A 446219-nucleotide genomic window follows, 5' to 3' on the forward strand; every position below is an offset into this window, starting at 1 on the left:
TCAACGGGTACCAGCCAATTACAGTGTTTTTTGTGTCACCAGCCGACAGTTTAGTTTTCAATTGGGCTCAAACAGAAAACTGACTAGAATTTTGTTTTGCCAAGCAGAAATTAGCATGGAACCGGTCAAAAGTTGTATCATTACTCTAGTCTTTTGCTGGTAACCTGTTTCTGCTCAGCAAGATTTGTCTGTGCTAAGCAATTGTTTGTGCTTAATAGAGCTTGTGAAATAAGCTTATGACAATTGCTTGGTGTCCTTTAAGTTTGTCAAAATCAGTTTGTCAGTTTAAATTAACTGAAGTAGTTTCGTGATTGAACAATGTTTCATTTAGCTTCAACATGGGTCAGCCATCTTGTTTTGTTTGTCTTACAAATGCATGTGGTCAAAGTGAGGCTGAGTGGAACTACACAAAACACCTCCTATAGACCTTTCTATTGTTGATGAGCAAACAACGCTGGTTGGCATGGATGGCTGAATGTTACCAAAATATCAAGCGCGTCGGTAGACGTTGTGACCGCATTAAAGCCATTGTACCCTTTCGGTAAACAGTATTGTCCAAGGCCCACACTTTGTGTATCACAACTTATATATAAAATAACAAACCTGTGAAAATTTAGGCTCAATCGGTCATCGGAGTCGGGAGAAAATAACGGGAAAACCCACCCTTTATCTGCACGTTTCGCCGTGTCATGACATGTGTTTAAAATAAATCCGTAACTCTCAATATCTAAAACTGATATTTTTTTACTGTATTCTCAAAAAGTAATGCATTTCATGGAATAATATTTCAAGAGAAGTATTTCACCACTACCTTCTGTAAACCCTGTAAGTTATTTGTAAATCTGTGAACTTTTTTTTTTTCTGTACCGTAAGGGTCCAATGGCTTTAAACATTTCTGCACACTTTTGATGAACAAAAATACATGTGCATAAAATGATTGCTTTGTTTGCAGCAACTTCTACACTATTTTTGAATATTTGTGTAACATCGTTACAGACCGTGGTTATCTGTTTTTGCTTTGTATTTATGGGTTTCCAAAATTGTCCAGCCTTTGTTGGCAAAAGAAAGGTCTATAGACTTCTTGCAACTGTTTTCTATTTTCTCCCTTGAACTTAGTTTTGTTTTGTTTTTGCAAATAATAACAAAAATAATAATAATAAGACTTGTAATGCGCACGTATCCACCCTGCTGGGTGTTCAAGTCGCAGAAAATGGGCTAAATGAAATAAGACTTTGATCATGTTTTGGGTGTGGCAAACCCCTGTGTTGGGAAATTTGACCTGGCAAACTTTGTCCGCTCTCTATATACCAGGGTTTATCCACTTGGATTTTATCATTTGAAGCTTAATTAAGAGTAAAGCTTTTGTGAAGCTTTTTCTTATCTCTAGTGGAGCGTGTGCAATCCTTACTAGTGGGATCATGTTCTGTACACAGTCAACCCTCCTACTGTCTGACCTTTTAATATCATCAGTGATTTTGAATGATGGATTTAAGCCTGCAGTATGATATTGTGTACTCAATGCATACACAGTGTGCACAATGTTGTACAAAGATATTTCTGTCTGTGTACAGTCGTTCCACTGTACACAATGTGGGCCCAATTTCTTGGCTGTGCTTAATGTAAGGAAAGAATTGGCGCTAACAGAAGCAGGGAATTCCCGCTTACGTCAAGCCTATTCACAGGTTAGCAGTGAATGTTTGCTTGAGCACGAGTGTACTCTACATGTTTCTAGACATTCTTCTCTTACTCAGCTAGCACATATATTTGGTGCTCGCACAGTAAGTGGAGAATGGTGATCGAATTCGGCTGTAAGCAGAACCGTGATATTGGGCCCTGTCAAGTTTTATGGTTTCAAATGGCTGGTCAACTTGCTGGAAAATGTAACCAAAAGTTCAGGGCTTTTGAAATCGTATATATATGTGCTATCAACTTAAACCAATCCAGGCAAACTTCCCAGATGTTTTAGAACAATTTTCCTGGACAGGTGAATGTCATGCCACGTTTCCTGGCCCCTGGAAACCTGACATGGTTATTCAGCATAAAATTGGGATTAATTGTCAAAAAAATTAACCCCCAAACTTGTGTGGGAATGCGATGTGACTTTTAACTTAAAGAAACATGTGGTTGCAAGACATTGTCTTTTTCAAGTGATGGGATCATATTGTTAGAAGTTTTTGAGGGTTTGTCAAGGTAAAGTTTTTCAGCCTGATGCTTTGTACTGATTCGTGGCCGAGTGAATAAGAGCACCGAACTCAAGCTCTGGTGTTTCTGTTCAGCAGAGTGTGGGTTCGTGTCCCTGCCCTGATACTTGTGTCCCTGAGCAAGACATGTAGTATGTAACTATAATTGCTTCTCTCCACCCAGGGGTAAATGGGTACCTGTGAGGGCAGAGATGGTTCTTTTGATTGATTTAGTTCAGTTAAGCATATTTGTTGCCGCCACCTTGGTCAGGTATCCCATGTTCAGTCCAACTGATTCACATTAAAGCACACAGGTACCTGACTATTTCAACCACCAGCCTCGGTTTGGCTACATTGGTGTGAATGAAAGAAAGACGAGGTGGATACACTTCGATGTGTCTATTGCATGTATATCGGCCTTGCTACTAGGGCGAACCCCTTCTCTTTCCGATGTCTTGCTTAAGGACACAAGTGTCATGACTGGGACTCGAACCCACACTCTGCTGAGTAGAAACACCAGAGCTTGGGTCCGCTCAAACCATGACACGTCACTCGGAAATCATAACAATCCCAGTCATAACTATGTATCATATTTCCTTTTGGTGAGGGAAGGAGGGGGGGGGGTTGAAGGATAAATTGTGACTAATGTAGAATCCCAACCTGTACCCAGGTACCCCTCTGAAGCCTAAAAATGGGTATGACAGGGCCCGAAACAAGATTGGGTTGGCTGCTCATCCCCCCTAGGCGTGATTTAAAACTGGAAATGACCTTACGATTGCTATTTTTATTTCAACTCTCGTCTTGGTAAAATCCGCAAAGGAAAATACCTGTATAGTCAGCGCGTAGGTGCAAAGTTTGGCTACATGTGTACCTGCAGGTGCCCCCGTAAGTCTACTGGCATTGTTTTAAAGGTATTGGGTTGGTTTTGTCATCCCATTGCTGATTCACAGATAAAATTATCAAGAAAGATACGATAAAAGTCACTTGGTGAAAGTTTCAGTTGAATACGGTGTCTATACTTTCCGAGAAAATAGCAAAAAAGTGTCACAGCATATTCACAAGAACGTGGAATCCATCCATCCGTAGCATTTTTTTTTTTGGTTACGAGTTTACATTGCTAAATACACATTGATGTAAGGGTAAACAATTAAAAATTCTTTATCCCCGATCAAATATTTACATTAAAAACAAATTTAAGAATTTTTTTATGAAGACAAAGATTGCACTTTGGGTCATGGTCCCTTTAGTGATTAGCGTCACTGCTGTCATTGCTTGGGTCCTGATCGCTTCGTTATCAGGGGATATAACCCAAGGGGATATAACCGAAGGGGGTTCACTCACTACCCTTAGATCTAGGTTATCCCGTACTACCCGACCCAACTCAGGATGGACATTTGGCCCTCACAGGAACAATAGACTGACGTGCCGGTAAATCTAAAACGGGTGTTTGGAGAGTCGGTGCTAGTCAGAAGCAATTATTGGTAGTTGTCAGTCCGCGATGGAGTTGTATCCTGTCGTAAATTGTATCTGACATCTTGGTAGATTAAAGAGAAACTCAGGGTCCTCCCTTCCCTGAATTCGGGATCTCACTTCGCATAAACTTAGAGGTAGCCGTGGTTGATAGATAAATCAAGGAAATAGCGGTTCCACTTTTAGACTAACTTATTGCATTTAAAAACTGCATTTCATGTACCTTTTGCGACAGTAACTACATGTATGTTCATCAGATGCTTTGAAAGGGTTAAGCCTAGTACATGTACATGCTATACTATTTGGTCGTAGTTTTAACCATAGCACTTGAAGCAGTCAATATTTGTATAACATCAATCCTCTTAAAACCATTTATCCATATTTCATGGAATTTACCAGCATTCCTTGAAAACCATTCCATGCAACCCTTCCTTTAAGGGACACGGTTGCCTAGTTCGGTTTCGTTGGCCCGAAACCAGAGAAGAAATAAAGATGAATCTTAACTTTGATTGTGATCAAACCTGACAAGATACAAATCCCCAAGGTACCCAAAATGACTGGCGTGGCTGACATAGAAGATGTCTTCCTGTCAAATCTAGTTTTATTAATAGCTTCTGGCCCTGCGGGGAGAAAGGGGGGAAAATCTCCTGGAGTCTAAGAAAATAGTTGTCTTCCCTTTGTTGTCATCAATTATTAGGGATATACAGGTACATGTACCCGCTGCCAAAACATAGGATTCGAACTGCCTCTAGCTACTGCGCAATCTCGATAGTCTAGTTGGTAAGACACTGCTCTAGAATTGCAAGGGTCGTGGGTTCGAATCCCACCCGAGTAATATGCCTGTGATATTTTATTCACAGGACTCCGGAAAGTACTGAGTATACAGTGCTAACACACATCGATGCATGGGTAAAAACCAAAATAAAAATTAATTAATAGAGAGTTGAGCTTAGCGGGGAGAGAATTCAATGCCTGCTTCGAAATAACCCACGGTGGCCCTGTGCTTTTGCTGTGATGCCCTTTGCAAAGTTCCAATACAAAATTAAGAGTGTCATTTACTAGAGGAACATTGCTGTGCCCCTTCATGAGCGAAAGCTCAAGGCCTGCAATGACTTTGTGGCTCGATGTAGAATGAGGAAGCTTTATAATCAGTGAATTCTAATGACATAGAATTTAAACCAGGATAATTTTTTTTGCTTCGCGTTTATTTATTTTTTACTTCTAAAAAGTTTGAGCCTATGTACCTTTTCAATGGTCTTAAATAATTGTTTTAAATATAAGTTAAATATATATTTTATTGTAAGATATGAATTCTTATTTTCATGAATGAAGTTCAATAATAAAAAAAAGATTGTAAAAAAGTACAACGGAAACGTGATGACTTGTGTCACGGTCAAATAACGTCTCCTTCGAGATTCTGGCCAGTCACCCTTAGAGCTGATTTCCAAGAAACCTAAAATGTACATGTTACTATTATAAAATTCTTTGGACAATTTTACGATGGATAGATTCGTGGTAGGAAAGTGGGGGTGACACCCATAACGTGTAGTTTCCAGATTTAACGAAAAGTGTCAGAAAAATTGTTAATGTTATCAGTTTAAATCTGTCTGGGTATCTGTAAGATGAGTACATGTAGGTTTTATTTGTGATGAAAATGTGGTCAATGTTCGGTTAGTAGGATTTGAAACTTTGCATGTCTGGAGTATGAATAGCTGAAGTGTGGTTTAGTTTCAGAAAACTAATTGATTAATTTAATGATGAAAGATGACCAGACAGGAAGTTGGGCTTTGATTGTGCAAGAGTCCTGTGAGATTGCTCCCATGTGAAATTTCAATCTCATGAAAATAATGTAGCATATTTTGTTGGGAAAAAAATGTCATTTTCGAAAAGAATTAGAACTAGGGTACAAATAAACAAAGTAGCAGGCCTTGCATTAACCCACAGCAGCCATAGCATATGCTGAGGTGCCCTGTGTTTTTTTGCCGTGGTGCCCTTTGCAAATTGATAAAAATGTACATTTTTTTCATAGAAGAACAAATTTTGAAATCTACCTGATTAAGGAAACCTTTTCCTTGTATGATGTTTCAATTTTAAAGACTCTGCACACTATTGGTAATTGACAAAGACCAGTCTTCTCACTTGGTGTATCTCAACATATGCATAAAATAACAAACCTGTGAAAATTTGAGCTTGATTGGTTGTTGGAGTTACAAGATAATAATGAAAACAAAATGTTATCATTGTCACACGAAGTTGTGTGCTTTCAGATGCTTGATTTCGAGACCTCAAATTCTAAACCTGAGGTCCCGAAATCAAATTCTTGGAAAATTACTTCTTTCTCAAAAACTACGTCACTTTAGAGGGAGCTGTTTCTCACATTGTTTTATACCATCAACCTCTCCCCATTACTCGTAATCAAGAAAGGTTTTATGCTTATAATTATTTTAAGTAACTACCAATAGTGTCCACTGCCTATAAATATCTTGTTGATTGTTGTACGAATTCTCCCTGATTGCAAGATGCAAATGTTGGCATCTCTGCTGTAGCTGTTGCTTAGCAAATATACAGTTCAGAAGCTTCCCTCCACTCCTCTGTCAACCTCTAATTTTACACCCACACCAGACAAATTACCCCTTTCTTAACACCCTCAAACCCCCCTCTCTCATTCCCCCTTCCCTAGGCAATGCGTTGATGCAATGTTTCTCAACATCCAAAACTTGATAATAAACCTAGACGTTGAGTGATTTGATTTGATTAGCGATTATTTATGAGTGGCTGTGATATTTTACATGGACTTTACCGCTCCAGGCGAATTGGCCAAGGACTTAATTCCTACCGGGGTTTTCTTAATAAAGTTCACAGTCGCTTTTCAGCCTACCAAGGTCAGTCGGTAAATGTTCCTCACACCCCCCCCCCTCCATACCCATTACAAAAAAGAGAAATGGTTTCTGTTATTTTTGTGCCTTACCAGAGCTGCCAACTTCCCCTGATACTGCAGAAAGAAGTGTGTTGATCAGTTTCGCAGATTGTATCACTGTACACAGTTTTTGTGTGCTAAGCTGTTTTTTTTGTTTTTTTTTTTTTGTTTTTTTTGCAATAGTGCTTACATGTGGAGCCAATATAATATAATTATCCCCATTGTAACTATTGCATATTGTTTTTTAGCCCTTAAATCACGCACCTCTATGCCTTTTTTTTTACCCCACATGTAACTCCCTAGGTCAACTTACCTAAAGTTGTCCTTAATCCTGCAATATCCCCATATCTTATGTCATTCCACATAAGATGCCTGACCCGGTGATAAGCAAGCGATCATTATTTGGTCCTACAGCCCTCAGTCTTTCTGAATCCTTCATTTTGACAAAGATAGAAGGATTTGAGATGACAAGGATTCATGCAAAAATAACAACAGCCAAGATTTTGCGGTTTTCTTTTCAGTTTGGGTAGAGATTTGGTATTTGGGGTTAACGGAGTGATTGCAAAAGGTTCTCCCCAGTTCCTGGGGTAGTGGTTGCTTTAAATCATGTTGCGTTTAATAAATAGTTAGGGTGAAAGTTGCCAGATATTTGTATTTCTACTTATTTGATGTAGAGCTCTAACAAAGTTGTGTTACACGTTATGATCCGACTTTGATTTTAAATTTTGTATAGTTTTATTTTTATGCTATATGACCGGATTATACTTTTTATATTAAAAATGATTTCTTTTATTTAGGGTGTGCACAACATTGGTAAGATTGACAAATTTACATAATGACAGATTCACACAAAACTTACATGGTATAAAGAACAGTGGAAAACTTCCCTTAAAATATTGTTGCTTGAAATGCTATATTTTTTAAGAAATGGGTGTAAAAGTTTGAGTTTTTGAGACCAAGTTTGATGTTTGGAAACAGTGAAAACATTTACCAAGGTTTTCCCCCTTTGTTCTTGTGACTCCAATGACAAATTGAGCTGAAACTTAAAAAAAAAAATCTGTATTTCTGGTTTATGTTGGATCTAGTAAAGTGTGGATACTGGGCCCAATTTCATGGCTCTGCTTACTGCTGAATTCTGTGCTTACGATCACGATTCCCCGCTTACGTGCAAGCGCCAAATTTCTGCACTAGCCTTGAAAGCGTAGAATGCCTAGTAACGTGGGGTATGCACGCACAGAAGCCCAAATTCCTCGCTAACCTGTTAAAGACGCTTGCCGTAAGCACAAAATTCCCTGCTTCCGTAAGCGCCAATTCCTTGCTTATGGTAAGCAAAGCCATGAAATTGGGCCCCGGTCTTTGATAGAGACCAATGTTGTGCACAAGCTTTTGGATTGTGATCAGAACAATCAGTTATCAGTAGTGTATCCAGGCCCTGAATTCCAGGGTTGTGTTTTACCCACTCGCCAAAGTATTCCAACACTTGCTTATTTGGTGCACGTTATCAGTGGCCAAACTGCCCCCCTCCCCTTTCACATGACTATGGCTCCACCAAAGGTCAAATGTCAAAGGTCAACTTATCTGTCTCCCATCTCATTGGTAGATCAGGGCCCAATTTCATAGAGCTGCTAAAGCAGAAAATATTAGTTGAAAATGGTATGTTAAGCAAAAATGAGCAGGATACCAGGCACAAATTGTACATGTGACATGGTGTTTTGGCTGGTAACCTTATCGTAGTAAGCATAATTTGTTTTATGCTCAGCTGTTTCTTGTGCTTAAGCAGCTCTATGGTATGAGGCTCTGGGCTTTTTGTGTTTGGAGTGCCAAGAAGGTAAATTTGATTTTGCAAAGGGGCACTTCGAAAATAAAAAGATATGAAGTTTATGGGACGTTTTCATGGGGCACTCGGGCCAAAACCTGAGCCTTTTTGCGGCAATGGTCTTTCAGGCCTTAGTGAATTTTGCGACCAGCATTAGAGAAAAAATTGAATGTAAATAAATGTACATAATTTGAGTACAAGTAGAACAAAGTTAGTTTAAAATCTTGAATTGAATAGAATGATAATGTTGGATGATTCGTCTCGTCTCTGGCTGTAGTGATTTGAAACTACTTTCAGCCTGTTGGGTACAAGTGTCAATAAATGTAAATAATTAGAGAGCATTTGTAGGAAAAGTAGTTGGGATTTAACAGCTAACATTTCATGTAGTTAGAATGCATGACTGCTACTACTACGAATCACACATCAATTGTATGATTAATATCTTTTAAAGTTAAGATTTTGGAATAATGGTTTCCATTGTCCAATGTAGGCCTGTTTATAGGATAGTGTGATCCAATGGAGGTTCTGGGCTCAATTTCACAATGCAGTAAGATGCAACTTAAGATGTGTTGTCAGTATGCACCACAGTGATTTGTATTGTGACATCTCACAATGGTTAGCTTTTGGGTGCGTTCGATTAGCTTCCCTCGGGCTACCCTGTGGTGCCCCTGACAAGAGCTAATTGAATGATCACACTCGCCCTTTCCTGGTGACATAATGCACCCCGGGTCACCCCCAAGTGACCCACTCCACAAGCAGGGCACTGGGGGCTGACCCGGGTGAGCCCCTGGAATGCCGTCAAAAGCTATTCGAACGCACCGGGGGCAGGACCGGGGTCGACCCAGGAAAGCTAATCGAACACACCCATTAAGATTGGTACACATCCTTAAAAACAACCTTAAGGTCTTTGTGAAATTGAGCCCCAGACATCTTTGAGATGCCTGCTGTTGAAGTGAGGTTTACCTGTAAATAGTATTGTAAATAGTTACTATTGGGCAACAGGTACGCTAATTTGTTTTGTCTCAATTTGCAGAAACTTTGTACACTAAGTAAGAGGTTGTTTATTGAATTGATGAAATTAATCAAGTGTCTCATGTTGTGTTTGAATTGTGTATTACATTTACAAAAATCTCCCAAGTAAATTATTTTTTACTGAATTATTGTACGAATGAAATCACCTGCATTGGAAGATCTTAAAATTGATTTTGATCTTAGAAATAAAAAATTCCTTTTTTTTGTGAAAAAATGTGACAATTACTCCTTTGTAAACAAGTTAATATGTTGTGAATTTTCTGTTCCCTTTCTTGTAATGAAAACTTGTTTTATGTTTGTACAGAGATGACATCCAATCTAAAATTGGATCTGCTAAAGTAAGAATTGAAGTTTGTTTAAACGATTTTTATAAAAATGCTTGTATGTTTTGATGTTTGTCATTTAGTTTTTGTTTGTTTGTTGATTTGGTTTGTTTGTCTCTTCATTTGTTTGTTTGTGTGTTCGATTTGTTGTATGTTTGTTTTGATTAAAATGTTGTACTTTTGGTGCTTTGTGCTCTAAGTTAAAGAAGTTCTGCGTCAAAATGGTTTTGAAATATTTTCATGTATAAAGAGAAGTCTTTGGTATTTGTGGAAAAGTTTTGTTAAAGTTGTGTTAAGCTTTCAGCATTGAATAGTTTGTTTGGAAGGATTAATGTATGTAGGAAATGCGTTTTTATACATATTTTCAGTTGTTATAATTGAAGAAGTTTTGCTACAATTTTTTGAGTGCCCTTTTTGTACATCATCTAAAAATGTTTTCAAAATTTACACATTTTTAAAGTTGCTTCTTGGTGGTGTGTAATGATCCAAAGATTGAATATTAATATTTTATAAAGATAGACTTGCCATTTGTAAATATAAATAAGCCTTACTTTTTTCAAACTTTTCTACACCCAAGATAAGAGAATTTAGTCTAAAAAACATTAACAGTAACCAGTATCTGGTGAAACTTAAAAATAAAATCTTGGGTTAAGCTTTCCCATTGTGAAAGTCGAGTATTGTACAATGTACAACCTGTATATCGATTTAAAATCGATTTATCAATATGTAATTGATATTGTAGCCAGAATCTGGCCATCTGATAATTCTGTGTTTGAGCAGGTATTTTTAGAATGATAATTTTCAAACTTTTTCTAATGTTTCTTGCAACTTGCTCCCCTGCAACTTGTATTATTCATTGTTACTTATTCAAGTTTTACAAGACTTCCACAAAGTGATACAAAATCCAGTTTTTTTTTCTGTGATTTTTTTTGACAAAATGGTTTCATGCTGTTCTATTTGAAATCTAATGTAGCACTAAAGGGACATTTTGCAAGTTGAATGAAAAAAATGAGCCCTGTTCTTTATATTGATGTTCTTGTTGTTATATAACGAACTTTGCTGATAACTCCTTTTTTTCAACCGTGTCTCCATAAGGCTTTCGTAGATATATCAACTGTTTTTTGTGAGGTTTTAAGTCAAGCATCGACAAGTTGTTTTGTGAATCTAGCCGTCGATTTCACAAGACTCTTCCTAACTTAAGACTAATCTTAGGACTTAGGACGAGTCCCAACCCTGCGCTGTAGCATGCAGACCTTAAGATTAATCCTAAGTTAGGACGAGTTACTCGTCCTAACTCGAGATAAGACAAGTCCTAACTCTTTGTGAAATCAAAAGCCCAGTTCATACTTCCTGGAATATTTCGCAATGTTTAATTCGCAACAGTCGAACGGTGTCGAACTCCTGCGAACCATTCGATGCGAAAGCAGCCATGGTGATATCAAAATACGCTTCACTTTCGCAGGAATTAGAACCGGGTGTAAAATTAACATTTCCACAAAGAAATCTGGTTTTATACAGGGTGACATTTTTAACCGTGTTTTAAAGTCTGCAAGTTAAAAGGTTAGCATTTTAACCAGGCTAATAATTTTGACATCTAGGTAAATCTGTGGAAACGAGTAACTTTTGAAACAAGTTTTTACAGTAAGTCTTGAAATTAATTTGTTTGTGTATTCATGTGTGTTAAATGGAATGTACACTATCGGTAATTGTCAAAGACCAGTGTTCTGATAATGTATCTCAACATATGCTTAAAATAACAAACCTGTGAAAATTTTAACTCAATTGGTCGTCGGAGTTGGGAGAAAATGATGAAAGAAAAAACTGCCTTGTTGGACAAATTTGTGTACTTTCAGATAGGAATAAAAGACTTCTAGCTAGAAGTATTTTATTATTTTAGTGAGAAATTACATCTTTTTCAAAAACTACGTTGCTTCAGAGGGAGTTGTTTCCCACAATGTTTTATGCTATCATCAGCTCTCTAATGCTAGTTACCAAGTCAGTTTTAAAGTAAATATTTGTTTTGAGTAATTACCAAATGTGTACCTTCCCTTTAAGTTAAGTGGTTAACATTTTAACCAGGGACCATTCATTTATTTTTTCTTGTTATATGTATACCAGGGTAAGTTTTAAACCAGGTTTTACAATTCTAAAAATGATTTGAAAGTTATTCAGTCAGATTCTCATGTTTACACGTTAACACAGGTAACCAGTCAAATTTACATTAAGTTTTCATTGTTGTGACTGGTGCTTTGTCAAGCAGAGCTTTATGAAATTGGGCCCTGGTTGCCAGTCAACTGCCTCGTGTGACATGTCCCTAAGAATGATCTTTGGTTGCTGTGGTTTACATGTAAGCTTTACTAAAGCCTGGTTCATACTTCCTGCAAATGCGAATGCGATCATAGTTTTGACGTCAGAAATATGCGAATAATTTGCTACAGTTGAACTGTGTTCAACTTCTGCCAAACATTCGCTTCGAGAACAGCCATGTGACATCAAAATTTGCTTCGCATTCACATTCGCAGGAAGTATAAGCCAGGCCTTAGGAAGGGATGATCTAGCCAGCTGGTATTGCTTGGAGTGAGGGTTCACTTGTCCTCAGATGTTTTAAAGCCATTGGACACTTTCGGTAAACAGTATTGTCCAAAGGCCCACATTTAGTATATCACACCTGATATAAAAAATAACAAACCCGTGAAAATTTAGGCTCAATTGGTCATCGGAGTCGGGAGAAAATAACGGGGAAAACCCACCCTTGTTTCAGCATGTTTCGCCGTGTCATGACATGTGTTAAAATAAATCCGTTATTCTCGACAACGAGAATTGATAATTGTTTTAATGTTTTCTCGAAAAGTAATGCATTCATGGGATAATATTTCAAGAGAAGTCTTTCACCATTACCTTCTGTAAACCCTGTAAGTTATTTGTAAATCTGTGAACTTTTTGCCTAACTTTCTGCGAACTTTTTCTGTGCTGAAAGTGTATACATGTAATGGCTTTAACTGGACACCAGACCACTGTTTAGGTATAACACTTATTCTATAGAGTTAATAGAGGTCTAACATTCAATGTTAAGAAACTTTTATTGTAGTTATTGTTCTTGCTGTAGTGCTGCAAAACAATTCACCATTAACCTATTGTTATTTGCATTGCTATCATGTAACACATTCTTTAAAGATGCTTTGTCAGATTTTTGGCCCCAAACATTAAAAAATAGATTTTTTTTAGTGAATGGTATTTCAAAGAGTATCACCCGCTCTAACGAAAATTTTTTTTTACTTTTACTTTTAATTTTGAGCACTTTATTTTACTGCTACTAATAATTGGCGGACTTTTTCGAGCAGTGGCTCAAATGAAAGCTTGTAACTTTCTTGACCCCCATCAAAATACCTATTGAATTTTAAATCAAAATTTTTGGGTCAAATCGGCCAAAAATCTGACATAGCATCTTTAATTTGCGGTCATCATCAGTTAAAGCTGTAGGCTTAAAGTTGTATTTAACAGAACTAGAGGGCGTACAAAACCATGTGATACTGGTTCAACAAGGAGCATTTTTGGCCATTGAGAAAACGGTGCCCTCCATTGTACAGAACAGTTCCCACACCAGTTTATACAACCACCATTTTGTAAGTGGACATGGGCATGGAGGCAATCGCCTTCAATATCTCAGTGAAGTATCAGGCCTGCAAATTCTCCCTCTTGCTCTGATAAACATAACTCTATGGTTGTCATTCATTTTTTTCCATTTATCATCTTTTGCTTTATACTTTTACTTTCAGAATTTGTATAGATGCTGCTTTTATGTTGTTATGCTGAAAAGTTTGTTCATTTATTTGTACACTGTCTGCTGCTTTTCCTGCTTCATTTCCTCCCAAAGTGCATGCCCCTTGCCAAGCCCACCTTATCAGTACCCTTCTCAGGACCCTCATTGCACCCCTCTGTTTATGTACCCTGAGCTTTAATTGTAATAACTCCCCCTTAATAAAAGTAAATTAAAAAAAAAATCTCCCCGTTGTGATTTTTTCCGCCGGCAATCCCTCAAGGATTCCGGTTAAGAATTGTCCTGCCGGGAATCGCTATTTTCCGAATTACCTAAACATGGGTCTCAGTAAGAAACCGGAATAACTTTAAATATCTCCATGATTTTTGTACAAAAAATCTCTGATTTCAAGATGCTCTGTGTATCTCTCTGCAGTATCGGGTCTTGTAATACACCGAGGCCACTGTATTCTTGGTGTCGGTGCCCCTTTCAAAATGTCCCATGGAAGTGCCCCGTTTGCAAAATGAAATTTAACCCTAAAGTACACCCATAGCGCAGCTGCACCCCATTTTACCTCTCCTGCATTGTAACTCCATTGTGTGCCTCTCTTAACTTCTTCACAACCAAACCCTCCCCCCCTTACTAACATCCCCTACTCATCCAAACATACGCCCATACTAACATCCCCCTACCCATCCAAACATACGCCCATACTAACACCCCCCTGCCTATCCCTTCTTCATCACACCATAAAGTGAACCCCAACACAAACCTTGGTCATTAAGCCCTTTAACCACACCCTTCGTTGTGCCCCTCAGTGCACCTCTTTGCACCCCATAACACCAATATTATTTTTTAGAGCCCTTTACAACCCCCTCACTACACCTTATGCCCCATTCCTTGCCTCTCTTACCCTCCTCATACCCATATGCATGGACGCCCGAACTTACCCCTCTCCCATCCTCTCTTCATTGCACCATAAAGTGAGCCCCAACAAACCCCTTTCAAGTGTCACAGTATCCACTGCTCTGTGTTTGCCTACCCCTGTCATCAAGCCCCTCCCCACACCCTTCATTGTGCCCCTCAGTGCACCTCTTTGCATGTAACCCCATTCGCCCCTCTTCAAGCCCTTTTCACCCCTTTGTTAACCACTTCAGCACACCCCTCAGACTGTCCCACTCACCTCTTCAACGCACCTACAACAAACATAGAAAACTTACCCTTTGTCGCCAAGTAGATAAGTCTATGCTTGAAGTGTGTCCTCTGAATAACTTTGTTTTAACAATGCATTGTCCATTGGTGCGTTCTCTCAGTCGTAACCAATACCTGTTTCGTTCGATAGCCAGTGATCATTCAATGGCAAGTTCAACCAAAACAGAATTTTGTTAGGACCGTGATAACGCACCCCTTGTGTATGCAGCTTTCTAGATCAAGTTATTCTAGTATAGTCTAGGTACTGTTGGCATCATTGAAGGCACCATGTTGTACCATCATTCAGTATGAGGCCATGTCCAAAACAGCAACAGCTAGTTCAGCGTGACTGCCAGTGTTCGAAAATATGCAATTGCGCGCGACCATAGTCGTAGCTGAAGCCGAAGTTGTAGTTTCGGACATGTCCTCAGTTGTTCGTACTTGCATGCAACAAATAGTTCAAAAACAACATGACTAATTGACCCTGCGTACATGTCAATTTATCTTTGCCTAGTGTTACAGAAACCCTATTTTGTCAAAATCCAAAGTAGTTAGTAGAATTTGTGATTGTTTTAGTTGTTTTTGTTGTTGCTGTTTTTGGAGTTTGCTTGTGGCTTGAATGTTTAACATTACTCGATTTCGATTGAGAAATATTTAATAAGTCGATATGAGGATTAGTTAATAACAAAATGATAATATTTATATTCATTATATTGTGTTAAAGTTTCCTGATGTAGATGGGTTTGGGATTTGATTTGCTGATTGTTTAAGTGCCGAGTTTCCACTTCCAAATTATCAAAACAAATTCAAAATGTTTTTGTTAACGCAATTAGAATGATAAAAATTGTAGCATTTTATATCAGCTGTGTACTTTCCTCAACATTTCTTTTTACAAATTTTATCATCGATGGTTATTATTTGAGTTGATTATTTCAAGAGGTTTTTTTTCCCTCTGGAGGAATTGTATGTTTATTCTCATGACCATGATTTATAGGATTTTCTCATCATTTCCAAAAAACAATTCTATAATCTAATTTCTTGAAAAACAGAAAACCACTAAAGGTACAAAAATCTTGAAAAGATAGCTCCGGATAGACGCCATCTTGACCAGCATTTTGGGTTTTGCTTTTTGAGTCTCGACAATGATTTTAATTTGTCTACGCAGTCAGGTGTTTAACTGACCAATCATCAAAGATACTTGAGATAAAGTCTTGCGAGTCGCACACGGTATTTACGGGCATTGTTGTGCATTCAAAAGATGATTTATCATTGCGGGTTAAGAAAGATGGCTGACATGATGTCAACTTGAACTATCTTTACAAGGTTCAAACATTGTCTCAAGTTATTAAGGTCCACCAAGCACTTATTGTTTGTTTTAGTATTGAAGCAATTTTCATGAAATCATGTGATTACTATTATTCTGTATTTGAAATTTATATATTAAAATCAATACTGTTTTAAGAAAAAGCTGAGTTTTGCAAGGCTTTACCCCCCTTGCAGTTTTACTAATTCATGTAACATCTTTGCCATTGGGGTTTAGCAAGGCTTATCCCTTTAATTTTTACTAATTCTGTTTAATACCTTGCAGTAAGGGTTAAATTTTGCAATAGGATTGCAGTTATATGTATGGTTTAAGAAAGGATTACCCCTTGCACTTAGTTACATTTTGTAAGTGTTAGGGTTTAGGAAGGCTTATCCCTTGCATTTTTATTCCACTTTGTAAACAAATTCAAGCGAGAATTTGGCAAGGCGTATTTTGTTTAAGCATTGAAAGTAGGGTCTGGCTAGGCTTAAATGTACCCCTTGTAATATTTTTTTTAAAGCGTTGCTTTAAATAGTTTTGGGTAAGGGTTAAGCAAGGCTAACCTAACCCCCTTGCATTTTTACTAAATTTTGTAATAGTTTTCAGGTTGAGGTTAAGCAAGGCTTACCCCTTGCATTTGTTTTACTAAATTTTGTAATAGTTTTCGGGTTGGGGTTAAGCAAGGCTTACCCTTGCAGTTTTACTTAATTTTGTAATAGTTTTTGGGTAAGGGTTAAGCAAGGCTTACCCCTTGCATGTTTCCTAAATTTTTGTTATAGTTTTGGGGTTGGGGTTAAGCCAGGGTTAAGCAAGGGTTACCCTTGCATTTTTACTTATTTTTGTAATAGTTTTGAGGTTGGGGTTAAGCAAGGATTTTTAACCAAATTTTGTAATAGTTTTTGGGTTAGGGTTAAGCAAGGGCTACCCCTTGCATTTTTACTGAATTTTAAAATAGTTTTGGGGTGTGGTTAAGAAAGGGAAGGCTTACCCCTTGCATTTGCGTTTGTACTAAATTTTGAAATAGTTTTGGGGTTAGGGTTAATTACTTAATTTTGTAATAATTTTAGGGTTGCATTTTTACTAAATTTTAAAATAGTTTTAGCTTTGGGGTTAAGCATTTTTACTAAATTTTGTAGGTCGGGGTTAAGCAAGGCTTACCTTTTGCATTTTTACTAAATTTTGTAATAGTTTTGGGGCTGGGGTTAAGCTAGGCTTACTTTGCATTTTTTTCTTCTTTTAATTTCATACAAGTATTGCGATTAGGTTTATAGCTAGGCTTACCCTTGCAAATTTTTCAAATTGTGTAATAGTGTTGCACATAGGGTTTATCAAGGCTTAGGATATATCAATTTTTCATAAGTATTTTTTTTTTATAATTTAAAGGGTTTATACATCATGGTCATGAGAATTTTTTTTTTATAATGCTAACTGTATTTCTTAATTCATAATAGTTGAAATAACAAATGTATTTTGCATTTTGAACTAGTACTGCTAAATTACAATGGATATTGTTTTACTGCAATAAAGTATTTATACAATGAGACATTTGTTACAAAGTTCGTAAATTATTGTGCTCTTGTTTTAAATTATAAAAAATTGCTAACCAAAATCAAAATTTTATGTAAAAACACTTTTAAGTTTATTTTCTTTTACACATTTGCAAGAAATATGCATAATTAAGGTTGATATCTTACATCTGTACACACTTATTTACGGCCAAATAAAAAGAATTCACAAGTAACAAATCTATTAATAAATATGTCACAACGAATGTCTTTTTTCCTGCTTAAATAATGCACTTTTAAACAATGTTTTAACAGTGATTCCAATAAAAAATAACACCACTTCTTATAGGAGTAAAAATTAACTTTTAAATTGCATAAGCTAAACGTAACAAAGGACAAAATTACCATTCCAATTCTTAAAGGACTAAATGTTTGATACCTATACATGATTTGTTTAAAGATTCCAATTTATATTTCAAATAGTGAAGGTAATAAAAAATACAGTCAATAAATCACATGATATGATTGACCAATCAGCAGTTAGTTTCATGTCACATGGTGAGCACTGTCCAAGTAAGGCAACTGTTGATCACCCAATAAGAGAACATCAGACATTTACTTAAATCTGATTGGTTAGTTAAATATATAAGGGGCAGCCATTTTGAATAATAAAAAATAATAATAATGCTAATAAATATTGCAGTAAGGTACAATAACCAGCACCATAGTTCAAAAGAGGAAGCAACATTTAAAATAAACCAAAATTTTTCAAATATATCAAAAATTGAAAATAAACAACAACAAATGTGAGCATGGCCACTGAAAATAAATTCTTTTAAGAATTGCATACTAAGATGTTTACTTCAGAATACTTAAAAACAAATCTGGAATCGTTTTGTAAAAAGTGAGCAAGACCTTTCAGAGGCAAGAATTTGAGAAACAAAACCTCACTTTAAAAAGCAACCATGACTCACTGGAAATGCAAAAGCGTAGTTTAAATGCGAAGTGTCATTTCAGTTCAAATTCTCCACAGAGTAAAACCACTATTTACAAATCAATGAGTTACGAAACATGATGATTCATCACACCCGAGGCCTACTGAAATGTGGCAGACCTTTTGGGACGCCATTAACAAATTAAAAACAGTTTCGGAATTCCAACACATCGGGGCCAAATTTCATAGCGGTGCTTCAGCAGAAACTATTGCTTGGCAATTTTCTGCTTAGCAGAAATTAGCAGGATACCAGTGAGAAACTGTATATGTGATTTGGTAGTTCGGCCAGCAACCTCATTCTGGTAAGCATAATTTTGTTGTGCTAAGCTAGTTTTTTTGTGCTTAAGCAGCTCTATGAAATTGGGCCAAGGGCTCAAATTAAAGGCTCTGCTTAAAACGGAATTCTGCGCCGATGTCAAATATTAGTATGTGCTTTACATGGCAAGAGCAGAATTCTGCAGTACATGGACCCAGTCTCTGAGACACATTTGGGCTCATAGTGATGTGAATTGCTTGTGGTAATGCACACATTCTCAGAACTATAGGAACACTGGAAACTTTCCATGTATGTTTTCTGTTTTGTTTTTGGGTTTTTTGCAACAATATGGGAAAACTTATTCGCTCAACCAAAATTTGCCTCCACAGGCACAGATAGAATGAAAAATTTGCTCCAAAATGGGTTTAAATTAAAATAACAATTTAAAAACATAATTAAAAAAATATTAGATACAAAAAATAATCTTGCAGAAGAAGCTGTTAAAAACAGACCATTCCTTAAACTTTTCTAATTATCTTGGCAGTACATGTATATGAAGAAGAACATAAGGAAACATTTTTACACCAATGACAGACCAATAACTTGAATTGTTTCTCAGACGGCCATATTGCATATATGTATGTGACAACTTTTTCACAAGATAAGTGTCACGTTAACAAAACACAGTGTTAAAAAAGTAGCCTTCGGCAATGTCCCATTTATACAGTTTAGGCTTGTCTGACAAAAAATTAATTCTAGATGATTTAATGATGAAATATGAGTCATCTCGTCTTGTAGCGCCCTCTATTGGTAAAGCAACATTTCTAGGTAGAACAAACTTATCGTTCTTCAAACATTTCAGTGTAAAACTATGTGCTATGTCTTTCCAATTTTGAATGAATAAAAACAGTTTCTCTAGGTGCTTAGGTTTGAAGCCAGCTTCGTCACTGGCCTTCCACAGGCCAATAGAGGGCGCTATGAATCAACGCATCATGATGTCATGTGAAGACTCAAACTGGGGCTATGGTTGGAGTGAATTGAACAATAAAACAATATAGCAATCTGTTTTCAAACCAACAAGAAAGTAACAATTTTGTTTCTTTTCAAAAAAAGTTTATAAATTCAAAATTAGCCCACCCAAGTAATTTGTTTGGAAGCTCAGAATTATGCCATTTAAACAATTATTTGATGGAAATTTACAAATTCAGCTGAATACATCCAAGTTTTATCAACGGATTCCTTTTGCAGGGAACCAATTGACACAGAAACCTTGTTAACCCCAAGCATTCTCACATCTAATTCTACCATAAAATCTTTACCATTGCTTTCATAAAATACAACTGCTACCATCCTTACACACCAACTATACAATATTGCATATTTATACACAACAAACTTTTTAAAAATTTGAATGTAAGTGAAAATTCCACGGTTTCTAACAATCCTTAAGCCATTTTAAAATTTTCTTGTAAAAAGAAAAAGGCACCAAATGGAAAAATAAATAAGTCAAAATTTTGTCCAAGCCTATAGTTTTGTCTTTCTTGTGATGCACAGAGTATGTAAACCTATCTAGGAGTCTCTGGGTCTAGAATGAAAGGGGGGGGGGGTTGATTTACAGGCCTACAAACAAGCTTTTTTAAAGAAATTTCCACAATCATCAAATCTTATCCCTATACATGTGAACCATTTCCCTGGGGGAAAAAAAACAAGAAATTGTAAAATGAGAAGTTGTGATTTTAATCAAATGTGAAAAATGCGTTTGGGAAAACGAATAGTTATAAATGTGAGTTTTACCCACAAATGATGTATGTAAAGCACTGTATACTCCGTACTTTCACGAGTCTGGTGCCAAACGAAATCCACACGCAACTTACCTGGATGAGATTTGAACCCACATCCTTAGTTTTGTCTTAAAAAGAACACATAATAATCTATCCAAACAAGTGTCCATGAACAGATTGTGGTCAAAAAGTTCTACATATCAATTAAACTGTTTTTTTTTTTTTTTTTTTTTTTTACAATCTTGTTAAAAGACACCTACACAAAGGTTTGTTTTTCACTATTCAATGTTTATAGATATATACACCATGCTTCTTTAAAACTGAATACTTAATAGACATTTTTTGCATTGCACTTTATACAGACAAATTTATCAAAACACACACTTTGTCGAATATTGGCTCCAATTTATACCGTTTCTAAGCTAACAGGTCTGCTAAGCACATAATTAGCTTGCTTAGAAGTAACAGGCTACCAGCCAAAGCACCAGGTAATTTGTGTATTGTTTGTGGCTGGTAACCGATGTTTTTATAAGTGATATGTTTTACTGAAAGGCACTGGATATATTTGGTAATTGTCGAAGACCAGTAAAATCATTTGGTGTATCCCAACATATGTATAAAATGAAAAATCTGTGCCTTAAAATAACAAGAAAAACAACACCCTTCTTACCCAAAGTTGTGTGCTTTCAGATGCCTGACAAACGCTTCAGGCTTGCAGTCTATCTCAGATTCAAATATTTTAGTGAGAAAAAAAAACTATGTTACTTTATAGTTCTCTAAATGCTCTCCAATGCTCATTACCAAGTAAGTTGTTAAATATATGTAAGATGCTAAATATATTTTGAGTAATTACCAAACATGTCCAGTGCCTTTAAAAGCAGACCTCAAAATCTCTGGCCAAAGTTGATGTCATTTCAACTCGAGGCATTTTCCAAATTCCGATTTAGGCTTTGTCTCCGGGCTGTGTTCGATGGACACGCCATACAAAATGTACACTGCTCCAAAACTTATGACAAAGTCCAAGCCATTACAGCGCCCAAGCCAAGGTTTGGGAAAATGCCCTGGTAGACCAAAATGAGGCTGGGGTAAAAATAGTATGGTTCCCCTTCCGGATAATGACAACCAGTATTCATTGCTACTAACAGATATTAGGAACTTGACAGTAGCACCGTGTTATAGGTCCAATCAAACAAATTATTCCTTTGATGATTGGTATTTTCAAGTAACCTTTTCGTTAAAAACTAACTTGAGTTTTCCTTTTGCTCATCAACTTTTATAAAGCACTCCGTTCTTTATGAATTTCGTCAAGAAATAAAGATAATATCTTTGAAATTGATGTTATGTTTCCTGTACATCTGTTTCACTGAAACTCTAGCGACATCCGAGAGTCGATTGGAACCGCTGATAACGTCCTTCATTTCCTACTTTTACCATCACACCAAGAATCTATCTCCGTTATCAGTCAAAGACTTTAATCTCGATCAGATCGCGATAGAAGAAGACTCTCTTCATCAGAAGCCCCTCTCTGATTTGATCGCGCCAAAATTCCCGACGCTAATTTTAAATGTTCAACATCCTTCTGAGGTGAAAAACATTTGTTTTGTTAAAAATTCCTTTTATTGTATTTTCCATTGTAAAAGGCGAAAAAGAAAATAAATCCCAAATGAAAATGCTGGATACAACAAGAAAGTTTGCTTAGTAGGTTTCATTGCTTACCAGTTAAATGACCATACAAAATGTACAAGTTTTTGGCAGGTATGATGTTTTTCATGCTTATCCCTAAGTCTTGGCTTAGGCATTAATGTGCCAAGTTTGCTTGGAATTTTTCCAGTTTTGTTTCTTCCCGTCAAGGAAACTCAAGTCATGACCCTCCAGAGTCGCCAAACTTGAGTTAGAGACAGTTTTGTGAACCGAACCTGATTTCATAAAACTGCTCAGTACCAAAAGTTCTTGTTTAGCACAAAAAGCTAACCAACAAAAAGGTTATGCTATTATGCATTGCCTTCAACTGGATCCCTGCTAAAAATTTTGCTAAGCAGAAGAATGCAGTAAGCATGTTTTACTGAACTTGTGCAAAAACCTGAAAGGCTCAAACATCAGCAATATCAGCATCATTGATATGAGTGACAGGACCTAGAGTTGTTATGGTTGTTGACGCGTTGCTAAGCAACGTGGTGGTCATCTCTGGAGGCGGAGGGATTGGTGGGATAGGGGGCGGTATAACGACCGGCTCTGGGGGTAGGTGTGTTGTGGACGCGATGCGTTGCATTTCTGGTGATAGATGATTCTGGATGCTCTGCAAGTAACTCTGTGAACAAGAACGAAACGAGGAAATGGTAAGCTTAATTTTAAGAACTCTATTTTAAACAAGCTCTCAGGCCAAGAGCCTGTCCAAATAATTCAAAACCTTCCACTCTACACCAACCAATCACCCAAATATTTACACCTTAAAGTTCCCAAGCCTCTCCCCCTCCCCCCGCCCCCCCCCCCGCCCTCAACCAATCAACAAAATAAACGAAAAAAGAACAAGATGCTTCCTTTTAGATATCCCCCCCCCCCCCCGCCCCCGACCTTTACTGTATCTTCCTCTCAAAAATTAAGAATGGAATTAATTCCAATTTCCTCAAGTTAGTTCAAAACATATCTCTTAATCCACAGAGGATATGGCGTCAATTAGAAACAATTTACTGAGAGTAAAGAACTCATTAGTCAAGCAAAAACTCATCATGACTTTGACAATCTGTAAAAGTCATCAATTTGTTTTTGGTAAAAAAATGGCCCCTAAACCAGCATACATTTGTGTACAACTAGATTGCGCTTTACGCTGTATCGCATGCTTATTCATCTTAGTTTCATTGGCACTTCGCGCACCACGCAGTGAAGACCGGGTCCTCGCACAATTATTCCCTAATTCAAAACCAGAGTGGATGATATTGGATGGTCAGACAGTAGTAGGGTTGACTGTGTACTGCGTAGATGCATTCACCACAATATCATACTGCAAGTCAGCGAACGATTTCCCTTGTAGAGCAGAGCAAAATGCAACACAAAATGTACTAGTTGCTACTCAAACGTCACAATTTGTTACTCGATACTCGCACGAGTGTGCACAATGGTTAACTAAAGGTTGACCATTTTGACTCGAACCCAGGCTGGTCGACCATTGGTTGACTACTGTGGTCGACCATTTGGAACCAGCCTCGAGCCCATGGTTTCTTCACTGGTCCCAACAGCATGTTCCATTCTAACATGTGTTAAGCGCAGAGGGGAACCAGTGACACTTTAGTGAAAAGGTGGAAGGTTGACTAGACTAGTCGTTTGGGTGAGTACGTCACAACGCATGTGCGTTGCTAGTCTGTGGTCGACCACTGGTGGACTAAATGTGCGCACTCGAACTTGCTCATAGTTTATCTACAATTCAAAACCATAGTGGATGATAATTCAAAACCAAAGTGGATGATATTGAATGCTTGATTTAAATAAAGTTGGCCAGCAGGAACAGGTTACCAGCTAGCCATGTGGTTTACTAAATCATGACAAGTCACCTGTTATAATATTTTGTTTACCCAATATCATGGCTCTGCTTAGCGCAAATTCTGTTCTTATACTGCAATTGAAATTGGTAAGCAATGCAATGAAATAGGTTGCTGATGTATGCTTAAAAAACAATAATAATATTTCACCATCTGTCTACATAATTTTTGCGTGGCGAAATAATTGATGGTTCGTTCCAGATTCTCTTCTTGACAAAGATATCCCATGATCTATTGTCCACAACCATTGATTTCCTGTTAAGGAAATGTTTGAGACAGGAATAATCCTAACAGACGACTTGCCTGGCTGCAACCTTTACAGTACCTCTAATTCTTGCATCTATATCTTCATTACTTACATGATTCCTTTTTATAATCAACTGCACATGCTTAAGAGGGAGGGGGAGGGGGGGGGGCAGGGCCTCCACGGATAAATTCAGTTTTTGTGGTGCACTTATTTTCATCCAGTGGGTCTGTTTCCCTTGTAATGTTATCTGAAATAAAGGTATTACTATAGTGGCTTCTTATACATTGGGCTCATATCTGGCACTCAGAATGCTCAAGCGCTTCAACATTCAGTACTTTCCTGCAAGGTACGTGGGACTACATGTACGTTTGCATTATGAGAACTACTCCTTTTAGTTGTACATAGCTTCATGCAATGGTTCAAAAGGTGCTGTGGCATGATATTCACTCGATCAAACAAGGAACACCGGGGCGAACCCCTTCTCTTTTCAATAAGTGCACTGGTTTCTTTTACGTGCATTACACAACACATGGGACCAACGGCTTTACGTCCCATCCGAAGGACGAAGCAATGGTTAAGTGTCTTGTTTAAAGTCACCTGAAAATAATAAAAAAATTCTTCAAACATTAGAGTATATGTTTCTATAAAGTCACCTGGAAATAATAAAAAAATTCTTCAAACATTCTTCTGAACAATAAAATAATTTTTTGAGTAATTGTTTTTAGCGATTTATATGTTTAAAAAAATTAATAAAGTTGTGTGGGGGTGACTCCGCCTACCCCTTTTGTGATGTCAATCGAGGCAGACTTTGCCTCGATCGAACATCGAACACACGTACGTGCAAGTACATTCAAGTCCTAGTCGTGAGTTTGTACGTTTCATTGCACTGCATGAGATTCATCGCGCCTCGATTGACGTCACGAACAGCGCCCTCTCGGGTCGGGCTTATTTTCAAATTTGTGTGTAACATGGAAACAAATTTGTTTAAACCTTAGTTAATTGTTTATTTATATTCCACTCATCGAAATACATATTTTAGTGACAAAAGCTTTATTTTGACAACATACCACTTCCAGGTGACTTAAAGGACACAGGTGTCATGACTGGGACTCGAGCCCACACTCTGCTGATTATAGAGGCACCAGAGCTTGAGTCCGGTGCTCTTAACCGCTCTGCCACGACACCCAAACAAAACAAAACAAACTTCAAATCCAGCCCTGTTTTTTGAAACCAGATTAATTATTCAAAATTCCGTTTTGATCAACAGAACTGATATCGGAATGAACAACAATCAGAAAAGTGTCCCCAAAACATAAATATTTCCTCGTCTCCGTAAATGTTTGCAGTGGATTTAATAAAAGTGTGTTTAGTTTTTGCCTCAAGTGTAAAAATACTAATAATGCTGACGATATTTACACATCGGGTGAAAGCCTGCAGGCTTTTTCAAAAATCACATGTGCTTGTGTGAACCATTGTGAGTCATCCCACCCAGAGATAAAGATCAAATATGTTCAAGTGTCACACCTTCCAGTACTGTTTTTTTTGTCTATCTCTCTATTTTTTAGGTGGATGACAAAAAATGAAATCAAAGACTTATTCCGGCTGGCTGGGTTTGGGGAAGGTAAAAGCGAAGTAATTATTGGGAGTTTATTTTCATGATTAGTTGTGGAGTGATGGGTTTATGGGAGCAATGTACTATTTTTCTATACACTGGAAACCAAATTAGCAGATGCATCAGACAATTTGCCACTGGACTGTGGTGAGTTTCTCTGTCATTTTAAAACAATTCTTTTTAAGACATTGCCTTCACAACTTCACAAGATCAGACGGCAACTTCAAGATGAGGGCTACACTTCACTGATTTGTGCTGTCAACCCAAATTAACTGTCACCTACTCCTTTTTTATATTTTATTTTTTTATTTGTTTATGCAAGTCGCCTGACACACAAGTCCTGAAGGCCACTTCAAGGTGTGGGCTACAATTATTTTTTCCAGAGGCCATTGCCACCTACTCCTAGTGCTGAAACATGGTTACCCCTTTCACAGTCCATACGAAAGTAGGCTTGGGTATCTTCAATTCAAAGCCTAGCTGGTAGAGCAGAAAGCACTACCTCTCCAATTTTACGTAGCAAGTGTCAAGACCAGGATTCAAACCCACACCATGCTGATCAAACACCAGTGCTTGAATCCGGTGCTCTTAACCGCTCGGCCGTGACACTGGGGCTGAATCAGGGTTACCCCTTGACGGTCTGCATGGGTATCATCCACTAGGAGCCTGGCTGGTACAGGATCATGTAATACATGCACCTTCAAAATTTGTTATGAAACAATTATGGAAAGGACCTTGCTCAAGGGCACAAGTGTCATGACTTGGAATGGAACCCGCACTCTGTTGCTGACAACACCATAGCTTGGGTCTGGTGAACTAGACTGCTCCTTATAATGTACACAAAATGGCTATGCCTAGAACACTTATTGTAAGGACACCTGACTATTTTCTTCCAAGCCTCATTTTGGGTACATTTAGGGGATTAAGAATGATAAAAAGTATCTCAGAATGTTGCAAAATTTCTGATTGAACTTTCACAATAAACTTGAAAACATTGTCTGTTGTTTTTTGCATAGCTAGTCAAGCGGAGTACCAGCTGTTTATCAAGATACAAGCTGGTACACCAGTAACCAGCTGCTTAACGGCCAAGCTAATTGGATGCAGTTGCCTGCTAACCGATACCCTGTGTTATAAAATAACCCGCCCTCTCTCTAAGGGAACTGGTTGATGGACAGACAGACCAACAATCCGACAGCCGGAAGTCCAGACCGAATCTGATGATTGTCGGGTCTTTTTCTTGTCTTTCTCAAAAAGGTGGCAGGAAAGTTTTTGTTCTTGAGATTACGGGGCGCTGGAAGGGCCTTTGGAAAGTTCATCTGTTGTAGCGTCTATGGATTTATGGGGACAATCAAACCTGGCTTATTAATAAAACGAGGGTGACTACAAAGCAGATTAGAAGTAAGATATGGAGGTACAGAAACGTGGGGAGGGGGGTTGGGGGAAACAGGTTGTCTGGCGTGGAACAAATTATGGCTTGTGTAGCCCCTACTACAAGTGTTTGCGTTAACATCACCTGCATGTAGCTGATGACACATTTTGACTGTTTGCATAAACTGCAAGTGTGATAAATAAAATGTGGATTGTGGATTATATAAGGCCCCCTAAAAAATCCTTTCAAGGTTTTCCAGCTTTGAAATGATTAAGGAGGGACATGCAGAGCCAAGTTTGGCAGTAATTAGCCCCAGGGACTATGAGGCACTGAATCCTAGCTTTGCTAAATGCATCATGGTGCACCAGGTCGTATTAGATACTGGTTTGAGTAGGGGCTGGAATCCTGGGCTGCCCAGATGGGAGGCTTGTGTCCTTGAGTGTCCTTTTCTGTCAATAGTGGTTCACTGGCCAAATGCTAAATGTTAAAGGCACTGGACACCTTTGGTAATTGTCAAAGACCAGGGGCCTTATTCATGAAGCCCTCGTAAATCGGTCACTTACATGGCTCTAAGTAAGACGTTAGTAAGACTTTAGTAAGCCCTTACGTGTTATTCACGAAGCATTCGTATCTCTTTACTACCGCGTTACTTACTAAACCTCTCGTAACGCCTTCTTAAACGGGAATGCGCTTGAGCTGAACAGTCATGGATTTGTTATGTAATTCACTGGAGTGTGATCTCATTGTCCAGAACTAGTATTTATACAGTGAATGGACTGGCTACGGTCATTTAGAAGATATTTGTCACCCTGCAAACATGGAGAGCCAGACTAAAGCAAGGAGGAAGACCGTTGTCCCGCAACGCGAGGAGGAGGCAAAGGGGAATCATTGGAAGGCGAAGTTTCTCGCCTGCTGAGATAGTGAAGTTAGTTGACCTTATTGCATTGAATTGGTAGGTGCTTAATAACAAATTTTCAGATGTTGTAACGCTGAAGAGAAAGGCCGACACCTGGGCAAATCGCGGAGAATCAACTGTGTTGGAAAAGTCCTCAGAACTACCGAAGTGGTTCATCACAAATGGGATGACATTCAGAGATTTCACAAGCTTTCACACGACGCAAACATGCAATGAGAGTACAAAATGTAGTTGGTTACCCCTAAACTAAAAATATAAAATAAATAAACGAAGTAAATAAACGAAGTAAATGAAGTAAATACTACAAAGCAACTCGTTCGCACCTTTGTAACCTCCCGACTTGGCATGGGAAACTCTCTCCTCTATGGACTGCATAATAATCAAATTTACCGCTTGTCTCGCCTTCAAAATATTGCCGTCAGAATTGTAACCCGGTCCAACACTAGAGTCACATCACACCTATCCTACAAGATCTACATTGGCTACCCATTAAGGATAGAATCATCTTCAAGATCCTTGTGTATGTCTATCGCTCATATCAAAAGGCACTTTATCACCATATCTCTCAGAAGGACTCCAACCCCATACTTCAAACCGCCAGTCTATATGCGATCTAATAACAAACATCTTTTAAGGAAACCCCTGGCCAAAACATCATAGGGTGAAAGATCAATTACTTCTGCTGCTCCTTCATTATGGAACGTCTTGCCGGATCATGTTAAACTTTCTCTATCAATAGCTTTGTTCAAAACTTCCCTCAAGCCTCATCTAATGATGAGGACTTCATAACTTTTTCCCGTTTCTTGTGTCACTGCGCCATGAGCATATTTAGATGGATACCCGCGCATTATAAATGCCCATTATTATTATTACTATTAACTAAATAAATAAACATAATTATTTTTTTTAATGATGAAATAAAATAACAAAATCACGAAAAGTTTACTAAAAAGTGAGAAAAAATAGGTAAGTAAATTCTCAAAAATGTTGAGAAAGTTTGAGAAAATGTCGCAAGGATTGTAGAACATATTAAAAGTTGTTATTGACCTAAAGCTCAATTCGCCCGAAAATGTTGGCCAGGAATGTTGAAAAAGGGCTTAAGAAAACGCTACGAAGCCGAAAACACCCCACGTAGCACTAGTAAGGACTTACGCACTCGATTGAAGTTACGAGTGCTTTGTGAATATGACGCAACTCGCTAAGAATGAACTAGTAACACGTAAGTGCTTACTAAGGCCTAAGAAGGCTTAATGAATAAGGCCCTAGTCTTCTCACTTGATGTATCTCAACATTGAACTCAACTTGTAGTCGAAGTTCCGAGAGAATAATGGAAGAAAAAACACCCTTGTCGCACAAGTTGTGTGCTTTCAAACGCTTGAACTCGAGACCTAGGCTGAGGTCTCGAATTCAATTCAAATATTTTAGTGGAAAACTACTTCTTTCTTGAAAACTACGTTACTTCAGAGGGAGCAGTTTCTCACAATGTTTTATACTACCAACAGCTCTCCATTACTTGTTACCAAGTAAGTTTTTATGCTAACAATTATTTTGAGTAATTACCAACAGTGTCCACTGCCTTTAGATAGCCTGAGAACCAGTCAAAACTCGAAGTGGTTCGGGTGGCTAGTTCAGTGTTGAACAGAATCCCTATTTAATATGAACTACACATGGACTAGTGACAAACCTGACGGACCAGTGAAATGACTGGACCTGCTGTTGTCACTCAAACAGTTAAGGGAAAACCCTGCAAGAAGTCAGTTATCGTTTTCCTGCTTCACATCGACACTTCCTTAGCGTCTAGGGACAAATGACTAGAGGGGGTAAGGAGGGGGGGGGGGGGGGGGACGACACCGACCAAATGAGATTGGTTATCTGCTAAGCAACAATAGAACCATGGGCCAGTTTCATAGAGTTCCTTAAGGTCCAAACATGGTTAAACACAGCTTATCAGCCAAAACTTCACAGGAAACACGGGCCGATTTCAAAAACGGGCTAAGCTCCGAAGTTAAAAGAGCTTATCGGCCAAAATTTCATGAATGTCCCATCCCATACACGTACATATACATGTAGAGCTGTTATCGGAGTTATAGGAAGGTCTACACACAGAGTCATTATAAACAGAATACCAGGCAAAACTTCAGGGCTTCATCACATCATGATCACATGCACAACTTACACGGTTGAACCTGTGTTACCAGCCAAAATGTTAAGAATGTATTGCATAGCTGGTTCCAATACATGTAGAGAGTTACATGCACATGTACAGTGATGTATTGTTAAAGCACTATAATACTGCTTAAAAAATCTCCGCTTAGCAACAATGAGTAGGACACCAGTCACAAATTTAACATATGACATGGTACTTTAGCTGGTAACCTTATTCTGGTTAGCATAACTTTGTTTTGCTTAGCTTATTATTGTGCTTAAGCAGCTCTGTATTAAATTGGGCTCTGATCGTTACTGTTGCTAGGCGATGCCATTGCTACATGTACGTACTCGAAACTCAGACAATTTGTTGTGTCGGGAAGTGAGATTGGCTCTGAACTAAAAAAGCTGTGAGGTAGGAACGAGGAGGAACGAAGGTGGGAAATGTAGGTCGCCTGGTGAGAGGGTTAACTCCTGATATAAACCAAGGGCCTACTCCTACAAGTCTCTACCTAGTCAGTCTCAATCGCACCTACAGCATCGCGCCTAGCATTAAAGGCACTGGACTCTATTAAAGGAACACGTTGCCTTGGATCGGACGAGTTGGTCTTTACAAAGCGTTTGTAACCCGTTTTTTTATAGAATGCACATGGTCTGACAGATGTTGTAAAACTAGAATATAATTATCCACACACATTTGCCTCGAAATTGCATGTTTTTCCTTTTACTTTGCGAACTAACACGGTCGGCCATTTATGGGAGTCAAAATTTTGACTCCCATAAATGGCCGACAGTGTTTGTCGACGAATAAAAGGAAAACCACGCAATTTCGAGTGACACTTGTGTGGATCATTATATTCTACTTTTAAAATATCTTTCTAATCATTTGCATTTTATAACGAACAGTTACAAACGCTTTTGAAAGACCAACTCGTCCGATCCAAGGCAACGTGTTCCTTTAATTACTCAAACAATAAATTGTTAGCATAAAAACTTACTTGGTAACGAGCAATGAAGAGCTGTTGATAATATACAAAAGTGAGAGAAACAGCTTCTCACAATGTTTTATACCATCAACCTCTCCCCATTACTCATTACCAAGTAAAGTTTTATGCTAATAATTATTTTGAGTCATTACCAATAGTGTCCACTGCCTTTAAATGTTTTTTTCCTTTTCAAAATGACTAACCATTCCAAGTGAAGTCCCTAATTGCAGATAAATGCTGACAGGATTTGCGGGAAATAGCAGTCATCTATTTCCTACAGAAGTGACTACACAGCCCAATTAAGTGCCATTTGCCCCATGTGGCAAGAGAGCTAAAATACTGGCTAGTTGACGTAGTCAAGTTCAAACTGTTAAGTGTGTTGTGCTACATTAATGTATTCCAAATTGCAAAATACTCCTTGTCGCAAATCACGTTCACTGAAAGAGGGGGCTATTCTGTTTCAAATAAACCAATGGGGGTGGAGATAGGTACTCAGGCCTGCAGGTATTATATTTCCATTACTTAAGATGCTATGTCAGATTTTTGCCCCCAAACATTGAAAAATAGATTTTTTTTGAGTGAATGGTATTTCAAAGAGTATCACCCGCTCTAACGAAAAAAAGTTTAACTTTTACTTTTAATGGTCAGGAACCATGACAATAATTTAAAACGCTTCTTATAAAACACATAAGAATTGGTCACGTGATATATTGTCGGGATCCCGACAAAAACTAATTTTGAGCACTTTATTTCACTGCTACTAATGATTGGCGGAGTTTTTTTAGCAATGGCTCAAATGAAAGCTTGTAACTTTCTCGACCCCCATCAAAACACCTATTGAATTTTAAATTTTTGGAATTTTTGGGTCAAATCGGCCAAAAATCTGACATAGCATCTTTACTGAACAGTCCCTTTTCTGTAAAATGACCTTTAATTCCTCATAGTCAACCCTCCTACTGTCTGACCAATCAATATCATCAATGGTTTTGCATGATAACTAAACTATGCCAGCCTGCAATACAATTTGGTGAATATACATGCATAGTACACAGCCAACCCTCTGACTGTTCGGTCAACTATATATCATTTAAACACTAGACATCATACCAGGACAAAACAAAATAGCAAACAATTTTCTTACCACTGCAACGACATCCCCATTGCACCTCCGTACCCGGTAAAGATTTTGATATTTTTGTAGTCGTACTTCGTCCCGATCTTTAGGGGGCTTCCTCTTTTTGAGCTTGTGTAGCTCTACATGCTGAGATTTGATCTTTTTATGACCTAGGAAACACAACATGGAACAAAGATGTTATTTTAAATCTTAACTTAGATATAAAATAGAAGCCACTGCTGCCCAATATTGTGGTCAAACTCGTTGGAGGTAACTAGGGTTTTCTAGATTTGAAACTAGTGTTGGTGGTTAACTCTTTGAAGGTAACTAGGGTTTACTAGAATTGAAACTAGTGTCAGTGGTTAAAAACCCTTTGGAGGTAACTAGGGTTTTACTAGATTTTAAACTACATGTAGTGTCTGTGGTTAAACTCTTTGGAGGTAACTAGGGTTTACTAGATTTTTAACTAGCGTCTGTGGTTAAACTCTTTGGAGGTAACTATGGTTTACTAGATTTTAAACTAGTGTCCGTGGTTAAACTCTTTGGATGTAACAAGGGTTTACTAGATTTGAAACTGGTGCCTGTGGTCGAACTCATTTGAGGTAACTAGGGTTTGACCAAGAGCAGGTCATTTACCCTAAACAGAAAAAGTATACATGTAAGTGGAAATAATACAATGTTTTTGATTGTGGTTGAACCTTCTAGAGGTAAAACTAGAATTTACCAGGTTTTCCAGCGTTAAAAGGTTCAAATTTAACAAAGTACAATGTACCAAATATACTGCCCTACATGTACCGCCTTGTGGTTGACCCTGGTACCGCATGTATGGTTGATCAACTTTCACATGAGAATTTGAACAGACTACAATGTTGGTAATTGAATCCTTTGGCGGTAACTAGGGATAACCGGCGCTGAGTCTGACTATATTAAACCGCTTACCATCTTTATGGTTGAACCCCCTGGATGTAACTTTATACTGAATGATAATCCCTAGTGTAGTAATGACCGGCCACGTTCCCAGAATCAGCCAGCTGTACCAGCACAGTTCCTGTGATTCCTTCACAAGGAACCGATCGTAGACATACTGCACCATCCGGAACAACTCCAGGAAATAGTCCGCGCACGTTGTGACGATAGCGCCCCCTATGACGCTCGTAGCCAGAATGAATAGATGCCGCTGCCACTTCATCGTGAGCAGTCCGCAGACGGTGCCAATCCCGAACGTTATCGATAGCGGGATCCAGATGATGTCCGGGTGGTAGAAGCGCTCGATGGCGATCAGGATGGCTGCCGAGATGAAGATGCCCATTTGGAAGCCCGACATGAAGAGACCAAAGAGGGTGAAGAGCATAGTGGCCAGGCCGCACGCCACACCCGCACCGATGGAGATGCCCACATTAGCCCCAATAGAGAGGGAGCTTTCTTCTATACAGACGAGGAAGATGATCATGGAAGCTAAGATGAAACCAACGAGGAACATGATGGCTTTGAAGCATCTATAACCTGTAACGAGAGAGAAGAAAAAGAAGAAGAAGAAGAAGAATTTTAACTATTAGGTGTCAGGATTTTTTTCTCATTTTGTTTCTGGTCTTGTAAAAGAAATTCCGCTCCAGCAAACATTTTGAGTTACTAGCCTTCTCAGAAACTTCTTGAGGAAAACTGTTGCAACGAAATTGCAAAATGTCTTCGTTCATATGGATAATAATACAAAAACATGCAGTACTTCTTTAAACAACTCTTTTAAGAAAAAACACAAATTTTTTTGGCAATTTCTTGTCTGTCTTTCATTTCAAACCGACTCTCATTTATCACCTCAAGATTTGATAAATTATGACATTTCTAAAATAATCAAAACAAAGATCCTATGCGAGGCTTAGGCCGCTAAAGGAAGGAATTTTGTAAACACAGGTTTCAACGGTCGGCGGATTGAAGATGCTTATTTTGATAAAGAAGATTTAAACACTCCTACCAGACTGAAACTATTACGCCCCGTGACAAATTCAGCAAGAATTCCAGCACAAACCACAAAGATCTTCCAGAATTTATAAAAGGTGTCCGGCTGGGAACCAAGGGTTATTCGCTAAGCGCGTAAAAGAAATTGTTTTGCAGTTTGCTCTCCTCAAATTTCGTAAGGATATTTTTTTCCAAGGATTCAACAAATGTTGATTTTGGACTGTCTGGGGACTTCCGGCAATGCAAATGTCAAGTTCGAGTCATTAATGGTGACGAACAAGTTACGTCAGTTCGCTGGTACCTACGTACCAAGCAACATAAATATTATTAAAGGGATTTCGGGTAAAGACTTTTATCTTGGTATGGACATCTTGTTTTTATCTACCATTGAAACTAATGAAATGGAAGTGAGGCTGTAAAAAACAAAATAGCATGGTACCTTTGCATGTATTTAAGCTGGGATGTGTTCAATTAAAGGCAGTGGACACTATTGGTAATTGTCAAAGACCAGTCTTCTTACTTGGTGTATCTCAACATATGCATAAAATAACAAACCTGTGAAAATTTGAGCTCAATCAGTCATCAAAGTTGGGAGATAATAATGAAAGAAAAAACACCCTTGTCACACAGAGTTGTGCGCTGTCAGATGCTTGATTTCGAGACCGCAAATTCTAAATCTGAGGTCTCGAAATCAAATTCGTGGAAAATTACTTCTTTCTCGAAAACTACGTCACTTCAGAGGGAGCCGTTTCTCACAATGTTTTATACCATCAACCTCTCCCCATTACTCGTTACCAAGAAAGGTTTTGTGCTAATAATTATTTTTAGTAGTTACCAATAGTGTCCACTGCCTTTAAACATTTGAAGTCCCTAAAAGGTCCCTGAAAGGTTGGGAAGAACAGTTGGTTGTTTGAGCTGGTTTATGAGTTGACATTTTGGAGGCAACACCTGTACCTGGTATAATCTGTCCAAGGTGATCTACTGATGATGGGCGAGGGGGAGGTGATGACAGAGTCATTCAAAAGTCCAGGTGGAGTGGGTAAGACTTGATGATGGACGAAAAAGTCTTAACAAGGTCTACAATAAATGTGAGGGGGCTTTATAACACCGGAACATGCCTTCTAAGTGCTGCCCCTGAGTCCCAGATACCTCAGAATATCCAGGTTACGCACATAAGTTTGAAATTCAGAAATGTAGTCCAAATAACAAATGAGGTGGTCCATTGGAAAACTTCCATTGAAATATTATTGCCTGAAATGCAATTAATTTTCATCTTGCAGAGAGCAAAACCCCATGATTGAAAACAGCGAGTGGACCTTTTTCGCCTACACTTTTTTTCTCTCGACTTGAAGTCCAATTGAGCTTAAACTTTCACAGATTTGTTATTTCATTTAACATCAAGTGCTGTCCGTGTCTATTTTGTTTCTATTATGAGAAGAATTTCAAATAAAAGGATCTACATGTGAGTTAAAAAACAGCACAAATATTGAATGTATTCCGTTCGAGCATTATTGCAGAATATAAGCCACTCGCTGAAGTTAGAATTGTCCATTTTTTGGCATTGTGAAATGGAACGGTCTAGATTTCACCTCGTTATTATATATTCTGCGACAATGCACCCATATGCATCCAATATTTGTATTTATTATCTCTGACCCCTAAATTGTACATTTTGGAATAATTTTACTTTGAAGTGTTCTTTAAAAGTGGTTTGAGACGATCATTCTTACACAAAATCTTGTACTGTCACTTTAACAAAGTGACTAATGGTGACTGGTGTAGAATCGTGCACAGTCTGAGAGTACACCTGATCTGTATTGTTCATGGCATAAATAACCAGATTGGCAACTCTGAGAAAAACCGCAAACCCCTTAGAGTGGGGGGGAGGGTACCGTACCCCAACCCCCCTAATAGTGGTTTGTGTAGGAGGGGTGAATCACTAGACAACATAAGGTACTATGACTGGAGTACCAGAGGGGGTTCAAATTGGGGGTATGACCCCAGTCCTCATATGGGTTTTGAGGTTTGTTTATGACTGGTGAATCGGTGGAGCTAATATGGGTACCATGGGGGAGGGGTAGTAGTATGACTCAAGGGTCAAATAAAGGTTCTTAAAAGCAAGATTTTGACTTTTTGGGGTCGGCTTTGGGGTAAAATCTTTCCAACCAAGAGTGTAAGAAGTTTAGTTCAGCACCATGCAACCTAGGCCCAATTTCATAGCACTGCTTAGCAGCCGATTTTGTGCTTACTTTGCAATTTCTATTTCATAGCGCTGCTAACCGTAAGCACACGAAAAGGCATGCTAACCATCCTGCGCTAACTGCACGAAAATACATGACGTCACAATGCAAATCCACGGTAAACTCGCACAATGGCCGCCCAATTTTTCTGCTAACCTGTGAATTACGCTAAGGCTTAAGCAAATTTTTCTGCTACAGTGAGCACGCAAATTTGCTTACCGTTAAGCAGTGCTATGAAATTGGGCCCTGGCTTGATCATGGGGGAAAAATCCACAAAACTGCAGGAATTGTAGCTCAAAATCTTTACTGGACCAGGACTTTGTTTCCAAGATTTGAATCAAAATGAGAGCACAGTTTTACTATCTCAAATGTTTTATTTAATAACAAACTCAAGATAAGATTTATCACCAGACTCCTGTTTAATGGGCGATACTCCTGCAGGCCGAATTGACAGATATTTTTGAGTCTCCAACTAAATATTTGAACATCATCCTTTTAAAAGACAAAGATGTTAAATTGGAAAAAGACAAGACCACTGGACTTGTCCTGTCTTGAGTTTACTGGCCCGACATTAAATCAGTTATCCAGTTTCAAATTCGAGCTCTGATGCAAGGTGGAGGCCAAGCAGGAGCCAGAGTCAAAGTTACAGGTTTGAAAAAATGCCCTTGAACAGTTTCATCAAAGATGGTAGTCTTGGTGCAAGACGTTCTTGTTAAGTGGATAAAACATCTATGGTAATACCAAAAGGCCCTACTTTAATGTCATGCACATAAACTCAACTCTATACACGACGCGACTATTCCACCGATAGAGGGTATTTCTGTAAGTCGCGATCCCGTTTGAGTGTGGTGTGTTGGGGTGATCTGGGAGTTTTTCAACAGCGCCTGCTATCGTTCGATAGTAATGTGCGGGCCAGGAGAACTGGAGCTGGGGATCGCGATAGTTGAGTGATAGTGAAATAACAACGTCTTGCAACACGACTACAAAGATGGAAGTGTGCCAGATAAAATACTTGAGAGAGTGTGATACCAATAAAATCTAAAGATGGCGATGATGGACGAAGACAAAAGTACAAACAAGAAGAGAAGAACATCTGTTCCTCAGATGCTGATGCCAGCAACAGAGGACAGTGTCCTGAAAGTTGGCCCCAAGATGTGGCACTCAGCGAAGAGGATTCGTGACAAACATCAGGATGCAGGAATGAGATGGAGGCCGGACTTGGCGCTGGGGCAAGGTTGGGATGCGGCGCTGAGGAAGTAGAGATGGGATGAACTTTCCATTACTTGGTCTTTGCTCGTTATGGTCAAAGGTCATACAGGGTGAATGGACTTTAGCGGACTAGCTTCAGCCCTCTGACTGGTGGGGCTCAAGACGCGGCACTGGGTTGATGAGTTTTCTCTATGGGGGAAATAATGATCAAATCAAAGTCAAAGGCCAAACAAGGATGGACTTAAACAGACTCACCACAGCTACCAGACTTCTGGGGCCAAGATGCAACGCTGGGATGATGAGTTTCTTTTGGGGAAACCATGGAGGTTGGGAAACAATGATCGAATCAAAGCTAGGCATTGCACAATAATGTCAAAGGCCATATGAGGATGGACTTTACCTGACTTGCCCAAGCCCTCCGACTGAGATAAGAACAAGATATGGTGCTGGGAAAATAGTAGGGTGTCTATGTGGACAAATTATCCGATCATAGTTTGACCTTAAGGACATGAGGATGGTAAAGGCCACTGTAGACTTGCCTTATGCTAAGAGGAAAACATTAGTGCCCTGGTCATTGGGCCAACAACATTCCTTTGACGTTTCTCAGCTCCCTGGGTAGTATACAGTCTGGGCTGCCTTGGCACTGCTCAACCTCTACCCTCAGAGGTATTTATTTATACCCCTGGGTGAAGAGAAGCAATTATACATTTGTAGTAAAACATCTTGCTCAAGGGCACAAGTGTCATAACCGGGATTTGAACCCAAACTCTGATGACGTAACTGCCAGAAACTGAATCTGATGCTCTAAACCGCTCGGCCATGACACCCAACAAATGTGCAAGAACGGCATGAGGATGTTTGTAGGGCAAAAGATCCTAGGAATGAAAAAGTTACAAAAAGCAAACTTGAAAGTTCTCTGAGTAACTCTTTGAAGAAATTAAATTTGAAACCTTTGCAATGTTTTAAAAACACCATGAGGATTGAGCGCACCTTGGCAAAACTTGGCCCAATTTAAAAAATGACATCTTGAGAAAAGCAAGTAGAGAGATAAGATTTTGTTGCCTTCAAAATAAGACAAAAGTGTAAACAGAGGTCGAGATTGGACATGTTTTATTCACATGAAATGGGAAAAAATCCACAAAATACCCAAAATTTACCTCAGAAAACAATTTTGAAAGAGTAAAGGCCGGTTCATACTTCATGCGAATGCGATGCGAATTTGACATGAATTTGACTTCACAACCCTGTTTTCGCTGCGATATTCGCAAGAGAGTTGAGCACAACTCAACTGCTGCGAACTATTCTTTGCAAATTTGTGACATCGACATTCGCTTTGCATTCGCATTCGCAGGAAGTATGAACAGGGCTTTAGGTTTTTTTGTCAAGAAAGGCCAAATTAAGTAAAAAGTCCTGTTCAGCCTAAACTCTTCCTGAATGTCCTGAAATCAAACATCAATACAAGGTGTCAAAATAGATCCTTATCTTGGATTCCTCCTGAAGCTGAATCAAAACCAACAACTCATCACTCTCATCAAGTTGTCTTCAACTTCCTTTCCTTCACACACTCCTTACTTATCGTCTTGCCTCAGACCTCGCGGGTTCGCAACCGAGCTCCTCGACCCTTAGTTGGTGGTCGTTCTCACCAGTGGCGTTCACTCAATTAAGCGGCCCGGGGTTGACAGGATGTTCACGAAGTGGCTGGATTAATAAGGGTTCCATCCTCAATCAACGCCTCAATTTCTGAGCCCATCAAGAAATGGAGAGAATGGGAAGGGAAAAGTGGCTGCAATCTAAGCTGAGCATGCTCCACATCCTTATGGCTTTAAAGACACTAATTTGTTAAGCTGCAGATTTTGTTTTTCACTGATTGCACTCATGAGGGGGTTATTTTTGTATATTTGTGAGTTTTCTAGCACTGTCATTTGCTGTCCAAGGCCTTTGGCCGAGAGCCAGAGTTCAAATTTGTGTTGAATCCTCCCCCCCCCCTACTTCTCGCCCAAATTTTTTGGACCGCTAAAATCAAATTCTGCTTCTTCTTTTTTAATTGGTTGGGGTTTATTTTCAATTATTTAGTTGATAAGCAAGAGGCCTGGCTATTGTTTCTCCTGTTCTTGGCTTAGATGCTCATGTGAAAAGATTCCCAGCAACTTTAAGACTTTCCGATGGGAGTGATGCAGATGACCTCCCCCCCCCCCCCCCACTTCAAAAGATGAAATTACAGGCCTATTTGGAGAAGAGTTTGACGCACCCAACTAATCAGGCAAAAAAGCATGACAAGACATTTCACTATAGAAGAACCGTCTTCCCCAATTAGTGATAACAACTTAAAGGTCTAGGGTCCACATCTTGGGTTGAACACGCATCTTCTGACCAGGATTTGATCCTACACTGTATACAGTGCATATCTCCTTTTGCGTTGTACTTTCGGTGACCCAAAAGCCATGAAGAAAACTGACAACCTGTCTACATCTAAAACTGTACAGCATTTCTCTGAAGAATTATAGACTATTACTACCCCCCTCCGTCCTATCTGAAGAAACGTGACACACTATTCTCAGTAAAAATGACACAGCATTACATCACGATTCCCCTCCCACCAGACCCCAACCAAGCTAACAAACCCCGACTTCAACCCCAACACCCTTACTCCACCAAACTGATCAGATTGAACTTCATGATGTACTTTTCTTAGTACCATGATGGGTGACCTTTCTTCTCCCATGGTACCCCCACCGCTCTGGGAATGCTCACTGCAGATTCCGTGCCGATTTCACGGCAAGTGAACAATGCCATCACATTTAATTGGAAAACAGATTGAACTTTCTTCTGTGACTACTACCTCTAGCCGAGAGAGTGTCACATCATGGAGGTATGGTCACATCTACTGATGACGTTCATCATGTGCTCTCATACTCAGTGATTATTCACGTTAAGACTCTACAAGAACAACCTGTGAAATGTTCTGCTCGGCTGGCCTCAATTATCAAACAAATTGTTTCAAAGAAGCATTGGGTGTACTTTAATGTACATGTACATCGCAATCAAGGTACGCTACATGTACTTCAACCTTGCGAGGGCAAGGTTGTTTTTTTTTTGGCAAAGGCTACCAACCCATCAGGAAAATTAGTAGTCTCTACTTGAACATTTCAAGAGAGTAGGTAATGACCAGGGGCAATTATCAGGGGCAATGACCAGGGGCATGCAGGTGAATTGTTTCAACTGCCTGCATGCTCTTTGAATCCTGTTTAGGGCAAAGAATTTTTTTTGTTTTCTTGGCAAAAGGCCTGCGAGGGAAATTAGTCAAATCTATAAAAACAGTTCAATAGGCACCAAGGAAATGACTAGGTAGGGGCATGTAGGCAAATTATTTCGATAGCAGCGGCAGGGCTTGAGTTTTACACTGGACAGCCTGAGGCCAGTCTATTTAGCATTGAGCTAGTTAACTTACAACTGTAACGTGGTCTTGTGATGTTGATTTTGATCACGCCTGTAATTATTGTCTGTTCCAGAACAAGCCAACATAATGGAAACCCAAAGAGGTACAAATACAGGTAGGAGCAGAATGGTTTTTTTTTCAGCACACAGAAGAGTGCCTATAATAAGCCCCTTTCACATCACAAGGGCAATTTAGCAATGGTCCCTTGCATAATTGTAACATGGTTGTACAATTTTACAATTTTCCGTGTGTGAAAAGAAGGACAACCATTTTGTCTACTGTTCAAGTTCTCTTGCTAAATCTTGTCACACATTGGTACATTTTACAACCATGCTAAAATTAAACAAGGGACCCCAGATAAAATCGCTGCCGTGTGGATAGCACTTAAGACACCATTACACCAAGGTAAATAGCATGCTAATTTGCAGACAATTTTGCTAGCAAATGAGTGATGCATCAACATTGGGGCAATCACTAATGCTACATGTAGTTATAACTTCTGAGAACCATTCAAAATTCTGTCCAGCTGGCAATTTTATTGCTTCCAGAAACTAGTACATAAACCACCGACTGCATGCATTGATTGTTCAAAATTACAGCGTTGAAAGAAAACTGTAAAAGGCGGAGGTGTCATACCAAAATGACAGATTTGTAAGAAAACAAGTAACACATTTAAGGTACAACACAACAATAATGACAGTGTTGAAAGAAAACCATAAAGACATGAGGTGCCAACACAAAAAGAGTGTTGAAAGAACCCTGTCAAACATATGGACCAGTGGGAAGGATGGCAGACTATTGAAATTGCAAACTAACTGATTCAGGGGTGAGAGTCATTACTAACGAAAAAGTCTGAAACTTGGATACAAATTCCAAAGTATGTTGAAATGATGGCATTTCTACCGTTTGGTAACCCCTGCGGTAATAGGTTTCGAGGAGCTTTTGGAAAAAGTATCCAAAGCACTAGAGAAGTAGACCAATGAGCAGGATTTCTTTATTTTTAGGGGAAAAATATTATCTGATTTTCTACACCAGGCCGACATACAAAGTCTGAATTCAGCCAAAAGTCTGAACAATCTCATCCCTGCTGATTCCGCTGGACAGTCAGTGAAAAAAGTTACAAACCCTACACATAACTTAAAAGGTGGTTTTGAGATATGCACCAGAGTTTAGCTAATTTATAGACTGTAGATGAGGCACCAGTCAAAACAAAATGCACTTATTGTGTATATTAAGTTAAAGGTGATACTACAGTGGGTAGCCAACAAGGTTACCTAATGCTAAGCCACTGTAAAATTAGCAGTAGCTGTGGCTAAGGTTGTCCAAGAGTTTTGATGCCTGTTAGTGTTAAACAGCATTAAAAGGGGGCGGGGGGGGGGGTTCCAGCTGTAGCCGCTACAGCCCCTACAGTAGGGGGTTTCCTGAATTGTTTATTAGCCGGCCGGACAAGTCAATTGGGGTGGTCCCTAAAAATTTGTTCACTGGCCCATGTAATAATGCAAATAGCAAAAATGAACATTCCCCCCCCCCCAAAAAAAAAAAAAAACAAACAAACGCCAAACAACAATTAACATTGAAGTGACAACAAAAAATTGTTTTGGGGCGATCTTATCTCCTTATTTCTATCCTTGATAATTTAGTACTCTTTTCATAAAATATCAGGACAACTGTCAAACCATTTTATAAACTTAAATATAATCTCACACGCCTCTGTTTTCACTCGCATTTGGCGACCGCTAAATTAGAATCCTGTTCAGCCGAAGCCGCCAAAGCCATAGCTGCTAAAGCCATAGCCACAATAGCTGTAGCCCCTAATTCGTAAACAGCCTACGCAGTATTCCCGGTCCATGTATCATTGCTTTAAAACATCAATACCGAATATGACTAAACACAGTCCAGCTATGTCTGGCACCCAGAGACCATGATCCCAATTTGAATAGTAAACACCTCCAGTGAAATGACCCTGAGCTGAAACAAATCCCTGTGGTTTGCAGCTTCCACACTGACCACGTCGCTAAGAATTTCAAAAATGTAACAAGAGTACAGGGGTAGGAATGGACGAGTAGAAGTTGTCCGCCAGATGGCTTGAAAAACTTGGGGGGGGGGGAGGAACTCTCATTGAATTATACTCTGTAGTCATAGTTATTTGGTTAACTTTTGTTATTCCAGGCATGTGCAATTGGCTTATTTTCCTTGCTGTTTTCTTTTGTTATTCCTGTATTTTGTACTGTTCTCTTTGTTATGCCAAATAAATAAATAATAATAAAAATATGCATACATTTTGTTAGAGCAACTTGAAAACCGTTAATCGATGGGATAACTATTATCTGGTAATGAATTCAAGGATACCTCATAGTGAACTTAATCACTGTAGCTCACAAGCCTGAGGAAACCTGTAAACAAGGGTGCTTGCCATCCCCTTCAGGGGACCCCTCTGCTGCAGCCTCCCAGTACAGGTTGAATCATAAAATAAGGTGCCATCCCTGGCTATACAGCAGAACATGTTGAAAGATTTCTAGTTGGCACACCAAATGAAGATATTGAGAAATTAAGAAGACTTCCAACAAAATAGCTCAGTTGCTAGAGCGCTTGGAACATTACTCTGGAGGTTGCACATTCAAATCCAACATTAGCAACTTTTTTTTTATTTTTCTAAAAAATAATAATAACTGTTTTAAGCCTTCTAGGGTTACGTGAGTAAAGCACTGTACACGTATAGGCCTACTCAGTTCTTGGGGGACAACAAAAACAAAGGCTAGTCGCAGGGAAGATTGGAACCCCCAATCCCCTCAATCTATAAGAGATGTGTTAACCACTAAACCACTGTGAATATGTACCCTGTGCCCTGAAGCCAGTTCAAATCCTGTAATTAGCAGCTGGTAACCCCAAAAAATTTAAATAGTGTCCAAATTAACGGGCAATCAGTGAAAATATCCGGAGTAATTACAGGTCTGCTTTTCCTAAACCGAAGAGACAAGAAATTGTTAATGGGTCCCTGCCAAGATTGTAATTAAAACATCATTAACGGTATTATCCACCTGCTGGTACATAGACGGATATTTACCCGATGTCACCCCCTACAACATCCATTATCTTGCTATTTTGAGAGACGGATTATTATGTGCTATTGCACAGTGCACATTTTAGGCAACGGGCTTGCAGTACATGTAGGCCATTTGCGGGTTATTTGTTTGTTTTTTGCTATCTGTTACAATGACTTGCTCTGCCACAAATGATCACTTACAGGGAAGGTACACGTTTGGTAATTACTCAAAACATATTTTAACTTAAAAACTTACATGGTAACGAGCATTGGAGAGCTGTTGATTATAAACATTGTGAGAAACAGCTCCCTCTGAAGTACATGTAGTAAAGATTTTGAAAAAAAGGTAATTTCTCACTAAAAAAAATAAAATAAAAGACTTCCAGATAGAAGTCTTTTATTCCTATCTGACACAAATTTGTCTAACAAGGGTGATTTTCTCTCATCATTTTCTCACAATTTTGATGACCAATGTAGCCCAAATTTTCACAGGATTGTTGATTGATGCTTATGTTAGGATGCACTAAGTGAGAAGACTGGTCTTTGACAATTAGAAAACGTGTACTTCCCTTTAACTTTAAATTCCTCAGACTGTAGAGACAGTTGTCATGAGAAATGTTTCGGGGCAAGCTTTTGTATAGACCTTATGCACATGACGTCATTTCAGTAGGGCGCCCTCACCTACAGGTCAAAAGGAGGTTGTTCATTGGCCAATACTTAGCGCCGCATGTACAAATCTGTGGGCTTCAATTGTTTCGTGACCGTTTTTCCTATAAGATGGCGGCTGGATGACGTCAAAGCATGAGGTCTAAAGCAACCTCCAGAAGACCAAACCCTGATACCATTGTGTATACAATGTGGTATTTCTTCTTGGAATGGAAGTTGTCTATGCAAAGCAAGTTAATAAATACAGCCTAGATATTTGTTTCAAAATAAACATTGCTAAAAAGAACCCTACCCCCAAGGATTTGGTTTAATTATTTGCCAAATATTTTGGTTTTCGGCTGAAGTATTGGGAATTTTTTCACAGAAACATGAAACCCCAAAACACCTGTGTTTAGGAATTAGTGAAAGGGATACACTGTGGCATACCTGTGGTCACCAATGTTTGTTGGAAGTTGTCAGTCTACTCCCGGAATGAGTTTTTAAATAAATCAGCATTATTCCATTAATCAATCACTGAAAATTAAGTGAGTGCTGGAATTTTACCATGGCCAGTGATTTTAGCACCTGGCCAGTACACTCATGTCCAGACAAGGCAAGTCCAGTGGTCTTGTGTTTTTCAAGTGTGATCATTAATCATCATAAGGCCCTAGTATGTAGTTCTTGTAATGAACCAAGGACACTTCATAAGTGAACTTAATCACTGTAGCTCATAAGCCTAAGAGGAAACCTGGGGTGGGTTATACAGAATACAAAAAGACCGCGTTCCCACTGGATCCACAATTGTGTGATCTGGATCCCGCAACAGGATAAGTTGCAGGCCTGAAATCGCGGTCGCGTTCCAACTTGAGTACGATCGCACATTGATCCCCGATTTTGGGAACTGAAGTGGGTTTAAAGTTCACCAACGTAGGTCGTCCAAGTGTGCAGTGCGCAATGTATCTATGGCGATTACATGATACATTTAAGATCTCTGAGTTCTTTTGCATGTACTACCAGTGCTAGTACATGGGACCGCAGAGCATAGAGCAAGGGCAATAGCTTGCTGTCCCATCCAATGAAATATGTCAAGAATATCATGCTCAAGTACACAAGCACCACTAGAACTAGTCCACACGCAACAAAACTGAATCTGATTGAAACAAAAAGAAGGATGGGGACAAAATGCAAAAACCCCTCTTCACTGTATTTTGGAGGCAGGTAATAAAACAACCATTTGTATACATTATGTACACAACAAATCCTCAGCCATTGAATTTGATGAAACATTTACAGTAGCACTGTATTGATGTGTAGCGATTTATAATCAAACGATGAGAATGAAAACACTCCTCCCAAATGTAATCTTGTACCATCCCATTAAAGACACTGGACACCTTTGGCAATTGTCAAAAAAAAGTCTTCTCACTTGGTGTATCTCAACATATGCATTAAATAACAAACCTGTGAAAATCTGAGCTCAATTGGTCGTCGAAGTTGCGGGAGAATAATGACAGAAAAATGCCCTTATTGCACAAGTTGTGTGCTTTGAGATGCTTGATATCAAGACCTCAAAATCTAATTCTGAGGTCTCGATATCAAAATTGAAATTACTTCCCTTTCAAAAACTTTGTTACTTCAGAGGGAGCCATTACAATGTTTTATACATGTACTACACAGCTCTCCATTGCTTGTTACCAAGTAAGTTTTTATGCCAACAATTATTTTGAGTAATTACCAATAATGACCAGCGCCTTAAAGTTTAGAATACTTTTAAGTATCTAGGCTCATGTAGCAGAGCAGGTGTAGACTTTCAAATCCACCAGCTCTCCAGAGAAAAAAATGCCCCCCCCCCCTGCCCCCATTTAGAAGAAACCCCAGGTCCACCTGCTCTGATTACCTGCTGAGCCTAGGTGATAACGAGCCGGGACCCCAGACCTGGAGGCGACAGTGCTAAATACCTGGGGGCAATGGCGAGAGACCCTTGGAGACAGAGCCAAGCTGTGGACAGGAAGGGTGACAATTCAGGGTCTTCCATGCAGGGAAGCTCGCCAATATAAATGACGAAGGAGATTTTACCTGGGATTCTAACATTGGGAGCACCTGCGCAAAGTGAGTGTAAAAACCTAAAAGAGGCACGGGAAGGCTGACCTACATTTAGTCATGAGGGGAGTTTCATCACATCTTTAACAATGTTGATTATTTTTTTTTAGAAACTTCTGTAGAAACTTACATTGCTACATGTATGTGATGCACCCCTAGAATTACTTGGAGGCCACGTCCTCTGCTGCTTCTGCAGCCGTTTTCACAAAACTTTACGCAACTGCGTAGGTCCACTTTCGCAATGTTTATGGCGCAAGTTGCTCCATATATGTTGTGCAAGTGGACTTATGCAGTTGTGTAACGTTTCGAGAAATCAGCTGCTGGTCTTTGCCTTTACTTTGGTGCCCCTTCAAAAGTTGTCCAAGAGACTAAGATTTTCCAACAGGAGTGTTCTCTGCAAGACGAAAATGGCCTTGCCCTCTTCCTCTCCAATATGAAATTCCAGGCCTGGCGATGTATACGTATACATGTACAGTGTAGATGTGCTGTATTATATGTACATGTACATATAATACAGCACAGTACAAGAGGCAGATGAAGACTAAAGCTTGTGGCCAAGTTTGCACACAAACTATTCGTTGACTTTAGTTCACGTAGCCTGAGCTCGGTCTAACCGACGATAGTTGGACTACGCTAGTCCTAACCAGTAACCTGACTACATGCAACGTGATGTGCAAAAAAAGGCACAACAAGATTGACATACCCCACATTGGACATTTTTATGTTGGGAGGAGTGTAAAAACTTTGTAAACATTGTTGAAAACACACCCAAAAGGTGGGGAAAGAAATATTTAACTCGACGAGAGGTAAAAGGGCATGAAATCTAGTTTCCTCTGCAGCCTTGGAACTTATCAGAACTATGGAAGCCCCACTGCTGGACAATATTAATAACAAACTTGTTGACAGTCCAACCTTGGTGTAGCAGTACATGTAGGGTGTGCTGTAAAAGATCTGGTCACCCTTGAACAGTTTTTTTTGTACATGGCTGATGAAAAAAGCTTGAACAGTGGAGAACTACGTGTGAATTGAGGGGTTTGGGTGGGGGAGGGAGGGGGTCCTGAGAAATGTTAACTTCTTTCTACAGAGTTTTCCCTCTGGGAATTTTTACCTGACCTCTGGAAACCGCCACGACAATGTATGGTAACAAGATGAAAACTTGTTAAAATGTTTTGTCTCCCTAAACTTGTGAAAAAGCTAGCGAGCTAGTATGAATTTTGGACTAAGTTCAATCGGCAAGGCCCAATTTCATAGAGCTGCTTAAGCAGACAATATTGGTTTTTTTTAAACAATTATCTGCTAAGCAGAAATGAGCAGAACACCAGTCACAAATTGCACATGTGACAAGGTAGTTTGGCTGGTAACCTTATTCTGGTAAGCGTAATTTGTGGTTAGCAACTTGTTGTGCATAAGCAGCTCTATGAGATTGAGCCCAGGGTGGCTTGGAAATGCTTATGATAGAGGTCAAAGTTCGTGGCTAAACTTACCGAAAAATGTGAAGACGATGCCGAATATGAAGCACATTCCACACACGACGGCCGTCGGGATTTCATAGTCGTATTTGATGCCATCACATGGTAACTCTGGCGCTGGGTTGGTCGGCGTCTGTGTGACCGGGGGCACCAGCGTTGTCGTGTTGAACTCGGTCTGCAACAGAAGGCTGAGAACCGAGGGTGTCTGTGCTGTCTGCGACATCTTTGACGAAGGGGGTTGGGGAGCAGCAGGTTTGCCTGATGGTTACGTGGACAACGAAACTTCACGTTATCTTCATTGCTTTCAATGTTTGTTGGGACTCGTCTGAGGAGGGTGAAGGAACAAATAGACAAAAGGGAAACTCATTAGTGACTACAAAAACAAATATTCTCTAAACATATTCGAAACCGTGAAAAGAGAGCAGACAAGCTGTGTGTTTAGATTTGTCGCGTGTTCAATATGAAAACAAACTTTCTGATGTTAAACACATTATGTTTGTACCACCTACACGTACTTCAGTAACAATGTTTCAAACACTGCAGTCTTTCACAGTACCAATTTTTAGAGTAGTCCTAACAAATGGTTTCCAACGAAGGTTTTTTGAGCTCTTGATCTCAACACTGGCACTATGTTTCCGTCAGAAATGACCTTCAGAATTTGTCAGAAGTTTCTCTGAGTTCTGACGACAGACTTTCGGTCCAACCTAAGCGACCGACGGGTTGTCAAGCCGATGTCTCAATCGCGAGCAGGGTTCCGAAAGACTGCCTGGATTAATGGATAATCACACGTAGTTCTAATCCCCCAGCCTTGACGCAGATTACCACAAAGTTATGTCATGTGTACTTTCATCCCTCAATCATCACTGTGATTGGTCTGGATCTTATTGGCCCCTTCCCTTCCCATGCGTACCCCCACTAGCCACATGGCATTTTGGGTATCTCTGGGGAGTAGGATGTTCCCCTTTGCCCCCCTGAGATGGGGGTAGCTAGGAATATGGTCTGTGATGGAGTTTGCTCGTACACTATGGAGTATGAGTAATGATGACGGTTGGATTTTTAAAGGGATCAGACGACATTGACATGTACGGCAAGCGTTCTCCCTTAAGGTAGGTATACATTTGGGAGTCGCTCTTAAAGTTAATGGCAGTAGGAACTTTATGTTAGAAGCCTACCGCAGCTTTCGATAATACCAGTGAGTATAAAGCATTTTGATACACATTTCACTTTAAAGTGATGTGGTTATGTAAAAAGATAACAGCTTCAATGCCCCAAATTTGAATCTGAGAAGCATTACCGCGATAATTTTTCTCAGGTTGTTTAAATATTCCTATAAGGTTTGTTCTTCCTGCGTGGAAATATTCGCTCCAGATTGTTGGCGATATCTCAAAAATGCGACCTTGTGAAATGAAATTTTCACAGGTTAATTTTGTTGTATACAACTATATTTAGTTTTAGGATTATATAGGATTAAAACCAAAGGTAATCTTTGCCTTTATCAGTGGTCCATGGCCAAATGCCAGTTCAAACATCGAAGGACCACTCAGAATTCTGTCCAACTAGTCCAGCTGGCTAGCTTATTGCGAGCTCCCACTGACATAGTTCTTATTGCTTCAAAGTCCCATACTGCAGTACTGAACATGAATCCAAAAACATGGACCACTGAAAAAAATGGTCGGCTAGTGAAATGACAAGCTAACTGATCCCCCTGGCTAATCTCTGAAAAAGTCAAGGGCAAACTCTGACAGCCATCTTGTCATAATCCCTTCCCGTAACAGTATTAAATGAATACCGAATCTCCTTATATCAAGATGGGATCAGACTATCGAGTCCTGCAAGTGAATCCATGAATATGTTTACGAACATTCTTAAAGGGTTGTACATACCTCAGCGAACCATGTGGGATCATTCAAATCCAACCTACAAACACGAACAACCATTTCAGAAATAAATGCATTCAGTATGCCCGCATAACCGTTCAGCAAACATCCAACGCCAGACTAAATTTAAACTTCACAAAGATACACATCTTCCTGTAAACAAGCCAAGTACAGTCTACAAACAACCTTGATTTCTAACCGTCGTTGCCAAAACAAACATTGATCAATATCAAGAGTTGGTCAAAACAAAACTAAAACTCAAGTACAACGTACACGTTCCTGTACACAGCGTGTCTGCAAATAAGCCCACAAGTTCAAGTTCAGATTCTAATTTGTAATTATCCAATCCCATCATCACAAACATCCATTTTGCAACCAATGAAATTTCCTGTTCTATCCTGGCAGGCTGAGCGTTATCACATCGTGACACAAAACCAAAGTTGAATGTTGAATAACCAACTGCAGCACTGCAGAACAAAACCTTCCCTAGAAAATAGTAGAAAATAGAAAATAGTACACCACTGACTTAAAACAAAACCGTTTAAAACAAAATTGTTTATTGGTTTTGAGTCATTACATGGTGACATCAACATTTCTTGTATATTGTAAACAAAATAACATAAGTAGAAAACAAAACAAAAGAAAATTACAAGAGGCTCTCAGTGGGGAAACAAAAACGTTTTGAGAGACCGCTTGAAGATCGAAGTAGACTCTGCTTCTCTGACGTCACAGGGCAGTTATTGATAGTCATCATGGCCCAACTGTTTCTGTTTAAAAGCAAAACTTTTCTGTGTTTAGAAATTAAGTTTCTGTGCTTACAGACTTTATGAAATTGGGCCCTGTTTCCAAAGAATTTCTTGCTCACACCTTATCCCTGCAAGTGCAAACACAGAACTGTACACAACTTTCATACGCAAACCAAACCAGATGCACGGCCCAAAGACAAAAACTTACAGTGTTGTATTCCCATAATCTTTACGTCCGACTCTCACATCCTACAGCCCCCCAGAAACATGAAAGTCCTGTTTTGCTTCTAACCGTCGTCCTGCCATCAAAACAAATCACGCAGAGCTCTCCGTTAGAAATGTGTTTACCCCTGTCACATTGCAACTGTGCCAAACCGAAAACTGCCACAAAAACACGGTCCCAATCCTTTGATCCTTTGAATGGATTCCTACTACATTGTAACACAGCATGGTGCCTGCGTACAAGTGTGTGCAAATTCCAGGTTTTTTTATAACACTAAACAGCCAGCGGTTCTTTTGAGAAAAACAAATCCAGGGTTGTATTGATGCATTCCATGTCCCAATTTCCTCAGAAAAATATGGTGCTTAACGAGTAGTTGTAAGCAGTAATCAGCCGGGAACCAGTCGCAAACAGTAGGCCCAATATATTTTTTTTTGTATTTTGGCTGGTCACCCATTTTTGCAGAGAAAGGATTTCTGGGCTATAAGCAATTTTCTGTGCTTTAAAAAAACAGCTTCATGAACCCAGCCAACCTTATGGCAGGCAATTCTTCCAACATTTCAAGGGGGACACAGGCAATGTCCAGAGAAATGGAGGCAATAGACCAATCCATTAGGCTCCGCCCACGACACGTGAGCCTCTCCAATGCCTTTCTGCACAACTCTGACGCGCGCGCGCCAAGCATTCGCGCATGAATGTCGGACCTTATTTGTTGGACCTGTTTTGCATTGTGGTTAGTCAATATGCAATGGGGCTTTAATGGATCGGTCTATTGCATAAGAACTAGAGGACGCAGTGGCCTATATATGCGCCCCGGCATGCGCCCAGGCGGCCATTTTCTAAGTTGACAAAACAGCCATCTCACAGCGTGTGTTTGTACGGCCATTTTGAAAGTTGAACAAACAGCATCGCATGAGCGTTCAATAAAAAAACCTCAAACGTGTTTTTCATAATCAACGCGCGTACAGAATGGCGCGCGTGTCTCCTTGCGGTCCCGTCGCGTTTGTGCAAGAAGCATCACCAGTGCGCCCTCTAGTTCTTATATATAACTCTATGGTCTATTGCCTCTAGGAAGTATCAGGGTTACCTCGGCTATAATGTCTTCAAGCCGCAGGCTTGTAAAGCATACCAGTCATATAATATCAACCCATAATGAACACTAACCTCAGCCAAAAATAATAACAACCAAAAACCACTTGACATCTTTCAATCACTCATTGTTGTTCAGATTCCTGCTTTTAAACTAATTCAATTGTGGCGATCAAAACAGCAAGCAACAGCGACGGAGTTTACATACACTCATTCAATGACTCTGACAAAACCTTGCAATAATTGAGCTCTCAGATTGAAACTAATCTCCCCCATCCATCCCATAATCACAGATCCTAATCAATGTTTCAGTGGCAGCTAGTCTATCATTTATCAATAAATAATCTTAAAGCCCCAGCGTGTACATTCCGGAGGGTTTTAAGTGCTAATATTTGTACACTCGATACAAGTACCTTATGTCATAATCAGGACTTCAAACCCTCCTACTGTCTGACCATTCAATCATCTACTGCTGATTTGAATGGTCGCACTAAATACTGACCCCCTCACGACAACTCAACACGACAATTTTTAAATGCACTTTAACAGAACACTAGAACATAAGTCAACCGTTAAATATGTGCAAGTACTTCTACACAGCATACTAGTCAACCCTCCTACTGTCTTACCATTCAAACTCAGCCTGCAATTTGATGCGGCGAATGCATCTATATACACAGTCAACCCTCCTACTGTTTGACCATTCAAAAATCATCCAATGGTTTTGAATGCTGGTTTTGAATGCTGGATAAACGATTCAATTTAATATCAAGTCTTAAATGCATTTACAGAGTACACAGTCATCCCTCCTACTGTCTGACCATTCAATATGATCCACTAAAAATAACTACTGTACAGTGCATGAAAATGTACGGCAACTTGTAAAATCATGTGGTCAATTAGTAGACACAAATGTACACAATTAGTTCAGTAAAGTTACACGACCACACACAACCACGCAGTTGAATGGTTTCAAACAGTTGTTCAACTCGCGGGAAAATGTCTTTCCAAGAGTAGGAGGGTTTCAAAGACCAGCATCAACAAACACACAATACCCCGAGTTGATTCTGGGACGAGACTTCATGGGCTCTTTAAGGCTCTAGTCCAGTGTAGTAGACATGTCAAGTGGATGGATATGATGGGAGTGTAGGCTTGTTGTATCCCTCCCGCTGGTTGGAGTGACAGTCCAGTTGTCTGTCACAGCCCATCAATTAGGATCCTAACAGATCCCCTTACAATTTAATGAACCCGTTTCATCCATGGAGCCATGAGGGAGCAAGGGTCTTTAACAAGTACAAGTGCACCTTACATATTAGCACAGCATTGTAGTGACCTTTTAAATTGTACAGTATGCAGCGCGTAAGAATCCAGATGACCTAAATCCAGGGGTAGTGAACGTCAGAACCCAATTCTATAAATCTTCTTAAAAAGGGAGGGTACACTTTTGGTTATTACTCCAAAAATTAGTGACCACTTAATACTTTTGAAAGAAGCACTGCAGCTGTTGATAACGGTAAAACATTTTGGGAATCAATTCCCATTCCCTTTGAATAGAAAGGAATGTGGTTTTAGACAGAGGGGAATCAAAGATTCAATCTTAGAAACACTGGTAAGTTTTTTATTGCTGCCAATTAAAAGTTATTCTTCCTGGATGGATGTTATCTCTCCAGATTTTCAACACAGCTTTTTCCTTTGAAATGAGTTGTCACAGGCTAGTTTCTTATACACTCCATGTTTAACATAGAAAACAGTGGCATGGTTCAAAACATCAAAGTTGTGTAAAATTTGCCTTTAAAGACAGTGGACACTATTGGTAATTGTCAAAGACTAGTCTTCACAGTTGGTGTATCCATGACATATGCATAAAACAACAAACCTGTGAAAATTTGAGCTCAATCGGTCATCGAAGTTGCAAGATAATAATGAAAGAAAATAACACCCTTGTCACACAAAGTTGTGTGCTTTCAGATGCTTACTTCGAGACCTCAAAATCTAAACTTGAGGTCTCGAAATCAAATTTGTGGAAAATTACTTCTTTCTCAAAAACTACGTCACTTCAGAGCGAGCCGTTTCTCTCAATGTTTTATACTATCAACCTCTCCCTATTACTCGTTACCAAGTAAGGTTTGATGCAAATAGTTATTTTGAGTAATTACCAATAGTGTCCACTGCCTTTAAGCAATACATGAAGAACAAGTTTTACTATCCCATACTCGTAGTTACAATGTACCAGGCAAAACACCAACTGAACAGCCCATTTCTATGAGTAAGGCATCATTACATTAATTATGAATAAAGACAACTTACATTTTAGCCTACATCCAGCATGCATTCATCATCCACTGAGCAATCCTTCACTATCCTTTGATCCTAGCCTAGGAACTCCCTGTGCATTACTTAAAGCATAGAGTATGCTTAAAGGGTAGTAAGGTCCTAAACTCAAATCCTGATGACAAGGTCACAGCAGAAAAACACCACCAAGCCACAAGCAAAAAGCAGTCCGCATTCCCAACTTATTACACTGCACCTTTCTACAACACTGACCCCAGCAGTGTACACAAGCCTCTTCCTCAACCCCAACCACAAAACAAACCCCTGGTGGGTGACAGCCCCCCCCCCCCCCCACCCAGACAGTCCGACTGTCAGTCACTTGCCTTATCAGTAGCAGGCCATCACACAGCCAGGGTGAATATCAGTCTATTGTGGTGTTTATCTTGTAAAGAAGACCCTACATCAGCCTTCGATCCCCCTGCCCTAAACACCAAACACACCCCTGGGGCTCCAAGGGGCTCCTGCAAAGCTAAGGTGAGTCAGAGCCTTGTTGTGTTTTTTCAACAATAAATTACTCTTCTGGCCAAGAGTCAAAAAAGTTGTTTTGATCAAAAGAAGGGGGGGGGGTCATGAAGACACGGGGACAGAAGGGATTTACACTTGACACCCTACTGAGGGTAGTGTAATCAGAAGTTGGCTTTGGGTCTTAATCACATGTGACCACAAGAAAAGACTGGTGGGTTGTGTTGACTGTCTTGTAACTATTGCATTGTGAAAGCCTTTAGGGACCTTCTTAGGTTATCAACATTTCCATAAAAGCCCCTTTAGTTTGCACTAGATGAGTTTCTCGGGAAATTGCCAATGAAAATTTGGTTGACCTGTCTACACTTGCAGTAAGCCTATTGCGTGTTTATAGATTACATGTTGTCTTCAGTGACGTGCTTGATCAAAAGTAACCACTTAAATTTGAATTCCTTGCATTTGAGTTTTGACAACTCCTCAGAGATTAACCATGGAGGAAGGTGCAATTTGCCAAACCTCTCTACCCCCCCCCCCACCCTTCCAAAGGACGCCAGCCAGGAATTTCAAATGGGTTACATTCACATTTGCTGTAAAATATCAATTTAAAAGGTGTCCACATTGCCCATACTTTTTTTTTTTTGCTCTGCTTACCACGGAATTCTAGAAACTCCATAAGCGTAGATCAGTTAGGAGGACCCAGGTACAACGTACATGTACTGCGACCAAATAGAGTCCAAAATACGGCACCCAAAATGACACCCGAGCACAATGCTCATTTGCCCCTCACCCCAGCCAACTTTACCCCACAAACTCCCCCTCCCCCGACCCCCCCCCCCCCCCCCCCCCCCCCCGACGACCCCCCCCCCAACCCTGTCACAGCATTTCGAAGAGGAAACACTTTCTGGCTCACACATTACCAAACTAAACAACATCAAAGTCACAAAGCTTCACCCACAAAGTTCTATGAATAAACACAACGTTACAACACAGCCTCTGGTTGAAAACATCGGATGTCCACTTTCAATTTGATCATGAGCCAACATGACTGTTCCAGCTTTGAACATCAACAAAGCTGTGAAAATAAGCAGCTGGCTTTCTTTCCTTTTTTTTTTACACACTACCTGCAACTTTCTTAATTTTTTAATAAAATTATATTGCTGGCCGTTTCTACAAGCAGTGTTCCCCAACATGTAAAACATGGCGCACAGCCACGGTTTTCTGTGGCACCTGCAATGTTTTTAAAGACACTGGACACTATTGGTAGTACAGTATGCAGCGCGTAAGAATCCAGATGACCCAAATCCAGGGTAGTGACATCAGAACCCAATTCTATTAATCTTCTTAAAGACACTGGACACTATTGGTAATTGTCAAAGACTAGTCTTCTCACTTGCTGTATCTCAACATATGCATAAAATAACAAAATTAAAGGCAGTGGACACTATTGGTAATTGTCAAAGACTAGCGTTCACAGTTGGTGTATCTCAACATATGCATAAAATTAATAACAAACCTGTGACAATTTGAGCTCAATCGGTTGTCGAAGTTGCGAGATAATAATGAAAGAAAAACACCCTTGTCACACGAAGTTGTGTGCGTTCAGATGCTTGATTTTGAGATCTCAAATTCTAAATCTGAGGTGTCGAAATCAAATTCGTGGAAAATTACTTCTTTCTCGAAAACTACTCCACTTCAAAGGGAGCCGTTTCTCACAATCCTCCATGATACTACCAACCTCTCCCAATAACTTGTTACCAAGTAAGGTTTTATGCTAATAAATACTTTGAGTAATTACCAATAGTGTCCACTGCCTTTAATAAGGGAAAGATGTTTGGTAATTACTCTTAAAACTTATTGCAGTAAAAACTTTTGTTTAGAAGCCTACAGCAGGCAGCTTTTGATTTATAAAGCATTAAGAGAAACATTCACTTTGAATTTATGTGGTTACAAATGTACGTAAAAGATATCAGTTGAATATGCACGAAAATTTGAATCTGAGAAAAGTTACTATCAGTAAGGCTGGATAACTTCTCAGATTGGGTAATGTGTATAGGCGATGTGACCTATGTTAACGTTCAAACCGACCTCTGTTGACAAAACACTGTATACATGTACGTCATGTTTCGCCAGGCAAAAAGACGCGTAGCCATGGTAAGATCGCATACACTTTCTAACTGGCTGCCAAAACACAAAGATTTTGCCTGGCGGTATAAGCACGAATCATGTTATGGTTTTCGAGTGACGTCAGAGGTCCAATGTCTATACAATTACGAATTATACTTAAAAGTGGACATAATCACTCATGCATTTAATTCAGAGTTCACTCTTGCATTGGTTTCCTCCCTCCCTTGAACTGTCCACCTTAATGTTTCAAAGGGAACACTGTGCTAAAGAGTAACTTTTATTTAGAATGCAGAAAGTTATAACGTGAACTATCATCCATGATCTACCACAGCAAATGGACTAACCAAGTGTTCACTTTCCCCCAGGAAAATTCAGCAAACGTAAAAACTGACGCAGAGGTGGCGGAGGGGTTCAAATTCTCCAGGAATTTCCCGGGGTTTCGTCCCCATGGATTTTGGCTCGATAGTGTGAACAGTATTCAGTATCACCAGACGACACTGCTCAACTCGAGTAGACAGTTCGTCATGTCGAGAGACGGGTACCAATGGGTACCTCACTCGTTTCCAGATGACATCAGTCAGGCTCAACCGGGTATCCACTTACCAGTAAAAAAAATATGAAATTCAATTAAACTGCCTCATTTATCACAGCGTAATTGAATAACCAAAGTGGGAAGAAACTGTCGGAATGTGATCAATGTTGTAACTTGCCCCTCCCAAGGTCACAGTCTCAAGAGAGAAAGTATGATGCATCGCAGACCTGCGACTTTCTCAGCAAATTATTTTGCTGAATCTTAAGAAACGTTTAAGGGAACAGTTTAGAGTTGTCTTGTACTTTTAAAATGTGTTTGAAATTGTTTGACAGGGAATTTATGCACAAATTGCTGTAATTTAAACAGGAAATGTACTTCGGCGATCTTCTAAATTAGAAGATCCTCCCAATTAGACTAATGCTATTTTGTCAATTTGGACAGTATTTCAGACTTTTGTTTATGGAGGGTTAGTACTGGTAAGAACTTTTTGAAATCTCTGAGTTTTAAGGTTGAAACCGCTTAAAATATGACAAGTATTTTTAAATAAATCATACAAATCATACACTTGGTTTTTAAAGCCATTATACACTTTCGGAACAGGAAAAAAAAAGTTCACATATTTACAAACAACTTACGGGGTTTACAGAAGGTAAGGGTGAAAGACTTCTCTTGAAATACTATTCCATGAAATCCTTCACTTTTTGAGAAAACATTAAAACAATTCTCAATTCTCGTTATCGAGAATTACGGATTTATTTAAAACACATGTCATGACACGGCGAAACGTGCGAAAACAAGGTGGGTTTTCCCGTTATTTTCTCCCGACTCCGATGATCGATTGAGCCTAAATTTTCACAGGTTTGTTATTTTATATACAAGTTGTGACACACAAAGTGTGGGCCTTTGGACAATACTGTTTACCGAAAGTGTCCAATGGCTTTAACCTGAACTCCAACTTGCCTACAGATGACCTCAGGTGACCTCAATCCTCCAATGCTCTCAGGTCAGTTTGACTTGGATAAGATTGGAATATCTTACACAGTGATAAGCAACTGTTGTTTGGGCCTAAGGCCCTATTAACTAGTCCTTCTGAATCCTTCATACTAAATTATAACTCTTTGCCGAAAAAGGACTTGGGGGGGTATTAGCTTAAAGAGTAAGAAAAAATCAGAATAGAAAAACTGGTGACTGAAATTATAAAACTTTCTACACTCTACAAACAAAAAGATGTCATAATTGAAGGGGTAAGGCTACACTTGAAGATAAAAAGGGCATGTCCATTGCTAAAATCAGATTTTTGCTAGGGACACCATGGTCAAGACTAGGGCAAAGGAAGCCGGGGCAACCAATTCAATCTCAGTTTTAAGGCTGAGGGCCCAAATTCATAAAGCTGTTTTAAAGCACATTGCTAAGTTAGTTACCAGCCAAAATACCATGTATGGGTATTGTTTCAGAGTGGTTCCCTGCTTATTGCCATCGTCCTTCATGTTGCCACTTAGCAGAAAATTTGCTAAACACAACCATCTGATAAAGACTTGAAATTGTGTGCCTGTTGTTTTGTTTATTCAAAGCAAAAGCAAAATACTAAAAACAACTTTATTAAATGGCTGAAGAACTGAAGACAAATTCCCCTCTCTTTTTTTAAAGAAATGAGTCAACATCGGCAAGGGACAGAAATCGTGTTGAATATCAACGCTTCCGATCAGAAGTAATTTTAAGACAGTTGGTTTACAGAAATGACACGATGATGCAATTACACTCCACAGAGATTTCACCTAACACTTCTGCCCAAAAAGAAGAAGGATGAACAAAAATCATTTATTTTTTCACATCCTGCGCCCTAATTGAAAATAAAAAGTGGGTCGCAAACTCAAGGACAGCTCCGTCACTGGATTATGATGACAGCTGGATAGAATGTCTGCAGACAGACCAGCAACAATTGCAATCGTTGATAGGAAATGGACAATGTCATCGTCTGCAGATCCAGGGTGCCTTGTAGAATCAGTCACATCTCCTGTGAAACCGACAATAGAGTGGTTGCGTCGATTTGTTTCCGTTAATCATTTAAACTTTTTTGAGCCGCTAATCATTTAAACTTTTGTGCTTAAATATTTTATTTGAGATGACATGGCCATGCTCCAGCCATTTTGTTCTTATATCCATTCAAATCAATGAAACACAAATCGAGGCTGGAAGGATTCGAATTGTCCAAGTCCTTTTTCAGAACCATAAGATTCAAAAACGACAGTTCGTTGTTGAGGGAAGTTTTGAGATGTTGCCTCAAAACTAAGCTTGGGCTACTAAGTGCGACTGGTATTAATTGCTTTGTCGAGTCGCTACTATCATTATTCAACTACTCGGTTAATCGTGCCGCCCTGACTACAAAAACAGTCGCAAATTCCTGCTTAGTGAACCAGTTGTGTCGCTCACGACTATAACTTTTACTTTTAACTGGAAAGTTCCGAATAATACCAGAAGAGTGAACTTAGAAGCTTTGAGTGAGAGTCCAGTGAGAGTTAACTGGGAAGCTCCAAATGATCCCAGGGGAGAGAACTGAGTAGCTCAAATTAAGCTCCTGAACCTCAGAAGAATGACTAAAAGTCCTACTTAGATTTCACCACATCAAACTGTGTTTACATTACACCTCATACCTTCCTCAGACACCCCCCAAACCATATCAAGTTGAAAAATCTATCAGAATGTTTTCACCGGCTCCCCATCCCACAACACTATCAGCTTCCCAATAAGTTTCTCAAGTTCTTCACAGCTACACATGTATTTACCAACGGCAAACACCATCATCAAGTTTGCCCTTCACTCGGACCCTCACCCAACTCCTTTGAGCACTGGGCCGGGGAAACTATCAAATCCCACTCTCGGTGACGTCTTGATAAGTTTTTTAAACCGCTATTTTTAGGTCATCTGAAATCCTTGCGGTAATTCCTGGATAAATCTTGTAATCCGGGAGATAAGTTGCGTGGCACCAACGCAATATTTCGGCCGCCAACACGTACCATGCATGTTGCGGCTTATCCTTAATCAGCAGTGAGGAAGAACCCGTTTCCAATGTAATGGACGGGAGCTTCCTGCTGGGTGCTGGGTACACTATTGAAGATTAGTCAAGCTGAGAGTTTATCATGTAATTATCCCAGCTCGTGAACTGTACAAGTTCATAGCCCGATTTCGCAGCAATGCAATTGGTTACAATGTCAGGACACAATTTTTTTTTTTTTTACTTGTTGAGAAAAAACAGGTTCCCATCCGAGCTGCCATGTGATGTTTGCTGTTTGTCCCAAGGGCTGGTTTGTATGTCGGATTAACCTGCTGCGAATCTCAAGAAGGACATTTTAAAACTGATGCGAGGTCAAAGGTGATTATGAACGTGGGCTCAACAGCCAATCTCCGGCGTATTTCACGAGCACTGAGGTGTGACGTCAGTTGTTCAGACTAAAGAGGCTATCATATTGCCCTTCGTGCCTTTCCAACAGTTTCCACATCAGACTTAAAAGATTTTCCAATACAAGTACCCTTTGAAAAATAAAAGCGGCCTTGCCCTTTCAAAGATGAAATTCCAGGTCTGTATAAATTGGCAGAGCGGCACGGTTTTCGGGCGTAACGGTCTGATATGCTAGCTTGTGCATTTTGGTAAGAACCCTGTTGTCAACTGGTTCCCTGCATTTTATTAAGTTATTTATTTATTTATTTATTTATTTATTTATTTATTTTATTTAAGGCCATTGGACCCTTTCGGTAAACAGTATTGTCCAAGGCCCATACTTCGTGTATCACGACTTCTATATCAAATAACAAACCTGTGAAAATTTGGGCTTAATCGGTCATCGGAGTCGGGAGAAAATAACGGGAAACCCACCCTTGTATCCGCGCGTTTCGCCGTGTCATGACATGTGTTTAAAATAAATCCGTAATTGTCGTTAATGAGAATTGATATTGTTTTACTGTTTTCTCAAAAAGTAAAGCATTTCATGGAATAATATTTCAAGAGAAGTATTTCACCACTACCTTCTGTAAACCCTGTAAGTTATTTGTAAATCTGTGAACTTTTTTTTGTTTTCTGTACCGAAAGGATCCAATGGCTTTAAAGCACAAAAAACAACTAGTCATTATGGCTATTATCACTTTGAGCTACAAATATAAAAAGAGAAAACCATTATTAAGTCCATTAAACTCGGTAATATTCAACAAAAATATTACGCACAACTCTCGCTTATAGAAAGAGCAGTTCATAAAATTTATAGCAAAATTCCCCTTCAGCAAACAGTCATTAATACTTAACAGTTTAATAAATACATCACTCACTGCTAGGTTGGAAGTTTCGGTTGGAAGTTTCCAGCATATTTTCCCCCCATTATGAAACCAAAAATATGGGTCTAGGCTAAATAAACTGGACTAACAAATTGCATCTATCAATAATCTTTGAGTGGTAAGCTGTTTACAATTTTTGTTCGAAGTGAACTCCACCACATCTCAAACCCAAACATTCCTTATCATGACATATCTTCCCTGTTCATCATCACAAAACACCCCAGCCATTCCAGCCAATCATGTCACAAAACACCCCAGCCATTCCATCCAATTAACCCACAACAATAATAACAAAACCTGACCCACTACCATCCATTGATCTCCGAGACTGAAAACTGAAATTTACCCTACGAAAATATGCCAGATCTTGCCCAAGAGACGAGTCGCGGCCCGGAATGTTTTTCCCTCTGGGTTCATTGTCTCTCAAGATTGGTTCAAGCCAAAACGTCAATTATGGCAGAGATATTTTTAGATGATAGACGTTTTTAGTTTTGGAGGGGGGTGTGTATTACCTTCACTGAGTGATAATCAAATTTTCCCTGAAAAGATTCTTGGCAGGGTTTATTTTATTTGTGTATAAATAAACGTTGTAATTACGCCTTGACTTATACATTTATTTACCTCTATTTAGTTCACACTAATTCCTTGGGGATACATTCCCAGGAAGTTGCTCGGAATTTTCATTACTTTCTCTGTCAAGTTCTCCTGAGCGAGTTATTCATTTCATTTACATGTAATTTCTTTTCATTTATTCTGATTGTAAAGCCCAAGGACTCTCCGAAAAGTGAACTTAATCACTGTACTAGCAAAGAACCCAATGGAGAGAAGGCAAAGAAAGAGTTTTTAGTTTTAGATGTTGGAGGAGAACCCCAGAGAGTGATTCCTCCGTTATTAAAGGCAGTGGACACTATTGGTAATTACTCAAAATAATTATTAGCAGAGAGGTTGATAGTATAAAACATTGTGAGAAACGGAATTGACATAGTTTTCGAGAAAGAAGTAATTTTCCACAAATTTGATTTCGAGACCTAAGATTTAGAATTTTAGGTCTCGAAATCAACCATCTAAACGCACACAACTTTGTGTGACAAGGGTGTTTTTTCTTTCATTAGTATCTCGCAACTTCGACGACCAATTGAGCTCAAATTTTGACAGGTTTGTTATTTATGCGTATGTTGAGATGCACCTTGTGAGAAGACTGGTCTTTGACAATTTACCAATAGTGTCCAGTGTCTTTAAATTGTAATCTTTTAGTGTAACATTTCAAGGGGGGAACTGAGGCACCTTGGTGAAGTATCAACAAGAAATATGGAACAGTGAAAGAAGCAGGCGGACTAGTGAAATGACAAAGACAAGCCAAATAGCTGTTTAACAAATTTCTTTGCTAAGCAAGAAATGAGTGGAGTACCAGTTGCACAGTGATAGCTCGATGTGAATTCTGGCTGGTTACATGTGCCTATTTTTGCTAAGCAAGATTTGTTTCCAGTTTAGCAAGTGATTACAGGCTTTATGAAATTGGTGAAAGGTCCCTACTGGCTATTCACTGAAAAAGAAATTGAGAGTACACCCCGATACAGAATGACATTCTGTTCAGTTTCAAATTACCACGAGCCAACTTCATTTAAGTAGTGATCATTTATTCTTACGATTAATATTGAAAGGAAGCACGATTCGTCTTCAGCCTGGCTGCTTTCAAATCAACATCAAGCAAAATATCAATGCATCATCTTAAGGTGTGACTTGCCTCAAGCGTAATGCAATTGGAATCCATCCGATATACTTTAAACCTTTTATTTATAAACCGATAGACTTGTTAAAGGGTTTGGGTATTTTTTGTAGGACACAAAACACAATGTCCACAGATTTACATTAAACTTACACAGTTTGGAGATAATGATGGCAGAAAGCTTCCCTTAAAAATATTACTTGCTGAGGTGCAGTAGTTTCTTAGACACGAGGAAAACAAGTCAAAAAAACTTTACCATGTAAAAATGTATAAATGGTAGATCTACGTTTTACATGCTAAAACTGAGAAGAAAATTATTTGTGTGACATTGTTTGACTTATTTCTCAAAAACTACAGCACCTTAGCAAGCAATATTTATTCATTTTCTTCAAAAGTTTAATGTAAATCTGTGGACTTGTTATAAAAAGTAATCAGACTCTTTAACGCATCAATGAAGCAGGACAGGAGAAGGGCCACAACGAGAACAATATTATGTTTCTAGGGAATGAGTTTAGACATCAAACAATGGCATCTCGTCCTATCTACATAGTTCTGTTCAGATTACATAAACATTTTCCCAAGAAACAAAAACATTCGAACACCACCACTAATTACATCTTTGAGAGGACAATGCCATTTTCTTTTTTTGAAAAAGAACACTTCCATTTGAAAATTTTAACACTTATTGGAAACCCTTGATCTGAAGGGCACCAAGGCCAATACACAGGTCAGCTCACCCCAGGCCTGAAAAAATGCCTTGCCATTGAACAAGCATCAGGGCCCAATTTTAAAGCTATTATAGCAGAAACTGAAGTGGTATGGGCACATTTCACTATCATCGGGACTTGCTAAGACAATCATGAAAGGCACTCTACCAGGAGGTAGCCTTGCTCAAGGCAGTCGCATTATTCGCTCCGAAAAGACGCCGCTGTAAACCCGACCGTATACCCTGTGCGTGGTGCGTGCTATCACACCGCATGACCCACCCATATACACACTGTCACATCGTACGACTACTGTGCACATAAGTCATCCGCACTCGTACTACTAACCGCATGCGGAGGCCGTCAGGCCGACAGCCTTGTCGGGTCTGTAACTTCCGGGTTTAATGTGTTGTATTGAAAAATTTCCACAAGTGGAAAAAAATGGGGGGGCTCTCGGATATGCTAGTATGCAGCCCATGAATATGTATATCTTTCGTCAGACCTATCAGACAACACAGGATGTGAGGCAAATGAATTATTCATTTTGACGTCCAATCACGCGCTTCCCTTATCCAACCTTTGGACCCTATCATGCGTCCGTGGTGGTGGTGTGTGATGTAAACATGTCTCGTCTTTCGCGGGAATTATGGTAATGAGCTGACTGTGGGAACTCTTCGCTTATTATAGTAATGAGGTCATTGGCTTCAACACAGACCCTACAAGGCTGTCGGCCTGACGGCCGACACATGCGGATAGTGTACGGGGGCATCGTGTCGTGCGATGTTACGCACAGTGAATACAGGTGGGTTTTATACAGAGGCGGTCTTTTTTCGGAGTGAATAATTCGACTGCTTTGAGCAAGGCTAACCAGGAGGAAGAAGGAGAGGCAGGCTGAGAAAAAGGTCGAGGACAACATCATGGAGTGGATAGGCCTGATGCTGCATGACCCCCTGAGAAAGTCCGAGTATCAAGAGGGATGGAGGAAACTGACTGACTAGTCTTCAAGGGGAAGACTACGAGATAGGTAACAGGTAACAGGTACACGTACACTGCTGAAAAAAATTGTGCAACAAATTAGTGGGGCACTAGTCGCAACAATGTAATTTTATGGATGGCTGACAACATGTTTCTGAAAAGCAAGATTATTCTGTGCTTAGCAGGTTGTTGTGCGTACATGCTTTATAAAATTGGGCCCAGGATTATTTCTTGGTCAGAAGAAGAGTAGTCTGACCAGACAAACTTGACAACTTTTGACGGATCCCTAAAATAACCCTTTAAAGACACTGGACACCTTTGGTAGTTGTCAAAGACCAGTCTTCTCACTTTGTGTATCTCAACATATGCAACAACAAACCTGTGAAAATTTTAACTCAATTGGTCGTCGAAGTTGCCAGATAATAGTGGAAGAAAAATCAAATTCAAATATTTTAAGGGAAAATTACTTCTTTCCCCAAAACTATGTTACTTCAGAGGTAGCCGTTCTCACAATGTTTCATACTATCAACAGCTCTCCATTGCTTGTTATCGAGTAAGCTTTTATGCTAGCAATTATTTTGAGTAATTACCAATAGTGTCCAGTGCCTTTAACTTGATATTGCAAATTGGCGAGTGTCGGAGCTCTACAGGCATCATATCCAGCCCCCGACGAAGTCATGAGGAAACTGGTCACGGTCGACAGAGAGCTTACCCACTATTCACCAAGGGCTCGGCGGCAGGAGGAGGGGGGGTGGGGGGTTAGCTCTCTCGATGTTTGAATAAACTCGAGGGCAGTAAATTGATTGGAGGAGATTGTGAGCGGGGGATGGTGGCAGTGACTCAACGAGTCGTTTGGCTATCCAAACACTAATCAGGAAGGGGAGGCTTGGATTCTTACGGGGGGATTTGAGAATTGAGAGGGAAATTAAGCACGGTGAAGTGATTTTTAAATTACGATGATTAAATCAGACAAAGAATTCCATAGTTGAAGAGGCAAGGCCATTGTTTGCTTAAAGGGAACATATACCTTTTGTTTTCTGAACCAGTCAATTGTTTTAATCTTTAGATAAAACTAGATAATAAAGGCTCAAGACAATAAAGCTTAACTGCGAAAACCAGGAACGGTTTAGTCCACGCGAGAAGAATAATTTGTTATTGGAATACACAATCAGAGAAAAAAATTCTGAGAGTAACGCTTCTCCAATTTCGGGGGATTAAAACTGACATCTTTTTCCAGAACATTACAGTACTTCGAAGTGAATTGATTCTCAAAATACTTTAGCGAAAGCTGCTATACTTCTAACCAAGTAAGTTTTGTTGCCAATAATTACAAATATGTAGGTCTATACTTTCCCTTTACGGTGTATAAAGAAGATCATTTTATAGGAGCAACACTAAGGAAAAGACTGGGCCCACTCCCAAAGAACAGAGTTAGCAAAGTACAATACAATCTGCTTAGAAGAAATGGTTAATCCAGCTTAAATACTACATCGTAATATGTACTCTTTGGGACTAGCCTTGGGTTCAGTGTAAATTTCGAATCCCTTGCGCAGTACCATGTTAAAAGGTATTTCTTTAGTTTTGTGTACAATGTACAGTTATGTGCCACCATAAACAACCCCTGGAGTTGAACAGTTGAACTCACTGGAAATTGTTACCAACCATGAGAAAGAAAGTTACCGGCCAAAACTATCAAAACACAAAGAAAACCCACTTGCATTTTCAACCGAATGGAACTTTCCCACACACGTCAAGAGGTGTATTTATGGGCTCCTGGTGATTGTGCAATTGGCCGCAGAGACTGTCAGTTAGTAGTGTTTCCATTTCTCCCAACTGTTATTATATACCTCCTACGTACTTTTGCATCTTTGTTCGAAAATTTTGTTGAACAAATATTGTTCATGGAATGGCAGTCAAATTGACACAAACCAAAACAAGTCCACACAATTCGTCAGCGGTTTCACCAAGTAGCACTCACTGCTATACCAGCAATCAAAGAAAACGGCCTCTGAAGTTGAACACTTTTTAGAAACCCGCCTCCCTTCAAAACTTCAAAGTATTTCCAATTAAATTTCTCAATGTAGTTACTTGATGGCTTGAACTTAACAATTAATCTAATTTTGACTCATTTGCATAATTAATTATGAAACCAGACACGACTGAAGATTAGCGCTACTTCGTTAAACCAAAAAAGTGCGAAATATGTCTTTTTGAAGTTCTTAAAAAGATCCAAAAAGTTGCTACTACGTCCACTTCGTTTGCATACACTTTAAAGGGAAGGTAATTGTCAAAGACCAGTCTTCTCACTTGGTGTATCCCATCATAACCATAAAATAACAAGCCTGTGAAAATTTGGGCTCAATTGGTCATCGAAGTTGCGAGAAAATAATGAAAGAAAAAACTCCCTCGTTGGACGAAATTGTGTGCTTTCAGATAAGAATAAAAGACTTCTAGCTAGAAGTCTTTTATTATTTTAGTGAGAAATTACCTCTTTCTCAAAAACTACGTTACTTCAGAGGGAGTTGTTTCCCACAATGTTTTAAACTATCAACAGCTCTCCAATGCTTGTTACCAAGTCAGTTTTTAAGTTAATATTTGTTTTGAGTAATTACCAAACGTGTACCTTCCCTTTAAGCCTGTTCGGCTACATTTTTCAGAATGTAGTGGGAACGAGTTCGGTGTGATGGGGTATAAATAAAGACCAAGAATGGACTACTTCTCTATGGTTAGACTTGATTTAAAACTGTCTTAAAACCGATTTCAGTACTGTGTCTGAACACATCAACGACAACTGAGGATTTTAAAACATCACCAACCATCTTTTCAATTTCCTGGCATTCAGATTGATTCAACTTCCTTAAAGGAACACGTTGCCTCGCATCGGTCGAGTTGGTCTTTGAAAAGCGTTTGTAACCGTTTTTTATAAAATGCATATGGGTAGAAAGATGTTGTAAAAGTAGAATACAATGATCCACACAAACATGCCTCGAAATTGCGTGGTTTTCCTTTTACCTCGTCGACTAACACGTCGGCCATTTATGGGGGTCAAAATTTTGACTCCCATAAATGGCCGACGGTGATAGTTCGCACAGTAGAAGGAAAACCACGCAATTTCGAAGCAAACTTGTGTGGATCATTGTATGCTACTTTTAAAACATCTTTCCAACCATATGCATTATATAAAAAACGGTTACAGGGCTTTTGTTTTGACCAACTCGTCCGATCCAAGGCAACGTGTTCCTTTAATCTCTTCTTTAATCAGCTTTAGCTAAAAGCCCAGCTGGAGGGATTAATGGGTCTGCTATAACATGGCACAGAGTGACTTAATCCCTAGTTAGGGGGATTATAGGATTCCTCTTGGAAAAAGAGAGAGCAGGCACTGTGAGAAGTGGTGGAAATTTGTTTCAGACAGATACTTTTTCTTGCAGAACATGGAGGACGATGGAAAACTTTACTACAAGTAACTTCTGCCAAAAATAGTTATAATAATCGCCTAATGTTTCAATCCTATCAGAGTCTGATTAAAAAATTAAACACTATTCTGATGGCCCCCCTTACCAAAAACTTATTTCACTCCGCAAGTCTCCAGATTTTGCAATGGCTTAAAGCTTTCTCTCTTTAGAACATGATTGTTCATGATGAAACTTGACAAAAAATCTCAAAATCGTCTGATAAAATACTGCATACTGCATGCTCGGGACTTAAAATTTACCCACGAATGTTGAACAAAACAGAAACTAAAGGTTGGTTGAAAGGTCACGTTAACATTCATGTTTTACGAGTCCCCGCTTGTACATTAATAACCACAGGCTGAGTGAACACAGGGTGCCTGCCTAAAGCTCAGACCCATGTCTCCATGGGTTAACCACATCAGGGAGGAAAGTGGTCTCAGATTCCTTGCTCAGGAGCCTCTTGTTTTTAAGTAACTGCAAACAATAGTCGGGAGGGTAAATTCAATAGAAGTTTGTTTGTAAAGTTTAATTGCTGTTTCTTGGACTTGAGCTGGCCTTCCATCTTGGTCTACCAGTTAAGCGGCAAACAGTGCCATGCATACTATTAATTGTTTTCTACTGCGTACACATCAACATTTTGTGTGATCATCATGCACAACCCACAAGTACCCTAAGTTTATCACGAAAGGCCTTTAGTTTCTTCTGACTCATTGAAGGCAAACAAGACGACCCCTACTTACTCCACGCTAAGCGTCCAAACAAATTTGTCTTGCTTCTTGAGGAAAGTATATATTTGGATTGTGGTAACACCACGTGTGTGTCTAAAACTGTCTCAGCTTTATACTCTACTATCACGGGGTAGTTTCTTGAGGAAAGCAAACAAACAAACAACGGGATCAGAAAACACTCAAGAAATGCTACAAATTGATCAACTGATAGACTCCACGGGTGAGTCATTGTTGACAAGCGCAACATCGACTGGCTCGGAGGGACTGGAAAAGTCTATGAATCTGGATTACAACACTAGTATGAATCTGGATTGCAACACTAGTAACTTGTGTATAAATATTCTCCAGTGCTTTTTAAATTATTTATATAAAAAATGTAAATCTGTACCATAATTCAGTCTTTGGGCTGCGACAAGCAGATGTTTTTAATAACAAACCAGTAATAATAATAAATACTATTATCTCTTTTAGTCATTTATGTTTCAATATCTGTGAATAGGTTAACCAGAACCATGGAATTGCTCCATGAAAAAAACTAACATCGCAAATCAAAACTTTGACTGAACTAGCCAGCAAGCCAGCCGTCGATTTCACCAATCTCTTCTTAACTTAAGATAAATCTTAGGACTTACATGTAGGGCAGGTTCAGTTCCGTATCCAAATGCGTAGGACGCATTGAACTCATCCTAAGTTAGGACTGGTAACTCGTCTTAACTTGAGATAGGATTGACCCTAGCATTTCGTGAAATCGGCTGCAGACCACTTATAATGGACCACTAATAAATGACTGGCTGGCCAAAATTTTATAGTGCACCTGGCAAGAGTGCACCTGGCCAGCGAACCACAGAACACCACATGGTTCTCAGTCTGTAAATATATTAACTTCATGTTTTTATATTTGCAACCACAATGTAGTTTCATTTGAGATGCACGCAATAGTCTTGCGCCCATATTATTGTTCATTGATGCAGATCAAAGTCAACCCTGGACACAATGAGAGTTCCCATAGGATGAAACCAGACCCCAGTTCCCTGCTGGGCCATGGGACAAATTAAGGACAAATTTAGGGTTTACTCTGAATCCACAACAATAGAGGAAAATCAACAATAACCTAACCAGTCAACTGTGACCATGGAATTCAGAAAGTAGTACTTTACAGCAGGCCTACACTGTAGGAGTGGTTTCAATTTGGCAAAAATTGTAGTACAAATTTTGCACCATTGAAGTTTATGATAATAGTGTACGTTTCCGGTCCCGTTTCAACTTGCTACTTTCTCAGTGAACACTTCGATCATTTTATGCCAATAGACGGTGCAAGTATTGTACATGCAAACTTAAACCAAGCTGGTCCCTATATTGAGATTTTTCATTCCTCGGTCTTGGGGTGTGTGATCCAGTGTTCATTTTGAGCCCTTGACGACTGCATTCTTGCCAGTTTGCAGACTGATTTAATATTGCTTACCAATCAATTCTTAGAAATTGTGGGTGGGTGGGTCACAAAAGAAGTAACTGAAAATCATAAGAATTAGTTATTAGTTTAAATGAAAAAGAAGAACAAGATTGCAGCTGACCAAGATTGTCAATTTCTTTCTCAATTTTACTACAAAGTTGTTTGTTTTTGTCAGGAAAAGCCATTTGATCTAATATTTGGTTCATTTGAGGCATTGCTTTATTCTTCAGTGAATATAATATTAATATGAAGCCATTTAATTTTTAAAAATTTATAGTTGGGTGGGTCAAAATATTTTTTGTTTCTAAAGGCCCCTTAAGCACTAATTTCATATTATATTTTTTTGTCAAAATTGCCTTTAAATGTATTTTATATTATAAATGGTTCTAATTAGGCTTGGGCGATATCGATTTATTTTTTCACGATATATAGCCGACAATATATCGCGATATTCGATATAATCTCGATTAATTAAATTTGACATCATTAGTCTTCAAACTCCAAGTGAAAGTTATTGAAGACACAGACAGAGCATAAGAGAGGTGTACTAATGACCTATTCTTCTGGTTTTACTCCAAACCTATGGGGGTGCAAGATGTCTCAGCTAGTAAATACATCGTGATTCTGTGATATTTAATCGAAATATCGATATATCACGATATATCGCGATATATCGCGTTAGATCGTTATTTCGATTAAACCAAATCCATCCGATACCGAAATCGTTTCCAAATTAATATCGCGATATTCAATAATATCATGATATCGCCCAAGCTTAAATGGTTCTGGTTGCTCATTTTAAATTGACGAAAAATTCTTTAATAAATGTGCACTTTAAGAACTAAGCTTATCAAAACATCCTGAGAGTACAGCTTGAGGATGTCCGTCATCTAGAAACGATCTCAGTACCGGTCCGCCACTTAAAGCCAGATTTACGTTCCTATCGAAGCACTTGGGACGAGATTACTCTGTCAAATCACTGGGAAGAGAAATCCTATTATCGTAAATTCCTAACTTTAAGGCTTCTGGCATTTTCGTAGCGAAGGGAAAGAGGATTGGAAAATGTGGGACTGGCAGTGGCAGTTAGCCGAAAATATGATGGGGTTCACTGGGGATGAATTCCCTTACAACATGGCAAAATGCTACACAAAATGTATCAGAAATACTAAACTCATGAAGTGTGCACAGACCAGGTCCAAATATTTTGGGAAAAATTGCTTGATGAAATCGTTCCTTAAAACTAAAATATTAGCAAAGCATGTTCCAGAGCTCGAGAAAGTCCCCAAAACTGTGCAGGGCTTGTATAGCTTAAAACTTCTACTGGACCAGAGAAGATGTTACGAGACTGCAAGCAAAATGAGAAGGACACTATCAACACAATTTCACATTTGAGGTTTTTTTTTTTGAACAAGAACTAAAAGATTTATCTAATATTCTTAAATGGGTAATTAATAATAACTTCAATACTCAATAGAATTGAAAGATATTTGTATAATTTATCAGTTAAAATTTAAAAGGCAGCGAGGTGTTATTAATGACTGCCGAACTTGTAAGTTTACTGGCCCGACACTATATTCGCTGGCTTTGGGTCTGTGGTCCAGTGATAATTTTAAACCCTGAATACATCAGCGTATTGAGGATATTTTATGTGTATTTTTTTTAATGGAAAATGTAATCATTTTACTATATACTATAGACTGAGGAAAAGTTTGTTCAACGTGAAGTTTGTCCTCAAATCCTACTAAAAAAACAGTCATCATGTGACTCAAGGGATACCCTTTCTCTCCCAAACCATACCGACGCATCTCGGAATCCCATCCAACCAACACCCGCCAAATATATTCCCCTTGACTTGTTCTTATTTGGAGACCGAACCACAACCACACATTTGACATTTCTATGACAGTTGGATTCAGAAATGGAGCGACCGGTGCCAATTCAAGAATTGCTCTTCAAACAAGCCGTCATCGTCCGTCTTGGCCAGGCCGACTCATCACCCCCAGGGTTATCTTCCACTTAATGAATTGACAATTAGGACATGTAGGAGGTGCGTCAGATTTCTGAAACCCTAAGGGAGCGGGTGGTCCCTTGCATTAGGCCTACGACTAGGGCCTGTAATAGAGCTGCTTCAAGCACAACAAAATGATGCTTACCCAAATAAGGTTACCAGCCAAAAATACCATGTAATATTACAATCTGTAACTGGTATGCTGTTTATAGTTGCTTAGCAGAAACTGTTTAAAGGCAGGGTATACTTTTAGTAATTTTCAAAGACCAGTATCCTTAAAAAACAAAAATAGAAAAACTGTGAAAATTTTGGCTCAATTAGTCTTCAAAGTTTAAAGAAAAACGTTAAAAGAAAAAGAAGAAAAGCCAGCCTTTTTGCATAGAATTGTGTGCTTTCAGATAGCTAAATTTGTGAGGGAAAACTTACCGTTTTCTATAAAACTTATATCACTTCAAAGAGGGGCAATTCTAGGGAGTGTCGTGGCCGAGCGGTTAAGAGCACCGAATTCAAACTCTGGTGTTTCTGATCAGCAGAGTGTGGGTTCGAATCCCCAGCCGTGACACTTGTGTCCTTAAGCAAGACACTTAACCATTGCTTTGTCCTTTGGATGGGACGTAAAGCCGTTGGTCCCATGTGTTGTGTAAACGCATGTAAAAGAACCCAGTGCACTTTGTGAAAAGAGAAGGGGTTCGCCCCGGTGTTCCTGGCTGGATTGGCAGCATATTGCGCCACAGCACCTTGTAAACCATTACATGGTGCTTAAGGATCAGGTCTTATATCTCAAAATTCTCCCCACTCCTTGCAGTACCTGGCGCTTTGTATCCTTTGGCAAAGGGATGTTTCATACTACATGTATCAACAGCTCTAAAGTGCTCATAACATAAGTTTTTATGGTCATTCACTTGGGGAGTAATTATCAAAAGTACGTCCTGCATTTTAAGCAATAATTCCTACTCTAGAGCAGCTGTATGAGATGATGGCCCTGATGTGATTGCTCTGAAAGGATCTTTGATCTGTTTTCAGAAGGGGATAAAACATGTTGGGCTGGATCTTTATCACCCTCCCGTTCCCACTTACATCTGATTGCTCTTTGATCCAGGGCGGGGTCTGATCTGGCAATAAAGGGCGCAATCCCGCCCGATCCCGTATTACCCGGACTGGCTTGTGACCACAGAGGAGATCAAAAAGGGAACAGGGGTTTGTTGTCAGAAAGGCGAAGTGATGAATTGAACAGCTGGCATGGTGAAAACATGGCTTGTGGTTTGGGATTTATTTTTAGGGTATTACTATTAATTTGTGAGAGGGTCAATCTACTGAGTACACACATTACTTGCCTTGAAATATTGCACGACAAATCACGCTACATGTAGAAGAGCTACATGTACATACATAAATAAGTAGGCACACAGAAATTTTCTCCAATTGACTGTACATTTTAATATCAGATTGTGTATTCAAATAACGGACTTAATGTTCCTGCATGGAAAAAACACTCCAGATTTTTAGCAATTTCTCAAAAACACCATATGATGCATTTTTCATGTTAGTTTTATTGGCGCAAGGTAAATATTGTACATATTTCTTATATAGGATTTGAACAGCCGAAACAAAAGATTCTAGACTACTTTCTCTTAAAAGTATTACTTCTCTGTGAGGGTATGTCTTACCTAACACCACTTAGGCTGAACTGTGACGATGCACAGTAGCTTGAACAACAAAGTTGAATGAAGCTATTGCAAGCAGTAACAGCAGTTTAGTCCCCATTTTGAACAATGAGCTAATATAACCCTCCCCTAGGTGTAGGTTGAAAAACAGTTCTTCCAAATTACACAACACAATTTCAATGTACATGTACAATACACGTGTATGAAAGATACACCTGAGACGGAATTCAACAAATTTTGAAAAACAGGGTGTGACAACTACACCTCCCACTGTGAACCTAATTTCAAAACCAACTCAAGCGAGTTTCCAACTTAATTTCTTTCATGTGCGCTGAGCTTGCATGCAGGCCTGAGACTTGACGGATGCAGCGAAGACGATTGCCTCCTTTCCTCCTCATCATTTTCTTGGTGCCCTTCAAATGCTCAGCATGTAAAAATTTACATTTTCCTCATAGGGTGCCGCAGTGGACACTAATTGGTAATTACTCAAAATAATTATTAGCACAAAACCTTACTTGATTACGAGTAATGGGGAGAGGTTGATAGTATAAAACCTTGTATGAAGTACATGTACAGTAGTTTTTCGAGAAAGGAGTAATTTTCCACGAATTTGATTTTGAGACCTCAGATTTAAATTTCGAGGTCTCGAAATCAAGCATCTGAAAGCACACAACTTCGTGTGATAAGGGTGTTTTTTTCTTTCATTATTATCTTGCAACTTTGAGGATTAATTGAGTTCAAATTTTCACAGGTTTGTTATTTTATTCAATATTGAGATACACCAAGTGAGAAGACTGGTCCTGACAATTACCAAAAGTGTCCACAGTGTCTTTAACCAAGGAGAACATACCCTTGCCCTTTCAAAAATGAAGCCGGTCTACACGTCCCTAAGACAACCCAGCATCCCTCTTATATATCACCCTATTATCTTATCATTACTATTTACTAAGTCATTTGATCCACATCCAAGAATTTGACCTCCCCTTGAGATTTTGAGATGACATCATTATCGGCCATGGAGATCGACCAACAAGACGACACAGAAGCCGGGAGCAAGGATGAGCTGAGCTGCTTGACAACGTTAAAGAAGGAATCGTGATGACCCTACCACCCTGACCGTGACCACCATCATGACCTGCCTTTATTGCAAATGAACACCCTTCCACAAGGCGTTTTAAAAAGGGGCTTTTTACTTTTAGACACCGCTAGACTGATTCTACATTTATAAATGTAACAACTCCATCAGACCAGGCCCAATTTCATAGAGCTGCTTAAGCACAAAATGTAGCTACAGTAAGCACTTTATTCTCTATATAATTATGGACGTCTGTCTCCTGAAAAGGTCAAAACATTACCGATGCCAGCAGAGATAGGCCTATGTAATAAGTAATTAATTAGTTCTCTGTTGGCGGGGCAGACGTATTAATCCCCATACTTTTGTTAAAGTCGGTACAGAAAAAAATAATAACTTACAGGGTTTACAGAAGGTAGTGGTGAAACACTTCTCTTGAAATATTATTCCATGAAATGCTTTACTTTTTGAGAAAACAGTAAAACAATATCAATTCTCGTTAACGAGAATTACGGATTTATTTTAAACACATGTCATGACACGGCGAAACGCGCGGATACAAGGGTGGGTTTTCCCGTTATTTTCTCCCGACTCCGATGACCGATTAAGCCCAAATTTTCACAGGTTTGTTATTTGATATAGAAGTTGTGATACACGAAGTGTGGGCCTTGGACATTACTGTTTTCCGAAAGGGTCCAATGGCTTTAAGCCACTGGCCTGGTGACCAGTCTTTTTCTTCCACTCTGTGCTTTTTAACCTCTGATCATTTTGTATGTAAGGGGCGCAATATAAATTTTAAATATTATTATTAATATCATTATGGACTCAACGCAATTTCAAGCATGAATTAAATGCATTGCACACTGTACTGTACTTATTGGTCTGTGTCAATTCTTCACACTTATACCATACAGCCTCCATGTAGTCCAGTAGTCCACTATTAATCCTTACCACCAACTAGTTGCAATGCAAACCGTGCTACTGTAAATGCATCAAACATTAAAATGAAAACCTGCTAAATGCAGTAAAATGTATTTATAACAGTTGAAATGAAAAAATGCAACATGTAACCTATTGATGTACATTATGCAGTGTTTCAATGAAACCTTGCTATATGCAGCAAAATGCCATTAAATTTGTTTGCATTGTACGGGAAGTGAACTGGTTAACGTCTGCATTAACTTTTGCATACACCTGCTAAATGCCTAACAATGTTTTGAAGTTTGCTGGCTGGGGACTGGGATTGCACATTATGCCAAGGTTACATAGAGAACCCTCCTGCTAAACACAGCATAGTGTATCAGGGTATTGGGGATTTGAGTTGATTGCCAGGGTTACTACAAAATACAACTCATCCTTCCTGTTTGGTGCATTTTGCTGTGTTGGGCAGCTAAGGAAAGTTGCCTTTCCCCAGCACAGTAGGCCAATCAGGGCTCCCATTAAAAAGAGCAGCTGTAGTACAAAAAGTAGCTATAGAAGCATAACAAAAATATGCTTTTATGACAGTAATTAAGGTCAACAGCCAAAGTATTGTCAAGTGTACAATCTGTGATCCACACAGTGGGCCTATCCTGCTTTTTAAATAAATATTTGTATTAAAACATAATTCTCTGAGCAGCTGTATGATCAGTATGATATTGGGGCCAGGTGCGTGTGTACTACACCTAGTACTAGGAACATTCACAAATGATTTGTTGGCATTGTCAAAATTAATGCTCTGCTCGCAACGATCCAACTCTTACTCAATGCTCTAGCCAAGCATAAAACCTTAGTCTCGATTATCCATATATTTTTTTGTGCACGGTCAAACAGTAGCCTCATACAAGGTTTCAAATTCCTATTTCACAATTAAACTTTTATAATCACCAACAAATTTTTCACAGTTGAGTGGTGTTGACACCCCTGCAACTGTGACTATAGGCAGGGAGTCAAATGGTGCATTATGAAGAACTTCTGTGGAATTGTAAGGGTTATAGTAACAGCTGGATGATATCCCGCATATATACATGTTGGAGGGTGTTGTACGCTTGGCTTTGTTAACGCCTCTCCCATCTCCACAATCACATGACAGAAAGGATGGAATGCCGCCATGACTTGCGTACTACGTTCAAAGTCAGTACTGCATCATAAAGTATGTTTTAATAATAATAACTTACAAGGTTGATTGACATTACACAATAAAACATGAAATGTATGCGATATTGAAATCGTTTACAGGGTCAGACAGTTTTTCGCTGTACTACTGGTCAACATTTTTTTGCCCATCAAAAAAGCTTGAAAAAATAAGTGTATAATGGCTGTAAAATTACAAGACCGGTGTTAAAAAAAGAGAGTCAAAACAAGTAAGTAGCCCAGCGAACAAGGTGCTGTGCCGCATGGGGCTAATAAGTAATACTAAAAGAATAATGACTGTGGGTCTGTTGATTTTCATTCTTCTTTTAAAAGTTAAATTACATCTACCATGCTTTATACAAAAAGGCAATGAGGCTTCCCTCCAATAATGTCAATATTTGTGATAACTGCAACCCTTGATCCGGAGGACTGATGATGGGATGATATGATTCCCATTCCTTATCGGCCATTAATTTGATAAAGTTAGTTTTAGATCAACTCGTATTATTAAATGGAGGTAAAAAAAACAGCGAGTGCCAAAACATCTCTATCTAGTTATTAATACTATTATTAAATATTAGTTATCGGTACAAAAACAATACATTTACACACAAAAATAGTTGAACATTTTAAAATTAAAATAAATAAAAAAGTTTTATCAATTAAAACAAGTTTTTAAATAAATTGTCTTTATTTCAACCATTTTTGTCCATTCTACACCTCCATCACATATGATTCTACCAAAGAATTCCTTGTTTGTTGTAGACTGACTGAGTATGGTTGGCTCAACCATGTCAGTTCAACATTTTATATCGATAATGGAAAAGTTTCCGTATGGCGCCACCACTTTTTCATTCGATATGAAATAATTTAGTATCTAATTTACCTCAATGAGATATCCTTTTTTGTAAAAATGAGTGAAAAAGTGGTGGCGCCATACGGAAAGTTATCCTCGATAATTCCACCTACCTTTCAAACTTTCATTCCAATCCACCCTACGCCTTGCTGTTCTTCCGAGTCTGTTGATCCTGCTGGCAGCTCAACTACACCGGCCACTCTGTAACTTTCCACGGCCTACGAGTACGACTGCCGGCGGTGACGGTTGCACCAGACGAGACCACTGCAACGGTCCCCCGTCACTTTGACTTGAGTTTGAAAGAGAGTAGAAACAGAAACAGGTTCCTTTGTACCCAAACCCAACCAATATCAAACTCTCATGATGGTAGCTGTTTCCAAGAAGCTTCACAAAATTCACAGAAGAAGGGAGGAGTCCTGTCACGTTTCTTAAAACTAAACTGCTGAAATACAACAACTAGGCTAGTGTATGTCAGTCGTGTACGGTGTGTGTGTGTGCGCGCATTGCAGCATTGCACTTTTTTGCATGGGATCATCAACATCGATGATGCAAGAAAGAAACTCACGGTTTAGTTATGCAGCGCCCTCTTTAGTTTCGGTTATTAAACGAGGGCCTCCTTCAATTTTCAGCAACAAAAAAACTAGATTTTGAATGCGATCATGAAATAGACGATGTGACCTGTGACATCACATGTTTACAAAAGAGCCACCAAGCCTGGACTTCCTGCAGGCATGATTTGTACACAGCCTAATAGAATAAAACATTAAATCTCATATTAAAATGGAGATTGCACTGTCCCACTCTACATCTATGCTACTTATCAAAGCCTATACAGCATCTGGACAAACTCTTATCTTATTCTTATTCTTATTCTTTATTTGGCCAATAAACAAATACAAATACAAGCAGACAGTATGTCAAATAGATAATTATAAGTACATGTTCAAAAGTAAATACAAAGCAAGAAAAACAATAAGGGCACAGGAAATTATAAAACAACCCTAATGTGATGGCCAGGATCAACAAAAGTATAATTAAACACTGTAGCTCGAAAGCCTGTTAATCCAACTTTTGATATGAAGAAAGGGGCACATCTCATCAGCTTTTACTTTTATAACTCTTGGATTTATGTGGAAATTATGACACAAAATGTCAACTTTCCCATATGACCAGTGCAGTATCTTGCCTGCCAGACTACCAAGTAAACAAAGTTCAAATTGAACAGATGCTTTTCATGTAGTGTTGACCCTTACCACACAATCACACGAGACAACTTCAATAAGGCAAACCATGACTTATCCCAGAAACAGATCGTCGATTTCACCATCACAAAGATAACCCTAAGAGTCCTTTAAGCGACGGTGAGTAACTCGTGTGAACTCCTGCGTCATGGTTACAGCATTAATTAATGTTTGAGCTACCTCGATGGCTCAATCTTCTTCATCCATGCATATTTCTACCTCCATGGTTTGAGAGTGAAAACAATTAAACTAGTGATGTCCATATATATATGGGGCTGTTTACTTTCTTGAGATTATTAGGCAGATTATTATTATTTTTTTTTTTAATCTTCCTTGCTCTATGATTTGACATACTCATGAATCTCTACCTTTTTGATTTGAATTTGGACATCTCCACCTTGTATTCCATTATAAACAGACGTACATGTCCATGGGCAATTGCACATTATTATGTTCATGCTTGGTGGTTGCGCATGGCCCTTGCAAAAGAAGGTAAAACACGCCCATTTTGCTAAGTAGCCTTATCTTTCATGGGGAAAAAAATACATGAACGGGGGCGGGGCGGTGATTAAATGAATGAGGGTGGCTCTGAATGCTGGTCATCTCTCCACCTAGCAAGCTCACCACCAACAAAGCGGCTCGCCCCCGGTCGTTACAAAGTCGCCCCCTGACAATGTTGCCCCTAAACAATGTCGTCCCCTGGCAAAGTCGCCCCCTGACAATGTCGCCCACAGACAATGTCGGCCCCTAGCAAAGTCGCCCCAAGAAAATAAGTAAGGATTCTTACGGTAGTATAATGGCTTTTGCGAATTCAATTATTGTATTGGACAGAATATAAAGTAGAACCTACTGACAATGTCGCCCCCGGCCAATGTCGCCCACCAGCGAAGTGGCCTCCAAGAATATAATTAAGGATTCTTTATGTAATGGCTTAATTATTGTATTGGAATAATAATATAAAGTCAAGTCTGCTTGAGGAAAAATGTCATCAATAATAATAAACTCATGCACAAAGTTCAAATTTTTGGTCAATGATTTTATTAACGTCGCTCAATTTATCAAACATACTTAATCTGTTTTTTTTAAACAAATAATATTAATAGGCTATTAGCAATTACTGAATTACAGATGTAACATTTTCAAAAAATCGTAAAACTGTTTGTACAGTGGATACTTGATGGAAAGCTTAATAATGAGTTTTTAAGTGCAAAATTAAAATAAACAATTGTTTTTTGGACATTATCTCAGAAATTAATAATAATCACCGTTTAAAAAAGACATCTTTCTAGCATAATTAAGTGAACTAAAGTGAAACAAAAAGTTAGAAAATGAACTTTCCTTTGCAGTTTGTGTAAGAAAATTTCTACTACTTTATAGGGGAATTTTACTTGTGTCTTATCATACCTCTTTTTTAAATATAATGATAGGCCAAACATATTTTTATACTTCTTAATTTTTATGAAATATTTCTAATTATAAGTATAAGTATTGCTTAACTCGGCTTCGCCTCAGGTTCCATTTCCCCCCTCGTGTGTACAAAGCGCCATGGATCCCGTCACAGAGTGCAATAATTGTATAATGTACCGAATTCAATTAGAAGGTCAGGCAGCTCAGTACACAAAATCAAAATCTGTCTTTGTAAAAATTCATCACATCTCAATTTTCAACAATAAAAATATTTATTAAAAACTTTAAGAAACACACTGCTTATATATTTGGCTCTTTAGACTGTGAAGTGTTTGTGGACACGAATCTGGTTGGGAAACATGTTTTAAAATTATCATTCATACTATTTGCCTCAAAACTGCAAAGTTTTCCATTTACTTTGTGAACAAAAATGTCTGCTAATTTGAGGAGTCCAGAATTTGCTTCAACAAAATGGCAGACTGTGTTAGTTCAAGAGGGTAAAACAAGAAAACCAAACAATTTTCAGGTATATTTATGTGGGGGTATGATTATTTATTTTTTCAAAAATTGGAAAATCTTTCCAACCATGTAAGGCCTATTCTTTTCATAGCAAGAGCTTCCTAAAGCACAAAACACCAAACCCAAATGCAACATGTCCCTTTAAGCATGTGAGGTTATTCAACATTAAAAGGTCACGCTCAGTAGAAGTACTTATTATCAAACCTTGTTGAAAATTCATCACATCTCAAATTTCAACAATTTCGATCACAATTTTCATCAAAACCTTCTCCAAGAGAAACATTGCTTTTAGATTTGACGCTTTGGACTCTGAAAAAAAGCATTTGTTACAGTACATGGGCAATATTCACACTATGGGCACAAATGAAAGAAAGTTTGGATAGTTAGAAACAAAATAAGTATGTTGTCTTGTATTTTTGTCTGTGTGCATTCAGAAGCACATGAGGATTGTGGTTAACAATAACAGATGCCTGTCTTACAAAGTTATCCCTTTAATTAGTCCATTAGTGTGGAATTGCCAACATGTATGATATGAATCTGGGCCCAATTTAGTAAAGCATAAAAGCAAAACAACTTGCTCAGCACAGAAAAGTATTGCTTAACAGAAACAGGTTTCCAACCAAAATAACATAGCAAATAACTTTGTCAAGAAGTGTTTTCTGCCTAACAGCTTTATGAAATAGGGCCCTAGTTGGAAACATGTTTTGGAAGTAGTGTATAATTATCAACACTAAAAGGTGCCTCAAAACGGTGTGGTTTACTTTGTGTTTTGTGGAGTCAAAATTTCCATTTACTTTATGAACTAAAATAATTTAGTCCGCCATTTTTAGGAGTCCATAATTTGCTTAAACAAAATGAGAGACTGTGTTACTTCAAGAGAGTAATAGAAAGAAAACCAAACAATTTCCAGGTACATCTTTACCTGTGTGGATCATTACTTTTTTATTTTAAAACATATTTTCAACCACATCCAATTATACAGCAAGCACTTTCTAAAGCCCAAAACAGTAACACTCAACTCAAAAGCGACGTGTCCCCTTTAGGCATGTGGGATGATTCAACAATAAAAAGTCAAACTTGGTACTTTTTATCAAACCTTGTTGAAAATTCATCACATCTCAAAACTTCAACAATTTCAATCACATGGTCATCAAAACCTTCTTCAAGAGACACATTGCAATTAGATTTGTGTGCAAATGACTGGAAGTGGCTGTTGTGAAAATCTTGATGTAAAATGAAGAACCAATGCTTTTCAGCATTTAGCATCATCTTGTTTGCAGTGGCTCTTTGGTGAATGTCCTTGATGCATGCATTCAGTGTTGCGGTCTGGCATAAACATGTGTCCGTGCATGGTCGCCTCATGCTCACATTGTAATGGAGTCACCCTCCTCATCACCTGTTCTCTTTCAATCTCTCCCGATGTGGAGAAGATGTTATCAAAGTACTACAAGATAAACAAAAATCAAAGAAAAACAAATAACTAGTAGACATAATAATTGGTTACCTCACCTCTGTAGGTAATCGAGACATTCCACCCCTCAGATTTATTATGGAAACATAATGAACTTACTTCTGTTTTGTGTTAAAAATAGGTATGAGTTCACTCTTTATCGTAAAACCTTGGCCAAGGCTAAGAATGATAATCTAATATTAATAATCTACCATTCGGACAACCTCTCTTTGTGCCAAATACAGTGATGGCAACCTACTCGATCATTTGTAAATTAAGGACAAAAAAAAAAGGTCTGGAATCCGGAATTACACAATATCCCCCAGAAAAAGGGAAATTTAAAGCATGAATTCCAGTACCCTCCATATATTTTTAAGAGGGATTCAAAGCATAGCACAGTATAGGTGCCTGCCTAGCCTGTGCAGGCGGCACAATAGATATCCCGGTTCACAAAATATGGTCAACTGACCATATGAAAAATGGATACTCTGAGTTGTTCTGGGCGTTTGTTAATTGGCCACCATAAGCTATAGTTTTAATAAAATTTGACTTTGTGTGCATCATCAGACATGGTTAAAGTAACGAGAATGTATGGACAAAATTGCACAGCTTTTGCATGGGGCACTTTCGTAATATTTGCAGGATCTACATGCAGATTTGACATTGTTGTTCTGATGCAACGAACTTTGATCAAAGGTTTTACATAAACACCATCAAAATACCTTCTCCATAGCATCTGCACTCAGGCCTGGAATAAAATGCAGGCTACGGAGACTATCGGTCTCCATTGCCCCATGTCTTGGCCTTGGTGCCCTTCAAAAGTTTCCCATTGAAGTGCCCTTTGCAAAATGCAAATGGCCTTGCCCTTCCAACATGAAATTCCAGGCCTGCTCATGAGTCTGTCTACACTGCTGCCCCTTTCAATGTTTGATTTACCTTTTACATAAGGATTTGTTGTTACAATAATTCTGAGCAGTATTACCTGAGCATCCCTTGTCGCTAGGCAACATCTGAGCAAAACACAAATAACTGAAGAGGTTTTCCATCACCTCATTTTCTTATGTCTCTTTTAGACCTGTAAAGAAAACAATTTCGGGTTGAAAAACAAAATTGACTAAAGTTGGACTCGAACCAACCACCTCCAGATTAACGTGTAGACATTTCTACCAACTGTGTCATATGATCCCTGGCTACACGACAATTTAAAACGATGTATGTACAAAATAGGGACACCGACATAGGTCTACAATGTAGATAGCTCAGTTTGAATTCTGGACGCAAATCTCAAATACAGGAGTTCAGTAAAACCTTTTCGTTAGCGGTACTGGGCCCTGCTTACTGCAGAATTCTGTGCTTACGATCACGATTCCCTGCTTACGAGCAAGCGGCATGTTTCTGCACTAGCCTTGCAAGTGTAGAATGCCTAGTATTACAGGGAGTACACACGCCAGAAGCCCAAATTCACCGCTAACCCGTGAAATACGTTTGTTGTAAGCACAGAATTCCCTGCTTCAGTAACCTCGATTCTGTGCTTACGGTAAGCAGAGCCATAAAATTGGGCCCTGTCGTTAGCTAATTTATTTAAAGATAGAATAACAACAAACTTGACGGCAACTTACCATATGTGTATGGCAGGATGATGGCAAGTATTTCACTACAGTAAAGCTTCTATGGCACTTTATGTACTCGAGTCTCTTCAGCAGCCATTTCAGGGGAGGCCTTGCTGGTGGGCTGCCTCCCCATACATCTTCCTGCACATCTCAGAGTGTCATCTTCTCAAGGGATCCTACAAGTAACAAAAAAGAATATTGGGATTGAGCAAAGAAAAAAAGCCCAGTCTTTTTACCTTGAGGTTTATTATTTGATAAGTAAAATAAATAAAGAGTACAACACATGATAAAACAACTTATTGACCCAAACCACATGATGTCATAATAATAATTATTTGTAGTAATAACTAGTTCTTATATGGAGCTCATTTCAAAATAACCGTCTCAATGCGCTTTACATTATTGCATTGGCGAGATTCAATGTGCCACTAACCAGCTAACGTGCAAACGTTGGATGCATAAACATGTTATCTTTGATTTACATAAACACTTTCCAGTTAAAATAGTTCAATTGCCAATTGTCAAACTGCCAAGACAAAAGACACAAAATTAGATACAATTAAGCAGTGTTGCAGTCGAGTCACCTATGTCAAATTGGAGTCCGAGTCATGAGTCACAAGTCACTTGGGTGAGTCCAAGTCCAGAGTCACTTGTTTGAGTCTGAGTCCGAGTCACGAATCATTTGGGTCGAGTCAGAGTCACGAGTCACGAGTCACTTGTTAAAATAGTTCAACTTCAACCAGTTAACCTATACTGGAGCACTTGATTGCAAACCAAATGTCGAAACAAGAAGAATACTTAATTACAAATCAAAACACATAAAATTTAAATAAAGTTCTGTACTGAAATTTAAATTTCATTTCAGGTTTTACAAATACACAACATGTAGGACCACTCCTTGTTCCACAATATCTTCTATTGATTTCAAACTATTACTTTTCTATAAAAAAAACTTTTAAAAGACAATTACATACGGGTATGTAATTGTTACTGATTTACTCATTTCAGAAAGATAGGTATCCAACAAACTGTTATGGTTTAGAGAAAGTAGACCTCTTGAAATAAAAATCAAAAACTGACATATAATGGCGTCATGCACAATGCTTTTACAGAACAATATCCCAGCGAGCCGTACGCGTCCATCTTACCCATAGACCCATAAAATACCCCTGGGTGTACACAAGTGCCATGACCAGATTCGAACCCACATTCCGATGATTAACCACCAGAACTTGAATTCAACACTCTTGACCATGACACCCTTCCTTTAATTTTAAATGAAATAAACAATAATTGATGAAAGTGTAGATTGTTTAAGTGAATCTCAAATCAATCTATATTTTGTATTATAACACCCCTTACAAGTATTCTGCCTGCTCATTGGTTTAGAGCGCGTCACATGACATGTCTTAGTTTTGCTAGACGACGGCCGTGTGATAGTGCGTCGGTTTGCCATGCGCTAGTCCGAAGACTAGCACACGGCGCCGTGCGCTAGTCCGACAGACAAGCACACGGCGTGCAGTACCCAGACGTCCGTTGCGTGTACGAGGATGATAAATTAATAGTCTGTAACCATTTCGGACAGCCATGGACAGCCCTGAGCTGCAGCATAGTGCTTGTGGCTTTTCAACCCCTACCCTCACAGGTACCAATTTTACCCCAAAGTGACCATGACCAGATTCGAACCCACATTGCGATATTTAAATGAAATAAACTATATTGATGAAAGTGTAGATTATTTTAGTGAATCTACACTCAACTGTCAATTCGTTACAGACTAAAGTGAATAGTTCAACTTGATAAATAGCCGTCCAACAAAACACAGATGAAAACATGTTATCTTTCGATATTCCAAAACATTTCCCATTTAAAATAGTTTAATTGTAAACTGAGCAAAATGGCATTGTTCTCAATATTGTTTGACAAAGTAAACAAAATTAGATACAAATAAGGAAACATTTACACTGTACACTGTAATCTTGGAATAATTTCCATAACCTGCCACCACTTTTTCACTTATTTTTACCACAAGGAATATCTTATTTAAGTAAATTCAATCTAAAATATTTTATAACAATTGAAAAAGTGGTGGTTGGCTATGGACATTATCCTCTATATTTTAAACCTCCCTTATTAAACAAAATTACAGATTGACAAATTTTAACGGAGTATTAACTGTAGCAATAAGCAGAAGCACAAACAAAAATCTTAAAGGCACTGGACATAATTGGTAAATAATCCAAATAATTGGTACCATAAAAACTGACCTTTCTCCATGTTGAAAGTAAAAAATAAAATAAAAACATTCAGAGAAATTGCTCCATTCTTTTCTTGCACTTTTGAGGACCAATTGAGCCCAAATTTTCACTGTTTGTAATGTTATATATGCATATTTTGGGATACACCAAGTGAGAATACTAGTCTTTCACAATTACCAAACGTATCCAGTGCCTTACAGATCATCAGGCCTAAAAAATGTTCTCAAATCAATCTATATTTTGTACCCGTTGAAGAAAACCGTTGAGTTCTTCAACAACAAAAATTGCCCCGTAAAGCGGCCCCACAATAAGTTAATAACACACAAGCTTGGGGATCAACAAGTTGTTATTATTATCGTTTAATTTCACTATACACAACAATGACGCATGGTGATGTGTGTACTTGGTTCACATTCAGGGAATGCCATCAGCAACTGCCCGGTTAGCTCAGTCGGTAGAGCATGGGACTCTTAATCCCAGGGTCGTGGGTTCGAGCCCCACATTGGGCGAATGTTCTTTTGTTTAATATGGCTTCTTATTATAGAACTTATTTTATTTCATTGTTTTGCTTCACGCGTTATCTCTTTCTAAAAAAAGCTGATGCTGGAAGGAACAAGTACTGGGTTTTTTATGGGGTTAAATTCCGAAAAGATAAACAATTCTAAACCTTTCAGACACTAATAGTCGACCCCCCCCCCTCCATCGATCAATACAAAATAATTGCATTTTGCAAAAAATAGGAGCAACTAATCATTTGGCCTGTTGTGAAGGAGTCAGTTTCTTTGAACTGTCGTTTTGTGTAAATCGACTCGTTATTCTTTGATACATATACAGTACACATAAGTTATGAACAATAAAATAAGTTTTTGAGTAATTATTTGTAACGATTTATATGTTTAAAAAGTATATAAAGTTGTTTGGGGATGACTCCACCTACCCCCTTTTGTGACGTCAACGAGGCAGACTTTGCCTCGATCGAACATCGAACCGCGATTGTAACCGTTTTTGTTATAAAATGCATATGATTAGAAAGATGTTGTAAAAGTAGAAAACATTGCTCAACACAAACATGCCTCGAAATTGCACAGTTTTCCTTTTACTACGTCGACTAACACGGTCGGCCATTATGGGAGTCCATTTTTTGGACCAACTCGTCCGATCCAAGGCACTGTGTTCCTTTAATACATAGGCCTAGTACACATAATTTGGAGAAAAAAAATAATTAAGTTTCTATTTTCGAATTTGCAAAAATATGTGCGCCCAATGTGGGGCTCGAACCCACGACCCTGGGATTAAGAGTCCCATGCTCCACCGACTGAGCTAACCGGGCTGCTTATCAACGTGGTGACTCTTAAAAAAAACATCTTTATTTATCTGAGGATTGCAGAGACGTAGCTGTCTGTACTTGGTTCACATCCTGGGTTTGCCATCAGCAACTGCCCGGTTAGCTCAGTCGGTAGAGCATGGGACTCTTAATCCCAGGGTCGTGGTTCGAGCCCCACATCGGGCGCATGCTTTGTGTTCACTCCATTAAAAACAACTTAGAGTCACCTGGAAATGTAATTTTTTTCCTCAAACATTAGAGTATGTGTTTCTGAACACTAAAATAATTGTTTGAATAATTGTTTTTAACGGTTTATATGTTCAAAAAAATAAATAAAGTTGTGTGGGGGTGACTCCGCCTACCCCTTTTTGGCGTCAATCGAGGCAGACTTTGCCTCGATCGAACATCGAACACACGTACGTGCAAGTACATTCAAGTCCTAGTCTTGAGTTGTACGTTTCGAAAAAGGTCTTTCTTGCATTTTTCCGGCAATGTCGACTAGGTGTATTGCTGCTGGATGCAGCAAAACAACTAACGATGGGGTCAGTTTGCAAAGTGGTCCGGTCCGACGTCTTTTCCAGCGCTGTGTAGCAAACACTTCGAGCCGTCGTGCTTCGAGAATCCGGAATACACAACACATTTTGACCTGAAGAGAAAAGTTCTTTTCTAAAACATGACGCCATCCCAACAATTTTTCCAGCTAGTGGGGAATTCGAAGAAGGTAACTACAAGACGTAACGAACCTAAATGAGCATTTGCCTAACGTAAACAAAATCAGGTATTGTTTCAACTTTGAGGCCATGTTTTTAGCTTGTGCCAAGCGTCAATATCTTGTGTTAGCACTGCATGCGATTCATCGCGCCTCGATTGACGTCACGAACAGCGCCCTCTCGGGTCGGGCTTATTTTCAAATTTGTTTTCACATGGAAACTAATTTCTTTAAACTTTAGTTAATTGTTTATTCATATTCCACTCATCGAAACATATATCTTAGTGACAAAAGTTTTATTTTGACAAAATACCAATTCCAGGTGACTTTAATAAGAAAATTCAGTTTCCTGTCGTCTTGTGTTTTGTGAGTCATCATACACATATTTGGAGAAACAAATTTCCATTCTCGAACTTGCAAAAAATGTGCGCCATAACCCTGGTATTAAGTGTCATGTCCCGTGCTCTACCGACTGGGCTAACCGGGCTACATACAATTATGTATTTTATCTTTAAAAAAAATGAGTGAGCAAGAATCTGTTTTGTCTCAGATGAGGCTTTGAGGAAATAAGAAAATTCAGTTTCCTGTCGTCTTGTGTTTTGTGGTTCATCATACACATACTTTGGAGAAAAGAATTCCCATTCTCGAATTTGCAAGAAATGTGCGCCGAATGTGGGGGCTTGAACCCATGTCCCTGGAATTAAGAGTCCCATGCTCTACCGACTGAGCTGACCTGGCTCCAAAATTTTATTGACCCTCTCTTCAAAAAAAAAAGTTAGTACCCAATCTGTTTTGTCTCAGTATGAGGCCTTGAGGAAACAAGATGTGTGTACCTGGTTCACATCCAGATATTTTTAATAAGTAAAGTTAATTCCGAATTGGCAAAAAAATTACATGTTCGCCCAATGTAGGGCTAGAACCCATGACCAGAGGATTAAGAGTCCCGGCCCGATGCTCTACCGAGCGAAGAATGAAAAATTTGAAGAAAACTCTGTTCCCTCAAACTTTCACTTGTAAATCGATCCTTGTTTCATTTAAGAATACTTACACATTATTAAACTAAGAAAAATTGAATCCCATGTCTTCGAAAAAAATATGAGCGCCCAATGTGGGGCTCGAACCCACGACCCTGGGATTAAGAGTCCCATGCTCTACCGACTGAGCTAACCGGGCTGCTTATCGACTTGCCGACTCTTAAAAATAAAAAAACATCTTTATTTATTAGTATGAGGATTGCAGAGACGTAGCTGTTTATACTTGGTTCACATCCAGGGATTATCATCAGCAACTACCCGGTTAGCTCAGTCGGTAGGGCATGGGACTCTTAATCCCAGGGTCGTGGGTTCGAGCCCCACATCGGGCGCATGCTTTTTGTTCACTCCATTAAAAAACAACTTAAAGTCCGCCTGGAAATATAATTTTTTTTTCTTCAAACATTAGAGTATATGTTTCTGAACACTAAAATAATTGTTTTTAACGATTTTTATGCTCAAAAAAAAAAGTTGTGTGGGGTGACTCCGCCTACCCCTTTTGTGACGTCAATCGAGGCAGATTTGCCTCGATCGAACATCAAACACACGTCCGTACGTGCAAGTACATTCAAGTCCTAGTCGTGAGTTTGTACGTTTCGAAAAAGGTTTTTCTTGCATTTTTCCAGCAATGTCGACCAGGTGTATTGCTGTTGGATGCAGCAAAACAACTAAAGATGGGGTCAGTTTGCGGTCCGTTAGTGCTCCGGTCCGTCTTTTCCAGCGCTGTGCAGCAAACACTTCGAGCCGTCGTGCTTCGAGAATCCGGAATACACTACACATTTTGACATGAAGAGAAAAGTTCTTTTCTAAAACGTGACGCCATCCCAACAATTTTTCCAGCTAGTGGGGATTTCGAAGAAGGTAACTGCAAGACGTAACGAACCTAAAGGAGCATTTGCCTAACGTGAACAAAATCAGGTATTGTTTCAACTTTGAGGGCATGTTTTTAGCTTTTTATACGCCAAGCGTCACTATCTTGTGTTTGGCACTGCATGCGATTCATCGCGCCTCGATTGACGTCACGAACAACGCCCTCTCGGGTCAGGCTTATTTTCAAATTTGTTTATAACATGGAAACTAATTTTTTTAAACCTTAGTTAATTGTTTATTCATATTCCACTCATCGAAACACATATTTTAGTGGCAAAAGCTTTATTTTGACAAAGGTGACTTTAATAAGAAAATTCAGTTTCCTGTCGTCTTGTGTTTTGTGGTTCACCACACACATATACTTTGGAGAAAAGAATTCCCATTCTCGAATGTGGGGCTTGAACCCATGACCCTGGAATTAAGAGTCCCATGCTCTACCGACTGAGTTGACCTGGCTCCAAATTTTTATTGACCCTCTCCTCAAAAAAAAAATTAGTGCCCCAATCTGTTTTGTCTCAGTATGAGGCCTTGAGGAAACAAGATGTGTATACCTGGTTCACATCCAGGTTATTTTTAATAAATAAAGTTAATTCCGAATTGGCAAAAAAAGTACATGTTCGCCCAATGTAGGGCTAGAACCCATGACCAGAGGATTAAGAGTCCCGGCCCTATGCTCTACCGAGCGAAGAATGAAACATTAGAAGAAAACCGTTTCCTCAAACTTTCACTTGTAAATCGATCCGTTTTTCTTTTAAGAATACTTACACATTATTAAACTAAGAAAAATTGAATCCAATGTCTCCGAAAAAAATATGTGCGCCCAATGTGGGGCTCGAACCCACGACCCTGGGATTAAGAGTCCCATGCTCTACCGACTGAGCTAACCGGGCTTACACTTATTGGTGTATTCAAGAGAATTTATAGTTATTTTGAACCACCAAAATTGAAATAATTTTTCTCTGTTTTGTGTATGTTTCATACATTATTGGTTTAGTAAGAGGTGACTGGGGTTCAGGTAAAATGTCTTTGCATCATTTCATGGGGAAATGGCATGTTATCTATTCTGAACGAGTGCCCTGTAGAGCGTGAATGCCTGTACTGTTAGTGTACTGTTGTTGTACATGAACAAAACCGCGCGAAACAAATGTTCCCGCGGTTTGTTTTCCCGCGAGTTCCTTTGTTATCATTCACACGGGTCGCGGGGTCATCGCTCCTATGCTCACAACACACTAGTCTTGGCCCAAGACTATGGTGCTTGATTCTGGATAGTGTACTACGCGCGTTTGAATCGCCAAAGCGCGCCCGCCACGGTATGATTTAGTTACGTGGACGGCTTGAAATCTAGACTACACTCCGCAAGCTAACCTCTATGAAGCTAACGTAGTTTGCAGAGTGTAGTCTAGATTTCAAGCCGTTTAAGTAACTAGATCATACCGTGGCGGGCGCACTTTGGCAATTCAACCGCGCGTAGTACACTATCCAGAATCAAGCACCATGGTCTTGGGCCAAGACTAAGGCCGTGTCCGAATTGGCGACTTTGGCTACAGCTGCGGCTAGATCAGCGCGTCTGTCAGTGTTGAAGAATAGCAGACGCGCGCACCCTAGCCGTAGCTGTAGCCGAAGTCGCCAATTCGGACACGGCCTAACAACACACACGTACTCTCTAGCCGGACCCTTTCGAAAGTAGGTAAAGGGCCTCATTCTTTCCTGGGAAAAAAATATGACCCAAACACTTGCACTCTGTGCATGCTGCCCTCACGTGATCGAATGGCATGTGACTCAATGTTTTCGTTTACGCAACATACTTCGTTCAAAAGCGTAGCTATAAACTCCATTCAGCTCATGAGCTAGATCGCGTTAACATTATTGTCTTGTCATCGTGGTCATGGTCGATCGTCTGCTTCCTAGGTCCGTGGTTTAAAACAATATCTGACACCAAACCTGCGAAAGGGAGAGTACGACTTGTCTTGTGCCTGTGAATCGTGGTTGTACGCGGCGGTGGTGGAACGAATGTAAGTTTTCCCGCCTGTCACACACACAGGCAGGACAGACATGACAGACCTGGATTTTGGTGGTTCACATGGGTTGTGTGTCACTGTCCTCGATGGTTCTATCTTCTTCCTGCTGTTATTATGTATCGTTCCGGGTGGCTACTCTTACTAGAACTACAGTTAAAACGTAACGTCAACTCCATACAAAATGTTCTGCCCTTCATTAGTCCTACCCTTCATGTTCTTTTTTTAAATCAGATCTCGCAAAAACTTGGGACATATTTAAAAATAGTTCTAGCTGAGCTAGACTTTAAACAGTATAAAAGAGTGTTCCTTATCATGCAACGCGTATTTCATTTCATCAGGCAGTCAGGTCTGGTTTGCTCAATGGTTTATTCCCTGTATTCCACGTCCCTGGACCTCTGTGGACCCTGTTCGACTCCCGGACTGGCTTCTTGCATGCCAAGTGGATTGGTGGTTCAGTCAGGGGTTCTAAAACTGAAATTTCTTGGTGTGGTTTTGGTGTTTTCCACTATAGATTCAGCTAAGTTATTTTGTTTTAAAAATATTGATTTCTTATTAATATTCCAGATAACCTTACTCAGCAGTTAGTAAAAGAAACAGACATACCATTTTGACGATGCCATACACGATGTCACTGGTTGTTCTCCTACTCCTGGTCGAGTTAGTGGGCCTGACCGTCGTTGGACTTGGCATAACTTGGTTTGCTAAGTACGGTGGGGGATTCGCTCTGGACAAGACAGGGAAAGAATTCAACCTTCATCCAGTGTTCATGGCTCTTGGTTTCCTGTTCTTCAATGGAAATTGTGAGTAAATAAAGATAGCTTTTCAGGGCCAAAATTCGTAGAGCTTGCTTTTAAAAGCACAAAAAGTAGCTAAGCAAAATAGATGTTGCTAAACAGAATAATATTAATTTTCTTTTTTACCCATACACAGATGTGCGTTAGTACTGTATACTCAGTACTTTCCCGAGTCCTGTGAAAAAATCTCACAGGTAAATCACTCGGCTGGGATTCGAACCCTCAACCCTTGCAATTCTAGAGCAGTGTCTTACCAACTAGACTACCGAGGTTGCCCGGTAGCTAGAGGCAGTTCGAATCCTATGTTTTGGCAGCGGGTACCGCAACGATATAATAGATGTTAAATTTGCATCGGGGATAAAGAATATTAAGTTTGGTTTTATAACCAAAATAAGGTTACCAGCCAATGGTTGGTATCCTGCCCATTTTGCTCTAAATAATACGTTGTTAAGCGATACTTTCTGCTTTAAGCAGCTCTCTGAAATTGGACCCAGGTTTTATAGGGGCTTCGACAGCGCAGCCTATGCACTGTTCTCATTTTCAATAGACCGATCCATTAGGCTCCGCCCACAATGCATGTGTGTGCAAGAACATGTGAGCCTCTCCAATGCCTTTCTGCACAACTCTATCGCGCGCGCCAAGCGTACGCGCACACATGTCGGACTTGATTTGTCATACCTTCCTTGCATTGTGATTTGTCAATACGCAATGGGGAGGAGCTTAATGGATCGGCTATTGTTTAGTGACATGGCAGCAGGGCCCGGCTTTCACAAAGCAAAATTAAAGTTTGATCATTCAATTATTTAATTTCAGAGTGATCCTAGAAAAAGTGCTTTACCGATTGAGCTTTCTTGCCCCTTATATTGGCAGTTTCCCTATTTTGTCAACATCTTTGTCAATAGACCAGTTCTATCAAGAAAATAACAAACCTGCACTATTGGGGATCTTAATTTGAATTAATGAATAAATAGTCAGTGGAGTTTTGTTTCAACCTTATTCTGCAGAGTCTTTCTCAAAGGCTCTGTTAGTGTCGAAACAGCATACCATCACCTATTTCATTGCATTTATACCATAGGACCTTTAGGTTGGGAAGCAGTTTGCAAACAGCTAATTCTACTTTCTCTTGTTTTTATTTTGGTTACCTTAATAGCTCTGATGACGTACCGTATTCTTGGAAACAACGTCCATCGCCTGTTCGCAAAGATCGTTCATTTTCTGTTGCAACTGGTGGCTCTGATCTGTGCATCCTTCGGCCTTGCCTGTGTGTTCCAGTTTCATAACGCTAATAGCATCCCAAACATGTACTCTCTACATAGCTGGCTCGGGATTGCCACGTATTCCTTTTTCTGTCTGCAGGTAAAATAGAAGAGAGACCTGTGTCAATGTTTTCACAAATGTTTGTAACCAAGTCATGTCAAGTCTATAACAATGGACCCTTCCCATGAAATATGCTAATTACATTCACGCATGCGTACAGACCCTGTTGGTTGGCAAACACCATAGAGTTGTGCACTATGCAGACGCGATTGCGCTGCGTCTGCGTCACGCACCCATTAGCCGAGTACAAAACAGCGCGATGTTCCCTCATTTTGCCAACCAAAATGTTAGTGCGCACGCGCTATGTGCAATTTACATATATCATGGGAAGGGTCAATTGAGGCTTTGCATGGTGAGGTATCAATGAATAATTTGGTCTGCAGTAACACTATGTGTATACCTACTTGCTGGGCAGATTATGTTCTTTTGCGAACTTGTCTTGCATTATATTCTACTATTCATGGATTAGATTGTTTGTTGAATTTGTGAAATTTCTCTTCTACCGTACTGCAGAGTAGATTTTCAAAATTCAGGAGACTTCTTAGTTCTGAAAAAAACGGTCCTGCTTTTTAACTGCTACCTGTGCGGAAGGTAGAAAATCAGCCGGGACGACTACTTTTGCTCTATGGTAGATAGAGGGTACTCATTTGATTTTGTGAATTCAAGTCATCTTTGTTCCAGCCAAAACGAGTCACAAGCCAAACTTTCACAAATCAAGTCGAGTTAATAGTATTTGATAGGTGGACATACCTTTAAAGGCTCGTTGCCTTGGATCAGACGAGTTGGTCTTTGAAAATCGTTTGTAACCATTTGATATAAAATGCATATGATTAGAAAGATGTTTTAAAAATAGAATATAATGATCCACACAAGTATCACTCAAAATTGTGTGGTTTTCCTTTTACCTCGTCGACTAACACGGTCGGCCATTTATGGGAGTCAAATTTTTGAATCCCATAGATGGCTGACTGTGTTCATTCGCTAAGTAAAAGGAAAACCACGCAATTTTGAGGTAAATTTGTGTGGATTATTGTATCCTACTTTTAAAACATCTTTCTAACCAAATGTATTTCATAATAAACGGTTACAAAAGCTTTTCAAAGACCAACTCGACCGATCCAAGGCAACGTGTCCTTTAACTAACATTGTGGTGCCCCGACCCCCTTTTGATGTTAGTTTGCACTATACTCTCCCATGTAATTAACTTTAGTGTCCTGTCATTTTCTCTTTCAGCTCCTCTTGGGTCTTACATTGTTCTTGATCATGGCCGTCTTCAGTCCGAATTCGATGACCAACCTCCGGAAGTTTTATCTTCACTTTCACGTCTATGGAGGTGTGTTGATCTTTGTGATGGCCGGAGCAGCGTCCCTGCTTGGCACGGCAGAGAAAATCTCCTTCTCTATGTGAGTATCTTCCCTCGAATAGATGTAGACAAATATTAACTGAGCTCCTTTAAGACGTGTTAACTCTTTCACTGCCTGTTTTTGGGGGGCATTTTGAACCTAAAATAATAATAATAATAGCATACGTATAAAGCTCCTTTTCCAGCGGTTGCTAAGCGCTACAACAAAACAAATGAAAATGAGAACTGCCAATCCAGTGCCTGATACAATAGGTGCATTCCAGTAGACCCCTTTAGGTTCGAATAGCTTTGGCGTCATTCCAGGGGCTCACCCCGGTCAGCCCCCAGTGCCCTGCTTGTGGAATGGGTCACTTGGGGGCTGGCCCCAGGTGCATGACGTCACTACGAGAGGGTGATTGATCGTGCGATTAGCTCTTGTCAGGGGCTCTGCCGAAGGAGCATTGCGGGGGTCAGCACAGGGAAGCTAATCAAACGCACTCAATGTTTGGTGTATTTACTTCATTAAATCAGCACTCCTGGAAAAGTCTGTGTTGGTTTTTGAAAAATAATATCAGAGCTGCTACCGGAAAAAATTCCTAGTACATTTTTCTTTGTTTAACTACCAAAAAAAAACTAATTTCAATCTGAAGGCTCACTCAAAGCCTGAATACCAGAGCTCAGCACTGAGGCTTCGGACCTTCTTTTCACTTGAAACTGTGAAACTTTCAAACTCACTCGGCATTAAGCTTGGGCGATATCTATTTATTTTATTCACGATATATCGCGATATTCGATATAATCGCGATTAATTAAATTTGACATCATCAGTCTTCAAACTCCAAGTGAAAGTTGTAGAAGAGACAGTCATAGCATAAGAGAGGTGTTCTAATGACCTATTCTATTGGTTTTACTCCAAACCTATGGGGTGCAAGATGTCTCATCTAGCAAATACATCGCGATACTTAATCGATATCGCGATATATCGAGATGTATTGATATTTCGATTAAAACCAAATCCATCCGATATCGAAATCGTTTCCAAATTAATATCGCAATATTCGATAATATCGTGATATCGCCCAAGCTTACTCGGCATATTTAAGAACAGTTTCAGAACTCGTCTCTATAATGATCCTTCTTGTTAACTCTACTTTCTAATTATGTGGTGCTACTTTCATTGCTTGTTGGTTGTTTTCATACATCAGTACCATGAGCGCCGCTTGCGGCAGATACCTGCGCTTTAAAGTCACCTGGAAATAGATTTTTTTTTTCTTTCAAACATAAGAGTATATGCTTATGAACAATAAAACAATTTTGTTAGTAATTGTTTGTCACGATTTATATGTTTAAAAAATATGTTGTAAGTTGTTTGGGGGGCTGACTCCGCCTACCCCTTTTGTGACGTCAATCGAGGCAGACTTTGCTTGCAATGCATATAGTAAACACACATGCAAAGTACATGTACGTCCAAGTTGTGAGTTGGTACATTTCAAAAAGTGTTTTTCTGCATTCAGCAGCAATATACATGGTCGGCATTGCCGGAAAAAAAAAACAGGCAAAGTCTGCCTCGATTGACGTCACGAACATCGCCCTCTCGGGTCGGGGTCTACTCTTAAATTTGTAGATAACATAAGAACTGATTTTTTAAAACCTTAGTTAACTGTTTATTCACATTCCACTCATCAAAACACATATAATAGTGACAAAAGCTTTATTTTGAAAAATTACCACTTCCAGGTGACTTTAAAAGTTCACATTATAACTGTTATTATATTATAATACATTTTACTGTTTCATTTCATGCAGCCAAAAGTACAGCCAGTTACCACCAGTTGCCATCGTGGCAAACTTTTTTGGCGTATTCACCATCCTCTTCGTTGGCCTGGTGTGCTACGTTCTGTATAGCGACAAATTCAAGACTGCCCCCAACACGGACAGGGAGTATAGAGAGCAGATTAATGTGGAGCAGTAAGCGGGGTAAAGGGTACCAGACTTTCTTTGTGTGAAGTAAAAGTAATGTCTTACGCTTTGGGGATATTGAAAAAAAAAAAGTGACCTGTGTGCCGTTAAAGTCTTTATGATGACGAATACAACAATTTAAAACCCAAACATCAATTACCAAAAATCTTCGTTAGCTGACCAACGATTTGTTATAATTTTCATAGATGCCACGCATAATAAAAAAAAAATATCTATTAGATTTTATAACCCTATGAGGGATTTAGTGGAATATTATTTTTATATGCACACTATATAAACGATATACTTTAACGCACAAAAAACCCACATACCTGTACACGTTACACTTTATGTAATTGTAAAGATAGATGTGGAATGACAAGTATTTAGTGTTTGGCAATGTAACCATTTAGCTGCGATTCCCTCGCCCAGTGTCATTTAGACATTTGACCATTTAGGTTTGCAGTGGGGACCAACCACAAACACCATACAGGTGTTTTGGTTGGTAATCCTTTTACGTGTAAGCAAAATTGCCTAAATTTCCTCTAACATGCACACACACACACCTGGATTTTAGTAGAAATGATAATATTGTCACTTAATAAATGCATTGATGAGATCACTGCACATTTTTCAAATACATTTTAGTGCGAAATTCCAACATGGCGGTCATTATCAAAGATGGCGGTCATGTGCTAAGATGGCCACAATCTTCCACCAAAATCAAATTATCAAATTATGACATGATAAGAACTGGGATTCGGATGATTGCTGTTTTGAGCTGTGGTCAAAATATGAAGGTTGCAATGTATAAAGTAAAACAAATCTTTTTGAATGCTATTTGAGATTTCCTTACACTGTTAAGTATAGGAGTTAGCCTGTGTCACTTCACAAATGTATGCTTAACTGTGTCCAACTCCTTTATTTGTAACTAAATGGTTACATCAAAGGTCGGGGGTTGGAATACTTTTTGGTGTTCAATTTATTCTAAGAAATCACAGGTACTGTGAATAAGGCACCAATCTAGAGTGGGAAATGACAAATAGCACCACTTGAGGGCGCTATCCAAAGATTTATTTGAATAATTAACATAAGTTTATCTTTATATCATACAGTTTATATATATAATAATCCTAGGGTCGATTTCACAAAGAGGCAGAAGAGGTAGGACTAGTCCTAGGAGATACTGAAAACGTATGGCCAGTCTTAAGTTTGGATGAGTAATTCGTTTTAAGTTGAAATAAGACTAGTCTTAACTCTTTGTGAAATCACCCCTGATATACAATTTCTGCACTAACAATAATACAAGTGTTCTAAGTAGCAAATATAAACTTGTCAACTTCATGACATTTTCTCGAGTCTTTTAAAAGCAACTTCTATGGTTGTATTTCTTATGACATTTCTCATGTCATGTTTATGTGGGGTTGAGGTCAAATTTAGAAGCTAAAGATGCAAAATGGAAACATCACATCATGTACATGTACAAATGTGATTTGTGTTTTACCCTCAAAGGCAGTGGACACTTGGTAATTGTCAAAGACTAGCCTTCACAGTTGGTGTATCTCAACATATACATATAAATGACAAACATGTGAAAATTTGAGCTCAATCGGTCATCGAAATTGCGAGATAATAATGAAAGAAAAATAACCCTTGTCACACGAAGTTGTGTGCGTTTAGATGGTTGATTTCGAGACCTTAAGTTCTAAATCTGAGGTCTCGAATTACTTCTTTCTCAAAAACTATGGCACTTCAGAGGGAGTCGTTTCTCACAATGTTTTATACTATCAACCTCTCCCCATTACTCATTACCAAATGAGGTTTTACGCCATTAATTATTTTGAGTAATTACCAATAGTGTCCACTGCCTTTAAACACTGTTGTGTATTGAGCAATGCATACTCCGTACTTTCTGTAGTGCTCACTCATGATGTGAGATTCAAACCAACATTATTTGCATTGCTGTATGGGTAAAAAACAAAAAAATGTTTATCCAATCCGATGCAAAAACCTTCTCGTTTTTTTAATGTAAATTACAGGATCATCCTTCCTACTGCCGATCATCATCCACTGCCGTTCGATAAGTTGCATCATTCTGCAATATGTAATCACAGGGTTATTAAGCATTTTAATGTACATGTCGATACATGTACTTAAAGGCAGTGGACACTATTGGTAATTACTCAAAATAGTTATTAGCATAAAACCTTTCTTGGTAACAAGTAATGGGGAGCTGCTGATAGTATAAAACATTGTGAGAAACGGCTCCGTCTGAAGTAATGTAGTTTTCGAGAAAGAAGTAACTTTCTACGAATTTGATTTCGAGACCTCAGATTTAGAATTTGAGGTCTCGAAATCAAGCATCTGAAAGCACACAACTTCGTCTGACAAGGGTGTTTTTTTCTTTCATTATTATCTCGCAACTTCGATGACCGATTGAGCTCAAATTTTCACAGGTTTGTTATTTTATGCATATGTTGAGATACACCAACTGTGAAGACTGGTGTTTGACAATTACTAATAGTGTCCAGTGTCTTTAATAGTATCCCGTGTACACCGGCATTGTTAAGTACACAGTACACAGACTTTATGTGTATAGTTGTGCCACCATACCCAACCAGTGCATTTGAATATTAGCTTCTACAAGAATGTATCAATGCTCTTTACAATATAGTGCCCTGGGTCGATTTGCCATGGAAGTCAGGAGGCATCAAACCCTTCTTATCTTTTGTGGAAGCGTTCCCAGGACCCATCTAAGTTAGGACAAGTAACTTGTCCTGAGTTACTCATCCTAAAATAACTGGAGATAAAATAAATCAAATCAATCGACTTCCATACAAACACAATATACAAATGCAAACAAAAGGATTTTACAAGACTGAGATAAGACGAGTCCTAACTCTTCAATAGGCCATGACCCCTTGCACGCGTATCACACGCAACGACCAATGCCACGCTCACCATGTTGGTGGGCAGTTAGGTTTACATGTATTAACGCCGCATCGCCTAAAATGCTCACTTTACTGCATAACGCGCAGCATAGAGTTATATATAAAAACGCACAGTGAAATTGCCCACCAGTATGGCGCATCCAAGATTTTTCTGCTGATTACGTCAAGTGAAATGGGTCAATTGTCATTTTTAACTCCCTGGGGAGTATATACCCTATTAGTCGATTTCACAAAACTTACGCCGTGACACAAGTTACGCAGTAATTTCGGTAAATCGCTGCAGGCATGCCGTCGCGCACCAGGGGCTTTTTTAAACACAATGTCAACATCAACAATGTGTATTTATACCCCTGGGTGAAGGGAAGCATTTATGGTGAAGTGTTGATTCATGTTGAAATGTTTCGATTCGTTCATACCCAAAATCCCGTTCACTTTTGTTTGTTCACTTGGAAATGCTGTGGATAGTAAGAAGGTTAAAGATTACAAGAAATAATTAAACAAAACATTACAAATTTGCAGCTGTTAATTTAAATTTTTAGTTTTAATTATTTCATCTTTTAGCTCGTAGATTACAGATTGACTTTAACACAACAGACTCCACAGTCACGCACAATACAATTTCAATAGAGTTATACATGTTGTAAAGTTTAATTAAATACTCTTTTTATTTTCAACATCTGTTGCTATGTTTAGTAAGATATGAAGTTCTGCATGGTGCAGCAAACTTAGTAGTCGGACGAATTAAGTCTGTTTTGGAAACACGATATAAGTTGTCAATAATCGCTGTAGTGATATCACAATTAGCAATCAAGATTATCGGGCCAAGGTCCAGATTTCACAAAGAGCTTGTGTTAATCTTAATCCCCAAGCAAAGTGTGATGTCACATACATATATATCACCATGGTGATATACTGACAACTCATCTAAGGATGAATCTTGGAACTTGAAAACTCAATTTAACAAAAGACCAATCTTTTGTGAAAGTGAGTTTTCAGGTTCTTCTCAAAAACAAACTGCTCTTCCCAAAAGAGATTTAATTCAAGTATAATCTACTCAGTTCCTGTTGCTGTTTCGCTTTGTTTAATTGTAAGGGAATGTACAATATGTACCATGAGAGCTGGTCAAAATGCTGAATCCAGTTCTTATGGCCCATCTTGAGTTTGCTACTCAAACTATGGATTGGCCCAATCTATGTGCAGTACTTTGTCCCAACTGTAGTTATTAAAGCAGTTGTAAAATAGAGAGACAAATACTACGTTGTACAAATAAAGAAAAAAAGGTCTTGAACCTTTTTCATACACCTTTATAGTGTTAAATCACAATGACTTACAATAACATATACACATTTATTACCAGCAAGGGCCCCGACTGTTTTTTTTTGCCCTTCCAGTCTCAATTTGGCTACACTGGTTTCAAGTTAGAGACAAACAAAATGGCTGCTGCTCTATACAGTCTGTATTTGTGAGAGTCACATACAACCATACATGTAAGATGAACATTTACTCTTTCACGATTTGTGACCCTTTCAAAACTGTTGCTTGTGCTTATAGGCTCTGTCAGTTATGTTTTTAATAGTAGTGGCTTCTCATTAAGCGCTCATATCTTTCACTCAGTGATGCTCAAGGCACTTCATTATTCAGTATTTTCCTGCAAGGTTTTGTGGAGCTTCGTTCATATATGAAGTATGAGACCAATCCTTAGCGTAGTACCATGTAATGGTTTACTGGGTGCTGTGATGCAATATGCAGCCAACCAAACGAAGAACACTTGGTGGGGGGCACCCTTCTCTTTTCGACAAGTGCTCTGGGTTCCTTTACGTGTATTATTACACAACACGGGACCAATGGCTTATACGTCCCATCCGAAGGATACAGCAATAGTGTCTTGCTTAATAAAGAGACACAAGCGTCACGACCAGGACGCTGAACACAAACACCAGACTCTGCTGAACAGAAACACCAGAGCTTGAGTCGGATGCTCTTATCCGCTCGGCCATTATATGCAATAAAACATTTCCAGTCCAAATGGGGCTGCCGGCAGACAGAGCCAAAGGTGGAGCCCAAGCAGTGGTTTAAAATAACAGGCCAGGGTAATGAAACATTAATTAGTTGATATTATATTTCCTTAGCAGCCTTTCAATATTAAGAATAAGAGATTGTAGCACCATAATTTGTTTTTCAGGATGGTGGGTCATGAATATACCATTTGCAAGTTATATTTAAATTTTGTCTGGTACAATGACATGCTTGATCACAAGTTTCACTTACAGCAGCTGTCTTTATAGCCGGAGGAATTTAAATTTTAATGGTAAATTTTGACTGAGCAAGTCATCGAACAAGACTTTATTAAAATCTAACTCAGCAAAAGGCTTATTGACAAAACGGCTTGGATATATCGTTACTCCCTGCAACTAACATCGCTAAAGATTGTTTTTTATATAATACATGTACATACACAGTTGAACATTGACTTCATGTTAAGACATTTCGTAAGGCTTTGTGGCTCCTTGGCTCCAACTGTTAAATATCAACCTTAGTAAACAAAAAGTTAATAGATATTTGTTACTATTATCATAGAGAAAGGTCCTTACTCTATTCTATTATTAATTTAATATTGAGTTAAGCAGTAATTATTACCTGCTAAATCATGAAATACTCTTAACGTAAGCTTTGGATTACATGCTTGTGTTAGCGCTGATTATTTGCTTACTGTAAGCAGAGCAATAAAATTGGGCCTTTATTTTTCTTGTTTTTTAACGTCTCAGCTGTGCCATTGAAAATGGAAAACTTGGACAAAGAATTGCTGTGCCTGCCCATGTCTTTATTTGTTTGTTTCAGAAAACTGAAGGTGAATGCCTTGGAAAGACTTGGAGTCTTTAAATACTGTAAAATGCAAAAAAGGTGATCAAGAGAATTCACATCTCAGATCAGAGGAAGACCAAAATCCACTTAAAATGAAACATGGGCTTAATAGATGTTAGTTTTGCATGAGAGATAAAGAATATAATTGGTTTTTACTCTTACACTGGAGAGATTTGCCTGTGGTGGTTTTTTGGTACAGAGAATGCGGGAAAGTACTGAGTTTACAGTGCTTAAAGACAGTGGACACTATTGGTAATTGTCAAAGACTAGCCTTCACAGTTGGTGTATCTCACCATATGCATAAAAAACAAACGTGTGAAAATTTGAGCTCAATCGGTCGTCGAAGTTGTGAGATAATAATGAAAGAAAAAAACACGCGTCACACAAAGTTGTGTGCTTTCTGATGCTTGATTTCGAGACCTACAATTCTAAACTTGAGGTCTCGAAATCAAATTCGTGGAAACCTACTTCTTTCTCAAAAACTACGTCACTTCAGAGGGAGCTGCTTCTCACAATGTTTTATACTATCAACCTCTCGTAATCAAGAAAGGTTTTATGATGATAATTATTTTGAGTAAATACCAATAGTGTCCACTGTCTTTAACACACATCAGTGTAAGGGTTTAAACAAATTATAATTCATGACTCCTTCCTCATCCAGAAATCCGTCTTCAAATTTTACAGGAGACATGTAATTACACCAGTGTATGATCGATTTTTGTAAGAACATAATATACAGAGAGAATTGAAAGTAAAATTCGTTGATTAAGAATTTATGCTCCCTGTGTTTTGTATAAAAATATATTTTAATACCCCAATAAGCTAAGAGAACAATCAATAACATAAATGATCTGTGTACTTTAAAGAAATGTATGCAATAAAGGAAAGTTGTAGTTTTCTTTTTGCAGGATTACCTAAAGTGTTTACTTATTGGTAACTTAAACAAACCCAATAGTTGCTAACCTTCAACGGGCATTTTTGTTTTCTTCAAATCCCTTATAAATAATTTCATTAAAATAAATTAATATTTGTTTTATTATAAGGCCTTAGGCCCTAAATACCATATTTTGAATAACTTTCTGTTTAAGGATTAAATTAATACATTAACACTTTCCCTTAAATAAAAAACCAAGTACTGGGTCAATTTTCACTAAAACTACATAATTATTTTGTAACATTAGAATGCAGACTTACATTTTAACATCAAAATAGAATACATTATGTTCCACAGACAATTCGTATTATTAATATTCTGTTGTCTTTACACACTGTTTATATACATATAGAAATATTTATTTGCTATTAATTCTAGTACATACATACGTCCACATGTTTAGCAAGGCATTTGTGAAACGAGGAACTTCTAAATCCAGACAGGAATGACAATGTTCAGATCTGTCAACACTTAAAGGGAAGGTACACGTTTGGTAATTACTCAAAACAAATATTAACTTAAAAACTGACTTGGTAACAAGCATTGGAGAGCTGTTGATAGTATAAAATATTGTGAGAAACGGCTCCCTCTGAAGTAGCATAGATTTTGATAAAAGAGGTATTTTCTCACTAAAATAATAAAAGACTTCTAGCTAGAAATCTTTTATTCCTATCTGAAAGCACACAAATGCGTCCAATAAGGGTGTTTCTCTCTCATCATTTTCTCGCAATTTCGATGACCAATTTAGCTCAAATTTTCACAGGCTTGTTATTTTATGCTTATGTTGTGATACACCAAGTGAGAAGACTGGTCTTTGACAATTACCAAACGTGTACCTTCCCTTTATTAACCCAGTGACAACTTCATACAACTACTAAGCAGATGTTTTCTGCTTGCAACGCTGCTCTTGTTACGCCATTAGCAAGTTAGGTTTGAATAATATCTGGTACAATGACTGCTTATAATCACAACTTGCTGCTGCAATCTTAATTTCTCAGATAATAGAACCAGTTTCTATTTCTCATGGTTTGGGGCATGCTTTTGTATAGTTACATGTACACAAAGAGATGTGCATGAAGAGATGTACATATATATGGCAAAATGGTACCAACCGGCGATTTCACAAGACTCTTCCTAGCTTAAGACTAATCTTAGGACTTGGGACGAGTCCTAACCCTGCACTTAGCATGCAGACATTAAGATCAATCCTAAGTTAGGACGGGTTACTCGTCCTAACTCGAGATAAGACGAGTCCTAACTCTTTGTAAAATCCACCCCAGGGTTTGCTCATCTGGAGGTTGCTATGCTTGCCTTTAACCATTTGACATAGCAACTGTCTCTATTGTCTGAAGAATTCAAATTTAAGCGGTAACTTGTGACTAAAGAAGTCAACTGTACTGAACAATATTCAAATCTAACTCTCAAGCGGCTTGTTTCGTAGAGCTGCTTAAGCAGAAAGTAGCTAAACACAACAACATTGTGCCACTTGCCAGAATAAGGTTACTGGCCAAAATGCACAATGTGCAATGTCACAATCTGTAACTGGTGGCCTGTGTTTTTTTTGCTCAGCAGACAAATTCAAGCAATATTCTATGCTTATATTATTTAAGCAGCTCTGTGAAATTGGGTCCACATATTAAGCGATGTTTTGGTTCTAATCTAATTTTGTTTAAGCATAGTAATTAAGCAGAACTTCCGCTAAGCAAGTCTGACAAATTTGTGTTTCAAACTTCAGTATGTTCACAATCTTAGAGTAGAAATAGTGGCAAGTGTAACATTTCGTGGTTTGGTTATATTAACTACCAATTCTAATAATCACAATACCTATTCAACTCCCTTGTGGCTAAAGAAAACTGGATCACACCATGCAATAAATATTTAAAAAAGGACTGTTTTAAAAGTCATACTGCTTCCATGCAAGAAACATAATGACATTTCTTTCGTAGTCCAAAGAAATATAATAGCACATTGTTGGAAAGACTATTTACTTAACATATAACAGGACGTTTTACTCATGACCTATAGACCCTACCTCATACATACCCACCTTGAAGAGTAATACTTTAGTGAAAGTGTTTCCTCCTAGTTCAACTTTCCTAGGTTTGCTGGTACTTCCTTTCAAAACAAACCCTAAAATAATGTTTAACTACAAACTTTCTGGAACCTTGCTCCTAAGATTTAGCAGTTATTACTCAACTTTAGTGAACTGTAATACAATTTATTGGGACGTTTTACTCATGACCTATAGACCCTACCTCATACATACCCACCTTGAAGAGTAATACTTTAGTGAAAGTGTTTCCTCCTAGTTCAACTTTCCTAGGTTTGCTGGTACTTCCTTTCAAAACAAACCCTAAAATAATGTTTAACTACAAACTTTCTGGAACCTTGCTCCTAAGATTTAGCAGTTATTACTCAACTTTAGTGAACTGTAATACAATTTATTGGGACGTTTTACTCATGACCTATAGACCCTACCTCATACATACCCACCTTGAAGAGTAATACTTTAGTGAAAGTGTTTCCTCCTAGTTCAACTTTCCTAGGTTTGCTGGTACTTCCTTTCAAAACAAACCCTAAAATAATGTTTAACTACAAACTTTCTGGAACCTTGCTCCTAAGATTTAGCAGTTATTACTCAACTTTAGTGAACTGTAATACAATTTATTGGGACTAAACTAGATAGTGATTTGAACTACACTACAAACTAGTCACAAGTACACTTCCTAGATTATTCACAGCCATATTCTGGAAATAAGTGTACATGGCAGACAATCGGAAACAGGACAATTGAGAAACCCATAACACTGCTGGAAATTCCTCACCAAGTACATGCATGTCACTTGAGGTACTTTATTTGGTTGAAGCTACCTTAAATCCCACTTCTGCCACCAGTAATCCCACCTCTGCCACCATAAATCCTAATTCTGCCTTATAGTGAAGATAAGCCCAACCGTCTATTTGACCTCCTCTTGATCACCTGTTGTGTCTGTAGGATCCATTGTCTTGAACTGTTTCATCTCTGCTTGGGCTAGGGGTAGCTTTTCTGGGTTAATGACCTCCTCTCTCTTGAACTCATCAAAGGTGACCAGGAAGCCAACAATGAGGCAGTATACTATGATGGCAATGCCAAGGAAGTTACCAACATGGGCTTGTGCAGGGAGGCTGTTGTATGGAGTATCACTTGTATTCCTATATACATTTTAGAGAAAAGTTATTGTTGTTATGTCAATCACATACCACCATCAAAGGGTTACATGCTTTGGCTTATCAATGTAAAGGTAATCGATTAACGTTTTTTTTGCAAGACTTTGTTTTCATGTAGACATGGAAATTATTATTCTATTGTACTCATCTGTTATTGAAAGTGCTATTACTCATGACTGTGGTTTGAAATGAAAAGGTAACATCGACCATCCATTAAACAAATTTTTCATCAGACTAAGGAGTGGTAGGAGATGGCTTCGATGCAAAACAAACAGATACCTCAACTCCTTCATACCCTACACTGTTCATCTCCTCAATGATCAGTCTAAGCATTAATTACTTTCTGCTAAGATGTTCTTAAATTGTTTGTGTTTAATTAGTTTGTGCATGGCATGTTTACAAGGAAATTTTCCTCCATGGTAGCACCGAGAAAATGAATTTAATTGAAACGAAATATTCCTTGTTTTATCAAGAGTCAGTTCAACATCCACATAATCTATTAAAATACCAATGTTGTTTGACTATGAGTAAAAGCACTGGATACTATTTGTAATTATTCAAAATAGTTGTCAGCATAAAAACTTTAACGAGTATTATGGAGAGCTGTTGACAGCTCCCTCAGAAGAAACATAGTTTTTGAGAAAGATGTAATTTCTCACTCAAATATTTAAATACTTCAGGCCTCATTAGACCTTTTTTAGACATAAAGCACAAAGTAATACAACAAGAGTGTTTTGCTCTTAAATTATTATATTGCATTTTCGATGACCTATTGAGTAAAAGTTTTCACAGATTTGTTGTTTCAGTGCATTTTTTTTTTGTACGCAGAGTGAGGATATCCTGGTCTTTGACAATTACCAAAGGTGTCCAGTGCCTTTAAACTGCCATCCCAGAATCTGACAAAGACTTACGGTAAAGCAAAGAAGAGCTTGTTGTTGATTCCACTTATTGCTGTGGCACAAACCATCCCTAGGAGGGCGACTCCAAAATACTTGTGGAAGGGCAACATGGTGGCTCTTCCTCTCTCACTCAGCTTGGGGAATAGAAATGAGACAAATCCACCTATATACTGGAAACAGAAAACCACAAGAAATACCATTGGTTAAAGTCTGGTTAAGTTTAAGGGCCTTGTCATACGAGACAACTTGTTTGCCAACTTGGAGGCAACCAGCTGCAGCTTGCATTCAAAAGGAACACTTTGGTACCACATGAGTAATTTTTCAAACAATGTCTTGATATCCAATAAATTATGAGAACATGCAAATGTGAACGGGTCCAGATTGCCTGGAACTGGTTGCCTGTAAATTGCCTTGTATGACATGATCGTTAAGGGATTGACTGTACAATTAGCCCAGCACACGGTCCCCGTCAAAACAGATTTTTATCCATCACATTCCATTTTTTCCCTTTCTAATTAGAGTATCAATTACTCAAGTCAAGAAACAATCTGACTTGACAAGGAACATTTCAGTACAACATACACTATTTTAGCTGCAACTTACTATCCCCAAGGAAGTAAAGAGAAAATTGAAATGAGAATGTTGTCTTCTCTTAAAGTTTCCATGGGAACGATTTCACAAACAGTTAGGTCTCGTCTTATTAACTCGCCCTAACTAGGATTAATCTTAAGTTTTACATGCTACAGTGCAAGGCTGGGACTCGTCCTAAGTCCTAAGATTAATCCTAAGTTAGGAAGAGTTTGGTGAAATCTACGGCTGGAACTGATTGCATGTGAATTGCCTCGTGTGTCACGGCCTTCTCAACAGGATTGAACCATGAATTAGGCTCTTTGAAATAAACAAATATGGTTTTCCGGGCAAACAATTTTTCGAGTGATACAATACTCGTGTGTGTCTAATTGCATCAGGACGGTGTTCACATGCACAGTACTCAAGCAAAAGTACCTTCCTGAATGTATTTGGGTAAATTAAATATACAATCATTGACTTCCTATACAAGGAGTCCTTGGGTGATCAGATCATGTGCCCAATGGGTTATCATGGTTAATGACACATAATGTATCCCAGTTTGGGTACAAGAGAAAATTACTGGAATTAGGGAATGGCACATTGTCACCAACGATGTCCCAGTTACATCCCAGTTTATCCCGGATAAAGAGAAACAAACTCGTTTTCCAATGGGTGACCATGCACCTCCTCTATGGCCAGTATAGGGCTCCCAGGGTTGCCACCCAATTTAGCCCATTAAGGGTAACCCTTATTCTCCCATGGTCTCCAATCTACTTAATTTTTGCTCACTGTGCTGTTGTCCTTTGGTGATGCCATGCACCTCCTGCATGATACATGGCTCCCAGGGTTGTTGTCACCAAATTTAACCTATTAAGGGTAACACTTCTTCTCCCAGAGAGGATTTTATACCAATGGTCTCCAATCTACTTAAATTTGAGCTCATCAGGCTGTTAAGAGAATATTGTATCCGATGTTAGTAGTAAATTCTTGGGCTCCTTAAACTTACCTGTAAGCCGAACATGATGTAAGTTGGTAGACCAATCCAACTGTGAAGCGTGTACATGTTAGGGATGCCTGCATTGTTGTGGAAGCGGAACACTGCCTTTAGGGCGATGCCTCCACAGATGAGTGCAAAGGACTGCATCAACACATGGATTATTTTCACCACTGTCTTGTTCTCCTTGCGGAAGATTCGGTACATCAAGATGGCTGGAGATTGAGACAAAAATGCATTTAGATTCTTGGAGTGACTGGACAGCTTCTGCAAATTCTCAACCAATATGGGAAAGCTCCATATAAAGAGAGGCTGGAATAAAACATCCTTTTTTGTCTGGCAAATCACACCTGTTATCTCCATGTTCTATTTTCCAAAACAGTGCACAAGAATAGGCCTGCTGACTCCCCCAGGCAGAATAATTGCTCATCCAACAGTTTTTATAAAACTCAGAAATCATTTAAAGGCAGTGGACATTATTGGTAATTACTCACAATAATTATTAGCACAAAACCTTGCTTGGTAACGAGTAATTGGGAGAGGTTGATAGTATAAAACATTGTGAGAAAGAAGTAATTTGATTTCGAAACCTCAGATTTAGAATTTGAGATCTCGAAATCAAGCATCTGAAAGCGCAAACTCCGTGTGACAAGGGTGTTTTTTCTTTCATTATTATCTCCCAACTTTGATGACCAACTAAGCCCAAATGTTCACAGGTTTGTTTATTTTATGCATATCTTGAGATACAACAACTGAGAAAACTGGTCTTTGACAATTACAAATAGTGTCCAGTGTATTTAATGGAGCTTTCCCGTATCTCCTAGTTCCAAGTTATAAAATGAAAACTTATGGTGCTACTGAAAAACTACCTGAACAAAATGTTGGGTACCATGGTGATATATCAAACTCTGGTATAGCTTTCTGGTAGATCAATCCAAGTTAATGAATTTTGTATTTCTTTCTCTTACCATCTCCGTAGAAGAAGACAAGCCCAAGAATCATCAGCAGTGGGTGGAGATTAAACTCCTGCGCTGATCCATCCCAGGCAAAGCCTCCAAGGAAATGACCTGTCCAGTAGCCGGCCAGAATCAGGACGGTGACTACGGCGACCTGAGAGGCCAGGACCAGGGGGTAGAAAGCTCCTGACATGACAGCTGTGGGCTGACCAGATATCTTGGATATAGAATCCGTGTATTCTGTATAAAAAAAAGTAAGAAAACCAACTAGAACGAGGTTTCTACAATTTAAAACAAGTTTTGTTTGCAGTTTGACACAATTAAGTTCTGTTAAAGGAGTAATATTTTGAGGGTGTACCATCCTATACAATAAAATAACCAAATTAATAAACTGACAAAGTATTATTTGGGGATTGTACAATGAAATATTCACTAAAAAAGTGGGACTTGAATCTGAGCCTGTATTTAACCAACTAAGCTATTTAATGTTTGTTAAATGATCTGCGAGCAAAAGTTATTCCTGATTTTGCAGGCAAAGCGAGAAAAAAAACACTTAAACGCTAAACCACATAGACCACCTCACATCTTGAACTCATCTTAAAACACAAATATCCTGTCCGTGAAACCGTGGAGAAAATAAACCTCAAAACAAATTAAGAAATGGTAAAGTTAAAAAAAAAAAAAACTAACAAAAGATACAAGGATTACTTCATTTTAAACAATTTGAGCTCATCCCTGTAGTCAAACCCCTGACCAAAATGTTCCTCAACACAAACAAAGGCGAGGCTGTGTTGAGAAGGACTTCAAATGCTCCCCATAACCACGAACTACAGAAATCATTCCTCCTTAACCTTTGAGTGAGTAAAACCCCAGAGAAAATATTCCTCAACACAAACAAAGACGAGGCAGCAATGTGGATAAAATCTTGAAATACTCCCAACGTAGACCACAAAAAAATCACTCCTCTCCAGCCGTTAAAAGTGAGCTCATCTTTAGAGACACTGGACACTATTGTTAATTGTCAAAGACCAGTCTTCTCACTTGGTGTATCTCAACATATGTATAAAATAATAAACCTGTGAAAATTTGAGCCCGATTGGTCATCGGAGTTGCGAGATAACTATGTTGCTTGATTTAAAGACCTCAAATTCTAAATCTGAGGTCTCGAAATCAAATTCATGTAAAATTACTTCTTTCTCGAAAACTGCTTCACTTCAGAGGGAGCCGTTTCTCACAATGTTTTATACTATCAACCTCTCCCCATTACTCGTTTTCAAGTAAGGTTTTATGCTATTAATTATTTTGAGTAACTATCAATAGTGTCCACTGCCTTTAAACATGATCCATCATTCTGTATGGAAAGAACACAAATCAAGCAGCAGAAAGTGGTCAAATTGATGACGTGGATGATCTGATGAAAACCGAGGAATAGGATTTGTTTCCTATCTCAACTCCTGCAATTGACAAATCTAATTATGCCAATTGGAAGTAAACAAGATTTGTTGAAGGCTCAGTGCAGACAAGAACCAAGTAACTGAGAAGGCATGATAGTTGGCCTTAGGAAAACAGTATAGGGACATATTTCATCATGATAGGCAACCGCAAGGGCTACCTACAGTGACTGCTCTATCTGACACCCTTAAAGGAACTGGACACCTCTGGTAAATTGTGAAATGTAGTCTCACTTGGTGTATCAATGCATAAAATAACAAGCCTGTGAAAATGTGGACTCACTTGGTCATCGAAGTTGCAAGAAAATAAGGAAAGAAAAAATACCCTTGTTGCACAAAATGTGCACTTTCAAATGCCTCAAAAAGCCTTGGCCTGAATTATTTGATCGAGATAATAACTCTTTCTCAACAACTACGTTACTTCAGAGGGAGCCGTTTCTCACAATGTTTTATACTTTATATCAACAGGTAGAAATGAGCCCTCTAGATAGTACTAATCTTGAAGGCAGTGGACACTATTGGTAATTACTCAAAATAATAATCATCACAAAACCTTTCTTTATTACCAGTAATGGGGAGAGGTTGATAGTGTAAAACATTGTGAGAAACAGCTCCCTCTGAAGTGCAGTAGTTTTCGAGAAAGAAGTAATTTTCCACGAATTTGATTTCGAGACCTCAAGTTTAGAACTTGAGGTCTCGAAATCAAGCATCAGAAAGCACACAACTTCGTGTGACAATGGTGTTTTTTTTCTTTCATTATTATCTCCCAACTTCTACAACCGATTGAGCTCAAATTTTCACAGGTTTGTTATTTTATGCATATGTTGAGATACACCAAGCGAGAAGACTGGTCTTTGACAATTACCAATAGTGTCCACTGTCTTTAAATCTGTGATCTCAGGCATAGGTCAATAAACCAGCAAAATATCAAATAGGCCATTTGATGACGAAAACACCATCATAACATTTCTCAAGTTTCACTTTGTATTGTCAAACAAATAGCGAAATTGACTTATGTTTACTATTACTTAATACAGACTCTCAAAATTCAAAAAGGTCTATGTTGTCCATACATAATAAGCATAACATAGGCCTAGGCCAGTTTTTACCCATTTATGTTGAATATTAGACTACAGTTACAGGATGCGCTGGAACGGCTGAAGAAGATTGGTGCTAGCACGTGTAATATTTTTTCCCGTAAAATGAAACCGACAAAAGTAATTACCTCGTCCGTGATCGCAACACCGCACCATTTTTCTGTAGTTTTTGTTTTTGTGTGTGTTTTTATTTGAAATCAAGTCGACACGGTCTAAAATTCCCGCGGGCTATACATACATTACTCCAACCCAAAACGGATACAAACATAGTTTAGCAGTGATATAGAGTATTCCCACTTTAATCAGCGATGAAGATTCGCAAATTCATTTAGGGAAGCTTTTTGCCCGAGGCTGTTCAAAAATATAAATCTCGGATTTTTTTGTTGAAAAAGGCTTTTCATGCACTGGTAAAACGGGCGGCATTTGAAAAAGCACGTACTGGTATATTTTGTTTCACGATTAAAATGACGCGGATACTAATACTAATAAAATGGCGTTTGAGACATGTTTTTGCCGAGTTAGTGTGTAGTGGAAAATGTTACGTCGAACCTCGAAAACCTAGTGCACTTTTCTTATGGCTTGGGTTATTTCTAGTACTTGCATCGGGGGATTTACAGCAGAGTTGGGGGCGAGGGCGTTTCCCCCTACATTGAAGTATTAGCGTGCATTAATCAGAAATATCCGACACAGAAATTTTCGTCTGATAGCGCCCTCTCTCGAATCAATGCCCTTTAACCCAACGAATCCGAAAGGGGACAACATCCCCCTATAGGACACGGCCATTGCTGACATTTTGTTGTTACAAAATCATTAGGTTGTGGGTGGGCTTGTGAGGCATGCTTTTGTTTGTTATGGACGGGTTGGGGTGGGTGGGGCAAGGGCATTGACTTTTTACATTGTCAAAGACGTTTTTTGTAAACGTGTGTTTAAATAATTATGTCATAAAAGTAAAACATAATTGCTTCTCTCCGTCTAGTTTTATTGGTGATTTTTATGATGTAAAGAGTAAGCCTATAACTGACTAATATAAAGGTGTTTAGCCAATGGTGGAAAGAATTCCACATTTCATTAATAACACGATGAACAGTTTCACCATTTTGCAATTAAAAGCAAAAATACACCTCAAAGGAAATAATTTGCTCAAAAAGCAAAGTGAAAGAAGTTCTGCCAATAGCAGGTCTCTGCTTCAATCGATTCAGACTTAGTGCCTATTCATTTCCCTGGGAGCCATTTATTGAATGTGTTTCCATTTTTGTAACATAAAACTATTTTTAAACCCGTGACAGGTGTTTGTAAATCTCGGTGCTTTGAGCAGGCAAAAGCTTCACATCCTCCGTGTTTTGGGTGGGCAAACAATAAGAGCCGTTTCAGACAAAGCGATGCATGGCGTCCCGTTACAATTTCGAAGCAACCCATGTTGGCATGTTGGGTAAGAAATTGCAGCAGATCAACGTTTTATGCCTAATGTTTTTGATGGTTAATTTGTGTTGTGAACGCTTTGGTTGCTAAGGCGTTTGCCTCATTATACAGAATAGTTTCAGTTTTTATTTGGTCATACTGCAGCCATCTTAGAGGTATAGCATGGCTCACCGGATGGACCAATGAGCAACCAGTGAGCACCAGTGACGTCAGGTGCAAAGCCTTCAATCCTCCAATAACGGCCACAGTCTCAATCCCACCTCTTACAATCTAAGGCAAATTAATTTGTATCATTTTTGAAGGCCTGCCTTAAGACGATTTTTCCCCCAGTTTTCTTCTTCTTATTTTATTAAAATTTTATTCTGGTTATGAAGCCAATAACTCTCAGAAAAGCGAACTTAATCGCTGTACTAGCCAAGAACCCAATAGAGAAGACAATGAATTAAATTTCGATGTGGAAGAAAAAACGCAACACTTATTCCAGGGAATGTCGACGCTGTCAGATAACTAAAAACACAATCCGCATAGTGCCCCAGGCCGCATTCGAACCGGGTTCCTCGAGGTGGAAGGCGAGGAAACAGTTATAGACCCTTTTTGAAATGACGGCTTCTGCTTTGGATTCGGCTCAGGCTAGCTTGGCCCCGCAGGTTGGTTTGACAAATTGTGCGTGCTTTGCGTATACGCACTCAAGGCTTCAGACGAGAGATCGGAGCCTCAAGCCGAATCCAAAACCGAAGCCGTGGTTTGGAAAAGGGCCATACGCCAACCCGACAACCCAAGCATCGAAAACAAAAGATCAGACATATTGATCGCTGTAGTGTTGCACCAACGTTTCTATCGAAGTGTATGCCTATCTCTTGTCTCCTATGTATCGTTTGTGCGGAAGGCCGGGCCCAGACAACATTATTTCCGTTTCTTGTGGCCTTTTAGTACTTGAAGTGTGGTTCAAGAAGAGGCAAAAACTGGATACATTACCAATAAGAGTTTTCCATTTCGCAATCGTACGCCTTCATGAATGCTTTTAGTTTCCAAACCCTGGCTCTATAGTTGCCCTTATTAGGTTGGTTGAAAAGCAAAAACTATCAATATCACATTTCAGAAGCGACTGTGTTTTGTACATCCAGGTTGGCACTTGCCTTGGGTGAAAATCTATCGGAGAAAAATGCAATAAGAGTTTAAAGTGAGATAGAAGAGATCTGAAGTTTCCGTTGGGAAAACAGAACCATTTGGGTGACAATGGTATCTTCAAAAACACGTTCGTTGAACACCGACACCTTTGTTTCGAGATGTACGGGAAAGTCATTCAAACTTGCTGTGTATTTTTGTGTTCACGATCAATAATGGGAAAACAAATTGGACGGTTCGCATGTTGGCAATAATTTACATGCGTTGTAATAAAACAGATGGATTAGAAGCCCACAAAAAACAATTAATATTTCAACCTATACCGTATTATCAACCCACCAACCAATTTCTCACCTAATTACTACAATCTAAAGGACTAAGTCTCTTGTCATAAAATAATGATTGATTTGTCTGAACTTAAGTTATAGTCTAATCCCAAAAACTACTCAAGCTTTACCCAGACGTTTTTCCTTTGTCCTAATTTGAATTTAAGTAGGCCTAGACATAACATCCTGTACAGCGAAATTAACATTACATTTAAATGCAATCTTGACATTTCCCCCAAATTGCAAGATTTGTCTACTTCTTCAGAAGAGTGAATTTAACGACTGGAGGACACTTAAAGACACAGGACATGTCACTATTGGTAACTGTCAAAGACTAGCCTTCACAGTTAATGTATCTCAACATATGCATACAATAACAAATCTGTGAAAATTTCAGCTCAATTGGTCCTCAAAGTTGCGAGATAGTAAAGAAAGAAAAAAACACCCTTCTCAAACGAAGTTGTGTGCTTTCAGATGCTTGATTTTGAGACCTCAAAATCTAAATCTGAGGTCACGAAATAAAATTCGTGGAAAACTACCTCTTTCTCGAAAACTACGTCACTTCAGCGGGAGCAGTTTCTCATAATGTTTTATACTATCAACCTCTCCACATTACTTGTTACCAAGTAAGGTTTTGTGCTAATAATTCTTTTAAGAAGTGTCCACTGCCTCCACGTTAAAGCCATTATACACTTTCGATAAACAGTATTGTCCAAGTCCCACACTTCGTGTATCAAAAACTTCTATATAAAATAACAAACCTTTGAAAATTTAGGCTCAATCGGTCATCGGAGTCGGGAGAAAATAACGGGGAAACCCACTCTTGTTTCCGCACGTTTCGCCGTGTCATGACATGTGTTTAGAATAAATCCGTAATTATCGCTATCGAGAATTGATATTGTTTTAATGTTTTCTCAAAAAGTAAAGCATTTCATGGAATAATATTTCAAGAGAAGTCTTTCACCATTACCTTCTGTAAACCCTGTAAATTATTTGTAAATCTGTGATTTTTTTGTCTTGTTTTCTGTACCGAAAGTGTATAGTGGCTTTAATATATGTTTCTGGTAATGAAACCAAGGATGCCTCAAAAGTGAACTTGCTCACTGCATGGAGTTCTACCTCCATGATCACTGTAGCTGCAAGCCGGAGGAAACCTCTTATTCAGCAAGGGTGCTTGCTGTGAACCAGACACACTGGCGTTAACCCCTACTCTTCCACGATAAGTTATTTTGAAAACGAGCTCTTTTAGTATACAGGGCTTCAAACTCAAAGGCATTGGGGATGAAGGTGCCCTCGTAGAATAAAAATGCTAATATTAAAAAAAAACATGTCCAAAATGCTAAATATTTAAAAAATACACACAACATACATAGAAGTCTCAACAGTAGTGGTCTAAAGGGGAAATTATTAATTGACTCTTGAACTGTTATCCTCTGCTCAATTTAATATGGGCAGTCCCAGGGCCCGTCGAGTTAGTCTCACTCCAAATAAAAACACCCACAGGTGTAATTTTCCAAAAGTCCGAGCGTTGAAAAATGTCCCTACACCTCTCGGCAAATTGGACCATTTATTTCAGGGCATATGTCATCCACAATACCTCCGGTTGGAAGTCAACAACCCCCCAGGTCACGGTGGGGCAAACTGTTTACACTGTATCCATTTTCTTGGGCTCTCAAACCTGTCTAGAATATAATATTTTGAGAGCTTATAGAATAGTAGTAAGACCGACGCTCTGTTTTCTCATAATTAGTGGGGTTCACCTCTAACCCTAAAGCCGCATATTTCGGAAAGGGTTTTCGATGAGACTAAAGAAGATTCTTTAAAGGGTATATGTACTGACTCTCGAACTTTTATCCTCTGTTATGAATACGGTTATTATTATTTACACTAAACTTACACAGTTTAAAGATTATGAGAAAGCTTCCCTCGAAATTTTACTTACTGAGGTGCTGTCGTTTTTGAGAAATGAGTAAAAGTAATAATTTTTGTCTCAGTTTTAGCATGTAAAAACTGATTAACCTGTTATGCTATGGTTTTGGTATAATATCTTAACTGGTTAAGGGGACTTTACATGCTAAAATAATTTTGGTCTCATGAGACCAAAACTCTTTTGTGACTTGTTTTACTCATTTCTCAAAAACTACACAACCTTAGTTAGTAATATTTGAAGGGAAGCTTTCCACTATCATTATCTTCAAACCCTGTAAGTTTAATGTAAATCTGTGGACATATTGAATAAGTACCCGAATCCTTAAGTGTCTGCACCGTATGAAAAGTACCATGATCTACTCCTGTAGTACACTGCAACACTTAACACACGACGGCTTTTGAGGAGGGACATATACAAAAAGGCAGACGCTCTGTTTTCTCTCATTAAAAAGGCGTGCATCCATAAGCCGCAACCAACCCGAAAGTCATGTTTTCGAAAAGGGTTTTCGAAGAGACTAGAAGAGTCCAAAAAATGTCTGCACTGTACGAAAAGTACCATGATCTACTCTCTCTCTAGTACACCGTGAGACTTATTACATGTGCCGTCGAAGGCTTATAGACTGCAATGATATCTGGAGCGTGAAATTCAGAATACATCCTCTTAAGGCTCAATTGCAAACATAAATTTGTGGAGATACCGACCCGATTGATGTGTAGATGATGTGGAATGTTAAGCGAGCTATCCACTTGACGGCTATCCCATTAGCCATGTAAAACAGACCATTATTTTGGAGACTGTTTGGATGCCACTCGCATCATGCATGGCGAGGGGGTTGCTGGACTTAAGTGGATTGGCTGGGACAAGTTTAAAGGGACTAGTTGCCTTGGGTCGTGCGAGTTTGTCTATGAAAAATGATTGAAACCGTTTGTTAAAATGCATGGATAGAAAGATGTTTTAAACGTAGAATATAATGATCCACACAACAATAAGCCTCGAAACTAACACGGCACGCCATTTTGAGGAGTCAAGTTTCTGACCGTGTAAAATGGCCGACCGTGTTCGTTTGGAAAGCCAATGGAAAACCATGCAATTTCGAAGCATGTTTATGTGGATCATTACATCCTACTTTTTAAACATTTTATTACAAACGGTTTCAAACGCTTTTCATGGACCAACTCGACCAATCCAAGGCAACGTGTTCCTTTAAAGATGCGCATCTCTGTCGCTGTGAGATACTTAAAGAGTAAAATATATTATAAACAACACGATGCCCTCAATCGTAACTAAGCACTCCTCTTAGTAAAATGATTTCTTGAAGACGAATGGGGAAAGCATGTAATCAAGAATTTTAGTGTACCATAGTGACATTAAAAAGTTGCCATGGGATTTGAGGCATTACATGGTGCAGGTGTATTATATCTGGTTTGCGGTAACACCATGTTTGTGTCTACTTGCCCGGTAGATTTTGTTCTTTAAAGACTGTCTTGCCTTATATTTTGCGTGACATTTTGCTAAAAGCAATGGTGACATGGAAAATGGGCCTGGTTATGTTCCGCGTGGTCTATGGCATACAGCGTTTTGCTCACGCATTCTCAGTTCTGTATGCATCATCGTCAACCATGAGTGGATGTCTGTACAGACTTCTCAAAGCTTGACACTTCCTTTAAGCAATGCCTGGAGGAGCTGGCGCTGAAGAGACTCGCAACAGCTTATCAGTCATCTCCCTAATGCAACTATAGCTCCTCTAGTGACATTAAGTGATGACCTTATAGGATTCAATGATGTGGGATGGAACTGGGATTTATTTTATAGGTCTCAATGGTTCTACTGCGATCGTTTTGAAGCAGTTACCAACATTAATGACTTATGTAAAAAGGTCTTTCGTGCTGTAGCCATCTTGTTTATTGCCGGATTAAAAGTATGGCTACAGCTACACCGCAAAAACCTCGGGTGTTAAAATTGACACCGAGGGTGTTGTCACATAATATATATATATCGAAAAGAGAATCAAAACTAACATCATAGTGTTTGTTTAAAATAAGTACTTGTGCAGAAATAAGTGTTATTTAACACCATGTGGTGTAAATTTTGACATTTTTTTGTGTGTTGTATATAATGCGACAACACCGATGGTGTCAATTTGAACACCCCAGTTTTTGCAGTAGCCATTTGCGTATATTTATTAGTGATTCTAACATGGTAACGGCTTTGGCTATACGCAGCTCCATCTGCATAAGCCGTTCAAGTCAAAGAGTCAAAGACACTCAAATATGATGTACACGCTTTTTAAAATCAGTGTTAGTGACAAATCATTAAAAAAAACCTGTTATGTGCAGAATTCGTTCAGTATTGAAAATCTTCGGGGAAACAGAACCCGTCAGCAGATAATGCAAATTTGTTGTACATTTTTTTAATGACTGGCTTACTTATTCTGTTCGCATTTATATGTTTTTGCCGATCAATGTGTCTGCTTATTCAGCTTTGTTCAATTTGATAACCAGCTTCCCCTGTGCATGATTAATGTACATGGTTTACATGTAGGATCTTGTACTCAGAAGAACATACTTTGTTTGCGTGGAATAAAACAAAAGTGTGTGCGGGGATATACATCAATAGTTCCAAATTTACTACATAATTATGGTGGTTCAACAGAAATGTAGTTCAATTAACTTCAAATCGTTTTCCCGAAATGGACTGCACCCGGCCATTAATAATAATTTAGGGGGCTAATCGTCCTTACTCCAGCTAAGAGCTGAATTGAGAAGGACGCGGCTACAACGTGTTCGAGAAGCAGGCATGCAATGGCGCATTCAGCTGCCAACCACATCAACCCATTATGACCACGGAGCACAGCCAAGATCGAAAGTGTTTGATTTTGTTTTTTCCCCTGAGGGAGGAAAACTGGATAGTCTGGGAAAACCCTCGTGGCACAACAGAGAACCAACGCACAACTCAACTCACATATGGCCCCGACCGGGAATCGAACCGGGGTCACCTTGGTGAGAGGCGAGCGCTTTACGCACAAGCCAACCGTGCCACACGAAATCGAAAAGAACAACATTTATGCGGGTCATACATCGGAATGGATACTTTATGGTATCAACAATGTCTTTGATGGCGGATACAGGCGGGAAAAACATGCAAACTTTTACATTAAGGCAGCACTCCATAGATCCTCTGTGTATTACAATTTTAGTTGTATCCCTGTGGAGACATTTCTTTTTTCGTAGTTAAGAATCTCCCTTATTAGACTTTGTCCGGAAAAAAAAATCATTGTGGAATGCACACAGCCTTTAGAATTCTGCTATTATTTATATAAAGAAACCCTTTCTTGTTTTTTATGTTCCCTTTTCTGTCTTGTTTTATCGGTCTCCATAGAAAAGGTAGTATGCAATTACAAGTGCATGTTTACAAAGTTACCGATGGAGCCAAAGTCTGAACCAAGTCCGAAGCCGAAGCCACAGAGACGAGGCTTCAAAAAGGCCCTTGAATGAGAACATGTTTCCTTGCACCGCCATTACAAAACCCACGCTCACAGTTTAATAAACCCATCGAAATAGATCCACAGTATAGAGCAGCGTTGTCTTTACACAGGTGCACCAAACTAAAATCAAATTGTCTTGTCGGATTATAACCCCATATCTAAAATACAATATGCACATGGCTTTACCTGACGGCAACCCATTACTTTCCCAAGATTGGTAATGCACCTAAAATTGATAGCATGTACCCACAATTTCGGGGGGGGGAAGTGTGTCAGACCATTGTATTGTACCAATGCTATCGTTTTCCCCATGCAGCAACCAAAAGAAACCTCTTGAAGAAACCTCTTGAAAACCAATATCTAATACCAATTTCTCTACTGCTGAAAATTTACCTTTTGAGCTAAGGCTAAAAAACGAGTAAACTGATCAGACTCCATCTTGAACACAAAACCGCATAGTATAACCTTAATAAATCTCGGTTTTTAATATGGGTGTTTTATTTTTATTCTTTATGCTGCGATAGTCTTTGAATGTTTTGATAAACTATTTCAAATCAAACCAACTCATATAATCATTACGGGGAGCCTGACCTTCAAATCTTGGATTCACCGAAGAAGTTGATTCATGTGGCTCCGCGCACGAGTTCCTGTCTAGATGCGCTGCATTTCAAACTTAAATCCGTTGAATCAGACCTAAATGTCACTATGAAATGAAACTGAATAATGCTGACTGGCGGCCCATGCAAACGCATAGAGTCGTGAGCACAGAAGTGGATATCCGGGACGTCACATTAATGACGTCATCCATCCTTGATGTAGTTTAACACACACCGCATGGCCAAGAGGGCGCAAGCCTTTGATGAGTAACGATCGAGCCATTAGAAAATGACATCACGTTGACGTCACTACACATAGTCACTGTAATTTACCGCAGCTTCTATATGCAATACCCTTAATATGAAGTGTATATTATTTTGTAGAGCAATGTGCCCTTCACTCTCAATCAAACTGTGTCTAATGTAAATCCCGCGTGTCTGAAATTCATGTAAATTCGTGCTTGCGTTCTAATTTACCCAACGCAAATGTTTTCGCGTCTGTGGAAAGAAGTCATTACAGCAAACCACTACATATTGGCGACTCGTTCTTTATCGACACTACAATTCTACACCAACCAAAGGTACTTAATTGTGAAATCTCTTATGCACGACTTTCCCCCAGAGGATCCGTGTTTACATTATCACTCGGGGTTAGAAACCGAACGGGAAACGCAATTTATTTGTTACACTGGCCCTAAATAGTAGAGATAACAAAGTCGGTATAAATAATAAAAGAATAAACACACCGTTGAATCTAAATGTCAAACTCGTTATGTCTTCGTATTTTCAGACTGTTGTTATTGACAACTAATTGCATTAACGTAAACAGTATAGGCTTATGGTGAGTGTGTAAACACTTGAAATGCGTACTGCACAGCCACACGGACACATTCTCCAAAAAATTTGCAATCAAAGATCATTGAGATGACCCTTGCATTGGGCCACCATTTTATCAACAATTGAAAGAAAACTATAGCAACAGATCAACACATTATATTAATTTTGATTTTTACCCGTACACCGATGTGTGTTAGCATTGTATACTCAGTACTTTCCCAAGTCCTGTGAAAAAAATATCACAGGCATGTTACTCGGGTGGGATTCAAACCCACGACCCTTGCAATTCTAGAGCAGTGTCTTACCAACTAGACTACCGAGGTTGCCTGGTAGCTAGAGGCAGTTCGAATCACATGTTTTGGCAGCGAGTACCGCAACGATATAAGAGATGATAAAATTTGCATCGGGGATAAAGAATATTAATTTTGGTTTTACCGGGCAACCTCGGTAGTCTAGAAATAAAGGGCACCGGGTAAGAATGGAGAGACGAGCTGCAATCAAGATGGACACGTATTAATATGCAGCAAGGCACAACTCCCAACCAATCACAAATCTTCCGTATGACCTCATGCTCAGTTTTTAGGGCGTTTTCTGAGATTGTGACGTCATTTGAACTAGGCCTATATCGGTTCATCGTTGCTTGAGGTTTTCGTCAAACCATTCAGTCTAAGACGATGTCATTTATTGTCGGCTTCGTCAAAAGATATTGAAATAAGAACATCGCGGCATAGCTAAGATAAGATGGCATTTTCAAGGGGATGGAGTTAAATAATTTCGATCCGAAGAAATTGTGGACTCGATCGTGTAGTCTATATAAGTTGAACAACAAAGAAATAATATGTCTGTTTTATGGGTTAGAATTTTAAGTGATAACAAACCATTGTACGTAGCAATATAAAATCACAACATGAGACTGGTTTACTGCAGGCATAGAGCTGCACAAAAAGTAGCTAAGCACAACAAGATTACGCTTACCAGAACATATGATAGCAACCAAACTACCATGTCACATGTACAATTTGTGACTGGTGTCCTGCTCATTTTTGCTTAGCAGAAAATTCTTAAGCAATATGTTCTGCTTAAGCAGCTCTATGAAATTGGGCCTAGATTAGGTTGCCACGTATCATCTTCAATAAACCAAAACAAAGATCATGTCTCTTTAAAACCCCGCTCCCTGCTCCGCTCCAACCAAATGAAATTACGTCGAGGACTCATCATCGTGTACGATTAACGCATGTTGCCCTGATGTGATACGATTTACTGTAAGTATAGCCTTGGGTATCAGTCGTAGTTTTACGGGAATATTGAATGGTGAGCGAGTCTTTCCCGACGGCAGATGCCTCCAAAGCACCAAAAGCGTCTGGTTTTAATTCTAAATTTGAATGGAACATGCAGACTTGATTGTAGCGAGATAAAAATGCTGTGTGTGATAAGGCCGCTTGTACAACGGCATCTGGTTTGCTCGAGTTCGATGTTAAATTCAATGACTAAAGAGCCAGATTTCAGTGCACCATGGTACAACCATGGTGGTTTCTCTCAAGAAGGAATTGCACCAAAGCGAGGTAGCAGGGCAAAATAGTCTGGTAACTTTTTGCAATATACGACAAATCATGATTGCATTAATTGTGTTGCGTACCCGGGTCTCGACAACTAGCGATGTAGCTAACATAGTAACGGCGAATTTCTCTGACGAATTAGAAATCCGTAAATGGGCACCGTCTGGTAACTTTTTGCAATATACGACAAATCATGATTGCATTAATTGTGTTGCGTACCCGGGTCTCGACAACTAGCGATGTAGCTAACATAGTAACGGCGAATTTCTCTGACGAATTAGAAATCCGTAAATGGGCACCGTCTAGTAACTTTTTGCAAAGAGACGACGAATTTAAAATACTTCAAAACCAGACTTGACGCCATAAACCTCGGAAATCTAACACAAAAAGCCCATTTCAAAATCTAGGTAGTCTGCACGAGCATGCATGACAAACTGTGTGTTTAAAAAGCCTTCCAAGGCGTTTTTATGCAGTTTAATTTCTGAAGATTCGTTCTGAAGATTCTGCAATACGACAAATCAGATTGCATTAATTTGGTGCATATTATGGTCTGGACAACTGGCGATGTATTTTACATAATGGCAAATTTCTCTGACGAATTAGAAATCCGTAAATGGGCACCGTCTGGATCTTTTTGCAATACGACAAATCAGATTGCATTAATTTGGTGCATATTATGGTCTCGACAACTGGCGATGTATTTTGAATAATGGCGAATTAGGAATCCGTAAATGGGCACACATGAAAAGTCTGACGTCATGCACTGAGAGATTGCCCTTTAGTCTCGGCCGCCCATGTACATCAATCTGCCCAAGAGGCCAAATATAGCGGAATATTATCACAACTTTGCGCGTGTTCCACGACAGGTAGTTTATCTCGTGAATAATTCAAACCCTTTTTTAGTCACCAACGAACATAGACTCGGAATGCATAGAGTGTGCAACATCTGTGTGGTTGACTAAAACAGCTTGGGTGAATTATTGATGTTTTAACACTTTATATGGTTAATAATTACTGCGAGGAGACTAAGATGGCAAGTCTAATTGCTGCGGCACGTGGGTGGATTTTTGAATCAATTGCAAACATGGGTGTTCCTTCTTAAAGAGACATGGTTTGCTCATGATTTTCATTATTTTTGTAACGGTACAAAAATGTTTAATGTAAATCTGTGGATAGTGTGTTTTGTGTTACAAAAAGTATACGGTCTATAAAGTAATAAGTATAGTCTTAACTTCATATGTCAAACCTGATCATAGGTTCAATGCGAACACATTGCCTTAACACGGGTAATTAAAGCTCTCATTTATGCAATACATTACCATATTTTACCACAAATGTTATTCATAGTAGTCCAGTAAGATCAATAAATAATTCATCATTCCACACTTTGGAAAGGGTTCAAGTCGAGAGTGCTTATAGATACAGCTCTTTAGGGGAAAGAGAACCCAGGTCATCTGCAATGAACATCACTTAAGAGAGTCGTTTATTGTGACTGGGAAGGGCAAGTAACATCCTCTGAGGGTCCTTAGAAATTGCTTGAAGAATTGAGAGGAGAGACAAAAGATGTTGCTTTCTGGGCATCTTGAAAGGTGGAGTTAAAGGAAATGCCTTTTATTTCTTACCAAATCTACTTTCAATTTTGAAAGATGAAGTTTAAGGAAATGCAGTTTGTTTCTAAATAAAAATGTTTACTCGTTTTATAAGCAAGGTCTGGGAGGCACATCCTTTTTGATGACATTTCTTTTTATTTCTGCCGTTCCCTGGACTGCCTCTGCTTGTTATAATAATTATTGTATTGTCCGAAGAATTAAATAATAAATTAAAAATAAACATAAATCAATCAAACATTTCAATCAAACAATTTTGAGCTGTAGTTATAATTATGAAGCAATAATTAATTTAAATTCAATCACTAGAGGGAATTTTACTTGATGTTAGGTATAAATGCTGAGATGTGTTTTTTTATACTAAAATTATTGTTGACATATTCAAATCAACGAAATCAAACCGACTATAAGACAAAATAGTCAGGTCCCTTTAGATGTCTGTATTTAAATTACTATTGCAATAGCACATGGAACAAGACGATGATGATGACAGCGGTAAAAGTCTATGCGAACTGACGCAGACGATAATATATCTGGGATATGTGACTTTCAACATTGACCTTTAACCTTTTAAGTCAGACTGAATCGATTTGGTGTGAATTAATATTGGATATCCCCGTTGGCTTCTTGGGAAAGAGGACTCTTTTTCTCCGAAATCCAGGAAGAATATTCCAATAGAATAGACAAATCATAATTAATTTAATAAATGTGAATTCATTAGTGATTGTTTCTGTAACGCGTGTATGAACGCTCTTCACATACGCAGTTTTAAGTCCTAAAAATATTTATCAGGACAGTCATTATTTAAATGGTCTGCTCTTAAGAATTCAGAAATCTGAAGATATTTAAAAATGAATACATTCAAACACATGTACAAAATCTGTAGACTCGATGTCATGAAAATATTCCAGCATTTTGCGACTGATATCGTCAGATGAAATTCATCTATATTTATGATTGAAAATAATGTGGGCGTGGCAAACAGCCTAAAAGTGGTTTCATGACTGCTTTCGGGTTTCTGTACATTTACAACCTGAATATTCATGAACACTTTATTAACACAATGAGAAATCTGTTTGGAGTTGACATATTTTTCCTGATTTTTTTTTCATTTCTAGATTTATTTACTGAGAGCCTTATTTGTGGAAACAGTTTTGAGGTCCACGAAGTGTTTTCCCATAGGAAGATGTTTTGATTGACAAAGGTAGGCACATCATATTATTTATGATTTGAAAGCAAATTTACATAAAGTGGGGCGCGCCGACGTGGTAGAAAGCTCACTACAATCAAAGTGGATACTATGGTTGCTTCCTGTTAAGGAAATTTACATAGACCTACATTCTCTTTACTTTCCTGAACATTCATGAAAATTTAATTAAACAAAATATTTGGTGTTGACATATTTTCCCTGACAGATTTTTCATTTTCGAGATTGTTTTTTTCTTTTCTGGACCGACAGCATGATTGTGGTCCACTGAGTATAGGCCCTACTTTCCCACAGGAAATAGTTCTGATTGGAAAAGGGGGTAGAAGCCGTTGCGGTTGTGAAATGAAATATCTCACCCATTAATTGAACTTGACGTAACTAGAGACGGTACAGCAAGGGGGACGAGGATGATTGACGTGCTGTGTAAATAGGAACCAAGGCATGTCTGCTTTTATACTGGGAATAGTTGTGATTAGATTAAGGCTTTTTTAATCAATAAGAACATTGTGTTGTTTTACCCCTTGAACTAGTACTCCCACGCCGCGATTTTTAATGTTTGAAGGCACTGGACGCTGTTAGTAACTACTCAATAAAAATTGTTGTTAGCAAAAAAAACTGACTTGGTAACGAGTAATGAGCCATTTTGAGATATGTTTGACACAGTACTATATAATAACAACGCAAGGTTTGTGTAAATCTGTCCGTATACACCCAAACCACACATCAGTGTCACTATACAGTAGCCACCATACCTCAAAAGGGCTATTAATAGAGAATCGTGTATAAAACATTATGAGAAACGGTTCATTCTGAATTAGTTGTTTCTGAGAAAGAGGTAATTTTTCACTCCTCAAGCAATAAAAGACTTCAGCTGAAGCCTTTTAGTATGGATCTGAAAACACACAAAGTAATGCAACAAGGGTGTTTTTCTTTCATTTTCTTTTCTTCCAAAATTCGATGACCAATAGTTGAGCCCAAAATTGCACAGGTTTGATATTTTAAAGCCATTATACACTTTCGGAACAGAAAAAAGAAAAAAAAAGTTCACAAATTTACAAATAACTTACCGGGTTTACAGAAGGTAAGGTGAAAGACTTCTGTTGAAATATTATTCCATGAAACGCTTTACTTTTTGAGAAAACATTGAAAACAATTATCAATTCTCGACACATAGTAAACACATGTCATGACACGGCGAAACGTGCTGAAACAAGGGTAGGTTTTCCCCGTTATTTTCTCCCGACTCCGATGACCGATTGAGCCTAAATTTTCACAGGTTTGTTATTTTATATATAAGTTGTGATACACGAAGTGTGGGCCTTTGGACAATACTGTTTACCGAAAGTGTCCTATGGCTTTAAGCATGTTGGGATAAAACAAGTGAGTATACTGGCCTTTGACATTTACCAAAGGTGTATGAGCCTTTAGGCGGATACACTTCCGAGCAGGCTTGCTTCTGTGTACAGTCTGCTATTAAAGGGTGTGGGCGTACCCTCTTTATGAAGCGAGATGTGGTATAACGGTTTATAAGAGCTTCACCAATTTGAAATTCTTCTGGGCCACGTGTGGCAATGTTCAATTATTGGCCCGGTGTTGTAAGGTCAATAATTGAAATTTAAAATTCGTGTAGTGATCAAAAGCTTATACAATGAAAAATGCGTATAAACAAATTACAAGTTCAACAATTAGATGTTTGGCTTTGAAAATTAATGTTTCTTTTTGCAAACAATATGCAAAAGCAGTGTTATGAAACCGATGCAAATTGAACTGATGATCTTAGTTCTACGCAGACGATCTTGCAACTGTGTGGGAATTACTGCAACGTAAGAGAAATTCTAACTTTAAATCTTTGAGCACAAATTATCTTATGTTTACAGTGTAGGCAAGGAGGTTGTTCATTAAGTTTCGCCCATAAGAGACATCGGAAATCATGCAACATACAAATGACAAGATGTAATAGTTGACTGCAAACATTTTACACCATATAGGAAATATTTTCCCTTGCTAAAATTCAACTCTCAAAACAAAAAGACACTGGGGAGCAAATTCAACTTAATCGCTATGCCAAAAGCGTTTGAAATTGTTAAATACAATTATTTCTTTGTGAATTTTTAATAGCATAAAGGTGCGTGATACAAATTATAATGATTCTGGGCGACTGCGTTCATTTACTACAAATGTATGTATAATTAATTTGTTCAAGTTTGATGCAGGCGGTAATCTCCATTTTGATGACACGAACCTTATACTTATATATTGTGTTTTTATATTTGTATATATAAATGTAAATTATTATATTATTATTATATTTATTTCATTGTAGTTTTTACAATTTAGCGTCTGTCTGAAGGGATTTTGCTATCCACTGAATAAATTTCAGCAGAAGTATTGCACCATATGGTACCATAATTGTAGATCCCACGCATAATGTGGACGCGTTTCCAGTAGCTTATGACTAAAAAGCTACCGAGGGTACAGGAATTACAACGCCATGCATATCTGATATCTTTTATATCAGACACGAGACACGTCTATATTATGATATTTTGGCGTCTAAGTTTTACTTAGATTTTTCCTCTCGGGTTTAATTTTCACAAACTCAGCTATTTTTGCAGGTTTTTTCAATGGCGACAAAAACATGCAGTACTGTGTTACAGTAAACTGATATTAAGCCGTGTTTGGAGCAACACTGCATGTTGTCTTCTCTTGCATGTATTTGTTCAGTTGTTGACAAAGTAGGACCTACCTATCACATGTTTCGAAGAAACGTGCGGCTTAATTTTACAATTTAGATTTTGTTTTCTTCCTTTTCCCCATCACAATACAGTGCCGAGCATGGGCGTTTTTTCCCCCGGAGTGAGACCTGAAAACGCATTGATTTCAAATAATGCAACAAATCAAATCCGGCTAAAAACTATTGTTTCCAAGTTCTACATTTATAGCCTTTTGTTTTCAATAGCCCAATGCTCAAATGTATTATAGTAAGTTCAAAAAGCTTCCTTAAAAAAAAAAAAAAAATTGCAGACAACATGAAGTAACTAAACTTGTGACACTTTATATGCCGACCGAACAGGAGCGGGAAAATATATTGATTGCATATACGTTTTATTAGCCATGTGAATTGCATACATTTTTTATTTAGCCATGTGAATAATTGCTCCACGTTGGATTGAATAAAATCAAAGTATTTCCTTTGATAGGAGATATCTATTGTTAACACATCTTCTATGGGCTGTGGAATGTCACAAGGGACTCTGTTCAAGCAGTTTGCCATGTATCGAGCCGAGCATAACTCAAGTGTGAAAAAAAGACAGAACTTTATTCAATTATTAAAAGGTTTCCATTTTGATTGTTCTGACCTATTTTTGGCTACAGAGGACAGTTTGTAAATCTATCATTTGTTTAACCCAAACCAAGGATGAAAGGAAAATCAGCCTGGTAACTGCTTTGGAACTGTATGGTCACGCCTGAGGGGTACACAGGGAACACGACGGCTGCAGATTAGATCGTCGTGGCAAATGTCTTCCTTTAAAAAAAAGTGTATATTTAATTTCGCTCATAGCAAATCTTGTTTGCAGCATAGCTTAATACGCACTCATTGAATGCATTCCTAAGAGATTTTCATGAACAATCATTTTGTAATAAAAACGAGAAAAATAAGATAAACAGAAATGCACAATGCAGTTGTAATTTAAAGCCATTATTTTGAGTGTAGTGCGAGTAAAAACAAGTCCATCTGAGTTGGCTTCAATGGCTCTCTTGAACTGCGCAACTGACGGCAGTTCTGTGACATTTAGGAAAGGCGCAAAATTCATCTTTGAATATAAAATTCATGCATAGCATTAGGAAAACACTTTAAAACTTCTTTCGTGCCAGATCATCGTCGCACATGTGTATCTTTGCTTTGTAAAGATGAATTAGCTGAAGTTAATTTGTTCATAAATTGTATAAAATTGTTCTGTTTTTGATCTTCATAGAGGCACTCCACTACAAGCATTGACTTTTAGGATTTTACCTCCGCGATATTGATGATTTTACATTTCGTTATGTACTATTCAAGATGGAAATAAATGTTTTATTTAATTAAAATGAATTTAATACGGATGATCTATCATTTTCTGGTTCTCGTCTACAACCGCCAGCAAACATCAACTCGGATGGCAGAGTCTTATAACCACATATAATAGTGGAAAATTATAAATGTATCTGTTCACTAACTGCACACGCATCACAGGTTCCTTATTTTGTCCTGAGCTTCATGTTATTGTGGTATTGCATCCAGGGAAATCATGAGTATTTAATGTATGCGTGGTATACACACTACACGCACGCAGGCCAGCGAGCCCAGCCCGTTGTGATATATCACATTCCAGACGCATCCTTGTCCAACTGCTCCGTTTCCACGGCAACCCTAATGGCATTCAAGATACTGGTTATTTCCTCGCTGCACACTCGCCGTGCGCTAGCTATATCCATTATCCCCATACGTTCTGTCAATACACAACATGGTTGTCTGGGTAAAGTGGCTCTAGAAAGGATGCGGTTACCGGAGTAACAGCTGTTCATTATGAGCTTGGGTAATATAATAGCAAAAAATAAACATGATACAATTTTTAAATTTCAATATATTACCGTTGATGTAAACATGAATTTGTGAATACTATATTTATAGGCACCTGAGAAAAATGGCTAGGGCGTTATGGGTCAAGCTATATTCCAGTCTGTTAACTGTAGGCATGCATAACACTAAACACTAGTGTTTAAAAGAAAGGTATACGTTATCACTCTTATAATTCATGGCAATAAACACTTTTGGTCAGAAGCCTACACAGCTGCTTTCGATAGCATAAAGCATTTTGAGAACTAGTCACTTCGAAGTATTGAGGTTTATGCACGAATACAAATATATAACTTGCTGTGCCCCCTTGAAAAAGAAACGCGTTACTGTCGCAGTATCCTCGGATTGTGCATTCCTGTTGTTAGCGATTATTCTTTTTGAGTGAACTTTGACCTGGATTTCCTGCGATATCTAAAAAACGAGACCTTTTTTATTAGTTTTATTGTATCATCTACATTATATTGGATTAAAACAAACAAAAGAACGGTTTCAAAAACGAAAGGTAGCCTTGCTTTTAAAGGCAGTGGACACTATTGGGAATTACTCAAAATAATTATGATCAAAAAACCTTTCTTGATTACGAGTAATGGGGAGAGGTTGATTGTATAAAACATTGTGAGAAACGGCTCCCTCTGAAGTGACGTAGTTTTCGAGAAAGAAGTAATTTTCCACGAATTTGATTTCGAGACCTCAGATTCAGAATTTGAGGTCCCAAAATCAACCGTCTAAAAGCATACAAGTTCGTGTGACAAGGGTGTTTTTCTCACTACTATCTCGCAATTTCGACGACCAATTGAGCTCAAATTTTCACAGGTTTGTTTTTTATGCATTATGTTGAGATACACCAAGTGAGAAGACTGGTCTTTGACAATTACCAATAGTGTCCACTACCTTTAAGCACTGTGCCTGATGATTTTCCAGTTTACACGTTACTTGTATTACAGGCACACCCACGTACACCCACTCTTATCGTGATACAGCCAGAATACGCCCCTTCCCCCATCGATACAATGTGCTTTATCCACGCCATTGCTTTATATACTCTCCGGATCTGAACTAGCCGATTATATTTATATTTAAAAAAAAATGCCAACTGCTCTAAAATTGATCAGCGCATAAGAAGCTGGAACAAATTCAAAAGGACCCTTACAAGCAATTCAGGAATGAAATAATAGTCTGTGCATTATTTTAGAGCATCAGTACCTCGCATTGAACGCAGGTTGGGAACACGACAAAGATGGCGGCGCAGTGTGTATGTGAGATGTCTATTGAAGGTTAATGATTTCTAACTGTGTTGGGCATCACTGGATTTTGCTTTTGCTCCAAGTGTCCTTCAGCGAACAATCGTACATGAACAAGTAGCTAGCCTTGGAGAGGAAAATGGCCAACGATCTGTGAGAGTGAATTAGAGCGGCATGCTATTTGAAGTGTACAAGGGTTCTACTAAAAGGTCACCAAACTCGCCAAGTGCTGCACTTATAATTGAATTTCTACAATTTGAAAACAATACAAGATTGCTATATCAAATAGGGCACTTAACTGCAGCTGTGTCAGAAAATAATAAGCACTGCTTCGCATTGCCTACAGTGGCATGTTGTGGGCCCAACTGGAATTCAATTACTATTGCCGCTGGTATGTGAACGCGTATATAGGGTATATTACCTGTATGCCTTCATTAAATTTAATTATAATTTGTTTGGAAATATAGCAGCCTCAGTTTTGGTAGCACTGATCTAAATGGAAGAGAAACGACAGTGTTCGAATGACAATGTTTTAAAGGCGGTATAACATAACAAACTTTTGAAAGTTTGAGCTCAATATTGGTCATCATTTAAATAAAAATGAGGAAAGAAAAAACATCAGGGTTGCACAGTGTGCTTTCAGATGCCCGAGAAAGGCTTCGTGTCTGAAGCTTTTCTCAGATTTAAATGTTGAGGGCCCAAAATTTTACATCTATCTCTTCAACTACGTTACTTAAAAGAGGTCGTTTCCAACATATATCAACAGAATTCCCGGTGTTCATTAGTTTATCACGTCAGTTTTGATGGTCACTAATTTGTGGAGTTATTTTAAATCGCTTAGGCCCCTATATGTTTTTGTCCCTATTTATTTGTTTTTCAAAACAACCAAATATGGTCTCCAAAACGCCCCAAACACCCATATTATGTAAAATCATAGAGTATCAATACCAACTATTTCTAAAAACCTGAAATTACGGATCTGTCTTAGTCAAATCATTATCAATCAAATTATAAACCGTTTTTAGTGGGCTGAGTCTACTGTGCAAATTGCCATTAAAGTCACAGTCTATCATCATTCCTCCCAACATCTAGCCTTGAGGACTTGAGGTCAATTTGTAAGGTGAGGTTTCCGACAGTGGTCAGTCTACTTTATCACCACCTGACCGTGACTGCCTCGCCGTGAACGCATCGCAACGATACTCTGACAAATCGAATCAGGGAGTAAATTACCCGGTATAATGGATTCTGTGGTCAGGTATCATGTCAGTGCAATTTAAAGGTGTGGTTTAGTTTGACAATCACCTTTGTATGCTATTGTTTTCAATGCTCAATGCTAAATGGATGGATTCACCACACGACAATGGGTGCACCACATGACAAAATAGGTGCACCACTTCATATTTTCAAGAAACTTATGAAATCACACCTGTTCCCAAAATGACTGTTTTGCTGTTTGATTTTAACTTGCATTTTGTCTCATCGTTTATTTGTTACTCTGTTTCATCACAAACCGCTGTGGTCTTGATGAAATGGCGGTATATAAAACATTCTTGTATGTATGTATGTATGCACCACATGGCAAAATGTATGGGTGCACCACATACAAAATAATGGGTGCTTCACACGGCCCAATGTGTGCGCCGAAAGGCATAATGTACGGAGCAGCACAAGGCAATGGGTGCACAGCATGGAAAAATGTACGGGCACCAAATGACAAACTAATATTGGTGCATCACATGACAAAAAATGGGCATCACATGGTAAAATGTATATAACCACTGGCAAAATGTATGGGACAACATGGCCAAAAAATGACACCACATGGCAATATGGGTGCATCATAATGACAAAATGTACGGGGCGCAACATAGCAAATGGTGCATCATGGCAACATGTACCGGTGAACTAATAGCAAATGTATATAGTTGCACATTGACAATGGCTGCCGCATGACAAAATGCATGGGCACCACGTTGAAGAATGCATGTGACACCACATGGCAAAATGTAAACTTATAAGGGACACCATGACAAATTATATCAGTGTATGACATGACAAAGTGTGAGGCTTCAACACCATGACACAGATGTATGGATGCCCCACATTTTTTTGTTGATCTTAGTTTGGACATCATCGTTTGTAAACTGTGTGCCCTAAGATAAAAAAAACGTGGGCAACCAAACTGTGGCTGTGGTTATTCTCTTCCCAAGACTTGAAATACATTAGCATGATAAACAGTAGAAACAAAGTACAGAGACCAAAACAAGGGCATCTGTAGAGCTATGGAAATAATTGCCCCTTTTCAAACAGTTGAACATTATGGCAATTGATGAAGGGCAAAACACATCAAACGATGGCTTTTGTTTGCCCTTAACACTGCACATACTAGGAGCAGCAGTTTTCCCTTGATTTGGGAAGATACCCTTTAAGTTCGTGCCAGAATGCTCCTCCTTTGCAATTCAATTGTGGGATAACGCTGTTAACATTCATGCTCGCCAGAATGGGAAAGGATTTGAAGTGAAGTTAATTTGTGTGGTTTAAACGACCTTACACATGATGTAATAATGTGGCATTATCAACAGCAAAGCCAATCAGAAAATTTACTTAAAGGGGCATGGTCGTCATTATTCGAAGCAGGCCTGAGGCTGTAGATGATTGTGTGAACTCTTCCTCCATGCTCTCACCAAGTTACAGCACACGTGCACTCTCTCCACACGGGGGAGGGAGCGAGCGTGCAGTAACTGGGTGCGAGGTCATAGTTCCATGTACAGCCACAGGCCTGCCGGACGACACAGATCATACTATAAAGGTAGATTAAAGGGAGTGCAGAAATACAAGTACAAAAAGGTACATCCAAGTTTCTTCAAATTAAGGCTCTAGAGTGAAAGTACATCCAATTAATTTCGTAGAAAACTGCAAAAACTGCAATTTGTACCTTTTTCAAGCGATTTTAGGCCGACAATCGCTTGAAAATGTGAGTTTTAGTACTATGTCTTAAAATCGTCACATTGCTCAAGTTTGTCTCAGCAGCCACAATACACAAATAAAGACAGTTCGGTGAACCGATAGCTCATTGGCACAAGAATACAAATACAACTGATTCCATATCCCAAGATTCAAACATTTAAAAATGTTAAGTTTTAAGGATTCAAAGATTCAGAGGTGGCCCTAAAAATGATGCTACATAATCTACGAACACTGAAGTAGAAATACACCAAGAATACAAGGCACATTTTAGGGTAACAACTGTAACCGACCACTGATAGATACAATTATGTTCATCTTTATAAAACATTTTAGTATGGATCTTCAGCCAATATAAACCTCCCGCCAGAGTGAGACAATGGGAGACTTTCAGGACGCTTGGTGGCAGCAGACTTCCCAGGTAAAATCCATTGTTCTCGGTAATGTGCGCCTGCTCAGAACTACGGTAACAATGGAAATTTACCTGGTAAGTCTACTGCCACCTATAGCGCCTCGCAAAGTCTCCCATTAGTCTGGTACAAAATGGGTAATTAAAAATGGCCGTCTTGTACAAGAAACCTGACAAAGATCACCCCACGTGCAGAACAGTTACTTTACTTGTAGCAGTCCAACATAGCAAACACAATCATTGATATGTTGTATGGTTGTGGACCAGTATGGTTGTGGACCAGTTTAAAAATAGACAGTTGCTTGTGATCATGGCAACAGTGACATTATCATTTTCAAATTAAACAAAGAACTGAAGGTGAATAACACGCGTACAGTCACGATGCGCGGATGCAGCGATATTGTTCCTTCGAATTAATGCACGTCCGGTCAAGCCTCACTGGGCTTCCCAATCATACAATTGGTTCTGAACAAAATTGGGTTTTCTAATCGAGCCACGGTCCTCATTAAGGCATCAAATAAGTACAATTACCAAACAATTGTCATTAATATTATGCAATTAACGAAGTGATGAATGGGTTTGTACTTTATTACCTATGGGCCCGAATTCATAGCGCTGCTTAAAGGCACTAGACACTATTGGTAATTACTAAAAAATAATAATTTGTTAGCATAAAAACTTACTTTGTATGTAACGAGCAATGGAGATCTGTTGATAAGAGAGATATAGTGAGAAACGGCTCCCTCTAATGTTTTGTTGTCACGCGATTAAGTAGGCCCTATACTCTGCACAAGATTCATGATTTGAATATAATGTACATGGTTCATGTATAAGAGTTTGCAATAACATTAATATGGCATTGATAAACACAATGCGGCCATGACCAATTCTACACAAATCACTTCAACGATTTGATTTGTTTTCTATTACCCCCACCCCAGGGGGTCCACCCTCCAACCTCCAGGGGGGCTCTCCCCACCCAAACGAAAACATCAGATGTAAATTGAAACATGTAAATAATTGTATCATCGCTCCTTCTTAATATATTTTATAAGCTGATTGCAATCTTCTATAGTGACTCACCATGTCTTTGTGAGACATCCAATAGTCACCATTGCTTTCCAATGCAATCACGTCACCCATCATTACGCACGTATGAGTTGACTGGTGACAAACCAACCATTTCTGTTTTTGTAATATTCATATTATTTATGGCAAAACTATTATGATTGAAGATTATAACTGATGGAATATTACACTATAAGAAGATTATATTATACGAATGAAAGATTGTAGACACATTACATTTTTATGAGCAGGGACAAACTCCTGACAAGACATTCTCCTGACGATGACTAGAGCAAGCTAGTCGAAACGTTGAGACCAATTAAAGAACTGACTCCGCGGTAGTACAGTTAATCACGATCCTACAAACTAAAGTATTAGTCCCAGCCTATTTTCTATACCATCCGCCCGGGTAATAGTTAAAAATCAGGACAGTTTTTTTCAGAACTGAGAAGTCTCCCGAGCCCCGAACATCTACTCCGCGGTAGTAGAATAAGGCCAGACAGTTCTCTAAGAATAAACTCTACATGGCAAGTAGATACACACCATGGTGTTACTGCAAACCAAATATACAGGGACACTCTTGCTGTGTAGAAACACCGTATCATGGCATACAACTTGCGACTGGCTCCCGCAATGTATGCAAACAGTCTTACAAAATAATGCATTTGTTGTTTAAAAGATGAACACAAGAAATGCGTTGGTTAGGCCATGGAGGAATCTCTTCATCCATACGGTTAGGCTTTGCAAGGTGGACGCCAGGTCTTTATTTGTGTATTGGTCCAATTGAGGAATTATTTAAATGTTGAGTGAAAAATTATTATGTGTTGTTGACACAGAAACTCTACCTTGATTTCTACCTCCATGATGTATCAAATAGAACTATAAATAGACCTTTACCATGCCGCAGACATCTTGAATTTCTTTCGTTCAAACCAATGTAACCAAAACGCGGCTGGAACGAGAAATAGTCTGGTTCCGTTTGTACAATGAGTATTAGCATTTAGCACGGATACACGGAACATGAACAGCATAATCAAGTTCTATTGACTGACCAAGAATCCCTTCTATTGACTGACCAAGAATCCCTTTGATATAGTGCGGTCATCTTGTTTTTTCTGACCTTCAACTTCAAGGCAAATTTCAAAATCATAGCTCGGGCTAAAAAAGGCTTCGGCTAGAGCACGTCTGCCTGCTTGCAAGTGCCAGACCTGCATGCTCTCTTTTCGAAAGGGCAAGGGCACCAAGGCATTTTCTCCTTGGTAAAGGGCATAAGGAAATTTGACATTTCTGCTGGAGCATTTCAAGGGCACTAAGGCATGGACCAGGGGGCATGCATGGAGGCAATCGCATCCGTTGCCCCCGTGAAGTATCAGGCCTACTGTGCCAAAAAGGATACATTTTCAAAATCAGGGAGCGGTGAGCGGGAAAATTAAAATGCAATTAAAACATACCTGGTAGGAAGTAAAGGCCTACAGCAGCGTTCGATAGTATTACTTAAATTTGGGTGGTTTGGAAAAAGATGTATTTTGTTGTCCCCTAAAAGTTACATCTGTGAAGCGTTACTGTGGTAACGTTTCCCAGATACAGATTCCTAAGTGCAGATTATTCTTCCCAGTGGACATAACCGCTCAAGATGTTCGGCAATATCTTGAAAACGCTTGCAATTGAAATTTGAAACTGGTTAGTTTTATGGTATTTATTAGCAACATTATATAGAATTGAAACAAACAATGTGTTCCAATTACCAAACGTATACAATCCCTTTCAGGTATAGTGAAACATTGGGGGACAGTGACACTCTCTAACCAAATATCGGACATGGTATAAACCTTTATCAAGGTGCAGCCATCTTGAATTTCTCGAATTGATATCAATGTTACCAAACCGAGGCTGGAAGAACAAAATAGTCTGGTTCCTATTTGCAAAATGATTATTAGCATTCATTATTGTTATTGTTATTCGATATGAGGTACTGTGTACATGACCAAGATGGAGGCAGCATGATAAAGGTCTATACTGCTGGCAGCACAAAATAGTCTGGCCCTATCTGGTTGAATGAGAATCAGTATTCATTGTTGTTAATGAATACACAGGGGATATGACAACGAATGATACTAAAGGTCTATACCATTAAGCCCTATGTCTATATTAGATTAAAGTAAATTACTGCCCGCAGGAACTCCCATGATAATTAATGCAGGTTTGCCTCAATTACTATAGGGCTTAATAGGCCCGATATCTGCATCAAATTACACCGCACGGAAATGAAGGGGAAATAATCACATAAATTAGTCCCAATATCATTTCTTATAAGAGGCATGTGACAATCAATTATAATATATTCATTCATGTCTTATTATCTGCATATATAGTTACTGTTACATCTACGGGTTAATTACACTGCTATGCAAATTAGTATTACTTAATATTCCCAAACAGCACATCGCCTGGCACCGTATTCATTGTTGATTGTAACCCGTATACAAAGGATATAGTCGGCTCGCGTCACGGTTGGTTCAACCATGGAGTATGTTCAACCAGGGATGAATGAAAACCAGTCTCCGCTGTTCAGTGACATGGATGTCACATGGATACCGTTCCTCGGTGTTGCAATGACAATTAGTGGTGTGTGGCTATTGGGCTATTCTCACCACTGGTTGCACACAAAACACACGCTGATCTCATATGTGTGATTCAATTTACTCAAGGCTTAATATTATCTATATTTCTGTACTACATGTAGGCCTACTACTACATTTAAAACATACTATGACACACAATTACGAAGTGATCCCCCTATTGCATTAACACAGTCAATGCTATAATGCTTATCTGTGCCCAATATGAATTACCAGCAAGAGGCAACTTCAAGCCATATTATATCTACACATCTTTATTAAACAGTAATATTAAGCACACATTAAATTTATAAATAAACAAGGTATGGTTGTATACAGAGATATGTGCATGCATTTAGTTACGTGACAGTAAACATTCATTGTGATAACACTCACGAACATCATTTACATATTGTTGAATGTAATGGAAGGGTCCTTACCTTAATATCCAAGGGTTAATCCCACTGGTTGCAGACACAAAGCTCGACCAGGCGTAGGGTTTAATTCACTGCACCAGATGTTCCCTGATGTACCGGCAGCACCCTGCACAAGCGATGTTTAATGTATGAATGGGGGGCTCTAGCTTTCATACACGGCGCGAGCGAGGTTGCTTTCTACCGTAGACAGCTCCGTAGGCACTGTGGCGTGCTGTCAGATTCGCTCCTTTGAAACCCGTATAAGAAAAACACTTACAGTATAGCTCGTGCATCGAGCAGCACACACGCCTCCCCGGAGTCACATGACATCGTCACATGACTCAAAATTGGCCAGTTGGATTAATGCGGCACTTTCCATGTTAATGAGTGTGGGATGCATGAGATGGTGATTTAATACACTACTGTGTATGTAATTGCCAATTCTATACACGGCACTGTGGCGATTACGGGCGCTAACCCAAACATGCTAGGATTCGCAACATTATAGTAACTTCATAATATAATAAGACTAGCGGTAGGTACTTAAAGATAGAGCTCGGTTAAAGGAGTGCGATGATCTTGCAAAAATGAACACAAAGTCCATACAACGTTATAAGTAAATACAATCACGGCAAAAATGGAACCGCATTACCCTATGTTCTAAATAACAGCTACACTGTTTGAAGCATAAGTATTGTTAATGGTGTTAAACATTTCTAGATAAAGGTAGTCCTAATGTATTTTTGACTTGTAGTAAATATCTCATTAGTCATGATTGAAATAACTCTTTAAAAAAAATGCCCGACGTTCAGTTATTAATTGGAACTGTCCAATAAAAACAAGGATGTACCGGGGTTCTCTCAAGAAGGTTTCTTTCCAAAAGAGTTCGAGTTGACGATGCAAAATTTGATGGAATAATTTCGTTTTATGTGTGGGTTAAAGTTTGTTTGCGGATTGAAGTAAATAACACTCCCCGAGATAACACCGAAAACACGGAGCAGTTGTGACCATGCAGGAGGAATAATCCGTTTGGAATAACACACTCTGGAAAAACGTTTATTTCTTGAATCGCTTTCTCTAAAACCAAATTCTTTCGAAAGGAATCGTTTCTCAAAAATGTTATACAATTATCAACAGCTATGCAGAGCTCCTTTCAAAGTAAGATTTTGTAGCGTAATTATTTCGTGGAGTAATATGGAAGGTGTAGACGTACCCTCCCTTTAAAGACACTATTGGTAATTGTCAAAGACCAGTCTTCTCACTTGCTGTATCTCAACATATGCACAAAATAACAAGCCTGTGAAATTTTGAGCTTAATCGGTCGTCGAAGTTGCGAGATAATAATGAAAGAAAAAACACCATTGTCACACGTAGTTGTGTGCTTTCAGATACTTGATTTCCAAACCTCAAATTCTAAACTTGAGGTCTCGAAATCAAATTCGTGGAAAATTACTTCTCACTCGAAACCTACTCCACTTCGGAGGGAGCCGTTTCTCACAATGTTTTATACTACCAACCTCTCCCCATTACTTGTTACCAAGTTAGGTTTTATGCTAATAAATATTTTGAGTAATTACCAATAGTGTCCACTGCCTTTAAAGACCCCCTTCAATTAACGCAAGCCGCGCAAGCTTCAATGCCTTGGGGGAATCACAATGGATTTCCGAAAGGAGGGAGGGATTTATTTTTGTTGCGCTAATAAAGAGAGAGTTTCTGGGTACATCAGGCTTGAGCGGGGGGGGGGGGGGGCGGACACACTTGACGATGGTGAAATATGCAACACAATGACCGGTTGCAATTAATTATTTCTCGCCATCTCGATGGTGTTTTTATAGCGAGATGACGACTAATTGATTTGTGGAGTGTGAACATGGCAATTGAATTGCGTTATTCGCATGAGTCTATAAAGGAGTTAAAATCATTAATTAAAATTATTATAATCATATTGGTAATCGAAAGCTTCGTAAATAAGAAGAATATGTTTTAGATTATCGTTTTTGGTAAAACGGTTCACACGCTATATCAATAGTCACGCGAACTTGCAGTGTGGCACATGTGAATTGCTTTTACCGACACTTTAAAACCCTGCCATGTCCCATCCCTGTCAGATTTACACGAATGCTGCATTGTGTGCTGCAGCCAGTAATGTTGATTTTATACTTTTTTTGTTTTGAAGCTCATAACATTTCCAGAGGTTGTTGTGATAGTTTGGCAAAAGAAAATTAACAACAATTTAGTTTTTAATTTTGTGTGGTCTCCTACGTTCTTATTTTTATTTCCCGCTCTGGGCGACATTCTAAAATTGACCAATCCTTCATCATCATCTTGTTCACCAGATGAATCTTGTATACTTTATAATTTTGTATACATGATTTCAAAACCTTTTAAGCCTTACCTTTATCGAGGACGAGCATTCTAGTGTTTCTTTATATTAACATTATATTTGTACTATTTAGTGTATGTTTAATCAATTTTCTTTCGGTAAACCTGAGATATGCGGTTCGCAGAGGTGGCGGTGTCCCAGTGAATTATGTCCTCCGGAGATTTCCCATGGGAAATGAACGTGGGATGGAGGAGGATTATTCAAGAGAGGGCGCTACAGAAGAAGTATAATCAGAGCCGTGAGTATAACTCTATGATATAAATGTACACAGTTGCCGTACTTGGCAGGAGATGGGGCAGAATCAGAATCTCATGCCACAGCGGCCGGGAGTTATTAGTTTGATTCATTTTCCAATTTGTTATTATTGCTTACCTTGAGGTTAATGTTGTTCTATTGTCCGAACCTTCGTCAACATCTCTGTCCACCAATTTTACAGATTCAAAAATGAACCAGGTTCAAGGAACTTGAAGTGGGGACGCTCCGAACGTTCCTAAAAAGCACATTCAGCGGGATTGTATGTTCACGAAGCTGTCAAAGAGACAAATGCAAAGTAAACACGGTAAAAGCACTCGCAAAATAATATTGGATTTGAATAACTTTGATACCATCGGAAAGCATCCAGGTATCTCCTTTCGTGCTCTCACACACAGTAAAGCCCGGTTCATACTTCCTGCGAATGCGAATGCGAATGCGAAGCGAATTTGACGTGAATTTGACGTCACACCCTCCTTTCGCAACGATTATTCGCAAGGGAGTAGAGCAGAGGGCAACTATCGCGAATTGTCGTTGCGAGTTTGTGACGTCAAGATTATCTTCGCATTCGCATTCGTAGGAAGTATGAACCGGGCTTAAGACATACAGCCGCCGGATAATGGTTTGAATTAAATTCTACGGTATGTTTGACGTTAACTCTGGAACTAGGCTCGCTATAGAGCGACCCATTTCTAACTGACTTGACGTTCAGTGGAAAATATCACATACAACCAACCTGTTAGAGACCTACTATGAGAAAAAGTCAATGTTACTTGTTTTCCTATAGTTCCCGGAGCGATTTTGTTTTCTGTCCACCAAAATTCCCACCGTGTTATGCTTTAAAATGTGGGATTTTTGCTTTTCATATCCATTAAAAAAAGGAACCCTTAAGAAAAAAAGTTTTTCAAGATGGCAATTTTATTCTACTGGAAAAATTGCTCTCCAGAGTTAGTTGACTGGTACAGCGCCCTCCCATGACATGAACCGTGGACAGCAACAAAAAAATAACACGTGGAAATTAAAATGCGTTCCTTTTATCGCTTTGGATTTAATATTACTCATAGGTTAAATGCTGATTTAAAACAGTGAGTAAAACCCTGATTTATTTTCTTTCCTTATTTCATATTTCAGTCCGAGGTGTGTAATAAAAGCACATGTAGGCCTACTGGCATTATTTGGTTACCATATGTTCATGTCCACCCCCCCCCCCCGGGCATCCCAACAGGTGACCCTCTTCTGGTCCGTCAAAGTCACTTGGGGGAAATACGTGCACTACTGACCTCATTGCTAGTCAATATCTGTATAACATTTTAAGGTGTTTTTTACAACTTTCGATGTTTAAGTAATTTCTTTTGACCCACCATCCCACCTGCAATTTCGTGTTTTTTGTTGTTTTTTTTTTAAACATTAACCATTCTAAATGGCCCCTTAACATTAAAACCACGACTTTTATTAACAGGTTGTCTATACAATACACTTACCAATTTTTTTGCAGGTCCGTTTCTATATAGACAATTCAATTGCTTGGAAATCTGGGTGTTAATAATGGGAGAAGGAAGGTTTACGTTTGTTAATTACCCTTAAATGTAATGGCAATAACAATATATATTGGATTCTAGAAGCCTGCAGCAATGTTGAAAAGTACAACGCATTTCACTTCAAAGTTAAAGGAACACGTTGCCTGGATCGGCCGATTTGGCCATTTGAATAGCGTTAGTAACCGTTTGTTATGAAATGCATATGATTAGAAAGATATTTTAAAAGTAGAATATTATGATCAACACAAATTTTCCTCGAAATTGCGTGGTTTTCCTTTAATTTTGCCAACTGTGTTAGTCGACGAGGTAAAGGGAAAACCACGCAATTTCGAGTCATACTTGTGTGGATCATTATATTCTACTTTTAAAATGGCTTTTTAATCATATGCGTTTTACAACAAACGGTTACAATTGCTTTTCAAAGACCAACTCGACCGATCCAAGGCAACGTGTTCCTTTAAGTGGTTATGTGAAAGATACCAGTTATAATGCCCCACTTAATCTTATTACTATGTAAGATTGTTCTCGCTTCGGATTGTCGGCGATACCTAAACGCGACCACCCTGGTCTTTTTGGCTTCGGCTTTGGATTCGGCTCAGGCTAACTTGGCCTGCATTTGTTTTGACAATTATTGCGCGTGCTTTATGTACGAGCTCAGGGCTTCAGACAAGAGAACGGAGCCTCAAGCCGAATCCAAAGCCGAAGCCGTGGTTTCGAAAAGGCCTATGAACAAACGGTAAACGCGCCCTCTTTGGACGGACGATCCGTGGGCGTGTATAACCATGAGGAAGGAAGAGGAGGAGCTCGAACGACCCGCAAAACCGCAGAGTAACAAAAGAATACCCTGACAATGCCCCTTTCTGACCAGTGGAAAAAAATAGGAGACCTCCAGCTGGACGGCCGATTAACGAGCGGGATTAGATTTGTACAGAACCCGTGGTACCACCGCTCTGCACCGTTGCCTTCGTGTAAAGTTGAATCATTGGAGACAAGAACTGTAAATACACACGTTTTCATTAACCGTTTGTGGTGTTTACAGGGAAATATCATAGCAAATTTTTACATTTTTTGCAACTTTCCGGTCACTAGCGGTGGATCAAAATGTCGATATAAGCACACGAGGGTGGTTGGTATTCAATTATGTTCCGCGTCTCAACAAAAGTAGTTTTCCCTTGATTATATCCATACGACATACGACGCCATAGTTTGGTGAAGAACCAAGTGCGCACGCGCAAACTCACACACGGCAGGTCGCCCATAGTTTGAGTAAGGTATGTCGGTGATTACGAGGTGTCGTTAAACGACCGCGGTACCACGGGTATCATTTCGAAGTCCCTACGTTCGAACTCCTTCTCTTCCTTCCTCCATGATTGAACTAACTGGATTAGTTGACATTCATAGCCATGTATGAGTTCCACACCGAATGGTTAACAAACTCTGTGACGGTTCTGTGCCATTAAAATTGTAAGGCAGACGGGCTGGGATGGGACAATCATTTATTTTGTTGTTAAAATAGTATCCATAATGCAACTCGATTTCTGTCTGAGAGTGAGACAACAATTTCTAAGGTTGGGTTAACAGTAAAAAGAAAAAAACAGTAAAAAGAAAAAACACCTGAACGAGTGAGGTATCACATTAAGGATGATAAATTAACAATCATTTGGTTACTATGTTTTTGCTATTGCGAATTATTACACCAATTCCGTACACTGCCGATACTGGGTGTTAAAATTTACATCATGGGTGTTGTCACGTTGGTACCGAAGAGAAAATCGAAATTAACATCTTAATGTGATGTAATATTAACACCAATGTAAAATTGTTGATTCTTTTTGTCCGCACTATGCGATAACACTCGGTGCAGTGTAGTGTATTGGTTATAACATTCGTACAATCAAAAGGTCCCCGGTTCGAGCCCGGATCATGGAATCAATTGACATTTACTTCACTTTTTAACCAAAGAAAATACAATTAACAACTTTGTATGTTTTGTGTAAAGAACGCTAAATAGACATCTAAAGGGGTTGGTATCAAGTTTTGACTTTAAGAATTGAAATTGGTATTTAGAAAGCTATTTTTCTTCTTCTTTTGCAAAATTCGATGCTATGTTTTCATTCATATCTCTTGTCCCCCAGTAACTTACACATGATTTTCACTCTAACCTTGGCGCACACAATGTACAGTTTAGTAAAATCTGTTTGAAGTTAAACCCTTCATATTTCCCTAATGGTAGACTTCTATCTAATTATATACGGCATGGTGACAGTTATTACCCATCGCGTCATCTCGCCTATTAATCAAGTCAAGTCATGCTTCCTTGGCGAATACTTAAAGGAAACAAACGCCTTTAGGTTTCATCATTCAGTCTTCTTACTTTTTACGAAGGTTTGTTATAAACACGCTGTGTTAATATCTTTTACAAGTAGCTTGAGTTTAAGTGTGCACGGACGTGTACATAATAACGCCTTGTATTCAGAGAATGTAACAAAGCTTCTGCTTTCTGTAATGTATTTACAATAACACAAAAGCAGAAGAATCATCAAGAGGCCATAGCACTGAAACATTGGCCCGAAGAGACGAAAAGAGACATCATAGAGAAGACGTGTTAAAACTCCTTGGTGAGCCTCAACATAATGCAACAAATCTGTACAAATTTGGACTCCATTGGTAAACAAAGTTGCAGAGAATGATGAAAGAAAAACAGCACTGTTGCACCAATTTTGTTTGCTTTCAGATGCCAATAAATATAACAGGTCTTTTAATATTTTAGTGAGATATAACCCTTCTCAAAAACTACGTTACTTCATAGCATATAGGTCCTAGCTCTATATGTTCAGAGGGAGCCGTTTCTCACATGTTCCACGACAGCTCACCATTGCTCGTTCAAGTAAGGTTTTACGCCAACACTTATTTTGAATAGTGTCCAATGCTTTTAAAATCCCGAGTAAGATATGTCTTACCAAGGGTCATGGGTAAACCTTAAACCCGAAACCAAATTTTATGCTCAGCAATTATTAGGTGTGTGTTTTCATCCATCAGCTTTATAAACTTTATATATAGTCCAGGGCCCATTTTCATAAAGCCTGTGAGCACAAAAACTTGCTAAGCACAGAAAAGTATTGCTTAAAGGATGTGGGTTATACCTTTGTCTAACACAAAACATAATGTCTACAGATTTACACCTTGACTTACTCAGTTTGAAGATAATGATGGTGTAGATTTTGAGAAATGAGAAACAAAAACAAGCCGCAAAAATAATGTTCTCAGAGGGACGAAAATTATTTTGCATTGTTTAAAAAAACTTATTAATCAGTTATGGTATGTTAATAGTTAAATACCGTAACTGGGTATATCGTTTTCACATATGCTAAAACTGAGTCGAAGATAATTTTCGTGACATTGTTTTCAGGCCTGACTGTTTTACTCATTTCTCAATTAAACTACAGCACCTCAGCAAGTACTATTTTAAGGGAAGCTTTCTACTATCATTATCTTCGAACAAATCAAAAATAATGTGGACATGGTGTAAAAAGTATTCAGACCCATTACCAGAAACAGGTTACCAGCCACAATTACATTAGATTTACATTGTTGTGATTGGTGCCCCACCCATTTTTTGCTGAGCAAAAAAACTTGCGAGACAGTATTTTCTGCTTAACAGCTTTATGAAGTTGGAGCCAGGTTACATGGAGGTTATCACAGCATGTTAGGAGGTAGAAAAAAAACAAGCATGGGTGACTATCTGAAGACTCGGTGGGGAGTTTTCTCACGATATCTCCTTGCTTGACTGGTGACACGTTATCATCCAGTCGGGAATTTGGTGTTTATATTTATAACAATGTTAACAAATCATTCATTATTTCTGATTACCGGTAGTTGGTTTTATCTTGGGAGTGAAACATGAAACTCATTTTTTTTTTTTTAGATAATTTTAATTTGGTTCTGACGTCATAATTCTGTTGATTCTAAGTCAACCTTATACTAAGCGCATTGACGTTCCCTACGTGCTCTAAAACTAAAAGACTTCGGTTTTGTTTGTACTATATCATTTCATAGAAGTAACCCATTTCTATGGGATCAATATCGGAAAATGCAAAATAAGTTACTCTCTCCGACTTGTCAGAAATACTTAGAAATAAACGTCAAAGTTTAAAATGTTTGCCATCAAAACTTTTAGACAGGAGTGTCGACCTCTGACGAAATGGCGGATTGATATTCACCATTCCTTGAACAAAAATGGCCGAGGTTCAAGTGAATCACATTAGATCATCATTCCATAGATAAATGGTTTCCGGATGAGACAATTTTGTGGTGATACTTATTGCAAGTCGTATCAGCGCAGCTGCTGTGCCCATGTTTTCATTTCCCACCCAGTTGTTGAGTGCTACGGTCGAATGGTTTGGCGCGTTCATCGTTTGACTGATGAGCCGTTATAGAATTGTGTGGGTTCAAATCCCGACCACAGGGGCATGGTTTTTGCTTTCTCCGAGTCAAGCTAAGTCAGTGCCCGGTCGTGGCACTTCGCCACCAGAGACATTCGCAGTCATTTGATGTCATGTTACACAATATGTATTGCCAACATTGTTTCTGAATGTACTAAGCTTTGAAATGACGTTAATGGGAAGGTACACGTTTGGTAATTACTCAAAACAAATATTTACTTAAAAACTGACTTGGTAACAAGCATTGGAGAGCTGTTGATAGAATAAAACATTGTGAGAAACGGCTCCGTCTGAAGTAGCATAGATGTTGAAATAGAGGTAATTTGCTACTGAAATAATAAAAGACTTCTAGCTAGAAGTCTTTTATTCCTATCTTGAGCACACAAATTCGTCCAACAAGGGTGTTTTTTCTTTCATCATTTTCTGCCAAATCCGATGATCAATTGAGCTCAAATTTTCACAGGTTTGTTATTTTATGCATATGTTGAGATACACCAAATGAGAACACTGGTCTTTGACAATTACCAATAGTGTACCTTCCCTTTAACATGCAGCAATGGTTGTATATACTGCTGGTTTTTGAAACCATTTTTTTTTATAGTGGAAATTTCATATCATTACGCACATCATAAATTATACTTTGTATACCAGAATAGGGTTACCATCCAAAAGTCCATGTCTCTATCTGTGACTTGTGTCCTGCACATGTTCGCTTATTAAAAACTTACAAGATACATACTTTGTTCCCCATCTTGGGATGAAATGTCAATTCACCAAACTTTGCTTAAAGCCAATAATGATTGATTAATGATGTAAGCTCTTTTTCAAAATCCGGCCCAGTTTCGGGGCATTTGTCAAACCTCGGCTTCAGCTCCGTCTCCGGCTTTGATGGGCTCCGTCATCAGTTTTGGAAGTACTATACGATGTAGTGTACATTTTGTACAGTGTCTCTCGAACGGAGCCGGACGGGGAGACGAAGCCTAAACCGAGGTTTGGGAAATGCCCAAAAATGTCGTTGGTACAGTGTACAAGACCATTCAAAAATAGTCAGGCTCTTATGCTTTAACCGTAATATGATCGCCATTTCATTCAGGGTTCCCAACCAGCGTGAAAAAAGGGTCGAATGCACCTCCCATGTAGAATTAATATGGTAAAAGACATCTTAGACCAAATTGTCATGCTTTATGAAGCATTTGCAGTTTGCAACGTGTTTCAACATGAGCCAACCCTAACCACAATTATGTACATAATAGGACACTGCAGAGTTTCTACACTCAACCTTGCGTGTGCAAACCGTGTCGGATGTGCATGTCTTCACGCTCCAGTACAAAATAGCACGCTTGCTAAAATCATCAAGTCTTAAAATTATCAAATAAAGAGTTTATACACACTGGCTTTTAAAGACCCTATGATTTTGATAAAAGGGTTGTAATATGTTAACAAACATTTTACATTATTGTGCGGACAATTATATTTACAAGTAGGGAAGGAGAACAACATTTCAATAAAAAAAAAAACATCGTTTGACTGGTGGTGCATCACTGCTCAATGTTTGCTTCGCATGGAAAGTTCTTGCTAAGCTTCTGGTCCACTGACTTGCGATACAATCCGGCCTGACCAAAGGGGGTATCAATTGGGGGTTCTAATTTCACGTTTAAAAGGAGTACAAAAGTAGGTCGGTCATCGAAAGGTTAAAGGTACTGGACGCTATTGGTAATTACTCAAAATAGTTGTTGGCATAAAAATGTATGTAACGAGCAATAAGAGACTTTTGGGACGCTTGGTGGCAGCAGACTTATATTACCAGGTAAAATCCATTGTTCTCGGTAATGTACGCAGGCTCAAATGGACATTTACCTGGTAAGTCTGCTGCCACCTAGCGTTCAAAAGTCTCCCATTGAAATTATTATAAAGGGCATATAAAGCATAATGAAAAACGGCCCCTCTGAAGTAACTTTTTTTTTTTAGAAAGAGGTAATTTCTCACTCAAATAAAGGCTTCAATGCACCTGAAAGCACACAGGGATGTGCAACAATAGAGTGTTTTTTTTTTCTTTCATTGTTCCCTTGCAACTTCGATGACCAATTGAGCCCAAACTTCCACAGATTTATGCATATGTTGGCATGCATGGTTTTGGCAATTACCAAACGTGTCCAGTGCCTTTAAGTCTATGTTTTTAACAGACAACTCCAATACCTTGAGCAAGGCCTACTTCGTGCCAGCTCTCCTTGCTTTGGAGGTATCACGCCAACATCTCGTTGACAGTGCGTGATATCATTATTTGCACGAGAATACGCATCTTTGTTTCCCATTCTATTAGAAGCATAATGAGCGAATAACAACAACAGTGTGGCTGATAGTAAAACAGTCTGGTCCTTTTTTGGTTCAATCCACATAAAGGTCGGGACGCACCGTCACCAACAGCGCATGTGCACATACGCCATCTTAGAAATACATACCGCAATGCATCTTGGGAATTAATTTATTTTTATAGCACCAGATGTTATAGTTGTGTTATGCGTTGCTTCAAAATCAGCGCTATGAATATAGTTGACGATGGTGAAATCAGATTTCACCCAAAGTACTTTGCGCGCTGGGTAATGCGCATTTGGGATATCTATGGTCTATATTCTCCGAATCGTATGACGTATATAAAGCAACTCCACGAACAGAAATCTATTTTAATTATCGCCCAAAGACAATCATAATTAATCAAAGGCTCGATTGGATAAGGAAATAACATATTTCTCATGACACATTCATGGAATTCCTTTTTAGTATAAAAGAACCATTGCATTGAATGAAACACCTGCGCCAAATCACACCATCTTCAATGTCAAGGCTATCCTGTATCAATCGTGTTTAAGGATACAAACGGGGCCAGACTACTTTCTATTTCAAGCCTCGTTTTTTGTTAAAGTTGTCTGAATTTGGGGGAAAACATATGTGTTTTAAGAGTTTTTATCTCTTGTTCGTAGAGGCTTTATTGGGTATGATATTATTTTGACAGATTTTAGAAAATTTTGTCTTGACCCAAAATATGTATTTTATTCTCCGAAGACTTACTACAAACGCAAAAATAGTCTACGACAACCAATTCTGATGATCACAAGACCCTATGACGTCATCTGTAAACCGTTCCAAGAACTGCATTCTTCCACACAATCTCTGGAATTATCGAAAGTGACCAGAGCATGACCAGAGCAGAAGGAGACCTTTAATAACGAGCGTGGTGAACGCACCACGGATCACTGCCCGGTCCCAGCATCAATCGTTCTGCACGCTCTCCGGCACATATGTTAGTAAGACAGAGGAAACTAGTGGATGTAGATTCGAGTTACTCCCCCATCAAGGAGATGAGATGTATTGAACGGGAGAGAGTTTCACAATGGATGGGGTAAGTGTTATAACTGGATCCTCATGGAGCTGTTGAGCATAAAGATGCGCTAAGCATTTACTTTAGCTGATGGGCAGACATGGGAATATAATCAGCTTAGAGATTGCTTGTGGCTGGATGCATCATAAGATGAGTTGTCAATGTTGCCATCATAAGAATTTGTTCTTTGATATCACATTTTATCATATTTTTGGGGTGCTTTTAATGTGGTGCTGTTTGTCAAATTTCTTTTCCTTTTCAATATTAAACCTTAATGCATATTTTTGTATTTTACTAATGTACGTCATCAGATGCGAAAAAACTTAAACTGAACACTTTGCTAAGCAGTAGGCTATAGATCGATACATAACACCAGTCTTAGGTCTTGAAAAATAATAATAACAACAATTATTACCTTACGATACAAAGCGCTTACGAAATACTAAAGCAACCCGACAAAAAGTGAGCCCCGTCCCTGCTTATTTGTTTCTCCTGTCAATAATTAACAGGGCCCTTACATAATTTTTCTTTTACTGATAGGTTATAAATTAGGTTATTTTGGGCATATTTTTAGTAACGATTGGTTAGTAAGAGCAGTGTTTTCCGTGGTGTGTGGTGACATTTGTTTTGTGTGTATTTCGCTTAAAGCCATAGACACTATCGGTGATTTACTCAAAATAATTATTAGCATAAAAACAACAATACAAACTTGTTAACGGCTCCTCCTGAAATAACGTATAATTATATTATTTGCGTAAGAAATTACCACTTTCTAAATAACTATATAGTTATTTAGAAATTTAGAAAGAGGTTACCACTTTCTAAATAACTATAGTTATTTAGAAAGAGGTAATTTCTTAGGCAAATAATATAATTATACGTTATTTCAGTACACAAGTTTACACAACAAGTGTGATTTTTCTTTCATCGTTCTTTTGCAACTTCGATGACCAAAGGAGTCCAAATGTTCACAGATTTGTAATTGTATGCATGTTGGGATACACCCAAGTGAGAATAAAGGGGTCGATTTCACAGAGATATTCCTAACGTAGGACTAGTCCTATGACTATTTATAGGAGTTATTAAAAAACTTCAGGCTATTCCTAATTTAGGACGAGAACTCGTTCTGACTTGAGATAAGACTAGTCTTACCTTAGCTCTTTATAAAAACCTTCCCTGGTCTTTGACAATTACAAAAGGTGTAATTTGCGTTGTGACATTAAAATTGTCTTTTTTAACCTTGATGTTCCGGGATTTGCACGTCAAGCTTGAAGGCAATGCTCGTGTATTTGCTTCATTAGTTCCGTATTATCAGGTTTTTCTTGACCCAAATCGGTAAGCATATACATGGGTGGGTTTTTTTCATGTTGGCACTGTGGAATGAACAATCCCTAAAAACTAAAACACAGGAACCACCTGTTAAATTGACATTCGGGTTGGACATTATATTGGTGCAAATTGTTATGTTTTAATGTTAAGTTGACTCGTTAATAGCATACGTTCAAAAACACAGTAAGGTACAGACAATGATCGAATCAATCAATAAACTGGTTCATTTTTAATCTGAAGAGAATGCGTTTCTTTGTTATTAGTCCTCACTTGTTAATAACCCATGCAAAGTACTTCACCAATACGATATGGGCAATACAAAAAAGTAAAACTGGAAGACTTGATCAGTTCAGTAAGTTCAAATTAAAGAAGTAAAACCGGAAGACTGTTTAAAACATTCCATTAAACCTTGAATGTTTGGAGTTGAAAAAAAATGCAACTTTAAACATACACAGTCGAGTGTGCTAGGAACTTTAATGAGCATTGACACATTCAACGTTTGTTTTTAATAAACTAATGATGTTTCTTGCAATCAAGCACGACATACCACAAAACATTGCTAAAAAGAGAAAGAGAAATGTCAGATTTGATGAATAAACTCAAAGATTGTTTGAAATATTTCAAACAATTCGTTTTTCGTTATAAGCTCATAAATAAAGCATACAATCTGCACATCGTTAATAAACCGCATGGGAAAGTCGCAGTGTTACCGTGTTTATTTGAATCACCCAACCTTGCACGTGTCCTTGCTCCCATCCATTGCACATGAGTTAATGCGACCGTCTGTATAAATATTATCATGTATACTACATGATACGCTCATTTGAATGTGTCCTTCAATGTTGTTGAAAAGAACTTCCCGGATCTTAAAGGAGGGTCTTAGATGTGGGTTTTTCTTCAACGTAATAACAATAGATTTGACGTAGACTGTTTGAATTAGTACAATCGAATAAAATTTTAAATAAAGAAGAAAAAAAAACAAAGATAATCGTTCCCTTTAAAGACAATACAAAATGAAGAGAGCATCTTTATCAACAACCCCTTACATTAACGCATTAACGATAAAACTATTTTGATGCGCCATTTCAAAACGGATTTTACACCACCCTGCGGTTAAAACTGCCAAAATTGGGAAAGTACTACTTCTCTTTCGCAATGGTGTCTATGTCTTTTACCGTGGTAAATGTATGTGGCATTGAATGTTTGCTTTGTGTGCTAAGTACATGAGTGCAAATAAGTTTTCTGCCCCTCATAAATGTTTTTGTTTACATCTCTGAGACCTGCCCCCACCTATTAGAGGAATTATCCAATTTGTGATATCAATGAATACTCACGAGGCCAAATTTCATAGAGCTTTTCACAAATTACTGCTTACCAAATGTATTTGCTAAGCAAAAAATTAGTGAGGCACCAGTCATACGAATGCATACTCAATGGAATGTTGGCTGGTAACCTGTTTTTTGCTAATCAAGGTTTTCCTTTGCTTATCAAGTTTCTGTGCTTACATGCTTTATGAAATTGGGCCTGGGTCATTACACTTCGATAAATGGCTTAGTTGGTACTTGGATGCCTAATTGGCTTGCACTCCATTCAGGAGGGTTTTATTGTGTGACAACGCAAAATACGAAACTCACAGCTTCACACCCCATTCGAAGGACGCAGTGGTTTTTCAAACTCACGCTATCCATCTGACCCGCCAGACACTTCCCACATTGGAAAATGTATAAGACAATATTATAATTTGATTATTTCAATGATCGAGTAAATTTAACAAACAAATATAACTTGATAACAAATTGGTGTCGATACCAACTATCATGTGAAATATAAGTTACATTTTGTGTATTCACCACTCATTTAAAATGCTTTTAATTCGACATACATAAATATATGTTTCAATACATTTATAAGAAACTTACTAACCGTGCATTTTAACGTTAACATTCAAAATACAAAATCAATTTCTCCATTTTACCCAAGCCCTTGATTAAATTAATAAAACAAGAGAAGCATGGAACGTGTTTATTAGACGCCTGATGATCTTTGCTAATTAGATGGTCTTGATATGTCATTGTCTTCAAATCAAACTAAAGGATTCAACTATATAGCAAAAGCCGAATGAAAATTCTACTGAAGAAGATGATCAGAGCATACTGATCGAAACGTCGAGTTGTCAACCACGAGTTCTTTTCAGAACCACCACTTTAGGGTGCATTCGATTAGCTTCCCTGGGTCGACCCCGATGTGGCGTATTTTATTTTTTTCCAGGACAAACGTGGGCACACAATTACCCCACGTTCGTCCTCGAACCAGGAAAAAAAAACCCAGACACGTCACTACGTGAGCCTTCCCGTGGTGACGTCAGTGCACCTCGGGCCAGCCCCAAGAGCACACTTGTTGATAGGGTCACTTGGGGCTGACCCGAGATGCACTGACGTCACGACGAGAAGGCTCACGTGATGATGCGTCTGTTTTTTTCCAGGTGGAGCGTTTGCACAAACATTTGCACACGTTCGTACTGGAAAACAAAATATGCGACTTTTCCAGGACGAACGTGGGGTAATTGTGTGCCCACGTTCGTCCTGGAAAAAAAATAAAACACGCAACATCGGGGTCGACCCAGGGAAGCTTAACGAACGCACCCATACTCATATGGAGATACCACGTGGTATCTCCACAAACCTCACTGGAATGACATTCCTTCACGTTAATCCTATGATCGGTGGCGTTTAAATAAAAAATCTTGCATTAATAATGAATGCTGTGTTATCGAATAAATTTGTCAATGTGTTAAATTTAGGGCATGTCTCTTTTCTAGGCTGCATATCATGATGGTCGTGCATAATTGATCAAGCAAACACTTCCATCCCAATTACGAAATTTTCACGGGTTGGTTTTTATTGTACAGGCATATATCAACATGTAGGCCTATATCAGTATTCGAATAATCGAATGGTTAAAAAACCAAAGGCACTGGACACTATTGATAAATGTCGAAGACCAGTCTTCTTACTTGGTGTGGTCACATAATGACAGTTTCAACTCAATTGGTCGTCGAAGTTGCGAGATAATAATGGGAGAAAAAATACAAAGTTGTGTGCTTCTGATGCTTGATGCTCAAAATCTAATTCTGTGGTATCGAAATCAAATTAATTGAAAAGTACTTCTTTCTCGAAATCTACGTTACTTCAGAGGGAGTCGTTTCTCACAATGTTTTATACTAACAACAACTCTCCATTGCTTGTTATACACCAAGTAAGTTTGTATATGCTAACAATTATTTTCAGTAATTACCAATAGTGTCCATGCCTTTAACGACAATTAAAGCTTAATGTGGCACTCCATCACACATCGCTCGTCTAAGATGTGTCCCACCCATAATGTTCACTTATTGGATAAGAGTAATTTAACATCATTTCTTTAGGTGTCGACATGTACATAATACGTGTCGATCATTGACAGTGTTAAATTTTGTAAGGTCTAGGTCAGCATAATCATTTGGTTCGAGTGTTATAACAGCAAGTAATTTTTTTTTAATATTACAATGTTTTCATAATTCTAAAATGCTCTCTAGCATATCTAAATTTACCATTGGAGAACATTACATAAATATACTGCTTAAATACATACATTTTGGAATAATTCACCACCGCAATACATTTTTCATGGTTGCTCACATCTTTGGCAATGCATTTGGTTCGTGTGACAAAAGTTACATTTTTTTAAATCCCAATATGTTGTATTTGTATGAGCCCTCAAGGCCTATGCAGCATATGTACATGCTAAAAAATATCAGGTTTTTTTTCTTCCAAAGTTAGAACATTTATTTTGTACCACCTAGCACATTTCGCAGTGATTTATTTTATTTTATTTTATTCCAATACGTGTTTAAAATGTGTTTTGTCGTTGGAAATTTTCGTTCACCAATGCAAAGCATCCATGAAATCTGTTTTATCCATTTAGAGGGTTACGTTCAGTCCATAATTTGGCTCTGGTATTAATTTCGAAATTCAATCTGGCTTTATGGCGGTCCAAATTGGCTGGAAATCCGAAAGACCTTTCTTCAAGGCATATTGAAGAATATTGGAAGCAGCATTGGTCGGTTGAAAATAATCATCCAAAATCTCAATTAATACTGAGATGGATTTGTTACCAATCCACCGAAAAAGAAAGGGTTTGTTTTGCTTAAATTATCACGACTTTAAAGGAGGGTTGTCGTTAGAATCCCAGGCCTGTGGCTGAGAATTCTTACGCAGTTACACGCTCTGGCTGTCACATGAATAAAACAAATATATCTAGGGAGTCCAAAACTTTCGTGTACATGTACATACACGATAACTTAGCATGTACGTACACGATCAATCAAAACTTATCGTGTCCCTACACGCTACATCCAATTATCGTGTACGCACCTGCTAACTAATCGTGTATGTACAGTTTCAGTCAAAAACGTATTATCGTGGACGTATACACGATAAATCAAAACTTATCGTGTCGTACACGATAAATTCAAATTTATTGTCATTTATAGCAATGTTTGTTGGAGCAATGCGCATGGCGATTGGTATCTTGATACTGATGTTACACTAATGAAACTTTCTGATTTTGTCCTTCTCAAACTATCCACAGGGCGAAAAGATATCAAAACCAGATCCAGTTCATAACATTGTCGAAAAGGGAGCTCTCTTAAAACAGTACGTTGAATACTTTGTAATTTTAATTTCATGACTGCATATATAATGCCTTTCTTTTTGGTAGGGTTTAGTGAAAAGATTACAATTTCACAAAGCATGCACAGCTGCAAGAACATTAGCCAAAGCACAATCTGTCTATTTTTGCTCAGAAATTGTCCACTGAAATATTCGCTTTCGTTTTTATGACAAAAATTTGTAAAATTTGTACAATTGATTGAGAATTTGACTATATTTCATGGGTAAAGCCTTATGAGGATGAAAGAATAATGTCACGCGTGCATGATATGCAATATTATTCAGTTCTTCATAACTAAAACGAGTCATCTCATTTCTACATACTCATAAAGAACTTTGTAAAACCTTGGCTATATGCAAATCAAACTACCGGTACTTTAAAATTGCACAATTACTGTTTCTTGTTTTCAGGCATATTTCCAATTTAGTAAGCAGTAGACTCCTCGCTATGCACGGGCGACCACCTGCCCAGTTCCATTCCAATTTCAAACGTCGTGATGACGACACGATAGACCTGGGAGAAAAGTCTTGCAAACGGATCCTCGTAGCGGGCGCTATGACACTTGTCATGGTTGGAATCATGGCAACACTGGTTGGAGGTATAATTATGGCAGTAACAGAAGCAGGTAAACAATCTAAAAAAAAAGAGTGGCCGTTTATATTCGTTTACGTTTACGTTTATACTTTTACGTTGATTTACTCAGCAGGATATACAAGTTTATTAGACGTAAACCTAAGGGTGGTTGGTTGGTGCTGGAGCAGTACAAATACAAGTGCCTACAGGCTAACAATAAAAGGCCTGAAGACAAAAGTGCTATTTATACGTGTATATAACGGTGGCAATACAACTGTGCAAGACTTTAGACAGAGTGGTACAATTAGGCACAGCAAATGGCGTTACGAGTTGAAACCAACAGTTCTTTTCGGAACCACCCCAACCCATTTAGAGATTATCATTAAGGCATGGTGTTACCGCAAACCTTTACTATATATGGCGTTACTAAGGTTGGAGAAATTGAATGAAGACGGTCAACCCGCACCAAAAAGTTTACTTTTTATTTCAAATTTCTGAGCAATTGAACAATGCCGAAATAAAAGTACGTTGTAAATATTTACAAATATCCCATTCAAGATGAAAATAAACAAACCAAACGCAATAAGCCTTTTTTGAGATATGGCGGACACCAACACTATAATATAAGGTTTGGGTAAATTTGTGTGTAAACGCCCAAACCAAACAGTAAACTCCTATCACGTCCGCAATACTCCAAAAAAGGCGTATTGAAGAGCGATTATTTATACTGTAGATCAACTCAAATCTATCCTTTCTAATGTTGTTAAATCATTATTTTTCCCTTGTTTGTGCTGTTGCAGATACCGTACCAGAGACAGTCACAGCTCCCGGTAAGTTTTAACAAAACAATCGTATTCCAGACAACTATAAGTGTCAGTTTTGAACGAAATTGCGAAAAAAGTAATTTCACTCATTTGTGGAAGTAACTCCAAATATTTACACAAAATGAAGAAAGGTTCTACTTGTGTGTGACTCCTATTGGAGAAAACTGCTAAATAAATCAAATGAGCAATGACTTTGTAGTAATACCAAACCATACCAAAAGGGTGTTGTTACAAGCGCTCACGTTTAAGGGTTATACAAATTGTGAGGAGAATTTAGAAGAAGTTTATAGAAAACAAAAAAGTATTGAGACGTTGGCCTCAAGATAAAAACCAAGTTGGAAGTTTTCATCAATACTTGTTACTTAAAGATCCAATCATTATTTCAGACTTTATTTAGTTCAAAGTTGGGATACGAACCTACGTCTACATATCCATAATTTGACATTATCTATTCCGCTATAGCTCTTGGTCTAACATGTCCGGGAGATATCGTGAGGAAAACGGCACGAGGCCGGCCGGATGCGCTAGTGTCATGGAGGAGCCCGACTCAGCACTTTATAGAAAACGACCCCAATAGCACGGTGGAGATTGTCAGTAACTACGAACCGAATACATGGTTCAGATATGGGGTGCATGAAGTTATTTATTCAGTTATTGGCAACGCCGATGAAGACGGAAAAGAGGAGACTTGCTCGTTCAAAGTCACCGTCAAAGGTGAGTTTTTTCAAGGTGGCTGTCATCACTGCAGCCGATTTCATGAAACGCTAGGATTAATCCTATCTCGAGTTATAGGACGAGTATTACTCGTCCTAACTGATGTGTTCAATGTGTCCTAACGTTTATGGTTACGGAACATAACTCGATCTAAGTCCTAAGATTAATCCTAAGTTTAGGAAGAGTTGGGTGAAATTGACGACAGGATACCTTTGGTAATTGTCAAAGACTTGTAATTGTATTCTCAATATGCATAAAACAACAAATCTTTGCAAATTTGGACCCAATTGTCATCAAGTTTGCAAGAGAATAATGAAAGAAAAAACACCCTTGTTGCACAAATTCGTGTGCTTTCATAATTGCCTATAATTGCCTCAGGTCTGAAGTCTTTTAACAATAATCGGGTGACAAATTACCTTGGTTTTTTTCCAAAACTACATTACTTCAGAGGGAGCCGTTTCTCACAAATTTGTATACTATCAATAGCTCTCCATTCCTCGTTTACCGGTAAGATCATAAGATATTATGCTAACAATTCGTTTGATCATGGAGGTAGATTGAGTAATAACCAACTGTGTCCAGCTTCTTTAAGCTACTTTGTAGATGTGATGGAGGAGGTCTAGGTAGAGACATGTAGGAGTAAGGCCTTTGTTTATATCAGGAGTTAAACTGGAAAATGTTTTGGGAAATTGAAAGATAATATGTTTTAGGTTTGTTCTGCACATCGTGATATCTTTCAGTTTTGAAGGACAGTCATTCAAGTTGAACTGCCACTTTAGTTTGCAGCAAATCTACAGTTAAATGTAAATTCGTAGAAACTACTTTATCAATCTACTTCATCAATAGAGTGACGTCACAGAAATAAATTAACGTTATCTACAAACAATTTGGCTAACACTACAGACTCAAAATCAAAAAAAAATGTTTTACTCAACAGACTTGGAGCGACCGAAATTTGACGATTGCCCAGGGAATATTGAGGTAGTGACCGACATCAATGGGGAATTCGTCGTCCCACCATGGAGCAAGCCCAAGGCGACTGACAACGCTGGGACCCCCAGACTCAGTTCGACCTACAGTGGTCAACCGTTTCATATCGGTACCACACCGGTGCGATACGCGGCGACGGATCAGTCGGGCAACACTGCAAGATGTTCATTTAAAGTCAATGTTATAGGTTTGTAGGATTTGAAACTTTGCATGGTGGAATTACGCAACAATCTAGTAAGTTTTGCGGTCACTGTAGTGGTAATTTCTAATTGAGTTGGGGTGGCTGAAAAGAAACTAGGTTTACAACTCGGCGTTTCGATCAGTATGCTCTTCTGGAGAAGCTTTGATGAAATACTTTAATTAGATTTTCAACAATTATCCCAAATATGGGCACCAAAATGGGATCATTGATCATGAAAGTAAATTTTAGCCCCCTTTTCCGACATGAAACAAAGGAGGTCTTACTAAACAATAACCAATCTATAAATATGCATTTGTTGCTGTACATCGACATGTAGTCTTGCAGAGAATACAAGTTCCACATGCATATTGACCCGGCTGGTGGGATTTGAACCCACGACTCTCTGTTGTACTATAATGAGCTGTTTACATTTTGTAAGTTTTTGCTAAACAGACTAAAAAGACACACAACAACATTCATTCTGATAATGTGTAACAACTTGCACAGTCATAGCTGTTTTGTGATTTAGGCTAATTTTGAATACCATGTTTTCATTTCATCAGATGGAACCCCACCGGTGATTGAGAACTGTCCAGATGACATGACCATCACCACCGGTCAACCAGAGTGGACAATGCCCACAGCTAAAGACAACGGTCAACTGGTCAGTTTCTATTCTGATAGGACATCGGGGGACATATTTCCAGTGGGTCGTACAATGGTGACTTATACCGCTGTAGATGATGTAGGGTTGACCAGCGAGTGCAGTTTTATTGTTACACTAATCGGTAAGGAATGTATCCCTTTTCCACTGAGTTGTGTGTCTCATTTGTTTGTTTCGTTTGAGGAAGTTTCCAAAGTATTTGACACTGAGTAAAATTTTCAGATTTTTTGTTTTTATAGCAGAGCCTAACTGTAACGACTTTATGTCAACAATAGCCATAAAGCTGCCCTGGTGTGACGTGGCCGAGTGGATAAGAGCACTGGACTGGTGTTTCTGATTAGCAGACTCACTTGACCATTATCGCTGCGTCCTTCGTATGGGACGTACAGCCGTAGGTCCCGTGTGTTGTGTAATGCATGTAAAAGAACACACAGTGCACTGATCGAAAAATGGGTTGCCCAGTGTTCCTAGTTTGATAAAGGGGGAAGGTCACATACTTTAAAATTTAGCTCCATATTACACCTCGAAGGATAAATTACAACAATGTTGAAGCGCCATGCGTGTCACTAAGTGACGGATATGAGCACTATATTAAAATGCTATTGTTATCACTATTATTAGATAAATATTATGCTTACTCAAGTCACTGAAAAATTACAGATGAAATGAATTAGGAGCCGACGATGAATCTAACACACTGGTTCGCTTTTTTCTGTAACAGATTTGGAAGCTCCAGTTTTTACCGACTGTCCGCAAAACATTACAGCCACAACGGACAAGAACGGTACATACCTCGCACCGACCTGGCAGGTACCACGGGCTATCGACAACACAGGGCCCGCCGACGTCTCAGCGATTCACGCTGACGAGGAGTTTGAACTCGGTCGGACTACCGAATTTACGTACATGGCCACAGACGCAGCTGGGAATACTGCCAATTGTACTTTTTATGTAACAGTGAAAGGTGGGTTCCAGAAATATTTACAGCTGTAGGCTGTTCCAGTAAATAATTACTGAAAACGAGGCAAAGTGTGCATTCCGTATGGCGCCACCACTTTTATTCACTCATTTTTACAAAAAGGGATATCTCATTGAGGTTAATTAGATGCTATATTTATTTCATATCGAATGAAAAAGTGGTGGCGCCATACGGAAACTTTTCCAATCTGATATATAAATGTTGAAGTAGACAACAAAATTAACATGTGTAACAGACTCATTTTAAAAGGTGGTAGCGTTTTCAAGATAATAACATGTCCGTGATTGGAATACACAATATTTTTGAACCTCTCTCTAAATCCACATTCCTTTATAAGGGTTGTTTCTCAAATGCTATAAATTATCAACAGCTGCAGTGCTTCTTATTTATATTATACCGAGTAAGTTTACATGGACATTTATGTTTGCAGTAATTACCAAAGGAAATCAACAAACATGACATTAATCGATGGTACACTGCAAGAATTTCTTTTGAAATTTCACAGTATTTCAGTATAGGTTGTAATGCACAAAGAATATGGCATTTCCCCGACTGTTCTCTGTAAAGCGTTTAATAACTGCAAACAGCAAACATTGTCGCAAATATATTGATATAAAAGGCGGAAAATTTGAAAGTATTTATCTCAGCTTACCTGCCATGTGTGCCAAGCTTGCATGTGTTGAAATACGTGGAGATCGCCATCTTCGGCACAAACAAACAAGTTGCCTGAACAAAAAGGTCGAGAAGTCCCCAAATTACTCTTAAAATATTCCAGTGAATACCGTAGACATCCCGTGAATATCCTTCGACAGTTTTCAGATCAAATGTTCAAAATGTTTTAATCATATTCTGCGCATTCTTTGTCAATTCATATATTGTTCACTTATTCCGGAGTTCGCACGTCTGCACAAACTGCTTTCAGAAGACAAAGTGACCGTTCTTTTACAAAATATCTACTGCAGTACTGGTACTCTCCTCATCCGTATACAAAAACACGTGTATGAACAGAGGAAACCAGGGGTGTGGTTTCGCGGCTGGCAACCAATAACTGTTTCGGTCATTGGCCGAAACCTCGAAAACGCAAGATGGGTTGCTGGTTATTTATTCCTCCGCGCGTTGTTCAGATTTCAACTCTAAAATGTTTTTAAAATGTCAACAGAAGTTCATAATTAAGATATTACATTAAATAAAGATGAACCCTTTTTAAAAAGTGAAGCTTGTACGATTACCAACTTTATAAGACAAGTGTATAGCTGAGCACTACGTTGTTGCATGTTGTCCTGCGTGCTTGTGTGTTCATCCGCCAAGCTGAAAACAACTGACCAATCAGCGGGCTTGTTTCTCCTGTTTCATCGAACATGTGCGATTAGGGGCAGAAATTTACAGAGCTAAAACTATAGGGTACAAGGGGGGTGCACCGTTTTCGTTTTTATTCTCTTTCTGAAACAAACCCCCTTTCATCAGACCCCTTAAAAAATTGACTAGTTTTATAAACGATAATCTTGCGTGAGTGTTAAAACAACTACTCTGCCGGCGTGCAAACGGAAAATAGTTTAAACTCATTCAAATTATCTTTTTGTTGTATAACACATTAATCTAAAAAAATCAAATCCCCCAAAATTCAGATTTCAAGTGGGTACCCCTTACACCACTAGCAGAGTGGCACCAAACAACAAACACACTCGGGTTTTTTCTTCGTATTTTTATTGTCCTTGTATATAAAAGGCAAATTGTGAGAGTAGTATTTGATTTGAAAATGTTATATATTAGTTAACAACATTTTTCTAATTGAATGCTTTCGATTTTGGAATATTTTAGATGGTACCCCGCCTGTTATCGCAGACTGCCCAAACAATATGACAAGACCCACTGATAGAGGGCTTCCAACGAGTCGCGTCTTCTGGCCGCATCCCAAAGCTAGTGACAATGCGAGGGTCATGTACTTTCATCCAAACTGGAGTCCAGGAGAAATCTTCCCTCTTGGTGTCACAAATGTTGTATATGTAGCTGAGGACTCCGAGGGGTTGAGAACAGAATGCAGTTTTACTGTCACCGTAACTGGTAAATTTGATTTCTTTTGAAGATAAATGACATAAATAGATGAATCGAATGGCTTCGTACGTTTTATTTTGAATGAGTAAACTCACTAAAGAAACATTACATTGTTCCACTATTGTCCAAAAAGAAATTAAGAGAAAAACAACAACATAAATGTGTATCATTGACAATGATTTCGCAGCTTTTTTTTCCCCATATGTTTCAGATAATGAAGCCCCAACATTTATATTTTGCCCGCCGAACATTGAAAAGAACACCGATTCAGCGGGGAAGTTTGACCGTCCTACATGGCCGACCCCACGGGCAACAGACAACTGTGGCCCGCCGGTGATTATGGCGAGCCGCACACCAAGGGAGTTTGTTCTCGGAGAGAAAACTCCGATACAATACGAAGCCACGGATAGCTCTGGAAATAATGCAACTTGTTTGTTTTATGTCACCGTTTTAGGTATGTTGTGCTGATTGTTCAGAGGCTTCCCGCAATGTGAGCCATCATTAAAGGAACACGTTGCCTTGGATCGGACGAGTTGGTCAAAACAAAAGCGTTTTTAACCGTTTTTTATATAATGCATATGGTTGAAAAGATGTTTTAAAAGTAGCATACAATGATCCACACAAGTTTGCCTCGAAATTGCGTGGTTTTCCTTCTACTGTGCGAACTATCACCGTCGGCCATTTATGGGGGTCAAAATTTTGACCCCCATAAATGGCCGACGTGTTAGTCGACGAGGTAAAAGGAAAACCACGCAATTTCGAGGCATGTTTGTGTGGATCATTGTATTCTACTTTTACAACATCTTTCTACCCATATGCATTTTATAAAAAACGGTTACAAACGTTTTTCAAAGACCAACTCGGCCGATCCAAGGCAACGTGTTCCTTTAACAATGAATTATAAACTTGTGATTGTTTTAATCCTATATAAATTTCATTTCAAGAGGGGGTAGCAATGTTGATAAAATTTCATGCAAAAACGTTTTTCAGATTTAAATACTGTTGAATCCCTATTCCTAAAACCATATTCCTTTGACCCAAGGAAGTTTTGAGGTCATTCATTTTTGGAGTAATTACTCATTAATTGTTGCCTGAAATGGGATTGTTTTTGAGAAAATTAGTAAAACAACCAGTTTTTATCTCACAAGTCAGTCACTCAATGTTTGAAACAGTGAAAACATTTATGGTTTTTTTCCACTTTTTTTAAATATAACTTTTTGTTTTGAAAGTTCATTATTTTACTATCATCATACAAATTTGTTTGGATGAAGATGAGTATTTCTGAAAAATACCAAGTGTATAAAACAAAAGTGGATCAGAAATTTATTTGAAAACTTTACAAATTGATACTTTGGGTCTTGTTAAGTCTGACAACTCTATGATGACACTTTGTTTTCTTTTGTTTTGAACTGGACAAATTAAATACAAACATTTTTTCTAATATCTGAACAATAAACAAATTAACTTCTATTTCTCTTACAAGATAACACCCCTCCAGTGATAAATAACTGCCCATCAGACATCAGAATCACGACTGATCCTGGATCCCCAACTGGGCGTGGCAACTGGACCACGCCCTCGGCAACAGACAATGGTGAACTTATCGGATTTTCATCCAATTTGAACCCGGGTGATGTTTTCCGAATCGGCCGCACTAGAATTATGTACATGGCTGTTGACAAAGGAGGGTTAACGTCAAAGTGTCGTTTCTCAGTCATCGTTGCAGGTACGCATTCTTGGGGAAAATATTGTCAAAATCTATAGAAATTTATGGATAGTTTAAAAATGGAATTTTAAAAATCCTCATCACCAATCAGCATAATAAAGTTACTCTCAAAACACTTGTTTTACAAAAATCAACTCTGCAGTGGAGGATCTAAGACTACATGCTTGATATAGCCAAATCAATACATAAATTCAGGAATTGAACCTAATTGGATTACCACTCGATCACTGTGGTGTTTTTACACTAAACTCACAAGAGTCTCTATGATTGATAACCAAAACATCTTTATCATACTGGCTGGATACAATTAGTGCAATGCTCTAAAGTTTACACTGAACTGAAGGCACTTGGCGACATGTTACCACTCCAAAAGAGCCAGACATTTTGCCACTCCAATCAATGAGCCAGGTATATGTGCAGCTGTGAATTTCTCTGATATGTTTGTATTTTTTGCCATTCACATTGCATTCCTTGAGTGTTCTCCATAAGTGAATTTATGAATTATTGTTCCTTTTAAAAGGAAAGTAGCAAAATGTAAAATGTAGGCCCTTTACCCTCAGCCCCTTAACTTTCTTGGAAGAGCTGGAAAAGTAACTTCACTTGAACAAATAATACCTGGGCCCGACTTCAAAAAGTAGCTAAGTATTACAACACTAAGATAACCAAAACAAGGTTACCAGCCAAACTACCATCTCACAAGAACAATTTGTGACTGGTGTCCTGCTTATTTATATATAGCAGAAAAAATTGCTTAACAATTGTCTGTTATGTTTAGCTACTTTTTTGTGCTCGAGCAGCTCTATAAAATTGGACCTTGATCTTAAACACTACCTTTTGTTTCTTTTGCAGACAGCGAACCACCAGTTTTTACAAACTGTCCTTCAGACTACAACTTGGTAACCGATGCTGAGGGCAAGTTTAACTACCCCACTTGGGAGAGGGTCCGAGCCACTGACAACTCGGGCAACGAACCTTCTGTTACCACAGACTTTAGGTTCAAGATGTTTCAACTGAACACGAGAACTCGTGTTGAATATGTGGCAAGTGACAACTATGGCAACAATCAGACTTGTGTATTTCATGTTTCAGTTACAGGTTAGTTTAAATCATGGAGGACCTACTTGTGGGTGGGGCTTGTGGATGGATGGGAGGGGGTTGTGAAGAGACATTATTATTTCCTTAGAGTGCTCTCTTTCTTGCAAAAAGGTGTTGGACCCCAGAGTACTAGCTCTGGTGTTTCTGATCAGCAGAGTTGTGAAACTTGTTTCCTTGAGCAAGACTTTAATTGCTTCGTTCTTGGATGGGGCGAAGCCATGTAGGCCCCTTTGGTAGTGCACGTAAAAGAACAAGGAACACTTTTCGTGGAAGGGTGAGGGGTTAACCCCTGTGTTTCTGGTTCACATGGCAAGCACCCTTGTTAACAGGTTTCCTCAGGCTTAATGAGAGCTATCCTTGGTTTCATTACCAAAAAATATAAATGTAATAATAACAATGTGTAATGGCATTGGGTGACTTGACGGTTTCTGCTAAGCCAGAAACTTCTGTGTTAATTTGTGATGCATACCAACTTAAGTGAGATTAAACCCTGTCATCCAGGCTTGTCAAAATGCAGTTTGCTTTGTTAATGTGGATTTTGTGACATTTTATTCTGAAAGCCGTTTTTGTATTTTGAACTCGTAGATGGCACCCCACCGGAAATTGGACAGTGCCCCAGTGACATCACAGTGTCTACAGACTTCCGCTCTTCTACCAGCCGCGTGAACTGGTCACTTCCCTCTGCAACAGACAACAGCAAACAGGTCACTCTCTTATCCAACATTGAAAGAGGACAAAGCTTCCGGCTTGGAATGACGATGGTCCAATACACGGCGGTCGACCCTGTGGGACTGACAGCCGAATGTAACTTCACTGTGACAGTACAGGGTAACAAATTTGTTAGGTTGCTGAAAAACTTTTGATGTCGACCCCCATCCCTATCCCCACCCACCTCCATCATTAATCACATCACACCCTTCCTGTCTAGTGCACCAACATATAACTAGAGAGGGGCCCTGAGAAAATAAATTTTCTCGATTGGGAGAATAAAAACTGATAAAGAAGAGAATTAGCTGTTCTACAGGGTGTGGAAGACTGACCAATTTCATAGGCTGCTTAACCACAGCAAAAATAAGCAGATACCATTCACAGATGATACATGTGGAATGGTATTTGGGCTGGTCACCTTATTCTGGTAAGCATAACTTTGTTGTGCTAAGCTCATTTTTGTGCTTATAACCAGCTCTGTGAAATTAGGCCCTGAAAATACCCCCAAAAGGTGTGTTTTAAGCTAAATTGATTTTACCTCGCTTCCATAGATACTGAGGAGCCAGTGTTTACAAACTGCCCAGCAAACTTTAAAAGGACCACAGACCCCAACGGCGAGTTTGATGCCCCTGTCTGGGAGACTCCAAGCGCTGTGGACAATGTTGATGGTCCAGTGGAAGTAACCACTACATACAAATTCAAGCCATTTGAACTGGATGTCACAACCCCAATCAAGTATACAGCAATAGATGAGGCAGGGAATAATGCCACTTGTGCATTCAGTGTGTTGATCAAAGGTGAGATGATACTCCCCCCCCCCTAAAAAAAAAAAAAAATCCCCAATAAGCCAACCAACAAACAAAAGCAAAATTTAAATTGTCTTTTTTTATGTCATAATTATTTGCATTAGGGACGAAGACTATTATTTCTGCTTCTATAGTGTAGTGTCGGAATAAAACCAAAATACTGTAAGCGTGCCTAACACTTGTCCAAAAACAGTAGCCGGAGTCCAACAACTATTGTCACATTTTAAAGTGCAGACATTTGAAGCATAAGTTTTAACTGTAATGGTGCAAAGTTTGCCCTATTTCAAATACCATTTCAATGAGAAAGCTTTTACCTCCTGCAGAGCAAAATTACAAATCTTGTTTTCATTTCAAGATGGAAGGAGAAAAAGTAAAGTTAATAAACTTACCCCTTTTTCCCAGATGAGACACCCCCAGTCATCAGCAGCTGCCCAACAGACATCAGTCTCACCACAGATCCAGGTTTGCCGACTGGGCGTGGCAACTGGACCACGCCCTTTGCAACAGACAATAGTAAACATGTCAGACTGATATCCAATTGGGATGCGGGTGATGATTTTCAGATTGGAATGACTGAGGTTACGTACACGGCAATCGACAATGCTGGGTTGACAGCAAGTTGTCAGTTTACTGTTACTGTCGTAGGTGAGTTACATTTCATAGTGTCCACTGGAGGGATTTTAAAAAAAATCCTTTTTGCATAAAATAGATGTTCAAATTGCATCAGGGATAAAGAATAGTACTTGGTTTTACCGGTACACAGATGTTTGTTTTAAGCACTGTATACTCGGTACTTTCCTGAATCCTGTGAAGAAAAAAACATACACATACTACTCTGATGGGATTTTGAACCTAGAACTTTTGCCATTCGAGAGAAGATGTCTTACCAATAGATCAGGAGTGGATTTCACAAAGAGTTAGGACGAGTTACTCGTCCTAACTTAGGACTAGCCATGCATTTTGTATATCTCCTGGGGTGGATTTCACAAAGGTAGTCCTAATTTAGGACTAGTCCTAGGCAATGCTAAGAGAGAGGACCAGTCCTAAGTTAGGATGAGTTACTGGTCCTAACTTAGGACCAGTCCTATCTCTTAGCATTGCTTAGGACTAGTCCTAACTTAAGACTACCTTTGTGAAATCGGCCCCAGGGACTAGTCCTAAGTTAGGACTAGTACTAACTCTTTGTGAAATCGACCCCATGATCTTTACATACTTCCCGATTTCAATAATGTTCCAGAAAGAAAAGTTTCTTCAGAGGATTGGTACTGCTGAAATCTGTTTAATCAGTAAACTTTCAGATTGAAACAATCACTGTTTTTAATATTTGATAATTTGTTTAGTAGCACAGGAAACATTGATTTCATACTGACTCAGCAATAAGAGTAGATATATACATTGTAAAAAGCAAATAATCAATCAATACATTCATTTCACACTATTTGATTTACTGAAAATTAATGTGCATGTACATGAGCATTTGTAGGAAAAAGTTTATGGAAGAATCTTTTATGCTCTTGGGTTTTTTTGCTCTTGTTTGCAGCTATTTTTAATGTGTACAGCGCCTTGGGGTCCAGTCATGGATGTAAGGCGCTTTATAAGCGTTGTTTATTATTATTTATTATTATTAAAAAGTGAAGCAAACAAAGTTACTTTCGTTCAACTCTCTCTTTGACAGGCAAAACAGACACACACTTATACAAGCTGACATCTGAGACCAAACAAACATTACCGATTAAAAAGAACAGCATTAGAATATGATGGCATTACAGATATCTAACAAGTAATATTTAAGTTTTCTTGAAAATAATGCCATAAGAGTGTATCAATGAAGCTAAAGCTAATATTTCATTTCCATTCATATAATTTGCTTTAAACAACATTCCTGATAAAGCTAAAGTCATTTTACTTCATTTCTTTCCCAGACAATGAGCCACCAGTCTTTGTGAACTGTCCATCCGACTTCGACCTGTTCACCGACGCTAACGGCAAATTTAACTACCCAATGTGGGATTTGGTACAAGCTACCGATAACTCTGGTATTGAACCGACCGTCTCCACAAACTTTGTATTTCAGATGTTCCAATTAAACACAAGGACCCTAATTAAGTATACAACAGCTGATGCCTATGGGAACAATGAATCTTGTGTGTTTTACATTTCAGTGACTGGTGAGTTTCAAAACAAAATTTTGTTTTCACTTTTCTACTACACCCATGCCCTTTTTGCTTCAATTCATGGAATGACAGATTGTTTCCTTCTGAGAGGATCAAAAACATCAGGGGCTTATTTCATGGGGCTGCTTTAATGTAAGCAAATTTTAATGCAACTATATAGTTGACAAATTTGCTTACATGAGAGCGCATTACACAAGTTAGCAAAAAACTTAGGCAGCCAGCTTGCGCAATCACCATTTGTATTGTTACTTCACTCATTTTCATACAGTTAGCAACACAAGGTTAGCGTGGAAACTTGCGCAGCAAGCTCGGCCGTTAAGCAGCTGTATGAAATTGATCCCTGAAGTGTGAGAGCGATAACAAAGTTGTTGCTGTTATTTCTGCTAATGAAACTATGATGGTGTTACCGCAAACCTTCCTATAAAAACATCGTATTTCCACCATGCAAAGTTTAAAATCCTACAAGACTATGACTGTCAAAAGTGACAAGCATTGCAACCTGAAGGTCTAAAGAAAAGATGATAAGAAAGAGATAATGGAGGAAATTATTAGTTTTAGAATGTGGGAGGAAAACCTCAAATGAATTACAACGACACCCTCAGGTAGGGACTGACAATCAGCTTTCTCTTGTAACAGTGGTTTGATGACCAAAGGGTGCAGTTACAACACCTCAAGACCAGACAAATTATCTCAAAGATGTCTGGCTTGCTAAAAGCCCTTTCATACATGAAACATGGACCAGTGAAAATGCTCGCAGACAAGTGAAATGACAAGCTAAGTGGTCCAACAGGCTAGGATCCCTGAAATCGTAACTCTTAGAACCTAACCAAGATATAAGGTGCTTTTGTTAAAGGCAGGATTCGAATGTTGGCCAACAGACATGAAAGCCAAGGGAAAACCACTGAGCCAACCTAATTCCCGTTTATGATCTGAAACTTTTTAATTTTTTTCATTTTGGCTTGACCCACAGACGGCACCCCGCCCGAATTTGAAGAGTGCCCAAGTGACATGACAGTGTCCACAGACTTCAACGCTCCAACCGGACAAGTCAATTGGTCGATCCCTGTTGCCGCAGACAACACCAAGCAGGTTACCCTCTTATCCAACATGGAGCCAGGGGACAACTTCCGAGTCGGGAAAACGATGGTCAAATACACAGCTGTGGACCCAGCCGGTTTAACATGTGAATGTAATTTTACTGTGACGGTAATTGGTAAGATTTTGTTCCAAACAACTTTTACTTCTTTGACCATGCTCTGATTTTGTGTATTTCGAATACCCCAGGACCTGTGGTAATATGGGGAGGGGGGGTCCCTAAGGATTCTGTCCCTCTCTTGTTATTCCTCTGATATAGGATCCCATAATATTGATAATTTGATAAAAGAATGTCATTTTGTCGATGGCAATGACTAGAGCAAGTTAGTCTATACCCCGCTGTAGTGAAGTTAAAAACAAGAAGTCCCCTTGATCCACTAAGGGAAAGAAGTCCAAGCCATTTTAGTAACTATTAAGCAGAATATGGAATATCTACTCTGCAGTAGTAGAGAAGTCTTATGAATTACAAAAATCTACTTTAATATGTAGCAAGACAAGTTCTCAAAAGAACCAAATCAACACAGCAAGTAGTTATACACATGGCGTTACTGCAAACCAAACAAAAAAATTCAGCTTTTCTCTACTTTTACAGATGACGAGAGTCCCGTGTTTATGGACTGCCCAGCAAACTTTGAGAGGACGACAGGCCCAAACGGCGAGTTTGATGCCCCTGTCTGGGAGACTCCAAGCGCTGTGGACAATGTTGATGGTCCAGTGGAAGTAACCACTACATACAAATTCAAGCCATTTGAATTTGGTGTCCGGACGCCCATTGTGTACACAGCAGTGGATGCAGCAGGGAATAATGCCACCTGTGCATTTTATGTCCTTATAAACGGTAAGAAAATAGTTAGAAAATTTGGTGTTTACATATTTTGCTTAAGGCGGCAGTGCCAGATAATTATGGCTCTCCATTTTTCTCTATCTACCATTACAGCCAGTAGTTCTTCTTTCAGAGAGCCTTTATTTTGACAAATGTTGTCTACCTTGTCAGACATCGAAGGGAATCCAAAGCACCAGGCTGCTGACAGAAAGCTCAGGATGTCTGTGACAGTTCCCCCTTCAAACTCTGTCTCCTAACCCTTATCTTGTCGTTGGACTTCGGTAGTGTACCATACAGATCCTGGTAGTGCATGTCCAGTGAACTCTCATCATTCTGGTATAACAACCATCTAGCCTCTTCTCAAGATGTTTGGACATTGTCCATCGACCTACAACCAGAATGCAAGACTAACTCCACTGTTGGAAAAATCTGACTTCATACTTCTGCTCCATTTGAATTTCCCATCTAGCCTCTTTTCAAGATGTTTGGACATTGTCCATCGTCCTACAACCAGAATGCAAGACTAACTCCACTGTTGGAAAAATCTGACTTCAGCTTCTGCTCTATTTGAACTTCCCATCTAGCCTGTTTTCAAGATGTCGGGCATTGTCCATCGACCTACAACCAGAATGCAAGACTAACTCCACTGTTGGAAAAACCTGACTTCAGCTTCTGCTCCATTTGAACTTCCCATCTAGCCTGTTTTCAAGATGTTTGGACATTGTCCATCGACCTACAACCAGAATGCAAGACTAACTCCACTGTTGGAAAAACCTGACTTCAGCTTCTGCTCCATTTGAACTTCCCATCTAGCCTGTTTTCAAGATGTTTGGACATTGTCCATCGACCTACAACCAGAATGCAAGACTAACTCCACTGTTGGAAAAATCTGACTTCAGCTTCTGCTCCATTTGAACTTCCCATCTAGCCTGTTTTCAAGATGTTGGGGCATTGTCCATCGACCTACAACCAGAATGCAAGACTTACTCCACTGTAGTAAAAAAGAATCTGAGTTTCAGTTACTAAGTAGTCCATTTGACTCTATCAGACTGACTTTATGGAGTTTTAGTGCTTACTTGTTTCTATGTTTCATCCGCTCATCACCCCAAGTACTTATAATGCAATTCAATGTTAAACAATAAAATACATAATACTTTTTCAAACTTGCAGATGAAACCCCACCAATCATCGAAAACTGCCCCTCCGATATCACCATCCCCACTGACCCGGGCCAGCCTACTGGTCAAGCCAACTGGACGCTACCCAAAGCATCAGACAATGGGCCAGGCGTTGGGCTTGTTTCAAGGTGGAAACCTGGTGATGAATTCCCACTGAGAAGGACAAAGGTCATCTATACAGCAATAGATGCGGCAGGGTTAACGGTCAAGTGCCAGTTTTTCATCACAGTAATAGGTCAGTCATCTTTTTCTTTGTCATGTTTTTCTAATAAAAACAATAACATTTGCTTTAATTTGTATAATTCTGAGGTCTTTATGAAAAATATATTAGCTAAATGGCATGAATATATTTTTTCACATTTAAAATTTGCAATATATTGTTTACATTGGCATTTTACTCAATATAAATTAAAGGAACACGTTGCCTTGGATCGGACAAGTTGGTCTATAAAGAGCGTTTGTAACCGTTTTTTCTTCTTCAATATAAACCACAAGGGAAACTGACTGGGTAAATTTGTAAATGATTTTTGGGGTTGACCAAAGAATTGACTAGAGTGGGATTCGAACCAACGACCTCCGGATTAATGTGCCGGCGCTCTACCAACTGAGCTATCTAGCCCTATATTGGCGGTGTCCCTATTTTGTCAATGTCTTTGTTCGGGGGTACCAGTCAGAAGCCATACAACCGTTAACTGCCGTGTAGTCACACCCAAATTACACACAACCTGGGAAGCGGCAGCTAGGAAATCACCTTAAGGGGATGCGACTTTTTGTTTCAGATATCAATATAAACCACAAGGGAACTGACTGGGTAAATTTGTAAATGATTTTTGGGGTCGAACAAAGAATTGACTAGAGTGGGATTCGAACCAACGACCTCCAATCATTTACAAATTAACCCAGTCAGTTTCCCGGAGGAAATTGGTTCGAATCCCACTCTAGTCAATTCTTTGTTCAACCCCAAAAATTTTTTTTTTTTTTTAAATGCATTTGGTAGGAAAGATGTTCACGGTCGGCCATTTATGGGAGTCAAATATTTGACTCCCATAAATGGCCGACCGTGTTAGTCAACGAGGTGAAAGGAAAACCATGCAATTTCGAGGCATGTTTGTGTGGATCATTGTATTCCACTTTTACAACATCTTTCTACCCATATGCATTTTATAACAAACAGTTACAAACGCTTTTCAAAGACCAACTCAACCGATCCAAGGCAACGTGTTCCTTTAAAGTTTTATAAACTATATTTCTGTCAAAAAAAATTGTTTCCTTAAACTTCTATGGTTTCAATCTTAAAGCACAGAAACTGGCTCATTATAGCATGCAAGATTGTTGTCTCTTCAAAAAATGAAAACATGTTGTTCATAAGTCTACATACTTAAATGTTTAGGTTTTTTAATTTCTTGTTATGGGTGCGTTCGTTTAGCTTCCCTGGGTCGACCCCGGTGTGTGGTGTTTTTTTTTTCCAGGACGGACGTGGGTAATTATCTGCACACGTTCGTCCTGGAAAAAAAAAACACGCCACACACCGGGGTAGACCCAGGGAAGCTAAACGAACGCACCCTATAAAAGTGAAGGTACAGACATCTTTCCACATGCAAATCGTAATCAGCAAATTAAACAAAGAAAGTTGCTGTTTTTCTTTTAAACAGATACCGAAGGCCCAGTTTTCACCTCATGCCCTCAAAACATTGAGCGAAGCACAGATGCAGACGGTGAGTTTGAATACCCGATGTGGCCACGCCCTATCGCCATTGACAACTCCGGCCTGACACCAGATATCACAACCTCTTATACGTTCATGATGTTCCCATTGGAGACAGACACCCCGATTGAGTATCTCGCAACAGACCAAGCTGGAAATACCGGCAAGTGTGACTTTTATGTTCGGATTAAAGGTAAGGATTTCGTTCCACAAGTCTTTCACTTTCTTTTATTTGTGTGTGTACCATGGTTCGAATCCGACCTCAGTTTAAAGCCAACAACCTGATGTATACAGTCTCTTTTATACTCGTTTGGAATTCAACTCTCAACACCACGCCTGATGGTCAACTGGTTTGGTCAAAAGGATACCAGGGGTCGATTTCACAAAGAACTCAGGACTAGTCCTTACTTATGACTATTCTTTGGAGATACTAAAAACTTAAGGCGAATCCTGGGGCTAGGACGAGAAACTCGTCCATACTCGAGATGAGACTAGTCTTAACCCTTTTGTGACATCCACCCCTGCTCTACAAAACGGGGTGCGACTGGTATTCTAACCAGAATAATATAACATGAATGTATTATAGATGCCTTACATTACTACCCCCGTTCAATTAAGCCCCGTGACAGAATCTTAAATCCTTTGAAAGATACAGCACTGGCAGCTCATGTTTCTAATCATTCATGCCAACAATCTCTCCTTCTCAAGTACCCATTTACTCCTGGGTGAAGAGAAGCATTTATAGTTAAATATCTTGCTCAAGGAAACAATTGGGCTTGACAGGGATTTGAACCTACAATCTGATGACTCATCCATCAGAATTTACAGGCTGCTTGACCACAACATACCGTAAAGTATATCAAAGTTTTATATAGCGCACGTATCTACCAAACAAGGTACTCAAGGCGCTGAGTATATTCAAACTTTCAGAAAGATAGATTATTGCAGTGATGAATTCTAAAACCCAGTTATGTAACACCTTATAGGGTTTTACAAGGTGCTACGGCGCATATAGCAGCCACAGCCAGGAACACCGGGGCGAACCCCTTCTCTTTGCGATAAGTGCACTGGGTTCTTTTACATGCGTTACACAACACATAGGACCAACGGCTTGACGTCCCATCCGAAGGACGAAGCAATGGTTACATGTCTTGCTTAAGAACACAAGTTTCACGGCTGGTGATTCGAACCCACACTCTGCTCATCAGAAACACCAGAGTTTGAATTTGGTGCTCTTAACCGCTCGGCCACTACACTTCCAAGAATCAATACCACTGCTAACTCACAGGATTCAAACTACCCCTAGCCACCAGGCTAACTCAGTGGTCTAGTGGTAAGACATCTGCTCTAGCAATGGGAAGGTTGTGGGTACGAATCCCATCCGAGTGATTTGCCTGTGGATTTTTTTTCACAGAACTTGGGAGACCGAGTACACAGTTCTTAATACCGGTGTAAAGGTCAAAACAAATTTAAAATAATGATTCTGTTTTAAAAAATTCTTTTGAAGATGGAACACCCCCTCAGATCACAGGCTGTCCCGGTGACATCACCATCTCCATTGACCCAAGGTCAACAAGCGGTGGCGCTACATGGACGACACCCAGTGCTAACGATAACGGGAGAATCGTCAGCTATGAGCCAAACGTCAACCAGAGTTATGAGTTTCCGCTGGGAGACACAAATGTGACCTACATCGCAACGGACTCTGTTGGGTTAACTTCAGAGTGTCGGTTTACAGTCACAGTTGAAGGTAACTGTTTTAGCTCTTCTTCCTTTTTTTTCTTCTTCTGTTTTTTTTTTCTTGCACCATTAATCTAAAACTCACGACCATTTAGTTTTTAATCTTGTCTTCATAAATACCTCAAACAGTTTCGCTATTCCTATTGGTGGAGAGCGCGTCACGTGTGTGTGTATAAACCCTTGTTTATGACCGGTAAAAAGTGTTAATTCATGGGCGTGACACGCGAGCTTGCACCTGTTCTTGTAAGACAGTTTCTTCATTCCTATTGGTCGAGAGCAACGGCTGAAACAGTTGTGCCACATCACGCGATACGCGCGCATGCACAGCATTCCCTTATAAGGAGTTGTTTACCATAGGCGGAGGGCTTTACCATTTCATAGCTGGAGGGGTGTTGTGTTGAAAGAAATCATTTAACAATTATAATTTTGGAATTTACTTTACTTTTTGACCTAAAAGTGATGATGTTTTTGACCGAAAAAGGTATTTATCAATGGGAATCAAAGTGTGTTGAATCGGTTTTCAACAAGTGGTTTAAACCCGCCGCGGCCTGGTTGTTAATTTACCTCGACTTTGTCTCTGTAAAATTATCAAGAACCAGGCCTCGTTGGGATTAAACCACTAGTTGAAAACTTCTTCACCACACATTGATTCCCTTATTTATACCACAAAATTCAAATCTCATCTCAAAACTTATCCAAGTCACAGCATGGAGGTACAACTACCTCCCTCCATGGTCACAGGTTTCCAAGGACTAATTTAGTTGTGTCTTTTTTCTTCCTTTTAGTTTGTTTTTGGTTTATATCTTCGCCTAGAACACCCAGCAGGGTGGATATGTGGGCATTACAAGTCTTTCTTTTTCCTCTTCTTCTTCTTCTTATTATTACACACCATGTTTCACAACTAAGTTATTTTGTATAATTATTAAATAATCTTTGAATGCATATATTTGTAATTTTTTTTTTTTTTGGGGGGGGGGATCCTAACATCATTGTTTTGAGGAGCTTAAGTATACTGTTCTGGTTGATTGAAATGTAAGACATTTGAAAAGTCTTCTTTTTTTTCCTTGAAAAAATGCTTAATAAGTTATTGGTGTTTAACACTTTATCTGTGTGCTGTGTTTGTGATTGAGCGATCAAATGACTGGACTCCATTGGCCATGACACTTGGGTCCTTATGCAAGACACTTAACAACTTTGTCCTACAGGTGGGACGTAAAGCTGTTGGACACATGTGTTCTGTAAAGCACCTAAAAGAACCTATCACACTTATCGTTGAGAAAAGGGGTTTGCCCCTGGTGTTTCTGGTATGGTTGGTAGCACACTCATCGCCACAGCAACTTGTAAAACTGTTGCTGAAATTGAACACCCAGCAGGGTGGATATGTGCGCATTACAAGTCTTATTATCATTATTATTATTATTGAAATTGTGCTTTGTAAATAAATGGTACCTTAAATAGTAATTATATGCATTAACTTTAATATTTATAACTAATTACCTCTACTAATACTAATTAATTCTACTCCTGAACAAATACTAATTAATTTTAGACATTCCTTTCTACAGTGAATGTGTACAATACAAGGTAAAAATGTGGTTTTTTGTGGTAACTTCACAGAAGGTACACCATTGGTTTATTAACCTTTTTTACTTTTTCGCAAAAAAAAATATATAAAATGTTTTAAAACAAAGATGAAACCATTTCAAATGGAACTATTTCTTTGAGACAAGTTATCAATTTTGTGATTCTTCCATCTAAAATTACTATGGCTCATTTTTCAGCAAAATGACAAATTACCGTCATAATTATTAGGTATATAGGGAACAACACTATATAGGCAGCGACTTGCTGCAAGCTTAAAGGAACACGTTGCCTTGGATCGGTCGAGTTGGTCTTTGAAAAGCGTTTGTAACCGTTTGTTGTGAAATGCATATGGTTAGAAAGATGTTCAAAAAGTACAATACAATGATCTACACAAATTTGCCTCGAAACTGCATGGTTTTCCTATTACTTTGCAAACTAACACGGTCGGCCATTTATGGAAATGGCCGACCGTGTTTGTCGACGAGGTAAAAGGAAAACCACGCAATTTCGAGTGATACTTGTGTGGATCATTATATTCTACTTTAAAAATACCTTTCTAATCATATGCGTTCTATAACAAACGGTTACATACGCTTTTCAAAGACCAACCCGACCGATCCAAGGCAACGTGTTCCTTTAATCACTTTTTGTTTCTGAAGAAAATTCCAGTAACCAATGATGTACCTTTTCTTCTAAGAAGGAGTTTTGTATACCTTGTGAAACAAATCAATGTTTTTTGTTGGTCATTCCTAGTGCAACTTCATGGCACTGCTAAATAACTGCTGCAAGCTTAATCACTTTTTGTTTCTGATGAAAATTCCAGTAACCAATGATGTACCTTTTCTTCTAAGAAGGAGTTTTGTATACCTTGTGAAACAATCAATGTTTTTTGTTGGTCATTTCCTAGTGCAACTTCATGGCACTGCTAAATAACTGCTTACCACAAAATAAGCCACATGTGCACAGCCACGATTGTTGTATGATCCCTAAGTGCAGAGTTTCGCTAAAACTTATGGCACCCTGTAAATTGCGCGTGATTCTTTGAGCTTTAGTTACAAAATGCAGCAATAAGCAGCGCTATGAAATCGTGCCCTGTTGGTAAGTCCCAACGTCACAAAGGCACTGGACACCTTTGATATAGTTGTCATAGACTAGTGTTCTCACGTCAAAGATTGGACTCAATTGGTCATCAAAGAGAATAATGGGGGAAAAAAAAGCACCATAGTTGCACAAATTTCTGTGCTTTCAGACGCATACTAATTTATTAATCAAGTGAGAAATTACCTCTTTAAAACAAAAAATGTTACTTCAGAGGGAGTCATTTCTCGTTTTCTACTATCAATAGCTCTCCATTGGTCATTATCAATAAGTTTTCATGCTAACAATTATGTAGAGTAACTACCAATAGTGTCCAGTGCCTTAAAGTGGTAGTCTTTGTGGTTTTAAAGTTGTTTTGTCAATTCCTGATGTGCAGGTTTGAGCCTGTTGTGTAGCGTTGTTCAGTGTTGTTCAATGTTAGCGTGGTTTATTTTGGATAGGATAAAGTGTTGGTTTCCCATTACCAGTTCATGTACTGTTTTGTAAATTGGTTGGCATAGTATATGTTTTGGTTTACTTACTTGCATTTATGTCCTTGCACATCACAGGCACTTCATACATGTACAGTTGGCTTAACATCATTGGTTTAAAAGAGGCCTGTATCTGCATACACATAAACTACTGATTAATGATCGATTAAAGGCAGTGGACACTATTGGTAATCACTAAAAATAATTATTGGCATAAAACCTTTCTTGGTGACGAGTAATGGGGAGAGGTTGATGGTATAAAACATTGTGAGAAATGGCTCCCTCTGAAGTGCCATAGTTTTCGAGAGAGAAGTGATTTTTCACGAATTTGATTCCGAGACCTCAAGTTTAGAACTTGAGGTCTCGAAATCAACTATCTACACAACTTTGTGTGACAAGGGTATTTTTTCTTTCATTATTATCTCGGAAGTTCAATGACCGATTGAGCTCAAATTTTCACAGGTTTGTTATTTAATGCATATGTTGAGACACAGCAAGTGAGAAGACTGGTCTTGGACAATTACCAATAGTGTCCACTGCCTTTTATACTGATTTTGGAAGTCAATGTCCCTGTGTGATATACAGTGTAGTGCATATTTTTTGTGGAGTTTAAAATGATTACCTGTTGACTCACAATAGGTGAGTCAGGGCAGCCACGTGACACAGATGCAAAGAGGTCAATATACCGTATTGAATAACCCCTTCGTTGCTATGAAAGTCGCCATCTAGTAGGGCAAATTGTATGCGCGTCCAAACGCGTACATCAATGAAGCACGCAGCGTTCCCGGTTTGATTTCTACAGCATATGCTTGCACACACACACGCACACACACACAAATGCCACGTTGAAGGGCAGATATTTGAACGGTGACATCATTTTCAATACGGTCAACAGATAGATTGCACATGAAGGCATTGACCACAATTTCTTTAATGTAAAACAATGGAAAAGTGCACGCTGGTCATGACTCTCAGCCAATGATAGCCTTTCATCACATGTGCAAGTTTCATCAAAGATATAAGAGATGTTAAATTTGCATCAGGGATGAAGAATACTAATTTTTGTTTTTACCAATACACCGATGTGTGTTAGCACTGTATACTCAGTACTTTCCCGATTCCGTTGAAAAAATATCACAGGCATGTTACTCGGGTAGCATTTGAACCCACGACCCTTGCAATTCTAGAGCAGTGTCTTTCCAACACTAGACTTCCGAGGTTGCCCGGTAGCTAGAGGCAGTTCAAATCCTGTTTTGGCAGCAGGTACTGCAACGATATAAGAGATGATCAAAGATGGCTGCCAATGCATGGGGTTTATAAGAACAACAGTCCTACCCAGTCATGGTGACCCATGATTTTCACTTGAATTTGTCAATATGTACTAGAACAGTTTGTCAGTGCTTTGTTTAGCCATAGTAAGTTGTTGTTGTGCATGTTTTCTGTTTCTGTAACTAATATTTGATATAAATTTTTTTGCAGCTGCCCCTAACCTAAAATCACAACTCCAACCTCCAACACTTAAGTGCCCAGATACCAACAGCCAGTGTTTGTGTGTGTCAGTGTTTTCATTGTGACATTATGTCGGTGCGCTCCATTAGGCCAATTAATAAAAACATAATTGATTAGCATCTTAAAAAAACTTCCACGGCAGATTTTGGTTTGTAACCATTTGTTATAAAATGCATATGGGTAGAAAGATGTTGTAAAGTAGAATACAATGATCCACACAAACATGCCTCTAAATTGCACGGTTTTCCTTTTACCTCATCGACTAACACGGTCGGCCATTTATGGGAGTCAATGACTCCCATAAATGGCCGACCGTGTTAGTCGATGAGGTAAAAGGAAAACCGTGCAATTTAGGAGGCAAATTTGTGTGGATCATTGTATTCTACTTCTAAAACATCTTTCCAATCATATGCATTTTATAACGGTTACAAACGCTTTTTATAGACCAACTCGACCGATCCAAGGCAACATGTTCCTTTAATCACTGGCCTCGGGTCTGCAGTCCAGTGTCAAATTCTAGCCATTATTTTAAACCATGCAAGGAGAGTACAAACTTCTTTTCCCTTATTTTCTTCTAAAGCACGGTGTAACTTATCCCTATCGACTCCCGGACAGAAGAACAACTACAACTACAAATTCATGTTCCCTTTGGCCACGTCAGAAGAGGAGGATAAAATGCGCTTTGATTTTGCCGTCCGGTCAGGCGGAACCGTGTTTGTTGCCCTGGCAGAAGATAGGGAAAGTCCACATGTTTACGAGATTGGTGAGTTAAAGCGTCAAGTTGTTTTTGGGTTTTTTTTTGGTTTTTTTACCCATACACCGATGTGTGTTAGCACTGTACACTCAGTACTTTCCCGAGTCCTGTGAAAAAATATCACAGGCATGTTAGTCGGGTCGGATTTGAACCCACGACCTTGCGACTCTAGAAAAGTCTTGCCAACTATACTACCGAGGTTGCCCGGTAGCTAGAGGCAGTTCGAATCCTATGTTTTGGCAGCGAGTACCGCAACGTTATAAGAGATGTCATACATACAAACAACAGAGCATTTGTAAAGCGCCTTAATACATCAAGATCAAAGCACTAAAAAAAAAAGGCAAAACTAATGGAACTATACAAATAAGTTTTAAGAGATTTGTGAACAATGGCAAAGAGTTACAATTTCTAATGCGCACTGGGAGATTATTCCATATTCGGGAGGGTAACAAAGGAGAACGTCCGGTTGTGAACGGATGAGAGTGTTCTGATGGTTGGGTGTTCAGTTTAAGCGTGTGGTGTGGGAAGCTGAGTGCAAGCTTGAGCGTGGCGGTTGGTAGAGAGCAAGGCAAGATGATAAGTAGCCCGGTGCTATTCCAAGAAGGCATTTAAACACATTAACTAAAACTTACTCTTCTTTTGAAGACACCAAACAAATGATCGCCGGTACGTTAATCCGCTATACTCCGGATAAACGTAAACCACAACATAGGGCTGGACAGCTCAGCCGCTAGAGCGCCGGTACGTTAATCCGTTTTACCCTGGATAAACGTAAACCACAACATAGGGCTGGATAGCTCAGTTGGTAGAGCGCCAGTACGTTTATCCATTTTACTCGGGATAAACGTAAACCACAACATAGGGCTGGATAGCTCAGTTTGTAGAGCGCCGGTACGTTAATCCGTTTTACTCCGTATATGCATAACCAGAACATATGGCTTGATAGCTCAGTTGGTAGAGCGCTGGTATGTTAATCCGTAGGTTGTTGGTTATCCAGTCAATTCTTCTTTGTTCAAACTCAAAAAGAAAATATAGAAAACATGACTTGTTTATTTTGTAGGTATTGGAAGCAAATCTTTCATGAGATGTGGAGTTTTATGCAAGCCCCGCTACGTCACCAAGCGTACGCCTGGTATCCTTAACCCCTCCAACCAGTTCCATCGATTCTGGATCACCTACACCAATAATGGATTGATCCAAGTGGGCAAAGGGAGTGAGAAACCATTCATGCAATGGCAGGATCCATCCACCCCCCTGGATATTCAAATCATCGGAATAGCCTCATTCCAGAAAGCTGATTGGATAGGCTACTTATGCAATTACCAAGCCAAACGGATGATTGGTCAGTTATAACAGAAGGCAAGGCTGGTCCTTACTACTCTGTGTAATAATTAAACCTTTGAGGACATTTCCATTACGCTTCATTGTAATTGGTGGATCAGTTTACTAAAAAAATACAAAAATGTTTTATTTACCAAAGAAAAAAGTCTTTATCTACCCCCTTCCATTTATTTCCCCGCCCATTCCCCAATCTTTCCCAGATCCACCACAATATAAGTTCAGATGGTTTATGGTATTTACTTGTCTTTTAAAATGTATTATATTGTATATTTTTTGTTCTTTAAATATTAATGGTTTATAAAATTAGGACATAAAGTATGAATTGAGAAGCCAGTGGACTGGCTTGTATTCCAAAACTCTTTTTATACAAAGCATGCTTGAAGCTGCATTTACTAGAAACCATCCTCATTCTAACACAATCCTGATATGGTTATTACTCCACATCTGAACTAATGGACTCTGATTATGGTGGTATGCCTGATCCCATGTAGAGCATGATCAGTCCAAACCAGTTGGTTAATATGGAAAATGGACGAGTTTGGTCACTATCCAGTTGAACCAGTTGACCCCAGTTAACTAGGTTCAACTGGAATTTTGACCTGGGTTACTAGTGCAGTCCTCAGTCCAACACCATTCAGTAACTCAACACTCAAACTGTTGGACTCTGATTATGGTGGTATACCTGATCCCATGTAGAGCATGATCAGTTTACTAGTGCAGTCCTCAGTCCAACACCATTCAGTAACTCAACACTCAAACCGTTGGACTCTGATTATGATGGTATGCTTGGTCCCATGTAGAGCATGATCAGTTTACTAGTGCAGTCCTCAGTCCAACACCATTCAGTAACTCAACACTCAAACCGTTGAACTCTGATTATGGTGGTATACCTGATCCCATGTAGAGCATGATCAGTTTACCAGTGCAGTCCTCAGTCCAACACCATTCAGTAACTCAACACTCAAACTGTTGGACTCTGATTATGGTGTTATGCCTGGTCCCATGTAGAGCATGATCAGTTTACTAGTTCAGTCCTCAGTCCAACACCATTCAGTAACTCAACACTCAAACTGTTGGACTCTGATTATGGTGGTATACCTGATCCCATGTAGAGCATGATCAGTTTACCAGTGCAGTCCTCAGTCCAACACCATTCAGTAACTCAACACTCAAACTGTTGGACACTGATTATGGTGTTATGCCTGATCCCATGTAGAGCATGATCAGTTTACTAGTGCAGTCCTCAGTCCACCACCATTCAGTAACTCAACACTCAAACTGTTGGACTCTGATTATGGTGGTAAGCCTGATCCCATGTAGAGCATGATCAGTTTACTAGTGCAGTCCTCGGTCCAACACCATTCAGTAACTCAACACGCAAACTGTTGGACTCTGATTATGGTGGTATGCCTGATCCCATGTAGAGCATGATCAGTTTACTAGTGCAGTCCTCAGTCCACCACCATTCAGTAACTCAACACTCAAACCGTTGAACTCTGATTATGGTGGTATACCTGATCCCATGTAGAGCATGATCAGTTTACCAGTGCAGTCCTCAGTCCAACACCATTCAGTAACTCAACACTCAAACTGTTGGACTCTGATTATGGTGGTATGCCTGATCCCATGTAGAGCATGATCATTTTAATGCTGCAGTCCTCAGTCCAACACCATTCAGTAACTCAACACGCAAACTGTTGGACTCTGATTATGGTGGTATGCCTGATCCCATGTAGAGCATGATCAGTTTACCAGTGCAGTCCTCGGTCCAACACCAAACAGTAACTCAACACTCAAACCGTTGGACTCTGATTATGGTGGTATGCCTGATCCCATGTAGAGCATGATCAGTTTACCAGTGCAGTCCTCGGTCCAACACCATTCAGTAACTCAACACTCAAACCGTTGGACTCTGATTATGGTGGTATACCTGATCCCATGTAGAGCATGATCAGTTTACCAGTGCAGTCCTCAGTCCAACAGAATCCAACAATATGCAGTTGGATTTTGATAGGGTGTGCGATGGTTATGGTGTTAAATATTTAACACCGTGTATGATACAAAATCTATTAATAAATATTCATAAACACCCTGGACAGATTCGTAATCCTATTGGTGGAGAGCGCGTCATGCGGGGGTGTTTAAACGGTTGATAAAGACACAGCTGAAGCTGTTTAAGACCGCATGTTGGGCGCGCAAGCTCATGTACGCCAATTTAAATTACGCAATTCATGCCGGTTTTACATGGCCTTTTAAGAAATTGTCGCCTACTCTTTTATTCCCTTATTTATTGTACAAAAACTTTTTTCTAAATGTTAATTGTAGTTGTTGTAAGATTAAATTTCTGCTTTACTTATTTTCAAATGTTTCTAATAAGATTTGAAATTTTGTAGTTTTCGGTAAAAATCTGAATCTACAGATTTGGAATCAACCCAAATCCTACACTGTACCCAAACTACAATAGTTTATTGGTGACCTGCCAAAACCCATGCATTGCTATGGTCTCAATTTCTTTAAACCTAAAATAAAACTTTCAAATGACTCTTAAACGCAGTGGACACTATTAGTAATTACTCAAAATAATTATTAGCAAAAAACCTCATTTTGTCACGAGTAATGGAGAGAGGTTGATAGTATAAAGTATTGTGAGAAATGGCTCCCTCTGAAGTGATGTAGTTTTCGAGAAAGAAGTAATTTTCCATGAATTTGATCAAGCATCTGAAAGCACACAACTTCGTGAGACCAGGGTGTTTTTTCTTTCATTATTATCTCGACCAATTGAGCTCAAAATTTCACAGGTTTGTTATTTTATGCATATGTTGAGATACACACAGTTAGAAGACTGGTCTTTGACAATTACCAATAGTGTCCACTGTCTTTAACTAGGGCCAAAAAGGAAAGTGTTTCTCAACATTTAGAATGTTTTGCATTGCTAGAGCAGATGTCTTACCACTAGACCACCGAGCTAGCTTGGTTGCTAGAGGCAGTTCGAATGGATTGGCAGCAGGTACCGCAACAATTTAATAGATGTTATTTTCACCTAGGGGATCAATAATGAAACTTGTTTTTACCCTTACACCGATACTCGGTACTTTTCCAAGTGCTGTGGAATAAATCCACAGGCAAATCACTCCGGAGGGATTCAAACCCAAGACCACTCCATTGCTCCATGTAGAGCATATGTCTAACTACTAGACCAATGAAGCCATTGACGTTTTTTTCATTACGGCTTCCTGTATTTTAAAATGAATCGACCCACACGATTTTGTTTTCTGCACATTTTTGTCAATTTTGCACTTTTTATTAAAATCATCACATTGAATATTTACATTACAATTGCTGTAATTAAACTAATTTATTAATAGTAAGGTAAAATTTAGAACAGTCACAAACACATTCACAACATGGTATGGTAGAGCGTTTTAACCAGCCTCCACCCGGTATGGGCAATATACGACTGCCCAAGTTTCACTTATATGTTTACTTCCAATGTCCATTAAATTTAAAACCAAATATCATATAGAACTGCTTTAAGACCCCAATTGCAGAACTGCTTGGGAAAAAAAAGTAAATAAAAACCCGCAATTTTGTAAATAAATAGAAGATTACTCGAAAGGCATATTTAAAACCTAACTGAGATCAAAGGTCATGGGTCTTGAGTTGAATTGATTGATCAAACTTTGATTGAGAGTTGTTCAAGATCAAGGCAATGGTAATATTTTTCAATAAAATAAAAAAATTAATAATTCTTCAACAATTTTTACAAAGATGTTGAAGCATTATTCCAAGTTTCACAATAAAATGTTTTAAGATGAAACTTGTGGCCAATCGTCCGAACAGTAACAAGTTTTTCGTCTTTCATTTCCAGACGTTCTCTCAAAAAAATACAATTTTGTTTAAAGGTATCTTTTTAATCCATAGCTTTATTGGATTTTGAATAAAAATATAATTTGGATACATTAGAATAGATTGGTTCCCTGTGCACGACATAAAAATTATAATGGCAAGGTCAATGCGATGGCAATGGACCAGACTGTCTGGTTAATACTGGCTTGAATGGGGGGGGGGGGGGAGGGACAAGATTGGCAAGAGGCCAAACAGGGTTACCAACCAAATTTCCATATGTTGCATATTGCTTGTTACTGGTATGCATTCGTGGAAATTTGGTCGGTAATCCTGTTATTATCAAGGCAAAAATGTCATGCTTAGCAAATTTTTGTGCTTAGCAGCTCTATGAAATTGGGCTCTGTTGTGTTCCAAGTAAATATTAGATGTAAGGGATATTGCATTTCAAAAAGTAAATACTCAATTTATGAAAATTTCATAGGGACTGGTGATTTCATTTTTATGAAAAATTTAGAGTTTTTACAAAGTGTATTTATAAACAACATGTCGTTAAAATCAATGTATATTAACTGTAAAATATTTGTAGCAAACTTGGTGGTAAAATGATTATGAAAATACTCAAATTGTGTCATTGATTTGTCTGATTTTCTTTTTTACCATGAATTCATTAATATAGATGAATCCTGCAATGATTTTCTTTTACGGCAAATTTTGTTTCTCGATACGGCGGTACTCACGATTCTAAACACAAAAAGCGGTTTTGTACAAGTTTTCTTTCATTATTTATAAAAAAGACGATTTCTAGACCACATTGAGGACAGTTACACAAATACAGTTCACTTTTCCAGAAGACAATATCCTAAAACTATTGGTCCATTAATCTACTTCATTAAGAAGTCATTTGTATACAATTATTAAAAAAAGTTAAAATGTTTTTAAATAATTCTGGTCGTGTAGCCAGTACACTAAAGCCAATAAACAACCAAAAAGCAGCAGCATTATGCAAATTAATTTTTTCCAAAAATATTAACAGTGTGTGGTAACGAATGTAATTTTTATATTATCATAAATATCTTACCTATAAACCCAAAACATCACATCCACGTATCTACAACAATTGTGACACGGTGATAGTCTACATGACTATCTTTTGTTTCTTTTGTTGAAAGGCATTTCATGTTATTTTAGGACTTTAACCCAAACCTTTAAGAATTACAATATTGGATCAAGATTAAGCTGTACATATTAGCTGAGAGGGGTGGGCTGGAACAAATACTGGCAACTCCCCCCTCCCCCACCCCGAAACAAGTCCCCATTACAACATCATCCCACCAAGAAATTCCTTCCAACAGGACAAGAATACGACAGAAGAAAAAAAATAGTTTCACTTTTGGTGGTGTCAAAAATCTTAGAAATTCCCTCCCAGTCCTCGACATTACTATTATCATATTTGGCTAGACTGACACAACAAATTTTGTGCACATGACCAAGGTTATGCCATTCCACATACACTACATACACCCTCAGCTTAGCTGAGCCTCATAACACACCACCAGGGGGAGGGGGTTCAAAAAAAATACTCCCTTCCTGAGGAAGAACACACAATTCTGTTTCTGTCACATTTTGGTGGGAAATATCTTACAGTTTAAAAAAAAACGGCTGCTGACAAAATAAATTAATACAATTTCAAGAGAGCTTCTGTTATAAAATAATGCATATCCTACTCACATGCACTTTAAGATTACACTCAAGTTTTGCCCATATTTTAAAAGCGACGTCTTACATAAATAGGAAAGATTATTTGTGCTTTAAAAAAACACAATTTGTTGCTTCAGGTCGGTCCCCAATTTCATGGCTCTGCTTACAGTAGAATACTGCATTAATAGCAACACCCTGTAAAGCACATAATTCTATAGGACGTTAATTGCAGAAAACTGCGGTAGGCAGAGCCATGAATCTAAATAATCCTTTTTAATCCAAATGCGAAAACCACATGGCTTTAAGATGGCTGACAACAGCTTTAGCCAAAGCCGGAAACAAAATGGTCTCTTGGATTTCCCTTACCTAGGCCCTTTTTGAAACGACGGCTTCAGCTTTGGATTTGGCTCAGGCTAGCCTGCCCCGCCGGTTGATCTGACAATATTGCGCGTGCTTTGCGTATACGCGCTCAGGGCTTCAGACGAGAGATCGGAGCCTCTAGCCGAATCCAAAACCGAAGCCGTGGTTTGGAAAAGGGCCACACAGTTCACTAAAGATTGATCTGGTACACTGACTTCTTAACATTTGTTTAATATCATTATAAATACTGACTACTGTTCTTGTTAGCTTTGTCAGCCATGTTCTTTCACCACTGGGTTCAGAATTGAGACACAGCCAAAGAAATAACAAGCAATAATCTAAATGGAAGAACTATTTTAGCCCCCCCAAAAAGGTGGACAAATCAAGTGAAGAATAAATAAACTAATGCTACTGTATGTACATGTAGCTTTGAGCAGGCCCAAAACTAACAAAGTATTGGCACAAAATAGTTCAAATTGTAGAAGTGAGGAAACATGCTAACCACCTGGAAGGATGATTCCATTGGGCAAACTTTGTCTGTGCTTAGGAAATTTGCATGCTGTGCATCTCTTTGAAATTGGTCCCTATAAATTCAAATCTTACAAAGCAAAACAACTCTTGTTCCCTACAATTTAGCAACGGTTCCAGTCAACAGCACGGTACCTAATGGCATTTTAGCTGGTAACCAGTACTAAGAATGGGTTTACTGTACATCCAGCTGCTGAATGAAGCACACAATATGGCCTACTCATTTTCTGTTAAGCAAAATTAATAAGCAGGACACCAGCAACATGATACCTGTAACATGGTTAATTTTGCTAAGCATAATGTTGATGTGCTTAGCTACTTTTCGTGTTGAAGCAACTCTAGGAAATTAGGCCAAGCAAACTTGTCTGCTTAAATTGTGCAGTCAGCGGCCAAAAGTATTTTTTTTGTATCATCACTGTTTTTTTAGTTTGTAACTTTCACTGTTTATGTCATGGATTTCAAGATGGCAGTTTTGGGAGGAAAATTAACATGTTCTCCCCCCCCCCCTCACAAACACAAGCAGCATAAAATAAGATTTTTAGTCAGGCAAGATACAACATGGACATTTACATTTTGCTCTTCAATAATAAATATTTTCATTACATTCCTACCAGTGTTTGTAAATAAAATTTCAGAAGAAATAATTTTCAGTAGCTGGAAAATAGATTTAAAATTTTACAAATGAATTGCTGTGCCACAAAAAAATGTGTCACCAAGCAATGGATTTTGTGAACCAGAGGCCCTAAGCATCAGTAATGATGGGCCTTGGCACAAGTGTCCTGTAAGCCAAGCCTAGGCACAAGGGTTTAGTATGCCCAATGCACAAGTGTAACAAAGTCCCTAGGCACCAGTATCCCTAGGACATAGGCACCAATGTTCCATAACCCCTTGGCAACAGTGTCTCATAGGCCCCAGTCACAACTGTCCCATAGGACCTAGGCACAACTGTCCCATAGGACCTAGGCACAACTGTCCCATAGGACCTAGGCACAACTGTCCCATAGGACCTAGGCACAACTGTCCCATAGGACCTAGGCACAACTGTCCCATAGGACCTAGGCACAACTGTCCCATAGGACCTAGGCACAACTGTCCCATAGGACCTAGGCACAACTGTCCCATAGGACCTAGGCACAACTGTCCCATAGGACCTAGGCACAACTGTCCCATAGGACCTAGGCACAACTGTCCCATAGGACCTAGGCACAACTATCCCATAGGACCTAGGCACCAGTGTTCCTTAGGCCCAGTGTTCCAGTAGGCTCATGTGCCCAGTAGGCCCATGTGCACAGTATAGGCCCTAGTGCCTCCCTAGGCCTCAGGCACCAGTGCCCCGTAGGACCTTGGCACGTTCCATTAGGCACCAGTGTTTCATAGTCCCTATGCGCCAGGGCCAAGTTTACACTAGTTTGATGCTTACCCAAAGTCCACAGACAACGTTTCATGTGTGTTGTATTTTCGAAAGGCTTACAATTACAGGCCCTCCAATTTTGTTCACAGGCCACAGGCAGGCATACCTACTGCACTTTTCAGATAATCTGACCATGTGTCCAGCCGTCGATTTCACAAAACTCTTCCTAACTTAAGACTAATCTTAGGACTTAGGACGAGTCCCAACCTTGCACTGTAGCATGCAGACCTTAAGATTAATCCTACTCGTCCTAACTCGAGATAAGACGAGTCCTAACTCCTTGTGAAATCGACGACAGGTATTTTAGAAATATTTTTCTTGCAACTTACAAATTTGAACGTTGTACCTTGCCCGTTCATTAGCTTACTTCAACGGTAAAGACAAAGGTTTAATCAGTAGACCCACCAGACAGCTTGTAACGTTGCCATGATTTAACAATCTCAGCTATTTTTGATTTATCTATTTAAGCATTTATGAAAACAAGAGGTAAACACATTAACATTTCTTTCTATAAACACACTAAATCTCCGCTAAAATGTTCAACCCGAGGCCCCAATCTCAAAGAGCTACTTCGCAAAAAAATTGTTTTCCAAAAGAAACACGCCAAGCAAAAAGTGAGGAGCCAGTTGTAAACACGTCATAACATTTTGAGCTACATGTAGTTGCACGTTTTTGCTAAGTGAACTGCCAGTGCATATCAAATTTGTCAGCAATTACATAGAGCTACATGAATCTGTTAACTTGCTAAGCACAGACAAAACTGGCTTTGCAGAATTCGTTATCGCCCAGAATGTCATACTAAGTTAACTGCTTATCACTGGCTTCCTGTTAATTCCTGCTTAGCATATATATTTTAGTAAGCAATATTTTCCTGCTTAGCAGCTTTAAGATGAGATACAGGGCCTCGTTGTTGACTACAGAGTAGTTCAGTCTTAAACTAGCACCAGATGCAGTAACATGTTGCTGTCAACCAAAAGGATTTGATGACCAAACCTTACGTGAAACATATTCTTAAATATGTTACAAATGACAACTTTGTTTTAAACTTTTATCTAACAACTACACAGATAATTTAATGATCAAACATTAGTTTGGGGTTTGATTTAGGATGAAAGGGGGAAACGGTGGCGCAGTTAACAGAGGAGGGTTGCAGGAATGGAAACGCTGTCGTAGGTTAGGCCTGGAATTAAATGGAGAGGCCAGGGGGGCCATGAGCCTCTGTTTTCCCTGGTCCTGGCCTTGGTGCCCCTTCAAAAGTTGTCCATAGACTTTAAGATTTTTCAATGGAAGATCACTCTTTGCAAGACAAATTTAGCCTTGCCCTTTCAAAAATGAGATTCCAGGTCCGAAAAATTAAAATCAGTGCGAACAATCCTCCCACCTAAGAGAACATTCCAAAAATGAAACCTAAAGCTTCTGGAGGGAAAATTTAAAGGCAGTGGACACTATTGGTAATTGTCGAAGACCAGTCTTCTAACTTGCTGTATCTCAACAATATGCATAAAATTACCAATCTGTAAAAATTTTAGCTCAATTTGTCGTCGAAGTTGCGAGATAACTATGAAATATAAAAAAACACTAATCACACGAAGTCGTGTGCTTTCAGATGATTGATTTCGAGACCTCAAATTCTAAATCTGAGGTCTCGAAATCAAATTCGTGAAAAATTACTTCTTTCTCGAAAACTATGTCGCTTCAGAGGGAGCCGTTTCTCACAATGTTTTATACTGTCATCCTCTCCCTATTACTCATTACCAGGTGAGGTTTTATGCTAATAATTATTTTGAGTAATAACCAATAGAGTCCACTGCCTTTAAGTTATTTTCTACAAAACATCAATCTCCCGAAGCCCATGATGCAAGCTTGATGCTGCGTGGGGGCACTAGAGGCAATTGCCCCCATGCCCCTGGTCATTACCTTGGTGCCCCTTGAAATGCTCCATTACAAATTTACATTTCTCTCATAGAGAATGGCCTTTTCATCAATGAAAAACGTTCCTGCCCTCACAAGAACGCACATGTATGTTTATGGTGTATACCAAGGACTTCTGTTTGTTCTCCCATTGTTTGGACATACATGTATCATGACAGGGCAACCGGTGATTTATCTAGTTGAGTTTTGATCCATCTCCCCTCCTCTGTTGAAAGCTAACCGCCTGGCTACACCACTGTTCACCACTGTGTGACCAAACACTCTATACAAATCTTTGGATGTTAATTTGTTATCCCTCACAGGTGGGTTTTTATTTCCCCGAGCATGTTGGCAACGGATGCCATTTCAGATGAAGATACCTACACAATTATTTTTGTTGTCAAGAAAGATTTTAAAGTGATGATTTTCTTTTTACAAATAAGTTCATGGCACTGATAAACGAGGTGGTCATGTGATTTCTTGCATCAATATGATTGGGCATGGTTTGTGAATAATTATCCCTTCTAATTCGAGGTACTATTTTTTTACAGTTCAGATTTTTTTACATGATCGGAGTGTTTTATGATTTACAAAAACATATATCACAATCCTAAGCTTACATTACTACCTAAAAATACATGAACAAACACTGTGAAACAGTTCTTCTTTAAAAAAAAAAAAAAGGAGTACATGATGTCATAAATATATGCGTAGTATTTACATAATCTTCCGAAAAAGAAGGGGGAGAAACAAAAAATTCATAAAATTTGCAAAAAGTACGGACTTGTTAAAAATAAAAGAGTACATTTAAAAAATAAAGCCACATTGACTTATTTGTAATTTAACAAGTCCTTACCCTATTTTATAATTTTAGCAGATAATAAGACGAAAGTGAAAGGGTGGCAAGCGTCAAATAAATAAATAAGGAAAAATGTGTACTTACAAATAATGTTAATGCAAATTTTGGTATTTAAAAAGAGGTGACAATTTTCATCTAAATTATCTTGCATTATTTACAAGTAAAACTTACAAATTTTTGTCGGCGTGCTTCAAAAACTTTGAGTTGCTTTTCATTTTTTTTCGTTAATTTTTTTTGCAAACTTTGTTTAAGAGTGTCTCAAACTAAAGAAGCGAAATCGAAGATTCTCCAATGTTCTTTTAAAAGTCAATACACCCATATTTCTTTTGCTTCTTAAAACCAATTAATTCACTTATGTACTCTTGCATTATTGCAGCTTGGAAATAAAGTACAGTGTAAATGGCGGAAATATTATCAATAACCTTTTACGTTTGGGAGATGTGAATAAATAAATTGGAATAAATACTTTGAAAAGTAGAAATAAATAAACACTGGAATATAGTCAATTACAAACTATAATATTAAATTATTAATATTCTTCTATTTAAGAAGGGCAAAATATACTATGGCAAACAAGTTCATAATACTGTTTTTCTGGGACACAATAATTAAGTTTTTTTCATAATTCATTTGTTTATTTATGAAGTGACTTTTGTTTATTTAGGTTATTTTGTTTAATTAATTAATTTGTTCTAATGATGGTTTGAGACGAAACCCAAAATACCTACATTTTGGCAAAGTTAAGTTCTCCCAAAATCTTGCGATGAGAAAATAATCATTATTTACAGAAAAAAATATCAGTAAATAACAATTAAAAAAACACACATCACTTTCAATGTAGCATTTTAGAGTTTCTGAAGGTGGTTCCAAGTGTTTTAAAATGCAAGCAAAAACAAAATTCAAATATTTTTAATCATAACTATTAATTGTTTTGATTTTGCAGCAAGGGGTTTCAACCCACTGCAGGGTTTCTTGCAGTCATTAGTAATTTTCATAGAGTTATATATAAGAACTAGAGGGCGCACTGGTGATGCTTCTTGCACAAACGCGACAGCACCGCAAGGAGACACGCGCACCATTCTGCATGCGCGTTGAATATGAAGAATACGTTGGAGTTTGTGTTTATTGACCGCTGACGTGATGCTGTTTTGTCAACTTACAAAATGGCAGCTCAAACACACGCTAAGGAATGCCTATTTGTTCAACTTAGAAAATGGCCGCCTGCGTGCATACGGGGCGCCTATACATTTGTATAGGCCAGTGCGCCCTCTAGTTCTTATATATAACTCTATGGTAATTTTAGACAACTCTGGCCGAATCCGCACGTGGATCATTTGTGGACTAGCGGCTGAATTGTTACTCATGCTTAAAAATATATGGTTGGTACCAAGCATTATCAACCTCTCGACAACTGGGCCCAAGTTCGAAGAGCTGCTTAAGCATAACAAGTTGCTAAGCACATCAAAGTAATGCTTACCAGAATAAAGTTACCAGCCGAACTGCCATGTCACATGTACAAATTGTAACTGGTATCCTGCTCATTTCCGCTAAGCAAACAAATGTTAAGCAATATTTTCTGCTTAATCAGCTCTATGAAATTGGGCCCAGGTCCTTTAGAGAACTTGGCCTACAAGTGTGATACCTTTATAGAAGGTGTGACAACCTCTAAGATTTTAATTTATTCACTCATCGAGGACCAAATTTGGATTTAAATGAAAACGAGAAGGTAACATAGGGGTCCTCTGGAACATTTTTTTTGAACCCTCTCCAAATTGCAGGGACAAGAGAGGGCGGTTTACATTTGGCATATTGTACATGACTTCATAATTTACAGTGGTGTCTCAGTAGCACCTCACCTTTCCAGACCCTCGGTGCAAATTTACCTCACGATGCGCTCGTAGTTCGGTACCCGTCACACCGCTCCGGTGGGCAGTGGGTAAACAGGATCCTCACGACTTAATAAATTTCAGTCTCTGTAGATTCAGATATTTTCAACAAATCCAACCAGATGGGGGTGGTTGAGAGACAGAGGTCCACCTAACTTCGGAATTTACAATAGTACCCCCAAAACCTCACTACACCCCATTAGAGGGTAATGTTGGGTGGGGTGCGAGGTTTCCGCTAGGCATACCACACAATAAATTACAATCATACCTCTGTATCCTGTCCATCAGGCCTCTCTGAATGGAAGTTGAAGAAAGCAACGCTACGGCTCGGGTCATAAAATACGGTTGTACCATTGGATGATTCCGATGATTTCCCACACCCTTCCAGATGCAGATGGAAGTGAGAAGAAAAGGGGTCCCCCTCTAAACAGGGGTATGCGACGTCATCAATTACAACAGTACCTCACTCTCTTAAGGTACATGTACCTCAAACCCTGCAAGAGAGATGTAATACTCAAGTCCTACCTCAACTCTCGGAGATGCTTCCCCTGCCTTGTTAAAGAGGGCGGAGCGAGTGGCTTTCCTTTTAGGTGTACGTGACTTCCGTCTTGATGATGGGTTCATTCGAGGGGGGGTTCTCCGGGCTGTTGGCGTCGTTAACCGCCTTCAGCTTCTTGATGGTGTTCTTCAAGGCTTGCCTCTTGTTGCAGAACCACACCCGGATCACCTCACGTTCGTAGTTGATCTCGGCAGACATGGCGGTCATCTCGGCACCGGAAGGGTGGGTGTTCTTGTCAAACTGGGTGCCGAGGTACTCTAGGGCCTGCGGGGTGAAGGAGGTCCGTCGTTTTCGCTTCTTGGATGGCTCACTGCTAAAGGGTACCAAAGAAAAAATGGACGTCACCAAATGATTTAAAATAATTCTCAATTCTTATATAGCACACATATCCTAGTGGCTAGATCAAGGTGATTTACAATATTATTATCCCTGTATATCAGGCATACTTAGACCATTCCTCAAACCTTCTCAACTCCCTGGGGAGAATACAACCGCAAGCTAAGTTTGACTTTTTCTGAGTATGCTTCTAACTTAAAGGTTCAAGTGAAGCAATAAATGCATCAGGGATAAAGAATGTTATTACCATACACTTGGGTGCGCTCCATGAGCTTTTAAAGGCAGTGGACACTATTGGTAATTACTCAAAATAATTATTAGCATAAAACCTTTCTTGGTGACAAGTAATGGGGAGAGGTTGGTGGTATAAAACATTGTGAGAAACGGCTCCCTCTGAAGTGCCATAGTTTTGGAGAAAGAAGTAATTTTCCACGAATTTGATTCCGAGACCTCAAGTTTAGAACTTGAGGTCTCAAAATCAACCATCTAAACGCACACAACTTCGTGTGACAAGGGTGTTTTCTTCTTTCATATTATCTCGCAACTTTGATGACCGATTGAGCTCAAATTTTCACAGGTTTGTTATTTTATGCATATGTTGAGATACACCAACTGTGAAGGCTAGTCTTTGACAATTACCAATAGTGTCCACTGCCTTTAAGACTTCACTGGATTTGTGTTGGGGGAGGGAGGGAGTTTCTGAAACTACAAAATTTGTTAATGAGTTGAGTAGAGGGGTGCCTACTGGGTGGAGTAGAGGAATGAGGTGTCCAACCTGCCGATGTAATCAGAGAGTTGACTCAGTCCGTTTTTGTGTCTCTCCTCCGCCTCCTGCATCCAGCGCTCAAGGACTGGCTTGATCTTCTGGGCGCTCTTCGGTGTGATGTCCAACTTTTCAAACCTTGGGCAAACAAGACAGGAATAACAATAATAATAAGACTCTGTACTTTAGTTGTGGCATAGTTGGCTTGTGCGTAAAGCGCTCGCCTCTCACCAAGGTGACCCCGGTTCGCTTTCCGGCCGGGGCCATATGTGAGTTGAGTTGTGCGTTGGTTCTCTGCTGTGCCACAAGGGTTTTCCAGACTATCCGGTTTTCCTCCCTCAGGAAAAAATCAAACACTTTCGATCTTGGCTGTGCTCCGTGGTCATAATGGGTTGATGTGGCTGGCAGCTGAATGCGCCCTTGCATGCCTGCTTCTCGAACACGTTGTAGCCGCGTCCTTCGCAATTCAGCTCTAGCTGCGAGTAGGGACGATTAGCCCCGAAATTAGTATTACTTATCAAAGCGCTCAGTATTATATCCTGCAAGGTAGGTGGAGCTACCAATTTAAGTACAAGACCTATTCCTTTTAATAGCACCATGTAATGGTTTACAAGGTGCTGTGGCGCAATATGCAGCCAATCAGACCAGGAACACCGGGGCAAACCCTTCTTCTTTTGATAAGTGAAATGAATTATTTTACATACATTACACAACACACAGAGGTAGGATGAAAAGGATTACGAGGGATTAGGGGTAGAAATATAGAGATCACCCTCATACACTAGGCATGTCAGTGGGAAGTGACAAATAAAAGCGGACACGTTTGGATGTGTAGCTTGTCTTAAAGGAACATGTTGCCTTGGATCGGACGAGTTGGTCAATAAAAAGCGTTTGTAACAGTTTGTTATAAAATGCATATATGATTGGAAAGAGGTTTTAAAAGTAGAATAGAATGATTCACACAAACTTGCCTCGAAATTGCGTGGTTTTCCTTTTACTTTGCGAACTGACATGGTCGGCCATTTATGGGAGTGAAAAATTTGACTCACATGAATTGCCGACGAGGTAAAAGGAAAACTGTGCAATTTGGAGGCATGTGTGATGTCATATGCAATTGGTCTATAGGTGAACCTCAAGCATCTTTAATAGTGAAGGTGAAACTTATATCAAGAGCTTATTGGTCAAATTCGGGGTAGTCATCTTTGAAAAGCCATAAATGTGCCTTGAGTTTGAGTGCTTAACATCTGAAACCCTTTTATAATCTTAACCCACCTGCAAATTGCTGACTGGCTGTACGCCGGTCCCTCCGTCGCACTGAGAGCCTGCCCAACCTGCGTCTGGGTCAGCCCTAGAGATAACCTCCGGATCTTGAAGGCTTTGGCAAACTCCTTGATCTCCTCCAGGTTGATGCCGTCCACCTCCGTCGTGTTGCCCAGACTGCTAACTGCTGAAGGAGTGAAGGGGGGTGTTTTAGGAGGGGAGGGGTGAACATGAGTACGGTTGCATGACAAAATTCTTGTTAGACCACCCAACCCCGACTCTTACTAGATATATACATGATTCCTAATGATCAAGAAAGTTAATGAAAATGTTTCAGATGCAAAGGTTAGTTAATGGCTTGGCATTTTGACCCTAGCAGAGTCTTTCTCGCATAAGTTTCAGTCGCATGAAGACATTCTTGTTACGCACCCTCCAAGCAGTTACAACCCTCCTACTCCTAGCAACATTTTCCCAGTGAGCTGACCAACCCTTTGAAACCATCAAACTTTTGGACGGTCCTTTATTCACAGTTCTCACCAGGGCCCACTTTCATAGAGCTGCTATGCACAAAAATTTGCTTAGCATGAAATTTCTTCCTTGATAAAAACAGGATTACCAACTAAATTTCCGTTTGTTGCATATTGCTTGTTGTATGCAGCTGTTGTTTGATTATCTTGAAAATCATGTGGAAATTTGGTTGGTAATCCTGTTTTTATCAAGGAAGAAATTTCATTCTAAGCAAATTTTTGTGCTTAGTAGCTCTATGAAATTTGGCCCTGTAGAGCTCCTCGTGCTCAGACCTGCTTAGAGCTGCAAAAAGGACCGTTATGTCTGCTGCCGTCAGCGTTTTGAAAGTCTCCCATTGTCCTGGGAATCATGTCTGGTAACAAAATATATATATATATATTTTTTTTTTTTTACCAAAAATAGTAAGGGGTGGAAACAGTGTTGTGACTCATCTGATAAACGAATGATGTTTATGGGTTAACATGTGAATTTGAGTTATATGGAGTTTTAGTACGTTTAGTAAATGGATTTGTTAAATGCAAACCAGAGTGATCATTTATTCAACAACAGCAAAAAGTTACTAGTTGTGTGATGATATCAGTCATGATCTGAACATGTTAAAATATTATCGGCAAAGATGGCTAGCTATGGCAACCAATAAGCAAATGTGACAGGTAAAATGCAACTAGTGGTTAACTCGTAGGGCTATTCCACCGTGACTCGCGTTACATTGACCACAACTTGAAATAATGATCTATCAGTGATGTACAAAAAAAGTGAAACTTCTGATAACTTCGGTGAATGTAACGTGAGTCACTCTGCCAACTCAACTAGCGCAGCCAAATAGCCTGACCAAACTGTTACTTTGAAATAACGAAACTTGTAAGTTCATGTTTAACACTGCAACATTTTCAAGTTGGTTAATTTAAGTTAGTCTCCCAAACTTTAAAAGCAAAAAAAACACCACTGTCAACTGGACAGAGTTCTTGTTAAGTTAATGCAACTCAAACTTTGTTGTGTTGTTTCTGTCCAAACCTAAACTACCTTCAGCTTGTTCCAGCGTTGATGTTTCTAGTCTTATTTCATCCACTTTTCATTTGTGAAAGAATCTGCAAAGTTTCAAAATGTAACGCACTCACAATCTAATTAAAAAAAAAAAAATTCAACCAGCCCAGTTATCTGAACCAATGATAACTGCGGCCACACTTCTAGATCTAGATGCCAGAGTCATTGCTGACAAAGAGGTCTGGATCTGGCTGGATCTGGATCTGGATATTATACTCCGATAAAAACGGATACCCGTATCGCATCAGAGTTTTATGACCTGACCAATGACTTAGTGGAAATGTCTAATGTGTGCTTTGATCGCTGTCTTGAAGGCTTTGTAGTCTTTTAAAGACAGTGGACACTATTGGTAAATTGTCAAAGACTGGTCTTCACAGTTGGGTGTATCTCAACATATGCATAAAATAACAAACCTGTGAAAATTTGAGCTCAATCGGTCGTCGAATTTGCGAGATAATAATGAAAGAAAAAACAGCCTTGTCACACGAAGTTGTGTGCTTTCTGATGCGTGATTTCGAGACCTCAAATTCTAAACTTGAGGTCTCGAAATCAATTTCGTGGAAAATTACTTCTTTCTCGAAAACTACGTCACTTCAGAGGAAGCTGTTTCTCACAATGTTTTATATCATCCATCTCTCCCCATTACTTGTAATCAAGAAAGATTTTATGATGATAAATATTTTGAGTAATTACCAATAGTGTCCACTGCCTTTAAGTCTAGGATATTGTGGGGGCTGTTACTGGGATCAAAATTTTAGAAGGTATGTTGGAAAGACGGCATTCCCACCTTTTGATAACCTCTACAGTTTTAGATTTCAAGGAGCTTTCGGGAACTGTATCCTCAGCAGGACTTCTTTTTATCTGATCAAAAAAAGTCTGAATTCAGATAGACGTCTGGAATTTGTCATCCCAGAGATAAACGTGCGAGTATACATCGGAGGAGGTTTCTGCGAGGGGCATTCTCATAGAGTTAGAATAGATTTTCAGCGTCTAGTTTACTTTCATTTGCAGTTTTGAAGTTATCTTTTTGTGGTTTTGAATTCTTCATTCTAATATCATTTCGGTTTGGAACTCTTTATATCTTTTATTTGGTTATCTTTTTAGGGTTTTGATATCTTTCACTTGAGGTTTTTAACTCTTTATTAAAAAAGTATCTTAGTTGCAGTTTTAAATTCTTAATTTTATTAATTATTTGTGGTTTTGAACTCCTTTATGTTGACTAATATTTGCGATTTAAAACTATTAATTTAATTTATTTTGCAGTTTTGTAACTCTTCATCTTAGCTATTTTTTTGCACTTTCTAACTGTTCATTTTATGTGATTTGCAGTGTTGAAATCTCTATCTTAATATGTTTTTGCATTTCTTTCATCTTATTAGCTCAGCACAAATATGCTTACCAGAATAAGGCTACCAGCCAAAAATACCATGTAATAATTGTGACTGGCATCCTGCTGAAGTATGCTTATAGAGAAATGTTTAAAACAATATTGTCTGCTTAAGCAGCTCTATGAAATTGACAATTCCCTAATTTGAGAAGTCCCTTATTTATCAGTCCCTTATTTGACGGTACCTTATTTGACTGTTCCCTTATTTGACAATTCCCTAATTTCACAATTCCCTCATTTGAGGGTTCCTTTATTTGACATTTCCCTCATTTGACAGTTCCCTCATTTGAAGGTTCCCTAATTTTAAAGTTAATGAGTTAATAGTGTGATTAGCTGCAGGCTAAACTTCCATGCATGATTGTTTTGGATGATGCCTGCATGCACACAACATGCCTAGGTGCAGCAGCAGTTCAAGTGGTCCATGGCAAGGCAATGAATTTGTCCAACCAACTTTTTGTGGTAGTTGAGATTTTTAAATGGGTTTCCAGTTTCAAGAAATAAGGTTTGAGGGGAAAACATAATAACTTCCAATGTTTCTATGAACCCAGAATGTTTTTGAGTAGTTTGTGTTTCTTAGAAACCAGACGAGCTTTGAGGTATGAGCAATTTGTTCAGACACCAGACAAGTTTTGCAGTGTTTGAGGTTCTCAAATGAGTTTTGAGAAAAGAAAACACAAATTCTACATTTCCAAGAGGCAAAACAAGTTTTGAACTTCTTGTATTTTATTCTTTTTTTGCCTCAGATACCATACAAGTTTTTGGGGGTATTTGAGCTACAAGAAAGTTTTAATTAGTCAGAGCTCGAGAACGCCTTGAAGAATTTGTCTATATGCCTAGATGAGCTCCGAGGTATTAGTAACTTTTGCTTGTGTTCGCCATTATTGCCCATGGACCACTTCTTGTTCCTCCAAAACAGCAAATAGGAAGATTGCCTCACAGTACCTTTACCTGATGAGCTACCCGCCACCGTCGCTGTGTTATTTGTGGGTGATCCTTCCTCCTTAATCTGTGCCGTCACCTGATTGCTAGCTTGAGTGGTGACCAATGTTCCCCCGACAACAGCTTGAGTGACGACCTGGCCGCCGATGAGCTGCGCCACGCCCGTTTGGTTGACCGCCTGACTGGCAATGACAGGACTTTGCGTTGTGATGAGTTGTTTAGGAATACCATGGCTGGTGATGAGTTGGCCGGTGGAGGTGAGCTGGCCGGTGAGGCCGTGAGCCGCAATCTGCTGGGTGGTCAGTCCGGCCACGGCTATGGGATCCCCCGTGGTGGTCATTGTGACTGCAGTGGGTACCCGTTGTGTGGTGGTCAGGGCTTGTGAGGTGGTGGTTTGACCGAGATGACCTACTTGGGGTTGGGGTGGGGTACTGACCATCGTTGCCAGGCCGGCTGCAGCTAGGGCTCTGGCCGAGGAATTGAGACCTAACAAAATAACATAACTTCACGAGTTATTATCTCCACAACTAATACATGAAGCACCTTGACAACATTGATCATTATCAAATATTATAACACACCTCGTGCTTGTTCTGTATTCTGGTTGGCTGAAAAACTGTCACGTGGGATGAACTAATAATAGTCTAGTGATCGCGCGTGCGTGTTTTGCGGGAACTAGTACCTGAACGGGCACTAGTCTTTGAAAATAGTGCCGGGTTACAGCGCCCTCTCTTGACTTGAACCGTGAACAACAACTACAAAACTTCCTTTCTTTTTTCCAGATTTCTGTTCTTATTTGACATTTAAGACCGAGCTGTGTTATAAAACACAAATTGACTGCTGAAACCAGAGCCAAAGCCCAAGCCTAAGTTTGAGAAAGGGTCCTGGATTCCAACCAAACATACCACGTCTCAAACCTCACCTTGAGTGGAAGTTGATGTGTAGCCACCGCTAGGAGGCGTAACCGATAAGACCTGCCCGGTTGCGTTCATTAACATCTGGGGCAGCGGTAACTGGCCCAGCCCCGTCTGGCTTGCCAGAACGGACATGGACGGGAGGGGCGTAGTCGCTGCTGTTGATGATGGTGAACTTGTTGTGTACTGCTTGTTCAGTGCTGACACTGAAGTAGTTAGACCTGTTGAGAAATTTTGAAAAAAGATCAGATTTGAGCAAAAGTTGTAGCCTATTAACCCAATGATTTTACTAGGCTTATTTCAATTGCTGCAACTGAAATAAGCAACAGTGACTTTGGTTTTCATATGTTTTTTTTCCTCAACTTTGACAGTATTTTAAACAGTATTTACCTGGAGTAATGGTTCAGGTATGAACTCTATACTAAAGAAATAGGTTTCACTCTTGCAAACTGCTTAACAACCAAAATGACATAACGTATATGCAACAAAATTGTTAATGGCATGATGTTTTGACCCCAGCAGAGTCTTTCCTATAGGCTAAATGATAACACAACACAACTGGGTATATTTGGTTTGCGGTAACACCGTGTGTGTATCTACTTGCCAGGTAGAGTTGTTCTTAGGGAACTGTCTTGCTTTATTCTACTGCCGCGGAGTAGACAACCAGGGGTTCGGGAGACTTCTCAGTTCTGAAAAGAACTGTCCTGCTTTTTAACTATTACCAGGGCGGATGGTATAGAAAATAGACTGGACTACTACTTTAGCTTATAGGATCGTAATTAACTGTACTGACGCGGAGTCAGTTCTGAATTGGTCTCAACGTTTCGACTAGCTTGCTCTAGTCATCGTCAGGAGAATAAAGCAAGACAGTTCCCTATGAACAACTCTACATGGTAAGTAGATACACACATGGTGTTACCACAAACCAAATATACATTGATACCTCACCATGCAATGCCTCAAATCCTATACAACACAACTGCTTCACTGATCCATTCACCAGTGTACCAGGGCCCAATTTCATAGAGCTGCTAGGCAAACAAATTTGCTTAGCATGAAATTTCTTCCTTGATAAAAACACGATTACCAACCAAATTTCCATTTCTTGCATATTGCTCGTTTAATAGTGGTATTTAGCTGTTGTTTGCTTATCATGAAAATCTTGCGGAAATTTGGTTGGTAATCCTGTTTTTATCAAGGAAGAAATTTCATGCTAAGCAAATTATATGTGTTGTGCTATGTTGTCATTAAACCTTTGAGAGGGTTGAGAAGGCCGAAACATCCGGCCTCTAATGTAACTTTATAGTGAGTGAGCTTCCAGATTGAATCTAAATGTTTTTGATAGACTTTAACATACCTGGATTTCGTCTTTAAAGGCAGGGGACACTATTGGTAATTCATTGTCAAAGACTAGCCTTCACAGTTGGTGTATCTCAACATATGCATAAAATAACAAACCTGTGGAAATTTGAGCTCAATCGGTCATCGAACTTGCGAGATAATAATGAAAGGAAAAAAACACCCTTGTCACACGAATGGTTTAGATGGTTGATTTTGAGACCTCAAGAGGGAGCTGTTTCTCACAATGTTTTATACCATCAACCTCTCCCCATTACTCATCACCAAGAAAGGTGTTATGCTAATAATTAATTTGAGTAATTACCAATGGTGTCCACTGCCTTTAAAAGGGCAAGGCCATTTTCATTTTGCAAAGGGCACTTCCATTGGAAAATCTTAAAGTCAACTTTTGAAGGGGCACCAAGGCCAAGACCAGGGGGCAATGGAGGCCATGACCTGCGTGTAATTCTAGGCCTGCTTTAAAACCACAGCCATTTATTTCTCTCTCACCCGAAAGTGCCGATGTACAGCCAGTGGAATTGGCCCCGGTGGAGTTTGCCATCGTGGGCATGACCCCACCGATGTTGGCCGCCAGGAGCTGACCGCCCGTCGTTGGGATGAGGAACTGGATACCGCCGGAGCTCTGCGCGAGACTGACGGGGATTGTTAGGATTTGTTGCTGGCCAGCCGCGTTGGTGATCGGCAGCGTTAAGACCTGTTGTTGTCCCGTTGCATTGTTGGACGGGATAGTAAAGATCTGTTGGGCTCCGGAAAGCTAGGGAAAACGACGAATTAAACAAATATGACATACAGTTTTGTCTTCTTACTATCTGCAGAACCAAACTAGAAAAATATCAAAATAATTTTAACTTTCAAATGTAAACCCAGATGAATGGTGTATGCATATTTAAAATACACGTCATTCATCGCAGGATGGCTTTTTTAAGGGGATATAAATACCAAGCTGGTAACAGCCAATCTCTCTCATACAAACACAGGTTTAACATCTATTTGATTATGAGTTGCACAAATCAAGAAATTGTTTTTTCAATAAATAGATGACAATACTTATTCTAGTGATTGTGAAATCAGCAGTTAGCTTGGTACATGTAGGATTCAAACCCACAACCTTGTGATTGCAAGTCCTGCAGTCTAACCACTAGACCACTGGCTTTCTAATTTGTAGGTTTGGTTTTCTGCTGCAACAACAGTTCTCTGTATATGTCTCTTAGGAAACCAAGATTTTCAAAGGTAAACAAAATGTTGACCATTTAAGAAAAAATTAGAACAACAATGGCGCAAAGAATGATTGACCTACGGACATGATGGCAAATAGACACCTTGCATAAAACACCACAAGCTCAAACAGCGCCCTCATGAGGTCAAAGTAAGACCTACATGTACTACTGGCTGATGGATGTGAGTGCTGCTTAGACACAAAGGCATTTCCATTGCTTTAAACAGCCAATAAAGGATGATCTCAAATATATAGATATTACAGTTTTCTAATAGCTGCAGTCCATAGGAAACATAACAAAAATATAACGAGTCTCTTACCTCACGTTAAATTATGGTAAAAATGGGTTTTCAACAAACATGCGCGACAAAGGAATTGTGACGCCAGTGGCTGCTATTTGATGTGGAAAATAGCGCCCTCAGTTTGTCAAAGCTGGAGAACTGTGTTCAAACTCAATTAGGGGAAAATTGCACTGGCGTCAAGGGGTCATTATAATAGACAAGCTGTTTTTGACTCTCGGCTAAAAAAGCCACGCGGCCGGGTGCATTTTTGACTCAAGTTATTTATTACTACATGCAAATTTTGAGAGTAAAATGGTAATTTTGCTCACCTGATTGGTCAAGATGGGTTGTTGTGATTGCAATGCCTGTATGGGCGGTGACAGTACGAGTGGTTGAGTCGCTGCTGAGTTGCCCAACGATGCAGGGATGGTCATCCCAAGACCTTTAATTTGAAAGAAAATTAAGGCACAATGATCATGATTGTACTTCTGGGCCAAATTTCATAAAGCCTTTATACACAAAAACTTGCTAATCACAGAAAAGTATTGCTTAACAGAAACAGATTACCAGGCAAAATTACATTAAGTTTACACTGTTGTGACTGGTGCCCTACACGGTTTTTGCCTGGTAAATAAATTTGTCAAGCAGTATTTTCTGTTTAACCGTTTTATGAAATTGGGCCTTTGTCCAGGAAAACTTTTAATCGACAATGAGCTGTGGTTTAGTCTACACTTCCTTGAAGTTCAAGCCCTTCAAAGTTGGTTAAAAGAAACCGGTGTTAAAATGTGCATGACTATTTCATCAAAAAAAGTACCAGGTCCAATTTCATGGAGCTACTTTTAGCGGAACCTGATGCTTAACAAATTTCTGCTTAGCAAAATTGAACAGGATACCAGTTACAAATTGTGCATATGACATGGCATTTTGGCTAGTAGGTTAACCTTTTTCCGGTAGGCACTGTTTATGCTTCGTTAATTTTTGCCCTTAAGCATCTCAATGAAAAATGGGCAAAGGGTTAATACCCACCACCCCTCCCCCCCACCCCCGCCCCACACCCCCAAAAAGAAAGAAAAAGAACCTGAAACAGCGCTCTGTTATGTTATGACTTTTTAAGAAAAACCAATGCAATTACTAACCCTTAAGTCCGGATGGGAAAGCCTGTTTGGTCGGGCTGATCACCATGCCACTCCGCACAGCTTGCCCACCGGTGGCGCTGTGCATAGCGAGCAGGAGCTGATCGGACGCGCTCTGTGGTTTCACGTTAGACGCAGCTTTTAACGTCATTTGTCCGGATACCATTGGATCCTATAAATAAAAAAAACAGAAAATAAAATAATAATCTTAAAATATTGATAAAATTAAACAATAGCCGAGTGGTCTAATGCATCGGACTTGAGATCTGGGGTGGATTTCACAAAGAGTTAGGACTAGTCTTATCTCGAGTTAGGACCGGTTACTCGTCCTAACTTAGGACTATCCATGCAATGTGTATATCTCCTTGGACTAGTCCTAAGTTAGGACTAGTCCTAACTCTTTGTGAAATCGACCCCTGGTAGGTAAGTCAATGGGGTTTGGGTTCAAAACCAAGTCATGACACTTATATACTTGAGCAAGACACTTAATTTTAAATATCATAGCTCTTCAACCCGTAAATGGGTGCCTGTAAGGGCAGTGATGGTCCTTACGATTGATTTATCTCGATGCGCTACTGTACATACTTAATGGCAGGATTGGTTCCTAGAAGAAAATATTGTTTGCAGGATTTTAATCTGAAACAATGTTTGTTGATAATTTTAGCTGGTACTTGCACCACGTACGTGTATGTGTGACACTTCAAGCCAAAACTCCAGACTGGCTCTATTTGCTCATCAAATAGACAAGGATAAGATCTCTTTTTAATAACAACTAATTCAATGACCTATAAAAGGGAAGTATTTCTCAACATTAATACTATTTGGTTTTACCGTTTTAACACTAATGTGTGTAAGCACTGTATACTCAGTACTTTCCCCAAGATATCACAGGCATACTCAAGCTGGATTCGAACCAACAACCTTTGCCAATCAAATGCAGATGTCCGATCAAATACTATTGATCAAGATTGCCCGGTAACTAGAGGCAGTTCGAATCCTATATTTTAGAATAGGGTGCCGCAATGATTTTATTTTTTAAAACGTATAGAATGTTTAAGACATCCCATCACTCTATTTTCATAATTAACATTTCCAACCTCCTCGCTTTTACTGTACTTATTTGCTCCTCAAATACATGTAGACAAGATCAAGAGCTCATTCAAATAACACAAAATTCAAGGGCCTATAAAGGCGGGTATTTCTAGACAATGTTTATGACGTCACATCACTGACATCACCGCTGACATTTCCAACCTCTTCACTTTTAACGCTGTTTTACTTTTTTCCATGATGCGCCTGATTTTTGCATGGGGGTATTACATGTTTGTACAGGTGATCCCTGCATGATATAAAGAATTCCTTCATAGTGATCAAAATTGTACCCAGATATTTCTACAAAATAATACTTAAAAATTCAATTGTATACCTTTTGCTCAAAATTTTTAGTGATTATACTTTCAGAAAATATCTTTATAGGGAACAGATACCTTTGGTTTTAGGAACCGTTCGATTGGCTCTAAAAATCCTACATACATGTAAATGTAGATCTATACAATAAAACCATAGAGTTATATATAAGAACTAGAGGGCACACTGGTGATGCTGCTTGCAAAAACGCGACGAGACCGCAAGATGACAAGCGCGCCATTCTGTACACGCGTTGAATATGAAATACACGTTTGAGGTTTTTTTATTGAACGCTCACGCGATGCTGTTTGTTCAACTTACAAAATGGCCGCACAAACACACGCTGTGAGATGGCCGTTTTGTCAACTTAGAAAATGGCCGCCTGCGCGCATGCCGGGGCGCGTACATAGGCCAGTGCGCCCTCTAGTTCTTATATATAACTCTATGAATAAAACTGACTTGTGCAATTTTCATTGCAAAAGGTGGTACTGTTTTTCAGATATCGCCAAAAGGAAGAATAATCCGTAATTGGAATACACAATCTGAGGAACGTCTTTGATGGTAACGTTACTCATAGTATTGAAATTTGTTGGGATAAAAACCAATACATTTTCCATAAAAACATTACTTGGAAGTGAAAAGATTCACCAAGTGCTCTATATTATTGAAAACTGCTGTACTTCTAACCAAATAAATGTTTATTAAGCTTGGGCGATGTCAATTTATTTTATTCACGATATATTGCCGACAATATATTGCGATATTCGATATAATAGCGATTAATTAAATTTGACATCATCTGTCTTCAAACTCCCAGTGAAAGTTGTAGAAGAGACAGTCATAGCATAAGAGAGGTGTTCTAATGACCTATTCTTCTGGTTTTACTCCAAACCTATGGGGTGCAAGATGTCTCAGTCAGGAAATACCTCGCGATATTGCGTTTCTTATTTGATATCGCGATATATTGCGATTTATCGATTAAAACCAAATCGATCCGATATCGAAATCGTTTCCAAATTAGTATCGCGATATTCGATAATATCGTGATATTGCCCAAGCTTAATGTTTATTGCAATTCATTTTATGAGTGATTGCCAAATAAAGTCCCTTTAAAAGAGGTGTCTCAAAAACTTTAGAATAAGTTTCAAAAGATCTATTGGTTCAAAACAATTACCCCAGTGAGTTAAGAGCCAGTGAAGCTGTGCCATTAAACAAACATACTCCTATGAAATTGTAATCTGACTTTGCTACTAACCTGTGAGCCAGTAATGACATTGGCCACACTCACAGAGGTTGGAGAGGCAGTTATCGTAACAGACGGCTCCATTTTGCCATTGCCAACAATGTGCTGGTTGGCTGAATCTCCATCCATGATCATGGGGTCCAGCACTGTGATTGGTCACCGCGCTCTGAAACTCCTCCCTTGGAAACCACTCCTGTAGACGATTGGAAGAGAATAACAAATTTGCATAATTATGCGAGAAACAGAGATGTCCCTTGCTTGTTCATTAAGTAAATGTGAATATTCAAACTTTGAAAAGAGTTAATTTAGCTACAGATTGTTATCCCTGTCAAAGAACACTCCCTTTTTTTTTTCTTTTTTTTTTACACAAATTTGTAAACAAACAACGGTTTTATACAAGATTTTGAGATATTAATATTTATGTAATCCTAATGTAAATTTCTCCTATAACCTGTGATATCTTGCCTGCCGGGAAATGCCCTGGAATGTATTTAAGGTCACTCTGTCTGTACAAAGGGTGGCATCATGGGCCTAAATTCATTTCAGAAAGCATAAAAACATGCTAAACACAGAAATATCTTGCTAAGCATAATCAGGGTACCAGGCAATATTCGCCCAAGCCAACTTCTTGTGACTGGTGCCCCACCAGATCTTTACTAAATATGCTTTAGAAGAATATTGTGCTGCTGAACAGTTTTATGAAATTTGGCTGGGTCTTTTGTACATGTATACCAGAGTAATCAGTTGTACATAGAATGCATTACTGTACATGGAAAGCATTTTTCTTCCCCAACTCCCCTTGAATTTTCCATCCTCTGAAACAACATACACTGTATCCCCACAACTCCCCCGGCACACTGCCACCAAACAAGACAAGTACACTGTCCCCGTCATAGAACCCAAGACAGCCAATACTGCAATTTCAGGCCATTTCCTTCACCCTCCAACCACAAAACAATAAAATATCCGCACACAAAACAAGATAAGGAAAGGAAGATGGGAGGGGAAAAAAAGTCTGTAACCCAGCCCAGGGCAATCTCTACTATTGATTATTCAGCGCTGGTTCGGATTACTAACTCTCAAACCGTACCGTTTGGTTGTCAGTCATTCGGGGCGTATTTCTTTATCCATCTTCTTTTTCTTTTTTTTTATCTCCCTTTCTCTCTCTCCCTTCACCAGGGACTACGACCAGATTGAAAGGCTACATGTAATGGCTTCCCAATATGGTGAAGGTGTGAGCAACAGAATCTGCGCAGTGCTCTGAATCCATCAAAATCAGAGAAAGCCAAGGATGGATTTTAGAAGATTTGTGATACAAGTGTTGTCAATGTATTAGGTGCGTACATTGTAGGGGGTTTGAGCATCTTTCTGTTTCTGTTTACCAAATTGGAAAAAAAATCCATTTTGTAAAAAAAAAAAAAATGAGTACGAGTATATCACATGTATACATGTAGATCCCACTCCTTTTTTAATTTTTTCAAAACATGTACGGACAGCAAACATCCATACGCAATTCTGAGTGATTGCATAATGGTATAATGTTACCAGGCTTAGTCAATCTGGAGGCTGCTACCATCAGCTTGCCAAGAAACATGCGATTACAAGATAATATTCAAATTATAAGTAAGTCGTAAGTGGGTTGTTTTGCCTCCTCGTTCCTTGCCTTGGTGCCCCTTGAAATGTTCCAGAACGAAATGTCAGCTCTCTTGTAGAATAACCCCTTTATCTACATCAATGAAGAACTATCAAGCTATTGCCCCTACAAGAGCGAGGTGTCAGACCTCCAACACAGTCGTCTTCTTTCCAGACTTCAAAGCTCACATCCAAAGCTCCCCAATAGTCAACAAGAAATCTCGTTCCATAATTGATATTCAATCTGATTATTAGTCCCCAAAGATCTTAAGAAACCTGTGCCTAAGCCTCCCGTGACTCACAGCTTCGGTGAGAACCGCCGACCGCAAAGAAGAAGAAAATAAAAATCGTTATACATAATTGACAAGCGATCCTGGCGGCTGCCCCGTGCTGGCGCGGCACACACACACACACACACCCTACTAACCTCTCCATAGAACCAAGAATGAATCTAACAGCATTGATATAAATAATTGACATGCGATTCTGGTGTAAGTCGGGAAAACCACTGCGCTCCAGAAGGGACGAAGAATATTCTACCTGGCATAATTGGCGTTTTCACAAAAGACCGATCAAGTTCTCTTGCCCGTCTAGTAGCGTCTACCACCGCCCCCCCCTTTCCCTTGTGACAAGAACGACAACGGCGATTTTCATGATCGTTGCTTGTAGGATACAGGTGGGAAATTAACACTCGAAAGCCCTCAAGGGTTGTACTTTACCGGGAATACCGGGCTATCGTTCCTGCGTCCGCTAACCAATCTAATATACAGAACATGCGTGGTGGGGGGAGAAATGTCAGACCATAGTCAACCTGTACTAATTTTTGTAGTCAATGGTTTACTGCTTGCTAGTGTTGAAATGTAAATTACTCCCTATTTACAAAATTGTACATTCCCTAAGATATTTACATTGTAAAGCGCATGTAACCTCTGTTTACAAGATAAACAGTGCCATAGTAGATTCCAGGGCATTTCTGGCAGGCAAGTTACTACATGTACATGGGAATGGTAGTCCCATGGGAAATTTGTACGTTTTCTGTGGCTCTTCTGTTAACTTGTGATGGTATATCATGGCCTATAGTATAGGCTCTGGCTGGAGCATTATAAATGGCTTTATCTTAATGATTTTTGTATAAAACAAAAGTGTGTGGGTGGGGAGGTAATGCCTAAATTGCGCGTATCACCAAATTCGCGTATATCACCAAAATATCGCGCGTATCAGCCCAATACGCTAACTTGTACATGAAGAAACCCTACTTATATTCTTCAAAAAGTTATACTCTAATGTTTTCAAATCATGCTGATATGATGCAGAAAGTCTGAAAACCCTTTTAATTTTTTTATACGGTCACGACAAAAATCTCTAGACTAATGGTACCTGTACATGTAGGGTCATACATGTAGATTGGCAGGTACTCCAAAAATGTATGGCCATAAAAACTTGAAGAGAAGCACTGCAGCTGCTGATTCAAGATTTCCTTAAAAGCCATTGGACCCTTTCGGTAAACAGTTTTGTCCAAGGCCCACACTTCGTGTATCACAACTTCTATATAAAATAACAAACCTGTGAAAATTTAGTCATCAGAGTCGGGAGAAAACAACGGGAAAACCCACCATTGTATCCGCACGTTTCGCCGTGCTCAAAAAGTAAAGCATTTCATGAAATAATATTTCAAGAGAAGTTTTTCACCACTTCCTTCTGTAAACCCTGTAAGTTATTTGTAAATCTGTGAACTTTTATTTTTTTTCTGTACCAAAAGGGTCCAATGGCTTTAAAGGAGAAAACAACGGGAAAACCCACCATTGTATCCGCACGTTTCGCCGTGCTAAAAAAGTAAAGCATTTCATAGAATAATATTTCAAGAGAAGTTTTTCACCACTTCCTTCTGTAAACCCTGTAAGTTGTTTGTAAATCTGTGAACTTTTATTTTTTTTTCTGTACCGAAAGGGTCCAATGGCTTTAAAGTAATAAAGGATCATTTTTCACCCCAAAACACTTGAATCTAATAACCATTTCCTGCATCAATCGTTTCTAAGACCTCCGAGTGTTGGTGTCCACTCGCATATGCTGCATCCAGAGGGATGTGGGTGGCCCATTTTCAGAGCTGCTAAGCACACAAATTTGCTTAGCATGAAATTTTTGCCTTTATAAAAGCAGGATTACCAACTAAATTTCCACGTGATTTTCAGGATAAGCAAACAACAGCTGAATACATGTAACAAGCAATATGTAACAAATAGAAATTTGGTTGGTAGTCCTGTTTTTATCAATGATGAAATTCTACGCTAAGCAAATTGTTGTGCTAAGCACCTCTATGAAATTGGGCCCAGATGTTCTTGTGAAAATCTGTGACAGTTTTGTTGCTGTTTTCTCATCAAGTAAACACCGTAATCAGCAGAAACTTTCACATGTGACTTTATTGTGACTTTATAATTTGCCAATAATCAGAATTAGGTTGGGAAAAACCAATCCATGACAATCCAGGACCCTACCTTTAACTGAGATCTCTACACTCTTTTCACTTTTGTACATACATGTATGTATATGATCTCACTCCTGGTGTGTTTTATTGAAAACTTTCGAATTCGAACAAAGGACTTTTCAAAAAGCCAACCACATTACTACAGCAACCTAAAAATTATTATCAACCATCCATCCACAAAAAAAAAAACATCATCTTTGAGAATAATTAATTCCATACCACCCACACAACCTTTTATGCTGCTCGTTGTTTCAACAAAAGTCACTACCAACAAAACATGACCAGTTATTCATTTCAGAGTAATTTATAACCGCACAACAGCCAGCCTGCGCCCGACAAAGCTTTTAACTGTCCCTCGTATCCAGGCAATACGACCATTTTGGAATTTTTTTAGGACCCATCCATCAAAGAGCACTTAATTTTGGTGTGACAGCCACCAACATGTTTTATACTGAAATGTACGCCGTTACCATCAACCTTTACAAAGACACAGACTGAGTAAACAATACATCGCAACGCTGACTCACAAAAACACAATAACTTAAAGGGTTAGGTACAATACATGTACCCCCTTCGTCTTTGGCTATTTAATCCTGGGGCCATTCATATGCAGTAAGCAGATTTGACTTATAGCGGTAAGCAGATTTTACTTATAGCGGTTAGCAGATTTTTCTGATTATTTTATCAGAGAAAAATTTCTTAAAGCGAAAGCGTATTTTACAGGTAAGCGAGAAAATGGGGTGGCTTGCTTCGCTCACAGGAAGACCTGAAACTCCCCATTTTTTTTTTAGAGGGCAGGTCACTTTCAATTCATTTTACTTCCCGTTTAAAAATCTTAATATCTATGGTAATTCTTTTAAGGGGCACCAATGTCCAGACCAGAGCAATAGAAACCAACAATAGAAGTACCCCGTAACTGGCATAAAGATGTGTGCAAAACAAAAATTGGCAAAAACAACAAAATTGGTTTAAAAACAACAAAATGGAAGATGAAAACCATATTACCCCTCATAAAGAGAAAGGGAAAAAATCCACACAAAAAGACCAAAAATATTAAGAATATAAGACAGAACTTCTCAGCCGACACATGTTTCAAAGATTAATATAGTAAATGAGTTACTCAAACAAATATCCCCTCCCATTCATTCCAGACCTCCACCACCAGCACAATGGATCAGTCCAATTAATTTATTGGCCAGTCAAGCAGCAGCTGATTATCATAATTTATGCGAGCAGCAAAAAGGCTGCTACACGGGCGCATACATAATTAAGCTCTATGCCCCTGGCAAGGGAACCTCTGACCAGCATTAATAAATAACACAGCCGTGCGCCACAAAGGCAATTTGAAGATCAAAGATTATTCCTTGTGTGTCGTCACCGCATTCATTATTTTTAAATGTGGCTGACTGAAAATTTTTAATTAGTTTTACCACCGTCTGAAAAAATAATGGGTCGTTAAGCAAACAAAAATACACCATCCTGCAAAATATCCAAATACAAAAGAAGATCCTGCATTTCGACTGCAATATGTAAATATTGAATTTAAATTATTAATTGTTAATTTATTCTTTCCCAAAATATAATACAGAGAAAAGCTGAAGGCAGAATAAATTAGCAATAAATAATTCACTACAGTATAATAAACTCCAACGCATGAATAAACCATACGCGAGCAGATCTGAAAATATTGCTTCATAATTCCACGAGCGTGAACTAATCCAACAGGTAACGCGGGAGAAAAAAATCATCAGTGGGGAGAGTGGGAAACATACTATGAATATGAATTTGAACCATGGAATAAATGACAAAATGCTGGTGAGGAGTGACCTCTCGTGAGTAAAATCTGATTAGCATAATACTACTAAGGACTGTTGAATCCTAGACAACACCCACTTGATCAAAGCCTGTAAGCAGATATTGTTCTGCTTACTTACAAAAACAGCCTTTGTATTTGCACGCACATGTAGATCTGCTAACCACAACTAGGGAAACTGCCTATATTTTTTGGGTGATGCTAGTGGTAGCATGGAGGTAAAAAAAGTGAAGATTTACATTTAGTAATCACCCTTAGATTTAAGGGCAATGAAAACTTACTTGGTTAGAAGTTCATCAGCTTCCTATAGAATAAAACATGTTTTATGATCCTAAGTAATGTGGTCATGAACAAATCCATTGATCAGTTTTTAAACCCAAAGATTGAATCTAAGAAATGTTTCTGCCAGATTGATTTCTCAGATTGTGTATTCCAATTAAGCGGCAAACAACTATTCACAAATATGAACAATACAACTTTTGAGTTTCAAATCAAAACATTGATTTAACAAAAAAAATGTATCAATCAATATTGTTTTAATTATTGTCCTGCCACAACTGCTACTCATGCCAATCCAGCTTCCTGATCAATTTCAATAAACCGTAACGTTCATCTCAACATTGGTTTTCCTTTGTATTTACGTATTTACTTATTCTTTCCCTGCCCCCCCCCCCCCCCCCTAGTTTGTTTAACCAGATGTGGGTAGGTACATGTAGGTCTACGGACCACAGTAATTACTTAGCCTTTGTTTCTCCTAGCCCATCTGGAAGTATTTATATATTGTCTTGTATCGTTGAATCGGCTGGATAAATTATAAAATGGTCTAAAACAAATTTCTTAAAAAGTATACTATTTCTTGAGAGCTGAGGCCCAGTAAACAAGACTATTTTGATTGGGTGGCTGCCTACAGATGGACTCAGCTGTCAGGTGAGAGCAGACATGGGCTTGATTATCTTTGGCTGTCATTGCTGGATTGCCATGGCACGTACATGATGTGTAGTCTACCCTCCTTGCCACACAGTGCCTTTGCAATGGTGCACAGACACACACTGTGGACTGTTTCCCACTACTACTAGGACTCTGATGCCCAAGATAACACACATACAACCCGCTGCTCAAATGGAAAATACGACAAGTACATCTTGGGTTTTTTTTTTTTTTTGAAGAGAAAATGAATTACCATACACCGATTTTCAATCATCACAAAACCAACTTTTGAAAATGAAAATAATAAACAGTTACTTGTTTTAGTAAAAAATTGTGAAAAAAAAACAAAAAAAAAAGATTTCATATATTTGCAGGGGGAACATTTTATCAAGTACAAGGGCTGACCATGGAGGTAGGGCTGACCTACATGTACAGACACATAGACCTAACTATTGTGTTGGCTTTATTAGACTTTTCAGGCTGTTAAAGGAACATTACAGAATCGGTTTGCTAACCGAGACAGCTGCTGGCAGTGTAAGCACTTTATGTAATCCACCATATACATAAACTGACAAACCTGTAGAAATTTGAGATCAATCGGCCATCTGGGTCACGAGAGAATAACAAAAAACTGATTACAAATTTTGCATTGCATCGATGCCAAAATACAAATGGATAAAACGCTCGCTGAGTGATAAACTCCAAACGCGAAGTTAGATTATATATTTCTCATGAACTATGACATTTCAGACAGAAATATTTAAGACCATGTAAGTTTAATGTGATCTGCACGATTTTGTTTTCTAACCCAATTCTGTAACGTTCCTTTAAATTTACAATCTGTCTGATTTTCTCAAGAAAGAAAGTAATAGGGACAGGAAGAAATGCCTTGATCTGTCAGGGTATTCATGTACTTTCATAGTGGGCTATTTCAATTGCGGAAACTGATTTAAAAACAATTTAAAGCAAGGTTGATTCTAGGGTATTCAAGATATCCCAACTTTGGAAATATCTCTGGACAACTGGTACTTGTACATGACCAACAAGCTATCAGGGCCCAATTTCATGGCTCTGCTTACCACCAAATTCTGCGCCTACGATCACGATCCCCCGCTTACGTGCAAGCGCCAAATTTCTGCGCTAGCCTTGTAAGCGTAGAAGAATGCCTGATGTATCGTGGAGTATGCTCGCGCAGAAGCCAAAGATAGCCGCTAACCGGTGAAACACGCTTGACGTAAGCACAGAATTCCCTGCTTCCGTAAGCGCCGATTCTGTGCTTACGGTCAGCAGAGCCATGAAATTGTTCAATCATGTAGCGAACAATTGTCTTGGGTGTTGAATTGCAAAACATTATAAATGCCTTGCAAAATAAATAACTTCATTTTTTATTTTTTTGTATTGTAAGTTCTCACTTGGGATCTAACCTCATTTCCAATTACAGCTCATCAGATTTTCCAGAACACCTTATAAAAGGTGATATATCTAGAGATCGATACGCATGTACAGCACATAGGTATTGTGCAACTAACAACGTCACCAAAACGGCCTTGTACACAATCTCTTGGGAGGTGGGGGGTGGGGGATTGGGGGAGGAGTCTACGATCACAACATTTCCTCCACTCCTTTGTGTTTAAATCTGGACAACCAAGACTTTCTAGTCTCAGGGCCGAAAGCAGGAAGTCCGTTGAAGGAGATGCAACCAGAGGAGGCTGCTATAAGAACCGTCTCTCAGTTGTGTATAGAAACCTGCGTATATGAAGCAATCACACAGGACGGAGTTAAAGCACGTACTGTGTGCTCCAACGTACATAATTCATGGTCTCATTTGACAGGTCTGACACTAGACCTCTGTTTTTCAGCTTCATAAATAATGCATTAACCACTAGCCCCCCCCCCCCCCCCCCCCAAAGAAAGAAAGAAGAAGTAAAAAGGGAAGAAGAAAATAATAACTTAATAAAAATCAAATATGAATGCATTTTTGGGAGGCTGGCCAGACAGTAACTCATGTTCAATCTCATGGCATCAGGGAGGTCCCAAGTGTCAGATTTTTATTGCATTCTGATGGTATCATAAATTGTCGCTTTTTACACATGACTATTACAATTTTTGTTTCTATTTTTAAAAACAATTGAGCATTTTGGAAATAATCTTTCATGGATGATTGGTTTTAAATTTAGGTGGATTTTTTTCCAACATTGACACAACAAGTGAGTGCCTTGCCAATGTAAAGATAACAAAATACTACTTCTTAAGACACAAGACACAAGAGACACAAGAGTGTCACTGCCGTGTGGTTGAGAGCATCGAATTCAAGTTCTGGTGCTAATTCACCGGAGTGGGGGTTCGAATCCCGGTTGTGACACTTGTGTCCTTGAGCAAGATACTTTACTATAATTGCTTCTCTTCACCCAGGGGTATAAATGGGTACCTGCGAGGGTAGAGGTTGATATTGTGAATGAAAAGCTTTTGGAGCACCACGGCAGCTCGGGGCTGTATACTCTCTAATGGGAGCTGAGAAAGATTAAAGGGATGTTTTTTGGCCCAATGACCAGGGGACTAATGTAAAGCGCATTGATACGGTTTATTGTGAAATGCGCTATATAAGAATTTGTTATTATTATTATTATTATTAAGTAATTGACTAAAATTGTGTGAGTAATTAAAATAATCAAGCTGACCAGGACCATTTAACAATTCAAAGTTTTGCATTCCCTCCATAGAAAAAATAGAAGAACAAATTGTGCACAAAATTAGGAATTGACCTGACATCAACATCTTTTGTTGTTTAAAGGCAGTGGACACTTTTGGTAATTGTCAAAGACTAGCCTTCACAGTTGGTGTATCTCAACATATGCATAAAATAACTAACCTGTGAAAAATTGAGCTCAATTGGTCATCAATGTTGCGAAATAATAATGAAAGAAAAAAACACCCTTGTCACACGAAGTTGTGTGCGTTTAGATGGTCGATTTCGAGGCCTCAAGTTCTAAATCTGAGGTCTGGAAATCAAATTCGTGGAAAATTACTTATTTCTTGAAAACTATGGCACTTCAGACACTTTTTCTACATTTGGATGATGCCAGAACAAACTACTGCTTTAAAAATCACAAATTATTGACTAAAAAAACAAGGCAAATAAAAGAATCTCACAGCATTTGCCAAATTTCAGATTCCTCCATGCATTTGTTGATAAAGAAAACCGAAGATATAATATTTACATGTAAAAGGACAATATTTCAACAGTTTTATAAAGTAGGAGTCACAATAACGCACAGTTCAAAGGTTCAATGCCTTCGTAAAAGACAATGCACAGCTGGCCATAACATTTCCAGTGAAAATTCTGAGATGCGCCTTGAACACCCAGCAGGGTGGATATGTGCGCATTACAAGTCTTATTATTATTTATTATTATTATTATTAAAAATAAAAAGTGACTCTCATTTTATTCCTTCAGGTTTTCTTCATGTGACTCTAGGGACACATTTTGTTTTGGTTTTCTCTCTTTTTAGAAAATGTACTCTCCTTCTTTGACTTCCAGATTGTTAGAGCATTTACACTTCACCAAAACACTTAAAATTCCTGGAAATTTCATCAAGATATGAACCGCACAATGTAAAACTGTAGAGTTGGGGAAAATGTGAACAATTGATCACCTGAGAGCTACCAGGGACCAATTTCATAGACCTGCTAAGCACACAAATTTGCTTAGCACGAAACTTTTGCCTTGATAAAAACAGGATTACCAACCAAATTTCCACGTGATTTTCAGGATTATAAGCAAACAACAGCTGAACACCTGTAACAAGCAATTTAAAGCGACAAATGGAAATTTTGTTGGTAATCCTGTTTTAATCAAGGAAAAATTCATGCCAATTCATGCCACAGTTCAAGCCAATTTTTGTGCTTTGCAGCTTTATTAAACTTGGCCATGATAACTGCGATCTTAGCATGGGATGTACATTTTTCAAGGTTGACTGAAACAAATTTGCCGAACCGCTCACTCCACGCTTTGAAAATAAAACCATATAATCACTGAACACAGCCATTGACTTACTATACAAATATTTCCTCTCAATCATGTGTTCTCCATGTGTACAAGAAATAACACATGCTTGGTAAATAAAACTGATGGCAAAGGGTACAAGATTACAAAGACAGCTGGTGTGCAATTTATGTGAACTCTACTGTTGTTGCCCGTCGTGGCTGAGTGGTCAAGAGCATCAAACTTAAGTTCGAATCCATGGCGTAATCAGAGTGAGGGTACGAATCCTGTTTGAGACACTTGTGTCTTTGAGCAAGACATTTCAATACAATTGCTTCTCATTACCCAGGGGTACATGTAAATGGGTATCTGCAAGGGAACATGGCCCAATTTCATGGCTCTGCTTTACGCCGAATTCTGTGCTTACGATCACCATTCCCCGCTTACCTGCAAGCGATGAATTTCTGCGCTAGCCTTGTAAGCGTAGAATGCCTAGTAACAATGGGGGTTAGATGCACAGAAACCAAAATTCGCCGCTTACCCGCTTACCCGTAAGCACAAAATTCCCTGCTTCCGTAAGCGCCGATTCTGTGCTTACGGCGGGTAAGCAGAGAGCAATGAAATTGGGTCCTAATTGTTACTGCAAATAATGTAACCCGTGCGCCCACATTCGAGACTATTACTGTATCTTAATTGATTAATGTGGCTTATAAATCAGAAGTATCTATAGATGCAAAATCCCCAATCTATGACCCTACCTGTATCACCACCCACCAAAAAAAAAGATTCTTTCACAAGTAAATATGAAGATGTTATTTTTTATTTTTATTTTTTTAATGCAAGTCGCCTGACACACAATGCCTGAAGGCCACTTCAAGGTGTGGGCTACAATTATATTTTCCAGCGGCCGTTACCACCTACTCCTAGGGCTGAAACAGGGTTACCCCTTTCACAGTCCATAAGAATGTAGGCTTGGGTATCATCAAGGTTTGGGTTATTACCATATTTTGGTAATTTTGCCCCAAATCATCACTTTAATGTTCACAGAGAAGGTTACATGCACAATACATCGATCGGATCTGATTTTGACTCACAACAAAATGTGCTAAAACACAACACTGCACTTCATCTGTGTCAAGGTGAAGAAAAGAACGGATGTGGTTGCCACGGCAACCAGCCAGCAGATGCTCTTAACCTTTTGCGGGTGAACATGTCGGTCGGGGCTCGCATCTATAATTGAACATGGTTTGGAGTACACATTTCGTTCGACCATCGTGCGTTACCGTTTATAATAGTATACATGTGCGATACAATCATGGCAGAAAGAAAGTCTTTCCCCTAAACGAACGAACAGGGTTTCAAGGGAGGCAAGAACTTGATCATCAATTTTGGAAACCATTTCATCATTTACTTTCCAACCCACTTGCACAAATAGATGTAACACAAAAACCAGGCATGATATTTCACTGTTGTAAGGATTAAAATAAGGTATTTTTTCCCTCCAAAATGAAGGATACTGAAGGACTAAAGGTTCTTGTGTATTTTATATTTTAAAATTTGTATTGTGTGCAAACCTAGGAAATTATTTTAATGCTGGCATGACGAATAAAACATTGAGTTGAACTAAATTGAAACTGAGTGAGCAAGCGTGGCATCTACAGAGTATTCTCTAACTTCCGGGACCAAGTTAGTCCCAACCATATGGAGGTTTACGTACATGTATGCGCGGTTCTGTTTCAAATACTTCTGTTCAACAAAGTTTATAGCTTATAAATACAAATTATATCATATTGTTTGGAAAATCAAATTTAGCCATGGAATACAAAATATGACAGTAAAATAAATTTAGCAACTCAACAAGGAAAACCTGCAAATAAGACTTAACCTCCCTTTTCTGGTTACTTCCTTATGACTAAACCTCCCTTTTCTTTAAACTGATGTTTAAAATATCATTGTTCCAACCTATTTAAAGCCATTGGACCCTTCCGGTACAGAAAAGAAAGAAAAAGTTCACAGATTTACAAATAACTTACAGGGTTTACAGAAGGTAATGGTGGAAGACTTATCTTGAAATATTATTCCATGAAATGCTTTACTTTTTGAGAAAACATTAAAAACAATATCAATTCTTGAGAATTACGGATGTATTTTAAACATATGTCATGACACGGCGAAACGTGGGGAAACGAGGGTGGGTTTTCCCCGTTATTTTCTCCCGACTCCGATGACCGAAATTGTCACAGGTTTGTTATTTTATATAGAAGTTGTGATACACGAAGTGTGGGCCTTGGACATTACTGTTTACCGAAAGTGTCCAATGGCTTTAATGGTTGTTCAAATTTGAACAAGTTTTCATTACCAAAGTTAGTTTTAACAAACCATTTGCATTTATAAAAAATTGAATTGTATTTATAACACACATAAAAACTTTGTACAAATAGAGTTTTTTAAAAATCAAATTCAGAGTAAAATATAGTCTTTGTTCAAGTTGTTTTCTAGTTTTCAATAAGCACAAACTTGTATATTATTGGAAATTGCTTATCACTGAGCCAGGCATTCCAATCTGATCTAAGATCAGACATGTAGGTGTAAGGTCCTGTGTAAGGTGGGAGAGGTGGCTGATGGAACATTGAGGTCACCTCTAGGCAAGGAGGTAGCAAAGGGCAACTCTATTAAGGAAATAACATGTTCAGCCCCCTCCCCCACCACCCGCCCCCTCAGTCCAACTTCTTTGGTGGTTTTTAGGGGTTTTTTCATCTCCCTTGTATTTGTTGGATGGTTGTAAATATGTCTCTGTGTATTTTGTCCCCTTATATTTTTATACCCGTTTCTGTTATGTTTTTAGAAATTTTGTGATTTTTATCGTTGATGCACCACTGGAAGGTAGTTTTCATGCTTTTAACGTGATGTTTATAATAGTTTGAAATTGAATTGTAAATTGAATCTTTTTGCTATGCCCAAACTTGTGTCACCATTTTGCTTGAATTTGGGAGGGTAGTGTCCCCCCCCTCCCCCCTCCCCCCCCCACCCCAGGCGAAAACAAACATAGATCTGCCTCTTTTTTTTTTAGAATCAAAGAAACTATGACCGCCTTACAACAGCTACTTAACCACTTAATTCAATAGTTCAGCAGGTATCGCTGAAAAGGTAAAGACATCCCCACTTATTAAAACAAATAAATGGGACTCAAAAGGCCAATTCAATTCTAGAAGTCAGTCAGCTGGACGTCACTTGAAAATAACTTGCTTTATAATCTCCTAAGAGGATTGGCGAGCGTAAGGAAGGAGACCCAACACAAAGTAGGGCACGTAAAAAGAGAATTAACCCATTAATGCTTAAATGTCACTACAGTGGCGAGCGAAGTGGCCATCGAATCCATGAAGATTGCACTAGGAACATTAAACTATTCATGGATAAAATTTCTCAAAGTTTTTTTTGTTTGTTTGTTTGTTTGTTTTTTCGCAGGAGAAATTTCCTTTTTTTCAGGCACTGGAATCCGGTGGGGCTGCCCTTGCACCATTCTAAGCATTGAGGCACAGAAACCTTGGTGGTGCAAGTCACGTTCCACGGAGGGGTTTATTGTGATAAGTATAGCATTACATGGCGGGGACGCAGCCTGAACTGTCTTACATCAGTTTGTTGACTCAATAAAAACCTCTTCTCTTCCATGAATGAGGCAAGTGTACGTGCTCCAAAAACTACCGCTGATCTTGCAGTCTGCAGTACTATCGACCAACCCCCCCCCCCCCACCACCGACACACACTCAGTCCATTTGATCACAAAGTCAAATACTGTAATTCATCTGCCTTGCATTGATTCATTTCGACCCCCTACATGTGTCGCTTTTCTGGTTCGGGCAAAGGCTTCAGTGTATGTATAGGCCTGAGATACATCATGAGGCAATGGGCTAAAATTCTGTTCAAAAATTAAATGCACGAAATGCTCATCATTAAATTTCCTTGAGCAAAAAAATGAGTTTGTTAGTATGACATTATCAATTGGCCAATTTAATATCCAGCCTATGTGTTCACTTGATGGCTGACTACATTTTTTTATTGTTCTGAAAAAAAGTTTTCATTTTGTAGTGTCAAATCTGTTTGAACAGGCCCTTCATTACAAAGAGTATGGTTGCCATGCCTGGAATTTTCAGCATGGCCTCTGTTGCCCTGGTCTTGGCCTTGGTGCCCCAGCAACCAGTTTTCCATTATAGACTTTAAGATTTTCCAATGGAAGTGCCCTTTGCAAAATGAAAATGGCCTTGCCCTCTTAAAGATGAAATTCCCCGCCTGCAACTGGGCTGTGTCTTTCTTCCATTTACAGGCATTCTCATCTTGCCAAATAGAGAAAGATTTTTTGAAAAACAATAAATCCTGAAATCAGAAAGAAAGAAAAATCCAACAAACCAAAGGACTTCTTCACTTATGATCAAATGTACTACACTATTTCCCTACAGTACACTGGCAAAACACTACATAAACGTTAAGTAGAATTGAGAGTGTAGAAGTCTAGCTCATGTGTCCACTACAGGTATTTTGTGAACTGACACATAGTGTCACACCATGCTTCAACCTCTGAATCCATCCAAGCCATGGCACTCCGCCAAAACGACCATAACAACCTTGCAGACTCCTCTACTCTACAAATATCCATCTTCCCCCCCCCCCCCCCCATTTTTGGAATACAGATGAGCCATTAGGGCATGGAGTGAAATTGGTAATTTTAGACAAGGCTACCCGGCCGGGTACCCTACGCTTAAGTGCGAACAGTGTATGCCGAGCTGCATCGGGTCTGCTATGCCCTGAAGCCATGAACAACAAAGGGATGACAGACTCCCCGTGTAGAATTCACTCTGCCCGCCCTGATTGCAACAATTCTGCTCCCACGGCCAACCAACCGACCGACCGACCAGAAGTCCTCTCCGCTGTTACATCGGTCTGCCATTATTTCCCTTCACGCAGATAACGTTTCAGGAGAAAAAAAACTTGTCGCGAGCGGAGTTGATCGTATCACAAGGGGTTCATGATTATGCACCGAGCTTGTTGGCCCAGTTTTTCTCAATAGATGCCGTCTTATTTTGACAGACGTATTGAATTTCCAATGATTTTTCTTTAGATCCTTATTTAAACTCTTAAAACTAACAATAAAATCAGCTCATTTTCTTTTATAACAACCACTGCAAATCCTCCAACATAACTTGTATGCTTTTGTTATATGTAATTGCCAATTTTCTCAATAGATGCTTTCTTATTTTGACAAAACGGATTTATTTCTGATGATTTTCTGTAGATTCTTTTTTGAAACTCTATAACTCACCCTAAAATTGTTTCTTTTCTCATTTCTTTTTTTCAAAACGACCGCAAGTCCTCAAAATTGTTTGCATATTTTAAAGTTTTACTTGAATATTTCAACAAAATGAACAAAATTTACAACTTAATTCAGATAAGTTTAATTTCAATTTAGTTTTGCAATACTATTTCTTAGAACTTTTTTTCATTTTCTTCCGGTGATTAAATTGTTGTTTAAACTGTGGCAAAATACATTGATAAGCTGTAGAGTCAACAATTTGTATTGCCATCATTATCTTTTTATTTATATTTTTATTTTATTTTTATTTATCATTTTTTGTGGTGGTTTAAAAGCAACTTTCAAACAAAATTCCTCATTCTGTGGTTCAATAAAGTTTAACAGGTTTAATTTTCATTTCAACTTTCATGTCATGGTTGAATAGAATTTCATTTTGCATTGAAGTAATTAATTTTGAACATCTGTCATTTCTCAGAAAACATAAATACTTTCGACCAACCTTCAGGCCCATGGTTTCACACACAGATCATTAAGGCCATTGCAGACCAGGGGCCGATTTCACAAAGCAATAAAGTTCATCGCAAGACCAATTTTCAGTATCACCATAGTGATTTGTATTGTGACATAACACTTTACTAAGCAACTACGATTGAGTTGCAGTCACGATCAATTTTAAATCTTTGTGAAATCGGCCCCAGGCATTTCTGTCATTTTTACTTGCCTTAAGAGAAAGTTTAAAGTCACTTGGAAATAGATTTTTTTTTCTTTCAAACATAAGAGTATATGCTTACGAACAATAAAACAATTTTTTTAGTAATTGTTTGTCACGATTTATATGTTTAAAAATATATATAAAGTTGTTTGAGGGGCTGACTCCGCCTACCCCTTTTGTGACGTCAATCGAGGCAGACTTTGCCTGCAATGCGTATAGTAAACACACGTGCAAAGTACATGTACGTCCAAGTCGTGAGTTGGTACGTTTGCCTAAAAATGTAGATTTAAAACACATCTTGGCTTGAATTTGTCTCCATACATGTATGATAGCAACTGCAGAGGGCTTAATTTCTTACAGCTGATGGAGCAGACAATTTTGCTTTACAATTTTCTTCAAACAAAATAATTAGCAGGATACCAGTCAAAGATGGTACATGTGACATAGTATTTCGGCTGGTAACCTTATTCTGCAAAAAACTAGAGCAGTGTCATACCAACTGCAAAGGTTGTGGGTTTGAATCCCACTCGAGTAATATGCCTGTGAGTATACAGTGCTAACACACATCGGTGTATTTGGATAAAAACACAATGAATATTCTTCATCCCGATGCAAATTAAACATTTATTAAACCTTATTCTGGTAAGCATAATTTTCTTGTGCTGAGCTACTTTAACAGCTTAAAGGCAGTGGAGAGTGGACACTATTGGTAATTACTCAAAATAATTATTAGCATAAAACCTTTCTTGATTACGAGTAATGGGGAAAGGTTGATGGTATAAAACATTGTGAGAAACAGCTTCCTCTGAAGTGGAGTAGTTTTCGAGAAAGAAGTAATTTTCCACGAATATGATTTCGAGACCTCAAGTTTAGAATTTGAGGTCTCGAAATCAAGCATCTGAAAGCACACAACTTCGTGAGACAAGGGTATTTTTTCTTTCATTATTATCTTGCAAATTCGACGACAGATTGAGCTAAAATTTTCACAGGTTTGTTATTTTATGCATATGTTGAGATACACCAACTGTGATGGCTAGTCTTTGAGTAATTACCAATAGTGTCCAGTGTCTTTAATTAAGCAGCTCTAAAGAAATTTGGCCCAAGTTTTATTTCCAAACAATAAAAAAGTAACTCACATCTGAAATGAAAACAATTAACATTTTAAAGAGTGTGCACAACATTTTTAATATAAATATTCACAGATTTGCTAAAACCTTACAGATGGTCATCGTGGAAAACTTTCCTTTTAAATATTTTTGTTTTCAGAAATGCTCTTAGTTTTTAAAAAGAAATGAGTAAAACAGCTAGTTTTGGACTCGCAGTTCAAAACCCATTGTTTGAAAACAGATTGTGTCTAAACTTTTACAGGTTTAGTATTTCCAATGATGGGTCACATAAAGTGTGGATACTGGTCTCCGACAATAACCAATGCTGGCCACAGTATTTAAAACAGGTGTAATTTCTAGTAGCCTGTCAAGCAAGAAAGTACATAGTTCTACAAGCCCCAAGCAGTTCTTACTAGACAAAATGTAGTTGGGATAATGTTTGAGTCGAGCCATGACTGATGACATAATGTTCATATTACTTTTATTAGTCAATTTATTTCCTCTTCATAACTAAACTAGCAGGAAACTAAATAAAAAAACAAATTTGCTTTAAAACTGATTAGTCTAGCGGCCTTGAACTTTTGTTTTACTGGGGGAGTCACTATAGGAAATCTTGCTTTACTAAAAGAAGGGAACTTCTGAGGAAAATCGTGAAATGTCTAGAGGTCTATCGGAAGTTTACAAAAGGTATCAACAGGAAAAAACAGTGGGGCACTGTGGTTTAATTTGCAGGTTTAACTTTATAGCCCCTGTTTTCACTTCATACAAACACATACATGCTTTGCAACATCTGTGTGCTTAAAAAACTGAGTTCCTTTTATCCACCCACAGCAGGCAGTCTCGTAGGCCAACCGACCAACAAGACGAACCCACGTCCAATATTGCATCGAGTTACACATTAACCCATTTCGTTTCCCGTTCAATTAATTCACGCTCACACACAAAACGTCCAAACACTCCGCGAGACAGCAGGGGGGTCCATCCCCGCCTTTTTCAATCCTTTCGGAATTGTCGTCACCAATCACAGCTGATATTAAAACATTCCAAACACTTTGCCATTAGTGGCGCCGTGTGATGCTGTTGCAAAATATCAATGATTGATATCAATGTTGACAAACTGAGCCTGTACATATAAAGGTCAATTAGACTTACACCTGAAGTTTCTCTGATTCCAATAAATGCAAATTATAAAAAACCTTCATGAAGACAGGGGATGCACTTGCAAGGTTCTCCCTATAGATACACAAGCTAGCGTACGGGGCCGATATGCACAAATTCTGGGCTTATATTATAGAATGAACAAAAGGGCATTCATAAATACCCCAGACAGTTTCTCTACTCCTATTGGTGGAGAGCGCGTCACGTGGGGGTGTTTAAACGGTCATCACACAGCAACGACTCTGCCGGTTTTAAACGGCCGTTTAAGAACTCGTCGCTACCCTTTTATTCTCGTCGCTACCCCTAAAACCAAGATTAACACCAAGTAGAGAACATTCCAAAGACTTTGTTTCAATTCAGTGTGCTTTGGTCCAGAACGTCCCACAGTTTTTCAAAAACCTGGGTAGAACCCTTACTTGCCTCCATGCCCCTGATCATATGAATGTACAAAGTAGACACAATAAAAACTACCAGGCCTGAAATTTCATCTTTGAGACCATTTTTTATTTACACAAAGAGCATTTCCATTGGAAAAATCTTTAAATTCTATGGTAAAAATTTGAAGGGACACCAAAGCAAAGACCAGGGCAACACAGGTTGTGACCTCTATGTAATTCCAGGCCTGAATTACCATAGAAAACACAGTGGCAGTGTCATGGCCGCGTGGTTAAGAGCACCAGATTCAAGCACTGGTGTTTAATCAGCAGGGTGTGGGTTCGGATCCCGGTCGTGACACTTGCTACATAAAATTGGGGAGGTAGTGCTTTCTGCTCTACCGGCCAGGTTTCGAATTGAAGATACCCAAGCCTACATTCGTATGGACTGTAAAGGGGTAAACCCTGTTTCAACTTTAGGAGTAGGTGGCAACGGCCTCTGGAAAAAATAATTGTAGCCCACACCTTGAAGTGGCCTTCAGGCCTTGTGTGTCAGGCAACTTGCATACAAAAAAACTATTAAAAAAAACTGCCTTGCCATATTCTAAAAACGAAAGTTCAGGCATGCAATACTTCCGAGTTTCTTCCTCCATGCCAAGACAGAGGCTAGAAGAAAAACAAATCTCTGGCACCATTTTGACGGATGAAACTCCCTCCTCGTAAAAGATTCCAATTGCATAATGTGCGGCCCACGCCAAAATCAGCCACTTCTTGGAAATAGTACAACAATTGCCATTTGAAGTACAGACACCTGAGATGTAGACGCCCTTGATATCAACCAAATGTGGCTATGTCGAGAAACACTTGTCTAAGTCCGTAGAGGCCTAAATTCTCATTTATTTGATGAGCTATTATGACCCACTGTTTAGTTTGGCATGGACTCTGGGGCATCACATCTTGATCATAAGATTACAGAAAAAGATGTTGCACAAGAAGTTTTACCCGACCGGCTGGTTTTTTTTATCGTTCTGACCAAAAACGTAACTTTACTTGGCTAAATACATACATGTACACACATTCACAACAGGGCTCGAATCGAGGGGAAAGGTCCATAATTAAGACCGCAGGACTTGTAGTTAACCATTTTTATTTTAGACCAGAGTTTTATTTATTAGACTACAAATTAATATTGGAGAATGTTTTTCTTCTTAACACATTAAAATGACTGAGGAGAGCTCTTTAGAAGCAAACTTTCACAAATCAGTCTAAAGTTAAATATTAAATAACAATTGTAATCATAGTACACTGGGTTCCAATATTGGACTTGTCAATTATTCTCTTTGTTGCAATAAGCCTAAATAAGACAAAGGTGGTTCTCCCAATGCACAAGATCTTCTGATCTACCATACAAGTACCTTTAAAATCCATTTAGCTTCTTAGATGGAGTGTTGTGAAATACAGCGTGCATCCTACATGCAGCTCAAGAACCCATCCTCTGCTCTGCACAAAATCTAATTGCTCGTCACAAAAGGCTTCCAGCTATGTGTGTACAGAGACACTAGACTTCAACCAGTCCTCCCCTCTCTCTCTCTCTCTCTCTCTCTCCTTCACTCTTTAAAGGTCAAATGCAAAATTATCTTTTAAAGAGTAATGCCATAGTTTGCAAAGGGCACTTCCAGTCCGGAAAACCTGACAAGTCTATGAGGACATTTTGAAGAGACACAAAAGCCAAAACCAGGGCAAATGAGGGCATGGCCTCCTGGTAATTCCAAGCACCTGTAAACGCCCTCAGAACTCAAGGTACCGACTATATATAAAGAAAATTGTCAGCTTCTATTCTTCTTAAGAAAGCATTTCTTGTTTGTTCATCTCCACAAAATTTCAGTTGCATGTAATGTAAATTTCACCATATTTGACTAGATTTCCGTCCGAGAAGGACCTAAAAACAGCTGACCAACATGTAAAAACAGGAGACTGATGCCAGTCTACCCATTCCCACCATACTCCTACCGGGCCATGCTCCTACAGACACATTACCTACACTGCACTCCCAAGACACAGCCTGCAGAAGCCTGATGCTACATCATAGAGTCTAGCCACTTTTACGTCAAAGCAATGCACAGCAGCCTAAAAAGCCTGTTTAACTCCCAACCCACACCACACAATAATCGTAAGTCTAGCCTCATCCAACACACTGCAGACTGAAGCCAGTCTACCCCACTATCAACTCGCTCCACAATACATTAAGTAAAAGCCCGATCTCAATCGACACACAGCTGACTGAAAGCCAGTCTACCCAACTCTCAACAAGCTCTGCAATGAATAGAAGCCTGATCTCCATCAACATTCGGCAGACTGATGCCAGTCTACCTCAATCTCAACACAATAAATAAAAGCCTGATCTTCATTAGACACTCAGAAGACCGATGCCAGTCTACCCCACTCTCAACTCGCTCTGCTCTCAACATGCTCCGCAATAAATAGAAGCCTGATCTCCATCAACACTCAGCAGACTGATGCCAGTCTAAACCTGATCTCCACTGGACACTCAGAAGACTAATGCCAGTCTTCCCCACTCTAAACTCGCTCTGCAATAAATAGGTGCCTGATCTCCATCAACACTCAGCAGACTGATGCCAGTCTACCTCAATCTCAACACAATAAACAAAAGCCTGATCGCCATTGAAAAACTCAGCAGACTGATGCCAGTCTACCTCAATCTCAACACAATAAATAAAAGCCGGATCGCCATTGAAAAACTCAGCAGACTGGTGTTAGTCTACCACTCCTCACAAACCACAGTGTCCCACTGGCCGCTATGCAATAAATATAACCTGAGCTGAACTCCCAGCAGTACTCACAACCTAGTGGGATTTGTTTAGACAGACAATCACTTAGGGACCACCTTATACGGTAGAAACCAAAAGACAAAATCAATATCTTGTGGTGGAAATCGGGGATTTTATAAATGTCAGGAATAGTAATCTTCTTGCGTAGCTGTCGAGGGGAAAACAACTGTAAAATTGGAGAGAAAGAAAAAAGTAGCATAGCAAGCCAGTGGAAATGTCATTGTCATGGTTGATTATACCATAGTGTATAATTTATAAAATATAATTTTCATACAATAGGGCCTACTATACTACCTCCTCCTGGTACTTAATAATGATTTGTCTAGCAATTTATTAAAGCCATTGGACCCTTTCGGTACAGAAACAAACACAAAAATTCACAGATTTACAATAACTTACGGGGTTTACAGAAGATACTGGTGAAAGACTTCTCTTGAAATATTATTCCATGAAATGTTTTACTTTTTGAGAAAATAGTAAAACAATATCAATTCTCTAAATCAAGAATTACGGATTTATTTTAAACACATGTCATGACACGGTGAAACATGCGATACAAGGGTGGGTTTTCTCATTATTTTCTCCCTAATCCGATGACCGATTACCCTAAAATTTCACTTTGTAAGTTGTGATACACGAAGTGTAGGCCTTGGACAATACTGTTTACCGAAAGGGTCCAATGGCTTTAACAAGAAAAGTACTAAGGCCCATTCATAAACATTCTCAAAAATCTCAACTGATTTTGAACCACCCACTCACCTACCCCCAAAAAATAAAGTTTTAAATTTAAATAATTTTCTTCTACAATTAACCCACCCACAAACAAATCTACAATTTTAATTTTTTGTTAAATAATCTAAACGGCCTCTAAAGTGCCTCGTTCTCAAGGCAAATTTTTCCACCATCAGCTCAAAACAACAACACTGAAAACTCTATTTTTGTCAGAACTCGGCTCAAAATTGTGTTGTTTTTGTGTAGTGCCTACAGGGAGTGAGAATTTTGTTTTATGCACAGATTTTTCACAGTTGACCACCTACAGTTTCCGCCCTTTAAATTCAATTTCAAGAATTCCTCTGAAACGAGGCAGTTCAACGATAATTTCCAACATGAAATTATTAATATCAAACTCAACACTCCCAAAGTAAAAAAAAAACACTGTGTAAACGCCTCAAGGCAAGGAGCGCTGTCAGATATGACTATGCCCATTTGCGCAATAAAAAAATCCCAAAGTACAAATCTGACAGTGAAGCGATGAGTAATACGTACTAGAACCATTAACTTGAAATTTCCAAAACAAATACCGCAGTTTTCTGGGGAATAGTGGCCGGACAGCCGACCCAAAACGATTAGCATTTGAGAATTTTCTGTTATATATTAAAACTTGACTCATACCAGCTCTGTGGTTTAATGTACGTCAGTAGGAGCGTCTGAGAAAACAGTGGGTCTACATCTCGCAATATTCTCGCTCATCTCGGATTTCTCAAGAGTGGATCTTCTCAACTTGTTGGGCCCTTAGTTCATTTGGCAGCCTGTCGTGCCTCACTCAAAATTGATGGACACTCCAGATTGCATGACAGGTTTTTTTTTGTCTCGGGTCTGCGGCAGGATTAATGAAAAACTGTCGCAAGGGGGGTTACAGCGAAGTGCCTGCAATGTTTACCTAGGAATGACTAACAAGTGTTTGAGAAGCGTGGCCTATATGCGCTTTGGCTGCAGAAAAAGGGCAGAGAGAGGCCCAAGCTCTCAAGCAGTTCGAGTTTGTGCTCTGTGCACGACACTGTGCATTCACTTGAATTATACCATACGTATACAATCCTTCCGTTTTAACTTAATGTATTTATTTCAAAACATTCCACAAAGAATTGGCTAGATCAGTTTACGAAGCAGTTTGAAAATGACTGTGAATCTATTGTATTTTAAATCATGTCGGTTAAATTGAAATTAATCATTACTGAAGCCAGAGAAAGCTAGTGAGTCATTATCCACTAGCATTGGAGCATTTTGTAGACGCGTGTGGCTATTTTATTACGCTGTGTTTTTAAAAGCACAACATGGAAAAATCACAAGATTATCTGATTTGCAGGTATGCCAAGTTTGCCGCACAGATAAAGCATCAGTTAAACCCGGTTCATACTTCCAGTGAATGCAATACGAATGTTGACGTCACATATTCGCAACGAATAATTAGCAGTGGTTGAGTTGTGCTCAACTCTCTTGCAAATATCACTGCGAGTTATGACACCAAATTCACATCAAATTCGCATCGCATTCGCAAGAAGTATGAATCGTGCTTTATATAGACCCCCCCCCCAAAAAAAAAAAAAAAGAAGAAGACAACTATCAATGCGCATTGCCATTTTGTTATACAGTGTTTTACGTAACATCATTTTGCCGCATGCGCCTGTGGATGCACATGTGTGTCATTGATATGCTGAGTTCACAGCAAGACACAATGGTGTGCAGTCAAGCTGATTCCTATACTGGATTCCTGTCACAATACATAGGAAGTGATGCTTAATGGTTGACAGATGTACAAGGGACCTGACTATTCCACACCGTCATCGCTCCTGTTTGGTTGACCTGCTCTGTCACCATAGTCAAATCATCACTGTCAAAAAATGTCACTGAATGAACATTGTAAACTTGTCACTTTAAAAAATTAGGATTTGTCCTGAACTTTTTCAGTGACTGGAAGGCAGGATTAATGAACATGTCATTTCACCGTCAGCTTTTTCACTAGACCTACATACATGTATGGTCTAGGCCTGGGCGAATTGTTCGAATATCCGGTTAATGGCAAATAGGTTTTCCTATCCGTAACCGCGAATGCCTTTTTTTTCTTAACCGGATATCCGCATAGGGCGCGAATACCTATTTACAAACCGGATAATTCTGTAATTACAACCGAGTAACCGGATATTCTTTAATATCCGAATATCTGCGGACGTCGGGCGACAACTGATATGAATGTTTTGTCTGAATCCTTATGAAACTTCTATTTAAAACGGAATAAAACAGCATATATTAAGTATTTAACAAAGCTCACCTCCGTGAAGAGTTAAAACAATGACATTTCTGACGTAATTTGTTCAAAGATTATAAAAGTTTTCCTTCACGTAGAGTCAATCACGATCAAAAGAAAAAGCAAATCGCCATCTTTAACTTAGATCCGGTCATTTTTATGAATGAACCGAGTGACACTGTCTAAAACAAATATCAATCCGCCCATAAGATCTCATTCACAAACGAACAGCGCCCTCTAGTGGCAAAAAAAAATATTTGAATATCCGGTTTATTTCGGATAGTTGGCCAGCGGTATCCGAATAACAAAATTTCACTATTCGCCCAGCACTAGTATGGTCATAAAGAAGGAATACTTTTCTGTTGAACTAGCCAGCTGGGCCCAATTTCATAAAGCCTGTAAGCATATAAACAGGATTACCAACCAAATATGTGTTGCATATTGCTTGTCAGTGGTATTCAGCTGTTGTTTGCTTATCCTGAAAATCACTTGGAAATTTGGTTAGTAATCCTGTTTTTATCAAGGAACAAGTTTCATGCTAAGCAAATGTTTGTGCTTACAGGGTTTATGTAATTGGGCACTGAATCACTTTGAGTGAATTTACTGGCCCTCATGTGTTTTAAAGGCAGTGGACACTATTGGTAATTACTCAAAATAGTTATTAGCATAAAACCTTTCTTGGTGACGAGTAATTGGGAGAGGTTGATGATATAAAACATTTTTCGAGAAAGAAGTAATTTTCCGCGAATTTGCTTTCAAGACCTCAAGTTTAGAACTTGAGGTCTCGAAATCAACCATCTAAACGCACACAACTTCGTGTGACAAGGGTTATTTTTCTTTCATCATTATCTCGCAACTTCAATGACCGATTGAGTGATAAAAGCTTTATTTTGAAAAAATACCACTTCCAGGTGACTTTAAGCAGCTCAATGAAATTGGGCCCAGATTTATAGGCTAACTTTGCCTTTACAGCATAAAACATGTAAAGCAAGAGTGTGATGAAACTAAGGGACTTGTTGTTGCCTTGGATCAGACGAGTTGGCAGTGTAAAAGGCATTTGTAACCGTTTGTTATAAAATAAAACAAGAATACAATGATCCACACACACTTGCCTCTAAATTGGGTGGTTTTCCTTTTGCTTTGCGAACTAATGTAACACGGTCGGCCATTTGTGGGAGTCAAAATTTGACTCCCATAAATTTGACGAGGTATGAGAAAAACCATGCAATTTCGAGGCATGTTTGTGTGGATCATTGTACTCTACTTTTAAAACATCTTTCCAACCATGCATTTTATAACAAACGGTTGCCATTGCTTTTCAAAGACCAACTCGTCTGATTTAAGGCAACGCGTTCCTTTAACACCCATATCTTCTGGACTCTCGCCAGCTTTTGATAGGAGCAGTGCATCCTGTAAACTTTGGCAAGACCAAGGAAGAAATGGAGGATTCTATGTGTGGTTAAGATGAATCATCTTCACCTCATTTAATCTCTCCATCAACCTCATTATTTCTTTGTCGCTGCCCAACAATAATAGTCCATGTAAATCCTTTTCCACTAATATCACCAACATCCCAACAAACACCTGCCACCAGCCGTCCACCCCATTCTAAAAAATAAACTAATTAAAAATTCTTATCATCTTCATCGATGTAAAAAAAAAAAAAAAAATTGACATTTCGACTAGACAAACATCCTGTATAAAAGTGTATTTTGAAAAGAAAGCTAAATGGTTACTGTAGGGGGGGGGGGGGCCTATACTGTACACATCCCACTTTAAGAACCAAATACATAATTCATGAGCAGGGAGAACAAAGACTGCAACACAGTATTGTGCACAATTCCCCGCAGCCTCGATTTATATGCATGCAGGCTCAGGTGTGTGACCATGCATGCCAAACGATACTTCCCAAAAAAACCTTGAAGGTTCATTCCTGATGATGCATTTTGTCTTTACTCTGAATTGAGTCACACCTGCTGTGTTAAATATCATCTCCAGAGACATAGATAGAGAGGAGAAAAAAAAGTCCCGGTTTTGTGAATTTGCATAATTACATTCCAAGCCTGCCCCATCCCAACAGAGAAAACAAAATCAGTTTCCACGCAGATGAGTGCTTTTGAAAATTAGGCAAAAATGTCGCATTATATTAAAGCAAACGACTGTGAATTCTGACACAAAACAGCTGCTCCAACTAGTCTTCTTTTGAGTATTTAATATGTAAATATTTATGCAAATTATGCAAATTATTCAATGATACTTGATAGAGAACTATTGAACTGAATGTTTGTTTAATCTATAACTTAAAGGTGCTGTTATTTGTACTTTTCTTTCGGACACTGTTACCAAAAAGGATAAAAAATATGTGTAGCAAAAAGCATCACACTTGAAAGTAAAATAAGTTAACTGGTCTAGGATGTGGGTGATTTTTTTTTAATTATTGAAAGGTTGCTGCAAATGCAAATTATACCATTGCTTAGGCAAATATTTTCAAAAATCAAAATCAAAGTAAAAATCAAAATTTAATTCTGTAAAGCCTGGTTCATATAAACGTGAATACGAAGTGAATTTTGGTGACGTAATAATAGATATGTCAGGGGTCGAAATTGCCACTAGCCCGCTAACCCGGGACTACCAGATTTACAGCCGGGCTACTGATTTTTCCAGTTTGATAGCCCGACGGGCTAGTGGAAAAATAATGCAAAAATCATCATCACAAACAATAAAGAACTATGTTATTGGTGTATTGTAAAGTTTGAGCCGTGACGCGAGACATAATGTGTCTTTCGGGCTACCAAAATCTAATCAGGGCTACTAAAAATTATTGGTCACTAGCCCTGCTGACTACCATGGAAATACACTTAATTTCGACCCCTGTATGTACCGCTTTCCAGTTCCCTTTTGGTTAAAGAACATTTTGAACTAGGCTTTTAGCTGTACTTCTGTTTTATTATACCTACAATTTATTTTGTGTTATCTAAGCTTGGGTGATATCACGATATTATCGAATATCGGGGTATTAATTTGGAAACGATTTCGATATCGGATGGATTTGGTTTTAATCGATATATCACGATATATCACAATAATCGCGATATATCGCGATATCGGTTAAATATCGCGATGTATTTGCTAGCCTGAGACATCTTGTACCCTATAGGTTTGGAGTAAAACCAGAAGAATAGGTCATTAGAACACCTCTCTTATGCTATCACTGTCTCTTCTACAACTTTCACTGGGAGTTTGAAGACTGATGATGTCAAATTTAATTAATCACGATTATATCGTTTATCGCGATATATTGTCGGCGATATATCGTGAATAAAATAAATCGATATCGCCCAAGCTTAGTGTTATCACCCACTTTATCTGTAATAAAGTGTATTTAAAGTAAGTCAATACACTGATGATCTCTATTATAAAAAGTAATCAAACAGTCTAGTTTCATGCCAGGAAGCATTTGTGTACACAACCAAAACTGTGTAAACACAAGAGTGTGTGTCTATGTTTTGATACCTTAGGCTGGACTGGAGATAATACTGGGGGTAGTAAAACAATCAAAGGAAATTTACATTAATTTATGAAAGCTGGAACTTGTAATATCATTCTAATACATTTTTTAAATCTGATATCAATAGTGTGAATTTTTTATTTTAATTTTTTTTTTAATTTATTATTCTTCTTTTTGCTTCTGAAGAAAGAGTTTGACAGATGACGCTGCTGAACATTTCAAAATTGTACAAGGCTAATGGACATGAAGTAATGCCAGATTACGACAATAACTCTTTAAAGGTTTTAATTAACGACATGTACCACTATTCAATGGCAGATTTTGTTTGTGTTATACCATCAAATAATGCTTGCAACTTTCTTGAAACAATTTAACATAGACGTTCAAAATGTTAATCAAAAAAATTTCAGGTCAAATCTACCAAAATTGTTAGACCTACATGTATAGCATCACAATGCACATCACAAACACAATGTACAGTATGGATTTAAGAATACTGCATTGCAGTCTTCGGAGTTTTATCACATCACTTTGAATCCCACTACCCACAAATGTTTTTATTCTGCCTTTTCTGTCATTTGTCAAAGCACATTCAGGAGTGAAGAAGTGTGCCATACATGTACATGTAAGAACATTGTTGTTTTATTTTTCAGTCATGCCCTCAAGTGTGGTCCAGACTGGGTTGAGATTTGAAGACAACTCTTTCAAATCTGTTTCATATAATATGGAAAGACTTGTGGTAACACCATGTAATGACTAGGCCCCCCATCTCTAAATAAGTCGCCAGGGTGGTTCTGAAAAGAATCGTTGGTTTCAACTCAATGTATGCTCTGATCGTCTTCTGTTTCATATACTTTAAGAACTGTACAAAAGGGTTAAAAACAGTCGCAACTTCTACTACCCAATTGCAAAAGTAAAGGGCACCGAAGGAGTGGGGTCAGTAGACCAGTTTAAGAAACTGCTTATCATTAGGTAAGGCATTCCAATCTTATCTTGAAGCCTAAACAATTTGGTGTGGGTGGAATGACATGGGAGAAGATGAAATTTGATTATGATTGAGGCCATACTGTAGACAAGCCTCACCTGTAATGGTTTTTAATTAAACTATAAAGGAAGGGCACCTGATGATAATGAGAACCCTGAACATCTCAAGGGGCAACAAGGCAATGATCAGGGCAGGGCTTGAAAATATCACTTGCCCAAGGTCAGTACTTTTAGCATCCGTGCCAGTAAAATCAAGACCGGACGATTCAGAGGTCTTGTTTTGTTCAATTGAATGAAAATACTTCACTGTGTTACTCTGTGTAATTCCTATAAATTTGTGTATTCAGTCTGATAAATATCTTTCAACTCCAGTATCGAAGCCTAATACATGTACTATGTGAGACAAACGAGATAAATCTGATAACAAAAATAATTTTGTTTGGGTCTTTTAAATAAATAAATTTTGGTTGTGTAAAAATTATTGAGCTACGAGTGATTGCGGTCTTGTGGATTTCCCCCAAATTGGCTCCAGCTATGTGTACACTAGGGTCATGAAAGCAATCTGCCTCTGTTACCCCTGTGAAGTATGAGGAATGCACTAGAAATGTACAACTTGTGTACACTTTCCACAATCGAGTAGACAACTTTAAATTTGACACTCAATGAGTTCACATATTGTATTGTTTAAAGGCAGTGGACACTATTGGTAATTGTCAAAGACTAGCCTTCAGTTGGTGCATCTCAACATACATGTATGCATAAAATAACAAACCTGTAAAAATTTGAGCTCAATCGGTCATCGAAGTTGCGAGATAATAATGAAAGAAAAAAAACACCCCTGTCACACGAAGTTGTGTGCGTTTAGATGGTTGATTTCGACACCTCAAGTTCTAAACCCGAGGTCTTGAAATCAAATTCGTGGAAAATTACTTCTTTCTCGAAAACTATGGCACTTCAGAGGGAGCCGTTTCTCACAATGTTTTATACCATCAACCTCTCCCCATTACTTGTCACCAAGAAAGGTTTTATGCTAATAATTATTTTGAGTAATTACCAATAGTGTCCACTGCCTCTAATGTACAATCAGAATTTTTTTTTACAATAATATTGCCACCAGACTTTCCCTTTAAAATGTTTTATGACCAGATATCAGGACAAGAAGATAAATTGTCATTTCACAAGTCCACCAGTTTTTTCACTGGTCCGATTTATAAAATAGGGAGACTTTTCAACACTATGTTGTCCATGTACTACATATACTACATGTCAGCTGATAATTGTTACTGTTATTTCCAGGTGGTATTTGGAATGCAGAGAGAACCCTGAACACCACCAATATGATGATAACTCAACAGAATACCATAAGTAACGTATCATAATATGGATAACTTTCAATGCCTTCATATAAACAATTTATTTTAAAAACAACCAACGTCCAACAGTGTCTGTGATAATTGCATTGATTTATTGCATACATCATGCTGGGCCCACCCTTTTCTTGTCCTGGGGCAGGACATAGCCTTTAGAAGTGTTTTGTGTGTGATAAATTTACTTTTATCACAATTATGACACAGTCTCCCATTTGCAATTGCTCAACACTGGTTGTCATACAATCAAAATAGGCTCTGATACTTTTTATAAACAATTTTTTTTTTTTTCTTTCTTTTTTTTCTTTTTTTTTTCCCGGGGGATAATGGTTTATTTACAACATTTCACAAAATCGAACATCAGATCGTCAAAACAAAAAAAACTTGCCTCGGTTTGGTGATACTGATTTGAATGAGGAAAACAAAAGATGGCTTCACAATGTTACAAGTAAAAGCCACAGTACAAAGACTGTCAAAAACATTTCTCTAAACCCATAAATTTGGTGAAGTAATTAATTTTTACAAATTTAGTTCAATTTCATGTCATTTAAATTTAAATTTATGTAAACAAAATATTGCCCACCTGTTTTGAAACATGGCAGTTGGAAGTTGATTGAACAAGTTTCAGCCATTAATTAATTCTCAAATTCATTTTTGCTTACAATACAAGTACTTTTTGCATTGATGAGATAACTTTTAATAAAATTATACAATCTGGTACCTGAGGGTATTTTGCTTGAGTGTTAACAAAAAACATGTCAAATATTTGAAAGGTGCTATTTATAAGGACATTTAATTTCATACTGCTTCAAACAAAAAAACTGGCAATTTTATTTATGGGAACAAATTATTTCAAAACTTGACAAAATAAAACATAACAGAAAAAAAGGGGGAAAGACAAAGTACCATCATAATACTGGATTTATTTTCATGATTCTTTTTCATGTACGACCAATTGAAACTAAATTTAGGTCGTGTTTTTATGAGAAAAATAACAATTTTAATATCACAAAGTACAAAATTTACACCAAATTTCTGGGGGAAAAAAAATCAAAAATAAACCAAAGATTAAATAAAGAAAATAAATAGTTCACTCCTAGTCCTGGAGTCCTAAACACTACCAAAATAAAACAGAAAATCAACAACCAGTTAGTTGAGAATGAACATAACCTCCAGAACTAATCAGTAAAATTCATTGTGCAATTTACTGTAAGCCAGAGTGGTAGCCGTACGTTATGAGTATACATTGTACATGTGTCAACAATGCAAAATGTCCATATGCCACAACCCTGACAGACAACACACAAAGCACTGTGCTGTTTGACATCTGCTCCCAATATAAAAAAACACCACAAAGAAATCAGACAATGGCCGACACACAAAAAACAAGACAAGCATGTCTGTAAAACCATCAATTATTAAAAACTCTCACAATGTGACTTATAGTCCAGTATCGTGTGATAAACTCAGAACAATTTTACGATAAACTGTGTTTTTGAACGGGGAAAAGACCAACGCTGATGCCCGTACACTTAAGGCAGAGCCCACCGAACAAAGCGCCGTCAAAACTACACACACGGCCCCAGCCTTTCATGTCAAATCCACGCTGTGAAAATATCCCCGACTCGGCGGCAGCGGTGTGATCCTTTATAGGCAATCACTGAAACACAACAAAATCTAACCCCGATTTCCCCCCAATCTACGCGGCTGATATATGTTCTTGATGAAGAAAACCATGAAGGTAAGTATATTCAATACTCTCATGATGAGCATAAACATAACATAATCATCATCAGTGATAATATTACTTGCAATGTCAAATTAAAAATAAATAACACGTGCGCTTATAAATTATGTTAATAATTTTAATAAGACCAAAACGTACTAATTACAATTCGGTCTACTTACCCAAAAGTCCTTCGTGAAGTTTGCAAATGAGATGCAGACTTGATGATGAGTAGAAATAATAAGGCGTTCTCCTAACTGTTGATTGTCTTATTCCCTCCAACCTGGGAGTTTAGCCAGGGAATCACCACAAGGAAAAAAATAGTCTAAGAATTGCTTGAAAGAATCCAGGGGCCCCAGCGACCGAGCCACGGCGGCCCTGCTCAGGCCCTGTTTTTCATAAATCCGACTCGCAATAATCCACGTGCCACGGTCAATAAATTATGCTAATTACTAACATTATTAGATCATTAATTCCGGCCCCATTTTGTCTTCAGAATATCGCCAATCAGTTGATAATAGCGACGGAAACTTCTGCTTCTCAGCACACGGTGAAATTGGCGAGGAAAAGCGGTGGAAAATGGGAGCGTGGTATTCGATTACAAGCAATGCGTGGATTGTCTTGTACAATATGTTAATGTCATATTACGTATGCGGAATGACCAACACGTTACGACCGCTATAGTAATACGCTAAATATTTAAGTAGGACTAATTAGTCCAAGAAAACGCATAAAAATGCAATCAAAAATCGTTCCAGTAACTTCAAAAGTAAAATTATAGTTGTGAATATAACACGAGTTTGTATTGTTCGAATAAATTTTGAGGGGTACCATTATTTATTATGTTATGTTAAAATATAGCAGCGGAGGAATATCATAAATTATTTATATGCAAATGAAAACGTTACATATTCATTGTAAACCAAGATGGCGGAGTCCAGTGAACACTCGGCGCTGCTAGTGGAAGAACGGAAGGTAAACAGACATGTCATTTGTTTTTCTGGTTTAGTTTGCCTGTCGATGAATACGTTTCTCGGTACACTGTTGCTTCTTACAATAAGTTAGCAAGTTTGATGCTCTGGGAGTTGTCTGTAAGGTTTAAAACGGAAATAGAAAGTGACGACCTGTGGACTTGGTTGGTGGCTTTGTGTGCAGGGGATGGACGGGTGGGCACTATTGCATTGTTTTCCACACGCAGAATACAATACAAATTACAATAACAAACACATGGCCCAGTGCAGAGAACTATTCGATTTCGTGTATGAAACTTTGGGTAGGCCCTAACACTTCAATTATTGTGTTATTGGCATGCTGGAATGCCACAGGACAATATACGGTCCAAATCATTCTAGTTGTTATTACATTTATGACTTATAATGTGTTAACAAATAACAATGTTAACAGTAACACATATTGTGATTAACATTTTCTACAATTCTAGTTCTTATTCTTGAACTAAATAAATAAGTTTGAAGAAAAAGATTGTAACTTTTTCTTGCTATCATATATAAATTATAATTGAACAAAATTCAAGCATCAACTTTTATTAAGTTTTAAGATTTTAGAAAATTAGAAATCTTTTGGGATAACTTTCTGTAGGAAAAGTTTCAGTATAGACCCCTTTACAGATAGGCCGGAAGTGGTGATTATGATGCATTTTGGGAGAGTTTATGAGCATGCTACGCACGTTTTATGTGTGACGAACATTCCAAAACATCGCATCCTATCCCAGAATGCATTGCTTTTTCCTATTTGTAAAGGGGTCTAGGCGCCACCACTTTTTCACTCGATATGAAATAATATAGTATCTAATTTACCTCATTGAGATATCCCTTTTTGTTAAAATGAGTGAAAAGGTGGTGGCGCCATACGGAAAGTTATCCTTTCTGTATCCTGCCACCACTTTTTCACTCATTTTTACAAAAAGGGATATCTCATTGAGGTAAATTAGATACTAAATTATTTCATATCGAGTAAATTAGATACTAAATTATTTCATATCGAGTGAAAAAGTGGTGGCGTGATACGGAAAATTTTACATCTTTTGATTTAGAGGTTGAGGATGGATCCTGGTATGAATTTCCTCTCTGACAGTGTTAGTTAGCCTGCTCATACTCCTAGAACTATGAATGTATGAGGTTCGTTCTGCTATCATGGAGACGATAGCGGAATGAACCTCATAATTCTAGGAGTAGCCTGCTCTGTGCTCTCTTGAAAATAATTTTTTGTGGTTTATTTATATACATACGCTTCGTTACATTTACAATCGCAATTCTTTGAATGGAAATGGCACCAAATTTGTGGCCATGGTGACAAAAATATAAATCATCCACTCAATATATAGTGATTGTTTTTGTTTGGTCATAATGATATCACTGAAAGGTCATAACAAGTGATAAAGTGGCAGTCTGACTCTGCAAGGAAATTTTAATCTGATTGTTTTGTATTTTGAAATTCTAAACGAAAAAGAATCTGCAAGGTTCAAAAATATTGGAAAAGAATAAAGTATTTTGTTTCCCTTCCATCTGTGACAAGAAGTGTTTTAAACAATAATGACCATGAAACGGTCCACTGTTTATGATTACGAGATACAAAAGTATTACAGATATTTTACCCATCATCAAAATGATCTTAAACTGTCTAGCAATGTACTGAGCTATTGGGTTGAAATCCAAGTTATTCACTGGTACGCCCCACTCAAAAATATTTTGTTGCTTATTTGAATCATCCTATATAACAGGAAGAATCAGAAAATGACGATGACGAGATTGAGAGCGAATCGGATGACGATGAAGACAGCATCGAGTCTGAAGAACCTAAATTGAAATATGAGAGAATACGCAACACGTTGGAGGACATCCTAAGCAAGGATGCTGCTAGCTGTATGGCCGTACACACCAAGGTGATGCCAGGATCCCATACCAAGTCCCTAAACATCCTCCCCCATCCATACCATACCATACCCAAACCAATTCCCCCACACGTCGGGTTGGGTTGGCCTAGTGGTATCTTTCTTCGCCTTCCACCTCTAGGACCCCAGTTTGAATCAAGCCGGGGGGCACTATGTGGATTGGGTTTTCAGTCCCTACCTGACTGCATGAGTTTCCCTGGAACAATCCTCTGGGGTTTTCCTCCCACATCTTAAACTGAAACTTCCTTCTAAAGCACGGTCCATACTTCCTGCGGATGCGAATGCGAATGCGAAGCGAATTTGAAGTGAATTTTACGCCACAACCCTCCTTTCGCAGCGATATTCGCAAGTGAGTTGAGCAAAGTTGAACTGCTGTGAATTATTCGTTGCGAATTTGTGACGTCAACATTCATATCGCATTCGCAGGAAGTATGAACCGGGCTTAAGTTGTCTTCTCTCCATTGGGTTCTTGACTAGTATAGTGATTAAGTCTGCTTTTCTGAAGGTCGTTGGCTTCACAGCCAGATTAGATAAAATTAAACCCAAACCACTTCCCCCACTCTCAACCCAAGCCAAAGCACCTCAACCCCCCCCCACACTTTACTCACATCCCTGCTCCCAACCCAGAGCTGGTTATTGAAAGAGGCGACATAGAAGGACCAGTTTTCTTGGTGGTGTGGTTGCCTGAAAACATTTTCCGACCAAATGTGTACCCTGTGTTATGTGTTTTTTCGACTGAACTCTCTAAATACACATCTTAGGCCACACCCAACCCAAACCACATCCTGTGCATACCCCAATCCACCTGACCACATCTAAGGCAAACTATCTCCTTCCAACCTAACCCACATCCCCCATAAGTGACATTTCTAGACTCAGAATCTGACACACTTTTTCTTAACTCTTACTGATAGTTCATGGCAGTGGGGACACACTGGGGCATGGTGCATGTTCTTGATCTTCAAGGTAACAACATAGAGGGCAAGGAGTTTGCTAAGGTAAGGTTAAAGGTCATGCAGGCTTATAGAGATTCTAAGCAGGAAAGTAGTTGGCTAAGACGGTTTTCTGTGTACTGCTTAGAGTTATGTAAGAACCAGAGGGCGCACAAGCCTAGATACATGGCCCGGTGTGCGGCCATTTTGTAAGTTGACAAAACAGCATCGCATAGCATTATCAACACACACTCCAATGGTCCTTCATACAAAATGGCACGCGCGTCTCCTTGCGGTCCCGTCGCGTTTGTGCACGCAGCATCACCAGTGCGCCCTCCAGTTCTTTGGTGTACTGTGTAGATGCATACCACATGATACAATGGTTGCTGACAAGCATAGTTTATCTATCATTCAAAATCGCGATGGATGATTGAATGATCAGAAAGTAGAAGCTTGATTGTGTACTTTGTTGTTGTATTCACCAAATTGTATGATGGTACAGGGTGGCACATTCCACACCATAGGGGACGATATTGGAAGGTCCGATAGTAGGAGGGTTGACTGTGTACTTCGTACATTTTAATCCTTCACCACAGGTAGACATAGTGTATCATTCAAAACCACAGTGGATGATATCACACATGGATGTAATGGTAAAACCTACATAATATTGTTGTTATCCCTGCAAATGTAATGTTGCATCTATTGCATAATAACTGTTACCTTGCTTTTGTCCAATTACAGCACAGTACAACAGTGAACCAGATTAGCTTAGACAGCAACGGAGATTACTTGTCTAGTTGTTCAGACGATGGAAGAGTAAGTATAGAGATTTTAGAGATTTAGAACTTATTGGTTGTTGAGCAGTCAGGTCAGAGCTCAACAGCTCTGGCAAGGTTTTTTTTCTGAGATGCTAATAAGCACTTCTGTACAGAAACAAACTGGTAACCTGCCACGGTGCAATGTGAGTTGTATTGGTTTTGGCTGGTTCTCTCCATATTATGTGCTTAGAAATATTTTCTTCATAGCAGCTCTTTTACTCTTAGTACTATTTCCCAGTGAGTTGACCAAGCCATTGAAACCACTCTACTGAACAGGGCCCAATTTCATAGAGCTGCTTAGCATGAAAATTTGCTTAGCATGACATTTCTTCCTTGAAAAAAACAGGATTACCAACCAAACTTTCATTTCTTGCATATCGCCTATTACTGGTGTTCAGCCATTGTTTGCTTATCCTGTTTTTATCAAGGCAACAATTTCATGCTAAGCAAATTTTTGTGCTTAGCAGCTCTATGCAATTGGGCCCAGGTTGTGTAGGGTGGCACAACTGTGTACAGAACTACACTGTGTACTGTGCGTACTGTGAAGATGCATTCACCACATGATACCATGTTGTAGGCCTGCATGGTAAATCTTCCGTTCAAGACCACAGTGGATGAGATCAAATTGTCAGACAGTAGGAGGGTTAAGAATGGACCATGAAAGTATATTGTATTTGTTTCGCAATCTCTTGCATGCTTTGCCGTAGCTATGTGAAACAATGGGAACGCACACTGTGGGTTGAACCCAACCAGAACTTAATCGTATCGTCCAGTGATAAGTATTCTTTTGATCGCATTGAGGGCGCTGTTTGAATTTGTAATACGCAGGGCCTATACCAACTAGTAGTAATATCAACCACACAATGTTCAAAAGAATGATCACTGGTATGTGTGACTCACTCTGTGAAAATGAGTCACATGTCGCCCAATGCAATACTAAGTTATGGACAGTTTAATGTGGAAAATGTAATGTGGTATTAAAAAAAATGAAAACCTTTTCTTTTCTTTTTAAGATCTTTAGTTGCATGGTTAACATTTAGAACACTTACTTTTAGGCAATAAAGCTATGAATACAACAATTTTGTGATCATACTTATGTCTAATTTGTATCCTTTTGCACACAATGGTAGTTTTAAATAACATTTTACTCGTAATTTGTTTTTCAAAAAAAATGGTGTAGTGGCTAATTTCAAACGGGAGTAACTCAGCAACGCAATACACCCCAAAGCTTAGACACATACCAAATTACTGCTGCTGATGTGTTCTTTCCAGCCATGCATATAACTCATTCCTGAAATTGCCTACATCTGACTCATTTTCACGGGTCACATATTTATTTAAAGTAGATTGTTTGCTTTGTGTTGAAAATAACTTTGTCTCTGTTTTATTTTGTGTGTGTTAAGGTTGCCATCACTGGTCTGTACGAAGATGAGTTTAATCAAATTCAATCATTTGATTGTCCAGTTAAGGTAAATCTTAACATTTTATTTTGAACAGTCTTCATTTATTGGTAAACAAACAAATATCACTACGCCTACTGCAATAATAGAACCCTCCATTCTGGGTAAAATTTCACAAGCCCTGAAGTAGTAAGCAGAAAAAGGGGGTGCTTAGTAGATTATTCTGCAAAGCAGAAGTTAACAGGGAACCAGTCACAAATGGTATACATTAAACATATTTTGGCTGGTCACCTGTTTCTGCTAAGCAAGATTTTTCTGTGCAGAGCAATTGGTTTGTGCTTGACAGCAGGTGTTTGCCTGGTGCCCCGTCGTATTCAAATAGGTTTGTGGTGTAATGCTTGGCTTCAGTCATTGGTGCAAAACGTGGAGGCAGGGGTTGGGAGGGGCATTTCAGGTTACGTAATGGCTTTCCAGAGCTGAACGGTCTTGAAGCACACTAGACTCAAGCTCTTGGTGTTTTTTGATCAGCAGAGTGTAGGTTTGAATCCCGGACTTAACACCATTTATTGCTTCTTCCTTCTGTGCAACATAAAGCCGTAGGCCTTTGTGTTGTATAATGCATGTTATTAAACCAAGATACACTTATCACTTAGAGAAGGGATTCGTGCAGTGTTTCTGGCAGTGGCTGCTAAATGCACTACAACAAGTTGTAAATCATTAGAAGGTGCCACATAGTTGGGTCTCACGGTTCAAAACAAAGCTCTGCTTGTTCTCTTGAAAAAAAAAATGATCACTTTATTATGCCCTAGGGGTGTGACAAAGCGCTATATGAGAACCCAGTATTAATTTTAAGATGTAAATGATTTTGATGGTGGATTTTTTGTTTGTTATGTTTTAGTCGCTGGCTTTAGATCCGAGGTTTTCAAGACAAAGTAGCGGACGGCAGTTTGTAACTGGGAGTGATAAAGTAAGTAAGGAAGATGAAAAATACAAAACAGTCTACAGCCTTTGTTCTAAACTGGTACAATTATTATGAGTATGATAAGAAAAAAAATTGCTTCTCTGAGAATGCGATTGTAAGGTTTGTGTCGACTTCTGAAAATATTGGTGTAATTTTGTCTTTCCAGCTTACGTTACACGAAAGAGGCTTCTTCAATCGCAGCAAGTCAACCATTCTCCACCAGGGGGAGGGGCCTATCCGCACTGTCAAATGGAAGGGCTGCTTCGTTGCTTGGGCAAACGATTTGGTAAGGATCATCGACTATGAGCGCCAAGCCATTTTGTCAATAAAACGTATTCAGTATCTGGTACAAGTGTTTATTGGTCAGATGTTTCAATCCTAAAGAAGTCTTTTTTGACTAAATGACAACACAACACACATAGACAGGTATAACGGTGTAGCAGTAGTAGTTAAGTGGAAAGAAATAGAAAAAGAGGCAGAAAGCACACAGGTGTGTCGTGGCCAAGCGTATAAGAGCACCGAACTCAAGCTCTGCTGCTTCTGTTCAGCAGAGTGTGGGTTCGAATCCTGGTTGTGACACTTGTGTCCTTGAGCAAGACACTTAACTATAATTGCTTCTCTCCACCCAGGGGTAAATGGGTACCTGTGAGGGCAGAGATGGTTCTTGTGATTGATTTAGCGGAGTAGCGCATAACTAATGTTGCACAGGCTGCATACTCCCCACCAGGGAGCTGAGATGGTTTAAGGAGTGATTTAAGGCCCACTGACCAGGGGTAATAATGTGAAGCGCTTTGGGACGCCCTTCGGGTGTGAAAAGCGCTATATAAAAACGGGTTATTATTATTATTATTATTATTATTATTAAAAAAAGCAAGGGATGAGCAATGAAGGAGACAGGGGGTTAAAGAGGAGGGGCTGGGTGAACCAAAAGAGGTTGGAAATACAACATAAAAAGTTTGGAAGAGGGAGAAAAGGTAATTAGTGAATGATGCAGACTAAAAAGGAGGATATCTGTGGTAAAAAAGAGAAAGCAACGACAAAATGTTGTTAATCATTTCTATCTTGGATGTTTAGACCATGGGGTTGAATAGTCTGAAGGTGCCTTTTCCATAGTTTCTCCCTACTTGAACAAACAGTCTCTCTGTAGTGTGCTAGTGTCTCAATGCCCTGTAAAATCATGTCAGAAATGGAGTGAAAACTAAAACTTGATATACAGTTTTTCCCTTAGGTAGGTGGTTACAGCATTTGTGTGTTGTAAAGGAAATCCAACAGTTAGACAGATATGCAGACCTGCCAACCTGTACGCATTTTGCGTACCAAGCCAGCATTTTCACCCCTGAGTACGGTTGTACGAGATATTCTGCAGAACGTACACAAAAAGCTAAATCTATATCGCGGTGTTTTAAAACTGCAGCACGAACGGACAATTTTGTTCTCAATTTAATCAACTGTTATTCGTTCGACCCCAAGTGCAAAAACAACAGATCAAAAACACCCCACACACCCCACATCTGAGTGATCATTATGCGCTTCGATAAAAAAGAGGTTGTGCTTAGAATTATTTTTTAAATTCTTACTCCCGCTAGAAAACTAATAAACCAATGCGTAACAGAAGGGGTGGGAATGGCGCATACCAGTTCGGTCAACCTGGTATAGTACATGTACAGCCTTATGCATGGATGTACATGTACGTGTACGTGCACACAACGCACGTGTTCGGCTCGTGTGTTTATACTATGCAACATGGACGCCGATCGAAGGCGAAGTGTCAGTGATGGGGGAAAAAGGGGTCCTACTAATAGCTGACAACACTCCTCCACCCGGAAAAAAAAAGAATGCATGCTCCAAAGAAGTTTCTTCCTCAACGTGGAAAATAATGCATTTTGCACAGTGCACGTGTGCAGTCGGCAGTGCACACACTTTGACATTTAGACATCTCAAAGAGCGGCAGCAGTTTAGGTTAGGAGGTAGCATTCATGTTATTATTTACGTCACGATTGTTTCCCAACTCCTGAGAATTTGGGGAGAATAATGGGAATTTGATGGCCTGTAATCTTTGTATAAGCTGATAAGGGAAACAAATGATGAATTGAAGCATGCCTGAATTGAAGTGGAACTGGAAAACTCTACGGTGGGCTTTCGTTTGTCCGTTTACTGGGCAACCAAAGATGGATACCAAGTTATAAATATAATATTTGCATTCCAAGTTTAAGTTACTAATAATGTAGGAACATTGTTCATCAGAGCTTGTCAATGAAATTAATATATGTTATGGATCAGAAATGTGTCAAAATGGGCTCACCGCCCATAGGGAAATTGGCCAATTTTTTTGTGATATAAAAAAAAAAAAAAAAAACTTTTTGCCCCTTCACTTCTTCAGTTTTAAATCCTTGATCTAGGCATTTGGAACATGGTTCCAGCAGTCAACTGGTTATTTCTTTTTCATTTTTTTTTCAGACTGTTAAGGTCACGAGCACAAAAAGTCAGAAAAGGCCACATCAACCACCCCTAAGATAAACACTGATACCATGATACAACTTTTTTTTATGAAGTAGCCTGTATTTTGTGTGAATATGATATATAATTACATTAAATGAATGGTTCATCTAAAATAAAGTGGTCCATGGTTTTTGCTGACTGACCGTACGCATTGTGCCATATGCCGTTGTGCACTGGGCGATGATGTTTATGCTGCTGCGATAATGTGGTACTCAAAAAAAAACTACAAGGTTGGCAGGTCTGGATATGGGTTACATGTAAATCAAGGGCCTATATGTCTCCTCCAACTTATTGCCCATTCATTTTGTTTGTGATGGCAGGGAGTTAAGGTTTACGACTTGTCGTCAAAGCGTCGCATCACGTTCATCAAACGAGACCACGATGAGAAGTTGCGCCCCGAGATCTATCCGTGTCAACTCTGCTGGAAAGACAATGTCACGTTACTAGTCGGCTGGGCTAATACTGTTAAAGTAAGTCTATCAAAAAGACACGATTTAAGGGGCTGTGGATTCTGTGCCCAGAATCACAAATGTCGTTTTAGAATAAGCAAGTACATGCCTAGAATTTCATCTTTGAGAGGGCATGCCCATTTTTATTTGGTTAAGCACTTTCATTGGAAAATCTTAATGTCTATGGGAAACGTTTGATTGGGCACCATTGCCAAGACCAGGGCAACAGAGGTCAATGCCCCCGTGGCTTTCATGTAATTACAGGCCTGTCACCATTCACAACCCATGTAGTTGAATGGTTACACATGTTCGGTCAGCTGGAACATGTCACAAAGAGCAGGAGGAATAATTTGTTAAATACCCATGGGACCACTGGAGAGCTGGCAAACTCAAGTTATTTTGGGATTCAGTAACCGCAAAGATCAATTTCATCCCCCAGTCTTTTTTTTCTTTCTTTTTTATGCAAGTCACCAGATACACAAGGCCTTACTTCAAGGTGTGGGCTACAATTATTTTTTTCCAGAGGCCGTTGCCACCTACTCCTAGGGCTGAAACAGGGTTACCTCTTTTACAGTCCATACGGATGTAGGCTTGGGTATCATCAATCCGAAGCCTGGCCGGTAGAGCAGAAATCACTACCTCTCCAATTTTATGTATCAAGTGTCACATCCGGGATTCAAACCCACACTCTGCTGATCAAACACCAGAGCTTGAATCCGGTGCTCTTAACCGCTCGGCCATGACACGGCACAGTTGAATGGTCTGCAGTTGAATGGTTTCTAATGGTTAGTCAACTCGGTGGGCAGAATAGAAGGGTTTAAATATCGCACATGTTAAGAACCAGGTATTTTAAATAAATCATTCAATCCACCATAATGAAATACTAGTGGCTTGCACTCTGAAACGGACTGTGTGTCTAATTGCAGATTTGTGTTGTGAAGGAACGACGCCAGCTGGAAGGAAAAGATATGCCCAACAGATACGTGGAGATCGGTAAGCAGAATAAACAAAGAAACTTGTGCTAGTTGTGATTACCCAACAAGTTGTTTGTAAAGCACTATGTACTCCATAATTTCACCAACTCATGTCAAAATTTACAGACTTGTTTTATTTGCGGTACCTGCTGCTAATATATAGGATTCAAACTGTCCTCTAGCTACCAGAGCAAGCTCAAGGGTCTAGTGGTATCACATCCTTCTCTAGAATGGCAAATGTCTTGGCTTCAAATCACACCAGAGCAGTATATTTTTTTCCATGACTCTTAATTTCATGTCTGAAGGCTCTTTTCTGATGGGTCAGACTATTTGAAAGGATTGTGTTCACCCCTCTCAAAATGCTAGTATGATGCAAAACAAATTTAATAGCCTGACTTTTCAACCCGAGCAGCGTCTTTCTCAAAGGCTAAATGACAACACAAAACACCTGAACAGGCCTCTATGCTTCGTTTTTGAAAGGGCAAAGACACCACAGCATTTTTGTTTCAAGTGAAACTTGGATTTAGTTAATTTCAATAGAGGGCGCTCTTCAAATTCAGGTTCTAAGTGAGAACAAGATGGCGCGTCCAAGACGTGTAGGTTTACGGAAATGAGTGGAGCTGAAAATACAGTTTTGGGGCTATTTACCTCAGATATGTAAAGGTAATTTGTTAGGTGAGTTGAATAGAGTTGTGGGAAAGAGCACCATATGAGAAAATTGTTAATTTCTACTGGAGCATTTCAAGGGCAGCAAGGCAATGAGCAGGGGGCATGGAGGCAATCACCTCCATTGCCTCCGTGAGGTATCAGGCCTGAAAAGGTATCTAGTGTGTGCAGATTACGATGGTTTCACTGGTACTATCTGTCTAATGGCTCATGTATTGACTCTTAACTTCTGGCTTATGTTGATGTATTTCAGTCAGCGCGTTTACAACAGATTTCTACGTCTGCGGCTTAGCTCCAATGAACAGTGACATCGTTGTGATTGCGTACATCACCGCGGAGATCACCGAATGCGATGATGTAAGTTTCTATGACTTTGAATAGCGTTCTCATTTAAAACAGTGGTCCGCTGTTTATGTGTTAGTTTAAACAGCCGATGACCAGTCAGAATTCTTTTAAAGTGGTATGGCTGGCCACCCAGGGCCTGATTTCATAGACCTGCAAGCAGAAAACAACTTGCTAAGCCCAGAAAAAAAGTAATGTTCAGCAGAGGGAGTTTACCAGCAAAAGTGCCATAGCATTTACAATGTTGCGACTGGTACCCCCACTCAATCTTTGCTTAGCGAAGAATTTGCTTAGTGTTTTTCTCTGTTAAAGGAAAAGAAGTCTGGTACCATCGTACATAAACTGTAGTCAGTTTGCTTAAAACATGATATGTATACAGGGAATATGACATGCAAAATGCAGATCTAGTTTAGTAAGCTTTGATAGCACTGTGACATTTGACCTTTTGACCCTTCCCATTTCAGGACACTGAGGAAAGCGAAGGTGCCTGGCGCCCCCAGTTGAAAATCATCACGCCTCTTGTCGATGATTACGAACTGGTATCCGGCGAGGCGCTATCAATACGCGGCTTTCAGGATTACCGGCCAAGTGATTACCATCTAGGTAAGTGGTCTGGGCAATATTTCACATGAGTACCAGTAATTTTTGTAAGTACCTTGAGTTTCTGGAAATGATTTGTCTTTCACTGGTTTGGATTTTTTCTTCTTTTCGGTAGCACATCTGGAAGGGGAGGGTGTTTTCTACATCGTTAGCCCGAAGGACATCGTTCTTGCTCGGAAACGAGATATGGATGATCACGTCTCATGGCTAATGGAAAATGAGAAGTTTGAGGTAAGTGGCAAATCTTCTTCGTCGAGTAGTGACCTCGGCCAGTCATGTCACGAGAGAAGTGTCGCCTGATCTCCCTTCATGCATGTAGATATTTCCAGGGAAGGGCAGAGTTTGCCCTTCACTTTTATTAGTGAATAGCCAGCAGGTCCGGTTAGCATGTTATTTCACTATAGTCCGCCAGCTCTTTAAACTGGTCCATTTTCTATATGTTTTATTTCCACATTGTCATTAGCATGGGATTTGTAATTGAACTAATGTGAAGTGGTTTACATTTGGCGATGTGACTTCAGCAATAAAGATGACTAGTTGGACAGAATTCTGACTGGTCCTTCATTGTTTTGACTGGCATTTGGCCAGCGGACTACTGTTCAGGGAGAATGCGGATGGGATTGTTCAGCAGACTTTTTAAAGTCTGCGTGGTCATACAAAATTTTGTATTTTCTCCAATTTAAATGAGTCATGCTCTTTGATCTACTTCTCGAGCACTGAAGATACAGTTCACATAAGCTCCTTGGAGTCTAGGCATCCAAGGGGTATCACAAAGTGGAAGTGCCATCATTTCAATGTACCTCATAAGGTCTGGATCTCCTGACGGATCTCCTGACGATGACTAGAGCAAGCTAGTCGAAACGTTGAGACCAATTAAAGAACTGACTCTGCGGTAGTGCAGTTAATATCGATCCTATAAGCTAAAGTAGTAGTCCCAGCCTATTTCTATACCGTCCGCCCGGGTAATAGTTAATGAGCAGGAAAGTTCTTTTCAAAACTGAGAAGTCTCCCGAACACCCGAACAATCTACTCTGCGGTAGTAGAATAAAGAAAGGCAGTTCTCTTAGAACAAACTCTACTCTACTCTAGCAAGTAGATACACACATGGTGATACCGCAAACCAAATATAAATTGATACCCCACCATGCAATGCCTCAAATCCTATCTGTCTGGATCTCAGTTTTAGACTTTTTTGTCAGCAGTGATTGACTCTCATCTCTGTATTTCAGCTGTTGTCACAAAGCCAGTGTCCCTGCTTAGTATGTCAATAAAACCCAATAAAACTGAGGCGGCCTTGGAGTAAATAGCGGAGATTCCAATCACAACCCAAGAAAATCAAACATGACTTTTTGTTTCCTTGTTCCAGGAAGCACTAGCCGAGACCAAGGCCCACGCTAAGGTCCTTCAGAGACACAAGGTCCTAGATACAGGAATGGCGTACTTGAACTATCTCATCAACGAAGGAGAATTTGAAAAGGCAGCAAGGTAGGTTGACCGAAATGTGTATATTCAAGTTATTGCTCCAAAAGTCATGGCTTGGCTTTGGCCTGCATTTGAAGGAATTGGTGCTTAGTTTGCTGACCTAGCACATCTTCAAACCATGTGTACGAAGACATTATGGCTTGTCATGGCATTGCGGTTAAGAGCATCAAACTCAAGTCCCGGTGGTAAAGTTGTCGGGGTTTTTGTTTGGGTCATGACACTTGTTTCCTTGAGCAAGGCACTTTTATAATTGCTTGTCTGCACCCAAGGGTGAATGGGTACCTGTGAGGGAAGAGATGGTTCTTGTGGTTGATTTTGCTACATACTTGGCAGCACGGGCTCTAAACTCCCAAAGGAGCCGAGATGGTTTTGAAATCAAAGGCCCAGTGACCAGTGGTAATAATGTTGAAGCACCTTGAGCGTCACTGAGTGATGGATTTTAGAACTATATAAGAAGCCGCTACTATTATTATTCTTCTTTGTGTTTTGACCTTAGTATGTGTGAACCAATCTTGGGCAAGCAGAAGGACCTCTGGGAGCAGGAGGTGTACCAGTTTGCAAAGCTCCACAAACTGAAGACTATCAGCCCTTACATCCCCAGAGGGGACCTGAGACTCAGCAAGGCCATCTACGAGATGATACTCAATGACTTTCTACAGACAGATCTTGAGGTAAGTCGTCATGGATTGCACACTGGGAAATGAACAGCCCCTTACCTTTGATCTTAAAATTCTATCTTGTGTAGGGAGAGTTTGACAAACCAGGGCTTGATTTCCGCAGACCTGCACCAAAAGTAGCTAAGCACAACAAAAAATCTGCTCACCAGAACAAGTTGCAACATAATAAGTTTACCAGCCCAAATACCATTTGTGACCATGCTGTGACAGTGGTTTGTATTGGATTGAACCAGCTTCACCAAGCCTCTCAACATGCCGAACAATGGCAACGAAAAATCAACAAAATGAACAATTTGTAGCCACTAAGCAACGCCTGTGCACTATACGGGCACGGACGTCATCATGACCCTGCTTTTTCTTCTAAATCAATATTCACCTGCTTCAAGATCAGCTCTATGAAATTTGGCCCAGTATTTAAATCCATTTGGTTTGTGTCCTCTTAGGGCTTCCATCAACTGATCAAGGAGTGGCCGCCAGATCTGTACGACCTCATGACCCTAGTGTGTGCCGTACAGGACCGACTACTAAGAGACCCTAATAATCGTATCCTCATGCAGACGTTGGGGGAGCTCTACTCGTATGATCAGCGATACGACAAGGCCCTGGCCATCTATCTCAAGTAGGTGTTTCAAGCAATGAAAACAGTTGTATCAAATGGTGCCTGTTATCTGTAGTACATGTAGTTGTGGGTCAGACGTTTTGAAGAAGATTTCTTTGTAGAGGGCACTCGCACTGGCATTTTCCCTGGAATAATTCTCTTGGGTGGTCCTCCGACATCTAAAACTGAAACTTCCTTCTTTGTCTTCTCTCCATTGGGTTCTCGGTACAGTGATTAAGTTCACTTTTCTGAGAGTCCTTGGCCTTCACAACCAGAATTACTAAATTAAATGGTTTAACTAATTAACTAATTACTAATTATTTTTTGTTTTAGGCTTGGCCACAAGGATGTTTTTTCTCTCATACATCGCCACAACCTCTTTGATTCCATCCAATACAAGATTGTGACTCTGATGGAATTCGACACGGAACGGGCCGTCAATCTTCTCATAGAGAACGTCACCAAAGTGCCTGTAAGTCAGACTTTCAGGAAAATTAATACCCAGATCATACCTAGTGAGGAACATGTTAAAGACAATGGACACTATTGGTAATTGGCAAAGACCAGTCTTCTCACTTGGTGTATCTCAAAATATGCACAAAATAACAAACCTGTGAAAATTTGAGCTCAATTGGACGTTGATGTTGCGAGATAATAATGAAAGAACAAAAAAAAACCTTGTCACACTCAGTTGTGTGCTTTTAGATGGTTGATTTTGAGGCCTCAGAATCGAAATCTGAGGTCTCGAAATCAAATTCGTGGAAAATTACTTCTTTGTTGAAAATTATGTTACTTCAGAGGGCGGCCGTCTCTCACAATGTTTTATACTACCAACAGCTCTCCATTACTCGTTATTAAGTAAGTTTAGGCTTGATGACAACACACATAAACTGGTCTTGAACTTTGCTCTTGAAGAGGGACGGCAATTTTCCAACGGGCACTCTATGAGAAAAATGTAAATTTGTATTGGAACTTCAAAAGGGCCCAACAGCAAAAGCTCAGTGCACCACAGTGCACCACTGCAATTGCTGTTGGTGTCATGGGTTATTTCAAGGCCTTCGTGAACAGTAACAATAGTGGAATAGAATCCTTGAAGTGGAAAGAAATGAAATAAGAGTGAAGGGCAGAAAGTACACAGAAAAATCCAAGGGATGACAAATTAGACACGAGGGGGAGAGGAAAGAGCATCATTTTAACAAGATCTTGGCAGAGTCCGTCGTGTGAGAGATACAACACCTTTACAAAATGTGAACTTTGGTTGTGCATTGAAATGTAGATACTGTCCTTTTTTGCAGGTTAAAAAAGTTGTGGAACAATTGGAAGAACACCCAGAGCTGCTGTATCATGTAAGTATGGACCCAATTCATCCAAAACCGTTCCATTTGTGCAGTACCTCAACCCATTATTCCTGAAATATCATAAACTCGGACACGACTTCCATGTTTCTAGCTTTCAGTTTTCCCGGAAAAATAAAGGATTTTGTTTCCATTTTGCTGCAGTACCTCGATGCCTTATTCCACAAACATCCCAACCTTAGCCAGGACTTCCAGGCTCTCCAAGTGAAGCTCTATGCCGAGTTTAACCGGGATAAACTCCTGCCCTTCCTACGGAATAGCCAACACTGTCCCATGGAAGTTGCGTTGGAAGTCTGTGAACAGAGGCGGTTCATCCCAGAAATGGTCTTCCTGTTGGGTTAGTTTAATAAGCCTTCATTAACATTCAGGATTGTTTTTAATTTACATATTCAGGAGTTATTAACATGTTTAGATATTCATATTCGTTTCCCTCCATCCTTCAATCTAGTCTGTTTTAAGAGGACCATCATTTCCTACCATCAGCTCCCTTGAGTTTTTTTATTCCTAAACGGTTTCTTTTTGTGGCAACTTACCAAGAATGGCTCTTAGCCATGTTTGTGGTGCATTTGCATTTATCTTTTGTTAAGGGGGGGTCACAATGTTTTGTCTGTATTTCGTAGAATATTCATACAAATCTACAAATTTGCACAACTGGTCTGTGTATTTACATAAGAATCTAACAGACTTTGGTTTTGCAGCACTTAAAATATTCATATATTTGCATATATTCTCCCCTGTAGGTCGAATGGGTAACACAACTCAAGCCTTAAGGCTGATCATAGAGGAGATGGGGGACGTTGATAGAGCTATAGAGTTTGCTAAAGAGCACGATGACACGGCACTATGGGATGAACTCATTGATGCATCCATGGATAAACCATGTGAGTATCTCTGCTTATTAACACCATGCTTAGCAGTATTCTTCTGCTAAGAATTCTTGTATATTTCATGTCACCTGTGAGATCAAGACAAAAGAGCCTGACAATCTTGCAGGCTCGATTTCTATTCAGCTCAACCTTTCAACTCCGCTTACCCCATTGATCTAATGCAATTGGTATCGCTCTATTTTTTTCCAGCTTTTATAACTGGGCTTTTGAACAATATCGGCACACATGTGGACCCCATCATTTTGATCAATGTAAGTATCCTTCACAGTAATTTTCGGTAATTTCTCTCATATATTTCGAGGGGGGCGGTAGATTGGATTTAAGAAGTTGGATATGAATGTGAAATTAGTAATAATAGGTCTGATAGTCGGAATGTTTGTGGGGACTGTGCCCTTGATACAAGAATGGAATTTGGCACGCTGTCTGAGTATGTCATGAGAAAGGTATTTGGCTTTAGGGACATCACAGGATAGTGGTCGACTAACAAGCAATTTCATAATGGCTGTCAATGCTGGCTCGTGTCCAGTTGGGTATTTTAAGCCCTGGCCGGGCTTGTTTGGTTGTGGGATTATTGGCCAAGTGCTAAAATGACCGGACTCTGGCCAGTGTTCTGGTGGGCATCAAAAACCCTTGCTGTATGGTTGTGGGGTTACTGGCCAAGTGCTAAAATGACCGGACTCTGGCCAGTGGTCCAGTGGGTATTTTGAGCCCTGGCTGGACCCTGGCCAGGGTCTACTATGTTTTATAAACCCCGCGCTGGACTTGTTTGATTGTTGAGTTACTGGCCAGGTGCTGAAATTATTCGACTCTGGTCAGTGGTCCAGTGGGTATTTCAAGCCTTGTACAAGTCGACCTCCTTGACTAAGCTACTTCATTCGTAACAATGCCTTTCCTCCTCTCAAACAGCGCATCAAGGAAGGGATGGAGATCCCAGGCCTCAGAGATTCCTTAGTCAAGATTCTTCAAGACTACAACCTTCAGATCTCACTGCGTGAAGGCTGTAAGAAGATCCTAGTCTCGGATTGCTTCGCTCTACTGGACAGGCTCAACCGAAGCCAGAAGAGAGGGATCAAAGTAGAAGGTGAAGTTGCCTTCTTTTGCTAAATCTTAAAATTGTTAAGTTCCTTCAAGAAGATGTTCAGCCTGGGCTCATTTCAAAGAGCTGCTTGAAGCACAAGAAGTAGCTCAGCTCATTGAAACTATTGCTTAAAAAAAATAAGGTTACTAGCCAAAATACTATGTCTTACGTACTATCCTTGATTGGTATCCTGTTCATACTATGTGGTTAGCAGTAAGTCTTTAACATGGTTCACACGATTAAACCAGGAGATGTTTAAGGATCAGTTACTTTCATTACCTTAACAATTTGTAATTGATAAGAAAACAATCATCGTAACAGATTTTTCCTTGGAAATTGTAAAAATTCATCAAATAATGTTTGTTGTAAATAGTGTTGCATCTTGCCTGAGAAAGGCTGCTTGTATTTTTCAGTGTTTCTGTGCACCTAATGATCAATTTCATAGAGCTGCTTAAGCACGAAAAAATTGCTTAAGCACGAAAATTGCTCGCTTATTTTTCACATGACAAAATTTTCATGCCTTATACATTGCTTGTGACTGGTATTTAGCTGTTGTTTACTTAGCATAACAATTTAGTGGAGTCTTGGCCGGTAATCTGATTTTACTAAGCAAGGATGTTTTTGCTTAAGCAAAATTTAGTGCAGCTCTATGAAATTGGGCCCAGTAGGTACATCAGGGAACAGCTCAGCAAGATACAACATTTTGTGCATTTTAAAACTCACATGTCATTGGGTGGGTAGAGTTGTGTGTTGGGTCTCTCCTGTGCCTCAAGGGTTTTTCTTCTGGCCTTCCACTCTTCCTCCCTCGGGGTTTAAAATCACACTTTTCATCTCTGGTTGTGTTCTGTGATTTATGGTTTGATGTGACTGTCTGCACAAGTAGCCCTTGCATGTCTGGGGCTTAAACATGTTGCAGAGGCATCCTTCACATATCAACTTCTCAGCTGTAAGGATGATTAGCCTCCCAAATTGTTATTGTGTCATGTAAACTTTATTTTAGGAAACAGTATTTTATGATCTCTCAATCTTGTTTTTTTTCTCATTTTTTCTCATTATGCAGATGATCATCATTGCGATAGCTGTCATGACCAGATACTGGTTGGTGGTAAGAACCTACAAAGTAACATTGTTTATTTGAGATAATCATCTCATTACATTTTGGAAGTAATGTGCTGTTTAATGCTTCCTACAATTAAACACTTGGGTAATAAAATAGTTTAATGTTCTTAATTTTTAATTTTTCCTAATGTAAAACAAACATTGTATGTATATATTTGTTTTCAGAATCCCAGCCGAGTGTTGTCGTCTTCTACTGTCATCATACCTTCCATGAGGAATGTATGATAGCTCAAAATATGGTAAGACCCCCCCCCCCAACAAGTATTTCTTCATCGCTTTCTTATAGTGATGGGCTTTGGCTAAAGCAATGTGTATCTGTCTTGTCTTTCTTCATGTGAAACAAAAACACTTTTCCATTGCCTATAGCAATTGTCATGGATATATATATTTTTTTTTACCCATACGCCGATGTGTGTTAGCACTGTATACATCCCCCGAGTCCTGTGAAAAAATATCGCAGGCATATTACTCGGTTGGGATTCGAACCCACAACCCCTGCAATTCTAGAGCAGTGTCTTACCAACTAGACTATTGAGATTGCCCAGTAGCTAGAGGCAGTTCGATCTTATGTTTTGGCAGCGGGTACCGCAACGATAGATGATCGTACGAGTATACAGTGCGAACACACTTCGGTGTATTGGTAAAAACAAAATTAATATTCTTTACCTCCGATGCAAGTTTTACATCTCTCCTTGATATAATTTTACTCTTTTGATATTGAACAGGAGAATTGCATGATTTGCCACTCTCAACGCAAGGGACCAGGGAGCATCATGGCCGCGTTCAGATGATCCGATAATAATCTCAACCTCTCATGTTATGAACTATTGAGGGCGCTATTGCTCATTCCATCGAACTGCAACCAGGACAATGCTGTGCTTTAATCTCCCACTGTGGTGGTTGGGTTCTGGGTTTATGTCAGCAAAAGACAAAAGTATCCAATACCATGTGACATTGCGAATGGAAAGATGTAACGGAAAGACCAATCGGAACATAGAATGCAGGTTTTCAAAGGCCAATGTGGCAGTAGATTCTGTGCCCCCCCCCCAATACAGCGAACTGTGTACAAACTTCTTCCGATAGCGCCCTCTTTTGAACCATCTACCTTCAAACTACGTTAATTTTCCATATGGAGGAACAGAATCTCCGGCAGACAGATTTCCCTGGGACACCTGCAGCCAAAATGGCTGTGGAGGGTGGTATGAAGTTACTTTCATCAGGTGGGACTGATGTACTCAGTTTTAAGAGCCCTTTTCAAAATTCGCGGCTTGGGGTATAAGGTAGCCCTAATCATAGACTCCTTTCTTTTGTATGTAGTGTTAGTGTACAACAAAACAAGTCTGTGATTAGGGCTAGGGCTAAGGCAGTTTACGCCCATTTAAAGTCACATACCGAAAGCGTACATCTTAAAGACAGTGGACACTATTGTTAATGGTCAAAGACCAGTTTTCTCACTTAATGTATCACAACATATGCACAAAATAACAAACCTGTGGAAATTTTAACTCGATTGGTCGTCGAAGTTGCGAGATAATAGTGGAAGAAAAAACACCCTTAGCGCACAAAGTTTCGTGCTTTCAGATGCTTGGTTTCGGGACCTCAAAATCTAATTCTGAGGTCTCAAAACCAAATTCACATATTTTAGTGGAAAATTACTTCTTTCTCGAAAACTACGTTACTTCAGATGGAGCCATTTCTCACAATGTTTGAGACTATCAACAGCTTTCCATTGCTTGCTACCAAGTAAGTTTTTATGCCAACAATTATTTTGAATAATTACCAACAGTGTGCAGTGCCTTTAAAAATAACCATGGGCACCCAAGCCGGAGCAAAACAATTGAAAAGGGCCTATGGTTCATCTGGTCATGGACCTTGCTTACCAATACGGATTACAGGTACTGATTGGTTTTCTTAAGTAGGGGCCTGACTATTTCTTACTCTCAGCCTCATTATGGTTGATGCATCTATGAAGGGAGAAAGAAATGACATTGTGATTTATGAAAAAAAGCCCCAATTTCATAAAGCTTTTCAGCTGAAAATCTGGCTTGACGAATTAACTCGCTATCCAAAAACCTTGCAAAGAACCTGTCAACAGCAATGCATTTTATATGGTGTTTTGGCTAATACCACTGTTTTTTTTTGTGTTTTTTTCATAGAGCTGCTTAAGCAGAAAGTACATATGTATTGCTTGAGCAAAGTTTAAGCAGGACACCAGTCACAGATATATCGTGTGACATAGTATTTATGGCTGGTAACCTTATTCTGCTAAGCTTAATATTGTTGTGCTAAGCCACTTTTGTGCTTAAGCAGCTCTATGACGATGTAATTACTCATAAGAATCAAAATTATAAACTTTGTCTTTCTTTGCAGAGATTTTCATGTTAAATAAACTAATCAGACTCTGAGACAGTAAACAATAAGAAACTTATATTTAATCTTTGGAAATTTAATTTCACGGATATATTTTGAAAATTGGTATATTATAATTTGTCTCAACCATTTATACATACATGTAAATACCATAACAACAATTTACGTAAATAAATGATGACAAATCTGTGGAAAATTATGTAAAAAACTTGCCAGCGATTTATACGGTAATACAAAGAACAATTCAATAAAAGGTTCTTTAACTGCAGAAAGTTATTTTGGTCATTGCTGTCTTTGTCCGAACTTGCCAAGTACAAAAATAAATACTTACTAATTGTGCATAGATTTATTTATATCTATAACCTAAAAAATGTAGTTAAAGAGCGACTCCAAGATCAAATTCAATTTTGTGATCCATTAATTTTCCAGAAGAAAGAGTCCTTAAAATGGGAACAAATCACAAGTCTCTAACTTAAAATTAAAATGGTGTAAAATGCCATTTTGTTTGATACCCTTCAAATGCTTTTTTTTGTTTCTAAATCCAAAAATGTTCAACGGCGCCATATTTCAAATGTATGGTCTGTACATTTTTGTACAATGTTCAGTAAATTCCGCAATTTTGATGTTATTTAATTAAAACGGCATTGAATGTGAACTCTTGACTTGCGCAAAAAACTCCACTTTGAAAAGTACAAACCTGTTTGTTATGTTAACAATTTCACTGTGAAAGGGTATCCAAATAAATATGAAATTTGACGCCATGTTAACGTCAGGTTTTAAACCAGGAGCCAAGCGGGGTTTATTGAAAATATTTAGTACAAAAGGTTTGAAGTGTGGAATATGCAGCTACCCCCGGGGAACCTTAAAATGTGAATTCTTAAGTGCACCGAGACTTGTTATTTTCCCCACTTTCATGAGGACACTATTTATGGGTAAATGAGTGCCTCACAAAACTCAATTTGAACTTTAAACCCTCTTTAAACCCTGTTTGGTGGAGGCACAACTGGAGGTGCAAACACTTCCTTTTGTAATATTTTTATTTAAAAAAAAATAAAAAATTCACAATAAACCATTTCAATGCGCTTACATTACATATGACCTGACCCTGATGACCTGTTAATCTTGTGCAATTTCCGATTCCATGCCTTTGTAATTTTCTTTTGTAGGAAGAGGAATTTACATGGCATCGAGAGATTGCCACCATTTTGTTTGACAAACACTAATGTTTGTTGCATTATTTAGGCTGATTTGAGGTAAAACAAAATGGGTAATGAAATTAAGAAGTAGGTTTACACAAAGCAAGATTAACCAATGCCGAAAAACCTGTTAACACTGTGCAATCTGCGATTCCAGTCCTTTGTCCTTTGTTGTAAGAAGAGGAAAATGTGACATCAAGAGACTGCACCATCATTTTTGGTTTCTCAATGGATGTAAGTCCAAGTGGACCGAGATTCCAGTCTTGGAAGTTGGTTCTGGCCAGTGGCCAAAGGCCCATTTGCCAGCTGTGTCTTGTGGACGTAGTATTATGACTCACGATGCGTGAATAGACCCAAATACATGCCCTACAACATGGCGTCTGTGAGCGTGTCCATGTTGGTGTGCGTGCATGTACTATACAAATCAAACTGGGAATGCTGCGTGCTTCATTGATGTACGCGTTTAGACGCACATACGGCCTGCCCTACAACAAGGCCACTTAAAGCCATTGGACCCTTTCGGTAAACAGTATTGTCCAAGGCCCACACTTCGTGTATCACAACTTCTATATCAAATAACAAACCTGTGAAAGTTTGGGCTTAATCGGTCGTCGGAGTCAGGAGAAAATAACGGGAAAACCCACCCTTGTTATCCGGCGTTTCGCCGTGTCATGACATGTGTTTAAAATAAATCGGTAATTCTCAATAACGAGAATTGATATTGTTTTACTGTTTTCTCAAAAAGTAAAGCATTTCATGGAATAATATTTCAAGAGAAGTATTTCACCACTACCTTCTGTAAACCCTGTAAGTTATTTGTAAATCTGTGAACTTTTTTTTTTTTTTTCTGTACCGAAAGGGTCCAATGGCTTTAAAGCCATTGGACCCTTTCGGTAAACAGTGTTGTCCAAGGCCCACACTTTGTGTACCACAACTTCTATATCAAATAACAAACCTGTGAAAATTTCGGCTCAATCGGTCATCGGAGTCGGGAGAAAACAACGGAAAAACCCACCCTTGTTTCCGCGTGTTTAGCCGTGTCATGACATGTGTTTAAAATAAATCCGTAATTCTCGTTAATGAGAATTTATATTGTTTTGCTGTTTTCTCAAAAAGTAAAGCATTTCATGGAATAATATTTCAAGAGAAGTCTTTCACCATTGCCTTCTGTAAACCCTGTAAGTTATTTGTAAATCTGTGAACTTTTATTTTTTTTTTCTGAACCGAAAGGGTCCAATGGCTTTAAAGGCAGTGGACACTATGGGTAATTACTCAAAAAAACCATCATCATAAAACCGTTCTTGATTACAAGTAATGGGGAGAGGTTGATAGTATAAAACATTGTGAGAAACAGCTCCCTCTGAAGTGACGTAGTTTTCAAGAAAGAAATAATTTTCCATGAATTTGATTTCGAGACCTCAAGTTTAGAATTTGAGGTCTCGAAATCAAGCATCAGAAATCACACAACTTCGTGTGACAAGGGTATTTTTTCTTTCATTATTATCTCACAACTTCGACGACCAATTGAGCTCAAATTTTCACAGGTTTGTTATTCTATGCATATGTTGAGACACACCAACTGTGAAAACTAATCTTTGACAATTACCAATATTGTCCACTGTCTTTAAAAGCAACAAAGGGGTTCTATGAAACGGTCTACATGTATATGGTGTTTTCTCAAATAAGAAACAACACATCCTGCTGCTTCGAACAGAACCTTTGCCCTCTTGGCTTTGATAAGTCGTGGTTTATATGTGCCAACGTTACTCTCAAACAAAAATAATTCCAGGAAAATAATCCTGTCAGGGTGGAAGTGCTAACTGGTTAAGAGAGGAACAGGTATTTTTCAAAGCTCTCAATAAAGTCAAATATAAAGTCTAACAGAAATCTGGTGAAAGTGCAGTATAATAAATGTACACAAAATACTTATTTTTTATAATGTGTACAAACACAGTGCTTCTTTAAAAATTACACTTTCGATTGGCACAAAATAGAATACACTCAAATATAATCCTTTAAGAATTGCAACAATAATGATACAAAAAAAACACTCATAATGCCTCTTTTTATGTATAATATATATAAATATGATGTTTACTGGAATACAAAATCCTGTGAAGAATAAAACTACCATTTACAGAGCCAATCCAACACTCACTGTCTTTGTTGCTCAATGCAGAGTATGCTTTGCTGGCCACTGCTATCATCCAATAGACCAGGGCCCAATTTCATAGATCTGCTAAGCACAAAACTTTGCTTAGCATGACATTTCTTCCATGATAAAAGCAGGATAACAAACCAAATTTCCATGTGATTTTCTGGATCAGCAAACAACAGCAGAATACCAGTATCAAGCAATATGCAACAAATGGAAATTTGGTTGGTTATCCTGTTTTTATCAAGAAAGAAATATCATGCTAAGCAAATGTTCATGCTAAGCAGCTCTATGAAATTGGGCCCAGGGCCAATTTTTTTCATTAAGCACAAAAGCTTGCTAAGCACTGAATAGTATTGCTTAGAATAGAAGAGACAGATTAAAAGCCAAAAATTACATTGACTTTTCTTTTTTTAGCTAGTGCCCCACTCAAGTTTTGCTCAGCAAAGAAATTTGTCAAGCAATATTTTCTGCTTCACAGCTTTATGAAATCTGGTGACTTCCGTGTTGTAAAAAGAGGTTGATACCTTTCAACGACATTGATTTAATAGTCAGAGACACGGAATCTGAAATTGAGGACCTTCTGAACGTGATGAGTGATAAACGACTTCTGGCTTGATGCTATGAATCGGATCTCAGTTGCAACTGCTATCTATGATGATGGTGAAAACTAGCCATTGGTGTGAATTGTGGACTACTTTGACACATGTATACTTGTGTGCTGAACACTACCCGTTTGGTAGAAGTAAGTCTTAATGCCACATGCGCGCAAATTGGCTGCACGCGTATGTATTGGCTGCGCATGCAAGGTTTATACTATTTCCAGATCCAAAGCTGGCATCCGTATTTATGTAACTTCACACAAAAAACTCACTGACAAAATCTGATGATTCTAAAAGGAATCTTTGCAAAAACGCGAGTGAAAGACAATTTACAGACGTTAATCCTGTGTCTATTTAAGAGAACTACATGTACTAGCTGCATGTAAATAAGCCTTTTTGAGGTATGGTGGTCTACAAACAAACTTACTCCACAAAATAATGCCCCAGTAGCATAGTGTTAGCCAGAGCCGGTGCATGGTGTCTATTGGAAACCCTGTTTTATATGTCATGTATTGTAAGTGAACAGTTTGGACATTTAAGTTAATATTTGTTTTGAGTAACTACCAAACATGTACCTTCCCTTGAAGTGAGCATGGCTTACTACAGTGAAATTACATCATACTTACAGTAGAAGATACCATAGCAGTCAAAAGCAGAAACGGGATTTTGCGTTTATGCAAGTTCTCTTCTCGTCATCAAGAATCTTGAAAAATAAATAAATTGCATTCGATACCTCTCTCAATACTGGGATAAGACTTGCTGGATCTCACTGTCTGTCAGTTTTCCTGAAAACAAAATATGAAAAATATTTGATTTATGTTTCAACGGATGTGGGTAACACAGAGTCCTGTGAACAAAAATCCCACCCGAGTAACATGCCTGTGAAATTTTTTCACAGGACTTGGGCAAGTACTGAGTATACAAGTGCTAACACACATCGGTGTATGGGTAAAAACCAAAATTTTAAATTTCATGGTTATATTACTTGAGTGAGATTAGAACAACCCATGACTTTTGCCATTCTAGATGTCTAAATTTTAATCAGAACACCAATTCTCAAAACAACAAGTTCTCGGAATTCCGCTTCTGCAAATCTTAAAAACCAAATAAGAGCGTATCACCCCTGTTTATTCAGTTGCAATTTATGAGTATGGTACCCTACCTTGGGCGATGCAGCATTTCCACACTGACATAGGGCTGGTGTTCTGATGCAGACTACAGGAGCCAGTCTCTTCACCACCCATGAGGTAAAGAAATACTGGCCAATGCCAAACCTCCAACTCCTGAACAATAACAAGATAAAATACAGAGTTAAACAAACAAATCAAAATTTACCTAAGGTATTGCAGATGTAGCAAAAAACAAAATCAAATGATGGTGTTCTTGGTCAGATCTATAGTCAGATCAATAGTATTTTGCGCCACAGCACCTTTTAAACCATTAAATGGTGCTATTCAGGAATAGGTCTCATACTTCAAAAACTTAGCTCCACAATACATTGCAGGAAAAAACACTGAGCGCTTTGATGCACCCCTAGCGGTGTGATAAAGCGCTTTATCTTCAAGTACGCGCTAATCCTCCAATCAGATTGGCAGAATGGAGTGGTGTTAAAAACCTATATTGCACGGCTAATATCACTACCATGCGTCTTGTGTGTTCTATGTCACGCGGCAAGTTTGCTTGAAGATAAATACGTTATCACATGCGTGCTCGTGGAAATACGGTAAATATAGCGTTTAAAACTGCGTCCCATATCCAACTCAGCCTTCGGCCTCGTTGGATATGGGACACAGAAGCGCTATACTTTTCGATATTCCACTCGCGCTTGTGTGATAACTTATAGTATAAGAACTCGGTATTGTTGTTATCAAAAAGACAGTCAAACAGACAGACGAAAGACGGGGTGTAATGGCTGAGCGGATAAGAACTTCGAGCTCAAGCTCTGGTGGTTCTGTTCAGCAGAGTGTGGATTCGAGTCCCGGTCATGACACTTGTGTCCCTGAGCAAGATACTTAAAGATGCTATGTCAGATTTTTGGCCGATTTGACCCAAATTTTGATGGGGGTCGAGAAAGTTACAAGCTTTCATATGAGCCATTGCTCGAAAAAGTCCGCCAATTATTAGTAGCAGTGAAATAAAGTGCTCAAAACTAGTTTGTCAAGATCCCGACAATATATCACGTGACCAATTCTTGTGTTTTTTTAAGAAACGTTTTAAATTTTTGTCATGGTTCCTGACCATTAAAAGTAAAAGTTAAACTTTTTCCGTTAGAGCGGGTGATACTCTTTGAAATAACATTCACTCAAAAAAATCTATTTTTAAATCTCTAGTTAGGGCTCAGATGGTTCTTGTGATAGATTTAGCTCAGTATCACATCTGTTGCACAGGCTGTATCTTCCTCCAGAAGCTGAGATGGTTTATGGAAGTTAAATGGCCCAGTGACCAGGGGTAATGATGTTGGAAGTGCTTTGAGAAGCTCTTCGGTGTGAAAAGCCAATATAAAAACCAATTATTATAATTATAACAACGAAAGACTTGCCGACAAGATATCTGACAACATGGACACTGACACGAGACAAGGATAATAATATTAATAATATTAAGTTTTTATATAGCGCTTTTTCACTCCCTACGGGTGTCCCAAAGCGCTTCAAATTATTACCTCTGGTCACTGGGCCTTAAATCATTCCTTAAACCACCTCAGCTCCCTGGGCGTATACAGCCTTGTGCAACAAATATGCTACTCGGCTAAATCAATCACAAGAACCATCTCTGCCCTCACAGGTTCCCATTTACCCCTAGGTGGAGAGAAGCAATAATAGTTAAGTGTCTTGCTCAGGGACACAAGTGTCACGACCGGATTCGAACCCACACTCTGCTGAACAGAATCATCAGAGCTTAAATTCGGCGCTCTTAAACGCTTGGCCATGTACACAAATGATTTTTTACCTCTTCATACTCTTCAACAGGCGGGTCTTCTTCATCTTCTTTCACCAACAGACTCGTTGTATCTCGTGGCATTTCATGATCGTTCTGTCGATAGCTCAGGCTATTCAATGTTTGTGATCGTCCGTGTAGCCTGGGCTTGCTATCTCTTCTCCCATTGGTTGTACTTGACCATTGATCCTTAAATCCTTGCTTCTGGTCCAATAGAGTGCTGGGTCTCCTTGTCTTATATAACCTTCCTTGTGATTGGTTGGTAGGTGGGTGGGCTGAACTCAATTGGCCATCTCTTTCATCAAGAGTCGGCGACTGTGAGTGGTCGAATGCATTATCTCTGACCAATCGGTTTTGATTATACAACGTGACTCCAGATTGTTTGTCTTGCACTCCACTAGAGCTCAGACTTTCGCTAATATCCTCACGTGAAGACTCGTAGCCGACATTCACGTAGCTAGATAATAAATTTGTTTGCGAAGTCAGCAGCTCTTGTTTCTCGGACGATCCTTCCTCTTTTTCAGGCAAGTTCTCCTGTATTGGTTTCACATTGATGATGTCCTCCTCAATATGAGGGGGAATTTTCTCTGAGATGTCCTCTTTTCTCTCCGGCTCAAGTATGGACGGAAGCTCAACATTTTTTGTATTGATAAGACTATAGCAATTATAAATATTGTTGTCTTTGAGACTGGTATTACACTCAGCATGTACACACAAGTCATTGTTATTAAGCCTCTGATGTAAACTATTAGAATATGAAGTAGAATTACTTGGCAGCGAGGTATTATTTGTGGAAAGGGATGAAACATTATTGCACAAAATTCTGTCCGAATCAATATGTAATCCATCGATACACTCTAGAGGATTTGATGTACAGAGAATATCAAAGCTGGTATCCGATGTTAAAGTCAATGTCAAGTTCTCTGACGGTCTCCGGGTAGCTACGGGCGAGTTCGGCTCACTGAAGTCCTCCAGGATCCATTCCTCATCTCCCTGGAGAAGATGCGGTAGGGTGTCAGCCAATTCGTCCTGATCAGCCCATCTTCCGTCTTGTCGATGATGAATCGGAGATTCCTCGTTGATCAAAAGATGACTCGTCTCCTCCTGTTGGACTTGGTATTCATTCGGTGCAGCAACTGGCGATGTGATGGCCCACCTCCCGTTTTCCTTTGCTTTTGGGTCGCTGTAGATTCTTGCATCATCGGTCGCCATAGCAACCAGCTCCTCGCCCTCGGTTTTAAGTACTGAGTTTGTATCATCTTGTTTTTTAAATAGCTCCCTCTTGGTACCAATGTTTGTTGGTGAAGGTTGGATGCGGTTTCGGAAGCGATGCGATAACCCACTGTCTTTCTGCTCATGACTGCTCCCTGCGACACACGGTGGGGAGGAATGAGGTCGCATGACAAACAGATTTGCAATATGTCCAATGGGTGTCAATGCCACACCCCCTTGGTTCCTGTCAGGATACGCCCGGTTGGGTGCAGAGTGAGGGCGAAAGTCGCCCAGTGAGGGGACATTGAGGTAGGTAGCATGGGTGAAGTTGGGAATAGACAACATCACATGACGGGTACACGGGGTGGGGGTAATTTTCCGGTTGGGTGTTGCATTGTGCCAGCTGGTAGCATCTAGAAAAGAAAAGAAAAAAATTATGAAATTTCTTGTTGATGACATGAGTGATTATTACAGCCTTCTCCAACTTCAGCGATCCGCTGCCAGTTAAAACACATCTGGACCAGTCAAAATTATCTCCAAGTGGTCCGGCTGGCTAGTTCAGCATTAAATGAAATATGGACTAGTGGAAAAACTGGCAGACTAGTGAAATTAAAAGCTAACTGGTCCTCCTGGACAGTCACTGAAGGTGTTATAGGCAAACTATGACTGGGGCTGAAACAAGGATGTACAAGGATGTACAAGGATGGGTCTCATCCACTAGGAGCCTAACTGGTAGAGCAGGATGCACTACCTTTCTAACTTTTTAAGAAGCAATTATAGTTAAGTGCCTTGCTCAAGGATTCTAACACACACTCTGCTGCTGACAACACCAGAGCTTGGGTCCGGTGAACTAGACCGATCGGCCAAGACACGTCACAAAGTAAACTTTGCCTGACACACACGCTTAAAAGAGCACAAATGTTATCCCTTAACCAATCCAGGGTATACAAGCAAGCCCTAAGACACACAGACACAGTATTTCTGCATTTGGGACTTTTGAACGACACATGTGAGGAACAATGTCTAAAGCCCAGTTCATCAATTGCGATTGCGAATGTGGTATGAATTTTATCATCACACCAGTGGTCTGTGTTCAACTCTGGCGAAACATATGCTTCGTAAACAGCCATGTGACATCAAAGTTCACTTTGCATTCACGTTCGCAGGAAGTATAAAGCGGGCTTTATGCACTGATGTGAAACATTGGAAATATTATTGCTAACAAAAATAATCTTACCGAAATTAAACTTCCAGAGTTCATTCTTGTAGTCTTCTTTTCCCTCACCACCAAAGATCATCATGCTGTTGGCAACACGGACAGCGCTGTGACCGTAAAGCGATCCTGGACTCCCGTTAGACTTTACTCTGGTCCAAACTCGAGATTCTGAAACAGAGACAGACAAAATGATGCTTCCACTTCTGTTTTGGTCATGGGTGAAAAGAGATTATTATTATTAGAAGAGGGATACCTTGGGTTCTTTTTTACTTCGCTCGGCCCCAGCGGCCAGACTATCCAGGACCGCTGGGATGGGCTAATCGCTTGAACAGATTCTTGTTGCGGAAGTACGTCATGTATGCAGTGTATAGAAATATGGTGCAGTGTGAGTGTGATGCACGATGGGACTGCGCATTATTAAAACGATGAGCGTGCATGATGCGTTTGCCCATCCCAGCGCCTTTGGTTAAAGCAAGGCGCTGGGGACGAGCGAACTTTTTTACCTGCTGCAGGCCCTCTGGAGTGCTAGAGGGATTCCTTACCCACTTATCAGTATAAGCTTGAATCGATTCACATGATGTCCTCTTTATAGTAACCTTGGTCGTGCCTTTTTGGGACCCAATGTCCCCATGTTTTATACAAGAACACTGCACCTTTTTGGCAACCTAGAGCAAATTCGAGTGAGCACATTTGGTTGACACCTGGTCGACCACTGACCAGCAGTGTATATGCGCAGTGACATACTCACTCGAACGACTCATTTGGAAGTATAGTCAACCATCAGTACCATGGTATTGAACACTCCGTACCCATTGCAAATACCAAATGCGAAAGCGCTTACTGTTAAATGAGGTGCATGCTGGTCTAGCTACATGTAGGCCGGAATTTCTGTGCTGCAGGTGTAAGCGAAGAATGCATAGTAACATGCACGCACACAAGCCAAAATTCCCCGCTAACCTGTGAATACACTCGACATAAGCGCAGAATGCCCTGCTTCCGCAAGCACCGACTCTTTGTGCTTACAGTAAGCAGAGCCATGAAATTGGGCTCAGGTAGAAAACCACTTACCGAAGCTCCACTTCCACAAGTCTCGGAGTGGTTGCAGGTTGTTCAGTCCTCCGTACACCCACATACTAGACTCATGGACGACAGCAGAGTGGCAATGTCTCGGAGGCGGGGAGTTCTCTCCTTGGGCATCTACGCTTAGATGCCACCATCTTGTCTCTGTGTAAAAAGACAAGAGGAAATATTTGTTGTAGAAGATAATTGTTGCCCTAAAACGGCTGGAACCAAGACTATCTTTCAGCTCTATGCTTCTAGGTGTAATGCAATAGTAAAAGACAGTTGGTGCCCTAAAACAGCTGGAACCAAGACTATCTTTTAGCCCTATGCTTTTAGGTGGTGCAATAGTCAATATAAGTTAGATAATGGAGGACTACAGAAAAACAGCTAGAATCAAGACTATTTTTCAAGAAGTTAAGAGGCAGTTTTTGTTAAATTATAGAGAGCCCTTAATAAAAAGGCTTCAATCAAGACTATCTTTGATATATCAAAGGTAGTCTTGATTCAAACAGTGAGTTGACCAAACATTAGAAATACTTTAACTGCAGGGCTGTGTAAGGTTTTGTAACTGTGCACAGAACTAATTTTGTGAAGTGTGTATTGTGTAGAAGAAGTCAACAGCCAAAGCCATTATAAACAAAGCCATAGATATAGTCTTATGCCGTGTCCGAAACGATGACTTCGGCTTCAGCTACGTCTAGATCAGCGCGTCTACCAGTGTTGAAGAATAGGCAGACGCGCGCGATCTAGCCGTAGCTGTAGCCGAAGTCGCCGTTTCGGACACGGCCTTAGTTTCTTACCAAAGTCCAGAGTCCAAAGTTCACTGGATGACCCTTTCAAATCCACATATCCACCGTACACATGCATCCCACCATGCCAGACAACAGCAGTATGACCTCTGACACCAATAGGGGTCTTGACCTCTGACTCGATGACCGGCTTCTCCCAGGTCTGACGGGAGATACTATAGATCCACAGGGGAGTCTCTCCAAAGCTTCCATAGCCTAGTTCCCCTCCGAAGATGAAGAGACACCCCTATTAAAGAAATGAAATGACCCCTTTATCATTGATTTTAGCAGGCTTTAAAAACTCGCTAAAAATAGCGTCATATCGCACAAATAAGAGAATGCTGAAGAAATGAAGAGAAAAAAAATGTAATTTGGATTACACATTTCAGCTTCTCAATTCATCAAAAACTATCTCAATATTATAATGATCCAAAATCTTATGATTTATGACTTTACCAAAACTTCATGACTGTGGATGAAGTGACTGGTAACCCTTTTTTCTTACCCTCTGCGCAATCATTGTATGTTCCTGCAAGGGTGGGGGCCTGTCCCCACCACACTCCATTTTAGTCCAGGTGTTACTCCCGATGTCATACCGCCAAAAGTCCTTCAACGTCTGGTGTCCATCTCGCCCCCCATGGATGTAAATCTGGCCCTCGTAGTGGCAGGCTGCCTGCTTGCTGCGGTGGCACGGTCGGTGGCGAGGGCTCTGGGGGAAGATGTTCTTCCAGATGTAGGAGTCAGTGTCCGACATCCCGGTAGTCGAGCCCCGAGAAGGCGGGGTGGGGGAGGGATGGGAAGGGAGGTCACATGATGCTTGGTAGCGTTGCTACGCTACGCCGGTTTATGAGCTCCAGACATGATCTGTCAAAGACAACAAGAACATTCTGTTATTAGAGATTGTTGCTAACTGAAAAATTGTTGTTAGCAACCACTCAATGGAAATGATGACTAAAGATGCTTAGTGTAGCAAAGTATCAAACAAAATGTATCTTATAAAAGAAACGAGTGCATATGTAGAATGACTGCATACTAAACCCCTTATTACTGTCAATGATTTCTTTATCAACGTTCAAACCTTGCATCCAAATAAACAAACACATTACACAATCACATTGTTTGAACACCCATCATTGTATGATTTAATATGCAACATTGAGCCAATAGAAGCCAACACTCCTTCCAAAAGATATTTACTCATAGACCGGGCAAAATTAATGCACTTACTGTACTTCTTATTTTCCTAGTCATGCAAAGGTTATCACTTAAAGGAACACATTGCCTTGGATCGGTCGAGTTGGTCAAAACAAAAGCGTTTGTAACCGCTTTTTATATAATGCATATGGTTGGAAAGATGTTTTAAAAGTAGAATACAATGATCCACACAAGTTTGCTTCGAAATTGCGTGGTTTTCCTTCTACTGTGCGAACTAACACGGTCGGCCATTTATGGGAGTCAAAATTTTGACCCCCATAAATGGCCGACGTGCTAGTCGACGAGGTAAATGGAAAACCACGCAATTCCGAGTCATGTTTGTGTGGATCTTTGTATTCTACTTTTACAACATCTTTCTACCCATATGCATTTTATAAAAAACGGTTACAAACGCTTTTCAAAGACCAACTCGACCGATCCAAGGCAACGTGTTCCTTTAATGTGTAATCAAGTTTTATTGAGAATTTGCATGGAATATACTTGAATACTAAAAGGATATCTATCCAGAGTTTACCCCAAAAGTATGACTAATAATATGAACACAAGAAGAAATTCACTACAAAATTTGGTTGACCTGTCACAACTGAACTGCTAACCCTGGCAATTTCTGGATAAAAGCCATTATTCCCAGGGAAAAGGTCACCCCTACTTGGGAGTAGGTTATAGATTGACTAGAGCGCTAACACCTCGTGTGGGTGCATCGATGTTTATGTACAAACCAATACAAAAACTTGAAATTTTGCACGGCAATTGTACGGCTATTTGCATGATAGTGCGTTTGTTCTTTTTTATGTGTCATCGAACAAGAAAATGTGAACGCACAATCTGCTGATGAGCGTGCAGCTTGCGAGCGTCATGTGCGTCATGTTTAAAAGGCGCGTATATTTTTTTAGTAATCAATCAAGTCGACCGTATGGTTTTCGTAGCACGGACGTACGCGAATGGGTAGTCGCGTACGTAAATGCACACGCCGAATGTAAAAAAAATCGCGGCAATGTGTTTTCTATTAAAATTAAAGTCGTTCCATAGTCACGCAACACATCAAACATGTCTGTGCCGAGGATGGCTTCAAAACGCAGAGCAAGTTAGCGTTCTAGTCAATATTTATAGCTCTATGGTTATACCATGGTTATACTAGGAGATAACCCTGCATGGCTCGACTTCACAAAGAGTTCAAGGCTGAGACTCCCAAGATTAATCCTAAGTTAGGAAGAGTTTGGTGAAATCAACAACAGTTAGCCCAGGGCATACCGAGTGTTTATTTTTTCGAAAAAATAATTGCATCCAATTTGAAATGAGGCAAAATGGTGGGGTTAAAATTCCCCAGAAAATTTCCGGGGTTTTCATTCTTTGAAATTGGCACCAAGGTAGTAGTATGCAAAGGGCTTTGTTTGTATACATTGTACTTTGTTTACTATAAATATCAGCCTAAATACACAAGCAAGGCAGTTAAGGGGGTGATAAAAGTGTGTGCCATGAAGATCTGACAAACATATTTGATGACAACAGCATGTATACAAGTACTCATGTCACATTCACTTGAATCCTTCATCACTCTAATGAAATCTAACACCTAGTGGTAACAACCAAACTGTTGGACTCTGATTATGGTGACAGGATCCCATCCTAAAGCACCAAGTAATTTACCAGCGCTGTCCTCAGATACGTCCAACATAATCCAGCACAATATGGTAGCTGAAAACCCAAACTGTTTGACTCTTGTTTATGGTAGTAAGATTGATCAGCTATTAAAGCCATTGGACCCTTTCGGTACAGTAAACAAAAAAAAGTTCACAGATTTACAAATAACTTACAGGGTTTACAGAAGGTAGTGGTGAAAGACTTCTCTTGAAATATTATTCGATGAAATGCTTTACTTTTTGAGAAAACAGTAAAACAATATCAGTTCTTGATAGCGAGAATTACAGATTTTTTTTTAAACACATGTCATGACACAGCGAAACGCGTGGATACAAGGGTGGGTTTTCCAGTTATTTTCTCCCGTCTCCGATGACCACTTGAGCCTAAATTTTCACAGGTTTGTTGTTTTATATATTAGTTGTGATACATGAAGTGTGGGCCTTGGACAATACTGTTTACCGAAAGGGTCCACTGTCTTTTAAGCATAATCAGTTTGCTGGTGCTGTCCTCAGTCCAACATAATCCAACCAAAATTGTAACAACATAATCCAACCAAAATTGTAACTTAAAAGTAAAACTGTTGGACCCTGATTATGGTAAGGCCTCATTGCATATGTGATCAAACCGGTGCAGTCCTCAGTCCAACAAAATACAACACTATATCGAAAATTATGTAACTCAACACTATAACTGTTAACTCAACACTATAACTGTTGGGCAGTGTTGTATGATTTGATTAATTTTTTGATGATGATAAATACTTATATTTGTTTCCTCCAGTGACTCTTGTTAAAATGTATGACTACTTCTTTGAATATCAACATCTATTTATCAGACTGCTATTTATAGCCAACCAAAAATCATAGCAACAATCTTAAAATAAGACACACACTTTATGTACATGTATGTGTAGTATGTAACTCAGTATGGGTATTTTTTGTTGACATTTCTGCCTTGGTTGCCTTGGTTGCCATGGTAGTATGTAAACAGAGTGATTGTTGCTTTAAGCAATGAGGCCAAGGCCCATAAAGTAGCGTTTAACTACTGGCGTTTGGCGTAATGGGCAGCACACTGTATTTAATAGAAACACTCAGTGCTCATGCTGCATTTCATGCCGGGTGTGTGCACAACATCAGACCCCCTCAACAGACTCTCAACATCACACACAATAGATCATAGAAATCTAGGCGTTTCATCAAAACAATGACTATGGTCTTTCTGAGCTGCTTTTAAAGTACAAAAATAAGCTTAAGCACAACAAAAGTATGCTTAGCAGAAAAAGGCTACCAGCTGAATTATCATTTCTCATGTAGCTTCTGTGACTGGTATCCTGGTCGTTGTTGCTTAGCAGAAACTTGTAAAGCATTACTTAAACAGATGTGAAATAGTGCATGGGCCCTGGTGGTATTAGTCATTTGGTTTCTGATTAATGTTAGTGACTTGCTATAAAATGTAATAATATATTGAGATTTGTCACTGTCCCGTCAATAAACACTAACAGATCAAGTAAAGATAATTACTTGGGGAAAACCAGCTTTCTTTTAATGAAGTCACTGTGGAATAACCTGATCCATGTACTTCATGGGGCAGTAGAGGCATTTGCCTCCATGTCTCTAGTCGTTGCCTTCCTGCGTACCCCTTTTACAAAACTCTAGAAGAGATTTAAATTTTCCCTCGTCCCTGCCCTTTTACTCTTGGTGTACCGTGGGTTAGAGGTCAAGCACACTGGATACGAGCTCTGGTGTTTCTGACCAGCAGAGTGTGGGTTCAAGTCCCAGTCGTGACACTTGTAACTATCAGCGCCTTGAACAGCTGTGTGGATATGTGCATTACAAGTCTGCATTATTTTTATAATAAAACCAAGCCACTTCCATATTGCTTTTTCCTTGGATGGGATGTATATGAGAATCCATAGGTCCCTGCGTGCTGTGTAGATTTGCACAAAATACAAGAATAAATTGTCTTATATGTTTGGAACGTAGCTCTGCATACATTGCAGAAAAATAGTTAGCCCTTTGAGATGCCCTCAGGTGTGACAAAGCGCTTTTGCACTGAGGCTGCATATGGAAAAAAAATTGCCTGGCCCTGACAAGAAAAAAGCATCACAGGACTGTACATGAACATGCTTTGTGTCTCTGTCCTTCCTCTATGGTCTCTTTGAGGGAACTTTATTAATTTGTATCTCAGACACTGACACCCCCCCCCCATAAGAAATGAAAATGAGGACAACCAAGGCTCTATGCTCTGAACAAATACAAAGAGCAAACAGTGCATAATGGATGGATTAATTGATTGATTCGTGCACAGTGAAGATCCAGGCCTCTTTTCTTATTACCACATGATGGATATTACATGGAAAATGCCCAGTCATAACTCAGTAAAGTTAATTACATGGCATGGTGTTATAACACAAACACCTACACGTAATTATGCACAACTCACATACTCTGCATGATTTGCAGGTATAGTTTTTGACATAACAGTATCAGCTTTGTCTTCTGGTGTACCTTCAAAATATGTTTATCTTCTTGCCTGCCTGGATCCAAGGCTGTTAAATTCACAAGACTGCAGGTAGCTCAACAATGTTACTGGACCAGAATGTTTACAATGACCAGGATCAAAAAAAAAAAATTCCTGATTTCGGATACATATAGGCTATTATTATTTTGTATTTGTTTTTTTCTAATGTAAGTTCTACCCAAGCAAGGCAAAAAAGCAAATCTTGGTAGGAATTTCCATTCCTTCTAAAACAGACTAGATTGTAGGATGGAGGGACACATGCACCAGGCAAGGAGTTCCAAAGAGATGCAGAATGTGAAATTAAGGTGTTGGAGTGGCTCGTTCTACAGTGTTTTCAAAACAAAAACAAAAACCAAGATTTCAATTTCAACTGATTTACACATCGAAAAACCAACCATGTCCAATTACCTATAAAATAACAAATAATTTGGTTTCCCATTTGATCATGCTATCCAACTTCCCATAGCACGAAAGTGGTGCACATTCGAACATTAGGACTTATGACATGATTAAATCTGTCAGACAAAATTTAATGACAAAGGACTCCAAATTCCTGTCATGACCATTATAGATGAGCTTGATAACTACACATAGCTCAGCCTAAGTGTGTTTGAGCTTGTTAATTTAATTGATCCAACAACAATTACCTGGTAAACAGTTACTTATCATCTCACCACTAATGACAGAAATTATGAGAATTTTTAATGGGTTTTTCTGGATTCTTGGGTAATCTACACGTACATTATGCATGGTAGCAAAGGGTTGTATGATGTGCCGACAACATAATATATGGAATTGGATAGTAATTACTGGACATTAGGTGTTTTTTGACAAACACAAAGCTTCTAAGGCCCATGACTTTTGGATGATATAAAGTTTGTGTACAATTCCTACAAGATTTTTAGCGAGAAGAAAGACATATTTCTTTGGGAAAACAAATCAGCTCTTTGACAACAGCTTTAGAACAACAGGCTTTCATTTCAAAAAAAGTTGTGCCCGTTCCTTTCCCGATTCCTGATATGGAAGTTTTTTTTACACCCCCCAAAGCAAAAGTTCATAGTCCATTTCCAAAAACCCTAGCCAGGCCTGATCAGTCTGTTTGGAGTCATATAAATGTATGTTTTCAAATTTAATAAGCCAAAACCGTTGTTTCAAAATGTGTCAGAGAGCTCGTGCCCAACGTTTTTTTCCAGAACCACCCCAACTCATTAAGAGATAGTCACTGCATGGTGTTACCACAAACCTTTCCATATATCGTATTTCCACCATGCAAAGTTTGAAATCCTACCCATTAGTCTTTGCCCAAGACATGTGTGACCAATGTTGGATCATGGAGGTAGGATGTACTGCATTCTTGTAAATCGTTATATGTAGCACGCCCTCTCACGGCAAGATTTTGACCGACTTGACTCACTCCAGTCAGAGCCAGTCAAGATGGTTTTAACCATGCTGATTTACAAGAGAACAGTGTATTTGGAGAACTGACGTCTTGGGCCAAGACTAGCACCCTTTTGTTCACAAAAGTTGCATGCTTCAACTTTACAGGCTTTAGTGCTATTCAGACGACAGAAATTTAACTGGGGTCCCTTGCTTAGTTTTAGCATGGTTGTAAAGCAATGTTTAAAGGGAAGGTACACGTTTGGTAATTACTCAAAATATTAATAATAATAATAACCAATTCTTATATAGCGCATTTCACAATAACCATATCAATGCGCTTTACATTAGTGCCCTGGTCATAGGGCCAATAACATCCCTTTTTAATGTTTCTCAGCTCCCTTGGGAGTATACAACCTGGGCAACAGTTTATATTGCTCCAAAGGCTTTTCATTCACAATATCAACCTCTACCCTCGCAGGTACCCATTTATTCCCCTGGGTGAAGAGAAGCAATTATAGTAAAGTACCTTGCTCAAGGACACAAGGACACGACCGGGATTCAAACCCACACTCCGGTGAATCAACACCAGAACTTGAATTCGATGCCCTTAACCACTCGACCAAGACAAATATTAACTTAAAAACTGACGAGCATTGGAGAGCTGTTGATAGTATAAAACATTGTGGGAAATGACTCCCTCTGAAGTAATGTCGTTTTTGAGAAAGAGGTAATTTCTCACTAAAATAATAAAAGACTTCTAGCTAGAAGTCTTTTATTCCTATCTGAAAGCACACAAATTAGTCAAACGGGTGTTTTTCTTTCATCAATTTCATGCAACTTCAATGACCGATTGAGCCCAAATTTTCACAGGCTTGTTATTTCATGCATATGATGGGATACACCAAGTGAGAAGACTGGTCTTTGACATTTACCAAACGTGTACCTTCCCTTTAACATTATTTTGCAAGGACAGAAATATAATTTTACAAACATGCTACAACTTAACAAGTGACCGTCCCTTGCTAAAGTGCTCTCGTGTGAAAGGGGCTTTACTCTACTGACAGCCACCTCTGAAATACTGTATAAAATGACAAACTAACTGTACAGACAGACACTTCTTAAATCCTATACTATTAACCCATTAGTTCTACTTGAGCGACCTCGTCACTTGTTATCACTGGTATCCAATGTGGCCATTGAAAGTTTTATGCTGCTACAAAAGCAAGTCATGGTTTACTGACAATGGACCACTTAAGAGCATGAATTAATGCTTGCTTCAGTTGAGTAGACAAGCTCAAAATGAGCAATAGAAAATACTAACAACAGGCATGAACCTATCTCAGCCTAGAGCTGTATGATAAATCATTGATTCTTTGGAGTAAATTCGTTCAATCGTTCAGTTCTTAATTAACACATTATGCAACCGTAGAACAATGACCAATGATGCAAAAAACTGCTAGAAAACATTCACATTTCTGTTCTGAATAAAAATAGGGGCAGCCTCCTTTTCTTAAAAAAAAGCCTTTAAGGATGAAAGATCTCAACCAACTAAGAGAAATCCATCTACTTCGCGGTAGTAGAATAAAGCAAGACAGTTCTCTAAGATAAAAACTCTACCTGGCAAGTAGATACACACATGGTGTTATCGCAAACCAAATATACATTGATACCTCACCATGCAATGCCTCAAATCCTATAGGCCTACCATACTGTTGAATCACTGCTATTTGAGTAGATAAGTTTCCATTTAAAGCCAGTGGACACTATTTGGTAGTTGTCAAAGACCAGTCTTCTCACTTGCTGTATAAATGCTTAAAATAACAAACCTGCGAAAGTTTGAGCTTGTATGGTCGTCGGAGTTGCGAGATAACTATGAAAGAAAAAAACGCCCTTGTCACACGAAGTTGTGTGGTTTCAGATGCTTGATTTCGAGACCTCACATTCTAAGCTTGAGGTCTCAAAATCAAATTCGTGGAGAATTACTTCTTTCTTGAAAACTACTCCACTTCAGAGGGAGCTGTTTCTCACAATGTTTTATACTATCAACCTCTTCCGATTACTCGTTACCAAGAAAGGGTTTGTGCTAACAATTATTTTTAGTAACTACCAATAGTGTCCACTGCCTTTAAGGATGAAAGATCTCAACCAACTGAGAGATATCCTTGCTTCAATTAACTGTTGAATCACTTCTATTTGAGTAGACAAGTTTCCATTTAAATACAGAGCAGGGTGTATGTTTTAAGTCACAGCACGAATGGTAAAGGTAGAATCTGATGATTATTATAATGAGAAGCTCATAATGATGTCAAACTGTATTGAAGGCCTTGCTTCTAATGTAGCTACATGTTGGCCCTGACATTTATGTGTTGACGCCAATTTATGACAAAAGTCATTACCGCATTTTGGTGTGTCAATATTTACAACAATATTCACAACTTGTGCGCTGTGCTTTTAGAGCTTTATTTCTAAAATCACTAGAATCCACAAGCATAGTTTCAGTGTGACACTTCTACATATTGTTCATTTTAAATTGCTGGCCCCTGTGCATAATCCCCAGTCATGCGCACCACACTAAATAAAACTGTCATTAGCAACCAATGCTAGCAACCAATACTAATATTAACGCTAAATATTCAATAACGCTTAAAAAAAACATTTTAAAATCATTTTTAAGCCTGTTGAATTCCTAAATTAAATTTTTTGGCAGGTCAGCTGTTTGGAAACTTGGCTAATTACCTAAGTAAAAAAGGGGGGAAAATGACAAGTTTTCAAAAGCTGAATTACAAAGAAAACCCTCAGGTCGTGGAATTATTCAAAATGTTATTATTCAGAATTATTATACCTAGGTGGGTTCGTACAATGGTTATGTTGGATAACTTTCCGTATGCGCGCCACCACTTTTTCACTAATTTTTACATAAAGGGGATATCTCATTGAGGTAAATTAGATACTATGTTATTTCATATCGTCTTATCGAATGAAAAAATGGTGGCGCCATACGGAAACTTTTCCACCGGCTTAAAGACAAAGGACACTATTGGTAATTGTCAAAGACCAGTCTTCTCACTTTGTGTATCTCATTATGCATAAAATAGGCCTAACAAACCTGTGAAAATTTGAGCTCAATTGGTCATCGAAGTTGCGAGATAATAATGAAAGAAAAAGCACCCTTGTCACACGAAGATGTGTGCGTTCAGATGCTTGATTTCGCCGTCATGACATGTGTTTAAAATAAATCCGTAATTCTCGATATTTTATATCGAGAATTGATAATTGTTTTAATAATGTTTTCTCAATAAGTAAAGCATTTCATGGAATAATATTTCAAGAGAAGTCTTTCACCATTACCTTCTGTAAACCCTGTAAGTTATTTGTAAATCTGTGAACTTTTTTTTTTCTGTTCCGAATATAATGGCTAGTCATATTTTTGTAAAAAATGTAATAAATTGTGGAAAAATTTTACGACCTCGCCACCAACTTCCGGCCTGTTTTTTTTTTTTTTTTTTTTTTTTTTTTGCACCTGAGGATGTTTTCAATCGAATGGGCTAGGATGAATAATTTAGAAAAAGTGGTTTTTATAGGGGAGCGGTTCAAAAAAAAAAAATGAAAAAAAAATGTAAAAACCTCTAAAATGTATATAAAAAAACACCCCGTGATTTTTCTACAGATCTCGTTTCTCCCTTCTCTCCTCGATCCTGCCGTCTCTCTCATCCAGTCTCCATGTATCTCTATCTGGTGTCTCTGCTGGAAGAAATGGATAGTTAGTTAGCAATCAATTAAATAATGTAATGCAGTACCGGGAGTCGAACCTGTAAAGCAGAGTTAACAAGTTATTATACATTCATAGTCCATAGCCTAACCAACCGGGCTACGAGGCGTTGATACCAAACTTAGTTGTCTGTCCTAGATGTGTTTGCCATTACCTGGGTCAATAAAGGTCATAATGAATATGTAATTTTAATGAATATTAAAATAAGCTGTCATTGTCCAGTGCTTTGCATAAGTTGAACATTCATACCGTCCTGAATGACGAACTCCTTCACACATCAGTCACGTGAAAGGTTATTTTGGATTGTTCCACTAGTACGAGTCCCGAGGGGAGTTCCACCGAGGACGCACATAATCACCCAGAGTCATTATTTAGAAAGTCTCCCAATTGTTCTTTTGGGCTATATAAGGAAGCTCTTGAAGACTTGAAGTCATCTTGTCATGCTTCAACCATGGCTACCTTTTGGAATGCTGAGAGATTGTTTGAAACTGTTGCCACGACGGATGCTGCAATTGCGTTCTGCAAAGAACGTGGACTAATTGCCGACGCCCCCGATTGTCGGTACTGCCGCCACCCGTTGACATGGTCCGTGAAGACGGACCATGCCGACGGGTTCTCGTGGCGGTGCACACATCGGGGGTGCCGGAAGCGGTCTCGCAATTGCAGCATCCGTCATGACAGCTGGTTTAGCCACAGCAAGATGTCACTGAAAAAAATCCTCAAGCTCACCTACTACTGGGCGACACGAGCGACAACCTCTGCGGCAATTAGAGAAACGTCTGTCCACGAAGGTGAACAAACAAGTAGTAAAACTGTCGTGGACTGGTTCACTTTTTGCCGCGAGGTTTGTCTTCGTGTCGTCGAGGAACGATGCAGCAAGGGGATTGGTGGGCCGGGCATGACGGTCGAAATCGACGAGTCGAAATTCGGTCGCCGGAAATACAACCGAGGTCGTTTGGTCGAGGGTAAGTGGGTGTTAGGCGGCATTTGCCGTGAGACAAAGGAAATTTTCCTGATTGAGGTGCCAAAGCGGGATTCAGCGACCCTTATTCCTTTAATTAAGGAATATGTGGCCACTGGATCCACAATCATATCGGATTGTTGGAAAGCGTATGATTGCCTCAGTCAGGAAAATTTTACTCATCTCACGGTAAATCACTCCTTAAATTTCGTTGATCCCACCACTGGCGCTCATACTCAAAATATTGAGTGCCAGTGGTGGCAGATCAAGAGGAGTCTGCCGAGCACCCACGCTACCAGCTCTACCGACGGCTTCGGTTTCCGGTTGGCCGAATACATGTGGCGCCGTCAGAATGCCCTGGTCGACCACTTCGACCAAATCCTCAGTGACATCTTGCTGTTGTATAAACCACCAAAACGTTTTTGAATTGGACCGTCCCCGACAACTCTCACGACTACCCTAATTTAAGGCACTGCTCCGCAGAAACGCCAAACAAATAAATCCAAAGATAGAATCATAGTTAACCAACCAACACATTACCGTTTATTAATTTAAATAACTTCCAAGAAAAACGTCCCATTTCGATTAATAATGCAACATGATCCCTAACCTAAAACATACTCAAAAGCAACTGGTGACCCCAAGTTCAAATAAGGCAAAATGTCCATATCATCCAACTGCATACATTACATGAAAGTTGGACTTCATTTCCCCTTATTTTTGCAGGGTGGCTAAAATAAGAGATGACTCAATACCCCCGCCGTACAGACCCTTAGGCTAGTTCAACCTGCTTATTATGCAACGTTGGTCAGTGTATTGAAACCATAACAGCCTATTCTGATAACATTACATTACATTCATAAACGCACGTGGTTATTTTGTGGTTTGTTCGAATTTCCCTCCGTCCTCCCTCCCTCCCCTCATCCCTTCCCTAAATAATTTCAGTCTACCCATATCGGAAATGAATCAGTCCTAGCGATTTTTTTCTTTGCGCATGGACGATGACCGACTGATTGGAGCGTTGAACAACAACACTCACACACACAAACAGCATAAACATGGCGGAGTTCGATGTCACTGGGAGTCAAAAACGGTCCAATTTTGACCTTTGTTTACAAACTGTTACGTTATTTTTCTCTCTTTTTTTTCTGGATGTATATATGCGGTAACCCTTCTTCTCAGGTAAGAAAAAAATTCAGTGGTTTTGGAGTTAATTAACGGCGGATAAATTGGTGGCGACGACCGAAAGATTATCCTAAATTGTAGGTAGGCCTAACTTAGGAACAAGACTTAGGCCCTGGCCTAAGTCTTGTTCTGTGACAAACCGTCACTTGGTTCTTTTATACCCTTGCCCTGTGTCCAAAACAACACTAAACATTTCCTACACATACCTTTCTAGCCGGTTACACTTGTCACCACCTGTCACATTAATTTCACCTTCGATAAAACAGAGAATTCTTACCAATTTTTCCAACTGGACAAAATAGCGTCTCTCGTTTCCATGCACCAAATTGACAGTATTTACCGTGCGCGTATGTTTTATTATTATGACCGAATTCGTAAGCCCCCGATGAGGGCGCTATAGCTAATTAACGGTAGTTGATATAGACCTTATCGCAAATACCAATGCGCAAGCGCAGACTGTTGAATGAGGTGCATTGTGGGATATATATGGATCAAATTTGGATACCAGCAAGACCACAATGCACCTAATTCCAAGCTTTACGCGCGCGCCCCGGTATTTGCGAAAAGGTCTATAGACCATTGATCTCCATTATACTGATAATGGAGATCAATGACCTTTTCGCAAATACTGGGGCGCGCGCGTAAAGCTTGGAATTAGATGCATTGTGGTCTAGCTGGTAGCAAAATTTGATTCATATCTATCCCACCATTGATCTCCAGTATAATGGAGATCAATGTATCCCACAATGCACCTTATTCAACAGTCTGCGCTTGCGCATTGGTATTTGCGATAAGGTCTATGGTTGTTGGGAAAATTTTGGGTAAAGTGAGTCACTATTTTTTGTGGAAAATTCCGGAGGTGGAAAGTTTGCTTGGCGCAACAGTTGATCAATAACAGTTGTGTAGTTTATCAGGGAGTTATTATTGACGGAATAATTGTGAAAGCATGTCTTCCACAAAGAAGAGACCAATGTAGGATTTGAGACCAAGTGCCCTGGGAAACTTTAGGTGAAGTGTTTTTTAACGGTCTGCTTATATACCGCCCTCTATCGTTCAGATAGCAATGTCCTATAAAGAAAGAGTTGACTTTACATTTACATTATATAGAGTTATGGCTAAATGTTACGCAAATTGTACTCGAATAGCGTGAAAACATGTTTATGTTGACTTTAGCACACTTATTTTATTCAAAAATACCTCGATTATAAAGGGGAAAACAAAGAATAACAACAACTTGTATTCACACATGTAGTTCGTAATTTATTTTTGTGCATTTAATACTGACACGAACTACCCGTTAATATTCCGAGTATTTGATTTGGCGCGCCTTGGAAATCATGCCCGGGCAAGTTCGCGGGAAAATCCTACACACACACGCAGGCGGACAGCGGTAATCTCTCTCTCATCAACTCGTGTGCCAGTTTTTAAGAATGTAAGATTTTCATTGATGTAAAAGTAATAAAATCACACATTTGCTCTCGATGGTGGGAGCGGTTTAAGCAGACGAGCAGGAGGTAGTACGTCTTTATTTTATTTGTCAGTTCATGCATGAGACTTTGTAAAAGTTGCAGAGTTTATTTTATGTGGTCGTCTAATTTCCGGACACATCTGATTGTTTCGTCAACAGGGTTGCTAAAAGAAATCATATTTTCGGCATTTTTCTTTGCCGATCTGTTTCAACACTTCGTTTCTTAATAAGGCACAGGTCCAAGGCACACACTGTATGATGTATATAAATTTAAACATTGGAAAATTGTGGTTGCAGCCAAAATTATTTCCTCATTTTAAGACGTGCACACATAAAGTTGAATTGAAGTTCTACAACATAACGTGCAGCATGCATGCAGCAGTCACATGAACATCACGTACAGGGCCCAATTTCATACAGCTGCTAAATAAAGCACACAAATTTGCTTAGCATGAAATTTCTTCCTTATACAAACAGGATTACCAACCAAATTTTCACGTGATTTTAAGAAGAAAGCAAACAACAGCTGAATACAGTAACAAGCAATGTACAAAAAACGGAAATTTGGTTGTTATAAATCCTTTTTTTATCAAGAGGGCCCAGATGTGCTGACCAAGCTGACAGTGCTGTGGGTTCTATCCATATGGACAACTGTTTGAAAACACTTTCATCTCATTTTGGGAATTTTTTTACATTTTAGTTCTAGCGTTAAACAATTTTTAATGTTAAACTAGGGCCTTTGTTTGTTGTTGTTCTTCATTGATATTCTCTTCATAAGTTTTAGTTTAGTCTGACCTTTTTTCTGCTTTCTTTCAATAAAATTGTGATTAAAGTTTTAAACAGTCAATTTAAAATGTTGTATTCTTTTTATTAAACTTAAATCCTTTGATGTAGGTCAGCCCTTGTAGAATATTCCTACCTTTTTTCAAAGGACCAAACATCATCATGCCTGTATCTTTTTTTTTAAACTTATTAATCTTTTCTGAGAAAAACATTGCAAATGTAACCGACTGCCTTTTTTCATCTTTTTGTTTAGTTAAGCTTAGCCCCCAAAAAGCAATTTCTCATTTTTTGAAAGAGATTCATTTTATTTCATAATGAGTGAAAAAGTGGCAGTCGGATACAGACATTTTAAACCCAGTTCTGACAAACCAACAATTAATGGTTATTTCTCCTCCGATTACAATAATATAGGTCCTAGGATTCTACCAAACCATCGAGGAAAGTTTTTTCATCATCAGCCTTTCTTGCGACCTAGCCACGGAGCCATGATGGTCACAGCATCTTGCAATGATGACCAGGATGCTTTCCGTACCAACAAGGCACCCATTCTCAGCCCCCTCCTTAGTACATTAGAGGGGAAGGGGGGACCATTGAAGGAGAAAGTGGGTGCCTACCTCACCCTGTCAGAGTAAGTATTGTAACGTCCAGTTGAAATTTTGTTGGATTATTCTTCTTCAACATTTAACGCGTAGTTGAGCCAGTAATAATAATTTGGGAGGCTAATCATTCTTACTCGCAGCTGAAAAGCTGAATTTTGTATGTAAAAAAATCACCTCAAAGTAATGTGGAATTTTTTTTTTTTAAAAATCCCTCTAAATTTGAATCTTGGAAACGTTACTGTTGATACTTTTCTCCGACTGTATTTCATCTACGGAATAATATTCATGCCTGGACATAACTGCTCCAGTTTGTCAGCGCTATCTAAAAACAATGAATGCTAACACCATTTTGAAATGAAATTTTCATGGGTTAGTTTTATTATATATCTATATATATCTACATTACCTACTGAAGAAGGTCTTCTTCATGCCTCTGATGAAGGTCCAGCTGGAATCAAAAGCTAAGGCCATCTACCCTACTCATTATATATTATCGGATTATAACAATCGAGCCGTTCCGAAAACCAAAGGTTTGCATTCAGGCCTAATACTTCACAGAGGCAACAAAGGCGATTGCCTCCATGCCCCCTTGTCATTGCCTTTGTGCCCTTAAAATGCTCCAGTAGAAATTTACAACTGACTCATAGAATACCCTTTACCAAGGAAGGAAAAAATGCCTTGCTGCCCTTGCCTTTTCAAAAATGAAGCAATCAGTCCTGTACATTCTCTTTTTTTTCTTTTTTTCAGACGTCTTAAAAGTGACAAAGATGCCACGGTGTCTCGTGAGGTCTGCCAGCACACAGCGCAGTTGACTTGCATCGTTAGCGTTGACATCATGAATGATGATAACGAGCTTACCCAAGCTGCATTGCAAGCTCTTGGATTCTGTCTCCATCTTCCGGACATATCCAGGTAAGGCCGGGGGGTTCCGATTCTAGATCAGGCTGGGGGGGGGGGGCGTTCCAATTCTAGATAAGGCCGGGGGTTTTCGATTCTAGATCAGGGTGGGGCTTCTGATTCTAGATCAGGTCGGCTTCCGATTGCAGGCCTTAACCTTTAATAATCCCCCCCCCCCCCCCCCCCCAATTTTTATTATTTAATAATAATGAAGTCTTATATAGTGCACTAGCTACCAACATGGTACTCAAGGTGCTTAGTATTTATACAGAAAGATTGGTTATTGAAGTTATTAATTCTTAGACCCAATAATATGTATCACCTTATAGGGTTTTACAAGGTGCTACGGCGCATACAGCAGCCACAGCCTGGAACACCGGGGCGAACCCCTTCTCATTTCGATTAGTGCACTGGGTTCTTTTATTTGCGTTACATAACACATGGGACCAATGGCTTTACATCCCACCCGAAGGACAAAGCAATAGTTAAGTGTCTTGCTTAAGGACAAAAGTGCCATGACTGGGGAATTCGAACCCACACTCTGCTGATCAAAAACACCAGAGTTTGAATTTGGTGCTCTTAATTAGCCGTTCGGCCACGACACTTCCACAAATGACTCTCAGCATTGTCATGGACAAGGTGTCAAAATTTGCCACCAATTATTTTAAAAGAAAACAAACGAAGGTTACATTTTAAATGTTTTCTAATTTTGTGATTTTTCTTTGATCTTTAACCACAGAGCTTTTACCCCAGAAGATGCCAGCACCATTATGAAGGGTAAGTACATTTGGTTCAAGAAAGAGAAAAATCAACTAGTGTTAAACAGAATTAATAATGAAAAACAAAAAGGATACCTCATAAAAAATGAGTAGGAGGGTTTGACTGTTGATTATGTAGTATGCATTCACCACAAATCATACTGCATAGTTTGTTTATTCAAAACCATTGTTGAGTGTGAAACCAATCTTTCTGCTTTTTCTCACCCGTACACTCTTGATTTGCTGAGTTGTAAAACAAAGAGACATTCCAACAGCTTATTTAACGTACTGCGTCTCTTTAGAACTCCTTGCATGGCGGATGGTTCCCTCCAGCCTTAAATGTTTTTTTAAGAGATAATCAATTTCTACCCTCAGCCGCCCATAGTTTATCTTCCTGTAGCCCCTTACCAAGAGTGGTTTTTAGCCTTGTTTTGGGCGACTTGCATACAGAAAAATAAAACATTTTCATGATATTGAATGGTCAGACAGTAGGAGGGTTAACTATTCATTTATAGTTTGTGATTGTTTCTTTGTTTATCCTTGTAGCTCTCTGCAATTCTTTGCTGAAAACCAAAGATAAGAGCACATGCACTCGTGCCCTCTGGTGCCTGTCCAAGCAGAACTTCCCACCACAGATCATCCAAAGTGAGGTATGGACAAGAATGAGTCAGGGAACTAGAGTTAAAACAATGGGGGGGGATTCAAATTTCACAAAGTCTGAAAATAAAACCAGACTTAAAAATTGGCCCGATGCCAGTAGTTTAAGTCTCTCCAAGTTACCTTTAAAAATTGGCCGGTGTGATATAGCCTGAAGGGTCAAGTTCTAAATTTACATTTTCCATCGGTTCCTATGTAAATCGTACATTTCTCAAACAGCCTCAAGCTTGGTTCATACTTCATGCGAATGCGATGCGAATTTGCTGTCACAACTCTGTTTTTGCTGCGATATTCCCAGAAGAGTTGAGCACAACTCAACCCCTGTGATTTATGCAAAATTGTGTTGTCAACATTTGTATCGCATTCGCAGGAAGTGTGAACTGAGCCAAACATGGTTATAATGCAGTGTTCTCTCTTCACTGTGGTCTGAGCACCAGTCACAATTCTCACCAAGTGGTCCGGCTGGCTAGTTCAGTGTTGAAAAACATTCCTATGGATTATGGACTAGTGAACAAGTGCAGACTAATAAAATGACAAGCTCACTGGGCCCAATTTCTAAGAGCTGCTAAGCACAATTTGCTTAGCATGAAATTTCTTCCTTGATAAAAACAGGATTACCAACCAAAATTTGATGCGTATTTCTTGTTACTGGTTTTCAGCTGTTTGCTTATCCTGTAAATCACGTGGAAATTTGGTTGGTAATCCTGTTATTAACCAGGAAGAAATTTTATGCTTAGCAAATTTGTGTGCTAAGCAGCTCAATGAAATTGGGACCTGGTCCTGCTGGAAGGTCACTGTAAAAGTTTAAGGCAAATCCTGTAAGAGTTGCTGAAATCTTGAAATTTTTTATGTTAATTATTTTTCTGACTCAATGCAGATTCACTCAATACTGTGTGCGTTGGAGCATTCTTTGGTGCAGGGTGAATTCCAGTCAATGACTGTCGAGTATGAGGCAGCTAATGTTATTATAAGGTAAGTCTCTACACTCGCTTCCCGCTGTGTCCAGACCAAAGATTATAGAGCGCCGAAGGCGCAAGATGCAGAACTCGGGCTGAAATGTGAAATCCCAAGAAGCCATTTCGACAAGTAACTCTTTTGATACCACAATAGATCATAGTGCAGATCAGTGCAGACAATGACCACTATCGATGGGAAACAAAACATTCACTTGCTGAAATGGCGCCCATGCGTATTTCACGTTCCAACAATAGATAAAGCTTCAGTTCCTTCAGTGCCTTCTTCGTTTATAATCTTTGGTCTCGCCCCTCTCTACCATCTCCCATTTACCTCAAAATACTGTCTTATCCCCAAATCATGCACTCCTCAACAACAGAGATGCTTCATATCATCCTGTGCTAGGCTCTGGAACTCGCTACCTGCTTCTGCCGTCGTAGCCCGATCAGCCCAGTCTTTCAAATCCAGAATTCATAAAATTCTTATGAACATGCCACCTGCTCACAAATTTATGAACTCTTGCTGTAGTTTATTACTACTAGCTTCTTGTTTACTTCTGTAAGGTCAAACAAAATATGGCTGACCTTGTGCCCCGATGTGAGATATTTTAAAACTGCATACTGGGAGCCTGAGCCCAATTTAATAAAGCCCCATTCAATGTTTACTTAGCAAAGAAATTTGTCAAGCAGTATTTTCTGCTTCGAAATTGGGCCCTGGAAAAGCCATTGACAACTCCTGAGCTTAATAATAATAATAAACGGCACTTTTATAGCGCTTCACACAACTGTCCCGAAGCGCTTTACAAAAACTAATGAGTAAACAGGTAAGTTTTCAGCAGATGTTTGAAAATGTTCTCGTTCGGAGCAGTTCTGATGTTCAGTTCATCAGTTCTGGACGGCATTGATTTAAAATATCTGGTTCATTTGAGGCATTATGTTTGTTTGTCAGTGTTTAGGTTATTTTAAAGAGTATGTCGATATTTAAAAATTCCCAAATTCAGGCTGAGTAGGTGGCTCAAAACAAATTTGAAAAAAAGGTCCCTCAGTGGCCTCTTACTAAACAAATTTTTTGAACTTGAAAAAGACAGACGGTAAAACGTGTATCGACCATTTCAGAAACGGTTACACATTTACAAAAATAACCGTTAACGCAGAAACTTACCCCTTACCTACCTCTTCATTCCTACCAGACTTCTAGAGGGACTTCCAGATGAGATTCCGACCCACGCAGCTCGTTGGGGGAAACTCCTCTTCCCTCTGGTCGTCCACTCCGCCCACAAGATCCGTGAGCGTGCGGCCTACGCGATGGAGCTCGGTCTACCAGCGTTGATGAAGCACCAGCCGGAGATCTTACCCGGGTTGGTGGTAGAGCTGAAGACGAACCTAGTGCCGGAGATGCTGAAGCTGTTTGGGAATAAATGCGAGATTCACGTCTTGAAGATGTGGAGAATCTTTGTGACCCTCCTTGGAAAGGTAAAGCGTGGATCAAGTTTGTGATATTTCAGGCTTTGAATTTCGTTCTTGAAGAGGCACAGCATTTGTGACCCACTCTGTGAAAATGAGTCAGATGTCGCCCAATGCAATATTAAGTTATGGACAGTTTAATGAGGAAAATGTATTTTAAAAAAATTAAAATAGTTAAAAAGCTATGAATACAACAATTTTGTGATCATACTTATGTCTAGCTTGTATCCTTTTGTACACAATGGTAGTTTAAAATATTCTTTTTACTTGTAATTCGTTTTTCACAAAAAATGGTGTAGTGGCTAATTTCAAACGGGAGTAACTCAGCAACGCGACACACCCCCAAAGCTTAGACATATACCAAATTCCCCTGCTGATGTGTTCTTTCCAGCCATGCATATAACTCAATTCCTGAAATTGCCTACATCTGACTCATTTTCACAGAGCGGGTCACATTCTTCCTCTGGTAAGGTGCACTTCGATGAGGAAAATTTTTATTTTTATTTGAAGTTTGCAAAGGGTATCACTGCAAAAGCACAGTGCACCACAGCAATTGCTGGGGTTTAGTTCAAAGCCTGATATTTTCTTTAAGTTTGAATGCCCTTCCCTGTCCAACATCATTCCATTCTCAGACTACACTTTTGTTCAAAATATCCGGATGTCAGACAAACTTTCTGCCTCTTACGGGATCAGTGCATCGGCAATCCAGTTTACTTACTTTAAAGAGAAGGGGTTTGCTCCGGTGTTCCTGGTTTGATTGGCTGCAGAGTGCGTCACAGCACCTTGTAAACCATTGGTACTTTGTATAAGGAATTAGTCTTACACTTCAAAATGTATCTCAACAATATTTTGCAGGAAAATACTGAATGTTGAAGTGCCTTGAGTGTCACTGAGTGACGAATATGAGTGCTTTATAAGAAACCATAATTGGTATTATTAATATTATCTAATAAATACTCCTTTGTTGTTATTTTGAAGACTCTGCATAAGGGAGGAGGTTTGATCAACTGTCTTCTCGGAGTAGTAGAGCAAGGGTTCAAAAGTGTCTCGTCTGACATCAAGAAAGCCTCCTTTGATTCTTGGAAGGTCCTCATTGACAACTTCGCCATCGAAACAGGTTCGTCAAGATACTTCATAGCATTCTCAGTGCTTAAATTTTACAATGGACAACAGTTCCGTCCGAGGCCAGTAATTTTAGTGTCGGGACCAGTAAACTCATGATGAGAACAAATTTGTGGTGTTTTTAAATTGAATAACAATACCTCACTCAATTTTGTCTGTTGGCTTTGAGTTTCAATTATTTTTGACAAAGTGCACATGACCCACAATGAGAACAATGTTCTTTTCTGTATCTTTGAAAACTAACCTTGTATTCTCAACCTCTTTCCCTCTCCTAGATGTCCTATACAATGCAAAGAGATTGAAACTCATATTGCAACCCCTGAGAGCGACCCACACTAAGCAAGAGGTTGTAGCCCAGGCTAAGCTGGACACATGGTGGTATCTGGTTTCCAGGCTAGGACCCAAAGCCGCTATGAACTTTGACCAGGTGGGTTCAACCATTCTCAATACAGGGACTCGGAACAACTCCTTATTAATTTTGGATATACTAAAACAAAATTCAGTTGGACTAACTTTCAAAGATTGTTGTTTGTCTAAGCTTTTGTTTGCAACAAAATATGTTTTTACAATAAGACGAGAGATAAAATAATAATCTTGAACAAAAATAAACAATTACATTTTAAATTCCTCCCTGACATTAATGTGATCGTCTGTTTTTTGCTTTCTTGAAGGTTTGCGCTCCTCTTATACAGTTTGCGCTTGCCCTCAATACCAACATAAGTGGAGCACAATGTCCAAGCACCCCTCTGGTTTCAAATGGTGCAGGCCTAAGACAAGGTTTTACTACACCACTTCACAGAGCAGGTATGTACCAAATGAGAGAAACGGGGGTGTGTATCCATTTGAGCCTCAATTTGGATACAATGATTTAAATGGATGAAAAAACAATGGTTTCTCTTGGATACTAAAGGCCCAGTCACACAGACCCCGATAACGAGAGCGAAAACGATGACGATAAAAATACACGCCATCCATTTGTTGAATGAGCGTGGGCGTATTCTGCGTGGAGCAATTCAACCAATCGCGAGCGTGCATTTTTATCGTTCTCGTTATCGGGGCCTGTGTGACCGGGCCTTAACTCAAATAGATTTATAGTTAAAAATTAATACTAATATAAACTTCCTATCCCTTTTTTTTTTATCAAGGACCGCTGTTTTCTATTGCCAGCCCGACAACCCAACGTCTTAGCCTACCACCCGGTACACCTGGCAGCACAACGCCCCCAGTGTTCAAGTCAGTCCAACTTCAGGGGGTGGAGATGCTGGCACGTATTCTGGGCATGCCCAGTGAGGCGGTCGGCACGGCGCCCAATTACAACTTCACAATAAGTAAGCTTGAACTTAAATTGTATTCGATTCGGGGGCACAATTTCAAAAAGCTGCTAAGCAGGAATTTTTGCTCAGCCCAGTTACATTGTACCGGGTACCAGTGACAACGATTTTAAGATTGTTTCCATTTGGCTGGTAACCATTTGCTATGAAGCGACTCTTTCTATGCTAAACAAGTTCTTGCCCTTTTGCATACAAAAATAAGTGTTTGAAATTATTTTACTGGGTGCATTTCAAATTTGGCTGTTCAATTTTTTATTTATTTTTTAAGTTCTTACTTAAAAAAAAGCTTCCTTTTTGCTCTCAATTTCTTCCTTTTTCTTCTTAACCAATTTTGAGTTTTGTTCCTAACTTTTCCATCCTTAGATTCACTGAGCCATCCAGTGATCACGTCATCCACAACTTTTATCAAATTGTCCACCACGTTAATCCCATTGGTGAGAGACGTCGTATGTAATCTGGGCGACCAACTCGAAGGTGAGTCTGAAATAATGCAACACAACCAGGGTTGAGAAATTTCAGACGTTTATCTGAATTCAGACTTTTTTAATGTCTGCCAGGTAAACAAATTTGGTTCTGGTGTTTTAAAAAGGCTTTTGGAATGTTATTTCATATTCCAGGTGAGATTTATATAAGAATGTTGTCGAAGTCTATGTACCACTGTACAGGGTTGACATATTTCAGATTTTTTTGTCTGAATTCAGACTTTTAAAAGTCTGCCTGGTCAACAACAAAAACGCTGTCTTTTTCTCCAAGTTAAATAAGCTCTTTGGAATCTATAACTCCAGTGGTTACCAAAATGTGGGAATATCGCCATTTCAAAGTACCTTCTAAGATATGGATCCCAGTATTAGACTTTTTACTCAGCAATGACTCTTCTCTAGTCACAACATGGTGAAAATATTTTTAAAATAGTTGTCCGCATCGGACAAATTTGAAGTCGTGTAATAAACTTTCAATTCGTCAACAGAGGGCCTGCTTTTCCAGCTGTGGTACTCCCTCGTGATACATGTCAGCGACATGGTCACCACGGCAACAAAGAAGGATAGTGTAGAGGTGCTGACACAGTTCCTGTCGAGCCTGCAATGCATTGTGGGATCAAGTGCTCTGCCTCCGCAAACGTTACTGGTGAGAAAAATTCATATTGCCTGACAAATTTTGCTTGACTCTAAGCTAAAGTAGTAGTCAAATCCAAATTCCTACCTTTCGCCCAGGTAGCAGTTGATAAGCAGGGCCCAATTTCATAGCGCTGCTAACCGTAAGCACACCAAAAGGCATGCTAACCTTCCGGTGCTTACCGCACGAATACAAATGACGTCACAAGGGAATCCATGGTAAATGCACAATATGGCCGCCCAATTTTTCTGCTTACCTGTGAAATTTGCTTGCACCTTGGCAAATTTTCCTGCTTCAATAAGCACAAAAGTTTGCCCAGGACAGTTCTTTGCAGAACTGAGAAGTTTCCCGAACCAATCGTCTCCAAGTTAGTAGAATATAAAGCTCTCTACAGAACTCTACCTGTCCAATAGATATACACATGATGTTACTTCAAACCAAAAATACATTGATACCCCACCATGAGATGCTTCAAGTCCCAAAGACAAATATTCCATTATTATTTTTTGTTGGAAAGAGCAGGGAACCAACCAGAAGCTAGTTGTATCTGATGGTATTTTTAGCAAAGCAAATTTTGTTAAAGCATTTTTGAAATCATTTAGTCACCAGTGATGTATTTGAACGTACAATATATCCTGACGTTCTTTTGGTGTGTTTTTTTTTATCGCAGAAATTTCTGGAGGCCGTCAGTAATCTGCCAAAGAATGTATTAGGTTCGTCATCGTATCACACTGGAAATGCTGGACTGCTCCACGTAAGTTCAAATCTTTTAATCATATTTTTTAAATGTTTTATACTCGGTTTATTTTGTACTTGGTGCTCTCCCACACTCTTTTGGGGGGAAAAGAAAGCTCCCTTTACATGAATTTAGGACAAGAAAGTTAACTGTGCCACCGAAGTGATGGATTTGCAAAATATTTCCCAGGCAAATGGCTAGTGTTAAAAGGGGCTATTATATACAGCATAATTATTTGGTTTGGACTTCACAGACATTTTTGCAACCAACCACCAGATGATGTGGCATGTTTACACAAGTTAAACTAAAATCTACTTTCACTTTCCCTTGAGGTCTATTACTAAATACCTGAAGTCCCCCCCCCCCCCTCTCCCCCTAAGGTGTTCCCTCTCCTACTGCGTCCCTAGTAATTGTGTCGTAAACATGGGTGTGATCCTTGGCTATACAGCAGTACCAGGTTGATCGTCTTCTGACTGGGTTAGTTGGTTGGTAACGCACCAGTTCGTTAGTAGTAGGTCACAGGTGCAAATCCCTATGTAGTAAGTTTTTCTTTGTTTAACCCCCAACTGAAATAAATGTGAACAAATTGTTACTTTCAGGGAACACCAGCGTTATTTCTCATCGAACTGCTGCTTAGTCCAGGCATGTTAGTCAGAGCGACTGACGAAAGGTAAGAAAAAAGCTTGGACATGACGCACTCCTACGAAAAACGGTTGTTTTCGGGAAAATGTAAAGATCGGCATACTTGTAGACCTTAAGTGGCAGCCATTTTGTGTCACTTAGGTGGGAAAATGTATGCTACATTAACATATACATATATGCAGAACATGGGACCAGTGTTGACCGTCACTGGTACTCTCTGAATGCATGTCACAAAATAATAATGGCAAGTTAAATTTAATTGTAATTGTTCAATTTCTGTCTGTATATTCAGCCCAATTGTTAGTCAACTATTCGGATTATTTGGACCAGCTATCGTTTATTCAGGTACTTGGCCTCTATTTTTAGTATCAGTGCTGAGTGCTAATCTATAGTAAGTGAGAAATTTGTTCTGTTTTATTTGGTGGATTTTTTTAATGAACAACAAATCTTGGGTCGCCCCCTCAAAAAAAAATTCTATCAAGCTTTGTGGGAGTCACACAACAATTCTTTTTGATTAGATTTGTTCTTGTTCCAAATGAACCGTTTTTACCAGCACTGTGTCTATTTGGTCTACCTCTTTCAAAATTTTAAAAACCATTGGTTTGTTTTTGTTATCCTTAAGGTTTTTCTGCGTGCTTGAGACATTAATCGACTGTGGATTGACCGTGCCGGGAACCGTTCTTGGGTTTTCGGGCTCCGTCTTTAGTCTCGTCGACAAGGCGGCGTCTGACCTCGGCAATAAAGAGCTGCTCTGGAGAATCTGGAGTTGTATTGTGTATCCACTACTCGGCCATATTATTGAGGTACTAATAATAAGTTCTTATCTAGCGAATTTCACAATAACTGTCTCAGTGCGCTTTACATAAGTGCCATGGTCATTGGGCCAGCAACATTCATTTAATCTTTCTCAGCTCCCTGGGGAGTTTACAACCCGGGCAACCGTAGCACTCCAAAGGCTTTTTCATTCACAATATCAACCTCTACCCTTGCAGGTACCCATTAATACCCCTGGGTCAAGAGAAGGAATTGTAGTAAAGCATTTTGCACAAGGACATGAGTGTCAGGACCCGAACCCACACTAAGATGACTTAACCACCATAACTTGAATTTGATGCTCTTAACAACACGACCGTGATGTGTATTTTTATATTTACATGGCCAAATTTCATGGTTTTGCTAACCTTGGAATTTCGCACTTCATACAGTCACCATTCTCCCCTTACAAGAGTTGCGCCGAATTTGTTTCTTCTTTTTTGTTCACTGGTTACCATCTCTGATTGTATTCACAGACCAATGAAGTGAACCAGGGAGACTCGTTGGACCATGACTTCAGCACGATGTATGCCAGTCTGATGCTCCCAATTCAACACCTGTTACTCAGTGAAACCGGTACCCTGCCACAGGTAAACCAAAACACAAAAAGTCATTAAGTATTGTTTAAAGCTTTGCATGATGTGGAGAAATAAGACACTATACTTAAATATTAAACTTGCGAGTACAACCATGTGTAAATCTCTTAGGGTGAGTGTTGGCTCTGAAAAGAGCCAGTTCAGAGCCAGTTGGGTCTCGACGTTTCGAACAGTATACTTTGCTTGTCTTCAGGAAAAGTCATGTTTCGTGTTTCAAGTTTCCTTTGTCTTTATTTTATTGTTTCACAAATTTTGTTTAACAATTATGTTCTTATTTCATTTCAGATGACGACCAAAACGCTTCTGAAAACCTGGGCGGAGTTATACCAGGCCTTTGCCCGCTGTGCGGCAGTGGTAACCACTGCCGACTCGAACCTTGGTTGTGAAGAGCTTTGCACAAAGATTGTATCATGTTTAGAAAGTACACCACTGGTATGTGTTGTTTCTAGAGTTACTTTTGGGTCATAGGGAGATTTTCAAGCACAATCCCACTGCTGCCACCAAAGTGATGAAGTCACCCAATATTTGTCCATACAATTCGTCTAGTGTATAACAGGGGCTATAGACAACAGAATTAATTGGTTTTGGACATCATGTAAAAAATTTGCAACCAACCACCACCAAATGGTTCGGCATGTTTAGAGAGTTTAGAGTTTTGGGGCAAAATGTAAAGATTGGCATACTTGTAGACCTTAAGTGGCAGCCATTTTGTGTCACTTAGGTGGGAAAATGTATGCTACATTATCATAAACATACATATATGCAGAACATGGGACCAGTGTTTGACAGTCACTAGTACTCTCTGAATGCATGTCACAACATAAAAATGACAAGTTAAATTTAATGTTATTTGTGGAATTTGCGTCTGAGCCTTTAACAAATTGTTTAACGTTTCATCACTTATTCACCATTATTTGTTTCTGGACCAGTTATCTTTTATGATTTAACATAATACTTGAGTAAGCAAGTGAACAGTTTCAGGAGTTTTATAGATTTTTCCTTCCATTTTTCAGAACTCGCCGTTGCGTGTTGACTGTCTCGCTCAACTCCTTCAAGTAATCGTCAACAACTTTGACTTCTCTTCTTTTACTGGCAACACGACCTTCCCAAACGCCCACACCCCTGGAGGCGGCCGTGGGCGGGTTCGACCCCTTGGTAACCTTACGGCAGTAATTAAGCTGGTTGCCAAGGTAACGGAAGAGAACCAGCGTCAGCTAAAGGCGGAGCTATCAAAGTTTGCTGGACTTTTGCAACAAGTAAGTTCTTTTGTCTGATTACTCTGTCAATCTTTTACATAAAAATAAATCAAACAAATCTTGATTCAATTTTAATTCAACTTGTCCAAATTCTTTCCTTTTGAAAAGAATTCTTTTATATGTTTTAATTTGTCAACCAGTTGCTGTTTCGACTGCTCGTTTTGTTATGGTTTTAGTTTTTGTTTAATGTGATATTTGTTTGTTTTGAATCCCTGTTTTTGACCCAGTGCTTATTTTCTAAACCTCGGTCTTTTCGTACCCCCCTTCTCCTTCCCTTTTCCGCCTTCTTAATCTTCAATTTGACATATCTGTTTGTAGGGGCATGTTTTTTGGATGCTTCTTTCCTTTTTGTTTGTACTTAGTCCAGGTAAACTTGATGTAGTGTCCCATGTTGTTTCGGTTATTCAGGTTATTTTAATTTTGAGAACATTCATCAATATTTATTTCCGCATGCTAATAGACCCTAAGTGGCTTCAATCTTGTGCCACTTAGGTGGGAAAATTCATGCTACAGTAAACAGCATACTGAACTGGAACCAGTGAAAAGATCTGCTGTTTCCTTGACCAGGGTTTTCCTGCATTGGTATGCTACAATCGTAGATATGGGACCGGTTAAGACAGGTTCCCTGAATATAAGGTTCTTCCATTGTAACGAACCAAAACTATTTTGTTGTCTGAGAAGTGAATTTGTATACTTCCTTTTATTTACTCTCAATAAGCATTTCATCTGAGGAAGATATATAATATCACTTCAAAAAAGGGTATACTCAAATAGTTGCGAATTGGACACTAGTCGCAACTAAGTTTTTATTCCCAGGTGCATTCCCGCATATTGTTTGCTGCTGTTAGCAAAATTCACACTGAAAGGATTGAAGGATTGTGTCACTAATGTCTGATTGTGTTTCGTAGGTAAATTGTGTAGTTGTGAAAAGTCACGAACGACACAATTGGTTCACCAAGCAGCAGGTCGCGACTATTTTTGTAGTGGTTAGTCGGGCACGATTAACCGAGTAGATGAAATACAGTAGTCTTGACTTGACTAAGCAATCAATAGTCAAACGACACCAGTCTAGCATTTTCTTGCTGCATTTTTATCCAAATAAATTCAATCAATCAACTTCCACCTTTGCACCCTTCTACAGTCCTCCACGTCCCAGGAGTCCTTCACAACAGTCGGCACAATGGCAAGCGTTTTCAGCACACTCTTTACCAATGTATCCCAGCCCTCCATAATGGCCGTTCTGCTGGACAAACTCGCTCTGCATATCTCTGGTTTCTACAACAGCACAGGGTAAGTCGAATATTTGTTTTGTAAACATTGATGCACAACTTCATCAAGTTGTTTGATAAATAGGATTTGAAACTTTGCATGGTGGAAGTACGATATGGAGAGGTTTGTAATAACACCATGTAATGACTATCTCTAAATGAGTTGGGGTGGTTTTGAAAAGAACCATTTGTTTCAACTTTAAACTGATTAAAAAAAGATGTTGTAAGCCAACAAAAAAACTTGCTTAGCTAAAATGGCTTATTTTCATTTGGAGAAAATTTACTGATATATATTCCGCATGCTTAGTAGACTCTAAGTGGCTTCAATCTTGTGCCACTTAGGTGGGAAAATGCATGCTACAGTAATCTGCACACTGAATCGGGAACCAGTGAAAAAAATCACTGGTAACTTGAGCAGGAGTTCCCTGCATTGGTTTGCAACATGTACAGTTGTAGGTATGGGAGCAGCTATAACTGGTCCCCTGAATATACATTTCTTGCATTGTAACGAAACGAAACTATATTGTCGTCAGAGAAGAAAACACTTGCTAAGTTAAAATGGGTTGCCACTTATGCCCTGCTGATTTTTCTTCGCAAATAAATTATCAAAGTCATTCAATATTTGCCGTATATCAGCTCAATGATAGTGTACAAAAATTATTTTTATTCAAGGATTTGTTATTTTCATTAGTAATCAGTTTATGATGACAAGGATTTACACTATTGATAATTTTTTTTTTCAGACCTCTAAAATCAACTTCCTACCCAACGTCAACGTGGCAGAAGTTAGAAAAGCTTTGGATTGACCTCTTGACCTCAATCCAGACTCGTTACAATGGGCTTTACGACTCTGCGTTTCTCACCGTCGTTTCGTCCCTGCTAGAGGTTGGATTGATGCATTCAAAGCGTGCCGTTAAGAACCACACCCTGGTGTTCTGGAACGCTACCTTTGCAACCACAGACACACTGGACTACCCTGAAAGCTTGAAGTAAGTTCAGAGCAGATTCTTGCTAAGCACTGGGAAAAGCTTGTTTAGCAGGAACAGTTGATGAGCTAGCCCAACTTAAAAAAGCTCTTAAGCAGAAAGTATTTTTATAAACATTTCTGCGCCCAAGCAACAGTGTAAACTATGCAGCAAATTGGCTGACAACTGTTTCTGCTAAGCAAGTTTTGGTGGTGTGGTCAGATCATGCCGAGGCAGTAGCTGATTTTTCCCTGGATTAATTCTCTGGAGTTTTACTCCCACATCTAAAACTTCAATCTTCCTTCCTTGTCTTCTCTCTGTTGGGGTTCTTGGCTAGTACAGTGATTAAGTTCCCTTTTTTTCACAACCAGAAGAATTTAAATAAAATTAGAGCGTTGTCTGTTAATTAATTATAGGGTGTGTTTGGCAAAACTGAAGGAGAAGACTCCTCTGGTCCTTCCAGGCTGGACAGACACCCAGTTTCAGATGGTCGACGAGACGCCAGTCAGTCAAATCCAGGAGGTAAATGTTCTTTTAAAGACATTTTTCTTTTCAGGAAAAATTTTCTATGTTTTATCTAGATTTGGATATTTTAGCATAAACCCTTTGTAAGTGGCCATCTAGAATAGTCAGTGTTTAAAATTATATAAAAAATAGGTTGTTACAAAATTGTTTTTTAAACAAACAACTTTTTAGTTTAGTCGGGAATTATGACAATCTTCCCACAATGAATTTGAACATTTCTAGTGCGCCATGTCTTTCAATGATGCCACTCCTGGAGCAAAAAAAAGAACTCTGCTATACACAAAGACCAAGATATAAATGTGTGTTTTAAATTGCAAACAAGTATCTACTTGTCTGAGTTGAAGTTGGACGCTGTTCCAAAGAGATGGCCCGGCATGTGAAAAACAACTGATCACCTGAGGAGTGCCGGGAACTTGGAATCTTGAGGAGCAGATTGTTTGATGACTAATGTTTCCCTCATCTTTGGTTTTTTTTCTCATCAGAGCGATCAATCCCAGAGTCTCATTCCTCCGCCCGTCGCCCAGACAGTCCCAAACTTTGGTGCCCCCTCCCCACAGAAGTTGCACGGTAGCTTCTTGAGGCGCACCGCTCAAGGCCGAACGTCTCATGGAGTCATCCTCCCCCAAGAAACATCCATCCCCTTTTGGGAAGATCACCAGAAGGGGTACCTCGCCTGGGAAGGGTGCCCTGAGGAGCGTGGCATCTCCCTTTGGGGCTTTAGGGAAGCGGGATGCATCCCCTGGAACAGGTGGAGTGCTGTGAGGAGGAAGCTACATGTTGATGAGGACGAGTATGGGGGTAAGAAATGTTCAAACACACTTTATAACAAATAATATATCTTTGCTTTTATTTTGGAAGAGTGTTTATTTCAAAGTATAAGCAATGGACAACACATTCATTAACGTGTCACTGCAACAAGGTCCTAACTCCACTTACGGTTTTGTGTAAATCACTTTTTATGGTTTGGGAACAATGAGTGGTTGTTAGTTCTTTGCATGTCTGCAGCCATGGACATAGATAATCAATACCAGGGTCCAATTTTAGCAAGCTGTTTAGCAGAAACTACTGCTTAGCAAAAAAAAAGCAACGATGTCAACTTTATAGATTGTTGAGCAGGGGTAACCAGTTCTGACTAGCAAGATAAAATTGTGCTTAGCATGTCTTTTTGCTTACAGGCTGTATAAAAATTGGGGCCATGTGACATGGCTGTATGACAAAAGATACCTGAGTAACCAATGGCGAAAGCTAATATTGTAAGGGGGTGAGCACCAGTTGCGTCTTAGCTAGGCCTGGGCGAATTATTCGAATATCCGGTTAATGGCGAATAGGTTTTCCTATCCGTAACCGCGAATGCCTTTTTTTTCTTAACCGGATATCCGCATAGGGCGCGAATACCTATTTACAAACCGGATAATTCTGTAATTACAACCGAGTAACCGGATATTCTTTAATATCCGAATATCCGCGGACGTCGGGCGACAACTGATATGAATGTTTTGTCTGAATTCTTATGAGACTTCTATTAAAAGACAGCATAAAACAGCATAAATTATGTATTTAACTATGCTCACCTCCGTGAAGAGTTAAAACAATGACATTTCACACGTAATTTGTTCAAAGATTACAAAAGTTTTCCTTCACGTAGAGTCAATCACAATCAAAACAAAAAGCAAATCGCCATCTTTAAATTAGATCCGGTCATTTTTATGAATGAACCGAGTGACACTGTCTAAAACTAATATCAATCCGCCCATAAGATCTCATTCACAAACGAACAGCGCCCTCTAGCGGCAAAAAAAAAAAAAAAAAAAAGATTTTTTTTGTTAAATAGCGCCCTCTTGCGGCGCAAAAGCTATTCGAATATCCGGTTAATTTCGGATAGTTGGCCAGCGGTATCCGAATAACAAAATTTCACTATTTGCCCAGCACTAGTCTTAGCAGATATGCACAGACATACTGCAGGCCTCAAAATAACCCACGACACCCACAGCAATTGCCGTGGTGCCTTTTGCTTTGGTGCCCTTTGAAAACTTCCAGTACAGATTTTCATCTTCCTCATAGAAGTGCCCCCTTACCGGAGGAAAATTGCTGTGTTCCCTCAAGGGTGAAATTCAAGGCCTGAAATCGTTTTATCTTTTTGATACCTTCTCCAGGAGTTTGTTTTCATTGCTCCATCTCCCAAGAAGACTCAAGTCTTGACCGATCATCAGAAGGAGATGTTGAGGACTCGACGAGTCATCCCGGCCCTCTACAACGACCTGGAGCAGTCTCAAGACACCCAGATGTTCTCAGAGACATTGAGTCAGAACGAGGCAACTCAGGAGTGAGTATTTTTATTGAGTCAAGATTTGTTTATTATTATTACTCGTCCAACAGTGTGACTGACGGGATTGTGGTTGGGAAACAAGAAGAAATGTTCAGATTTAGATTTGGAAGGAAAACACCAAATGGTGAAACTCCACGCATTTAAGTACGGCATTAAACCCTATCCATATGCAAGGCTCCTGTCCAAGGTGGGATTTGAACCGAGGTCCACACAGGTGAAAGGCAGGAAAAGAAACTACTGGTTTTACCCCAACACCTATGTGTGATAGACATTTCTAATCAAAAACTTGTTTATTGTTTGTTCCTTGCAGATCTCCCTTTGTAGGCCAGACTGAAAACTCAACTGGGGCCAGTCCTTCATTACTTAAGGTTAAAAATCAGCAAGCAACCACCACCAAGGAAGCTCCAAGGAACCAGGAAAGTGTTGATGAAGTCTCTGAGACTCACAAAGACACACCAAACTTTGAAGGAAACAATGAAGAACATGGCACTGTCGAGGCTGGACAATCTGAAGCGGAGAAGGAAGTTCAAGGTGACGCTGAAATTAGCAACGCTCCTGAGCCCTCTACGATAAGTTTCGCCAACTTCTTGAGCAAACTGAAAGAGAAATCTCAGGAGACAGCACCTGTGCTGACAGATACACCTGTTGCAACGGACAACGCAAAGGAAGAAAGCACAGCTGTGGAAGCCAAGAGCTTCACAGGGTGTACGAGGGAAAGTCTCAAAGAAGCAACTGAGAGTGGGTCTTCTCATGAACATCAGGAGGTTCTGCTTTCAGCAACTTCTGATAATGTGGAAAATTCTGTTGAGGAGATGGAAATTGATTCCTGTGAAATGATTGAAGATATGCTGACGAAATCCGAGTCAGATGCAGGTGTTGTTAGAGAAAGAGAAGAGATGGAAGTCCATTATAGTCCAAAGGAGGAACAGCAACAAGTCCTGGCGAAAGACTCAACAGATGATGAGGAAGTGCAGACGAAGAGGCTCGACACCATCGATAAATCAGAAGATGATGATTGCATCATCCCTGAGACCCAGCAATCGCAAGATGCAAGTGACAAAGTAGATGACAATGTTTTCATCTCTCCCACAAAGCCTATAAGCGGTTCAGAGCCGTCAGAGATGAAATTAAGCCTGACACCAATAGTCAAACTCCAAAAGTTGAATGACGCTGATCTTTTGCGTCTGAGCCCAGACCCATCTAAGTGCACATTCTCCAAGCTTGATATTAACAGTAGTCCAAAGATCTTTACAAGTAGTGAGGAAGAGCCAACTCCAAAGCGCTTTATTTCTCGATTACATCGGCTCCAAACTGATGAGTCTCCAAGAAGTACTAAGAGCTTGAAAAGAGCCTCTACCTCAAAAGCTAAGAAGGTTCAACAAGGAAGGAGGAAGAAGGGTGTCAACAAAAGTCTGCAAAGCTCTCAGGCTGATTTGGCTGAGCTAGCGGAGAGATTCGAGTTGGATGGAATCCAACCACTTGATGATGAGACTGACATGGACCAGTCAATGGATACGATGACCAATGAGAGCCAATCAAATGAAGCACAAAGCGATCATAGCCAAAAACCTCAGGAAGATGACAATAAAACAAGATCTAAAGGTCAACGAAAGGTCAGAGGAAAGAGAAAAATTCATGTGGGCGTTATAGAAAAGAAGCCAGTTTCCAAAATGTCTGATGATGCTGATGATAACATTTGCAGTGAAGACTGCTACAATGCTGACGAGTCTACGCTAGATGACACTGTCAACAGAAAAGATTCTCAGGAGTCGGTCATTCCTACAAGAGCTCCTACAGTACTTAAGAAGCGTGGTCGCCCAAAGAAAGACAAGACAGTCCTTCTATCTTCTGCTGAAAAAGCCTCAAATTCTCAGTCCAAGGCTGCTAAAGAAAAGACGGTTGATGACAGTGAAAGGAAGGAAAGTCAACAAGAGTCCGACTTGGAAGTAAAATCTTCAGCGGGGGCATCCAGCCCACAGGAAAAACAACAAGAATCCACAGCTGCAGAGCCTAAAGATTCTTTTCCCTGCGTAGAGCCTGTCGAAGAGCAGGAAAGTCTTAAGAAAGCATCTCCTAATGAGAGCCCTGATGAGAAGCAAGAAGAATCCTCTAAATCTCAAGATGACGACAAAAACCTGAACAGTTGTGATGACCTCTTTGAAAGCCCCGGCTTAACCAAAGACCTCCCTGAAGAACAAACACCCAAGAATTCACAAAGCGAATCAAAGAGCAAGGATGAATCAGTCAAAAGGAGTGTACGCCTCAGCCAGAAAAGAATAAGTTCAGGGAAACGGAAACACCCATGTGTAGATTGCGAGGAGGACAGTGCTGATGATGATGAGGATAACATTCCATTAGCACAGATCAAGCATTGCTATCTAGACGTCGACAGCCAGACGTCCGACTCGGAAGTGGATTTTCCAAAGAAAGATCTTGAAGCCAGTCAGGTGGAGGAGAATTCAAATGCCGTTGAGAATGAAGTTTGTGAGAGCAAGGACCTTGAGAAATCAGAACCATTGACAAATTTAAAAACTAAAAGGAGGGGGAAGAAGCGCAGTGCGGTTTCTCCTAGGTTGAGTCCCAAGACAAGTCCGAATACAGCTTTTGCCAAGAAGGCACTAAAGCGGGCAAGAAAGTCCCCATCGCATCGCAACAAGTTTTCTCCTGGGAAACCAGTTATTAGGAGTGCTTCTAAGGTATCACCCATGGCAACTAGGCTACGGGCAAGCAAGAGTCTCAGCGCCAGTGTGCCCAGCAAACCCAGCAGGAAACCAAGAAAGGCTTCAAAAGGAGAATCGGAAACAATTATTGGGAAGCCAGCCAAGAAGTCTAAATTTCAGGAGAAGTTGGACAAAGTTCTAGATGATGCCCTACCAGAAAAAATAAATAATCTACTGGAGGATTTGTCCCCTGTTGCAAGTCTGTCCATGAGCTTGCCTCTTCCAGAAAGTAGAGGTGATCTGTTGTCATCAAGTCCTGTAAATTTACAAGCGGAAGTGACTCCCATAAAAGATGACGCAACTTCCGAGTCAGAACATAAAAGTGAGATCCCACCTTCTGCCACCGAAAAGGAGATCAACACAGATCAGGCATCACTAGTTGAAGATTACATATTAGACGCAGAAAATGAAGAGATTTTAAGTAGCAGCTTATTGGGTTCTGAAACCGTCGAAGAGCCAACAGAAAATGGTATGGAGTGTCCTTTAGATTCCTCCTCCTGCTATTCACCACCTCGTCCGGTACCCGAGACGACGCAAGTCAAGACGACAGATTCCTTGGAACCTCTTAAAGAGTTGTCCTTGCCGGTGAGCATGCCTTCGCTACTAGAGTCTCCGGTTATCTCAGTGAAGTTTGCACCTTGTAGTCACAGCTCACCGAATGCGAGGCAAGCAGCAAAGCCGCTATTGACCAACCAGGATTCACCATCTGGGTCCATACCTTCCATGTATTCTCCTTCTGGGTCGCCGAGCAGTGGGATTCTCAAGAGGAGGGACGCTTCATCTCCGTCTCCAAGCAATAAGGTGAGTTTGATGATACATTCGGTTTGCGGTAACACCATTTGTGTATCTACTTGCCAGGAAGATTTTGTTCTCAATAGAACTGTCTTGCTTTATATTCTACAACCACTGAGTAGATTTTCGGAATTTTGGGGACTTCTCAGTTCTGTAAATAACTTCTGGGCGGAAGGTTGAAAAGTGGTCAAGACTACTTTAGCTTATAGTGATCGTTATTTGCTTCACTACAACAAAGTAGTATCATTGTTTCGACCAGCTTGCTCTAGTCATTAGGAGACTGAGTTTTATTGCCTTTTTTTTAGTATCTAGATGGACTACTTAGCTCAAACATGAACTTTCAAAACTGTTCAGTCAGACAAGAGCTGTAAAGACTTTTTCTGCAACTTCAGACTTTTTGAATATTTTCTCTTGTAACACTGTTGCATATTTTTTTTCAGAGTTTCTTCAAGTTAGGCATTAACCAACTTGAACATAATGAACACTGAAATATTTTTTAAAGTTTAGCACAAACAAAAAACTGTCAAGTGACTCATTGCTACATTTCTTTGTCTTTCCTTAGTCTCGTCGAGTGAGTTTTGCCGAGCCGATCTCGGAGCACTCTCCAGTGAAGCAGTTTGCCGTGGAGATGATTGCCCCGGAAACGGACCAATCCAGCAAGCTCCAACGAGTGACGCATCCTCCCTCTCCCCTTGTTACGACCACGCCCTCAAAGGTGGTTACTGTACATTCTAAGGTAAATCAAATTGATCGAGTGCATGATATTTGACAAGTCTCGATTTTTAAAGACATAGTGAAAGAAAAAACACAATTTTTTTCACAAATTTGTGTGCTTTCAGATGCCTAATTAAATGTTTCATGCGTCTCTCAAAATCTATGTTACTTTAGAGGGAGCCGTTTCTCACAATGTTTTATACTATCAACAGTTCTCCACTGCTGGTTTTATGCTTACAATTATTTTGAGTAATTACCAATAGTGTCCAGTGCCTTTAATCCAAGGTTTATGATGTGTTTTTCTTGTGTTCAGTTCATCACAACTCCATCAAGACGTTCATCCAGCAGTGGTTCAAGTTCCTCCAAGAGTCGAGTCAGTCCGAGTGGCCGACGCATCAGCCCCGGGTCAGTACGTAGGAGGACCTCAAGGACATTTATCGCTCCATCATCGGGCAGGAAGGTAAATACATACAAATAATAATCACTAGTTCTTATATAGCGCATATCAATTTGCTTTACATGAGTGCCGTGGCCATTGGGTCTTTAACATTCCTTTAATCTTTCTCAGCTCCCTGTGGAGTATACAGTTCGGGGCTTTCGTGGCGCTCCAAAGGCTTTTTTAAGCACAATACCAACTTCTTCTCTCGCAGGTACCCATTTATACCCGAACCCACACACCTATGCTTTACAACCAGAGCTTGAACCTGATGCTTCAAACAACTCGGTCGTAACACTTTTTTACACTTTTATGTTGAGCAACTTCAAGTGCGCAAATCAAGTTTGTATCAGATAAGTTTAATTTATTATTATTATTATTTTTATTTTTTTTTGTCTTTCCTTATTTTTTTCTTCTTCAGCATTTAAGAACCATAAGACCAAGCTCGCAAACTTCTCAGGGGGTAGTACCCTCACAAAACACCCAGCAAAACAGCCTTGATAACAGCATAGACAGCGACTATGACAATCAAGAGAGTGTGTTCCCAGATCTTGCCGAGTGTGGCACCCCCGTGGAGAGAATCCTACCGCAGCTGACATCCTCAATGTGGTAAGTTCAGCATAAAACTATGAACTATGCTTAGAAAATTGTAGGGGCTTATAGTGAAATGGCCGAGGGCTACGTTCTCGGACAATGGTCATTGCTTGACATTTCAGCTGGCAACTTGCTTATCACTTTGTTTATGCTAAGCACTGGGCTGAACACCTCACTAAACTGTAGGGTCTTATTTCACAGAGCTGGTTGTAAGAAAATATTACAGATAAACGTTGTTTGTTAAGCCGAGTTTGTTTGCTAAGCAAACCAGTTCCATAGGATACAAATTACAGTATAGTTTGGCTGGTAACCCACTTCTCCTTAGCAGAATTGTTGGGACAAACTTTGCAGTTTGGCAGTAAGCTCGTGCCTGAGCATGCGACTGGGTCTTATGCTATTCTTAGTTCATCGTATTACTCACTTTTAATGTTAAAATTTAGTTAAAGTGTCTTTTTCTTTAGTTTTGGTCTTAACAAGAAAAAGAAACAATTTATGCAAAATTTCAGAAGAGGTGATTTTAAAAACTCCATGGCACCATCTTTATTAAGATTTACTCTTTCATTTCTAGGTCACGAGGTCTTGGCCAGTTGGTGCGAGCCCGCAATATCCTCACAGTCGGCAATCTTTGCTCCCTCTCCCCGACGGAGATCCGATCATTACCGATCCGCTCCCCGAAGATCAGCAATCTACGGAAGGTCATGACCAACTTCCACAAACAGCAAATGGCTAAAGAGGGGACTCCGTTGATGAGTAAGAAGAAAGAGGAGGAAGTCAAGAGAGACGAAGAAGCCAAGAGAGATGAAGAAGTCAAGAGAGACGAAGAAGCCAAGAGAGACGAAGAAGCCAGCGTCACATCGGAGAGCAGCGTTGTAGAGACGAGGACGGCAGAAGCTGTCAAGAATGTTCAGGAGGATGAAAACAAAAATAAAATAGGTTGGTCAGGCGTGATATTCTTCCTACTTAAAGGGATGCTGCAGTGAATTAAAATAAAACAGTTAATTTTGCTGTCATTTATTTCTGATATATGTATTGAACATCAATAAAATGTGTTTTGTTATTCCCGACATATCTGACTTGCGTAATGAGCGAATAAGTCATGCCCCCCCCCCCTAACCCCTTTTGTGGATTGTTACCACCCCTACCATCGACGTCACGTCGGGAATTCAAACATATATGGTCGGCAAAAAGAGTCTGGTCCCTAACTACACGCGCCTAGGTACCAGGCCACACAGTGCACACGTTTCTATATGCACAGAGCCAGGGGCCCGTCGACTCGGGTTACCGACATGACGTCACGTTTATGCAAACATTTAATCTCTTGAAAACCATTTTTAAAATACTTGCGCATTTAATAAAAAATATACAAAAGTATTTCAGGTTTAAAAAGTCATGTTTAATCGTTTAAATTAATAATAAAAAAACACTGCAGCCACCCTTTAAGTCTGATTTTCGATTTTTGTTTGCCCTTGGCAATTGAGAGGAAATTGAGAGCCTGAAAAGTATACTTAGAGCCTACTTCTACTTAAAGTCTGATTTCCTATTTGTTTTGCCTGTGGAAAGAATCAGAATAATTGTGATGAAATAGCCTAAAAAACCTTTGAAAAGCAAACACCATTTGAATAATGTAGGTCAGCCCTTGTACTCATTAAAATCTTCCAACTTTCTTCCCGAGGACCAAATCATGCCGGGTGTGTTCAGTTCTGCAGGGGACAACTTTTCTCTTCAGCCATGAATTTTGCAACCAAGAAGCCATTGGGGGCGTTTATTGGGAAATTTAAACCAACTTCGGTGGGATTTATATAGAAGAGTTTGCGGTAACACTATGTAATGACTATCTCTAAATGAGTTTTGGGGGCGGGGGGTTCTGAAAAGAACCGTTGGATTAACTCAACGTTTCGATCAGTATGCTCTGATCGTCTTCCGGAGAATGCTGGACTCTGATACTGCATGCTGCTTAAGTACTGGGCGGCAGAATAGCTTGGTGATGCACAAAGGCGGGAAATACAGGCGGGAAGTTGAACTCGATGATTTCGGGGGACTTGTGATACTGAAGTAGACTTTGAACAAAACGAGTAGGTGTGTCTGATTTTAGCCAACAGATGGACCTGGCATTTGATCATGAGAGGGCAAGGGTGTTTTCATGTTGCTTCTCAATGATTTTAATAAATTTCCTTTCTTCACCATGGTAAAACTGGACTAACATGATTGGTTTTGGTCAGAACTTTTCAAACTCATTCAATTTCAAAATTTCTCTCTTCAGCACCGAACAGTGGAACAGGAGTTGATGCGACATTGCAGCCAAAGGAAGCAACACTGTCAAGTTCCGAGGATCTGTCCAGATCAAAGCAGGGAACAAAACGAAAACGACAAGAGCTAGACACCCCTGAGGGTTCAGACGATGAACGCCCGAGCAAACCTAAACAGGCGAAACTCATGGATAAACTGGAGGATCTTTTAGCGGAGTTCTCGATGGAGAAGTTGGCAGAGTTGCCATCGGATCGTCTGTTCCAGGCCCACCAGCACGTCAACAGTATGATGGATTCGATCATGGCAGCCTTGAAGGTTAAAGTGAAGTCTCCAAGTTTAAAAAGCTAGCTGCTATAAGAAATCCCTCCTTGTAGTGGACTTCCCCCCTTTTATCTAAAATGGTTTATCCCAAACAGCATCATTTGTACAGATTTGAAGGTCTGTAAACTGTGATCAAAGGTAACATTATTTACATATCCCTCTTGGCTTAAACAAATTTCTTATATTAGTTTAAATAGGTTGCAAGAGAAACATGAGAAATAATTAACTTGAGATAGTTTTGTTGTATTTATATTAAAATTATCGTTTATTGGTTTTGGTCGGATCTTGTTCGAGAAAAAAATCATGATTTTTAAAGTACCTTTATATTTTTAATTTCTTTTGTCCAATCGACAAATTTCTTTTTTTCGGACACTTGACTTGAATTAACTATTTGTTATCATAAGAAAAATCTTCATTTTTGTATAACTTTAAAGGTTCATAACTTTTAGGAATTTGTTATTTTAATTTAAGATGATTTGTAACACATAGAGCTGGAGGTAAATAAAATGGAGACATTGTTCGAAACCTTAAGATTGATGCACTCAAGATTATGAATCGGTCCAAACCAGTTTAGGTTTCTTTGGCAAGATCTTTTGTGCCACTGTGACCAAGTTATTTTGATCAAACCTTACTGGAGCCTTTTGCCGCATTAAAATTGGCAGCTACATATACGACTTCGATGACGTAGCCGCAATCAGGACTTGGTTTCAAGATGGCGGTTTTTACAAACATAAATTATGTACTGAACTTTCAAATTATGCTTCAGCGCACGAATCCAGTCAATGTTAAAAAAATCTGAAGCCCAAGTTCCTTTACATTTAACAGAAATAAAAGCTGTATGCTTTGAAAAAGCATTGTTCCTAGTAACAAATGCCAACCCATTCTCGCGTAGATCTTGGACATTAATTCAGCGAGTGGTTTTAACGTCAAACAAATTTATTTCTGGTCATGTTTACTTGGTTATCTTGATATTAAATATCATATAAACATATATTGAAGTATCCTGTATCATATATTGAAGTGTCGTGTAAATGATCTTGATTTTTTTTTTCTTTTTTTTTTTTCTTTTTTGAAATTGTTTATAGCATTTAGGTTTCACATATATTTTTTACTCTGTTGAGTTCCAGCAAAGCATGAACGGTTCTATGGCAAGTTGGCTATCATGAAAATAACACAACAATGCAATGCACAAAAGGTTCTTCAGGGACTTATCTATAGCGGTTTGGTTCTAGCCAAGTTGGCTATCATGAAAATCACACAACAATGCAATGCACAAAGGGTTCTTCAGGAACCTGCCATTAGTGGTTTGGTTCAAAACTAATCAGCTATCCTATAAAATATACAAGGGTTCTTCAGGAACTTGTTAATAGCAGTATGGTTCCAACTGATAGAACTTGATGTATTCTTCACTGATGTAACTTGATGTATTACCCTGATAGTATACTGTATCTCAGAACTTGTTAATAGCTTGTTGGAACTACTGGTGCACTACTACTAGATAACAAAGATTTCAACAATCCTTTTGGGTTTAAGATTTGTGCACTAGGAACCGGTTTAATCTAGCACAAACAGGTTGATGCTGGTTTTAGAAATATTATATCGAGGTGAATTAAAATGTTGCTTTTTATAATTGTTTGTCTGACATCAAACCTTTAGAAAGTTCGTAAAGTGTTTTTTATGAATTACGCAAAATGAAGGCAACAACGTTGTACTGGGTAATCTTTAGACCAAGGAATATGCATTGGTATGTATCATATGTATTTATCTATTTTAATTGTGGAACAGCATTTGTAATGTTTATAGAAATTGTGGTTATACTTTCGACTATTAAATCAAGACTTTTTAAAAGTATCTGCTGTTTTACTTGACAATACTTTTTGGGTTTCCTTTTTTGTATTTTGATTGAATTTGTTTTTACTAATAATCTTGATGAGAACCATACATTTGACTTTTAAAGAGCCCCTTCAAATACTAAAATCTGCAAAACGATATTCGCTTTTTAATCTACTGTATGCGTCATGTGAAGACACAAAGTGTTTATCGTATCTGTACTAGCAAAGCTTTTCAGCCCTCCACAAAATAAACCACACTGATATGACAAAAATATTTGAAGGCAATGCCAGTTATTTTAATTGCTGACTACTCTACAGCCAATTCGCCATGTTTTATCGACACGGACAACATTTTATGACTCTCTATAACCCGGTCCATGCTTCCTGCGAATGCGAATGTCGACAGCACATATTCGCAACAATTTATTTGCGACAGTTCTCAACTGTACTCAACATTTGCGAAACATTCGCTGCGAAAACGGAGGTGTGACCTTAAATTCACAACAAATTGGCTTCTCATTCGCAGAAAGTATGAACTGGGCTTTACAAGGATGTTGAAACCCCCCAAAACAACATGCAAAGACACTAGTGGAAAAACTGATGATCTTTGCACATCGCACTTCGGCCCAACTTCATGTAACTCCATAAAGGGAAGATACACATTCGGTAACATTAATGGCAGTAAAACATTTGGTTCAAGGCCAACAGCAGCTTTCGGTAGTATAAAGCATTTCAGGAAACATTTCCCTTCCTAGTAATGTTGAAATGTAAAAATATATAATTTTGACTGCCCCAAAATTTTAATCTGAGAAGTTTTACCGCAGTAATGCTTTTCAAATTGTGTACTGTATTCCTATTGGGAATAAAATATCCACATGTTTGTGCGTTTCATAAACTGTTTACATACAGTTACAACATTTTTTTTAAGTTCCCGAAAATTAAAAGTATACATTGCCTTCAATGGACCCTTCCCATGAAATATGTAAATTGCACATAGCGCGTGCGCACTAACGATTTGGTTGGCAAAATGAGGGAACATCGCGCTGTTTTGTACACGGCTAATGGGTGCGTGACGCAGACGCGATTGCGCGTCTGCTCAGTGCACAACTCTATGGCGTTTGCCAACCAACAGGGTCTGTACGCATGCGTGAATGTGATTAGCATATTTCATGGGAAGGGTCCATTATGATGCACTTATTATTTGTTTGGTTAACTATTACCATATGTTTGTCAAAATATATCAATGAATATTGATGACGCTTTTTTAATATATAAATACCCTTGAATTTCTGTTGCTTATTAATAGTCAAGACTACCTTTTGCACATGCAGATTTCACATACCTCTAAGAAAAGTCATGATTTCTTTTGAATAAATGAATATTCATGATCCTGTTTATTTTCTAAGCTCCTGCTTAGTAATCATGATGAAAATCCTTATTGAGGCCTGTGTGACCGGGCCTTAAGACTCTATGACTTCTCTCCTTCAGATAACCAGTATTCATGATTCTTCCACTTTCGGTGATGAATATTTATAAATCCTCAGTCCTGTTAATTCAGGTTTTGTGTCATATCATTTCAAGACTCCTAGTTCCACCTGAATACAAGTTACTCCTGTGTAAATATATGCACATGCAATTTTATGAATTCTTACAATTATTGCACCAATGTCAAGTCTGAAACAAATTTATTTTGGCAGTTGTCCATTTTTGGTATTGTTTTATACATAATGTGAATATTCAGCTGATATGAATTTTATCTTGGTCTTGCTCCCTCTGTACAATGGCATTACTGAATACTAGTTCTCAATACACCACAGAGGGACCCGACTATTTATTCCTTCCAGTCTCGTTTTGGTTACATTGCTTTTGATTGGAAGAAAAACAAGATGGCCGCCAAAATGGCTGGCAAAGTTCTCCGATATACACCTGCAGCAGTGACTTTTAAAGCTAATAAATTATCTAATGAATACAGTACACACGTCTTCTTAGTTACACACATTAATATTGCTCGATGACTTTCAAATCTATACACATAGGGTCTGTTGAAACATGTGGAAAGCGTTATATATCTCTGGCAACTACACATTATTTTAACGTAACATACTGGTCACAAGGAACTGGTCACCAGACAATTCAAGGACGTATGTAGACGTGACATGAGGCAGGCAGGCATAGATCCCAACAGCTGGGGGGAAGCTGCTCAAGAACACAGCGCCTGGAGGCAGAGAGTTGCCACAGGGGTCCACCACGCTGAAGAGAGGCGCACTTCCTTGCTGCAGGAGAAGAGGCAGAGGAGGAAATTGCGAGTAGCAGCCCCCACCCCTGTGTCAGCCCCCTCCCCGTATGTCTACAACAACTGTGGCAGAGACTGCCATGCAAGAATCGGTCTTCTCGGCCACAGCCACAGTTGCTAGAGAGAGGACAACCCCCCGGGCGCAGCCCATCGTCAGTATTGACAGATGGATGCCTACTACTACTAACCCCTTGCATAACGCGCAACGCTACACGAACGCTGAACTCATAGGCACGTTTTTAGGCACAAAGAACCGCTATCGTCCAATTATTTGCCTCTTTTTCCCCCCAGTGAGGGCGCTTTTTGACCCCAGTGCATAAGAGCGCTGTTTGAGTATGTGGCGTCACATGCAAGGGGTCTATTGGCATGCCCTAGCCTTGACCAGTGCCTGCGTAACAAGACTTATTTCCCTTCTTGCATGCTAAAAGCAATGTGGTGGGCCAAAGTTCACAAAGACAAAATTTAATAATGAAAATGCCCCTAAATAAACAACTCTACGTCCGCCCTTATTGCACCATCTTCACACATGATCTAGTCTGCTCAGCTGACATGCATATTTTCTAGGACGGACCCCCCCCCCCCCCCCACACACACACACACACCCACAAAAACTAAAAAGGCAGTTATTTGTATATCCATTGACCTATACATACATTTTCTTTTTAGGTAAAATCATACAAATATACATACAGATGGCAATATAATAAATAAGTGTTTTAAAATATGACCAAATTTACAAGCAACTTAACACAACATATTGTAGAACATACTTCTTTTTTTTTACAATTCTTTTGAATAAATGCCACAGTTAGGCTATATATTTTATATATATTATATTTAAAACATAAAAAAATCCAAATGCTGTGCATCCTGCTTTGAGGCAACCCATGTGTGCTACAATTTTAGCTGTCTGACCAATTTTAGCTGTCTGACCAATTCCAGCTTTCCCATTGGTTGATCTGGTCCATTTGGCCACACGCTTGTCACATGGTACTGATGTCCATAGCTGACATAGAGGGCGTGCACAGCAGCCACAAAAGAGCACAGCATTCTTCATGATTTGTTTTGTCGCATCAGTGCAAAAAACGTTTTGATAGTGCAAAAATGTTCTCTCTGGCTCTAAAAGGCTCCAGATATATTTTGAGACTTTCAAACTTGCATTAACTCACATAATTGCTACTTGGGTGATATGTTTTTGCACTGACACAACAATTTATATGGTCTAAAAGTATATATTTAAATCTATTCAGAACCACTATATAGAAGAATATTTGCATTTTTTTTACCTACACAACGAGAAACAAAGCAATTAAAAAGGTGTGATCCAAATGTTTAAAAAAAAATAGGGCAACTAAAATAAAAATTAAGAAAATTAAAAACATATCCAGAAGAAAAGGCAGGTTTGTTTTTCCTCTTCTTTGGGGTCCCAGAAGGAGCTCACACAGCCCTATTTCCACGACTCTGCTAACTGTCGGACAAAAAAAAATGCTTATAGATTCTGATATTAAAACCCCATAGGTAAGCAAGAAATTGTTGTTGTGCGTACGACGCAAAGCGTTGCTTGCTCAGCTAGCGCAAAATAGTGACTAGTGAGCAGGCATGCCTAATTCCCCAGTAAGAACCCCCTGGTAAGCAGAGCAATGAAACTGGGCCCTGGGGTGGATTTCACAAAGAGTTAAGACAAGTGATATATCGAGTTAGGACTAGTTACATGCCTAACTTAGGACTAGCCTTCAGTTTTTTATATCTCCTAGGACTAGTCCTAACTTAGGACTAGTCCTAACTCTTTGCAAAATGGACCCCTGGTGTTTTAAAAAGGCTTTTTGAATATTATTTCACTGCCCAGGTGAGATTTTCATACACAACACCAAAATAAACATCTATTAAGATTGGCAGGACTGGACCCATTGATGGTTTGAGCCGTTTCGAATCCATACCACAGTTTGGGTTTAGTTGGGGGGTTAGCACAAGGAATGTTAATACACAATCACCTACATATACTATCCCGTTAGGATGATACCATAACCTCGATTGGAGACTTGTTCTTCCCATCAGGGTACTACCATACCCCGTTCGGGCACCACGAGCTAACTCCATCATGATGAGGTATACATTGCTGTGGGTAGTGCTGTGCTGTTATCGCTCATGCAGTACGGCAGATCTTTGCTGTCGCACTGCGAGCTCGACGGATCAACGAAAATGGTCACCAGGCCGAAGATGCAGACCAGACCCCCGAAGCAGAAGATGATGAGGGAGGGAACCTTGTGAAGCGCGTACCAGTGTCCCTCGGCCAGACGGATGTAGCAAAGCGTGGGGAGCATGAAGACTAACGGAACAGCAGCTATTATCCCCTGTGGAATCAAAATGTCACAGACCAAAAGATTAACTGGTTTAATTAGGAGTGACTGTAAATTTTAAAAATATGAATAGTAGACTTGCGGGTACAACCATGTGTAAAATCTCTTTAGTTTGAGTGTTGGCTCTGAAAAGAGCCTGTTTGGTCTCGATGTTTCGAACAGCTTACTCTCGTCTTCATCAGGTGGTTTTATTAAGTGTAGACGGAATGAAAAATATACAACCAAAAACAGAAGAAGAAATAAAATGTTTGAAAACTACTTATGGTAAATCTTCTCAATCATCGTAGTGAAAACTAACATGATAGAACAGTAGCCGTATGCCCATGTGGCTTGAGAATGGCATAAATGCCGTTTTATGACCGCTTCAACTTAAAGGCAGTGGACACTATTGGTAATTACTCAAAATAGTTATAAGCATAAAACCTTACTTGGTAACGAGTAATGGGAGAGGTTGATAGTATAAAACATTGTGAGAAACGGCTCCCTCTGAAGTGACACAGTTTTCGAGAAAGAAGTAATTTTCCACGGATTTGATTTCGAGACCTCAGATTTAGAATTTGAGGTCTCGAAATCAACCATCTAAACGCACACAACTTCCTGTGACAAGGGTGTTTTTTTCTTTCATTATTATCTCGCAATTTATTCGACCTATTGAGCTCAAATTTTCACAGGTTTGTTATTTTATACATATGTTGGGATACACCAAGTGAGAAGACTGGTCTTTGACAATTGCCAATAGTGTCCACTGTCTTTAAACAATGTATGCAGTACAGCAGGGAGGCTATCACTGAATGAACTTGCAGTAAATATTCCCTGTAGATTAAAGAATAGCGATATTTACAGTTTCAGATTTTAGAGTTTTCAATCAGTTCACAGAAGAAAGTTACCAGTCAAAATGCTGTGTAATGTTTTGCGTGTGGTTGGTTCCCATAATAAACTTTGTTCAGCATTATTTTCTGCATTAGCACCTCCCATTTCGTATCCCAAAAAGTCACCCTTGGCAAGCAGTTTGCTACCAGCCAAAAGACCTGATGGTGATACAAAATATTTGTGGCTGGTTCCGAGTTTGTTTTCTTTATTCGAAAGCTCCACTGAAGATTTTAAATAGTTTTTGCCACAAACCCAAAACTATACATCCTTTTCACCAGTGGGTGTGTTAACATTGAATTACATTGAACCGGGTCATTAAACTTGATGGAAGAGTAGTTAATCTGCCTGCGGCAAATCAGCAGCTGCATGCTCTACTTAACAGGCATGCAACTGCCCGATGAAAAAAAAAGAGGAAACTTTTCGAGACCACAATGGTACCCTAAAAAGTGTTGAGGTTTTTTATGCTCTTAGGTTCATTGTTAGCATGTAAGACAAAGTGGAGTGTTTTATACAACTAAAATAACATGGAAAAAACACCTTGCCTATGTATGCACCGTAATTCTAAGGTGGCAAAGCATCGGGAGTTGATTAAGTTGAGGAAAACTAACTATTGTTTCCCAGGTAATTATGAAATTTGCATAAATTATTATTCCCCCCCCCCCCAAAAAAAAAATAGAAAGAAAAGAGAAAAAAAAAAAAAAAAAAAATTTGGTTGGTTTTTTTTTTTTTTGGGGGGGGGGGGGGAATAATAATTTTATGCAAATTTCATAACTACCTGGGAAACAATAGTTACTTTTCCTCAACTTAATCAACTCCCGATGCTTTGCCACCTTACAATGGTCGGTGCGAGCCACTTGTCCCCGCTTGCCGTCGTTAAATCTCCCTCTTGCACACCACACAATATGCCATTCCTGGCTTGTCCACTTTCCGGACGGTTTCGGAGAGCAGTTTACCGTCTACATCTTTTTTTTCCCAACCAGAACCACTTCCAGGTAGTTTTTACTCCTTTATCTATGGCTTTATATTGGCCAGGTACCACTCGGTCCCGCTCTAAAATATAATTTCTTTTGGATGTCATTTTGACGGACGTTTGAAGATGCGACTGTTTCGTAACGCAATGTGAGACAAGCACACAGTATACATGTACGTTTGGTAACTAACTCACACACACATACATGTACAACACGTGTATACTATTGCAAAACAGCGGGACCACACGAAGACACGACCTTAGACTCATTTCACGCAGTGTGTAAACGTATGCATTGCTTGCTGTGGGCTTTAGATTGACCATGCAGTAGAATGGATTGCGTACCGAGGCAGAGGCCAGACCATGCGTTACGATGCATTGTTGTATTTGTCTTAAGATCGCGCTAACCGCGGAATGTCTTTTTTTAGCGCTAATCATATTTTTAAAAACGCAGAATTCCGCGGAAACGCGGAAGAGTTGCATGCCTGACTTAAGTCCACTGTTTTGACAAGGAATTACATGGAGATAACAGGTGTAAGTTGTCAGATGATAAGGATGTTCTAAATTAGCCTCTTTCTTCAACAGAGCTTTCCCGTAACATGTTTAAGCTGCTTTGTGTTCTTACGTTTATGGATAAGACGATTCCTAGACACGATGTGCTCATGGAGAAGCCTAGGGTTAATCCCACTAGGACGAGGGTGAGGATCAGGTGGCGTTGAATGGGCTGAGGAGAGGTCGCCCACCCATGGTGCACAATGAAGTTCTCAAGGACCTGTAGGATAAAATGGGATAAACTGGGCGTTAACCATAGCCTTGACAACATTTGTATGCGTCAATAGAAAAATGCATGTTTCTCGTAATGTGAGTCAATGAGGCATGCACTCTCTGTTTAAATGTAATTGATGTAGACATTATGAATGAGAGCATTTTTAGGGATAAAATGGGACAAACTGGGTGTAAGGTACAACCTCAGCAAAATTGGTATGGTTATAGAGAAATTTGAATCATTCAAGCATGCCCTCCTTGTATAAATGTAATTGATGTAGGCATTATGAAAGATAGCATTTTTAGGGACAAAATTTGATAAATAAGGGAATCAATGTGTGGTGAAGAGAAGAGGCCTGGTTCTTGATCATTTTACCGAGACAAAGTCGAGGTAAATTATCAAGAACCTCGGCGGGTTTAAACCACTAGTTGAAAACCGATTCAACACACTTTGATTTCCATTCATAAATACCTTTTCGGTCAAAAACATCGGACACTTTTTGGTCAAAAAGTAAAATAAATGCAAAAATTATAATTGTTCAATGATTTCTTTCAACACAACACCCCTCCAGCCGTTGCTCTCGACCAATAGAAATAAAGAAACTGTCTTAAAAGAACAGGTGCAAGCTCGCATGTATGCCCATGTTTCAACACTTTTTACTGGTCATAAACAAAGGTTTATACACACCCACGTGACACGCTCTCCACCAATAGGAATAGTGAAACTGTCTGAGGTATTTATGAATTTGGCGTAATGTACAGCCACATTTAGGCATGCTCTCCCTGTTTGATTCTTATCAATGTAGGTATTATGAAAGATAGCATTTGTAGGGATAAAATTGGATAAACTGGGCGAAGGGAACAGCCTGCACAAAAAATGTAGGCTTCTACAAAGAAATATGACTCATTTGATGAGTATGGAAGAATGTGAATAATCCTGAAAATGACTTCTGGGTCCCTCTTATAACATTATATATAATAAGGTGTTCTATTTCAGTAATTTACAGACACTGTGCTCCACAATAAATATAAAACTACTAGTTTGGAGACCATGTTTTTTGTGGGTTTTTTTCTCTCTCTTTGGTGATTGGTTTACTTCTTTAAAAAAAAAAGGCTAAAGGGGATTTTAAGGGAGAAAAAAACAGACATAAATCAAAAAAATGTTTTGCCTGAAGGCTATAAAGGGATTAGTAGGGAGTAGAGGTGTGGAGGTTTAAGCCATTTATAACTCACCTCTCTGCACACAAAGCACTCCAATGGGTAGGTGCAGACGATGGTGACAGCAAACACAACCCGTCCGACATTGGCCAGATCATCAGTGTGGCAGTAATTCTGCAGAACGTCACCTTTTGTAGAAAAAGTTTCCCAAAAATATCAACATCAAGTAACAAACCACAAGGGGTGGAGTGGGAGAGGGGTTTAGACCATTGAAGTTCGTGTGGTTAAAGCCCGGTTCATGCTTCATGCAAATAATAACCTTACTTATAAAGCGCTTTTTACAAAAGCGAATGCCAAGCGTATTTGATGTCTTTCGCTGCGATATTCGCAAGAGAGTTGAACACAACTCAACTCAGTGCGAATTTCGTTGCGAATTTGTAACGTCAACATTTGTATCGCATCGCAGGAAGTATGACCCGGGCTTATCCTGGAGCAAGACACCTCACTAAAATAACTTCACTAACATGTAGGACATAAATGGGTACATGCGTAGGTTGATATTGTCCTTGAAAAAACATTTGAGAGCGCCCACACAGCATGGGGTTGTATGTAAAATTAAAACAATGTTTGTCTCAAGGAATTATGATATAAAACTTTTAGGAATTTGTAAAAACACAATTCATGGCATTGTACCTTGGGTGTAACCAGTGAAGGTGATGAAGCCACCCAAGCCAACTAAGATGGAGAGAAAGGTTGCCATGACGACGGCCGAGTGTGTGACCTTTGACCAGTTGTGTGCATCTGGTGTCTCTAGTGACGTGTAGACCAAGAAGGAATTATGGTGGCAGATATAGGCTGAGGTGGAGAGATGATACAAGAATAAATTAAATTGTTATGTCAAGCTGAAATCATCATTCCGATGAGACAAAAAGCAAAATACGAGTACCTCCAATAAGCCTTTTTGAGATATTGCGGACACAATACTACAACGCTATAAGGTTTGGGTAAATTTGTCTGAATACACCCAAAACCAAACAGTACACTCCTATCACGTCCGTCATACCTCAAAAAAGCTTATTTCATTTCATTTTATTTTTTAAGATGATCTTTCCGTGAAAATCGATAGACACAACGCTGCCAACTACCAATCTCTCTCTCACACCATTATTGGTTTAACAAGACGGCAATACTTATTCTAGTCATAAGGAAACCAAAGGTTGGCTGTGGGGATTCGAACCCACAACCTTAAAATTGCAAGTGACTTTGTTTTAAATGCATTATACACTTTCGGTAAAGAAAAGAAAAAAATGTTCACAGATTTACAAATAATTCACAGGATTTACAGAAGGTGATGGTGAAAGACTTCTCTTGAAGTATTGTTCCATGAAATGCTTTACTTTTTGAGAAAACGTTTAAACAATATCAATTATCGATAGCGAGAATTACGGATTTATTTTAAACACATGTCATGACACGGCAAAACACGCGGAAACAAGAGTGGGTTTTCCCGTTATTTTCTACCGACTCCAATGACCAATTGAGCCTAAATTTTCACATGTTTGTTATTTTATATATAAGTTGTGATACACGAAGTGTGGGACTTGGACGATACTGTTTACTGAAAGTGTATAATGGCTTTAATTTATTCTGAATGTAAGCCAAGGACTCTCAAAAAGGCAAACTTAATCAGTATACTAGCCAAGAGCCCAATGGAGAGAAGACAAGGAAGCAAGTTTCAGTTTTATAGAAGTGGGAGGGAGGGAAACCCGGGAGAAATATTCCCATGGAAACCCTTGCAATCAGGTTGGGAATGAAAACCCTGTTCCACAAAGTGCCCCTGGCGTCAAAAAATAATATAATAGTTGTTTGCTAATAATGATGATAAACCCATCCCACCCAGCTGTTTGAACTATTCAACAAGATGGTCTATATAAAATGAATAATTCACTCAAATATACCTGGTAATATAATCCATTATATTTGGTAATATAATCCAAAATGTAATGGGAAAAAAACAAAGATACTACGATGTTATAAAGCTTAAGTAGGCCTACAACATTCACAACATAATGGTCACAACATATGATGAAGTTTTATAACTACGTTGTCACAACTTCATACTAATTTTTTTTACAATACCCAAATACAACGTGATGAAAATAGGAACACCTCATCTCAAATATATTCAAAACGTTTTCATCTAATCCAATTCTGTAACAACGTATTGTGTCAGTTGGGTCCTAGTGGCCCCTTTTTGTTAGTACTATTTTTTAAGCAACAGCTACTACTGTTTTTGTGCACACTTTCCAAGCGTGGGGACCTTCACGTTCGTCCCTATTGTTATTATAGCATATGGATTCTTTTGGGGATCTAAAGCCACTGGACAGTTTTCACGTGACATCTCTATGAGAACGTGTATCTAAAAACATTGAAAAACGGGTCCTTGTTCGCATCTATCGCCACCACAACATTATTTAACAAAGTATACCTTAGTTCTTGCAACATTAAGACCCTAACATTGCATTCTTTTAGAAAATGCAAAAACACTGAACAAAAAATTGTTTTTCACTCGCCTAAATCATGCTAAAACTTGCCTTTTTGTCAAAAATTGGCCCGTTTCCTGGGTAAAACCCGCGTGTAGCCAAAACTGCTGTACTAAAATAATCATAACATTAAATAGCGCCCTCTGTGAGCTTAGATCTCTTGAGTCATTTCTCTCTGGCTTGTCAGCTTTCTAACAATGTAAACCTTTTTGTGATTGGTTGAGGTCTAGGCTCGCGTGTATTCACTTAAAAATAAATTTTGGATCTGAAAGCCAATGAAATTGATCATAATGCATGGCTCGGCGCGCTGCACATAATACACACGCATCCTGTTTGTGTATCCTTTATACAGCGTGGGTTTCGTCTCTTATCTTTTTAATCCAAGGTCACTGGACTGTGCGTCTTTGGCTGGTTTGCTTGCGGGTCCTTTTGACTAGAAAGGATTTGATACACCCACACTCAGAAGGAAATTTCACAAACAAAACATATTTACCAAATGTAATGATTCCAATGGACTCGGTGAACTGGAAGTTGGCAAAGTTCCATGCTCCATCCGTGGGCGGACTGGCAAAACAAAAAAGTAAAAGTTGTTTACAGTTAACTTGACGGCGATTCATGTTCTTATGAAAAGTCAGTATATACATGTAGGGCACCCTCTTGTGGTCAATACAGATTTATGATTCCATCAGAACTGACATACTTACATGTGTAGAGTTCCGACCCTGATGTACATTATTATGATGAGCACTACAAGAAGTACAATGGATACTATGGCCACCTGCAAGAGACGTAGGAATAAATTTTCATATTTCTCTCGATAAATTAGCAAAATAATTTTTCTTCACAAAATTGGGCATGTTGGATATTTTTTAATTCAGTAAGGAAAGGGCAATCCAATGGTATCCTACACTAGGTGTTTTCGTTCAAAATGTGTAAAAAAACAATTTTCAATCAAATTTTGAGTTTTTAAGACCTTTCTTTGGTATTTATATGAAGCATACCTTAACAAGTTTGGAGACGTTGCGATACAGCGAGAAGGGAAGAGAAATCAGCACGGTGATGATGCTGATGATAAAATACCGGTTCGCAAGAACATGGTCATCTGAAAAGTAAAAGCAGTTGAAACATTAGTTTACCAACAATCCAAGACAGAGCTTTGTTTAATGGCATTGGACATAGTATTGGTAATTGCTCAAAATAGTTCTTTGCAAAAAACTTACTTGATAACGAGCAATGGAGAGCTGTTGATAGTATAAAACATTGTGAGAAACAGCTCCCTGTGAAGTATTTTTGAGAAAGAAGTTATTTATCACAAAAATTTTGAATTGAATTTGAATCCTCAGCTGAGGTCTCGAATTCAAACATCTGAAAGCACACAACTTGTGCAACACGGGTATTTTTTTCTTCTATTATTCTCTCGGAACTTTGACAATCGATTGAGCTCAAATTTTCACAGGCTTATTATTTTATGCGTATGTTGAGATACACCAAGTGAGAAGACTGGTCTCTGACAATTACTAAAGGTGTCAGCGCATTTAAATACTTTGGTACTGTCATGGCCCATAGATTTATCACTGAAGAAGAAGTCGTTTTACTCACCGCTCAGTATTCGCTCAAACACCTTAGTGATTGTGTCACCAATAATCACGTTGTAGCCGATCATCGCTTAAAAGAGAGAGAGAGAGAGAGAGAGAGAGAGAGAGAGATATCAAGAAGAACTTTAAGTAGGATTTGAAACTTTGCATGGTGGAGATAAGATACAGAAGAGTTTGCGGTAACACCATGTAATGACTATCTCTAAATGAGTTGAGGTGGTTCTGAAAGAACCATGACTATCTCTAAAAGAGTTGGGGTAGTTCTGAAAAGAACCGTTAGTTTAACTTGACGTTTCGATCAGTATGCTTTGAAGACGATCAGAGCATACTGATCGAAACGTCAAGTTAAACCAACGGTTCTTTTCAAAACCACCCCAACTCATTAAGAGATAGTCATTACATGGTGTTACCGCAAACTCTTCTAAATAAGAACTTTGTTATTTTATACCAACAAGGCAGAAAATAAAGTTAAATTACACAGTTTCTATACAAATATAAACCAAATACCAGACCTCCACTCAACTAATGGCACTTACACATTGCCATTGTTGTTACCTTGGTGGCTTGTTTTTTTCTTGGACAACTTTACAACTTCCTCAGCCAAAGAAAGTTCCTTGACAAAGAAAAACTGACAACTTCTCACTCCTTTTTTAGCCACCACAAAAGCGTATGGGCAAACCGCTTTTCAGGTTGCATCTCCTGAACTCTGGAATTCAAAAAAGTTAGCTCCTCTCTAGACTAGCTCAAGTCTATTTTGAAGACACATCTTTTTGTATCTTTCTTTGTATGCAGTTTGTAGTTCTTTCTGTATTTTCTGTAATTTTTTTTATTCAATATTCCTGGTTGCCTTTTTTCTTTTTTCAAAAGCGCTTTGAGACTTACTGGTAGTTTTGCGCTATATAAAAACTGTTCATTATTATTACTATTATTTGTTAAAGCCATTATACACTTTTGGTAAACAGTATTGTCCAAGTCCCACACTTTGTGTATCACAACTTATATATAAAGTAACAAACCTGTGAAAATTCAGGCTCAATCGGTTATCGGAGTCGGGAGAAAATAACGTTTCTGTGCGTTTCGCCGTGTCATAACATGTGTTTAAAATAAATCCGTAATTCTCGCTATCGAGAATTGATATTGATTTAATGTTTTCTCAAAAAGTAAAGCATTTCATGGAACAATATTTCAAGAGAAGTCTTTCACCATCACCTTCTGTAAACCCTGTAAATTATTTGTAAAACTGTGAAATTTTTTTTTTCTTTCTGTACCGAAAGTGTATAATGGCTTTGGCTTTAAAGAGTGAAGTTCAGTTCTGAAGTTACTCACCCACAAATGGATAACAGAACTGGATGAAAGAGAGAAAGTAGAAACCAGGTATTCCAAGAGTGGCCTGGACGAGATCCTGGTAAGTGGTGGTTCCACTGAGCTCACCACCACGGATCAACAGAAGAAGAGAATAATCTGGGAAAATAGGAAAATAAATGCAAAAATTATATCGTTCAATTATTTCTTTCAACACAACACCCCTGCAGCTGGAGATTGCTGTGCGCGACGCACGTATCGCGTGATGTGGCACAACTGTCCCGGCCGTAACTCTCGACCAATAGGAATGAAGAAACTGTCTAATAAGCACAGGTGCAAGCTCGCGTGTCACACCCATGTTTCAATACTTTTTATACTGGTCATTATTTAAGGTTTAAACACCCCCAACATGACGCGCTCTCCACCTATAGGAATAGCGAAACTGTCTTAGGTATTTATTAATGCCAAATTTTACCAAGGTACGAAGTGACTTTGGACACTTCGTACACACAACAATTCAAACCTTCTTATATGACACTTAGTGACTCGGTTGACATTACAAAGTGACAAACTTTGAGCCAAGGAACAAAGTGACTCAAAGGTACGAAGCAGCAGAGTTACAAAGTGACTGCCATCCTCTCAGACTGCCTTCACATGATTTTAACCCGTTTATTAGGCACTAAGCCTTCCTAGAGGTCAGTCAGACACAGTACTAAAGTTGGTTTAACTCATGGTTCAACCCGACCGAGTTCAACTCTGTGTGTCTGAACGGTTTTAAAGTTAGGCCGAATCGAGTTAAACCCACAAAAGATAAACCGTCCAGGGAGGGGGTTTATCTTTAGACCGCTTTGGGTTTATCTTTTAACACTGTGTGTGGACAGAATAAAAAAGACCACATCCGGTTTAACTCACAACAGACGACCCATTGACCTCCGTAATCATTATGTTAACACACGGTGACCAATGAAAAGGCCAATAAACAGGATGTTAGAGTAACGGGGTCGCGTTTGCTTTGACCTCTTAAAGTCAAACATAAACTGTATCGGGTTTAACTCAGTGCTGTCTGAACGCAAGGGGATTTTATTTTTTCGACCACCCCCTGCTGCTCTAAAAGTTAAACCGATTCGAGTCTAACTTAGTACGCTGTCTGAACATACCCCTAGAACCAACTCAAACTCATTCACAGCAACAATCTCTACCCTCGCAGGTACCCATTTACTCAATTATCTGTCACTGCTACATGTACATTTCGTGCATTGTCCGTGGCATATACAAGCGATAGTTTTTGTATGTTCTTTATTTTGAAACAACATCATCTGCAAAGTATTTTCTCTAAGAACGAATTCTTAAAAAAAAAATGTTAGGCAAAAATCTGGCCATGCATAATTAAACCATTGGGACTAAACTTTGGCACTGTTCAACTCTGCCAGGTCCCACATTTCTCAAATTTTTTGTAACTTGCTCATTATTTGTCCTACCTGTGACACAAGCTATTAGCAGAATAAGTATAATTCCCAGGGGTAGACCGGCCTTCTTCATGGCATATGGTAAGCCTGCAAAAAGATATAAATAGTTGAGAATCACATAATTAAATACGAAGCGATCAATCAAACTGAAGCAGAATTCTCAAACACAGGCTGTATTAGTTTAGACATTTATTCCAATATTGGCAACAACAAACAAATGTATCAAAATAATATAACTTAAAGGCACTGAACACGCTTGGTAACTGTCAAAGACCAGTATTCTCACTTGTTGTTTCCCAACATATGCATTTAAAATAACAAACCTGTGAAAATTTGGGCTCAATTCCTCATTGAAGTTGCAGGAAAATTATGAAAGAAAAAAACACCCTTGTTGTACAAAATAGTGTGCTTTCAGATAGGAATAAAAGGCTTCTGGCCAGAAGTCTTTTATAATTTTAGTTGAGAAATGACCTTACTAAAAACTAAGTTACTTCCGAGGGAGTCGTTTCTCACAATGTTTAATACTATCAACAGCTCTCCGTTGCTCAATACCAAGTAAGGTTTTATGCTGGCCGATTAATATTTTGAGTAGTTACCAAACGTGTACAATGCCTTTAAGCAATACATACAGACTACAACATCAGTTGAAACATCATTATTGCATGGTTAAGATACTCTGTTACTGTTTTTAACAATATGTAGGAAAAATGTGAGGGATGGTGTTTTTAAAGTTTTCCCTGACTGGACAGACAAGACTTGGACTGGACAAGGACAGACTGACAAATGAGACCAGTCAGATAAATAAATAGATACATTGGCCTTGAGTTTCATGGATGCCACAGAGCCTGTCGCCCTGGTCTTGGCGTTGGTGTCGTGTCCCTTCAAAAGCTTCCCATAGACTTAAAAGGTTTTCCAATGGAAGTACCGTTTTCAAAATGAAAATGGCGTTGCCCCCTCAAATATGACATTACGAGGCTTGCAAACATAGATGTGTACCATGTACACAAAAAACAAAAATATAACACTCAATGCAATTTTGATTGATGGCTTTTACATTCATGGTATATATTTAATCAAAACTTTCCACACGGATCAAAGGTTGAGTTGCAGGGACTATTTGTTTTTTCTTCTTACCAATCCTGCACAATACTCAAGTTCCCTGGAGGGTGTTTTCTATTTCTAAAGCATAATATGTTTATTAGCATATTCCTGAATCTAATAATAAAAACCAGATTTGTGTAGCGCCATTCCATCTAGATTATGGCGCTCAATCTAACCATAGACAGAGGAAGGTCCTAGCTCATACAATCCAACACAATCAAACAGAACATGCAGTTGGATTTTGAAGGGGGGGGGAGGGGGGGTTAATATTACAACAATATAAGTTATCACACAAGCGCGAGTGGAATACGGAAAAATAAAGCGCTTCTGCGTCCCATATCCAACGATATCCAATATCCAACGATATCCAATATTTTCCGTATTTCCACGAGCGCGCGTGTGATAACGTATTTATCTTCAAGCAAACTTGGCGCGTGACATAGAACACACAAGACGCATGGTAGTGATATTAGCCGTGCAATATAGGTTTTTATCACCACTCCATTCTGCCAATCTGATTGGAGGATTAGCGCGTACTTGAAGATAACAAAACTTATAGCACTGTGACCCATTAGAGAACATAATGGCTGCAAGCAGCTTGTACCCAAATGCAAAGAGCGGCCGCAGTCAGCCACAATATTTGCCAATATGTTTGCTCAAACAAGAGGGTCAAAGAAAAGGCATGGGACCAAAATGACATTTTCCAATGTTACCCATGCACAGTTGGTAAACCTACAAGTACAACTTACAAGTACAACATAAACAAAACACCATGTTAATAATAATAGTAGGTATTTGTAATGCGCCAAATCAATCTTTACAGATAATAAAGGTGCAGCAGAGACAATGTAAACACAACAATACATGTATGTATCCAGTGAATGCTAAACAAACAATAATAATAACACCATTTAAAAACAACAACAATGGGAAGAAATCAGAGGAGGGAAACCACAACTAGACCTGCAGCATTAAGCCAAAGAAAGTCCCGCCAAAGCCGGTCTCTCTATGACAAGAACATGCCGGCCAAGCCAAGCGATATGGACCCCTTGCATGTGACGTCACACGCTCAAAAAACCGCCCTCACTGGAGTAAAATAAACGCCCTAACTGGGGTCAGACAACATGCTCACTGGGGTCAAAAAGCGCCCTCACTGGGGTCAAAGGAGGCAAATGATTGTACGATAGCTGTTCTTTGTGCGTGAAAACGTGCGCGTCAGTGCAGCGATTCGCGTTATGCAAGAGGACTATTAACTTTCCTGACATTTTTCCTGAAAATAACGATGCAAAAACATAACAAGATTAGCATTCTGTGTGTGTTTGGTGATTAGTATCCAGAAATGAGTGGTCTCTGACCGGTTTTAACCTTTAAAACAAGCAATGTTAAAACAAGCAATGACATGACAGAGAAGAGATCCTCAGTTGAAATAAATGCAAGGGATCTTTAGCATTAATAGAGTGGGCGAAGGCAGGTGTTTGCCCACAGCAAACATCCATAATGATTACACAAATGCATCAATAAATTAATTCCGACCAAAAATCAAATCTGGGTAGACTTTCTCATATTATAAAACATTGAAACGCCCTCCTTTGAAGAAAGTATAGTTTTAGAGAAAGAAGAAATTTTGTCCCCTAAAATGAGAGTCTGACAAAGGCTTCTTTCTGTGGCATCTCAAAGCACATTATTCTATGCAGCAAAGTGTCTTATCAGATTCAGATATTTGAGCGAGAAATTACTTCTTTCTCAAAAACTACATTCCTTCAGAGGGAGCTGTTTCTCATGTTTTTCTATCAACAGCTCTCTAGTGCTCATTACCAAAAAGTTAAAGGAACACGTTGCCTTGGATCGGTCGAGTTGGTCTTTGAAAAGCGTTTGTAACCGTTTGTTATAAAATGCATATGGTTAGAAAGATGCGTTAAAAGTAGAATACAATGATCCACACAAGTTTGCCTCGAAATTGCACGGTTTTCCTTTTACCTAGACGACTAACACGGCCGGCCATTTATGGGAATATGGCCAACTGTGTTAGTTCGCAAAGTAAAAGGAAAACCACGCAATTTCGAGGCTGATTGTGTGGATCATTGTATTCTACTTTTAAAACATCTTTCTAACCATATACATTTTATAACAAACGGTTACAAACCCTTTTTATGGACCAACTCGTCCGATCCAAGGCAACATGTTCCTTTAATAAAAATAGTGTCCAGTGCCTATAAAAGCTTCCTGTTTTGTAAACCACATAAAAATGTATGTACTCAGGCCTGATACTTCTTCAGGGGTGGATTTCACAAAGAGTTAGGACTAGTCCTAACCTAAGAGATATCAAAAACGTACAGCTAGTCCTAAGTTAGAAGTAGTAACTCGTCCTAACTCAAGATAAGACTAGTCCTAACTCTTTGTGAAATCCACCCCTGGTCATTGCCTTGGTGCCCTGCCCTTCAAATACTCCTTTAGAAATTTACAATTTCCTCATAGGGTGCCTTTTACCAAGGAGACAATGCATTGTGAATGTCCAACCACTGTGAATGTTGCACTAATCATAGCAACAATGTCGCACTAATCATATCAACAATCAATTGCTTGTTGTTGTTGTTTTTTTAAAGCTGTTTTCGATGCGCAATGCTTTCCCGATCTGGTTAGGGACTGTTCTGTGTTTTTTATGTTTGTTTGCGTAATTCTGTTTTTTTTGCCCTGTTATTTTGGGGGTCTTGTGTCTTTTGTGAATTTTAATGTTTTGTGCTTGTTAAGACCACCTATCAATTGCTTGGTTTTCTTTTAAAGCTGTTTTCGATGCGCAATGCTTTCCCGATCTGGTTAGGGACTGTTCTGTGTTTTTTATGTTTTTTTGTGCAATTCTAGGTCTTTTGCCCTGTTATTTGTGGGTCCTGTGTCGTTGGTGTATTTGTGCTCGTTATCGTTTTAACTACCTTTTTATTAAATTAACTACCAAATTGTACATTTATGACCATAATTAAGTTTTTTAAACTGCCAGTGTCTTTTATAAATATTGATGAGATAAATAAACCATTAATAATAATTGGTGCCTTTCAGAAAACGAAGCATACAGGCCTGTGTACTTTGCTCCATCTTTACAAAGGCAGAAGCGTCTTCGTTGCAGCTTGATTCCCGCTGTTGTTGATCAATGCGATTCACAGTTCGTATTGATTGATTCTATTCTATTGCTTGTTTCTCATTATTCACAACCATGGCCATGTTAGATAATTACTGTACATGTATGTGTGTATAGTATACGTAAGATGGAGTTTAGAGCATGCAATATTAACAAGTTATCACTTCACATTATGCACACAGAATGACATTACTCTGATGATTCTATTTGTCGATTAACCATCTTGAGCAAGACACTTAACTATATTTGCTTCTCTCCACCCAGGGTTAAATGGGTACCTGTGAGGTCAGAGGTGGTTCTTGTGATTGATTTAGCCGAGTAGGGCATATTAATGTTGCACAGGCCGCATACTCCCCACCGAGGACTTGAGATGGTTTAAGGTTTAATTATTATTATTATTATAATTATTATCTTGTTTTGTTTTTTTAATTTAGTACTTTGGTGTAAATGTCAAAATATTTCTTGATCCCCCCTCGATCCCAACAGAGTATATATCGTATAGAAAATGCGCCTCGCATCTCAACTTTCACCATTTAGAAACCATACATTTATGTTTAAATATCACAAAACGCCCTGACAATCCTGCCTTGCTAATATTTTGTTGTTTCTTTAATCAAGTTTTGTCAGTAAAAATTTTCACAGAAAACACAAAAACACTAAACACAAAGACAGAAAAATTAGTTTTTGTGTTAAGAAATTGGAAAACTATGTTAACATACTAGTATAAATTTACAAAATGTAAGTACTTCAAACGACATGTATTTTCAATGTTTTCGAATTCATTGGGAAATTTTTATCCGGACATGACCTTCTATGTACTTTGACCTCTTTATGTGAATGGAAGTGCGGCCTCTATGGGCATTTTGGCACAAGCAGCTTGTATAGACCTTATGCACATGACGTCATTTCAGTACGACGCGAACACCTTGAGGTCAAAAGGAGGTTGTTCATTGGCCAATCTATGTGCGTTTTGATTATTTCTTCACCGTTTGACCTCAAAGATGGCGGCTGGATGACGTCAATGCATAAGGTCTATTAATTAAAAACTACGTATCAACAGTTTGAAATGCAAATTGTTCCTCAGATAATTCAAACTCTGAATGAAATTTCATTGTATTCAAAACTGGTCCATAACTTTGCTGAAAACGAATATAAACGATCATTAACTAAGGAACAGATGGACTGCCATAATCCTCTTAAAGGAACACGTTGCCTTGGATCGGACGAGTTGGTCTATAAAAAGCGTCTGTAACCCTTTTTTTATAAAATGCATATGGTTGGAAAGATGTTGTAAAAGTAGAATACAATGATCCACACAATTCTGCCTCGAAATTGCGTGGTTTTCCTTTTACTGTGCGAACTAACACGGTCGGCCATTTATGGGAGTCAAAATTTTGACTCCCATAAATGGCCGACGTGTTAGTCGACGAGGTAAAAGGAAAACCGTGCAATTTCAAGGCATGTTTGTGTGGATCATTGTATTCTACTTTTACAACATCTGTCTACCCATGTGCATTTTATAAAAAACTGTTACAAACGCCTTTCAAATACCAACTCGACCGATCCAAGGCAACGTGTTCCTTTAATATAAAAATGTTTGTGCTGGTATAACTAAGGTTTATTTCAATTGCTTTTCATTAATTTTAATGTGTTTTTTATGTGTTGGCTAGGCTTATCTCCACATTTCCCTCTAGTTATCACAAACAGTCAGTAACCCTGTGTTGTTTATTTAATGATGGGAAATATTTAAAAGAAAATTGCAAACAAATATTTTGAATATACAATTTAAAGACACTGGACACTGTTGGTAATGGTAATTATCAAAGACCAGTCTTCCCACTTGGTGTATCTCAACATATGCATAAAATTTACAAACCTGTGAAAATTTGAGCTCAATCGGTCGTCGGAGTTGCAAGATATGAATGGGAAAAAAAACGGGAAAAAACCTTTTCAGATGCTTGATTTCGAGACCTCAAAATCTAATTCTGAGGTCTTGAAATCCAATTCGAGGAAAATTAATTCTTTCTCGAAAACTATGTCACTTTAGAGGGAGGTGTTTCTCACAATGTTTTATACTATCCAGGGGTGACGAAAAAGGCAGAAGCTTAAACACAAATTCAAAGGTACTGTTGAAATGATGCCATTTCTACTGTTTGGTATTAACCCTGCATGGGTGTTATAGAATTCAACTTCAAGGAGCTTTTGGAAACACAAACAGTTTCCAAAGCACTACTAGAGAGATGAGACCAATGGCAGTACTCAATGAGGATGATGAGCAGGGTTTCTTTATTTGTGGAAAAAAATATTGTCTGATTTTCTTCACCAGGCCGACATAAAAAGTCTGAATTCAGCCAAAAGTCTGAACAATCTCATCCCTGACTATCAACATCAGTTCTCCATTACTCGTTACCAAGTAAGGTTTCATACTAAAAATTACTTTGAGTAATTTCCAATAGTGTCCACTGCCTTCACGAAAACCTAATGTATACATCATCCTTTATAATCTGAGTGGCCCCTTAGCCAGAAATTAGTTACAGAAATGTTGTGGTGCAAGCAAAAATATGTTATCATGATTGTTGTTGTAGAAGTCCCAAATTGACATTTTAACAAGGTACAGGTTCGTTTTGTTTTTTCATCAGATTCAAACTAATGTACATCAAAATGAGGCTGAGAGGTTAGAGGCACTGGACCCTATTGGTAATTACTCAAAATATTTGTTAGCATAAAAACTTACATGGTAACTAGCGATGGAGAGCTGTTGATAGTATTAAACATTGTGATAGTTTTTGAGAAAGAAGTTACTTCTCAGTAAAATATTCAAATTGAAAATTTGAGTTTCGAGTTCAAGGCATCTGAAAGCAAACAATTTGTGCGACAAGAGTGTATTTTCTTCAATTGTTCTCCCCAACTTCGAGGACCAATAGAGTTCAAATTTTCACAGATTGGTTATTTCAAGCATATGTTGAGATACAGCAAGTGAAAAGACTGGTCTTTGAAAATTACCATAGGTGTCAAGTGTCTTTTTAAACAGTCAGGCCATAGTATTAATGCTATGATAATTGGGGTTTATTTATTGTTATTTGACACAGAGAACAAAACATAAATGGTATCTTAGTATTATATACAGGTCTTAGATACTTTGGGCTATGGTTGAATTTGGGCATGATAGGCCTTGGCTGAGAGACAACTTCACAAATAATGGGGGTGGGCGCATAGCCATAAATGTGCACGCTTGTGCAGTAAGAGACAAAACTTTGTCGCTAACTAACTAGACCAGCAAACAAAGAGTCTCATGGTCGAGCGGTCTAGGGTGGTGAAGTCAAGTTCTGTATTTTGCTAAATTTGAGTTCGAGTCCAAGCCTGGGCCCAATTTCATGGCTCTGCTTACCGTAAGCACAGAATCGGCGCTTACGGAAGCACGGAATTCTGTGCTTACGGCAAGCGTATTTCACAGGTTAGTGGAGAATTTGCGCTTCTGCGCGTGCGTACTCCAGGTTACTAGGCATTCTACGCATACAAGGCTTGCGCAGAAATTTGGCGCTTGCACGAAAGCGTGGAATCGTGATCATAAGCGCAGAATTCGGAGGTAAGCAGAGCCATGAAATTGGGCCCTGGTCAGATGCCACACTTGTGTTCTTGAGCAAGACACTTTATCCTAATTGCTTCTCTCCAACCAGAAGTACAAATTATGTGTACTGGCATTGGCAAGAGCTGGGAAGTAACCTGGAATAGACTGGCATCCTGTTAAGGGGAATACAAGTTTTCTCAGTCGTCCAACACGTACCCAGGAAACTGTATATAAATACCAGCCTGATGAGCAATATTGGCTCCAGACAGACGTCACCTTTTTCTCTTTCTTGTTTTGACCAGCTAATGCACACATTCCCAGTATTTGCAAAGTTGTTTATGGCCGGTCAACGGTTGAAGGCTCCTGTTTTACCAACAATTGCCACTTCAGCCAACGACAACGCCATCGCCAAAGTCAGTCATACAAGGCTTAGGACCCCATTCTTTTGATTATAACATAAATGTTAAGTGTTTATAGTACGGAAAACATTTATAACAGAGGTCTTACCACATAGTCCAGTGACAAAAACTAATCGTAAAATAAATTACAAGTTTGTGAACAAAAAATGCAAAAGAAAAAGAAACTTTAAAAAACACATAATCTACAAAAAAAATTTTTAGGCTAGATCGGTCATAAAAAGAATTTCAAATTCAGATGAGTAATCTGAAAACGTTATCAACGAAACAGCTAAGCATTTGTGCACAAATGCATTGTTTTGGAAAACACTTGAAAACCAAACCTTTTGTTTTCAAGGCGTAAATTCAAAAGTGACTCAACTTACTGTAATAACAAATCTGATTTTTATATAGCACTTAGTCCATTGGCACTTCAAAGTACTTGTTATTTAATCAACAGGTATGCAGAACGCTTGAATCATTTGACTGACCCATCTATCGAACCACCTCGTATGGGATTCAAGTTGTGAGGGGTTACAAGGAGATGCAGAGTGAAACCAGCAGCCAACAACGCAAGAAACACAGGAGCAAACCCTTTCTCTTACGTATCAGGTTCGTTTGTTACAGTGCAGATCTCGATGTGACCTGCATGTTCCACATCTGGGGCTGCAATTGGTCATGGCTAGCGAGGGCGCTATCACACATAAATGCATATCACACCGTGCGATAAGGCACAGGTACACTGATTCCAAAGCGGCCCCCCCTCCCCCTTTACCACAAACCCAGACGTACCTATAATCCCAGACCCCAACATGCTTCAAACAAATTACTAGCTAGGTAGGACGCCCAAGCATCCCTTCCCCCTTTACCACAAACCCAGACGTACCTATAATCCCAGACCTCAGCATGCTACAAACAAATTACTAGCTAGGTAGGACACCCAAGCACCCCTACCCCTTTACCACAAACCCAGACGTACCTATAATCCAAGACCCCCAGCATGCTACCAACAAATTACTAGCTAGGTAGGACGCCCAAGCATCCCTTCCCCTTTACCACAAACCCAGACGTACCTATAATCCAAGACCCCAGCATGCCACAAACAAATTACTAGCTAGGTAGGACACCCAAGCATCCCTTCCCCTTTACCACAAACCCAGACGTACCTATAATCCAAGACCCCAGCATGCCACAAACAAATTACTAGCTAGGTAGGACGCCCAAGCATCCCTTCCCCCTTTACCACAAACCCAGACGTACCTATAATCCAAGACCCCAGCATGCCACAAACAAATTACTAGCTAGGTAGGACGCCCAAGCATCCCTTCCCCCTCTACCACAAACCCAGACGTACCTATAATCCCAGACCCCAGCATGCTTCAAACAAATTACTAGCTAGGTAGGACGCCCAAGCATCCCTCCCTTTACCACAAACCCAGACGTACCTATAATCCAAGACCCCCAGCATGCTACCAACAAATTACTAGCTAGGTAGGACGCCCAAGCATCCCTTCCCCTTTACCACAAACCCAGACATACCTATAATCCAAGACCCCAGCATGCCACAAACAAATTACTAGCTAGGTAGGACGCCCAAGCATCCCTTCCCCCTCTACCACAAACCCAGACGTACCTATAATCCCAGACCCCAGCATGCTTCAAACAAATTACTAGCTAGGTAGGATGCCCAAGCATCCCTACCCCTTTACCACAAACCCAGACGTACCTATAATCCCAGACCCCAGCATGCCACAAACAAATTACTAGCTAGGTAGGATGCCCAAGCATCCCTACCCCTTTACCACAAACACAGACGTACCTATAATCCCAGACCCCAGCATGCTACAAACAAATTACTAGCTAGGTAGGACGCCCAAGCATCCCTTCCCCCTCTACCACAAACCCAGACGTACCTATAATCCCAGACCCCAGCATGCTTCAAACAAATTACTAGCTAGGTAGGACGCCCAAGCATCCCTTCCCCCTCTACCACAAACCCAGACGTACCTATAATCCCAGACCCCAGCATGCTTCAAACAAATTACTAGCTAGGTAGGATGCCCAAGCATCCCTACCCCTTTACCACAAACACAGACGTACCTATAATCCCAGACCCCAGCATGCCACAAACAAATTACTAGCTAGGTAGGACGCCCAAGCATCCCTTCCCCCTCTACCACAAACCCAGACATACCTATAATCCCAGACCCCAGCATGCTACAAACAAATTACTAGCTAGGTAGGATGCCCAAGCATCCCTTCCCCCTCTACCACAAACCCAGACGTACCTATAATCCCAGACCCCAGCATGCCACAAACAAATTACTAGCTAGGTAGGACACCCAAACACCCCTACCCCTTTACCACAAACCCAGACGTACCTATAATCCCAGACCCCAGCATGCTACAAACAAACAACTAGCTAGGTAGGATGCCCAAGCATCCCTTCCCCCTTTACCACAAACCCAGACGTACCTATAATCCCAGACCTCAGCATGCTACAAACAAATGACTAGCTAGGTAGGATGCCCAAGCATCCCTACCCCTTTACCACAAACACAGACGTACCTATAATCCCAGACCCCAGCATGCCACAAACAAATTACTAGCTAGGTAGGACGCCCAAGCATCCCTTCCCCCTTTACCACAAACCCAGACGTACCTATAATCCCAGACCCCAGCATGCTTCAAACAAATTACTAGCTAGGTAGGACGCCCAAGCATCCCTTCCCCCTTTACCACAAACCCAGACGTACCTATAATCCCAGACCCCAGCATGCTACAAACAAACAACTAGCTAGGTAGGATGCCCAAGCATCCCTTCCCCCTTTACCACAAACCCAGACGTACCTATAATCCCAGACCCCAGCATGCTTCAAACAAATTACTAGCTAGGTAGGACGCCCAAGCATCCCTTCCCCCTTTACCACAAACCCAGACGTACCTATAATCCCAGACCCCAGCATGCTACAAACAAACAACTAGCTAGGTAGGATGCCCAAGCATCCCTTCCCCCTCTACCACAAACCCAGACGTACCTATAATCCCAGACCCCAGCATGCTTCAAACAAATTACTAGCTAGGTAGGATGCCCAAGCATCCCTTCCCCCTTTACCACAAACCCAGACGTACCTATAATCCAAGACCCCAGCATGCTATCAACAAACTACTAGCTAGGTAGGATGCCCAAGAATCCCTACCCCTTTACCACAAACCCAGACGTACCTATAATTCCGGATCCAAGAATGCTATTAGCGATATTGAAGCTAGCTCCGGGGATGCCACTGCGATCTTGATCTTTGGAATCATCAAGGGCTGCCTCTGCCCCTTTCTCAACCAGCTGTGCTGTGTCATGAGTCGCCATCGGCATCATCTGAAAATCATCAAATAAAAACAAAACCTCAATGAATGTAGACAAATCCTGATACTTCACGTAGCCAACAGAGGGGATAGCCCCTATGCCCCCAGGGGCCAATTTCATAGCGCTGCTAAGCACAAAAATTTGCTCAGCATGAAATTTTTGCCTCGATAAAAACAAAATTACCAACCAAATTTCCACATGTTTTGAGGATTTAAACAAACAACAGTTGAATACAAGTAACAAGCAATATATGCAAAAAATGGAAATATGGTTGGTAACCCTGTTTTTATCAAGGAAGATATTTCATGCTAATTTCATGAAATTGGACCCTGGTCTTGCCTTGGTGCCCTTGAAATGCTCAAGTAGAAATTTACAATTTCCTTATGCCTTGGTGCCCTTGCCCTTTCAAAAACGAAGCAAACAGGGATGTGTAGTCAGCCTAATAGATTGGGTGAAATACTCTAAAAAGTAACAACCACAAACAACTTAATGTATCTGGTAATGGTAAGAAGCACTGCAGCAGTTGATAGTATAAACTTTTTACGAATAACAATTTTACAAAGATTTTAAAAGACACACCAAAAAGAACTCCAAAGGAAACAAAATAGGTTTTTCATAAAAAAAACTAAAAATGCAAATTATTCATTTCAACTTGAAATATGCCCCTTTATATGCTAACCCTAGGGTTGGCTCACTAACAACTAACAATGTAACTCTACTCTCAAGCACGGGTAGCTTTTCCAAGAAAATAGCTGTTCCCGGGATATGGCTATTCCCAGGAATTGGCAATTCTCCAGGAGTTTGCCAGGGTTAAAGACAGTGGACACTATTGGCATGATTGGTAATTGTCAAAGACCAGTCTTCTCACTTGGTGTATCTCAACATATGCATAAAATAACAACCCTGTGAAAATTTGAGCTCAATTAGTCATCGAACTTGCGAGATAAAAATGAAAGAAAAAACACCCTTGTTGTCACATGAAGTTGTGTGCGTTTAGATGCTTGATTTCGAGACCTCAAATTCTAAATCTGAGGTCTCAAAATCAAATTCATGGAAAATTACTTCTTTCTCGAAAACTACATTACTTCAGAGGGAGCCGTTTCTCACAATGTTTTATACCATCAACCTCTCCCTATTACTCATTACCAAGTAAAGTTTGATGTTAATAATTATTTTGAGTAATTACCAATAGTGTCCACTGCCTTTAATAACTCAGGTGTGAAAGGGGTTCAGTCAATGCCTGAGTGCCCCTTGAAACATTCCAGTGGGAATTGCACCCTTTCCCACAGAAACAAATTTCTTCCCCTTATGAGAAACCATGAATCTGGCAGTGTGCTCCACTTAAAAACTGTCATTATTTAGCTTAGAAACCATCACTTACATGAACTCTATGAAATAATAGGTTAAATTTATTACGGAATTGCCTTTGTAATTTCCTTTGTAATTTTAACCCACACGGTAACACCTGTCAGGTATAAAAACGGTTATAATGTATTTATAAATTATACATTACAGCTAAGAAAACAAGCAGTAAACACGAACTCTATTTAATAATAGGTTAAATTTCTGATGGAATTTTCTTTTTAATTTTAACCCACACTGTAACAAACTAACACCTGCTAGGTATAAAAAGGACTCTAATGTATTTATACATAAATACCATTAAAGCTTAGAAAACAATCAGTAACATGAACTCTATGAAATAATAGGTTAAATTTCGGACAGAATTTTCTTGGTAATTTTATCCCACACTGTAACAAACTAACACCTGCTAGGTATAAAAAGGACTCTAATGTATTTATACATAAATACCATTAAAGCGTAGAAAACAATCAGTAACATGAACTCTATGAAATAATAGGTTAAATTTCGGACAGAATTTTCTTGGTAATTTTATCCCACACTGTAACAAACTAACACCTGCTAGGTATAATAAGGGCTCTAATGTGTTTATACATATTACAGACAAAAAAACAATCAATTCAATTGTTTTATTGTCACACATTACATACAGTGAAATTCACTCCAGCTTGCGAGTCTAAAAATATTAAAAAATTACAAAAAATACAGAAAATCAGTAACATGAACTCTATGAAATAATAGGTTAAATATCTGACAGAATTTTCTTTGTAATTTCCTTTGTAATTCTAACCCACACTGTAACACCTGCCAGGTATAAAAGGGCTATAATGTGTTTACAAATACATAAATACATTACAGCCTAGAAAACAATCAATTCAATTGTTTTATTGTCACACATAAAGTGAAATTCACTCCAGTCTAAAAATATTAAAAATTACAAAAAATTACAGAAAATCAGTAACATGAACTCTTTGAAATAATAGGTTAAATTTCTGACAGAATTTTCTTTGTAACACCTTCCAGCAGATGCTCTAAACCTCACCATCCTTTTTCAATTTTAATGGATCACCCTATGAATAACTAGCCATTGTACAACGGCGAGAGTTATTAAAATCTTGTGGACAGCATCTGACCGCAAACCCGTCACACAATATCAGCCCATATGGTGTATACATGTCTAATACACCACCAATCAATATGATAATTTGATTTTCATTCCGCAGCGGATCAAGCAGCATGGACTGATGAAGGTGGGGAGGCTGGGGGACAACGCTGGCATGCAAGGACCGTCTTCACTCCCTGTTCAGGAGAATTTCCTCCCACGTAGCTTTACGATAATAAGAAATAGACACACAGAATATCAGACGGTGGATGATGCTACATTATGCACCGGTAACTAGAAACATATGAAGATGTTCACCAGCGTGTTGACTGAAACGACAAATCACCAGGCCTGATACCTCATGGAGACAACAAAGGCAATTGCCCACATGTCATTGCCTTGGTGCCCCTTTCCCATACTTTAAAGACACTGGACACTATTGGTAATTGTCAAAGACCAGTCTTTACACTTGCTGTATCGCAACATATGCATAAAATAACAAACCTGTGAAAATTTGAGCTCAATCGGTCGTCGAAGTTGCGAGATAATATTGAGAGAAAAAAACACCCTTGTCACACGAAGTTGTGTGCGTTCAGATGCTTGATTTCGAGACCTCAAGTTCTAAATCTGCGGTCTCGAAATGGAAAATTACTTCTTTCTCGAAAACTACTCCACTTCAGAGGGAGTCATTCTCACAATGTATCAACCTCTCCCCATTACTTGTTACCAAGTAAGGTTTTATGCTAATAAATATTTTGAGTAATTACCAATAGTGTCCATTGCCTTTAAATGTGCCCTGTAATTTTGCCTGTAAGCATTGTGTTGACAAAACCCAATCTATGGCCCTACTTAAAAGCAGCTTTCGATTCATGCGCTAGACGCCTACGCTAAAAAATTTAGAAAGCTTTTGCGTAGAATCCTGATGCCATTTTGATACACAGAATACTTCAATGTGGACGCAGGTATCGTAATATCTTAATTTAATCGACTGAGTCCATTTGCATACATACATGTATTTTGACTCTTGACATTTACACAAGTGCGAGACATTCGATACAGAAAATCATTTTTGTCAGGATATCGACATATTTTGGCATTAAATGATCATTTCACAAATTTTGCAAAAAAGTTCACAAAGGCATGATGTTGAGCTACATGTACGGTAGGCCTATATGAACATATTAAAACCTTTTTCACTTTTGTATTTCTTATCCCTGTGGAGGCCGATGACATACTTTCAGAATGTGTCCCTACATGTATATCACGGGGTTTCGCTAGCCGATACACAAACAAATTATGATAAATAAATCTTGATAGGCCTAACTATTTTTTTTTCACAAAAAAAACATCAAGAGAAAAACCATGCTCCAGATTGCATAGTACATTATAGGACAAGATAAACGATAAACACCAAGTAGAAAACATTCTAAAAAGTTGTGACCAGGGCCCAATTTCATAGCGCTGCTAAGCACACAAATTTGCTTAGCATGAAATTTCTTCCTTGATAAAAACAGGGTTACCATTTACCAACCATATTTCCATTTTTTTCACATTGCGTGTTACTTGTATTCAACTGTTGTTTGTTTATCCTCAAAACCACGTGGAAATTTGGATGGTAATTCTGTTTTTATCGAAGCCAAAATTTCATGCTAAGCAAATTTTTGTGCTTAGCAGCGCTATGATATTGGCCCCTTGTTCCCATTCAGCTTGCTTCAGCCAAACGTCAACAAATTTGGGTTTAGAACGCCCCAGGGTTTAGACAAATCCTAGGTAGAACCCTGGGAGTAACCATTTAATTGCTTGATTTGTCAGTCCAGCCTGCTCACTACATCAGCATTAGGCCAAATAAAATAAAAAACCATTTGATCGTCCCCTCCCTCATCCTTTTTTAAGGTTGCACCTTTCTTTAAAAAAAAAAAATTCTACTTTTTTTTTTCAAAAAGAGTGGTTACCTTAAACTGAAGAATTGGTGGCCAGTTTTAATTGAAATGCTTGGATGCAATCTTTGAAAGAAATAAAAAATAAAAAAGCCCTCATCCTCTTCTTTTTAAAAAACTCGGACGATCAACTGTTTTTCTTTTTTTCTTACTTGGCCTTATGTCCATGTCATGTATTCTGTGAAGTGGAGCGTGACCCAAAGGTATTCTAGAATTTTTAACAAAGGTATTTGAGCCATTCTTTTCTTTGTACTATTGATTGGAAAAAGCAACAACCACCTTGCAATGTGCCGCACATTCATCCAAACACAGGCAGCAATGCTTACGTTCTGACATAATAAACATTTACAATGGAGGAAGGAACGATGCCCAGTGTGCTGTAAACCACTTGCAGCCACTCTAATTAGATGCGCAGAGAGATGGCCGAAAGCCTACGGGGGCGACAGGCTGTGGGAATTAGTTGCAACTGAATCCACTTATATATTACACTTAAAACCCATTGAGGGGATTTGTGTAGTCTTACCGTAGAGGATTTAAGTATGGGCAGTACGGTTTATTATTTTCAAGCATTGTCCTTGTTCATTTTGTTTGCGGTTTTACTCTCCGAGATATTTACAATTCAATCTTTAAAAGTTCTTATTTTGAGAAAAAGGCTACCTTTGTTATTTCGAGCGATTCTTACAGTAACCTTTGGACTACCTGGTTAAGAGCCCACTGTAGAGCTGTTGATATTGTAAACATTGCTAGAAAAGACAACCTTTGATGTATGTAGTTTCAGAGAAAAGGGGTTATTTTTCACACATCGTTTCTCAGACATACGACATGTATGAAAACACACAGTTCCATGCAACAAGGGTGTTTTTTTCTGTCAGTATTTGTTTGCAACTTCGCTGACCAGTTGAGCTCAAATTTTCACAGGTTTGTGATTTTATGCAACGAAAAATTGGCAAACATTTTAAGTTCCCACAGATTTGTTTACACATGTTTATTTTGTTTTTATATTGCGATGCGAGGGCGTGATTTATCCTACACCAACTCGGGACTTGGTCGCAGCCCTCCACTCTTTTAATGTACTTTGTAAGTAATTTATTTGAACAAAGAAATTGACAAAATAGGGACACTGCCAACATAAGGCTAGATAGCTCAGTTGGTAGAGTGTCAGCATGTTAATATGGAGGCCATTGGTTTGAATATCACTCTAGTCAATAAATTCTTGGTTAAACCCCAAAATCATTTGAAATATTTCTGTTTTGGGGTTGAACGGGAAATTGACTAGAGTGGGATTCGAACCATATCGTTGGTTCGAGTCCCACTCTAGTCGATTCTTTGTTCAACCCCAAAACTCATTTCAAAATTTACCCAGTCAGTTTCCCTTGTGGTTTATATTGATATCTGAAACAAAAAGTCACATCCCTTTAAGGTGATCCCCTGGCTGCCGCTTCCCAGGTTGTATCGTAATTTGGGTGTGATCCCTAGCTACACGGCAGTTAACGGTTGTTTGGCTTCTGACTGGCACCCCCGAACAAAGTTATTAACAAAATAGGGACACCGCCAATATAGCTCAGTTGGTAGAGCGCCGGCACGTTAATCCGGAGATCGTTGGTTCGAATCCCACTCTAGTCAATTCTTTGTTCAACCCCCAAAACTAATTTATTTGTAATAAACCTTTTGTGACAGTACTCAAAGAATATACATTAAATGAAATTTTTCAAAATGAACAAAATAATAAACAATCAATATTCTGACAAGATTAAATTCTTATGGGGTTTTAAAACAAAGAGAAATTGACAATAGAGCAGGATTTGAACCATGGACCTCTGAATTAAACGTGCCAGTGCTCTACCAACTGAGCTATGTAGTGCATTGTTGGGTTTCCCTATTTTGTGGTGCCAGTCAGAAGCCATACAACCGTTGCAGGGTTCACACCCATGCCTCCTGGCTGGCACACCAGTCTATAATATGTAATTGTGACAGCAAACCAATAATAATACACATCATTTATGAAATGAGAAGAACAGTGTGGGAACCATTGGGCGCTCCTCATTGTTCCATTGTTGGGCTGCATGAAACTACAGAAACATCCCTTACCCAATATCAATAGACTTACTGAACTATTATATTTGGCGTGTCGTTTTATTATTTTTGGTTTGTCTGGCTGGCTGCTGGTGTGTGAAAACCACTAACAGGCTGATCAAAAGATTTATCAGTCTGTTTTGGGGTAAACTTCTTTTCATGTCTTCAGTTAATTGAGCATGTCCGTTCAACCGTGTTCATTTTCCAATGGATTTAACAATGGATAAGCGACCACCTCTGAAAAGTATGCTTCAGAAACACTTTACTGAAGCATCCTGAAGTAAAGGGAAAATTCAACTGTGTTTTTAGCCTTTTAGACCTTGCATGGTGCACAAAATAACTTTCAAGAAGAAGCCTCAACTCTGAGTGAAGCTTATTTTTTTCTCAATGTTTCATCACCCAGATTGCTTGACTCGGTTAACTGAGCATGTTTATTCAACTGTGTTAATTTTCCAATGGGATTATAACAATGGATGAGCGGCCTTCTTTTTATCCAAAGATTTTAGTGCAGAAAGAAAGTTCCTGCCTACCCACAACGCATTGCGGTTCTGCATCCCGATAAACCTTATTCACAACATCACAAAAATATTGGCACTTGCGATTGATTTAAGGACATTGCATGCATCTTTGCATACATGCGCATAATAATATAACGACAACACACAATGTCTGCTCACTTTTATAGTTTCATGACATCCCACATGTCTGTGTGCATACAAAATGCTCAGATAATTTTCAGCAGTATGCAATGTCTGTTCAGGGCACCATAGATCATTGTTTGTTTTTTTGTTTTTTTTAATGATCCATATCTCACTTTCTCACTCACCTTAAAAAAAAAAAGGAGTATCATTTGAATTAAATAGGCCTACTACTAGGCCCTACTACTACTATTAGTACTACCTAGGCCTAGACACTAACTAATTTAATAAACGAATTTCATAAATAACGAATGAAAAAGTGGTGGCAGGATACAACATTTTCCCTTACTAACTTAGCAAGTGAAAAGTGAGGAAAACCTGTTAAAAATTGCAAACATAATAATAATATTAATTATTTAAAAACAAACAAATTTAGTTATTGAATATTTCAATGACCATGATGATGTTCATGCTACATATCTGATGACATTGACAAGTTACTTCAAGTAGAAAGTCAAGAAACTAGTCGACACCTGGCCCCCAGGTAAATACAAATAAACGAAGAACGCAACAATACAATACAAAGCTTGTATTTTGCAGAGAGGTTTATTGTGTTTCTTTTTTCTTTCCATCTTTTGTTTTTTTAATTTACCTCATTGCTGGCTATGTGCGTCTTCTCGGTTGGGCTTTCCGCCATGATGATTGATGATGAATCGACGAGACGACCTCTTCACGTCAAAAGGACAACTTCCCGACTACAAAATCCTTAAATTTGTCTCTTGCGTCTATCTCCTGCCAATTCCAACAAGATGGTATGAAATGCAGCACAAACCCAACTCAAAGAGACATCCACAGGGAGATGAAAGCAGTCAGCAGCAGAGCAGGCAGGAGATGGTGGTGTCACTCGACCGTGAAGAGGCGCAGGATCACGGCGCTCGGAGGAGGTCGAGGAGGCAGAACTGGCAACCCGTTTAGCGAGTCAGAGTCTTGTACACTGCGGTCGTCGATGTTGTATTTACCTTTGCTCTCGGTTCGGTAAAGCCTGGATGCAATGTATCTGAAGATGACGAGGGAAATAAATTATGACAAATTAGAGACCTAGACCAAGTGAGCCCAATACTCAAGATTCGGATAAACACTTGTTTGTCAAACACATTTAAGATGAGAATCGCTGCTGATTAAAAATTCACCGGGCGGTCGGTACTTGACTGTTTCCGTATCGTACGCGCACGATACACGGACGTTTCGCGACAGTCGCCAAGAGAGGGCTCACTTTCAATCTTGCGATAAGGTGTATAAGGCCGTGTCCGAAACGGCGACTTCGGCTACAGCTACGGCTAGATCGCGCGCGTCTGCCTATTCTTCAACACTGGTAGACGCGCTGATCTAGACGTAGCTGTAGCCGAAGTCGTCGTTTCGGACACGGCCTTAGTGGCGCACCCACTTACAACAGGTACACACAATGGGCCGGATAAATAAAAACTAGCAATTACTTATCAAGTTAAAGGTTCAGCATTAGCAAGAAGACTGAAAAGTAAAAGATCAGGCATGAACATTTTGCTCACTGGATTACCTTTCACTTATAGACATATAAATAAAACCGACATTTTACTAACATACTGTAGCAATTACTTGTATTTTTACAAGCTACTGCATGAGGAGCTTGAGATTTTACTTGAACAACAGTGTTGCATATATGGCTCGGTATCGGGTCAGTATTAAAGGGTTATTTTTCCCTTGGTCTAATGATCCAACGATAAATGTTACTTATAAATTTGTTGTGTACTTTAATTGCTCTAAAAGAACCAATCTCTCGAGCGCTGGCTTGGAGATGCTGGCTGTTTCCTCATCATAGCCACTGCCGCCATCAAAAACTTGAGTAAGTGGAAACTGCCCCGCCTGCATTTCAGTTAATCGCTATTGATCAGCGAGTCCATGCCTCTATTGTTATACTCCTGAATACCCCGCTATTGTGCTTTTCTCTGACCATTTACTAATCCGTTCAAGTAAATGGTGTTTTTCCAGTAAAAGGTTATTTATAGAGATTTTAGCAAATTCTCATGCCTGATCTTAAACTTGTCGACATTTTGGTAATGCTGGCCTTTACACGGCCCAGTATCTTGTGAAACTATCAGGTAATAGTAAAATGTCGGTTTTATTTACATCTCAATAAGAAGAGTTCCTCAAGCATTGATTTTACCTACTAGTTCGACCAATTACTAGCAGTATTAAGGCTTACTTTTATTTATAAGGATTTAAGTAAAAGACTAGTAAAAGCAAATGCTAGTTTTTATTTATCTGGCCCAATGTCTATCAACTTACTTTTTTTTTACTTTCCGTATTCTGGCATGCCACTATTTTCACTCAAATTTACAAAGAGAGAGAAATAAAATTATCTCTTTCAGGTAAATTAGATACTATTTAATTGTAATATCAAAGGAAAAGGTGGTGGCAGGATTTGGAAACTTTTCTATCAAAACTATATCCGAAGGGGGCTCTGTGCTTCAACTTTTGTAAAGATTTTCTTATGAACACCTTGGAGGGGGGTTCTGTGAAATAAGCCAACATTCCAAACGGCTGACCTGCCGAAAATACAAATAAAAAATCTTAAATGTATTTTGTATGAAAAGATTTAATTTGTGTTCAATAGGCTGAGGCATTTTATTTATTTGTTCACTGAGTTTTTAGTTTTTATTAATAATTAGCATTTAGCATTGGTTACTCTTATTGGTTCCTGGCAGCTTATTTAGCGTGTTTACCATAAAGTTTTTTTTAAATATAACTTTGTGATCATCGGTTGGCTTTGTTTAATTATTTTTTTATTGAAAAACGCACACACAAACAAAATGCAAAGAATAATTTTATTTTCAAAATAATTTCAATTAAAATAAAATACAATCGAATTACTTCATCAAACAAAAATAATTGAATTTCACACTCAAAACGCAAGCTTTTTATAACACAGTTAAATCGACGTGTGTCTTAATATAACTATTAGCATAAAACCTTACTTGGAAGGAGTAATATTGGGAGCTTTTGATAGTATAAAACACTGTGAGAAACGGCTCCCTCTGAAGTAACGAATAGTTTTCGAGAAAGAAGTCATTTTCCACGAATTTGATTTTGAGACATCAAAATTAGATTTTGGGACTCAAAGCACACAACTTCATGTGACAAGAGTGTTTTTTCTCCATTATTATCTCGCAACTTCGAGGACCAATTGAGTTAAAATTTTCACAGGTTTGTTGTGGATATGTTAAGATGATGACTGGTCTCTGACAACATTACCACAGATAATAATTTATGAACAAAATAAGAATCACAGTTGCATAGACCATGGGGTAGAGTGAGAACTCCCTCCTCGTCAGCTGTCCAGATTTTTAATGAACTATGATTCTTGGCAATTCATTATTACGGGAATTGGAAGTTGGCATGAACCGACATGAATTCTTCTTTGGAAAAGCAATCATATATTATGTTCAGCTTGTATGGAGTAGTATTATTTTGTTGTTGTATATATTGTATTGTATTTTTTGTTTTGTTTAATATGTAAAGCCGAAATAAATGTCCCATCAGGGAACTTAATAACAATAATAATTACACAGCATTTATAAAGGCGCACTAAATCTGGTATAAAACCATTCAAAGGCGCCAGTCAAGATGGAAAAGAGGGAATTCTCAAGTGTTAGGGAAAGCAAGTGTGAACAGGTGTCTTTGCTGCTGAAAGGTGGAGATGTTATGTATTTCTCTGAGGTTTTTAGGGAGTGAATTCCAGAGCCTGTGTGTTGTAATGGAAAAAAACCCTGTCCCCGTAGCTGGCTAGACGAGACCGGGGAAAAAGGAGCATGTTGCTTGTGAAAGACCAGGGGTCGATTTTCTCTTTGTGAAATCCACTCCTGGTCTTGTAGTACGGGGAGTCCACAGGTTTTGAATTTAGAGTTGGGCTGAACCTTGGAGTGCCTTGAAAGGGAGAATGAACTAATAAAGCCAATATTCTTTTGAAAATTTAATTAAAAAGAGGGTGCTGACTGAGCCCCTAGGTTCGGATAGATTGTTTTGCACAATTTGCATAACCCCCCAAAATTATTCGAAGTAACTGTGGGATTAAGGAAATATGGAGGACAGACAGACTTTCCTTGTATAGCCCGACGTGACGATCGTGTAATCATCGCACCACGTGGACTTGGAGTTGCCATTCAAAATACCGCCCTCTATTTGAATTGTGCTGCGAGCAAGGCGTTCGCATGTGTTTGTAAACGTCTTTATTATACAAAGTGCATTTTTACCTAATATTGGTGATCAGAACAAAAATAGAGAGCGGGGAAACGGTTCTTTGATAGACCGAAACAAGTGCTTTTCACTCGTATACAGTCGTTGCTGTCCTTCCTCTATGGTTGCACATACATCCTGTTAGCTACAAAATCACAAGGGCGTTTCCCATGGCGCGGCGCCCACTATAGTTTTTAGAGAATATTTAGCGTGATCTTTATCCCCCCCCATTACTTCTAAAAAACTAAGTAGGAGAACCATCTATTCTAGATATATAATTCCCCATATCACAATACCCATCCCAGTCCCTCTTCCACTACCCCCTGTGATATAAACCCCAACAACTGAGGAAACCATGCCAACAGAAGTTTCGAGTGCAATGACAATTCTTTTTTAGACATTGGTGGTCAAAGTTTAATCATGGGTTTGGTATGGTAGTCAGCATGAAAGTTGAAAGTTGGACCTTTCATTGTGTGACGTGCAGAAAATGTGCCTATCTGTTGGAAGCAATACTTCCGCCCCAGAGAACGTTTTTTTTTTTTTAGAGTATGAAGTCATAGTCCAAAAGCGTCGATTTACGTCACCAGAACTTGCGCACAGGAGGAACGTCGGTCAAGTCGTCCTCAAGTGCCGAGTATAGAGGTCGAGTATCTCAGTACATTATACTGCAAAGTGTCACCGCGTGTGGTGCCGAGTTGGCAGATCAACGTGTTTTTGCGCGCTTGCGTAAAAGATGTGACGTCATCACTTTGCGTGTATGGAAGTGTTATTGCATTGCCATGATGTTTTGTGTACAAAGTGTCCAAGGATCAGCATTGAATGACTAACACTGTTGTTGTGTGCTCGTGCAGTTTGGAACGCGCAAAAAAACTGTTAAATCACTACTGCCTTCAAACTCAGTTCATCTGCACGCCTTTTATTGACATCGAGGATTTTCGGAGGAATTTTTTTACAACAAAACATGGGTAGAGATAATGCCTGGAGTGTCTTATTTTCGTTTCTTTTTATATTCGTAACACAGGTAAGCATTTCTTTGGTTCTTTCAGTTTCTTTTCTAATTTTGACTGTGTCTGAGACAAACTCTGTCTAATCCTACCTCCATGGTCTAATCCTCCTACCTCCATGGTCTGGTTAAATTGAAACTCAACTCACTAAACTAGATAGCCATCAGTCCATCATGGCCATGCTAGCTATTTCATGTATTTACTATCGGAACTTCCACTGCCATTATGCTAGACAGATTTTTAATATTGCTCAAAATGTTTAACCCTCAACTCAACACAATATATGGCAAGCCTATGGGGAAAAGTTTCCGTATGGCGCCACCACTTTTTCATTCGAAATAAAATAATATAGTATCTAATTTACCTGATTGATATATCCCTTTTTGTAAAAATGAGTGAAAAAGTGGTGGCGCCATACGGAAAGTTATCCGCCTATGGTGTTGCAACACGTACACTTGTTTTTTTTTAATGTTTGTATGTTTGTATCAGTAGGCAGTTTCATCAAGTTGATTTCACGTGTACCAAAACGCACACACACACAGCCCCGAAAAAAAAGAACGAAACATATTAAATCATAATTCACATTTGTACAACTCACAACTATGAGACTTGACAGCAGGCAAGAGCATTCTCTCCTTGTGCTTACATTTCAAAAATATTCGAAATCGGATGAATAGTTTCTGAGATATTGTAAAAAATAGAGAGCAACGACAAAAAACAGAGGCTTGGCCTCGCGTGCAGCGCCCATTCGTTTGTGCATGACGTCACCTATGAACCCCGTGGACAACGGATTTCGGAAATCTTCGGAAAGTGCCGAAGAAGCCCGAAGACGTTTTTTTTGAGATGCAGGAGCACATGTTTACACTAAATGAGATAACGATTACATCATCGTGTAGCCGATAAAATTCCGCACATCGTACAGCTAGTGGCATAGCTTTTACCATAAAAACCTATTTTTGTCGGCGTTTTCCATTTTTTGAATCAAGATTTCTTCCAGAGAAAATCATCAAAATTGAATGCGACTTTGTCAGTGCTAATTCCCATACTTTTAAGTTTAACTTGTGAAAATTTGGTGTAATTTGATTATGTCTCTTCTCCCTCCGAAAGGTTTTGTTCGACCATTTCTTGCAAACTTGTCCTAAATAAGCACGATTGTCCATGTACGTCGTACATCTTCGTGTTTCCGTGATGTGCCACCACAAGAGGGCGTGTGTTACAATAAGTTTGATAGGCTGGGGCTCTAATAATGTTTCGTCTTGGCTGGGGGAAAGCTGCCCGATCTTCTTTTTGATAATTTCTACGTTCTGAATTGATAATAACAGACTGCTCATCTTGAGACAAAAGAAACTAGTATTATTATATATTTTTAAAGGCCTGTACTAATTGAAACGAAAGTAGAACAAAAAATTGATTGTATAGCCACTAGTTTTTAGAAATTGTCTTTGTAAGTATAACAAAAATAATCGATGTATACCAATGCCTTCATCCTCAAGTTTTTTAAAGATTGTTCTAAATTTTTACTGTGTTAATGCTACAATTTTAAATCAAAGGATCAACTGATCTTAAATTAAAGAAAACACCAGTCATAAACTCTTTGTATTTTATTCCATTCTGGTTAATTTAATAATGCTATTTGTTGACATAATTAATAAAGAATATTCACACAAACACCTGCAAAACTTAACACATATTTAATTTTTATAGTTAACAATTTCCCCCACGATGCCGCTCCTCAGTTTGATTCACAAAATATCACTTTTTGCCGTTCATAAAAAATCATACTAGCACCTCAAAGCACAGTTTGTAAACCTCCCCATTGATAAAGGGCGCTCGCCTATTGTGCGCCCTCTATTGCCATAGGCTGTGCATTAAACTTGGCCGTGGTCGATATGAAGAAAAACATAACAATTGAACTTGAACACAGGTACGTTTTTTTCACGATCCACGCTCATTAAAAACGGTGTATCTCTGCAACCAAACATCCGATTTCAAAATTTTAAATTGATTTTTACTCCTAAGAATACACCTTAACAGACCACATCTTGTCAGAGAAAAAATCATCTGCATTAAATTTCACTGAAACAGCCTAGTATCAGTGTATAGACGAGTAATACTTTCAATAACTGTGTAGACTTTTGTTTGGATTAATTATAACCGTCTGTAAATCAGCATTCCATTCCTACATTTGTCGGACTGGTCACATGCTGGTCGCATAGAGGATCATTACAGAATTGGTAAGAAAACAAAATCGTGAAGATCACCATGCTGCAGACGCCGACGGTCGCCTGCTGTCAAAGAGTCAAAGATTTCATAAGTTAATGAGATACTGCATGATGAACAGCACGTCATCATGTGTAATGAGATGTGATTCCCTGTCAATAAACCATAAGTGAGAACTCGGGATTTAATCTTTCTTTCTTTTTGATGTCTGGTCTTTTTTATTTCCAGGTTAATGCAGAGCTGTGCCCAAATACAGATAACGTTTAGTAAGTATAATAGAATTTTAAGTCTACTGATGAAGGCATAATACACTATAAATATTTATTCACCATCAATCTCATGCTAACATCCAATTCAGACAAGGAGGGCATTTTGGCGACCCAAACCAGAAACATTGGTTATAATCGGTTGAGGGTTTTCGCATGTTCGGTTGAGCGCGGTGACGATGCTGTTCAGACCAAAGGGTAACCGACTTGTTGAGCTGGTTGGGCTTTGGTTGGGGTCGCCAAAATGCACCCCTATTGTACAACATAATTGTTAAAAACTTACTGATTATGAAGTTCAAACTTGAACAATTTCAAATCCCAATGAAAGGAAGTCATATTCAAGAAACCTGTCACCGAAAACCAGTAACCAGTCTCTTCTAATCAAAAGGATTTGAAAAAAACAGAAATATTGTTTGAGGCCTTTTAATAATATGCTTGATAGAAGTAAAATCATGGATTGGAAGAGAGATGAAATAGTCCACATTGTGTCAGAACCTTAGTTGAGTATCTGGTGATGGCAGAGGCACAACAGAATCTATTATCTTCTCGAATTGTACAGATGAGAAATTTCAGACTTTTATCTGAATTTAGACTCCTTAAAGTCTGCCTTGTGAACTAAACTTTGAGTATTTTTCTTAAAGAAAATAAGTCCAGTGGTCGATTTCACAAAGAGTTGGAACTAGTCCTAACTTAGGACCCTCGGGTCCTACATGTCCTAGGTAGGAGATATATAAAATGTATTGCAAGTCCTACATGTGTAAGTTAGGATGAGTAACTTGTCCTAACTCGATATAAGACTAGTCTTAACTCTTTGTGAAATCGACCCCTGCTCTTTGATTCTCTATTTACGAGGACACTGTCTTAAAGCTTATTGGAATCTATAACTCCAGGGGTTACCAAAAGGTGGAAATGCACTCATTTCAATGTACCTCATCAGATCTGGATCCCAGTTTTGCACTTTTTTTTGTCAGAAACGACTCGGCCCTGATTGTAACAATTGGGTCTAGAATTCATATAGGGGGGAACCCAGGCCTTCGTCTGCAAGCCATTCTTCAGGAATTGTTCACACTCGTCATGATCAAATCATCCCTTTAACAGTTTTGACTCTAATCTGCTTTCATGAAAGTGAACCTTTGTCACATGATCACACCTAAATCAACAAAGGGCGTTAAGTTGCACTAGGGGGTCATCATCTGTATTTGTCCCCAACATTTCCAAACTTAGGGTTGACTGAGTAAACAGCTTAACCCATACTAGATGGATAACGTGATATTATGATAAACATGAGGAAAAGGCAAACTGTAGCTTGACCATTCTTCAGGAAGGACAAAGATTAGGATTTGTTGGTAGTGTTGTGCAAGAATTTGTCCCTCGTGCCAATGTGAAACTGTTTTGGGTTTCTTTTTCTGTGAAAAGGAAGGGATACAATTTGCAGAGTTAAGGAATCTTGAATACATGTAGATTCAGCATGAATAAAGGAATAAAAGGGTAGTGACAAGTTCTTAAACGGCCGTTTAAAACCAGCAGGGTTGTTGCTGTGTGAAGGTGAGGGCCTTGGGGCCTTTATCACACCGCCACAACCCTGTAAGGTTTTAAACAGCAATTTAAGAATGAGTCACTGTTTTATTCTTATTCATATGCCTTTTTGGTTAAAAGGCGTAACAAAGTAAGAAACTCTGTAAAACTTATCCGTTTTTCGATGTCCTTGAGCTCCTGTCTGTTATGTGTGTTGCATTTTTATGACTGAGACAGTTTTTGGATATGCATTCATGCGCGTAGTAGTAGTAGTAGTATGCTTCCTCGTATACATGGGCCAAAATAGCACAGCGAGATCGATCACCCCTGTTACAAAATGTATCTCATATGAAAGGACACAAACAAAATCTACTGATCCAAGTTCTCTTGCAAAATCTTGTCAAACATAGGTACATTTTACAGCCATGCTAAAATTTAGCTAGGGACCCCGGTTAAATTGCTTTCGTGTGAATAGCACTTAATAATAATGCAACCACAAACACATTGGACAGATAGGAAAAAAAGGTTTGAATCACATCAACAGTGAACAAAACAGAGAAAAAGGTAGAAACAAATTGATTTACTGAATGTAGCAAGTTATTTGTTTCGTAAGACGTAAATTGTTTCCCACTGGCTGAAACCACCCAACTTTGCTTTGGTTGGAATTCTTGTTAATGTTGAAACCATTCAGGATCTTTGGGGTCATATATCCGGATCAAGTCTCAAGTGGTATGAATCACAATATCTTTATTGCATCTAAAGTTACAAAGTACAATTTGAATGTATGATATCGCATTGCCAAATTCATGGAAGCGTAGGAAGTACATGGGTTTGGAAATAGTTCGAAGGCCAAGTCGGAGATGGCACTACTGCCCTACTGGACGTCTAAAATTCCATGTTTGGGTTTACTGTCCTTACTCTTTGACATGTCACAGGCCTCGAATTTCATCTTTGAATATGTTGAGAAGAGCAAGGCCATTTTCATTTTGCAAAGGGCACTTCCATAGGAAAAATCTTAAAGTTAATGGGAAACTTTTGAAGGGCACCAGGGCCAAGACCAGGGGCAACGGAGGCAATGGCCTCCATGGGTGTGTGTAATTCCATGCCTGATGTTATTGTCGTACATGTGTTCCAAGTTTCATGCTTTTACCACAAAGTGTAGGATTCTTTTGTATTACTATATATTCATCACTTTCTGCAGGCATCAGGCCTGTTGTTGTGTCTTTGTGCTGAATATGGGGCATGGACGTGACCCCCCTCTTGTCTTGTGTTTTGGATCACTGCATGCTCGGAATCCTAGAAATTCTTTAGATGAGTTTAGGGTGGCTGTACAAGAGGTAAATAGGGCTGTCAAGCACTCTGGACTCCGCCAGGACTTGAGCTCTGGTGGTTCTGATCAGCCGACTGTGGGTTCGAGTCCCTGAGTCTCGACCCTTTTGCCTATAAAGCAGGACACTTCCATTTTTGGTTCATCCTTTGCATGGGATATAAAGCTGACGTTCACATGTGTTATGAAAAGCACCTTAAAGAGCCCAGTACAGACATCTGTCGCTAAGAGAAGGGGTTACCACTGGTGATGTCTGGCATGGTTGACTGCACATAAAGTTTCTCTGGTCTTTTCTCTACATGTATGGGTTGTACTACCACAGTACCTTGCAAACCGTTGCATAATGGATCAATGTATGTAAAATAGGTCTTATATAATTTCAAACAAACACTCTGCATACCTGTACATATACAAACATGATGAATGCTTTCAACTTTGGGATGCCTTGAGGGTGTCAAAGGCCTATCATAGCGTATTGTTGGATTTTATTACATGGCACATACGCGCTCTTGGAGCGTTATTGTGATCACAGAAACTGCCGACACATCCCTTTTATCATGAAATACAGACTGCGAGTATACAACACACAAAACATTAAGTACATCATTGTATAATATAAATCCACACCCATCTTCCCTTAATGTACTGAAGAAACTACATACACTGCTGTGTAGGCATAGTACGTGCGTCTTCATTCGCAATGTATGCTGTTTTACTAATGAGTTTCAAGAACGAAAAAGAATTTGCCTTGGAAAATATTTTATATCCAGCATACATTGTTCTTTGGTGTCTTCCCCAACGATGTAAAAAACCAACCACTGAGTTTCTGGCCTTTCATATTCTGTTCTCTATTTGGGTCATTGCACAGTGTTTCCTCGGTTTAGGGAAAAATGGAACTCTAATGAGGAAAATATTAATTTCTATCGGAATTCTACAAAGGGCTCCACAGTCAGACAGCCAGAACAATGTTGGGACACCCGTGGCAAGAATATATCAATCATGAGTCACACTCACAGTCATCGGTACCGGAGGTTGAATTGGCGGTTTTCGTTTTGATGAAACGGACGGAATAATGATTGGATCGCAAAATCCAATACTCCCTTGAAGGGTTTATGGAGAAATTTTCATGGTTCAAAGTTCTCAGGCCATAGCCTGTTCTCAGTCTGTCCCAAAATCAAGATAGAATTATTGGAGGTACATGTACAATGTGTTGGAATTGTGCCTTTAATTATACATGTATGATGATGCAAGCTACAATGTAAGAACATTGCGTACAGCCAGTGTATGTCAAATTTTCCGTTGTTGTCTTTTCCAATGCTGGACTCTTGGATGTGTTGTGCAAATCAATTGTCACGGTTCACAGAAAACGTCTAATGGGGTTTTGTCAGCATTTTATTTACACACACTCTTAAGGCCTAATGGCATTTCCTACACCATGGTTTACCTTTCAGGTTGAGTTGGCGTGTCATTTCACTAGTCACCGAGTGTTAAAAAAACTTACATTGTGGCTCTGATGCTTAGTTCTTGAAAAGGCAATGGCATTGAGGCAATTTCACCTTTGGCGTATTGTGGCCGAGCGGATAAGAACACAAAACTCAAGCTCTGGTCTTTTTGATCAGCATACAGTGTGGGTTCAAGTCCTGGTCGTGTCCCTTGTGTCCTCCGGTCCTTGAGCAAGACACAAATGATTGCTAGGTCCTTCAGATGCGATATTAAGCCGTAGTCCTGTGTGTTGTGTAGAACCCAATATGCTTTTCGTAGAGCATAGGGGTTAGCCCTCTTTGAGGAAAATATAAATTTCTATTGGTATATTTCAAGGGGCACCAAGGCATTAACCTGGGGCAGTGGAGGTGATTGCCTCTGTTGCCTTTGGAAGCATCGGGTCTGGTATTGGGTTTGAGTTTGTAGCCATAGGAATGCTCTTTGCTTGCAGTGGTTTACATCTTCTGAAAGCAACAACTTATCCAGCTGGACCACTTTAGACATTATTTATTACAAGTCCCAAGAAGTTTAAACTTGTCCAAGGCTCTTTACGCAAGCACCGACCCACTTGGAACTCACAAACTGCATAGATAGTATACTGCACGGATAACAGTACTTGATACCGTGGGGTCGAATCATGGCTTTTCGAGGTATCAACGAGGTTACAACAAGGCCGGATCTTTGCAGCCTCTTTGTATGAGGTACAACAACCTGGACAAGCCATGCTTCGACCCCACGATATCAAGTACTGTTATGTGCCGTGCCATATAGTATCTATGCAGTTCGTGAAATCATAGCAGCGGGCCGGTGCTTGCGTAAAGAGCATTGTAAAGAGGCTAGTATTGCTGTGGAAAAGAGTTGGGAAACTTCATGTAGAGCTACTAGTTGTACTTGTGGCCTTAGTGGTCAACCAAGGATATTAGGTGCTGTGTACATCCTTGTTTAAACCCATAGAGCTTTCAGTTTGTTTACGAAAGAGTCCTTCCTCCATGGTTGAATACAACGCAATCAAACCATGACAAAAACATGACTCTGCTATACTGCTGAAATTTCACAACTGCGATAACAATGACATCCCTTAAAGGCAGTGGACACTATTGGTAATTACTCAAAATAATAATTAGCATGAAACCTTACTTGGTAAAGAGTAATGGGGAGAGGTTGGTAGTATGAAACATTGTGAGAATTGGCTACCTTTGAAGTGGAGTAGTTTTCGAGAAAGAAGTAATTTCCACGAATTTGATTTTGAGACCTCAAGTTTAGAATTTGAGGTCTCAAATTCAAGCATCTGAAAGCACACAACTTCGTGTGACAAGGGTGTTTTTTTTCTTCTACTGATCTCGCACCTCCGACGACCAATTGAGTTCAAATTTTCACAGGTTTGTTATTTTCTGCATGTTGAGATACACCAAGTGAGTAGACTGGTCTTTGACAATAACCAATAGTGTCCAGTGTCTTTAAAGGGAGTGTAAATGTTTATTGCTCCATGGTATAGACACTTTAAGTGATTTTCACTTATTTTTCCCAAAAACTTCATGACTTCTCAATGTTTCGACTAGCTTGCTCATATAGTCATCTGCAGGAGACTGAAACATGTTGACATTCTGATATTACAATGCTCTAATCAACCTAATTGCAAATTGCACTCTAAAAAAGAAAGTGATTGGGTCGGTTTTCAACATATTATATTATGCTAAACACGATCCAAACTTGTTATATCCAGGCACCTGCTGATTGTGACCGTGTTGGTGGCAAAAGTCGCATACAAAATATTTGGGGTTTCATGTTGTCATCCCAACTGTAATATACAGAGATAGTCCTAAACAAAATGTCTTTTTTTTTTTCCTTCCTAGATTGATCTCGATTTGTGTGCATATTGTACAGAATGTGTTTTCCATGCTTCGTGCATGTGGTGTACATGTTCATGTACATTGCTTTTATTAGGTGTTCGGGCCAACAGCCCGGAACACCTCTTATTTTTGTTCGTTTTTTTTTTTTTATTGATACTTCTTCTTCTTCTTCTTCTTCTTCTTCTTCTTCTTCTGTACGTCCCTTGTCCCCCTACAAAAACATCTTTTCAAACATCGTATGAACTTGAAACTTAACACATAGTTAGATATTTATTAGGAGAAGAAACCGTGTGAGTTACGTCATGATGACGTCATCAATTCTTGAGTTATGAATATTCAAAGTTTATTAATTCAAAAAATCATAACTTTTGATCTACATGAGGGATTCTTACAATCGAAACATCATCGGAATCGTTATTGAAAACTCCGTAAACGCCCCACAGACATGACCCCATTTCGGTGTTGTCTTCTGGCTCAAAAAAGAGGTTGAAAATTTCAAAATTCACGTCTAAAGAACAGAACGTAAATCCCCATTGGTATGTGCATTAAACATTGCACGTAGGCATACACACAACGTGTAGTGTATTAGCGGTGCAGCAGAGTCACGCTCCAGTGATTATCCATAGAGCGCGAAAAAGCTTTATGAAGAACAGTCTTCAATCAAGGCGGTTAAAACATACATGCCCATTACAATCTTTTCTACAGTAGTCAATATTTCCTAAGTTCATAAATTATTTTCTAAACTACATAAGCTATTTTGACAATCTATACATCATATGAAAAGGCTTTACGTACTTTACAGAAATGGATATGTTGGTGAAATTTCGTTGACCTTTTGACCTGTTTAAACCGGAAGTGACTGTGAAATGATTTGAAAGGGCGTTGTTTATTGCCTTATAGGTTGAAATCATGGAGGAATAAACAATTACATCCTTTGATGCTTTACCATCACAGCATACAAGTCTGGCAAAGGTCTGGTTTAAAACAAATATTACCGACGACGTCACCAAACATTTTTTACTAGAGTAATCATGTTGTTTTGACAGTTTTTGCAATTTGAATAATTTATTACAAATCTTGAGAACAAAGCAAGGTGTAACTACTTGTTTTTTAATCCAGGCTTTTACTCCCGGAAACCGAACACCTTGAGTTTGTTCACAAACTCTCAATCTCTAGTTTAGTACTGTAGGCCTATTAGAACAGAACGCATCCGAACTGTGCGTTGTAATCTGACTGTATTTTTATGTTCGTGCATTCAATGAAACAATTTCCATCCAGGACCCTGTTTTTGTCGTCTGATCATTGCCATGCATGATATATTTATAGTAAATAAAGATTAGGAAGCCTCGCAGACACAGTGCCGAATCCAGCACAATGCGCAGTCTGGGGGCGTGGAGCATACAGCTCTAGTCTTGAAGGGCAATTTCTCAATCATGTTTACGGGTTGTGCATGGGTGCTTGTGTATCAAAATACAAACACTAGTATAACATTGCATTGTGACGTTGAGTTGAGTTATAACAATAAATTGCAAAAACCGTGTCCCAGTTTAATGTAGATAAGACTTTCCCTACTTGTCTGGTGTAAAGTACATAAACTGTTTGAAGAGTTGATTTATTAACATCGATTGCAAGTCATGAAAAAAATTTGCAAGTTGTTACCAAATTTGTTGAGATGGTGCTTAAGTACATATTGGACTACTTGAATGTACAATTGTAATTATCATCAAAGGCAGTGGACACTGTTGGTAATTACTCAAAAATAATTATTAGCATAGAACCTTTCTTGGTAGCGAGTAATGGGGAGAGGTTGATGGTGTAAAACATTGTGAGGAACGGCTCCCTCTGAAGTACATGTAATGTAGTTTCCGAGAAAGAAGTAATTTTCCACAAGTTTGATTTCGAGACCTCAGGCTTAGAATTTGAGATCTCAAAATCAAGTATCTGAAAGCAACTACATGTACGTGTGACAAGGGTGTTTTTTTCTTTCGTTAATTGAGCTTGTGCTCAAATTTTCACAGGTTTGTAATTTTATGCATGTGTTGAGATACACCAACTGTGAAGACTGTCTGGTCTTCATGGCAACTACCAAAGGTGTCCAGTGTCTTTACGTACATATTGGACTACTCGAAATGTACAATTGTAATAGTCATTAAATACAAATTGCATGTAATGTATACAAATTGCGGGCTGGAATTTTGCACTTCCAAAAAATATACCTTTACCTCTTGCATAGAAATTCTCACGAATCGGTAGGAGCCTTTATATATTTATCACAATGGTACGTTTCCTTGACCAGCCAGGAGGCCATAAATGGGAACCGTTGAAAGAGTCAATTTACTCATGTGTGGTACCAGGTAATCTATTTGTTAAACTCCTACCTACCTTGACACTCATAATCTGCAATGTCACAGAAAAATTTATTTCAAGTGCTATTTCAAACACAAACATTAAATTTTGAGTTTTGGCATTAAACAATATAACAACCTTTAAAAACGCAATGAAAAACCCCCCAGCTTTTATAGTAATTTATTTCCCTGTCATCTGCGCAGTATTGTAACAATAAAATTTCAATGAAAATGCATTTTTGTCACTGATAACTCTTGTACGTACCAGAAATACACGGTACATTTATAATACTAATACACTGCTACACAAACCACTGATTGTTCAATGGCTTCAAGTCTCAAGTAAATTTAATTATAATAAATAAAAAAACTACCCCTAAAGGGAGTACAATAGTGTAAAAGTTGATGGACCCGCAAATAGACAATCTTAAAATGGCCAGTCATTGATCAAGTTAAAGGCAGTGGACACTATTGGTAATTACTCAAAATAATTATTAGCATTAAACCTCACTTGGTAAAGAGTAATGGGGAGAGGTTGGTAGTATAAAACATTGTGAGAAACGGCTCCCTCTGAAGTGGAGTAGTTTTCGAGATAGAAGTAATTTTCCACGAATTTGATTTCGAGACCTCAAGTTTAGAACTTGAGGTCTCGAAATCAACCATCTAAACGCACACAACTTTGTGTGACTAGGGTGTTTTCTTCTTTCATTGTTATCTCGCAACTTTGATGACCGATTGAGCTCAAATTTTCACAGGTTAGTTATTTTATGCATATGTTGAGATACACCAACTGTGAAGGCTAGTCTTTGACAATTACCAATAGTGTCCAGTGCCTTTAAGGGCAAACCCAGCAAGTGAGCATCTCTGAAAATGCCACATTACATCTTTGAGAGGGCAAGGCCACTTTTTTTTGCAATGGCCACTTACATGAACATTTGACAATCTCAAAAGTCTATGGGAAACATCTGGAGGGGCATCAAGGCAAAGACAATGGGCAACATTGCCTTCATGGCCTCTGTACAGTAATACCAGGCGAGACATCATTTTCATGTTTTGAAGAAGCCGTCTCATAATTTTTTACTGTTTACTGGACCTGGTATTGAGTCCCAACCGAGTGATTTGCTTTTTGTCACAGAACTCAGGAAAGTTTTGAGTAATAGTGTTTAATATCGATGCAAATGGTAAAAACTAAATTACACTCAAATAGACCTTTATCAAGCTGTAACTATCTTGGTGTTCCTTGTTTCCATGAGTTTGAATGGAGTAAAATCAAGATGGCCACACCGTGATAAAGATCTATAGACCTTTATCATGCTGCCTCCATCTTGGTCACGTTCCTCGTATCAAATAATAGCAGTGAACGCTAATAATCATTGTGCAAATAGGAACCATACTTTGTTTTTTCCCTCTACCCTCGTTTTGATAACAATGATATCAATGGGAAAAAGTCAAGATGGCTGCACCATGATAAAGGTCTATTACCTCTGATGCAAAGATTAGTATAAATCGTCTCATCTGTGTTTGTGTGTGTGTGTTTTTTGTTTTCACTAGCTGTGACTACGACCAATACTGCTGTGGATCGTTATGCTGCGCTAACTATGACGGGGGATACTACAGCTATGGCTTCTGGAACATCTGGTATTTCTGGTAAGAACGTGACTCGTGACATTAATGAAATAATTATATTAGCCCACGGGTGAGAGACTTCCAAGGGTCCAAAAAGCAGGGCATTAACTATTTATTGATATGCTAAACCTATCTTTCTGAAAGTTTGTAATACTCAGCGCCTTGAGTACCTTGTTTGGTAGATACGTGCGCTATATAAAACTTCAAATATTATTAAGCACTTTCGTTTTTTTAAAACTTGAATATCATCTGCTGCACTGAGTTATGGTCCGTTGATGTGTTAACCATAGAAATAGAACCCAAAGAACGCCGAGTGTGTCATTGTTTGTGCGGTGTCATTGTAAGACCATTTTTATGGACGCGCGTATGCCATTTTTTTTACGCCTGTAAATTTGCCATACAATAGACGTCCCATTGACCAATGAAAACAGTTAAAACGGTCTATGTGCGATTCCATTTTGCCATACATGCGGTCACGTGATGCCCAGGTTGCCATACACGCGTGTCGCGCAATGACCATTTTGTCATACACGCGTATCGGTACGCGGTATATATACGGTCATATACGGTATGCGGTATATATACGGTCATATACGGTATCGGTACGCCGAGTCCACAGACAACACAGAGGGCAGCCGAGCTCAGCGTTTTCCGGGTTCTAATTTCTATGGTGTTCACCCCTAAGAGTCCATAGTGACCACAAGCTGTTGAATACACAAAGCGATCAAAGTAGGTCGTGTCCAGATATGAAGTTGACCCATCTTCCCTATGTTAACAAGTAAAAACAATTCCAAAAGTTATCACAACCAAACTTTCTGTTTCATATTATTTTCAGTACTCTAGTTATTTTTCTCCGTTCAACCCCAAAAAACATTTAAACTTTACCCAGTCAATTTCCCTTGCGGGAAATTTTTTTTTTACTTATAATAATCAAACCATATCAGCGGTATTTTGGTGTTAAATGAATGATCACTAAAGGGGTACTGCGCCAATTGTTGATGGGCGTCAACTGTGACGGCAGGGAGGGCACTTAATCCCTCGTTCAAATCTCAATCAAAGAAGCTCGTTTAATTTTACGATTTTTAATATTTTTTTCCCACCCCAACAGGTTCATCGTTTTCTTCATCTTGATGACATGCTGTGGAGGGTGTGGTTTCTACCGTCGCCGCCAGGCATACATGAACGGCAACCGCAGCACCATCATTGCCGGACCAGGCACCATTATTCCACCCCCACGAGGGGGCACTGTACCCACGGGGGCTTACCCCGCTCAGCCGATCTCAACTGGCCCTCAGAGTTACTACCAAGGTCCTCCTACATATGATGAGGTGAAGATCTTTTTTGTTGTGTTTTCTTCCTTTTAAGTTGTCATGTCTTCCCTGATTAGTCAGGTTTTTTCTTGATTTAAATTTATTCAACCCTGTGGCTTAAGATTTTCTGGAGAGAGATGAACCCCCACAAAAAAAAAAACCAACCTCAAAACACAGCAACAAAAAACAAAAACAATATTTTGTATTATCCCGATGCAAAACTTACATCTGTAAAATCATTGCTAACACCTAGGATTCCATTTGCCTCTAGCCACCGGGCTAGTTCGAAGGTTTAGTGGTAAGACATCGGCTCTAGAAATGCAAAGGTTGTGGGTGGAATGATATTGAATTGATCAGATAGTACATGTAGGAGGATTGACTGTGCACTGTGCACTGTGCACTGTGGATCCACGTTATTGCAAGTTGGCATAGGTTATCCATCATTCCAATCACAGTGGATGAGATTGATTGGTCAGACAGTAGGAGGGTTGACTGTGCACTGTGTAGATGCACCCACCTTATTGCAAGCTGGCATAGGTTATCCATCATTCCAATCACAGTGGATGAGGTTGATTGGTCAGACAGTAGGAGGGTTGACTGTGCACTGTGTAGATGCACCCACCTTATTGCAAGCTGGCATAGGTTATCCATCATTCCAATCACAGTGGATGAGGTTGATTGGTCAGACAGTAGGAGGGTTGACTGTGCACTGTGTAGATGCATCCACCATATCGTATTACAGGCTGGCAAAGGTTATCCATCATTCCAATTACAGTGGATGAGAATTAATGGTCAGACAGTGAGAGGGTTAATTCTGCATTCTACAGAAGATGATCTTCCCTCGGAGTAGAGGGTCATGGCTTTGAATTTCCTAGAAATGCAGGATAGTTTATATTAATAAGTATTGTCTGTCTTTTTTGCTTTACAGGCGGTGAACAAACCCTACATGTACCCAAAGACAGAACCCTATGGCCAGCCACCAGTGATGCCAATCAATGGAGCCACACCCTACCCACAAGCCAACCCAGCGTACCCCCCAACCTCGCCCAACCCTGCCTACCCCCCAGCTGCACCTAACCCAGCCTACCCTCAAGGCGCTCCCAACGCAGCCTACCCACCAACCTCACCCAACGCTGCATACCCCCCTACCACTGGGTATCCTTACCCTGCTACTACTGCCACGCCCTCCAACCCCACTGCCACGCCCTCCAATCCCACTGCCACGCCCATGCCGGAACCTCCACCCTATACGGAGACGGTGAGCAATGCAACCCAAGCCTCAGCTGCAGTTGATCCCGTGGCCTCATGAGTAATGTAAAGGCAATAGTACTTTTTTGATATATTATTGTTGTCGGACTGGCAAACTACTTTTATTGTAATATTTTTCCTGTTATAACTGTGCAAGTCTCGCACGTATCGAAAAATTAGATAAAAATAACTGGATCGAAGACAGTATTTTCCTATACACTTTGAGTCTTCTTTTTAAATTATACATTACCGGTACTTCAAAATTCTTGAAATTAAAAATACCCACACCACTTTATCATAGATTCAGTTTCAACTTTTTTTTAGAATGAAAATATTATGTTCTAGTAACCATTGAAACACAATTTAAACCTAGGACTAGGCGTTATTAAAAAAAAAGAAAAAAAAAAGGCAATTAAACCTGATTTTGGGTGGTCATTCTATGAGTTTGGTAAACAGCTGGGTCAGTTGGGCAAAGGTAACTAGAAACAGAGGTTGAGTCTTCTTCCTTCGTTGATTTGTTAAATTTACTTTACTCTCATATATTTCATGGCATAAGGTTACTTTCCGACCTCGTACGATATAACTAATTTGTACAGCCATAAATTAAAGAGTTTGAAGAAATGCACCTCGTAAAACACCATATGGTTGGGACCAACTTGGTCCCGGAATTTTGAATATGTGCGAGACTAGCACACTTGTCTATTGAAACAAAAGAATGTTTGGGAACATTACAGACAAATTTCAACTTTTAATAATGTACTTTGCAACTGGTGTGCGGTATTTTTTCAAAGTACATGTTTGTTTTTAATTTGAAATCTTCGCAATTTTTACACAGAAATGTTTGTACGAAGCCATCTTGTTATGCGGTTTCGGGTTCAAGTATACAGCTTTGTTGATGGGTGGAAAATCTGGTATACCATTTAAAACTTTACTTCCCAAAATGGCACAACCAACATTTTCAAGTAGTGATGAATTAAGGTGAATTGGGTCGAGAGAAGAGATTTATTCATTTGAATTTTGGCTATAACGTGAGACCAATTCATTTGTGCCTTATCAAAATAACCACATTCAATCTTGCTCATGAAATAATAAATAATAATAATTAACCATTCTTATATAGCGCATAACACATAGAAATCAAACATGTCCCTAAACGCTCTGAAACCCAAACAACACTATGGATGCGTTCGTTTAGCTTCCTTGGGTCGACCCCGGTGTGTGGGGCGTTTTTTTTCCAGGACCAACGTGTGCAGATAATAACCCACGTTCGTTCTGGAAAAAAACCCCGCCACACACCGGGTCAACCCAGGGAAGCTAAACGAGCGCAACCATAAACAATATGGGTGACTTAAAATACAGAGCGCCCTCTTTGGTTGGCCCTGGGGAGGCGGTTTCCCCCAAAGAAGCGGTCGACTTAAAATAATTTCACTCTCAACTCAAAACGGGAGTAAATTGTTAAAAAAAACAAGAACAGTTGATAAAACATACCCTTATATAAACTTGTTCAGACAACAATTCAAAGACAAACAGTCTGTTTGTTTCTGTAAATATTTTTTGATTCATGTATTAATGACTATACAAATAATTGGTAAACAATGCCTGGAAGTGTAAACAAAGGGTGTGTTGTTGATTAGGGTAAACAACATGTATGTATTTTTAATCTTATAGTGTGGAGATCTAATATACACCAGAATTAACAACCGAACATCATTAGGTTAAAAATATATCTGTGTTTAAATGAGTTATTTAGAGATTTTGAATTGTTTTGTTTGGGCCAAATCATTTTGTGATCTGGCGTGGGTTTGCATTTTTTTTTTTCTGAATGTAGGTAGGAATTACACTGTTTACTATTGCAATGGTGATGTGTGTTTGCGTATGTATATACGGATATACTGTATAAAATAATTGGTATGTTAATTTTTTATTAATTGGGGAATTCAACTGAAGCTTTAAACAAATCTCTGATATCAATTTCAATTAGTATGTAATTTATCTGGCAATTTCAAGCCAATATTTATAGGTGAATATATGGATCAGTCGCTGTAGATTCTTGCAGTCGGGCTTTAATCCCACCTTTTGGCTCTCAGAAGGCTTGTCCAAACTATTATAAATCTTGACTAGTCCTCATCCCAACTTAACTTAATCCAAACCACTATCATTAGCACTGGACAGACAAATGAAGAACGTTTCAAGAGTCATCATATAAGTACATTTACCTCAGTTATCTTCTTCCATTAATCACAAATTCTTTTTTAAATCTGTACATGTGAAATGCAATTTTATATAATTCAATGGTTTGAAGTAGTTTCTTCAGTACTTTTGCTTCCTTTCCAAGTTTACACTAACACTACCACAAGCTCGGAAAAAAACTTGTCTCTGACTGCTAGTTGCGACAGACTTCAACCCAGAATCAGAGTTGAGTTTACCAATTATTTGTAAAGGGTGAGTGTTGAGTACAGGCTCGGAGAAAGTACGAGAATAATGAGGACAAGGCTTAGGAACTCAGAAAGTAGCTTCTTAACACAGCAGAAGATGTGAAGTGAAATTTTCTTTAAAAAAGCCCAGATGAATGGAGTTTCACATCATAGCCTTTGTGTCCTGTCGGGTTTTGATTTCCCAAAGCGCTTTAGCCCTTTTCACCGTTCTCCACCTATTGTAAAAGCCCCAAATTTCTGCTCTAGCTGTGTTGGCGAATAATAACAAGTAACATGGAGTAAGCAGGCAAAAATTCTCTGCTCACCTGTGAAATATGCTTACCGTAAGCAAGAGCGGCCCAATTTCATAAAGCTGTTTAGCAGAAAATACTGCTCGACAAATTTGTTTGCTTGGAAAAAAATTAGTGGGGCACTAGCCACAACAATGTAAACTTCATGTAGTTTTGGCTGCTAACCTTTTTCTGCTAAGCAATACTAGTCTATGCTTAGCAAGTTTTTGTGCTTACATGCTTTATGAAATTGGGTTCTGGACACTCTTGTGCAATAACAAACATTGTGACTGGTGTAAATACAGAGACGAGGCTTTTAAAGACCTCAAGTTGATGAAGTAAAAAGTAGAGCGTTCTTGAAGAGTGTATCTTCCATTTAAGAGGTTACCCCTACCACCTTTCCAACAGGAACTTTGAACCACATTTTCCTCAAATCCTTCGAATACCTGAACTGTGCTTAAGCAGTTTGTTTTTATAATTTATTTCCCTATTTATGTATTAAATTTCTTTTTAAAATAAACTATCGGTGTTTGTAGAGAATTTTTCAGTAGATTTCCAGTGCAAAACTTGTACTTTTTGCAATCTTTCGAGCACTGGATTTGCTTGTCTACTTTTGACTGACAAATTTAACGTTTGTATTTTGGCTGTAAAGCTTTGTAAATTACACAGTATTGATGAATGTGGTGTATAATTCTTTTTTTTTTTGGCTGTAAATTTTATGGTTGCGACATGTGTAATCAGAGATACTAATTTTCCAGAATAAATTTACATTAGTTTTAACAAGAGAAAATAACCTGTTACGATTGCTTGATGTGTTCTTTGTCCTCCTGCGTGATTGACCATTTTTAACCATTCAAAAATCCGTTCCTCGAACCTCATTCCTAGGGGTGATCGATCACGCCGTGCCATTTTCCCCCAGCATGCCTTTTTCGCTCAAAATCTCCTGGAATTGGTTCACTATGGGTGCGTTTGATTAGCTTGCACAGGTCGACCCCGGTCTGCCCCCGGTACTTTCAAATAGCTTTGATGTCATTCCAGAGGCTCACCCGGGTCAGCCCCAAGTGCCCTGCTTGTGGAACGGGTCACTTGGGGCTGGCCCGAGGTGCATGACGTCACCACGAGAGGGCGAGTGATCGTACGATTAGCACTGGGGCAGCTAATCAACTACACCCTAAAACTGGCACATTTTAACAGGTCCTGTGGCCAATCCACTCAAGTTTGGTAATCCACAAAAAAATTAAAATAATAATAATAATAATAATGAGACTTGTAATGCGCACGTACCCACCCTGCTGGGTGTTCAAGGCGCAGAAAAACCAACAACAAACAAAACAAAACAAAGAAAAACAGATACAAAAAAATTAGTCCTTGAAAACCTGTGACATAAGATAAGTTTTGAGAAGAGATTTGAGTGTTTGGTACAAAGACAACATCTAAGATTAAGTGGTAGAGAGTTCCAGACAAGAAGTCAAAGAGCAACTGGTCCCCTCTTATTACTCTTCTTTGATCTTGTGACATGTCTAACTTTATGCAGTCTAGGGTGACCGTGTAAACACATGAATTATTCGAAATAGAAGCGAGTCAAAATATTTTCATTTTGACTCGCACATACTAAGCATCCTACAAACGCCAAACAAGACTTTGAAACGGCCGTGCACACAACATGGTCAATTTTGTTTTTTAGTACATCCCTACAATTCTGTCCCTACATTTTCAAAGTTGCTGTTTGCTGAACTGCCAAAAGCTGTGTCCCATGTCCCTTTTTTTGAACACTGCTCTAAACTGCCTTTGCATTTTTTAGCAAATTTGTTTCGGTTTAATATGAAATAAAATATTTTTCTTAAACAAATCACAAAATAAACAATACTAAAAATAAATCTAGTTGGAGAAGAATTTATTCAAATTTGTTGAAATAATACAAACTTAGGGGGTCATCTTTTGTCGAGTGTATACGAAACATGCTGTGGAAAGGGGGTCACACTATCAAATTTGACATAAAACAATGAAGATGACTTTGGTGTATTCTATACATGTAGATGACACTTTGCATAATTAAATTTATGAAAAATAAAAAACATTGACATTCCATTTACTTCAAAAGTTATCAAAAATTCCAAATAAGCATAATGTACTACTATCTACAAGTTGACTTTAACCCAGAGTATTTTGTCACGAATTGTTTTAAGGGCTAGAAAAAAAAATTAATATAAAAACTCAACAAAGTAATGTGTGCGGATTAAACAGTACATGTACATTAAATTGTTAAAAGCAACTGTGCAATTCGAGTACAGTTTTATGCTATATTATATTTTATATGTTATATTTGCTATTTCTAACACCTTCATGTATTTTCTACATACGGTTAAAGGAACACGTTGCCTTGGATCGGACGAGTTGGTCAAAACAAAAGCGTTTGTAACCGTTTTTTATATAATGCATATGGTTGGGAAGATGTTTTAAAAGTAGAATACAATGATCCACACAAGTTTGCCTCGAAATTGCGTGGTTTTCCTTCTACTGTGCGAACTAACACGGTCGGCCATTTATGGGAGTCAAAATTTTGACCCCCATAAATGGCCGACGTGTTAGTCGACGAGGTAAAAGGAAACCACGCAATTTCGAGGCATGTTTGTGTGGATCATTGTATTCTACTTTTGCAACATCTTCCTACCCATATGCATTTTATAAAAAACGGTTACAAACGCTTTTGTTTTGACCAACTCGTCCGATCCAAGGCAACGTGTTCCTTTAAACGCACTTGAGCAGTGTGTGGCACAGGTGTTGGTCCAAGAACGTAACATTTGCAGCCCTCGAGACATCTCTGCTGAGGTCAGGCCATTAACTATTTTTGCATTTATACCCTTTTGGTTGGTAAGCAGTCTGCAACAGCTAATTCTTACACATGTGCAGGTTTCAGCACATTTGCAACCTAATTTACAAGTAGTATTTCATCACACCTGCAAAACTTATTAAAGACGCTGGACACTATTGGTACTTGTCAAAGACCAGTCTTCTCACTGGGTGTATCTCAACATATGCATAATATAACGAACCTGTGTAAATTTGAGCTCGATTGGTCGTTGGAGTTGCGAGATAACTATGAAAGAAAAAAACACCCTTGTCACACGAAGTTGTGTGCTTTCAGATGCTTGATTTCGAGACCTCAAATTCTATACTTGAGGTCTTGAAATCAAATTTGTGGACAATTACTTCTTTCTTGTAAACTCTTCACTTCAGAAGGAGCCGTTTCTCACAATGTTTTAATTTATCAACCTCTCCCCATTACTTGTTACCAAGTAAGGTTTTATGCTAATAATTATTTTGAGTAATAACCCATAGTGTCTACTGCCTTTAAGTGTGGAATTAAACGCACTTGTGCACACCCCCTCTGTGTTACATACACTTTGTGGACATCCTTCTATTCTATGCTTCAACACTGTAAACAACACTATGTGGACGTGTGTCAGTCCACAATGTTTCAAATGCAAACATTTTATATGGACTGCTTTTGCTCTCAGGTCCACACTTGATATATAGCTTAAAACATTTCAACAAGCTCATGTGTTAAACTATGGGTGTGTTCGATTAGCTTCCCTGTGCCGACCCTGCCGGTGCTCATTCAGTTCCACAAGCAGGGCCTTTGGGCTGACCCGCTGAGCTCCTTGAATGACGTCAAAGCTATTCAAACAGACCACGGGCAGACTGGGGTCGACCCAGGGAAGCGAACACACCTATAGATGGCAAAACCAGGCAAAACCTTGGTGTTTTGGCAGCCAGCTAGAACGTGTATGAAATCTTACCATGACTACGCGTCTTTTTGCCCAGCGAAACCTGACGTGTACAGTGTTTTGTCAACAGAGGGCAGTTTGAATGTAAACATAGGTCACATCGTCTATAGGTGTATGTGATTGTGGGTATTACATAAGTGTGGAACAAAATAGATCCACGTAATGCAGGGTTTTGAAACACTTGTGGACTTTACACATATCCACAAAAGGTTTTCAAAGGTGTTGAAGAATAGTAGGATAGTGTATAGAACAAAGGAATCATTGGCCACAGATTGACTGAGCTGAGTATGTGTACATGTGCTGTTTCACACACTTATTAAGTTGAATGCATTTAGGCAATTTATAATATTATTTTTAGTTAAGATGCACGCAATACCAACCATACAATTTTACACACTATGTTGTAAAATAAAACCAAATAAATGTACCATGTTTCACATTTGTGCAAATTAACACACTACATGTATAAATGCAATTTTAATGCAAGATGCAATTTACGGCATGACCCACCAAAATTTGTGCAATAAAATAAAATGTTTACTTCAAGCGTGTTCTGCTTGACGCACTTGTACAATTTGACATTTAAACGCTTTGGCAAATTAAATATACCTAATTCAATTTTACGACTTTGCACATCGAAATAAACGCACTTGATGCAATTTTATACACATAATGAATGTTTATGAGTGCAATGGTGCGAATAATGTTCATGAGTTGAAAGATGGAATGTTCTATTCAACGAGGCGGAGCCGAGTTGAATGGAACATTCCAGCTTTCAACGAATGAACATATTCGCACCATTGCACAAATGAAAAACATTCATTATTTGTTTTATATAACATCCAAGTAGATCTTTGTCATTTTGATTGAAAGATACAACTTTCAAAACAAACAAAGCGTAGGCCTACAATTTTTAATTGTAGAAGCCGAATGCTAGTAATTTTACATAATATGCCTTGCAGTAACACTGCTGCGTTACCAAAGACACGCGCACGCAGTGATGTTTTTTTTACTCAGCTTTTTCGTTCCATCCGAAAAGTACCATTGCACGCTGGCAGCGTGCAATGGTACATTTCGGATGGAACGAAAAAGCACGGTGAGTGACTCAGCGTGCAATGGTACTTTTATTTGCTATCACGTGACGGACAATCCTCCAATCAAATGGCAAGGATCTGCTTGGGTGTTATATAAAAGAAAATAACAAGTGCGTGGTGATTGCACATGTGCAGTGCTACACAATAATGTATTCCACTATGGACTTAACGAAAACAACGTTAACGTTCAACATGGTGAAAAAGGCAACATTCAAATGACAAGTAAACTATCTGCCACGATTGTTAATCAATGAGACATCTATATTTCGTCCACACATGACTTGGGAAATATTGTTTTGGAGGACATAATACATGCAAGACTGTTACACACCACGAAGCAATGGTCTTACAAACCGGTATTCACATTTCTGTTCATGTTTTGCAGTAGTCATGTCAACAAGCCAATTCAGGTAAGGGCACCAGGCCTGGTTCTTCACAGAGGCAACGAAGGCGATTGCCTCCATGCCCCCAGGTCATTGCCGTGGTGCTCTTGAAATGCTAAGGTAGGAATGTACAATTTTCCTCATATGGTGCCCTTTATCAAGGAGAGAATGCCTTGGTGCCCTTGCCCTTTCAAAAACGAAGCATACAGGACTGAGGCACTGCGGCAACTCATTCACCAAGTCCTTTTGGTCATGTTTGGTGGCCCTGACAAAAGGCTCCGGGGTCGATTTCACAAAGGTAGTCCTAACTTAGGACTAGTCCTAAGCAATGCTAAGAGATAGGGACTGGTCCTAAGTTAGGACCAGTAACTCATCCCAACTCAGGACTGATCCTATCTCTTAGCATTGCCTATGACTAGTCCTAAGTTAGGACTACCTTTGTGAAATCCACCCCTGGAAACAAAGAACAGATAAACCTTATCAATAGATTTGTACCTGTCGAAGACCAGGGGTGGATTTCACAAGGAGTTAGGACTAGTCTTATATCGAGTTAGGACCGGTTACTCGTCCTAACTTAGGACTATCCATGCAATTTGTATATCTCCTAGGACTAGTCCTAAGTTAGGACTAGTCCTAACTCTTTATGAAATCGACCCAGGGCCCAAGTTCACGGCTCTGCTTACCACTGAATTCTGTACTACCAATCACCATTCTCTGCTTACACATGCACATGTGTACGGGGAAAAGGATTTTTAACCCTGAAGTAAACTGGTTAAAGTTTGGCTTTTGATTAGATAAAAATTCTGTGGTTTTTCTTGGAAAAATTATAAAACAGGGGGGGGCACAGAACAGAAAAACAAACATGCATATACCAAGTTCTGTCTGGGACAATGTTAACTTATATTTGAAATGGCATTTGTAAAGAAAAAGGAAGTAGAAAAATTACACATTAGAATGTGCTGACACCAGTAAATATGTATAATAATTATATTTAAATATTTTGCAAATGTATGCAGTGGTATACATTCATATTCATATTCCATCGCATGAAAGTAATTAATTATTCATTTAATCGTCCTAAACCTAGTTAAAGCCATTGGACCCTTTTGGTAAACAGTATTGTCCAAGGCCCACACTTCGTGTATCACAACTTCTATATAAAATAACAAACCTGTGAACATTTAGGCTCAATCGGTCATCGGAGTCGGGAGAAAATAATGGGAAAACCCACCCTTGTATCCGCACGTTTCGCCGTGTCATGACATGTGTTTAAAATAAATCTGTAATTCTCGATATCGAGAATTGATAATTGTTTTAATGTTTTCTCAAAAAGTAAAGCATTTCACGGAATAATATTTCAAGAAGTCTTTCACCACTACCTTCTGTAAACCCTGTAAGTTATTTGTAAATCTGTGAACTATTTTTTTTTTCTGTACCGAAAGGGTCCAATGGCTTTAATTTTGATACACCAACATATTTCCATGTTTTTTTTTTCTCTCTAGATGCAATCAAAATACAAGTTAATTATTTCAACCCTAAATTAATCTTCGCACCAAAGTCTCTCACCAACATAGCTCAGGGTTCGATTTCACAAAGCATTAAGGTTAATCTTTAATGGAATTGCCACGGTCACCACAGTGATTTGTATTGTGACGTCAAACTTTGCAGCAATTGAGATTGATAAACAGTTAAGATCAATCTTAGCTCTTTGTGAAATCTAGCCGCTCTGGAGCACTGTATACTAAATGCATGATCAGGGCCCAATTTCAATGAGCTGCTAAGCACAAATATTTGCTTAGCATGAAATCTTTGCCTTGATAAAAAAAAAGGATTAGCAACCAAATTTACATTAGGTAACTGGTAAACCTGGCTCGAGCTGATCAAAATTAGTTCGAGAAAAAAACACAAATCAAAATCTACATCACAAAACTTCATTTGTTTAAAGACACTGGGGTGGATTTCACAAAGGTAGTCCTAACTTAGGACTAGTCCTAAGCAATGCTAAGAGATAGGACTGGTCCTAAGTTAGGACCAGTTAGGACTACCTTTGTGAAATCCACCCCTGGACACTATTAGTAATTGTCAAAGACTAGTCTTCACAGTTGGTGTGTCTCAAAATATGCATAACATAACAAACCTGTGAAAATTTGAGCTCTATCGGTCATCGAAGTTGTGAGATAATAATGAAAGAAAAATAACCCTTGTCACATGAAGTTCTGTGCATTTAGATGGTTGATTTTGAGACCTAAAGTACTAAATCGGATGTCTCGAAATCAAATTCGTGGAAAATAACTTCTTTCTCGAAAACTATGGCACTTCAGAGGGAGCCGTTTCTCACCATGTTTTATACCATCAACCTCTCCCCATTACTCGTCACCAAGAAAAGTTTTATGCCAATAATTATTTTGAGTAATTACCAAAAGTGTCCATTGCCTTTAAATCTACAATTGATTTTGATGTATTTTAGGAAGAGGGAGAAATTAAGGACATATTATTTTAAACCTGGGTAAGCATTTATTTTAAACAGCTGACTTCATAATCACTACATTATGGCATGAGCCCTAGCTTTCACTATGCATACACAGTTTGTCGTCCCATCATAATGGTACCCTGACTTCTCACATGCTGACAAATCAATCCTGCATGCAGGAGGGGAACCGACCATTGATGAACCAAGCCTCACTTTCACCTCCAAAGTGCATTGTGCAATCAAGATAGCTTAATTGTTATCCAGATCAAATCTATTGACAAGCAATCCCAAAATAACCTGCATCTAAAAAAAAAAATAAAATAAAATAAAAGCCTTTTTGTGCGGACAAGTCAACGAATCAGAAAGCCTCTTACAAACGGCAAGATGACAGACCTATCTTGATTGGTTAAGTCCATAGCAACGCTGAGAACTCGGTGCAGCGTTCACGGAAATCCGACTTAACAGAAGAGAACAACAGCTGTTGAGGAAAACAGTCGATGTAGACAGTTCGTAGTAAACTCATTCTGATGGAGGGGGGATGGGCGGGGCCATAGTGTCAGCAGGTGGGAGGTACTTCCTCTCCAGACATTGTAGTGGGTGAACACAAGTTATGGCGCCCTCGTGGGGTGGGATTTCCTCAGCAAGCACTCTCTGGTGGATCCTTTGGTTTAGACTCTTGAGCCCCTTCTGTGGGTGATGTCTACTGTAGCACCAGGCCGATCTATTGAGAAACGAAACAGAATTGTAAAGCATCATATGACTTTGATCAGGGCCCGTTTTCATGGCTCTGCTTTCTGCCAAATTCTGCGCTTACTAGGCTCACCATTTTCCACTTGCAGGGCAAGAGCCAAATTTCTCGTGGAGTATGCACGCGCAGAAGCCAAAGTCAGCTGCTGACCTGTGAAATATGCTTGACGTAAGAGCGGAATTACCTGCTTCCGCAAGTGCCGATTCTTTGCTAACGATAAGTAGAGCCATGAAATTGGGCCTTGTAGGATGCCCTCATACAAATATGAAAAATAAAATAAATGAACAGGCAGTGTACAGGTGGTCTATTTGCGATGCAGGTTCCTACTCCACGGAAGTAGAAATATATTGCAAGACAAATTCTCAATTCACCTTAACTTTTAGAGTACTTAGATGAATACAAAAAAACAAACAGACCAGACACTGGGGGATGGGGGTGGGGAATGGGTGTTTTTGGAGATGGGAGGGTGGGGGGGGGGGCATCCTACCTGATGTGGTTCCATGGTTTTGCATCTCCAGTTGTACAGGTAGTATTGCAGGTTACCGTTACTGGTAAACAGACCAGACACTGGGGGATGGGGGTGGGGACTGGGTTCTTTAGGGGGTGTGAGAGGGGGGGGCATCCTACCTGCTGTGGTTCCATGGTTTTGCATCTCCAGTTGTACAGGTAGAATGGCAGGTTACCGTCAACGATAAACAGACCAGACACTGGGGGGATGGGGGTGGGGAATGGGGGTGGGGACTGGGTTCTTTAGGGAGTGGGAGAGGGGGGCATCCTACCTGCTGTGGTTTCATGGTTTTGCATCTCCAGTTGTACAGGTAGTATTGCAGGTTACTGTTACCGGTAAACAGACCAGACACTGGGGGGATGGGGGTGGGGACTGGGTTCTTTAGGGGGTGGGAGGGGGGGGCATCCTACCTGCTGTGGTTTCATGGTTTTGCATCTCCAGTTGTACAGGTAGTATTGCAGGTTACTGTTACCGGTAAACAGACCAGACGCTGGGGGGATGGGGGTGGGGACTGGGTTCTTTAGGGGGTGGGAGAGGGGGGGGGGCATCTTACCTGCTGTGGTTCCATTGTTTTGCATCTCCAGTTGTACAGGTAGTATTGCAGGTTACCGTTACTGGTAAACAGACCAGACACTGGGGGGTGGGGGTGGGGACTGGGTTCTTTAGGGAGTGGGAGAGGGGGGCATCCTACCTGCTGTGGTTTCATGGTTTTGCATCTCCAGTTGTACAGGTAGTATTGCAGGTTACTGTTACCAGTAAACAGACCAGACACTGGGGGGATGGGGGTGGGGACTGGGTTCTTTAGGGGGTGGGAGGTGGGGGGGGGCATCTTACCTGCTGTGGTTCCATTGTTTTGTATCTCCAGTTGTACAGGTAGTATTGCAGGTTACCGTTACTGGTAAACAGACCAGACACTGGGGGATGGGGGTGGGGACTGGGTTCTTTAGGGGGTGGGAGAGGGGGGGGGGGCATCCTACCTGATGTGGTTCCATGGTTTTGCATCTCCAGTTGTACAGGTAGTATTGCAGGTTACCGTCACCGATACCGAACTTGAGCTTCTCCAGGAATGACTTGTTCTCCATCAGGTCCAGAGCGTTGAACACATCAAAGTCATCCTGAATCACACACACAAAAATCAGTCAATATTCAATAAATCCAATTAATATCATCAATAAGCGATCAATATATTGTTCATTATAACCATGTAATTTACAATAAATGTATATGTGATTTAGATCATTAGTATTAATCAATGTAATCATTTTAATCAATTCAGGAAATCAAATTAAATCAATCAATCAATTAAATTCACTAATCCATGTTAATCAAATTCCTAGATTAATCTATTAAATTTGACCAACGAATGACAACAAATCAATAAATCTTCCAATACATCCACCAATAGCTAATCATGTTATACAAATTCAAAGATCAATGTAATCAATCTGATCAATACCATCAATAAATCTTGTCAAGATAATCAATAAATGGAGTCAAATCATTCAAGTCCTCAATCCGAAATTATAACGTTTTCAAAATAACTGATAATTTATATCAATCGATTCATCCTTTGTTCAATCACATAAATAAAGTCAATGTGATCATAATTAATCATCAATCATTTCATCGATCAGATAAATAAAAGCAGCTTTAAGATCAATCAATCATAGCACTGAAAACAGTTTAAAAAAGAATCAATCAATCAATCAATCAATCAATCACTCAATCAAACAATCAATCAAATACTCATTAAACCATCAAGTTATGCAATATATAAACCAATCAATCAATTAATCCACACAGAATGTAATAATCATTCATTCTTTCAAACTGATATTTATTTCCATACTTCACGAAAACAGAGTACAAACAATGTTTTTAAGGAATAACCAATAAACAAAGCTATTTAATGAGGGTAAGAAAAAAAGTAAATAGAGTATGGAGGCATCATCTGGAAGCCGAGGCTTATGTGGGGAATATCTTTCCTATCCTTTCGGTCAATTTGACTACAAACACAACTCTATTAAATTGACCCCAGTTTAGGGTACAAAACATTTACTGTGCACAATAATACAGTCCAGCGGAACCACCTAGTGGTTTAATCAATTTGCGGGTGTGAGCCCAAGGGTACATTCTTTTGCGCTTAGAGCAGCCCAACTTGCGATTAACTAAACAGTGCTGCAGTTTTTAGAGCTATTAGAGCTCAGCAAACATTAATGATCATGTCATTGATTCAAAATACAGTGTAAGCATGCAGCAACAAGACATTGTGATCTTGTAGAGAGTTTTTCTTGAGATTTTAGCCCCATAATACATAAATCTTGGTTCATACTTCCTATGCATGCTAATGAGATACAATTTGTAACAATTGATTCCCAACAGTTGAACTGTGTTCAACTCCTACAAAAGTATGCTGCGAAAACAGCCAATCAAATTTCACGTCGCATTCGCAGGGAGTCTGAACCAGACTTTACGTCTAATTTCAGCAATCGATGTTCTTACCCGTTTAGCCAGTGTCAGAGCTGTTTGCATCAGGTCCACCATACTCGTCTTGGTGCTCACGTTGTAGAAAGCGTACGCAGCCTTTAGCTTTTTGTGTACAGGATGGTGCATAATGGAGGAGGGCAGTGTGTAGTAACTAATAAAGTCCGTCACATTGCCATCATCGTTCTGCAAAATAAGAAATACAAATAACAAATGAAAAAAGAACAAATAGCATTCGGACTGCCTCTAGCTACCGGGCAATCTCGGCAGTTTAGTTAGTATGACACTGCTCTAGAATTGTAAAGGTTGTGGATTCGAATCCCACCCAAGTAATATGCCTGTGATTTTGTTTTTTCCACAGAACTCGGGAAAGTACCGAGTATACAGTGCTAACACATATTGGTGTATATGGATGAAACCAAATGTGCACTAATGCAAACAAATTCCTTAAAAAATGACTTTACCGTACACACTCACCTCTAAGACGTATGTACTGATGATGCCCTCAACGGGTGTGAACCAATGGCGGAATTCTTCCTGTAAACATCAAGGAAATAAAAGTAGACAAATAATGAAATCAGGTAAAGTTCGGAACTGTAGAGTTTTAGAAATCAGGGCCCTAATCAATAAACATTTTCACAAATAATAATAATAAAATAATAATATCAAAGTCTTATATAGCGCATGTATCTACCAAATAAAGTACTCAATGCGCTACGTATATACAAAGTTTCAGAAAGATAGGTTATTGCAGTGATAAATTTCGAGACCCAATTAGTTAGCACCTTACAAGGGTTTACAAGGTGCTACGGCGCATACCGCAGCCACAGCCAGGAACACCGGGGTGAACCCCTTCTCTTTTCGATAAGTGCACTGGGTTCTTTTACATGCCTTACACAACACATAAGAACAACGGCTTTACGTCCAATCAATAGGACGAAATACCCATTGCGCAAGCTGGTCTAGCTAGGGATCAAACTTGAGCGCTACCTAGACCAGCATGCACCTCATTCAATGCCTACAGCGCGCATACCGAGTATTTGCGATAAGGCCTATGGCTCTGCTAACAGTGAAATTCCATGCCTAAAGAGAGATACATATCCGGGGGCTCCATTTTTACACTGGATCGTAGGCCCAAGGCTAATGGATTTAGAGTTAGGCCAGTAAACTTAGGACCAAACAAGTCCGGCAGTCTTTTGTTTTACAATTGAATAACAATACCTCACTGTGTAACATCTTGAACTGAAACAAATTATGTTCAGATGCTGACTTTTGAGTTTGGAAAATACATCTCACTTCTGTTGAATAATAAGCAGGCAGCAACCTATTCAGCTTGGGGAATATTGGTGTATGTCTGTAGACATCACACCAATATACTTCATAAATAGGATTTGAAACTTTGCATGGTGGAAATTCGATATACATGTAGTTAGGTTTGCGGTAACACCATGTAATGACTATCTCGAAATGAGTTGGGGTGGTTCTAAAAAGAACCATTGGTTTCAACTACTTGTTCTTTGTAGTTGAAACCAACAGTTCTTTTAAACCATTGGTTTCAACTACTTGTTCTTTGTAGTTGAAACCAACAATTCTTTTAAGAACCACCCCAACTCATTAAGAGAAAGTCATTACATGGTGTTACCCCAAACCTTTCCGTATCCTACTTCATAAGCTTCACATTGGTACGAGTGAGTCGTTGGTTCTTACCTCGTTGAAGATCGGAGCCATGGCGAACTTCTTCTGGTAGGACTTGAGGAGTATGCAGCAGGCTGGGATGTCACTGTCCTCCAGTGGGCGCATGTTAAGCTTGGGTTTCTAATTAAAGAAGCAAAGAAAACAAAAATGTACAGTTTTTTTTACTTTAGCATTATAGTTTCTTCTGTCAAACTTGCAAAACTTATGCCATGTCATGGTTGACATATAAGAGCACCAGACTACTCAAGCTGTGATGTTTTTGTTCAGCAGAGAGTGGATTCGGTCTTGACACTTGTGTCCTTAAGCAAGACACTTTAACATTGGGTGCGTTCGTTTAGCTTCCCTGGGTCGACCCCGGTCTGCCCCGGTACGTTCGAATAGCTTTCCCGGGTCAGCCCCCAGTGCCCTGCTTGTGGAGTGGGTCACTTGGGGGTGACCCGAGGTACATGCCGTCACCACGAGAGGGCTAGTGTGATCGTTCGATTAGCTCTTGTCAGGGGCTCACCCGAGTGAGCACTGCGGGGTCGACCCCGGGGAAGCTTATCGAACGCATCCACAAGGTGCTGTGGCCCAATATGCAGCCAATCGAACCAGGAACATCGGGGTGTACCCCTTATCTTTTTGATTAAGTGCACTGGGTTCTATTACGTGCAAAACACAACACATGGGACCAATGGATCTACATCCCAACAGAAGGACGATGCATCATGCCTCAAGTAGGAAGATTATCATGCCTACATTCATATCAATGTCACCAAACTGAGGCTTGATGGAAAAAGTGGTCTGGTGTCTTTTTGTTAAATATGAAACATGGTTTGTAGGTTAGTAAAGCACACGGGGTACATGACCCAAAATGGCTCACCTCAGGAAGCTTGTATAGTTTGATGGTGCGTTGTAGCGTCATATTTCTACCTATGTGGGAGAACTTCACATCTATTAGCTTCTTTGGATTCAAGGATCGATGCCAGTACCTGCCATTCAAAATATATGCGCATAATTAAAGGAAGGTATCTGTTTGGAATCCCTCTTAAAATACATGGCAATAAAACCCTGTGGTTAGAACCTACAGTAGCGTTTGGTAGTATAAAGCATTTTGGAAAACATTTCATTACGCAAGAAAATTGCCGTGTCTCTTCAAGAGATAAGTTCTAGGCCCTGCCATTGAGTGGTTTCAAATAGTCAGTCAACTCGTCAAATATTTGTCTAGAAACTTAGTGCTAAAGAACTCTAAAGCTTCCGACCACTGTGGTTAAACAATGGAAATATGCACGAGTGCGTACCATGCACAGTTCTCCCAAACCATGTCTTCTTTTGACCTCAGTGAGGGTGCTAGGTGAGTTTTTGATGTCACGTGCCAGCAGTCCATCATCATTATAAACTTCCAGATATGGTTATACAAAATTTCTAATACATTCACAGGATAATGCTTTTGAATTCCAGCTTTACAGACTCATCTTGCTAAGGGTTAAAAAAAAAAAAACCTGGATGAGCGACTTCCGACACTCACCTACAAGTAGCGAGGGGTTTGGGTAGGACCACACCGGCTGTGTAGACAGCCTGGAAGATCCCCTGTTGGTGAACTCTCCTCGTGATCTCTCGGATCAACACAGGGGCAACACGCTTTGATCTCAGCTTCTTGTGAACACAAAGGAAGTTGATCTCTACCATTCGTTGTGTCCTGACGAGAGAAATTGGTTAAAGAAGTTAGCGCCAAAACATAGAATGACTATTTCACTACTTCGAACAATTAATGTGATCAGCTCGGAAAGTTTAGGGAAGAAACCACTTTGCTGACCTAGGCGTTATTCCCGTACAGCAGATGCAATGCCGTTATGAATCTTACCATGGATTTGAGTTTTGAGTGTACTCAAGAGTGCTCACAAAAGCAGTTGAAAATTTGCACGATTTGGGACGGGCTTGCGACAGGCTTGCGATGGATTCCAAAACGTCCAACTTTAGTGAAGTTTTTTTATTTATTTTTAAATCCATTGCAAACTTGCGACTGACTTTGCGATTTGTGAAGGATATGGGCTGTTTGCGATTGATTTGAAGTTGAGTGAAATAGGCCCCTGGAGTCGATCTCTCCTGATCTCTTTATTAAGCAGTGACTGTATTTGCCGGGAGAAAGGAAAAAATTCAGAAAGCCACTTACTTGTTGTAGATTTGTATGTTGGCTGGTACTCCGCTGATGAAGCCAACCAGTTTGTTATTCAATGCTACTCGGACTCCACAGTGCCACTCTTTTAACCAGCCCGGAGGGGTAAGAGCCCTGTCATGGCATAAATTGAAAAACAATTTAAGTTGTTAAAGCTACAGGTTACTGTGAATAATAATAATAATAATAGCAATAATAATAATAATGAACCATTAACTTTGTAGGTTTTGAAACTGTGCATGGTAGAAATAAGATATTGAAAGGTTTGCGGTAACACCTTGTAATGACTATCTCTAATGAGAGATTAAATAAATTCACTGTCTGAGCTTGTTTTATGTCGTCCGAAAGACTATTCCATAATTCTGTTGCAGATGCTGCAAAAGCTCTGGCCCCATTACACTTAATGAAAGTCGAGGGACAAACTAAGAGAGACTTGGATTTAGAGCGAACACTACGAACTGGATGATATTTTTGGATGAGTTCCTGGAGATAAGTTGGGCCCAAACCTTGCAAACGTAAGAATTCTAATGAAAGTATCTTATACTGAATACGGTATTTTGTTAGGAGCCAATGTAAATCATGCAAAATAGGAGAAATGTGGTCACGCTTTTGAATACTTGTCACCAATCTAGCAGCCGAGTTTGGGATTCTTTGAAGCTTTTTAGTATGTACATCGGTTGGTCCATACAAAATGCTGTTACAAAAATCAATGCGAGACATTACATGTAAATGAAGAGGTGTCTATCATCAGATTCAGAAAAGCTAGCGGCCAAAACACCTAGGCCCTGTTAACTTACCAAATCAAGAAATCGGCCGAGTAGTCAAACCGAAACATGTTGTCGTCATCCTCAACGTAATTTTCATTCAGCAGTGTGTACAACTCTTGTAACTGTGGGTTGAAAAATCACAAGTTGATTTATTGAGACCAATTAATAACTTACTCCACATCAGTGAAGTTAATAGTCCACTAACATGACTAGGCAAAAGTAGAAGTACCAGCTGATTTCCTAACATCAGGGCCCAATTTCATAGAGCTGCTTAAGCACAAAATTTTGCTTAAGCAAAACAAAACTTGCTTAGTAAAATCAGATTACCGACCAAGACCGACTCAATTGTTATGCTAAGTTAACAACAGCTAAATACCAGTCACAAGCAAAGTATATGGCATGACATTTTTGCTAGTAACATGTGAAAATCAAGCGGGCTATTTTCGTGCTTAAGCAAATTTTTGCTTAAGCAGCTCCATGAAATTGGGCCCTGCCCAGGTAGTACTGAAAAAGCGGGACAGTTCTTTTCAGATAGAGAGAAGTATGCCAATAGCTACTCTGCGGCAGTACAATAAAAAGCAAGACCTAGTTCCCAAGAACAAAAAATCTACACAGCAAAGTAGATATACACATGGTGTTCCGGCAAACCGCATTATACATTGATATATACATATTTAGGTTAAAGGAACACGCTGCCTCGGATCGGTCGAGTTGGTCTTTGAAAAGCGTTCTGTAACCGTTTGTTATAGAATCGATATGGTTAGAAAGATGTTGTAAAAGTAGAATACAATGATCTACACAAATATGCCTCGAAATTGCGTGGTTTTCGTTTTACCTCGTCGACAAACACGGTCGGCCATTTATGGGAGTCAAAAATTTGACTCCCATAAATGGCCGACCGTGTTAGTTCGCGACGTAAAATGAAAACAGTGCAATTTTGAGAGATACTTGGGCTGATCATTATATTCTACTTTGAAAACATCTTTCTAACCATATGCATTTCATAACAAACGGTTTCAAACGCTTTTCATAGACCAACTCGTCCGATCCGAGGCAACGTGTTCCTTTAATATCAGGGCCCAATTTCATAGCTCTGCTTAACAGCAAATTTTTGTGCTTACTGTAGCAGAAAAACTTGCTAAAGTGTAAGCGCATTTCACAGGTTAGCCAGGAAATTTGGCAGCCATCTTGCATTGTGTTGTCATTTATCTTCGTGCAGTAAGCACCGAAAGATTAGCATGCCTTTTTGTGTGCTTACAGTTAGCAGCACTATGAAATGGAAATCATTCAGTTAGCATAAAATTGGCTGTTAAAGACAGTGGACTCAATCGGTAATTGTCAAAGACTAGTCTTCTTACTTGGTGTATCTCAACATGCACAAAATAACAAACCTGTGAAAATTGGTCGTCGAAGTTGCGAGATAACAATGAAAGAAAAAACACCCTTGTCACACGAAGTTGTGTGCGTTTAGATGGTTGATTTCGAGACCTCAATTTCTAAATCCGAGGTCTCGAAATCAAATTCGTGGAAAATTACTTCTTTCTCAAAAACTATGTCACTTCAGAGGGAGCCGTTTCTCACAATGTTTTATACCATCAACCTCCCCCCATTACTCGTCGCCAAGTAAGGTTTTATGCTAATAATTATTTTGAGTAATTACCAATAGTGTCCACTGCCTTTAAGCAGCGCTATAAAATTGGGCCCTGTTCTCCGAGTACTTACAGTCTCTTGGTTGTGAATGTCCAGGGTATCCCAGACAAACTGTGAGGGTAATGAGAAGGGCTCGGTGCGGACTTCTTCTTTGTTTGCCTCCACTGGCTCGTTCACAATGGGGTCAATGTCTTCATCTATGAGACAGAAACAAAAGGCGGCCATCAAATTAAAGGTAATAAAATAGCGCGGGTTAGATATGAGATGGGAGAAAGAAGTGGCACATAGTGGGATGGAGGACGGAGGAACACCCCCAAAAATTTACGGGAAAAATTATGGGGGCTGGGGATATAATACGGGAATGGAAAAAAAGAAAAGGGACTTATAAACAATACAATACAGGAAAATAGTAAACTGAACAGGAAACAAATAAACAAAACGGGGTAAAGAATCAGAAATAAGATGGGCAAGTGTACGATTTCACAAAGCACTAAGATTCGCCTTGACTTAGGATTGGACACTTGCCAGAGTGATTTATATTGTGACTCGTGAGTGTCCAGAGAAAATATGGACCTTGAGGGTCCTTTTTAAAACAAGTCTTTAGTCCATCAGAAGAACAAGGACTTGGTTCGTACCTATTTTGGGGACAGGTTGGGTGTCCCAGAAGTTGTAGACCTTTTTCTTGGCATCCTCCATGCTCCTTGCTGGTCCCTGATGTACGAACATCTCCATCGCTCTCTGGAATCACGCAGCTTGGCCATTGATAACTGGGCATTCTGCAGGAGGGAAACAACTCTGTCATAAATGCTGAACATTGCAAGTTCAGTTATTAATGAATGAGTTTGTACAAAACTTGCCCCCCAAAAAAACTGGGGCCTGGAGTGTGGCTGAACATCGGCAGCATGCCTGGGCCCAATTTCATAGAGCTGCTAAGCACAAAAATTTGCTTAGCATGAAATTTTCTTTCTTGATCAAAACAGGATTACCAACCAAATTTCCATTTGTTGCATATTGCTTGTTACTGGTATTCAACTGTTGTTTCCTTATCCTGAAAAATCATGTCGAAATTTGGTTGGTAATCTTCTTTTTTATCAAGGCAAAACTTTCTTGTGCTAAGCAGCTCTATGAAATTGGGCCCAGATCCTTAAGCAAATTGTTATGCTTACTATAGCAGAAACATTTGCTTTTAGAGACAAAAAGTAACATGAGGTTAGAGCCGGAGCAAAAAAAGAACAAAATGGCGGACCTTAAGGTCGGATGCGTTTGTAGCTACTGCCGAGCCGGCTTCTTCAACCTCCTCCCCGGGCTTTTCTCCTCCTTTCTTCTTTTTCTTCTTCTTCTTCTTTTCTTTGGGGACAGCGCCACTTCCCACGTTGGCCTGGGCTGCCGTCGATTTGGCCTCGGAGGTGGAAGCGCCATCGGTGTCATCGCCGTTGGACTGGTTGGCCATGCTGTTGGATTTTATTGCATGATTGGATAGACTGAAAAGAAGACAGATAATCGGTTAACAGGCCTTGAATTATGATCTTGAAGGGGGACAGCAATCTTTTGTCTGGAAATGGATGTTGATGGAGGCAATACAACTTCTGGGCTGGGTCACAAAAGATGTAATTTTATTTACAGAGAAGTTCACGCAAAATACCCAAACTTAGTTCACATAAAATAGCCGTTGATTAGTATTCGCGCCCTCACGGAAATTAGAGTCGGAGAAAGGTAGCAAAGTTATCGTTTTGTATTTGTTTCACTTTTCAATACACACAAAGCAAGCTAAGACTAAGAGTTAGGTGAACACATTCAGCCGGTTTATACTGCCGAGTGGCTCGTCGTAGTCGTAGGGGAGGCGCCAGAATTTTTTTATTTTGGGTTATTTCTTAGCTGCATGAGGAAATGGGTTGGACGTGTGGATTCAGCTAGCCTTGGCCACACAAGTGGGGCTAGTACTAGCTACCTACCTACATAAAATACACATTAAAAATAAAATGGAAACCATTATTATTTTAAATGTTATTAAAGAAATAATTTATCACAATATATGGATGGGCGTGGCGAAGCAAGTTTGCAACAGCATGCAACAAACCAAGGAAACCGGCCGCGGCCTGGACGGAGCTCGACGGACCCTTCCTGTTGGTCCGATTGTGGGGTCCTACTCCTAGTCAAACAACACACGACCAGGCGCGGGGCAAAACGTCTTCATCATGTACAATCCCAATGGCAATGTCGCCCCCCAAAATAGTCAAGTCACTCGTTATTATTCCTTCGCCTTGCCGGGGCAAATGTTATCACAAATCCACACATTTTGGACTCTTTACTCACTTATACATTCCCAGAATACTTACTCTTTCTTAATGGAGGCATCTCCACTCTTTTCGCTTTCTACAGTTGATTTGTTTTGGTCACTATTTGTGAGTAAAATTTCACTACCTCCATCTCCATTCTCGGCCATGATGTCGCCCATTCAACCTTTAACCCAGAGATATCAAGCGCATAAGCTTTTTTCGAACCCACATGGAGGGCACATGTTGTGTGCATATCGTGTGAATTGTACGTTCTCTTATATACACACAGTGCCATGCGGTCCTTGTCATCTCCACTAGTTTTGGGGAGAAAAGGGGAATTTGAAATTCAATTTGGTGTGAATCTGTCATACTTATTGTCCTTCACAATTCTATCCTATACCCTAATGTAAGAGACATTCCAAACTATGTAGGTTAAATTTAGCCCAATCCGCCGCGCCTAGCCACCCCCCTCCAGACACAACCTCGGCAGCGGCTGATTGATTGCTGCATGTTAACAACGGGTGTCGAATTCACGGGTGTCAGCTCACATTGTATTAGTGTATCTTTCTTTCATTTTTTTGTGGCAGTTTTTTAATTTTTTTTTTTACGGTTTTGCGTTTTGGTTTTAATTATGCCTTCCTCACAGACTGGGAGGCGGGAGGTGTGTGTGTGTGTGTGGGGGGGGGGGGGGGGGTTCGCAGAAGATAATCAAGTTTTGAAGGATGCATGCTGCCTGAACTTCATCCATCACCCCACAAGGAGCATTCATCCATTCTACCTCCGTGGATCCATGGAGCATGGAGGAGGCCAACATAATCGCTTAGTAATTCCCTCAATCTACCTTCCAAGAGAACTTTTTGAATAACGAATTTGGAATGTATTACAAAATTATAATTATGCAAAGTTAATTAAGATTGAAAAATACAATTTTGACGATTCTTCAGACGTGACCATAAATACCGCATTGAGCGGGGTGAATGTACCAACACGCAGACTATAGGTGAATCCGTGCTGATGTGCCACATGGCACACTTACGAGGCGGAAATCAGACTCACTTGGTATTCACTGGTACCCACTGGCTCAGTTTACCCTCTTCTCGGTAAACCAGAGAAATGTGTGGGAGCCAGCCAAATTTACATGCAGCGGATTTTTACGTAGCGACGGACGACGCAAAAAGTTAGGACAACTCTGCGAGAGTGCAAGTAACTTTTTTAGATTTTGCACACTGTTTACTACCCGAAATTGTAAAAAATGGCGCCTGGGCTGCACTGTAAGTACATAGTCTTTGTGGAAGTAAATGAATGTTGTGTATAATAATTGGTACTCGTGAAGTACTGAAAAACATGAATATTTACTTGGCAGCGGCGTTGCTGTGATGAAGTGGCCGTGTAGTTTTTACCTTACCCAGTTGTGATATGGATGAGATATAAATCACAATAATTTGCTGTTTTGTATAAATATTTTTTTTATATAAAACACAATCACATTCCTCAAGAGGCATAAAGCCCTAGATTATATCTAGGTTTAAAATTAAAGTATCCTTGACAGAAAATGTCATTCTTCAATTTTCAAAACTACATAGATTTCACTGAACTGTCAATCGAGGGTCTTTGTTGATGTTGCAACTTGCTTGTCGTTTGTTGGTGTCACTCCGTCCAACTGCTGTCAACAAATGTTAAATTACTTTAAGTTTTAAAACAACATTTGAATTGAACATAAATAAACCATTGAATGCATGTCCTGTCAGTCAATCAATTCAAAGAAATGTCATTGATTGTCAACGGGTCAAACATTTTAAATAAATTGTATAACCAGAACTATCATAAAGCAAAATCTGTACTTAATCATGTTTTCTTTGGACAACTTTTTTATATCCTTTGTTATGTTTTACCAATCCAACCAAATGATTTAATTTCCTGATTTTCTGTCAATTTGTTTACAGTTACCAAAGAGGAAACGGAGTCCCTTATTAACATGTTCAGGAGCCTTGGAAAAGTCAATCCAGCAAGACCAGACAAATTAGAACGAACCCAGGTTCGAGAGCAACTTCATGTTAAGTTTGGAGTGACAGACGACCTCATTCTGGATAGAAGTAAATCAACGTGGATTTGTTACATTTTTATTTTTAAACTAAAGGATTCGGGTACTTTTTGAAATTGTCCACAGAGTTACATTAAACTTCAGGGTTTCAAGATAATGATAGTGGAAAGCTTCCCTTCAAATATTACTAACTGGGGTCGTGTAGTTTTTGTAGACGAAAATTATTTCAGCATGTATAATCCCATTAACCAGTTATGATATTATCCCAAAACCATAGCATAACTGGTTAATACGTTTTTACATGCTGAAACTGAGACAACAATTAATTGTTTGACTCATTTCTCATAAACTACAGCACCTCAGTAAGTAAAATTTCAAGGAAAGCTTTCTACTATCATAATCTTCAAACTGTGTTAGTTTAGTGTAAATCTGTTGACATTGTGTTTTGTGTTTGGAAAAAGTACATAGACCCTTTAAATAAAAAAAGTTTACTGTATTTGATATTGGTGTCCGTATTTTTATTAGATGTTATATTTGCATCAGGAATAAAGAATCTTAATATTGGTTTTACCCGTACACCAATGTGTTGTATTAGCACTTTGTACTTTCCTGAGCTCTGTGAAAAAAAATCACAGGCACGTTACTCGAGTGGGATTGGAACCCATGACCTTTGGAATTCTTTAGTAGAGTTGCTATTCTGACAGTGTAACTCACTAAGGATAAGTTGGCCTAAAGAGCAACTGTGTTTGACAAGGCCCTATTATTATTTAACTCTTTTTGTTTTTCTCCTTCCAGTTGTGAGAGTTTTTGACACAGACAGTGACAACTATGTGAGTCAGTCAGAATGGCTTCATGGTCTCTCGATATTTCTACGAGGAACTATAGAAGAAAAGAAGCAATGTAAGTAAGATTGGTAGAGATTTTTGATTGGTTAAATGTTCAGTACTTTGCATCATCAAGTGAAGCGCCATTTAGAAGCTCGAGCCTGCCCAGTGATTTGTTTTCCAGATGTTCCGATCCAGCATGCAGGAGCGTAGTTCCTCAGCACTAGCAAAGCCGGTGTCTCGTTTCAGTGTGTCTACGAAGGAGAGATATTTTCTCCCATGAGAAGCCTTGCCTTGTTTGGGCTCCAAGATGATGGTTGGGCAAGGGGTAAGCTCCGAGTGGCAGACACAGTGCCCAGCGAGCTTGAGGCGGCGTTCACGGATCTTCTCTGTGGCCTTTGGCCAGCCAGCATACAGGTTGGAGTTTCTCATGTGGTCTTGCCAGGGGATGTTTAGGGCCATATGCAGCATCCTGGTGTAGCAACCATCCAGAGACTTCTCCATACTGGTGGTGAGGGTCCAGGTCTCAGCTCCGTATAGTAGCACTGACTCCACTGTTGCAACAAATAGTGATCTTTTCAGCCGGGCACTCAGCGTTGACGACCACACCTTTTTCATGCTGTGGAGCACGGACTACGCCTGTACTTTTCGAATCTTCAGGTCTTTTTCACAATTGCCTTTCTCAGGGCATGGTCAAGGACAATGATGAAGAGGAAGGAGGTATCATCCTGAAGTACTCCAACTCGGATGTGAAAGAAATCAGTGACACCATCTGGTGAAGTGACCTTTGCCCTGGTGTTTGCATATGTTGACCCGATCACCTCAACTAGCCTGTTCGGGATCCAGTAGGCAGTGAGGATGTTCATCATCTTGTCCTGGTGGATCGTGTCAAATGCCTTACGGAAGTCAATAAAGGTGATGACTGCAGGAAGTTGTTTGTGCCTGACTCCTCCAACGATTCTCCTCAGCGCAATGATGTGCCCCACTGTTGACCTCTCTTGCCTGAACCCATTCTGCTCTGCCCTTTAAGCCGACCTCAGGTAAACCTTGTGTCAACAAAAAACAGTTGGCGACTGACTTTTCAGGATCACACTGCGCCTGAGCTAAGACCATCGGGAACTTCGGTGATTATTTTCGACCTGAGCGTAACTGCGATGATTTTAAGACAATCTGAAACAGTCGCCGCGTGAAAAAATTAAGTCACACGAGTAGAACGATTTCAACTTCTACGACGTGATCCCGACGGTCGGGAACCAATTGTAGGCGCACGATTTCTCAGTTGTTGAGACCTGAGCATATTTTGTCTGCGCCTTGCCGACGGTTTGTTGTGGGCGCAAGAAAATCGTAGGTCCACCTGAGGCCGGCTTAAGAGTGGGTCTAGCACTGGCCGTATCCGGTTAAGTATCATGCGGTTAAAGGTTATAAATAATGCACATTTCATACTCTATGAGTAATTAATATAAAAAAATGGGTTGTAGAAGGCTTGGGTTGTAGAAGGCTCAACTCTTGCTGGTGGTCCCCCCTTCCAGTCACTATAGATAGCGGCTCTATGAAGCTGTCTATGAAGGCCTTGACAAAAGACTAAGCATCGACAGACTCAGGACTATACAAACCGAGAAAGGGAGATTTGGGTCACATTCTGAAAATCCGGCCCGATTTAAAGGCGACCCGTACTTGTCCTTGGTGAAATACACCAAGCAAGTTTGTTTCTTCGTTCCCTCTCAACATGCAGAATATATATTAAGGTAAGGTTTGCGGTTGCTGGATAAGCCATTTGCGTGTAACATTTGAATATACTCAAAACGTATTTAACAATTGTGGCTTCTTATTTAGCGCACATATTGCTCAAGGCGCTTTAACATACAGTATTTCCTGCAAGGTATGTCGGACTGTGTTTGAATTATGAGACCTACTCTTTTTTTATAGCACCAGGTAACAGTTTACAAGGTGCTGTGGTGCAATATGCTGCCAATAAGCCATTTGCGTGTTAGATTTGAATATTATCTGGTACAATGACGTGCTTGATCACAAGTTACTGCTTAAATTTGAATTCACCAGACTATAGAGACAGTTGGTATGTCACATGATTCGGGGCAATTTTGCCTAGTTACGTAAGAGACGGTGAACACCCATACAATATTTTGAAGGGAGGTGTGTGGCACAATGGTACCTGGGTCTGCTCATCTGGAGGTTGCTATGTGACATAGCATCTGTCTCTATAGTCTAAGGAATTCAAATTTAAAGGGTATATGTACTATAGAAAGCTATCCTTGAAATTTTACTAACTGAGGTGCTGTAGTTTTTGAGATATGAGTAAAAGTAATAATTTTCGTCTCAGTTTTAGCATGTAAAAACGTATTAACCAGTTATGCTATGGTTTTGGTATAGTATCACAACTGATAAGGGGATTTTACATGCTAAAATAATTTTGGTCTCATGAGACCAAAATTATTTTGTGACTTGTTTTACTCATTTCTCAAAAACTACACAAACTTAGTTAGTAATATTTGAAGGGAAGCTTTCCACTATCATCTTCAAATCCTGTAAGTTTAATGTAAATCTGTGGACATTTTGAAAAAGTACCCGAATCCTTTAAGTGGTAACTTGTGATCAAGCACGTCATTGTACCAGACAATATTCAAATCTAACACGCAAATGGCTTATTTGGCAGCATATTGCACCACAGCACCTTGTAAACCGTTACCTGGTGCTATAAAAAAAAGAGTAGGTCTTATAATTCAAACTGTATGTTAAAGCGCCTTGAGCAATATGCGCGCTAAATAAGAAGAAGCCACAAAATTGTTAAATACGTTTTGAGTAGAACCAAGAACCAAGAACCAGTTTCAGAACCAAGACTACTCAAAATAGATTTAGAAATAGTGCAACTGCAAACCTCACCTAATTATACTCCCACCATGTAAAGTTTCAAATCCTAATTATAAGGGAATTAAAGGGTAGCGACGAGTTCTTTAACGGCCGTTTAAAACCGGCAGGGTTGTTGTCGCGTGATAAAGGCCCGAGCCAAAGGCGAGGGCCTTTATCGCAAGGCAACGATCCTGCAAGGTTTTAAACGGACGTTTAATAACGAGTCACTACTCTTTTATTTCCATTCATAAATGAAAGTTTAAAGTTTGAAGTATTTTTTTTCAAAAACTTTGTGAAGAATCTGTTTGATGCGCGTGGGTTGTGTGTACGCGCACGCGCTTAGAAATAGATTATGCGCTGTTACTAATAGCTATGAATTGCGCGTTCCGCATGATAATATTGCCGTAGGCGCACACCCGACACCCGGAAGCCAGCCGGTTATAAACAGCTCCAGCTGGTCATTATCAACCGTTTAAACACCCCCACGTGACCACTCTCCACCAATAGGAATAGCGAAACTGTCTGAGGTATTTATGAATGCTAATTAAACCATGTTTTGCTCTCCACAGTCTGCTTCAAGGTTTACGATTTAAACGATGACGGCTTTATCACAAAAGAAGAAGTGTTTAACTTGCTGAAGAACAGCATGGCTAAGCTGCAGACAGAGGAAGATCCTGATGAAGGCATCAAGGACCTGGTTGATATAACCATCAAGAAAATGGTAAGACAAGGAGTTGAGCGAATAAGGGTGCCGGACTCAAGCCCAGCAGTCGATTTCACAAAGAGTTACGACTAGTCCTAACGATAAGAGATGTTAAATTTGCATCGGGGATAAAAAATATTAATTTTTGGTTTTTACCCATACACCGATGTATGTTAGCACTGTATCCTCAGTACTTTCCCGAGTCCTGTGAAAAAATATCACAGGCATATTACTCGGGTGAGATTCGAAGCCACAACCCTTGCAATTCTAGAGCAGTGTCTTACCAACTAGACTAACTAAGGACTAGTCCTAGGAGATGTTAAAAACATAAGGGTAGTCCTAAGTAAGGACGAGTAACTTGTCCTAACTCAAGATAAGTCTTTACTCTTGGTGAAATCCACCCCTGGTGTTTTTGATCAGCAGAGTGTGAGTTTGAGTCCCAGTGACACTTGTGTCCTTTACCAAGACACTTAAACCATTATTGCTGCATCCTTCGAATGGGACGTTTAGCTGTGGGTCCCTTGTGTTGTGTAATGTACGAGGTGGATAATTCTAGTCCTACCAATAACAAAAAGACCAACTTCGTTCCTAGGGGTGATCGATCTCGCCGCGCCATTTTTTTCCAGCATGCCTTGCTTGATCATAACCCCTGGAATTGTGACTTAAAAATATCCAAATATAAGGGATATTACAATTAGTCCTGTGGTTGATCCGTTCTGTGTTGGGCGTTAGTCGTGCAAACGCTGGATGCGCTGTGTGTAATAAAAGTCATAAACTTGCCTGGCGTTCAGTGTTGCGTGATGAATAATTTTAAACATCTTTATACGCATGCGTTTTGGCGTATAGAGCTTTTTGAAGACGCACAGCGTTTCATATTTTGCGCGTATATGATAGCCAATCAAGGACACAGATCAGAGTTTCCCTCCTAGGGGTTAGAGACGTACACAGAGCTAGCGTGATACGGCGCGCTGCTTACGGTAGCGAAGTTGCAAAAAGACCTTATCGATGCCGAGTAGTCTGGTGCCCAAGATTCAAGTTCTAGTGTTGTATAAGTGTTGGTTCAAGTCCAGCCATTGATTTCACCAAACTCTTCCTAATTTAGGATTAATCTTGGGACTTAGGAAGTGTTCAGTTCTGCAACCATAGACCTTAGGACGTATTGAACCCATCCTATGATAACTCGAGATAGGATTTATCCTATCATTTTGTGAAATCGACTGCTGGTCATTGCAATTGTGCAAAATATGTTGTGCAAGTTTGGTTTACACTCTCTATTAAAGCCATTGGACCCTTTTGGTACAGAAATAACTTACAGGGTTTACAGAAGGTAGTGGTGAAAGACTTCTCTTGAAATATTATTCCATGAAATGCTTTACTTTTTGAGTAAACAGTAAAACAATATCAATTCTCGATATCAAGAATTACGGATTTAGTTTACACACATGTCATGACACAGCGAAACGTGCGGATACAAGGGTGGGTTTTCCCGTTATTTTCTCCCGACTCCGATGACCGATTGTGCCTAAATTTTCACAGGTTTGTTATTTGATATAGAAGTTGTGATACACGAAGTGTGGGCCTTGGACAATACTGTTTACCGAAGGGTCCAATGGCTTTAAAACTCTTGATATTTCTTTTGAATTTACACCAGGATTTGGACAAAGACAACAAGATCGGCCCTGATGATTTTTCTTCGATTGTCTCCGTGGATCCGTTGTACTTGGAGCATTTTGGTGCCTGCCTACCAGAACAAGAGGTAAAACCCTTTTCCCATCCGGCTCCAATTTCATACAGCTGTGTAAGATGAAAACAACGCTCACATTTTCCTGCTAAGCAAAAAATTGCTGGATACCAGTCACAGATTGTACATGTTGAATATTATTTTGCCTGGTAACCATTTTTTGGGTGAGCATAATTTTGTTTTGCTTAGCTAATTTTTGTGCTAAAGCTCTATGAAATATTGGGCCATGTGTCAAATTTTATAATGCTTAAAATTTTACATTGGGCATGGTATTTTAGCTGATAACGTTATTCTGGTAAGTGTTTGTTTGTGCTCAGCTACTTGTCATGCTTAAGCAACTCTTTATGCTTCAGCAACTCTATGAAAATGGGCCCTGATAGCAATGTCTACACTGAACAAACAAAAAAGGGCTACCAGCCAAAAATACCATATCACATGTACCATGGTGATTGCATGGCGCATCGTGGTCGAGTCATACTCCAAACTATGTATGGCTTTTGATTTTAGTGGCAATACATATATTTCTGTGGGTTTGAATCTCACTAGAAATGACTGCGTTCGTTTGTTGTTGTTGTTGTTGTTTTTTCTTTTTTTCTATGGGACTCTAAAAGCATCAGACTACTATGGATGCGTTTGAGTGTATTGCTGTAGAACATAATCATGAGTTGAAATAGAGACTATTCTATTTCACGAAGCGAAGTGAATTTGAAAAGCCAGATTTCACCCAGTGACTATATATCCAAAGCATGAACAAAATGCTTTAAATAATCATTTCATATAGGCCTAAATCACACATAGATCCTTGTCATTTGAAACATTTTCACACTAGACACAAAATAGACAAAAACTTGTCTAGACCCCACATTCTAAAAAAATAATAAAAACCCATTTCTAAATAATGTGGAACACTCCATGTAGGTGTCAATCTTGTTGGCCATAACACGACCTTGCCTCATTTGGACAAACCAGTGGGGACTGATTTTTTTCTTGGGAGCGTCCTATAGCATCCATGTAGGACTCCTATATTTAATTTGAAGCAATGCAGCAGTATACATTGCAAAATAATGGGTGACACATGACGTGTGTTCCACCAATCAAATGACAAGTATCTGTGTGTGAAGCATATGCAGGCCTTGAACTTTGCTCTTGAAGAGGCACAGCTATTTTGCTCTGGTAAGGGGCACCTCAATGAGGAAAATGTCAATTTGTATGGGAGCTTTGCAAAGGGCACCACAGCAAAAGCACAGAGCCCCTGGCAATTGCAGCATTTTGAACGCTAGGTAGCAGCAGACTTACCAGGTAAGTTTCCATTGTTTACATCATTCTGAGCATGCGCACATTACCAAGAACAATAGATTTACCTGGTAAGTCTGCTGCCACCTAGAGTCTCCCATTACTGTGGGTTTCGTAGGTTAATTCAAGGTCTGTATGTAAAACTCCAAGATAACGCATCTGAAGTGAAACGATTGGGAGTAGTGTATAACAAGTGTAGAGAGTTTGGGTTTTGTTTAATAAGAAGCTTCTTTCCACAGAATGTAAATGAGTTCCTGAGGTTGTCTGCTGAGTATCCACCCCACAGAGACAGATATTACTAGCGGTCTGCAGTATGCATTCTCTCTCTACAGTCAGTGTGCCAATGGTTACCAATTCAATATAGAAACGTGACCTGCCTCCATAAAAAAAACCTGTTTTTTCCCAAACTGAATTCTGAACAAAAGTGATGCAAAACGTATGCAAATTTATGACACTATGGGGCAATTCCACGGTAACGGAAGGACGTTTTGACTCATTAACCAACATGTAAATCGTGGATATCTTTAACAGTTTAATTAGTTTCATCTTTCTTTTATTAATGACTGCCTTCAAAATGGCCTCCCTTTTTGGCTGAAAAACTTTTAGTTTATAAAATATGAATATTAATAAGGTCGGTAATGGAAGGTCGCCAATGGTGTCCTTCCGTTACCGACCTTATTAATATTCATATTTTGTAAACTAAAAGTTTTTCAGCTTAAAAAGACGAGGCCATTTTGAAGGCAGTCATTATTAAAGAAACTGTGACATGTGCTTGATGAAACTAATTAAACTGTTAATGATATCCATGATTTTATTGTTGTTTAAAGGGACACGTTGCCTTGGATCGGACGAGTTGGTCTATAAAAAAGCGTTTGAAACCGTTTGTTATGAAATGTATGTGGTTGGAAAGATGTTTTAAAAGTAGAATATAATGATCCACACAAGTATCACTCAAAATTGCACGATTTTCATTTTACGTCGCGAATCAACACGGTCGGCCATTTATGGTTTTGACTCCCATAAATGGCCGACCGTGTTAGTCGACGAGGTTAAACGTAAACCACGCAATTTCGAGGCATATTTGTGTAGATCATTGTATTCTACTTTTACAACAGTTTTCTAACCATATCAATTTTATAACAAACGGTTACAAACGCTTTTCAAAGACCAACTTGACCGATCCAAGGCAACGTGTTCCTTTAATGAGTCAAAACGTCCTTCCGTTACCGTGGAATTGCCCTATGGCCCAATTTCATGGGACTGCTTACTGCCAGATTACGGGGCTTACAATCGCCATTCTCCGCTAACCATGCAAGCACTGAATTTCTTCACTATCTGTGTAAGCAAAGAATGCCTAATAAGGTGGGGGAACGCACGCACACATGCAAACATTCCCTGCTAACTTGTGAAGTAAGCCTGGAATTCCTTGCTTCCGTAAGTGCAGATTCTTTGCTTACGGTAAGCTTACGGATAATGTTTGGAAATCTACCTCCTATTTTTGTGGGTACAGGTCACAAAATTAATTGGCAAGTCCACTGCACCTACCACTGCATAATAAAAACGGGCATACACAATATGATTACACATGGGTTGAAGTTAAAACAAGGAACACAAAACCAAGGAATTCTGTTCTCAGGATTAAAGGGTCTATGTAACTTTGTAGGACAAAAAATACAATGTCCACAGATTTACACTAAACTTACACAGTTTGAAGATAATGATAGTAGAAAGCTTCCCTAAAAATATTACGTGCTGAGGTGCTGTAGTTTTTGGGAAATGAGTAAATCAATGTCATGAAAATAATTTTCGTCTCGTGAAACCAAAATTATTTTAATCATTTACAAATGTATTTTCATGACATTCAGTTACTCATTTCTCAAAAACTACAGCACCTCAGTAAGTAATATTTGAAGGGAAGCTTTCCACTATCATTATCTTCAAACCCTGTAAGTTTAATGTAAATCTATGGACATTTTGAAAAAGTACCCAAATCCTTTAAGTTAAATACTCATTTAGTTATCCATACTCACATCCTCCATGCTTCAACCTTGGTTAATTTTGTTTAAAGATAAATGTTCCCGACAAATTTAAGTAGTTTCTGTGAGTTTTCAGATGTCAACTACGTGGACTATCATCTCTGTCTAACATTGATGTCTGAAAACTCAATGGTGAGAGAGCTTGTCAGATAAAAAACAGTAAACCTATGCATGGTTGTTGTGTATGCCATGTGTCTAACGGACTAACCATACAGCACTCTATCCATACATGGTACTAGAAAATCCACAACATCAGCTTGGGAGCAAATCTGCATCCATTCCAGATTTGTATCCAAGTCTAAGGCCAAGTCGATATTCATAAACCATTTTGCTTTGAACGACACAATAATGAGCATTAACGAGCGAAAGTCTCTTGCAACACACAGTGACTGTTTTATAAAGTTGCTCTCGACCAATAGGAATGAAGAAACCGTCTTATAAGCACAGGTGCAAGCTCGCGTGTCTCGCCCATGTTTCAACACTTTTTACTGGTGTTATATCATCCGTTCAAACACCCCCACATGATGCCCTCTCGTGGTGAGGCACAGTTGCAGGTTGTGCATACATACATGTCAGCATGTAGGCATGAAATATGTAAATTGCACATAGCGCCTGCGCACTAACATTTTGGTTGGCAAAATGAGGGAACATCGCGCTGGTTTACATGGCTAATGGGTGCCTGACGCAGGCACGATTGCGCGTCTGCTTAGTGCACAACTCTATGGCGTTTGCCAACCAACAGGGTCTGTACGCATGCGTGAATGTGATTAGCATATTTCACGGGAAGGGTCCAGTCCTGTGGCCATGATTCGGTGGCCCGGTCAAAAGGCACTGCAAACAATGAACAGATAAACTCTTTGGATGGATTTGTGTCCAATGCCTTGTCAAAGACTTGCTCCTTTGACATACCAGCTAAGATTTTGCTGCATTGTCATGAAGCATGTTATCTCTCTCTGAGGTTCCAGCTTTTTGACTGAAAATAATCCTGCAAGGGTGACAGGAAAGGGAGTTTTAATCCTGAAGCATAATGGTTAAAGACACTGGACACTATTGGTAATTGTCACAGACCAATCTTCTCACTTGGTGTATCTCAACATAAAGCATAAAATAACAAACCTGTGAAAATTTGAGCTAAATTGGTTGTCGAAGTTGCGAGATAATAATGCAAGAAAAAAACACCCTTGTCACACGAAGTTGTGTGCTTTCAGATGCTTGATTTCGAGACCTCAAATTCTAAATCTGAGGTCTCAAAATCAAATTCGTGGAAAATTACTTCTTTCTCGAAAACTACGTCACTTCAGAAGGAGCTGTCTCTCACAATGTTTTATATTATAACACCCCTTGCAAGTATTCTGCCTGCTCATTGGTTAAGAGCGCGTCACATGACATGTCTTAGTTTTGCTAGACGACGGCCGTGTGATAGTGCGTCGGTTTGCCATGCGCTAGTCTGAAGACTAGCACACGGCGTGCAGTACCCAGACGTCCGTTGCGTGTACGAGGATGATAAATTAATAGTCTATAACCATTTCGGATTGCACGACACTACATGCAGCACAGTAAAAGTGTTTGCAATCTGTATTCGCGTCGTCCGTGGATTGTAGCATTCAGGTCTGTAACTTAATAATAATAGTATAGTATTTATAAATGTTTGGGGTGTTATAAAACAAATATTGACTGCTTTGACTCGTGCAATGGTTAAAAACTATGACTCCCTTGGTGATCCCCGTAGCATTCTATTTTCCCTCGGCTTCGCCTCGGGAAAATAGAACGCTCCGGGGATCACCTCGGGAGTCATAGGTTTAACCATAGCACTCGAAGCAGTCAATATTTGTATACTATCAACCTCTCCCCATTACTCGTTGCCAAGTGAGGTTTTATGCTGATAATTATTTTGAGTAATTACCAATAGTGTCCACTGCCTTTAAGTAGAGTTGTAGTCTTGACTCAAGAAGGTCAAGTTTAAATCCTAGCGTCGAACTCAAAAGTCTGTCGGACTGACTAGATTCCCAACAATAAAAGTGCTGCAGCAAAAGCGCTTCTCAGTTTGTGTAAAACGAAGAATATGTAAAGAAAAACACCAACTTGTTTTGAATGCCGTCAATAGCGAGTTAAAAGGAGGGAGAGGGAAGTGAAGATTATTAGCCTCATTGATCAAATCACAGAGTCATACTCATGGATGTGGGTTTGTTGTTAATGTCTCAAGTCAAACCTTAATAATTCACCCTGAAGCCCAGTTCATAATTTCTGCGAATGCGAAGTGAATTTTTACGCCACAACCCTGTTTTCACTACAAATAATTCGCAAGAGTTGAGCACAGCTCAACTTTGGCGAATTGTTCATCGCAAATTTGGATGTCAACATTCTCTTCGCATTCGCAGGAAGTAAGTACTGGGCTTAATAGACCGATCCATTAAGCTCCGCCCCATTGCGTATTGACCAATCAAAACGCAACGAAGGTCCGACACTAAGGTCCGACATGCGTGCACGTATGCTTGGCGCGCGCGGCAGAGTTGTGCAGAAAGCATAGAGCTATATGGCAGAAAGGCATTGGAGAGACCCACATGTTCTTGCTCACACGTGCGTCGTGGGCGGAGCCTACTGGATCGGTCTATTCCTCTTACAAACTCAACGTCACTGGAAATTTAACTCAAAAAGTGGACCTGATAGCCACTCACATGTCAAACTGGGTCCAATTTCATAGCTCTTCGTACAGCGGAATTCTGCGCTTACGGAGACCCTGTAAAGCAAGTAACACTATGGGCTGTAAGCGCAGACTTCTGCCCTTAGCAGAGACATGAAATTGGGCTATGTAGTGCTCATATCATACTAGCTGATGAAATCCATTTTAAACTTGAAGTAACATCGTAACTACATAGGCTGGTACAACTAAACGATGGAAGTCGATTTGTAAACAAGATATAAATTATTCCTGATGAATAAATCCATCAACCCTTGTGAATAGTTTGCCAGGAATCTCTGTTTAGAACATGAATCATTTGCGCTTTCAGATGCTTGATTTCGAGACCTCAAATTCTAAATCTGAGGTCTCAAAATCAAATTCGTTGAAATATACTTCTTTCTCGAAAACTACGTCACATCAGAAGGAGCTGTCTCTCACAATATTTTATACTATCAACCTCTCCCCATGTTCAATGGGGGGGGGGGGGGGGTCCATTGTGTTTTGTACACCCGAGTGGCCAAATAGCACCCTCGGCGTTGCCCTCGAGGGTGTACAAAACCCATGGACCCTATCACACAGCGTGCATTAATTGTTGTGTTACATCATGGTAATAGATTGCAGGAAGGGAAAACAATTTTGTTGTTTGGTTAAACTAATTCAAACACATTGGCGAAGATTGTAAAGCAATTTATCTTCTACCAGTGTAATTACAACCACATACCCGGGGCTTCTTCATATATTGCATTTGGCGGCGGAAATAACAAAAGGTGGGCACGATCAAGGTAATGTGCCCCTTGTGGGTACATCACTCATGTTCCCCTGAATGGTTCTCCACCAATAATATTCACAATCTATTACTGTGGTATAACACACAATTTGCTAATTATTTTTGATGTTCAAGTTGAAGCAGCACTGACCGTCAATGAGAAAAGTATCATCATTCAACATAATACAGTTCAATGTAGTACACATTTAGTACTTTATCATTTCACAAACAACAGGGTAGTTTTTTCCCCCTCAGTCAAAGAGCACCTTTATCAGGGCTAATCTAAAGAAATATTTTCAAGGCGGCACCAAGACGACGGGCATGAAGGCAGTGACCGGGGGCGTGAGGGCAACTATCAGGCATGGACTGCGCTAGTATGGGTGCATTCGATAAGCTACCCCGCGGTGCTCACTCGGGTGAGCCCCTGACAAGAGCTAAACAAACGATCACTCACCGCTCTCGTAGTTACGTCATGCACCTGGGGCCAGCCCCCAAGTGACCCACTCCACAAGCAGGGCACTGGGGGCTGACCCGGGTGAGCCCCTGGAATGACATCAAAGCTATTTGAACGCACCGGGGGCAGACCGGGGTCGACCCAGGGAAGCTAAACGAGCGCACCCATTATTCAAGCAAAATATAGTGTTTCCAACATCCATGTGAGCCATTTTCACACTACTGTATTTCCGGGGGGGAACTCAAGGAAATAACGACCGACCCTTTCACACTTGGATCGCATTACCCTGGTGAATAGCCACCCTTGTTCTGAAGTAGGGGTAAGCGGTAAACATGCAGCCTGAACCAAGTTGAAAAGGGACTTAGGTGGGGGTCAGTGTGAAAGTGCGCCGGGAAAACCTTGTGGTACAAAAACTCCTGGGGTTTCCAGGGCCGGGGTTTTCCCAAGGGTGGCACGGTTGGCTTGTGCGTAACGCGCTCGCCTCTCACCAAGGTGACCCCGGTTCGATTCCCAGTCGGGGCCATATGTGAGTTGAGATGTGCGTTGGTTCTCTGCTGTGCCACGAGGGTTTTCCAGACTATCCCGTTTTCCTCCCTCAGGAAAAAGTCAAACACTTTCGATCTTGGCTGTGCTCAGTGGTCATAATGGGTTGATGTGGCTGGCAGCTGAATGCGCCCTTGCATGCCTGCTTCTCGAACACGGTGTAGCCGCGTCCTTCGCAATTCAGCTCTAGCTGCGAGTAAGGACGATTAGCCCCCAAATTGTTATTATATTCTACGAGTATGAGAGTCGCAGTGTGAACAGGGGTCTATTAATGTTTGACTAGGCATTGCAGGCCTGCTTTCTTTGTTCTAGTAATGGCAATACAGGTTTTTTCTTTTTAGAAAGTGGTACCTTACCCCTCTCCAAGGTTTCAGAAATGTTTCCAAGTGGATGAAGTTCAATTGACATGTCTCCCCCCCCCCTCCTTGAGTGTTTACTTTGTGTTTCATGGTACTAGCATAAACTATTGAAATATCACCACCATTAAAACCATTAACCAGTAAACACTTGATTAAAATTAAAAAAACTTTTGGTGTAACTTACAACACTGGGCAAAACTTAACACATGTGTACGAACCAAACTAAGTTATTGGTGATGGCTGTTGCAGTGTTAGGCCATGTTTAAAAACAAACAACTTGGCTTGCGTTAATGGCTGTAAAAGACCAATGCGTGTACTGTTAACATTGCTGGTTAACAGTGGTTAAGGTTGGAAATCCATGCGTCCATCATGCATTGTGCGTACTGCAAAACGCAAAGGACAGAGCGCAAAGGAGAATTAAAGTACATGCCAAGCTACCCACATGTATTAGTATTGCATACTGTGGCCCTTTTCGATCCAAGGTTTTGGCTTTGGATTCAGCTTCAGGCTTCGTTCTTTCGTCAATTTATTAAAACAACCGCGGGGCCAAGCTAGCCTGAGCCGAATCCAAAGCCGAACCCCGTGGTTTCGAAAAGGGCCTATGTTATCAGTAAAAACTAAGTCTATTGCTTAGTGTGTACATTGTATTTCAAATTAACAGGATTGTACACTATGCGCATTGCGTATTCATGGATTTTTAAGCCTTAGTACCTAGCCTAGTGGTTCGTTGCAATATTCACTATCCCCCTGGGTTCAAGGTTGTGGAATCTCATTAATTTGTGTATCATGATACTAGCAGTGAACATTTAAACCATTAAAGGAACACGTTGCCTTGGATCGGACGAGTTGGTCAAAACAAAAGCGTTTGTAACCGTTTTTTATAAAATGCATATGGTTGGAAAGATGTATTAAAAGTAGAATACAATGATCCACACAAGTTTGCCTCAAAATTGCGTGGTTTTCCTTCTACTGTGCGAACTAACATGGTCGGCCATTTATGGGAGTCAAAATTTTGACCTCCATAAATGGCCGACGTGTTAGTCGACGAGGTAAAAGGAAAACCACGCAATTTCGAGGCATGTCTGTGTGGATCATTGTATTCTACTTTTACAACATCTTTCTACCCATATGCATTTTATAAAAAACGGTTACAAACGCTTTTGTTTTGACCAACTCGTCCGATCCAAGGCAACGTGTTCCTTTAACCAGTAAGTGAAGTTTAACACCAGCTCATTTTATAATCAAACTTTACAAACATCTTAATGTCATCCACATAATACTTCACTACAATGCAAAACCTAACACAAAATGTTGACAATGCAAAGTTGATTCATTTTATCCTTTCCTGTTTTGTTTTCCCAAACAGTTCATTGAGAGCTTTCTGGCAACTCATTGTAGAAAGCCAGTGACAGGAAACTAATAAAGGACTTCAACATTCATCAAGCATTATTCGCCGAGGCACCTAGTTTGTCAACTTCAAATAGACCCTATGCACACCGGGCAGTGCACAAACACACGTCTCCTGTCCCCCAATTTGTGTGTCAAAACGTGCACAAAAGGATGGTACACATTTTTACACACCTCCGAACAATGCGCATCTTCAAATTCTGCCTTTTTGGGGAGTCCATTACTTTCCCAAATGAGGCAAAGCATTTAAATATAACAAATACACTACTGGCCCTGCCTGCTGATATAATATTCATGAGGTCAGCAAACTTATATTAAACTCACAGCTACTGAGGAGGGAAATACTAATTCACAAGTCTCCATGAGGTTAAATTCTGACATGTACGTTTTGACATACAAAATGGCGGACAGAAGCTGCACATGTATTTGTGCTGCACATTGTGCATGGGGTTTATTCCGAGGGGTACAATATTGACTGCTCACCTGAAACCATGTTATATTTGTTTTACTATACCTTTTACTTATCTAGTTTTGCATCGGAAAAACGCAGTTTGACATTTCAGTGTGCCACCATCTTTTCATGTGTATGTAGCTAGCGATTGCGGCACTTATGTATGCTACACCTGTACGACAGTCCCATGATTGCTTCAAAAATGCACAGCTGTTGCTCGTGTGATATTCTACTATGCATGCGTATTTACCCTGTGCAAGAAAATTGGTGCATGCTCTTGGTAAACAGAAATGATATATTGATTCGACTTTTGAGACTTCAGCTGTCAATCATGAATATGTATGAGGTATAGGGATGTAGATTATGAAATAGACCCGTTCCATGAAATATGTAAATTGCACATAGCGCGTTCGACTAACATTTTGGTTGGCAAAATGAAGGAACATTGCACTGTTTTAAATGCGTCATGGCGCAAACGCGATTGTACGTCTGCCGAGTGTACTTTTCTATGGCGTTTGCCAACCAATAGGGTCTAGTGTAGGCATGCATGGATGTAATTAGCACATTTCATGGGAAGGGTCTATTAGGCCGATATACCAACGAGGGTTACCTCCATCTAACATTGTCATGTAGACGTCTATACAAAATATTTGTTCATAAAAAATGTAACGCCAAGATATATTCATCTATTCTATTGATTCTCCGTCCATTTTAAATCCCCCCTGTTTTAAGCCCATGTATTGACTTGCCTCATGTTCGGTACATGTGAAGGGCATAGTCCATTAAAAGAAGAGGGATGTTCCTTTTTAAAGAAAGTAAAGGTGGTTGAGCTTTAACATTACTAAAGCGGCTTGTGTGTATAATATGTAAATTATTCCAGTATGATTTTTCGGTTTTATGTTCTGAATTCAACTTGTACTTCAGGCAGATTTTTTTATGTGATGTATATTTCATTCCTAGATAAAGTTAATACCTTTCAGAGTAGATAATTTGATCAGAAAACTTATCTTCATCTGTGTATGTATAAAAAAGTGTATTTATTAAAAACGTAGTTAGTCTAAAGGAAGAAATTCTTAAAAAAATAAAATTACAATCAGATTAAAAGCACGTTTCGTGGTCGCTTAACATTTTATATTTTCGGTTACTATCAAAGGGAGTACAGTTAATAAAATATATTAATATAATAACAATATCGAAGTCTTATATAGCACACGTATCTACCAAACAAGGTACTCAAGGCGCTGAGTATATACAAACTTTCAGAAAGATAGGTTATTGCAGTGATGAATTTTGAGACCCAATTAGTCGGCAGTAATAAGGGTTTACAAGGTGCTATGGCGCATACAGCAGCCACAGCCAGGAACACCCGGGCGAACCCCTTCTCTTTTGTGCATTGGGTTCTTTTACATGCGTTACACAACACATTATATATTTATTTTTTTGTAAAACATTTGTTAACATAAAAAATGGAAAATGAGAAGTATATCTGTCCAAATGTGTATATAATTTTCTTTATAAATATGTACATGTATGTCCTAGACTACCTACATGGTGCAGAACACCACGAAATTCTCTGCTTTTGTCACTCTCAATGTCGGAATCTATTTGGCCAAAAAAACCTCTAAAATCTATCCCCGGTTTTGCCACATTTTGATGGACTCAGTTGAACAGCTGCTGGGAATTTCGTCAGCAACATAGTCTGCTCTTTTTGTTCTAAATACAGTACAAGCTTTAACATGTTTATAACAAATTGGGCCCGGCTTAACTTTTGCAGGTTTCCACTTTAATTCAAATAGAGTTTCATATACTATAGGTTTTTGCATATATTACTGGTTCCATACTTTTATTCATATTTGTTGGAATGGCCAAATTATAATTTTTGGGTTGTGTTTAACACAAGAGGGCGCCATATGCAAAGACCACCAATTCCTGCTAACCAAAAGTGTATTGAAAAAATAAGTTTGTGAGGAAAAATTGGTTCAAGGAAAATTTGATTATTGCTTTGTTTATTTACTTTTGTCAATTGTATGTTTTGTTTATGTACCTCTATCCCACAACATAATCTTAAAAACCTTTGTTTATCTTACTGTTTTATTCCTGTGTTCTACTTGATTAAAATAAAAGCTAATTTTTTGTATTATAAGTAATTCATAATAATATGGAGCTACTTACTTTATGGTTTTGAAAAAGAAATAAAATATGGGAAAATGTAGTTTGCAAGTTGATAAATTAAGTTACTTATTGATTTTCAAATAGCAGTTTTTGAAACTGTGACAAAGATATGAAAATATTGTGACAAAGATATGAAAATATCTAAGCAAATCAGGGCCAAGTTTTGGGAAGATCTCATGTCTGTACACAAATGTGCTTACACAAGATAGGTTACCAGCCCAAAACTATGCAGCGCATATTGGGTTTTTTACTGCTTCTATATTAATTATTTTACTTAGCAGACAAATTTGTGGAGTGATAGATTTTTAATTTTTTTTTTATGTAAATGGGCCGATATGTGAGTAGAATAAAAGGCAGTGGACACTATTGGTAATTACTCAAAATAATTATTAGTATAAAACCTTACTTGGTAATGAGTATTGGGGATAGGTTGATAGTATAAAACATTTAGAGAAACGGCTCCCTCTGAAGTGACATAGTTTTCAAGAAAAAAAGTAATTTTCCGCGAATTTGATTTTGAGACTTCAGAATTATATTTGAGGTCTCAAAGTTAAGCATCTGAAAGCACGCACTAACTTCGTGTGACAAGGTTTTTTCTCTTTCATAGTTATCTTGCAGCTTTGATGACCAATTGAGCTCAAACTTTCACAGGTTTATTTTATGCACGTGTTGAGATACACCAAGTGAGAAGACTTGTCTTTGACAATTACCAATAATGTCCAGTGTCTTTAAGCATCCTATGCCACAAGGGCTTTTCTCCAATCCTCCAGTTTTTTTTCTCTACCTTTAGGAGAAATGTAAACGCCCGGTCCCACTGCAGCGATAACGAGAACGATAACGAAGTTCTATTGGTTGACCTGGATGGTTTAGATGGTCTTGGTAAAAATACCATGTAAGTTTTGTGCTGTTTTCTCAAAATGTTGATACTGTATTCAACTGAAACTTTCACAGATGAATTTCATCTTTCTTAAGAATTTGGCCCATATATCAGCATTAGGTTGTGAAAAAAAACAAGCGATGACCCTACATTTAAAGGAACACGTTGCCTTGGATCGGACTAGTTGGTCTATTATTATTATTATACAAAGCGTTTGTAACCGTTTGTTATGAAATGCATATGGTTAGAAAGAGGTTTTAAAAGTAGAAAACAATGATCCACACAAATATGCCTCGAAATTGCGTGGTTTTCCTTTTACCTCGTCGACCAACACGGTCGGCCATTTATGGGAGTCAGATTTTCGAGGCAAAATTGTGTAGATCATTGTATTCTACTTGTACAACATCTTTCCAACCATATGCATTTTATAACAAACGGTTACAAACGCTTTTCAAAGACCAACTCGACCGATCCAAGGCAACGTGTTCCTTTAAGTTCAAACAGTAAAGTGTTGAGTTATATTTGAGCTGAAGAAATTTTGTTCTTGTTTTATTTCCATATTTTCTTCATAAAATTTAAAAAACATTAACTAGAATGACCGATCTGACAAAATTATTTACTTTTATTCAACTGACTTTTTCTTCAAATCTCGTCCACAAGCTTTGACAGAAGTTTGACACACTGTATTTTACATAGCTAAGCCAAACCCTGGCAGTCGTCTAGCGACTAATTTATTGAGTCCAATTTCTCTTCAGTGACAAGTACTTCTGGTCACCCGGGCAATGACAGTATACTTATCTCCACTGATCCTTAAAGAAATCCCTCGTCACTTCATTAAGGCACCACCCTCTGCCCCAAACCATTTTCAAATGTAAACACAGGTTCATCTGCAGGAGGTACTTGTCAACAAACCCACTGGTTGAAACATCTTCAGATTTCTCTTATTCCTCAAGTCACATTTATTGACATTTAAAGCCATTATACACTTTCGGTAAACAGTATTGTCCAGGTCCCACACTTCATGTATCACAACTTATATATAAAATAACAAACCTGTGAAAATTTAGGCTCAATCGGTCATCGGAGTCGGGAGAAAATAACGGGAAAACCCACTCTTGTTTCCGCACGTTTCGCCGTGTCACGACATGTGTAATCCGTAATTCTCGCTATCGAGAATTTATATTGTTTTAATGTTTTCTCAAAAAGTAAAGCATTTCATGGAACAATATTTCAAAAGAAGTCTTTCACCATTACCTTCTGTAAACCCTGTAAATTATTTGTAAATCTGTGAACATTTTTTTTTTTCTGTACCGAAAGTGTATAATGGCTTTAAACTCTATTTAAACAAACTCTGTGCTTTCAGTGCGGAATGGATGTTGGAATCCAAGGTTTTCCCAGCCCAATTTCAGTACTTGGCTGAGGTCATTGGCGCACCCTTTTGATTTTTTGCTGTCCAAATAATGAACAGGAAAAATATATATATAATATAGATGTGTTTTTTTCTTCTTCTATAAATGGATATGTATTTGTTTGTACTTGTTTTATGCCTCTGAAGGTCCGGATTGGATCGAAAGCTAAGGCCACCTACCCTATTCATCATAATATAGATGCTTGAAATAAATACAGAAAGTTTAATATTTGATCTCAGCACAAAAATAATGCAGTACCCGAATTGGCAGTTATAGCTGTGGCTACCACTTGATCATGGCGTCGTCAACATTTGCATCTAGCATTCAGAGACAAATTTTCTATAATCAAGGAGATTTTGAACAACAATCAGGGAAATATTTTAAGAACCACATTCAACATAGGGACAAATTTTCCATCATCAGGGAGATTTTGTGCAACAATCTGGCAGATATTTAGAACTACATTCAACATTAAAAGGTTTTCATAATAAGGGAGATTTTTTAATTAAATGTTTAGAGTGTCATGGCCGAGTGGTTAAGAGCATCAAATTCAAGTTCTGGTGCTGATTCACCGGAGTGTGGGTTCGAATCCCGTTCGTGACACTTGTGTCCTTTAAAAGAGCAAGATACTTTACTATAATTGCTTCTCTTCACCCAGGGGTATAAATGGGTACCTGCGAGGGTAGAGGTTGATATTGTGCATGAAAAAGCCACAAGCGCCTTACAGGCAGCTCAGGGCTGTATACCCCCAAGGGAGCTGAGAAACATTACAGGGATGTTATTGGCCCCATGACCAGGGCACTAATGTAAAGAGCATTGATACGGTTATAGTGAAATGCGCTATATAAGAACTTGTTATTATTATTTGTTATTATTATGGAAAGATTTTTTGAATAAGATGTCCTTAGCAGCAGTTGTAGCTGTACCACCAATTAAGATACAGCCTAAATTGCGCTGACAATTTTGAGAAAATATTGCTGTGTCTAACAACGGATTTCATTTAAGAAAGTGGTTTAATGCTTGTTTACTAACTTTTTACTTAGGACTGTCGACGGATGAAATTACAGGTTTTTAGTACCTCATATAATTTTGTTCAAGAACTTGTCAGTTTTTCCTTTGAACTTGTTGGTTGTTTTTACATTGACAACATACTGTAGCGTTGACCGGTTGTTGCAATGCACACAGTTTAATGACAAAAAATGGTACAATAAACTGGCTTTTCTGTCCTCGTTTCGGAGCTTTGTTTACACTCAGCAAGTCACTGAAATTACACGCCTGCAGGGGCCGCCAGCAGTGCTACGACGGGGTGTCGTGCTGGCGCCCCCTGTTGGTCGATCGGCAATACTCAGGAAGATTATACCACAACTCGTCAACTCATTGGGAGAAGGCGTTTGTCATAAAATTGATTCCCTACTTGTAGAGCCATTTTATTTTGAAAAGTTTGAAGTTGTGTCCCTTTGTGCATGTGCATTCTGACATTGTGAAAATGCCTAGGCCATATTAAAGAGCCAATAAAGGCTAATCTCAATAATATGTCAACTATTACCTTTTTATGGCCAAATAGACATCGCAGATACCAATTAATAACCATTTTACTCTCAAAATTTGCATTTAGTAATAAGTATCTCGAGTAAAAAATGCACCCGGCTGCGCGGCCTTTTCAGCCAAGAGTCAAAAACAGCTTATCTATTATATTGACCCTGGACGCCAGTGACAAATTTCCCCTATTGGTTTTGAACACAGTTCTCAAGCTTTGGCATTTCCACACCAAATAGCCGCCACTGACGTCACAATTCCTTTGTTGCGCGGGTTTGTTTGACCCTATTTTTACCATGTTTTAACGTGAGGTAAGAGACTCGTTATATTTGTTATATTTCCTGGATAGACTGCAGCTGTTAGAAAACTGTAATATCTATATATTTGAGATCATCCTTTATTGGCTGTTTAATGTTAAAAGACATCCATCAAATATCCTCTCATTCTTCTCAACCTCAAAGGAGGACAGGTTCATTTCAAGTCTCTCTTGGTAGGATTAAGATGAGACTGGAAAAGAGACATCATTAGGACAATGAAACAGACACACTACCCGAAGAAATGACAACAGATGGACAACAAGAATAATAGATTAACAACCAAGAACAGTGAAAAGAAAAGAGGTAGACAGAGAAGAAGATGGACAGATGACAGCAAGGTATATGCAGGAACAGCATGGACCAGAACTGCAGGAAATAGAAATGAATGGCATTTACACAAGGAGGGCTACATCTTACACTGGATGAATACAGCCTAAATGATGATGATGATCACCTCACTGGGTTGGGGCCAGTTTTTGTGACTCTCCATAATTGTGTTTTTAAAGCCCGGTCCATACTTCCTGCGAATGCGAATCCGAGACGAATGTTGGCGTTACAAATTCACAACGAAAAATTTGCAGCAGTTCAACTCTGCTAAACTCACTTGCGAATATCGCTGCGAAAGGAGGGTTGTGACGTCAAATTCACATCAAATTCGCTTCGCACTCGCATGAAGTAAGAACCGGGCTTTAGAGTATAAAGTTGTGTCTCCTGCTTGTGTTTGTGTTGTGTGACATTGTGATACTGCCGAATTATCTAGACCATTTAGAATGTTAAAGACTTCCACCAGATCACCTCTCATTCTTCTATAACCTCCAAGGGGGTACAGGTTCAATTGTAGTCCCTCAAAGTAAGATTTATCTTGCAGGGTTGTAGTTTGAAGTTGTGTCACCCTTTGCTTGTGTTGTGTGACATTGTGAAACTGAAAAGCTCTTCAGCAGCCGATTTCATGAAACTTTACGCAACTGCGTAAGTTCACTTGCGCAACGTTTATGGCTGCTGGTTGATTAAAATGTTGAACACCATCATCAGATATCCTTTCATTCTTCTAATCCTTCAAGGGAGTACAGGTTCAATGTTAGGATTTACCTCACAGGGTTTGTGCTAGATTTTGTGGCTCCCTAATTGTGTTTTTAAGAGTACAAAGTTGTGTCACTTTGTGCTTGTGTTGTGTGCCATTGTGAAACTGAAAAGCTCTTCTGGTTGATTAAAATTTTGAAGACCATCATCAGATATCCTTTCATTCTTCTAACCTCCAAGGGGGTTAAGGTTTAATTATTCAAGTCTCTCTTGCTAAGATTTATCTTGCCGGGTCGAGGCTAGTTTTTGTGGCTCTTCTTTGTACCTTATCTAGTGTATTGATATCATTCACTGGATAGGACTCTATTCCTGGACAGTCTATGTGTGGATGGTATTGCTTTATAAAGAGCAAAGCTCTCTTTATCAAAGTCGTCCAGACGTTCTCTTATCTTATCACCATCATCATCATCACCATCCCCTTCCCCACCATAGCTCCCATCACTGTATGATGATCTGATTCTCTGCCGGGTTGTTGCGATGCCATCGAGCAAGATGTTGTCTCCAGCATAGACTAAGGAAGTTCAGTGCTGACCTTATCACCAGGCTGGTCATATCTTTGGTGGCTTCCTTTGGTCTGTTAGAGTCACCTGTCAAGAACACACAAAGGTCCTTCTCCTCCTTTGTCGCCAGGATGTCCTCATCTCTAAGAATATCAACTCTTTCATATTTGTCTATTCCCATGTTCATGTATTTTGAGGCATTGAATCGAAGAAGCCAAGTATCTGCAGCCCTTAAGATGGTTAACATCCTCCTTTATGTTATTTATAGTTTATAAATAGAGACAAAGACACATTTCTGTTGTAGTATCATCAGGTCATGTTCTCTAACTCTCAGGAATCACATGTAATACAAGATGGCTGCCCGCATGGCAACTGCCTATAGTTACCAACACAAGAAAAAAGGTTTGCTGGGAGTGGATGATTTGAAAATCTCACAAGTTTTTAGTTTGTACTTTTAGCAGAAGTCTTTAGCTTTGTTAAATTAAAATATGTCTCTTCTATTTAATTAACAATTTGTTTATTAATATATTTTTCAATCTATTTATATACTGATTTAACTATCTAACTTGGGGTTGAACAAAGACAAATTAACTAAAGCCTGTTGAGTCGGAATTAACATGCCAACGCTCAACCAACCGAGCTTATTTAGCACAGTGTTTGCATTCTCCCGTTTTTTGCCAATATCTCTCTTTGGGATGCCAGTCAGAAGCCGTGTACACCCAAGTTTACAACTCAACCTGGGAAGCGGCAGCAGGGGATCACCTCAAAGGAATGCAACCTTTCATTTCAACCATTAATACCCCCGGTGGTTTTTCGATACCTGACATTTATCTGGTATACATTTCATATTTGGGTAATACTATGAACGAAACCTAAGATTATACCATCCTTATCAGGGCCCGATTTCATAGAGCTGCCCGAAAGAAACAAAACCAAGCGAAGTACTACATAATTCTGCTTAAAGCCATTGGACACTTTCTGAACAGAACAAAAATTAAAAGTTCACAGATTTACAAATAACTTACAGGGTTTACAGAAGGTAATGGTGAAAGACTTCCCTTGAAATATTATTCCATGAAATGCTTTACGTTTTGAGAAAACAGTAAAACAATTATCAATTCTCCATATAGAGAATAACGGATTTATTTTAAACACATGTCATGACACGGCGAACTGGCGGAAATAAGAGTGGGTTTTCCCGTTATTTTCTCCCGACTCCGAAGACCGATTGAGCCTAAATTTTCACAGGTTTGTTATTTTATATATAAGTTGTGATACACGAAGTGTGGGCCTTTGGACAATACTGTTTACCGATGTTGCGCGATTGCTTTAACAGGAAAACGATACCAGTCAAAATAACATATCACGTATAAATGGTGTTTGAAGCTTTGCATCGTGTGAGAAAAAAGAAAGTAACTATAAATACTAAATAGTAAACTTGCGGGTACAACCATCAGACCATGTATAAAATCCTTTTTGAAGGAGTGTTGGCTCTGAAAAGAGCCAGTGTGGTCTCGACGTTTCAAACAGTTTACTCTGCTTGTCTTCAGGAGAAAGAGCAGAGTAAACTGTTCGAAACATTGAGACCACACCGGCTCTTTTTCAGAGCCAACACTCCCTCAAAACAAATTTGATACATTGTTGTACCCGCAAGTTTACTATAAAGTAAACATATTATTATTTATAAAAACAATGGAAATCTCTTGTTACCGCATTCTAACATGGCCAAAGATAGTACATGGTAACACAAATATTTCTGGGCACACTACAGGTGCAATAAAGTTTGCGTGTCCTTTGTAAACTCTCAATGAACTCAAAAACTTGTAGACTTTAATTCTATGGAGTCTCGGAAAGGCCATGATGAAGAGTCTAGACAATACGAATGGCAGCTGAAACAATATCGGGAGGTCTTACTGCTGAGGGAAGGGCTTCTGAAAAAGCAGACACTTTCAGATGTTTTGTCTGGAGCAGTTAAAGGGAAATCTTGTTCTCAGACTCTTATTGGGGAAAAAATACTATAATTTAAAGACATCATACCTTTGATCTTGCTATTCTTATTAATTGACCATTGTTAGTTGCATCATGATGCAACTTGCTCTCTAATCCTACCCTTTCATGTCTCCCTGCATTGTTGTCGAACAATACATTTACCTCTTTTATGGTCCAGTAACCCATCCTTTCATTCTTAACATCCTTTGTCCTCACCACTTCACTCCTATTGGTTCATAGCCACCAATATTGTCTCTGAAATAGAAACTTTGATTGGCTGTTATTTTCCCGCTTCTTTCTGGATCCTTTCCTTAATCCCTTTCCCCCTCTCTTTTTCTATAAATGGATATGTATTTGTTAGTACTTGTTTTATGCCTCTGAAGAAGGTCCGGATTGGATCGAAAGCTAAGGCCATCTACCCTATTCATTATCATCATTATAATTTAAAGACATCAATATAAACCACAAAAAATAATTTGAAGACAACGTTTGGTTTTTAAATTAGATGTATATGTTGATAATAAAACTAACCTATGAACATTAGAGAAGAGGGGAAGATACAAGGCTTAACCCTCCATTCAGAACCCTTGTCCCCCCTCTTGCGCCCCTCACCCCCCCCCCCCCAAAAAAAAAAAAAAATGATATCACCTGCCAAAATGCACAAATTAATGGTTTAATACATTACACACCCCCAACTAAATTATGTCATTGCCGCGGTATCCTCCCTCCATAAAAATGAATTTTAGGCTCTTAAAAGTGCATGATTTTGTTTTCTTTACTTGATAAAGTAATGTGAATGAAGGAGTCGCAAAAAATTTCAAAAGTTGCCTCAGAATAATGTTATTTTAGAACCCTTGTATGTGACGTTGCTCGCCCACACAGACTGAAACAGTGCCCTCACTGAGGTCAATGAAGACCTATCACTAGTTTTTCAAAAACACGCTTGCATGTTTTCATTGTTTGACCTTAGCAATGGTGGCCATTGCAAGATATCTTTAACTTTTATTAGATTAGGATTTTTTTCTTTATTTATTAATTTGATTACACATCCAACAGCACAATTAGTGCCCAAAAACAGGATGAATAGAAAACAAGAAGATGTTTTCAGTTTTAGATGTGGGTGGAAAACCCAAATGGGGTAAATTCCACGAAATCACAGGCACTGAAAACAAAATGCAATTGCAGGGCACCAGTCTGAGGTGGGAGTCGAACCGGAGTCTACAGAGGTGAAGGGTAGGAAAAGAAACCACTGAGCCAACCTGATCCCTAGTTTTGTTGCAAGGGCGTGCTTAGACTTGATTCAAGTCTTAGATCGCAGTTATTCTTCTGCATCTCCGCCGAAAACATGCTCCCACATTATATCAGCTATAAGGCGCCCTACGATCATGCTAAATGATAAAGGTTGATCACAAGAGGGCGCTGTTTTTAGCGGCTTTCAGGACGACTAAAAAGCCACCGTCAAAGACTTTGAACTAAGTCTAGGGCGTGCTGGATGAAAAAGTTTGGTGGGTGTGGGGTAGGGGTAACGAGCCCCTCGGTTAGCTGTCTGGGGGTAAGATCCCCTGAGCTTGAATCCAAACTCAGTAAACCCCATGTGCTGGAAATACTTCATCATTTCTAATCGGGTGCAGTATCCACAACACCTGATGTGAGTGGCCAAACAAGCTGCTACAAACTGAGAAAGGAAAAACAACGTTACCATTTTTATTGCTTATAACGACGCCTGCAACAAGATGTGATTAGCCAGGGCAAGGTCAAGGGCTGAAAACCATTGTGAACACCCAGGGGGATGAGGTTGTGAACTGTGGATATCAAAAACTGCACCCCCCCCTCCCCCCTCATCCCACCCACTAAATCAGACAAGTGACAGACGGAAAAAATTGAAAGGTTACAGAAAATGGAGCACAGAGTTTTGTATGTTCGATGGAGGTAGTGTTTAGAAAGAAGTAGACTAAGAAAGGTGACATGGGCAAAACATATTGCCCCAACCTACAGACAAGGTGATGTTGGCAAGGTGATGTTGCCCAATCCTCCCTAAGAGAAGCAACATTATTTTGTAAAAAGTGCAACCTCACCCCCTCTCTAACAAGGTATACATTAGGGAAATGGTAGTTACCCCCCCCCCCTTATGGGGCCAAGGTAAATGTTGGCAAAAAGTACTGCCCCACCCTCCCTATGAGCGAGGTAACATTGCTAAACAGTATAACCACACCCCCTTCCTAAGGGCAAGGTGGAAAAAGGTACTACCCTCACTCTTTCTAAAAAACTATGTTACTTCAGAGGGAGCCGTTTATCACAATGTTTTATACTATGACCAGCTCTCCATTGCTTGTAACCAACAGTAAGTTTTTATGCCAACAATTATTTTGAGTAATTACCAATAATTTCTTGTGCCTTTAAGCTAAACACTAATGTACACCTAGAACTAATATTCTCTTCAAATTCAGAATGAAGCTCCTCTCAACTCCTATGTACATCACTCACTGTCAGCTCCCTCCCGACATAAAAGAACGAAAAACAAACCCTACAAGTTTGCCTGAACCTGTTTGGCCAAACCTAATACCATCTTCTAAAGAGAGAAGTTCAGCAACTGAACTCCAGGACACTTTGACATTTCAAAACTCCAAAGTCTCTCTGCGCTAAATGGTGTTTGTGACTAATGTTGAGCTTAAAAGAGCAATGACCGACGGGTAAAGAAAGAATTGTTGTAAAGGGGGAAAGAGATCCTTAATCTTGAATCTTGAATTTATTGACTCTCCTAAAACCGTTGCTGCTGTCCTGGAGAGGGTGGTTTGCAAAAACCATTTTTGGTCTGTGCTTGTGCTGTCAATATTGTGCTTATAAGATGATGATATTGTCAGTTTATCCCGAGAGAGATTGGAAGCTCCATCCCTCTTATAGCTGGCTGTGCTTCTCTCTGGATCAGGGAGCAGGTCTTGAACTTCATTTTTGAGAGAGCAAGGCCAATTTCAATTTGAAAAGGGCAAGGCCATTTAATTCCATTGGAAAGTCTATGAGAAACTTTTGAAGGGGCGCCAAGGCCAAGACCAGGGCAACAGCCTCCGTGTAATTCCATGCCTGATGGAGAGAGAGAACAACTGCAGTGCAAATAGCACCTTAGGAAAATAATGTTTGCTATTGTCACTCTCTTGGGAACAGCTACAGTGCAAGGGGACAGTGTAAAACACGTTTTATAATGGTAATAAGTGTGATTCAACACAGGTTCTGACACCACAAGTTTAAGCAATGCTCAATATAATTTTTTATCACAAAGTTGTAGCTTGAAAAGAACGCCTGCAGGTGACTTTAAAAAATGTCTGCGGGCCCAGTTAAATGCTACCCTAAGTAAGGCTGGAGTTGACTCGCTGTCACCTCGCTAAACAAGGATGAAAAATACTGTTGACAGTTTTGTTGCTGTTTTCTGAACAATCAGGCATTGTATTCAGTTCTGAACTTTTGTTCACATGTGACTTTTTCACTGTATCTTTCCAGAAATTTTTTGCATAAATCATCGCTACATTGAAAAAAAACACAAAAAAAAACCGATGACTCTATTTATATAAACATCTCCAATAATAGTTGAAAAAGCCTACAAAACAAATTTACGTTTATGAATACAAATACAGAAAACACTTACACATAAATGTCTTTTTAAAATATTTGTTAAGGTTGAACATTTGTTATTTGTTCATCCCCAATCTATTTCCAAATTTACTCAGTCAGTATTTCCTTGTGGATTACAACTTGAAACTTTAGAAAGAACTTCAGACAGTGTTTTCAAAGTTTGCTCATCGACTTTTCACAAGTTTTCAGATTATTGTTTCTAACAATGCAAGCAATAAGAATGATGTGATGTTTTCAACCTTTTTAATAATAATAATAATAGAATAAAAGTCTTATAAAGCGCATGTATCTACCAACAAGGTACTCAAGGCGCTTAGTATACTAAGCGAAAAATGTATATACTATAGTATATACATTTTTTTTAATAGAAAGATAGGTTATTGAAGTTATTTATTCTGAGACCCAATTATGTAGCACCTTAAAAGGGTTTACAAGGTGCTACGGCGCATTCAGCGCAGCCACGATAAATGAACTGGGTTCTTTTACGTGTTTTACACAACACACAGGACCAGCGTCTTTACGTCCCATCCAAAGGACAAAGCAATGGTTAAGTGTCTTGCTTAAGGTCACAAGTGTCAGGACTGGGACTCGAACCCACACTCTGCTGAATTGGGGGGGGGGGGGTGTCTATCCTCCACTCTTAGCAATCATCAAATCAACTTTTAAATAGAGACCTTTTGATGAGGGGAGGAAGGTGGGTGGAGGGTTGGGGAATTGAGGTCACAAGTTCAAAGAAAACAGGGTGAACTTTGGTGTCTAAAACTCATGTTTTCCACAACTCCTACGATAAATGGAAAACATGATTTTTGTTTGTTCTCCCTTGTGGTGTCATATTACAAGGTATCGTCATCGAGAAGGTCTACTGCAGTCATTTCCGACAAAATGTTCTCCCAACACGACCATCATCACATCATTAATCGGCAGAGTATGAGAGCTCCCCTGGGATGGGAACAGCCCAGAGGTGCTAGTGAGTGAGTAATAAAGGTATGAGCCATGTTGCACGCATCCTGCTTCTCGGGGTTACACTGATAACCATGGCTGTTGATTCTACAGGAGGTCGCAGCTAATCGGGTAAAGTGGTTAATTTCCGGCCCATGTCTTGTTTGCCGACACAAGGGGGTTCGCAACATGATGTAGTCATTAATGTAATTGCTGGCAACATACATGACATTTAATAACGTAGTTCAGTGTCTCCATGCTTTGGAATTTGAACCCGATTGTGAAGGAGGTCTTTGTGTTCAAGGTTTTCTTAGTCTGGTATTGTCATAGAAGTTCGGTCTAGTGTACTGGACTCAAGTTCCAGTGTTATCAGAGTGTGGGTTCGGGTCCTTAAGCAAGAAACTTAACTGTAACTGCTTTGTCCTTTAGATGGGGGTACTGTCATGGTTGTGTGGTCTAGTGTACTGGACTCAAGTTCCAGTTTTACCAGAGTGTGGGTTTCGGTCCTTGAGCAAGAAACCTAATTCTAACTGCTTTGTCCTACGGATGGTAATATCATGGAAGTGTGGTCTAGTGTACTGGACTCAAGTTCCAGTGTTATCAGAGTGTAGGTTGGGTCCTTGAGCAAGAAACTTAACTCTAACTGCTTTGTCCTTGGTACCCCATCAAAAGTTTCCCATGGACTTTCCCTTGAAAATGCACTTTGCAAAATGAAAACGGCCCTGCCGTCACAAAGATGAAATCGAAGGCCTGGTACAGCCAGCCTATTATGTTCTAATACTCCTTCAAAAGGTTGCCTGAGTTTCTTTATCATATACTTCTATTATCTGTCTGTCATGATTTGCAACAGAGAATATACATGTATCTTCTACACACAAAGAGTTTAAAGTCTTGAAGAACTCAGCTTGACCATGACTTCACCTTCAACAAAACGTTGGTTGTACCGTAAATTTAGTTGTTTATACCACCATGCTGTAGTCATTAGTTAGGGATAGCACTGTGGTCCGCAATTCGTAATGGACTGCATACTCATAAAAGCATACATTAATACATAAAAATAAACTCATAAAAAAAACTGTAAAAGAAAACCAAATGGTATTAATTAAGTGGCTAAAGAGTTTTCTGAGGAGGGTGTAAGCTTGATAAGAGTCTTTGTTGTATGTATTTGCATAACCTTTCTTTTTAAGAGACGATGAAAGATTTTATAATCCTGAGGTATTAGGCCAATAGGTTAGAGCACTCATTACCTTGGAGGGTCCCTTGCTTTCATGATTGGAGAGATCTGAACTAAATAAATTGCAGGATAAAAGAAGAAGTATAAACCCAAAAGTACGACCCTTCATTGTGCCTTTAGATGCTTTAGGTTTAATAGTGCTAATCGCTTTTCAGAAGAAAAAAAACCCTGTGTATTTTTTTCACAGAACTCGCATCAATACCGAGTTTACAGTTGGTGTAAGTGTAAAAATAAATTCTAGAAACAAATAAGTATAAAATTTATGGATAGGCAAAGTGGGAAGGAAAATGTGACTTTTTCATTGTGGGCCTGAACTAATTTCTTTGATTGGCTATAGACCTTATCGCAAATACTCGGGGGCGCACGTTAGGCGTGGAATGCCCATACAAACAAAAACACCAACGGACTTCTTAGACCTTTTCGCAAATACCCATTGCGCAAGTGCTGACGGTTGGTGAGGTGCATTCTGGTCTAGCTAAGGATCAAATTTGATCAACAGCTAGACCAGAATGGACCTACCTCAATCAACAGTTAGCACTTGCGCAATGGGTATTTGCGAAAAGGTCTATTCGTTGTGTTGTCTTTTCTGGTTATGCAGCTATGTCCAATTTACCTCTTACTGTTCTTTGTTATTGTTATTTTGGTTCTCTGTTGGAATGGAAATAAAGGTCTTGAAATAAAAAAACAATGAGAAGTAGTAAAAAACTTACACATCATTATCAGTACAACCTTACCTCGGCTTTGATAAACATGTTTTCAGCATTGCACAATTGAAATGTACAAAGAGATTGTGCATCTTATCTTGTCAGATTTTAATACACTTGCAGGTCGGGTATTTTACCCTATCTACTTTTTTTTTTATTGAGAAAAAAAATACTGTAACAATAAAGTTCATACCCCAGATAAAAAACAATCAGGTCAAAACAAATGAGTCTTGATGATAAAGACTCCTTTGTGAAATAATCTGAAGATTATTTGAAGATTATCGACAATAGATAGATCAATTTCATCAAGAATTTGGGAATTTTTAAAGAATCTATGTCATCAAAGTTGGTTGAAATAGTCAACACAAAGACAAACTAGCTAGGAGAGGGATTTGAACTTGTGACCTCCTAATTAAAGGCACTGTCATTGATTTCACCAAACACTTTCTGACTTGGGATTAATCTTAGGAATTAGGACAGGTTCAGTTTTGATCCGAAGGATGAGTTACTTGACCTAACTCGAGATAGGATTTATCCTAGCGTTGCATTGAAATCGGCCGTGCATAACAGAACAAATCTGTGAAAATTTGGGCTCAATTGGCCGTTAAAGTTGCAAGAAAATATCAAAAGAAAACACACCCTTCTTGCACAAATTTGAGTAGTTTGAGATGCCCGAGAAAGGCTTCAGGCCTAAAGTCTTTCAGGTTGATATTTATTTATTTATTTATTTATTTATTTGCAACAATTACCAAACCATACATTGGGATATTGGATAAATAATAACTAATAACAATCTTGAACTGAACTTAGGAATTTATAATTTTGAAAATTACCTTCATAGATTGATAAGAATTTATAGATCCCTACAAATCTTTTTTGAAGACCAATGAAACAGATCCCCCCCCATAAAAATAAAAAAATAAATAAAAAATCTGTGAAAGTAGCTAACCTTGAATTGAACTTCTCCAAACTAAACTGCGAGAGAAAATAAATGTGTCTACCTGAAATGTAAATTGTTTTCCAATCCAACCCGGCAGATGCATTATCCATATAAAGCATCAACGTTGAGTATATTAGCGTTAAGAGTTGCATACACCTTAATAAGATGTGGCATGACCCAGACTAAGTTGGTCAACACAAATTAACAGGCCTACACCAATTACCAAAATTATGCGTGAAAAAAAAAAAAAAAAAAGGAGAATAAAAGCAAAGAAGTAGCTCAAAGCGTACGCCTGACTTTGCATGAGGCATTCTCTAATGCACTTACCGGGGTTACTCATGTTCATACGAAATCCACATACTGGCGTATCTGTATGTACACGGTGCAGACAATGTTTCTCGGGTAAACCAATTTTCGTGTCGCTGTTGGCTAATTCATGAAACCATCCAGGGGGGTCCTTCCGACCGCCGAACATTAATAAATCCTTTACGAGGCTGCACGTGCCCATGTTATTCCAAAGTCTGTTTCACAACATCAGTTTGAACAATTCACATCAGAAAAAAAACAGAAAAAAAATCCGCAACTCGTTGTGGCTCTAACGTCCTTTCCAAGCCGTACTGAACTTGCGGTGACTTTAACTGTCCTTATATATAGAGTTCGAACCTGTGTAAAACACTGCGACTGAGGGCGCGCTCTACTTTTCAGCTGCGATTTTTTCAAAAGGAAAAACAATTTTTTTGATAAAATGTTATGAAATTAAGAGGCACACCATACTCCATTTTGACATGACTAAATTTACAGGCACTTAAATTGAAACAAATCCGGGAAATTGTTGGAATGACCCCTAAAACTGTAATCCGGTTATTATTGCAGAAGTCACAACTTTCTGGTTATATGTATGTCACAGCATAACAACAAATCCCTGCAAAACTTTGTCATTTTAACATACTGCCATATTTCAAGGGAAAAAAAACCCAAACCAACACTTTTATCACTTAAAACTGCATTACCGTACCATTTACAATGTACAGAACAGGCAGTATAACTATTCCTACAGAACAGCTGTATCTACAATGCCATCAATTGTGATATGAATATATTTCCTACAAAGGATAGTACTATTCCATTACAGTATATTTCTACATGTGTGTATAACAACTGATGTGTATGGTAAATGAATTGTGCAGTTACGACATATTTACTAACTACCCCGATGGGGTTTCATATTTCATTACTAAAATGGTTGTATATGGTAAATGCATTATGCATAATGATATGTTTATTAAACACCTCAACTGCTTTAAACTATTTCATATGAAGGTTGGATATGGTTATTATGCATGGTGATTTATTTATTAACTATCAAATTGGGCAAAATTGTTTGTATTCAAATTGTTGTTCACTGTAAATGCATTATGCATAACGATATAATAATTATAACTACCCCAATTGGGTAAACTCTTCCAGTATGTATTAAAAGGCTGCGCAAGGTTAATGCATTATGCATAGCGATTTAACGCTTAACTACCCCAATCAAGTAAACTCTTTCGTATTCAAATGGTTGTGCATGGTTAATGCATTATGGATTTATAACGATATAACGATTATTAACTACCCCAATCAAGTAAACTCTTTTGTATTCAAATGGTTGTGCGTGATTAATGCATTATGCATAACGATATAATGCATAACTACCCCAATTGGGTAAACTCTTTCATATTCAAATGGTTGTTCATGGTTAATGCATTATGCATAACGATATAATGGTTAACTATCCCAATTGGGAAACTCTTTTGTACTCAAATAGTTGTACACCACAATGCATTATGCATAACGATTTAACAATTAACTACCCCAATTGTGTCATTATCTTTTATACTTAGTAACTTTCCCAGATTGGATTCATTACTAGTATATTTGCAACTACCCTAATTGGGTCATTGTCTTATTCAAAATCCTTGGTTACGGTTAATGCATAATGCAATTACAATATAATTATTTACTACCCCACTTTGGAAATTAGCTTTCATACTCCAATTTGTTTTGTATTGTATTTGCATAATATTCAAGAAAAGTGTTATACACCCCATGCTCTTTCATACTTCAAATGGAAATTAATTGTGTTTGTTTAATACACATTTGTTAATTACCCTCATCGGGATACACTCTACTGAAGTCTTTCATTAAATTATTATAGTTTTCATAGACTTTAAAGTAATCAAATTTCCTCATCGGGATACACTCTACTGAAGTCTTTCATTAAATTATTATAGTTTTCATAGACTTTAAAGTAATCAAATTTCCTCAGCCCACACAACATTAACTTACAATTTTCTAAGAACCAAAACTCAATCAAACTTCAGTTTTCATTTCAGTTAATTAGTTGACAGTTTTCAAACTTAAATGAGCTTCAATTTCAATTACTTCCTCAATATTCTTGCACACATGACATAAATAATAATAATAAATAATAACAAGACTTATAATGCGCACATATCCACCCTGCTGGGTGTTCAAGGCGCAGACGTCTCATGATTCAAACATTCTCTCAAAACCCAATTATTCCCTCAAAATGAAATTATTTCCTCAATTTTATTTGCAGTTTACTTTTTGTAATTGACTCTTTCATCCCATCAATAAAGAATGAAACAACACAAAATCAGTGAGTTTTAAAAACTATTTTGACTTGTACAAAGATTTTTCTGGGAAGTTTTTTTAGTCTCTTCCAAAGTGTTAAAACCTTTTTCCCCCTTCATCCACTATTAAGCTATAAGGAATCCACTTTACTTAATTCTCTTCTAAAAGATTTCCCCAAAACCTGTGTGCCTTTCACATAAACTCTATGAAATTCTTAAGAGCAATCTGTTCTTTTCCCCTCCAAAAACTTGTTCCTTTTCTTCTTCTACAAATACTCAGTCTTGAAAGGATTATACAGATCACGTTTAGTTGCAAACTCCCAAGGGGGGGGTGGGGGGGCCATGTCCCGTTGCCATTTAAACAATAACGGCATACCACCCACTCATCAAAATCTCCCAAGTTTCTCTCCAAACCACGTACAAGGATCGCAAATTCTTCTAATCTGACATTTACAGCTTCCTGAGTACAAACATCTAAAGTCCTGAAAACTGTTAATGATGGCAGAGACGTCGGAAAGCACGGAAACTTAAAAATAAAAAAAATGAATTCCTGAACACGAGGCAGAACAACCTTGACACAATATTCTTGACCCCCCACCTGGGTCCTTTTGGTGCAGAGGGAAAATTGTACACTTCCTTTGACAATCCAATTAGCGTACCTCAAAAAGGGTAGCAAAGATTGAAAGGGGGGGGTGGAGGCAATGACAGGTGGTAACAGATGGGGGTGGGGGAGGGATTGAATAAATAAAAAAGAGGGGGTTCCTAATGATCTTTCTACTTAGTCCTCTGTGAAATGTAATGTGTCATGACTGGACAGTGTACACAACTTGAAAACAGCAAAAGTGGGAGTAAACTTCACCACCGCAATTTGTGTAAGGGGCAGCGGCTTGGGTAAACCATGGTTAAACTGAGAGTTCTTATCAATCTGGCTTGTTGTGGAGAGGGCAAAAAGTCAATATGAAGTCTTACAAAACACAATCAGAAAGTCAGATACATACATAATATAGGACTTAATCACAGGCGCAATAGAAAACAGAACAAAATATAACAGCAGAAAAATTTGGTTTTGTAAAAAGATGAGATTTAAGTGTTTTTAAAAGGGTAATGAGACACAGTACTTTCCTACAAGTGGTAAGAAGAATGTTTCACAAATGTCGTCCGGGACAGAAAAGAAGAGTGGCCAGTTTTTTGGGACATGAATCCTGGGCCTAAATTTATAGAGCTGCTTTTAAAATGTCTTTCCTAACCGAGTGGGACACCAGTCACAACAATGTAAACTAATGTAATTTTGGCTGATAACCTGTATCTGTCAAGCTATATTTTTTGTGCTTAGCCAGTGTTTGTGCTTACAGGCTTTATGAAATTGGGCCCTAGGTTTATATGTGCAATGTTGCTTTGTTTGGTGTGAGGCACTGGGGTGCAGTTCCCAAACCTGACCACAGTAAGTGTACAATCACTGTCTGTTTATAGGGAACCAAGAATTACGAATAAGACTGATGTGTCAATTCCAATCAGACCTGTCACTGCCAATCATAATAGTTTGTATTCTCTTTAAATTATGAACTAGCGAAATCCTTTGGTTTGCTGCTAAATCTTAAGCTGTGATGGCTAAGGGCCACTTTCAGGTTGAGTGGGGTGGGGTATGGGGTGAGGTGGGGGTAGGGGGTGAGGTGGGGTACGGGGTGAGGTGGGGGTAAGGGGAGTGAGGTGAGAAGGGGTTGGGCTGGTGAGGTGCAAAATGTAGGCTGTATAACTCTTTTTACTTTAGGAATGGGTGTACAATATTTTGCCATTATTTCTTCCCCAGCTGCAGCATCCCCAGTCAATCAGGCGGGAAAAAAATCACAGCATCAAATCTCCCTCAAACTAAAGAAATATACATCGAAAAATCCATCTAAAGCCTCTTGGCAAGTCAAGAGCAGAGCAAAGGTACAATGTTCTCAAACGACCCATTTACAGTGACTTCTACACGCTTTGCTTTTAAAAGACAAGAAAAGAAAAAATAAAATAGACAGAAATGAAAGAAATGCCATGTCCCATGGTAGTGAAAACAACACCTTATTTCTGAAGCCCTCATAATCCCTGGGCGGGCACTCCCCCCATGGCACCACCGACCACCCCCCACCCCCTTCGGGAATGGCGTAAGAAATGAATTGCTGGTTAACCAGCCTCCTAATTCGGGGGAATATGTAGAATATTAAGCCCCCAGACAGACTAATACTCAAGTGCTGAGTGAAAACACTTCCCATTAGAGACGTGCTGTATATGTCATTTGGAATGATTACACAAGTCTGCATACATGGGGGAAAAGTCACAGGTTTTTGGGCCAAGTTTGAGTGATGAACTACCTTTGCCTTTACCCCCTGACGGATTTTTTTTTCGGAAGAAAAAAAACGTCCAGAGAAATGTTGATAGTCAAGATAGAAATTGTTTCAAATATTAGTGTGTGTTAGGTGTTTAAGTCACACATACTATCCTGACTGGGGTATACCCAAATGAGGGTATAATGAACCTGATCAGGAAACTAAGTACAGGGCCCAATTTCATAGAGCTGCTTAAGCACAAAAAATAGCTTAGCACAACAAAATCATGCTTACCAGAATAAGGCTACCAGCCAAAGTACCATGTCACATGTAGGGCCTACAATTTGTTCCTGGTATCCCGCTCAATTTTGCTTAGCAGAAAGGCGTTAAGCATAACTCTCTGCTTAAGGAGCTCTATGAACCCTGGTGTTAATGACATCTTTACTGACAAAAGTGCTTAACTGGCTTAATTATTAAACAATGTTTGCGGGACACCAGTGGCAAGCAAGGTACATTGCATGCCATTTGAAGATGGTAACCTGTTTATGCTAAGCAGAACTTTTATGAGTTTAGCAACTTCCCAGACTAAGCAGCAAAAGTTGTCTTTCACAGAGATTCTGAAAATTTATTTGTTTTTCTGACCCCCAAGGTCACCATAAACAAAATAATGATATAACGCAAGTGGTTGGAATTGGAATTTTAAAGTTTTGGTCTCTGGGCAATAATTTGTGTACAAGACACTATTAGACAGTTTATGACTAATTACAAAGTTAGGTTGGGTATAAGTTTTTGTTCTTGGGAAAAACATAGACTGACTTGAGACTTGCTCTAAGAAGGTAAAACTTGAGACTTGGCTTGAGAACCTCCCTCAAAAACTTTTAAACTTAAAGGGAAGGTACACGTTTGGTAGTTACTCAAAACAAATATTAACTTAAAAACTGACTTGGTAACGAACATTGGAGAGCTGTTGATAGTATAAAACATTGTGGGAAACAACTTCCTCTGAAGTAACGTAGTTTTTGAGAAAGAGGTAATTTCTCATTAAAATAACAAAAGACTTCTAGCTAGAAGTCTTTTATTCCTATCTAAAAGCACACAAATTCGTCCAACAAGGGTGTTTTTTCTTTCATCATTTTCTCGCAACTTCGATGACCGCTTGAGCCCAAACTTTCACAGGCTTGTTATTTTATGCTTATGATGGGATACACCAAGTATGAAGATTGGTCTTTGACAACTCCCAAACGTGTACCTTTCCTTAAAGACTTCATACAAATTGGTTTCAAGGGCTTTGAGTTTCATCCTTGAGAGGGCAAGGCCATTTTCATTTTGCAAGGGGCACTTCCATTGGCAAATTTTAAAGTCTATGGGAAACTTCTGAAGGGGCAGTGAGGTCAAGACAGGGGCAACAAGGCCAAGATAGGGGCACCTATGCTATGACCTCTATGTAATTTCAAACCTGTTATAACTGAGCTGTAATTAAGTGGTGTTTGAAGATTTGCCCGTTGTGAACAATAAGAAGTGACTATAACACAGTGCATTTGCCGGTACAACCATGTATTAAATCTATTTTGAAGGAGTGTTGGCTCTGAAAAGTGCCGTTGTGGTTGCGACATTTCGAACAGTATACTCTGCTTGTCTTGAGCTGTTATTGTAAACTACTTGTAATTTATGTTTCAGATTCCTCAACCTTGTGTTTAATGCCATAGGGACACAATGCCATCAACAGATAGGCGTAAACAAAATATGCCGTCTGTCGGCAAGAGGATAGGCAAATACATGTAGTTATTTTTCCATCAATTTGTATGTCGTCGCGACAAATGTATACCAAATTTGCGGATTTGGTTCACACCGGATGCCCAGACTGGAGCAAAGCCCAACGCGGTATTGGGTTTCGATCGGACAGACTTGAAAGACCGTTCACCCGCAGAAAGTCCCACAGTGAACCCAAAGTACATATGAGTTTGTTTCTTGTGAGAAATTCTTTGAAAAAATTGTGTCTACACATTGTTAATTATAAATCTAATTTAAAGGCAGTGGATACTATTGGTAATTACTCAACGTAATTATTGGCATAAAACCTTTCTTGGTGACGAGTAATGGGGAGATGTTGATGGTATAAAACATTGTGAGGAACGACTCCCTCTGAAGTGCCATAGTTTTCAAGAAAGAAGTAATTTTCAATGAATTTGATTTAGAGACCTCAGATTTAGAACTTGAGGTCTCGAAACCAACCATCTAAACGCACACAACTTCGTGTGACAAGGGTTGTTTCTTTCATTATTATCTCGCAACTGCGATGACCGATTGAGCTCAAATTTTCACAGGTTTTTTATTTTATGCATATGTTGAGATACGCCAAGTAAGAAGACTGGTCTTTGACAATTACCAATTGTGTCCAGTGTCTTTAATATTCTCTTCTCTATCTGAACACTAAATATCATTATCTGTAAATCGAAGTTATCTTTAGGCCCACATTGATAGTCACTTTTGAGGACCCCTTGGTTTTGTAACAAGCAAAAAAATACCGTATCCGAATTTGCTACTATAGCTACGGCTACGACTGTTGCTAAGGTTGTTGCCATGGAAGACCTATACTTAAATACACGATGACCGTGATCCAGAAGTAGCCATAGCCAATTCAGAAATAGCCAAAGACTCTGGTAGGGTTGAAACACAAGGCAATTTACATAATTTGCATTTATACCAATACAACAGCTTGGTATAAGCGCTGATCGTCCAGAAGACGATCAGAGCATACTGATCGAAACGTCGATTTGAAACCAATGGTTCTTTTCAGAACCGCCCCAACTCATTTAGAGATAGTCATAACATGGTGTTACTGCAAACCTTTCCATGTTGTATTTCCACCATGCAAAGTTTCAAATCCTACTTAGCTTGGTAAGCAGTTTGCAACGGCCAGCTTATTCCTTTTAAAAAATACAAAATATTTCGCCAATCAATCCCAAAATTTATCTTGCCTGCAGGGCTTTCTCATGCTTGTTATTTTCTGATAACATTCCTGATAAGATAAAGGGTGTGCAAAGGAATTCAACAATTTACCGGTCTTGGCCGGAATCCACTAGATTTTTCCGGAGAGTTCAGCTGTGGTTTGGCATTTTTCTCACCCGCAACTTTTAGCGGTTGTTGGAAAGCCTCCAAAATGTCTCCAGATCCTTCTAGAGATAGTCAATTGGTAGCTTCCGAAAAGAAAAATGATTGCGCACTTCAGTTGGTAAACAAGAATTATTTTTTTTAGCCAAGGGGTTTAACAATAGGCGTAAACAGTACACAATAGAACAGTAAAGACAATCATTCTTAATTGGAAAGACCAGCTTGGTGTGTGGGAAAGAACTTTCGTTCAAATCATCTAGTTTTTAAGTCATCAAGATAACGATGACAAAAGTATGTAAAATGTGAACATTTCTACCTGGGGGGGGGGGGGGGTTGAACAAAACACCTTTTTCTGTGATGACAGGTGTTTTCCCTTATCATTTGTAAAGATGACAAAATTATACATGTACATACCACTTTCGGTTGGTTACATAAATACAATAGAAAGCCGTTTCAATGATAAGATTTGAAAGATAAATAAAACCATAAGGAAACAAACAATATGATTTACTTCATCCATTTTATTTAAATGCATGTTTTGTTCAGACAAAAAGGTCCTTTCTTTATTTTAACGAGGAGCACGTAGAACAATTTCCCGTCTTTTACAATTTCAGGAACTTGGACTGCGCACGATATTGGCCTTTGTATGTTTTCACTACGAGCTCACAAATCCCCCACGAGGATTGGCCTGAGGCAACAAGAGCTATCACCCGTGTGTCGTTGACACGTTGTTTCCTAATCGAATCCCTGAGCTTCCCGACTCCGCCAGGGTGCACCGGCAAATTGGCACTGGTTGCCTAATCTCTATTGACAAATGGGCGGGGAGTTTCATTTGGTGCAGTCGGGGGTCATGAAAACTGTGTCCCTGACAGACTGGGACCTCGTGGAGGCCAAGGTGAGGGTCAATCACCTCTGGGTGGTTGGGTGGCCAGGGGGTGTTTTACTGCTTGGCTGTTGGGGTGGGAGGGGGAGGGGGAGCTTGGTTATCACCTTTAATGGTTGGGTGGTCGTCGTGGTGGGCTTATTAGGTAGAATACACACTGGTGGGGTTTAGGGTGGTGGGGTAGGTGGCGAGGGGAGGGTAATAACCTTTGATGGTTGGGTGGTCGGGGTGGGGACTTATTAGGTAAACTGGTGGGGTTTAGGATGGGTGGGAAGAAGCGAGGGGAGGGTTGGTTGGGTGGGCATGGTGGGCTTATTGGGAAAACCGGTGGGGTTTAGGGTGGTGGGGTAGGTGGCGAGGGGAGGGTTATAACCTTTGATGGTTGTTGGTCGGGGTGGGGACTTATTGGGGAAACTGGTGGGGTTTAGGATGGTGGGGTAAGAAGCGAGGGGAGGGTTGGTTGGGTGGTCATGGTGGGCTTATTGGGAAAACTGGTGGGGTTTAGGGTGGTGGGGGTAGGTGGCGAGGGGAGGGTTGGTTGGGTGGTCATGGTGGGCCTATTGGGAAAACTGGTGGGGTTTAGGGTGGTGGGGTAGGAGAGGAGGGGAGGGTTGGTTGGGTGGTCATGGTGGGCCTATTGGGAAAACTGGTGGGGTTTAGGGTGGTGGGGTAGGAGAGGAGGGGAGGGTTGGTTGGGTGGTCATGGTGGGCCTATTGGGAAAACTGGTGGGGTTTAGGGTGGTGGGGTAGGAGAGGAGGGGAGGGTTGGTTGGGTGGTCATGGTGGGCCTATTGGGAAAACTGGTGGGGTTTACGGTGGTGGGGTAGGAAGCGAGGGGAGGGTTGGGTGGGCATGGTGGGCTTATTGGGAAAACTGGTGGGGTTTAGGGTGGTGGGGTAGGAGAGGAGGGGAAGGTTGGGTGGGCATGGTGGGGCTTATTGGGAAAACTGGTGGGGTTTAGGGTGGTGGGGTAGGTGGCGAGGGGGAGGGTTGGGTGGGCATGGTGGGCTTATTGGGAAAACTGGTGGGGTTTAGGGTGGTGGGGGTAGGTGGCGAGGGGAGGGTTGGTTGGGTGGTCATGGTGGGCTTATTGGGAAAACTGGTGGGGTTTAGGGTGGTGGGGTAGGAGAGGAGGGGAATGTTACCTCTTGATGGTTGGGTGGTCATGGGCTTATAAGAAGACTGCACACTGGTTATGTTTTGGGTGGTGGGTGGGGACTGTTGTGTGGTCATGGGCTTAAAAAGACTGCAGAATGGGGGGGCAGGGGGGGTTAGGGGTAGGGTGGTCGGTTGGGAGTGGAGGGTTGTCACCTCTGATGGTTGGATGGTCATGGGAGTGTGATTTTGGAAGGAACCAAAGGTGGTAAGAACCTTTCAAGTTAGGAGAGGGATCACATTTGGTGGTCATTGGTTTATTAAGGCAGACAGCAGACTGGTGGGGTGGTTAGCACCCTGTGGTATTTGCGTTCTGCTGGGCAAACTACAGAATGGTGGGATGAGATGATGGGGACTTGATCGAGGCACGGATTGTGCAGTATTTGGGTGGCATGTATGTTGGGCATGCTTCTTATTATTAGGGTTGGGTTGTTTGGGGTACACATAGTAAACTATTGTGAAGGGGGGGGGGAACCATTTCTTGCTGGTGTGAACAGTGTGTATTTCGGGTAGATTGCCGGCTGTGACAATACTTAAGGATTGTTTGATGTTAATACTTTTGTGTGCGTTTTTGGTAGTTTTTTGAGTGTGCATTTTTAATATAAAATTTTTTTCGCGGGGGGGGGGGGAGGTTGGTAGGAGTTGGGGGGGGGGGGAATTAGCTCTTGATTAGTTGGTGCTGGGTTGGTTTGACATACTGCAAACTCATGAGCTAAGTTAGGGGTGTGTGGGTTGTTACCCTTGGAAGTTGGTGGACACATGTGAAGGGTGCCTCTCACA

At 39.2% G+C, this 446219-nt stretch overlaps 13 protein-coding genes and 8 non-coding genes across 30 annotated transcripts; 10 read left to right on the forward strand and 11 right to left on the reverse strand.

Moving 5' to 3' along the window:
* Window positions 1–17662: 17662 nt before the first annotated feature.
* LOC139949290 (transmembrane protein 198-like) lies at window positions 17663–79545 on the reverse strand. Of its 2 annotated transcripts, none has more exons than XM_071947697.1 (5): window positions 79104–79545; window positions 48555–48864; window positions 33384–33947; window positions 32472–32614; window positions 17663–22833 (listed from the first exon to the last, which is right to left on the reverse strand). In XM_071947697.1, the coding sequence occupies exons 2-5, from the start codon at window positions 48760–48762 to the stop codon at window positions 22615–22617; spliced, it is 1134 nt and encodes a 377-aa protein (XP_071803798.1). In that variant the 5' UTR covers window positions 48763–48864; window positions 79104–79545; the 3' UTR covers window positions 17663–22614. The 2 variants fall into 2 exon arrangements, with proteins under 2 accessions (XP_071803798.1, XP_071803799.1); XM_071947698.1 differs by lacking the exon at window positions 79104–79545 and adding an exon at window positions 50423–50523.
* An 8366-nt stretch (window positions 79546–87911) lies between these two features.
* Window positions 87912–87984, forward strand: Trnak-cuu (transfer RNA lysine (anticodon CUU)). The gene has a single exon. It is a non-coding gene; the product is annotated as a tRNA-Lys (tRNA).
* A 748-nt stretch (window positions 87985–88732) lies between these two features.
* Trnak-cuu (transfer RNA lysine (anticodon CUU)) lies at window positions 88733–88805 on the reverse strand. The gene has a single exon. It is a non-coding gene; the product is annotated as a tRNA-Lys (tRNA).
* A 108-nt stretch (window positions 88806–88913) lies between these two features.
* Trnak-cuu (transfer RNA lysine (anticodon CUU)) lies at window positions 88914–88985 on the forward strand. Its single transcript has one exon. It is a non-coding gene; the product is annotated as a tRNA-Lys (tRNA).
* A 1187-nt stretch (window positions 88986–90172) lies between these two features.
* Trnak-cuu (transfer RNA lysine (anticodon CUU)) lies at window positions 90173–90246 on the reverse strand. Its single transcript has one exon. It is a non-coding gene; the product is annotated as a tRNA-Lys (tRNA).
* A 362-nt stretch (window positions 90247–90608) lies between these two features.
* Window positions 90609–90681, reverse strand: Trnak-cuu (transfer RNA lysine (anticodon CUU)). The gene has a single exon. It is a non-coding gene; the product is annotated as a tRNA-Lys (tRNA).
* A 117-nt stretch (window positions 90682–90798) lies between these two features.
* Window positions 90799–90871, forward strand: Trnak-cuu (transfer RNA lysine (anticodon CUU)). Its single transcript has one exon. It is a non-coding gene; the product is annotated as a tRNA-Lys (tRNA).
* A 1355-nt stretch (window positions 90872–92226) lies between these two features.
* Trnak-cuu (transfer RNA lysine (anticodon CUU)) lies at window positions 92227–92299 on the reverse strand. The gene has a single exon. It is a non-coding gene; the product is annotated as a tRNA-Lys (tRNA).
* Window positions 92300–93010: 711 nt separating this feature from the next.
* LOC139948628 (plasma membrane ascorbate-dependent reductase CYBRD1-like) lies at window positions 93011–102110 on the forward strand. 3 transcript variants are annotated; one of them, XM_071946826.1, is made up of 5 exons: window positions 93011–93092; window positions 93992–94227; window positions 95372–95577; window positions 96772–96941; window positions 98687–102110. In XM_071946826.1, exons 2-5 carry the CDS (start codon window positions 94041–94043, stop codon window positions 98850–98852), a joined length of 729 nt encoding a protein of 242 aa, XP_071802927.1. In that variant the 5' UTR covers window positions 93011–93092; window positions 93992–94040; the 3' UTR covers window positions 98853–102110. The 3 variants fall into 3 exon arrangements, with proteins under 3 accessions (XP_071802927.1, XP_071802925.1, XP_071802926.1); XM_071946824.1 differs by lacking the exon at window positions 93011–93092 and adding an exon at window positions 93108–93421; XM_071946825.1 differs by lacking the exon at window positions 93011–93092 and adding an exon at window positions 93454–93587.
* Window positions 98776–142421, reverse strand: LOC139948627 (lysosomal membrane ascorbate-dependent ferrireductase CYB561A3-like). The gene is made up of 5 exons (XM_071946823.1): window positions 142206–142421; window positions 112225–112452; window positions 111269–111471; window positions 109705–109862; window positions 98776–108778 (listed from the first exon to the last, which is right to left on the reverse strand). The coding sequence occupies exons 2-5, from the start codon at window positions 112403–112405 to the stop codon at window positions 108544–108546; spliced, it is 777 nt and encodes a 258-aa protein (XP_071802924.1). The 5' UTR covers window positions 112406–112452; window positions 142206–142421; the 3' UTR covers window positions 98776–108543.
* An 11692-nt stretch (window positions 142422–154113) lies between these two features.
* LOC139949200 (hyalin-like) lies at window positions 154114–192135 on the forward strand. The gene is made up of 23 exons (XM_071947592.1): window positions 154114–154193; window positions 160131–160195; window positions 160622–160836; window positions 161585–161614; window positions 162071–162322; window positions 163260–163499; window positions 164057–164281; window positions 164879–165121; window positions 166955–167197; window positions 167400–167642; window positions 168672–168914; window positions 169764–170009; window positions 170595–170837; window positions 171269–171514; window positions 171926–172168; window positions 173446–173691; window positions 174668–174910; window positions 175385–175630; window positions 176786–177028; window positions 178446–178691; window positions 180006–180248; window positions 185480–185662; window positions 186714–192135. The coding sequence occupies exons 1-23, from the start codon at window positions 154185–154187 to the stop codon at window positions 187004–187006; spliced, it is 4929 nt and encodes a 1642-aa protein (XP_071803693.1). The 5' UTR covers window positions 154114–154184; the 3' UTR covers window positions 187007–192135.
* On the reverse strand, window positions 177340–177412 carry Trnan-auu (transfer RNA asparagine (anticodon AUU)). Its single transcript has one exon. It is a non-coding gene; the product is annotated as a tRNA-Asn (tRNA).
* A 146-nt stretch (window positions 192136–192281) lies between the features above and the next one.
* LOC139948946 (uncharacterized) lies at window positions 192282–247407 on the reverse strand. Of its 4 annotated transcripts, none has more exons than XM_071947322.1 (10): window positions 246992–247407; window positions 213875–214055; window positions 211216–211384; window positions 210409–210521; window positions 209072–209336; window positions 207232–207444; window positions 206319–206795; window positions 202424–202595; window positions 201134–201289; window positions 192282–200365 (listed from the first exon to the last, which is right to left on the reverse strand). In XM_071947322.1, the coding sequence occupies exons 2-10, from the start codon at window positions 213995–213997 to the stop codon at window positions 200080–200082; spliced, it is 1974 nt and encodes a 657-aa protein (XP_071803423.1). In that variant the 5' UTR covers window positions 213998–214055; window positions 246992–247407; the 3' UTR covers window positions 192282–200079. The 4 variants fall into 4 exon arrangements, with proteins under 4 accessions (XP_071803423.1, XP_071803422.1, XP_071803424.1 ...); XM_071947321.1 differs by having other exon boundaries at window positions 202424–202598; XM_071947323.1 differs by having other exon boundaries at window positions 201164–201289; window positions 202424–202598; window positions 206313–206795.
* A 2148-nt stretch (window positions 247408–249555) lies between these two features.
* On the forward strand, window positions 249556–268842 carry LOC139948945 (vacuolar protein sorting-associated protein 41 homolog). Its single transcript, XM_071947319.1, has 23 exons — window positions 249556–249711; window positions 250635–250718; window positions 251397–251471; window positions 252877–252942; window positions 253772–253840; window positions 254001–254120; window positions 256654–256803; window positions 257709–257775; window positions 258676–258779; window positions 259229–259367; window positions 259480–259595; window positions 260731–260849; window positions 261343–261517; window positions 261967–262142; window positions 262455–262593; window positions 263417–263467; window positions 263621–263813; window positions 264217–264357; window positions 264553–264614; window positions 265270–265444; window positions 266502–266546; window positions 266726–266799; window positions 267286–268842. The coding sequence occupies exons 1-23, from the start codon at window positions 249694–249696 to the stop codon at window positions 267349–267351; spliced, it is 2424 nt and encodes an 807-aa protein (XP_071803420.1). The 5' UTR covers window positions 249556–249693; the 3' UTR covers window positions 267352–268842.
* Window positions 268843–268985: 143 nt separating this feature from the next.
* On the reverse strand, window positions 268986–293105 carry LOC139948944 (uncharacterized). Of its 2 annotated transcripts, none has more exons than XM_071947318.1 (8): window positions 293047–293105; window positions 280604–280962; window positions 280111–280345; window positions 279317–279472; window positions 278270–278416; window positions 275833–277445; window positions 274046–274166; window positions 268986–273668 (listed from the first exon to the last, which is right to left on the reverse strand). In XM_071947318.1, exons 2-8 carry the CDS (start codon window positions 280850–280852, stop codon window positions 273622–273624), a joined length of 2568 nt encoding a protein of 855 aa, XP_071803419.1. In that variant the 5' UTR covers window positions 280853–280962; window positions 293047–293105; the 3' UTR covers window positions 268986–273621. The 2 variants fall into 2 exon arrangements, with proteins under 2 accessions (XP_071803419.1, XP_071803418.1); XM_071947317.1 differs by having other exon boundaries at window positions 292976–293104.
* Window positions 290957–292813, forward strand: LOC139949041 (uncharacterized). Its single transcript, XM_071947441.1, has one exon. It carries the CDS (start codon window positions 291075–291077, stop codon window positions 292008–292010), a length of 936 nt encoding a protein of 311 aa, XP_071803542.1. The 5' UTR covers window positions 290957–291074; the 3' UTR covers window positions 292011–292813.
* A 982-nt stretch (window positions 293106–294087) lies between the features above and the next one.
* Window positions 294088–322716, forward strand: LOC139949301 (uncharacterized). Its single transcript, XM_071947718.1, is given in 33 exon segments — window positions 294088–294283; window positions 295432–295648; window positions 296367–296531; window positions 297256–297293; window positions 297821–297924; window positions 298809–298903; window positions 300075–300357; window positions 301327–301465; window positions 301746–301897; window positions 302142–302274; window positions 302616–302798; window positions 303165–303275; window positions 303769–303926; window positions 304585–304668; window positions 305250–305320; window positions 305915–306095; window positions 306582–306695; window positions 306987–307133; window positions 307715–307957; window positions 309099–309247; window positions 309969–310214; window positions 310607–310712; window positions 311198–311308; window positions 311310–311466; window positions 311469–311513; window positions 312777–312778; window positions 312872–313038; window positions 313352–316562; window positions 317116–317289; window positions 317581–317727; window positions 318125–318312; window positions 318866–319230; window positions 320558–322716. Coding segments are annotated over 32 exon segments (7947 nt in total). The 5' UTR covers window positions 294088–294283; window positions 295432–295505; the 3' UTR covers window positions 320893–322716.
* Window positions 322717–322971: 255 nt separating this feature from the next.
* On the reverse strand, window positions 322972–357888 carry LOC139949300 (putative sodium-coupled neutral amino acid transporter 11). Of its 2 annotated transcripts, XM_071947716.1 has the most exons (13): window positions 357336–357888; window positions 349436–349583; window positions 346323–346343; window positions 338029–338103; window positions 336575–336709; window positions 335253–335318; window positions 334655–334755; window positions 334358–334431; window positions 334147–334217; window positions 331804–331965; window positions 331186–331298; window positions 329813–329959; window positions 322972–327341 (listed from the first exon to the last, which is right to left on the reverse strand). In XM_071947716.1, the coding sequence occupies exons 1-13, from the start codon at window positions 357378–357380 to the stop codon at window positions 327087–327089; spliced, it is 1413 nt and encodes a 470-aa protein (XP_071803817.1). In that variant the 5' UTR covers window positions 357381–357888; the 3' UTR covers window positions 322972–327086. The 2 variants fall into 2 exon arrangements, with proteins under 2 accessions (XP_071803817.1, XP_071803818.1); XM_071947717.1 differs by lacking the exon at window positions 346323–346343.
* A 3832-nt stretch (window positions 357889–361720) lies between these two features.
* On the forward strand, window positions 361721–380642 carry LOC139949292 (uncharacterized). Its single transcript, XM_071947704.1, has 5 exons — window positions 361721–361973; window positions 364405–364442; window positions 374513–374608; window positions 375696–375915; window positions 376826–380642. Exons 1-5 carry the CDS (start codon window positions 361914–361916, stop codon window positions 377204–377206), a joined length of 795 nt encoding a protein of 264 aa, XP_071803805.1. The 5' UTR covers window positions 361721–361913; the 3' UTR covers window positions 377207–380642.
* A 1887-nt stretch (window positions 380643–382529) lies between these two features.
* On the reverse strand, window positions 382530–400038 carry LOC139949293 (glycylpeptide N-tetradecanoyltransferase 2-like). Its single transcript, XM_071947705.1, is given in 14 exon segments — window positions 382530–388305; window positions 389818–389955; window positions 391343–391510; window positions 391802–391861; window positions 393032–393139; window positions 393882–393990; window positions 394527–394697; window positions 395172–395288; window positions 395972–396063; window positions 397664–397788; window positions 398227–398334; window positions 398337–398367; window positions 398838–399072; window positions 399928–400038. Coding segments are annotated over 14 exon segments (1590 nt in total). The 5' UTR covers window positions 400035–400038; the 3' UTR covers window positions 382530–388284.
* Window positions 400039–401001: 963 nt separating this feature from the next.
* LOC139948694 (calaxin-like) lies at window positions 401002–421309 on the forward strand. 2 transcript variants are annotated; one of them, XM_071946940.1, is made up of 7 exons: window positions 401002–401138; window positions 401811–401960; window positions 402704–402808; window positions 406167–406318; window positions 407952–408056; window positions 409574–409665; window positions 417539–421309. In XM_071946940.1, exons 1-6 carry the CDS (start codon window positions 401120–401122, stop codon window positions 409634–409636), a joined length of 594 nt encoding a protein of 197 aa, XP_071803041.1. In that variant the 5' UTR covers window positions 401002–401119; the 3' UTR covers window positions 409637–409665; window positions 417539–421309. The 2 variants fall into 2 exon arrangements, with proteins under 2 accessions (XP_071803041.1, XP_071803042.1); XM_071946941.1 differs by lacking the exon at window positions 409574–409665 and having other exon boundaries at window positions 417539–421306.
* The last annotated feature ends 24910 nt before the right edge of the window (window positions 421310–446219 follow it).

The sequence above is a fragment of the Asterias amurensis genome, chromosome 16, assembly GCF_032118995.1.
Source record: "Asterias amurensis chromosome 16, ASM3211899v1".
Classification (NCBI taxonomy): Eukaryota; Metazoa; Echinodermata; class Asteroidea; order Forcipulatida; family Asteriidae; genus Asterias; species Asterias amurensis.

Coding starts and splice junctions, on each gene's coding strand:
- LOC139949290 (XM_071947697.1), bottom strand. CDS start 48,762: ATGTCGCAGACAGCACAGACACCCTCGGTTCTCAGCCTTCTGTTGCAG. Junction 33,948..48,554: donor CATCGTCTTCACATTTTTCG/GTAAGTTTAGCC, acceptor CTCTCGTTACAG/GTTATAGATGCTTCAAAGCC. Junction 22,834..32,471: donor ATGGGGATGTCGTTGCAGTG/GTAAGAAAATTG, acceptor TCTTGTTCACAG/AGTTACTTGCAGAGCATCCA.
- LOC139948628 (XM_071946826.1), top strand. CDS start 94,041: ATGCCATACACGATGTCACTGGTTGTTCTCCTACTCCTGGTCGAGTTA. Junction 94,228..95,371: donor CCTGTTCTTCAATGGAAATT/GTGAGTAAATAA, acceptor TTACCTTAATAG/CTCTGATGACGTACCGTATT. Junction 96,942..98,686: donor GAGAAAATCTCCTTCTCTAT/GTGAGTATCTTC, acceptor CATTTCATGCAG/CCAAAAGTACAGCCAGTTAC.
- LOC139948627 (XM_071946823.1), bottom strand. CDS start 112,405: ATGTCAGGAGCTTTCTACCCCCTGGTCCTGGCCTCTCAGGTCGCCGTA. Junction 111,472..112,224: donor TGTCTTCTTCTACGGAGATG/GTAAGAGAAAGA, acceptor CTCAATCTCCAG/CCATCTTGATGTACCGAATC. Junction 109,863..111,268: donor ACATCATGTTCGGCTTACAG/GTAAGTTTAAGG, acceptor TTCTGTTTCCAG/TATATAGGTGGATTTGTCTC.
- LOC139949200 (XM_071947592.1), top strand. Junction 160,196..160,621: donor AAGGGAGCTCTCTTAAAACA/GTACGTTGAATA, acceptor TCTTGTTTTCAG/GCATATTTCCAATTTAGTAA. Junction 172,169..173,445: donor GTTTACTGTTACTGTCGTAG/GTGAGTTACATT, acceptor TTTCTTTCCCAG/ACAATGAGCCACCAGTCTTT.
- LOC139948946 (XM_071947320.1), bottom strand. CDS start 213,997: ATGATCATGGATGGAGATTCAGCCAACCAGCACATTGTTGGCAATGGC. Junction 211,385..213,874: donor ATGTCATTACTGGCTCACAG/GTTAGTAGCAAA, acceptor TTTTATTTATAG/GATCCAATGGTATCCGGACA. Junction 202,599..206,312: donor GGGTAGCTCATCAGGTAAAG/GTACTGTGAGGC, acceptor TCACTCCTTCAG/CAGTTAGCAGTCTGGGCAAC.
- LOC139948945 (XM_071947319.1), top strand. Junction 250,719..251,396: donor AGGGCAAGGAGTTTGCTAAG/GTAAGGTTAAAG, acceptor GTCCAATTACAG/CACAGTACAACAGTGAACCA. Junction 265,445..266,501: donor GAGAGGGATCAAAGTAGAAG/GTGAAGTTGCCT, acceptor CTCATTATGCAG/ATGATCATCATTGCGATAGC.
- LOC139948944 (XM_071947318.1), bottom strand. CDS start 280,852: ATGTCGGACACTGACTCCTACATCTGGAAGAACATCTTCCCCCAGAGC. Junction 280,346..280,603: donor ATACAATGATTGCGCAGAGG/GTAAGAAAAAAG, acceptor TTTCTTTAATAG/GGGTGTCTCTTCATCTTCGG. Junction 274,167..275,832: donor CTGTTGAAGAGTATGAAGAG/GTAAAAAATCAT, acceptor GTTATTGTTCAG/GAGTTGGAGGTTTGGCATTG.
- LOC139949041 (XM_071947441.1), top strand. CDS start 291,075: ATGGCTACCTTTTGGAATGCTGAGAGATTGTTTGAAACTGTTGCCACG.
- LOC139949300 (XM_071947716.1), bottom strand. CDS start 357,380: ATGGCGGAAAGCCCAACCGAGAAGACGCACATAGCCAGCAATGAG. Junction 338,104..346,322: donor TTTTGTCACTGGACTATGTG/GTAAGACCTCTG, acceptor ATCTTTTTGCAG/GCTTACCATATGCCATGAAG. Junction 334,432..334,654: donor ACGTCTCCAAACTTGTTAAG/GTATGCTTCATA, acceptor CGTCTCTTGCAG/GTGGCCATAGTATCCATTGT.
- LOC139949292 (XM_071947704.1), top strand. CDS start 361,914: ATGGGTAGAGATAATGCCTGGAGTGTCTTATTTTCGTTTCTTTTTATA. Junction 364,443..374,512: donor CCAAATACAGATAACGTTTA/GTAAGTATAATA, acceptor TGTTTTCACTAG/CTGTGACTACGACCAATACT. Junction 374,609..375,695: donor TGGAACATCTGGTATTTCTG/GTAAGAACGTGA, acceptor CCACCCCAACAG/GTTCATCGTTTTCTTCATCT.
- LOC139948694 (XM_071946940.1), top strand. Junction 402,809..406,166: donor TATAGAAGAAAAGAAGCAAT/GTAAGTAAGATT, acceptor TGCTCTCCACAG/TCTGCTTCAAGGTTTACGAT. Junction 408,057..409,573: donor CCTGCCTACCAGAACAAGAG/GTAAAACCCTTT, acceptor TTCTTTCCACAG/AATGTAAATGAGTTCCTGAG.